The 546,114-nt window shown below is 43.2% G+C and overlaps 6 protein-coding genes and 1 pseudogene across 16 annotated transcripts; 3 read left to right on the forward strand and 4 right to left on the reverse strand.

Moving 5' to 3' along the window:
• On the forward strand, nt 2,776-49,628 carry TMEM233 (transmembrane protein 233). 2 transcript variants are annotated; one of them, XM_005691453.3, is made up of 3 exons: nt 2,776-3,058; nt 37,652-37,788; nt 47,622-49,628. In XM_005691453.3, exons 1-3 carry the CDS (start codon nt 2,873-2,875, stop codon nt 47,626-47,628), a joined length of 330 nt encoding a protein of 109 aa, XP_005691510.1. In that variant the 5' UTR covers nt 2,776-2,872; the 3' UTR covers nt 47,629-49,628. The 2 variants fall into 2 exon arrangements, with proteins under 2 accessions (XP_005691510.1, XP_005691511.1); XM_005691454.3 differs by having other exon boundaries at nt 2,778-3,058; nt 37,652-37,792.
• Nucleotides 73,037-83,598, forward strand: PRKAB1 (protein kinase AMP-activated non-catalytic subunit beta 1). Of its 3 annotated transcripts, none has more exons than XM_013970632.2 (8): nt 73,037-73,159; nt 73,393-73,571; nt 77,120-77,283; nt 78,113-78,206; nt 78,488-78,602; nt 80,430-80,563; nt 81,992-82,060; nt 82,279-83,598. In XM_013970632.2, the coding sequence occupies exons 2-8, from the start codon at nt 73,413-73,415 to the stop codon at nt 82,354-82,356; spliced, it is 813 nt and encodes a 270-aa protein (XP_013826086.1). In that variant the 5' UTR covers nt 73,037-73,159; nt 73,393-73,412; the 3' UTR covers nt 82,357-83,598. The 3 variants fall into 3 exon arrangements, with proteins under 3 accessions (XP_013826086.1, XP_013826084.1, XP_013826085.1); XM_013970630.2 differs by having other exon boundaries at nt 73,041-73,159; nt 73,327-73,571; XM_013970631.2 differs by having other exon boundaries at nt 73,043-73,299.
• Nucleotides 91,941-264,649, reverse strand: CIT (citron rho-interacting serine/threonine kinase). 4 transcript variants are annotated; one of them, XM_018061231.1, is made up of 49 exons: nt 264,592-264,649; nt 262,293-262,395; nt 256,053-256,194; nt 247,116-247,291; nt 243,790-243,891; nt 228,932-229,074; nt 227,952-228,045; nt 218,219-218,422; nt 216,594-216,747; nt 194,715-194,898; nt 173,545-173,650; nt 172,506-172,649; nt 171,161-171,280; nt 164,678-164,848; nt 164,353-164,403; nt 163,539-163,592; nt 161,063-161,203; nt 159,052-159,177; nt 155,648-155,743; nt 151,210-151,326; nt 150,136-150,245; nt 148,938-149,112; nt 144,539-144,736; nt 135,028-135,081; nt 128,663-128,860; nt 127,710-127,903; nt 124,641-124,776; nt 122,189-122,293; nt 117,300-117,440; nt 116,770-116,877; nt 114,736-114,853; nt 114,343-114,507; nt 109,819-109,956; nt 108,917-109,097; nt 108,192-108,283; nt 107,597-107,701; nt 107,204-107,373; nt 106,467-106,511; nt 105,939-106,019; nt 105,673-105,808; nt 104,251-104,390; nt 103,816-103,908; nt 102,213-102,321; nt 101,984-102,112; nt 101,429-101,509; nt 99,783-99,861; nt 99,195-99,374; nt 93,375-93,675; nt 91,941-92,368 (listed from the first exon to the last, which is right to left on the reverse strand). In XM_018061231.1, exons 2-49 carry the CDS (start codon nt 262,386-262,388, stop codon nt 92,345-92,347), a joined length of 6,207 nt encoding a protein of 2,068 aa, XP_017916720.1. In that variant the 5' UTR covers nt 262,389-262,395; nt 264,592-264,649; the 3' UTR covers nt 91,941-92,344. The 4 variants fall into 4 exon arrangements, with proteins under 4 accessions (XP_017916720.1, XP_017916718.1, XP_017916721.1 ...); XM_018061229.1 differs by having other exon boundaries at nt 114,736-114,898; XM_018061232.1 differs by lacking the exon at nt 106,467-106,511.
• Nucleotides 382,270-383,346, reverse strand: LOC108637868 (annotated as a pseudogene). The gene has a single exon (XR_001919375.1). The product of XR_001919375.1 is annotated as a GTP-binding nuclear protein Ran-like (transcript).
• On the reverse strand, nt 388,282-437,236 carry LOC102181144 (acyl-CoA dehydrogenase family member 10). 2 transcript variants are annotated; one of them, XM_018061233.1, is made up of 21 exons: nt 437,129-437,236; nt 434,781-434,980; nt 430,271-430,419; nt 428,704-428,898; nt 424,804-424,962; nt 423,812-423,971; nt 422,227-422,368; nt 418,251-418,319; nt 416,648-416,829; nt 412,002-412,152; nt 410,551-410,696; nt 409,621-409,794; nt 400,975-401,363; nt 397,282-397,422; nt 396,655-396,792; nt 396,439-396,529; nt 395,350-395,508; nt 394,174-394,346; nt 392,501-392,644; nt 391,440-391,517; nt 388,282-390,863 (listed from the first exon to the last, which is right to left on the reverse strand). In XM_018061233.1, exons 2-21 carry the CDS (start codon nt 434,965-434,967, stop codon nt 390,723-390,725), a joined length of 3,168 nt encoding a protein of 1,055 aa, XP_017916722.1. In that variant the 5' UTR covers nt 434,968-434,980; nt 437,129-437,236; the 3' UTR covers nt 388,282-390,722. The 2 variants fall into 2 exon arrangements, with proteins under 2 accessions (XP_017916722.1, XP_017916723.1); XM_018061234.1 differs by lacking the exon at nt 437,129-437,236 and adding an exon at nt 436,856-437,117 and having other exon boundaries at nt 390,239-390,863.
• LOC102182159 (acyl-CoA dehydrogenase family member 10) lies at nt 450,541-488,735 on the reverse strand. Of its 3 annotated transcripts, XM_018061235.1 has the most exons (16): nt 483,918-484,026; nt 476,685-476,879; nt 472,347-472,505; nt 471,101-471,260; nt 469,598-469,739; nt 468,551-468,619; nt 466,474-466,655; nt 460,855-461,255; nt 457,306-457,446; nt 456,682-456,819; nt 456,466-456,556; nt 455,378-455,536; nt 454,533-454,705; nt 452,781-452,924; nt 451,723-451,800; nt 450,541-451,127 (listed from the first exon to the last, which is right to left on the reverse strand). In XM_018061235.1, exons 2-16 carry the CDS (start codon nt 476,802-476,804, stop codon nt 450,996-450,998), a joined length of 2,289 nt encoding a protein of 762 aa, XP_017916724.1. In that variant the 5' UTR covers nt 476,805-476,879; nt 483,918-484,026; the 3' UTR covers nt 450,541-450,995. The 3 variants fall into 3 exon arrangements, with proteins under 3 accessions (XP_017916724.1, XP_017916725.1, XP_017916726.1); XM_018061236.1 differs by lacking the exons at nt 471,101-471,260; nt 472,347-472,505; nt 476,685-476,879 and adding an exon at nt 488,637-488,735 and having other exon boundaries at nt 483,918-484,117; XM_018061237.1 differs by lacking the exons at nt 471,101-471,260; nt 472,347-472,505; nt 483,918-484,026 and having other exon boundaries at nt 476,685-476,777.
• BRAP (BRCA1 associated protein) lies at nt 488,827-519,845 on the forward strand. Its single transcript, XM_018061238.1, has 13 exons — nt 488,827-488,891; nt 488,924-489,099; nt 490,890-491,051; nt 492,047-492,245; nt 493,461-493,650; nt 498,756-498,869; nt 500,781-500,929; nt 506,464-506,539; nt 507,236-507,374; nt 507,750-507,859; nt 509,747-509,836; nt 515,090-515,193; nt 517,384-519,845. Exons 2-13 carry the CDS (start codon nt 489,018-489,020, stop codon nt 517,745-517,747), a joined length of 1,779 nt encoding a protein of 592 aa, XP_017916727.1. The 5' UTR covers nt 488,827-488,891; nt 488,924-489,017; the 3' UTR covers nt 517,748-519,845.

Genomic DNA, 546,114 nt, shown 5'->3' on the forward strand with positions numbered 1-546,114 from the left:
TCCTGAAAATGAAAAGGAGCCAGCAGATGAAAGGGAGGAAGGGACGCATTCCTGGAAGAAGGATCAAGTCTAAGACCTTGGGTTAGAAAAAGGCTAGATGTACTCCTTGAGAAGAGAGGGGGAAAAAAGTCTTGTGTAACTGGGCATAGAGGAGAAGATTGACTAGAGAGGAGGTTAGAGAAATGGGCGGGACCCATAGCCATGGACCAAGCCTTCAGAAGTAGGTTCTTAGGGAGGACACTTTAATCTTTGATATGCTGAATTTGAGGCACCAGAGGGGACCTAAAAAGAAAGATCCAGGCCTACATCCTGAGAGCTAGAGATGGTATTGGGATTTGAGAAAATGTTCAGTTCCATCAAAATTACTTAGGATTGTTCTAAAAATACAGATTTCCCAGGCATTCTAAATATAGATTTCTGGGGTACCACTCTGGGAAATTCTAATTCAAGTAGATCGTGATCAAGATCTGGAAATCATTTTTCAGTACTCATAGGTAATTCTGATCCATTCATTCAAGAACTATTTCTTGCATCCCTGGTGTGTGCCAGGACAATTCTAAGTTCTGGAGATACAGCCCTGAACAGGTTACAGAAATAAGGAGGAGCACCCATGTGACAGTCTCAAGGAAAAGCATTCCAGGCAAAGGTTTGGTTGAGAACTCAGTAGGTGACTCTAATTCTCTGGCTTATTCCTACTTGATTAATCATCCAAAATGGGGGAGAAGACATGGTAGGAAAGATTCTGTGGTATTTTCCCTTTTTTTAAAAAAATCATTGTTTAAAATCATAGTATAGTTAATTTACAGTGTTGTTTCGGGTATACAGCAAAGTGAATCAGATAGATATAGATACTCCTCTTCAGTATCCATTATAAGTTAACGTGATATTGAATATAGTTCCCTGTGCTTATACAGTTGGCTTTTGTTAGATTTATCTGTTTTATATATAGTAGTTTGTATATGTTAATCCCAAACTCCTAATTTATCTCTCCCCCAGCAATGGGATCTCCCCCTATCCCCTTTGGGAACCATAAAAGTTTGTTTTCTATGTCTGTGACTCTGTTTCTGTTTTGTAAATAAGTTCATTTGCATCTTTTTTTTTCAAGATTCCCCATATATGTGATGTGTCATCTTCGTATGTTCACCCAGAAAGCTATGCTAAGCACACAAAATACAGATATGTGCCAAGTGTTGACACAGAGATGAGCAAGGCAGTTCCCTCTCTCAGGGAGTTTGCCATCCAGTGAGTGAGGTAGATATTCAAATCAGAGAGGGCCACACAATGAACGAGAGCATCCGAGACCATCAATCAGTTCATGTTCTGAGACGGTGAATGCATACTGCTTCCTCATCTCATCTCATTTTTCCATGTGATGATGTGAGCAACTGGTTTTGAGACTGTGCACACTAAAATTATTTGCATGTCTTTGTGGTCCTGCCAACTCAGACTAGCTGAATTTTTCATGAATTGTTTACAGCAAGAGATCCTGGGTTTGAGATACTATACGTGTCTGTGCTCAGTCGCTTCAGTCGTGTCCGACTCTTTGAGACCCCATGAACTGTAGCCCACCAGGCTCCTCTGTCCATGGGATTCTCCAGGCAAGAATACTGGAGTGGGTTGCCATTTCCTCTTCCAGGGGGTCTTCCCAACCCAGAGATTGAACCTGTCTCTTCTGCATTGGCAGGTGGGTTCTTTACCACTAGCACCACCTGAGAAGCCCTATAATAACTATATTTGGGGAAAATATCATCCTAATAATAGGTTAAATTTATTGAACACTTAGAATCTCCTGACTTGACATGCAGTCTCATAGTCTTTAATAATATCTGTGATGAGGCAGGGACTCTCATTATTCCACTGTCATTATTTCTTTTGGACAAAAACATTGGCAGGGAATTTTTCTGAGGTCATTCAACTCAGATGTGATGATTTCCCCACTACATCTGGTTTGGAGCCCCAGTTCTGGTCCATACCATCTTTCATGAATTGCTCAGACTGCTGATGTATCTCAGCTACCCTCACTCCAGTTCCCAAAGTGGATCCCTCTCTCTCCTTTCCATCCCAGGTAACCACCTGTGTTTGCGCAAGTTAGATCTACCTGCTTCTCTCTCCTCCAAGGTGGAAAAGTGGAGAGGAGAAGGACTCCTCGACGGCACACTTGGGACAAAGTAGAGGGTACCAGGATAGGCCCTTCCTGGGTGGTGCCCGCTGCCTCTTGACACACCAGTCTCCAGAGGCCCCCTCAGTGATGTTAGGTGCCCCAAACTGAGCACCTTGCTCCCTGCCTACCTGTTGGGGAAGATAAATCAGTGAGGCTCAGTGTTCAAACTCTTAGAAGAAGGATCATAGAGCAGGGAAAGCAAATCATTAAAGTCAAGAGGAAATAGTAAGTCTGCTACCTCCTGGGTAGGGCTGGGTGCTCAACTGGATAGAGTTGGGTCACCTCCTGTGATGCTGCTTTAAAAGAGGAGCTGGTCATCTTCAGCCTTAGGTCAGTTAGTCTGCCATGTAAAGGGTCTTCCCTTTGCCTTCCCTGTAAGACTCTTAACCTGTAAGTCTTTGTGTCTGCTTGTTGGCCCCCGGGTGTATCCTCAAGGGGTGCCTTTCCCCTGTTTCTCAGGCTGGCGCCCTCTCTCCTCCCCCGGTGCCTCCCCGAAGCCCTCACTCGCTCCCTCCCTCCAGTGCCGGAGGCTCTTGGCTCGGGTCCCTGAGCCCAGGCAGGTGCAAGTGGAAGGCGCAGAAGGGGTGAGATTACGTTTCCCTGGAGTCCTGCGCCACTGGCTTTTCAGCGACTCGCTGGGAGCCTGCGGCCAAAGCCCCAGACCACACGGACTGTGCGCTCTTGCGCCTCCCCGCACCGCCGACCTCGCCCATGTCTCAGTACGCTCCCAGCTCGGACTTCAAGAGGGCTTTGGACAGCAGTCCCGAGGCCAACACCGACGATGACAAGACCGAGGAGGACGTGCCCAAGCCCCAAAACTACTTGTGGCTTGCCATCGTCGCCTGTTTTTGCCCCGCGTACCCCATCAACATCGTGGCTTTAGTCTTCTCCATCATGGTAAGTAAATTAGGACCCGCAGCAGCCAGGCACAGAAGACCCTAGTGGCAGGACCCCCTCGTGGGGACTCCTCACACTCTCCGCTTTTCACTGCTCCCTTCCTCACTGCCCGGGGCACCGGGGCTTTTCTACCCTCTGCTCACCTTTCTCAGACTCTCCGCACTCTCCCTCCAACCATCAGCGCCTCCTTTGTGCTCCCGGTGGCGCTCAGAACCCTGACCAAGCCTCCCCCGGGCGGCTTTCCACTTCCAGCAGTGCTGTGCCTTCTCTCCTAACCAAGCAAGTTCTTCCTTGGACTTTCCGTTTTCCCTCCCGCCTCCTCCGACATTCTTGGGCACCCATCCACTTCTCAACCTTTTTTTCCGGAGCCTCAAAGCACACCACTCTAACAGCAGCAGCGCTCCCCGTTCTCTGAGCGTGCAGACTCTGCGCCCTCCTTGCTTATCCCTTGCCCCGGCTCTCAAGAGGCAGCACCGGCTCTATTTTTTAGAACATAGTCTTGTCTTTGCTGTGCCTGGGGCACCACCTGGGCCACTCTCTGAGGGTCCCTAAGCGCTTCCCAATGTCTTCTAGACCCCTGGTCCCACATTTGAGCACGCCCTCTCTGGGACACCAGTTCCTTTGCGCTTCTTCCCCCGCCAGCTGACCCTTCTTCACTCTCTTCCGGCACCTCTTGGTCCCGTTATTCCAGTGAGCTTGCTCCCTCTCCAGGCATTTCTTCTGTGCACCCTGTGCCGCTCTGTCCTCTCTTACCCCAGCACGTAGTTGTTCATCTCTCACTTGCTGCACAGCGACCCTATCTGCGCCTCTCTTTAGTTCAGTCGCTCAGTCGTGTCAGACTCTTTGCGACTCTCTGAGCCTCTCCTGCCACCCCCCAAAGACTCCCAGGCGCCCCTCCAGACCTGGGAATGCACTAGGGAGCTCCTGCCCTCCGTGCAGCTCGCCCTTTGTGCTGACCTCTGCCAACTCTGTGGCTCGCTCTATAGAAGAAGCAGCTGGTGCTACTTCCTGAGCTCACTTCCACTACCGCCTTCAGCTGCCCAGGGAGGAGCTCTGGCCAGGTCCTAACCTTATTGACTGGGGCAGCTGGCCCAGGACAACCCTGCAGCGAGCTCCCTCCCCCACCCACCCGCCTCGCCAGACCCAGCTCCCCAGCCGCAGACCCGGAGAGTCCCAGTAAACTCGGTAAAGATCAAGAGCCTCTACCCGCTTCCCCCCTGCAAGTCCACCCACAGTTGCCCATGCGTGGCACTGTACTGGCTTCCTGGGTGCACACAGAGGCCTCATTTGCAGTCACAGCTTGCCCTCTCTCATACCGCGTTTGTACGCTGTCTGCACCAACATTCAAGCGTTCAGCCGCTGGACTTCAGACTGCCTGAGTTCAAATCCTAATGATCTCCAGAAATCACTGCATTTCTCTTCACCTCAGCCTCTTTGTCTGTGAAGTGGGGATAATCATAGCCATATTTCTCAGGGTTGTTGTATTAATGAGATAAAGTGGAAACCTCTTGGAACAGGGCCCAGCACGGTGGTGCTTTTAGATCTTTATTCATATGTCACTGGCTGAGAGCTTCTCTGATCACTGTTTTAAAATCAACCTCCCTACCCCCACACACACACTCACAAGCTCTGTTCTCCCCTCCCTGTAATTTTTTGCTCAGAGTATTTGTTTCTGTGTAATATGTTATTCCATGTATTAATATGCTTATTGCCTGTGTCCCCTCATTAGAATATAAGCTCAATGAGGGCAGGGGTATTTGTTTGTGGTTTGTTTTTTTGTTGGTGTAGCTTCACCTAGAGGAAAATCTGGCTGGTGGTAGATGCCCAGTAAATATTACGAAGTGAATGAATGAATGAATATATGAATGGTGTTAAGGGGTCACAGTGTCTGTTCTCCTCCTGCTGCTTTATCCCATGCTGGAACCCCAGAACCACCATATCAGTTTCCTTAGGACCAACCAGTCAGTTTCCTCTCTTCCTTCCTCTTCTGAGATATCCGGTCCTGGATGGTTCCTTTGCAGCAAAGCAGGAAGGGGAGATTGTAGCAGCCAAATTCTCTAGGCGGTAGCAGAGGATTGACTGGTATCGGTGCCCACACTCTATCCTGGTTTATTAATGAATCAACAGCCAATTTACTCCTTTCCCAGTGCCAAGTAGAAAAGTGCCTGCAGAGGCTCGCGCCCCACCCCCACCCCATCCCACATTCATCTGAGATGAGCTGGAACTCCAGCTGGTGGTGACAGGTTGGATGCTAATGATGCCGCTTGGTGTGTCCTGGGGGATTAGACTTCTATGTGCTTTGAATAGAAACCTTTTTCTGGCCCTCCTATCTCCATTCCCTCCCGCAAGACTTTTTTTCACTAGATTTACAGCAAGAGACCATCCTGTTGTCAGAAAATAGATATTGGAATCAAAAAGTTGACTGGCCGAATTTCATACCTTTTTTTTTTTTTTTTGCTGAAGTATAATTGCTTTATAGTGTTACATTCGTTTCTACTGTACAATGAAGTGGATCAGCTTTATGTATACCCTTTTAAAGTGTTGGCTGCTTCATCTAGAATATGGGAATGTAAAAAGCATTTTAAGAGGTGGCAAAAATGTTGTAAGGATAAAAGAGAGTAAAAGTGTGTTAAGCTACCAGTGTTGCACTCAGTACAGGCAATAACTGTCAGACAGACGGATAGATTTGGAGCCTGGAAACATCATATGTCATGTATGAAAACAAATAGAATGTCAAACTAAGCTTCCTACACCCTCCAAATTGTGCTCCCTCCAAGGTACTGGAAGCATTTTCCCTTTGAAACAGTGCAGAAGTCATTTTGACAGGTTTCATAATAAAGACTCTAAAGGATAAAGAGGAAGCAGACGGGTGCATAGGAGGAGAATGGCTGACCAACTGCCAGGTGTATGCTTTCCCTGGGGAATCTGGTGATGTTCAGTCCTAGCTATTTTCATATCTCAGTCATCTGTAATTTGTGATCAGTTGGGGCACTAGATAGTGGTGCCGTTCCCCGGGAGGTGCTTGAAACTATGTGGGAAATATCTGTGTGTATCAGTGATTTGGGGCACTACATGCATTTGGGGGGGGAGGGCTAGGAATATTAATATCCTACAATGCTGGAGACTGTCCTCCCAATGAAGAACTGACCCACCCCAAACATCAATAGCACTCCAGTCAAGAAACACAGGGAGATAATGCAAACTGACATAAATATTGACAAGGCTCAATATAATTCATTCCCAGAACTGTAAAAAGAGCCAGGAATCTCAAAACAATCAATATCTTTATTTATTAAATCCAGTCTGAAAAGCCTTCTATCAAATTACAAAGTTGAAGCAGGTGCTAGGGAATCATAAAGCCTCTTTGAAAAATACACGTTTGAGAAGAGTGTTCTTCAAGCTGTTGGCACCTGCGGTCTTTCTACCATCCCGGGCAGAACTAAGGGAGTCCTGGGGGTTATGAGGAGTTCACCACTGAAGAGAATTGGTATGGTATGGCTTGTCGTGTCAGAATATTGGTGGGTCAAGCATTGCCAAAGGCAGGGACATGGAAATCTTTGCTTCCCCAAGTATTAAAAGTCTATTTGTTGAAAGTGCACTTAGGGACTTCCCTGTCCCAGTGGTTTCACCTTCCACCGCAGGGGGTGCAGGTTCCGTCCCTGGTCAGGGAGCCTCAGAGCCGAAAAAATAAAAGCATGAAACAGAAGCAATGTTGTAGCAAATTCAATAAAGACTTTAAAAATGGTCCACATAAAAAAAAGTTGAAAAAAAAGTACACTTAACCTATACTCAGTTTCAGGGACACATATCTCGTGAATTTCCTGCAGGCTGGATCACTGCTAGCCCATATTACACATGTGAATTTGAAAAGAGCACCCCTCCTCCATACAGATGGGGTACACGACTTGGGAAGTAGAGCCCAGAGTGGTTTTAAGGTCTCACTCTTTGTACTCCCGCCCATTCCAGGCTATCCTTTTATTCCATATGAAAGATGGAATGTGGAGACTGTCCATATGACTTTTACCCTGGAGAAAGATCGGCTGTTCATTCAACAAATATATATTGAGCACTGTTACTAAATGCCAGGCTCTTCCACACTTCCCTGGGGTTTCCTGGTTTCTCAGAAAGTAAAGAATCTGCCTGCAATGTAGGAGATATGGGTTCAATCCCTGGGTCAGGAACAGCCCCTGGAAAAGGAATGGCTATTCACTCCAGTATTCTTAACTAGAGAATTCAGAATTCCATGGACAGAGGACCCTGGCAGGCTACAGTCCATGGGGTTGCAAAGAGTGGGACACAACTGAGTGACTAACACTCCAGGCATTGGTATACTCCTTTACCTTTATCAAGTGATAAATAAGATCAGCAAGGTCTCTCCCCTCCTGGATCTGCAAGAAAAAACTTGCAAGAGTGTTGGCAAATTTTGGTTGAGATCTCCATCTATTAATACTAGTTTTGTAGCTGGAATTTGCTACCTGGTTCAAGAGACCGAAAGCAAGTCCATGCCAAGTCTCCATTTTTATGATATAATACAATCTTTTGCATAGGTGAGCCAATTTGGTCACTCTATGAATATATAATAGCCAGTGAATTTTAATTAGGTGAATTATAAACCTTCTTTCAATAGAATTTCTTCCTCACACCCACAGAATCTGTCCAGGTACCAAACAGTGAGGTTCAAAGCCTTTTGTGCGTTTTACTACATCTGTAACCTCATGCAACTGTTTCAGTCTTTCTGAGGCTTGATTTCTTAATCCTGTAAAACAAGGGTTGCAAGGGTACCAAGTCAGGCACTGTTGTGGAAATTAAATAGTAAAATTTAAATGATTTCATGGCATTACCTAAAACACAGCTAGAATTTAGTATTAAAGATGATGTATGCATATATTTCAGGGATACAAGCCATTACCTTTTCCAGTAGCTTTTTCTATTTTTATTGAGACTAGCGAATTTGATTAAAAAATAAAAGCAATGACAAGTATTGACAGATGTGTCACGGGAATAAATAACTGCTGTGATCTAATGGTAAACATTAATTACAGCCATTCAAGATCTCAAAAAGAAATCCAACATATACCTTTTCTTATAAAGCTATGGGAGGGTGTGCTCCCCTAATATAAGGAAGTAAATCAGGGAACATAAAGACAACAGATCCAGGAAACAGCTCCAACACACCAAAAAAAGGCAAAGAGAAATCCTCAAAACAAGGCAGCAGGTTTCATAAACCAGCAGGAGATGCAGTTGATAGTGGATAATCAATGTGAAGCCATCGTCAAAATCCATTATCTGGTCATGGGCTGACACAGTAAGCCACAGCCCTGCCCAGAACCTGACCACACCTGCTCTAGAAGACGAAGTCTGTGGTCAAAAAGAAGTAAATATCCACAGAATGAAAGACCAAACTGGATATTCTTTCCATCTGACCCAGGCTCCACCAGGGCTTGTCCATCGAAACTGGGTTTCAACTGGATTTTCATAGGTTCAGAGGAGAGCTATTACTTGTGTGGGGTTTGGGGGTTTTGTTTGTTTGTTTTCAATAATCAAGGCAGAATTTGGAAATAACAGATCCTGGTTCAGGTGGCTTACCCAGGATGCTTGCCATCGCTTATAAGTTGGAACTAAGTATTATAGTTCATTGGGTCCTCAGTTGATGTCTTCTTTCTGTGGCTCTTTCTACATTATTGTCAGCTAAGAAATAGAATATCAATATTATGGACACCTGTGACTTATTCCTTATGAATTCCTCCGCTTGAAGCTCTGAAGAGTGTTAAGATGGTTTCAGATGACAAAGACCTTGCCTGAAGTGTGTTAGCTTTGTTGGACAGCTTTGTTATAGATACCCATAGATTTTAGATATGCACATGGCCCAGGCAACCCCTGCCTTGATGGCTGCTTTCATAAGTTTCCCCAGTATGTGGCAGAGGGTGGCCACTGACATTTGGAATTTGGGAATATAGATTTTAAACTGCTATTGGGGTCCTTTCAATAGATCCTTTCAATCTAATAAGTCCTAGATTATTAGAGGTACAAGATGTTAACCTGTGTGTTCCTAGAAAAGAAAACACATTTTGAATGTCATTTTAATTTACTGGTAAAATTTTATAATGACTTTCTCATAACATAATATGGGAGATTTAAAAACAAGATTGGCCACTAATAAGCTGGGTTATGGGAACATGGAGGTTTGTTGTATTGTTCTCTTGATTTTTAATATGCTTGAAAATTTACATAGTAAAGGTGTTTTTTGTTGTTGTTGTTAAAAATATAAAAAAGAAAGAAAAGTCCCTCCTGGAGTTGTTAAACAAAACAGCAGCTGTTAAATAAGTTGGCGAAACATGCCATGGCTGAGGTGCAGTTTGTCATGAATTTATAAGCAAACTGCATCTGATTTATAATGAATTTTAATGGTGACTTTGGAGGGCACCTTTAAATAGTCCCCAAGAGAAGGCCAGGTAGGAGGTCTCATATCCTGCTGCTGCTGCTGCTGCTGCTAAGTCGCTTCAGTTGTGTCCGACTCTGTGCGACCCCAAAAGACGGCAGCCCACCAGGCTTTCCCATCCCTGGGATTCTCCAGGCAAAAACACTGGAGTAGGTTGCCATTTCCTTCTCCAATGCATGAAAGTGAAAAGTGAAAGTGAAGTCGCTCAGTCGTGTCTGACTCCTCGCTACCCCATGGACTGCAGCCTACCAGGCTCCTCCATCCATGGGATTTTCCAGGCAAGAGGACTGGAGTGGGGTGCCATCGCCTTCTCCATCTCATATCCTAGAACAGTGCTTTTCAAAATTTAACCACTTGAGGTGCTTGTTAAAATGCAGGTTTCACTCCTCTTTCAAAGTTTAGCTGGAAAACTGCCTCCTTTGTAAAGTCCTTCTTGATTGCCCTCTTGCCCTCACCCTAAGTTGTGTCCCCTCAACCTACACTTTGAATAGATTTCTCTCAGGGTACTTTTCCTTCTTTGCACCAGTTTGTGTCCGTGAGCCTCTTGAAGCTGCGCTGTTGGCTGCAGCACTTAGCACAATGCTGAGCACATGGTTAGTAAGTAACGTATGTTTGATTAACGGATGGATGGATGAATGAATGAATGGCCCCAGAGGCCTAAATGTGTTCCTACCTTTATCTCTGAGGATTGTCTTCCCTTCCCCTCTGTGTTCTGCATTTCTGCCAAAACTTTTTTGAAAAACATCCAGGAAAGTCAGGCTAATGCCAAGGGTTGCTGAGAAGTTAGCCAAGGCTTGTTTCCCAAGGAGAGTTTTCCTGGCTCATCTGGCACCCACCGACATCCCCAGACCACAGGCCAATGGATCCACCTTTGGAAATTGGTTTCTGCTCTCAACTGATTTTCTTCCATTCAAAGCTGTTTTTCCAGAAATATGATGCTTTCAGTGCAGGAACCTGAATATACCTGAAGTTTCCGTTTTTGCAAGTTCAAGAATTAAACCAGATTTTCTAGACCCATGCTTCTCAAACAATCGGTTCTGCCCAATATTAACAAGTTTATTTTTTTTAAAAGGAGTAAGGAATGTGGGAGGGGTGGATTGAGAACACAGGTACTAAGTTAAGCGAAAGTGTACTGTTTCCTTTCCTTGGGAGTCTCCTGAAACCTTTGACCAACCACTGTTTCTTGTGGCTCTTGGTCAGAAAAATGTAGCATGGTGCATTTACTAAGCATGTTGCCAAGCATCTTTTGATTTTAAGGACACATGTTTTGTGTTCACAGAACACAAAAATACTGTTCTTAGCGATACATTGGTTCTCCTTTTAATGAGTTGACTCACTATTGATAGAACAAGAATAGTGTTCCCTCACTAATGTTCTTGTCTAGAGACCCACCTCTCCACCTTTTTCCCAGCAAAATTGGGGTTTTTTCCTGATCAGATCTTGTCCTTTTATTTTTTTTATTGAGGTATAATTGATTTATAAAGTTTCAGGTATACAGCAAAGTGATTCAGTTTTATGTTTGTGTATATCTGTGTGTATATCTGTTTGTGTATATATGTATATATTCTTTCTCAGACTTTTTTCCATTATAGGTTGTTATAAGATGTTGAATATAGTTCCTTGTACAATATAATAGGTCTTTGTTTATCTTGTTTATATATAGTTCACTTCAGTTGCTCAGTCGTGTCCGACTCTTTACGACCCCATGGACAGCAGCACACCAGGCCTCTCTGTCCATCACCAGCTCCCGGAGGTTACTCAAACTCATGTCCATCGAGTTGGTGATGCCATCCAACCATCTCATCCTCTGTTGTCCTGTTCTCCTACTGCCTTCAGTCTTTCCCAGCATCAGGGTCTTTTCCACTGAGTCAGTTCTTCGCATCAAGTGGCCAAAGTATTGGAGTATTTCAGCTTCAGCATCAGTCCTTCCAATGAATGTTCAAGGTTGATCTCCTTTAGGATAGACTGGTTTGATCTCCTTGCAGTCCAAGGAACTCTCAAGAGTCTTCTCCAACACCACAGTTGAAAAGCATCAATTCTTTGGCGCTCAGCTTTCTTTATAGTCCAACTCTCACATCCATACATGATTACTGGAAAAACCATAGCCTGGACTAGATGGACCTTTGTTGGCAAAGTAATATCTTTGCTTTTTAATATGCTGTCCAGGTTGGTCATAGCTTTTCTTTCAAGGAGCAACCAAGTCTTTTAATTTCATGGCTGTGGTCACCATCTGCAGTGATTTTGGAGCCCAAGAAAATAATGTCTCTCACTGTTTCCATTGTTTCCCCATCTATTTGCCATGAATTGATGGGACCAGATGCCATGATCTTAGTTTTCTGAATGTTGTGTTTTAAACCAACTTTTTCACTCTCTTTCACTTTCATCAAGAGGCTCTTTAGTTCTTCTTTACTTTCTGCCATAGGGGTGGTGTCATCTGTGTATCTGAGGTTATTGATATTTCTCCTGGCAGTCTTGATTCCAGCTTGTACTTCTTCCTGCATGGCATTTCGTGTGATATACTCTGCATGTAAGTTAAATAAGCAGGCTGACAATATACAGCCTTGATGTACTCTTTTACCAATTTGGAAGCAGTCTGTTGTTCCACGTCCAGTTCTAACTGTTGCTTCCTGACCTGCATACAGGTTTCTCACGAGGCAGGTAAAGTGGTCTGGTATTCCCATCTCTTTCAGAGTTTTCCACAGTTTGTTGTGATCCACACAGTCAAAGGCTTTGGCTTAGTCAGTAAAGCAGAAATAGATGTTTTTCTGGAACTCTCTTGCTTTTTTGATGATCCAGCAGATGTTGGCAATTTGATCTCTGGTTCCTCTGCCATTTCTAAATCCACCTTGAACATCTGGAAGTTCATGGTTCACGTACTGTTGAAGTCTGGCTTGGAGCATTACTTTGCTAGTGTGTGAGATGAGTACAGTTGTGTGGTAATTTGAACATTCTTTGGCATTGCCTTTCTTTGGGATTGGAATGAAACCTAACATTTTCTAGTCCTGTGGCCACTGCTGAGTTTTCCAAATTTGCTGGCATATTGAGTGCAGCACTTTCATAACATCGTCTTTTAGGATTTGTAATAGCTCAACTGAAATTCTATCACCTCCACTAGCTTTGTAGTGATGCTTCCTAAGGCTAACTTAACTTCGCATTTCAGGATGTCTGGCTCTAGGTGAGTGGTCACACCATCATGGTTATCTGGGTCATGAATATCTTTTTTGTATAGTTCTTCTGTGTATTATGTATCGTAGTGTGCATCTGTTAAACCCAGATTCCCAGTTTTCCTCTTTTTCCCCTTTCGTAGCTGTAAGTTTGTTTTCTGTCTGTGAGTCTCTTTTTATTTTGTATGTAAGTTCGCTTGTATCATTTTTTAAAACTCCTACACATAAGTGATAAACGGTCTTTCTGTGACTTCAGATACCAGTATGATCATCTCTAGGTCCATCCATACTGCTGCAGATGGCATTATTTCATTCTTTTTTATGGCTCAGTAATATTTTATTCCATTATATCTATACTTCTGTGTGTGTGTGTGTGTGTGTGTGTGTGTGTGTGTGTGTACACCACATCTTTACCCATTCATCTGTTGATGGACATTTAGGTTTCTTCCATGTCTTGGCTGTTGTAGGTAGTGCTGCTATGAACATTGAGATGCATGTATCTTTTTGAATTAGAGTTTTCATCTTTTCCAGATATATGCCCAGGAGTGTGGTTGCTGGATCATATGGTAGTTCCAGTTCTAATTTTTTAAGGAACCTCCATGCTCTTCTCCATAGTGGTTGCACCAGTTTACGTTCCCATCAACAGTGTAAGAGCATTCCCTTTTCTCCACACTCTCCAGCATTTATTTTCTGTAGGCCTTTTGATGATGGCCGTTCTGAGTGGTATGAGATTATACCTCATTGTAGTTTTGATTTGCATTTCTACAGTAATTAGCAATGTTGAGCAACTTTTCATGTGCCTGTTGGCCATTTGTATGAAAGAAATATCTATTTAGATATTTTCATTTTTTGATTTTTTTTATATTGTGCTCAACACATATTTGTAATGGATCTCACTAACCAGACTTTAGCTGATGGTCTTCCTCCCTCATTATCTTTTTTCCTACATATGGAATTCAGAAACTTGACTCTCTTGTTTCTTTTATCCCTTATCTCATGCCTTCTATTCCCTGAACTACAGGACACCCCCTATAGTTACCTCCCTCTTCTGATAATTTCATTTGTTCTTTGTTCTAGATAATTTTGACACTGTGGTATTGCCATTATTATTATTATTATTATTATTACATTTGTCCATAAGTATTTACTTCTCAAAGCATTTTCACATGCATACAATTGTACGTGTTTCTCAAAATTCCAGGGAGATACACAAGAAAGCTGTTATTTCCACTTATCCATGAAGAAACAAGTCTTGCAAAGGTGACCCTAGTGGACAAAAGTCAAACATGACGGTCATCAGCACCATAAAATTCACAGTCTGGCCTCTTGAAGCATTAAAATCAGATAGCTAGATGTGCCCTTTGATAGGAACACAGCTTTGATGTCCTGAGAGCTTTTTCTTTGAATAGACTTGCCCCATTCATATAAGAAGCATTTGTATAATACTCTCAATCAAGCCTGGCAGAATTTCTACTTTTATGTTAGTGATAGGCAAAAGGACAATTCTTCCCTTGTCCATGAAGATATTTGTGAAGAGCAACAGCCCAGAAGCCCAAGAAGATGACAGACCATCTTGAATGGATGAATGGTGATGATGAGGAAACATGCCTTATGATCTGAAAGTCTAGTCTTTGAATCCCTAGCACTACCTTTAGGCAAAGAAACTTAGGAACAAGCAAAATCAAAACAAATTCCAGAGCCCTCTGAAAACTCAAGCATTATTACTAAAAATGTTTACTGAATGCCCATATCCATCAAACTGTTTTGATGGAACTTGCTATCTAGGAGTCTGGAATCTAAGACAATATTGATCTGTGTAAAGTGAATTGTTACACCTGGACGTTTAAGTATCTCAGATTATGTTTAGGCATTGATGTTAAGTTTGCACAGGTATGAGTGTGTATGTGTGTGTGAAAGAGAAGAGGGAGGGAGGAACAGAGAGGCAGAGAGACTGAAAGGGAGAAAACCTTACTTACTTACTTAGCATTGGCCAAATATGTACCAGAGATAAAGGGATAGTGAAGATGAGGCTGGTTTTGAAAGAGGGAATAGATGTTTTAAAGAAAAGAAAACACATTCTAAAATTAGGATTTCAGTATCGGTGACTCAGTAGATCAAAATACTGGCATAGTCACAAATAGCAAATAAAATGTTAAATATCAGAAATAAACATAGGAAATAAGCAAGATCTATATAAAGAAAGCTTCACCAAGAGATTAAAATTTTAAAAAATTAAATGGAGAGGCATAGCATTATATATTAGATGTTCATCTGAGCATTAGTGATGAAATGAATTATAAAGCGAGTTAATAAACATGAATCATGGTGCCTGGCTCAGAGTAATTGCTTAATTAATATTTGTCACTGTTGTGGTTTAAATGTGAAAAATTGAAGATGGAGATAAATAGTGATTCCAACAGAGGAGTGTGACTAAGTAAATTATAATACATTCATTTAAAACATAGAATATTTTATTAGAATCATGTTTGTGAAGAATTTTTATGATACAGGGGAATGTTGAAAGTCAAAGATGAAGTGGGGGAGACTATAAAGTAGTATACACAATAAGATTATGCTCTCTATCAATTAGAAGTGTTCACACATCTACATGTGTAGTATGGCTGTGTCCCTTTGCTGTTCACCTGGAACGACCACAACATTGTGTATCCCTATCCGTTCTCTGTGCTTAGTCGCTCAGTTGTATCCAACTCTTTGCGACCCCATGGACTGTAGCCTGCCAGGCTCTTCTGTCCATAGGATTCTCCAGGCAAGAATACTGGAATGGATTGCTATCTCTTCTCCAGGGGATCTTCCCAACCCAGGTCTCCCACATTGCAGATTCTTGACCATCTTTTTTTTTTTAATTTTTATTTATTTTAATTGGAGGCTAATTACTTTACAGTATTGTAGTGGTTTTTGCCATACATTGACATGAATCAGCCATAGGTGTACACGTGTTCCCCATCCTGAACCCCCTCCCACCTTGCTTCCCCAGAGTCTTGACCATCTTGAGCCACCAGGGAATCCCTAATATTTGCAGGATACTTGGTAAATCTTGGTAACCTTTGGCTATCTTTATAATAAGTTTTTACTCTTTTTCCAGTTTTTCTATGATGTTTAGATCTTATGTCTAGTCTGAAATAAGGATTTTCCTAAAGATACTGCAAATCTTTAGCAAGAAGAGGGAAGGTGTGATAGTAAATAAGTGAATTCTTTTCCACCTTGAAAGGTGGTTCTACTTATAAATCATTTGTCCTTATCAAGCTGAAACTGTCAACTCCATTGTTCACGTAAGACAAATTTTTTTTTATTCTGATGTGTTCTAGTCTTGAAAGTCTCTAAGGATAGAGAAACCACAGCTTAGCACAGTTTCTGCCCAAAGGAAATGATTGGAAAATCTCAGCAGTTTAGTTATTTTGGTTCTGAGTTTTACTGGGTTTTTCCCTAAGCAAAAGCTCGCCTCCACTAATGTAAGCCTACTTAAAAAAATTTTTTTTGAGATCTAGTTGGCGTGTAATTTTGTGGAACTTGGAAGTGTACATTACTCTGATATGATACATTTCTGTATTGCAATATGATGCCATTGTAGCATTAGTCAACACCTCTGTTAGGTCACTTTCTTTTCTCATGGTGGGAATAATGAAGATCTGGTCTCTTAAATCTTGGATATTTAGAGTCTGATGTTTCCACTACAATGTTGTCTATAATCTCTATGCTGTGATTAGGTCCCCAGGACTTAGTTATCTACCAGTTGCAAGTTTGTACACTTAACGTCTCTCCTGTTCCCCAACTCCAGCCCCTAGTAACCACCACTCTACCCTCTGGTTTTGTGACTTTGCCTTTTTAGATTCCGCATGTAAGTGATATCACGAAGTATTTGTCTTTCTTTGCTTGACTTATCTCACTTAGCATATTGCCCTCAAGGTCCATCTGTAGTGTTGCAAATGGCAGGATCCCCTTCTTTCTCGGGCGAATACTGTTCCGTTGTGTGTGTGTATGTACCACAGCTTCCTTACCCATTCATCGATTGATGGTCTCTTAGGTTGCTTCCATATCTTGGCTTTTGTGACTAAAGTGAAAGTGAAGTCGCTCGGTGGTGTCCGACTCTTTGGAGTGCAGCCTACCAGGCTCTTCGGTCCATGGGATTTTCCAGGCAGTGGTACTGGAGTGGATTGCCATTTCCTTCTCCAGGGGATCTTCCTAACCCAGGGACTGAACCCGGGTCTCCCGCATTGTAGACAGACGCTTTACCGTCTGAGCCACCAGGGAAGTCCTTTGGAGAAGCTTTTGTGACTAACGCTGCTGTAGAGATGAGAGTGCAGATGTCTCTTCAGGATCCTGTTTTCATTCCCTTTGGATATATACCCACAAGTGGAATTGTTGTACCAGGTGGTAGTTCTTTTCCCTAGTATGCTGTGCTGTGTTGTGCTTAGTTGCTCAGTCGTGTCCGACTCTGCTACCCCACGGACTGTAGCCCACCAGGCCCCGCTGTCCATGGGGATTCTCCAGGCAAAAACACTGGAGTGGGTTGCCATGCCCTCCTCCAAGGGATCTTCCCAATCCAGGGGTCGAACCAGGGTCTCCTGCATTGTAGGCAGATTCTTTACCAGCTGAGCTACCAGGGTGATACAGAATGTTATAACATTTTTTTTATTTGATAAATACTTTTATGTATTCATTTTTAGCTGTGCTGGATTTCCATTGCTGCACGGGCTTTTCTCGTTGCGGCAAGCGGAGGCTACTGTCTGGTTGCAGTGCGCAGGCTTTCATAGTGGCAGCATCTTTTGTGGAGCACAGGCTCTGGGGCACACAGGCTTCAGCAGCTGTGGCGCGCGGGTTCAGTAGTGGCAGTTTCCCGGCTCTCGAGCTTAGGCTCAATAGCTGTGGCACACGGGCTTAGTTGCTCCAAGGCATATGGGACCTTCCCGGACCAGGGATAGAGCCCGTGTCTCCTGCATGAGCAGGGGGACTCTTCCCCACTGAGCCACCAGGAAAGCCCTCATGTAGTAGTCCTGTTTTTAATTTTTTTCGAGAACCTCCATACTGGTTTCCATAGCTAAGTCCACCTGTTTGTTCTCTTACCCATGTAGTGAGGGCACCTGATGCTCCTGAGATGAGTCTTTCATGCTTTTGAAGAACATGTGATCTGTAATATTTTTCCACACTGTCTCTTCAGTAAGGATCTATCAAGAGAAGGAAATAGCAGACCCCAGAGAGGATGGCTCTGTTAGGTCGTTAGAATAGGAAACAGGAGTCCAGAATGGCGGTGGCTAAAAGACAACGAAGGGAAAAGCCTGCGAAAATAGATCAAAGGAAGGTCCAAGGACCGGAGTGAGGGCCTCAGTAGGGACAAACAGCACTCCTGGCCAGCCCAGTTTACATAGGGCAGGCCTGGGGGAGGAAAAAACATATAAAAGAGCAGCCAAAGAGCCAGAGGTCTCTCTCTCTCCCACCTGCGCACACACTCCCTCGCGCTCTCTCCATGTCTTTTGGGTCGGCATGCCCTCAAGCCTCGAGGATGTATTTTCCTTTTTTTCTAAATAAAACTGATCTGTCTGAGAACTATTAACATGGTCTGTCTGAGAGCTATGACGAGCCGAAGGCTTTAATGTCCATCGCTTCAGATTTTTGTTGTGATGAGATAGAACCGAGGAGATTATACTCCCCTGACAGCTCCATCCCTCAGATATCCCACAAGCCCCCCAAAATCTCTTCCACATTTGCGTGTGATTGTGGCAAAGTCTAAGATCCATTATCAATGAGAATGGAAACAGGAGGTAGGAATGTGGCAAATAGATCATCTGCACGGCCAAAGACAGACGCAGCCCAGGCCGCCAGCCTTCTTCTCTGATTCTGGCTGTTCCTCACCTCTGCCTTCCACAGCAGGAAGCCAGATGCATGGCAGTCAGCTCTGAAGTTCAAAGAGAAAAGCTGGGAGAAGATGAGGGAGGAGAGCTTCAAGTCAACACAAAGAAACATCACTTGAGTGTGTTTGGCACCCTCAGAGAAGGAGCCATAGGACCTGGGAAATTTTCAGCCACCGCTTCTCAAGGGTGGAACGCAGGGGGCAGGGATCCTCACAGTTCATTCAACAATGTTTGTACACTTACTATGTACCAGACACAGTGGTAACCAGGTAGATACATGCTAGCTTTATACAGCTGACGTTCTGGACATCTCTGAGCTAATAGGTTCTCAGCGAACACTGTTCTTGTCCTTGAGAATTCTGAACCAGTTAAGATATAAGACACAGAAAATAGACAAGTTGTTTGGAGCATGTCACTTCAAATCCACGGTCAAAGGGGTCTACTCTGCCCCTAAATTGGACAGGTTATCCATTCTCCATGAGAACCACAGGACAACCACAGCCGTCCCTTGCTTGTCAGATGAGGTGGTTGAGGTCTCAGCTCTCTGGCAACTTAACGTATGATTCGGGGAAGGCAGCCATACCAAGTTAGCACATAAACAAAGTCGTTTCGGAGTGATAGACACTGTGAAGAGAATAAATAGGGAAGTATGAGAGAGGAGGATTAGTGGGGGCAGGTGGTGAAGAGAATCTACTTTAGGAAGGGTGATGGGCAAAGGCTAAAAGGATGAAAACTAGCCAGTCATAGAAAGACCTGGACAGAGCCAGGAAGTGCAAAGGCCCTGGGGTGGAATAAGCTTTGTGTGTTCCAGGGATGTATGCTATAATATATATGTCATCCACTTAAAATGGATTTAACTCCCCCGGGAAGGAACCCCAGAATAGGCCACAAAATAGAAAGGTCAGGCTCTGTTAGCCAGTGGAATGTCACATGCGAGCTCTTAACAGACCATTACTTTGCTTTGCTCTCACGCCACCCCACTCCCGGACTTAGCATCAATTCTTGGTTTACTCTTCCTTCAGCCGTCATTGCAAACTAGAGCAGTTACTCAAAGCTAATTTTGTCCCTGAACTAAGATCTATTTTTGTCTGGATCCCAGTTTTCCTGGGCATAAATGACCTGTGCATTTAAATGGGGCTTACATTAATGTACAGTAGCCCAGGTTTCTCTGGCTTTTTATCCCTCCCTGCTAAATCAACTCCGCAGAATTCCTCTCTGTATTTTTAGATGTTTCTCACATGAAAGTCTAATCTTCTGTTAACATGTGCAAGCCTGGCTTCTGCTTCCAGTGGACTCTAGGATAACTACCAGGCACCCCCATGCTGATTCTAAACCCCACCACCATCTCTTGCCAGATCTCACCAGTTTCTCTAAGCCCCGTCATCAATCCCCTAGAGTCCTCAATGCACAAAAGCTCTGTCACTAGGTCTTGTTTCTTTAAAAACAATGCAGTGTTCAACTTAGTGATTTTTAGTATATTCACAAGGTTATACAATCATTACCACTATTTAATTCCAATAAATTCTCACCACCCCTAGAAGAAATCACACACCTATTAGCAGTCACTCACCAAACCCTTTTCCTCTCAGATCCTGGCAACCACTAATCTATTTTCTGAGTCTATGAGTTATTGTTGGCAACAGCTAATCTATTTTCAGAGTCTGTCAGTTTCTCTTGAGAAATCTGTGTGCAGGTCAGGGAGCAACAGTTACAACCAGACACAGAACAACAGACTGGTTCCAAATAGGAAAAGGAGTACGTCAGGGCTATATAGTCACCCTGCTTATTTAACTTATATGCAGAGTACATCATGAGAAATGCCGGGCTGGATGAAGCACAAGCTGGAATCAAGCTTGCCAGGAGAAATATCAATAACCTCAGATATGCAGGTGACACCACCCTTATGGCAGAAAGTGAAGAACTACACAGCCTCTTGATGAAAGTGAAAGAGGAGAGTGAAGAAGTTGGCTTAAAGCTCAACATTCAGAAAACTAAGATCATGGCATCCAGCCCTATCACTTCATGGCAGATAGATGGAGAAACAGTGTCAGACTTTATTTTGGGGGGCTCAAAAATCACTGCAGATGGTGACTGCAGCCATGAAATTCAAAGATGCTTACTCCTTGGAAGAAAAGTTATGACCAACCTAGACAGCATATTAAAAAGCAGAGACATTACTTTGCCAACAAAGGTCCGTCTAGACAAGACTATGGTTTTTCCAGTGGTCATGTATGCATGTGAGAGTTGGACTATAAAGAAAGCTGAGCGCTGAAGAATTGATGCTTTTGAACTGTGGTGTTCGAGAAGACTCTTGAGAGTCTCTTGGACAGCAAGGAGATCCAACCAGTTCATCCTAAAGGAGATCAGTCCTGAGTATTCATTGGAAGGTCTGATGTTGAGGCTGAAACTCCAGTACTTTGGCCACCTGATGAAAAGAGCTGACTCATTTGAAAAGACCCTGATGCTGGGAAAGATTAAGGGCAGGAGGAGAAGGGGATGACAGAGGATGAGATGGTTTGATAGCGTCACTGGCTCGATGGACGTGAGTTTGGGTAAACTCCGGGAGTTGGTGATGGACAGGAAGGCCTGGCGTGCTGCAGTCCATGGGGTAGCAAAGAGTCAGACACAGCTGAGCAACTGAACTGATGAGTTACTGTGGTTATTTCACGTAAATGGAATCATACAATTCGTGATCTTTCATGTTTGGCTTTGTCAGGGAGGGGAAATTCTCCCCCTCTATCCCGCTTGAGTTCTTGTGGCTCGCCTAGTAATAAAATTGACACAAATTAAAAAGAGACAGACAACTTTTAATTTGTGTGCACAGAGGTCTTTAGAAGGGGAACCAAAGAAGTGGCCAAAGCAGACAGCTTTTATATCAGACAAACAGTAAATTTGTGAGAACCCAACAGGACAAAGAAACCGTAGTTTTGGGTGCTTAGTGAAGAATCTGAACAGGATTTTGGCCTGGGTGGTAAATTTTAAAAGTAACAAAGTTTGTTTATACAAGCTTCTCAGCCTGAATTCCCTGTATCTGTCAATAAGGGGTCTTTCTACCTCCAAATGGAGAGCCTGCACCTTTCAGGTGAGAGATTTATTTCCTGCTTCCAGGGAGACAGAAAGGAGGGTCAAAGGGTCCCTCTTGGCATTGAGCATTTCTTTAGTAACTTTAATTCAGAAATAAGCATTATGCCATTAAAGCATGTTTTAGGGTGACCTGGCCTGGGCCCCAGCAGCTTTTTTCACTTAGTGCAGTGTTTTCAAGGTTCATCCACATTGTAGCTTATGTCAGCACTTCCTTCTTTTTAATACTGAATAATATTTCTGTTATATGAATATACCACATTTTGGCTTTTAATTCACTTTGTTGTTGAACATTTGGGTTGATTCCGTTTTGGAGGCTATTGTGAATAATGCTGCTATGAATATTCATGTACAGCTTTTATGTGAACATAGGCTTTCCATTTTCTTGGGCATATACCTGAGAGTGGAATTGCTGGGTTGTATGATAATTCTGTTTAACTTTTTAAGAATCTGCCAGCCTGTTTCTAAAGCCATGGCATCACTTTCCTTTCCCACCAGCACTGTCTGAAGGTTCCAGTTTCTCGGCATCCTCACTAATACTTGCCACTGCCTGTCTTCACCGTTCTGGCCATCCTAGCAGGTATCTTGTTGTGATTTCAGATTTGCAGATTCATTTCCCTAAAGACTGATGAGACTGAGCATCTTTTCTTATGCTTATTGGCTGTTAGTATATCTTATTTGGAGACTGTTTATTCAAATTCTTTGCCCATTTTTAATTGTCTTTTTATTGCTGAGTTGTCAGAGTTCTTGGTGTATTTTGCATATGAGTCCCTTATCAGATCTCTAACTTGCAAATATTTTCTCCTCTTTGGTGGGTAGTCTGGGCCTTGCTTCTTTCGCTTGCTTTGCGAACCTTGTTGCAAGGAATAACTGTGTTCCAAAGTTTTTAGGAGCCTCTCTTTCCTTTAGTTTGCCATTTGAACCCTAGGCTGGCAGTGGGTTTCAAAGGCAGGTGCTGAGTAGGTCCAGACTCTGCACTCAACTCCTGGATTCTAATGTTGGCTCCATTCCTTCACCTAACTTCTCTGGGCCTAGGTTTCCCCACCTCTCCAACAGGAATGTTAATGCAGACCTCTCTACATTGTTCTCAGAATTGCATGAGATAATACTGTGCCCTTTTATACTCATCTCAATAAAGCCCCACCAGCAACCTGGGTTGTAGGTACTAACATCCCCATTTTACAAAGGAGGAAAACAGATTCAGATTCATCCCTCCAAAGCTTTTTTCTCCCTTTGGGTTCATGGCATCCCACTCCAATATTCTTGCCTAGAGAATTTCATGGACAGAGGAACCTGGTGGGCTATGATCCATGGGATCACAAAGAGTCGAACAAGACTGAGCGACTAACACATACTTAGTTTAGTTCAGTCGCTCAGTCGTGTCCAGCTCCCTGCAACCCCATGAACTGCAGCACGACAGGCCTCCCTGTCCATCACCAGCTCCTGGAGTTTACTCATACTCATGTCCATTGAGTCGGTGATGCCATCCAACCATCTCATCCTCTGTCATCCCCTTCTCCTCCTGCCTTCAATCTTTCCCAGCATCAGGGTCTTTTCAAATGAGTCAGCTCTTTGCATCAGGTGGCCAAAGTATTGGAGTTTCAGCTTCAACATAAGTCCTTCCAATGAACACTCAGGACTGATCTCCTTTAGGATGGACTGGTTGGATCTCCTTGCAGTCCAAGGGACTCTCAAGAGTCTTCTCCAACACCACGGTTCAAAAGCATCAATTCTTCAGCGCTCAGCTTTCTTTATAGTCCAACTCTCACATCCATACATGACTACTGGAAAAACCATAGCCTTGTCTAGATGGACCTTTGTTGGCAAAGTAATGTCTCTGCTTTTTAATATGCTGTCCAGGTTGGTCATAAGTTTCCTTCCAAGGAGTCTTTTACTCATTTACTTACTGCCATATTGAACATCCATCTGTCTGTTGTATAACATCTGTAATAAAATCGGGCTGAGCACAGTTCACATACACAAAATACTGGGAGGGTGGGTTCCATTTAAGTGAAGAATTGTCAGTGACTCTGACTTACGAAGTAAAGGCTAGAGGACTAACATTCCTTCACAGGTGTGGACCTCAAGGTGAAAATTCCTTCTTCTGGTCATTCAGACAGCAAACCTGTGTCTGCCATTCTAGGGCAGAAGCCCACCCTTCAGAACTCTGACATGGAAAGTGAGATGACTCAGTTTACCCTTTGTTCTGCCAGCACCAAAATAACAGGTTGCCTTGGTTGGTCAGAAAATTATGCCGGTCGATTGTTTTGTTTTGGTGTCTGTTTTGCTTTGCTGGTGAAGTTGTTTGGTTTTCTGACCCCATCAAAGGGAATTAAAGGAGTACTAAGTGTCCTCCATTAGGCACTTGAAATGGAGTGGTGAGTAAAGAGGGACATGATGTCTGCCCTCATGGAGCTCACGGTTAAAAATACTCGACACGTCCATAAGCAACAGAGTGAGTAACCCTGAGCCACACCAAGAACTGTGTGCTAATAAGAAAAGAATTCACTGTGATGTTAGGAACTGCAATTCAGGAGACACAGATTCAGACGAAACCGGAAGAGTGTTCCAGGGAAGAGAAAGACTCAGGGGCTTGTAAAGGCAAAAGCAGCAAGGTTGTTAAGTGGTCTGGCAGGAGTTACGATTGATTCTGACACAGAGAAGGAAATATCTTTCCAGAAAGGATGGACTGACATGAATTATTTTAGGGTAAGGGCCTGATGAGTATCTAGAGTTTCTGGAACAGCAGGGAGATGAAGAAAATGAGCCATTAAATACACTTTGGTAGGGTTCCCATTCCCTTGCCCAACTTTTCTCCTTCATGATTTTGCCCAGCAGTAAGAAAAAAAAAAGACCCCAGTAAAAATCAAAAGTGCTGCCGTTAAGTCCCCTTCTTCCTTGGTACAGCATAGAAGGTACATTTCTGTTACCTGGGCCTTAGCTGTCACGCTGATGCCTTAGTGGGAAGTTGCTCTTCTGGAAAGCTCCTGATGTCTGATAGTGGTCTGTGATCAGAGGGCATAAATCATGTGCGGGGGATGGGACCAGAAGCCCCTGAGTGGGCCCCGCCACCCATCATTGACGCCCCTTGCCTTCCAAGGGATAGGCTTTGTGGCCTTCCCTGGCCTTCAAGGTCTGGCCCCGGACAAGGTTCTCCAAAAGCCCTCCTCCCTGTTCACCTCCCCCCACCCTACCCCCTGCCACCTTTCCTGGCCCGCATCCTCGTCTAGGTCGTTTCCTCTGCTTGGAACCCTCTCCTCTGTCCGTCTCATGTGGCCAGTGACTTCTCATTCTTCCTGTCTCAGCTTACATGTCAACTTCCTTAGGGCAGCCTTCTCAGGTCACCCCATCCTAAGTAAGTTCCCTGACCTAGGTTCTGACTCAGCCCTGGTCTGTTTCCTTCAGCGCTGCAGAAAAGGATGATCAAAATGGAGTTGGTATTGCTAAGAAAGCTCTCGAAAATGAAGCCAGGGGAGCCACTGAGGAAGTGTGACTTCTGCATGTCTCAGCCTGGATGGAATCTAAACTTCGACTACTTACTGTGAAGTTGCAATTATATGGTGCACAGAAGGTGATTAGGTCAGGGCCTGGCATAGTATAGGCATTCCATAAATATTAACTTTTATTTTAGCTATTTAGTTTAATAAAATTAACTATTTTATTTATATTAACTAATTTATTTTAGCATTATAGTTCATTCTTATAACTATACAGTTATAATAACTATATTATTTTATAAATATATAAATGATAAAATATAAATATATAAATATATATTATTATTATAACATAGTCTGTGGCTTCACCTCCAACCTTATCTCATATTCCCCTTCCTCTCTCCCCTCCCCCACTTTTCATGCCTACATTTCAGTCACATTGAATTTTCTTTAGTACCTTGAGCAGAAAAATTATTTCCCTCTCACATTTGCTGTTTTCTCTGCTGGCATCTTCTTCCCCCTTTTTGCAGATCTGGCTCCTTCTCAGGTCTTCAGGTCTTGACACCTGCCACAACTTGAGGGAGAGCCTCCTCCCACCATCCCATTTTTCTTGCCTTAGTAATATTCTGTATTCTTGTTTACTTGCATGTTTTGTTGTTGTTCAGTCACTTAGTCGTGCCTGACTCTCTGTGACCCCTGGATTGCCACACACCAGGCTTCCCTGTCCTTCATTATCTCTCAGAGTTTGCTCAAACTCACGTCCATTGAGTTGATGATGCCATCCACCCATCTCATCCTCTTTCACCCGCTTCTCCTCCTGCCCTCAATCTTTCCCAGCATCAGGGTCTTTTCCAGTGTGTCTGCTCTTCACATCAGGTAGCCAGTGTATTGGAGCTTCACATCAGTCCTTCCAATGAATATTCAGGATTGATTTCCTTTAGGATTGACTGGTTTGATCTCCTTGCTGTCCAAGGGACTCTCAAGAGTCTTCGCCAGCACCACAGTTCTAAAGCATCAGCTCTTTGGTGCTCAGCCTTCTCTATGGTCCAACTCTCACATCCATACATGACCACTGGAAAAACTGTAACTTAGACTATACAGACCTTTGTTGGCAGGATGAGTTCTCTACTTTTTAATACATTTTATAAGTTTATCAGAGCTTTTCTTTCAAGGAACAAGCATCTTTTAATTTCATGGCTGCAGTCATCATCCACAGTGATTTTGGAGCCCAAGAAAATTACATGTTTAAGTGTTTTATTTTCAGTCTTTACCAAAATGTAAGCTCCATGTGGGCAGGAAACAGTGCCTGGCACATAGTTGATGCTTAATAAATAGTGTTGAGTGAGTGAATGGCTGGATGAATGAATGAATGGCTGTCCATCCAGGACAGTGGTTCTCAACTCTTCTCAGAATGACCCGAGAAGCTTTTCGAAAAATACCGATGCTGGAGTCTCATCCCCAGAGATCCTAATTCATTTGATCTGGGGTGGGGCTTGGGCACAGGAATTTTCATGGGCATTTTGGGGACATAGGTGATTCTAAGGTACGGCCACCAGTATAAAGAATGTTAAACATGTCCATTTAGAGAGTTTCATCTCAGATCTTCACCTGACAGACACCCCATAGGTGATGCTGTCTCATCCAGTATCATGTGGGATACAAGAGCTCTGCTCTAAAGACCAGAGGGAATGGACAAAGTACTCTCCATATTTTCCTGGCTCAGGACAAGAGATCAACTTTATCATTGATATAAAGTGTCACAAAGTCCCAGAACATTGCACCCATTGATGTTCAATGCCAGTTATTAAAATTTGCAGAATTTTTCTGGATGTCTCCTTCTTGGAAATGTGGCTTCCAGCAAGTACCTGTGCCTTCTGACAGATGGCCAGAAGGCTTGGCTGCATGCCTTCACGGCATAGTCATGCTGGTCCCTTCTGCAGCCTTCTTGCGGTTGGGCATAGAGACAATCAACCTCATTTCTGGCTCCCAAACAACTTTCCCGCCAGAGTATTTGCATATCATGTGTCCATCCAGGGAAGGGACGTATAAACAAGCTTGAAATTACCAGATGCAGTGAGCGTGACGTCACTAGTATTTACTACAAGGGAAAGGAACTTGGCCACTTTTCTGTTCCCAAGCGTGACCTTTGCTGGTTCAAGGCAGCTGACCAAGACCTGAAAGCTCTTTTTAGGTTCTGTAATGACTGTTACATTTTGCCAGCGTAAGCCCAGCCTCACAGAAAAGGGAAGAACCACCGCTGGGGACTCTTGAGGCCTTATAAAATATTTGAGGACAACCATTTTTTCTACATGCTGACAAATATTCATTTGACTTACAATGAAAGATAAGAGCTGGAAAGAATCTAAAGGTCTTTCTTTTTAACCTACTTTGCATGGTGAACAGAGACAGCAAATTGCTATTTAGCACCTTAAAGTAAAGGTACTTGGTTTATGAAATTATGAAGAAGTGTCACAACTTGGAAGTGAACTCTGGGCAATATCCAAATGCCACAAATCTAAATTAAAGGACAAAAGACTTGGACATGAGAAAGGGTGTGACTTACAAAGGGTAACATGAGAGAATATCTTCTTTAAATTGAAATATAGTTGATTTAAAATGTTATGTTAATTTCTGCTGTTCAGCACAGTGACTCAGTTATATATATTTATATATATGTACATTCTTTTAAAATATTCTTTTCCATATGGCTTATCATAGGATATTGAATATAGTTCTCTTTGCAGTAGGACCTTGCTGTTTATCCATTTTGTATATAAGTTTACATGTGCTAACCCTAAACTCCCACCCCATCCCTCCCCCAACCACCACCTCCTTGGCAACCTGTTCTCTTTGTCTGTGAGTCTTTGTTTCATCAGTCAGTTCAGTTCAGTCACTCAGTCTTGGCCGACTCTTTGTGACCCCATAAATCACAGCACGCCAGGCCTCCCTGTCCATCACCAACTCCCGGAGTTCACTCAAACTGATCTCTAGTCTTTCCCATTCTGTTGTCTTCCTCTGTTTCTTTGCATTGATTGCTGAGGAAGGCTTTCTTATCTCTTCTTGGTATTCTTTGGAACTCTGCATTCAGATGCTTATATCTTTCCTTTTCTCCTTTGCTTTCGCTTCTCTTCTTTTCACAGCTATTTGCAAGGCCTCCCCAGACAGCCAGTTTGCTTTTTTGCATTTCTTTTCCATGGGGATGGTCTTGATTCCTGTCTCCTGTACAATGTCACGAACCTCAGTCCATAGTTCATCAGGCACTCTATCAGATCTAGTCCCTTAAATCTATTTCTCGTTTCTACTGTATAGTCATAAGGGATTTGATTTAGGTCATATCTGAATGGTCTAGCGGTTTTCCCCACTTTCTTCCATTTAAGTCTGAATTTGGCAATGAGGAGCTCATGGTCTGAGCCACAGTCAGCTCCTGGAGAGGTTCATTTGTGTCATATTTCAGGTTCCGCGTATAAGTGGTTTACTTGTTGTGACTTACTGCACTTAGTATGATAGTCCTAGTTGTACTCTTGTTATTGCAGATGGCATTAGTTTGTTCTCTTTATGGCTGAGTAGCATTCCATTGTATATAAATGTGCTGCATCTTTATCCGTTCATCTGCTGAGGGACATTCAGGTTGTTTCCATGTCTTGGCGATTGTGACTAGTGCTGCTATGAACATAGGGGTGCATGTATCTTTTTGCAATTGCAGTTTTGTCCGGATATATGCCCAGGAGTGGGATTGCTAGATGGTATGGCAATTCCATTTTTTGTTTTCTGAGGAACATCCATATTGTTTTCCATAGTGGCTCCACCAACTTACCTTTCCACCAGCCTGTAGGAAGGTTCCCTTTTCTCTATACCCTCCATGAAAGAATTTCTTTGTGGCAATAGTCACTCCAATCTGCAGGCGACAAAATTTCATAGAGCTGTACACATACCCAAAAAGCAAAACAACAACAACAAAAAAGAGTGCATGTGAAAACTGGTAAAATCTGAATAAGGTCTATAACTGAGTTAATAATATCAATCAACGTCAATTTCCTGGTTTTGACCAAGTACTGTGGTTACTTAAGATCTCATCATTAGCCAAAGTTTGGTGAAAGGTAAAAGGGAACTCTTAGTACTATGTTTGTAACTTTTTGTGAACCGTAAACTATATCAAAATAAAATTTATAATTTAGGAGGAAAAGACAATGAGCCAGGAGAACCTGGGAGAGAATTTTGCAACATACATAACAGATTAATGTATATTATTTTCTGTGCTATTCTTAGAGTTGCCACATGTGACTATTGAGTATTGGAAATAGCACCACAGATTTTAATGATAAAAGTTTGGACATGTTGGGTTAAATAAAACATATATTATAAAAGTTAATTTTACCTCTTTAATGTGGGTACTAGAAAAAAATTTTAATTTTACTGCACTGGGTCTTTGTTGCTGAATGCAGGCTTTCTCCAGTTGTGGAGAGTGGGGGCAACTCTAGTTGCAGAGCATGGGCTATAAAACACTCGGGCTTCAGCATTTGCAGCACATGGACCCTGTAGTTGCAGCTCACAGACTCCAGTACATGGGCTTAGTTGCCTTGCAGCATATGGAATCTTCCCATACCAGGGATAGAACCCATATCCCCTGCATTGACAGGTGGATTCTTTATCAGTGCACCACCAGGGATGGCCAGAGAATTTTGAATTAGGTATGTGGTCCCCATTGTATTTCTGTTGCATGGTGCTGACCTATAATATGTAAAAAGTTTCTGCAAATGTCTAATTATCAGACAAATTAATAGACAACTAGACAAAAAGATATAAGTATAAAACTCATTAAGAAGAAATACATTTGGGACTTCCTTGGTGGCTCAGTGGTAAAGAATCCATCTGCCAGTGCAGGAGACACGGGTTCGATCTCTGATCTGGGAAGATGTCACATGCCACAGAATGACTGAGCTTGGGTGCCACAACTATTGAGCCTGTGCTCAAGATCCCAGGAGCTGCAACTCCTGAGCCCACACACTGCGACTATGGAAACCTGTGTGCCCTGGAGCCCATGCTCCACCAAAAGAGAAGTCTTCACAGTGAGAAGCCATGCACCGCAACGAAGAGTGGCCTGCGCGCAGCACAGCTGGAGGAAAGCCCGTGCAGCAGCAAGACCCAGCACGGTCAAAATACGTAAATAAAGGTATTAAAGAAGAAATACCCTTGACAGACATTTGTCTGTACATATGTTTGTTAATTCAACATGTATTTATTGATCTCCAGGCACTGTATTAGTCACTTGGGAAAGTTTTAAATAAACTGAGAAGGCCTCTCTCGGAAGGTGATGTTTGAGTGGAAATCTGAACATGACTCAATTTCATCATTAATAAAGAAATGTTATTTTGAGATTCTTTTTCGCCTGTTAAAACAGCAAAAATAGATTAATAACATACAATGTTGGCAAGGTTGTGGAGGAAAGGACACATAAATACTGTTAGTGGGAATGTAAATTTTGTACAGTTTTTCTGCAATGCAGTTTTACTCTATCTCCAAATATAAATATACCTTTTGACTCTGTAATCCCATTCCTAGGAATCCATCCCAAGAAGATACTCAAATGTGTACAAAAATATATGAATGAGGGTGTCTGTTGCAGCATATTATATAATTGCCACAAACTTTAAATAGCTGAAATGTTAGTGAGGTGTGACCATTTACGTGACTAGTACAAAGACATTAAAAAGAGTGAGACAACTATACTTGGAACTTTTCTCTAAGTTTGAAGTTGTTTGCAAACAGAAAGTTACCTACCAAAAGTGAATCATGACAAATCAAGGTTTTTCCCCAAGAATCAAGGACAGTGCAACATTAGGGAGTTTATCAATGTACTTTAAATCATGAGTGGAGAAAGAAAACAGCAGTGAGACAGACCCACAAGCATGAGCTTGGAAAGCCACCCCCACCCTATAACAAGTGGCAAAAAGCAAGTTACAGAACTCAAATAGTATGCTGCTACTCACATTTTTAACTAAGAGGAAAAGAAAAACCCTCAGAGAGAGAATCAAACTAGCTATGTATCTTCAGGCAAATTATTTTAACTTCTCTGTGACTCAGTTTTCCCATCAGTAAAATGGAAACAAAGCATCTGCCTCACAGGGCTGTTATGAAGACTGATGAAATAATCCTTGACAAGTGTCTGGCCCATAACAAATACTCAGTATATATTATCTATTATCATTATGATTTTTGTCAAAGAAAAATTCAGAGGCCAAAACAATTAGAAAAGAAAAAATTTTACTTGAAATACAAGGAAGTCCAGCCTCAAAATGACCAGCCAGCCAAATACAAACCACAGTATTTAAAGGAAATGAATACAGAATTTCCAAGATTACCAAGTTTTCCGTTAATCTGTTCCTGATTTAAAAAAAAAAAAAGCAAAACAGTATCTTTCTCAAAAGATTACATATCCACTGAGGAAGGGACCTGTGTTTAGGTATCCATGTCACAAAAGGCGAAAATGAAATTGTCTTTGCAAAGCCTAATGGGAAATACTCAAAGGTTTCAATATTGGAAGGATGCAGGCTAAACAGACTAACCTGTTGTTCCTGGTTTATCTCAGTATACAAATTGCTATTTCTCATGAACTGTGGTACGTGATGTGCTTAGTCATAATGAAACGAGGAGAAAGTGTCAGTTTTCCTTTCATATTATTCATGGGGAAAAAAAATCTAGAAGCGAATGTACTAACCTGTTATCTTTGGGAAATAAAAACGAGAAGAGCTTTCTGCCTACAGTGTACGTTTCTATAGCATTCAAATACATGTTCACGAATTGCGTTCAGAATCGGTGAAAGGACTAAGACGATCGTGTAAATTTAAGTATCAAAGTCATCCCTTGTTTCTTCATAGTTCTTCCACAGCAGATGGAATAGTTTACTTTTTAAGCCCTTCAGAGAAAGATTTATAAACCATGCATTTTCTCTAAAACCCACTTCTACCGCTTCAATCTGTAGCATCTGCCAACAGACCTATATTAATACGCAGTGCCAGTTCGGAGAGAAAAGAACTCCAGCCAATGAACTGAGGAGGGGGGCATTAATCCCTTCCTGCTCTATTGTGGGATGATGACCCTGAAGCCAGAGCCCCTCACCAATGAAGTCCTTTAAAGTGAAATATGAGAGTTCTAAATTACCCCACCTTCATCCCTTCCCCCATATCCTTACGTTTACCCAGCAGATTTACCCGTGGGAAGCCCCTTCTCCAAGAACCAGAGGAAGAAAGGGATTCATAAGAGGACTCTTGAGAAGAAAAGAGTCTACAACTAATATTGAAAGAGGCTTTTCACCTGTTTTTCAAGCTAACCTTGGATCCATTCCTGGGATGACTCAACATCTCCTTTATGAGCTCCAGAGGGATGGAGAATAGCAAAGAAAAGGGTTACATACAAGATGCCAGACTGCTAACAGGTGATGAAGGTTGGACAGGGTTCGCCCATGTCTTGCACCCCCATGGCCCTTAGCCAGGTCACCAGCGTGGCTCTGCTGATCTGCAGCAGACAAGTGGCCTGGGTAGCCCCATCTCCCCTGGGCTCATGGGCAATGCACAGATGTAGATGAGCCCTTCAACATGGCGCACACTGGCTGCTCTTCCCACTGTCGTTGTTGCTGCTGCTGAGAAACGAAACTGCGTTTTCATCCAGACAGCCAGGGGTTGGCAATGTTTGGAGAGAGATTGGCAAGGAGTGTCTCATGGTTTTCTTTGTTTTATTTTTCCTGGTTACAGCAGTGCAAGTATATCGCCATGACTAATCTCAGAACTGGGTTTTTGAAGGTAGCATGATAGAATAATGATCGATTTAGGAGAGTCTGAATCTATATAATCTTAAACTGATTATGAACTCACAGTTCAGGGTTTTAGGATTCTATGCCGTGACTTTACTTGTGAAGCCTCTAAAACAACGTTTCCCAAACTTGGAATTCTCTACTCCCCAGGAGTAGAGATTGATCGCCTATAATTCTCATAGGTAGCCCAGAAGATTCTGTTTCACCCCAAGGACCTCAGCTTTAGAAGAAGAATAAAACAGGCAGTGGCAATTCATAGTAAAAGCTAATTTATTGAGCATAAATTATGTTCTGGACCAATGCTAACCACTTTGCATGCATCAACTCATTGGCCCCTCCAATATGAAGGAGGTGTTATTACTGTTGTCCCCAATTTACAGATGAGGAATCTGAGGCTTCAGTTCAGTTCAGTCGCTCAGTCGTGTCTGACTCTTTGCGATCCCATGAATCGCAGCACGCCAGGCCTCCCTGTCCATCACCATCTCCCAGAGTTCACTCAGACTCATGTCCATGGAGTCCGTGATGCCATCCAGCTATCTTTTCCTCGGTCGTCCCCTTCTCCTCCCACGCCCAATCCCTCCCAGCATCAGAGTCTTTTCCAATGAGTCAACTCTTCACATGAGGTGGCTAAAGTACTGGAGCTTCAGCTTTAGCATCATTCCTTCCAAAGAAATCCCAGGGTTGATCTCCTTTAGGATGGACTGGCTGGATCTCCTTGCAGTCCAAGGGACTCTCAAGAGTCTTCTCCAACACCACAGTTCAAAAGCATCGATTCTTCGGCACTCAGCCTTCTTCACAGTCCAACTCTCACATCCATACATGACCACAGGAAAAACCATAGCCTTGACTAGACGGACCTTAGTCGGCAAAGTAATGTCTCTGCTTTTGAATATGCTATCTAGGTTGGTCATAACTTTTCTTCCAAGGAGTAAGCGTCTTTTAATTTCCTGGCTGCAGTCACCATCTGCAGTGATTTTGGAGCCCAGAAAAATAAAGTCTGACACTGTTTCCACTGTTTCCCCGTCTATTTCCCATGAAGTGACGGGACCGGATGCCATGATCTTCATTTTCTGAATGTTGAGCTTTAAGCCAACTTTTTCGCTCTCCTCTTTCACTTTCATCAAGAGGCTTTTGAGTTCCTCTTCACTTTCTGCCATAAGGGTGGTGTCATCTGCATATCTGAGGTTATTGATATTTCTCCCGGCAGTCTTGATTCCATTTTGTGTTTCTTCCAGTCCAGCATTTCTCATGATGTACTCTGCATATAAGTTAAATAAGCAGGGTGACAATATACAGCCTTGACATACTCCATTTCCTATTTGGAACCAGTCTGTTGTTCCATGTCCAGTTCTAACTGTTGCTTCCTGACCTGCATACAGATTTCTCAAGAGGCAGGTCAGGTGGTCTGGTATTCCCATCTCTTTCAGAATTTTCCACAGTTTCTTGTGATCCACACAGTCAAAGGCTTTGGCAGAGTCAATAAAGCAGAAATAGATGTTTTTCGGGAACTCTCTTGCTTTTTCCATGATCCAGCGGATGTTGGCAATTTGATCTCTGGTTCCTCTGCCTTTTCTAAAACCAGCTTGAACATCAGGGAGTTCACGGTTCACGTATTGCTGAAGTCTGGCTTGGAGAATTTTGAGCATTACTTCACTAGCATATGAGATGAGTGCAATTGTGCAGTAGTTTGAGCATTCTTTTGCATTGCCTTTCTTTGGAATTGGAATGAAAACTGACCTTTTCCAGTCCTGTGGCCACTGCTGAGTTTTCCAAATTTGCTAGCATATTGAGTGCAGCGCTTTCACAGCATCATCTTTCAGGATTTGAAATAACTCAACTGGAATGCCATCACCTCCACTAGCTTTGTTCATAGTGATGCTTTCTAAGGCCCACTTGACTTCACATTCCAAGATGTCTGGCTCTAGATGAGTGATCACATCATCATGATTATCTGGGTCATGAAGATCTTTTTTGTACAGTTCTTCTGTGTATTCTTGCCACCTCTTCTTAATATCTTCTGCTTCTCTTAGGTCCAGGCCAATTCTGTCCTTTTTCGAGCCCGTCTTTGCATGAAATGTTCCCTTGGTATCTCTAATTTTCTTGAAGAGATCTCTAGTCTTTCCCATTCTGTTGTTTTCCTCTATTTCTTTGCATTGATTGCTAAAGAAGGCTTTCTTATCTCTTCTTGCTATTCTTTGGAACTCTGCATTCAGATGGGAATATCTTTCCTTTTCTCCTTTGCTTTTTGCCTCTCTTCTTTTCACAGCTATTTGTAAGGCCTCCCCAGACAGCCATTTTGCTTTTTTGCATTTCTTTTCCATGGGGATGGTCTTGATCCCTGTCTCCTGTACATTGTCACGAACCTCATTCCATAGTTCATCAGGCACTCTATCTATCAGATCTAGGCCCTTAAATCTATTTCTCACTTCCACTGTATAATCATAAGGGATTTGATTTAGGTCATACCTGAATGGTCTAGCAGTTTTCCCTATTTTCTTCAATTTGAGTCTGAATTTGGTAATAAGGAGTTCATGATCTGAGCCACAGTCAGAAAGCTTGATAGCTTGCTGTAATTCTCACAACTGATAAGACATGAAATCTGAACTCAGATCTCTCTGCATTTTAGAGCCCATGCTCCATGACACATTTTCTTGGGGTAAATCTTAAGATGGTGAACGTCTTGACCTTGCACGATGTTAAAGATAGTTGTCTAGACGAAAGGTTTTTGACCTTGAGAAGGTTTTTTAAAAAATACTCTGGCAGCAACCCAAGTATCCATCAATGAATGAGTGGGTAAACAAAATGTGGCCTATCCATAAAATGAAATATTATTCAGCCTCGAAAAGGAAAGAAGCCCTGACACGTGCTACAACATGGGTGAACCTCGAGGACATTATGCTCACCGAGAGGAGCCAGTCATAGAAGACAACCATTGTGTGAGCCAACTCACATAAAATCCCCAGAGCAGTCAGATCCATAGGGGCAGGACATAGAATGGTGATTGGCCGGGGCTGGGGATAGGGAGGAGAGGTGGGAATAATGAGGAGTGAGTGTTTAATGAAAACAGAGTTTCAGTCTGAGATGATTAATGATGGTGATATTTGCACAGCGTGAGTGAACTTAGTGCCATGGAATTGTACACTCAACAGTGGTAAATTTCATGTCAGGTACATTTTACCACAATTTCTACTTTAAAAAACTGGTGTCTGGCTCCTACACCAGTTAAATTGAAGTCTCTCCAGAATAGGGCCGAGCCTTTGGCGTTGATTTTTAATGCTATCCAAGTGTTTCTGATGGGCACACAGGGTTAAGAACTCCAGAATTCAGGATGCAGGGTTCTGGAGTTCTGCCTGCTGTCAGCCCCTGGCATCGTTTCAAGCTCTCACTCTCCCATTCACGCAAGAGGCCCAAATAGCAAGACTCGCTGTGGAGACAAATCTCCCAGCCTGTTGCTGACTAAGATGGCCCAGATCCAAGAATTAATGGAAGGTTCCAGAAGCAGAAAGCTCTGTGGTTTACTGGGAGTTTCTCTGGCTTGTAATTGTCTGCATATGCCTCATTCCCCTTCATAGTCCACGAAGAAGGGTGATTATTACTGGAGTGCTGTGCTTTCAGAGTCAAGAATAGAGGTTCCCACGGAAACCTGCAATTCACGGCATGGATCGAATCATCCTGTCCCTAACTTACAAATGCAGATTTCCAGTCTTCTTTGGGCTGCAGCGCAGCTTTTGGGGAAGTCTCAGCAGTGGGAGTTATGATAAAGAGGGCTTGTAATAAGAGAGAAGGATAGCATCTGACCTTCAGCTCAGCAGCAAGGACTCTCTGAGCACCTCTCCTTTGCCTGGGGTTCCAGGATGCCATCAGTGAACTTGTATTCTGTAGGGAAACTGATGTGTTCATCACCCATTCAGCCAATACAGATTTCTTGAGTTCCTACAATGGACCAGACATCTCTAAAAGGCACAGAAGATTCTGTGCCTCTGCACAAGGATACCGTCTTGAGCCTAGTGATACCCTGCACCATGGAGATGTCTGGAGAAACTCAGAGGAGAGAGCAGGATGGCTGGGAAATTGGGAAGTGGCAGCTGCTACTTAACAATCAGTACAGAAGTTTCCCAGTATTCTAACAGCTGGGGAAGCTGTATGAGTAGATGCCAGGTGAATGACAGTTTCGTTTCAGCAAAAGAATGAACAGGTCAGCCAGGGTCCCTGACCTTCTAGCATAAAGAGCAGACAATCTTTTTCTGTCATAGACCAAATAATATTTTAGGATTTGTAAGCAATACGCTGTCTGTCCCAGCTACTCATTTCTATTGTTATAAAAGCAGCTACAGACAGTAGTAAACAAATGATTGTGACTGTGTTCCCTACAAACTTTGTTTACAAAAATAACAGGCTGCATTTGGCCTATGGGCCATAACTTGCAGACCCCTGTTCTAATGGATGAGACAGATGTACCCATTCATCCTTTCAGCATACAGATATTCACTGCATATAATCTACATGGCAGTTATTGCATTGGACAGTGGTATACTGTGCTCAACAAGGAGATAGTGGTCCCTGTTTGCATAGCACTTACACTCTAATGGGAGAGGCCAAATCATTCTTTTCAATATGCTGTGGTAAATATTAAGATGAAAGTAATCAGGAACTACAGAAGAGGAAGTTAACTCAGACTGGGAGTTCAGGGAAGATTTCCTGGAGGAGGTGGTAACCATGCCACTGGCTCAGATCAGCGTGGGAAGCCATGTCTTTCCTTGTGGGTTGTCATCACCAGCTCTTCCCTTGTGTCCCCCAGGCTCAGAACAGCTATGAGGATGGAGACATTGAAGGATCCAAGCGGCTTGGAAGGAATGCCAAGTGGGTGGCTGTCGCCTCCATCGTTATTGGCCTTCTCGTCATTGCTATTTCTTGTACAGTTCACTTCACTTGGAAGTAGGTAAGCTTTTCTGGTTTTTTTAATATTTACTTTTATTTGTTTGGCTGTGCCAGGTCTTAGTTGGGGCACATGGCATCTGTCTTTGTTGCAGAATGCAGGATCTTGAGTTGCAGCATGCAAGCTCTTAGTTGCGGCATGCAGGACGTTTAGTTGCAGCATGGAGAATCTAGTTGTGGCAAGAGGGACCTTTAGTTGTGGTGTGCAAACTCCAAGTTGTGGCATGTGGAATCTTCAGTTGCGGCGTGTGGGATCTGGTTACCCGACCAGGGATCAAACTCAGGCGCCCTGTATTGGGAGTGCAGAGTCTTTGTCACTGGACCTCCAGGGAAGTCCTCTAAGGTGCCTTTTCTTGAAAAGCCCACTGGAAACTGCTAGGATAGGTTAGATTGTGCTCCAGTAACAGTCTCAAACAAAAGGGTTTTCATTTTGCCTTACTGCTATTCCATAGGCCACATGGGTTTGTGGAAATTCTCTCCTCCACACAGTCCCTCAGGGTCCAGACTATACCATCTTGTAGCTGCTCTGTCTGAAACAGGAGTCAACAAACTTCTCCTGTAAAGGGCCAGATGATAAATATTTTAGGCCACTATTAGCATCTCAGTTGCAACTACTTAACTCTGCATTTTAGCATAGAAGCAGCCATATCCAATCTGTAAATGCATTAATGTGGCTGTGTGTGATAAAGCCTTATTTATAAAAACAGGGAGCTGGCCCATGGCCCATAGTTTTCCAGCCTCTGATCTAGAACATGAGGGCTTCTCAGGCTAAGACAGGAGAGAGGAAAAGCCAGAGAATCCCACATGGGTTTTCACTGCCTCAGCCCTGGAGCGATACTTGTCACTTAGGCTCATATTTGATCGACTAACACCAGTCACATAGTTCCACCTAACTGTTAGAGAGTGGGAAATGTATGACAATAAGTGAAACTTTAAGGTAATCACTTGCTCTGCCTTAGCATCTAATCTGCTAAATTATTTCCTGCATGACACTGCATCCAACTAGCCTGACTGTTCTTAGTTTAAGAACAGAAGGGTCTCTACCTTAGCTTGGTATTTTCAGTGAGCTCTCATCTCACAAAGAGATGATGTTTCTCTCTGGATCCGAACAAATTTATTCTGATTTCTCCAGCCAGCGGAGATGGGCTCCATCCACTAGAACCAGTGATACTTTCCATCAGAGTTTTGCCAAAGGGCAAGGTGGTGTGATGGACAACCAGGATCTGGGAATGACAAGCCCAGATTCATCTCTGTCTCACTGTGTAACTCCTGGCCAAACAGATAAGAATTCAGAAATCCTTCCACTCTGCTCTCATAGCAGCACTGTTCCTCCAACACCATTTCCCTCAATCTGGGAAGATCAGTCTTTTTAACTTGGTTTCAGGAAGGGGCCCATTGGGTGGGTATGGGAGGAAGGGGGCACCTTTTAGATCAGCCAAGCCCACCTTGGCAACCAAGACGGTAGTGGATGTCCCAGTGGGTCGACTTCCTATCAGACAAGCCAGATCCATGAGCAATCAGGGGTCATTGGATAGAGGAGGAGATATCAAAATAGGAAGTGTCATAAAGGAAAAAATTGATGGTTTTGACCAAAAGAGAGAAGAAAAAGGCACTAAGATGTCAAAAGCACCTCAAAGTGTCTTGCCTACAAGATGGCAAACTGATGATGCTGGCCTATGAAGGAGAAGGCAGTTGAAAGATGGATGAGAACACACCCGACTTTCCTCTTTAATAGAAGCATAATGTGCTTGCATGTGTGAGCATGGGGCCATGGGGTGGAGGGTAACATGGTGCAGATTTGGGACCAGACTTCCTGGGCACAAGTACCCCCCTTTACCACTTACTTACTGTGAGACCTTCCACCAACTGCTTGCCTCCCTCAACTCCAGTTTCTTCCTCTGTAAACTGAGGTTTATAGTTGTACCCATTTAATAAACCTGTTGTGAAGGTTAATAAGATGATGCACAGAATGTGTGTAGGTTGGCATCTGTTCCTTCTCAGTGCATAAAGAAATACAAACCATTTGTTAATTATTACTATGATTATCGACATGACTGGAGGAAGGACCTCAAAGAGTTCAAGATGCTATTGAACTGAGTTCAAGGCTTTGAATAGATGAGCCAGACTCGAAGGACGGTGTTCCAGGTAAATAAGGCCAAGTCCTCGTGTAACTCCTGGGAACTTGTGAAAACACATACTGCCCAGATCAGTGTTTGAGCTAAGTGGTTATAATAATAGCAACTGACACTGACCTAGAACTCACCATATGCCAGGTACTGTTCCATGCCCTCACATGAATTAAATCTCACTGAGTCCTCACAACAACCCCAGGAAGTAGGTGATATTATCCCCATTTTTTGCAGATGAAGAAACAGAGGCTCAGAGAAATGAGGCGACTTGCCTGATATCTCGCAGTTAATTAGTAGAAAAGACGGAGGGTAAGCCCAGGGTAACCTGGCTCTGGAAAATGTTTGCTGCCGTTTTTTTGTTTGTTTGTTTGTTTTGCTGCACCTGGTCTTAGCTGAGGCTCGCAGAATCTTCGATCTTTGTTGCAGCATGCAAGATTTTCTTTTAGTTGTGGCATAAGAAATCTAGTTTCCTGACCAGGTATTGAACCCAGGCCTCCTGCATTGGGAGCACGGAGTCTCAGCCACTGAACTGCCAGAGACGTTCCTGGAAGCTGTTGTTAACCACACCACCTCACAGCCTCTAAGCCAGCACATCCTTTCTAGTACATGCACTAACAAAGGCCAGTAGATGGCTCTTACCTTGTGGTTAACTCTAGAATTATTTCTATAATGCTGGTGCCTTGAGGTTCCAACCTGCCAGAAGAGCATGATGAGTTCGGGCCAAGGGTAAGAAAATCAAAGGGCTGCAGGAGTGAGGGGGGGAACATATTATACGTGCATGAAGCAGGTTGGTCGGGAACAGTGGGGACTGTGGTGAGAAGGGGAGCAGCCACCACTCTGCTCCTGCTGGTTGTCACCACTTAGAACGCAGACCTCATGGGCCCATTTTCCAGAAAACATTGGAAAGCTGGGTCTTTATTTTAAAATCTCCGATTTTTAGATGTTGACAGTCAATTCACACAGTTTAAACACATGATGAGGGCCCCAAACAAAACAAAAACATACAAAAATCATGCCGGCAACCTGGACATTATCTACTTTATAGAGTTTCTGGTGGACAATTTGGCTTTCAAAGTTCAGTTTGCCTATTAGCTTCCAGGCAAGAAGTTTCACTGGGGACCCAGAAGTCTTCCTCAATAAGAACGTTTCTGTGTGCGGGTGAAGCACTGATGTTTGTATCCTTGTGACTGAGGTTTCGTTAGTAGTAGTAATGAAGGCTAGAAGAGGAGGTCACCTCTCCATTGCTTCTCCCTCATGGGAAGTGTTTCACAGTGGTTAGAGCCTGGCCCTTAGCACTCGTTTTGCCGGGACTCAAATCCTAGCTCTACCACCCAGACCACTCTGGCATTTTTTTTTAATATTTACTTTTATCTTACCTATCTGTTTGGCTGCACTAGGTCTTTGTCACAGCACACAGGATCTTCAGTCTTCATTGCTGCGTGTGGGGTATTTAGTTGTGGTGTGCAGGATTTTTTTTCAAAGTTGTGGCAAGCAGCATCTTCTAGTTGTGGCACACAGGGTCTTTAGTTGTGGCATATGAACTCTTAGTTGTGGCATGTGAAATCTAATTCCCTGGCCAGGGTCGAACCAGGCCCCCTGCATTGGGAGTGCAGAGTCTTAGCCACCCGACCATCAGGAACTCCCACCCTGGCAAGTTAGGAAGCTTCCAGTGCCTCAATTTGCCTCTCTATAAAGTGAGGATAGAATTGTTTCCCCATCTGTATGGTCAGGTTCCCTCTAGCTACTTTTCCTTCTGTGGGATCAAAAAAAGCAAAAATGTTTTCCAGAGTTAGAATTCCACGGAGAAACTAAAATTTAAAGCTTTGTCATGTGTGTGTGTGCATGTGTATAAGAGAGAGTAAGAAAGTAGACCTCAGTGAATGAAGTCAGTTCTGTTTTCCATTTAAACCAAGAACAAGACCCGATTTCTCAGTAATCCTTTGAAATAAATTTCCCAGCCTGGCTTACTGGAGGAATTGAATCACATTGTGGAATTACTAAAGTCGAGCTTCCCAAACTTTGGGCTGCAGAAGACTTACTGGGGAGTTTTAAAAGAGTTAGACATCTGAGCCGGACCTCAGAGGATTCCAACTCACTGAGTCATAAGCGAGGACCAAGAATCTGCATTTTCAAGCTCCCCACTCCCTCCCAAAGACGCTCCTGCAGGTGATTAGAACACCCTGCAGATTAGAACACAGACTTCCTTCCTCCCAAATCGAAAAGGAAGAACACACTAATAGCACCAGCCATTAACAGAGTGGTCAGTTTTCATTTACATCAGCAAACTCGTCATCCTAACATGTTATATCAAACTCAAGGCCAAGGACGGGAATCATTTTACCGCCCAGGAGGTGTACCGCAGAGAGACGCTTTTGTAACAGTCAAAACAAGGACCTCCATAGAGGGGCTGGGAAAATCTGACTTTAGAGAAGGCCTAGCCTAGAGGCAAGACCAAAAGCTTTGAGTATGTCAGTTTTCTGTATTTCATTAAAAAAAAAAAAACTATCTGAAATCTCCTACTATCTTTTAAAACTTGTTAAGTCCTGCCTTTTAATAAAGGGCTTCCCATATAGCTCAGTGGTAAAGAATCTGCCTGCCAATGCAAGAGATGTGGGTTCAATCCCTAGGCTGGGGAGATCCCCTGGAAGAGGAAATAGCAACCCACTCCAGTGTTCCTGCTGGGATAATCCCATAGACAGAGGACCCTGGTGGGCTACAGTCCACAGGGTCACAAAGAGTTGGACATGACTGAGCACACGTGCCTTTATGTGTGTGTATCTATGTATGTGTGTGTGTATATATATATTCCTTACCCTTGTTAAGAAAACTGTAACCAATGTCTTCTCTCTCAAATGATTGAAATCTCTGGTAGTTCACTTTCTTGGAACAGATTCAGGTTATGATAGTCTTCACCCAAGCTCATATGAAAGTCTCATTCATCCTAATTTTTTTTCCTTCCAGCTTTATCGAGATTTAATTGACATTCAGCACTTATAAGTTTAAGGTGTGCAGCACGATGAGTTGACTTACATACACCATGAAGTGATTATCACAGTAAGTTTAGTGAACACCTATCAGCTCGTATAGATACAGAAAGAAACAGAAATTTTTTCCTTGTGATGACAACTCTCAGAATTTGCTCTTTTAGACCACTTTCATATATAACACACAACAGCGTTTATTATATTTATCGCATCATATATTACATCCCTAGTACTTATCTTATAACTAAAGTTTGTAGCTTTTGACCCCCACCATCTAGTTATCCCTCCCCTCAGAACCTGCCTCCAGTAACCACAAACATGATCTCTTTTTGTATCACCTATCCTAATTTTACAGGATATCTCTGTAAGTCATGTAGTGGTTGCAGCAAAGAAAGCTAAGAGTTTGATGACATCAGATCTGTTAGAACTGGGAATTACTGAGCTCAAATTTATTCAACAGTTTGGGATAGAATGCTGAGCTGGCAGGAGAGAAGTGCTCTGTTCATATGGAATCAGAAACTTGCAGTCTCTTGGATTTATCAAATTCCCTGTTCACAGGTTGCTAGGGAAAGTAGAGAAATGAATCACAGAGGTGAAACGTTTAAATACTGCAGCCATCTGTTTATTGATCCTGAGTTTTCGCATCCTCAGCCAAAAACAACAAGTCTGCAGACTTTTACTTTCTGCTGGCGTCTGAAGATTCAAGCAAGGTTAGGTTATTCTTGTCATGTTCCACAAAGCACAGATCCAGCGGGGATACTTGTGAAGATACAGATTCCCAGACCCATGATCAAAACTCTGAATGGCCCTGAAACATGCATTATCACAGCATTCAGTTCAGTTCAGTCGCTCAGTCGTGTCCGACTCTTTGCAACCCCATGATTTGTAGCACAGCAGGCCTCCCTGTCCATCACCATCTCCTGGAGTTCACTCAAACTCACGTCCATCAAGTCGGTGATGCCATCCAGCCATCTCATCCTCTGTTGTCCCCTTTTTCTCCTGCCCCCAATCCCTCCCAGCATAAGAGTCTTTTCCAATGAGTCAGCTCTTCGCATGAGGTGGCCAAAGTACTGGAGTTTCAGCTTTAGCATCATTCCTTCCAAAGAAATCCCAGGGCTGATCTCTTTCAGAATGGACTGGTCGGATCTCCTTGCAGTCCAAGGGATTCTTGAGTCTTCTCCAACACCACAGTTCAAAAGCATCAATTCTTCGGTACTCAGCTTTCTTCACAGTCCAACTCTTGCATCCATACATGACCACAGGAAAAACCATAGCCTTGACTAGACGGACCTTGGTTGGCAAAGTAATGTCTCTGCTTTTGAATATGCTCTCTAGGTTGGTCATAACTTTTCTTCCAAGGAGTAAGCGTCTTTTAATTTCATGGCTGCAGTCACCATCTGCAGTGATCTTGGAACCCAAAAAGATAAAGTCTGACACTGTTTCCACTGTTTCCCCATCTATTTCCCATGAATTGGTGGGACCAGATGCCATGATCTTCGTTTTCTGAATGTTGAGCTTTAAGCCAACTTTTTCACTCTCCTCTTTCACTTTCATCAAGAGGCTTTTTAGTTCCTCTTCACTTTCTGCCCTAAGGGTGGTGTCATCTGCATATCTGAGGTGATTGATATTTCTCCCCGCAATCTTGATTCCAGCTTGTGCTTTTTCCAGCCTAGCGTTTCTCATGATGTACTCTGCATAGAAGTTAAATAAGCAGGGTGACAATATACAGCCTTGACATACTCCTTTTCCTATTTGGAACCAGTCTGTTGTTCCATGTCCAGTTCTAACTGTTGCTTCCTGACCTGCATACAGGTTTCCCAAGAGGCAGGTCACAGCATTGCTAACCCCCAAAACCTAGTTCTAAGTATTCTAATGTTGTACAAACACTATACTAAAGCTTTGCCTCTAATGGAGAACATTCTTTTTTTTTTTAATTTGACTGTGCCAGATCTTAGTTCTGGCATTTAGGATCTTTTCTTCTTTGCAGCAACACGGCCCTTTAGTTGTGGCATGCAAATTCTTAGTTGTAGCATGTGGGATCTAGTTCCCTGACCAGGGATCAAACCCCCCTGCCTTGGGAATATGGAGTCTTAACCACTGGACCACCAGGAAAGTCCCTAATGGAGAGCAGTCTTGTGTATTAATAGGTAGATGTAGGCTGCAAAGTAAGACTTTTTCACATTCCTGAGCCACCGGAAAGAAGCTTCAGTGATTGCTGCTTCCCCTGCCCTACCTCCTAGGAAGCTTACACAGCTCCCAAGTCTCCTCTTTCTTCTCTCCTGTGATCATGCTCGTGGTCACATGTCTGATGCTTGGTTGAATTCAGTGAAACTCCTTTAGCACAAAATCAGTTGACCAAACCTGGGTGTGAGGGAGACCAGTGTTGTCTGCCACAAATACAATAAATGACAGCCAGTGGAGCTGCTTCTTACTCAGAGGTGAAGTTATAATGTCGGGGCATAAAGTGAGCTTTGAATAATCAAAATTAATCTTGGGCGTATCTATAGGAGGGTGCCCTACTTGAGAGTCACACAGCATCTCCTGATCAGCCCAATATAGCCCGTGTTCCCTCCAGTGTGGGGACGGATGGTGTCCCTTGGGTCGAACACCAGCTGAGGCTGTTGGCTGTTTAGGCCTCGTGTCGTATGTTCAAACACTGGAACCACATTCTGAGCTCAACAGGAGCCCTATACCCATTCATGATAAGCATCGAGCAGCCTGGTGGCCAGTGTCTCCATTTCAACAGTTGCTTTTTTTCTCTTTGAAAAATATGAATAGTTTATTTCTGTAAGTTAAATACACATACATTGTACTTTCACTGACTTTACATCCCTAGGTAGCCTTGTAGGTACCTAAATAGCCAACCACACTCCCACCACGTATTAAAAATGCTTGCTTGTCATTCTTAGCAATAAGAGACATCATGTTCCAAAGTTCCATTAAGGAAGAGCTTCACTTCTAAGGTTAAGGATCCCATGACTGTCTCCTATTAGCAGGTTCAGAGTTAGCAGATATGAACCCATTCTGTACTGGTAAAGCTTCTACATTATAAGGAGACTGAAAAGAGTTTTTCCTGACCTCAGCATATCCTCCCTTTGTATTAGAAGGCAAGTAAGAATAAATATCATGAGGGATAAGAAGTAAGAAGCTGCTCTTACAAAAGCGTAAGAGCAAATCTCTCTTATTCTTTGTATTATTGGCTGATGTAAGGTTTCCTTCCTGGCAGTTGTTTTGCACAGATGTGTCTTCAGAGAATTTTTGTGATTCCATGATGAAAAATGGGAAACATTACCTGTTTCCAGATCAAAAATGCCTTTCTTTGTTGGTTCAGATAAGTTGCGATAAAGATAAGTCAGACCTAAGTCATCAACAATGGAAAGAATTTTGCTTTGAAAAGGATGTAAGATGGTGGGATATTAATGAAGAAGGATATTGAGGAAGAATAAACATGAAAAAAATGTTCAAAAAAAAAAGAAAGAAAAAATGTGATGGAAGACTAAAGAAGTTTTTTAAAAAGTAAACAAAAAAAAGATGTTCAATCTCTGCAGTAGCCGGATAACTCAAAGTAACAATGAAATACTAGATGTCCATACACACACACACACACACACACACACACACACACGTGATAATATCAAGGTTGGTGAGAGTGTGAAAACTGGGATACTGTGCTGTTGGTGTGGAACAGTACACTGGGACTGTCTTTCACAAGGTCATTTTCTAAAATCTGTGTGCCTACTTGCCCAGCATCTACTTCTCAGTGTCACAAAAAGGCATTTAAAACAGTAATTCTCCTCCCTACACATGAAAGTCCCCAATGCCCAGGGCCCACCCTGGACCAGCTAAAATAGAATCTCCAGTGATAGGGCAGGGCATCAGTAGGTTTTAGGGCCCTCCAGATGATTCAAATGTGAAGCCCAGGGATGAGAAGCAAGGATGTGAGATGATGCTCAAGGCAGCACCACTTGAAATAGGGGAAACCTTGAAACAGCCTAAATGTCCAAGAGTGGGAGAACAGTTAAATACACACTGGTTCATTCATAGGATGGAATACGATACTGCAATTTAAATGTAAAAATACCTCCCTTACTATGGCTTTATAAGGCCCCAAAGGATCTGGTTGTTGCTTCTCCATCCACATCTCCCAGCCCTTGCTCCCTCCCTCCTCCGCTGCACTGAATTCCTCCTCTTTGAGCAACACAAGCATGTCACGGGGCCTTTGCACTTGCTGGTCCCTCTTCCTGGAATTGTATTCCTCCTGATATTTGCATGGCTTGTTCCCATCTCTCCTTGAGATGCTCCTATCTAACTACAGCTGTGATTTAAATGTAGAGGAAAATGCCTGGAGGGTGCACCCCAAATGTTAACAGTGCTGCTAACCCTTGAGGAGAGTAAGATTCAGAAAGCCTCAGGGGCCATGATTGTGCCTACATCTGTATCATTTGGAGTTTTGCATGTGCGACATGTAAAACATGTTTCCAAGTAAGATATATTTTTCAAAAAGAAGCCAGTGCTTAGACTCAAAAGTGTGCAGAGCTGCTAGTCCATGTCAGCACTGGGTGAATTAGAGTACTAGCCGTTGAAGAGGGAAGCCCTTGCTGAAGAGGCTCTACGCTCTCTTCTCTCTTTCTCTTCTTTCTCTCTCTCCCCCGCCACCCCCCACCCCGCCCGCCTTCTGTTTGTCTGTCTCTCTCACTCACTCTGTCTCTTGTACACACAGAGCCTGAACAGCCAGCAGTCGTCTACGAGCATGGAGGATGGACCTCATCCACACACACCCCAGAGGAGTTTTTGAGGAATGGATCCTTGACTTCAGACTGTGAGGATCTTTTCCTCCAGGACTCTCCAGAGGCAGGTCCCTGGCAAATGAACTAAAACCAGAAAGAACAGCAGGCAACAACAAAAAAAGTCCAAAATTTAGGAAACCCAGGCAGCAAAGCCAGATGAGCTGAAGCCATTGATTTTTTTTTTCTTAAGAAAATCAAGCCTCACTGTTTCAGTATATCAAAAGCCGTTGTGTCCATGTGTGCATTCCTCTTCTCCAGAGATGAGCCTCAGAAAATCTCATTGCTTTTAATGAGGGAAGAAGTCCAGATCCGGGAGGAGAGGGAAGTTTTGGGGAGAGTAAAGGATGCTGGTTTGCAGTGTGGAGCGCATCTGTAGCATGTTTAAAGTCATCGAATAGAGCTGACTTTGTGCCTGTTTGCTTTCATTTTTACATGTTGTAGCTTCACTTTGGCCTTTAGTAGCTCCTCCTCCATCAGCTCCATTCCATCATCAAAGATGGGGATGAAGGAGCTTTCTGGTCTTTCGCCTTAGTCTCGCCTGACTCCCTCCCACCAACCCCTTGCTTGCATCCCCCATGGCTCAACTTGACCACACCCTCATTTGTCACCTCAGACAGACTCAGACTCTGAGAATGTACTTAGTGGTCAGTCACAGGTACATGGGGATCCTTCCCATCCCAGTTTTGAGAATATATTGCCTGTGTTTAATGAACTTACTTCAATCTCTCTCTCTCTTTAGCAAGTCTCAGGCAAGATCTTTGATTTTCCTGGATGCAACCTGGAAATGCCACCCACTGTATTTATTTTTCTGTCAAATGTAAACCCTGTAGGTGTGACTACTGGTTTAACAATGCCACCATTATTCTGCCTGCCAGAACACGCTAACCCTGTGTGCAAGATATACCACTGGTGGTACACAAAGACAACTTTTAAGTCATTTGCAGCCACAAGATTAAGTGTCACTAAATCACAAAGAACATTTGCATTTTTCTTTTTCAATCCTGATTACATTTTAGAGAAAGTCTCTGTTTAGTGCTCAGGGGTCCTCAACACCTTTCTGATTCTTTGGTTTGTTTCCCTTCTTAATAAAGAGCAGACCTCAGGTTCAAAGTCTTCTGTTTAGACAAAATTTAATAACTTAGTGGGTTTTATTTTCAGTCTATGTATTTTATTGCTTTCCATTTATGAGTCTCCACTTAGGAATATAATTTTCTTGTCAAATGCATTTACTTACAAAAAGAAGTAGACTCAAAGAAAATATTAAGTGATTAATACGAAAGGTGATAAGGGGGTATATGTTAAAAATAACTTCAAAAACTAGTACTAGAAATCATGAAAATAACCTTCCTAAGCAAAAGAAAAGGCAGCTTATTCTAAGTGAATGAACAAGTGTCTAAATCAAAACACCTGAGTTTCAATGCCTTCTTTGCCACTATCTATCTATGCAAGCCAGTTTTAGGCAAGTTTCTTAGCCTTCTGTGCCTCAGATTTCTTCATCTGGAAAATGGAGATAAGAACACCTGCCTACTTATCTCGGAATGGTCAGTATGATAATTAATCACCATGATAGATACGATTGCCCCAGAGGGAAAATTCTAAGTGTTACACAAATACAAAGCATCGTTCTTAGATTATTGTGGATCCCAGGCATTTGTTAAAAACCCTGGACCCTCACAAAAAATAAACACAGGTGGACACCAGATTCTACTTGTCATTTCACCCAGACGTCCATCATGAGCCAGCACTTGTCCCAGGAGGACATGAACCAGGAATACCAGTTCTCAGCACACAGAGATCCCAGCATCATTCCAGTATATGGATCTTGATTTCTGCCCCACACACCTTGTTTTCTGTTTGTTTGTATTCAAGTTCCTGATCTTTTATCCACATCAAATGATGTGTTGCTGAGAGGCAGAATAAAAATGGTTTTAAGAAAGCTGGTTTGCCATGGTGCGTACATTGTGTTTCCTTGGGGTTCCCAACCTTCTTGAGACTCCCATAACCATAACGGGCTCATTCATCCCAGCCTCAGCGAAGACCACAGAGAGGCTGAGGGTTGGACTAAAGAAAGAAGTGAAAGTGAAGTCGCTCAGTCGTGTCCGACTCTTTGTGACCCCATGGACTGTAGCCTACCAGGTTCCTCTGTCCATGGGATTTTCCAGGCAAGAGGTCTGGAGTGGGATGCCATTTCCTTCTCCAGATCTTCCCGACCCAGGGATTGAACTCAGGTCTCCTGCATTGTAGGCAGACGCTTTACTATCTGAGCCATGAGGGAAGTCCGAGGGTTGTGCTAGCAAGGTATCAACTCATATCTAGCTTATGGCCTGAAGTGCCCTTCTAGGTGGCACTGAAAGTGTTGGCCCCACTAAAGTCAGAGAGCTCTGGGCTCAAGATGAGGGACTGATTTTTTTTTTCCAGGCCCCCAAGTCCTGGCAGAGAGTTTTGATATTGACAGAGTGAGGTGATGGTCTTCTCCTGCAGGGCTCAGATCACGCCTGCTTCACTCCAGAAAGCACAGTTAGAAAATGGATTGGCCAAGAGCCAGGGGACTGTTTCAGCAGCCAGTGGACCAAAAAAAAAAAAAAGGTCTACAGCAAAGAGTTTACTTGTTCATATAGCTGAAAATGAAAATTTCAGAGATAACTTCAGGTATGGCTGGATCTTGGTGTTCAGTATTGTTAAGAACATCTCCCTTATCTACTTCTCAACTTCCTGAGCACATTTTGGTTTCACAGAGGCACAGTGTCTGCCAGCATCTTCAGATTTCTTCCTACCAGCTAAGCAATGTCTATGGAAATAAAGTAACTCTGCCATAATAGCTACAAGGAGAAAAAGTTTCAATTTGAGGTAATGCAGGATTGATTTGGAGCAGGACCCAAACTATGGAAATAAAGTAACTCTGCCATAATAGCTACAAGGAGAAAAAGTTTCCATTTGAAGTAATGCAGGATTGATTTAGAGCAGGAACCAAACCATTAGAATGAATACTAGCCATTAACGCACAGGTGTGGCCACCCTTTCCGACACAGAGTGACGCAGTGTCCAAGGCTGTGTGGCGCCCTCTCTGGCAGGAAATGAGTCAGGATTCAGCCGGCGAAATGGAGGGTGAAGTCAGCTCCACCCAAACTTTACGGATTGAGAGTGTGGGAAGGGTGGTTTCCCAAAGGAAAACCAAAGTGCTTTTTACCAGAAGAAAGGAGAGACAGATGCTGAACAGAAAAAAACCAATAGCAACCACTGTCTGCTTTAAGTAGGCTGCTTCTTACTATGCCTGTCACAAGCAGGGGGAAAGTCATCTGCTAGCTTTCTGGACGATTTCCCCATTGTGCTGTCCCTCGCCTCCATTTCCTCATCAGCTCTTTTTGACAGAGCACCTGTTCAACCATAGAAACTGTGCTAGACTTTGGAGATTCCCATAGGACTGAGACCCTTGAGTACAGTTATCGGGCTAGTGGGGAACAGGCACATAGAGAAACCGAAGGACCTGTGAGGGTGCCAAGGCAGAGGCAAGGAGCAGTGTCATGCAGCCCCTTTGCAGGAGGGAGCACTGACTGGCTCCGCGGGTAAAGCCTCAGGGAGGGAATGTCCCTGACCCGCTGCTCTGTGCTTTGCTAAGCGTGATATGGCTACAGCCTTTGAAGTGGCCCTGTCTTTACCCGCAAGTTACGGGCAGAAGCAGATGCAGACGTAAAATCGCTGGCCTCAGCTCCTGGATCAGCAAATTATCTCTGGCCCACACCATGACAGCTGCGTTCAGCAAAAGAGCGTTGTGCGTGTATCTTGATATGTAACCCTAGATCCAGGCTTCTAAATATAAGGGACTGTCTTGGGTTGCTGATTTAAAAAAGAAAAAGAGCATTCTAAGATAGTGTCCACATTCATTGGTTGCTGCCAATCCTTAAAAAAATTATTCATGGATGTTGAATGTTTGAGCCTGGAGAGTTACCCTATTAAAAATAGGTCCCTGGATCAAGACACTTTGAATTCCAATTTGACAGATACAAAGATGCTTGATACCCAGGCATCACCCATCCATCCCTAGAGAAGGCCACAGAAAGAAGGAATTCCCTTTCCAACAGATTTATTGATTATTTATTCCGACAGAGGTTAATTTATTGAAGGTCAGGAGAGGGAAGTACAAAGTTGACTCGGTGCTTTTGTGTGTGTGTCAGGTAAACCTGAGTTTCATCTGGTGTACCTGTTCTAGACCTCAGATGAGTGGTCAGGTCAGATCTGTGATGGTCCAGTCAAAGTGTCACAGCCATGCACTGGTTCACCAAGGCGCCCTGCCCTTTAGTTTTCCCAGGCCATCCGCTCCTGGCACCACCGCCAAGTGTTGATTCCACTGGGTGACATGGAATCCCATGTATGGGGACTGCTTGTGCTCTGGAGCGAGGATATTGACAGGAACTCAGGAGTGGCCAAGTCCTGCTTCTGTAAAGGTGATAGGTGGCCTAACGGCCAGCGTGAAAGAGGACCTAAGACAGATCCCAGCATTTAGTAGGTAAGGTAAATATTTCTTAAGCCATTACCAAAGCTCGTCTGAACGATGACAGTGGTCTTCTTAGAGGTCTTCCTGTGTGTTTACCTCTGATTGATGCTGTAACAAAGACTATACAAACTTGGAGACCTAAAAACAATCCACATTTATTTCTTATTTATGTATTTTTATTTATTTGGCTTCCCTGGTGGCTCAGATGCTAAAGAACCTGCCTGTAATGCAGGAGACCCAGGTTCAGTCCCTGGGTTGGGAAGATTCCCTGGAGAAGGGAATGGCAACCTACTCCAGTATTCTTGCCTGGAGAATTCCACAGACAGAGGAGCCTGGTGGGCTCCAGTCCATAGGGTTGCAAAGAGTCAGACACGACTGAGCAACTAAGCACACACGCACATTGGTTCACTGGGTCTTAGTTGTGGCATATGGAATCTTCAGTTGCAGCCCGCAGGCCCTTTCTTAATTTAATTAATGATTTATTTATTTTCGGCTGCGTCGGGGCTTCGTTGATGGCTTTCTCTGGCTGCGGTGAGCAGGGGCTACGCTGCTGCAGTGCACGGTCTTCTCACTGCAGTGACTTCTCTTGTTGCCGAGCTTGGGCTCTAGGGCACTCAGGCTTCAGTGTTTGTGGTGCACAAGCTTGGTTGCCCTTTGGCATTAGACCTTAACCTAATCCTGCATTGGCGGGCGAATCCTTAACCACTGGACCACAAGGAAAGTCCTAGCGTGTGGGCTCTTAGTGGCAGCGTGTCAGATCTAGTTCCCTGACCAGGGCTGGAACCCAGGCCCCCTGCATTGGGAGCGTGGAGTCTTGGGCCACCAGGGAAGTCCCACAGTCCATGTTTCTTATCTTACTGTTTTGGAGGTTAAACATCTGCAGCAGATCTCACTGGGCGAAAATCAAGCTGCTGGCAGGCTGGCGTTCCTTCCTGCAGGCTCTCAGGGAAAATCCCTTTGCTTGACTTTTCCACCCCCTGTAGGCCACCCTCATTTCTTGCTTCCTGGCCTCCTCCCATTTTCAAAATCAGCAAAGGTCACTAGAATGTTTCTCAAGTCATCTCTCTGGTTCTGACTCCTTTGCCCTCCTCTTCCCCATCTAAGGACCCTTAGGATAACATTGAACCCACCCAGATAATCCTGGATAATCTCTGTAACTTAAAGGCAGCTGGTTAGCAACTTTAATCCCATCTGCCACTTAAATTCCTTTGTTGTGTTCCTGCTTAGCTCAGTTGGTGAAGAGCCTGCCTGCAATGCTGGAGACCTCGGTTCAATTCCTGGGTTGGGAAGATCCCCTGGAGAAGGAAATGGCAACCCACTCCAGTATTCTTGCTTGGAAAATCCCATGGACAGAGGAGCCTGGCAGGCTACAGTCCATAGGTCGCAAGAGTTGGACACAATTTAGCAATCTTTCTTTCTTTTCTGCTGTGTAACCTAACACGGGTTACTGGGATGTCTTTGTGGGTTCGTTATTCTGCCTGCCACGCCCTGCTTTCACCTTCGTCCTCCTCCAGCATCAGCACCTCACTTCAGATCAGAGCAATCTCAAAACCTAAATGGGACCACATTCCTCTGCTGAAACCCAACCCATCCACCCAACGGCCTTCCGTGCAATTAAAACCCAAACTTTTACCAAGACCTCCAAAATCAGACCTCTGCTGCTGCTTAGATGTCATCTCCTTGTTGTTCGGTCGCTCAGTCATGTCCGACTCTTTGCAACCCCACAGGCTGCAGCATACCAGGTTTCCCTGTCCTTCACCATCTCCTGGAGTTTGCTCAAACTCATATCCATCCAGTGAGTGATGCCATCCAACCATCTCATCCTCTGTCATCCCCCTTCTCCTCCTGCCTTCAGTTTTTCCCAGTATCAGGGTCTTTTTCAGTGAGTCAGCTCTTTGCTTCAGATGGCCAAAGTATTGGAGCTTCAGCATCAGTCCTTCCAATGAATATTCCGGGTTGATCTCCTTTAGGATAGACTGGTTTGATCTCCTTGCAGTCCAAGGGACTCTCAAGAGTCTTCTCCAATGCCACAGTTCTAAGGGGTTCTCAAGGTAAGAATGCTGAAGTGGTTTGCCATTCCCTTCTCCAGTGGACCACATTTTGTCAGAACTCTCAACCATGACCCATCTGTCTTGGGTGGCCCTACACGGCATAGCTCCTAGTTTCACTGAGTTAGAACAAGGCTGTGATCCATGTAGATGTCATCGCCTACCACTGCCCTTACCTCCCTCTGCTATAGCCACTCACTGGCCAACTGGCTGTTCCCCAAACGTGCCAAGATCATTCCCGCTACAGGGCCTTTATATGTGCTATTTCGCCTGCCCATAATACTGTTTCCCAGCTTTTCATAAGACTGGCTCTTCCTCTTCCTCCAGGTCTCAGCTTCTCAGAAAGAGATGAGCTAACCCCTGTCAAAGGCAGCCACCTACTTCTAGTCCCTCATTAGCATATCACTCTTTTATTTCCTCCACACCTAGAAAAAGACCAAGTACACAACAGATAACCTACAAATATTGTTGAATGAATAAACCATTCTTCCCATGTCCCCTTCCTCTAACTAATGTCCACTCCTTTGCCTCAGGGTAGATTCTTGTATTCAAGGAAGCCTCGCGTATGCCAGTTTTTCAAGAACATTGGGGCCTCCCTTTGCCTGCTCACACACGGCTGCAGTTTTACTTTGAGGTCTTATCACGGTGGTAGATACAATAATCAATTGTGTAGTGATCTTTTTTTTTTTTAATTGTCTTTTCCAGCAGACTGTCAGCCCCTAAGAGAGCAGGAACCGTGTTAATTTTTTTCACCTCTGCCTTTTTGGTGCCTGGCATTTGGAAGGTTTTTTGTAATTATTTGTTGTCTGTAATGGAGAAGGAAATGGCACCCCACTCCAGTACTCTTGCCTGGAAAATCCCATGGACGGAGGAGCGTAGTAGGCTACAGTCCATGGGGTCACAAAGAGTCGGACATGACTGAGCGACTTCACTTCACTTCAAGAATGAATAAATAAATAATGAATGAGGGAGAAAGGGGGAAAGAGAAAAGAACCAAAAGTTACCCCATCGTCTTTCACTTTGTTGTAAGATTTAAATTTGATTTGGGTTGCGTTTTTTAAAAGTTTATATATTTATTTGGCTGTGCGGGGTCTTAGTTGTGGCACACAGGATCTTTAGTTGCAGCATGCAAACTGTTAGTTGTAGCATATGGTCTATCTAGTTCTCTGACCAAGGATCAACCCCAGACCCCCTCCATTGGGACCACGGAGTCTCAGCCACTGGCTCAGGAGGGAAGTCCCATAAACCTGATTTCAGAAGGAAGATGTGATTCACCACGGAATTGGCTCAAAGTCCTGTCCTCAAACATTCTCCCTAATTCCTTGATCACTTATTATGCTGGTTTAGAAAACAGAAGTTATGAAAATCCATGTACACCCAGAAGTTACTTCACTAAGTTGTGAACCCAATGAAGCCCGACTTGTGTGGGCGGCTCGTGAGGCTTCCTTTGAGTCTCGACTGCCCCCTCGTGGAAACAGTGGACAAGGCTGGTTCTATTGTTCACCTTTAATGAGTGGCATGTTTCTATTGCCTTTTATAACCCTACGTGTCTCTGTAATGGGCTCCAGAAACAAGTTGGAGGGAAACTGCACAGCTCCAACAGAAAAGAAGCATCAGGTTCTCGAATAACTGCCTTTCAACCAAACAGAAATGGAGCGGATGCTTTTTAAGGGCTTACATTATGCCAGACACTGTTCTAAGCACTCTTTGCCATATATTCGTCACAAGAGCCAACTGAGGAATTTATTGTCCACCAACAAGGAACCTGAGGTGTGGGAAGGTTAAGTAACTTGCCTAAGGACCCATAAGGAGAAAGTGGTAGAGGTAGGATTCGAACTCGCATGGTTGGGCTTCCCCGGTAAAGAATCTGCCTGCCGATGCAGGAGACACAGGTTTGATCCTTGGGTTGGGAAGATCCCCTGGAGAAGGGAATGGCAACCCACTCCAGTATTCTTGCCTGAAGAATCCCATGGACAGAGGAGCCTGGTAGGCTATGGTCCATGGGGCTGCAAAGAGTTGGACACAACTGAGCAACTACCACTTTTCACGCTTTTAGTCTGGTTCCAAAGCTCCGGCTCCCAACATGGCTACTTGCCACTAGTCCAAAGCACTAAATTACAGTGTCTTGCCTTTAAACAGACTTATTGGCTGATTTCCAGGGTTATTTTCAAGATAACTCACACCAGGACTCAGTTCTGGCCTCAAAGTTCTCGAAAGCAGTGTAGCATCTCTTTTCCTTGGAAACTGCAAAAGTGTGTGTGTGTGTGTGTGTGTGTGTGTATGCACGCACGCTTAGTCGTGTCCAACTCTTTGGGACCCCAGAAAAGTGAAAGTGAGTCACTCAGTCGTGTCCGACTCTTTGCAACCCAATGGACTGTAGCCTACTAGGCTTCTCCATCCATGGGATTTTCCAGGCAAGAGTACTGGAGTGGGTTGCTATTTCCTTCTCCAGGGGATCTTCCCAACCCAGGAATCGAACCCAGGTTTCCTGCATTGCAGGCAGATGCTTTACCCTCTGAGCCACCTGATTGCAGGCAGATGCTTTACCCTCTGAGCCACCAGGGAAGCCCCCAGAGAAGACAGTAAAACCTCAGTGACTGAGAAAGACAGCATCTGACTAAATAGGATTTGTTCTTCAGTCTCTCCATATTCTTCAGTTCTCAAAACAGCTCTTTTGCCACCAAAGAAGTTCTTTAACCATTAAAAGAAAAAATAGAGTATAATAATATATTATTAATACAATATAATAATATAATAGTATAATAATAATAGTATTATGGCTCACTATCTGCCAAGTCAGATGCCTAGAGCCAGACATCCTGGAGTCCAAAGTCAAGTGGGCCTTAAGAAGCATCACTTCGAACAAACCTAGTGGAGGTGATGGACTTCCAGTTGAGCTATTTCAAATCCAAAAAGATGATGCTGTTAAACTGCTGCATTCAATATGCCAGCAAGTTTGGAAAACTCAGCAGTGGCCATAGGACTAGAAAAGGTCAGTTTTCATTCTAATCCCAAAGAAAAGCAATGCCAAAGAATGTTCAAACTACCACACAAGTGCACTAATCTCACATGCTAGCAAAGTAATGCTCAAAATTCTCCAGGCGAGGCTTCAACAGTATGTGTACTGAGAACTTCTAGGTATTCAAGCTGGATTTAGAAAGGCAGAGGAACCAGACATCAAATTGCCAACATCCACTGGATCACAGAAAAAGCAAGAGAGTTCCAGAAAAATATCTACTTCTGCTTTATTGACTATATCAAAGCCTTTGACTGTGTGGATCACAACAAACTGTGGAAAATTCTGAAAGAGATGGGAATACCAGACCAGCTTCCCTGCCTCTTGAGAAATCTGTATGCAAGTCAAGAAGCAACAGTTAGAACCGAACATGGAACATGGACTGGTTCCAAATTGGGAAAGGAGTACATCAAGGCTGTATACTGTCACCCTGTTTATTTATCGTATATGCAGAATACATCATGTAAAATGCTGGGCTGGATGAAGCTGGAATCAAGATTGCTGGGAGAAATATCAATCACCTCAGATATGCAAATGACACCACCGTTATGGCAGAAAGTGAAGAAGAACTAAAGAGCCTCTTGATGAAAGTGAAAGAGGAGAGTGAAAAAGCTGGCTTCAAGCTCAACATTCAGAAAACTAAGATCATGGCATCTGGTCCCATCACTTCATGGCAAATAGATGGGGAAACAATGGAAACAGTGACAGACTTTATTTTCTTGGGCTCCACAGTCATTGCAGATGGTGACCACAGCCATAAAGTTAAAAGACGCTTACTCCTTGGAAGAAAAGCTATGACCAACCTGGACAGCATATTAAAAAGCAGAGACATTACTTTGCCAACAAAGATCTGTCTAGTCAATCTGTGATTTTTCCTGTGGTCAGGTATGAATGTGAGAGTTGGACTATAAAGAAAGCTGAGTGCTGAAGAATTGATACTTTTGAACTGTGGTGTTGGAGAAGACTCTTGAGAGTCCCTTGGACTGCAAGGAGATCCAACAAGTCCATCCTAAAGGAAATCAACCCTAAATATTCACTGGAAGGACTGATGCTGAAGCTGAAACTCCAGTACTTTGGCCACCTGATGCGAAGAACTGACTCATTTGAAAAGACTCTGATGCTGGGAAAGATTGAAGGCTGGAGGAGAAGGGGACAACAGAGGATGAGATGGTTGGATGGCATCACAGACTCAACGGACATGAGTTTAAGCAAGCTCTGGGAGTTGGTGATGGACAGGGAAGCCTGGTGTGCTGCCATCCATGGGATTGCAAAGAGTCGGACACGACTGAGTGACTGAACGGAACTGATCTGCCAAGTATTGCGCTAAACCCTTAAAATGTACTTTCACTCAGATGCCACTGACAACCGCAAATATAAGTACTATTATCAATTCTTCTTTGTCTTTGTGGGAACTGAGGCTCAGAGAAGTTAAGTAACTTGTTCAAGATCACACAAATTCAAAGTGTTAGGATTTGAGCCCAGCCAGTTTGATTCTGATATGCATGTTCTTAATCGTGTCATTAAACTAACTCCCATAAATCATACATCGACTCTCATCTTTTAGTTCATAACTAAGAAAAAATAACAACGTGACTTATTACACATAACAGAATGAAATGACTTAATTACCTCTTTCCCATTTTATCTAATTAGTTGCAAGTTTGACATAAATTTGTGTGGGCTGAACTTTTAGAACAGATTTGTGGTAACTACAACACATTTTTTTCCTCTGGGATCTTATCAAATATTTAAAAAGCTCTGAGGTCTCACTTTCATGTCTAAAATTTATTTTCTGTGTTCAAAAATTGATATCCATAGAAGAAAAATCTACTACATTCCTAATGTTTAAAAATAGGGTCTTCCCTAATGATCTAAGACTCCATGCTCCCAAAGCAGAGGGCCCACGTTTGATCCCTAGTCAGGGAATTAAATCCCACGTGCCGCAACTAAAGATCCTGCCTGCTACAGTGAAGACTGAAAATTGTGCATGCTGCAATTAAGAACACAGACTTCCCTGGCGGTCCAGTGGTTCAGTTCAGTTCAGTTCAGTCGCTCAGTCGTGTCTGACTCTTTGCAACCCCATGAATCGCAGCACACCAGGCCTCCCTGTTCGTCACCATCTCCTGAAGTTCACTCAGACTCACGTCCATCGAGTCCATGATGCTATCCAGCCCATCTCATCCTTGGCCGTCCCCTTCTCCTCCTGCCCTCAATCAGTCCCAGCATCAGAGTCTTTTCCAATGAGTCAACTCTTTGCATCAGGTGGCCAAAGTACTGGAGTTTCAGCTTTAGCATCATTCCTTCCAAAGAAATCCCAGGGTTGATCTCCTTCAGAATGGACTGGTTGGATCTCCTTGCAGTCCAAGGGACTCTCAAGAGTCTTCTCCAACACCACAGTTCAAAAGCATCAATTCTTCGGTGCTCAGCCTTCTTCACAGTCCAACTCTCACATCCATACATGACCACTGGAGAAATCATAGCCTTGACTAGACGGACCTTAGTCGGCAAAGTAATGTGTCTACTTTTCAATGTACTATCTAGGTTGGTCATAACTTTTCTTCCAAGGAATAAGCGTCTTTTAATTTCATGGCTGCAGTCACCATCTGCAGTGATTTTGGAGCCCAAAAATATAAAGTCTGACACTGTTTCCACTGTTTCCCCATCTATTTCCCATGAAGTGATGGGACCGGACGCCATGATCTTCATTTTCTGAATGTTGAGCTTTAAGCCAACTTTTTTACTCTCCTCTTTCACTTTCATCAAGAGGCTTTTTAGCTCCTCTTCACTTTCTGCCATAAGGGTGGTGTCATCTGCATATCTGAGGTTATTGATATTTCTCCCAGCAATCTTGATTCCAACTTGTGTTTCTTCCAGTCCAGCGTTTCTCATGATGTACTCTGCATATAAGTTAAATAAGCAGGGTGACAATATACAACCTTGACATACTCCTTTTCCTATTTGGACCAGTCTGTTGTTCCATGTCCAGTTCTAACTGTTGCTTCCTGACCTGTATACAGATTTCTCAAGAGGCAGGTCAGGTGGTCTGGTATTCCCATCTCTTTCAGAATTTTCCACAGTTTCTTGTGATCCACACAGTCAAAGGCTTTGGCATAGTCAAGAAAGCAGAAACAGATGTTTTTCGGGAACTCTCTTGCTTTTTCCATGATCCAGCGGATGTTGGCAATTTGATCTCTGGTTCCTCTGCTTTTTCTAAAACCAGCTTGAACATCAGGGAGTTCACGGTTCACGTATTGCTGAAGCCTGGCTTGGAGAATTTTGAGCATTACTTTACTAGCATGTGAGATGAGTGCATTTGTGTGGTAGTTTGAGCATTCTTTTGTACTGCCTTTCTTTGGAATTGGAATGAAAACTGACCTTTTCCAGTCCTGTGGCCACTGCTGAGTTTTCCAAATTTGCTGGCATATTGAGTGCAGCACTTTCACAGCATCATCTTTCAGGATTTGAAACAGCTCCACTGGAATTCCATCACCTCCACTAGGTCCAGTGGTTAAGACCCTGCTTTTCCACTACCGGGAGCACGGCTTTGATCCCTGGTTGGGAAACTAAGATCCTGCGTGACATGGCCCAGAAGAAAGAATAGGAGCTAATCTGAGTGTATGTTTTAGAATGCCTTTTGGTTGTAAGCAGCAGAAAATCCAAATGACTTAAACAGCAAGAGAAGTTACTGGTTCTCATAATGGAGAAGTTCAGACAGAGGACAAACTTCGAGGTTAATCTGATTCAGAATATCAGTGAAGTCAGCAGACTAAGGCTCTGATTCTCTTTGATTCTCTCAGTTCTGTTCTCTTTTGTGTATAATTCATTGTCCTCAAACTTCCGTTATGAGAGGAGCATCTTGAACTAAGAAGTCCCTCATCAATGTCCTGAGAGAAGGAAGGCCTCTCTACCCAAACCAGCAGACAAATATCTGACTCTTCTTTCTCACAGTAACATGTCATAGGGTCATGTGAGAATCCGGTTAGCACAGGTCTGGCTTACAAGCACATCCCTGAGGTAAATGTTTTAGCAAGAGGGGAGGGATTATCTATAGGACTTGCCTCTGGAGTTGTTCAGTAAACATTAGCTTTTATTAATTTTATTATTTTAATAAATGAGTTGTTTTTTTAACCTAGGTAAAGTATAAGTTGTTGTTGTCACTAAATCATGTCCAACCTTTTGCACCCCATGGACCGGAGCCTCCCAGGCTCCTCTGTCCATGGGATTTCCCAGGCAAGAATACTGGAGTGGTTTGCCATTCCCTTCTCCAGGGGATCTTCCCAACCCAGGGATCGAACCCACATCTCCTGCATTGGCAGGTGGAGTCTTTACAGCTGAGCCACCAGGGAGGCCCCAAGGTATGAGTGACCATTAATGAAAATTGTTCTACCTAATTCACAGATCAACAAACATATAGCAAAACAGTGAGATACCATGTTTACTGATGAGACCGTGAAAAAAAATTTAATGTGATAATGTTCAGTTTGGGTTTTTTGCGTGTTTGCTTTTAATTTTTGGATGTGCTGGGTCTTGGTTGCTGTGCGGGCTTCTCTCCAGTTGTGGAGAGCAGGGACTACTCTCTACCTGTGGTGTGCATGCTTCTCCTTGTGGTGAAAGTGAAGTTCGCTCAGTCATGTCCAACTCTTTGCGACCCCATGGACTATAAGTCCATGGAATTCTCCAGGCTAGAATACTGGAGTGGGTAGTCTTTCCCCTCTCCAGAGGATCTTCCCAACTCAGGGATTGAACCCAGGTCTCCTGCATTGCAGCTGGTTTCTTTACCAGCTGAGCCACAAGGGAAGCCCTCTCATTGTGGTGGCTTCTCTTGTTGCGGAACACAGGCTCTAAGACACGCGGGCTCAGTAGTTGCCACTCACCAGCTCTCGAATACAGGCTCCGTAGTTATGGTGCACAGGCTTAGTTGTCACAGCATATGGGATCTTCCTGGCCCAGAAATCGAACTCATGTCTCCTACATTTGCAGGTGGATTCTTTGCCACTGAGCCACCAGGGAGGCCTTGATAATATTCAGTTTTGAAGAGGCTGCAATAAAGTAATCCCAAACATAGTTGCTTCAGTCGTGTCCAACTCTTTGAGACCCTATGGACTGTAGCCCACCAGGCTCCTCTGTCCATGGGATTATCCAGGCAAGAATAATACTTGAGTGGGTTGCCATGCCCTCCTCCAGGGGCTCTTCCCGACTCAGAGATCGAACCTGCATCTCCTGAATTGCAGGTGGATTCTTTACCAATGAGCCACTGGGAAAGCCCAAGTTGTAATATGATAGCAATTTTATTTGTGGAAGCCCAAGATGAAAAACAAAAATGTTAAAACAATTAGATACCCTTGTGCCAGAGAATGAACCTCAACCCATGCCTCATACCATACATATAAGGTTACTAAAAATGGATTAAATCTAGATGTAAAACCTAAAACAATAAAACTTTTGAAGAAAATATAGGAGAATGTGGAGCAATTAGAACTATAGTGCAGTGTGATAGCAACAGAAACTGGTGCAGCCCTTATGAAAGCAGTATGGCAGCCCCTCCAAAATAAGTGAAAATGGAATTACCATATGACCCAACAATCCCACTTCCAGGTATATGCCAAAAAGAGTTGAAATCAGGGTCCCAAAAAGGTATTTGTAAACCAGTGTTCATTGTAGCATTATTTATAATAGCCGAAAGATAGAAATAACCCAAGTATCCGTCACTGGATGAATAGATAATCAAAATGTAGTATGCACCTAATGGAATGTTATTCAGCCTCAAAAAGAAAGGAAATTCTGGCCCATGCTACAACATGGATGAACCTTGAAGACATTATGTTTAAGTGAAATAAGCCAGTCACAAAGGATAACAGTTGTGATTCCACTCACATGGAGGTACTTAAGTAGTCAAATTCATACAGACAGAAAGTAGAATAGTAGTTGCCAGGGGCTTCCAGAAAGAGGGAACAGGGAGCTTACAGGTACAGAGTTTGTGAGTTCTGGAGACAGATGGTTGTGATGATTGCACAACAGTGTGGCTGCATTTAATGCCACTTAAATGGCTTAATGGCGAAGGCAATGGCAGCCCGCTCCAGTGTTCTGACCTGGAGAGTCCCAGGGACGGGGGAGCCTGGTGGGCTGCCGGCTATGGGGTCGCACAGAGTCAGACATGACTGAAGCGACTTAGCAGCAGCAGCAGCAGCAGCACATGGTTTAATGGCGAAGGGAATGGCAACCCACTCCAGTGTTCTTGCCTGGAGAATCCCATGGACAGAGGAGCCTGACAGGCTATACAGTCCTTGGGGTTGCAAGAGTCGGATATGACTTAGCGACTAGATCGCCATCATCAAAACGGTTTAAATGGTAGGTTTTATTTCTGTATATGTATTAATCATTTTTAATTGTGTACATTTTATGACTTCTTGGGGCCAGAGACCAGGGAGAGACTTCCTCTCCCAGCTAATTGCTAGTGATGGTAAATGACTTGCCTAGAATATGCAAGTGATTTAGGCAAGTGACCAGCAGCTCCAAAGCCCATGTTCTGAACTACTTCTTTTCTCCGGCTTTTACACTCCAGGAGGCAAAATTCCTTTGCCCTGACCATCCCAGGGCCAAGTACAACTAGGGACCGGCCCTATAGCCCAGAGACCACCAAAAGTATTCCAACTGTCCAGTCCTAGACCTGCTCAGCAGCTTACCTTACCTCACCCATTCCTTCTCTGAGAAATCTCAGTAAGGACTTTCTGCACGTGCTTTCCCCTCACTCTCCCTGCCTGTGGCCACCCTCAGAGTTCCCTGTCTCGGCTGTGTGTGGCATGGCACACCTCCCACCCCCTCCTCTTGGGAGCTGAGAGTAACAGGCTATCTTTTCCATGGCATTCCTATCCTGATCTGTTGGCCTCATCAAACATGAATAAAGCCAAGATCCCAGGTACATTTTACAACAATACATTTTAGCACAATTTGGAAAAAATTATAATTTTTTAAAGAGCCTTCAGAAAATAAAGATAAAATCAATTATGATATATTTATGCTATGGTAGTTCAGCATGGTCATTAAGAGTATAGACTTGGGAGTCAAGTTTCCTGCATCTAAATTCTGGCTCACTGGCTTTGCGATGTTGGGCAGGTTACTTATCCACTTGTGTCTTAGTTTCCTCATATGTAAAGTGGGGATGATAATAATAGAATGTATCTCTTAGGATTTTGTGACGATTAAATGGGTAAAACAAGGACAGTGCTTAGGACAGTGCCAGGTATACAGTAAGCACTCTGCAAATGTTAACTATTACTGTTACGGATTCTGCAGCCAAAAGTGAGGAAGCTCAGTATGTGCTGACATGGAAAGATACACTAAGGGGAGAAAGTTCCAAGTGTGTCATTTGTTTTAATGGAGAGTGATATAAGCAAATACCTTTTCTGGAAAAAAATTGCAATTAAAATAAAATAAGCCTCCTAAAAGTAGATTAAAAAAAAACCTTCAACCGGTTAATTTTGAGAAGAAAAAAGGAGGGATTTAAGGGAAAGTGTGAGGGGGACTTTTTTTTTTTTTATTCAACACCTCTTGTACTAGAAATTTTTATGTTCATTCATACTTAAAAATACAGACATGTAGTTTTGGGGGAAGACTGGTAACATGCGTCACTCCTCTTTATCACCACCTAGGAGTTGCCGGAGGTATTGCGCTCATGATCACTGTCATCGGTGTCCTCCTTACTAATAAGTGATGCACCTTCTCGATTTAGTGTGTTATATCAAGCATTTCGTAGCCTCCAACTTCCACAGGTTGATGAGTTAGGTAACAGTAAGAAATATGGGCCCAGTGTTATCAGAAGTCGAAGAATAAAACAGAAACAGAAAAGCATCTAGTTTAATCTCCTTCACCGAATGACCATTTCAGCTTTATATTTGAAATTTGGAGTATCCTGAGCCATTGGTCCACCTAAGGTAATCTGTTACCCACTGGCCTATCCACGAGGCCTAAATTTTTATATTGGTCTGGTTGCCCATGTCTGAGTAAACCACTGGTTCCATGGTTTCCTTGCTGTGTGACCTTAAGCAAGCCACTTGACCTCTCTGAGCTTCAGTTTCTTTATAAAATACAAGTGATAACAGTAGTAGATCCTTCAAAGGACTTTTGGGAGTTATGAGTTGAAATAGCAAGCACAATGACAGGCACGTAATAGGGTTTGATAGACAATTTTCACTACTAACACCTACAGTGTTCAAATCATTACCTAATTGTCACTTCCTCCAGGAAGCCTTCCTTGACCTCCTGGCTCGGTCACATCCCTCTCACTAGATCACAGTTGTCCTTCCTAGCATTTGTCACAGACAACAACTGGATGATTATTTGGTTAATGTTTCTCTTCCCTACTAGATTGTAAGCTCTGTGAGCATGGAGCCTGGGTCCGGTTTGGTCAATCACTTTATCACCAGCATCTACCCCAGTGACTGGCAGGTGGTAGTTGTGCCATGCTGCTGCTGCTGCTGCTGCTGGACATGCTTCAGTCGTGTCCGACTCTGTGCGACCCCATAGCCGGCAGCCCACCAGGCTCCCCCATCCCTGGGACTCTCCAGGCAAGAACACTGGAGTGGGTTGCCATTTCCTTCTCCAATGCATGAAAGTGAAAAGTGAAAGTGAAGTCGCTCAGTTGTGTCTGACTCTTAGCAACCCCATGGACTACAGCCTACCAGGCTCCTCTGCCCATGGGATTTTCCAGGCAAGAGTACGGGAGTGGGGTGCCATCGCCTTCTCCGAGTTGTGCCATAAGTAGCTACTAATAAATGAATTACTGAAGTTAGAAAGCTGTAGGCCTAGATGTTACCTAGAATGAGTGTCATGATTAGGTTCTGCTGTACTAAGCCACCCAAGTTCTGAGACACAGCAGTAGAGCCTGGGGTGGAGGTGTTAGCCTGCAAGATAGTTAAAAGGATAAACTGTACACCTCTACCATTTGTCCTAGGACCAATCCTAGCAGTTATTTTTCAATTGAGGTGAAAATCACATAACATAAAATTACCCATTTTAAAGTGTACAGTTCAGTGGCATTTAGAACATTTTCAATGTCATGCAGCCCGTCTACACCGAATTCCAAAATGTTTTCAAAACCCCAAAGGAAAACGCCGTGCATATAAAGCAGTCACTCCCCCATCACCTCTACCATCCAGCTCCTGGAAACCACCAATCTGCCGCCGCCTTTTATGGATTTTTCTATTTTGGACATTTCCTACCAATGGAATCATACAATATGGAGTCTTTTGTCTCTGACTTCCTGGACTTAGCATGATGTTTTCAGGGTTCATCTGTGTTGGGTATATCAGTACTTCATTCCTTTCAGTGGCTGAATAATACTCCATTCCATAGATATACCACAATGTTTTTATTTATTCATTCCTTGATGGAAATTTGCATTATTTCCACCTTCTGGCTATTATGAATGATGCTATCCAATTTTAAAAAGTATTGATTTATTCACTTATTTATTTGGATGTCCTGGGTGTTGGTTGCCGCACACAGGATCTCTGATCTTCACTGTGGCATGTGAACTCTTTAGTTGCAGCATGTGGGATCTAGTTCCCCAACCAGGGATCAAATCTGGGTCCCTGCATTGGGAGTGTGGAGTCTTAGTCACTGGACCACCAAAGACGTCCCCAGTTTTGTTTTTCTAAGCATCCACAGTAGCAGTAAAGAACCTACCTGCCAATGCAGGGGACATAAGAGACGTGGGTTCCATCCCTGGGTTGGGAAGATCCCTTGGAGGAGGAAATGGCAACTCTCTCCAGTGTTCTTGCCTGGAGAATCCCACAGACAGAGGAGCCTGGTGGGCTACAGTCCATAGGGTTGCAAAGAGTTGCACACAACTGAAGTGACTTAGCACACATGCAAGGTATGTCAGCTCATGAAGAGTGAAATATCACAATGCCCTGGACCAGAAACCAGGACACGGGGTCCTTACAGTGATGGGCAACCACTGACTTCTTGTATCTCTTGGCAAGCCATTTCACCTCCTCAGCTGTAACCTAAGAGGTCAAACTAGGATTTTTGTGTGGGTAGTTTATTTGGAAGGTGATTCCAAGTATTTATTTGGGAGATGACCCTAAGAAGTGATAAAGGAAGACAGCCAACAGCCTCAGTATACAGTTAATGATCAAGTCACTGCTGTCAGCATCTAGGATTCAGTTCCACTGGGGGCCTCTGACACACTGTATAGAATACATCTTTGGTTTGTCCCACCCAAGGAGCAAGGGAACTGGGGTATCTATCTACCAACTCCTTTCTGTCACTGGCTGAGGGCTGCTCACACACTGTCCACTCTCTGGCCTTCCTCCCTGAATGGGCCAGGAATGTTCCAGAAGGCTCTCAGACACAGTCACATGCTCGGCGTAGGAGACTTTGGGCATACACAGGAGGATGCGTGTCCATGGGGTATGGTGATCTTCAGCTGTAGTTAGTGAAAGTCAAAGTCGCTCAGTCATGTACGACTCTTTGCGACCCCATGGAATGTACCATCCGTGGAATCCTCCAGGCCAGAATACTGGAGTGGGTAGCCTTTCCCTTCTCCAGGGGATCTTCCCAACCCAGGGATCAAACCTAAGTCTCCCACATTGCAGAGGGATTATCAAACTCTGATCCCCTAGCTCACATTTTAAAGAGACGAGGATATGGATGTCTTTTTATTTTTTTCATTCCCCATTGAATCATCACCTGAAAACTGCCTTAGTTTGTCAGCCATCCTGTTGGGAAGTGGGAACGGTGGACTCCTCCTCTTCTCTACTCCTTCACATCTTCTTAAAAGAGCATAGAATTAATTCAGGGCCAACTTTACTAAGAAAGATGTGTTACCTCAAGCCAGCCACTTCTCCTCTCTAGGCCCCAGTTTACTCTGTGACTGAAGCTTTTCCTTTTTAAAAAAATATAATATGTATTTATTTCTGACTGTTGTGAGCCTTCGTTGCTGTGCGGGCTTTTCTCTAATTGCCAGAGGAAGAGGCTGCTCTCCGGTTGCGGTGGGCAGGCTTGCCCTGCGGACTTCTGTTGCAGAGCACGGGCCCCAGGGCACGTGGGCTGCAGTAGCTGCAGCACGTAGGCACAGTAGCTGCGACTCCCAGGTTCGAGAGCACGTGGGCTCAGTAGCTGTTGCCCACGGGCCCAGCTTCTCTGATGCAAGTGGGATACTCCTGGACCAGGGATCAAACTCTCTTCCGCATTGTTTAGTGGAATCTTTGTCACTGAGCCACCAGGGAAGTCCTGAAGCTTTTTCTTAAAAAAGAAAAAAAGAAATTATTTTCATTGAGAGTAAAACAAAAATACAGGAAACCACACAAAAGAAATGTGTGGCTTAGTGAATTATTATAAGGCAAATGCTTTAATAATTACCACCCAGGTCAAGCAGTAGAATTTGCCAGAAGCCCCACAAGTCACAAAATGAGGCTATTTGCCAAGTAAGGTCTCTTCCATGGGAGTTTTGACTCCTGAAATTTAGAAATCTTTTTTTATAATGGGCTGACTTCTTAGATTTAGCCAGCCCTCAAAAAATTCTATGATATTGTAAAATGTATATCCATCATCACATGACTCAGATAACATTACTCCCAAACATAAACCTTCCCATGAAATAGCACTGTCCTGGAATAATACCCAGAATGTTCACTGTGACCAATGAAGTTCAAAAGGATCAAGCTTTTCCTCCTGTTCACCAGTACATGCCAAATGCTCAGTCGTGTCTGACTTTTTGCAACCCCATGGACTATACAGTCCACGGAATTCTCCAAGTCAGAATATTGGAGTGGGTGGCCTTTTCCCAGGGGATCTTCCCAACCCAGGGATCGAACTCAGGTCTCCTGCATTGCAGGCAGATTCTTTACCAGCTGAGCCACAAGGTTGCCTCTATTTTTCAGTAGCATGTAAAGCTCATACCTACCCCAGGGCCTTTGCACTTGCATATTTCCTCTCCTTGAAATGATCCTCCCAAACTCTTCTCCCATCTGACATTTTCCTGTCATTGAGCTCTCAACTGTCGCTTCCTCAGGGAGGCCCTCCTTGACCATCTCATTTAAAGTAGTACCCTGTCCTCCTCTCACATTATTCCATTTTGTCTCCTTCGTAGTAGCAGTCACTCTGAAATTATCTGGCTTGTTTGCCTGTTTATAAATCTGCCTGCCACCAGGGGCCATTCAGCTTTGCAAAGAGAGAAACATTGCCAGTCGTCTTATTCTTTATTCCAGAACCAAAAACAAAGCCAAGCACATTTTGGTTCTCCATAAATATCCGTGGACTGGATACTGAGCTCCATTTACTTCTCTGCCAATGACTGTCTCTCTGTCACAGTGACAGTTGCATCTCAGTGGGGAGAGAATACAGGGATGCCTAGTGAGAAAAGATGGACACGTCCGCCAAACACTGTCAGTGTTATTCACATTGCCTAGGTGAATTTCAGAGAGCCTAGTGGATTCCAAGTAGGCCAACTAAAAGCAAGCTTATAATTCTATCCCAACAGTTCACGCACATCATAGTCCGTCTTAGTCAGCTCAGACTGCCACAAAAAAGTATCACAAACTGGGTGGCTGAAACAACAGAAATTTATTTTTCCATAGTTCTGGAGGCTGGAAAGTCCAAGAACAAAGTTCCATCAGGGTTTGGTTTCTGGTGAGAAGCTCTCCTCCTGGTTTGCAGATGGCTGCTTTATCCTTGCACAGTCTTTCCTGAGTGTGGGTGGAGAGAAGGGAAAGCGGGGAAGGGGTGTGTGTTTGTGTGAACTGGTATCCTTCCCACTCCTTTTAAGGACACTAATTATATCCGATCAGGGCCCTACCTTTATGACCTCCCCTAATCTTAATCACTTCCTAAAGAGCCTGTGTCCCAACACAGTCACAGTGGGGTTATGAATTTGGGAGGAACACCAGCATTCAGTCCAAAACAAAAGATGCTTTTCTCCCCCAGGTCTCTTCATCAGCTCTAAACTCCGTAACGCCTAGCTCACTGAGTCCAAAATCTCAGACCCCAAATGGCCAATAGTCAAGGGATTAGACTGGAAGTTTCCATAGTTACTAAATACATGCCCCTGCCCAGGAGACCTTGTAAGGTTATCATCTTGCAGTCATGGCTTGAGCCAGATGTATTTTCCTAGAAGGAATATGAGGACAGAGGGTGGGGCTCTTATTCTCACAATTGAAGGGTTTCAGTGCTGAGCCCTATGGAGTCCAGAAATGAGGCAGGGTTCCCTTTTCCAGAGCTAAGCACCTCTCTTTTCTTTTTTCTTAAAATTATATTTATTTCTTAAATAGTTAACATCCACCTGGCACTAAATTTAAAAAGTATAAAATGGAATAAAGTGAAAAGTCTCCCAGAATCCCAGTTGCCTTCCTCAGAAGCAAACAATAGTGTCAGTTTCCTATATATATTCATATATATTCTTCAGATTTCCTGTACTTTTACTGGCAAATATATGTGTGTATTTTTTATCCCTCCCCTCTTAAATGTTACATATTTTGATGCCCTGTTCTGCACCTTAGTTGTTTTTCCTTCTTATTGATTGATATACCTTGGATATTGATCCATGTCAACATGTAGCATTTTCTCATTTTTAAGGCTGCATAGCTTGCCATTACATAGATATGTCATGATTTATTTAACCAGTTTTCTACTGGTGGACACATAGGCTGTGTCCAGTATTTTTCTCTTGCAAATATTCAAATATTGCAATGGATGACTTTGTCCATCATTTTGCAGGTGTATGAGTATATCTGTAGGATAAATTCCTAGAAGTTCTTATATTGTTCTTATATTGATGTATATTTAGATTTATTAAAAGTTTCTGCTTTTGTTTTTTAATATTTTATTTATTAATTTAATTTTGGCTCTGCCACATCTTAGCTGCAGCATTCAGGATCTTTAGTTGTGACATGCAAACTCTTAGTTGCAGCATGTGACATCTAGTTCCCTGACCAGGGATTGAACCCAGGCCCCCTGCATTGGGAGCACGGAGTTTTAGCCACTGGACCATCAGGGAAGTCCCTAAAAAATGTTTTTAAATTACAGAAGTAGTACATCCCTTACAGTAGAAACATTTTCAAACAGTAATCTAAAAAGTGAAAATCCCATTTTTGTCTGCTCATGTTTCCAATCCCAAGTTTTCTCCCAAGAGGGGACCAGTATTAACAACATGTTGTAAATCTTCCCAGAACTTTCCATTTGCAAGCATAATGATAGTAATAAAAGTGCTAATGTTTACTGGTTGGTTACTAAGAGTCAGGTGCTCTGCAAAGCACTTTTTCTGCATGTTCTCAGTTAATTCACAAGGCAAACCTATAAGATAAGGTGTTATTTTTATTCCCCATTTCGCAAGAGAGGAAACCAGGTGACAGCTCCTAGTGGCAAAGCCTCATTTCCTTATTTCATCAAATCGAAGATTCCACTGACTGTAAGACACGGTTTAGAAAGATTAAAATGTAAAATAAAATGGGGATCTTGGAATTAATGTTTTATAGCATTAGAAAGAATGCTTCAGATGAACTTGCTTGCATATAATCTTAACATGTGTTTTTCTGTAGACATTTCCTAGAAGTAAAATTGTGTACCAAAATGAAGGTACATATTTTATTTATTTTTATTATTATTAATTTGATTGCATCAGGTCTTAGTTGTGGCACACAGGGTCTTCCTTGTGACTGGCAGGATCTTTTCGTTGTGGCAAACGACTCTCTAGTTGTGGCGCACAGGCTCCAAGGTGAGCAAGTTTAATAGTTGCTCCATGGCGTGTGGGATCTTAGTTCCCAGACCCAGGGATTGAACCCTAGTCTCTTGCATTGCAAGGTACATTTTTAACCACTGGACCACCAAGGAATTCCCTTTGTTTTTTTTAGGTACTGCCAAATTCTCCATATCTTAGTCATTTGTGTCTCCCATTTAACTTCATACAGTGTCCGGCACTATGTAGGTACTATATGTTCACTGGACAAAGTGCATGCTCAGGCCCAGCAAATGCAAAGCATTTTGAGATACTCACATGCAAAAACAATACAACATACACACACAATCTACCACCACCACTACCATAAATCCTAACAGTGGCTAACAAGTGAGAATATTAGAATATTTTAGTCCCACAAATGTACACTCTTCTCGCTGAAGCACCGGCCATAGTAAAAGACAAACATTAATAAATAAATGCATTTTATGCAGAATGATGTTCAAAGTGATTTTAAAATAGCTTGCAGAATTACCTGTCAAAAGGCTGTGCAATCAATTTTTTGAAAATACACTAATAATTCCAGGATTTTACAACTCCCAAGCTACTGGGAGTTGAAAAACGTGAAAATTTTCCAGGGAGCTGAACGGTCTGTCATTTTCTCAAACACCTACAAGACTATCTGCATCAGAATCACCTAGAGTGCTTATTAAAATGCAGACCTCACGCCAGAGCTTCCGAATCATAATTTGAGGAGATTAGGGGCATGTGAATATGCATTTTGAACAGGCACTCCACATGATTCTCAGGCACTCAAAGGCATGAGAGCTAGCGCATTAAAGGGCTTTAAGAAGTCTTTTAATTAGATTTGCCCTTTAGGACGATCCCTTTGGCTGTAAAGTGTAGAATCAGCTGGAAGTGAGCAAAGATAACCAAGGTAACACTGTCACTCATGCCAGCGCGGGACCGAAGCCCAGATGACCTGCGCGCTTCTGCGCCCCCTGCCGGCCTTCAGCAGCTTCTTCCCGCGCTGGCCTGAGCGGCCGACTGCGACTGCGCTCTCCGAAGCCCGCGGGACCGTCTAGGGAGCTTGCCAGTGCGCCGACCTGGGCCGGAAGCGGAAGTGAGGTCGAGTTGGCCTCGCGGGCTTCTCCAGCCTCAGCCACCCCCAACTCTGTGGGTCGGGTCCCTTTGCGCAAGTGCCGGAAGCGGAAGTTTCTAAGAGGTTGGAGAGTTGTGTGGTGAGTGTCGGGTTGTCTTTTGTAGGTGGGTTCACGTCGCCGGCTGTCTGAGCAGGTGAAGCGCCTTTGCGAGACCTCTTCAATCTTGCCGTCCCGGCTCAGTCAGGATCCCGACCCCGAACCTTAGCCTGCGGGCTCTGGTACCTAGTGATCTGACTTTTCCCTAGGGTCCTGGTGGAGATCCTGGGTGTCCCTTGTCTCTCCCCTGGAGTGAGGCCCCTTTGGCGTCCCAGTGTCCTCGTAGACCCTCGCCATGGGCAACACGAGCAGCGAGCGCGCTGCGCTGGACCGGCAGGGCGGCCACAAGACACCCCGAAGGGACAGCTCCGGGGGCTCCAAGGATGGAGACAGGCCCAAGATCCTGATGGACAGTCCCGAAGACGCCGACCTCTTTCACTCCGAGGAAATCAAGGTAATAGCGAGTGGGACAATCCGATTCCCCTTACCTGTTGTTGAAATCTTCTAGATCCCACACCCCCACCCCGCGCCCTATTCCTTCTAATTAAGAAGTGGAAGAGCCCTCTTAGCTCAGTAACTTGTGTCTAATTACCGATGTGAGAAAGTCTCCCCGAGGGGGAAGGAATTCACTTCGTTTAACATCATTAAGGAAAAGGCAGCGCTGAGACAGGCTCACATTTTTGATTAATTAAGATTGTGGCACTAGCAGTAATTGAGCCCCAGTCTCTGCTTTTCTCTTAGGTGTAATTAATTTCACAGCTCTCAGGAATCTTCCACCACTTTTAAGTAGGTTGACGGAGCCTTTTGTTGTAGTTTTACAGTTTCTTTTCAGTTTTGGAGAACACATGTAAAATAAACATAAGAGTTGAATAGCTGACTGTAGCTGCCCAGACGTCTTTAGTTATGCGGAAAATTTGTGGTTCACCCTTGAGAGCAGTCACAGAAGAGTAATTTGACTTCTGGAGGTCAGTAAGTAAGTGAAACATCAATTTAAAGGAGGCAGCCAGCTGCTACTCAGCTTCTCTCTCCTATTGTTTATATATGACTTAATATTTTAAACAGGCCAAAGCAAACATTTTTACAGGCCAAACTTAAATGTCCTGCTGCAGTCTGCTTTAACTCATGATAAACTGAAGATAATTCTCCATTCTTGCTCTAGCTGCTCTCCTGCTAACCACCTCATGTGGTCTGTTTCTAGGGGCACAGCCCAGTCCAAGAGTACTCAGTGATTCTGGCAGCTGATATGTATGTGGTATAGCCTAAAGAAATGAGCTAAATGCTTAAGGGACAGTCAGTTAAGGGAAGATGACAAGTACCCCTCCCCCCCAAGGGCCTGTTAGTTTCTGGTTGCCCACTAATCATCACTGTCCATTAGGCTAACTGTCTGGCAGGCCATTCCAGTTGTGCTCGTGTTTCCTCAGATGCTGGAGTGGGTGACCATGTCATTATCTTATTTCCTCACCTGGATCTTGGCTTTGGGCTAACTATGAAGAGTCTGCTTTTCCTTAGCCCTCCAGCCTGTCATTTCAACTTGCTTTCCGAGTTTGCCGCATTCCTGAGGTTGTGTGCAAAGTGAACTTTGAAATCCTTTTTCCAACAGTTTGATATCTCTTCCCCAGGAAATAATTTTGGCCCAAAGGTGGCTGTTTAAGACATCATAAGAATCAAACTACTTTCTTTAAGAAGTATCTGTTCTTTTGCCAAATTAAAACTCTTCACAAGAAATATTTAACTTCAGTGATCTATACAGTTATTTTAAATAACTTCCCCTATCATTTCCATAGAAGTTATTGAAAGATACAGCAGACACACTAAATTAAATGTCTAGAAACAACAACAAAAAAGTCATGGATTCTTTTTAACTGTACTCTTTGCTAAGTTGCTTCAGTTGTGTCCTACTCTGTGTGACCCCATAGACAGCAGCCCACCAGGCTCCCCTGTCCCTGGGATTCTCCAGGCAAGAACCCTGGAGTGGGTTGCCATTTCCTTCTCCAATTCATGAAAGTGAAAAGTGAAAGTGAAGTCTCTCAGTCATGTCCAACTCTTCACAACCCCATGGACTGCAGCCTACCAGGCTCCTCTGTCCATGGGGTTTTCCAGGCAAGAGTACTAGAGTGGGGTGCCATCACATTCTCCGTAGGTCAGTGTTTTGACTATGGTTAGTTATCACACCCTCAGTGGAAAATGATACCAGTCTGTGATTCTTTAATCTGTCAGTTCAGTTCAGTCGCTCAGTCGTGTCTGACTCTTTGCGACCCCATGAATCGCAGCACGCCAGGCCTCCCTGTACATCCAACTCCCGGAGTTCAGTCAGACTCACGGCCATCAAGTCAGTGATGCCGTCCAGCCATCTCATCCTCTGTCGTCCCTTTCTCCTCCTGCCCCCAATCCCTCCCAGCATCAGAGTCTTTTCCAATGAGTCAACTCTTTGCATCAGGTGGCCAAAGTACTGGAGTTTCAGCTTTAGCATCATTCCTTCCAAAGGAATCCCAGGGCTGGTCTCCTTTAGAATGGACTGGTTGATCTCCTTGCAGTCCAAGGGATTCTCAAGGGTCTTCTCCAACACCACAGTTCAAAAGCATAAATTCTTTGGCGCTCAGCCTTCTTCACAGTCCAACTCTCACATCCATATATGACTACTGGAAAAACCATAGCCTTAACTAGACGGACCTTTGTTGGCAAAGTAATGTCTCTGCTTTTCAATATGCTGTCTAGGTTGGTCATAACTTTTCTTCCAAGGAGTAAGCGTCTTAATTTCATGGCTGCAGTCACCATCTGCAGTGATTTTGGAGCCCAGAAAAATAAAGTCTGACACTGTTTCCACTGTTTCCCCATCTATTTCCCATGAAGTGATGGGACCAGATGTCATGATCTTTGTTTTCTGAATGTTGAGTTTTAAGCCAGCTTTTTCACTCTCCTCTTTCACTTTCATCAAGAGGCTTTTTAGTTCCTCTTCACTTTCTGCCCTAAGGGTGGTGTCATCTGCATATCTGAGGTTATTGATATTTCTCCCGACAATCTTGATTCCAGATTGTGTTTCTTCCAGTCCAGCGTTTCTCATGATATACTCTGCACAGAAGTTAAATAAGTAGGGTGGCAATATACAGCCTTGACGTACTCCTTTTCCTATTTGGAACCAGTCTGTTGTTCCATGTCCAGTTCTAACTGGCATGTTGCTTCCTGACCTGCATACAGATTTCTCAAGAGGTAATCTGTAGCTTTTGTTAAAGCTCAAAGAATGCAGGTATCTTTTAAATGAGCTCAGGTCAGTATTTGAAATGAAGGTGCTAGAAGCTTGCGCTAGACCTTTTAAGAGTCTGTCACAGCCTAGAACTCCTACTCTGGCTTCTGACTAGGAAAAAATGTAAGAGATCCAAAACCACGTATCTTTCACAGAGAGTCAAACGTGTTTATTTCTCTCACCCCAGAATACCTCCGTTTCACAACGCTGCCCACATTACCAATTAATGAGGGTCAGTCTTTGTCTTTTCTTACCTTTTTCTCCGTGGTGCCTGGATGGCACTCAGTGAGTAGCTTTTCCCTTTCTCAGCACCTGGATTTGCCAGTTGTCAAGTTGAAAGCTCTGGCATTGTCCCTAATAAATTTTCATATACTTCAAATCTTGGTTAATTAAGGGAAGAAAATGACATTTATTAACTAGTCTCAAATTCATTGCTGCCTTCTTCCGAGTTTTATAATTTCTCAAGTTTTGATGTGGACCCCTTGAATAACAGCAATAACAATAGCTATTAATTATGAAGCAGCTACCCTGGGTCTGACCCGATGCAGAGCATTTTACATGGACTATCTCAGCCTTCACAACCTTAAGAATTACTTTTATTCTCTCCATTTTGCAAGTGGGAAAACTGAGACACAGCTGGTAAGTTAATGGGCTGGAATATAAACCTGGGTAGTGACAGCTGCCTCTTCAGAATGAATTGTCAGTATTAAGGTAAAGGTCTGTCACTGTTCCTGTTCTTGAGTAAACTGCTCTGTTTCTAGGCTCCAGAGAAGGAGGAGTTCCTGGCCTGGCAGCATGATCTGGAAGTGAACGACAAAGCTCCTGCCCAGGCTCGGCCAACTGTTTTTCGATGGACTGGGGGTGGAAAGGAAGTTTACTTGTCTGGGTCCTTTAACAACTGGAGTAAACTTCCCCTCACAAGAAGGTATTTGCGTGGACGTGTTCACATATTTGTCTTAACCCAGGGATCCTCTGGTTTCTGAATGATCCCTGTGGGTGAATAGAAGAGGATGTTTTTATAAAGTAGATGCTGAATGGAAAAATAGTCATGCTTAATAATTCACAGGGTTAAAATCTCACACCCAAAAAACACACTTAGAAGAAAACATCACTCGGTTATGAGTATTTCTGTTACGCACAGAACCAGGCTGGGCCTGGTTCTCGACAGGGAACTGCCTGCTTTTCCAGGAGTCCAGTTGGTGTAGGAGGGAGCCACTCAGCCCAGTTATAAGTCATGCCCATCAAGGGAAGAAAACAATCAAATGAGAGAGGTTTTCCTGGAACCTTTTTTTGTTGGTAGTTACACAGGTTTCTGTAGGGAACTTTGTACATCCTGTGAAATTGATCCCCTGTCCTGCGCTAGGCAAACTGACAAAGGGTAAAACTTGGCCGGCAGCTTGCTGCTTATCTTGTGTTGCTGTCCTCCTTGGCTTCCAGACTGCCAGGTGTTACTTTGCACATAGCGGGAGAACAGATGCCTGTTTGTTGAGTTTTTGATGGTAGGAATGTAGATTCGTGGTATTTGGGCAAAGCGAGTTTTCCAGGAAACCTCTTATGTTGCTACTTCTGGTAGCTTTTCTGGATTGAGATCATTATAATGAATTGTCTCAGTTGGTGAAAGAATGTTTATTTCTCCTGTGGCTGAACTCTTGATTTTAAGTGGAAGCTTTGTTTTGTTCCGTGGCTGGTTTTGCAAGTCAGCTCAGAGTGCAGCTCACCCTACTGACACCCTCTGCTTCCTTTTTCTCTTGCAGCCACAATAACTTTGTAGCCATCCTGGATCTGCCGGAAGGAGAGCATCAGTACAAGTTCTTTGTGGATGGTCAGTGGACACACGACCCTTCCGAGGTACTCTTCTTCCCGCCCCAGGTCCTCTGGCTGCCCACATGATTCAAGCCCAGGGCTTACCCTCAGAGACAGTTGCCAGGTCCCTCTGTCCTGCTGGTAGAAGTCCCCATGTGTGACCGAGCTAGATAGCAGTGCCCTTTGTCAGCCTGTTGGCATCCTTGACTTGGATGAGCCGGTTGGCGGGCCAGGAGATGAAGCCTTCCTACCAGGAATGCCAAATCCTCTAAAGAATACCTTTGGAGACCCTCCGCATTATGATTTCTACCTGTCTCTCTTCCCAGCCAGTAGTCACCAGCCAGCTTGGCACAGTCAACAACATCATTCAGGTGAAGAAAACTGACTTTGAAGTGTTTGATGCTTTAATGGTGGATTCCCAAAAGTGCTCCGATGTGTCTGGTATGAACAGTTATTTTATACCTGTGTGTGCAGGTGGGGGGCCATGTCATTTCAAATTATGCTTCTTTCCCCTTGCCTCTCCCTCTTGAGCGGGAGCCACCCAATCAGTGGATGTGAATATCTCCCCAAAGGGCCACAAAACTAATTTCTAACTCTGTGTTCAGTCAGCTTGCTGAAATCTAGCTCCGAGGGAGCAGTAAGTCATTTGGGGGCAGGGGGCGGGGGCTCCCTCTCTAGGATTTGGTAGACCTGCTTGGCCATGGAAAGCAGACACTGGAAATGGAACCAGAGTTTGCTCTCGTACCAGGGGCCAGGCCCATAAGGCCCTAGAGAGGAGCATTGAGTTGGTGAGGGGCCAGCACTGGGGGCACCTGCTTGGGGCTCCTAGAGAGTTTTAGCCTGCCGGGTGATAAATGGACCCCTCAGTGACCTTGGCTGTCACTTACACATTCCATTTGCACCTTGTCAGAATCCCTTCAGAGGAGGAGGCTCCCTACAAGACCGGCTGCACAGCACAACCTGCTAGGTTAGGATCCTAGTATAACGTGCCCTTCTTCCAAGAGTCATCCGATGGTCAGTCATTCAGTGAGTTGCTTTCCATCCAAACCCACAGGAAGAAACTGCTCAGAAACAGCTCGTGCAAGGCAGGGAGAACGTGTTGGCACGTTCAGTGTCCCCACCAGATGCTCTGCCCCCTCGGGCAGGGCTTTACACAGCTCCAGGACCCCTGTGGGAGGTGGGGCAGAGATCCCCCAGGAGTGTGCCTGACTGTCTAAGGAAACAGATTCAGTTCAGTTTGAAGATTGAGTCTTCCCTTACCTGCCTGGGCCCAGAGGTTTGCCCCGGGATCTCCTATTGTTTATCAGCTCAGAACTCTCACCAGCAGGTGGACCACGTGGCTGACAAGTAAGGTCATTGAACAGGACTCAGACATCACAAAATAAGTCTTCCACTCTCCATAGCTAATTGATCTTTGAGAGAAGTCATTTCTTACTCAGATAAGTGAGAATTGGGGGAATGCCCAGATACCTTTACTTGCTGATAAGTGAAATTTTAGGCCACATATACAAAAGCTTTTAGTCAAGGTTCTGTAGCAGAGGTCACCTGGGGAAAGCAAGCTGGTAAACCAGCTTCAGACTCCCCATGGTCTTCTCATACTCAGACACTCCCTTCCTCAAAATATATATTAGTTCCCAGTGGCTCGGTTTCCTGCCCTCGGTGCCTCTGTTTCCTGCTGTGGTGGGCCCAGGTTGTGTGAAGGGAGTCTGTCCCCTGCAAAGCGACGAGGAAGGAGTTGGCGGAGCCAGGCCATCTCAGCTTCACATGGACAGCACGAGTCTCAGGCGGCCACATGCATCCCCAGTGTCCTTTGGATCACAGCTCAGTGCCTGCAAGCTGGCCAGACATCACTAAGTGAGCAGCTTCTGAGTTTTCACAGTATCACACTGCTAGAAGCTTAATATATCTGTGTAAGTGATATACTCGAGCATGAGTTTGAAAAGAACCTGAGAGCGGTAGAAGCAGAGAGCCTTTAAAGGTCAGGTTTTCAACTTCTTGTTTTAGTTTTGAAATGTGCCCTTGCCCCTGTGTCAACAGGTTGCCTGTTTTCGTTTTTATTCTGGCTGGCAGTGCTCCTAACTTGGGCCTAACCATGTAAGCCTCACTAGAAGCCTTGAGCTTCTCTGAGGTGTTTGCTGGCCCTGCCTGCAGCGAGGAGGAAGTGTTAGCCTGTGTGGCTGTCGATCGGGTCACTGCAAACAGCTTCCTGTGACTGTGACCCAGAACTCCAGTTTCTCAAGTAAGTGTCCTGCGGCCATCTCCCCCCAGAGTTGTCCAGTTCCCCGCCGGGACCCTACCATCAGGAACCCTACGTCTCGAAACCAGAGGAGCGGTTTAAAGCGCCTCCCATCCTGCCACCACATCTCCTCCAAGTCATCCTAAACAAGGACACGGGCATTTCCGTGAGTATTATCCAGACATTTCCCAGACCGTCCTCCGTGGTTACGTTCCGCTGCTCCCCTCTGGCCACCTCTGGCAAAGCAGCTGGTGAAAGTGGTCAGTGTCGCCCATCAGTGCTCCTGCCGGGTACACCTCTGATACGGGAAAGGGCTGCTCGCAAGGTGCCCCCAGATCAGACGCCGCCTCCCCGTCCCACGCTGCCTTTCTGAGCTCTTCCTCTTGTGTTCCACCCCCATCCAGCCTGAGCCCCGTTCCTTTTTAATTTCATGACAAAATACGTAACCCCCCCTTCTCAGTAAGCTACTTGATGATAGAATTCTTCCTCTGGCCCTCAAGTTTTAGAATCTCATTTGAATCACTGAGTTGCCTTCAGAAGCATCATTGCTCCTGGATCAAAATTTAGGGTCTGTGGGTAATGCACATTGCCCCTGGTAATTGATGTTACTGCTGAAAAGAAGCGTGCCTTCTCCTGGATCCTGAAGAGCACTTTGTTAAAGTTAAGAGCACCTTAACTTTCCATCCTGTTTAACCTGAACTGCCCAGTTCCCCCAGCTCTGGACTGAGCAGAGTAGCCGTAATTCTTGGGAATCTAGATGTTCTTCTGCTTGGTCCAAGCCATCACCTAACACACACACGCCTGTTAGGTGATAAGGTAATCATGCTGCTCTTCTGGGTGCCACACACAGGTGGGTGCACGTGTGCTGAGGTGCAGGGCTGGAGGCCCACCTGTGCCAGAATCTGCTGCAGCAGTCACGTGTGTTCCCCGGGGGCTCACTGTCCCTGGGCACCAAGTCCCAACCCTCCCCTGTGTGGAGAGCAGCCCCATGCACACACCTGATAGCTGAGCCAGCTTTTGTCACGCACTTTAGCGTTTATAAAACTGGGGAGTGTACATTGAAAATACCCTGGATTCTGACTTCTCTTTAAAAATAGGAAGATGTGGCAACATTTTGGGTCTAATACATGAGCTTGTGTGAAGCAATAGCGCCTCTTCCCCGCCCCCAGTCATCCAGTGCTTTCTTTAGGCTCACCATCTGAGTCTCAGAGACTTGCAATCCAGTGCTCAGGAGCCTGGAGCATAGTTGGTTTTTTTTTCCCAGCTTTCTTTAAAAGCACCTGCAGTGCAGTTTTCTTTCTGCTCCTCCAACAAGAGGGCAAAGCCATAGCCCCCGCTCTAGAGACCAAGATGAAGCCTGATCAGAGACGCACGTTGGTGTACCCAGCAGACACCCCAAGAGCTCCGCTTAGTCACCAGGCACGACCCCTTACCTCCTCTGTGATCATGGACAAGCCCTTACACTGCCTGACTTAGGAAGAAAGGGGCCTGAGAGCCTGCCTCCTTTCCTTTGAAATCCAGTCCCATGAAACATGGGAGAATCTTCGTGATTTCTAGATCCTAAGCACACACGTCTGCTTTTGTTCCCCCGCAGTGTGATCCAGCTTTGCTCCCTGAGCCCAACCACGTCATGTTGAACCACCTCTATGCACTCTCCATCAAGGTAAGGACCTGTTTGTTACTCTCTGAGCCGTGTTTCTTGCCCTGAGGCAACCCCCACCCCCACCCCAGTGCTGGAACGGCCTGAAGTCCTTACCTGGAGGGCAACTTCCGGGCCCAGGCACTTGTGTTTATGCCACCCTCTTGATGATTCTCATGTTCCCTAAAATCTGAGCATCCTGACTTAGCCCTGCCTTTGATGATTTCCACCCTCTTCCTCAGGATGGAGTGATGGTGCTCAGCGCGACCCACCGGTACAAGAAAAAATACGTCACCACCTTGTTATACAAACCCATATGAAGAGGTGGGAGCTGCCGGGGCCCAGGCGCAGCGTGCACCTCCAGGCTCCATGCATGCATGCTCTTCGCTAGACGGAACGGACTGTAAATTCCCCATTTCACACTCAGTAAGGCATTTCATACCCGCCCTACACCTACCTGAGGGTTTGTTCCAGACACAGCAGCTCCTGGAGCACCTCGGTCTGTAACAGCGCCCTCAGCACCCGGTGGCTGTGAGCCCCGGGGCTCCTCGAGGCCGAGGGTGGAGTAGGATGGCCTGTAGCCCCCACCCTGCAGTGTGAAGGATGGTACAGGCCTAAATTTAAATCCCATGAACATGGAGATTTTTCTTAAGCCAAAAATGAACACTAGCTGATGAGAGCTGTGCTAGTGAAAATCTGGGGAGCGGGTCCCAAGGCTACACAGAATCTCTCATCATTGGTGCATTGATGTTGATGCGCCCCTGCCGAGGCCTGCCTGCAGACCCACCAGCAAGTGGGTGTTGGTCCTGCCTCTCCCATGAAATCAAGCAATAGATCGTCCTCCGCTCCCTGCTGCAGGGAGGTGTGATTTCTGTAGAAATTAGAGCTTGTCTGATTTCCAGATGAAGTTTTACAGTTGTTTCTTACGCTTATGTACATCAAGTGGTTTTCGTTTTTTTAAACCAGCAGTGGCTGACTATACAGCCTTAGGGCAATTTTTAAATCACCCCAACTAGACTCAGTCATGTGACCTGTGCTCAGCAATAATCTGTTCTCAGAACAGACTCAGAAAACCGTGGCCGGATTCCTCCTTTAAGCTGGGTGATCCTGCGGACTGACCACTGCTAGCCAGAAGGGTGTCGGCTTTTTTGGAGAACTGTAACGAGGTGGCACTGCCACCCAGCAGATTGTGGAGAGGCGCCCTGCCCTACTCCAGCCACCTTGCTTGGGACCTCTGGTCCCTACTCAGCAAAGAAGGCTGCAGCAACTGGTGTTGCTTATTCTGGAAGGAAGTTAGAAATTGTGGCCACCTTCTGAATTTGTATCAGGAAGACATCCTTTGGACCAAAGCGAACCTCTCCACACAGCCGGAGATGTGCCTGTTCCTGAGGTTCCTGTCCCCGGGTCAGCAGAAGCTGTCATCCTGCCCTGGGTTCCTGCTGGGAGATGGAGGAACCAGCTCCCCGGTGTCCAGTATTTGTGCCCTTCTTTGTTACTGTTTTCAAAACACTGAATAACTGTCCCCCTGATGTACAGGTTGCAATAAAGCTTTGTAAAGATAATGGACATGCTCTGATTTCAACGCGGTCATCTGGAGGAGACAGGTGCTCTCCCCGAGGTCTGTTTGGTGCAGCGCTATTCAGTCTTTTTCCCGCCCTGGCACACGTTGAAAATGGTACCGTCTTTTTGGCATTCTGGGATGAGAGGACAGGGCAGCTTGGCTGTCTGCAGGGCTGGGTGCCTTTCTCTCACCCACCTGTTCTGCACACAGATTAGAAGGCTATTGAGAGACTATAAAATTGAGCCCCTTGGAGCTGCTCACAGCAGGAGCTGAGGAGAGGCAGTAGTGAAAGTCCCTGGCTTGCCCAAGTTGGCAGCCTCCCCGGGTCAGAGGTCTTGCTCATTAACAAGCACCACAGGGGAGCCTGGGATCATGACCCTCTGCTGGGAAGACCACAGGATGTTCTGGAGTCAGCTATTCTCCCTAGCTAAAAGGGCCTCTGTCCCTTCTACCAAGAAGATGGAAGGTTACAGTGTCTCTTTAATAAGCCTTTTCTTCCCAGCCATCAGGAAACATGGAAGTAAATTTAGGAGATAAGGGAACCCCCGAGGTCATCTGTCACTTAGGTGGACAGTAGCTTACAAAACATCCCTACCTGGGTAATTAGCCATCTCACCCTGCAAGTGATGTGGGAACCCCAGATTTAGGGACTGGAGGGGTTATATAAGTAGACTGAGGAAATAATGCAAAAATCCTCTTTCCAAAACTGAATTTTTTTTTTTAATTATTGAAAGTGAAAGTCATTCAGCTGTGTCTGACTCTCTGACCTCATGGACTATACAGTCCATGGAATTCTCCAGGCCAGAATACTGCAGCGGGTAGCCTTTCCCTTCTCCAGGGAATGTTGCCAACCCAGGGGTTGAACCCAGGTCTTCCGTATTGTGGGCAGATTCTTCACCAGCTGAGCCACAAGGGAAGCCCAAGAATACTGGAGTGGGTAGCCTATCCCTTCTCCAGCAGATCTTCCCGACCCAGGAATCAAACCAGGATCTCCTGCATTGCAGATGGATTCTTTACCAACTGAGCTATCAGGGAAGCCCCATTTAAGTATAGTTGATTTTATAGGCTTCCCAAGTGGCTCAGCAGTAAAGAATCTTCCTGCCAATATAGGAGACACAAGAGATTTGGGTTCGGTCCCTGGGTTGGGAAGATCCCCTGGAATAGGAAAAGGCAATCCAGTATTCTTGCCTGGAGAATCTCATGGACAGAGGAGCCTGGCTAGTTACAGTCCCTAGGGTCACCATAGGGTCGCAAAGAGTTGGGCATGACTGAGCACAGATACACCGTTGCTTTTGCAGTGTTGTTTCAGGTCTACAGCATAGTGATTCAGTATTTTTGTGGATTGTGTTTTATTGGATATTATAAGATACTGGGTATAATTCCCCATCCTATGCAGTAAATACCTGCTGCTTATCTATTTTATGTATAACAGTTTGTATCTGTTAATCCTATACCCCTAGTTTGTCTGCTCCCTTTCTTCTTTGGTGATCATAATTTTGTTTTCTGGATCTGAGTCTGTTTCTGTTTTGTCTGTACATTCATTTGTATTATTTCTAGATTCCACAGAGCCTATTCCACTTGTGTTTCTGACTTATTTCACTAAGCATAAGAATCTCTAGGCCCATCCCTGTTGCTGCAAATGACTATTTCATTTGTTTTTGTTTTAGTATATTCCACTGGAGATAGACACACACACACACACACCCCCTCCCCCCGTTTTAAGTCAGTTGTCTATTGGTGGACACTTGGGTTGCTTCCATGTCGTGGCTATTTTAAATAGTGCTACTATGAACATGGGTATGTGTATCTTTTCTAATTTGTGTTTTTGTCTTTTTCTGGATATATACCCAGGAGTGGAATTGCTGGATCATGTGGTAGCTTAATTTTTTTTTTTTTTTAATGAACCCCCGTACTGTTCTCCGTACTGGCTGTACCAATTTATGTTTCCATCAACAGCGTTGGAAGGTTCCCCTTTCTGCACGCCCTCTGGAGCATGTGTTATTTTTACTGATGATGGCCCTTCTGACTTGTGCAAGGTGATGCCTTGTTATCGTTTGGATTTGCATTTCTCTGATAATTAGCCATGTTGAGCATCTTTGCATATGTCATCTTTGAAAAAAACATCTCTTCAAGTCATCTGCCTGTTTTTTGACTAGGTTGTTTGTTTTTTTGATATTGGGTTGTATGGGCTGTTTGTGTATTTTGGAAATTAACTCATTGGTTATGTCATTTGCAAATATTTTCTCCCATTCTGCCAGTTGTCTTTTTGTTTTGTTGATGGTTTCCTTTGCTGGGCAAAAAGCTTAAGTTTAATTCGGTCCCATTTGTCTATATTTGCTTTTATTTATTTTGCCTTGGGAGACTGACCTAAGGAAATATTGCTATGATTTATGTCAGAGTGTTTCACCTCTGTTCTCTTCTAGTTTTATGGTATCAAATGGCTTACATTTGGGTCTTTGATCCATTTTGAGTTTATTTTTATGGATCACATATCTTTGAAATATAATTGAAAATACATAGCTAAGCTTACAGGTATAGCATGGACATGCTGAAGCACCGGAACTGAGGAAACTGTTGCTGTGTTGGTGAGCTGGTGGTGGTGATGGGGGAAAGTGGGTGGCAGGAGGCAGGACCCGGCCATAGGCCTCCAGGATCAGGGTTCAACACTCACACCTGGAAAGGAAGCTCACTGCCTGAGTTGGCCCAGAAAAGCACCGCCTTTTCCATAAGAAGGGTTAGAGCATCTGGTTGCTACCCTGAGTTAGAGCTCAGAGGGAGCTGTCAGCCCCAGGCTGCAGGAGGAAACATCATGTTGAAAAATCTAGCCCACAAATCAGCTCTACTCACAAAGTTCAGAAGACACCAAGCTGAAAATCCAACGGAAAAACTAATTCAGAGTCCGTAAACCTAGTAAGACTCCCCTGCAACCCCAGGGGACACCCAGAGGAATTGACTGTTCAGGTGGGGCAATGTAGGCAAAACTGCAAACGGCGGGAAGTGGGTGTCAGCATTCCCCAGAGCTGCTTGTCTAAAGTATTCCATTTTCTTTAAAAAGCAACACGAAAGGAAGCGCCCCCCCCTCCGCCCCCCTCCCTGTGGTCCAGAAGACTGCCCACAGACCCAGATGAAAGTTTTTATACCCAAGAAGCTAAAAGTAATGGAGACTGTTTAATGGAGATGGAACAGGAGACCCTGCTTTATCCAAATCACAGGAGCAAAGCCACAGTGAGGTGTCCTGTGACCCAGGTAACACTTTCTCTGTTAGGGGTGAGGACTGGTTACATGGTTAAAGCGTGACTCCAGTTGCTTTTGAATGAAGATATATTTCTCCCACTGGAAATGTATATACAAAGGAAGTTACAGAGCCAAGGGTGAAGTCTTTAAATTCATAATGTGTTAAGTGGTATTTCAAGGTAAATAGAACCCAGCCATATGTCGACATACTGAAACCAAAGATCAAAGGATCCAGGCAAGGTCTTTTCCTTCCCTCTGGTTCCACCACTTGAAGGTGTAGATGATAGCTCCAAGACCAGGTCAAAGCCGGGCTTCACCTTGGAGTCGGCCCTTCCTCCACTGTCCCCTCCCGGAGTGTGGACACTAGACTGAGAATAGGGGTGTTGATCCAGTTCAGTGCCTGACTAACTGTGTGACCTTGGGCGATCATATGACCTCTCTTAACCCAATTTCCTCTCCTGAAAAATAGGAGTTGGACAGACATTAGGTGATCCCTAGGGCTCCTTTCATTTCACACTGGGAGCCACAAAGCCTTTTACAAATGAACGGGTTATGGCCACAAACAGGAAAGAAGTCAGGGGGTCAGAAAATAAGTACCAGCACCATGAGCTCAATTAGGAAACCTCCACGATGCCAAGGGCCAAGTTGCAAAACCCAGAACATCAAAGTGATTCCATACATGGCTGAGGTCAGAGGCTAAACTATTTGGGGGAAAGCACAATTTTATTTTGTTTAACTCAATTACTTCTAGATGAGCATGATTTCATTTCTGAGCCTGAACTCAGTTCTCCTGAAACATGACCCTCCTCCAGTGTTTACAAACGGTTTGAGGGAATTGACGAAGACCCAAGTCTCTGGACCACTCAGCCCTCCATCCAGCTCTTCAGCACCTCACTTGATCAGTGAAGAAAAGAAGCTAGAGCCATCTGCTCTGGAATGCCAGTTACAATCATCGTCAGGAGGAAACAGGAAGCTCTGAATATATATACAAGTCATCCCAGCTAATGGTGAAACATCCAGAAGGGCCCTTCTAAGAGTTGTCGCTACTGTGAGTCACAGCCTCAGGGAACCAGTACCCCGTCTCTGGGATCAGCCACTGAGCTCAGCTCCCACAGCTACCTCATCTTTTTCTGTCCTGAAGACAAGAGGGGGCCCAAGCCTGGGTGAGGATGCCAGCTGTCTCTACCTGCCAGGAGTGAGTTCACCCATGTCCTCTGTGAGACTCAACAGCAAGTGGGAACAAGAGACAGCTCCAGTTGGGTGTGCTGAGACCAACTGTGCATTCCTTCTGTGGCTCTCTGAAAGCACACGCTGAGTTGTATACAGCAGTGAAGTCATTTCCAGAGTTCTTTCCTCTCTCGGCCCCTCCAGGGCCAACAGGAGTTCCATTAATCATTGACAGCCTGGAGAGAGAGTCAAGTCGTATGTGCGGTTCCAGATTCCCACTGCTCAGCCCTCCCAGCCTCGGAAGATGAAAGCCTTGGCGTTTGACTAGGCAAGTGATAAAACATTTTCTCATGTAAACACTGTGCCTAGAGCCACAGTCTCCATGCTTTAGACGTCATGAGCAATATTTAAACTGCCAAGAAAGAAATCGGGCCAGAACAGGCTAATCTTCCTCAACCATGGCACTAATTGATATGTTAGGCCTGATAAGTCTTGGTGGAAGGTGGGCACGTGGGCCATCTTGTGCCTTGTAGGATACTTAGCAGTATCCCTGGCCTCTACCCACAAGGTGCCAGAAGTAACCCAGTTGTGACAACCAAGTCTACAGATACTGTCAGGTGTCCTCTAGGGAGGGGGCTAAGTCGCCCCTAGTTTAGAACCGCTGGAACAGGCCAGTTTGTAAAGCTTAGCCAGTCCCACCCCCATAGGCCTAGCACTATTGCTTTAGACTTAAATCTGCATGAATGTTTGCTAAAGCAAGTCACACTCATGAGGCCCAATTCTAAAGACAAACTAAGCTGGTCCGTCCTGGTCCGTCTCTTTTTGGTGTAAGTCTCCAGATCCTTAAAATTTCATAGTTACAAAATCTGCTTTGCAAACAGCTTCTTTATTCTCATGAAAATTAAGTTGTAAGAGTAGAAAACGTGACGTCTAATTTTGTGTTTAAGCAGGAAGCGCAACATGGACAGCTGGGCCTCAGTTTGTGGTGTGGCTGAGTAATTTGTTGGTGGTTTCTCTGAGGTCTTTGCTTAGGGTCCAGAGAACCTTTAATGGCACATTTCTTTTGGAACTACACCGCATTTACCTTATGTTTTTGAAGTGTTACGTGGCTGCCAAGAATCCTCAGGATAGTGACGAAAATGGTTGTCTGGTATTCAGTGGACTTCTTCTCATTTTATAAGGGAGGATAGGTTCCAACATTTTACTTGTTCATCTTCTGAATTTTCATTCTTAGAGGTGCCAGATTCTTATCCCCAGTGGTAAAACAGAAAGGAGGAATAGAATAGAATTCCCAGTCCAGCTCCTGTTGCAGAGCATGTCAGCCACAACCCTGCAAGTCAGAATTTGACTGTGGTCAGATTACTTCATTGGAAAATAAAAGTTGAAGACTCAAAGCAACAGGAACCATGAGAAAAGTACCATTTGCCAAAACCAATGCTGGTCTAGCTCAACAAATTTTATAATAACAAAACATCTTAGAAAAATTTACCTTGTAGACTGTAAAATTTCACATAGTTAAAAGAATTTACATTTTAAACTACCTTGATCTGAATTCCTCCCTCCAAGGAAATCCCTGTGAATTTATCCTAATGGATAAGAGGAACTGAAATGAAAGGTGACCTGTTGGTTTTTTTTAAATTGCATTATAGGAGAGCCGGGTAATCCATTACCCAGTAATCCTTTCTAAGTGGCCTGGCTGCCTTAAGGAGCTTTCCAGTTCTGCAGTCCTATGCTGTCACCTTAATAGCCAGTTCATGACTCACTGCAAGTAATGGTCACACACACACTTCTGGAAGAGAACTTCGCCTGTGTCTCAATTCCAGGAGTGCGGTCTGCTCTAACCCTGTGTGGCTCTCCACACACACCACCCCCCAACCCCTGAAGAAGCATCCTCGAAGGACGGCCCCATGCCATGCTCACAAGCTCAGGCTGACAGTGGCGATACTTTGGAGTTTCACACACTGTCTTTAAGAAAAGAAGAGGTCGTGCACTAAAGCAAACATTTTAGATCATTGCTTTATTTGACTATTTGTTCAACAGAGTTCATTCCTCTCAAGGTGGATCTTGTGATCTTTTCCTCTTTCTGAATAAAAAAGGTAATGAAGAAAAAGCCTGTACTTTTGGAGACCTAGAATCTTACTTATGCTGATAAGCTTTTGACTGCAATTTCGTTTTAACGATATTTCCTGCTGGCATCTCGGTGGTCACACGGAGCTCCCCACCCTCCAGTGAAGATGGCTGTCCACAACTACCACCGTTGAAACCGAAAGTAAGAGTTGAAAAATGCACCTTTTACAATAAAAAAGTAGAAACCAATTCAATTTCCTTTTTTTTTTTTTTACGAATATAAAGTTTCTTGTAAATATGTACAGTCTTTGAGCTAGTTCTATAGCAGGAAGCATTTCACAAATGAGACACACGATATACACTTTGAGGGCTAAGAAGCCCATTTCTCATGGAGCTCCTAAATGAAATGCCAAGACTGAACACCATTTCCAGTGACCTCTCCAAATACTTGTGGACCAAGAGACAAAAAAACTTGAGCAAACATTCAGTCAGATCTGCCCTGGAAAAGGGAAGGGATGCAATCTGACCCCGAAGACAAAGCAACACACAGAACACGACAGTGTGACGCTGGCCAAGGATGCGACAACGTGGAGGAAGAGCTGTGGGCATTTCAGACAAGAAAGCACTTCGGTTAAGGGACGAGCAGGAAGGAGCTGGGGCTTGGGCCGGGTTGCAATCTGGAAAGTGAGCTGAACCGTGGACGGGGGATTGAAACGCGGTCATGTTCACTGGCTGCAGTGGGAACAGGTCTGCCTGTCAGCCTACCTAGGATGTGCCTTGGTAGTTAGAGGCGTGGAGAAGCAAGAGAGGCCTGGTGGGAGATTAAAGGCAGAAATAAGGCCGCTAGTTAGCTTGCCAACAGCGAAGCCTCTGGTAGGTTCTTTAACCAGTTGCCAGGAACCTCACACCGCCGGAGGAGAGAAAAGGGGCACCTGAGGGAGGGTTTCCCCGCCCAGCCGGGGTGGGAGAGTTGAGGGCGGTTTCCTTCTCCAACTTCCTAGTTTTAGTCTAGCCCTAGGCAGAGGCTTGTTTGGGGAGTCACAGTTTTCGTGGGGTAGAACCTGCTGGGTTGTGTGTGAACAGAGTCATTCGCGAGGGAGTTGGCAGGGAGACGTGGAAGTGTGAGGTGTGGTTTGCTGAAATCCTTCTCTGGTCGTAAGGCTTGAGCGTTTGGTTTTTGTTTGTTCAGTGCTACAGACTGCAGCTTGTGGCCAGTGAGTTGGCAAGTCCCAGAGGGTCTCGGTTCGGCGGGAGCTATGGGATGGACCTAGTGCATCGGCAGAGCAACCCGAGGGGGGCAGCCAGGTCGGGGCGGGGGCAGCGCATGCAGTGAACTGTCATGCAGAGCTCCGGCATCTCTGCCCACCCCAGGGACGGGGGGACAGCACACCGTCATGGACAGGATGTGCGTGCCCTTAGCCCCAGGGCCCTCTCAGGGCTGGGCTCAGAGCAAATCCAGTGCATGCTTTCCTGGCCAAAGCGACGTGGAAAGCGGGGACAGCAGGCCAGGGGTGACGCTGAGGGGTGGGGAGGGAAAACTCCTCGAGGTCCCTTGGCCCCAAGTCACTGCCTCCGAGCGAGGCCTCATGGCCTCTGTACATTCTCAGCTGGTGGGAAGGGGGGAAGTCATCAAGGCCATAAAGGCAATGAGTCGGACAGTAAACATTTGGCTAAGATGTCGCCCCGGGTGAGACAGGGCCACCTGTGAGGACGGACTGGACAGGGATGGACTGAGGTGAGCACAGGAGGTTAGCCGACAGCAGGGGCTCGTCTACGTACATTTCGGTAGCAGAGACCTGATGGTGTGACCTCACTACAAGTGATTACAACAGGAAATACGGTGCTATTCAAATCTATTAAAGTCTGTTGTCTTAAAAAAAAAAAAAAAAAAAAAAAAAAACAAAAATAGCCAACCAACCCTAGGATCTTAAAGTAGCTATTAATTAGGATTCTAACCACGCTGTAGTTGTAGTTAGCCCCAGGTTGGTTTCCTGTGATGAACTGGTACAGGCTAGAGCTAGGTACAAAAGTTTATGAATGCTCTGAAAGAGTAACAAAGTGCAAAGAGGGCGGCTGCAGGGAGGTGCCGGCAGCTCCCAGGAGCCCCAGCCCCCCGCCCCTCCTGGCTGCAGGGAGTCCGTGCTGAGGCGGGCCTGGGTCCAGCTGCGCCGGGGGCTGGCTGAGCAGATGCGCGCTGGGGTCCCCTTCAGCAGAGTTCCATAGTGTGTTTGGTGTTTTCCTGCAGATCAACATGAGGAGTTGGTTTTTCTGGCTGAGATTTATACTGAAGACTGGTCCCAGACCTGAGAGCAAAAGGAGGAGGGGATTTAGCCATCAGAAGCCAGAAATCACCATGCTCACTTTGTCAGGAAGCCCACACTGGGAGCCTGCAGGAGCACCTGGTCTCTCCTTCCTGTGGTCAACAGTGAGGGACAGGCAGAGCCTCCCCTCAGAGCTTGGTTTACACATACCATTTTATCCAGAAATCAGAGGAGGTAAGGTTTCCCTGGTGGCTCAGCTGGTAAAGAATCTGCCTGCAATGCGGGAGGCCTGGACTCGATCCCTGGGTTGGGAACAAGGTCCCCTGGAGAAGGGAACGGCTACCCAGTCCAGCATGCTGTCTTGGAGAATTCCATGGACTATAGTCCATGGGATCGCAGAGTCGGACACGACTAAGCAACTTTCACTTTCAAGGAAAACAGTTAAAACAGCGTTCCCTCCTCTCTCTAGATGGCATTAGGAGAGCATGGTCCAGAAAGCCAGCACCTAGAACTGGCTGGCCTGACGAGGTGTCCACAAGCTTCCGAGCCCCGCTCCCACTAGAGTACCCCTGGTTATCAACACATCCCTCCAGCTCCTCAGTTGGTAACATGCAAGCTACACAGGTAGTAAATGCACATGATTTTAAAATTTCAAAAGGTGCAGAGTTCTTCCAGGAGGCAACCACTGTCACCTGATTTCAAGGTAGCCTTGCAGAGAAATTCTTGATGTATGTGTCTTTGTACACATATATATGTTTGAAGAAAGTAACCTTTTGAATGGCATGTTTTGTGTGTTTAAGAATTTGCTTCTCTGCGCAGATCTCTCTAGAAACTGCGAACACTGGTTGCATTTGGGGAAGGGAATGCTGTATACCCTTGGTGGCTCTTACAGTTTGAAGGCCACACATGATGCATTTGTACAGGAGACCCTTTCTCAAGCTATTTTCTTCCTAAACCTCTTAGAAATCCCACAAAACCCTAATTACAGTTGTGGAGCCTCTTCCTTACAGCCGTGGCTCTTCGGGGCTGAGAAGGGCACCTCCCTTACCTTGTTGACCTGGGACAGTGGCGTCCTCACGGCCCCCACGGGCAGCCGGCCCCTGCTGCTGTCCTCAAACAGCCGCCCGGGGGAGCGCTCCCTCCGCGTGCTCAGCATCCGGCCGGGGGACTTCTCGCGCTCCAGGGGGCGGCCCGGAGACTTGTCCCTGCGCAGCTCAGTCCGCCCCTCGCGGTAGCGGTGGGGTGTGCTTGGCTCTCGAGGGTGGCTGGGGCCTTCAGGAGGCGCCGGGCTTGAGGCCACGCGCTTGGTGATGTGCTCGTTGTACGTCGGCGGGCCGCGCTTGTTGGGGCTATGACAACAGGAGAGGAAGGTGGGGAGCCGAGCCACCCCCATGCCCATCTCACCACAGGTTATCAGAAACAGACCCCAGCTGGAGTCCTTCAGGCTTCGAGAGTGAGGACAGAAAGAAGGCAGAGCTAACAGCAAAGAGAAGTCAAGTTTCCTAGTCTCAGGGCAGGCTTTCTGCTGAGCACCTGCCGTGTCAGGCGCTGTGTAAGCTCATCAGATCATCCTAACAGCTCGGCATGCCAGGAACAGGTGACCCTCATAGTACAGACAAGAGGACGGAGATGCAGAGAGGCCAGGACTCCAGTACAGGTCAGTCTGACATTGTAATTTGCATTCTCCACCCCCCTGACCTAGTAATTTCCAGAGCCTAGAGTTCACAGGAAGTCTTCCTTTAGGGGTTAAGCCTGTACTCATTACTGTCAGTTGCCAAATCTGTCCCACTTTTGGGCCTCTGTCGGTCACCTCTCTAGGTGGCTTTCCAAGAGCCTTTGTGCCAGAGGTGTAGAAATCAAACCTGATCCAATTAGGAGACAGAGCAGGGCCAATGCAAACAGCAGACCAGGCTCAAGAAACGTATGAGCAGTTGAAAGCAGTGGGACCTTTTCTTACGAACGATCTAACCCTCTGCCCAGCCCTGGCCTGCCTTGCAGAGAAATTTTCATGTTTCAAATGAAGATCTCACCAGGCGTGGCCCTTACCACCCCTCTGAAGAAGCAAGATCCAGAAACACAGAACTGACACACAGCCTTCGAAGTCAGTTCCTTCCCACCCTCAAGCAGAAAAGGTACCAGGGCCCTCGTTATCTGAGCATAATTAGTGTTGGAAAAAGGCAGCCTACTTAAAATGGGAACACCATTTCACAGAGACTATTACTTGAAGACATATTTTGATTGATTGGGGCTTTATCTTAGAAAAATAAAAGTAGAAATCAGGAAAATATATTTTATCCTAGATATTTTAAAAATCTAAATTACAATTGTAATTACATGGTAAGAATGAACCAAGTATGAATCACATACTGATTTATTATGCTCTAATTTTCTCAAGAAAATTGTATGCTAACATGCTGCGTGACATCCTCCACCAGCAATGTTGGATTTTGTGCCGTGAAATCGTAAAGTCATTTGAATATTTGACAGTGTCACCAGAGGCCTCTCTTAACCCTTTGATATTTAAATCTTTCCCTTTGGGAACCCTCCTACACTGTTGGTGGGAATGCAAACTAGTACAGCCACTATGGAGAACAGTGTGGAGATTCCTTAAAAAATTGCAAATAGAACTACCTTATGACCCAGCAATCCCACTTCTGGGCATACACACGGAGGAAACCAGAATTGAAAGAGACACATGTACCCCAATGTTCATCGCAGCACTGTTTATAATAGCCAGGACATGGAAACAACCTAGATGTCCATCAGCAGATGAATGGATAAGAAAGCTGTGGTACATATACACAATGGAGTATTACTCAGCCATTAAAAAGAATTCATTTGAATCAGTTCTGATGAGATGGATGAAACTGGAGCCAATTATACAGAGTGAAGTAAGCCAGAAAGAAAAACACCAATACAGTATACTAACACATATATATGGAATTTAGGAAGATGGCAATGACGACCCTGTATGCAAGACAGGAAAAAAGACACAAATGTGTATAACGGACTTTTGGACTCAGAGGGAGAGGGAGAGGGTGGGATGATTTGGGAGAATGGGAATTCTAACATGTATACTGTCATGTAAGAATTGAATCGCCAGTCCATGTCTGACGTAGGGTGCAGCTTGCTTGGGGCAGGTGCATGGGGATGACCCAGAGAGATGTTGTGGGGAGGGAGGTGGGAGGGGGGTTCATGTTTGGGAACGCATGTAAGAATTAAAGATTTTAAAATTTAAAAAAAAATAAAAAAATAAAAAAAAAATAAAAAAAAAATAAAAGTCAAAAAAAAAAAAAAATAAAAATAAATCTTTCCCTTTGGAAGGGACCAAACTTGATTTTCTTTAATTACTGGCCTAACTCTAGGGAACCTCTTCTGTCAATGCCCATTACAGAAAGCAACTGAGCAGCAAAGACGCTGACCCGGTTCAGGAGAGGAAGCTCTAGAGCAAGCTTGAGGGCCAAATCTAGACAAATGCCTGTTTTTATAAAGTTTCATTGGAGCATGGCCACGCCCACCTGGCGATGCACTGTGGTTGCTTTCATGGTCTAACAACAGGGACCATATGGCCTGCAAACCCCCAAATACTATCTGGACCTTTACAGAAAAACAAATTGGGAAACAGAACAGAAAAAACTCTAAAGTGATCAGTCAGTCTGTTGTAGTTTCATATTTTCTTCCCTAAGCAGCTCAAACTGTGGCAACCAGTGCTCAGAAAGCCACACTTTCTTGTGCTGTGTTTGCAGCAGTAAAATTTAGAGTGACTTTTGTTTTCAACATCTTGAAGTCAAGGTTTCTTTTCATCTCTAGCCATGTGGCTTTGTGATATTAAGCCTATTGTAATGGAAGAGAAATTATAAAATGTGCCCATCATAAAACAAGTGAGAGGGTGCTCACTGCCCAGAGGAAGAAAAGTGGTTCAAGGACGGCCATTTGAGAAGTCGGCTGAGATTAAGGGGAGGAAGGACACGCTCGCGACTGCAGGTTGAGCTGGCCACCTTCCATCTCCATATCTGTTAATAAGCAATGATCTACCACAGCAGTTTTATGTTTCTTGCATAGAGTTACACTTCCTGCTCTGCTAAAGAGACCAGGGTGGTGTGGCCTGCAGTGAATCAGTCTCCCAGACTGGCCTCCTACATTCTGGACCTGCCCAAGGCAGTCAGCTTCAAAAAGACGGTTTTATAAGCCAAGAGATAAAGCCTAGCAGCTGGCTTTCCAGAACAGCAGGAACTGGAACCATTTCACCACAGAGTAAGTCACTTCTCACAGACACACCACGTCATCTCAAAAGGAAGGTGCCTGAACATCTAACTAGTGAGGCAGTGAAGGAAAAAAAACCCTAGTTACAGTACTTGGGTTTCTTCTTGCATGACCTAGAGGGTAAATAAAATCTAGACGTTTTCAGGAGGGGACTACAGCCCTTTGAGCAGTCACCCGTGAAGCAGAGGCCAAAAGAGTGAGGAACAGCTGACTGTTTAGCACTTCCAGTTTTCCAGCAAGTTCCTGGAATTGAAATCACACTGACAGACATTTCTGACCAAGACTTGTATTTTAACAAACGAGAGACTCTTCATTAGGACATAGTCTCAGAATATTAAGTTGACAACTTTCTTTTCTAAGCCCTAAGTATTTTGTAACCTTAGAGGTGTCCACCAAACTGAGTCCCTTGAGGATAAAAATTGTCTTCATTTGTGTATCCCCAACCCTGGGTCTGGCACATGGTAGGGGGCCCACAGAACTGTATAGGGTAAATATGTGGGCTTTGTAAACCAGTCCACAAAAAGTAAAATCCTAGGTCAATTAAATATTCCTTTAGGTTGAGAAAGCTCATCTCCTTTGTAAGCTAACATCTTAAAATTAATACATCTCAAATCCACACATGCAACTGAATCTGGTTCCTCGCCCTGGGGGTCAAGGCAAAGCCCATCCCCCTTCCACCCACTGCTGGTGGCATAACAGAAAAGTACATCCTCCAGGGAGGAAAACTCAGGGACATCTATCGCAATCACCAACAATTCCTTTTCTAGGAATTCCGCCTCCAGGTAGATTGCAAGCATTCCAAGTGAAGATATACCAAGTCCTTTACTACAGCAACAAACTGGAAACACCCAAACATCCACTGATAAAGGAGCAGTTAAATAAGGTATAGGCATGTGAAGGCATGCTATGCAGGCATTTAAAAAAGAGAAAGACATTGTGTGCCCACACGAAGATACAGATGTGTGTGCACGGTATGCTGTCACCTATATTAAGAAGGGGACATGTGCTTGGGGACCAGCAGGGTAAGGACGCCAGAAAACGGGTTTCTCCTTAAAAACAAGCACACTGGTAGCCACTGCAGGGAGCACCTTGGGCTTGGAGCACCCTGGCCTCAGAAAATTATCACTATCTGATCTGTCTCGGTCCTCCTGGGGAAAGACTAGAGTTTAAATACTTAGCTTTATTTCATAATCATAATAATTTGGGGGGACGGGCCCACGGAGAACCTAAGATTCCTTATTAGCGTCTGAAGAAGACATGGCCCCAGCCTTCAAGACAAGGAGAGAAGCAGCTTTCCCAGACTCAATACCAGTAGACTTTCTTGTGTCTCCGAGTCCCCTGGATCCCCAACCATATGTTCTTCACTGAAGCAAAAATCTGATAAGGAACTAACAGGGTAACTTCCTTTGTGTTGAGAGGCTATGGGTGTCCAGTTCAGCCTGCGTCCATGGAAGGAACTAACAGCAATCATAAATGGAATGAGCATCCCATCTGCACTGTACAAAGAAGGGCCAAGAGCCACATGGGAATCCTCATCCAACGCTGTTGGCTTTCCTTCTCATTTTCTCTCTCTCCTGCTCTTCCTTTCTTCTCCGGGCTTGTTTTTAATTGACCTGATGCAGGTCTTGCACAACAGAAGTGCTTGATCTCTGGATGGTTACGGAAAAACAAACAGTGGTGACTGTTTCATGTGGCAAATGTCTGAGGCAGTGAAACCAAGTTGGGGAACACAAGAGGCTAGCCAGAACACTCACAAGTCCTCCTGCATGTTCCCAGGGATCTGTAAGGCCACACGAATGAGTAAGCCTGTACCCAGACCCAGAAAGAACTTAGGAGGGCCTCAGTCTCGGCAGCTGACTCTTGAGTGCTGAAGGTGTGCCCCAAACTCCAAGCACACATACCATTTAAGGAAATCCTCTCTATTCATCTGCCCACTACCCTAACCAAGCAGAAACTTCAGTGGCCGCACATAACAAAGAATGCAGACTATATAATTAGTCCAGAGAGTCACTCAACAAATAGCAGTAACACACCCTGGCAGGGGAAGGGGGATCTGATTTTCAGAGTCATCACATGGTGTTAATTGAAATGTTTGGTTTTCAACAATAAAGTATAGCCTGTACTCAAGGCCTCATTTCTTCTGGGAAATCCTTCTTAGCCCCCAAGTCCAAGATGGGAACCCTCCTCTGAGCTTCTGCAGTGCTTTAAACCACCCAAGTATGAACCCCATTCTCCTTGCCTATGCTGTCATTACGTGAGAGCTTGTCTCACCCACTGGGCCTCCTCAGGGAGGGGCAAGATTCCAACTTACTCACACTCGGTCTCCCTGAGCAAGCCCAGTGAGCGCAGCACACTATCAGCTGCAGCAATGAATGCACTGCAAACGCAGCCCCAGGAAACAGCCGCCAGAGAAAAGGCCAGACATTCCCTTCCACCTTTTCCACAGGGGCACTAAAAATTCTCCTGTTGCTTATAAAGGACTGTCATTTAAATGCTGTTGGTTTAAAAGAAATAAGTGGCTTGGCTTGAAGACAGGGAAACTGCCAACCAGTTCAGCCAGATTTCCTCCTGCTTTGTCCCCTGATGAGGAAGAGAAGGCTGTTACCTGCGGGAGGTGGACGGGCCACGGTGGTGGTCAGTGCCGGTCTCCTTCACCAGGTTTCCTTTGCAGCAAATGACCCTTAACTTATCCTGATATGAGGACGCCAGGTAGATGGCTCCTGAGGAGATTGCAGGGCCCAGGTAACGTGGGTTGGGGATTTCCAAATATGCTCGGGCGGGGGTCCTGTAGAGTTCCAGATGAGAGTTTGCACAGCTGGTTATCTCCACTGTTAGGACCCAGCCCCGACACCCAGCCGCTGAACTTTTCACGTTCAGTCGCTAAGTCATGTCCAACTCTGTGACCCCATGGACTGTAGCCCACCAGGCTCCTCTGTCCATCCAGGCAAGAATACTAGAGTGGGTTGCCATGCCCTCCTCCAGGGGATCTTCCCAACCCAGGGATCGAACCCAGGTCTCCCGCATCACAGGCAGATTCCTTATACCGTCTGAGCCACCCGGGAAGCCCACCAGGGTGGAGTGGGTATCCTATCCCTTCTCCAGGGGATCTTCCGAACCCAGGGATCAAACCCACGTTTCCTGCATTGGCAGGGAGTTCTTTACCACTGAGCCACCAAGGAAACCCAATTCTTACCCCAGAGAGGAGCGGGCCTGGATCTCAATTACTTCGAGTGAGTTGAAGTGAGTCACAAACAGATAGGGTTCTCTGTAGGCTGCGTGGCCACCACGGAGGAAGAGCATGGGGCAGGGAAGGGTTAAGGGACAGAAAATCAAAACCTGGCTGCAGTGCAACCTTGGACCCAGCAGTCCCACCTCGTGTATCCTACACATACACCCACGTGCCTGTATAATGAGGCATGTTTAAGTTTATCCCCTGCCACTGCTGTTGGGGCAGACGCTGGGAGCCCACTCAGGGAACATCGTGCGGGATCAGTTATATAAATGACGGTGCAAGTATGGGAGTCTGCAGAGCCGTGCGAATGCACGAAGCAGCGCTCTCTATGCTGGCGCGGGAAACACCCAAGGTGCATAGTGAGGCATGCACAGCAGCTCAGAATGCATGTCAACTGTGCTGCCTCACTGGTCCTTTAAAAGGGAGAGGGATGAAGAAAGTTTATGTGCCCATGTTTGCATAAGGCACTGACTGGAAGGATAAGAAACGCAGAACTAAGTCTTTTTTTCCCTTAGGGGAGTAGGGATGAAGAAATTTGGGAGACAAGTAACATGGGCAAGACTTTCATTGTAACCTTTTAAAACTGCTTAATCAGATAGCTTCTCCAAAAAGTTTAATAAAAAATGACTGGGTTCATAGACAATCAAGTATTTCTGGTCCTACTACTATATATTTCTCTATCACAGTGTCAAACTCTAGGATATAATGTGATCTGGTTTTGGTCTTAAAGGGAAACAGATTATCACTGTTACTCCTTGTGCTGAACTGTTATTTCAATATTAATCACACCTCCTACTACTCAGGCCCCCATGGACTCTCTCTGTCTGGAATCCCAGCTAAGCCGGCAGGATGGGGTGGAAGCGAGAAGGCCTGGGCGCCTCTGCTTTTGCGCTCGTAGAGGCAGCCCTGGTGCGGAGGGTGAGACCTCCAGCCGCTGGCCCCTGCTAAGCCCCCACCTGACAGCCAGTCTGACTGACAGCCACTCTGTGAAGCCATTTTGGATGTCCCGGTGCCTCTGTTGACACCATGTGAAGCAAAGCTGTCCAGTCAAGCCCCAGTCTCAGGCAATAATAAGCAGTTGTTCTGAGTCACTAGGTTTTGGAACATGTTATGGAGCAACAGATAAATGAAATAGCCTTGAAGGGTATTTCAGCTGTAATGGTATTTCAGAACATTCACACAGTCATCGTGTATGTGTGTTTACCCTTGACACGGCAGCTCCACTGTTAGCATTTCTGAGCTGGGGATATCACTTAACCAGTGTGCGAATACCGTTAAGTTCATCACAGCGTTGTTCACACTTGAGCCTGTTTAGAACTGGTTAAATTGACGGGTGATCAGCTGTGTCGTGAGATGCTATGCAGCCTGGTGACATGATTTAAACAAACTCACAAGGAGTGATCTCCTTTCTGTCATGAGAGGCTGGTGGGTTTGGTTTATGCATCATGCCCCAGGATCTCTGTCCTGGGCACTTACATGGGAGATGCTACATGTGGCACCTGGTGTCTAAGGGAACCCCCAAGCACAGTGCATAAGCCAAAAGGAACTACACCAGCAGTTCCTACCAGGGACACCAAGTACTAATCCCCACACCCTGCCTCACCTACCAAAGGCCAGAGGTAAGCGACTCCACTTGAGATCATCCGTGCGGCTGCGTCTTCCATAAGAATCCACGAACACCCCGAATTCTAGAAGGAGGCAGAGTCCAGGGCTTGAGCATGGCCAAAGACAGGGAGTATCAAAGACACACACTGAGAGAAGAGTGGGGAAGCCAGCCAGGGGGACGTGGGTCGTGAAAAACCTCAGCTCTGCTGAGCCACATTTCTTGTGATTATTTACTAAAGAGGGATCGAGTGAAAGTGGAGAGACAGGAAGTGGGTGATGGAGGAAGAGTCAGGGGGAGGAGGGAGAAACAGACCCAGAGATTTAGGGAGAGGAAAGAGGAAAGGAGAAGAGTGAGGGACAAAGAAGGACAGAGCAGACCGGTCTGGAAGAGACTATGAATGGACCTGGCTACAGCCTGGTGGGGGCGCCTCAAGGGTGCTGGTGGAGCAAGACCAATGTTCCCTGTACTGCAGCAGCAGCACCCCCGACCCACCCCGAGGCCCCTGTCTGGGACTGTCGGTGCCCTGAGCACCCCCACCAGCCACCGGTGGACTCACCGTGGAAACAGAGCAGGAACTCCTCCCGCTGCCCCGCGCCGTTCACCTGCATGATGGACACGGGGAAACTGTTGGAGGAGGAGGCAAACACGGCAGGCGCCAAGGAATGGTCGTTCTTATCCAGGAATTCTGTAAAGGCAGGCGAGACGCGGGGCCTCAGGACCAAAGAGGAGCCCGGGGTGGCGGCGGGGCCAGAAACGCGCCAGCAGGGGGTGCGCCCGGGCCCTACCCTCCAGCGTGTACTGCTTCATGTCGATTTCGTAGAATTTATTGGTTCCGATGAGGATACTGTAGTTGGTAAAGTGGATACAGCTGCAGGGCTCCGAGGTCTCGATCTCCTAGGACGGGGGTGTGGGGGGCAGCAGAGAGGAGGATGTGAGCGTTGACTTGGAGCAGCCCCTGCTCTCCAACCAGGCCATGTAGGGTTTGCCACCCAACTTTCCCTATGGTCTTCACACCAAGCAAGTCCCTTCACGTTCTTCGTAAGGATCCATGGTCCCTTTGCTACCTTTGGGTTCTTTGCAACCACAGACTAGAAAGGTCAAATTGCAACCAAAAAAGTCAAACACCATATTAAGAAAGAGGGGTAGCGTTCAAACAGAGCTTTAAAAATACAACATTCTAATCAGAAGAAAAAGCCTGGAGGAATACACCATCAGTGGTGGCTGGAGGAAGTGGTTTTAGTTTCCTTCCTTTTCCAAGCTTCTCAGTTTCTACCTGGAATCTACATTATGTACTTCATTACTGTCACCATCACTGTTCTCATCGTCTGAATTATCGGCTTCCTAATTACTTCCACTTGTTTAGGGGCCAACCCTAAGGAAGGGCTGCAAAAAACCTTGTTACGTTTTACTCCAGATGGTGGCCAGGAATTATAAATAAAGAATGATTTCTGAGAATTTTCCTGAAGCTAACAGTGCAAACTTTAATCAGCGTTATCCTCACCATTAAATATTTACTGATCACTAAGTATGAGGAAACTGCATGGCAGGGGAAATGTAGTGAGATGGTGGGGAAAGCCAGACTTCAGTTTGGGTCTCAACTTTATAACCTAGGATCTTGGCCAACCTTAGTCATCTTATCTGAGAACTGGGGATGGCCATTCCTGCTTCTCACAACTGTTGTGAAAAGTGTGTGAAACAGCCAGCCCAATCTGTTTAGAACAGGTGCTCAGTTGAAACACTAACAACAGCCCACCCCAGATAAGACAGTTTCTCTAACAGGTAGTGACCCTTACACATTCATCCCTCCTTCTACTTTTGAGACCAACCATAAAAGCACCTGCAATACATCAGGCTCACAATGGGTGGAACATTCCTGTCTAGGGACAAGAGATGGCTTTCTCGGGAAAGAAAGCAAACGCGGTGATCCAGCAGATGCCTGTCTGCACCCCAGGCAACATCACAACACACTCTGCTCCAAGGAGAACCAGCTCCCGAAATGGGTTATCAAAACAGCCAACACTGGCTTTTCTAAAGGTAATTACTAGACACTTCTGTGATCTGAGAAAGATTCTGGTAGGGGCCTCCAGGGCTGCTTGCTCCTCAGAGCTTCCTATTTTCTTTTATTTCAAAAGAGGAGTCTCCTCCATCAGCCACTTTCCTCTCTCCCCTCACAAAAAGCTGAATTTGCAGGGCTGGCTAGAGAGGCTGCTCACGCCTGGGAGGAGGAAAGGCAGGGAGAAAATTGATGGCCACTCTGGAGTGCCCTCTAGGGAGCAGGGCACCCTCTTGTTCCCTCTCTAAGGAGGCCACCCAGGATGAAGGGAACAGACACAGGCACCTTCCCACCAGCTCGCCAGGAAAGCAGGCCCAGCAAGGCCCAGGACTTACTTTCCGAATGCAGTACTTGCTGAGGTTTTCATTGTAGCGGAGAATGACAACTTTGCTGGGCATGGCTGCACAGATGCAGAGCCCGCTCTCAATCTGAAAAGCAGTTGGGGTGGAGGGTGGGAGAAGAGCATCACCAATGAGTGTACCAGCTCCATGGCAAAGCTGGTTAGGAGCAGGGTCTCTCAAGCTGCCACCATGGACACGAGATCAGGTTGTCCCCCATGGGGAGGGGCCGTGCCGCGCAGCCCTGGGTGTTCAGGAGCAACCCTGGCTCTGCTCATGTGATGCCAATGGCACCACTACCAGTTGCGTTGAAAAGAAGCAACAGAAATTTAACCCAGTTTAAGGACAGGGCTTCCAAGGTCAAACTGTTAAGCAGAGGAGCCACAACAACTCCCAGAAGAGTCACCAGCTGGGGCCCAGAGGACCACTTACCTTGCCAGCAGCAAATAAGTGGCAGCCCTTGACCGCTTCAAAGATGTTGGGCGAGATGTCCGGTTGGGCGGGGAGGTGAGACTGCGCAAGGGACTGCTTCACCTTCTTCACATCCACAAGACACAGGGCCCGCTCCTCTCCTGAGGGGACCGGGGACAGCAGAGCACAATGGCGGGTCTCATTCTAACCTTGAGTAAAAGCCACTCCAGGACACACAGATGCATGAATTTCCACAAATCCCCATTAACACAGGTTAGGGCCAAGTGTTAGATCTAAAAGGAAAACATCTAGCCTCTTGGTCAAGACTGTGGGAGGAAACAAAAATTCCTCAGACAAAAAATCGGAGAATGTGAACTGAACGTTCAAATGTGTTCCCCACCAAAGTCAAGAGCGTTTGTGTTGTGAGACAGCGAGGGACTTTTATAATATAAAACAGTGGACATGGGGGTTCCGTGGCAGTCCAGTGGTCAGACTCCGCACTATAACTGCAGAGACAAAGGTTCACTCCCTGGTCAGGGAACTAAGATCCCACGAGCCATGTGACTAAAGGAAAGAAAAAATGTACCATGTGAAACTATTCTGTATGATGTTATAGTGGCAGATATATTTGTTACACATTCGTCCAAACCCACAGAATGTATAGGAGTGAACCCAAATGTAAACTATGGACTTGGCATGACAGTGACGTGTCAGTGCAGGGCCACGCCATGTCCCACCCAGGTGCTGATGATGGAGGAGGCCGTGCATGTGTGACAGCAGAGGTATACAAGAATTCTCTCTACCTTCTGCTATGAACCTAAAACTGCGCCCAGGGAAAATGTTAAGATGGAAGTGGGGAAAAAGAAAGGAAAGCAAGCGAGAAAACAAGCCTACAGAGGAGAAGCACCGAGAGATCAAGGAAAGCTAGTTCCTGACCATATGGATCCAGCCGGCCAAGCCTGAGTTAAGATTTGACTGTGAATGTTTTGAACATGGAGCCAATGCATTATTGTTTTCCTTTAAAAAAAATATATTACCTATAAAGAGAGGAGAACAAAGCCTTTCTGCCCTGGGTATGTAAGAGAATGCCCTTGTTCTTAGCTGACTGGCTGAAGAATCTGGAGTCAGAGCTCCAACTGACTCTCACGTGGTTCAGAATAAGTGAGAAAGAGTGTGTGTGTGTGTAGGAAGAAAGAAATAAATATGTGTCAAACTGTTAGTGAGTGTTGCATGCAAACGAAGGGTCTGAGACCAGGGAGAACGGGGATGCACACAGCAGGGTGGGCAGGCTCTCAGAGCACAGGGGCTCGGGCCCCTTCAGAGACCCAGAGGGAAGAGCCCCTCCTGCTCCAGCCTGCCCCCGAGTTTGACAAACATGACATGTGAGTTTCAAATCGTTTCCCTTACAAGTGAAGGCAAAGTGCCGTGTCCTTGGCCTCCCACCTGCGATCATGAGGAGCTTCTCCAGGTCCTTGATGATGTAAATCTGGAAGACTGCTCCAATTCCTGGGACGTGGGTGAGGGAGTTCTTCAAGACATTCAGCGCATACAGCCCTTCCTCGGTGCCCACCAGCACCACCTGCCAGGGTGCAAGTCCCCGGGAAGAGCATGAGCGGGGCCATGTCCCCATTACCACCCCTTGACACGGTCCTGTAACGCGTGCGGCTATGGCCAGATCCCAGCAGATGTCCCAAAAAGAGCATCGTCACCTGGTCGCTGAAGGGCAGTGTGCAGTTCATGTCCAGACGGTCATCACCTTCCAGTTTCAGCAGGGAGTTTCCGAGCAATTTCTTTTCACATGTGAAAGAGAAGAAAGAGAAAAAAGGACGCCACAGTGAGGCTGAACTGTTCGTGACTGGACTGTCCAGAGAGACAGAGGCAAGAACAGAGGAAAGTTTAATGCCAGGGAGAAGGGCAAGTTACTCCTGCAGACACTCAGAAGCACACACCTGCTCCTGACTTGCCCCCCAACTTTGATCTGAGCTCAAAAGGCAGGACCTAAATGTTATCGGTGTCTCTGGGCAGTGGTTAATTAGCATCGGGGCCATAACTTGGTTTATATGCAGAACTAAATGAGCACAGGAGACATAGATTCTGTCACACAAAACAAGCCAAAGATGAAGGGTGTCACTACAAAGGGTTAATAAGCCACGTGGACGCTCCTGTCCCTCCAGGCGGCGGCACAAGTGCAAAGCCCAGTGTCAGCGACAAACCAACCCGCTCCTGAGTCTCTTTACCTGATCCCACGCAGGAAGAGGCTTGTAGGAAGTACAGTCACGGCCCTATTGTACACACATGGATGGGGCGTTCAGTTAAAGGCTCACACGTGGGAGATGGGTCATCAACACAGGGCTTTCTCGTGAGAGGGAGGCTGGTGGCTAAGGACTTCTGATTGCTAACACTTGAAGTGTTTATTAGGAGCTAAGTGTTTGAAAAGAGCTATTGGGGCTTTGGTGGTGGAAATGCCAGTGAGTGATGAGCACTGTTTGTATCCTGGAACGTTCCAGGAGGAGTGATGCCAATCAAGGCCCACCCACATCTCTAACATCTTCAGGAGAAGTAGGATTTCAGACCTGCCTTCGGAAGAGCAGATCACGTAAAAGCAGTTGAGCAGGTTATGAAAAAGTTTCCTGAAAGAGACATGGCTTTTGGCAGCCCTTTGTGCTACTTGTAACACAAGCCTTTGAGCCACGTAAAAGCATCCGGGTAAAGGAGAGAGAGTATTTCCTTGTAAGTAATTTGCAGCTGTGCTGCCAGAACTGAGATCTAGTATGCCCTGAAGGGCTGGCTAACGGTGGCAAATCCCTCATTCTAGAGGGTTCAGGCGGGGGGACCTGTGAGGCCAGACCCTGCCTGGAAGCCTGGATCTCTAGGGGCACAGAATCCCATCACCCTTCAAAGGGGGAGGCCGAAGGGACCCCCACCCAGTCAGCCCCCTCTACAAACACAAGCTCTGGCCCGCGTGCATACTCACAGCGTCGGCTTCCGCCTTTTCCCTAGACACTCTCCCACCTGCCACAACTGACTCTAAGGCGGTGACCCAGCGCTGCTTGTCAGGAAAGCTGGGAGCCAGCAAGTAGAGGGTCCTCCCAGGCCAGCAGGTGGTATGGGGGTGAGACTCCATCTTCAGGACATAGGGGACATCTAGGAGATTGGGCAGAGAGCGCAGGGTGGAGTTCGCCACCCCCATCAGGAGGGAGGGCCAAGCCACCTGCATCCCAGTTACTTAGCAGAAGTGCAGGTGGGGGGCGGGGGAGCCTCCTTTGCAGGCTGATCCTGCACAGGGGCCCCTCCCACCCACGCTGAAGGCTGCAGCCCAGCCCACCTCCCGGGGCGGGGGGGGGGGGGGGGGCCTGCCGTCCCTCACCTGCTTTGGCTGTGTTTGCAAGTTCAGAAGCACCAACGGCGCCATGAATAGACACGTCCCCGTCGGGAAGGCACAGCTCAAATTCTTCCACCGGCCTCTGTCCAGCTTGGTGCAAAGAGGAAGGGCAGAAAGAAAAACAAAAGAACAGGAACAAGAACAAGGGGAGACGAGAGGAAGAGAGAGAGACGGAGTATGCGTGGAAAGAGAGGCGCACGAGAACAGAGGAGGGAGGAGATGTGCGGAGAAGGCGGAGAGGGAAGATAAAAACAAAAGTAAAGTGTGTCAGATGAAGAGCACAGTCAAATTTCGGATGACGATGCAGATTTAGGGGTTAGTTGGCTGAGGCGGAAGTTCTCGGAAGGTGTATTAGCAGGTGGAATCTTCAGGGCAGCACCCTGCAGGGTCTTCAGAGGGGAGACCTATAGATGTGAGTATCGTACCAATAACCTTTAGCGGAGTCACTTGGGTTTTAATTTTCAAAAATGGAAAATTCGTAGAAGGCTTGCAACGCAGTCCGGAAAACAGAGCCTTCACGCCAAGACTAGGAGACCTGGGCCAACTGCGTGCAATGAGATTCCCCGACTCATTAATTTACCTTCTCTGGCTTCGTTGTCGTAAATGAGGACTTTGGAGCCCTCCAGGACGATGTACTTCCTGTCCCAGCCTTGCTGTCCTCGCTTGTTATTCCTGGGAAGACAGACGTGAGAAAGAACTGTTTGAACCTGGAAGAATCGGGTGGGAGGCAAGAGTGGGGAGGAGAGGAAATCCCAGTAAAGTTGCTTCCCTGGAAAACAACAGGAATGACATGCCGGGGTGGGGAGGGAAAGCTTCCTTCTACCCTCTGGCTTGTGGAGCTGGCCCTGAATTCAACTGATGTTAAGACACGTGAACAGGAGAGACGTGCACACACGTTTAATTTTGTGTGTATGTGGGAGTCTCCACAAGCAAATAAAGCCCCCAAAGCAGATGGGCCCAAGTGCTTATATCCTAAGTCAAACGAAGAACAGTTTACTGTGAAAAAGTAACACGGTCTGTGCGCATAGGTTTCTCCCCGCTGGCCTTGCCCCTGCTCTGAAGATAAGAATGCTCCTTTCCTCCAGGCTGCAGGAAGAACAGCTTTGACATGGAAATATATCCTACTTTCCAGGAGAAATCGGGGAGGTCAGAGTGTCCCTCATGCACCCGCTGTTTTCTAAGTGCCTTTAGCTCAAAACAATCCTTTACCCCAAAGTGGCCTTTTCCAGACCGGCATATCCTGCTGCCCTTCACCAGCCACCGCTTGCCCACCCGCTGCCAGGCCAAACCTCCCTGCAGCAATACCTGGGCACCTTCATCCACCCTTCCAGGTGCAAGCTGCTGCTGGGTTCCTTGGACTGCAGGCCCGGGGAGTTCATCTTGTCGCGGCAGAAGGCCTCGGTGAAGTGTGTGGCATATTCGGCTGGCAGGCCACAGGTGGCTGGCAAGCACGTGGAGCACTTGGGATGGCACATGACCTGACATTCTAGGGAAAAGCAGTGGACAGGCTGAAAACACACCCGACTGCTGCTGGACCTTCCCTGCATCCGCCAGCCAGCCCCTGAGCTCCACCCTACCTGGCTCTGCCACTCAGGGCACCCCTCAGCCCTCCCAGGCCCCAGGCCCCTATGGAGACAGCCAAGCTCTCTCAATCCAGTCTTCCTGGCTTCTCCCAGGCTGCCACAGACAGCAGTGCAAAGGACACATCTGCACATCTCCCTTGAAGCCAGGACACAGCTTAAAGGTGAGGAGAGACCAGCCTGAGGGAAAGGAGGCTGGAAGTTCACAAAGCCCAGGGCATTTTACACAGGCGATTGGAGACATGGGCTGAAAATGCATATAAATGCAACAACCTTGAACACGGGGAAAACAGTGTCCTCCCCCTAAGACTAAACGTGTGAAAATGAATGCACTTATATGATGGGCCTTCCCGGTGGCTCAGCTGGTAAAGAATCTGCCTGCAAAGCAGGAGACCCGGGTTCGATTCCTGAGTTGGGAAGATCCCCTGGAGAAGGGCAAGGCTACCCACTTCAGTATTCTGGCCTAGAGAATTCCATGGACTGTATAGTCCATGGGGTTGCAAAGGGTTGGACATGACTGAGCAACTGTATGATGAGGAATGTTTTAAAAAAAAAAACAACCGTTGGACAGAACTTTAGTGGAGACGCACAGGGGCCCTACCCCAAATGCACAGCGGCTGCTTTTACCCAGACACTTGGATGCCTGACGTCCGAAGTGCACGGTATCCAGACACACGGCGCACTTCGTGGCTCGCATGTTCAGTCCCACGTTGAACCGGTGAGGGATGTTGTGGTGCATGCGCTCCTTAAGACGCCGGCTGAATTCTGGAGGGAAATTTTATTTTTAAAAAATCACAGTGCTCAAAGACAGACATATAGATCAATGGAATAAAATAGAAAGCCCAGAGATAAATCCACACACATATGGACACCTTATCTTTGACAAAGGAGGCAAGAATATACAATGGAGTAAAGATAATCTCTTTAACAAGTGGTGCTGGGAAAACTGGTCAACCACTTGTAAAAGAATGAAACTAGATCACTTTCTAACACCGCACACAAAAATAAACTCAAAATGGATTAAAGATCTAAATGTAAGATCAGAAACTATAAAACTCCTAGAGGAGAACATAGGCAAAACACTCTCAGACATAAATCACAGCAGGATCCTCTATGATCCACCTCCCAGAATTCTGGAAATAAAAGCAAAAATAAACAAATGGGATCTAATTAAAATTAAAAGCTTCTGCACCACAAAGGAAAATATAAGCAAGGTGAACAGACAGCCTTCTGAATGGGAGAAAATAATAGCAAATGAAGCAACTGACAAACAACTAATCTCAAAAATATACAAGCAACTTATGCAGCTCAATTCCAGAAAAATAAACGACCCAATCAAAAACTGGGCCAAAGAACTAAATAGACATTTCTCCAAAGAAGACATACGGATGGCTAACAAACACATGAAAAGATGCTCAACACCACTCATTATTAGAGAAATGCAAATCAAAACCACAATGAGGTACCACTTCACACCAGTCAGAATGTCTGCGATCCAAAAATCTGCAAGCAATAAATGCTGGAGAGGGTGTGGAGAAAAGGGAACCCTCCTACACTGTTGGTGGGAATGCAAACTAGTACAGCCACTATGGAGAGCAGTGTGGAGATTCCTTAAAAAATTGCAAATAGAACTACCTTATGACCCAGCAATCCCACTGCTGGGCATACACACCGAGGAAACCAGAATTGAAAGAGACACATGTACCCCAATGTTCATCGCAGCACTGTTTATAATAGCCAGGACATGGAAACAACCTAGATGTCCATCAGCAGATGAATGGATAAGAAAGCTGTGGTACATATACACAATGGAGTATTACTCGGCCGTTAAAAAGAATTCATTTGAATCAGTTCTGATGAGGTGGATGAAACTGGAGCCGATTATACAGAGTGAAGTAAGCCAGAAAGAAAAACACCAATACAGTATACTAACACATATATATGGAATTTACGAAGATGGCAATGACGACCCTGTATGCAAGACAGGAAAAAAGACACAGATGTGTATAACGGACTTTTGGACTCAGAGGGAGAGGGAGAGGGTGGGATGATTGGGGAGAATGGCATTCTAACATGTATACTATCATGCAAGAATTGAATCGCCAGTCTATGTCTGACGTAGGATACAGCATGCTTGGGGCTGGTGCATGGGGATGACCCAGAGAGATGTTATGGGGAGGGAGGTGGGAGGGGGGGTCATGTTTGGGAACGCATGTAAGAATTAAAGAATTTAAAAACTAAAAAATAAAAAAAAAAAATCACAGTGCTGCAAAATAATACCATCAAGAAAGTGAAAAGACACCCACAGGATGGGAGAAACGTTTGCAAATCATCTCTCTGGCAAGGAGCCTGTAGATAGGATGCAGAAAGAACTCTTATGATGCAATAACAACAAGACAACCCAATTAAAAAGTGGGCAAAGGATGTGAACAAATGTCTCTCTGAAGAAGATAAATAAATGGCCGAGATGCACAGGAAAAGATGCTTGATGTCATTCTTTATTAGGGAAACACAAATGAACACCACAGTGAGAGGTTAGTTCACGGTCACTGGATTATCTAGACTCAAAAATATAGGAAATGGGTGTTGATGAAGATGTGGAGAAATGAAGGTCCTCATGCACTGCTGGTGGAAAAGCAAATGATGCAGCCACTGTGGAGTCCAGAATTACCAGATGACCCAGCAATTCTACTCCTAGGTCTATAAGCCAAGAGAACTGAGAACATATGGAGCCACAAAATTTGTGCACAGATGTTCACAGCAGTATTATTTATGACAGCCATAAATGGAACCAACCCAAATGTCCATCAACGGATTAATACATAAACAAAATGTGATGATCACACAATAGAATGTTATTCTGCCATTAAAAAAAGGGAAGAACTGATAAATGCTACAAGATGGATGAATCGGAAAACATGCTCCACAGAAGAAGCCAGACACAGAAAGTTATACAAGGTGCTTCCTTTACGGGAATTGTCCAGGACAGCAAATCCATGGAGACAGAAAGCAGACTGGTGCCTGTCAGAGGTTCCATGAAGGGGGAAATGGCAAGTAACTGCCAATGAGGTTAGGGGGTATTTTTTTGGTGGTCGAGTGGAGGGACCAAAAATGTTTTAAAAATTCAAATGTGATGATTATACAACCTTGTGAACTTACTTTAATAAAAAATCACTGAATTATACATTTCAAACAAATGGACTGTATGGTATGTGAATTATATCTCAATAAAGCTGTTAAAAAAAAAAAGCATCTTAGTGACAGATTGTGAAACTATTTTAACACTAACAGATGTGTCTAGATTTATAGGAATCAAATTAGGATCACCATTATCTGGTTATTAGGAATTAGGTTTTATTTAAAAACACATTCCCAGTAGGAGATGGTTAATATGATGGCATAGCTGTTTGTGAGCATAAACAAACATATGCTTCTAAATCAGTTGTTTGTAAATATTTCAGTCATGAAAGGTATATTTTCCAGATGAGATCATGGAGCACTTTCCAAAATCCAGTTTAAAAATCACCATTCTTGAATATATTTAAATAATTTTAAAGACTTCATTTTAGCTTCTTGCTTCAGATTATTTCATAGAGAATTTCTGTTCAATACAAGACCAATAATGTGTTATAATATTTTCATAACCAAAGTGTGAGTAAACAAACACAGCAAATGAATTGAAGTAAGTTCCAGATGTAGCAACCATGGTTTTGCATTAATTATTTATGTAAAACATGAAATTTGCAAGCTTGTAACTGATGAGAATTAAAGTATGTTTATACTATGGTAAAAAAAAAACAATATTCTGCAATACAGACTTTCTGACTATTAAATACATAGACTGACTGAAGAAGTCCCCCTTCATGCCCAATACTTCCATGAATAACATCCTTTTTTAAAAATCCAAGTTTTAAGCCTCAAAGAACTGATTCTGCATTTAAATTTCAATCAGTTAAAACTAACAAGATTAATTTTTTCTGTTTAGACGGCTCCCTTCTCAATAGTGACCTAACTAGGTAAAAGCAGCTTTAAATAGAAAAGCTCAGGATCCAAATTTCTGAATCCAAATTGGATTCTCCGAACAACATTGTCTTCTTCCTTTAACAGAAAAGTCATGAGGAATAAATAACACAAATGCACTCTGAACATGCCATGCACACAAAGGAGATGTTTGGAGTGTTATAGACTACTCAGGGAGCCGCTATATGCAACCTCATGGAAGAACCCAGGGGCCAAAATGATTTTCATCTGTGTTAACAGCACCACTTTGAAGACTTTAAGAGTGAAGCTCTTTGATTCAAGGTGTTATGTAAACATGGGAAACGAGATGACATCATTACTAAAGAAGAAATGACAACAAAATTCCACTGAGACTGGCAGCTGAAGTAGGTTGATGGTGATACCCTGATATTAAACCACAGCTACTCTGCTCTCCCTGTGACTTTCCAAACCAACTTCCTTGGCTTTTTTTAAAGTCCATCCCATCTCTAGGTAAATGAGTACATTTGAAACCACAAAGAAAACTCCTCACACCACTGGTATAAAGATTGGTACAATCAACCTTCAGAATACATACAACCTTTAACCCAGTGACTCATTTCCCAACAACTTATCCGAAAGTCATAGCACCCATAGCTGTGCAGAGTGTTCACTGCAGGGTGTGTATGGAAACAAGGAATTGGAAATAACCTAAATGCTTGTCAACTGGGGTCTGGATTAACAGGTGAATTATAAACCCCCCACCATCATGGAACACCACGCAGCCCTCTAAAAACATGGGGTCAATCCATATGGGCTAATATGAAACCTGCTAAGAAGGCATTTTAATTAAAGAAGAAAGATGTTCTGCAGTGTACAGCACTGTGGGCTGATATTTATGAAAGCAAAGAGGATTATTATTTTCTCATATCCCTTAAGTATGATTATAGGACACCTAAATAATAGACATGCAGTTAGCTCATGAGCTATGGCTGGAAGAATACAATGGTTGACCCTGGGTAAGGGAACTGGGGTTGGGAGAAGGCTCACTGCTTATTCTTTAGCCCTCCATATTATCACTTGTCATTTTCACTCCAGGTCTGCAGTTCTCAGTCCATTTGAAAAAAAAAAAAAAAAGGTCAATGCAGGTCCAGTGGCCCCTTGAGAACATACCCTCTGGAGTGGAAGAGTCCTTCCTGCGGCTGGACGGCGGGGCAAGCAGGCTCAGGGCGCTGGGCTGGTGCTCGGGTGACCGCACAATGGCGGACATGGCAATCTGCTGCCTGGCGGTAGCCGGCGTAGATGGGTGTGGGTGGTCTGCAGCTTTCCGGTGGGCAGCTGGAGAGAGACCAGTCCAGCGCCTTTAGGTTAGTGGGGTCCCCCAGAGGCCCCAACCAAGTGGACTGCCCAGGGTCTGGCTCTCAAAGGCCTGAGACCACAAGGACACCCGGGGTGCCATATGGGCCATGCCGAGGGTGCCGTCACCACCAGGCTGAGACTCCGCTCATCTCCTTGAGACGGGCCCTTGGCCTGGTGCACTGCCCTCGCTGTCCAGAGCGCCCATACCTTCCTCCCGGGCGGAGCGGAGCTCGATGCGGGTCTTCTGCAGGGCTTCCTCGAGCTCCGCGCAGCGAGCTTTCTCCTTCTCCAGAGCCACCTTCAGCTCATTGTACTGCAGAGGAACCTGTGTGGGCAAAGCAGGGTCCTCTTTCCGTCGACTAAATAAACCCTAGCAATGGAAACAGAGATATCTCCTAACTCCTGGAAACTGGCACTGGGAACTAACTAAAGGAACTCTGCCTCGGGAGGAGCAGACCATGAGAGCCGGGTGCATACTCACTGCAAGCGGGTTTAGTAAAAATGGCATGTGAAGGGGTGGGGGGACTGAGCCACAGCCCCTCCCAGCTGGCTGGAAAAAAATGGGGGTGCGGAAGTTTCCACCGAGAGGGTTAAAGATGCTTGAACTGCCACCACCTCTTCCTTTAGCAATCCCAAGGAGAGCCATTTCCTGAGACTTTACCCTCAAAAAAAAAATGGAAGTGGAGGATGGAATCAGGAGAGATGGTTCAGAAATCTTGCCTTGAATTTGTCTCATGATGCTTAGTTATAAGACACAGAGATGAGTGGTGGTTGTTTTTTTTTTAAAAAAAAAAAGATACTAAAATGATGTCAACACAAGGGGCTTATGCCAAGAAAAAAAATGCAAATGGAATATGTATTGTACATGGGAGAAATAAGTAAAACATAGGATAATGAGACTGAAAACAAAATTAACAACCAAAAAACACATGGGAATACCCTGACTACATCAAGTGACATAATCAGATAACAGTCCACTGCTAAAATAAAAAAGATTCACCAGCATCAGCACACATAAGCACAGTCACACAGCACACAAGCAAGTCCGCGTTCGACAGACACCGCTGTTCGCCTCTCCTGCTGCTCTGTTCTCCAGAAGGAGAACTCAGCATCATAAGACACCCTTCAGCCCATCTCCCCTTCCTGTACCATCATCAGTGCTACGCTGACATCTGAGCGCCTCGGGAAGTTTCCAGCTCCTTAGAGACCTTCTTGAACTGAGAACACCTGGCCAAAACTACCATGAAGGCTGCAGTGGTTCAGGGAAGCACGCTTCGGGCTTATTAAAAAATCTTCCATGTGTATCTATCAGCCTGTCCATCCCTATCTCCTGGTCATTGTTTTAAATGGTTACCATTTTAAAGGCAGGGATGGAGCAGCACCCCATGGAGGGGACAGCTATCCAGTCCGACTCTCTCAGCAGGTCACAGCAGCACTCTGGGCCCCAGTCTCCTACTGATTCAATCAGAGGGACTGAGCAGATGATGTCTAGTTTTTCTGGAGTCCCTTGTGCATGACCTGAGATTCCTTCTCAGGCCCCATACAGATGACCTATTAATACCTTTGGAATCCCATCCCTGTGACCTAAGAACCCCTCTCTGTCTAGAATCCCATGTGTGTGCGTGCTCAGCCTCTTCAGTCGTGTCCGACTCTGTGTGACCCTGTGGACTACAGCCCGCCAAGCTCCTCTGTCCGTGGGATTCTCCAGGCAAGAATCCTGGAATGGGTTGCTGTGCCCTTCTCCAGGGCATCTTCCCAATCCAGGGATCAAACCTGCTTCTCTTACATCTATCTGCATTGGCAGGCGGGTTCTTTACCACTAGCACCACCTGGGAAATCCTAGAATGGCACACAAATGACCTCTAATCTCTCTAGAGTCCCTTACACACGAGCAGAGAACCCCCTCTGGAATCTGGGATGCCAACCTGAACACTCAGCCTTCCTCTCTGCTGCCTCCTCCTCCCCAGCTGCTTGGGAAAAAAATATCATTCCTTCACAGAGGAAGGCAGCACAATTTTAAAGGCCATGAACACAGTACAGTGTGTCACAGATTCCAGACTGACAGCCTCTCTTCAGAGCCATTCTGATGATCTCAAAGCCTCTTTTTTCAACCCAAAACAAAGAAATTGTGCATTCTGTCTTCTCCGACGTTCCTAGGATTATCTACCCCGGTGACCTTCACGGAATCATGATGATTGAACGAAACTGCCCACTGCCTGCTTTTCACACCCTCTGACCCACCTTTTTCTTTTTGGCGGGCTGGTCCATTTTGGCTTGCAGAAAATCGATGAGTTTGGTTTGCTGGGAAATAGTGCCTTCCATCTTCACCTTCTCGTGAGAATAGAGAACCTAAGATTCATGAAAACAAAAAGCACCTCAGATGCCGAAAGAAGCAGACTTTTAAATTCGATACTTTAACAAGAAATAAAGTCATTACAACACTAACAAATGAAAAATTCAACAAAAGCCACACTGAGCCAATTGTTATTTACTTAGTCCTGATCTTACTGCCCACTGTCCCCCACCCAACAAAGACAGACTCAAGTACAAAAGATACGTGAAAAAGCAAAAATAGCAAATGGTGAGTAGAAGAATCTAGAGGGTGGTCATGATAGAAATTTCCCAGCTTCTCTTAACATTTGAAGAGTTTTTGTAATAAAATACGAGAATACACAACATGAAGAGACTGCTCATCTTACCAGGTGGCTTTGAGCCATCACACTTGGCCTCTGTAGACAGTTTTTCTGTAAGCTCCCGGTGCTGATTCTCACCTGAATGTTTTCCAGCTGATATTCCAGGTCACTCCTTTCTGTCTTCAGCAGATCAGCCCGATCCAGAGCTTCTTGCAGCCCTTGAGTCAGACGGAAAATATGATTCTTCTGCAGGTCCATCTGCTGCTGCAACTTGGCTTGCTGGTGGGGGGAGAGGCCAGAGAGAGAACCTTCAGACCACACACAATGCAACACGCTCCCTCACTGTCCCCACTCAGACTCATTTCAGATGTGGCACCAAAATTTCAGCTCGTTCCAGGATGACTAGTTGTCTGAAATTCCACAATGATGCATGAGCAGTTATCTCAACCACTGCTGAGAGAACTCACTTTGTGATTCTCCGTGTGGCGCACACAAATGGGAGTCGTAGCACCTTTAACTCAAAAGGGCACCGCGTCAGTGCAAGAGACCAACAAGCACACCAACAGCCATGGTGGGAGGCGGTGCTGCTACCATGAGGGGAAGGCGGGCGATCCCAGGGCCAGTACAAGTGTCAGTAAAACCCATGGAAAACAAAATTCTGTTTAATATATTGCAAATAGTTTTGTGTGAGAACTCTCTCTCCAATTCTTTTTTTCTACAATGGAAGTCAACCAGAAAATAGGGCAGGCGGTAAAGATACTGGCTTTATGGCTCTCTTACCTAAAGTGCTCTGTTTCTAAAAAGCAGAAGAGAACAGCTATCCTGACAGGATACTGCTTGGTTTCATCCAACCCCTGGCGTCCAGGCTAACCATACTAGCAGTGGCCCAAACACTCCCTTCCCCAGGGGCCTAGACCGTCTGCAGGGGGAAGGACAGAAGGCAGTAAACAGCTGCTCACCATCACCACGGGGCTTTCCCAACAGGCGAGGGCAAACCTCAGTGCTCTCTGCCCCAGCAGGCTGAGAGCTATAGACGCCCTCAGCTCGGAGAAACCTCGCCACCATATTTCTCTTCCCTCCACTGATGTTTGTGTTTCCATTCCTGCTCCTCAATGCCCTTCCTCTTGAGAGGCAGCTGATTGAGGCATCATGGTGCCACGGAAAAAAACCTGGGCTTTAGAACATTCCAGACCCTGGTTCCAATGCTGACTTAAAAAAAAAAAATTTATTTGGCTATGCCAGGTCTTAGTTGTGGCAAGTAGATCTAGTTCTCTGACCAGGGATCAAACTCAAGCCCGGTAGCAGGAGCACAGAGTCTTAGCCACTACACCAATAGGGAAGTCCCCTGACTTAACTCTTATCAGTCCTATGACCAGGGGCAGCTCACTGCCTCTCAGACCCTCAGTCTCTTCATCTGCAAGTGGGGGTAATAACCCCCTTCTCTGGGTGACACACCAAGCCCAGTGCCCAGCATCCAGCAGATGCTCGATGAATTTCAGCGCTGCCTCCTTCATCCTTCTTTCTTCTCTCGATGCAGTCCAGGTGTGCCCCCTCACTTTTCCATCTGCCCTTCCTACCCCAACCTACTCCACCAGCCCCTCTCCATCCAGCCTCTGTAAAGCAAGAGGTACTGACACTAACTCAGAATCACCTGTCCTGGGTGCATGACCTAGAATTTCTGAGTCAAACCACAGAACGCCCTAAAATACAAAAGAAAAGAGAGAAAACAGCTAGGATCATCTCTTCCAGGGAGCTATCCGTCCCCTGTAGCACAAATGATTACTTCTGCAAATTACCCTCTTTAGTTTCCTTCCGCTATTTTAGGACAACACTAATTACTAGGCAGGAAGCAGAGAAACAAGTACTAGGGACAAGAATCTGTTTGGTGACAACCAGGCCCAAAATATTTCTCTAGAATCAACACATCAACTGTCCATTAGCTTTCCAAGAAACTGGCTGCTTATTTACTACAATAGAAAACAAGTAAGAGTGACATTGGTGCTCAATGAAATGTTTTCCAAAACCATTTACCTGCTTCCCAGAGAGCAGTAAATGGAGGCTATTCCTGCCCAGTGTTCAACTGAAAGGAGGGCTCCAGCCATGTGATTAGATCTGTCCGCCGATTTTATGACGGTGACAGGAAACTGGGAGGACGCAGAGGAACTAGACACAGAACTAGAGTGGGAAACACCCCTGGGAACTGGAAGGAGGGGCCAAAACCAACATGAGAAGGCTTAACAGGATGGTATTTTTAAAAAAACCTTCAAATAAACAAAGGTATTTAACAAAACAAAACAAAAACACGCAGTAGGGCTGGTGGTGATCTAACAGAGCAATGGGTGTCAGTGGTGTGATAAGCCACCCAAAGAGCCCAGGACAGTGGTGGGGCCAGCCCACTACTCCGTGTTGTTCAAACCCCAAGGACTTCTATAAACTGTTCGGAAAGATAAAACTACCAGAAAAGAACATCTCAATCCTGGTGGGATTTGAAATGTTTCAGTTAGAAAAGAAAAGATGACATGGAGTCAGGAGAGCTGAAGAGATAGCAAATCCACTGTCACAGGGATAATAAAATAAAAAGTAGCTCTCTCACAGAAGTGTCACACAGAGTGTATGAGCTAATTCATGCAAAGTACTCAGGCACCTGGCATGCGGTATGTGCCAAATTAAACATGAGTTATTTTTTAAAATAATAAAAGAAAAAAGAAAAACAAGTTATTTTTATTACTAATCAAGTACTATGATCATTAATCAATATTAACTTCCTACTTTGGTTGGAAATATAAGACTACTCCCTGTTTCAAATGTTTTGCTGTAATAGAACCAATGGTTGGAAGTTACAGGCTTTAGTTCAAAACCAGAAAGAACTTTCCAAGAGTTAGAGTTGCCAGAAAAATCAGTTGGGCAATCTTGAGTCACTTTAAGTCTTGAGTCCCAGGTGCCCCAAGCCCACCTGTGAGGGAGGCTGGGGAAGGGATCCTCTACCTTGGAAGGGGGATTATTTGACAGGATTAGCAAATGGACTTTGGAGTTCTGGTATTACTTCCAAGTTGGGACTAGTCATGCCTGTAAACAGCAGTGTCAGAAAAGTTTCGGAGGCCACTGTGGGCCCGAGAGAAAAGATTTGAGAGAAAGCTCTGTTAGTGAAGTCTGCCAGGGAAAGGGTAAAAGAAATGGTGGGGCAAGTGCTAGGAAGCTGTGCTAAATGACACACACAAATTCTCTCCAACTGTGAGACTCTGACTCTGGCTCTATTTACAAGAATCTGTACCGGATGGACAAGACAGGCAAGCTGAGCCCCCGACCACCTGCTGACACAGGGCCCACCCCAAGCCAGGATGCCAGCTGCACCCTTGATGGTAAAGATCACTGTGTTTCCAGTGCTCTCAGCTCTCAACGAGATCTGCCTCCGATCCAGTGCAGCCAGATGTCTGTCTTCAAAAAACCCTCTGTGAGGTGCAGACAGGGGAACTGGAAATGTTCCCCAGTAGTTTTAGAAGTGAGAACAGGGGACTGAATCAGGATGCCAGCCTTCTATTTCTAGTCTTGCCACTGACTCACCACGTAACCTTGGACCAAAGCAGAGTTGTTGGGGCCAACGTTCTTTCCTCGGAAGGAAAAGAGGACAGGCGAGATCACCGATTATTTCTGTGCTTCCTATTTCCAACGTGTGTCCAAAGTGGGGACACTGCCTAGTGGGGACACTGCCTAGTCATTCCAGATAAAAGACCATTCTTTGATCATTCTCTATCTTTTGTCATTCTCTATTTGACAATCAGGGAGATTTAAAAATTTCTGTTATAATATTCTGAGAGTCACCTTTGGTGAACTTTCCACCCGTGTGTACTATTGATTTTATTTAAAAACTTTTTTGTTGTGGTAAAATATACATAAAATTTACCATGTTGATCATTTGTGTTCTTTTTGGCCACACCATACAGCATGCCGGATCTTAGTTCCCTAACCAGGGATCGAACCCATACTCTCTGCATTGGGAGCATGGAATCTTAACCACTGGACTGCCAGGAAGTCCCCACTTTAACCATTTTTAATCCTACAGTTTGGTGGCATTAAGTAGAGTCATGTGGCTGTATACCATCATGGATCCATCTCCAGAACGTTCCCAACTATATTTTTTAAAGTTATTCTAGAAAACATTTTATGCTCCCCTGCAAAATGTGCACCACATTTTTCAAACTTAATAGCATAGTTACAATACTTCTACCAGCAGAGCCTCTCAGGGACTACAGGAAGCACACAGTAAAACCTCCATTTACCAAAACAGATAAACTGGTTGATTCAACTGTCAGCCTCATTGTGGCTTAAACAGAACACTCTTGAGTCTAACTTCTTGTGAAATACCTTTATAAACTGCATTTGTCCTGACAGGTCAATTCTAAGGAATGAAGACAAATTATCAGTGATTCAGCCAAACCAAGGCTTTGGTTGGAGGAGTTGTCCTCAATTTAAACAGAGATTTTCAGAATTCTATTCAAAGGTACAGGAAATAACATAAGGATTGGACTGGTTTAGGAGATCAATTTGAACTTTTTGTTTTGTGTCTCAAAAGCAGGGTGTCATTTCTTTTGCACTGAATTAATTGGATGTTCAAAAGTTTTCATGAGATTTGGCATTCAGCATTACCTGATCAGGTCTCTGTCCCGTGCATGAAGCTCATCAAGCTGCAAACTTAATATACTCTGGATATTAACTCTAAAGAACAATTTAACTCAATATCTATTTGCCCTCATATTTAATAAACTTCCAGTTAGCATATACTCACTTTGTGCTTGACACTCCATTAAGCACTATTTGGGAGGGCACAATAACAAAGAGGCCCCCAGGGCTTCTTGACATGTTCTTTTAACGTGTTAAACACCTTCCAGAAAGTACCCAGTGACCATCTTACTCTTCCTTGAGAATTTCAACCTTGAAATCTTAATTTCTTAATTTGGACCTGCCCACCTGAGGACAAGTGTTCACTTCTGAGAGTATGCCCAACTATTTACCAGGCATCTTACACCCACCTCTTCCAGAAGCCTTTGTTTGAGCTCTCGTTCCGTCTCCAGCTTCTGTTGTAAACTTCGGGCGTTCATTTCAAGCATGGCATGCTTCTTCTCCAGATCATTGAGCTGGATATTTGGAAAAATTGGCCGTGACACCATATTTAGGAACGTTATATGCTAACGACTTTTGCCAATATCCACAAACCTTCACAGCCAAAGAAAAATCAAGTTCTAAGGGTCAGAACATAAACACTGGTTTTTAGAAGTGAAGTGAAGTCTCTCAGTCGTGTCTGACTCTTTGTGACCCCATGGACTATAGCCTACCAGACTCCTCTGTCCATGGAATTTTCCAGGCAAGAACACTGGAGTGGGTGGCCATTTCCTTCTCCAGGGGATCTTCCCAACCCAGGAATCGAAACCAGGTCTCCTGCATTGTAGACAGATGCTTTTACCATCTGAGCCACCATGGAAGTCTAAAGAGTCGTGTTTGTAATTGTTTTACACTGTATGTGTTAGTTGTGTCTGATTCTTTGCAACCTCAGGGACTGCGGCCCACCAGGCTCCTCTAGCTCCATGGAATTCTCTAGGCAAGAATACTGGAGTGGGTAGCCATTCCCTTCTCTAGGGAATCTTCCTGACCCAGGGATTGAACCCAGGTCTCCTACATCACAGGCAGACTCTTTACTGTCTGAGCCACCAGGGAAACCCAGGTTTTTAAAAGCATACCACAAATGTCTATGTCAAAGATAAGCCTTATGTAGGTTATTCTGTTAGGAGAAGCTATTATTTCTAAGGGATGGGTCATACGTGTAGCTACCTGTGACAAGTTCTAGGAAGATGACTTCTCCAAAATTTATCTATCTGATATGCTTTGGCTGAATTAAATCATCATATTCCAAATGCTTGCTTACTTGCATGGGATAATATCAGAACTCTGGGATGAAAGGGAAGACAAGCTCTCTCAAAGATCTTGTATCAAGTCACAAAGGCAGAGGGTGGCCCTTAAGTAGACATGTACGCAAATAGTGACTACTCTGTCAAGTGATGATTTTGATAAGAGGTATGGAGGAGAGAAATTCATCCTGAATGGCCTGTCACTGGCTGGGAGAAGATGGGGTCAGAAAGTCTGGAGTCTTAAAGGATGGGTAGGACTTGGCTGTAGAATACTTTAGGACAGTCAGGTAGAAAAAAATGTCCTTCAAGCTAAACCCCGAAAAGCTCATTTATCTCTAAATAATACATTTAATTTTTTCATGGTTAAATAACATATTTACTTTCCTCATGGGGTATCTATTTAAAAAAATTAGTAAGCCAATACCAAGGAACTCAGGAATATTCCTGAGTAGCAAGCTCTAGCTTCAATCTGGTCACTTCTATGAAATTCCAATAAGGAAATAACCATGGATGCCCATAAAGATTTACACTCATCACAATGTTATTTATGACAGCAAAAAAAGAGAAAAAACTGGAAGAAGTTCAAACTTCTAACACAAGCAGAATGATTAAAATAGGTGTCTCTGTGTAATTGATGTTTCTAGAACTACATGTTCAAAAAATATTTACTAATTCAGGAAAAGCCCCTATTTATGTGATGTTTCTTTAAAAAACGATATAATCCTATTTATATAATAAGAACATACATTTATCAATATAAATAAATGAATATAAATTCACCAGCATAACAGTGGCAACAGATTACCAGTTACATTTTCTTTACTTTTCTGTGGTTTCTATATCTTCCACAATGACCCCAAATAATCACTTCTATAATCAGGAAACTACAGTTACCCAAAATTCAGAGGTCAGATTGTGTGTGTGTGTTTGTATGAGGGCGCACACGCACACAAAACAGTGCGTATGTGTATATATGAAACAGTCTGTATGTGTATATGAAATTTGTTTGACCTTTGCTCTTCTTATCTATAGCACAGAAGCACCTATTCTCTCTTTTAAGACTATTAAAATTTTCCAAACACTAGTATGTCACTTTGTAAATATAGAGTGCTTCATGGACAGGACGTGTGTATTTCCAAAGTGGAATATGAGGACCTGCACTGTCCTCAGATCGTGCTGCGTCCTTGGACTTAGAACCCAGAGACACTGAGGCTTCCTGCCGTTGCAGCAATGGAATGAGCAGGAGTCCTAGCCACCCCGCACTTCCCGAGGATGCTCAACATTAGATTCATGAAGGCTCTCAGAAATCAAATGCCAGAAAAGAAGAGTGCTGTGCACCCAGGTCAAAATCTGGACCTCAGGGGCCCTGATGGGCAGATGTTAGGAAGTCACTGACCGACTCTGATACCCCAAGTAACCCCCACCCCCACTATTGCCAACCAAGGGTGTCCCTTGGAGAAGCACAACAGTGAGACTTGGTTTATGAAACACGCTGACCATGGATTGAGCGCATGTGAATACCTGCTAAAAGAAGGAAGTGTACATGCGTATCTAGAAGGCAGGAGGGACAGGGGCTGACCTTGTCAGAGAGGCTCTCGGCCTTCAGCTTCTGCTCCTTGAGAGCCTGCTGCAAGGCCAGGATCTCGGCCTTGTGCTCCTTTACTGCCAGCTCGACCACCTGGCGCGACTCAGTGATCCGCTGGTCAGCCCTTGCCCTGCGGGGAGACACAGGCACATTCAGAAACCCCATCACTGCCACCCTGCAGGAAGGAAGCTGGCCCAGCTTGGTCACGGATAGGCAACCAAACATGCTGCGGGCTGGGGAGAGCCCAGCCTGATCCCTTGTTCCGAATTACGTGGAGCGAGGATGCAACCCACTTTAGGCCCTGGGTAAAAATACTCTTAGCAGGTAAGGTTCCTGTGAATATAAATGCACTTGGGAGGGCTGAAGGGGATGAGGCATTTTTCCAAATGCAACTGGGCTGAAAATGGCAAGACTGTTACACCCTCCTGCAGAAGCAGGAAGGAATGAGGTCCCACTGAAGGAGCACAGTGCCGAGGACCATGTGGGGCCCCATTCGAGCAAACACTGCCTCTCCTCAAAGCAAGGGCTGAAGTGTTCTGCTTGAATCTGCTGGGTGTACCTGTAAATAGGGCGACAGAAGACAAAACCTGGAAGCACACTTGAAACCTCACTTCCCCTCCCCAACTCAGGTTTTCTGTTCTGCTCCAGCAACTGGACTTACACAGGCTCCTTCACTGGCAGCTCTCCTCTCGACCCAACAAACCCAAGTCATACTCAGACTCCAAGGGTAAACTAGAAGGCCATGTTCTCCACAAAGCCGTTCCCAGGCTTCCTCTCAGAAGTAACCTCTTCTTGTTCTGGACCCAAAGCATAAATGTACTACTGGCCTGGCACAACCCACTCTCTATTTTAGGTGATAAATAGTTCAACGCATAGTTTATCTCCTGCGTTAGACTCAGCCGCTAGAAGACAAGAATTAAGAATTATATTTTAGGGACTTCCCTGGTGGTCCAGTGGCTAAGACTTCTCGCTCCCAATGCAGGGGCCCAAGTTCAATCCCTGATCAGGGAACTAGATCCCACATGCAAAACTAACAACAGGCACAGCCAAATATATAAATATTTTTTAAAAAATAAGAATTATATTTTACACATCTCAGATCCCACATAACACCAAAATAGAGGAAGGAAAAAAAAATGGGAAGAGGGGGCGGGGAAGAGAGCCAAGATCTTTCACAATTGCTCCCGAAAGAAATATATGAAAGATCTCCCTATGTGTGTGCTAAGTCCTGTCCAGCTCTTTGAGACCTTATGGAGTGTAGCCCACCAGGCTCCTCTGTCCATGGGATTCTCCAGGCAAGAATATTGGAGTGAGCTGCCATGCCCTCCTCCATGGGATCTTCCCCAGCCAGGAATGGAACCCAAGTCTCTCATGTCACCTATATTGGCAAGTGGGTTCTTTACCACTAGCGCCACCAGAGAACACTTTCATACATGGTTGTGCATTCTTGATGCTATGGTCAGACTCTGCCCCCGAAACTGTCCACAAAGGACTCTTAGAAGCAGCTGGGCTAGGAGCTAGACTTCCGAGTAGGAGGGAGGGGTGTGTGTCAGAACAGCCAGAACATATGGTGAGGACGCAGGAGCTCAAGAGTTCAGGGCGAAACAGTAATAGGAAGTCTTAAACCAGCAGCCCTCTCACATTAGCAAATACCCTGAAAGGGAAGATGTCCAACAGGAGAATATTTCTACCAGTTTCTCTTGAAGCTTATGGGTTCCCTTTGCTTCCAGTCTTTCTTAGTGTAGTTGATTTAGCACTAATTATACATCCAAGACAGCCGTGAGTCTACTATGGTCCACCAAATGTGGGAAATACTGAAATGAGTCTGACAGAGTCCAGAAAAATGATAAATACTTCCACGAATAGTTACCTTGCTCAGGGAGTTCAGAGTATTACGAGACAGTAAGTTTCAGGGAAAGGTGGTATTAGTGAGGTTATGCAGGATGAATAGAATTCTGTTGGGCAGACATGAAGCACAAGGTGGATACCAGCCCATAGGGTACCTCTCTGCAAACCAGGAAAGGCGTGTGTTCTTTAAGACCATGTGCGTCTACCCATTGGTAAACTGTCATAATATACTGGCTTTGTTAGAACGAACACTTTCCCACCATGAGCTGGTAAAATGTCATGGTAGATCTTCACGTCTATTCCCAGCAGCACACAGTGCATAACCTGCACACCTGAGACCCTGGCAGGAGGGAATCCTGCACTGGGAGAACTGGGGAAGTAGAGGAAAGATACTACCCAAACTCAGGATCACCACTGCCTACCAGGAAAGGAAGAAAAAATAAAAAATTGTAAACTATACTTGTAGAGCAGTTGTTCTCAACTTGGGGCAGCTGCCCCCCTCCAGGGGACACCGGGCAATGTCTGGAGATGTTTCTGGTGGTCACAACTTGAAGAGGGAGCAGCTACTGAGATTTAGTGGGGCAGATCCAGGGAAGCTGCTCAGCACCTTACCATGTACAGGTCAGGCCCCCATCACGAAGGACTGTCTGGCCCCAACTGTCAATAGTGCCAAAGCTGGTGTAGAGGGTTGACTTGCATCACACATGACCAGGATCAAAACTGATGGTCTTGTGACTTCCCTGGAGGTCCAGGGGCTAAGACTCTGTGCTCCCAAAGCAGGGGGTCCAGGTTCAGTGCCTGGTCAGGGAACTATTAATAGATCCCACATGCCACAATCAAGACCCAGTGTAGCCAAATAACTTTTTTTTTTTTTTTTTTTTTAAAGGAGAGTGACAATCTCACTATACAGTCACAATAACAAAAAATCCAAGGAAAGAGTTTCTACAAAGGAAGCACTGAGACACTTTGCTCTGCTGACTCCTGTGGCCCTGTACTGGCTGACTGGTCATCATCTCCTGCTACTGGCACCGTCCATATTTACCTCGAGGATGACTGACTGATCCTGGTTGCCCTGAGTCTCCCAGCTTTAACACTTAAGTCTTACATACCAGCACCTGCTCATTCCTGGTCAAGTGGGGGCACTTGCCGGGAGCTCTCGGGGGTGATCCTGTTGCTGCCACCTGCCACTGGCTCTGTACCTTCATGAAGTCCCACCTGCTCTGCTTCTCGGTGTCCAGCATTCTCTGCAACTCTCGAACCCGACACTCAAATTGGGACTTCTCGTCACCAAGGACGCTCCTCCAGGCCTCCCACTGCCGCTCTTTCTCCAGAAGCTCGTCGTTCAGGGCCTCCAGGTCCATGACCTGCTCCTCCAGCATTGTGCACGTGGTCTTCAGCGCCTCCATCGTCTGCAAATCAGCACCACTGAGTTGTGCCTCACAGCAAATGAGGATTTCCCGGGTGGCACTTTTGTCAGATCAGGTTCGGAAAAGCATGAGCTTCTAACTATAGTCTGAAAGACACTATCTTTTTCTGTTACAGACCAAGGGGGTTAGACAAGAACAGATGAAGGGCCATTTCTACTGAGATCTTATAGAAAGAACTCAGAGGAGGGCCAGGGAAAAGAGACCACGCTTAACAATAAAGTAGCTTGGGAATTCCCTGGCAGTCCAGTGGTTAGGACTCCCAGGTCTCCCTGCTGAAAGCCCAGGTTCAACCCCTGGGTGAGGAATGAAGATTCCACAAGCCTCACAACTTGGCCAAAGAAAGGTTTTTAAAAATAAAAAAAGTGACTCACAAAAGCATTCTATTCTATTTTTAATGGTTTTAAACCAAAATTAAGAACAACTATACATGGAACTTCCCTGATGGTCCAGTGGTTAAGACTGCGATTCCACTGCAGGGGGCACAAGTTTGATCCCTCGTCAGGGAACTAAGATCTTGCAAACCATGTGGGGTGGCCAAAAAAATGAAACAAACAAAAAAGGCAAACTACACACTTCTAAAAGCTGTTTTTAAAACTCGCAAACCTGCAAAGTGCTGACATGATTACTTTTACTGACAGGCTCAGTCTGAGAACACTTGGGAGAGATGTAACTGGCACTCGCTCCAGAATCTAAAGGGGCTCCAGGTTTCCCAAGGTCTCTGACACTGTTCATGGTCCTTACTTGCTTCTGGCTAGTGAGCTGCATCTCCCTCTCAGTGATCTCACGGCGGAGATGGTCTACTTCACTTCGCAGCTGCACAATCTCGTCGTTGGCACCAGAGGCCTCATCAAGTTGTTTAGACAAGTAGAAGTTTTGGTTATTGAGCTCAGCGTTGTCCTCTGTCAGCTGGTTTAGCTGCTCCTCCAAGTCTGTGATCACCTAAAAGAGGAAAAAATCCGGTTACACATGGATCAAGTTGGTTGGAAATGAGAAATTGCTTCTAAAGCCATATATACTCAAACCTATGTGGTAATGATGACCAGCGTTTGCCCATCCAGCCCCCGAGAGCCAGCCTCCAGCTGCCATACCCGCCTCCTTAGTGCCCAAACCCACATACGCTGTGGGAGAACAAGAAATGTCTCAGATACCTTCTGACTCAGGACTCATCAGGAAAACATGGCAAGAGCAAATCAATCAAAAGCGACTGCCATATGGAAGGGGCAGCTTTAAATGAGATCAAGTTCATAAAAGAATGTGGAGGGTGCAAACTGAGGAAAGAGGAATAGCAGAGGGACTAGTATCACAATCAGCTAATTAAGCTGAAATGCCCAGGACATCATCGACAGAACATTATCATGAGAGATGGTCTTAGAAAGCAAAATAAAGCTCTTATCAAGGAAGACTGAGTGAAGGACACTTAGAGTTATTTCAATAATATCTCAGGTAATAAATTTAATTTCAAGCAACAAAAGAAAAAAAGGAAAACTTAAGGGACGTTCAGAATAATCCTGAAAATATAATACTGTATGGATGGCATAACTTTAAATGGTTTCTTCTTATACAGCTGGCTATCAGAAAATGGGAAAGCACGCATATGAAATTGTCATTTTACTGAAAGAGATTTAATCTGATTTTGCTAAATTATTTCCCTGCTCAATGGTGGAATGACTTCAATTTCAGCACATTTAGCTTTCCTATTCTCTTTGCTGAAGTTTAGTACCAGCGCTTGCAGAGAGCTTTTACATATAATACTTTCAAAATTTAAGGGCAATTTTCTAATAATAGTTGGAATGAGGCACACAGGCAGTAAATTAAATTTTATATAACAGAAAGGAGTAAATTAAAAGGAAATGCCTCTGGGCCTATGGTTAATTGTTTCTCATTTTCAAACCTAAAGCAGATTTAGTTTCTGAAACGTTGCCACTGTTTTTGTGACTAACTGACTAACTCCCTGTCTTAACCCCCTTTGATTATCAATTAAAAAAAAAAAATCTTCCCAGGCACATAGAATTAAAGAATGTCAATTAGACAGAATTGTTCAGCGTGGTTCAGAAAACACAGCTTTTCATTTTGTTCACTGAGCTGATGAGCTTTTAATGCAGTAAGCGGTCTAGTAATTTGTACTTTAATATCAAAAGCCTTGTTAATTCCTACTGTACCAGTTTGAGTAACGCTATCAGCTACAAGAAGGGGAATAAAGGTTAAACGGTCCAGTTCTTGGATAAACCTCCTTCTTTATCAGGATGAGAAAAAAATGGGAAAAAACTTCAAGTCTGTCACTCCAAGCAGGCATTTGTGCTTCACAAGAATGCTTGTACCACCCTGAGTAATATGGTTAAATCTCCCTAAAGCAGAAACAGTGAATAAACGGTGCCTAATAGTTCAACAGGTCTCCTTCCTATACATAGTAAAGCCATTCCTTAAGATGGTTTTTCTCCTAGACTCCAAATGTCTTCACTGTGCTTCCTTTTACCTCTGCCCCAGAGGGAAAACAAGACTGATGAGGCAAACCGCCTAGAAGTCCCAGATAAGCCATCTTGAGCTTGGCTGTGTTGGTTTCTCCACCTATGATGCGGAGGTAAATGCTATATAGACAACCTTCTCTGTTGCTCTGGTTTTAACATTTTGGGTTTTTATTATATGATATTCTCCCTTAACGTATCACGTGAAATACAAGAGACAAAAGTGAGTGACCGAGGTGTTAGTAAGGCATCAATGGTGGCCCAGGGAGAGCAGACAGACTTAAGAAAATCTACCCATATAAGAATACGTACACTGCCAAAATAATCTGCCATTCAAAGATATATTTAAACCTTTAGGCACCTAGTCGCTTTCTTTGACTCATTTTTTAAAAAAAGCCATTTATTATATGCCCATTTCTGCCACCTCTTCTCCTCCCCAAATTAGATTATAAAGTGCTAAAGAAAAAGACACTCATAAAAAGTCAGGGAGTTGCCAAGATTATTACTCTCACTTCAAGTGAAATGAACCCACTGAGTAGGAAGGGGCCTTCTATTTCCTTGTCATCATCCTGTTTTCAAAGGGTCTCCTGTTTCTGATTTCTAGTTACAGTTTGTAGTGCTGGCTTTGTATTTTGTCATTATCTGTACTGCCTATTTGACAAAAGGAGTATCATGTGTTTGCAGGAAGCATTCAAGAACTCGTTAGAGTGCATTAACTCATCCAGACGTTGTTCATTCTTTCTGCCTGGACCATAACACACTTAACTGCTGGAGTTGCCCACTTAGCTGCTGGTGGTATTAAGGGTTAGATGTACTCCCACACAGAGATATTGAACTGATCTGAGACATAGGCAGTAAATTAATGATCGCTATGATTTGGAAAAAAAAAAAAAAGGATAATAGGCAATCTGCAATTCTGAACCAGGTTATATAGGCAAGGAGAATCCTTAGGTCCACTTTGTGGGCATATTCTCTCTACACCAAGGGCAAATGATCTGTGCCCTGTACCAGGAGACTGTTAACCTTTCAACCCCAAGGATACAAGGCAGCAAAGAGAAACTACACAGCTGACTCCATCTCAGTGGCAAGAAAAAGATGAGGGAGATAAGATAGCTCCATAATGTAGGGGCCAGCAGAGCTTTCTGATATGCTGTTTGTACAGATAAGAGATCTGGGTAAAATTCCAACAGAAAACAGGAATACAAAAAAATATATCTACTCTCAGTACCCAAAAAGAAAATGTTCTAAGGTCTCTATTTGGGGTTATCTGTTGCTTTTCAAGCAAACCTTGTGGTTCTGCGATATATAGGTTACCTTTCACACCTCTGCTGGGTGGGCAGCAGAGAGAATGTTACCTGGTAAACGTCCAAGAACACACCAGAGGTGAAGACACCAGCCAGACAATGAACATCAGGCTGAAAAGACACAGGGCTGACGTCCTATTTTAATGCCTCATTCCTTCTTGAGGGTGGCTATTTGCATATTATTTATTTTTAATCTTATAGCTGACAGATTGATTCATAATTAAAACCATGTCATATGTTTGCCCACCAACTCCTCTCCAGAACAGACTTAGGTAGGGTTTTAGGTGCCAGATTGAATCAAATTCTTTTTTTAAATCTCTTCAAAATACAGAAATGGCCTGAGCCTGAAAAATCTTACTGCTCACGAGCTTTTTAAAAGCTGCTAACTGGGAGCTCCTATCGATCGAGCTATTATAGGAGTTTCCACTGATAATGAAGATGACATTTCCCAGCAGAGACAGTCTTGGACAGCACCGCCGAGAAAGGAGCATCTGTGTGCTCTTCTAAAGCGTCTGCAAAGCAGCCTTTGAACTTGCGGAAGGATAACTGAGATCCACTAGTGCTGCCAAGTATTGTTCTAAAGTGGTGGTTTTCAACCTGTTTTTTTTTTTTTTTTTTTAGGAGCAGAGCTGTTTTCTAAACAAGATTCTGTTCTAAACCCAGTATGAGCAAATAATAATAGTTATCACTGATTAGCACATTCTATGGACCAGGCCCTGTACAAATGCTGATGCATCGTCTAACTTTTGCAGGAACCTCCATGAGGTAGGTATTATTATCAAGCTTCTGATTCTGTGACTCAGTGTTTCCTAGGTTTTACTGTTCCGGAAATCTGAATGTATATAGGAACTAAACAGCTGTCTCTCTTCCCTCACCCAGTTCCCAAAGAACAGTAGTTAAATGAACTGTACATCCTACAATCAATGGTGCATTGGAATTGAGGACATATAATGTCACCCCCATTTTATGGACAAAGAAATGGAGGCTTCAGTGTATAACATCACACAGGTTACTGAGAGGCCAGTTTAGAATCTCAACCAGTCTATCTGACTCCAGAGCACATAGTTTGGACCCCCAAGCCACCCAGCTGGCCTAGATGAAAGGTGGGTGGAAATCACTCTCTTGGGTTTCCCCTCCCACCAGGGTAGATCCCCAAAGGCTTCAGAAAGCCAAGGGTAAGTAAACGAAGGATTAGAAGTCATTGTTCCAGGAAAAGCAAATTTGAGGGATAAAGAGAGTATAAAAGTTACGTAAGTTAAGAAAGTAACCAATTTTATTCTATATATTGGCATATCCTATTAAAACTAGATTTCTGATTTTAAAAATGGGGTGGGGAAGGGTGGATAACAAAAGTGCACAGGAAACTCTTGAGGGTGATGACTACAGTTGTTATTTTGATTGTTTTGCTAGTTTTAAAGATATACACAATTTGAAATCTCATTAGGTTACTGTACTCCAATTATCCCTCAATAAAGCTATTTTAAAGTAAATAAATAAATGATTTTTTTAAAAAAGACTAAAAAAGAAGAAAACTCCAGATGAATGGAACAGATTACAGATGTATACATTTCAAATGCATCCAAGATTATTTTGGGATAAAACAGTAATTAAAAAAAAAATCACATGCTAAAATCATCTACATCTTATTCAGTGATCATTTATGAGCATGAATGTATATAAGCAGATAACTCTCATGTAAAAGAAACCAAGACAATTTACAAACTTTAAAAGTAAAGCAAAAGAGTACAGGAAGAGAATGTATCAATTTCTCAAGGAAGGGAGGTGAGAATGGAGGAAATAAACAGATATCCCTAAGGCAGGCTCACCCCACATCTGGCCACTGGCATCAGGCAATACAGACCTAAATACCTGTCAGGCACCAACCAGAGTTAAGCGGAGGCATGTCCTATGACCTAGCTCTTCCACTTCTAGGTATATATATACGTTCATCAGAAACAAAGGCTTGCAAGCACCAAAGGACCTGTACAAGAGTGCTTCCTAATAGCTCTGTTCCTACCAAAAACAACCCCAACACCCATCAACAGGAGAACAGATAAACAAACTCCAGATCTAAACACACACTAGAAACATGACACCATAATAAAAAAGAACGAAATCTTGACAGTGCAACATGGATGAACCCTCACAGACAATTTAAGTAACAAAAAGGCTAAACCCAAAGACCATGTCTTCTAATGGTCCCATTCATATGAAATTCAAGAACAGGTAAAACTAATGTATAGTATCAAAGATCAGACTACTAGTTACCCTTTGGGCAAAGCACACTGATGGGAAGAGGACAACAGGAGCCTTCCGGGAGCTGAAACATTCTGTATCTTGGTCTTTGTTGTGGTTACACGAGTTGTCTATTCACATACAAATCAATTGAGCTGTACACTTAAGATTAGTTGCACTTCATGCACTTTACTCTGTGCAATCTATAGCTAAATGAAGGGAGGCAGGATGCAGGGGGCATACAGCATCAAGACTTAATGTCTCATTATAGTAGATAAAGAGAAAAGAAGGAGTTAATTACCAGAAAATAAAATATGTGTATAGGGTGTAGAAGGGTGTTTCTGGAAATTCACAGGTGCAAATAATACAAATAGAGACCAGCTCACTGAGAGCTAAGGAGGGGACAAAGCGATGAAAGGACCAAAGAAAGGAGGCAGAACCATGAATAAAGGACACCATCCCTCCCTTCTGAAAGGGGCCTATTTCAGTCCTTCACTCTGATCAAAAATAGACATTTTACCCTATTACATAACCTATGAATGATGCTTATCTGCTCCTGGAATTGACTTCTCTCAATATAAATAACATCTCCCAAAGAGTCCTAAATTCTGCATTTGCATGTTAGGAAGCCAGATTCTGCCTGTTAGAAAGCTAACATTTCTAGATTCTCCAGAAGAAGAACTTATTGGTCTTCCCTCTCTGAAGAGGCAGCAGGCTGGAGAAGCCTGACACATCTAACTGCCCCTACCATCTCAGGCCCACCTCAGACAGAAGCTTGTAGATTGGAGAAGGAGGGGGAGCTCCCTTGGGACTTTTGTTGCAGCTACTGAGACCCTATTAGTGGTTCTGCAGGGACAATTATTTTGACCATTCCAACAAGCCTTCTCCAAACATGAAGGATGGTTTAAACTTTTAAAACTGGCAGGAACCCAAGAAACTAAGGTTTTCTGAGGCTTAGAAACTTCCGCATCAGTTTGACCACATCAACTGCTTCAAGCTGAAAGTTTATATCAAAAATCAGCCACGGATTTTAGAAAGAGACGTTCCCCCTTTCCTTCTCAGTTTTAGTTCCATGTTATTTTCATCATCTTTGGTTAATACTCACAGTACAGCTGTTACGAAGGGCATCAAATTTGCGCTGGATTTCATCTCTATGTGCCTAAAAGGTAAGAAGTTGATTATAAATTTTTCATAGGGTAGAATACAAATTCTACATGCTATGGGTCAAATAAAGAAAATCACAAGCCAAGAACCCTGTTGCAGCTGCCCCACTAACTTTTTTTCTAAAGAATTAGTCAAGACAAGCCCAACATGAGAAGCTACAGAAATACACAATGCCTATTGATAGCAATTAACTATTTAGACCACACATGGGCTTCCCTTGTGTCTCAGCTGGTAAAGACCTGGGTTCGATCTCTGGACTGGGGAGATCTCCTGGAGAAGGAAAAGGCTACCCACTCCAGTATTCTGGCCTGGAGAATTCCATGGACTGTATAGTCCATGGGATTACAAAGGGTCAGACACGACTGAGCGACTTTCACTTCACTTCACTTATACCCTTATATGTTATACAAATACATATAACATTCAGATTTAAACTAGGGACCAGCAGAAGAAAAGAAAAGAACATAGGGGAAGTTTTAGTCTCCTTTATTTGTCTCACTCCCCATTCTTAACCTTTTCCTCTTCCCTCCAATTGGCTGCCTGCCCCCTGCCCCAAGACTTCTCCCAAGAAAGAACACACACACATAGATAAATACAGGACAACAGCCAGGACAAAGCAAGGACTTAAAAAAAAAATTAAATCCCAAGCTGTGGAGATTCAGAAATCCTATTTAGACCTTGAAGTAAATATACAGGCTTTCACCAAGGTCGAGGTACTCTAAAACAGTAGGATTCATTCATCTGACAAGGATTTTTCGAGTACATAAAACATGGCAGACACCGTAGCAAGACATAGTTCATGTGGCCTAACCTTCATTCTGACGTGGGCAGACAGAAAATAAACAAGCACATGATTGCAAACAGTGGCAAGTGCTATGAAGGAAACAAATGGGGCCTAAGGGAAAAAAAATAAGGGTGAGGGGGGAAACTTACTTAGATGGGGTGGTCAAGGAGGGTTTCTTTGAAGAGGTGACATTTAAACTGAAATCTGCAGGATGACGAGGGGCCAGCCATGCAAAGAACATAAAAGAACAGAGGGAAGAGCATCTGCAAAAACCCTAAAGCAAGAAAGGGTTGGGAGCATATGGGGAATAAAACAGGACTGAGTGGCTACAACAGTTTTTTATACTTCAAGTTGTAACATGAGAGCAAGGATGTCAAGACGGGGTTTTTTGTTTTGTTTTATCCAATGAAATGGAATAAACAGGATAGATTAGAAAACATCAGCATGCATCTTGGACAGTAAGGGTAAGTACTGTTGTTGGAAACTTGTTTTATTATTATGAACATAATTCATCAAGTATAAATTGCTATCAATTGTAAAATTCACCACAGCTTTATGTAACATTAAGAAACAGAAATATTGCTAATGAAACTATGATATGTTTATGTCCTTATGACAATATATATATAGGCTATAAGATACATCCTCATTAGCTACCTTAAAAATTAATGAAACACAGTATTTATGTCCCCTTGTAGTAGACTGTAACGTATAATGTATTCTTCTGTGGGCTGTGGCCAAATGACTTTTGAAAATCACTTGTCTAAGTCACAGCAAAAGAGGGAAAATGTGGCCCAAGTTGATGGTACAGAGGCAGGCCCAGAACCCTGAAGGCCCAGAAAACAGTTTGGATTTCATTCAAAATGCAATTAACTAAAGGTCAACAGAGGTTTTTAAGCTGTGGATGACATGGCCTATCGTTTTGTGGATGCTGTAAGAAAAACATCAAAATAGGACAAATGTAGAAGGAAGTGGAACAACCACTGAGGAGGTTATTGCTGTCATTTAAGGAAGAGAGGATGGTGGCTTGGAGCAGGATAGTGGCAAAGGATGGAGAGAAACGGATGGAGGTGAGATCTTTTTTGGAAGCAGAGGTAATAAGAGCTGCTGATGGACAAGGAGGCCAAGGGTACCCTAACAGACTTTTGATTTGGGAGACAAGGTAAATTATGGCACCATTTGCTTAGCTATGAAAGCCCAAAGAAGAATCCAGTTTGAGGCAGAAGAAAAAGTGGGCCTCCTCTTTAAAGGAAATATTAGCCTCTATCAGAAAATCTAGGCCATCACTCAAAAGTCTACAAATAATAAGTGCTAGAGAGGATATGGAGAAAAGGGAACCCTCCTAAACTGCTGGTGGGAATGTAAACTTGTGCAGCCACTATAGAAAACCAGTATGGAAGTTCCTTTAAAAATTAAAAATAGAATTACCATATGATCCAGCAATCCTATTCCTGGGCATATATCTGGAGAAAACTGTAACTCAAAAAGATACATGCATACCAATTCATATCAGCACTATTTACAAAAACCAAGACATGGAAGCAACCTAAATGTCCATCAACAAAGGAATAAAGAAGATGTAGTACATACATACAATGGACTATTACTCAGTCATAAAAAAAAATGAAATAATGCCATTTGCAGCACCATGGATGAACCTAAAGATTATCTTACTAAGTGAAGACAGAAAATGACAAATATCATATAATACTTATACATGGAATCTACAATATGGCACAAATGGACTTCTTTACAGAATAGAAACAAACTCACAGGCATAAAAAAGGGGTTACCAAAGGGGTTAGTGGGGGGGAAATTAGGAGTTTTTGATTAGTAAGTACAAACCACTATATGTAAAATAAACAAGGTCCTACTGTATAGCACAGGGAACTATAATATCTTGTAATAAACCATATAGGAAAAGAGCATGAATCACTTTGCTGTACACCAGAAACTAATACCACATTATAAATCAAAACAAATTAAAACAAAAAGGTCTATAAGTAAGTCAAAATATTCATCACCTAATTTAGCTGTGATATACTTTATAGTATCTCTATTTTGCCATAAACTAAGATTCCCACATGCTTAGTGGTAAAGAATCAGCCTGCCAATGCAGGAGATGTAGGTTCAATCCCCGGATTGGGAAGATCCCTCAGAGAAGGAAATGGCAACTCACTCCAGTATTCTTGCCTGGGAAATCCCATGGACAGAGAAACCTGGTGGGTTACAGTCCATGGGGTTGCAAAACAGTCAGACATGACTTAGCAACTAAACAACAACAAAAGACTACATTAGATGCTGCAGAAAAAAAGACTAGTGAACTTTGTAGACAAAGCAACGGAGACTATCCAAAATAAAATACATAAAGAAAAAAAAAAAGACTTAAAAAAAATTAATGCAGCATCAATAAGCTGTGAGGTAACTCCAAGGAGCCTGATATACATGTACTCAGAATCCCTGAAGGAGTACAGAGGTAAGACCAAAAAAATATCTGAAGAAATAATGGCCACAAATTTTCTGAAGTCAATGAAAAAATAAATCCATGGATGAAAAAGCCTAAATGATCCCTAGGCACAGGAAACATGAAAGGAATTAAGCTTTCATGAAATGAATAAATGAAAGGAATGGAATAAATGGAGTAAACATGAAAGGAATAAATCATATCATAATCAAACTGCTTAAAACCAGTAATAAAGAGAAAAAGCTTGAAACCAACCAGAAAAAAAGACAAGTTACTTAACGAGAAACTAACAGAACACAGATTTCTCACAGGGAGGTTGGGGAGGTTTGGCAGGAAGGAAGCTAGAAGACAAAGTGCAACAACATCTTTACTGAAAGGAAAACAAAAACCTGTCAACCTAGAACTCTATAGCCAGCAAAAATTTCTTTCAAAAAATGTCAAAAATGAAGGGGAGGGTTTCCTTGGTGGTTCAGTGGTTAAGAATCTCCCTGTCAATGCAAGGGACACAGGTTTGACCTCTGGTCCTGAAGGATCCCACATGCCATGAGGCAGTTAAGCTCTTGCACCACAATTACTGAAGCCCATGCACCCTAGACCCCATGCTCCACAACAAAAGAAGCCACTGCAGTGAGAAGCCTGTGCACTGCAACTAGAGAGTAGCCCACAGCTTGCTGCAACTAGAGAAAGCCCACGGGCAGCAAGGAAGACCCGGTGCAGCCAAAAATAAAATAAATAAAAACATTTTAAAATGAAGGTGAAATAAAGACCTTTTCAGACATCCCAAAGCTAAAGGAATTTGCCATCTGTAAACCTATACTATAAGAAATGTTAAAGGAAATTTAGGCAGAAGATGACAGAGTCTTAAATTTACATAAAATAAAAGAGGACTAGAAACACGGTAAAACAAAAACCAGCAACTGCAGACTTATACATTTTAAATCAAGAGTTATCACTTAGAATCAACTTCTCAAATAATTTTTTTCATCAACTAATTTAAAGGATTATAGTTTTTCCCCAAAACTCAGCTTTTTGCCCAGCAACGATACAAGATTTATTAACTTAAAAAGGCAAGACTACTATTTATCCAAAGTAGAAACATGGCTATTTGTACTACTTGTGAATCTCATCTGTGGGTATCCTGGAGGAAGAAATAAGTCAGTGAACTCTAGGAGTTTACAGGAGTGAACAATTTTTTTTAAAGAACCAGATAATAAATACTTTTGGTTTTGAAGGCCATTCAGTCTTTGTCACAACTATTCAACTCTGCTCTCATAGCACAAAGGCACCCACAGATAATATGTACACAAATAGGCATGATTGTGTGTCAATAAAACTTTATTTGCAGAAAACAGGAAGCATACTAAATTTGGCCCACTGGCTGTAGCTTGCCAACTTCCATTCTAAATAACTATTTGGTGTAATATCTCTCAAAGACAGAAACAAGAAGCTAAAGAAAGGTAAAGTTAACTTCTTCAAAGTCTAAGCAGTGATCATTAGAAAAAAAGCTCTCTAGCCGACTGAGGAACAGAAGCCCTGTTCCTGTTCCACTTTTTGACTAATTGCAAAGTTTCCAAATAACACCGCACCATTAAAAACTGGTTTAACTGCTCTACAGTAGTCTGAAATTCCAATCACTAATATTTCTATTATAAATTACCATTATGAGGCCTTTGCATCATTTTGACACATCAAACAGCAATCTTCTCTGTGGTTATAGTATAGGGAACTACCATCTTTATGACTTTTTATTATTGACTGAAATATAAACACAAGATGTAGAACCAACACTGTTGTGACTGCTGGAAGTACTGTAACAAAGAGCAAACCGATCTGAGTTTAAAAATAGCAAGAAACATGTTTTATGTTTCTTTGAAATAAGTTGTAAAATGCATAAAAAAGCAAAAGGTCGCACAATAGTATATATGAAGGTAATAAAATACATAAGACAAGCTTTGACTTCTCTCAATAAAATATCCATGTTAATTAGATATTAGGAGTTACAGAGAATAAGGACTTATACCCTTAAAAACTACTGAGGACCCCAAAGGGCTTTTGTTTACGTGAGTTATACCTATATTTACCACATTAGAAATTAAAACATATCTTTAGTATTTATTTTAAAATAAAAGTATTGACTTTGTACCACTGGTGCAAATGTTAACACAATGAAAAACGCCACAAGACAGCTTAGTATTGTTATGAAAATAATCTGAACTTGAGGACCCCCATAGAACCACAGAGCCCATCTTGAGAACCATAGGGGTTGAGTGGCAAGAGGCAGAATGGACAGACTGCAGCCGGGAAATCAGAGAGGTACTCACTTTGGGCATGGCTTATATCTTCTTTAAGGAAAGTTACAAGAGGAATGAAGAAAAGAGAATTATTATGCAGCCTTGAAGAGAGAAAATACCCACAGAGCTGTGAAAACGGAAACTCATGTTTAGAGGTCTGTCTTCTGGGATCCAGGATCAGGATCCTATAACACAGGTTTCATCCCGTTCTTTGGGAAGGCAGGGACCAAGCAAGACTGTCACCTTAAGTGACCCAAGCTCACATCTTGCCTTGCCTATCATGCCCATGGCTTACTAATTCAATTCAATGATTGACAGTTTTGTAAAAGAGAAAAAGAGCATGCATTGACTAATGATTTTAAGAAATCAAACAGGATAATCCTGGGATGCCACCATCACACTCTGTTGGGAGGATCCCTTTCTTGAGTGTCTCTAGCTTTCAACTCTTGATTATTTAGCATAAGTCATGTAGCCAAATCAGTAAAAGAGCGTGAGGAAAGACATGAAGCATGTTCACTGGGCCATGCTGGTGGACACAGGGCCCATGCTGCTCCTCTGCTCTGCGGACCCATTCAGAGTAACATTCCCATCACATCATGTGTCTGCATGCAACGATGTGTACATGCTCAAATTCTCTCCCACAAAGGGATTACATGGAGTCTTACATTTCAATTCCAGATAGAAAAATTCTCTCCTCCCCCAATAAGCAATGAAGCATCTTAAAAGCATGGCTTTTTGCATAAATTTGACTCTCCTGTTGGTCTGTACCTTGACTCAATCTTAGCTTTAAATGGCCAGTGAGTTTCAATGCAAACACAATTGACAGGTGGGGAAAAGGTGAAAGTGAAAGTCGCTCAGCCATGTCCAACTCTTTGCGACTCCAGGAACTGTAGCCTGCCAGTCTCCTCTGTCCACGGAATTCTCCAGGCAAGAATACTGGAGTGGGTTGTCATGCCCTCCTCCAGGGGATCTTCCCAACCCAGGAATCAAACAGGGGTCTTCTCCATAGCAGGAAGATTCTTTACCAGCTGAGCTTCCAGGGAAGTCTAGGGAAAGGGTGAGTGGGAGAAAAAAATAAAATCTAGGAAGATGGCTGGCCCCCCTGCCAAACTTCATCAACGGAGAACTCCCGTTTAACTGTGTTCATCTAACTTGGCCCAGGGACAGAGGCCAGAGAGGGTAACTGCTCCCCTCCCAGGTGAGAAAGTGGCCAACTCTTAGAATTAGAGCAGTAATAGCCCATTTGACTATTTCCTTTTATTGATAAAACAGCCTGCTGTAAAGCACACAAACCACCTAGATCACTCTGGACGCAGCTGATTGAATTTGATTGATGCTTACAGTGGTCTGAACTTGGGCAGGAACAATGAGACAGGGAGGGGGAGGGTGCTGCATCTGTGATCATTTTCTCTCTCAGAAAATAAATACTTCAGGACAAATTCAACAAAGCCATTCAGGCATCAGCCACCTGTGGTCCATTACCAGGTTTATGGGACATAATCAAGTGGAGGGGAGAGGAAAAACCCATAGCCTTCAAACTGAACTGAAGCAAACCGATTTGGGGTTTGGATTCCTGCGTGATGCGTTTACAAATAGCTGTGGACCAAAGGCACTTTCCTGCCATCATTGTGAACAAGCCCAATTTTCCAAGGGATCTTCATCTGTGAGAACTGTACAGCCCCAGTTTCCAGACTTAGGAAAGTTCATTTTTTTTTTTTTTTAAGAAGATGCTCTCAGGCAGTGATCTCATCTGACTAAATTAAGTCGTGACTTGCTGCTGTGCAGGCGTCCTGCAGCCATTAGACACAGCGCTTTCCAACTGGCAGCAAGGCAGGACTGAAAGACTAATCTCCCCAGAAACAAACAATAGCAATGCAAACAAACCCTCCTGCTTCCAAACAGGCAAGGTAAGACGCACAGCCACCAGATCCTTCCCAGTTCCAACAGAGCAGAGATAAACGTGTCCTTCTCCTCTGCTCCTGACTAATACGATTTGAGGGACTACAGGCCAGTCCCCTGGGGAGAAAAAGCTAAAGACACAGTGCTAAGCACACAGTGGGTGCTCATCAAGTATGGATTAAATGACTGATGTCTCCTCCTTTCAGAGCTAGGGAGGTTCGTGGTTGGGGTGGGGGTGGGGGGAGGGTGGCATATTAATATACAAAGCATTAAATATAATAGTGGCTGGATTTTAGGTGTCTTGTTTAGCAGCTAAGAAACGCTTTCTGGCTGTCTCTTTTTGCATTCACCCCACTCCAGAAAGCATATAAGCCTTCTTGCCATATATATTCATTTCATTCTTTTTTTTTTCCTTTTGTGATTTCCTTTCTCTCAGACTTTTCTTATTCTATCCTGTTATACTGTTTTGTATCTTTCCAAACTGTTTCCAATCCATTTTTGAAACAAGGCAGGGTATAAACAAATACTGTCACTAATTTCTTTAAACAAAATATTGGCAGCATGTGGTGTCATTTAATGAGTGTTTTCATAGAGAAAACAACAGAAACTAAGGTTGCAACCAATATCTGAACTTGGCTGAAGTCCTGGAAAAGCTAGGATGCTCAAGCAACTTCTACAAAGGAGTTACTCTGCATTCCCAGAATCCTGGAAACCCTGTATCCTGGACCAGTCCATAAGGACCCTGGAACTCTCAGATCATGTTCCCAATTTGGTCCCCAAACCAAACAGTGGAAGATAACGTCTAAGAAGAAAATTACCTAAAAGAAAAAATATATATATGTATATATATATTATTTACACACATACACATACATTCTTTTAAACAGGGTAAATCATAAGCAACAAAAGTCCATGATCATCTGCAGGAGTAATCCTACTCTGAAAGATGCTTTAGAGATGCTCACTGACAGAGATGGGGACAGCATCCGAAAATGAATCAGAATGAATAAGATACTCACTTAGGTATTGAAAAAGGCACTGAACCCCATCAGCTGCATTGTGCCCTGCCCACAGAAGAGGGTATCCTGACCAGCAGGCATGAGTGTGCCCATCCGCTTGGCAAGAACAGTATGTTACCATTAGAAATGTATGCACTTGATTGATACCAGCCATTAAACTCATTCAACTCTCTATGCCCAGATTCACCAAGCAGCCTTCCAAGAGAAAAGGGATTTATGACTAGGTTTTGCTGAAGAGGAAAACGGTGAACATTAGCCACCCAGAGTATCCTGGTCAACTAGATGGATATATGTCCCTCTGTAAAGCTTGGAAGTTGGCATTTCATATATAAAATTCTTATCAGTCTTGTTAGCCTAGGTCAGACTCTATGAGAAGGATCAATTGTGGAAATGGCCAAAGTACATTTTGAGACCTGCAGAAAGAACTAAGGTCTAGATCCAGGGACCACCCACCACCAAAGATCTATCTTCTGAGAACCCTTTTCATGTGAGCAAATCAGTCTCTCAGAAAGAGCGGAGAAGCCAGGTCCCTTTTACAGAAACAATTTCTCATTCGTTAGAATCATTTCCATCCAGAATCTACCAAATACATAGTAAGATTCAAAACAGAATCTAAAGGTTGAGGGGGGAAAAAAAGGAATACAAATGAGGTTAATCAAAACAAAAATAGAAATATGGTAGAAAGACTACTATAATATTTAAGATTTTTTTTAATGACTATTGAAAACTAAATAGAAGACCCAGGTAAATAGACTTTGGTTAAACAGAAATTTAAGATATAGTGATGATGATTTTATAAAGAAGGAAATACAAAAATAAAGGTGGAACCTTTCAAGATCTTTAGGAAAGCTCACTTGATGTAGTATACCAGTGCCAAAAAAGAAGCAGCCTACATAAGTCAACTTTCTGCCTATTAAGCATTTCTCTGGCTTGTTTTTTCCTTTCTTGGCACTTTTAAAAGTGAGCAACTATCCTCAGCTCCACACACATCCTACCGTAAGCGCCTGGATCTCTTCTTCTGCTTCTGCTGTCGTCTCTTCCAGCTCCGTCTTGGCCTGGCGGAGCTGGCTCTCCAGGGCCGCCCGTGCTGCCTGCAGGGCTGTCAGCTGGGATTCACGCTCCTGCAGGGAGAGCTGCAGCTCTGTGAGCTGGCGTTTGAGCTCCAGTTTCTGTTCTTCATGCTCTAGACTGACCTGAGACACACACAGAGAGACTTATTGACCTTAACTGAAGAGAAAGCCAAGACACAACCTGCATCTTAAATCTGGTCATGGAATCAAATTCTCAGCACTCAACTGAGAAGGAAAAAAAAAATGGAATAAAACAGCTCTGATTTCGATGAGTCTCAAAATCAACAGGAGTGAGAACACATAAGAGTATATATAACATATATACAGAGCATCCCTTCCTTTCCTTTATTACAATGCTTGAGAAAGCATCTTTAAAAAAACCCACACAGCAAGAATCTATGAAAATTATGATTATCATTAGAAAAATATTTAAAAGTGAACATAAATCAACAGAACTGGACATGGAACAACTGACATGGACATGGACATTGACCATGGACATGGTTCAAAATTGGGAAAGGAGTACAATAAGGCTACATATTGTCACCCTGCTTATTTAACTTACATGCAGAATACATCGTGAGAAATACCAGGCTGGATAATTCACAAGCTGGAATCAAGACTGCCAGGAGAAATATAAACAACCTCAGATATGCAGATGATATCACTCTTAAGGCAAAAAGTGAAGAGGAACTAAAAAGCTTCTTGATGAAGGTGAAAGAGCAGAGTGAAAAAGCTGATTTGAAACTCAACATTAGAAAATTAAGATCATGACATCTAGTCCCATCACTTCATGGCAAATAGAAGGGGAAAAAAGTGGAAACAGTGACAGACATTCTTTTTGGGACCCCAAAATCACTGTGGATGATGACTGCAGCCATGAAATTAAAAGACACTTGCTCCTTGGAAGGAAAACTATGACAAACATAGACAGCATATTAAAAAGCAAAGACATCACTTTGCTGACAAAAGTCCATATAGTCAAAGCTATGGTTTTTCCAGTGGTCATATATGGATGTGAGAGTTGGACCATAAGGGCTGAGCAATGAAAAATTAATGCCTTCAAACCGTGGTGCTGGAGAAGATTTTTGAGAGTTCCTTGGACTGCAAGGAGATCAATTCTAGTCAACCCTAAAGAAAATCAACCTGGAATATTCACTGAAAGGACTGATGTTGAAGCTGAAGCTCCAATACTTGGGCCAACTAATGAGAAGAGCCAACTCACTGGAAAAGACCCTGGTGTTGGGTAAGACTGAAGGCAAAAGGAGAAGAGAATGACAGAGGAAGAGTTAGTCAGATAGCATCACCAATCAAATGGACATGATTTTGAGCAAACTCCAGGAGCCAGTGTGGGACAGAGGAGCCTGGCGTGCTGCAGTTAATGGGGCTGCAAAGAGTCAGACACAACTTAGCGACTGAACAACAAAAACCATGAACAACATCTTGACGGTAACAAGGCCATCTTTACAGTGGGATTACAAGTGGAACAACAGACTGCATTCTACTTATTTTAAATATTCTTGTTCTGATTTGTTCTCATCAGGTAACCTGAATTAAGGTCACACTGTGAACTAATCATTCCTTACTCCGTCTACCCAGGTATCTACTCAAGCTTTCATCTATTCAAGAAATACTTACTTGGCAAATTCTACATATAAAGAAATACAGAGATGAAACAGCCTCTGCCTTCAAGTTGGGGAGAAAAACTAAAAACCAACCACTGCCATACACTGTGATCAAGTGCAATGGTCCAGACATGCAGAAATGTGGGAACACAGCAGAGAGGGAGAGAAGGTAATTGTGGATCTGTGTACTAAAGAATCCCAGGAGCCAAACAAGCAGATAAGAGGGGAAAGAAAACTCCAAGCAGAGGAAGCAAGACATCCAAGGCATGGAGATGTGGAAGATCGTGGCACAACTGCTGACATAACCAATGTGATAAACTGTTCTAAGGACCAGACCCTGTGCTGGACATGGGGACACCAAGCAAATAAGAGATGCCTGCTGCTGTTTGAGAGCTCTGTTTAATGAAGACAGCCAAGGGGTACACAGGGAATAAGCTAATCATGAAAGGCCATGGGGACCCAAAGGAGACATCCCATCTAGGTCCAGGGGGTTAGAGAGGGCTCCTTGGGAAAGGTAAAATCCAAGTCTCAGAGGTCATAGGCATGAAGAAGAGAAAGACAAGAGATGTAACCTAGAGAACCAATACGATTTTGATGATACAGTCACCATAGGGAACAGTATGGCAGTTCCTTAAAAAACTAAAAACAGAGCTACCATATGATCCCACATCCCACTCCTCAGCATATATCCAGAGAAAACCGTAATTTAAAAAGATACATGCAACCCACTGCAGCACTGTTTACAACAGCCAGAACATGGAAGCAACCTAAATGTCCATCGACAAAGAAATGGATAAACAAGGTGTGGTACGTATACACATTGGAATACTAGTCACTGTAAAAAGGAATGAAATAATACCATCTGCAGCAACATGGAGGGACTTAAGATTGAGTGAAGTCAGACAGAGAAAGACAAATATCATATGATATCACTTACATGTGGAATCTGAAAAAAAAAGGTACAAGTGAACTTATTTACAGAACTGAAAGACTCACAGATAAAGAAAACAAAGTTATGGTTAACAGGGGAGAATGGGGAAGGGATAAATTGTGAGATTGGGATTGACATAGACACACTACTATATGTAAAATAGGTAACTAATAAGGGCCTGCTGTACAGCACAGGGAACTCTACTCAATACTCAGTAATGATGTATATGGGAAAAGAACACAACTGTATAACTGACTCACTCTGTTGTATAGCAGAAACTAATACAACACTGTAAAGCAACTATAAAAATCATCCCATAAAAATTTTTAAAATAAATCAATAAAGCTAACTTCCAGACTCCCCTAGAGTACATACAGCCCTGAACCTCTCTGGAAGTGTCCTAAATTTCTCACACCACCCCTTCAGGGCTAGCTATACAGATTTAAGAATAAAGCAACACACCTTCCCTGGGTTAGATTAATGCCCAGTGGAACAACAGCTGCAGGGCAGACACAGAAGACATTCGTGGGAAGGGAAAGCAAAAGACAGTTAGCCAACGTTCCCACGCTCAGAGAAATCTGAGTTATTTACACTTATACTGCTAAGACTGCCACTACAGGGAAGTGTGGTTAAACTTACTGAAGAGTAAAAATATAGCCTGGATAAGAAAAGTAAAACTACTGCCTAAGGCTTCTGGACAACCAAGAACAATGGTCCTCAAACTCCGGAAGCATAAGCATCACCCAGGGTGCTTGTTAAAAATGCAAATCCCTGCTCCTCATCCCCTCACTGCTCAACTCAATTCAATTAAAAAAGCTGAGGGAGGAAGCTACCCAGGAATCTGCATTTCAACACAAAGGCCACATGGTCTTAATAGAGAGGGGTCCACACCTTGCCAACCCTTGTCCCTCAGAGAAGTGGCCTCACTTAATACTCCAGTACAAACAAAGAAGACATTCTTAAATGTCAGAATTCCCTCATGGTTTAGTCCTTAACTGAAGATGGTCTGCTTAACAGTCTTTGCCATAACAGAGATCATACACTCCTGGAAGAATTCCATCACAAATATGAGTCCCCAGTCATCATGCCCAGTTGGGATGTCCCACTTAGAATGACCTCCCTCCTGAGTTCCGGTTCTGTCTCTGCCAGTGTCTACTAAGCCAACCTGCTGGATTGACAGCCCCACAGATCAGGGGTGGGTCTATCTTGTCACCACTGTCCATCAGGCTACTAACTGGCAAATGGCAGGCATTTAATAAATACACAGTTGGTGATGTCAAGTCACAGCTTTAATCAACCTCAAAATATTCACAACTAAATGTGTGGGATTTCCCTTCCCAAACCTGGCTATCCTTCCCAGCAACTTTATCCCTCTGAAAACAATCACCTTCCATCAAACAAACCTAAAGTTCAGATTTCTCACTTAGTCTCCCACTGCCACAAAATCTGTTACTAAGCCATACTATGTGCTAAACTCCAAGCGAGGACACGGTCACGTGATCCTCCATGACCCGGGACAGAGGAATCTCTCTGCCCCCATTTGAAGGTGCACCAATTTACGTCATTCTTGCATAACCTGATAAAGGAGCAGCCCTGAGGCTGTCAAACTCCTAACAAGTGGAGGTGGAATTCTAACTCAGACCCCCGTGGTCCTGACTGTACTCTTCACCACCATTCATGATGGCTATTGATTTGAGCTTGACACCTGGCTGGCTGGGGTCTCTGGTGCTCCAACAAATACCCTTGGGAGGTCACCCTTCACTCTTACCTCCCTCAGCCTGGTCTCCAGCTCCAGCAGACGGTTCTTGTCACTGTGGTCTTGGTGGCTTATTTTTTCCAGCTGCTCCTCCAGCTTCCGGTTCTGGGCCTCCAATTTCCCAGCTTGCGTCTCCAGGTAAAACTTCTGTTGCCTGAGTTCTGAAATCATCTCTTCCTGGGCCTTCCTGGTGGGGGTGGTAGGAGGAGCCAAGCAAAATCACAGTCTTGTTAGAGGTGAGCATGTCCCCCCTTGGAAGGACAGGCAGAAACAGAGAGAGAGGTGTGACTCAGTTAAGTGGACCACACTTGTTCCCAGGTTAGTGCAGTCCAGACCTGGCCTCGTGTGCATGACTCCAGAAGGGGGACCTGGGGCCCACTTAGTCCCCACTGCTCAGAGTCTCTTCTTGATGAGATTAAGTATGGCCAAGGGATACTATCATTTCACTCTTTTGGTAGACCTTTTTATTTTCTAGTCTGTACAGGACAGCAGGAAGGGCCTCCTGAGTACAAGAGCACCCTAATGACTCACTAAGATGGGCCTTAGGGAAAAGGGGGTCATAAGAAAAAGAATGATACTCCTTCCACTTCTGTTAACCACAGGCTGCTCAGAAGCTGGAATGACTCAAAGATCAGAAAGCAGCCTACCAAGCAGGTTTAAACTAAGATGGGAATGTTTAAGATCTCTAAAGGGACATATCTAAGGTGGCAGGGGCGGGGAGGGGGGTGGAAATCCTGGAGATTGTAATTCTTTGGGGGAAAAGATTAAGATCAAAGTGCTCCTGGATCACAGGAGAGTACCTGCTGAACCCCCCAAAACTCACACCCCAGGGCCCAGCTTCACAACAGAAACTAGATGGCCCAGTTGGGCACACTGGAGACCACTTCCAACTGATTACAGGATGTAAGTCTGGGGAACAAGGATGGCAGCTCTCCAGAAGCCAGCTATAAATAGACTCATTAGAGAGAGCAAAACACTCGGTGATGGGATGGGAATCTGAAGCATTTGAGAAAACCCAGCTCAAAAGAGAAGACAGGGTAGAGCGAGACCACTTCAGAGGGGGCAAAGCTTCCTAAGTATACAGAGGTTGGGCCCCAGAATGGGAGTCATTAAATCCACTTCAGCTCCACCACACAGAAGAGTGGAGTTTGCGCCCCAGGAGGCAGGATCAGAGTGGAATCAGGCACGCAGTTAGAATCTGAATACTTACATGTTCCTCTGGGTAAAGAGACTGCTATTAGCCGCAAGTTTATTGGCTTCCGACAATTCAACTATCCTCTGTTCCAGGGATCTGATCTTGGAATCCATGGCATTGATCATCTGAAACACAAGGGATCTTTTGGAACCCTGCACACAGATGGTGCCACTGGAGTGAGAATGACACAGGCCACGTGGGCCAGGGAGAAGGATCATCTGAAAGGCAGGACCATCAGACCAGAGACTCAACTAGCTTACACCCTGAGGGGCATAGATCTCACAGCCCCAGCAACGGCACTCGTTCATTTTATCAACAGGGGCTGCACATCCCCCCAGCAGCTGAGGGACCTGCAGGAAACACACGCAGGAGGACCTATTGAGGAACCTGGCATTCCCTGAGTCAGTAGGCCTCGTTAAATCCCTGTGTCGTCCGCATGTGACCTGAGCCTGCAGGAGCCTCTAAACCTTGCATCTGCAAGCTCCTGCTCTTATCACCCATGGGCTTGTCGTTCTCTGAGTGATTTCTTCTCACCCAGCCCTTACTGTCCTAGATTCTGTACATCAAAGCTTCCCCAACTTAGTGAAACATAAGAAGTGGCCAGGACAGGAAGGGTGGGGAGGGGACGGGCTTGCTGGTTAAAAATATCACTTCCCAGGACCCTCCTTTAGAGATTCTGATGTGAAAAATCTCAGTAGGGTCTGAGATAATAAGTAGATTAACAAGCACAACAGGGGAATCTTTTAAGCTGCAGGTTTCTGAAAACATCTGCCTATAGGGATTAGAAAGGAAATAAGATGCCTGGCTGAGGCCAAGGGCCACCGGGCTTGTTATCGGGGGGACGTTTTAAAAGTCACAGTTCTAGCTGATACAGGTAAGTGTGAGTTCTTAAAGGGTGTGAAAGGCAAAACTGGCCACAAGCCACCACTGCCACATTTTACCAGAGGAAGGGCTTGTAGAGAGAGCTTTCTGTTAGTGACAGACTCCACAGGATAAAACAGACCAAATGGACTCTTCTCCAGCCCATGATTTCTGGCATGGTTCACAATCCCTCCCATGAAAACCGGCTTTGCAACTCCGTCTACCTACCGCCTTCTGCTCGCTGAGAATTTTGCCTTTTTCATGGGCCTCCTCTTCGTGTCTTTGCATCAGGTTCTCCAGTGTCTCCTTGTCTGCTAGGTCTTTCTTTATCTGATTGTCCAACACCTGAGGGGAAACAAAAGGAGAAGTTAGTGTCCTGAGCCCAGCAGACTAACAAGAGGTACCGGAGAAAAGTAGGAAAGGAGAGGAAAAGCACCGGAGAAGCCGCACTTCCCCAACTCCAGGGTAGAGATCTATTGGCTGGGATGAGGTTAAGAAGTCAAGCGTGATCATCAAATGGCAAGTAACTGAAGGACCTGAACTAAGAATTTATTTTAAAATTAGCGGCCAAAAAGACCAGAGAGGGATAGTCAAAGTGCAGGTGGACACCAGAATGAGGGCGGTGGCGGGGAAAGATCTCTCTAGAGATCTTATGATTTGCAGCTAGTACCTCGGGGCAATGTTATAGTAGTCAACGTGCCAGCAGTTTTCAGAACAATGCTTGCTCTTAATTTGTACAGAAATAATTTCGTTATCTCCAGACTGGGAATGGAAGGATAGAAAGCTGAAGGCTGAGGAAACCTGTGTGACCACAGAAAGCTGACATTCAGAAACAACCAGGGACAAGAGGATGCTGCCTACTGATAAAGTAGGTGGGGAGTCAACAGACCGAAGAGACGGCATGGGCTGGGGGGACCTCTTTCCTCCAATCCTTCCTCTGATCCAGCTGGGGGTAAAAAAAAAAAAAAAAGTCACTGGAAAGAGAAACCTTTCCCAGGGGAAGAGAAATCATGTGTTCTCAGTGCTGAGAATGCCACTGTAAGCACCTAGTGTTCCCAAGAGGAAAAAATAAAACAGTAATGGTGTCACCATCCACCAGCTTGATCTAATGTTCTGCGAGGGACACACAGAGCACCACCAGTTGCCAAAACAACCAGCAAAAATGAGAGGAAGAAAGGCGACATCATGACTTGCCAAGCCTTTGACCCTGTGTTTCTCATCACTGAGCTTCTCTGAATGACACCACATCTGATACTGGGAAGAAAGCCCAAAGAATTGGGGTCACAGATGGGAGCTGAAATCTGCCTTTCCCACACTGTCTATTGTGAAGGGCCCTTCACAGCTCATGGGGACATCGTCCCTGAAAAGAGCCAGTGAGCAGGGAGGGGGCCTGTATGATAAAGAATGAAAAGGACAATTTCAAAGAGGGTTTTAAATGAGAACTGACTGATGAAAAAAACAGAGTGAAAGTTGGTAGAAAAGAATAAGAGGTGGAGGACGGGGTCATGGGAGGAGGGATGAACCTCAAGAGGATAAGCCACTTGTTCTCTTGGATGTCAGGATGCGATTCTAAAATTACAAAGAAGTAAAGGACCGAATCTGGGGTATGATCACAATTATTACCAAAATGGCCTTACAGGGGATAAAACAGGGCCACAAAGCAGAGCTGACTAAAAAGAAATGGTTTCATAAAGCCAGGAGGGAAGGAAAAAGAAAACAAATCTCTCCTTAACATTCTCTAGGATCTAGAAAGCCAAGTTCTTGCCACCGAGAAGGTAGCAAAGAACACATAATGCCTACACAAGGAGTCTTTTGCTTATGAGTCAAGAAGCAATGATGCCCATTTTCAGAATGACTCTGTTCAAAATAAGACCTCCCCAAGGACTTCCCTGGTGGCCCAGTGGTTAAGACTCCACGCTCTCAATGCAGGGTGCCCAGATTTGATCTCTGGTCAGGGAACTAGTGTTCTTGCCTGGAGAATCCCAGGGATGGGGGAGCCTGGTGGGCTGCCGTCTCTGGGGTTGCACAGAGTTGGACACGACTGAAGCGACTTGGCAGCAGCAGTAGCAGCAGCAGGGAACTAGATCCCATGTCACAACTAAGAGTTTGCATGCCTCAACTTAAAAGATCCTGCGTGCCACAACTAAGACCCTGTGCACTCAAATAAATAATAAACATTAAAAAAAAAATAAGACCTCCATTTTGGCAGCAATGAATACCAACACAAAGAAGTATGAGCCAGAAGGAACAAGCCTTTATCAAAATGGCACACATCCTGGCTTTGACTGGGCTAACCTGGCAGAAGGATGAATAAGATGATGCCTGAGAGGGAAGCGAGGAATTTGTTTGAAATCAGAGATTCCACTGTAGACATTTATATCAATTTAAGATAAAACATGACTTTCTGACAGGAAAGTCAATATACTCATCCAAATTACAGAATGAATTTTGCAAACGTAACATGCAAAGGTGCAGGGGACAATGTAAACATTCTCATAATTTTTTGAAAGGTAGTTTATTTCAAAGATAAAAGTCTAGAAGCCAGTAAGAACTAAAACCAAAAATTGGCAGATAAAGTTGAAAATGTATGAAAGTGGGCATTCACACTAAAACTAAGGTCCATTCTAGGTTCTTTCCTTGTATTTCTTTCAATGAAAAATAACCAAAAGTAACCCTGGGGTGAAAGAGAGGATGCCAGAATAGTGATGGTGAGGATGCTATGTGAGTATGTATACTTGTTGTTCCCCAAAATAGGAACAGCTAAATCTTTGAGGATACCAAACAAACCAGTAATACAATCATCACAAAAATTAAAAGACTCCTTCAATGTCTGACTTGGAAGGGAAAATAACAGTATTTGAGATGTAATGACCAATCAATGTCTGATTCTCAAGAACATAAGACATAATTAAAGGCTTGGTCCAAAATCACAATGAAAATATGGTGTGATTTTAAAAGGAAATAGGCTGGTGGTCACTTCTGGCCACCAAACTTACTACTAAAAATTGAAATGAAATAATAATGTCAATAAGTGAAATAATTTAATTCACTATTTGATATAGTGGACCGGATTACTTAAGCCAGCTCTTCTATGAGAAATGACTTAAAATGCTAGATAAAATATGAAAAACATTTCCCAAAAGTACCTAAGAATTGGCAAGAGAGTAAGAAATTACAGACTAAATCTAAGTGAAAGCAGAAACCCAAAGAGGTAAGAAGTGCAGAAGGCTGTTTTGAACTTCAGGCATTCGCTGAAAAAAAACTTGAGCTTCATTTTCAATCTCCTCAAAGGGTAAGGAAATAGAGAAGTCAAAGCCCAGGGATGCCCCCAAAGTGGGCACACATTTTCATTCAAGGTCTCAAAGAATCCCCATTATTAATTTGCCAAGGAAACTGAGCAGCTGACCAGGCACACAAAAAGACAGACACCATAAAAAAGAACCAGGAGAAACAACAGCAGAAACAGACCTTCAGATACTTCAGATACTGGAATCATCAGCTATAGATGGAAAAATAACTATGCTAATGAGTTTAAAGAAGCAGAAGATAAGCTTCAAATGAATGCAGGGAATGAAAAGTTCTTGTCTTAAATATTCTAGTAAACTTGGAAAAGAACCAAACAGACTGACAAGAAACCAATAAATACAGTAACTGAAATTTAAAACTCAATGGATGAGTTTAGCAGCAGATTAGACAGGGAAGGATTAGTACCCTGGAAAATCAATTAGAGCTTAACCAGAATGCAGCACCAAAAGACAAGTGGTAACCTAACACATGCCTAATCAAATTCTCATAAGGGAAGGAAAGAGAGAAGAGGAAGAGGCAATATTTGAGACATAATGACCAATAATTTTCCAGAACTTTTTAAAATATATTCCAAAGTCCAGTATATCTCAAGAAGGATAAATAAATAACTCCATATCTGTCTACATGTCAAGTTTTAGCACAGTAAAACTTCAGAAAATTAAAGACAAAACAAAGTTTTAAAAGAAAAAAGAACGATTGCTTTCAAAGAAAGCAACAGTTAGACTGACAGTTGACTGTCAACTGCAATAATAAAAGCCAAACACATCAATGGAATGATATTTTCAAAAAGTATCATAAGAAATAACTGCCAACCTAGAAATCTATGCCCTGTCAAAACATCTTTCAAGAACTAGGAAGAAACAGAGACATTTTCAGACACACAAAACATAGAGGCTGGCACCAGCATTATCTCCACTAAAGAAAGTCCTCAAGGATACACTTTATATAAAAGACAAAGATCTAGGTCTAAGATGCAAGAAGGAAATTAAAAGCCACGAAATGATGAATCTGTCTAAATCTAAATATTCATGGACTGAATGACAGTGGGTCAAAAAATATTTTAAAGATGTATTATTTTTATACTTTAAAGATTTATTAAATATATTTTAAATATTTTAATATATTAAAGATATCTTTGAATATTTAAAGTTACACGATGACCAAATTTTTTGAAATAAACTATTTTTGAACTGATCTCCAACCCCCTCCATGGATAAAACCCCCCATCATGGCCTGAGGACAGCATTTACCCCAGACAGTCCTTTGTTCTAGCAGGAAGTGGCCCAAAGCACCTGGGAAGAGAGAGGAGCTACATGGTGCTACAGGAGGAAGGGCAGAGAGAACCAGAAAGTGTCTTTACTTTAATTTTTTCCTCATAGTGCTGTTCTTTCTGTTTCAGGTGCACCTCCAGATGCTGGGCTGAGACCTGGGCTTCTCTGTGCTTCTCCTCCAGCTCCTAGACGAAAAAGAGGAGATGCTCAGGTGTGTGAAGGAAGGGCAGAGCCAATGCATGTCAGACATTCAGAGGAAACACGGCTTTGGCACAGGCATCAGAGACAACAGGCGTGTGCTTCCTCACAACTAGCCTCTAAGGCTCCTGAGAAGGAAACCACCACTGAGCCTTGGCCCTGGGACTTCCAAGTCCAAGTATTCACACACATACACACACAGCTGGTGGGCTGGGATCAGAAACCTATCAGTGTGACAGGTCAAAGGCAGCTCTTCATCTCCGCTTAGAGAAATGAGAGTAACGAGGCAACACAATTTCAAAATTCCATACAGTGCACAGCCCCTGACCACTATCTTGAACCTCAGGCAATTGTTGCTCCAATGACAGCCTTAAACAAGAAAAGTAATGGAAATTTACTTTGTTTATTTTAATGATAAAAAAATTTATATTTTCCTCATTAATAAAATGATTGCACAGGAACCCTAGCTAAGAAGAAAAACTAATATAACAATTCAAACACTTTGAGTTTTGAATGATTATTTTAACTGACTAGTAATATGGAGAATGTGACTATCTAGAGATGTTCATATGATGTCATGTATAGATGATGTGACACTAATGGGAAGAAGGCAGAACATAAAATTGACTAAAAATGACATAAATATGTACACACATATGTGGAAGATAGGAAGAGAATTTGGAGTAATATAAACAGCTCAAATGTATAAGATTTATGCTTTTAAACAAAATTCATTTGGAAATTATACCAATTCATTTGCAACATATTATAAACTGGTCATATAAAAGCCAGCATTCAACTTACTGAAATATTCTCTAAATGAAACTATCTGCATCTACATTAATTCTTATGAATCTGGACCCATTAGTTAATTACTAATATCAAAAGTCATTACTCCAAGTTTTCATCTCTTCACACTATCTTGAAGATTTTCTTTGAAATGGAAATAATTATGAGAATTTGAAGAATAAGGAAATTATACAGGATATGACTATAAAATGAAGAAAAAAATACTTTCAGATTCACACACACATGAAATGGTACTGATTAAGCTTTTGAAATTCTGAAGTCTGTAAGCATTGACTTTGACTTGGGGGCCAGTAAAGTATTCAATGTTAAAACCAGGTGCACAAGATCTGTTGCAATCTAACAGATGTCATCTTGAAAAGTTGAATGTAAATAGGATGTTAAGTAATAAAAACATACTTTAAGGGCTTTAGGTATATTAAAGGATCCCCAGAAATGAGGTCTTTTTATTAAAGCAAAAGACTCTGCTATAATGAGAACCCCCATTATCTGTTTTGAAAGTTCTTATCAGAATAGCAAATACTTTAATGCAAATGACATTTGAGATGACTTTCCGAGCATCATCATTAGGTAACAGTATTAAGGACCCCTCTTTGCTCCTGTCCCAGATACTTTATTAACAGCCTAAGCACCAGGTTCTTGAACAAAAGGTACTTTCTGATAAATGAAGTCACAACCACAAAGGTACTAGGTAATAAGACATACTTGGAAAAAGAAATCTGCTACTTTTCCTTTACGTTAGAAATCACTTGATAATTGTCTTAGTTTCAGTCCTCCTAAGATGGCACAGGAATGAAAATCAAACTGAAAACAGGTTGAAAACTCAGACATCTGAGATGCACGTTGAGACCAAATTTCTGATCCATGTATGAATGGGACTTTGCAACATATAATCCAGGAATGCAGAACTCTACACTCCGACGTTTTAATTGCAAATGAACCTTTGGAAAAGCAGACATTCTAAAATCTGACTTCTTCGCATTTTGGCATTTTTTGTTGTTGTTGTCATTTTTTAAAACGTTATCTTTTCTACATGTGTTGGATCAGACTCTTCCGTCCTGTTATGCAAACACTTCGGTTCGCTGCTGTTTCCAGCTCCTAGAATAGTGCCTGGCACATAGTAGAAGCTCATTAAATATTTGTTGAATGAATGAATGAACACATCACCATTAAACAGAGAAACACTTTGCAACCACAAGAGACTTAACCACGTCGTTCGCACCAAGCAAGAGGTGGCAGTGGTGGAATCTCGGTGGGAATTCACTTGACTCACGGTAAAATTCACACACTTGACAATTGCCAAGAGAAACTTGGATGACGGCACGAGAGAACAGAGAGAGTAGACTAACAGTCACATCTGCCTTTGTGTGTAGACGGATCTATGAAGACTGTGTGTCAAAGCAAAACAATTTAACTGATTTCTCTTTTCATCTATTTGTTCAAGAATACCCACATGCTCATGAATATAGACAGAGATGTAAAGATTTGAAGCGTCAGGTTTTTATTGGGTTTTGTTTGGTATAGTATAGGCCTATAAGTCGGTCATTCTGGAGTTCATATAGTTGCTGGTGACTCATTTCCCAGAAGTGATGCAGAGAGAGACAGAGAGAGGGAGGCGGAAAGCACCCTGCTTACCACCTTGCCTTTTTATGGTGGAGAGGAATGGTCGACTACTCCAGAGTCTCTCCCAGGGGCAGGGAAGGAAGGGGCTATGAACACACTCCCCAAAGTGGCTTCAAATTCTTGATTTGGGGACTGAAATTCAAGGAGAGTCCTTTAAAGGTTCACCTGCCTTCCACCCTGGCAGGAGCAAAACTTCCAACACGTTGGCAAGTATCACCCAAGCCTTCCTTGATCAAGTTAATTTGATCAGAGCCAAAAACAGAATCACTGTGATTACAAACCTAAAAAAAAAAAAAAAAGATCTGCTACATCTAAGGAAAGTGAAAATACTAATAAGAATAATAACCAACTGTAGCAGAGAAAGTGAGTGGGTGAACATGGATCTATGACAAATACTACTCGGAGAAAAACAATTCTGCATGACTAACTTCTTTCCTCTGCAAAAGCGAGGATCTGAGTGTTAGTCTTAAAGCCCTGAATCCCTACCCCTTCTTTTTTTAAATGAGCATTTGCAATGTTAACAGCCATACAAAACTCTGCTGATAGGAGTACGTAAATCCTCCTGTAAAAATGTATTGGAGATGACAGCGTGTGCACGTTCGTATTTCTAAAGGTCAGGCAGTAGCAAACAGAGCGAAAAAAAAGAAAAAAAAAAAACATACTGATGGATCTGTTACCAGTGCTGAAAAGTCCAACATGTAAGGTTACTCATGCTAGTCTCTGACGTGTCATCCGCTAAGACCACTTCCTCTTAATTCGCCCGCTCGGCGACAACCTCCCCTGTGCCGGTGGCTGCTTCTTCTTTGGACCCCCTTCCCTCTGCAACCTGTTATCGTTGAACTTGCCAACCTTGGCTCCTGCTCACCAGAATTTTATCAGCCATCTGCTGGATCTGTTGGGACTTTGTCTGGATGTCATCCTTCAGTCTGTTTTCTCTACGCTCCATGGTCTCTAGCCTCTTTACCTTGTTCTCCAGAGAGTGGCGGCGTTCCTGCAGATCGTGAATCAATCAGAGAGTTTTAATGGGGTGACGGCTGCGGGCGCAACGCCTGCGCCGAGGGACAGGGCCCTCGGGAAGCGGACGCTCGCGGCAGGGAAGAGAAGTCGCAGGCATCCAGAGCCACGGCGAGGAAGACACGGTTCTGGAATCCGAGTAGTACTCGCTTGTGTAGGTTACAAGAGTGCATTCATTCATTCAAATATTTACCAAGCACCTACTATCTGCAAAGTAGCACACTAGGCATCTTGGAAAATACCCAGAGGAAGTCGACAGAATGCCTGCCCTTGAAGAGGTAAGAGAAAGACAAGTAAACATAAAGTGGGTGAGAAGGGGCAGAGCCATGAAGCACACAGGTATGGAGCGCTGCAGGAGGTTGCAGGCAGGACAGAGAGCTTTGAACTGAGCAGGCGAAGGGAGGAGTCGAGGAGATGTGAGCTGTGGAGGGGGCCGATGCAGCGGGCTGGAGGGGAGAGGGCCAAGGGGAGAGGGGAGGCCTTTCAAATAAAGACGGGCACAGCAGCAGCAGCAGCATGGAGGTGGCCAGCTTAGACCCCAGGTAGAGCACAGAGGGGCTGCTGCATAAGGTGAGTTTGGGGGAAGCAGGAGAACATGGCAAGGGGAGCACGTGTGGGTCAAATGGCTGACAGTCTCATGAATCTAAGACATAGGGAAGCACTAATGGCTTTGGGATGGTACAAGGGGTGGTGATGAGCCTGGAGCCGGAGGTCCCCAAGTCTGACATTTCTGAGTTAGCTGGGAGGAAAGTGAGACTGGAGGCAGAAAGCCAAGAAATGAGTGCATCTGCTCAGCTGGGAGGAAGAGCACCTGCACTATGAGGAGGCCTGCAGAAATGGCCAGCAGGGGGAGACGCTGGAGGGGGACAGTGTGGGTGCACTGGCAGGGCTGAAGCACGTGTGGAGTGGCAGGGCCCAGGGAGAAGCAGACGACGTCAAGGCTCCAAGCCTGGGGTGACCACATGGACAACGATGGCCCCGACTGGCATGAGGAGATTGAGAAGATGACCCAGCTGGTTGCAGAAGACAGTAAGTTCATTCTAGGTTAGAGGCACTGTTCAGACACCCAGGCAACATGTCAGGGGAGCAGTGGGAAATACTGCCTGGATTGTGAGTGAGGGTGGCCCCAGAGAGTTGTGGACAAGTAGGTCACCACCAGCACAGTGATAGGGAGAAGCAGAAAGCCCAGGAAAGGGGGATGGTTAAGTCAACTATGGCACAGCTGTTCCACAGAACCATTACCCAGACAAGGGGGAAGCTGGAGGGGAGTAAGGGAAACGTCCCTTCTGATTCTAGATTCTTCAGTTCTGTGATTTCTTTTTTTTTTTTTTTACAATGAGAAGACACTCATGTGTTTTCTGCATAATTATATAATTGGTTTCAACAACAACAACAACAACAAAGAATTGAAGGGAGAGAAGAGGCCCCAAAATACAGATCTGGGAGTTACCAACACACACAGGTCACAGCTGAAGCCTCGAAACTTACTATGTTATTATCACTGCTGGGAGGAAAAGTCAAGGAAAAGCAAGGGTACAGAGGGAAGGAAGAGAAGACCTCAGGGACAGCGTCACGGTCACCTAGATAAACATGAGTCCACCCACACAAGTGAGTGGGTCAGAGGAAAACAAACAGGAAGGAACGGTTTTAATCAAAACATCTTTCTACTCGCAGCTTCTGTGACAAATGCTTCTCCCCTTTGGGGAAAAACGTTCCCAAGCCTCTCGGGTTCAGAGGAATGGGCAGAAAGGAAAAGTGGTTTGAACAAAGGCGAGCAGAGAGAAGGTGGTGCCTCCATTTTGTCCCCACACAGCCAGAGGCCAGGCACTGCAAGACCCAGGGGCTGGAGGTCCTCTGCTCACCTCGGCCTCCACCAGCTTCTTCTTGATGCCTTCGGAGGAGTCCTCACGGTTGTGCAGCTTCTCCAGCTCACGCTCAGCCCGCTCCTTCGCCTGACGGATGTTCTGTAGCAGCTCAGTGGCCTCTGTGCTGGCTTTCACGGCCTGAAAGGAGAAGAAACGGGGTGGGGAGGACGGGTGAGATGGCCCAGTTTAGACACAGAAAAAGATGAGGATCATCTCCTAAACAGGAAAAAAAAAATCGGGTCACAGTGAACGGATATTTTTATCCATTCTTCAAAAAACAAACAAACTTTTCATTTTATTCTGTATTTCATCTATTCTAAGGTGCACTTATATTTTTTAACATCACTAAATTTGGAATACTGCATCCTACAATTAAAACTGACAGTTGTTTTTTTTTTAATTTCCTGAGGTACAGAAGATAATGGAATATTGGACAAACTTTAGCTTCTTAGATTCAATATTTTGGAATAAATGCAAACAAAAAGTCTTGGATTTATCTGCCCAAGTATTAATGTATTTACCTCAGAGCATTAATTTTCTCCTTATTTAATCATCTCATTTGCCAACTTCTTTATGGGGAATCTCTACTATTAACTTTTATAACAACACAACATAAAAGCTGTAATTTAAACCTTTAATAATAAGAAATACCTATCAGAGGGCACAACCACCATAGCGTTTGTAGTGGCTCAAAATTCATGTTAGGGAAGTCATTTTTTTTTTTAATTAACGTTTTGAAGTTAATTTTTATTTGTGTCTTAACTATACTACAGCTCTTCGAGCATCATGATAAAGATCAGACTGTAAACCACCAACCTCACGTGCATTCACTTCAAATTATCATTTGAAAAAGTAAAAATGGCAAGGAAACTAGCTTGGAGACCTGCATGCTGGCCAATGTGGGAGTTGCTCCCCACATGTGCCCAATGAGCACTGGAAATGTGGCTGGTGTGACTAGGAAATCAATTTTAAAGTTTACTAAAGTTTAATTCATTTAAAAACTGAAGCAGTATAAATGTTTTAATATCAATACATGCTGTGATGACATTTTGTATATATTGCATTATGAAAACTGTATCATTCAAAGAGTTTTCACCTTTTTATAATGTGGCCACTAGAAAACTTAGAATTATATCTGTGGCTGACATGTATAGGTTGCTCCCCTCTTCTACAGCGGGGAGCAGAGTCCTAGAAGACATGAGTCCTCACACAAACTTCTAGCTGAGAGAGGCTGTCTGAAGTGAGCTCAAGAATAGGCAGGAAGGAGTCAGATGAATGGATACAGAAAAAGTGGATCATCCCAGCTATGGAATACCATGAAGCCTCTGAAAAGGAGATCCTGCCACATGCTGCAACATAGATGAACCTCCAGGACACTGTGCTGAGCAAAAAGAGCCAGTCACAAAAAGACAAATACTGGATGATTCCACCCACAGGAAGTGTCCAAAGCAGTCAAAAGCATACCAGCAAAGTAGATTAGCACAGGCAAATTATGATATATAGTGATATATATCACATATATATATATATGATGGATAAACAAGGTCCTCCTGAATAGCAGAGGGAACTATATTCAGTACTTTGTAATAAGCCAGAAAGGAAAAGAATATGACAAAGAATGTTCATATGTGTGTAACTGAATCACTCCACTGTGCAGCACAGGGACACAACATTGTAAATCAGGAAGGGAGGGAAGGAGGGAAGGAAGGGGTTACCAAGCGTGGGCATTCACCAAAGGGGTGGTTAGCATCTAACAGATAGTATAAGTTTTGTGAGAAAAAAGTTCTCGAGATTTGCTGTACAATGGAGATACATCTAATACACTAAGGAACTGGACACTCAAAATGATTAAGACGGTAAAGTCTATGTTACATGTTTTCAGTAACACAACTTTAAAAAGGAGGAGGAGGAAAATGAAAGGGCTCTTTTAAACACATTGACAAACCTTCCTGAAGGCCATGTTCATTCTGGCCCTTTCTTTAGCATTTCCCCTGTTCACCCAAAGGAAGGGCCATTAGCACTCACTGTGTCAGAAGCCATAAACCACACCCACCCACCTCCCCAACCACTTGAGGACTCCTGGCTCCTCCAGGCTCCCAGTGGACAAGAAGGTTGCCAGCGGTCTCTGATGGAAAGCCATCTGGGTCATGAACAAGATGTGAACCCGGTCCCCTGAAGGGAGAGAAGCCAGCCTCTTGGGATCTGTTGTAGCATAATTTGAACTTTGAATTGACAGTCTCATAGAGCTTGGTTTCTGATTTATTTGTTTAAACAAATACTGTTCGACAGGTCCCCAAAAGAGAAAGTACATTCAGAACTCTGATACTTTCAGGTAATAGCTCACCACCCCGCTTAATCTCCCTCAGTGCTGGTGACTAATTCTGTTTCTTTGATCTTTCACCCTATAGGATAGGGCAAGAAAAAGTACTTGGAAATGGGAAGTAAGTTCCCCCAAATATCCCCTTGGGCTTACCTTTTCTAGCTTCTCTTGGAGCTCCTGAATTTTGAGCTGCTGCTCAGCATTGATCTGTAATTAAAATCCCAGGAAATAAAACAAAAGGCACACTGGTATTAAGGTCTTGGTAGATTTACTACAGGCCTATTTTCTTGAGGTTTCTGGGGGGGTCTTATTGTTTTCCAATACCTACTGATGGAGAAGAACAGCAGCCTATCAGAGAAGCCTTTGAATGTCCCAGTGTAAACCTCCATGTGGACCGTTTCTCTAGAACCAGCGACACACATACAGATGGCAAAAAAGGGAACTGAAATCGCCTGTACTTTAAAACAGTAAATTTTCCCATCTGTTTTACTGAGTATCTGGGTTTGTATGTTACTGTGAGAGGGCATGACAGAAAAAAAAGAGGTGTCTTCTCCCCCTTTTAGAACCATAGCTGAAGCTAAACCTGGTCATCCAGAGACTGATCATCAAAATAAACCCAGAAGAGAGTTTTCTATTCACTGCAAATATATTCTTAACCAATAACAGGCCACGGAGAGCAACATTTAAGAGACTGCATATGTGCATGCTAAGTCGCTTCAGTTTTGTCCAACTCTTTGCAACCCTAGGGACTGTGGTCCACCGGGCTCCTCTGTCCATGGGATTCTCCAGGCAGAAATACTGGAGTGGGTTGCCATGCCCTCCTCAGGGGATCTTCCTGACCTAGGGCTCCAACCCTTATCTCTTGTATCTCCTGCATTGGCAGGCGGGCTCTTCACCACTAGCGCCATCTGGAAAGCCCATTTAAGAGACCATCTGCCCAAATCCCAATACCAATAATGGAAAATACCTTCTCCAGTTTGGCATATTCTCCCACTTCAGGCTTCCCTTGATCTTTAGCCTGTAATTTAAAAGATACAACATATTGGGAACTCTCAAGAACCTAAAAATCTTATAAGACAACACTACAGGCTATACTTTCTTGGTCTCTGTGGCCAAAACAATTAGGACAATAATAAAAAATTAAGTTACCTTCTCTAATCAACACCAGGAACTCTGTAGGGCATCCCATGGCTTCTTGAATGTACACTCATTAAGCTAGGATTCCCTTTATTATTGCTAAGATAATCCAGGAGTCTACCTCCAAAACTCCCTCCCAGAGGGGAGCTAGCTACCTTCATCAGTTTATGCTGACATTCTGTTGCTTTCCGCTTAAACTCTTCAGCAGCCAGCCGAGACTCTCTGAGCTCCGATTCATAGAGGTCACTCCGCCTTCTCGCCGAAACCAGGTCCTCTTCCAATTGACTCATCATCAACCTCATTTCTTCCACTTGAGCCTGGTACTCCTAAGGAGTAGGCAACAGGAGAAAGGTGGCCTTTAGAAAGGAAAGGAAAGATGGGAAAACCACAGAGAGGAGACACAGTGAAGAGATATCAGCAGAGAATGGACCCAGAGAAAAGGTGAAAGATGCGGATGAGAGTGAGGTGTGCGGAGGGTGAGTAGAGAGAAAAGAATATTAAATCTTTAAACTGTTTTCTTGTAGATCATGTAGCACTAGTAACACCATTTGGAACACATGTGCTTATATACAGTTAGATCCTTTTAGCAAATAATACCGTACAAGAAGTGCAAAACCTTAAGGCCTTTGTAACACCAGAGAGCAGCAAGGGATGTACTTTAAACAACCATGATAATCTGCTTACGCAAAGCTTTCCCCCAAGGGTAATCATTTATATAGATTTGTCCTTTAGAAGTCACATGTGCCTAACATAATTAAATATGGTACCTAGTTTTAAAATTAACCTTTCAGATGATACAAGGGGGTAATTGGAAATCTCAATGGAGAGAATCTTGGAAGGTAAAACTCATCATGTCAGTTTCTCACCATTAATTTTTCTGGGCCCCAAACTGCATGAAGAACTTAACGGTGCTCTTGAGATGCAAGTCACCCTGAAATTTCGAAGAGTCAGGAAACACTGGTTCTGGTCAAAGGAACTTGTAAAAAAGACTCCAAGGAAAGGATTACCTTGCTCCCTCGAGCAAAAGCCTTTAAAGTAATCCCAACAGCCCAATCTTTTCTCAAAGTGAATTTCTAAAATCAGAACATCTGCATTGAAGTTTTCCAAAACTGATTTACCATGAGAAATAAACAGTGGTTTTGAAAACTTTGGGGCAGAGCACGAAAATATTCTCTGTTTTAGCAAAAGCAAAGACTACACATGTAAGGTTTACGAATGAGCAAAGTTTATCCAATCCAAGGTGGTGGGGGTGGAGGATATAAAATGAAAAGAATAAAGAACTGAACTAAGACTGTCTCTGACCTTCACAACATCTATTGATCATCTCTAAGATCTGTTCTCCCAAGAAATGACTGAAGAGAGATCCACTGAGCAAGGATATGTTTTTAACCAATAAAATGCTTTTTTTCCCCCAGTAACAGTACAGCTTCATCCCACTATAACAGGCAATCCCCGTGTGCACACTAAAGCGAAGATGACATCCTTATAAAAATGGGTAGTTTTCATGGAAACACATCTCTCTGTGTTAATGGTACAGAGGAAAGCAGAAAAAAAGGGGGGCACAAAATGGAGCACTAAAAGCATACAGTCGTCCCTCGGTACACATGGGGGGTTGGCTCCAGGGCCAAATTTGACCTGAGGTTGCCCGACCCATGAATACAGAAACCGTGGATATAGACGGCCAGCTGCATTGTTGCTGAGGGTCAATTCTACAAGTCATGGGGCACCAGGGTTTCTGGACGAGGCTCACTAAGTGGGTGGTGCTGGGTTACATAACGAAAGGTCTTTATAAACTACTAAACAATTATCTGAACTCAGAGAATAAAACATGAATCAATGATGTGGGATGGCACACCCTCTACTTGGCGTTTTTCTAGTCCCCTCGGCCAGGGCTGTATGATGACTTATTACGACTTGCATAGCTCTAGTATTAAGCCTTCCTGGACTCCTTCCTCCATTAAAAAAATTTATATATATATAATATATAAAGATAAAAACATTATCAATGAAAACACTTTCTTTTACATAAAAACTCAATTTATTTTCTCCTGATTTTAAAAAATCCAAAGTACCAAAAGAGCTGCTCACAAGCACAAATACCAAACTGAGGAGGAAGCGGACAGGTGGGAGTCAGTCTTGGTCATTTTTTATCCCTGAGCTCCCTTGTCTGACTTAAACTTTCAGCAAAAAGGGAATACGGTTTTTGTGTTTTGTCAGGAGCAAGGAAAGAGCACTGTTTCACCACCACCACCACCCCCCCGGCCCCCACCCTAAACATCTCTCCGTCCAGAGCTGTCAGCGCCCAAGGGGAGGAGGGCATGAATCAGGCAACACCTCTGTCAGCAATCTGAGCTCCCAGGGCATCCAGCCTGCTACAGATATCAAAAAGAATTCTACTTCATTTATTGAGCCACTGTTATTCTGCCAGCTACTTCAAGGAAATCCTATACACCTAACAGCTGACCAAATCCCTGTTTCAAGAAAAATCTGAGAGAGGATGATCAGGTCTGTTTCCAAGGACAGCTGAGAGAGAGCTGTCCAAATCCCAGCGTGGACTCAGTGCTGGTCATAGCTGAACAGGATCAGAATGGGGAAATGTGGACGACTTCTGAGTCATGCCTCAAGTCATTCTTTGGAATGGAGCTTTACCGTTTTGATTGAATAGGACCAATCAGAAGTCCTAAAACTCAAATGCCTTCTATGTTACCCAAATTTCTGTCTCTCTTTCCAAGGAGGGGAGTTGGTGGAACCAGCAATTGCTAGTGACGGAACATGAATCTGACTATCATGTGACGCATCTAGGTGTGTTTTAAATTCTTTAAATTTTTGACTGAGCCTCAGGGCACACAGGATCTTAGTTCCCTGACCAGGGATTGAATCCATGCCCCTTGAACTGGAAACACAGGTTCTAGTCACTGGACCACCAGAAAAGTCCCTAGGTGTTTCATTTTAAACCAAATCCAAATACTCCATTGGGGTTAGTTAAGTTGTTGATCAGTTGCTAAGTCGTGTCTTACTCTTTGCAACTCTATGGACTGCAGCATGCCAGGCTTCCTTGTCCTTCACTATCTCCTGGAGTTTGCTCAAATTCAAGTCCACTGAGTCTGTGATGCTATCTAACCATCTCTGTCCTCAGTCATACCCTTCTCTTTTTTACTTTCAGTCTTTTCCAACATCAGGGTCTTTTCCAATGAGTCAGCTCTTCACAACAGGTGGCCAAAGTATTGAAGCTTCAACTTTAGCATCAGACCTTTCTATGAATATTCAGCATTGTTCTTCTTTAGGATTGATTGGTTTGATTTCCTTGCAGTCCAAGGGACTCTCTCAAGAGTCTTCTCCAGCACCACTATTCAAAAGCATCAATTCTTCAGCACTCAGCGTTCTTTATGGTCCAATTCTCACATCCATACATGACTACTGGAGAAACCATAGCTTTGATTATATGGACCTTTGTCGGCAAAGTGATGTCTCTGCTTTTTAAAGCACTGTCTAGATTTGTCATAGTTTTCCTTCCAAGGAGCAAGCATCTTTTAATTTCATAGCTGCAGTCACTGTTGTAGCGATTTTGGAGCTCAAGAAAATAAAATCCATCACTGCTCCCACTTTCAGTTCAATTCAGTCGCTCAGTCGTGTCCGACTCTTTGCGACCCCATGAATCTCAGCACGCCAGGCCTCCCTGTCCATCCATCACCATCTCCCGGAGTTCACTCAAACTCACATCCATCGAGTCGGTGATGTCATCCAGGCATCTCATTCTCTGTCATCCCCTTTTCCTCCTGCCCCCAATCCCTCCCAGCATCAGAGTCTTTTCCAATGAGTCAGCTCTTCGCATGAGGTGGCCAAAGTACTGGAGTTTCAGCTTTAGCATCATTCCTTCCAAAGAACACCCAGGGCTGATCTCCTTTAGAATGGACTGGTTGGATCTCCTTGCAGTCCAAGGTACTCACAAGAGTCTTCTCCAACACCACAATTCAAAATCATCAGTTCTTCAGCGCTCAGCTTTCTTCACAGTCCAACTCTCGCATCCACTTCAGCCTCTACTACTGGCCATGAAGTGATGGGACCAGATGCCAGGATCTTCATTTTTTTAAATGCTGAGTTTCAAGCCAGCTTTTTCACTCTCCTCTTATAACCTCATCAAGAGGCTCTTTAGTTCCTCTTCACTTTTGCCATAAGGGTGGTGTCATCTCCATATCTGAGGTTGTTGATATTTCTCCCGGCAATCTGGAATCCAGCCTGTGATTCATCCAGCCTGGCATTTCACATGATGTACTCTGCATATAAGTTAAAGAAGCAGGGTGATGATATACAGCCTTATCATACTCTTTTTAATTTTGAACCAGTCCGTTGTTCCACGTCCAGTTCTACTTGTTGCTTCTTGACCCACATACAGGTTTCTCAGGAAACAGTAAGGTGGTCTGGTAGTCTAATCTCTTTAAAAATTTTCCAGTTTGCTGTGATCCACAGTCAAAGGTTTTAGCATAGTCAATGAAGAAGTAGATGTTTTTCTGGAATTCCCTTGCTTTCTCTATGATCTAATGAATGTTGGCCATTTGATCTCTGGTTCCTCTGCCTTTTGTAAACCCAGAATGTACATCTGGAAGTTCTTGGTTCACGCACTGCTGAAGTCTAGCTTGAAGGATTTTGAGTATTACCCTTCTAGTATGTGAAATGATTGCAACTGTAGGGTAGTTTGAACATTCTTAAATAGCTAAGTAGAAGCAACATTTAAAATAAATAAACACAGGTACAGAAATTGGCTTTGAACGGAAGAGAGAAGAATAAATGGCAAATCTGGGAGGAATCGGCGGGCTACAGACCAAATACTAGGAGTTTACTGAAAGTATTTCTCCTGGACTGCAAACATTCCACTCTCACCAAGCTTACTGAGGGTCATTTTTTTAGTAAGTCCTCCTTCCGATGAAAAATAAAATCTGAAACGAAGAAGCTTTCCTCCCCTAAAATGGAACGCTTAGCAGTCATTAAATCTAAAACTCCACATGGATGCCGACTGTGATATGAATCACAAAGGCCATTCCTTTGAACTCAATCACCAGCATATACCTTTGCAAAATGTCCTGAAAATTCTGTTTCTATTTAATTTCAGGGACACCAGCTGCTCCCTCTGGTGGCCAAGCACGGCTTTTATTTCCCCAGGATACCACCAAAAGCAAATTTCCAAACACATTGAACTAATGGGAGAAAAAGAATCCTACTTCTTGAAATTAGGAGGAAAAATGGTGTGGACAAAAGGGCAACGAGTCAACTGTCAAAGTGGACTTTTCCAATGTGCAGGCACAACCTTCAGGATCTCTAAGTTAGTACTGTTCAGAAACCTGACAACTGGATAGCACAATTTCCTAGGCACATTTATTTAGAACATTTTTATCAAGCAGGAGGATATTAACCAATAATTAAAAAAATATTAGGGTGATAATGAGACGATGCCAAAAAAAACAACCAAAACAGTAATTCTTTCTTTAAAGAACAGTTAATGAATCAAATTATTTGCAAGAGTTTCTTGCATTAGCAACCACCCAGATGGCTAAGTGTGCGCTACCCGGAGACAAAAATGTTCATTTCCATCACTGTTTCCATTAGATTTTCTGAAGTGAATGAGAGTTGCCTGGCAGCTGATAATTCAGCTCTCCAATTGCTCACTGCATTCTCTTCATTAAAGTTTCTATTTACGGTTTCTTCAAAGGACAAAAAAAAATCCGTGCTAAAAAGGAAACAATGAAGTAAAATAGAAATGAACCATCTAGAAAGAAAACTCTTTTAGAAAAGGAAAGGGGAAAAATAAAGAGAGTAGGCTTTTTAAAGGTCTGGATTTTCTTTTCTCATCACGGAGGGGAGGGCTTTATGTAGTCGAGATTTGCCATGTTAATTCTGACGCGGCCTTAACTGCTCAAACTCATCTCCTAGGATACATCTTTAGATAAGCAAAACTATGAATTATCCTAGCTTCTCTCAAAAACGTAAAGTGCATCTAAAAAGCTATGAAAACATCTTTAAAAACTATTTTAATGGCCTTAAAAGCAGAAATTGGCACTCTTTCGGTAGAAAGTTAGATGGGAAGCAATTTCAGCTTTGCAGGCCATGTGATCTCTTGTCACAGCTACTCACCTCTGGCAGTGAAGCATGATCAGCAGCCACGAACAGTGCGTAGACAGTACCTAAGCAAATGGTGTGTCTGTGTTCCAATGAAATTTTATTTATATAAACACTGAAATCTGAACTCCATATACTTTTCACACGTCATGAACTATTCTTTTGAATTCCTCTAACTATTTAAAAATGCAAAAATCATTCTCAGCTTGTGGACATGGAAAACAGGTTGGTTGGCCAGATTCACCCCAACAGGCTGCAGTCTGCCCACCACCACTGCTTTAAACCTACACCTTTGATTGAAAAAGAGTAGTCATTGTGGGGTCCAGACTTCAAAAGGAGCTAGAACATTTATATAAACCATGTGGAATGTGAAAAAGTTCCATTTGGAATCTGAAAGTTCCAAATGACCTACATATCTCTTTCTCCCTCTCCTCCCCTCCCTCCTTCCCTTTCTCTGTCCCTCAAACATGCCTCCCCTGAAATGAGAGGTCTGAGCTGGTGCCCTGCTCCCAGGCAGCGAGTCATACCTGCTCTTTGATTTCTTGGAGCTTCCGGCTCTGCTCTCTGATATCATGGAGGAGCTGCAGTGCTTTGTCGTCCTCTTGGGACACCTCCATCCGTGCTTGCTCCAGACTTCGCTTTAAGCTCTGCGGAAAGCAAAAATTTTTAATAGGGATGCCCCGTGGATCCTGCTCTAGTTGAAAAGATTCATTAAAGGAGCTGCAGGCTGCTTCGCAGACACCAAGACGGTTTCAGGTGACGGACCCACGACGACAGCTTCCAGTGGGTTGCTGAATTCCAGGTTTCATCCTGCAAAATCCCCTGGTTCAAGAAAACATCATCTCAAACTCCTTGGGACCTCATGGATCCGGCCTGAAAGTACAGCCACCTGTCTCCTAGCTGACCTAGCAGATACTTACTTGTATGTTCAGGACTGAAAACTAGTAAGATCCCCTAGCCATGAAACCATTACTGGAATGGATATCAAGTCTCTTCTGGAATATCAGTGATTCGAGGACTGTCAAGTATATCTCCCCTTTTCAAAGTAGCAATGACTTCTTTCTCTGCCCGGGTATCATTTAGGACTCCAAGCAATCTATTTCCACCTCCTGGCTTACGTTTCCTGGACACCTTTCATCCATAAGGTTCCCTTAATGCTTCAGTAGCACTGAAATATATATCTGAAATACATAGCTGAAAAACTTCACCCACCACTGAAAGGCAGCCAAATCTGGAATGGAAACATAGCAGTTATTCTTAATCATCCACGTTCTATAGATTTCCTCTCCCTTGTGGAAAAAACACTTGAAAAATGTGTGATTCAACTTCTTAAGACTGTACATTAAGAAACACCTGAATGAAAATTTTTAACGAGACAATGGAGAAGACAGTCCACTCTTGTGAAGGAAAGAAAAAAAAAAAGTCACATGGTAAAAAATGACAAGAGGGTCTGGGTTTTAAAGCCTGAGTTTTCTTGTTGCTATGCTGGTTCTAGGCGATAGAAAGTTGATTTGGGGCAAATTCAAAACATATTTTCTTGCCCTTATTTGGGAGCTTAGTTCCTAAGGCTGATCATGTAGGACACGAGGTAGACCACAGAGGTTGGGATGGGAGATGTGAGACCCTCTGCAAGGCCATCTACGCTTGTCTCCAGGCTCCTACCTGGACTCTCTGAGCCTGACCTCCTGTCTCCAGGCCCTCACACCTGGCACATGCTACTCTGCACATCACAGGTCCTGCTCGTGCGTCCTACCTCTCTATTCTCTGGCCCTGGTTGTGACGTGCCTCATGATGCTGTCATGAAACAGGATGAGACACACACGACAGGAAGTGCCACCTCCGAGGGAAGGGGGCTTTGGGGGGAAGGCTCACACTGCATTCTGTGATGTAGGTAGCAAGGTCCTGCTCCAGGAGGGATCTCTGAGTCTCAGAGGCCTTCAGCTCCACCTCCTTCTGACTAAGCACAGCCTCCACCTCTGACACTCTCCGATGTAACCGGGTCATTTCCTGCTCCATCTGAAACAGACACAGCAACATGTTAAAAAAGGCCCGTGGCGGGTTCGTTAGGAGTAATCGCGTCTCAAGCCACCTCCGAAACCACCTGGTGGTCCCGGCTGGCACTAACTCGCCAAAAGGTTGGGCTGGAAATACCATGGTTTCTTCGCCTGGGAGCACACCGGTCTTCGCAAGGACAGTCACCAATGCTAAGTCACTCCTCTCATGCAAGGCTGGGTTCACACTCGATCACTTCTCTAACCCAGTAAGCGAGGAGGCCACAATCACCATTTTTTTCACCTGTTTGTTTTTTGGGTTGGGTTTGTTTTTTTTTTGCAGATGTCAGTTTAATTTTATCCCAAATCCATCTTGATCCCCCCCATCTCCTTGCAAAGATCTAGAGGACAAATCCAGGACAGGGCAAGGAGATATGGACTCGTCTGCACTCTTGGGAGTCCCAGGCAAGAAGTGACTCTTACGAGCTTCCAGAGAACTGCCTCTGGGCAGGAACAGTGAGCGTTAAGAGACGATGAGCATAATCAACACAGTGGCTGCAGTTACATAGGCAGGAGTTTCTAAGGACTAGGAAGAGAGACTTCGCATCACTCAAAGCAGATGGGATGCATCTCGGCCACAGGTGAGGACCCGCGCCACCTGCCGGAAGACGCAGACATCTGGGTGGGTCATGCTGAGGAACGGGCCGCTTTATATCCAGGGCCTCCTCTGGTTAAGATTTAAAGGATTTACGGCAGCGTCAAGGCCCGAATTCATCTCCCTCTGAGCTGCCGGAGGCGCGACTTCGGCCCGGGAAGGATCAGGTGGCTCGGCGCCAGCGGCGGCCCCGGGCAGGTCCCTCGGCATATATTGACGGGAGGATCCTGCAGCAAGGAGGGAGGCCGGCTGTGGAAATAAATACCTTGTGACACTTGTCCTGGGAGTCTTGCAGCTCTTTGCTTTTGATAAGAAGTTTCTTTTCCATGGAGCTAGTCTTGGCAGGGGAGTCCAGACTTGACACAACAGACCTGGATGGAAGAAAACCAATGTCAAGGTGAAGGGTGGGGATGGGCCAAAAATAATAATAAAAACTTTAAAAAATGAAACTACAGCTGAATTTGGGATTAGCAGATGCAAACTATTATGTACAGAATGGAAAAACAATAAGGTCTTACTGTAAAGCACAAAGAACAGGATATATTCAATATCCTGTAATAAACTATGATGGAAAAGAATATGTATATAGATGTATGTATGTATCACTGAGTTACTTTGCTGTACTGCAGAGATTAACACAAACTGTAAATCAACAACACTTCAATAAAATAAATGTTAAAAGGAAAGAAACTATAGTAGAGACCAAGACCTGCCAGCATCCTTGGCCATCAAAAGAGCTGGCTCAAGCAGCTTCTAATGGTATCATGACCACGAGGCAGAGAGGTAGATGGGACCAAGAACACTGGAAGCAGGAGGATCCAAGTGTAAATTTAGTTACCACTGACCTGAGGCAATGATTTGGCCTCCCTGAGCCTCCGTTCCCATTTCTAGGAGGTAGAATGATAATAAAAGGACCTACCATGACAGGAGAGAATGAGCATCAAACACAGCATTGTGCCTGCACGGCTTCATTTACTCTTTCATTTAACGGGTATGTGCTATGCACCTACTCTGTTCCAGAAACCTTTCCAGGCACTGGAACAGCAGCAGTCAAGACAGACACAGTCCTTGCCCTCCCGGAGCTGACACTCATGGAGGGCATGCAGAGTACATCAGGCAGACACACGAACTAAAAAGGTTAATAGATGATGCCAGAGAATGAAACTGGGTGACGTGCTATGACAGATGAAATGGATCAGGGGCCTGTTTCTCTGAGGAGTGATGTCTCAGCTGACACTTGAAGAATGAGAAAGTGCTGACCTTCCAAAGCTCTGGAGGGAAACAAGCTCCAGGGAACAAGGATAACGGATGCACAGGTCCTGACACAGGATTGAGTAAACACAGCAAGTGGCCACTGTTTTCAGTTAACTATACTGACCAAACTGTTGCCTATTCCATCCCTAAGCTAGCCAGTTTGACTCTGCTTCATTTTATACAAACAGGTAACACTTATTGGTGCTTCCCTGGTGGCTCTGCGGTAAAGAATCTGCCTGCAATGCAGGAGACCCAGGTTTGATCCCTAGATCAGGAAGATGCCCTGGAGGAAGTCATGGCAACCCACTCCAGTATTCTTGCCTGGAGAATCCCTTGGACAGAGAAGCCTGGTGGGCTACAATCCACAGGGCCGCAAGGAGTTGGACATCACTGAAGCAACTGAGCATGCACGAACACTTACTATGTTGGGCTAAATAAAGTCCCTCCACCAAGGTGTCCATGTCCTAATCTCTGGAACCTGTGGATCTGTTACCTGATGTGGCAAAGGGGGCTTTGCAGATGTGATAATGTTAAGAATTCTGATGGCGGGGATATCCTGGATTATCGGAGTGGGCCCAATGTAACCACAAGGGTCTTCTCAGTATGGAAGCAAAGGGGGACTTCTCTGGTGGTCCACTGGTTAAGACTCTGCCCTTCTACTGTGGAGGGCACAGGTTCGAACCCTGGCTGGGGAACTAAGATGCTGCATACTGCACAGTGAGGCCAAAAAAATTTTTTTTAAAGATGGGAGCACAGGAAGGGAGGAGATGGGATGACAGAAATAGGGTCAGAGTCAGCAACAGACTAGAAGATGCTACATCATCGGCTGTGAAGACAGAGGAAGGAGCCATGAGCCAAGGAAACTGGACAGCCTCTAGAAGTTGGGAAAAGCAAGGAAACTGATTCTTTCCTATAGGATATTTAAACAGTGTAGCCTCGTAAACCCTAGTCCAGTAAAACCCATCTTGGACTTCTGACCTCCAAAAATATAAGGTAATACGTTTGCATTGCTGTGAGCCTCTAAATCTGTGGTCACTTGTTACAGGAGCCATAGGCAGCTCATACACTTACTGAGTGCTGACTCGATGTGCACAGTTCTGTCCTAAAGCAAGGCATGTTTCAACTCTTTAGTCTCCCCAGCAACTGTATAAGACAATTTATTATCCTCATTTTATAGATGAGGAAACTGAGCTTAAGTAACCTGCCACATGAGCAGGGAACCTAAGTAATCTGCCAGCTAATAAACTGTTTCTGTTGGTCCCAGTAGAGAACTGGGGTAGAGACTGAGGATGTATCAAATGTATCTCTCAGGATTTTACCACAAAAATAATGTAGTGTGGCCTCCTGAGAACAGACTACAAGGATGCTCTCCACAAGGACACACTTTCCCACAGACATACACAGAATTCACACACCCTACCTCATACCTAAAAGCAGTCAATTTTTGTGGGTGGAGATGACAGTTCTTATTAGGGAAAGTTTCCCTCAGTGGTCAGCACCCTGGGCACAAATGCTGAGGCTGGTGAAGTGCCGGGCCAGAGCAGTAGCCAACAAAGGTTCTTATGTTCTGAGGGATGTATGGCAGTGCCCACCACTGCTCTGTTGTCCCATCTATGTCGCCTTGGTAACAGGGTTGCAGGAGCTGGTTGTCAGTGAGCACTGGTATCTTACCAGCAGGTCAAAGTTCTGCTTTCCAGTGCCCCACACCCTACTTCCCTAAGTAAAAGAGGTCAGCTGCCTGCAGCAATTCAGCAGCTCTCTCTCCCTGCAGCTCCTGGCCAGACGACAAGGGCTGGCATGATGGTGCTGGCTCACTAAACCTCAATGACAGCTCCCAGTACACACTCTGGGGCAGCCAAGTGAGTTTACACCCAGAGTCAGGCATCACTGTTCAAAATCTGACTTTGTAACTCACTCACCATGTGAGCTCTCTGAACCTCAGTTTCCTCATCTGAATAATGGGAATAATTCTCAACCTAATTCCAAGAGTTCTCATGAGGCTTAAGTGAGATAACTCATAGGAGGTCCTTATCACTGTGCCTGGCATCTCATGGGGGTTCAATAAATGTCAACCATTCTACTATCATTGTGGTTTTATCATTACTACCCCTGCAACGGCATGAAATGCATATGCCTCATAGGCCTAAAACCCTTGCTTGAAACAGTAAAACTCAGCAGGCTGAATTTGCCCCATGCTATCATCCACATTAGAACAAATGCTGATTATTCACACAAATGGGCAATGGGAACTGAAATCCAGAAAAAAATTTTTTTTTAAATCTCACTTTGGGCTAAAAATTTTAACCAAGTTCTGCTCCTCTAACTGGCCTATTTTCTACCTAAATTCAGTCAAAACACACACAAACACAAATTTACTTTTTTTTAAAATCTGAGATGAAATGGGTGGCTTGAAGGTATGGCCTTGAGTTCACTTTGCTATTTCTTCCTGATGTTATTCTGGTGGGTGGTTTGGAAAAGAAGATCCAGACCACCAAAGGAGGAAAGGATGATCCACAGACAGGGCTCTTCTTAGTCCATCAGTCATCAGGAGTCACACACATGTCACTAAGTCACCTGCACTGACATCAGTCAGGGATGACGAGAGAGGTCACAGCTCTCTAGACCTGAGCACTGAACCAGCACCCTTGAAGAAAAACAATAGTGTGGGTGTACGATGATAGGAGGGGAGGTGGCTCTCAAGACTCGATGACAAGTGGAGGGCAGGCTCCAGAGGAGTACAAAGTGCACCCCTGTGGGTACAAAGTTCATTGCTATTCACCCAAAAAATAAGTGTTTCTAGGTCACTTGTTAATGGGGCCCAGAATCAGGGAGATGCTCAGGCCCTCCCTCTGCCAGCAACCACGGGAGATGACACACCAGGTGGGAGATGACACACCAGCCTCTCCCCATCACCCAAGGTCCGACTCCCTCATTCTGCTAATTTGATGCTTGACAAATGTTCACTATTTAGCCATTCTAAGTACAGCAATTAAGACTCTTCAGAATAAAGGTGCTAAAAGAAATCTTTGTTTTAGAATAAAAATTACGTTAAAAAAAAAAAGGTATGGTAAGTCCACTGTGACTCAACTCAGCTTGTAGCAACAATCTAATAAACCGTCATGGGGTTGGAGGATGAGGCTGGGGGGTGAGGACAGAAGGGGGAACAGTCACTGCAGCTTTCTAGAATACCCCTGGTCTTTAGCTCGGCTATACATTAGAATCACCTGAAGAGCTTTTTAAAAATCACTGATGTCAGGCCATCCCTGGTGGTCCAATGGCTAAGACTCTGGGCTCCCAAAGCAGGTTCGATCCCTGGTTAAGGAACTAGATACCACATGCCACAACTAAGACCCAGAGCAACCCAATAAGTAAATAAAATTATTGATGTCAGGCAGTAAAAACACTTCATGTGACACTACAGTGGTGGATACATGTTATTATGTGTGTGCGTGCTCAGTTGTGACTGATTCTTTATGACCCCATGGACTGTAGCCCACCAGCCTACTCTGTCCATTGGGTTTCCGAGGCAAGAATACTGGAGTGGGTTGCCATTTCCTCCTCCAGGGGATCTTCCCGACCCATAGAACGTACACCACCAAGAGTGAACCCTAAGGTACACAGGGACTCTGGGTGATAATGACATCTCACTGTAGGTTCATTCTGGTGGGGGATGTTGATAATGGGGAGGCTGTGCATATGTGGGGGTAGGGGGCGAATGGGAAACCTCTGTACCTCTTGTTAATATTGCTATGAACCTAAAACTGTTCTTAAAAAAAAAAAAAGATATCCAGGGCCCAACTAGAGTAATTAAATCAGAGACAGAGAGACTGGGAGTGGGGCCCAGGCAACACCATTTTTATTAAGCTCCCGGGTGAGTCTAATGTACAGACAGTCATGAGAACCATGGTGCTAATTAGAAAAAGTGTCTGTGATTTAAGGTCCAGGTATTCAAAGCTCACAGCTTGGCCACCCCCAGTATTTGATTCCGGGTGACACTTTGGCCAGGCAATTTATTAATGGTGCATTTTGATCATTCTTTGAGTAGAAACGCAGTTTTGAAGTTAATCATGGTGAGCAATGAGTTTCAAGAAAATGTATAGATTTCAGACAATGATTAAAGACCATTCTTATCCCCTCATTCTTAATAAGTCAATATACCATTCCCATGAATTCCTAAGAGAGGTATGGCTTAACATATTTGCATTCTATTTATTTTTCATGTAGACACTTAAGGCAATTAAATGACAGGTGTTAATGGTAAGTAAGCTCTCAATATGTATTTCTTTCTCTGCTGGTTTAAAATCATCCTGAAAAGTATCATTTCATAAAAGGCAGTAATATTTAAAGAGCTGATGCTACTCTTGCTTTAAGAGAAGGAAAGTACAAAAGGTCCTGTAGTTGGCTGTAACTCTAAAGTTATGAGAGATGCAGACAGAATTGCTGTAAAGAAATTATGTATTTCTGTTGACCATGAAATGGGACATGATCTACCTGCTAACTTAAGAATTGCCAGAATTCTCCTCTGTTCTCAAAATTCTCAAACTTCAACAGACACAGGCATGCCTTGTTTTCTTGTGGTTTTTTTTGCTTGATTAAACTTCACAGATACTGAGATTTTTTACAAAGAGAAAGTCTGTGGCAACCCTATGTTAAGCAAGTTTATTGGCATTTTTCCAAGAGCATTTGCTCATTTCCTGTCTCTGTCACATTTTGGTAATTCTCACAGTTTTCAAACATTTTCACTATATTATTTTGTTTGTTATAGTGGTCTATGATCAACGATGTTTGATGTTACAATTGTAACTTGTTTGGGTCACCACAAATCATACCCATATAAGACAGTGAACTTAATAAATGTGTGCGTTCTGACTGCTCCCCCTACTGGCCTTTCCCAGTCTCTCTCCCTCTCCTGCTGCTGCTGCTGCTAAGTCGCTTCAGTCGTGTGCGACCCCACAGACGGCAGCCCACCAGGCTCCCCCGGCCCTGGGATTCTCCAGGCAAGAACACTGGAGTGGGTTGCCATTTCCTTCTCCAATGCATGAAAGTGAAAAGTGAAAGTGAAGTCGCTCAGTCATGTCCAACTCTTCACGACCCCATGGACTGCAGCCTACCAGGCTCCTCCAGACATGAGATTTTCCAGGCACGAGTACTGGGGTGGGGTGCCATTGTCCCTCTCCTAGGGCCTCCCTATTCCCTGAGTCACAATACTAAAATTAGGCCAATGAATAACCCTACAAGGGCCTCTAAGTGGTCAAGTGAGAGGAAGCATCACAGCTCTCTCACTTGAAGATGCAGACATAAAGAACAGACTTTTGGACACAGTCGGGGAAGGAGAGAGTGGAATGACTGACAGAATAGCATTGAAACATATACATTCAGTTCAGTTCAGTTCAGTCACTCAGTCGTGTCCAACTCTTTGCAAACCCATGAATTGCAGCACACCAGGCCTCCCTGTCCATCACTAACTCCCGGAGTTCACTCAAACTCATGTCCATCGAGTCAGTGATGCCATCCAGCCATCTCATCCTCTGTCGTCCCCTTCTCCTCCTGCCCCCAATCCCTCCCAGCATCACAGTCTTTTCCAATGAGTCAACAGATACATTACCATATGTAAAACTAATAGCCAGTGGGAATTTGCTATATGACATGGGGATCCCAAAGTCAGTGCTCTGTGACAACCTAGAGGGGTGGGATGGGGAAGGAGGTGGGAGATAGGTTCAAGAGGGAGGGGACATATGTATACCTATAGCAGAATCATGTTGATGTACAGCAGAAACCATCACAATATTGTAAAGCAATTATTCCTCCAAGTGAAAAAAATTTTTAAGCTAGAAATGATTAAGCTCCATGAGAAAGGCATGTTAAAAGCCGAGACTGGCTGAAAGCTAAGCTTCTTGAACAGTTAGCCAAGTTGTAAATGCAAAGGAAAAGTTCTTGAAGGAAATTAAAAGTGCTCCTTCAGTGAACACATGAATAATAAGAAAGCAAAATAGCCTTCTTGCTGATGTGAAGAAAGTTTTAACAGTCCAGATAAATTAAACCAGCCACAGCACTCCCTTAATTAAGTCCAAGCCTAATCCAGACAAGGCCCTCTCTTCAATTCTGTGAAGCTAAGAGAGGTGAGGAAGCTGCAGATGAAAAGTCTAAAGCTAAGAGAGGTTGTCATGAGGTTTAAGGAAAAAAGTCGTGTCTCCATAACAAAATTACAAGGTGAAGCCACAAGGGCTGATGTAGAAGTTGCAGCAAGTTATCCAGAAGATCAAGCTAAAATAATTAACTTAAAATAATAACCAACAACAGATTTTCAATGTAGACAAGCAGTCTTATACTGGAAGAAAATACCATCAAGGACTTTCATAGCTAGAGAGAAGTCAATGCCTGGCTCCAAAGTATGGGCCGGCTCTCTTGTTAGGGTTTAAAGTAGCTGGTGACTTGAAGCCAATGCTCATTTCTCATTCCAAAAATCCCAGAGCCTTTAAGAATCATGCTGAATCTACTCTTTGCTGATACTATATATAAAATAGATAACTAACTAGAATATACTGTATAGCTCAGGGAACTCTACTCAAAGCTCTGTGGTGACCTAAATGGGAAGGAAATCCAAAAAAGAGGGGATATATGTATACCTAGAGCTGATTCACTTTGCTGTACAGCAAAAAGTAACACAACATTGTAAAGCAGCTATACTCCAATAAAAATTTTAAAAATTAAAAAATAAATCTACTCTGCCTGTGCTCTCTAGAGCAACAAAGCTGGAATGACAGCACATCTGTTTACACGTGGTTTTAGATAGTGATTCCATATCTATTCCATAGATACCAATGCCTCTGATGGGTCTGGGCAAAGTGAATTGAAAATCTTCGGGAAAGGATTCACCATTCTATTAATAGATGCCATTAAGAACATTTGTAATTCATGGGAAGAAATCAAAATATCAACATGAGCAATCAGTTTCATGAGCCAATTCCAATCCTCATGAATGACATTGAGAGGTTCAAGACTCCAGCGGAGGAAATAACTGCAGATGTGATGGAGACAGCAAGAGACCTAGAATTAGAAGTAGAGACTGTAGAGGTGTCTGAATTGCTGGAATCTCACAATAAAACTTTAACAGATAGGAGTAGCTTCTTATGGATGAGCAAAGAAAGTGACTTCTTGAGGTGGAATCTACTCCTGGTGAAGATGCTGTGAAAACTATTGAAATGACAACACAGGATTTAGAATATTACATAAAGTTAGTTGAAAAAGCAGCAGCAGGGTTTCAGAGGATTAACTCCAAGTTTGGAAGAACTTCTACCATGGGTAAAATGCTATCAAATAGCACTAAATGCTACATAGAAATCATTTGTGAAAGGAAGAGTCAATCACTGTAGCAAACTTCACTGTCATCTTATTTTTAAAAACTGCCACAGCCACCCCAGCCTTCAGCAAACATGACCCTGATCAGTCAAGCCATTAGCATGGGGGCAAGACCCTGCACCAGCAAGAAGGTTATGACCCACAGACGGTTTACACAACGGTTAGCATTTTTTAGTAATAAAGTATTTTTTAATTAAGGGATGTAGACTGTTTAGACATAATGCTATTGCACACTTAAAAGACTATGGTATACCGTAACATAACTTTTTATATGCACTGGGAAACCAAAAAATGTGACCTGTTTTATTGCAATATTCACCTTACTGCAGGTAATACTGCCATATCTCCAAGGTATGCCTGTATTTTCTGACCACATTATACAAGTGTAAAATAGAAAGGATATATATACACACACATATCCCTTTTATATATATATAAGGGAGAATAGAAAAGCCCTGTGATCCCATGGGAAGTATGTGCAGACCAGTGGTTCTCAACTGGGCAATTTTGCCTCCAACAGGACACGTGCTAATGTCTGGAGACTTTCTGATTTTCATGACTAGGGATGGGAGTGCTATTAACATCAAGTGGGTAGAGGCCAGAGATGCTGCTCAACCATTCTACAACACACATGACAACTCCCCACAAAAAGAATTATCTGGCCCAACATGTCAACAGTGCCAAGCTGCAAAACTCTTCTGTGAAGGCTATCCAGTTAAGAAGTCACAATTCCTGTCCTCAAAGAAGTAGGCGTGTAGGAGAGAAAATTAATGCCACCACCTTTGTCATCAATAATAATGCCCACTTACTGAGCCCTACATCAGGCACTGTGTTTGGTTCTTTATGGGTGACCGAACTGGATCCTCCCAACAATCCTCTACTGCTGCTGCTAAGTCGCTTCAGTCGTGTCCGACTCTGTGCGACCCCGCAGATGGCAGCCCACAAGGCTCCACCATCCCTGGGATTCTTCAGGCAAGAACACTGGAGTGGGTTGCCATTTCCTTCTCCGATGCATGAAAGTGAAAGTGAAGTCGCTCAGTAAGTGTCCAACTCTGCGTGACCCCATGGACTACAGCCTACCAAGCTCCTCTGTCCGTGGGATTTTCCAGGCAAGAGTACTGGAGTGGGTTGCCATTGCCTTCTCCAACAATCCTCTAAGGAGGGTATTATTAGTATCCTGTGGCACTAAGGCCAAGGAACAGCTAACCCTGTGGCCTCTACGTTCTCCTACTAACCACATTCTGATGATAGGAGTGCAGGTGAATGTCAGAAGAGCTGGGTGTTGGTTCAAAATTGGGTTCTACAAGTCATGGGAATCTCAACTCTGCTACTTGTTGGCTGGATGGCCTTGGCAAACTGAAGAAAACTGCCACAGAGACCCAGAGGAGTGAAGTCAAAGAAGACAGGGAAATGGACCATGCAAAGGAAGGTAACTTCTACCCATGACTAGCTTCATGCAATGCTGGGAGGGTGACTCCAAGCCCAGGACAGCTTAGGAACCCAAGAATATCCATATGCCAGGGCAGTCCACAGCCACCTGCCAGAAAGGGTTCATTTCATGTACAAGAGCAACTCTTCCTCCATCATTTGGTGGCTCGGGGGTGGAGGTGGGGGAGTGAGGGAGGGGTAATTAAACAGGAAACAGTACAGACTTTAGAGGCCCAGGTTGGTTCATGCTCTAGGCTCGATGCTAATAAAAGAACATGCATCCTGCCCACACATTGCTTGCCTACTCCTCCTGACCACATCTCTGATACACAGCCAGTTGTCCCCATGGAGAGAAAAGGCACTTCTGAGCAGAGGGTGCATGCAGCCACCCACCCACACACAGCAGTGCTGTCTCTTCTAGCACGAAGCCAAGTTTGGGTTTTCCTTTTTTTTTCCAGATTCTATTTTCTAGAAAAATTTACTCTGAAATCAACATCTCTTCCCAATATACACATCTGCTTTATAATTATAGAGACCCAAAGAGTATTAATAGAGGCAGTGGTGTATGACACAGAGGGGAGGTTGGGCTTGGTCATTATTGCTGCAGCAGAGAGAATATTTTCTTAAGATGTGTTTGATGTGACCTAAAAATTGCTTTTACATGTAACCTCAACATTTAAGGAAAATGGCAAAATGCAGTTTTCTCAATGTCTGTAAATAACTCCCATAACACAAAAAAATACATTCTTTTTCTTAATAAACTATCAAAAGAAAACTTCATATCAAAAAATACAATCTGTACTTCTAACCTGAAAAGAAGTGTATGTGTTGAGTTCTCTCTAATCACTACAGAAATAATTAAGATCATGTTTAAACACCAAGTCATCCATTTATTTCGCTGGGAAGATGACCTCAAATCTACAAGACATGCCTCCAAATCACAGATCACAAATCACAGATATCCTCGAGATAACCAAGAATGGATAGTGGAGGCTAAAACGAGGGAATCAAAATTAGCTCAGCCATGGGCTCTACCTTCATTGTGGCCAAAGGCACTAAAAATACATGTGAGCGCAAGATGCAATATGGTGCAAAAAATAAAACACTCATCAGCATTCTGTTCCAAAAATGTATTGGCTTTTAAGATTGAGCATTCTGAAATTTATGAACTAACTTTATAAGCTCATTTTAAAATACACACTGGTGTCCAACATGAACACTTAGAAATACAACATTCCCTGCCTCAACCCAATCCATGGATTCAGTTACCCATGGTCGACTGTGGCCCAAAAATATTAAGCGGAAAATTCTAGAAATAAACAATTTATAAACTTTCAACTGAGCACTGAGATGAGCAGTGCTCTGTCCCACCCAGGATGTGATTCATCCCTTTATTCAGTCAATCCACGCTATATACGCTACCCGCTAGCTGACTCGGCTATGGGATCAACTGCCGAAACATCACAGTGCTTGTGTACAAGTAAACCTTATTATACTTAGTAATGGCACCAAAGCCCAAGAGCAGTGATGTGGCAATTCTGATATTCTCTTACTGTGCCTAATTTATAAAGTAAACTTTATCATAGCTATGTATGTATATACAGGGGGAAAAGTATATAGATAGGGTTCAGTACTATATGCTGTTTCAAGCACACACTGGGGGTCTTGGAATGTATTCTCAGCAGGTAAGCGGGAACTACTACCCCCAAAATACCACTCTCCTAAAAAGCTGCTTCTGAATCTAGCTACCTTTGGGGCTTGCCAAACCCTCTTGCCAACCCCTACACACACCCCACACACACACACACACACAGAGCAGTGGTCTCCAGTTGAATTATAGCATATGCTTTGGAATCATTTATTAAAATTTGCGTCATTAATAAAAGCATAGTTACACGATTTCTAATATGGTCCCCATCTCTAAGCCAGTGCCTAGCTCTGCAGGTTAATTTCACTGGCATGCTACCGCCTCCTGCCTGGATGGCTGCAGTAATCTAACTCTTCTCCCTGAAGCCAACTCTGCTCATCTTCCTATCCACCAAATAATGATCAGAGGGACCCTCTGCACAATGAGAACCAGATCCTCCACATACCGACTCAAAGTCCTGCAAAGGTTTCCTGCTCATCACAAATACAGCAAGATCCAAAACCAAAGACCCTGCCTATCTCTTCTCGGACCACATGTCCCATGTATGGTGAAGCTCTGGCTACTCCAGCAAGCTTGCTGTTCACTGGACACCCACAAGCTTGTCCCGGCCTCGGGGACAAAAGTGCTGGTTCCTAGCCATTCCCCACCCAGGTTGAGATTTCTTCACAGCACTTCCCACCATCTGAAAACTTTCTTATCCATGAGCTTACTTATCCTCTCTCTGTCTCCCTGCACAGAATGTTAGCTTTGTGAAGGCAGGGACCTTATCTGTCTTGCTCAGCCATGCCACAGGCTTAGAACTATGTATTTGCTGAATGAACAAATAAACAAATGAATGAATGATGTGTCAAACAATTCTGTGCCCTGGGTGGTCTCAGTTTAAAGGTCTCAGTGGGACAAAGAAACCCAAAATAAGAAGTGCATCAAATCAGCGCTGGCTTGGGAAAGCTCTCTGGTCCTTGCATGGGAGGTGCTCAGCACTGGTTCTGGGACAACAACGTCATGAGGATACATGCTCTGCCCCATCCAGGGGACGCTCTAGCACAGTGTGGGAGCGGGAGTGAGTGACCCCCAGGCTGAGCACAGTGCACGTCCATCTCCCCCAGCACCAAGTTCCAGACCCTAAGGGAAGTAGGTCCTATCAGGAGCCTGGGGTGTGTTTTACAAAGGGTACAGGTTTAACTAATACATCACGGGCTCCATTCTGAGTAAAAACTTGGATGGAGGTATCAGGACATCTGTCAGGCACCCCTATGGAGCCTGATTGTCTCAATGGGCAGAAACCAGCAAGGTGTCTTCATAAAGAGAAGCGAGGAAGAGAAGAGAATCCAAAGCACCCATGGGCCCATCTTCACCCCTAACTAACAACAGCAAACATGAAATGACCATTCACTGTGCTCCTGGAACCAACACTATATGCTCTGAGTGACCCCACAACAAACCCAGCACACAGGCAACAATAACCCCCACTTTCTACAGAAGGAAGAACTGAAGCTAAGAGGTTAAATGCCTTGTTCACACAGCTAGTGGGGCGGGGGGAGAGGGTAGAGTCTATATCCACCTGATCCCAAAGCATAGACTTGCAACAAGTGTGCAACGGTCCGTCCTGCAAAACAAAGAATGCTAGCCTTCCCTGCTGGCTCAGTAGTAAAGAATACACCTGCCAACATAGGGGACACATATCACAGATTCCATCCTTGGTCCAGGAAGATCCCACATGCCTCAGAACAACTAAGCCTGTGCTCCACAACAAAAGCAGCAACGGCGATGAGAAGCCCAAGCACTACAACTGCAGAGCAGACCAGCTAGAGAAAAGCCCAGGCAGCGACAGAGAGCCAGTGCAGCCAAAACAAACAAACAAACAAAGACTGCTTATATTAGCTCTGAAGTTACAGCTGGGAGAGATGGCCATCCTCTGCCACACGCATGGTGAGTGAAACTGAGTAGTAATCCAAGCTTCTCGGTCAGTTTCCTTCTCTGTAAAATTATGGGTTACCACTGGAATTAAATGAAAATGTTTGTCGACCCCTTAGAAGAATGTCTGGTACACTGAATTCTCGGTAAAGTCAACTCTTTCACCTTTATTATTAGGCTAATCCATTGATCCCACACAATCTAACAAGGCCAGGGTTGTTAGAGGCAGGGCAGTGTAGTGGTACAGCCTTTGGGTCTAAGTCTCAGATCTGTAACTACCTACAAAATCTTGCTGAGCTTTGGTGTCCTCCTCTGTAGGATGGGAATAATACAGCCACCTCACACAGTTACAGTGAGATTGTGAGGACTTAATGAAATACACGTGAAGAGCCATTCAGCACAGTTCTGGGCACACAACAGATGACAGCTTCCATAAGCAGCTGTATACCCTGTGCAGAAGAACTGGCATAATCCTTGACCACTTTTAATTCCATTTGACAAATGTTCATTGAAGGCCTGCCAGAGGTAAGGTCCTATTTCATGCAAAGGATGGAAGACATGGTCCCCATCCTCAATGAGGGGGTACAAAAACATAGCGTACAAAAAGGGGTGAGTGAGAAGGCAGGCTGGGGTCTTGGCACACCAGGCAAAGAATGCCAAGTTCGGGAGTGGTCATTAATTCTGTGCACACAGTAATGCTACAAGGTCTGAGTGGGAGAATGACATCATCCAACTTGTGCTTTGGGAGAATTCCACCCTCTGTAGAGGATAGATTAGACCAGGGAAAACCAGAGGCAGATGAATCAGTCAGGAGGCTACTGCAATGGTCCAAGCAAAACTCAACGAGTGGTGGCAGTGAGGACAGAAAAAAGGGCATATACGCAAGAGGTGCAACTTTAAAAACTTGGCAATGGATGAGATGGTGGGGGAGATGAAAAACAGTTTAAGATGACTCAGTTTTCTTGCCTGGAAAGGTAGAAAAAGTGGTAGTTTCTTAAATGAGATGAGGAAAACAAAACTGCTGCCAAGTGGCTTACTGAGTGAGCAAGTGAGTCTGTTGGCGACAAGGATGTTGAGATACTAGTAGGACATCCTGGTGGTGATGAATAGGGCACAAGGGGAGGAAGTCCATGGGCAGGAGAGAGTTACAGCCAAAGGACTGAATGAGATCATCCAGAACAGGCGAAAAAGACAATGAAGGTGGAGTTTAGGGGACAATGCAACATTTCAAGGGCCTGAAACAGCCATGGAAGAGTGAGAAGGGCAGTGAAGTGGGAGGAAGGGAAAACCAAGTTCCCATAATGCAAAAGGGAAGAATGTTTCAGACACATGAGCCAACTAATGGCATTACGTGGGGAGAGGGGCAGAAACCACTAAATTCAGTGGTTGGTGGAACAGTGATTTCCATAAAGGTGGAGAGGTTGGAAAAGAGGCATTGAGTGTAGGCTATTCTTTCAGGAAGCCTGTCAGAGAAAGGAAGGTGAGAGAGGTCAGGAGGCGCAAGACAAATAAAGCAGAGAGAAGCAAGAGAAATTCACTTAGGAGAAGGGACAGTTGCCAAACTGGCACTGGGACTGGGAACATACAGCACCATTTAGTCAATTACTGTCTTCTTAAGGGATCCGAGGCAACCATGCAAATCAGTATGTGTAGGCCAGCAAAAAAATGCATTCGACACATCTTCTGGAGTCTAATCTTCAGGACTGGGCTGGGATCATTTGGACTGGATTTCCTAAAGGTATCTTTAAGACAAATGAGAAGGCGGCAGAATGGTCCTGCCAGGCTTGCGAGGCAGGCACGCACAGTCTAAATAGAGAACAGAATAAGGCAAGAACAAGATGTGCTTGACTAAGAGAGAGAAGAAATTAAGCGAGAGGAGAAAACCCAACACAATAACATGGAGGCAAGGGTTAGGCACCTGGCCGAGAGGACAGAGGAGTGGAAACAGCACGGAGCACTGTCCGTGTCCATGGCAGTTCCATGGGTGGAAGCTAGGGAGGGTTCTGTAAATGATTTGGGAGGTACAGATGATGCAAGCCTTCACAAACCAGAGCAGATTCTGCTACTGTTCAAACAATCAAAACACAGGTAAGGCTGTCTGCCATGGGGAGGAAGCAAGTGCAATGACAGAGGTGGGAAGGAACAAAGTTTTTAAGGGAAGAGCCCCCCTCACCAAGTATTTTAGTAAAAAGTAAGTAGGACTGATTGGAGAGTTCAGGCCATCTTCTCCTGGAATAAATCTTCCCAAAATGGATAGCAGGAGGCAGTGAAATACAAAACGTAGATGTGAACAGGCATGGATCACAGAGTCATCAACAAACTGAGAGCGGCTACCCTAAAAATGATTTGGATCAATTCACCCACAATGCTTTCTGAGCAGCTTGTCTGTGATCCACCCTAAGGGAGAGTGGAGGGCAAGGTTGAACCAGTAGCCTATGCTCACAGAGCTTACACTCAAGCAAATAAGAACTCTCAGGGAGAGAGTGTGTGTGTGTGCATGTGTTCATGCACACACACACACACACACACACACACACACACACACACACAAGCCAGGCGAGAACCTCTAAATGAAAAGAGGAAGAAGTCATCAACATCCAAGAGCTATGCAGCCTACCTACTTGACAAACTCTCAGAAACGAGAACAAAACCTAACCTTTCTACAGCCGATCAGTTCTCATCCCACCCTGTCCCACCCCCACTGTTCAGTCACTACCCACGACAGGCATCTGCTTCTGACAAGCATGTGAACCTGGGGACCCCATACCTATGTCCCTATTTCTCATGTATTGCATTTATTTGGCAGACTAGCACAGTGGCTAAGAGACCCTAGAGCCACTCTGTCTGGGTTCAAGTCTCGGCTGAGCCACTGGGAGCTACATGACCTTTAGTGAGTTGCTCAATCTCTTTCCATGTCTCAGTTTCCTCACGTGTAAAATGGAAATGATGATGGTGCCTTCCTTGGGAGCTGTTGTATAGTTTAAGTGAGTTAGCCTATGTAAAGTGATTGGAGCAGAGCCTGGCACAGAGTCGGTACCCTGCAAGGACGAGTGACTCTTATCTCCCTGACCACTGGAAATTCTCTCCATGTACCTCCCCACTCACCCAAACCCACTGTCTTTTAAGAAGCTGACGCAAATACTCTACCTTCCATTAGTCTGCTTGTAAAGTCAATTCCAACACACCTATTTTCTGAGAGTCTACATTATCTTGTGCTCCAGGAAAACCAGGATGAATAAGCCCCAGCCTTGCCTTTCAGATCACAGCCCATGTGGGGAAACCAACATTCCAACAAAGATCATCACTGGACTTTGGCAAAAACTGGGAATCGGCATTACCCATCAAGTGGCTTCCACATTAAGACTTTTTGCCTTACCGTCCTAATGCTCCTAAAGTACTTCAACATCCAGGGCTTGCATGATATCCTCAGTCAAGGTGTTTGCCCTGTGTCCCATGAAGTATTCCACACACATATGCTCTGACTTGTTCAAATGGATGGGAAGGAACCCATTCTGGGGCTGGGCCTTCAAATTCCGGCCCCCACCACTCCACCCCAAAAGCCACCTTTAACCTGGAGGCATATAGGAGCTGCATATCAACTTGTGGTGGATCAGGATGTTCAAGCATCTCTAGCAGAAAGTTCTCAGGGCCTGGGAAGCTGGGTTTCTGGTCTGGCATGACTTTGGACTATGATAATTATTGCTGAGTTCCTCTCATAGCTTCACATATACAGGACATCTTTCATATAGACACTAGTGTAGTAGTAATAAAAATAACAGTGGACATTCAGTGTGACTTCTCCATGAGCCAGGGACTAGATTGAGTACTTTACCTATTTCATACCATCCTCCCAACAGCCCTAAGAGGCAGGTATCTCATTTTTAGTTGAAGAAAGTGACATGAAAGAGGCCCCAGCAGAGCAAGCAAAAGGCACCCCAAATTGGCTCTCTGAAAGTCCAGAAAGGCACTGGTGGAAGCCATTTTTCACCCTTCCACAGTATTTGGATGGCTGGTTCCAAAAATAAATTTTCAGATCCACTCAAAAGGAAAGGAAAAAGCCCTGAATCAAAAGAGAAAGCCCCCATCCTAAAAATAGCCTATTTAGACACTGTCATCCCACGGATTCCAGTCTCATCTAGATCCCATTGGTCCTCTAACATTTCCAACTTCTCCAAAAGCATAAAACCAGCATGTGCAAAAACTAACACAAAATGTAAAACCAACTGGCTTTTTCCTTCTAGAGTTTATACTAAAGGATTGCAGAAATGCATTGCTTCTAGGAAGGAGAGGGACCTAAAAAGAAAACATGCCCTATGCTGACAGAGGAGGGAGGGGAGCCAAGATCCATTATATTTTTAAACCCGTAACACACTGATTTCTGTTATTACCCCTCCATTGCAAAATTCAGGCAAACAGAGGCTCAGAGGAACACCCAGGCATTCAGAGCTTGGGGGTTTGGTTTGGGTTATTGTTGGATAAAAAGAAAGAGGCACCAGACACACACTCTCCAGCATGAACTTTGCCATCATTCCACCCTAGAGACAATCAGACCTAGTTTGTAGGATCTCTCCCACTCCCTCCAACTCAAGTGCAAGGAACTACCACTACAGCTCAGAGTCAGAATGCTGAGATCAAGATTTTTAGTAAACTTCAGGGCTTCCCTGGTGGTCCAGTGGTTAAGAATCCGCCTTGCAATGCAAGGGACACAGGTTCAATTCCTGGTCCGGGAAGATGCCACATGCCGTGGAGCAGCTAAGTCTGTGTGCCACAACTATTGAGCCAGCACTCTGGAGTTCACAAGCCACAACTCCTGAAGCCTGAGTGCCGAGCCCATGCTCTGCAACCAGAGAAGACACCACAATGAGAAGCCCGCACACGACAATGAAGAACAGCCCCCACTCACCTCAACCAGAGAAAGCCCGAGTGCGGCAACAAAGACCCCACCACAGCCGAAAATAAATGAATAACTCTTAGGGGAAAAAAAAGAGTCTTGTTAAACCTAAAATGATGCACTCAGTGGCTGGCTTAAAAATAGTCTGGGGTCCCAAAAAAGGATCCTAAAAAGTGATGAGCGATCACAATAATTAAAATCATTCTGACTGCCAGAGTCTCTGTGAAAATTCCTCTTTCATTCAGCTCCACCTCTGAACACTTCACTCAGTTTAGTGGCAAGAGATCTGGGGTCATTTCTTTCCAATGCAGTACAGCAGCATCTGCAATTTCCTCAGTGGTGTGAAGAGTGAGTAACAGCACAGGTAATCAACGTGTGTAAACAAATATCTGTGATGCTGAAACAGGGATGGAGGGAGAAGAAAATCTCAGAGAAACCACAGGTCCCTAGTGGCAATGATGGCCTCTCCAGAAAATGTCCCCCTCCCACCTCCAAATGAATTTTTTAACGATTATATGTTATCAAAACTTCAGGGGCTTCTAAGCAATGTCAGCACTGCATCTTTTCTGAGTTTCTGATGATGATGATCCAATACATCCAGGGTCACCTATGCCCAACAGGTAGGGTGAATTTCTAAAATGATGTTGTAGGTTTCACCCATAGTGTCCCTGGCCAAATAAATAAGCCCAACAGCAAGATCACATTATAAGATGAAAGGAAATCTTTCTGATTCCATTCCCAAATCACCATGGAAAGGGCACTGATCCACACCACCCAACCACCGACAGGAATACTTCAATTACATCGTCCAGATAAGTAATACACGGTTTTGTTTGCATGGACACTTTAATGAGGATCTTATTAAGCATCTGTTATGGGCATGGACGGAAGCTCATGTTATACTCTAGAGATATATTTTGAACTACCAAAGGTGAAACAGCATTATCTTCAAATACAGTGAGCAATATAAACACAGTCTGAGAGAAAGGATCGTGAGTAAATTAAATCCACAAATATTTATCGAGTGCCTGGGCCTTAATACTGAGATGCCCCTGTCGGAGAGCTCCCTTAACCGAGCCGTCTGTGAGAAGCAAAAAGATGCAATTACAGCCTTCCTGAAAAATAGGCTATTAATCACACACTGCTTCAGATTAATTGCAACGCCTGAGAGCCCCCACATCATTTTGCCTTTGCCCCTGAAATCTCATCCCCTCAAGTCCTTCCTGGTTTTTCAGATCACTGGTTGGCACCCCAAGCAAGCTTTCTTTCTGACCTGGCTAGCCCACTGGTGACCAGAACTAGAACTCTCCACGCACCTCTGTCCAGTCCAATGGGTGACCTTCAGTGCGCTGTGTGTGTCAAGGTTAAGCTGCCCACTAACTATGCATCCTTTAACAGCAGGCCTCCAATTCTGCCCTGCTCTTCGATGCCAGTGCAAAACCTCCCAGCCCTGCTGGGCCGTTTCAAACCCATCTGATGGCACATTCAACAGCTAGTGAGCTTTCTGCCTCTTCTCCCATGATCCATATTGCTTCGGGGCTGCAGAGCAAATTAGCCAGCAAGGTACAGCCACCACTACCAAAATCCAACCCCAAGTTTTAATGCAAGCCCCCAGGGAGGGAGGAAAGAAGGGTCACCTCGGTCTCTTTCAACCCAAACAGCTCTCTCAAATTCTACTGCAGCCCACAACCCTACATCTCATCAAGGGACCAGTTACCCCCCAGATGTCTGAAATCTTTTCAGGAACAATTACTGTCAAAATAGCACCCATGGGGAGACACCATCCAAGAACCCACATGACATCCCTTCAAATCGATATCGGAGCTATAAGCGCAACAAATCGGGAATAAATGCTGCCAAGATAAAATCAAATTCTGCTTGTTTTCTAAGTGGGCAGCCACTGATCACCCAACATTACCTCAAGAGCCTCCAAATGAGGGAGCTGGAGCTTCAGGGGGCATAATACAACCTGGTTCAAGACCTTCCAGGGGAACTCACACCCCTGAACACAACATGCCATCAGATCATGAGAACGAAGCAAGACACTGAGCTCTGACATCCACAGAAGCTACTGCATTTCTGACAAATATCCAGGAGGCTGGAAGCCAGGGACCCCCTCCCGCCATCTCCAACTGCCAAGCGCTGGACTAACACATTTTTCATTAGCTTTTTTCAAGAATGGAGAAAGACCGATCGTGTCAAGAGGCTGACAGTGATATTTATACTTCCATTTCCTAGTCTCCTGGTCTGTTTTTTTCCCCCATGAAGCCCAGTTTCTGTGAATCAATGACTCGGCTACATCACACGCCCGCCTGGTGGCTCACGGTAACGGGGCTCCCTCTGGCCACCAGCGCTCTGCCGGCTCAGAGGCTCAGCTGGCAGATCCTAGATCTTGCAGCAGACTTTGAGCCGAGCTGAGCACCATCCCTCCATCAGGGCTCTGGTACAGCCACTTGCAGCTCAGCTAACCCCATCAGGAAACCCTTACCTCATGAAAAACAGATTTTAGGATTCTTTCAACACTGCCAAGATAGCAACCTCCATCTACCCACCTGAGAGACAGAGGGATACACAGATGGATAAATAGACAGCTCAGCTCAGCCCTGTACATTTCTCCCTTCACTGAGGATCTGCACTGCTAGGTATCTCCCACTGTCTCCTCCCCTCTAAAGAAGACCAAAGACTGAAAAACTAACCCAAAGTACCCAGTTGACAATTACGATGCTATGAACAGGAAGAGGTACAGGAAAATGAGAAGACGAACAGTCTATCCCACCAAAGCCCAACCAGGTAAATTGCTCTTCAAATGCAGACTGATTAACAGTTTTCCTCCACCATACTCCCCCCACCCTGCTGCTGCCGCCACCACCACCACCACCACCTTTGGGCTCTACGCCTTGTATCAATGCAGGTCCCTTAGAAAAGTCAAAATTTCACTTACTCAGATCTACCAAGAATTCCCAGTGCCTTGCTATACGAAAACCCCACAAACGGCAGTTCTTCGCCTGAGAAACCTGAGGGGTTCAGCTGGCACGGAGAGGATGAAACCCACGAATTCTTCTCTGGTTCATCAAAATTGGAGGTGTCATCATCAGACTTGAGGGTGGGAACGAAGGGGGGAGGAGCTGGTTGAAGAAAAAACAAGAAGAAGGGGGTGGGGGGGAGAGAAAAATTCAGATGGATTCAACACTGTTGCGGAGAAGAAAATCGTCTCACTCCTTCGGCGTTCCTGATGGCACTGCAGCGCCTGCTTTCAATCTAGCTCACACACAGGCAGACCCAGCCTCTGCTCCGCTCTTACAGCAACAAGAGCTTAACCCCTTCCCTGCCAACATGGCCACCAACCCGCAGATGGGCTGCCTTTCCTGCTGGGGGAAACTGAAGGGTGAATTCAAACAGGTCACTTGGTAGAACAGAAAGAAAGCACTTGGGGAACTCCTTGCTGATATTTCCAGAAGGCTGCTGCGGAGCATCAGCTGGCTGGTATTGGCATGCCAGATGAACCTAAACCTATTTATTTCCTCTTCCAGACAGATCTAAATCATTCACACTTAGTGCTAATCATTGGGATAAGGTAGAGTTTCTACATTTCGGGGTTAGCTGGAGTGAGAGGAAGGAGGAACAGGAGAGGGGGTTTGAGAGGTATGTAACTCGTGTGAGGATAGCACTGCAGTCTAGCCCATTCATATCCGGATGAGTATACTCGCAGCTCTTATGGACCACTTTTTTTTTTTTTTCAAGTTCATTATCCCTCCTCCCCAACTCGATCACGCCCCATGAATCCACCGCAGTTTAATCAGCATAATGAAATGCCAGCCAAATAAAAGTTCTTCCCGGTGATGTACGGCACCCCTGCGCGCTGACGGTGTGGATGGACAGCTGCGTCCTACCTCGTTAAGGCATGATTCCCAGCTAGGAACGTCCTACATCTTCTCCGCCTCCTGCGGACCTACTAAGCTCTCTCAGTCGGGGAGGTGGACGCTGGTCCATCAGTCACCAGGAGGCTGCCCATTGTGGTGGGCTCCCGGGGGGGCAGCCGGCCAGAAGCGTTACCATGGCTGCAGGCTGAAGCATCTGTGGTAGGCAGGCTGGGTGAGCAGGCAAGCTGGGCATCACATCCCCCGCAGTGCAGGCTTCATGCTCCCGCTCTGTGCGTGCTCTGGCAGTAACCCCACCTGGCTGCCTGCGTGGCAGGGGCCAATGCTGATCTGAGCGACAGAGCAGCATGAGTCACGGCCAGAGCTCTCGAGAGCGCCCCCTAGGACAGCTGCCACAGCCCTTCCCTGGACCAGGCTGCTTTTTTAACTCCTTGTTTTCTAGACAAAGCTTAGTGCCAGATAGGAGCAGCAGTCTGTTTTCCACTTACAGACTCCAAAGAATCTGGCTGTTTCCAAAGTTCCCCAGTGACAACAACAACATGGGAAGCAGCAGGCAGCATCGGGAAGGAGATGGAGCAGTGAAGGGATGTGGAGTGGGGAGGAGATGAAGCCAGAATGAGGAGGTCTGGCAGCTCCCAGGAAATGCAAAAAGGACATTCTCAGGGTTTCAGGTGCACTGAGATGTGGTAGCAGACTGAAAGTGTCACATGTGCTCTTCCAGAAAATGATTCCACGCCCCCAAGCTCTCAGAGAACTTAAACCTTCCCTGTAATGTCAGAACCTACCTGCTTAATACTTTAAAAATTAGGTGATGCAAAGAAAAATTATTGAATGCTTCAGCCCCCCTCCCATATGTACTTTCCATCAACATGGGCTCAAATCCAATTGGATTTCCATTACCTAATATCTTTTTTTAAAGAAAAAAAAAAAAAAAACAGTTTTTAATGGAAATTATATTTCATGAGGACAAAAGTGTCCCATCCCAAAATAAGGAAACTCAGAAAAAGACTGAGGAAATATATGGAGAGAGATTTGAAGATGGTATTAATATGGAAGCATCATGGTTGGTGGCATATACTTTGACTAAGTTAGTTCAAACCCCAGGTCTACCACTTACCAGCACTGTGACCTTGGGAAAGAAAGTCCCTTAACCTCTCTGACCCTCAGTTTCAACATAGAGAAAACTCCCTTAAAGGGCTGTTAGGAGGTTTAAATGAAAGACATCTATATAAAGTGTTACTGGCACAGTTTTTTGTATATAATAAACACTCCATACAGACTACCTGCTATTACTATCACCCACATGACACAGATGTTTATGACAGATCCTATGGTTACAAGGCTAGTGGGATACAGCAGAATCTGTGTTGAGTATGCTTCTCTCCTGCACAAGGCACAGACACACTCACACATGTTTGTGTTAATCATTTCATTTCATTCTTAGCAGAAGTTTAATTCCCTTTCTACTATATACTAATTTATCTTTGGGAGACTGAAATAGAATTTCTGAGTGAGGAGTATGATTGATATAGGGGCAGGAGCCACCCTCTGTGAAACAATTACAACTGAGAAATTCTGTACTATGAAATAAGATCCCTCTTTAAACTCCATCAGGCTCAAGGCTAGCCTGTGTAGTTAAGATTAGATCAAGGGCCAGGGAAGCTTCAATAAGAGGGAGAAGTCAACATGAAATATCCCCACTGGTAACAGGTGAGAAATTCACAGGACAGATGAAAAGCCAAGAACATCAGCCTTTAGGCAGGTAGTCAGTTGGCTAAAACAGGAAATGCTGAAAAGAGGGGCTTCCAGGAGCCCCATTTGGGCAGCGAAAAGTATCATAGCCTCAAGCCAAAGAGAACTGGGAGAACTGGAAATTCTCAACCCACCAGAAAATGATGGATGTTCACCCTTGTCCAGAGCCCTTTAGGGGGAAAGAAACAGCACAGCTATTAAAACTGTAGCCCCAGAAAGGGTTATCTGTATTTATAGTACCCTACATGGTGTGGGAACCATAAGCCAAGAAATTATCACCGGTACTGGTCCATGATCCGCTAGGGTACTGGCAGATTAAGTGGAGAAATATTTGTAGGGCCACATTCACAACCCAGGGCACAACCTAGAAGGCAAGATTCCTTCTCTCTCTCTTTCATTCCCATACACACACACACACACACACACACACACCCCACATACTCTCTCAACTAGAAATGAGTTCACAATAAAAAAGTAAAAATCAGTAACTACACATAACAAGGAAAAAGAAACCACCCAAAATACCATGAAGGAGCATCGGCAGATACAAGAAATAGGAGAATTAACCCCCCAAAAACTGCAGATAAGAGAACAATCTAAAATGGACCATAAAATAAATTTTCGTTCATTATCAAGATAAATGAGCAAAAATTCTAATAAAAGAACAAGATATGCTGAAGAAAAGACAAAGCACATTTGAAAAGAACCAAATGGAACTTCTAAAAATGAAAAATATGATTGCTGAATTTAAAGTTTAAAACTCACTGTTAAACAGACACAGCTAAAGAGAAAATTAGTGAACTAGCAGTAGGACCTGAGGAATTCACACGGAACCATGTTTCACAAGGTGTGATCTGTAGACTGACAGCATCATCAGGGAGTTGGTTAGAAATAAAGAATCACAGGCCTTACACCATGACTGATGAATCAACACTTGCATTCTAACAATATCCCCAGGTGATCTGCAAGAACACAACAGTTGGAAAAGTGCTCATATAGAATGCAATACACAGAAACAGAGACAGGAGAAAAAGAACGAGAAGGTTCAATGCACCTCTAATATGAGCATCAGAAAGAACAGAGAACTAGCTCAAAATTTGGATGACAGATTTTAAAAGACTGTATAAGCCGAAGACTACCAAGTATATGACCACATCTATATCAGGCTTCCCTGGTGGCTCAGTGGTAAAGAATCCACCTGCAAAGCGGGAGGCCTGTGTTTGATCCCTGGGTGGGGAAGAGCCCCTGGAGAAGAGAATGGCAATCCACTCCATTATTCTTGCCTGGGGAATCCACATGGACAGAGGAGGCTGGCAAGCTGCAGTCCATGGGTTTGCAAAGAATCGGACACGACTGAGAGACTAAGCACAAACATATGTTGGGGGGAGGGGCTAATTCTCCTCTTTCTTATACCTATTGGAAAAAGTCCCTTTTTTTTGATCCTCATACAAAATTTTTTTGCTTTAAAAAGGTATTCATTGGTCAATGAAATCACTGGATTTGCACCTACACTGATGGAAGTATACAATGTACCTAAGAACACTGCACAGTGCCAGGCACTGAGCAGGTACACAATAAATACATGCTGAATAGATATATAATTAAACAATTAGAAAATAGCTCTTGCAAGGAGAGCACCTGGCATAATACAGGCCATGAAGAAGCTACTGTATGTTTGAGTTAAATGAAGAGGCTTTAAAAGTAGAGATTGTTCTGTCTGAAAAATATGTTAATGAGTACTTATATTAATATTTCCTGATAGAGCATTCATCAATTCACCCCCACTGCCTGTGCTCACTACATTCAATAATGGCCAATAAGAAGTCATATATTAACATCTGTTTGTTGATAAAAGCCACTAAAAAAACAGGATGAAGTTTTCCATATGTTTTTTAAATAAGTCAGCCTATGCTTGAGGTCACATCAGGGCACATTCTCTTTAGTGGCAGGGGCTACACAAGTATGTTCAGGAGGGCCTCCCTCCCACCGCCACCCAGTTATAAGATGGCAGAACAGGCTTTCAGAAACAAAGAGCTATTTTAAGAACTGCAGTTAATCTCTCTCCTATAAATCCTCTCCTTTTTAAAAACTTGACATTCATTAGAAGCTGGGGGCAGGGTGTATTGCCTTCAAAAACATTCACAAATTAAAAAAAAAAAAAAAAAAACAAGAAAAGGTAAATGGATTCATCCCCTTGACCCTACTTCTTTCTAACACATCCCACTGAGCTCCATTTATCCCATTCAAACTTTTAACTTTCCAGCGTACAAAAAAAACACATTAATATTAAAAATGCAAAAGATTTTTCTCATTTCAGTCTAGTGTTGATCATCTGCTTTTCCCACTGGACACAAGCTCCATGAGGGGAAAGAAGACACTGTGTTCACCATTACATACCAACCACCTAGAACAGTTACCTGTCTGTCACAATTCAAGGTTTCATATCTATATTGTGAAAGTAATGAATGAACAAGAACCTTAGATGTGGGATAATTTCTTAGACCTAATAGGCTATTTCATGCCATATGCCACTACAGGAAACTCTACAGAATACTCAATTCAGTCATGAAGAATTGGCACATTAAAAACAAAACCCTGAGTTTAGATATAGCTCATGAAACTTCCATGACTTTTACTCATCACTGTAGGTTAGACACTGGTGCTAGGTTGCGTGTGGCAGAATTAGAAGAGGAATAACAGACAACATATATGTTAGGACAAAGGCACATAAATAAATATTATGTGATGGTATCATGAATCAGAACTGGGCCTGGAACACAGTGGGCATTCAATGATAGTAAATCAAAGACATTTTCAACTTCATTCTATCTAGCATGATGTCACACATCTTAAAAAAAAAAAGTATTCAATTGATTAATTAGATGCTACATTTAAATCTAAAAGGAAGACTATCCCCCCAAATCAGCTGTCTTCTAGTTCCTTAAAATCTGAGGCACCAGTGTGATTGCATTTATCTCCATGATGAAGACAGAACTACAACATAAGTGAAGAGGAGGCTATCTGTGTCATTCAGAGGTCAAGATGAGGCTGTGAAAAGTGGAGAGTGCGTAAACAGAGGGATGGCCACCATGTGTTGCCAGAGTGGGTACAGTGAGCTTTGTGTGTTCCTGCAGGAGTGCGTCATGGAGGTGATTGTTTCTCTAGAGGTAGTTAAAAGGTGTCTTCACAGGCTGGAGTGGAGATGAGTGCTTCTTTAGAAAAGCCAGGGAACAGTAGCCCAAGAAAGCTGTGGGTAATGAGGCTAGGAAGTAAATACAAGTGAAATCCTGGCTGGACCTCGAAGGGGGGAAAATCCTAGACTGGAATGACAGAAGGGATTATGAGAAAGAGTTTAAGAGTGCTGGGCTGGTGTCAGCACCTGAGACTGATATCATCGTTTTAATAGTGATGGTTGGTAGAGGTCGATGCTAGGAACCTCTAAAGGACAAGTCTACAATAGTTAACATGACAAATTCTAAGGAAGTGATAACCGAAACAGAGAAGACATGGCTTAACAGAAGGCATGGCAAAAATGTGACAACTGATGCAAGAGCAGAAATTTTTAAGAATATCAATGAGTGACTCTTACAAAGAGAACAATTCCAACAGAAAAAGGTTGTAATAGAAAGAAGAGCAAGATTTCCAGTATCAGAGATCTTATGGGAAAGAACCAAGAGAATAAATTAGAGGACAGGTAAGAAGAGCTAGCTACTACATACACATAAATAATTTAGCCCATGAAAACATCTCCTGGAGCCTCAAGCAAGCCCCCTCACTGTCACCCCTCTGAGTGGAAAATGGTCAGATGTAACTTGTCCAGACAGCAGAACTGTATACAAAATGCAAAATGACGACAAACTGGATCTAGCTTGCAACAGACTTGAGTAGAAAAAGAATTATCTGACATGTTTGGTTACCCAAACAGTTATAAAGAGACTTTCAGATAATGCTGACTTGGCTGGTGATCAGTTTTTTACTATGACGTCTTCAAAGAAAATGAATATGCAAGTTTTAGCATCAGTGAAGTATGCTTTAATCTGATAAGAACAGATATTACATTTTATCCTAGCCAAAGGCCAAGAAGCGATGAAGTATGCTTTAATTGATCAGTCTCAAGGATGCTAGGGCTGGGCTGCCCACAGCTAAGCAGGTTTCCTCTCTGGGGACAGATACAAGATCTCGATGGAGTTGTGCGCTCTGTCTGAATCTTGCCTTTCTCAAGGGCCATGCTCCTATAGGCTTCTTACTATCAAGTTTTTGGTAAGCAACTTCTGTTTTCCCACAAGATTACACTTGTAGAGACGCCTTCTCTCAATTCTGGACCACACTTCAACCAGCCTTCTAACACTGCAGTGTCACTTTGTTTCCCCCTCCCTCTTGGTCTCAGTACAGAGCAACCTGTGAAATACCTACACAGGGTGGAAACACTCAAAAGTGAATCTTTCCAGACTGTAACTAGTCAAGACTATAATTGTCTGGGTGTGGATACATCCAGTTTGGGGCACAGATGGAGCCCCTCAGAACATACTTGAATAATTCATGGGCTTCCACTGCCTGGCACCTCTGTGCTCAAGACCCCAACAACTTTCCCTTCCGGCACCTTTCACCTTGAATTACCTAGAGCTAATGACACATCCTCTTGAGAAATCTGTGTGCAGATCAGGAAGCAACAGTTAGAACTGGACATGGAACAACAAACTGGCTCCAAATAGGAAAAGGAGTACGTCAGGACTGTGTATTGTCACCGTGCTTATTTAACTTACATGCAGAGTACATCATGAGAAACACTGGGCTGGAGGAAGCACAAGCTGGAATCAAGACTGCTGGGAGAAATATCAATAACTTCAGATATGCAGATGACACTACCCTTATGGCAGAAAGTGAAGAGGAACTAAAAAGCCTCTTGATGAAAGTGAAAGTGGACAGTGAAAAAGTTGGCTTAAAGCTCAACATTCAGAAAATGAAGATTATGGCATCTGGTCCCATCATGGGAAACAGATGGAGAAACATGGGAAATAGATGAGGAAACAGTGGAAACAGTGTCAGACTTTATATTTTTCGGCTCCAAAATCACTGCAGATGGTGACTGCAGCCATGAAATTAAAACACTTACTCCTTGGAAGAAAATTTATAACCAACCTAGATAGCATATTGAAAAGCAGAGACATTACTTTGCCAACTAAGGTCAGTCTAGTCAAGGCTACGGTTTTTCCAGTGGTCATGTATGGATGTGAGAGTTGGACTGTGAAGAAAGCTGAGTGCTGAAGAATTGATGCTTTTGAACTGTGGTGTTGGAGAAGACTCTTGAAAGTCCCTCGGACTGCAAGGAGATCCAACCAGTCCATTCTGAAGGAGATCCGCCCTGGGATTTCTTTGGAAGGAATGATGCTAAAGCTGAAACTCCAGTACTTTGGCCACCTCATGTGAAGAGTTGACTCATTGGAAAGGACTCTGATGCTGGGAGGGATTGGGGGCAGGAGGAGAAGGGGACGACCGAGGATGAGATGGCTGGATGGCATCACGGACTCGATGGACGTGAGTCTGCGTGAACCCCAGGAGTTGGTGATGGACAGGGAGGCCTGGCGTGCTGTGATTCATGGGGTCGCAGAGTCGGACATGACTGAGCGACTGAACTGAACTGAATGACACATCCAATTAGATTCATTCTTTGCTGTCCTTAAGACCTCTGTAGTTATCTTTTTCTCCAACATTGGGCGGGGGTGGGGGCGGGAGTTCTCCAACACTTTTTAATGATTTAATAATTTTATTTATTTATTTTTGGCTCTGCTGGGTCTTCATTGCTGCGTGGGTTTTTCTCTAGTTGTGGCAAGCAGGGGCTACTCTCTGGCTGGGGTGCATGGGCTTCTCATCGTGGTGGCCTCTCTTGCTGCAGAGCACAGGCTCTAGAGCGTGCAGGCTTCAGTAACTGCAGCGTGAGGGCCCAGTAGTTACGGCTCCCGGGCTTTAGCTGCTCTGTGGCATGTGGGATCTTTCCAGACCAAGGGTTGAACAAATGTCTCCTGCATTGGCAAGCGAATTCTTTACCACTGAGCCACCAGAGAAGCCCTATTTTTAAATTTTTAATATGAAATTTTCATATGTGCAGAAGTGGTACAGGAGTACAATTAACTCCTGCACACCTTCAAAAACGTACAATATCCTCATTTCCTTTCATTTCACCTACTTTGGTCCCTATTTTATTTGCACGTGTGCTGATTATTAAAAGCAAACCCCAGACATCATATGATTTTGAGACATAAGACCTGGGACACTTTTCTCTTGGTGCACGCACTGCAGCAAGGTCTCAAGTATTAAAATACAAAGAAATTGTAAAGGACTACAAATAACTGCATGCACACACAGTTAGAGCAAATTATGGACAAAAAAATACAAAAAGACCCAAAACCCAGCAGCCACTTAGGAGCAAAAGCAGGGTACCGCACATGCAACTTGCACATGTCACCCCCGAAGAGGTGGACAAACCACCTGAGCCACTCCTCCAGCCCGACCCCTGGTCACACCCCTTCCCTCACCCCATACAAGGAACCAGCTCGCTTCCCATCACCTTCAGGGAGCAGGCATGGGAACCTGCTACTTGTTATCACTCCCTGCTGCTGCCGCAGGAGCCCCACTAAAGCCTTGCCTGAATTTCTTGTCTGGCCTCTTCATCAATTTCTGTTGACTGAGGAGGCCAAGAACACTGGTTGGTAATAATTTCACCAATAATTACTGCAGCAAATATCCCTAACTCAGGGTTTCTCAACTGTGGCACTACTGACATCGAGATTGGAGAATGCTTTGTTGCAAGGGACTGACACGTGATCAGAGGGTGTTTAGCAATGTCTCTGACCTCTAGTCACTAGATGCCAATACCACCACAAGTTGTGACAACTGAAAACACCTCCAGACATTGCTGAATGTTCCCTAGGGGGAGAAACACGACTCTCTAACAGGTGAGAACTTTAAAAAAACCATGACCATAATACCTTCATCACACCCAACAAAATTTACAGTAACTCCTTACCACTATCTAATACGATGTTTGTGCTCAATTTTTTACAGCTGTCCACAAAGTATCTCTTTACATTTTATTTTTTTGAAGCAGTATCCAACCAAGGTTCACACACTGATTTGGTTGGTATGCCTCCATCTATAAAGACTGACCTTTTTTTTTCTTTAATGGCATTTATTGGTTTAAGAAACTGAATCACAAGATCCCTATAGAAATCTCACAGTCTGGACTTGGTCGGGTATATCCTTGTGACATTATTTAACATGTTTCTCTATGCCTATTTTTCCTAGAAGTATTGAAAAAGTGTTACTGCTCAGTTATATCTGACTCTTTGCAACCCCATGGACTGTAGCCTACTAGGCTCATCTGTCCATGGAATTCTCCAGGCAAGAATACTGGAGTGGGTTGGCATTCCTTTCTCCAGCGAATCGTTCCAACCCAGGATCTAACCCAGGTTTCCAGCATTGCAGGCAGATTCTTTACCACCTAAGCCACCAGGGAAGCCACTTCCATTTCCTAGACACTGGAAGTTAAATCGAGGGGCACATGCACACTCATACTCAATTTCACTTGGAGAGAGTATTTCCCAGGATGTGTTTTCTACTTACTAGCCCATGACATTAAAGGGCACACAATGTCTGCTTATCTTTCTTTGTGTGATGTCAAGAATGATCCATGTGGTCCAGTGAAATCAGCCTGGTCCCTCCCCATGACATTCTCTCTCGTCTTTCACTTCATGTCTCAGTAGCCATGGATGATCTTTGCCTAGAATCATTAAGTCATTAAGAGCTGAAAAATGGCATTTTTTTTCTAAGTTCATCATTCCTTCTACATTTACTAGCACATCAACAATTTGGTAATTCTGGAATACAGTTCAAACAGGAAGGCAGGATAAACGCTTGGTTCATTCCCTATGTGTGTCCTCAGTTGTTCAGTGGTGTCCAACTCCTTGTGACCTCATGGACTATACCCTGCCAGGCTCCTCTGTCCATGGAATTCTCCAGGCAAGAATACTAGAGTGGGTTGCCATTTCCTACTCCAGGGAATCTTCCCAACCCAGGGATCAAACCTGAGTCTCTTGCATCTCCTGCACTGGCAGGTGGATTCTTTACCACTGTGCCACCTGGGAAGCCCATCTTTCCCTATACTTAGCAACATTCAGAGTTGGGGTGGGGGGAGGGGTGTGCCTTAGCAACTGCCAGAAGTGACCAATGAGATTTCTTTTTTCAGTTGCCAGTATGAACTCATGAATGGATGTGTTTCAAGCTACCGTAGTCTTTTCGATGCTTATTATTATCCCATTTTAAGCCAGAAGAAGCCCCTCTACCAGATATTCTTGCCAGAAAAGTCTGCTACTTTCCAGTTTATGGGGGATGGAAAAACATCCCCCCCCCCCCATCAGCCCTATGTAAGAAGCAAAGAGACAAACGTGTTCCTTTATTTTGGTTCCTGTGTGGCTATCAGTTCTTTGTGTGTATCCTCTGTTAGTCAGATTTTGAAGGACATCCCCAGGAACCAAAGAGTCGGTCATACTTCTTTTCTGAAGTGAAGACACTGAAAATCATTTCCAAACCCTCAGAGATCATGAGCCACCTGGACCTCCTACTCTGTGTCCTTCAGCTCTGATCTCTTTTGACTCCTGCCAACCACCCTCTTTAGTGCTATCTGAACTTTGCCCTTGGAAAATGAGCGTAAATGCAATTGCCACGCTTCACAGAATTGACTGCAAAGTTGACTGATGAATAGAGTCCCAGATGTTTAATATAATTTTGAATCTTTGGCCAAATCATTTCCATGTTTGCTGGAAAACCTTCCAAGCAAGTAAGAAATGAAGAGTTCAGGGCTCCAATTTACGGGCTCTCTAACAAATCTATTCCCCCTTTCTCATCTTCTCCCAGGAAAGGCATGAATTTGCCTCAGTTAGAAATGACTCTCTGAATGGAGATTCAGCACTGCCGCGTTGGCTTACACTAAGAGGCACTGTAAGAAGCGGTCACAGGGAAATCCCCAGGGCCACCGCATCACAAGGGGTCTCATTTTGGGGAACCCCATATTGAAACTCCTCAGGACTCAGTACCAGAAAACTGAGTCTTCTCTGAACATATTATTCTGGATTTTTCTTCTCACAGGACTAAGCCTCTTACAACTGTCCATAGTCTTCATTTTATTTTGGCCACTAGGAGGCTAATGATCCCAAATCCACCCCTGGCTGGCAATTTAACCAGAGCTTATTGGTTTTACCATTAACCCTGCCTCTGTTTCCCTACTTTGACACGACCTTTATCCAGATTTCTCATTTATTTTTATCATTTTAGTATTGCAATTATCTCTAAAGTAAGCCATCTTTATTTATCTTGAGATAAAGTAGAATATTACATATATATTTTTAATATCTCTAGAGGTAGCTTCTAAATTCAAACTAGATGGAGGAGACCCTATAACCTTAATCGATATGAATTTAGTTTTTTCTTTTTTGGCCACAAAGAATGGCTTGCAGGATCTTAGTTCCTTGACAGGGATTAAACACAGGACCCAGCAGTGAAAGTGGAGTCCTAACCACTGGACCATCAGCAAATTCCCTGCCCTTAGCTCTTTTTAGCCCATTTTCTCCTATGAATAACTTATTCTTAAAAAAAATCCCCAAGACATATAAATACTCACCTGTAAGAGCTACTGACCACATGTCTCAGTTACTCCTCTTTGAAGTTCTACCAGGTGTTGCCCACATATTCCTAGTCTAGGAGGCTCAGTTCCTGCCATCACTATACCATCCTCCTGCCCTTCTACTCTCTCTCTCATGATGATCACCTAAACACCCCCAGTTCCCCTTCCTCATTTCCTCCAGCCCCTAAGTGACTGGGTGGCTATCTAACAGGGAGACACACTTAAAGGCCAATCAAGATAATGGAGAAACACACGGCTAATGGAGAAACTAAGAAGAGGTGGAAAGAATACACAGAAGAACTGTACAAAAAAGATCTTCACGACCCAGACAATCACGATGGTGTGATCACTCACCTAGAGCCAGACATCCTGGAATGTGAAGTCAAGTGGGCCTTAGAAAGCTTCACTACGAACAAAGCTAGTGGAGGTGATGGAATTCCAGTGGAGCTGTTTCAAATCCTGGAAGAAGATGCTGTGAAAGTGCTGTACTCAATATGCCAGCAAATTTGGAAAACTCACCAGTGGCCACAGGACTGGAAAAGGTCAGTATTCATTCCTATCCCAAAGAAAGGCAATGCCAAAGAATGCTCAAACTACCACACAATTGCACTCATCTCACACGCTAGTAAAGTAATGCTCAAAATTCTCCAAGCCAGGCTTCAGCAGTACATGAACCATGAACTCCAGATGTTCAAGCTGGTTTTAGAAAAGGCAGAGGAACCAGAGATCAAATTGCCAACATCCGCTGGATCATGGAAAAAGCAAGAGAGTTCCAGAAAAACATCTATTTCTGCTTTATTGACTATGCCAAAGCCTTTGACTGTGTGGATCACAATAAACTGTGGAAAATTCTCAAAGAGATGGGAATATCAGACCACCTGACCTGCCTCTTGAGAAACCTGTATGCAGGTCAGGATGCAACAGTTAGAACTGGACATGGAACAACAGACTGGTTCCAAATAGGAAAAGGAGTACGTCAAGGCTGTATATTGTCATCCTGCTTATTTAACTTATATGCAGAGTACATCATACGAAATGCCGGGCTGGGTGAAGCACAAGCTGGAATCAAGATTGCCGGGAGAAATATCAATAACCTCAGATATGCAGACAACACTACCCTTATGGCAGAAAGTGAAGAGGAACTAAAAAGCCTCTTGATAAAAGTGAAGGAGGAGAGTGAAAAAGTTGGCTTAAAGTTCAACATTCAGAAAACTAAGATCATGGCATCTGGCCCCATCCCTTCATGGGAAATAGATAGGGAAACAGTAGAAACAGTGTCAGACTTTATTTTGGGGGGCTCCAAAATCACTGCAGATGGTGATTACAGCCATGAAATTAAAAAATGCTTACTCCTTAGAAGGAAAGTTATGACCAACCTAGATAGCATATTGAAAAGCAGAGACATTACTTTGCCAACAAAGGTCCATCCAGTCAAGGCTATGGTTTTTCCAGTAGTCACGTATGGATGTGAGAGTTGGACTGTGAAGAAAGCTGAGCGCTGAAGAATTGATGCTTTTGAACTGTGCTGTTGGAGAAGACTCTTGAGAGTCCCCTGGACTGCAAGGAGATCCAACCAGTCCATTCTGAAGGAAATCACTCCTGGATGTTCATTGGAAGGACTGATGTTGAAGCTGAAACTCCAATACTTTGGCCACCTCATGCGAAGAGTTGACACATTGGAAAAGACCCTGATGCTGGGAAGGATTGGGGGCAGGAGGAGAAGGGGACGTCAGAGGATGAGACAGCTGGATGGCATCACCGACTCAATGGACATGGGTTTGGGTAGACTCCGGGAGTTGGTGATGGACAGGGAGGCCTGGCGTGCTGTGATTCATGTGGTCGCAAAGTCAGACATGACTGAGTGACTGAACTGAACTGAAAGGAGAAACCCATCTACTGTCCTCCACAAACTAGCTTAAAAAACAAAATCTGGCCAAATACCTGATTAAATGATAAAAAAAAAAAAAAAACAAAACAAACAAGCAGACCTTTAAAACACACACACACACACACACACACACACACGTACAAGTTACTGAGATAATGTTATTCTAAAAGCAGAAAACCAAAATAAATAAATGAAATATTCATGTCAAAATCATAAGGGGTGTTCTTTTGAGAAAAGAGAACTGCTCATCAGAAATCAATGTCATGACAGCTTGAATTCAAAGCATCAGCACAGTGGGATTGTACAAAGCCTTCATTTTTTTCAACGATGCAGGAAAACAGCCTGACAATAAAAATTTCTGAATTCTTAGGAGGCAGTACAACAATGCCATTAAGAGTGCAGACTATACTGGTGTTTGTATTAGTACCAAAATATTATGGAAAGTTATACAAGAAACTGATAATAATGGTTCATTTTAGAGAGAGGCACTGGGCATGGGGAGGGTAGGTGACTCTTTTTTTAATTGTTTAACCTTTTATATTGCTTGAATTTTTTTTTCATGGATTTTTTCAAATAAATTTTTAAATGTAAGGTGAATATGGAGACAGGGAAACCCAAGTTAGACTCTTGTCACTGCCAACTATGAGTTCCATGATCTTTACCAATAGGCTTCATCTCTTTAAGGCCTCAGTATTTTCATCTGTACTATGGGACCAAATATAGTACTGGCCTCACAGAAATTTTAGGAGGACAATAATACGCATTAGCGTGCCTTGCAGGGCCCCCAGGTACATAGTAAGTGCTCAGTAAAGGGTTATAATAAACACCTAAAAAGTGTTGGTAAAGGAAACAATCCATCCTTAAAACTAAATACTTATGCCCATTATCTTGTAAATAACCTATAATGGAATACAATCTGCAAAAATACTGAATCACTATGCTATACACCTGAAACCAACACAATATGATGCAAACCAACTCTAAGAAAAAAAAGTAAATACAAGACAATAGTAATGCAGAAAGCAGTGGGGGGATGTATAAGGTATACAAATGCCTTCATTACAACTATCTATTTGCCATCAGCAGGAAGAGATTATGTTAAACCACCATCTTGAAAAATACGAAAGCTATAAAGTCCATCTGAAAGAAAAGCTTTAAATTTCTCAAAAGCAGAGCCTAAAATCCTGTGTTTCCAAGCAGTTCCATCTGCTTGGGAAAGTTCTTAGCCAAAAAGCAGCCTCCCCTTACCCTCAGCCCAGAGGACAAAGCATGGAGGACTCTGCCAAGATGAGCAAGAAACTAAGGCTGACAGATCTCATTTTCTCCTCTCGCAGAGCTTCACAGATGCTACACACAGGAATCTTATTTCTCAGGATCTTACTGAAGTGCAGTTTCTGACTCAGCAGGTCTGGGCTGGAGGGGAGTCTGAGTCTCTGCAACTCTAACAAGCTCCCAGATGATGCTGGCGATGATGATGATGCTACCAGTCCATGGACCACACTCAACATAGCAGGGTCCCCCTGACCCCAGGCTATGGTTCCACTGCGGGTTAGCAATGGCAGTCTTGAGTGACTCTCTGTGATATTCTCTCCCCTGGTAACAATCTGACCAATTCTTCTAAAACAATGGTTCTCTACTGAGAACAGTTGTACCGCTCCTTACCCCCCAATAAGGGACACTGAGCAAATGTCTGGAGACCTGCTGGGTTATCACAAGATGCAGACAGCTACTGAAATCTACGGGTAAACGCCAGGGGTGCTGCTAAACATTCTGCAATTCACGTAACAGTCCCCAAACAAATAATTATCTGCTCCTAAATACAAACAGTGCTGAGGCTAAGAAACCACATAACCTCAAATAAACAGAAAACATGAATCAAGTGCTCTCAATTCACCTGGAGACTACAAATCATAATTTTAGAAGTGGGTCATCGATCCAACATGGTCCTTTCTCAGGCTAGATCTGAGGCAAGGGGTGGGGCAGTGGTGGTAATAAATTCGCAGAAAGAACAGGATGCTCTATGTGGGCAAGGGGTCACCAGGTCACAGTCTACGTTTTGTTTAAGATCAAGTAATGTGGTTCAGTAAGCCAGTGGGTGATCTACTAAGCATTAAAAGCATTCTACCCTTTTTTTTTTGGCCACGCCATGCAGCTTGTAGGATCTTAGTTCCCCGACTAGGGACTGAACCCAGGTCCTCAGCAGTGAAAGTGCAGAGTCCTAACCACTGGACCGCCAGGAAATTCCCAAACTTTCTACCATTTTGAGGAATGGCAATTTAAACAGGACTACAGCTCTATTTAAGGGACCTATAATTTAGACTGTAAGTTCACTGAAGGTAGGGCTGTATCCAGATTTGTTCATCCACAGAGCTACAGCACCTAACATACAGCACACAGCACTCAAATATCTTGATGAATCCTGTCGATTCAAAACGACTACAATTCCAAATGTGCTTGAACAGACACAGAGACTAAACAGTGGTATTATTTGTCATCACCATAAACATTATTAATAACAACTATCTATCATAAAGCATGCATGGTATTGCATAAAGTAGAAAGGGCTCTAGAATCACCTAGACCTCAACCCAAATCTAGACCCTCTCTCTCACTTGCTATATGATCTGGGACGAGTTACCACTGTGTCCATACTTCTAGAATGGGTACAATAATCCTTTTCTTTGAACTGTTTTGAAGTAACATAGTGTAATATATACTTAAATACTTGGTAGTTGGCACAGAACAGTTGCTACTTAACCAGTATTTCCTATCAGACTACAGGACTGGAGTAAAAAACCCAGTGAAGTCTCATGGTGCTGATATACACAAAAACATGTAAGAATTTCACCCAAGGACAGGAAGCCTTAGAATCCTTTTCCTTTCAACCAAAGGCCTTCATCCCTTAGGTTTAGGGAGTAATCAAAGGATTGTACACCTGCAATTTTGCGATGGCCATTAGGGGCCAGGTAGTGAATAATGATCAACAATGAAGGAGACCTCTTTGTCAGGGGACTATCTCAGGGCTGATCAGAATTGGACCACCACTGAGCCACTACTGGATGGAAATGGAATACACTTATGTGACAAATGCTAAGAACCTGGAAACTCAAAAGTAGCTCTACAAGAACTGTGCCTTTCTGAGAAGAGTAAATTGAAGATGACTCAAAAGAAGCCTGTGTCATAATCAACGGATAAAAACAAGTTCTCTAGAACATCAGCTATAGAGGTTCTAGGAAACGATCCAGAGTCAACACTCTGATTATGCATTTCTCACTGTTGAGATGTGGTGGGTTTGGATGAAAGGTGCAAGTGTGCCGGTTCTATTTACATCACTATGTCTCTGGGGAAAGATATTAAAAAGATGTGAGTAGAAGGGCACACTGGACAGTACAACTCTGCCATTGACGGAGCAGGTGCCTGATGTCAGAAAAGGTAGGCATAACCCCAAAGGCATGAAAGAGGGGGACTGACTGGCTTCAGCTTTCTGGAAGCCCAGAAAAGCAGGCCGAGGGCACAATCAGACTCCTGCTCAATATCTGAAACTTCACTGGAATTGCATAGCCCAGGGCAACTAGGATACTTAAGAAGCCTAATACTGAAACTTGGAAAGCAGCCTTGAAATAAGAAGCAGCAGCTAAAAACTCAACTTCACATCTGATCATGTAAGGCAGGGAGTGAAACATCAAGGCAGTAGGTACACAGTGGCCCGTGAGTGTGGCAGAGCGGTCTTGACTTGCCAGGAGAACAAACATCCCTGAACTAGGTCAGAGTCTTGGTTTGCGCATTGGTGCCCACAGCGACTTCAAGCGGTAGGACCTAAATGCTCCGAACGACCAACTGCTCCATCTGACCTCAGGGGTCAAAGCCAAGGCACGTAGTTTCTCCCAGTAACCACTTCCAGTTCTGTCACTCATCCATTTGCCCAGACCCTTCTTAAACTGCGCTTATATATCCTGCCTGGACCACCTCTTGAGATAATGAGTTTTAGAAGATTATTACCTGCTGTGTTAAGCATTACTTCCTTTCCTTGGTTATAATAAGAAAAAGAAGAATTGAGGGTGAACTAGCAGAAAAGCTAATGTTTCTTTCATCAAAGGACAATCTCCTGTGTGGAAAGTTGAAATATTCAACAGCCTGGAACCACAAAGCATTTGAGCAGCAATCAGGAACTCAGGAAACCTAATGACTTCAAGTGCTTTGGTTGATGAGAGTCACCCAATGTGTGTTTATGACAAATGGGCCTGGACAAAGGCATAATTTGTGTTAGAACTACCTAGTTAGAAAATAGCTCTAATGTCATGCAGTCCAGCAATGTTTTCAGTCACAAACCCTCAGCTGATTACAAACACACAAGGATCGAAGGTTGGTGAAAAACAGGAAAATCTGCTAGGAGACACTGCAATTAATACCAGAGCTCTCTGAATAGTCAAGGATGGCTGAGAACCATCAGGAAAAGGCCCTATCAGTCCACAGAGGGCATGGAGATCCCACTCACTGGCTGAGCTACATTAAGTACCTCAGCCGGGATAAGTGCCATCAGCCACAAGCACTCTAATTGCAATATAGTGCCCTGGATGGATTCCTAGAACAGAAAAAGGGGCATGAGTGAGGAAGCTGGTAAACCTGGAGTAAGCCTGAAGTTTAATTAATTGTATAATCTTATTTTGACAAATATGACGTTGTTATATAGGATGCTGTCATGAGGGGAAACTGGAAGAAGGGTATGTGGGAACTCTACTATCTTTGCAATTTTTCTATAAATGTGATATTATTCCAAAGTAATAGGGCTGTTAAAATTACTAGAAGTTCCTTTAAGGCAAATGTGTTTTATGACTCTTCAGAACCACTATGCTGGGAGTTAGAAAATAAAAACCATCAGGAGTATCTGTCAGAATTTTAGAACTGGGATTCAGGGCAAAGGACATGAAAATACATCCCTCTGAAGAAGACGTATACCAATAACCAACAGGTGTATGAAAAGGTGCTCAGTACCACTAACCATCGCAAAAAGGCAAATCAGAACCACCAATGAGCTATCACTTCATGCCTGTTAGATTGGCTATCATCAAAAAGATAAGAGGTAATCAGCATTGGTGGAGATGTGGAGAAAAGGGACTCCTTGTACACTGCCGGTAGGAAGATGAATTGGTGCAGCCACTATGGAAACAGTATAAAGGATGCTCAAAAAAAAATTAAAAATAGAAATTCCCTGTGATCCAGGTATCCCTCTTCTGGGTATACAGAAGAAAATAAAATCAGTACCTCAAAGAGCTATCATGGCAGCATTATCCACAGTAGCCAAGATAACAGGAATAACCTAAGTGTCCATCAATGGACAAATGGATATTTAAATAGGTGTGAAGGAATATTACTCAGCCTTTAAAAATAAAAAGGAAATCCTGCCATTTTCAACAACATGGATGAACCTGGAAGTCATGATGCAAAGGGAACCATGACAGGCACAAAAAGAAAAAAACTACATGATCTTACTCATATGTGGAATCTAAAAAAGTTGAAAACACAGAAGCACAGAGTAGAAAAACAGTCCCTAGAAGTGGAGAGTTGGGGGAAATGAGAACATGTACAAAGTTGGAGTAATGTAGGATGAACACGTCCCAGAGACCTAATGTATTAATACAGTGTGATGACCATACTTAAGAATACTGTATTCAATACTGAAACTTTGTTAAGAGAGGAGATTTTAGATGTTCTCAGGAAAGGAAGGAAGGGAGAGAGAGAGACAGAAGGAAGAAAGGAAAGAAGAGGAAGAGGGAGGCAGGAAAGGAGGAAGGAAACTGTGAGGAGATCAGTGTGTTAACTAGCTTGACTGTAGTGACCATTCTACTGTATCGATGTAAATCCAATTTTTACATTATATGTCTCACAGATATACAATTTTTATTTTTAAAAATATATTTAAAAAAAGAACCAGGATTCAGCTGGGTGAGAATTCTCTCATATGAACTCAGTATGGGAAAGTGAGAAACATGGTAAAGATGAGGCAAAACTAAGCAGATATTTATTAGGATATGGAAACATTAAGCAGAGTCACACAAGACACAGTGAGTCTTCTCACGTGATGAAGAGGCAACAAGTGCAAAGATGGTCAAGTGCACGGTGATCCATCCCAGCATCATCTCATCCCAACGACAACCATGACTTCCCACAAGACAGACCGTGTGATGCACAGCAGGGGCCCCACAGCAGGGGCCCACACATATCCTCTCCGGACACTGTGTACTTTACAGAACGGTACTTAGCCTCAGAAGCCCAACAAGCCTAAAACCTATAAACAGCCCGAGAAGAAAAGACTAGAACAAAATATGGGAACTCTAACACAATACCAAAACATCAGCAAGGTTTACCAGAATACAAAATAAAGTTACCTGGGTAATTAATCACCATTTGCTGACTTACTTGGGTGAAGACCACTGGCAAAGATAAGAATAAGAAAATAAGCTGCTTATTTAAGAAGATTGGAGATAAAAAAAGGTAAGGCAAGAAAAGATTAAGTATTTGGTGGCAACAAGAACCAACTGTATCAAATCTTTCCAAAAGCAAAAAAGAAAGACTGCACTGAAAATACACTGCTGATTAAAAGCCCTGAATCATGGAGATTTGGGGGTTGATGCCTAAAAGACTTGAAAAATATAGTAACGTGGCTACCAGAAGAGGAAAAAAAGTTGCCACGAGAGATTTATAGAAATATGGCCTACTTACATATTTTCACAGAGGGTTAGAGAAACCATTCAAATGGCTTTCAACTGGACAATAATGGCTCTTAATCCAACTCCTATATTTCAGCTGAAGGTTCAAGAGGTTACAGTTACAACACAGCTCCAACTAGAAGCCTGGTTTTGACACCTAGAAATGGATTCCATTTCCCTGCCTCCCCTCATCACCAAAACTCAGACACACACTCAACCAGGCCAATGGCTTTCCTACAGGCTCTGATCTGTGCTAATTAATGAGTTGGGTTATAGATCGCATTCGATCAACACATGCAAGCATAAAAAGGTTGAAAAAAAATGACCAATTTGTAAAACATCAAGTATTTTGGACTTGTAGATAAGTCGTCAGGTCTTTGTTTTTAATGAATTCACTTTGTACTAATTGATAACAAAGTGATGTATGAATGAATCCACTGTGCATATGCCTTATACGTGCTTGTGAGCAAAGACAAACATTTTAGAGGGAAACAAGCGAACACAGCAAGGCATTTATGGCTTTAGGGCAGGCTTGGCCATTAACAGAGCAATGCTGGCACTCTGCCTAATCTCTGAGTCTTTTTCCTAATCTTGTGAACAAAATAGCTAGGTCCACTCTTCCTCTAGGAAGAAATTCTGTCAAACCAAGTGACAACCTTCAGATCCCATCAATCTGTACCTCTAATGTACTAAGGCCACATAAACAGAGTTTGATTAATGATTCAGTTCTGTGCAAACGATGTTAAAGTAGAAATATTACTCAAGACAGCTACATCATTACCCTTTTCCATTCCTATAGATAATTAAAACCCTTACTTATATGATTTATACCAGCTTCTGGGAGGCAGAATAACTTCAGATCACTCTTAAGTGTTTCTTCATCCCAACACCAGAACTGAAGGAACACAACTCTACTTACAGTTACGAATGTTACTCCAGTCGATTTTGGAGAAGAAAGGATGACAGCAAAGGCCCTCAAACTTCAGTCTCTCTTTCTGGCCACACAACAAACTCTGGATTAGATCAATCAATTCACTGCTAACTTTGGGGTCATCTGGAAACTTCAAGAACCGCTATTTCAAAAAGAATTTTAAAAAATAAAATATTCCCTTAGCAAATCAGCTTCTCGTGTCTCAAAGTTAAAAAAGTAGTTCTCAAATAAATAAAACAAAAAAGTAGTTCTCATATATCCAACTTTCTTTTTTTTTTTAAGAAGGAAGTTTTATGTCCTAACTTTGGACCAAAGGCATGTTCCCAAAGAAAATGTTCTCTTCACAGCAGCAGGCCTAGCTCCCTTGCAAGGGTTCAATACCCTTCATAACTTGATCTCTGTACCCTCTTCCGTCTCACCTAGCTACACTCCCCACCTCGCTCTTTGCATCCAACAATGATATGCTATTTAAAGCTGCCTGAACAAATCACTCTGTTCTCTATGCTCAGAAGGCCTACCCCAATCCACGCCCCTCCTTCCCTGCCTACCTCCCACCTCCCTCTTCCACTCCATCACTCCCTCCTGCGTGTTCCCCCTGTACTCTGCTTTTGCACATACACATTGTATTTTGATTTCCATGTGACAATGGAGAAAGAAGGCCAAGAGGGCCTTTCCCCTTGCCCATCACTCCAAACTTGGTACCTAACAGTGCCAAGTGCGAGTTACTCGTTACTGAATGAATGGATGGAAATGAAGGAAACAGGTGAGACTTAAGCATCATCTTGGGGGAAATTTTAACTCAGGAGGAGACACAAGAATATAAAATAATATATGCATGTATTAAGCATACAAAAAGTATATGTTATATAGAAAAATATGTACTAAGCATCCCTGGAAGAAACTGGATGATACACAAAAATCTGTGACAAATTCTCTTTCCTTTTTGCTAAAACTAAAACATAGATATTTATCATATCCTTAAGAAACAGGCTAATATAATGACAAATATAGTTTCTAGACGATAGCTTTAATTCTACTTTATGTATCTATTAGTATTTCTATCCATGTCTCTGAATTTTAACCATATTTGACAGCTAGTGGCACCAAGAAACTAAGAAAGCATATCGACAGCATGTATTTCAAAGCTAGACAGCCTGTGCTATTTTGGGCAAGTTATTTAACCACTCTGTGCTTTGGTTTCCTCATCTATAAAATGACAATAATATTATCTACCTCACAGGATTGCTTGAGGATTAGCCAAAATAATGAACTGTATTTCACAAATCCTATGACCCCCATTTTATTCACATTTAACATCACTGTAATCAAAACATTTTATAATCAATAAAATATCCTACATTAATTGTTAGCAGTTTTTTCTTTTTAGTGATACATAAAATGATGGCATACACTTAAAATTACTGGCACCTGAGAGTCAATATAATACAATTAATAAAGCATTTAGAATTTCTTTTGGCACAGAGTAAATGCTATATAAAGTATTTGCTATTGTTATTATCCGGAACGTCTGGTTTACATTATAAATGTTCATTCACACAATTTTAAAATGACGTTTCTCAATATTACCTCAGAATCTAGTAAGGGCTCTTTACCTGGAAATTCATGATGTTATTGAAGGTTTTGGCTGAGGTTCCTTCAGTGAATGGGCATCTTCCATAAACCATCTCATAAGCAATAACTCCCACTGACCACCAATCACAGTCTAGGCTATAGGCACCTTTTCCATCCCCATTCATCACAGTCAACACTTCAGGGGCCATGTAATCTGGAGTCCCAACCGGGAGTTTGGCATTTACCTGGAAACCCACAATAAAATGAACACAGCAAATTTTCAATTATCCTCAAATAGATTGCCAGCAGCCACAATTCAGACATAAGCTGATTTGCCTCTGATTACTATTCTCCCAGGCACTTGAACCTTCTGTCAAGTGGCACAGCATCAGGAAATGCAAATGAGTCACTCATTTTTTAAAAAAAGCACATAATGTAATCCAAAGGCAAAGGGGCCAGGGTTGCTGATGATATACACTGTTTGGTTACACAAATGAGAGTTGGGTACATACCTGGAAAGGAAGATGTCTTTCCTGATACTTCTTATTGATAAAACAGAACTTCTCTTAGGGAAACAGTAAAATGATAATACATCTAAACATGAATCTAAAAGATAAATCTACCCTATACTGGAAAACTGGCAGCTAGCTGGCAATACAGTATCATAAACGTGTTCTATCTCAAGTTTAAATATTGGAATCAATATTCCTATTCGGCCCACCCACAAGGCAAGACATGATAAATAACTTCCGCCAGAGGTCAAATGTTATTAATGAGTTCATTTTCCTCACTCCCAACTCCTGCTCCTCTGATTCTCTCCCCACTTTTCAGAAACACGGAGCCCTCCAATCCTATGGTGCTCAAGCACATGACCTTGACAAAGAAATATCAGGACAATGTAGCTTTGTCTCTTTATAAAGCTAAACACACTTCATTTAAGGAACTGTCATTATTTCTGAGAATTTGTCCTTCTGACTGGTTTATTGTTTAAACATCCTTTGTTTTTTGAAATGCTACTGATGACAAGGTATGTTTTCTACCCCTCACTCCCACTCCTTCCTAGCAAACCTAGTAAGCTGGCAACCTTTGGATCTTCAAAATTGTCTTGAAGTTTTATTGAGCCATGAAATCTGAAGTTGAAAGACCACCTCTCTAACCTTCTTTCCTGTCGAAACAGAGGGCCTGATACTGATCACATACGAGGTTGACCAGCTGCCCAATAACCCTGTATCTAAAAAGGATTCTCTCATATCAGTAGTTATGAGGTGCAAAAGCACTCTCCCCCCATTAAAGGGTATTCAGTGTCCCTATTTGAGCTAAGAGATTCTATAGGTATGACCACACATCTTTAAGGCTGGGCTTTGTATCAAGAAAATCGATTTGCTTTGCTTTGATTTGAATAGAGATTGACAGGAAGTCAATGTTTAGAGAAGATGCTAGGAGTCTCCTTTACCCAGTGATGAAGCCCCAAGCTCTTCCAGCCTGAAACTTTAACCTTGCCCATTCCCAAAGACCCACTGTTAAAGAAAACAAATTCATTCTTCCTACTCCCTCTCTTTTCACCCCTTCCCACAGGCCCACCACAGGTTTGTTTCAAACCCTAAACCCAGAGAATAGTGTGATATTGCTGTTCTTGAACCAGTCAGCCATTGGGCAACAGCACTTCCATTACAAACACACACTTGGGAAAACTAAATGGTCACAGTACTCAAAAACTCACAGGTCTGTGCTGGCAGACTAAAGTGAGGAGAAAGAAAAAAACATTTGGTCTAAGACAGGACAACTTAAGCTTGAGGAACTGAAAGTAGCTTCAGTCAAAAGGCAACCTGGATGCCAGGAAGCCTGACCCAAGACTTCTGTCTTTTAATGTGTGTGTAACAGAATGATCTCTGTTCATTTCCAAGGCAAACCATTCAATATCACGGTAATCCAAGTTTATGCCCCAACCAGTAACACTGAAGAAGCTGAACAGTTCTATGAAGACCTACAAGAGCTTCTAGAACAAACACCCAAAAAAGATGTCCTTTTCATTATAGGGGACTGGAATGCAAAAGTAGGAAGCCAAGAAACACCTGGAGTAACAGGCAAATTTGGACTTGGAGTACAGAATGAAGCAGGGCAAAGGCTGAGTTCTGCCAAGAGAACGCATGGTCATAGCAAACACCCTCTTCCAACAACACAAGAGAAGACTCTAACATGGACATCACCAGATGGTCAACACTGAAATCAGATTGATTATACTCTTTGCACCCAAAGATGGTGAAGCTCTATACAGTCAGCAGAAACAAGACCAGGAGCTGACTGTGGCTCAGTTCATGAACTCCTTACAGCCAAATTCAGATTTAAATTGAAGAAAGTAGGGAAAACCACTAGACCATTCAGGTATGACCTAAATCAAATCCCTTATGACTATACAGTAGAAGTGAGAAATAAATTCAAGGGCCTAGATCTGATAGACAGAGTGCCTGATGAACTATGGACAGAGGTTCATGACATTGTACAGGAGGCAGTGATCAAGACCATCCCCAAGAAAAACAAATGCAAAAAAGTAAAAGGGCTGTCTGAAGAGGCCTTACAAATTGGTGTGAAAAGAAAGGAATCGAAAAGCAAAGGAGAAAATGAAAGGTATACCCATTTGAATGCAGAATTCCAAAGAATAGCAAGCAGGGATAGGAAAGCCTTCCTCAGCGATCAATGCAAAGAAATAGAGGAAAACAACAGAATGGGAAAGACTAGATATCTCTTCAAAAAAATTAGAGATACCAAGGGAACATTTCATGCAACAATGGGCTCGATAAAGGACAGAAATGGTATGGACCTAACAGAAGCAAAAGATATTAAGAAGAGGTGGAAAAAATAAACAGAAGAATTGTACAAAAAAGATCTTCACGGCCAAGATAATCACGATGGTGTGATCACTCACCTAGAGCCAGACATCGTGGAATGTGAAGTCAAGTGGGCTTTAGGAAGCATCACTACAAACAAAGCGAGTGGAGGTGATGGAATTCCAGTGGAGCTATTTCAAATCCTGAAAGATGATGCTGTGAAAGTGCTGCACTCAATATGCCAGCAAATTTGGAAAACTCACCAGTGGCCACAGGACTGGAAAAGGTCAGTTTTCATTCCTATCCCAAAGAAAGGCAATGCCAAAGAATGCTCAAACTACCACACAATTACACTCTTTTCATACGCTAGTAAAGTAATGCTTAAAATTTTCCAAGACACGCTTCAGCAATACGTGAACCGTGAACTTCCAGATGTTCAAGCTGGTTTTAGAAAAGGCAGAGGAACCAGAGATCAAATTGCCAACATCTGCTGGATCATGGAAAAAGCAAGAGAGTTCCAGAAAAACATCTATTTCTGCTTTATTGACTATGCCAAAGCCTTTGACTGTGTGGATCACAATAAACTGTGGAAAATTCTCAAAGAGATGGGAATATCAGACCACCTGACCTGCCTCTTGAGAAACCTGTATACAGGTCAGGATGCAACAGTTAGAACTGGACATGGAACAACAGACTGGTGCCAAATTGGGAAAAGAGTATGTCAAGGCTATATATTGTCACCCTGCTTATTCATCTTATATGCAGAGTACATCATACGAAATGCCGGGCTGGGTGAAGCACAAGCTGGAATCAAGATTGCCGGGAGAAATATCAATAACCTCAGATACGCAGATGACACCACCCTTATGGCAGAAAGCAAGAAGAACTAAAGAACTTCTTGATGAAAGTGAAGGAGGAGAGTGAAAAAGTTGGCTTAAAACTCAACATTCAGAAAACGAAGATCATGGCATCTGGTCCCATCACTTCATGGCAAATAGATGGGGAAACAGTGGCAGACTTTATTTACTGAGGCTCCAAAATCACTGCAGATGGTGACTGCTGCCAGGAAATTAAAAGACGCTTACTCCTTGGAAGAAAAGCTATGACCAACTTAGACAGCATATTAAAAAGCAGAGACATTACTTTGCCAAAGGTCCGTCCAGTCAAAGCTATGGTTTTTGCAGTAGTCATGTATAGATGTGAGAGTTGGACTATAAAGAAAGCTGAGCGCTGAAGAATTGATGCTTTTGAACTGCAGTGTTGGAGAAGACTCTTGAGAGTCCCTTGGACTGAAAGGAGATCCAACCAGTCCATCCTAAAGGAAATCAGTCCTGAATATTCATTGGAAAGACTGATGCTGAAGCTGAAACTCCAATACTTTGGCATCTGATGCAAAGAACTGACTCATTTGAAAAGAACCTGATGCTGGGAAAGACTGAAGGCGGGAGGAAAAGGGGATGACAGAGGATGAGATGGGTTGGATGGCATCACCAACTCGATGGACATGAGTCTGAGTAAACTCCGAGAGTTGGTGATGGACAGGGAGGCCTGCCATGCTGTAGTCCATGGGGTCACAAAGAGTTAGATATGACTGAGTAACTGAACTGGAAAGACATAATATTTTTTTAAAGTACTATATAAAATACATAAAAACAAGAGAAGGAAAACTGTAACATCCTGGTTTGACTAGGTAGTGGTAATTCCACTGAATCGTTGATTACATGCTTACCCTTTATGCCTGATTATTGTGCAGAACCATTAATACACAATCCTCAAATATTCATCATTTCTACATATCAGGGCTTATTTTATCATCACATTGGATTGTTTGGGAATATTCAGTTATCCTTGCTTACAGCTCCCAAGGCTTGGTAACTTGTTCACAACCAGAGTTGAAAGAAAGTTGACTGGGTCATGTTTATCAGCATGACCCAGCAAGAGGTATAAACTGTGAATTCCTTATTTTCAAACAAATGGTTAGACTTATCAGAGAACCAGATAACTCTGCAACTGATTTCTGCTCCATAACAGGTAAGTGATTGTATACATTTTATGTCCAATAATTTTGCAAATTTCCAAATTTTAAGAAAAATATTCCCTAGCTTTTTTTCTGTACATCTCCTACTACAGTAATTACTATTAACAAAGACTTTTAATGACAATACTTGGGCTTCCCTGATAGCTCAGATGGTAAAGAATCCACTTGCAATGCAGGAGACCCTGGTTTCATTCCTGGGTCAGAAGATCCCCTGGAGAAGGGATAGGCTACCCACTCCATTATTCTTGGGCTTCCCTTGTGGCTCAGCTAGTAAAGAATCCTCCTACAATGTGGGAGACCCAGGTTCAATCCCTGGGTTGGGAAGATCCCCGGGAGAAGAGAAAGGCTACCCACTCCAGAATCCTGGACTGGAGAATTCTGAGGACTGTATAGTCCATGGGGTCAAAGAGAGTCAGACACGACTGAGCAACTTTCAATTTCAAGGACTACTAAGTTTCCATTTGTTACTGACCTCCAAGTACATTAAACCTGTTCAACATGTAATCTCAAATTCCTGATAGGGATTTTGCAAGATCCTTTCACTCTTCTCTGGCGGCACTTCATACCCAGCCTATCTGGGTGGGATGTTCAAGGTGGGACAGTGTACTAGGAACCCAGCCTGCCTGCAGTACATCATCTAACAAGACCCCAGTTTTACTGAACTTTGATTTTCCCTGTATTGACAGGGAAGAAAGTATACAAGTTCAGGAGGAGGCAATAATCAGATGACTAGGAGACAGAAAAGTCTGTCATATTTTGGAGGGATGGAGGGGGAAGAAAGGGAAGCAAGGGGAAGGAGGGGGAAGAAGGGGGAAGAAAAAGAAAGAGAGGATTAATCCAGCAGATTGTTTTTACAAAACTAGCAGATTCTTTAACAAAAAAACAGCAGATAGAGAGGAAGGTAAGAAAACCCATCTTCTTCCTCCCAATCCCCTTCTCTGAAAATGCTTATACAGAAAACCGTTTGAACTTAACTTTCCTCCTCTAGCTGCCCAGCGGAGAAGGCAATGGCACCCCACTTCAGTACTCTTGCCTTGAAAACCCCATGGATGGAGGAGCCTGGTAGGCTACAGTCCACGGGATCGCGAAGAGTAGGACACGACTGAGCGACTTCACTTTCACTTTTCACTTTCATGCACTGGAGGAGGAAATGGCAACCCACTCCAGTGTTCTTGCCTGGAGAATCCCAGGGACAGCAGAGCCAGGTGGGCTGCCATCTATGGGGTCGCACAGAGTCGGACACGACTGAAGTGACTTAGCAGCAGCTGCCCAGGGCACAGATACACACCTGCAGAAGCAGGGGAGGAAATATTCTCACTATGTTGTTCTTCTCATGGAAAAGTAATAAAATCTTTTCACTACTCCATAAATCTCAAAAAGGGTTATCTCCTATGGGTTTCCAACTGCTAAATGGTAGTGATTATCACTTAACATGCTATAATGCTCTTTACTTATAATCTCCTTACAATTGTTTTCATGAGAACTGAGACAGGTGGGAACTGTTAGGTATCTGCCATTCTCTGAGATTCTAATAAGGGGAAGTGGGTGACATCTCTGCTCAACACCCAAACCTCCAGGCAATATGGTCCACCTGTGTTCACTAACAAAAATACCCTCAAGCAACACTCTGACTAAAAAGCTTAAATAAAGACAATGGAAGGTGAGAAACTCAACAGAGCGAAGATTCACAAGTACCCAAAATACACAGACAATATATGGCCGTGGCAAGGAAAATGATAAATGGATTTGGGATAACATACAATAATTCCAATGAGAGAGAGAGAGAGAGAGAGTGAGTGTGTGTGTGTGTGTGTGTGTGTCTGTGTGTGTATTTGGGAGCGGGGCATGCCATGAGGCATGCGGGATCCTAGTTCCCTGACCAGGGATCAAACTCATAGCCCCCTACGGTGGAAGTACACAGTCCTAACCACTGGACTGCCAGGAAATTTCCAAAGTATATTTTATATAGTATATTTTTAATATAAAAAAACTTTTAAAACCTACTTTAGACCTATAAAACATCCTATTTAAAGTTTTACCCACCAACACTGAACAAAAATACAAAAAAAGGTTTTAATTCTATATCCATACTTGACTTGATCTAGATTGCAAATTACTGATTGTTTATAACAAAAAGACCTTTGTACTTAAAACAATGACAAAAATTCCTCCTCAACTGCTTTACACATTCGGGCTCTAAGAGCACAAAGCTCTGGGGAGAAGATTCTCTAACAGGAGAGGAGCTACAGCATTTTCAAGCAAGTAAAACTGAGGGTCATTATCTCCTTGACCAAAAAAATCAGGGCTTGACCACTGAGCTGCAAATAAACCTGAGTTTATTTGCTCCTAGGCTCATCACCTGGAGAAGGCAATGGCACCCCACTCCAGTACTCTTGCCTGGAAAATCCCATGGACGGGGGGGCCTGGTAGGCTGCAGTCCATGGGGTCACCAAGAGTCGGACACGACTGAGTGACTTCCCTTTCACTTTTCACTTTCATGCATTGGAGAAGGAAATGGCAACCCATTCCAGTGTTCTTGCCTGGAGAATCCCAGGGACAGGGGAGCCTGGTGGGCTGCTGTCTATGGGGTCGCACAGAGTCTGACACAACTGAAGCGACTTAGCAGCAGCAGGCTCATCACCTGAAGGGAATGTTGCTACCATTTGAAGAACTGAAAAAGGCAGTTTGCAACACTGGAAAACAGGAACCTGAAATGAAAAGCAGTCCCATCTCCACCAAGGGCTCTGAAGAGAGTAACTTCAGATGCAGAGACCTTACTCTGTGTTTTTTCTTGTTTGCACTGTGTCTTCATTGCGATGCGTGGCCTCTATTTTCTCTAGTTGCAGCACACGGGCTTCTCTTGCTGTGGTGCACCAGCTCAATTGCCCCATAGCATGTGGGATCTTATATCCCCCACCAAGGATGGAACTGCCATGTCCCCTCCACTGGAAAATGGATTCTTGACCACTAGATGACCAAGGAAATCCCAGGACCTTACTCTTTATTCCCATTTATTTTCTAAGCAATGACTCTGGATCATTATCCAGTTATCCAAGTAGGCTTTCTGATCACAAACACATACTGCCAGCTCTATTAAGCCTTCTGATGCTTCTCCATCTATGGCAGAGGTTTTCCACCAAGGGTGATTCTGTCCCCCAGTGAACAGTGGGCAATGTCTGGAGTTATTCTGGGCTGTCACAACTGGAGGGGAGGCTACTGGCATATAGTGGGTAGAGACCAGGGATGATGCTAAACATCCTACAATATACAGGACAGCCCCCACCATAGAGAATTCTCTAGATTAAAATGTGTGTGGCTCTGACTACATACCTATGCTTCATTTTATTTCTAGATGCCTGAACTTATTAAGATCACTAAGGCAAGGCATAGGCTTTTGAATCCCAGATGGTAGAATTTTGTATAATTTAACTTTTTTTCCTGTACTTTAAGCCATTAAATCCAATACCTAAGTTTTCATGCTTGTTTCCGAATTGTACACAATTTTTGGTGGCTCGGACAGTAAAGAATCTACCTGCAATGCAGAAGACCCAGGTTCAATCCCTGGGTCAAGAAGATCTGTTAGAGAAGGATATGGCAACCCACTCCAGTACTCTTGTCTGGAGAATTCCATGGAGAGAGGAGCCTGGTGGGCTACAGTCCACAGGGTAACAAAGAGTCAGACACAACTGAGCAACTAACACTTTCACTTTAAAACATAAAATTCTTTGATACTCTCATTATTAATGTAATGATCAAGTAGAAGAGATTATAAGCATATAGATTATGAGGGCAGGACAACCAATGCTAAGGCTGAAAAACCCTGACCTCACACAACAGAAAGAGCCTGTTTTTCTAAGAGCCAGAACCTCAAAGAAGTTATGTCAAATAGGCCTCAAATCTATATAACAGGGAAATGAAACCCTGGAATGCAAAGAGTTAACACAAACTTGAGCCTTTTCCAAATATAATAATACCCACCTTTCCTCCAAAGAACATGAGAAGGAAAAAGAAAGGCAATTTTATATGTTGCCCTTTATAAGGACTAAACTCTCAGAGCCAGGGGGTATTTTGAAGAGCAGGCCCCCCCTTCATTTCTGTATTTTAACTAGAATCAGTATATTCTAGAGGAAAAATAAAAGCCCAGGTTCCTAAGGATTTGTACAGGTCACCAAGTAATTCAGTTGGGAAATGAGTCTTAAAATCTAAGTCGATTTTCTCAGACTTACCATTTTTTGCATAGTTGACTTGAAAATTTACATTTTAGCATGTGCCAACTTGATGAGATTTTTAAAATCTAATTTTCTTTTACTTTGTCATCTTTTTCCTTTCTTGACCTCAATAGCTACCCTCTTGCCTTCCTATTAGCACATGGGATACAGCCTAATAATAATTAACATGTGGAATACAGCTTAATTATTACCAAAGGTGCAGGACTTAGAATTGACATTTTGAGCACTTGGTTCTTAATGCTTGGTTCAAATGCTCTAGTGATTAATTTTCATTGCACTGCATATGAAGTAGAGGATTTGAGATAAATAAGGTTACATTTCATCAAAATATTTAAAATGAAAAAGAGAATGTAACAGAAAACAATCAATTAATAAGCAAGGAAAATGAAGGGGAAAAACAAAAGTATTTTCCCCTTTTTTGTAACCAAACTACAAGAATGTTCCTTAAAATGTTCTGTAGAGTATTAACAGGTATTTTACATAAAAGGGTCTCAGGTCAAGTAAGTCTGGAAAATAGCTCTGTGACCCATCCCCACCCACCCCGCAGAGAAATCATTTCACAGCTGGCAGATGAAGGCTTCAGAGTGTTACTCAACTTTATCCCATATTTTCCAAACTTATGAGGACCTCAGAACACTTTGTAGTATAAGTTCTATTAAGTTATCTTATTCTATTTTGTTACCATCTTATTTGAGTTCATTTTAGCAGCTGATCCAAAATCCACCAGCTTAATGTGTCCCGTTCGGTCAATGAGGATGTTCTCAGGCTTGATGTCTCTGTATGGAAATCAAGGCCATAAATTAGTGTTGTCTTCTCCATGCCAACCATCAAGCAACTGCAGACCTAGGGTCATGATTTAGCCAAGAATCTCAGTGTCTATGGTTTTGCCATACAGACCTCCCTACTGATGGACATATGTAATAAGCATTTTACAAAACAAATTTAAGTAAAAGAAAGAGAAAGAATAGAGGGAGGAAGGGAGGGAGGGGAAGGAAAGCAGAAAAGGAAAGGGAACAAATACCTGTTATTAGATGGATTAGTTCTCAAGACACTCATTTTATATTAGGAAAACTAAGGCCACAAGAAGCTAAAGGGTTTGCTCATGGTCATATGGCTAGTCAATGAAAAAAAAAACAAACTCTATTCAGGATTTTGTGGTTCCTGGTCTAACCAGCATTCCATTCCCACGACATTCTCAGATGCTCATAAAATTTACATTTTAGTGAAGATAAGTGAAGATGTAAAGAAACACTTTCCAATTGAGGATTTGGGAGAAACATTTGTTGATTACTAATGGGCAAGGTAAGAAGTACAACTACATTGTCTTCTGTTTCTGTGTGATAGGCCGCTTCCTTGTGCAAATTAAATTTGGTTTTCCTACCATAGCACCCAAAGAACTTAATGCAAGAGCTCCTCTTATTAGCCACATTAACAGATCTTACTAGCAAATGGAAGAACACTACAATTTTCGATCTATTTCATTGTTGAATGGGTAAGCAGAAATGTCTGCCATTTTGCACAATTTGCCTTAAGCCAATTATTGGTGAAGACAGGCTAAAAACTGGATGAAGAATTAGTTTGATGCTGAAATCACTCACTCCATTTTAGAAAGTCTTAGGTGATACAGGTAAATTCTCAATAGACTACCAGAGTCTCACTTACCGATGTACATATCCCATCTGATGAACGCTGTGGACAGCCAAAATCAGTTCAGCTAGGTAAAATTGAATCATATTTTCATCCAATTGGTCCTCATATCTATTCAAAAGTGACAGCAAATCCCCTCCAGGCTGATATTCCATGACCTGCACAGAACACCAAAGTTATTCATTCTTCATACACCCCCCCCAAAAAAAGGAAATGTTCTCAATCAGATCCTCGAATACTGCCTGACATGTTATAATTACAATGTCTTCACAAAGCACTGAAGATGTGTGAGACACACTGTAAGTCTCATGTAGGACGAGGTCCCTGCCCTAAGGAAATTACAGCCGTTACCCAAGAGAATCAATACAATAAAGATACCTCCTGAACACCATGCACAGTGTTTGCAAGGCAAGTTTGAAAAGCTGAATTAAATCCACCCACTCACCCTCCCACCCAGGTTGACAACCCAGACAGTCCCTAGGACTGATTAGATGCACAGCATAGATGGAGACTCCTGGAGGGCAACAAACCCTCTTGCATCCTTTCTGCATTCCTCTCAGCACCAGACAGAATACAGGAGGCAGACAATATAACATGATACAATCTTTTCCTTAAACAGTTTGGAAGGTAATCTGACCATTTCTGTTAAAAATTTAACTCTCAAACAAGGGCTCTGTGACAAGCTAGAAAGGTGGGATGGGGAGGGAGGTTCGGGAGGGAGGGGACATGGGCATACATATGGCTGAATCTTGTATGACAGAAAAGCACAAAATTCTGTAAAGCAATTATCCAATTTTAAAAAAATTTAATTTTTAAATGTAAACATATACCCTTTGAACCAGTAATTCTACTTCTGACCATTTATTTCATAGAAATTTGCAATAGTTTGTCAATAAAGAGATTCACTGCAGAACTGTTTGTAATATGGGAAAAAGAAACCCTGGAAATCAAATAGCCATCACTAAGAGACTGCTAAAATATGATACACCTAAACAATAGGTTAAGATGCAGATATTAAAAATGAATGGATGGGACTTCCCTAGAGGTCCAGTGGTTAAGACTTCGCCTTCCAGTGCAGGGGGTGCAAGTTTGATCCCTGGTTGGGAAGCTTAGATACCACAGAACTCGGAGCCAAAAAACCAAAACAATATTGTAGTAAATTCAATAAAGACTTTAAAAATGGTACACATACACCCAAAAAAGAAATCTTTAAAAAAAAAAAATGGATTTGATTTGACCTAGTCATTCTGCCATGGAAAGCTACCCATGATAAGTGATGCCCTAAACAGGATACAGTAAAACTTTTTGTGATTGAAAAAGTATTTATTACATTTGTTATTATATACATAGGGGGGAAAAAACTGGAAGAATATTAAGTACAGCCTTAGAGAAAATTTTCATTAGCAAAAAATGTCTTCCACCTGAAGAAACCAAAATTCTTCCACCTCCTGATAACAGACTGACATTCCAGAGGCTTCAAGGCTCGTCCCCAGCAGGTTTCAAGTCTCAGCCCAGTGACTCTCTGCCTTTCAGTTTTGTCCTCTGTGAAATGGGGATAAGACTCTGCCTAGCGCCCACAAGATCCTCCACTACCGTTCAAGTCCTTTCCTTGCCCTGAATCATGACACTATCCTTTCCACTCTGGCTAGGAGAAGCTGGGACCCATTTTGACCATCTTTGCAATCATGCCAACCTTTCCTAAGCTCTCCTTCTGTCCTTGGCTCTGATTTCCCATTTTATCTATATATATGTGGGTGTGGGTGTGTGTCTTTCAAGTTGTCTAAAACCCCTTCTGGAAAGAGGCAAGTTCTTAAAAGCTTTTAAAAAACACTAAATTTCTCAAAGGCTTCCCAGGTGGCACTGGTGGTAAAGAACCTGCCTGCCGATTCAGGAGACCTAAGAGATGTGGGTTCGATCCCTGCATCAGGAAGATCCCTTAGAGAAGGGCATGGCAACCTACTCTGGTATTCTTGCCTGGAGAACCCCATGGATAGAGAAGCCTGGGAGGTTATAGTCCATATGGTCACAAAGAATCGGACATGACTGAAGAGACTTAGCACACACACACACAAATCTCTCAAACCACTGCATTATAGAAGCCAACTACAGGATGTGAATTCTCTCCAACCTCCTCCAAATTCCTGTTTGCTTTCTGTCCAGAATTAGAAGACGGCTCTAGTCAAGTCAAACACGGAGCAGCTGCATATGTCCCCAGAGGCCTCAGGCTGGTCAGTACAATCTCTGCCCAACACCAGGTCAACAGACACTGGGGACCTCAGGAGGAACCAGGACCTTGCATGTCCTCCCCAAGAGCCCCTCATCACCTGGCATCTTACACGTAGCAGATATTCAACCAGATACTGGACAATTTGAAGATGAAGTCTCCATTAAGAACTAACAAGGACAGCAACACTGAGAACGAGCATCAGCAAAAATGCTGACTTTATTTCCCCAAAATTCTAAGCAGATGTAAGCTGCTTGTCCCAATCCTCGAAGAGCCCACAGAAGGCACCTGGCTGCCTACTGCTCACCCACACATCCCAACCTGATTCTCCACACGCTCTGGGCATGTGGGTGAATGCTAATTTTTTACATCTGTTTTAAAAATATATACTGCCATTAAAAAGGTCTTAAATACCCACACGCAAAAAAATATTGCCGATAATAACAGAAGTACTCATGCTTTTAGCACCAAAATGTCTTAAAATAAGAACAATATGTATTTATGACGACATGGTGTACTTACAAATTTTCTGATCCGGCTCTATTACAGATGTGAAGAAAATAGAATGGCTTGCAAGTTTAAGACTGAGAAAGTCAAACACAGAGCAGCTGCTGGCCACCAAGATTCCATCTGTGGAACTTCCCTGGTTGTCCAGTGGCTAAGACTCCACACTCCATTGCAAGGGGCCCAGGTATGATCCCTGGTCAGGGAACTAGATCCCACAGGCACTAATTAAGAGCTCAAGTGCTGCAACTAAGATCTGACACAGCCAAATAAATATTTAAAAAAAAAGAAAATTCTATCTGTAATGACAATGAAAAGTAGTTCAGACAATCAGAACCATCTCTTAGAAAGGCAAAAACATATGTAAGCTTTGCTTCTATTCAGAAAATCCAAATTCCTGGGCTGAAAATCCCTGCCCAAACTAGATTAGTCTTTTCTACTGGTCAAACAACTTTCCATTTCTTGAAAAGGGCTCATTAAGAAAATAAGCAACAAAAATGACAACAGCTACTAGGCAGGAGGCTCTACAACATGAGGTCAAGAAAGACATATTAAATAACAAAACTCCTTATCAAAGAACCTAATCAAATTTGACCTTCCAACAAGATTCTGGACTGCCAGAAAATTACGGAACATCCCAGCTTTACACCATCAGACAAACTTAGTTTAGGCACTTACTGGCTAAATTTGGCTACCCACAATGTGACCCCCATCCCCAAACTATCCTACTGAGGTACAGTCACTCATCCTGGGATGAATGGAGCCCAAGGGAAGACAGCTTGCGTGTGGCGATACCAAACTTCATCAATTTTACTCTTGAGTCTAAAGAAATAATAAAGAACCAGGACTTGGACACTTCCAGAAAACACGTTTGGACTTTCAAGTCAGTTCAGTTACTCAGTCATGTCTGACTCTTTGCGACCCCATGACTACAGCACACCAGGCTTCCCTGTCCATCACCAACTCCCAGAGCTTGCTCAAATTCATGTCCATCAAGTCGGTGATGCCATCCAACCATTTCATCCTCTGTTGTCCCCTTCTTGTCCTGCCTTCAATCTTTCCCAGCATCAGGGTCTTTTCCAATCAGTCAGTTTTTCACATCAGGTGGGCAAAGTATCGGAGCTTCAGCATCAATCCTTCCAATATTCATTCAGGACTGATTTCCTTTAGGATGGATTGATTCGATCTCCTTGCAGTCCAAGGGACTCTCAAGAGTCTTCTCCAACACCACAGTGCAAAAGCATTAATTCTTCGGCGCTCAGCTTTCTTTATGGTCCAACTCTGACATCCATACATGACTATTGGAAAAACCATAGCTTTGACTAGATGGACCTTTGTCAGCAAAGTAATGCCTCGCTTTTTAATATGGTGTCTAGGTTTGTCATAGCTTTTCTTGCAAGGAGCAAGCATCTCTTAATTTCATGGCTGCAATCACCATCTGGCAGATTCTTTACCAGCTGAGGCACCAGGGAAGCCCAAGAATAGTGGAGTAAGGGTAGCCTATCCCTTCTCCAGCAGACCTTCCCAACCCAAGAATCAAACAGGGGTCTCCTGCATTGCAGGCAGATTCTTCACCAGCTGAGCTACCAGGGAAGCTAAACACCAATACAGTATATTAAAGCATATATATGGAATTTAGAAAGATGGTAACAGTGATCCTATATGAGACAGCAAAAGAGACACAGATGTAAAGAACAGACTTTTGGACTCTGTGGGAGAAGGCAAGGGTTAGATGATTTGAGAGAATGGCATTGAAACATGTATATTACCATATGTGAAATAGATGGCCAGTCCAGGTTCGATGCATGAGACAGGGCGCTTAGGGCCAGTGCACTGGGACGACCCTGAGGAATGGGATGGGGAGGGAGGTGGGAGGGGGGTTTAGGATGGGGGACACATGTACACCCATGGCTGATTCATGTGAATGTATGGCGAAAACCACAACAATACTGTAATTAGTCTTCAATTAAAATAATTTAATTAATTTACACACAAAAAAAACGATACCAAATCAAGAGTTTCCAGAAAGGGGAACCCTTCTACACTGTTGGTGGGAACATAAGTTAGTGCAGCTACTACGGAAAACAGTATGGAGGTTCCTCAGAAAACTGAAAATAGAGTTGCCATATGATCCAGCAATCCCACTCCTTGGCATATATCCAGACAAAACTCCAATTCAAAAAGATACATGCACCCCTATGCCCACAGCAGCACTATTCACAACAATCAAGACGTGGAAACAACCTAAATTCCTGTTGACAGATAAATGGATAAAGAAGATATAGTGTGTGTGTGTGTGTGTATACACACACACAATGGAGTACTACCCAGCTATAAAAAAGAATGAAATAATGCCATTTGCAGCAACATACTAGAGATTATCATAGTAAGTGAAGAAGTCAGTCAGACAAAGATGAATACCATATGATATCACTTATATGTGGAATCTAAACTATGACATAACTAAACCTATCTATGAAACAAATACAGAATCATACTACATAGAGAACAGAATGGTGGTTGACATGCGATGGGGGAAGAGATGGAATGGGAGGTTGGGGTTAGCAGATGTAGGCTGTTATGTATAGAATGGATAAATAACAAGATCCTATTATATAACACAAAGAACTTATCAATCCTATGATAAACCATAATGGAAAAGAATATTATAAAAATGTACTCTATACATATGTATAACTGAATCACTTTGCTGTACAGCAGAAATTAACACAACATTGTAAATCACCTACACTTCAATTTTTTTTTTTTTGAAAAGGAGTTACAAAAGCATCAAGTCTTACACCAGAGTTTTCAAATCTTTATACCAAATGACATACTATAAACCAAACACCAAGGTCAGCAGAACAGAACACAATGAACAAGTTAGACCAAAGTCACCACCCAGATTGTACCAAACAGATCATTCACAGCATCTGGACTTGTCCCCTAAAAGGACTCCATCCCTGACTTTTACTATTCAGAGATGCCCAGAGAGACATGGATCCTCCCTGGAAAAGTGACTTCCAACCCAAGAAAAAAACTGGCAAGTCCTCTAGGGCAGGGTTTCTCAAGCCTGTCTATAGACCAGAATCACCTGGAGAAACACTTTTTTTAAAAAAAGGATAAAACACATTCATCCACATAAATATCTGAGTGCCTATTATGTGCCAGGCACTAGTCTGGATATTATTAATAGAAAAATAGCAGTGACTAAAACTGACAAAAATCCCTGCCTTCATGGAGCTGGAATTCAGGTAGAATGAAAAAGAACTGGAAAAAAAAATTCAGTAATACTAATGGGTTTATTATAAAGTATGTCTCTTTCTCATCCCAACCATTGAGGGAGCTTGCCAAAATATGTGGATTCCATGGATCAACTTCTTCATGGATCAAGCTCCACAGGTGGGGGCCAAGAATCTGCATTTCAAGGAGCTTCTGGGGTGATTGTGATGCAGCACTGTATTAAGACCCGACGCTGATGAGGCTGCAGGGGCAACATGGGTCACTACTCCAACCAAGTGAGAAGATTCTACAGAAGAGACGCCCTGGTGTGAAACCTGGCTTGAATACAGCCCTCTCTTCTGCTGCTTATAATTTTCCAGCGGTTACCTGGAGCCATTCCTCATATTAGGACAAGATCACACAGAGCAAAGGGCTGAAACATGACCAGTCCAGCCACAGTGAAGCAACCATCCTGCGCCCTTGCAAAAACAGGAGATCTCCCTGCAGGTCACCTCAACAGTGATCACTAAGGCATGGTAATAGAGGCCAGGGAGTCGGGAGGATGCAAAAAAGCCCTACAGTAAAACAGCCCTGCGGATGGCAGAGAAAGCACAGCAGCTGACAGACCAGCCTGGCTTGGAGCTATAACGGACTTGCTCTTTTAAAGCAAAGACGTCCCGGCCAACAGAGACAGACCTTTCTGATGGCAGCAGCCGCAGAAGCTAATTAAAGGGCAGATCTTACATGCATTTAGTTTGGAAGGAGCGGCAGCTTTTCTGTTGGTGTTTGCATCTCTACCCCAAGTGCTAGGATGGCAATTCCCATCAGTCGTGTCGTATCTGAAACAAAGGACAAATGTGTATGTGTATGTGTGCAGACACACACATAAGCTTGCATGTATGTGTATACACATGGGGGTAGATTTATAATTTTTTTTTTGCATTCTATCCCAATTTGCATACTGGTGTCGTTAGAGGCATACTGTGCTGGCCGCCTCTTAGAATCATGTCCTTGAAATGCCTGCACTACAATCAGCATGACTGAAAGTGCCATGAAAATGTTAAGGTTGCTACCGGCATCGTCACCTGCCCTGCCCAGTGTTCCTGATCTTTGGCTCAGGGGAGGACAGGATGGACACTCTAAGGAGAGAGGCCCCTGGCACAAACCCTAAATTCTTCTTGAAGGGCAAGGTGACCAACAGAAAAAGAGAGAAGGCCCTTTACTTCAGAAAGTATGAATCCCAGCCTGAGTCATCCTTCTATTCAAAAAATCCTCATTGAGCATCAAATCATCCAGAGTCTTGGCAGGAAGCTGACCCCATACTCAAACTAGGTGATTTGAGGTCATGAACTGAGGAAAGGGCTACGTGTACAGGTGTGGGAAAGGTTAAAGGAACTGAAAACCAGATGCTGAACACCCCGGGGCGAGCAATAGCAGGGGAGTAGGTACCATTCATTGGTCTGAGAGGGTAAGGAAAGTAGTCTCGGATGTGCACACTATGACTGAAAAAGCACAAGGAAGAAGCGGTAACCAGAAACTAGTTATGGCTGTAGGTCAATGGTTCTCAAAGCAGGCTCTGGGACCCAATGAGAAATATGAATTCTTGGGGCCCACCCCGCAAGACCTACTGGATCAGCAATGCTGAAGACTGGGGCCAGGCAAATCAGGACAACGTAACTATAGTCCCCAAAATGGTGAAACTCTAAATGCAATCCTCTGAAATATGCCTCAGAAGACCAACATGCAGAACCACTACTTCAAAGGCACTAAGAACTCAAAGAACCCCCTGAGGCAATAACACACTCAGCAATCGAATTGGAGTCAATAAGACGTATTAATATCTCATTTCGCCAATGAGAAAATTGAAGCTGAAAAGGCCAATGACTCCAGAGAGACCAAGCAAGGAACAGAATAAAATAGGAACCTATATTCTAAGTAACAGCTTCCTTCTGATGGGCATCTGGGTTGTGAAGCAGCAGCACTGGTGAGTTTTGAGACATGCCTAAAACTGGATCATCTTACCCAAGAGATCAAAACAGCACATGTCTCGCTGTCAAAATGATCCTAAGCTGCCGTATTTCACTCAAATAAAACAAACAAAGAAGCAGTTATTTGTTAACCCTCTCCCACCCCCAATGATGGCAGAGGCTGGTGATAAGACAGTCCCTGGGGCCACTGCCTAGAACAGCCCCCCTTCAAATGACTCCTACGTAGGAAGGCAAGTATCCACAAAATGGTATCCCTGTGGGTTAAAAGCAAGACAGAAACGTAAAGAACTAAACCCAAGCAACACATCCGAACACGGTTGTGTTAGAAACGGTTTTGAATGTGACAGTATAAATGTAATAAGGAAGACCACGGGAGGTAGAGCTCGGGGGCCTCGTGTCTAACCCCATCTGTTAATCTACAAAAGGAGCTGTTTTAACCTCTGGGCCAGACTCTAACGGATCCCCCAAATCCATTCTTTCCTTCTCCCACAGCAGTGAGAGGCCACGCAGTGAGACAGTACAGACGTGTACGTGCACAATGAAGTTCTGGTCAACAAGATGTGAGAGGAAGTGATGCATCCCACTTCCGCATCATCCTGTGTAGAAGGAATTTGCTTGCTCTGCCTTTCTGCTCTTTTCTCCTCCCAGCCACATGGAACATATAGACATGAAATGGTCCAAACTTTAAGCGTGTCAAAGAAGACAACATCCAAAGCCACAGGAAGTCACAGGAAGGAATCATCAGGTACAACAGGCTGCCCACCAGTCTGGACTGTATTTGAGGGTTTCTTTGTTACATGACCTTAGCCTATACCTTAACTAATAAATCCCTGTGTGCAACTAGGAGGAAGGAAACTTTGGGAATGAACAGAAGGAAGCTCATGTAAGGTCACAAAAAGGAAAATAGATTCACGAGTCAGTAACAGGCTCAGAGCATGGGCAACCTGAAGAGACCTACAGTATGAAAAATATCAGCACAAGTTAGGAAGCTTTACGAATCACACAAAGAATTTAGAAACAACACTACCAATGATGAGTTGCAGAACAATGTTTTCTTTGTGGAGACTGGCAGCTCCTTCATGGAAGGACACTGCAGAAGGCATCTGTTAAACAGAACAGAACAGATTTCATCATGAGCCAGATCAACAAAGTACAGCTTTCGGGCCACCTGCCAGAATACGCGACTTGCCTTGTTATATGGAACCAGATGTTAAGACGGACTTTGCTAGGATTTTCTATAGTAAAACCTGGTAAGCCACGCTCACTGGTGTGTAACTATGAATGGGAAATTTTTAACCATCAAAACTCAAAAAGATCCAAGTTCAATTTCCTTGCACTGCAAATCAAATTTTAAAAAATTTCAGTGGACCTGTCTTCAACAGCATACTTTGGAGAAAAAAACTCATACTATTAATAGGTTTCCCAAGTGACTTAGGTGTAAAGAATCCACCTGCCAAAATACAGGAGACACAGGTGTGATCCCTGGGTCAGGAAGATTCCCCTAGAGAAAGAAATGGCAACCCACTCTAGTATTCTTGCCTAGGAAATCACATAGATGGAGGAGCCTGGCAGGCTACAGTCCATGGGGTCGAAAAAGAGTCAGACATGATTTAGGGACTGTGCTGTGCTTAGCTGCTCAGTTGTGTCCGACTCTCTGTGATTCCATGGATTGTAAGCTATCAGGCTCCTCCATCCATGTAATTTTCTAGGCAAGAATACTGGTGATCAGGTAGCCACTTTCTACTCCAGGGGATCTTCCTGCCCAGGGACTGAACCCAAGTCTCCTGCATCTCCCGCATTGGCAGGTGGATTCTTTACTGCTAGTGCCACCTGGGAAGCGACTAAACAACAACATTAACATAATACAACTTCGATAATGCTGTAAGTACAGTGTCTGTAAATCAAATTTCTATGAAATTAATCATGCATCCAACCAATAAATATTTCTTAAGCGACAACCTGTGGAAGCTCTACTAGAAGCCAGGGAGATATCATCACTCTGATGGAGGCTGAAGCCTGGTGGAGGCAACCGCCACCCACTCACCAAGAGCAAGTTCAGGCTGCTCTGAGCACACAGCAGAGGGGTGTCCCTCCCACAGGTCCAGGAAGGGTTTCTGGAGGAAGTAGCATCTGACTCAAGCCCAGAAGGAGAAACAAGAGTTAAACAGGGAAAGAGGCGAGGGCGTGGAGAAAGTATACATATTTTTTCAGATCCTTTTTCATTATAGGTTATTATAAGATATTAAATATAATTCCTTACGCTATACAGTAGGTCCTTGCTGACTATATATTTTATCCATGGTAGTGTGTATCTGTTAATCCCAAATTCTCAGTTTATCCCTCCTCTTCCCCTTTCTCTTTTGATAACCATGTTTGTTTTCTATGTCTATGAGTCTATTTCTGTTCATTTATACCATGTTTTTAAACTCTACTTAGAAGCAGTAACATACAATATTTGTCTTTCTCTGACTTACGTCACTTAGTATGATCATCTCTAGGTCCATCCATATTGCTGCAAATGACATTATTTCATTCTTTTTTACGGCTGGATAGTATTCCACTGTGTATACATACCACATCTTTGTCCATTAATATGTTGGTGTACATTTGCAAATAGTGCTGCTATGTCACTGATTTTAAATGTATCTTCAATTAAACTCCAATTGCATTATACATTAATATTTAACTGCCAGGGGAGTTTACTGTGATTTGTATGTCTCCCCAAATTTCAAAAGTTTAATCATCTACAGGCACAGGGGAATTTCAGTGCTTTACAAAGCAAATACAGATCTATAGTCCCCTTATCTTACCACAGGCAGAACGTGTCTCCGGATTCAGAAATATTCAAATTTTAGGAGGGTAAAATGTTGCATATACTTTATGTAACACCCTCAGGTAGGACCTGGGATAGCACCCTGTAATCACAGAGATTCATAATTTGCAGCAAAATAGATGAATAGTTGCACTAAAGGGAATAAATAAGAGTTTGGGTCAAGTTTTGCTACAGAGTTCAAGTCAAGTCTTCTGCGAAATAAGCAATAAAATAACCTAAAGTTATTCAGAGCACTGGGTATTTCAGAATTACAGATAAGAGATGGTGGATCTATCATATCTTAAGTCCTATGCTAAGCTTGGATTTCTCATATGAAAACTGTACCCTTAGCAAGCATTTTATTTCAAAGTACCAAAGTGCTGGAAAAGAAAATGCAGGCAAGGAAATAATTACCAGATTACCAAATACCCAGTGATAATTATACCTCATGGAGCTACTTAAGAATGGCATAAAAACGTTCTTGCAGCCAGGTGTTGAGGAGCAGAGGCAACCAGAACTTCAGAAAACAGTCACTTTGAGATCAGTCCCATCTGGCAAGATGGCGGGCAGAAAAACTGAGAAGACCATTTCAGCTAAGAATGTCAATGCTGGTGTCACGATCCAGAGGGAAGCCCCACAACCTGAAGACCCCCCACTGACGGAAGGCTGTCCTAGCAGACGAATGGCAGATATTTCCAATGCACAAGGTATTTCAGAAAAGCTATATCCAAACAGAATCCACGGCAGTTAAATTTGCAGTTAAATTAATAATTAAGGAAAAAATGGGAAGGTTCTCACTACTGTGACAGAGCCAATTAGTAAGGATAAAAAAGAGTGAAACCAAAGAGTTTAAAATTCTCAAAATGCCCAATGTTACCCCCTTAAAGATGTGCTGTAAAAACTGTTGAGTGGTGGGGAAAGAAAAAACAACAACTACAATCAACGTGAAGAAAACGACATATGTTATTCCCAGGTCCCCTCTGATCATCCTCACCAGCCATTCTAGAGACAAGCAGAAGGTGGCTTCCCTCAAGTAACTGCGCACGGACTTGCCATTTGGGGCTGAACTACTAGTCCTCACTCACCTGAGTTCCTTCACCTAGAACACTCAGAATTTGTCATCACCTCTACCAAAACTTACCGTAATAGTGTAAAAGTTCCAAAGTACTTCAACAGTGATTACTTTTTTTTTTAACAGTGATTGGACATGGAACAATAGACTGGTTCCAAATAGGAAAAGGAGTATGTCAAGGCTGTATATTGTCACCCAGCTTATTTAACTTATATGCAGGGTACATCATGAGAAACGCTGGGCTGGAAGAAGCACAAGCTGGAAGCAAGATGGCCGGAAGAAATATCAATAACCTCAGATATGCAAATAATACCACCCTTATGGCAGAAAGTGAAGAGGAACTAAAGAGCCTCTTGATGAAAGTGAAAGTGGAGAGTGAAAAAGTTGGCTTAAAGCTCAACATTCAGAAAACTAAGATCATGGCATCTGTTCCCATCACTTTATGGGAAATAGATGGGGAAACAGTGGAGACAGTGGCTGACTTTATTTCTCTGGACTCCAAAATCACTGCAGTTGGTGATTGCAGCCAGGAAATTAAAAAAGACACTTACTCCTTGGAAGGAAAGTTATGACCAACCTAGATAGCATACTGAAAAGCAGAGACATTACTTTGCCAACAAAGGTCTGTCTAGTCAAGGCTATGGTTTTTCCAATGGTCATGTATGGATGTGAGAGTTGGACTGTGAAGAAAGCTGAGCACCAAAGAATTGATGCTTTTGAACTGTGCTGTTGGAGAAGACTCTTGAGAGTCCCTTGGACTGCAAGGAGATCCAACCAGTCCATCCTAAAGGAGATCAGTCCTGGGTGCTCATTGGAAGGGCTGATGTTGAAGCTGAAGCTCCAATACTTTGGCCACCTCATGCAAAGAGCTGACTCATTTGAAAAGATCCTGATGCTGGGAAAGATTGAGGGCAGGAGAAGGGGACGACAGAGGATGAGATGGCTGGATGGCATCACCGACTCACTGGATGGGTTTGGGTGGACTCCAGGAGTTGGTGATGGACAGGGAGGCCTGGTGTGCTGCGATTCATGGGGTTGCAAAGAGTCGGACATGACTGAGCGACTGAACTGAACTATTAAGAAGTTACACGAGACTGGAAATCAAAATGGCTGAGCTCCAAGAGAAGTCGCTGCTATGAGAAGCATGCACACTGCAGCCAGAAAGCAGCCCCCACTCACCACAAATGGAGAAGAGCCTGCACAGCAATGAAGACCCACCACAGTTAAAAAAAAACAATAAATAAAATTTAAAAATAAAAAAACAATAAAAAACAAAAAGGTTGAGCTCTTCGACTCAGAGGAAGAGAATCGTTAAGCTTTTGGAGCAGTGCAAGGCAGACCAGAAAATTGTGGATTCTCAACTTTCACCAAAAATCAGAGCCCTTCCCACTTCTGGGACAGCCCGTGTGGCCTCAGAAACAAACTTTATGCTCCCGAGCTGATGTTCTGTATCATTTGCAGAGCTCTAGTTAAAAATATCCAAAACAACAATAATGAACAAAGAACCTACTGTGTCAAAGGAATTGCTTTTCTAAAAGATAATGAGTGAATCTGTTAATACATTCAAATACGAGGGGCTCCACAAGACACGCACAGCACAGGATAAATATTACCATATGCAACAAATGTCCTAGGATACCAGTAAGCCTTTAAACACACCAAGGTCATTTGTAAAGGTCAGGGCTTCAAGCTCCAGGTTTCAAGGAAGGAAAGCTTCCAAGACAATATTCAAGAAAAAGAAGTTTCAGGACATAGAGCCATAAGCATGGCGATGGCTCTGAAGGACCACATGGTGAGCACAAGGCCAGTCTCCCTGCATATTCATGCGAGAATACCCTTGCTGAGAAGGCAGGGTGGGACCAGAAGGAGCCTCCCCATCAGTACTGGTTCCCAACTAAGATGAAATCGAGGTAAATAAACTGGTTATTGCAGGTCAGAAATAAAGGTGGTGAGTTTTCCTAGTGTTAGTTGCTCAGTAGCGTCTGACTCTAGTAACCCCATGGACTGTAGCCTGCCAAGCTCCTCTGTCTATAGGATTCTCCAGGCAAGAACACTGGATTGGGTTGCCATTCCCTCTCCAGGAGATCTTCCTGACTCAGGGATCAAACCCAGATCTCCTGCACTGCAGGCAGATTCTTTACCATCTGAGCCACTAGGGAAGTCCTCCCAAAATGCCCAGTGAAGATTCAAAACAAATAGGCATCTGTCTCTTACCCTCTTCTCTTATGTGAGCTCCATAAAAGTTCATCTCCATTCAACGTAATAGGATAGTCTTGTTTTAAGGGCTGAATCAGGAACAAAACTTGCCTCTAAGATACCGTTAACTTTAGGAATCTAAATCCCTGAGAACGTAAACAAGGCCCCAAAATGAATTTTAACATTCTGTAAGTTATGCTACATGCACATCAGTGAAAACCATGGTGCTGCTCAAAAGAATGCAGATCTGCATGTACTGACATGAAAAGATGTCAGGGAGAAATTACTGAAAAGCAAAAAGCAAGTTGAAGAGCAGAGTGGACAGTAACACACCATTTTTGTGAAACACACTATATACATGCGCGATAGGCACAGGCACAGAAATATTCTTTCCACAACTCACAGTTAAGAGCCAGAACGAACATACATAACCATTAACATGTGTTTCCCAGGGGAGAGCGATTAGAGAGAAAGGTCAAGCATGTTCTCTTTTATTTCATACATTTCCACAGTGTTTGCATTTTCTTATAATAACCATGCTCTATCTCAATTCTTAAAATTTAAAGTTAAGATTTTGTTAAAGGTACTATCAGACTATTGCCAATAAAGGACTTCTCTTTATTGCCCTTTGAGCCATAGCTGCAATATCCAGCAATAAATGGGGCTGTTTCTAAATGGATTAGGTCTTCATCTTTAGGACAAGAAGAAGAAGACACCTGAAAGGCAGGAGAGCATGAGAATGAATGAAAAGTGTCTTGGGCCATGTGGCCAAGAACCACATTCAATTACACAGCCGTGCTATCTGATTATTGCCAATACTAGGCTAATTCTACAGAGATAGATGGAAAGACTCACCAGATAAAGGTTATTTTTGTCCTGAAAGGCGTACTGCAACTGGGGGATCCAAGGACTTGTACTCCGAGATAATATGTTCTGTTCTTCCTCAAAATATGAGACCTAGGAGGAATAGAAACTATTAAGACAATTATAAAGAACTAAGTGTGATGGGGCGGGGGGAAATGCTCTTTGTTCTCCCTTTAAGCTTAAACTGATACCTAGTTTTGTTTCTTTTTAAAAAAGCCATCACATAGCCCAACATTCCACAAATCTCATTCTTATGCCTACTTTGCTCAATTTTTGCCAGACCCATACAGTAGTGTCCAGTTATTTACTTAATGTCTTTCTTCAAAGTCGACCCACTTCTTTTAAATTTAAACCTTTCTCTTCATCTTCCTTTACTGAGCAATTCAGTCCTAAAACCGTTAGATGGAGAATAACCAGATAAACATCCATGACAAGGCACAAGGAAGGCCATGGTGGCCCAGAACAGGGTGACAGGTCCGAGCAGGGTGAGGAGGGAAGCAACCACGTGTGGAGCAGACCAAGGTGGGGTATCAAAGGCTTACATATGGTGAGGAAGTCAATCTAGGTCTATATGACCTAGAGCATCTGAGCCCGTCAAGGTAGAGTTGACGGATGGACACAGGTGCATAAAATAAGTAAAAAACATAGAGGGTGACATCAGAGGAGTTACAAACATGGAAAGGGTGAAAATTATAACCAACCTTGTGAAGCTGGATAGGACTTGGAGATGTTGATGTGAATACATGGTTTTCAACATACATAAGTAGATACAGAAATAAATACAGATGTTAATGTTCGTGTGTATGAGATAGGTATACTGCATACACATACATGTATTTCCTGCCCTTGTCCACTGAATGGAGTCTGGCGGCAATGACATCCTGATAGCAAAGAGAACACCTCGTACCCAGACCTTGGCCTCTAAATACTGTTTTCCAGTTTAAAAAATAAATAAATAACAAAATACAGGGCTCCCAGAGAAATAACTGATTGTGGGGCTGGGGCAGGTAAAGTGAGTTTAAGAGCCCAAACATCTTGTTGTATCAGAAAGAAACACAGAATTCAAAGATGGGGAACATGTCAAAAGAATATACAAAAGTCAACCTGAAGAGATTCTTATTGGCCAACTTGGGAACAATTTGAGTATAAAAACATACACTGACAGGAAACGCAAGTGCATACAGATATAAATAAATGGATGGACTGAAAGTTTTATCAGAAACAGGTATTTCCACAGTTTGAAAGTATCTCCTTCCAAAATACCTATGCAATTACAAAGAGGAAAGGAGTAACTTCGCAGTGAAGGGTGGCAGATACCAACGTGACATCCTCAGGAATGTGACAGACGGCAACTGAGACTCCCCTGTTGGGATGCAATGAGAGGAACAGAGCATCCTGTCTGTGACAGTCCTGCGTGGCTCAGGTAACGAATGGGTGGGTGGCTTTAATTAGCTCCTGGGTATGTGAGATTTTTAAGTCCCCCAGCATACACTTCACATGGGGTGACTCAAGTCATTCACCCCGAGGAGCACACCTGGGCGAGGGTCCCTATCCCGCACCTGCAATATGGGATGTGCCGAGTGAGGGTCTCTATCCCTCACCTGCAGTATGGAATGTGCTGGATTCATTTCCTTTTCTGTGCACCATTGCCCATATGAAATAGAATGAGCACAAGGCTACATCTAAGGCCTCTTCCAAGGACCTAGGACACACCAGACCCAACAAGTGCTTAGTAGGTGTGGCCTAACGGCAGGTGGTTCTTAGGTGCTGGGAGGCTCAGTGAGCATCTTCCACACCTCTCTTCCAAATGATCTGCCACATCCTGTCATATAATCTTTCAATTAAGTTGCCCACATTTCATTCCTGAACAAAGGACACAGCATTCTCAGATTCTGACAAGCAGCTTCCTGCCCTCTGCTGTGTCTTTGACCAGAGGTCACACAAAGTCACTGAAGTGCTGAAACCCTGATCCCAACCTTCTGCTTCCAAAAGCTTATGTGAACCCCAAGCGTCTCACGAATTTAATTCTAACTCCAAAAACTGGTTCTTGGGGGAGATGATGAGTTACTGTTTAATGGGTACAGAGTTTTAGTTTAGGATGATGAAAAAGTCCTAAAGGTGGACAGTGGCGATGGGTACGCAACACTGCCAACGTGCTTAAAGCCACAGAACTGTACACTCAAAAATAGTTAAAGTGGTAAATTTTATGTGATGCTTATTTTATCACAGTAGCCAGAAGAGAGTTCTTGAGGTTTCCCACCAATCACCTCCTCTCAACTCCAATGTCCTTACTTCTCCTCATTTTTCAGTCTATTTGTTCTAAACTTCTAAAAACACACAAACACATACATCTGCATAGCATTCTAGCACTTACACCTCCAGAACAGCACACTTCTACCCGGTACATTCTTGTCACTTCTCCCTTCCCAGAGCCCATGTTCCCTCTTAGCAGTGTGAACCTGCCCTGTCTCTGGCTCACCCACATCTTTCCTCATTCTGTCGCTTGTGAATTTGCTAACTGCTCCCTCTTTTGTGATGCTTTAGCTCCTAAATGCCTGCTTTATGGATCTGCCATTTTCCCTCAACTTTCCAAGGCTGTGCTGAAACCCTGAAACTAACAGACATGGAGCTTTGATTCCTTTTGCAGACTTCCCACAGAGCTGGGTCCATTATTGGACACATGATGTGCTCTCGAACATGGGTAACTAATAAATTGCTCTCTGAACACCAAGGCTGATGGCCGTCTCTCTAGAAACACGGCAAATGAATCAATAACGTCTGGGAGCAGCAGCCTTGTTTTAAAAGAGAGAAAAACACCACAACCAGAAAGATAACTTCTCACCTCCTCTCAGACTGGCAACTCCCTAGCCACAGAACAATTTAATTTCTTCAGAGGCCTGTTTTAAAACAAAACAAAACAAAACAAAACAAGTACAGATGCCCCCAACACAAATATATAAGATGTGTACAAAAGCAAAGGCTATCTGACTCACCCCATAATATGCACATCTCTGAATTCCCAGTGGATGGTCACAAAAGATCATCTCAAATTCATTAGTGAAAAGGCCAAGTTGGTTCTGAATAATATGCAACTATAAAAACATGATCAAGCAACCCAAGGGAGCTTGTCAATCTTCAAAATTAGTCAATATCAGTTCAAGAAAGCATGCTCAGACCTTCCTGGCTGTGCCACAGTAATTAAAACTAGGGATGCCGAGGAAAACTGGCTCCATCCCAGGTGTCAATCCAGCAGATTCTCATCTCTGCAATGAACCTGCTGGTACAGACAGGGGAGGCTGGATGTCAAATGCTCCTACCTGCTCCTGGGCCAACAAGGCCTTCTTCTTCATGACTTTCATGGCATAGACATCCCCAGTCGCTTTCTCTCTGACCACCTGTACTTCGGCAAAGTGACCGCAGCCTATGACACTTCTCACTTCAAAGTCCTTCACTGAAGGCTGGAGCTCTTGCAACTCAGCTATAATATCAGAATCTGCAAAAGACGGAAGAGTGACTCCTGGATCCATAACGTGCTTCAAATACTCGTATCTTTATGAAAGCGAGAAGAAAGGAAGAAAGAAGAAAGCGTTGCTGTAGCTTCCCTCACTGTCAGGAGACATTTAGTCACTTTCTCCTTGTCGTGAATAATTATAAAATCAGCACAAAAGTGTTTTTTCTATGCTAAGTTAAAATTAAGGGCTCCAGAAATTCCAACGCACAGTTTCCATGGCAGCTATGATCTGAATCCTGTAGATGCAGAAAACAGGGGCAGGAGAACAGAAATCATGCTTTTCCTCCCCCTCTCCGGGGGCTGCAGGGCAGTGACTGTGGTCAAACATGTTATCGGCATCTGGACTGGTTTACAATGGGATATGAGCGATGTGACCCCCATCCCCAGTTGACTTTGGGGTTGACTTTCAGAACATTCCATCCTGATTCCATATGTTCTACTCAGTTTTACTCCATTAGCCCAGGTCTTATCTCCCTTGCATCATGTCAATAAATACCCTCCCTGCCATACATCGTATGTAGCAGCACTACCAAGGGAGAAAAAGCCTGAGGAACCAAGCAGAGGCCTGACCTTGGCCCTGCAGAGCTGATGTGTCACGCAGCTTGATGGGTTTGCAACTGTCTCTTTTCTTAGCATAGTCTTACTCCTTTTCTGAATGCAGTCTCTCAGCTGGTATCTTCCTCTACCCTAAAAGCTTTAACAAAAGCATCAGACACACAGATAAAGCACTTTAAACAACAGACATTAATTTCTCAAAGTTCTAGAGGCTGTGAGGGCGAGCAGGCTGAGAGCCTGTTGAGAACCCACTTCCTGGCTGACAGGCAGCCCCTGTATTCCTCATATGGTAGAAGGAAAAGGAGTCCTCATCGCTCTTCCTCTTCTTCTAGGGACATGAATTCCATCATGGGGCCCACCTTGATGAATTCATCTACATCTAATTATCTCCCAAAGGCTCCACTTTTGGGGAGGGCAGAGCCTCAACATATAAATTTGGGAAACTGGAGAAGGAAGCAGGAAAGTCAGTAAAAACATTCAGTCCATAACAGTCAGAGATTCTCCGTGTTTAAAGTATGGACTAAACAGGTGGCAGATTTGGAATCTAACATACATTTATTAACAACATTAAACTGGGCATCACAGGATATATATATAGTGATTCTAATGATCTAAAGAATAGAATGGAACATAAATATTAGAGAAATGCAAATCAAAACTATAATGAGATATCATCTCACACTGGTTAGAATGACCGTCATTAAAAAGTTGACAAATAACAAATGCTGGAGAGGGTGTGCAGAAAAGAAAACCCTCTTACACTGTTGGTGGGAATGTAAACTGGTAGAGCCACTATGAAAAACAGTATACAGGTTCCTCAAAAAAACAAAAAATAGAGCTAACATACGATACGGCAATTCCACTCCTGGGCATATACCTTGTCGTTTGAAAAGATGCATGCACTCCCATGCTCACAGCAGCACTATTTACAATAGCCAAGACATGAAACAACCTAAATGTCCTCTGACAGATGAACAGACAAAGAAGATGAGGTATATACACACAGTGAAATACTACTCGGTCACAAAAAAAGGATGAATACCATTTGCAGCAACATGGACAGACCTCAAGATTACCATACTAAGCGAAGTAAGTCTGGCTTCCCTGGTGGCTCCGACAGTAAATAATCCACCTGCAGTGCACGAGACCTGGGTTCATTGCCTGGGTTGGGAAGATCCCCTGGAGGAGGGCATGGCAACTCACTCCAGTATTCTTGCCTGGAGAATCCCATGGGCAGAGGCGCCTGGCAGGCTACAGCCCATGGGATCGTACAGAGTCGCACAGAGTCAGACACAACTGAGCGACTAAACAACAGCAACATACACACACAAGCAAAGTAAGTCAGAAATAGAAAAACAAAATATCATATACTATCACTTACATACGGAATCTAAAATACAAATGAATGTATCTATGAAACAGAATCACAGACAGAGAACAGACTTCTGGTTGCCAAGGGGGTTGGGTGAGGGGAAGGACTGGGAGCCTGGGATTAGCAGATATTAACTATTATTTATAGGATGAATAAACAACAAGGTCCTACTGCACAGCACAGGGAACTATATTCAATATCCTGTGATAAACCATAATGGGAAAGAATATGAAAGAGAATATATATATATATGTATTATATAACTGTATTGGTATACAGCAGAAATTAACATAACATTAGTAAATCAACTATACTTCAATAAAATATTTTTTTTTTAAAAGGAATAGAGCAGAACAGCTGTGACTGACCAAATCCCTCAGTCCTGCCCATCACAGGGAAACTGCATCATATACAGAGTTTTACTCCAAAGGAAGACAAGAGTAACATGTCATCAAAATTATTCTGGAGAATCCCTCAGAAAGATGCCATGGTGAAGACCAAGGGACTCTTGAAATCCCAAAGGGGCACTGGAGCCACTTCTGTGGGAGGGCACCAGGTATAGCTGCGAGCTACATTCACTCGGCAAGTTGCTCACACAGCTAAAGGAACAGAGCCCAATAAAGGGCAGAGCCATTTCATAACCACGGTCACTTGGCATCACACTGATGAATTAGCCAATGCAATTTTAATTGTTGTCACCCACTCCCTTTCTTGGTTGCATGGGTGGAGTTGAATTCATCTGGATCAAAGGCACATGTCATGAGCACCACTGCACTAACATCTCTTACTTGTTATCCTAAAAACATCTTCTTTTGTTCCCTTGAGGAATCAGGCAAGAGGGGTGAGTAGATTCGCTTCAATTCCCCGTGGCCATTGTAAAACAAAAAATAAATCCAGAGCGCCTTCGGGGAGGATTCCATGCAGAAGCAGAACTGAATGCGGCATGATATTTTCCTTTTGCCTTGACATCACTGTGGCAAGCCCAGTCTTTCTTCCCTGACTTCTTCCAAGTTTCTCTCAGACCTAGGACTTGAGTTTTTGAATTACTGATTTCCCAAATATGCTGACTTGCAATTTTCTGACTTGAACCTGATTTCATTACTGCTTGCACACAAGGCCAGCCTCTCCTGATTCTTCTCTAAGGCCTTGGGCCCTCACGTTGCTTACAGCACTGTCCAACTTAATAATTCTGGGTCTGTCTCCAGCAACCACCAGGCATCTCAGTCACCCCAGCAGACAAAACTGCTTGCAGGCAAAACCACCATGACACTCTCAGAATTCTGAGAAACCACTCCAAGTCGCGATGTTGTTATTCAAAGACTTTGGGATTATCGAGGTGAACAGGTGAGATGCTAAACTCGTACCTATGACTATGAAAAATAACCCTGCACAACTTCTCTTCCCACCAGCAACTTCTATGACTACAAAACCATATCAACCTTCATCCCCACCCACAATGAACACGGTGGGAACTGACATTGAGGTAGAGACCCAAAGCATGAAATGAAAATGCAGTCAGAGAATGATCTTCCCAGATACATATATAGATCCAGGGAGCAAAAGCGACCACAGCTGAATGCTGTTTCCTTTTTCAAAATTCAGTATTGCAACACTTCACTCTCTAGGAATGCATCCTTCACAGAAATACTCAAAAGACACACATATCAAGATACTTATGATGGGCACTGCTTGTTACAGAAAAATCAGAAACAATGTAAAGGTCTACAATTAACAGGAAAGTGGAAACAGCATAAGAGTTCACCCACAGAAAAGAATACTAGACACATATTTAAAAGAATTAAGTAGCTCAACCTCCACTGGAGTCTCTTCAAGGACAAGGATTTGCTTCTGTTTTGATCACTACTGTAAACCCAGTACTCAGAACAGCAGCAGGCACATAGCAAGTGCTCCACAAATATTTGTTAAGTAAATATATTGCTAGGTGAGCAATACTAGTGGCAAAACATTATCAACATACAACCCATTTTGCATAAAATTAAACTAGAGTAATGTTAGAGCCTCTTGATTAAGGTGAAAGAAGAGAGTCATAAAGGCGGCTTAAAACTCAACTTCAAAAAACTAAAGATCATGGCATCCAGTCCCATCACTTCATAGCAAATAAATAGGGAAAAAAATGGAAACAGTGACAGATTTTATGTTCTTGGGCTCCAAAATCACTGCAGATGGTGACTGCAGCCACGAAATTAAAAGATGCTTGCTCCTTGGAAGAAAAGCTATGACAAACATAGACAGTATTAAAAAGCAGAGACATCACTTTGCCAACAAACAGCCATATAGTCAAAGCTATGGATTTTTCAGTAGTCATGTACGGAAGTGAGTGTTGGATCATAAAGAAGACTAAGCACCAAAGAACTGATACTTTCAAACTGTGGTGCTGGAGAAGACTCTTGAGAGTCCCTTGGACAACAAGAGAGATCAAATCAGTCAACCCAAAAGGAAATCAACCCTAAATACTCATTGGTAGGACTGATGCTGAAGCTCCAATACTTTGGCCACCTGGTACAAAGAACCGACTCATTGGAAAAGACCCTGATGCCAGGAAGGACTGCATGCAGGAGAAGGGGGCGACAGAGGATAAGATGGTTGGATGGCATCACCAACTCAAAGGACATGACGTCTGAGCAAACTCCAGGAGATAATGAAGGACACAGGAGCCTGGTGTGCTGCAGTCCATGGGGTCACAAAGAGTTGGACACGACTGAGCAATTGAACAAAAAAATGTTAGAATACACATGGTAAAGGGTTCATTGTTCGAGCTATTTGATTGGTATGTGGGGGTTTATGACACTCGTCTCTTTACTGTTAAGATATATGTGAACAATTCCACAATAAATATCTTATAAGGACAAAAGAAAAGTTGCAATGCTATGCACTGAACCATTAACAGTGGTTATCCTAGGTAAGATTTTGAGGGATTTTCTTCCATTCTGTTCTTTTATATTTAACTTTGAATTTTTTTAATTTTTACTGAAATATAGTTGATTTTATAATGTTGTGTTTTCAGGTATACAGCAAAGTGATTCAGCTACATATATATATATTTTTCAGATTCTTTTCCATTATAGGTTATTACAAGATATTGAATATAGTTCCCTGTGCTATAGGTCCTTTTTGGTTACCTATTTTATGTATAGTAGTGTGCATATGTTAATCCCAACTCCTAATTTATCCCTTCCCCACCTTACACTTTGGTAACTATAGGTTTGTTTTCTCTGTCTCTAAGTCTCATTTCTGTTTTGTAAATAAGTTCACTTGTATCAGTTGTTAGGATTCCACATATAAGTGATATCCTATGATATTTGTCTTTCTCTTAGTATGATAATCTCTGGGTCCATCCATGTTGCTACAAGTAACTTTGTATTATGCTTACAATGGGGGGAGGGCGGCACGAAGGAACTTAAAAGTAGTATTTTGCCCAAAGTACTAAGATCATGAACATATAGAAGAGTTTGCCTGCAGTGAATGTAGCTGAAAGAGGGTAAAATTTCAGCCACTGTCAAATAACCGAGAAAAGTCCAACTTTAATAATTATCAACACTCTTTTTTGTCTGTATGTTTTAACATCACACTTGTTTATTTTTTACATAAAATATGTGATACACTGCTTAAGATTTTGCTACTTATTCTGTTCATCGGCAATAATTAGTCAACCAATATTTCTCTGTGTGTCCATGCATACTTGGTCATGTCTGACACTTTGCAACCTCATTCTTCCAGGCAAGAATACTGGTGTGGGTTGCCACTTCTTTCTCCAGGCGGGCATACCCAACTCAGGGATCAAACCCATGTCTCTTGCATCTCCTGCATTGGCAGGAGGATTCTTCACCACTGTACCACCTGGGAAGCACCACCTTCTGTGTACCAAACCCAGTTTTGGGCAAAAAGGCTAGCTTAGAAATTAAGAAACAAAGAATTCCTCCCTGATTCCCAAATGCCAGCTCCCTGCCCTCCCTTGACCCAAACTCGGGGCACTGCTTCAGGGCTGTATTATTCTGTCTCACTTCCTCCAACAGTCCCAGAAGAAATTTTCCATCTCTATGGCAAGCCTCAAGAAACTTATGTGGTAACAGCTGTTGGACCCTTCTTCCCACAGAAAAATGAAGCTTACATTCTAAAACAGAAACTCAAAGAGGGGGAAAAAAACATACTAATGCAATCACCCTTTTCCAGTCATAGTCTCTCAACCATGCTCTCCAGGAAGCCTCTTTAAAAATATGAAACAGTTTCCTGAAAGAGAAATCTATTAGAAAAATCTACATTTCACAAGTCTAGCCTCCTGATTACTGAATGAGTCTAGAAGATCCACTGCTTTAAAGGATGATCCTAACTGGAGGGTAATTTCAAGAAGGTGCATGTTGAAAGCTCAGTAAATTAGTCTTGTCACAAGCTTCTCCTTCCCCTCCTACTCCCTATTTGAGAGTTTAAATACTCAACAAAATAAGGTGGGAACCTATTCAAACAAATACAGAATCATGAACAAATATGCCAAGTGCATTTTAAAGTTAAAGGTACACAATATGTTAAACATTGAGGTTTATGGTTATCATTATTGGGCAACATTTACCAAGTGTCTCCACGTGCCAGGCAACATAAGCCTGGACTGTGCACTATCTCATTCAATCCCTATGTCAGATATGCCTTTTCCCCCATCATTCAGATGAGGACACTGAGAACAAACAAGTTACATGTAAATATCGATGTAACTTACTAGACATACATTGGTTTTATCCATTCAAAACTCCCAGGTCCTTTAGGCAATAGCACATCCCCCATTCCATGAGGTCCCAGTGATCATGGTGCCCTGAACCCCTGGGCACCTACACGAGGCCAATCACAATACTTTACACCCTGGCCCAGTGACTGGTCAAGGGATGGGCAAGTGACCCAAAGCAGAGCCAATGAAAATCTTCCCTGAGATTGCATGAATAGAGACAGTAGACGATACACGTTGGGTACAGTGGGGTAGCCAGCATCCAAAGACAGTGCCCAAACCATGTGCTTTGTTGTTCCCCCGTACAAGAAATCTGGGTGGCCCCATTGCCTCACTGCAAACCATGGAATGCAGCCAAAGAGATTCTATGTCCCTTCCAGACCTAAGCCCTGAGAAGGCCAGGCAGCTTCCGCTTTTGTATTTGGAAACGCTGAGTTGCCATGGAGGACATCTAGACATCTCTGCTAGAGTGACAGCGTAGACCATGGGTCAGTAGCTTTGTCTCAAAGGGTCAGACAGTAAACATTTTGGGCGTTGTAGGCCATATGGTCACACCTACACCTACTCAAACGCCTTGTGATGTGACAGCAGCCTGAGGGAACAGGTGAAGCTGCGTTCCAGGAGAACTTTGTTTAGAAAGCAGGCATCCCAGCCTGTAGTTGGCTGACCCGTCAGGAGAGACCACACAGAACAGCCATATGGAGAGCAAGAATCTCTGAGACTTCAGAGAGAGAGAGAGACAGGCCTACTAGTCTCAGAGTCCTGGGGGAGCCCAGCCTTCTAGGCAACATGCCAGACAATGGGCGGGTCATCCATTTCAGCCTAGATGCCCGCAATCCTAACCCATGTCACATGGAATGGAAGAATTCTCAGCTAAGCCTAGTCGACCCACAGAATCAGGATTCTCATTTTAAGCCACTAAATTTTAGGGTGGTTGGTTACACTGGAAAGTCATGTGAGACGTGGTTTCTTTCAGACTTGGCATTGTCTGCCTTTGAGGCCAGATAATTCTGTGTGGTGGGGGCCATCCTGTGCATTGCAGGATGTTTATCAGCATCTCTGGGCTCCACTCATTAGCTACCAAGAGCACCCTCCCTGCCAGCTGTGTCAACCAAAATTGTCTCCAGATACTGCCACATGTCCCTGGGGGAGGCGAAATTGCCACTGGTCGAGAAACACTGGTGTCAGGTAAAAAAATACAAAACTAGGAACCAGCAAGCAGCCAACTTCCCCACCATGTGCAAGTCAAGTAGAGTCAAGAACAGGGTGAGGGCAGGGCCAGTTTATGACTTTCATAGTCCCTAGGCACTTGCCTTCATCAGGCCGTTGCTCCATTTAAAAAAAAATTTTTTTTTATATAAATATATTTATCTTTGTGACCACACTGGTATGAAGATGAATATAATCCAGAATCATTATAGATTATTAATATACCCATATTTTTTATTATTTTAAAATAAAGTAAAATTAAACTAATTACAATAATTGTGAATACTGTAGATGCTAAGCACTGTCTTCACAATGCCTGATGAATAATCAGCCTTGAGTGAGTATAATGAAGGAGCCAGAGACGTTATTTAAGTCCTTGGAACCAGCCATGCCTAAAATTTGACCCATCCCTGGACTCTCAGTTTCATGAGCCAAAAAAATTTACTTTTGGGGATAAACAACAAGGTTCTACTGTATAGCACAGGGAACTATATTGAATATCCCATGGTAAGTCATAATGAAAAGGAATATAAAAAAGAGTATATATATATATATACATATATATAACACTGAATCACTTCACTGTACAGTAGAAAGTAACACAAAATTGTATATCAACTATACTTCAATAATTTTTTTTTAATTCACTTTTTGGCCTAAGCTAGTATGAGTTGAGTTTCTATCACTCGCAATCAAGAAGCCTGATTTATCCGGTCTCCTAGCAACGGCAGGTGGAGGCTGACCTTGAAGCTAGGTCCATCTAAAGCAGAAATTCCTACCCACTCCCTCCAACCACAAATGTATCCCACCTCCAGTATCCTTCTAATTCTCATTAAGCAGGACAATTTTCAAGAAAAAGTTCTCCCCACACTTACACTTCTGGACAAAGTTGCTCACGTGCTTAATCTTCATCAGAGCCGGCTGACTGCATTCTTTAAAGAGAACAAAGAGGGCATCTAATATCGCTTCTCGGGAAAGAAGAGACATCTGCTGTTGAGTCATGGAGGGTGGTTTCCCCTAAAAACAGCAAACAGCAGATGGAGACACTGTCAATAATGAAAAGCTTTGATCAATAACATCCACACAGAGTAAATTGCAAGCCACCAACTCAACTAACTGCTCACGACACATGCTAGCAGCAGAATTTGGTGGCCTCATCCTTTAAAGTGACGTCCACTGAGAGTCATTAAGTTATCACTTGTATGTGGGCCTCTTCCTCCTGCACCTGGGGAGAAAAACTTCATCAGCACGCCATGAATAAGAAACAGTTCTTCTGTCTTAGCAGTCTGAGGCTCATGGGGACATTTACTCTGGACCCTGCTGGTCCCGTCACATCTCCGTACCTCTTCAGGAGAACACAATGAATGCCTCTTCCTCCCTGTGTTCCTACAGGTTTAATATAACTTCAGTTTCTTGAATTCACTCAGACAATAAAGGGTCGTGTGAATGGAGTGACTGCGCTAAAGCTGAATTTATTCATGATCTCAGGCAACAGTTGCAAACTGGCACACTGCATCTAGCCCACAGACATGTTTTGTTTGGCCTGTTATATTTAAAGTAATTTATCTGCCAATATTGAAAAATCAGGAGATTTCACACCAAAAGAAAAGGGGCGGGGGGAGGGGAGGATTTCTGGCTTCTCATGAGACACAGGCAGATCTGGCAACACTGTACCACATTCCTGCCTGGGGAGGCTGAGCTGCAGCTCAGGAGCACTGCCCCTCTAGAAAGTGGATGTGTTTGGCACGTCACTGCAGACTCAACTCACACTCTTCCATTTGGCACACTTGACTCCTTTACACTCACTGTCTGGCCACCCAAGACACGAGTTCACACCCCTGGTCTAGACCAATGAATCCCATGTGCCATGGACTATACGCAGTTCTCTCTGCAAAGCTGGCCACCAACAATTCTTCTAACTCTAAAAGCACTTGCCACTGCATCCATCAAGCATCAGAGTCTATTTCTTCTCCTCATGAATCTGTGCTGTCGCCATGACTCATGTGAAACAACAGAACATAACACAAGTGACCCAGTGCCAATTCAAGATGCAACCCTTAAGTAGTCTGGCAGCTTCTACTTTTTTTTTTGGGGGGAAGCCAGCCGCCAAGATGAGAAGCTTGGGCTAGACCAGGTGACAGTCAAATCTCACCCACTGTCTGTTTTTATAAATAAAGCTTTATTGGAACACAGCCATGCCTATGAATTTACACATCATCTATGGCTGTGTGTATGTGTGTGTTAGCTGTTCAGTCTCATGCAGCTCTTTGCGACGCTATGGACTGTAGCCTGCCAGGCTCCTCTGTCTGTCCGTGGAATTCTCCAGGCAAGAATACTGGAATGGGTTGCCATTTGCTTCTCCAGGGGATCTTCCAAACCCAGGGACTGAACTCAGGTCTCCTGCATTGCAGGCAGATTCTTTACTGTCTGAGCTTCTGTGATATAAATAGAATAGCAGAGTTCAGTAGTTACAGCAGAGACCTTAGAGCCAATGTACTTATTCACAGAAAAAATTACAAACCCCAGCTTAGACTGAGGAACAAAAGACCTTTGGAGAAGAGGTAACTGGATGAACTGAGGCACCCCAGTCAGCAGTCAGCACCCAGAGGTTTTAGTCCCAGCCAAGCTCTCAACTCAATACAACCCATGAGTGACCCCAGCAGAAGAATCACCCAATTGCATGCAGCCAACCCACAGAATCGTAAGAAAAAGTAAATCATTGTTGCTTTAAACTTTGTGAGCGCTTTGTTACACAGCCCTGGACGACAGAAACAAACTGACTGTAACAGCCCAATAGCAGCCTCCTCAGCCAGAACCAGAAGCGTGATGGGCCCTTTCCTGCCCGCTCCCTGGCACTGGCCAGCACACACCATTAAAGCAGAGGTCACTCCACTACACCTCTCTGCACGCGGCTGAACCTAGCTCACCAGGTCGGTCCAGGCCCACCACTAACCCGTTGCCCAAGTGGCAGAAGGGAGCTCCACTCCCAGGATGCCAGCTCCTGAGCCACCTCATCAGTCACAAACTGACCAGTAAGCCAGCTGAGGTCACAGCGTCTGCCGCCTCAGATAACCAGGCTCTACTGAGAGCCGGAGGACAATGATATTAGAGCAGCCCGGACTTCCTCAGACCCTGCCGCTTTCTGGTGTCGTGCGGCACCTTCCTACTCTGGGTGCAATAGCTGCGAGGCAGGCACAAGCGATAGGGGCCCTGCTCAGCACCACAGTGGACCTGCCCCCAAGCAAGCGACCAGTTAGTGGTCCTGCTGACCACTGGTCAGTGCCACAGTGGGCCCCTCCCCCAAGGAGGCAACCGTTAGTGAGCAACGGTCAACCAGCCACTTCCGGTGGCCTGCTCAGCCACTGGTCAGTGCCAGAGTGGGCCCCTCCCCCAAGCAAGCAACCGTTAGTGAAGTGAGCAACTGTCAACCAGCCACTTCCGGTGGTCCTGCTCGGCCATTGGTCAGTGCCACAGTGGGCCCCTCCCCCAAGCAAGCAACCGTCAGTGAGCAACTGTCAACTAGCCACTTCCGGTGGTCCTGCTCAGCCACTAGTTGGTGCCAGACTGGGCCACTCCCCTAAGCAAGCAACCGTTAGTGAGCAACTGTCAACCAGCCACCTTCAGTGGTCCTGCTCGGCCATTGGTCAGTGCCACAGTGGGCCCCTCCCCCTCTTGTATATAAATGGGGCCAGAACTCCGACTGAGGGAAGATGGTTTCCTGAGATGCCAGTCTGCCATCTTCTCCATCTGCTAGCTTTCCAATTAAAATAGTTATTCCTTGTTCTAACAACTCATATCCTGATTTACTGGCCTGTCCTGTGGCAAGCAGAACAAGCTTGGGCTCAGTAACACGACTACCTTTGAGTCACCTGGAGAACTTAACTAAAAACCAAAAACCAGATTCTCAGGTACCATTCCCAACCTACTGAATTAGAATTTACCAGTCTGTGGCTAAGAAGATATTTCAGTAACACCTCCTCCCAAGACAGTCAGACCTCAGCCAGGTTTGTGAAGCACTGAGTCAGACCACACTATCTGGCACTTTAGAGTTCGGCCACTTCCTGGGAAAATAAGATTCCTAGTTTTTCTCTCCTCTGATGAGTTTAGACTAAGCAGCAGTTCCCAAATACAGTACTGAGTCTTAACAAAGTTTTCACGTCTGTCATAAAGTAAGAAAAAGTGAACACTGCATGATGACTCTTTTATAAAGCTAAGTGTATTCAAATTGTAAAATGGTCCTTTATTCTGAAACAACATCCTTCCCCTCTTGGTGTTTTTTTAAAAATATCCTCTTTATGAAATAAAAGGACCAAACGATAATAGCGTTTTCTTTTTTGTGTTTTTTTACATCCCTTACTTAGCAAAATACAAAGTTGGCAAACCTCAGTCAGCCTAGCAAATTTGTAAAATTTTGCTGGCTCAAAAATCTAAAAGCCTGCCAACCACTGACCTGGAACTCTTGGGGAGGTACTTACTGTCAAGCAGAAACTGAGACCCTGTCTACATGGAAAACAAAACCACTACTCTCTATCCAAACCTCATTAAAAGGACACTGGGATAGGGATAAAGTGGGATAATCAGTTAGTTTAGAAATCCCACGAGGGGATTAAAGACAAGAGGGAATTTTAAGGGCATTTGGGAGACCACTATAAGTTAATGACCACTCTAGAAAAGAACCCAGTAACCTAGCAACAATCTCCCCTGATGGCTCAGATGGTAAAGAATCCGCCTACAACGCAGGAGACCCGGGTTCAGTCCCTGAGTTGAGAAGCTCCCCCGGAGAAGGGAATGGCTACCCACACCAGTATTCTTGCCTGGGGAATTCTATGGACAGAGGAACCTGGCAGGCTACAGTCCATGGGGTCACAAAGAGTTGGACACAAAGAAGCAACGGACACTTTCACCTCAGCAACAATCTACACTACCCTGAAGGAAGACCAGATGCATCCATCTGCCAGGCACACTCAAGCCACAGGTGCCAACAGTTTAAACACAAGACAATAGATATCAGGTCTGTATCTTGTTACACGAAGTCAGGGAGTTAATGGTCCCTGAAGAATAGCCTTTCTGCAGGTAGTCAAGACAGGAATAGAGGGGAAAAGGGGAAGAAACTAGGTGAAAGGGGTCATAATATCAAGACCTGAGATGCATTACCATAGTTTAGTATACATTACCTTTTTTCTGTTAATATACATTTAAATAGCGCGATGACAGTCCTCAATAACCACAGGGTCAAAGGAGAACTAAAGACCTAAGCCTTAAACATCTACCCCAAAATGAGGAAGCTGGTCTACTCCACTCCCCACTTTTTCTTTGACTATAAAAATATAGGCCTCTTTGTTCTCAGTGCTGTGCTCCCCTGCCAGACCATCTGTGTCTCTCACAAGCATCCTCTGCTAATAAACTCACTCTTTGCTGTTTCCGAGCTGAAAAGAACCTGAGCTTCAGAAAGTTCTGACAATAGGTGAGGGGTTTCAGTTAAAAGACAATGAGTTTGACCCACACACTGCAATAGAAGACCCAGTGCAGCTGAATTTAAAAATTAAAAAAAAAAACAACAACAGTGTGTTCAAGTCCCCTCCTAACTCAGGAATGATAGATTCAAGTCCCAGTCTGAGTTTTGGCTGGGTTCAAGTCCCACCCAAGAAGGAGTGGGGTTTCAGCTGGATGGGGGGCAAAAACAGTATCCTTATTCTGCTTATATTAAAGCAAGTGCTAGGGTTATGCTATGCTTGTAAATAATAGCTTTTCAGGGCACAGGGTGGAACTTGTTTAAAAAAAAAAAAAGGAGGAATTGGGGATTTACAATCTTTGCTGGTATAATGACATTTAAATACAAGATACATTTACTAAACTCTGATATACACTGGCAATGTTGCCCAGCAGTTACACACCCACACCAAAAATGGGGTATGGCTTTGTCATTTAAAATCTCCATGATCCTGAGCAAGTCTCTGTCCCTCTCCATATCTGCACATTATAAGAATTTTGTCATAAGTTGGAAGTTTTGGAGTAAAACAATTAATGGGTTATAAAGTGGTAGCGCTCCAGTCAGTTGAGGTTAAAAATAGACCATTCATAAGAGAAAAATACCTCATGACTTAAATGGTGACCCACAGAACAATCTAAGCTTTCACTCTGTCTGCATTCTCATCTATTTGAACATTCCCCAATACCAGTATCTTGGGGAAAATGTCCTCAAGAACATATTAGTAGTGAAACTAATATAACATTGTAAATCACCTTAGATTTATCATCATACAGATAATCCTACCAAAATGCCTTATTTAGTAGTTACTGCTAAGTGAACATAAATTTATTATTACTGTAGCTAATACTATTTCTACACTCATCGTTAATAATAGTTATCATTTATAAAGGGCTTACCAAGAGCTGGGCAAGAACTAAGTACATGAATTATCTTATTTGATCCTCATAACTTTGTAAATTAGGTGCTATAACTTCTATCATAATACAAAGAATGGAAAATGGATACAGACAAGGCAACTGACTCACCCAAGGTAACACAGCTAACACATTCTGAGGCCAGGATTCAAACCTAAACCTTCACCACTATCTGTATTTTCTCTTTGACTTATCAAACAAAGATTTCTACAACAAACAAAAGAATTAGAAATCTACTTGGGAAAAAAATCTCACAACATTAAGTTTTAATCCTTTTGGGGGTGATGGAAATGGTCTATATCTTGAGAGGAATGTGGGTTGTACAGGTTTGGTATTTATCAAAACTTTTTTAAAACATAAACATCCCTTGAATGAAAAAGATTTCTATATTTCTATAGGGCTACACCTATAGAAATTCCAGTCAAAAGAGTGTCTTTGTTCATTTACTTTTCCTTAATAAAAGGGCAAACTTTAGTGCAAAAGTGTAACATGTGTGAAATCCTCAAAAAGGTCTCCCTTTGAGGGCAAGTTCAACTACCCATTCCTGGCACAATGGCTCCTTTTTCCACAACTTTCAGCATATATAAAACACGAAAGGAAATTTCTCCTAGATTCGCCTCAGTCCTCTAACAAATTCCTATAACTTCTGAGTCACAGAGGTTCCAAGGAAACACATACAGGTGAGCAAAGTTGACAAGCCAGTCTGTTACCTGGAAGAAAAGATTCAGCCTGGAGGCCCGGCTGGCAATGGATTCAACAGCATCAGCGTCCAGCAGATTCCGTGCTCCATACTTGAACTTCAACATCTCCCCACTGGTGACAAAAGTAGACAGGAGGAGGTTATTGTGTTCCGCTGATTTGAGCGGGAAGGGTTTGAGAGATCTCTGAGCTTTCTCTCAAGATATCAGGGGTAGGGAGGTGAAAAATCAGCCACCACTGGGTCTTGGGAAGCTCAGTCGGGTGACACAGATTAAAAATCAGACTTTTATTCAGTGTAACAGGAGTAACACTGCAACACTGACCTGACATACTCACTTACTTAAATTTTGTTTTATAACTGCAGACAGTGACTGCAGCCATGAAATTAAACGATGCTTGCTCCTAGGAAGAAAAGCTATATGACAAATCCAGACAGCATATTAAAAAGGAAAGAGATCACTTTGCCAACAAAGAATTGTATAGTCAAAGCTATGGTTTTTCCAATGACCTTCCGGGTGGCTCACACAATAAAGCGTCTGCCTACAATGCAGGAGACCCAGGTTCAATCCCTGGGAAGGGAAGATCCCCTGGAGGAGGAAGTAACAACCCACTCCAGTACTCTTGCCTGGAAAATCCCATGGACGGAGGAGTCTGGTCAGCTACAGTCCATGGGGTTGCAAAGAGTTGACTTAGCGACTTCACTTCACTTCATGATTTTTCTAACAGTCACGTACAGATGTGAGAGCTGGACCATAGAGAAGGCTGAGCACCCAAGAATTGATGTGATGGAGAAGACTCTGGAGAGTGCTTTGGACAGCAAGGAAATCAAACCAATCAATCCTAAAGAAAATAAACCCTAAATATTCATTTGAAGGACTTATGCTGAAGCGCCATTACTTTGGCCACCTGACGCAAAGAGCTGACTCACTGGAAAGACCCTGATCCTGGGAAAAACTGAGGGCAGGAGGAGAAGGGACGACAGAGGATGAGATGGCTGGATGGCATCACTGGCTCAATGGACATGAGTTTGAGCAAAGTCTGAGAGACAATGAAGGACAGGGAAGCATGGCAAGCTGCAGTCCATGCAGTCACAAAGAGTCAGACATGACTTAAACACTGAACAACAACCCCCCTTAATTGAATATAAGCTCCACCAAGGCATAGCCTGGCACATAAATGCTAAAAAACTGTTATTGAACAAATGATTGAAAATAAGTAAATTACATAATACAGGTATGTTGGAAGCTATGGGATTCAAAAAAAAATAAGAAAAAACAAATGGAGGAACTGGGGCATGGGCAACCTGCTCCAGTGTTCTTGCCTGGAGAATCCCAGGGATGGCAGAGCCTGATGGGCTGCCTGCCATCTATGGAGTCGCAGAGTTGGACACGATTGAAGCGACTTAGCAGCACAAGCAGCAGTGTGTGTATAACAGTGTAGTGAGAGTAACTTCACCGTTTAGTTCAGTCATGTCCGACTGTGCGACCCCATGGACTGCAGCACTCCAGGCTTCCCCGTCCATCACCAACTCAGGGAGCCTGTTCAAATTCACGTCCATCGAGTTGGTGACGCCATCCAACCATATCATCCTCTGTAGTCCCCTTCTCCTCCTGCCTTCAATCTTTCCCAGCATCAAGTCAGTTCTTCGCATGAGGTGGCCAAAGTATTGGCGCTTCAGCTTCAGTCCTTCCAATGAATGTTCAGGATTGATTTCTTTAAGGATTGAGTGGTTTCATCTCCTTGCAGTCCAAGGGACTCTCAACAGTCTTCTCCAGCACAGGTAACTGAACAGGTTAACATCTGAACCAAAATCTGAAGGGAGTAGCAGCAAGCCTTGCCGGTATTTGGGTAAAGAAAAGTATCCTGCGGTCGGGGGAACAGCCAGAGCGAAGGTTCTGAGGCAAGACCTGGGCTTCTCTAACAGTAGCTGGGAAACCACGTAGAGCTGGAACAGAGTGAAAGAGGCAGGAAGTAGGCGGTGACGAGTTGGGGCAAAGAGTATAAAGACACCAAAGTAAGCTAAGGTCACACAGATTCTAAGGCGCCGCCGGCCCCGACTAGCAATGCCGACAGGAGGACCCCACCCAGCTCGAGAAAGGAAATTCCTCTAGCCGCAGCAGAGCCTAGCCAACCCTTCGGCTCAGACGGGGGATAAGCCCTTGCACCGCCAGCCTGGGAAGACCTTCCCGACTCCCCGCCGCCCTCCCTGCTGCGAGAGGCAAAGCCGGGGTTGGTGTGGTGGAGGAGGCCCTTCCCTTGGTCTTGCAAAGTGGGGTGAGGGACAACTGAGCTTGGGGAGACCAGACTCACCGTTCAGCCTATCCCGGCTATCTGCGCGGCGCTCTGTCCCTTGCCTCCCGCGGCAGAGTTTGAACACTGGGAACGCCGTGGGTGAGGCCAGCCATGTCTGGACCAATCAGTGTTCCCGCTCGTATGATGGACAGTTCTATCTCAACCAGGTCCTGCCCAAGTCCTTAAAGGGACCGAGGAAGTAAACGAGAGGGCCAATGAAATTGTTTCTTCCGACCCGGCAGGGCAGGTCTTGGAAGTTTGAAATTGGCGGTTAAGCAGAAGGATGCAAGGTTTGAGGACGCGTCTGTTTGTGTCTGGGATGTCTGAGGAGAATGCTGGGGCAGTGGCCCTTGCTCTCATGGCCACCTGCAAGGAGGAAGGCAGCCCGGCCGCGCTGATTGGTGATCTTGTTCATCAATCCTGGCTAAGGTAAAAGTAGTTGTTACTTCGTTAAATAAACCAGCTGGTTCTCTGCTAACAGGCTACAACTGAGGCTTTGAGTTTGAGAATTCCACCTGCCTCAAAGACTGGTTGTCGACTGCAGCAAAAAGGCGATGATATTGAAACTGTCTCATAGAACATTTTAAAATAAAGACAAGAGACCTAAACAGTCGAAATCCAAAAGGCCAACAAATACATGAAAAGGTCTCCACCTCATTCATCATCAGGAAATAAGAAAACTAAAACCACAAAGGGATACAATAACAGGCAGCCAGATTGGGGCTGATTGGTGGGGAGGAGGTCTGACAGTGTTGGCAAGACTTGGCAGTACACAGCTGATGAGAGTATAAATCATAACGTTTGTTTGAAAAAGAGTTTGCCATTCTTTGCTAAAGTTGATGATATACACAGTCTGTGACTCACGCCTGGGTATACCCTAGAAAAACTCCTGCGTACACCAGGAGACATGTACAAGTATGTACAGATAGTACCGTACAGCATCATGAAAAAAGAAACTGGAAGCAACCCAAATATCCATCAGCAACAGAAAGGATAATTTTTTATATTGCAGTGTTTTCATACAGCAATAAAAAAGAACAACTACAGCTGAACACAATGACATAATGTGTTTCAAAAGAATGCTGAGTGAACAAAGCACAACAATAGAATAAAGTATGTTTTCTTTTTCTTGTTGAAGTATATAGTTCATTTACAATGTAGTGTTTCAGGTATACAGCAAAGTGATTCAGCTATACTATATTCTTTTGCAGTTTCTTTTCTCTTATATTTATTTAAGTATGTTTTCATTAATATAAATTTCAAAAGCAAAACAAAATGTTTAGTGAAGGATGTACCTACAGGTGATAAAATCAGAAAGAAAAGCAGAACTCAGGATAGTAGTTATCAAGGGCATGGTGTCCTTTCAGGGAGTCAGGATGCTGCCTGCTAAGTCGCTTCAGTCGTGTCTGACTCTGTGTGACCCTATAGGCTGCAACCCGATAGGCTCCTCTGTCCATAGGATTTTCCAAGCAAGAATACTGGAGTGGGTTACCATGCCCTCCTCCAGGGGATCATCCTCACCCACGAATTGAACCTGCGTCTCTTATATCTCCTGCATTGGCAGGCAGGTTCTTTACCACTAGCGCCACCTGGGAAGCCCCAGTCAGGATGCTACTCGATCTAATTCTTAGCCTGACTATAGTAATAAAATAGATTATTGTTTTATAATTAGTAAGTTGTGTATATATATGTTCTATTTTGGAGAAGAAAATGGCAACCCACTCCAGAATTCTTGCCTGTTGAATCCCATGGACAGAAGAGCCTGGTAGGTTACAGTCCATGGGTTGCAAAGCATCAGACACAACTGAGTGACTAAACACACACATGTTCTACTTATGTATATTTTTAAAATTTGAAAGGGAGGCAGTCCTCTCGGTACTTTTATACTCCCTACACTACTAGAACTAGAGATGTGTTATCGTATGCCGGCCCACACACTCACACTCACATCAGTACAAAACAAAGTGCAAACTTGCTCCATACACTTTTTCCCCCTAGAAACATAATTTGCTATTCATCCCTGGGACAATAATGACAGCTACAATTTATCAAGCCCCTTCTCTCTTTTTGTCTTTATCAAGTACATCTCATTTAATCTTTACTATAACCTAATACTGAGAGGGAGGAATTATAATCCACATTTTATAGATGGGGAAACTGAGTCTGAAAGATATTCAGTGACTAATCTGGAGTTGATTGGCTCTTGGTGATGAAGCTGGGTTTGGAACTCCTGGACTATCTGACTCCTAATCTTTTTTCTCTGTATGAAACCTGCTTCTCAGAAGACGTCAGAAATTTTCCCATCCTCTGCATTTGTCATGTAGCAAGGGCTGACCCAGTCCAGAAAAATGTATGAAAATAAGAATTACTTCTAGGGACTTCCAGTAGTCCAGTGGTTATGACTCCACTCTTTCACTGCCAAGGGCCTGGTTTCAATCTGTGCTAGGGGAACTAAGATCCTGCAAGTTGAGTGGCTTGGCCATATTTAAAAAGGAAAGCAGGAGGGGAAGAGGGAGGGAGAGAAAGAAAAAGAAAGACTTCTAATGATATAAGAAGGTTAGCAAAAGTTCGGGGATGGTAAGTTGAGGAGAAATGCAAAGTGGGTCTTAGCCACTTTTGACTTGATACGAAGAATCTCAGAAAGATGTGAATGTGGATCTAGTCAATGCTTCTGGTTTTTCTAGTGTTGCTGGTTTTTCTAATCCAGGCGAATCTATTAGTTTTCAAGTGTCAGAAATAGGCTTTACCAGAATCATGGGACTTGTTTATCCTAAATCAGAATACAATGTTAACAGCATGATTTTGTATTGCCCTGAATCCTGCCTACTAATATCCTATTAGAACAACTGCTGGTCTTAGCAAAATTTGTGTGAAACAGAACAAAGAATACACAATAAATAAGAAGAATAAAGAAACATAAAGCAAAAACCACAGGAACCCCACCAATTTTCTTTCAAAAGTAGTAACTAACTGCACAGGAAGCGTATGAGGAAAGAGAATTAGGAAGAACCAAGAATGGTGCGCCAACACTACAAGGATAAGACACTGCCAAATAGAATTAACCATCATTAAAACTAGACTGACAGGAAAGCTGACACCTTCTCTTTGTTCTTGCAAAAAATGAAACAATTACTAGTTCTGTGCAGAATGTGAATCCCTGAGGAATACTGTGAGGGAGATTCTGGAAGAGCATCATTATAACAGAGTCGTAATGAAGGGCATTAGGATGTTCTTACATTCAACCTTTCATTTGTTTTATTTTTTAAAAAGCATTTATTGTGCCAAGCACCAGGGATACCAAAAGGAAACAGATACCATCCTTGTCAGTTTTTGAAAAGTCAGTTACAGTGGGGAGATGGAGCTATGGGCAAATGATTGTGAAACTCTGTAGTAAGTTCCTTTAACAGTGGAGATGTCAGAAGACTGCGGCCATAAGAGAGGGGATGGCAGGTGGTATATCACAGCAAATACCCAAAACATGAAGACGAAAGAAGTGTGGTTGCCCTCAGAGCATTCGACTGGACAATAAGCAGAGATACTCCAAGGCATCTTAAAGAGATAACAGGAATGACTGTAAGACTCAGACTAGACTTAGTGGAACATTGAGAATTGTATCCTATTTGTAAAGCAGAAATAGAGACACAGGCATAGAGAACAAAAGTATGGTTACCAAGGGGGCTGGTGGGGTGGGTGGGAAAAATTGGGAGATTGGCATCGGCATATATATATACTATTGATACTGTGTATAAAATAGATAACTAATGAGAACCTACTCTAAATACCACATGGAACTCTACTCAAAGCTCTATGGTGACCTAAATGTGAAGGAAATCCAAGAAAGAGGGGATACATGTATATGTATAACTGATTCACTTTGCAGTACAGCAAAAACTTATACAACATTGTAAAGCAACTGTACTCCACTAAAAATTAATTTTTTAAAAAAACTAAATTTGTACACACCATCCCCCCAAGGGACAGAAAAAGTATCTGAGAAGCTAACGCCATTCTAGGTATGAAGAGACAAAGTTATTCTGGTCCCTTTGGCAAGAGTTCCTCAAGCTACTAAGTCATGTTTCTAGAAAGCACCATTAGCTGAGTGTTTTCTCAGAGCAAGCCATATCCCAGGTGTGACCTGTTTTCCCCACCACTGATATGAAAGACGCTTTCAGGTCATAAACGAATGTCATTTATTTTTTTAATTATACATGTTACTGAATATTAGGGAAAAGCATAGCTAGTCCACCAAACCAGGTATCTAGGCTGTTTAACAGTATCCTGGCTTTCACCCTATCTACTAGCATACACTCCCAGAGGTTACAATCAAAAATGTCTCCAGACTTTGCCGAATGTCCTCTGGAGGGCAAAATTGCCCTGAATTGAGATGTTTGACATGAAAATTTCCAATGAATCCATTCAACATTTTTGAAATTGTTTATTTATTTTGGGGCTTTCTCCAGTTGCACCAAGTGGGGCTGCCCTCCTTTGCGATGCATGGGCTTCTCCTGTGGGGGCTTCTCGTTGCAGAGCACAGGCCTTAAGGCATGCAGGCTTCATAGTTGGGGCACGCAGTCTCAGCAGTTGTGGTGCATCGGCTTAGCTGCTCCAAGGCATCTGGGATTTTCCCAGACAGGGATCAAACCCGCACAGTGCAGGAGCAGGATTGAACTCTCATGTCCCCTGCACTGTGCCACCAGGGAAGTCCAACTTTTTTTTTTTTTTTTTTACCTTATGGCATGTGGGATCTTAGTTCTTCTACCAGAGATCAACCCACACCCCTTGCATTGGAAGTCAGTCTTAATCACTGGACTCCAACAGAGCTCCCAAACAAGTCAAAGTACATTTTAAATGTTTTGACATTTTTAACTGATTGTTAGAACTTCATTCTGACACCTTCATTTTCCAAATGTTTTCTGCAAGTTTGCATGAGTTTCCATCTATGTTTTTGTGGGTTTTTTTGTGGGTTTTTTTTGCCTTCTTTGACCTTAGACACAGTGTCTAACAAGGGAGAATGAATTTTTCAAAATTCAGGTAAACAACAATTAGCCTTTCTGCCATTTAATCCTAGACATTTTTCCTATAACACTGGACTTATCAGTTAATTGTGTTGCTTCAAAAATGTCATAAACTGTAAAACATACCTCTAATCCTTCAGCCCACTGATTTCAGGAGTGTTTATAATTTCCAATCCATTTATAATACAAGAAATTTAGGCACCTGACTCACAACAACTCCTTTCCAAGGACAACTAGAAAAAAAAGCCTGACATCAAATCCCTACACTGTTCAAGAGAATTAAAATAGAAACCACAGACTGGGAGAAAAAAAGATATATCCAATAAAAGACTGCTATTCAAAATATACAAAGAACTCTTAAAACTTAACAATAGGAAAATAAGAAATTCAATTTTAAAATGGGCCAAAGATCTTAATAAACACCTCCTCAAAGAAGATACACAAATGGCAAATAAATACATGAAAAGATGCGCCCCATCATATGTCATTAGGAAATGTGAATTAAAACAAGATATCACTACAGTCCATGCGGTAGCAAAGAGTCGGACACAACTGAGCGATTCACACACACACACACACACACACACACACATATCACTACATACCTATTCAAATGGTCAAAATCAAGAAGACAAAAGCAGATATTGGTGAGAATGTAGAGCAAGAGGAACTCTGCTTTGTTGCTGGTGGCAATGCAAAATGGGACAGCCACTTTGGAAAGATAGTTGGGCAGTTTCTTACAAAAATAAACATTCTCTTACCATATAATCCAGCAGTCACATTCCTCAGTATTGACCCAAAGGAGCTGAACACTGTTGTGCATACAAAAACCTGCACACAAATGTTTATAGCTGCTTCATTCATAATTGCTGAAACTTGGAAGCAACCAAAATGTCCTTCAGTAGACAGATGGATATAAACTATGGTACATTCCAGGCAATGGAATATTATTTGGCACTAAAAATAAATGAGCTATCAAGGCATGGAGGAAACTTCAACACATATTGCTAAGTGAAAGAAGTCAATCTGAAAAGGCCAAATGATACTGTTCTCTTTTAAAGCGTCTGCCTCCAATGCGAGTAGACCTGGGTTCGATCCCTGGATCAGGAAGATCCCCTAGAGAAGGAAATGGTAACCCACTCCAGTATTCTTGCCTGGAGAATCCCATGGATGGGGAAGCCTGGTAGGCTACAGTCCATGGGTTCGCAAAGAGTCGGACACGACTGAGCGACTTCACCTTCACCTTCACCTTCACCTATTAAGACACCTGGGGAGACGGCACTATAAATCCTTTCAGCTCTTCATGTGGGGAAGATACTATCCAGCCTTGTATAGCTCTTTTATTTTTCACTTATTTTTACTTGTGCTTAAGTATACATAACATAAAAGTTACCATCTTAACCATTTTAAAATTTACAATTTGGCAGCATTAAGCACATTTATATTGTTATGCAAACATTACCACTATCCATCTCCAGAGCTCTTTTCTTCTTGCAGAACTGAACCTCAGTATCCATTACATAGTAGCTCCCCACTCACTCCTCCTCTGGGCTTCCTGATAACGTCTATTCTTTCTGCCATTATGAGTTTGCCTGCTCTAGATACCTCAAATAAGTGAAATCATGCATTATGTATCCTTTTGGTGTCTGGTTTATTTCACTTAGCATCTTGTCTTCAAGGCTCATACATGTCATAGTATGTGTCAGTACTTCATTCCCTTTTATGGCTGAATAATATTCCATTGTATGGATATACCACATTTTGTTTATCCATTCATCTGTTGATGGACACTTGAGTTATTTCCCAGTTTGGGGCTATTATGAATAATACTGCTGTGAACACTGATGTACACGTATCTCTTTTGAGTCCCAGCTTTCAGTTCTTCTGAGTATATACCTAGGAGTGGAATTGCTGGATCATACAGTAATTGTATACTATTTGAAAAAGTGACAAACTGTTTTCCACAGGAGTTTCACCATGTTACATCTCCACTTACAAGGCATCAGGGCTCCAGTTTCTGCATGTCTTCATCAATGCTTGTTATTCTCTGTGCTTTTTTTTTTTTGTAAATAAAAACCACTCCTAGGGGATTCCCTGGCAGTACAGTGGTTAGGACTTTGTGCTGTCACTGACAAGCACAATTTTAATCCCTGGTTGGGGAACAAAGATCCCATAAGTCTCGTGGTACAGCCAAAATAAAAGGTGATAGGGAATATAAACCTGCCTTAGGAATGAGCAATACCATCTGATACGTATTTACTAAGGAGAAATAAAAGCATGTCCACAAAAATATTTTAAAATAATAATAATAACCACTCTGAGTGGGCATGAAGTGATTATTTAGATTTACTTTTTTTGTTTTTTTACTTTCTTTGTTTAGCAATAGAAGATTTTCATATGAAATGCAGGCATCTCTCCTGATCACATTCATTCCACACTGTCTAATGAATCCTATATTTCATTTCTAATAACCTTTAAGCTCTTGCCTTGGAGACTACTGGGCTTCCCTTGTGGCTCAACTGGTAAAGCATCTGCCTACAATGTGGGAGACCTGGGTTCATTCCCTAGCCTAGGTTGGGAAGATTCCCAGGAGAAGGGAAAGGCTACATACTCCAGGATTCTGGCCTAGAGAATTCCATGGACGGTATAGTCGGACACGACTGAACGACTTTCACTTTCACTTTGAAGACTACTACCTACTTCCACCCGTGGCTCCCTCATCTCTAAAGTAGCTAAGGCACCACTGCTTACTCTGTGTTTGCCGCACCAGAGCAGTAGCGCCATCTAGTGGTCCAGAAAGGTAGTTGCAGGAGCAGCTCCCAATATTTCATTAAGACTTTATTATTATATACCTGGTGATGTCCATCTGGTATTAGCATGAAAAGCGAAATCCGATTCGAAAAATGGTGACTTTTACAAAAATTATATAGATGGGCTTCTCCCCAAATGATAAAGCCTTCTCCAGTGTCCTTTTAATTACACCCCTTCCTAAAATAGAAACAATAGGAATGCAGCTGACATTTTAAATGCAACTGGCTTGTTGAAAAATCTGGCCAAAAAAGAAATAATTTTATTTGTTTCAATCTCTTCTATCAATCATCATCTATCGAATCTCCCTTTTCAACCTTTTAAAGACATCTCTTGGAAACAGTCCAACTTTCAGATTTTTTCAAGTTTTCACAGTTTCTGACACCTCACCCTTCTCCTCCCTAGAATAGGAGCTTTGGAGTGGGGTGGGGGAGTGGTCTTGTCTTTATGCTGTTCCCTCCCCTCCTTCTTTCTTTAACACTTCTCTGATGTTTAAAACAGAGACTAGAAATTATGGGGAAGGCCCCACCCTGCACAATTTTCTAACATAAGAAATGGGTCCCTTTTCCAACTACTCGCCCCCCCAGCTCACACTCCTAAGTTCTAAGGTATCTACTAATTTCATTTGTGCCCCACTCAAAATCAAGAAAGAGTTCAGACTGCTTCATTTATTTTATTATTATTATTTTGGCCATACCATGTGGCTTGTGGGATCTTAGTTCCCTGACCAGGGATTAAACCCAGGCCCTCAGCCGTGAAACCACAGAGTTCTAGCCACTTGACTACCAGAGAATTCCCAGGCTGCTTCATTTAGACCCTGTCTCTGCCTCTCCACCTTCACCCCCAAGCCATCTTCCTCCCACTTTCCTCCCTTTCCCTAGAGATCACAGGAATGAGAATGAGAAATAAGTATCACTCTTAGAAAATGAGATGTTATCACTAGACAGGACTGTAAACCTGAAAAAAACCAAGAGGCTGAACTAAGAAACTATTAGAGCCAACAAGAATTCTAAAAAATAGCCCACTATAAGATGAATGTTCAGAAAAATCAATAGCTTTCCATTATAACAGCAGCAACCATTGAGCAAAGGTTAAGAAAAAAAAATTCTATTCCAGTAACAACAAAATATCAAGTTCCTAGAAATAAACTCAGTAAGAGCAGAGGCCACATAAAGAAAACTACAAAGCTTGACTACAGACATAACAACAAGATCTGAGTAAAAGAGAAAAAAAATGAAGAGGCATAGCTTGTTCCTAATTAGGAAGCATCAACATTGTAAGAATTTCTTTTCTTCTCAAATTAACATAAACATAAAACAGGACAAATAACTTACAGCCTATCCAAACAATGGAATCCTACCCAGCAATAAGAATGAAAGAACTATTGGTATACGTAACAACACGGAAAAATCCCAAAATCGTTAGGCTGAGTAAAGGAAACCAGACACAAAAGAGTACATACTGTATGATTACATTTATGTAAAATTCTAGAAAGGGGAAAAAATGATAGCAGATGGAATTGGCAGTGGAAGTGAGGATTAAATGTGAAAGGGCATGAGGGACTTTTCCAAGGCTGTTGAGAATGTTCTATATCTTGATTGCACTGATGATTACATGGTGTATACATCTGTCAAAACTCATCTAAATGTATCCCTAAAATAGTACATTTAATGTATATGAATGGTACCCCAGTAAAGCTGAAAAAATTAAATGCAATTCCAACTAAAATGCAACTCAAAAAAACCAACTTTAGGGTTTGAGGGAAAGAGGGGCAGAGGCACTGAAAATAAAATTTGGGGGGAAGAATAAGTGCATGAGGCCAGCTAAGGCAAAAAAAGCATGAATGCAGAGAGTCCTTCAGCAAGTTCATTGACCATCCTAGTCACTCTTGGAACAAGATGCCTTCAGCTCCTCCGTAGTCCCCTCCATCACTAAGAAAGTTTCCCCCGTGGGAAGGAGAAGGAACAGTCTCACCCCCTTGCCTTATCTCCACCCTATACAGCCTAGAATCAGGCTGCAGATAGCAAAGGAGTTTGGTTCCTTTTTACCGAAGAGGAGGACCTCAGTTGTTTTCTTCTCTTTGGAATGTGGGGTCCATGAAGCTATTTTCATTCTCAGCTTTGAATCCTGGATGCCCTTTCCAGAGTTGTCCTATTACCAAAAGGCCAACAAGAGATTTAAATTCCTTTAGGATCCCCCCTTTATCACAGAGGGCTCCAAGAATATATAATTTCATGGGATAAAAAACAGAGCCACCTGTAAACCAAAATATATTCTAGGGTTTTAAGAGGAGAAATGTGCAAACATCAGATGGTATATTCCACTACGCACTAAGCAAGAGAGAAGAGAATAGGCATGAATTGGTTTTGCAAACTTCAAGGTTGGCTGTTATTTAGGATGAAGCACTTGAGAAGGGAGAATGATGGGTTGAGGCATCAGGATCTTTTGTGTTGGCTGTAGACAAAAGTATGACAGTATTTTAATATAACTAGTTTTTTGGGGCATGAAAATTTTCCATGACCATTAAGACATTTCTCTTTCAATTGGTGTGCTTAGGGGTTATTTTTAGAAATGAAATTTCTCATTAAGGGGTGATGTGGTTTGAAGATGATCACTCTTCCAAGCTAGTTTTCTCTCCACTCTCCATTAGCAGGGTCCAAAAAAAAAAACAAATTCGGCGGGGGGAAAGGCTTTCTGCCTTCAGGAGCACAATTTCTAGCTCACTTTTCTTTGCCAAGTAACAGAAAGGTAATATACCTAAGATCCTCTGCCAGTTTTTCACTCTGTGTAGCTAAGATTCTACAAAGATTAAGAAATCATTAAGATCTGAAATCTATCGGAAATATTCGTGGCGGCCAATCAATGACAAAAATTGGGGCCTATCTCTCCATGGTAACTGGTGGAGATAGTTTTCTGTTTTCTGAGCCACTGGAGTATCTCTTTATTCACTGTTGGTCAATAAAATGAGAACGACCCTATATGGTGCTCTCTACACCTGTTGCAAACTAAATGGACACTATCACTCAGGTCCGTCTATATCAGTTATCTAGTGCATTACCACAAACGTAGAGGTTTATCATCTCACAGTTTATAAGTCAGGAGTCCAGGCACACTGAGACAGAACCTCTGCAAAGCTGCAATCGAGGTTTCAGTCGTATTCAGTGGTATCATATCAAGGTTTGACTGGGGAAGGGCTTGTGTTTAACCACATGTGGTTGCTGACAGCATTTGGCTCCTTGAAAGCTATAGCTATAATTTCCTGGTGGCTGTCACTGAAGGTCACCCTGTTTCTTGTCATGTGGTCTTGTTCATAGAGAAGCTCACCAAGCTTACTTCCTCAAAGCTAATACAGGAGAGAATCTTGCTTCAAAACAGACATTACAGTCTAACATAATTTAACCACAGGTGTGACAGCCCATCACTTTTCTATTAATTAATTAGTTAAGTTTGTAAGTTTTTGGTTGCACTGGGTCTTTGTTGCTGAGCACCGGCTTTCTTCAGTTACAAAGAGCAGGGGCAACTCTCTAGTGCGATGCTGGGGCTTCCCGTTGAGGTGGCTTCTCTTGCTGTGGGGCACAGGCTCCAGGGCACATGGGCTCCAGTAGTTGCAGCGCTCAGGCTCAGTAGTTGTGGCTCATGGGTCCTAGAGCACTGGGACTTCAAAAGTTGTGGCTCATGGGCTTAGTTGCTCCATGGCATGTGGAATCTTCCAGAACAAGTGATGGAACCCGTGTCCCCTGTGTTGGCAGGCAGATTCTTATTCCACTGTACCACCAGGGAAGCCCAGGCCATCACTTTTGCCATATTCAAGTCACAGGTCTCATCCACGCTCAAAGAGGGGGTCTACACAAGGACAAGAACACCAGAAGCCTAGGTGTTGGGATTGGCCTTAGAGTCTGCCCTCCACATCATCCAGACTGGCTGCCAATATCACCTTAATTTAAGTGAGGATGACTTGGATTAAATGAGGATTACTCCATCCCCAATGACTGACAGATGGACCACCCCCTGCCATAACTCCTTCAAGAAGAGCATCCACCACACAAGTAAAGGCAATCTCGAGTGGTTCTCTCATCTCCTTACCCGCTCCTTCTTTGTCTTTCTCTTGTCTAGTTCCTCTCCAAATACTGAGAGCCCACACTGCTCCTCTCCTGGAGGGCACAGCTTGCATTCCCGCCCCACCCCGCAGCGAGGACATGCTTGTCTCTGAGAATGTAACCATGTGAATATGGAGGTCTCCACCGCCACCACTGTCATCGGCACAGTTGCTCAGTGCCAGGCAGAGCAGAGTGTTAGCCATGAAGGTGATGCAAAGGGTAGGAGGCATGACCTCAAGACGGTCACAACCCAGATGGCCACTGTTCTGCAGTCTCACCCAAAGAGTGTAAGAAAAGGGTTTTAGTGCGCCACTCCTGTCCACTGTGTTTGAATTTTTAAATAATGAGCGTGCAGTATTTGTGTAATCAACAGCAAAAAATGTATAAATTGTCTCCAACTCAGAGCATAGCTAGGAGTTGAGAGTCAGCTCCTCTTACCCTATCCCTGCAAACAGAACTGCAATATCCTTTGTGAACCCCACCACTCTCTCACACATCTTCTCAAGCAGATGCCTTAGACAAAAATGATCTAAGCCTTCCTCCGGAGGTGGGTCTGTATATGGCATCAGTCAATCAGTTTATCCCATACATTTCTGCTACAGTGACTGGTAGGGGTAACCCAACCAAAGCCAATGAGGCATAAGGAGAGGTTCACTGTGATCTCTGGCATAGAAAAAGCCCCATCTTTAGGGCACTTCCAGGAATCTCTTCCCTTGTACCAGTGCTAGTCAAAAGGAACATAAGGAAGTTTTACATATGATTTTTTTTTCTCCAAGCCCTTTAATATCATTTAAACAGTTGAGGCACAAGCAATAATAAAACTCCATGTTTTATGTTACAAGAAAGAAAATTTTGTATATCTGCATGATAGACCAATTTTCTCAAAAATCTCTTCTGCAGTGAAATAAACAAACACTCTGGTCCACACATTGATTCAACAAGGTCAGAAAGGCAGATGAGATGATAAACTCCCAAACTTACTGAGAAGTAAGAGGACTCAGATGTTTACTGACTGCCCATCACACACTGCATCAGGTTTTGCACACTTTACAGTAAGATGTGAACCTAAATTCCATTTATCTATTAACAGAATAGCCCTGATACCACCAGGTAAGGCCCCATTTTAAATGTACTTCAAGGACAAATAACTCTTAATGTTCTAGCAGCTATATATTTTGGTTTTCAATTTTCTTTTTCAAAGTTTGTTTTTGTTTTATTTTTTGGCCATGTTGTGCAACATGCAGGATCTTAGTTCCCCAACCAAGGACTGAATTCTGGCCCCCTGCATTGAAAGCATGGAGTCTTAGCCACTGGACCATCAGAGAAGTCCCTAAAATTTATTCTAATTTATTCTTTACTTTTGGCCTAACCACGCAGCTTACAGGATCTCTCAGTCCCCAGACCAGGGATTGAATCCAGGCCATGACAGTGAAAGTCTAGAATTCTAATCTCTAGACCACCAAGGGACGCTGCTGGGTATGTTATTCGCTCAGTCGTGTTTGACCGTTTGATACCCCATGGACTGTAGCCCGTCAGGCTCCTCTGTCCATGGAATTCTCCCAGCAAGACTACTGTGGGTTGCCATTCCCTTCTCCAGGGAATCTTCCCAACCCAAGCCTCCTGCACTGCAGGCTAATTCCTTATCATCTGAGCCACCAGGGAAGCCTAGGAGCCAAATTTTTAAAGGAAAAAATGAAATTAGTTTTAATGATATATTTCCATTTAACTCAGCATATCATTAATGTTCTCATTTCAAGATTAAAATTGTTATTCTACTTTTTTTCATTCGAGGTCTTTAAAACTGGGTGTTTACACTTACAGAATGTGTTGGTTCAGACTAGGCACCATTCTCAAGAGCCACAAGGGCCTAGTGGCTACTGTCTTGGACAGTGTGGATCTGTACCTGTCTTGACATCACAAGTATGTGTGGGAAGGGGAGCTTGTGCCAAAACTGATTGCATCTAGGGAAGTGAATTGGAAATTAGCTAGGACCTTGGTGGTATCATTTGAGTCACCAGTGGAAGCATCGCTTAAAATGAGCATTACCTCAGGACATTTCAGTTTTGTGAATCTATAAGTTTCCTTTAGTATTGAAACTAATTCAAGTTGAAATTTCTGTCATTTCCCATCAAATGAATCTCAACAGAGGGTAATTAATAAAATCAAGCAATCTATATCGTGCCGGCACTAGAAGCATGGACAGTAAGCATAAGGATTTCAGAAGTTCCTCCCTAGACGGAACTTGACAATAGCAGGGTTTCTCAGCCTTGACATTTTGACCTGTGGGGCTAGATTGTTTGTTGTTGTTGCTGCCATTTATTTATTCAGCTGCACTAGCATTCAAGATTCTCAGTTGCAGAATGCCAGGTCTCTAGTTATGGCATGTGGAATCTAGGTCCCTAGCCAGGGATCAAACCTGGGCCCCTTGCATTCGGAGTACATTCTTAGCCACTGGACCAGCAGAGAAGTCCCAGGATGATTCTTTATTGTGAGGATCTGTCTTGTGCGTTATAGGATGCTTACCCACTAGATGCCAGTAGTACCATTTACCTCCAGTTGTGACAAATGAAAATATATCTGGATATGGCCAAATGTCCCCAATTGAGAGCTACTGAATTAGGGAGGGGATTTGAAATAAATCTGAAAGAAGAGGTGGGAGGTATTTATGTGGGGAAAGCATTTCCGTTGGAGGTAATGACATGAATAAAGGAACCGGGGAGAGAAAAAACAAAAGGCTCAAGAAGAAATCAATCAAGTCGTCACTGTTGAGTCCCAGCTGTGGCTGCCAACAACAATCAGAGCATTCAACTTTATCTGGAAAGTCATTTTTTAAAAAATTCTATCAGACATTGTTAGTAGAAGCCTAAATCAGAGCAAACCTTTTTGGAGGGCAATTTGGCAATAACTATAAAAATGAAAAATGTTTTTATCCTTCGTCCCAGTAATCCTTCCTCTAGGAATTTACAGAAACAAAAAGAAAAAACTTTACCTATCAGAAAATAATAAAAATAGTAATAACTGAAAAAGACAAATGATCCTTAATTGCGACATGACTAAATTAATTATGGTAAAGCCACACAACTGAATACTACACGTCCATTTTAAAAATTTGATTCTGTGTGCACGAAGAAAAATGTTCAAGTTATCTTGTTAGATTAAAAACAAAGTAAGATTAAAAACAGGATGTACAGCATAATCCCATACAAATATAATAAGAATATCTGAGATGCTTAGAAAAAAATAAAGTATATATAAAACTTTTTTTGAGAGAAAATATTTTTTAATTTATTGTAGCGTAATTGCTTTACAATGTTGTGTTAGTTTCTGCTGTACGAATTGGCCATATGTATACATATAGCCCTTCAATTTTGGACCTCCCTCCCACCCTAATCCCCATCCTACCCATCTAGGTCATCACAGAGCAACAAGCTGAGCTATACAGTTATCTTGGGGAGAATGCATGATTGAGAGGGGAAAGAAATAACAGTTATACTTTCTATATTGTTAGAAAAAAATTCAAATGTGAATATCTAATTAGCTGGTTTCAACAACTCAGGAAATCAGGCAGCATGCCATCTGGCAACTAGAAGGGCACTCCTAGAGACTGTACTCCTAGAGATTTTAGTAGGAAGAAGAGGGGGAAGGGAGCGATTAGCAGGGAAAAAGAAAGGATCACTGTATTTTCAGGCTAGGATATCTTTTTGTCAGGACATCATGCAGGTTACCTTCTCATCCTCTGGGGTGGGGGGCGTGGGGGAAAAGGAGAGGATCCACATAACAGATTACCTCACTGGTGAGAATTAGAAAATCTCGAACCGATTAACTCAGACTGCACTTCTAGGGCTTCCCTGGGGGCTCAGTGGTACAGAATCCGCCTGCAAATGCAGGAGACATGGGTGAGTTCAACCCATGGTCCCGGAAGACCCCACACGCCTTGGGGAACTAAGCCCGTGTACCACATCTACTGAGCGTGTGCTCTAGAGCCCTCGAGCCACAACTGCTGAGCCCACAGGCCATAATTAGTGAAGCTGTCACACCCTAGAGCCTGTGCTGTGCAACGAGAGGAGCCACCACAGCAAGAAGCCCGAGCACGGCAGCTGGAGGATGGCCCCCACTTGCTGCAACTAGAGAAAAACCCAGGCAGCAGTGAAGACCCGGCACAGCCAAAAATAAATACATTTATTTTAAAAAATTTAAAAAGACTGCATTTCTAGGGAACTCCCTGGCAGTCCAAGGGTTAGAACTCAGCACTTCCAGTACTTTGGGCTCAGGTTCAATCCTTGGCGGGGGAAATAAGAGCCCACAAAGCACTTCCCAGGTAGGTCAGTGGTAAAGAATCTGCCTGCTAAGCGGAAGACCCGGGTTGGATCCCTGAGTCAGGAAGATCCCCTGAAGGAGAAATGGCAACCCACTCCAGTGTTCTTGTCTGGAGAATCCCGTGAATAGAGGAACCTGGCGGGTTACAGTCCATGGGGTCAGAAAGGGTCAGAGACGACTCAGCGAGTAAACAGCAGCAGCAGAAGAAAGTTGCAGGACACAACAAAGAGTGCCTTTCTGGTGAGGGTCAAAGCTGCAACCACATTAGGTATTAAATCTGGGCTTGGTGTCATGGACTTCAGTACAAGTAATGCCATTTGGGGCCAGTGGTTTTTCTCTTAAACACTATATATTATGTGTGTGTGTGTGTGTGTGTGTGTATGTTAGTCACTCAGTTGTGTCCAACTCTTTGTGACTACAGCCTGCCAGGCTCCTCTGTCCATGGAATTTCCTAGGCAAGAATACTGGAGTGGGTAGCCATTCCCTTCTCCAGGGGATCTTCCTGACCCAGGAATTGAACCCAGGTCTCACTCATTGCAGGCAGATTCTTTACTGTCTGAGCCACCAGGGAAGCCCCAGCAATATACATTATATATGCAACAATATGGAGAAATCTGTTTCATTGGAAGATTTATTTTATGTGGGCCATTTTTAAAGTCTTTACTGTGTTTGTTACAATATTGCTCTGTTTCATGTTTTGGTTTTTTGGCCACATGTCCTATGGAATCTTAGCTCCCCAACCAGGGATTAAACCCAAACCCCCTGCATTGGGAGGGGGAGTCTTAAGCACTGGACCACCAGTGAAGTTCCTCTTATTTTCTTGACATCTAAAATTATCTTCCACCCCAACCCAAACCCATGTCACTGCCTTCCACTAGCCTACGAAGGAGCTTGGCTGGGTGGGTTGGGTGTGATTTATAGTATTAGCAAATATCTGTTGAGTAAATGCTACAACCACAGCTACCATGATGATTTCATGGACTGGTAAACTGGAAAGAAAAATACACTATTGGGTTTTTCAAGCGAGAAAAACCCAACTCCAGTGCCCATTCCCAGCCATTCTTGACAAATAATTGGAGAGTGAGCTGATTTCTTTTTAAAAGGGTTTGGAGTACCATCAACCAACTACTGAGCTTTTCTCTTTTTGAGTGGGATAGACAAGTTGAGAGCCAGAACTGAGTTATTCCAGACCATTGAGAGGAATTTGTGCTGTGATAGGGAACCAAGACACAGAAAGGGAAAGAGGAGGAGGAGCCGGCAGAGGAGGCTGATATTTAGAGAAGAAATTCTGGCGGAATAAAGATGTTTAAAGGGAATCGCTGTGACGTTTGCTACGTGGTATGCGATATCATCCCTTTTCCTCACCTTCTCCAAAAAATCTTCAGTAAAAGTTTATTGCTCCATCATGTACAGCAGATTGGAACTGATTTTCTAGCACTGCATTTAAGCCGGGAATGCAGCCTCAAAGTGGACCAAGGGTGAAAGCTTGTGGTTACTGTCAGGAGCCTTGCCACATCTAAGTTATACATTTTCAAACATGACCATGTTTGATGATTTTTAATAATGAGCATGCATTATTCGAGTTGTCAGTAAAAATACTTTTTTTAAAGTTATCTGCACTTAAGGATGTGGTAGCTTGAAACACCAATACTTTGGCCACCTGATGTGGAGAGCTGACTCATTTGAAAAAACCCTGATGCTGGGAAAGATTGAGGGCAGGAGGAGAAGGGGACGACAGAGGATGAGATGGTTGGATGGCATCACCGATTCAATGGACATGAGTTTGGGTAAACTCCGGGAGCTGGTGATGAACAGGGAGGCCTGGCATGCTGCGGTTCATGGGGTTGCAAAGAGACAGACACGACTGAGCAACTGAACTGAACTGAAGGACATGGAGTTGAAAGTTATTTTCTTACCTGACTCAGTAGAACATGGCATAGAGACCTTTGCCCTTGTATAAGGGAATCGAGTCCTGGAATAGAATCTTAAACCACTGGGCCTATTTAGAAGAATGTTTTGTTATAGAAAAGAATCTCTCTAAAATTTGTGTGCTTGCATTGTGTTTTTATTACAAACCTCTGGCAGAACTTCAAACATGCTAATAATCCTCTCAAACGGCTATATAAAGAGAAGACATCTGTGCAGAATTGCCCTGCGATTCAAGTTCCTGAGATCATGGTGATCCTGTGGATGAGAAACCTGGAAGGAAAGCATTTGAGTCTCCGGCATGTTCTCCAATGAAGTGCAAATACGGATTCCTATTATTGCCAAGGGCTAGGAATTCAACCCTGAATGCTCACTGGAAGGTCTAATGCTGAAGGTGAAGCTCTATGTCAGTGATATCTCTCAAGCTCACCCTCTTAGCTACTCCCAGTAGTGGATACTCCTGGGGCTGGCACCCATCAAACCAGTCTGGGAGAGAGATGCCCAAGTTTGCTGCAAAAGCACACAGACTTGATGCTGTCTGCCTCCATCAGTGCATTTTCTAGCTTCCAGTCAGCCACCCAGGCTTCACCACTTCCCTTCTTTTTGCCTTCTAAAGCTTCTGCCTTTCTAGTCTCTGCATGCCAGCCTAGATTGACACACAGCCTTGCCTGGGCCCCCTGCTGCAGCTGCAGGGTTCCATCTCATGCTTGCTGCCTGGGCGCCAACCCCCCGCCTAAGCTCCTGGCTGTGGATGACTCCCAAGACTACAGATCCTCAGCACGGCCCTGATGGCTAATGTCACGCTATTTTGCTAAGTCAAATCACTTCCAAGGGCTAAGTCAATATTCTGTATCCTCTTTCTCTCAAATTGGCCTAATTAGTGCATCCAGAAGGGGCATGTGAAGTCAGTACAGAATAATGAGTAAAAAGCACGAGCTTGGACTGCGTGTGCATGTAGAATGCGATGTGAATTGCGCCGCCTGGAGGAAAATTCCAACACTGCAGTCCCCATGAACGATTTCCCGTGCATTTGCCCAGGCTTGTGCAATCTTACAACCTGCGTGGCTCTGAAAAAATCAGTTCATCTCCCAGCGCCTCGGTTTCATCATCTATAAAACGGAGCTAATATAGAGTACATAGATAGGAATACCAGACCGCCTGACCTGCCTCTTGAGAAACCTATATGCAGGTCAGGAACCAACAGTTAGAACTGGACATGGAACAACAGACAGGTTCCAAGTAGGAAAAGGAGTACTTCGAGGCTGTATATTGTCACCCTGCTTATCTAACTTATATGCAGAGTACATCATGAGAAATGCTGGGCTGGAAGAAGCACAAGCTGGAAGCAAGATGGCCAGGAGAAATACCAATAACCTCAGATATGCAGATGACACCACCCTTATGGCAGAAAGTGAAGAAAAACTAACGAGCCTCTTGATGAAAGTGAAAGAGGAGAGTGAAAAAGTTGGCTTAAAACTCAACATTCAGAAAACTAAGATCATGGCATCTGGTCCCATCACTTCATGGTAATAGATGGGGAAACAGTGGAAACAGTGACAGGCTTTATTTTGGGGGGGCTCCAAAATCACTGCAGATGGTGACTGCAGCCAGGAAATTAAAAGATGCTTGCTCCTTGGAAGAAAAGCTATGACCAACTTAAACAGCATATTAAAAAGCAGAGACATTACTTTGCCAACAAAGGTCCGTCTAGTCAAAGCAATGGTTTTTCCAGTAGTCATGTATGGATGTGGAGAAGGCAATGGCACCCCACTCCAGTACTCTTGCCTGGAAAATCCCACAGATGGACGAGCCTGGTAGGCTGTAAAGAGCCAGACACAACTAAGTGACTTCACTTTCACTTTTCACTTTCATGCATTGGAAAAGGAAATGGCAACCCACTCCAGCATTCTTGCCTGGAGAATCCCAGGGATGGGGGAGCCTGGTGGGCTGCCGTCTATGGGGTTGCACAGAGTCGGACACGACTGAAGCGACTTAGCAGCAGCAGCAGCAGCAACAGCATGTATGGATGTGAGAGTTGGACTATAAAGAAAGCTGAGCACCGAAGAATTGATGCCTTTGAACTGTGGTGTTGGAGAAGACTCTTGAGAATCCCTTGGACTGCAAGGAAATCCAACCGGTCCATCCTAAAGGAAATCAACTCTAAATATTCATTGGAAGGACTGATGCTGAAGCTGAAGCTCCAATACTTTGGCCACCTGATGCGAAGAGCTAACTCATTTGAAAAGACCCTGATGCTGGGAAGGACTGAAGGCAGGAGGAGAAGGGGATGACAGAGGATGAGATGGTTGGATAGCATCACCGACTCAATGGACATGAGTTTGAGTAAACTCTGGGAGCTGGTGATACACGGGGAAGCCTGGCGTGCTGCAGTCCATGGGGTTGCAAAGAGTCAGACACGACTGAGCGACTGAACTGAACTGAACTGATGTGCATTAGTAGGGCTTCCCTGGTAGCTCAGTGGTAAAGAAGCTGCCTGCTGATGCAGGAGACACAGGCCATGTAGGAGACGTGGATTTGGCCCCTGGGTCAGGGAGATCACCTGGAGAAAGGAACAGCAATCCACTCCCATATTCCTGCCTGGAAAATTCCATGGACAGAGGAGCCTGGCAGGCTAGAGTCCATAGAGCAGCAAAAGAGACAGACATGACTTCAAGACTAAACAACGACAACAACAAATATGCATTAGTAGCTGTTATTTTCCAAGTGTAAACCCAATGGCCAATCTTCTTTAAGCTTACGTGGCATCAGAGATGCTGTCTTTCTACATATTGTCGGGACTGGCAAGCAATACTGCTACATCTTGTCAGTATATGTGTAGCTGAAAGGGGGATCCGGCTGCTCGCTGCTCAAAAGCCAATAAAGAGGCAAGGGTGGAAAGGAAAATTTGCTTTATTTTGGGTGCTGGCAACCAGGGAGTGGGGTGGATGGGAGGGAGGGGGAGGGAAGAGGGCAGATGCCTGTATAAGGTCTGACTCCCCGCCTCCACTGACAATTGGTGGGCTAGAGATTTTACAGACTAAAGGAGGAGGTGACATATAGACACAGTACAGTGAGCTCTGAGAGTCGACTTGAAACCGGTCATTGGTGGTCTGACTACTATCATTTTGATTGTTTTAGTTACAGTTCATCTTAGTTCCAATGTTGGTTTGTTCCCATTTCCTTGAGGCCATTTCTCAGAATTGAGGTAGCTTATGTCACGGCTACAGTCTGGGTATCATGTAACTTCTGGGTAACCTCCATATTAAGTTAAGGGGTTTTGGTGTCTATAAGGCAGCTTACAGGATATGGGGGCTTCTCAAGTGGCTCAGTGGTAAAGAATCTGCCTACCTACCCAGGAGACGCAGTTTCGATCCCTGGGTCAGGAAGATCCCCTGGAAAAGGAAATGGCTACTCCAGTGTTCCTGCCTGGGAAATCCCACAAACAGAGGAGCCTGGTGGGCTACAGTCCATGGGGTCGCAAAGAGTTGGACACGACTTCGCAACTGACCATGCCCACACAGGCTATGGCTCAGAACATGACCTGTAGCACTTGAAAAGGAGCTGAAAGTCCTAGACTTTGCTTAACAGCTCCACTTATTATTTGGTCTCCTTTGACTGTTTTTCTTTGTTTCTGCATTTTCTTGCTGCTCTGATTAAACTTATTCTTCAGCTAAAGTTTTCCATAGACAAAAAGCAGGCAGAGGACATGTGTGTTGTGGGGTGGGGGTGGGCAAGGGCCATAGGGTCCTGCTCCATTTCATGTGGACTGGAGCCTTTTTTTTAATAAATTTTTTTTTTTGGCCCAAAGTTATACTTGAATAGGTTTGGGTTCTGCACATTTTGGCCAAGTCCCAGTGTAAAAGCAGTACTTCTTAAACTTTAATATGAGTATCAGTCATGTAGGGGTCTTAAAAATGTAGACTCTGAATCAGCAGGTCTCGTCTGAGACCTAAGACTTTGCTTTTCTAAGGAGCTAATGCCAAGTAATGCTAATGCCACTGGTTCACAGACACATTGTGAATAGCAAGGTTTTACTGAGGTATGATTACAGATCATAAAATTCACCTGTTCTGAGTGTACAGTTCAATACTTTTTGGTAAGTTTATCATTCTGTGCCACCATCCTTATAACACAGTCTAGGAATGTTTTCATCACCCCAGCAATATCACCCCTTTTACAGTTAATCCCCATTCCTACCCCCAGCCCCAGGCCACTGATCTACTTTCTGGTTTTATAATTTGCCTTTTCTGGATATTTCCTATAAATGAAATGCTGCAGTACATGGTCTTTTGTATCTGGCTTCTTTCAGAGAACATAATGGTTTGGGGGTTCACCCAGGTTGCAGCAGGTGTCATTACTCCATTTCTTTTTATTGCTCAGTAGTATGAGCAGACCATATTTTGTTTATCCATTCACCAGTTTGGGGGTTGCTTCCACGTTTTGGCTATTGTGAATAATGCTGCTGTAAACATTCATGTGCAAGTCTCTTTGTGAAAGTATGTTTTCATTTCTCTTGAGTAAATGCCTAGCAGTGAGTTTGCTGGTAAGAAGTAAGGCATTAGAGCATCATAAGACGTTAGACAGTTCTATGTTAAATAACAGAGCTTTGTTGATATTTGTGACTATTTTTCAGGCCCAGGGAGGTGCTTACAACTCTTGGACTATCTAGTAATTCTGTTTTCCTTAAATCAGGGTTTCTCAACCACAGCACCTTTGGGAATTTCCTGGCAGGCCAGTGATTAGGACTCCATGATTTCACTGCCTGGGTTTGATAACTAGTCCAAAAACTAAGATGCCGTAAGCCACGTGATCCAGCCAAAAAAAAAAAAACCCACACCAAAAACAGAACCTCAGCATTGTTGATATGTTAGGCCAGGTAATTCATTGTTGGGTTGGAGGGAGGGTGTCCTATGCATTGTGGGATGTTGAACAGCAGCCCTGGTCTCCACGTGCTCAAGGCCACTAGCATGCCCACCACTAGCCCCCAGTTGTGATCGCTAAAGTTGTCTCCAGACATTGCCAAGAGTCCCCTGGGAGGCAATATTGCCCTGGATAAGTAAACCCTAATTTATTTAATTTGTTCCGATCGTGCTTCTGACCTGGAGGTATTCAGTGGTCAAGTATATGGTCAATCCTGTCTTCCTTACTTGGAGAAGGTGTGTGGGTCCTGTCTTGGAGCTCTCAGCGTTGACATCCTACACGCTGCTTTATTTAATTTGTTCTAAATCAGTAGTTCTCTTGTGGTTCGGTGTGTATGCATTTGTTCTCAAACTGGGCCAAGAGAAGAAATAAAGGATTGCAGATGGCACAGGCTGTGGTTTCTGTCTATTTAATTCAGATGAGTCCAGCCTGATGGGACTTATTCCAAAATATGTGCTTGAGGCATACCTAATACACATGTAATAGGTATTTTGAGTTATACAGCTCTGCTTATAAGAAACGCGAAAGAAAATAGAGTGGATGTTTGTTGTTTTTTGACTGCCGGATATACATTTCTTGCTTCCAAACAGCTTCCTGCTTGCATTTTGAAGAATGAATTCTCCCTGACTGTAGGCGCTTGGTGAGACAGAAAATCCAGGATGCAACTGAGGAAGACAAAGGGCTTCCTGGAGCCCTCCTCCACCTCCTGACTGATCCTTCCTTTCCAACTCTGGGAGGGGGAGTGTTTCAGTTTTTCTATTTCTATGAAACAAACAACTGCAACCCTAGAAGTTTAACACCACAGTGATTTATAATTTCTCATAATTATTCTGTGGGTTAGTTACTTGGACAGATCTGCTGGTCTCACCTGGGCTCATCCACGTGGCTACCTCCAGTTAAAAAGTTGGCTTGGCTTGGATAGAAGACTCAAGATGGTCTCACTCAATATTTGGTAGTGAGTGCTCCTCCACGTGACCTCTCATCCTCCAGTTGCCAAGCCCTACAACAAGACTCATGTAAGATCTCTTTTCCTCTTACCTGAATGGTGTGGCATGAAGATATGAGATGTACTAAAAGTAGCAGAGCCCAGAAGAGCCATAGGACTACTGGGGAGACTGGAAACTATGACTGTAGGAGTTAGAGTGGAGATGCAGAAAGAAAGACATGACATTCTTGGTGACATTCTGTAAGCCACTGGATCAAGCCTTACCTGAAGCTGAAGGCCTGCATATAGTCTTCAGTTATGTGAGCAAATAGATAATAAATTTTCAGTGTTTTTTAAGCCATCTGGAGTTAGGCTGCAATCAAAAGCATCCTCACCAACAACTATCTCTTATAAGAATAACCTGCTGCTACTTTAGAGGGTAACAGATGGAGGAACTTCAAGCTGCGTGTCATTGAAGAGGACCCAACTCCCAAAGCAAGCTCTACAGGCTCTCTTGGCACTTTATGGGGTATTCACAGATCCTCCTTGAGCCCCTTCAGTTATAGATACCATATGTCTGCATCCTCCAATAGAATCTTTTAGAGTGTCCTATGTAAGCAAGAAAAGCAATTTGCAATTGAATGGAAATTTTCCTTGCGATTTAGTCTTTGAAATCTTTTCCTATAGTCTAGGTCTCTAAGTGTGAAGAATTTGGCAAGAACAAATGGAGCAAGTGTCTTGGGTCTCATTCTGGGAATGTTAAAATCCATATTAAGCTCAGAAGATCATTTATTTTCCACCTCTGGCCATCTCAACCTGCAGGATTCAGAAATAATCTGGTACTTCTGAAAGTGACCAGAGGAACAGCTGAGCCTGTGGGAGCCAAGCAGATAATTCATTTTATTCTCTCACTGCTGCTAACATATGAAAAGGAAGTTTGAGCTCCATTTTCCAGATAAAGCAAATTGAAGCATGTAGAGGTGATTGACTCAGCTATGCCTTAAACAAGCACTATCAAGGGTGCTTACATTTGATGCTGGCAGAGCTCCTAAATAACCTTTGTAAATCACATGTTATCCACCTGCCTGTGTGTGTGTGCTAAGTGCTAAGTCACTTCAGTCACGTCTGACTCTTTGCAACCCCATGGACTGTAGCCCACCAGGCTCCTCTGTCCATGGGATTCTCCAGGCAAGAATACTGGAGTGGGTTGCCATTGCCTTCTCTAAGGGATCTTTCTGACTGAGGTATTGAACCCGCATCTCTTATGTCTCCTGCATTGGCAGATATGTTCTTTACCATTAGTGCCACTTGAGAAGCCTAGACACCTAAAAATAGAACCAGAATTCTGAGGGAGCAGCTCCCCCAAAAAACATAAGAAAAAGAAAAGGCCAGAGGCATTTCAAAATTATAAATCTAGTTTAAATGAGCAGGACATGCATTGCAGTGACACAGTGCAAGGACCTCATTAGTGACTGACTTTTAAGGAGTTATTAGAATTGTCCAAAAATGAATACTGACCCTTCCACAGTTCCGTGGATAGAATCAAATGCCATGAGTAAGTATGCAAATTAGCAGATGTCCATATGCCCAGAGTCTAAAGAAAATAAATCAAGAAGTTATCCGAAGAAACACATTCTTCCCCTTTATTAGCATTTGGTTCAGTTTAGTTCAATAAGCATTTATTGAATACCTACTCCATGCCCAGCACTGGTCATTTCATTTCCATTCATATGATGGTCAGCTGTCATTTTCTCATTTTCCTCATCAAACTCTTCCAAATAGAACACTGTGTTAGTCTCCTAAGGCTGTGTCGACTAAAAAATATAGACACAACCTGAAAGTAGAGAGTTATTTTATTTGGTGGAAATGTTTAGGAGTCCGAGCCTAGGAGAAGGTATCTCAGTAGCTCTGAACTGCTCCAGGAAGCAGGAGGGGAAGTCAGGCTACATATAAGTTTGCAATAAAGGGAACAGGCACCCTGAACATCAAAGATCAGCTAACCAGGTAAGGAATTGAACATACTATGTGAGACGACGCAAGCCTCTGGGTTCACTGAATTCATGCCTTTCACCTCAGTTCTCTGGGGCCAATCCTGTTTCCTCTCTCACCTTGCTTCTCGTAATGCCCCAGCTCCTTAGCAATCACTGTGGGGGATGGCAGTGTCCACTGGATCGGAGTGTCGGGAGCCCTCATTCACATTTGGAGGCCAGCAATTGCTGATGACTGTGACATTTCTTGTTTATTGATATAGCAGCAGATATTTTCATTTCACAGCTGCCATAACAATGTACCACAAACTGAGGAGTTTAAACAATAGAATTTAATTCTCACAGTCCTGGAGGCTGCAAGTCCCAAATAGAAGTGTCTGCTGAGCCATCTTCTCTCTGAAGGCTCCAGGGGAGGACTCTTCCTGCCTCTTGCAGCCTCTGGTGGTGCCAGACTTTCCTTGGCTTGTGGCCACATCACCCCAATCTCAGCCTCTGTCTTCGTGTGGCTTTCTTCTGTGTGTGGGCCTCCCTGTATCTTCTCCTCACCCTATAAAGATGCCAGTCTGTGGATTTAGAGCCCAGCCTAAATCCAGGATGATTCCCTCTTGAGATCCTTAACTAGTTAGATCTGCAAAGACTCTATTTCCAAATAAGGTCACATTCTGAGGTTCCAGGTAGGCATGAATTTTAAGGGGCAGGGGTACACCATTTAACCCACCATAAATGCTGTCTCACTAAAGCCAGAGGGAGAAATGTTAATTTCACCAAAGCTTTTGAAAGGGAGGAGGAGAAGGTTCAGATTACTCACCCTACAACCAACACCCTGTGAAATCCCCTGTTGCAGGTTGAATAGCTGGGAAGCAGACTCAAGTGAAGATTAGCTTGAAGGGTGTTTATTAAACAGTGCCCTGGGACTTTCCTGGTGGCTCAGATGGTAAACAATCTGCCTGTAATGCAGGAGGTGTGGGTTTGATCCCCGGGTTGGGCAGATCCCCTGGAGAAGGGAAAGGCTACCTGCTTACCTGGAGGATTCCTTGGACAGAGGCCTGGGTGGGCTACAGTCACAGAGTCCAGCATGACTGAGTGACTAACACTTTCACTTTAGGGATCCTAACCCTTGGGGAGGGAGGGAAAGAAAGCCAGACTGGGGAAACTTGAGCTATGATGCAGTCACCCCAAAGTCTGACACCCGTCCTGAAGAACTCTGGAGCTGGGGTGTCCTTCAGAGCTTTTCAGTCCCCATCCATTACTGGGTGTAGGATTCCCAGGGATGGGTGTGACCTTGGGTGAAGTGGGTGTCTTTCGGAAAGGCAGTCCCCACAGTGGGCTGAGAGCTGAGGACTGCCAGCCAGTAGAGTGCCCAGCAGTCGGGGGAGTAAGTCCTTCATCCTTGAAGAGGGATCTGGACAGTGCATCACAGTATCTACAGCACTGCCTTAGTCACCGGTCTCTTTCTGCAGCTGCCATGGAGGAGGTTTTCCTTTTTCTCCTGTCTCCACGAGGTGTTGAGGACCCGTCACAGTCCTCGCCCCCACTGAAGCTTCCTTCTCCAAACTTGCAAAGTTTGGAGTTTCCATCCACAAAAAAAGGAGTCTGAAAATTACCCCTAAGGGTTACCTCCTTAAAAAAAAAATATTGAAGCGGTAATAAAGAGCAAACGACGTGTTTGTCAGTATTGCATCATGGACTATGTACTGGATTTTGAATAAGAAGACATAGATTCAACAGCTAGTTCCACCACTATCTGTGTAACCTTGAGCAAATCACTAGTTTTTTAGAAGAGAGGGCAAGGAATGTGTCTGCTTTGTTTGTGACTGATAATGCAGAACCTAGGGGAGTACTTTACACTTTGCAGGTTTAGTAAATATTCCCTGTGTACATGAAGGAATGAACAAGCTTTGCCCGGGCTTTGGTTTCTCTGGGATAATGTTGATTTGGTAACGAGAAGCGAGGCCACGGTTCCCCAAGTGTGGCACCTGCACTAGCAGCAGCAGCAGCGGCAGCAGCAGCAGCGGCATCCCCTGGGAACTTGTTAGAAATGCAAATTATCAGGCTCCACCCCAGCTGTGCTGAATCAGCAAACCTAAAGGAGGGGCCAGCGTTTTGTGCTTTAATAAGCTTTTCCGTTGATTCTGCTGCCTGCTCAAGTTCAAGAACCACTGGGCTAGGTTACACCAAGGCATCAAACTCAAAATCTCAATGGCTTAATACAGCAAAGGCTTATCTCTTGCCCACACTAAATGCCCGTCTTCTGTTGACAAGGGGCTCTGTTCATCATGGTCACCCAGGGATTCAGGCCGATGGAGCAGCCAGCATCTAGATAGCCACTGGTGGTCATGGCCAAGGAAAAAGATGTGGGGAATCACGAACTGGGTCTTTGAAGCCCCACCAACATGTGCTGTCATTTCTGCTCACAATCCATTATCCAGAGCAAGTCGCAGGGGCACATCCAATGGGAAAAAAGTAGAGAAGGGCTTCACCCATTGTGGAACTATTGGGAGGATCAAGTTAAGCAGCAGATAGGGAAGCCTTTGGAGACCTGTTAAAAGCTATACCACTTGAAGAGATTATTTCTATTACTTCTGCTCTTGGTATAAAAGTGTTGGCCCCCTGGCTGTTTTGCTCCTTGTCATCGTTATTAAGTGATGGCTGAGAATGGGGTCGCAATGATGTGGAATTCTAAAGCAGGAAGTCACAATTTATAAGGTTATGTTTGAAATAAGTTTATCAGATATTTTTTCAAGATGCTGGCTTTGAGGAGACAAAACGATAGAAACGTATAGAAAACACGATGCATGCTTCACGTGGCATGTAAAATGTTTTTGATATTTTGTTAGGCAAGAGATTTTTTCCTCCTTTCAGATGAATTATTGTGACAATCTCACAGTTACAAAGACTGGATTGGTTTGGAACAAGCTTTTTATTTACTGGTCACCTTAGATGTAGGGTTCATACAGCTGGTTCACAGGATAGTTTATAGAGGTAGGAGTCCATCCAGAGTTCAAATCTCAACTCAGCTACTTATTACCTGTGTAACCTGAAGTCAGTTATTTAAGCTATCTGTGACTCTGTTTTCTTCTGGGGAAAAAATGAGGCTCACCATAATTGATACCTCACAGGGCTATTGTAATGATTACATGAAATAATACCTATAAAATACTTAAAACAGTATCTGCAACATAGCAGATACATAATACATACATGAAGCTATTGTACTGTTGTTGGTTTTTACATTTTTTATTTTAAAATCCAACCTCTTCATCAATAAATTTCAAGATTCTGCTTGAACTCTGTCTACCTTCTCCACCTCACCTGCTCCTATACTCCTCACTGACTTACCTCTTGAAGACCATACTGGCCTTTTCCATTCTCAAATATGCCAGGTTGGTCCCTGCCCCAGGGCCTTTGTCAGGAAACTTCCCTGTAGCTCAGATGGTAAAGAATCTGCCTGCAATGCAGAAGATCTGGGTTCAATCCCTGGGTCAGGAAGATATGCTAGAGAAGGAAATGGCAACCCACTGCAGTATTCTTACCGAGAATCCTATGGACAGAGGAGCCTAGCAGGGTACAGTCTGTGGGATCACAAAGAATTGGACATGATTGAGCAACTAACACTTCTACCAGGGCCTTTGTACTTCCCATTCCCTCTGGCTTGGCTCTATCAGCAGCTCTGCAGATGGCTAGCTCTATCTTACAGTTTATTTCTTGGTTCCAATGTTGTTAGGGAAATTAAATAGTCTTATTTAGGCTTCAGAGATGAAGCAGAGCAGGCCTCTGACCTTACTTCTAACCTGCCTGGAAACTGCCCTGACTATGAGTGACTGTGAGTGACTACCTACTATAGACGAGATAGGGGACGAATCATGAGATAGTTGAATCCCTGGAAGTGGGTCTAGCCAACCAAGCCCTGGGTTTAAAACATTCCAAGTCTTACAAGACAAAACAAATAGCATTAACATGAAGCCAGAGCTGCAACTTGCTCACGGCTTGATGATGATATCAGTTTGCGTTCTGGGATTATAAGTGGGAATCCAAGCTGCAATTTTTGAAGTCTCACCCATGGAGTGGACATGCTGCCTGGGAGCTTTCCCCAGATGGGACTCCAGATGTGCCATGTCACAGGACTTCCCAGTGCTTAAGTCTGCATGTTTGTCAAAAGCCAATTTAGTGATGTACCCTCTGCTGTTTCTATTTCTCTTTTAACATTAGTATATTGAAAGTAAGCTAGATAATTCTCTAACAAATACTGGTATTATTTGTTTGTTTAGAATGAGTGGCTTATTTTGTTGACAAATACTTTGAACCTGAGACGAAAATGAGAATTTACTGCGAAACAAATGTACTCTTCTATATGGGTTACCACAAAATCCAAAATTAGCCATACTTACAGGCTGATTTAGTTTTTCTTCCCCACCATCCTGGCATTTTTACTCTACATAACCATCTTGTTCATCTGTTTACCAGCTATATGTCATCTTCTTAAGAGCAGGGACCTTGATCCCTCCTTTATCCCTGGGACTCAAACTTCTAAAATGATGCCCAAGACATAAGTCAGCACCCTATGAATTGTTGAAAGAAGGGTTCGGGTGGATATATCAGCACTCTACCCCATGAGAAGAAATGATCTTCTCTTGAAACTTGAGATGACAATGATTTTCTGCAGCAGAAATGTTTTTCATGTTGAGTGGATCCAAAAACGAAGTGCTTCTGGAGCCATGTGGGGAGGAAATGCCGTTTGTAACAAAGGGCCGACACGGTCACCATGCCAGCTGATCTACTTTGCCGCCTCACCATGGATGAGGCAAAATATTGTACTCACGGCCAAGTGATTTTTGTACATTACTACGCTAGAGCTATGTGCTATGTCCTAGCAGTTGGGTGTACACATACTTTGGGGGAGAAAAATAACATGTATTTCAGGCTTTTTTTTCTTTTAAAGTTCTAATCTCAGAAGAATCACAAGCTCAGTGTAGAAATTTTGGAAAACAGAGGAAAGCAGGAAGCACACAGGAAAACGTGAGACTTCAATCAGTTTCCAGTCTTTTTTCTGTGAATGTTTTAAAAATGAGTCTGCATCACATAAACTGTTTTAGAGTTGAACTTTTCATAGTGGCATATCATGGGTATGATTATTTATTTAACATTCTCCTATAAAAATGTTTCTTAGTTATAATGGATTTAAATAAATTTGAATATCTAAAATACACACCCATGGTAAAAAAAAAAAAACAACTCAGATAGTACAGGGGACTAGGAAAGAAAAAAAGCTTCTACTACTGCTAAAGGTATCTTGCAATTCCTTCCAGAATATTCTATGTTTATATATACATAAATGGAATCATTACATTATGGTTTAGCAACTTGTTATTTAATAATATAACAATATGCTTTAGATATCTCTCTATAGTTGCAAGGTGTTCTGCATTGTTCGTTGCATAAATGTGCGGTAGTTTTTTCAACTACCTCTACTTGGACACTTCTGTAATTCTTAGTACTTTGATGTTCTACACAATGATTAAATTCTCTCTCTCTCCCTCTTCTGTCTCTTTTCCTTCTCTCAATAGATATGTAGATAGATGGGTATGTAGACAAGTACATAGACAGTTAGATTAGATAGATAGATAGAGATACATAGATATAACTGCTTAGAGTAGTGCCCACATATGTGTGTGAGTGTATGCGTATCTCCTTTGACTTGTAAATTCTGTATACATTGCAAATCTATAAATTTTTAGGATCAATAACATATTTTAAATTTTATAAGATACTACCAAGTTGCCCTCCAAAGGGATATACTAACTTCCAATTTCACTGAGAGTTTTTGAAAGTATTTTTCTACCCTTTCTCTACCCTTTTGCCAACATTGTTGTTGTTATGTTAGTTGCTCAGCCATGTCTGACTCTCTGTGACCCCATGGATTATGGCCTGCCAGGATCCTCTGTCCATGGGATTCTCCAGGCAAGAATACTGGAATGGGTTACCATTTCTTTCTCCAGGGAATCTTCCCGACCCAAGGATTGAACCGGGGTCTCCTGCGTTGCAGGCAAATTCTTTACTGTCTGAAACACTAGGGAAGCCCTTTGACAGTATTAGATAGCATCATTTTTTTTTAGTTTGTTAAACTGTTAAATGAAAAATTATACTTCATTTAATTTTTTCAATTTGCATTTCTCTAATTGTTAGTGAACTTGCTCTATCTTTCTATGTGCTGCTGCTAAGTCGCTTCAGTCATGTCCGACTTTGTGCAACCCCACAGACAGCAGCCCACCAAGCTCTCCCGTCCCTGGGATTCTCCAGGCAAGAACACTGGAGTGGGTTGCCAGTGCCTTCTCCCTATCTTTCTATGTATCTATCTGCCCCAGTTCGATTCCCGTGTCAGGAAGATTCCCTGGAGAATGGATAGGCCACCCACTCCAGTAGTCTTGGCCTTCCCTGGTGGCTCAGCCAGTAAAGATCCGCCTGTAATGTGGGAGACCTGGGTTCAATCCCTGGGTTGGGAAGATCCCCTGGAGGAGGGCATGGCAATCCACTGCAGTATTCTTGCCTGGAGAATCCCCATGGATAGAGGAGCTTGGCGGGCTACAGCCTATGGGGTCGCAAACATGACTAGGTGACTAAGCACAGCGCATACATATATAGAGAGATGTAGTTATATAGATATTTATTGCTTGTTTGTTTATTTTTCCTGAGAATTGCCTTTCATGTCCTTTGTGCGGTTTCCTATCATTCCTCTTTTTCTCATTGATGTCTAATCTCATATGTTGTTAGGAAGGAAATCGTATGTTGCTAGGAAGGAACCAAATTCACGTAACTAGTGTCTTGGTATTAATTATGTGTTGTTTTCAATTTTCTGAAAACATTGGAAGGTCTCAGCTCTGTTTGCTCAGTTGCATCACCTTAGAGGTTGTTGGTTTTGCTTAAATACTGATGTTCTCCCTCAAGAGATCTTGATGTAGTCGGTCTGAGGTGGGGCCCAGACATCAGTGTCCCACAGGGTTTCTTAATCTCAGCACTACTGACTTGTTGGACTAGACAAATCTTTGTTGCAGGGACACACTCTGTCCCCTGTTGGGTGTTTACCAGCATCCTGGCCTCTACCCCTTAGATGCCATTCCTCCACAGTTGTAGCAATCAAAAATACTTCCAGGTAATGCCACCTGTCCCCTGCATGCAAAACGCTCCTCTACTTCTCTACTAGCCTTCCCCTGCAACGCTACACTTGGTTGAGAACCACTAATATATTGGCTTTAACTCCCGAGTGAATCAAAATGCAAGCAGAGTTGAGAACCTCTGGTGTAAATAATGCTGCAGTGAACATTTTCAAGCATATGATGTTGCCTACATCTTTAATCCTCTCCATGGGTCACAGACTTGTTGTGAAGGGGCTTGAGTAACTCAGTGAAGCTATAAGCCAGGCCTTGCAGAGTCACCCAATATGGATGGGTCATAGTGGAGGCTTCTGACAAAATGTGGTCCTCTGCAGGAGGGAATGGCAAAACAGTATGCTTTCCATGAGAACCCGATGAACTGTATAAAAGGATATGACACCAAAAGATGAGTCCCCCAGGTCGGACGGTGTCCAATATGCTACTGGGGAAGAGCAGAGGACAATTGCTAATAGCTCCAGAAAGAAAGAAGCAGCTGGGCCAAAGCAGAAATTATGCTCGGTAGTGGATGTGTCTGGTGATGGAAGTAAAATCCGATGCAGTAAGGAACAGTATTGCCTAGGAACCTGGAATGTTAGGTCCATGAATCAAGGTAAATTGGCACCAATTCTAATGGACATGAATTTTGGGTGACTCTGGGAGATTGTGAGGGACAGGGAGGCCTGGCGTGCTGCAGTCCACGGGGTTGCAAAGAGTCAGACATGACTGAACAACTAAACAACAACAACATCTTTCTTTCCTTAGCATAACCTCAGGAAGCTGGCACGTCTTAGAGCTTTGGACAGAGTTTGGCCAGTTGCCCTTCAAAGAGATTGTAATAGATATCGACTCTCTCATCACCAGTGCCTGAGAGCATCTTATCCCCCTCACCTTTGCCAGTTCTGAATATTATCAGCATCCTTCTCATCCAGTGTGATATGCAAGAAATGTTATCCCATGTTGAAGCTGATGTTTTGTAGGCTGCCTTCAAAACTGGGTTTTCACCTAATGAATAATGTGCGAAAGGTGACCTTAAAAATCAATCTTTTTCATCATGTTGGCTAGTTGATTTCACCACTTGTGAAAGCCTGAAGGATTTGGAGAAGTTTTGATGCTCATCTAGCCGTGGTGTCTTTGTAAATGTTTAACAACTGGCTCTCTAGAGGTCAAAAATAAACCGATCTCCTCCAAAAGAAAAAAAACTGTTTGCCAGTTTCTGTGATAAGTACACCCATTGTGGTCAGTTTCCAGTTATCAGTGTGATGCCATTGAATACGCAGATGGGAGGAGATGTACCCAATTGGTTGTTGTCGGCTGGTTGTGCCTGGTTGCAGCTCACCACAGCCTTGTATGAAGGTCAAAATAACTGTATAATTCAGTTCTGGGTCCTATATCTCATAGTAAGAATTTAACCTATTTCTGTTGGATCAGGTATAAGTTAGCAAAGTGGACAAGCAAATAAGTGACAAACCTAGCCCATGAGTTCAGCTTGCATAATGAAAAATTTGAGAGAAAACAAGGATAGTAGGTGAAGACAAGGGTCTGTGTCATCCAGGACTTATTCTAAATACCCAGTGGGCCTAAATATTATCAGCTTGCCACTCTATGTAGTATAACCTGACTTCAGAGGGTCTATCCTTGGCTTTGATACTTGCAAGATATCCAGCCTTGAGCAGCTCCCTTAAATTTCTGTGCCTTATTTTTATCCCATGAATTGAGAAGGAGAAGTATATCATTTCACTAGACGACTGTGCAAAGGGATGCAGTAAGGCCATCACCCCACTGATTAACATGAAGGCACAAAATGACAAGTCAGCTGACTTCAGCTCTGTGCACTCAAGACAGTGTCAGAGCTTAATAATCATGTCCAGCACAGAATCAAAATGCGCGACCTGACTTGCTAAGCAGTTTCCCAGCGACAGCAGTCAAAATAAGAATGAGTTTCCCTTCTTCCCAACATAAAAAACAGCAACATGTAAGGTCAGATTCCAGAGAGAAAATAACCTATTAACTTTAGTAAACATTCAGCTCTACTGTTCAAAGACTGTTTTAGCAGTTTAAGAATTTCTTAAACTAGTAGTTTGCACAATTCTAACTGCAAATCAGACTCACCAAGGGAAGTTTTAAAAATTATGAATGTCTATGAGTTCCCACCCACAGGAATTCTAGTTTAAGTGGTTTGGAGCAGGCTCTAGTACCCTGAATTTTTTTAAACTCTCCAGGTCACTCAGCTGGTAAAGAATCCACCTCAATACAAGAGACCCCAGGTTGATTCCTGGGTTGAGAAGATCACCTGGAAAAAGGATGGGCTAACCACTCCAGCATTCATGGGCTACCCTGGTGCCTCAGACAGTAAAGAATCCACCTGCAATGGGGGAGAGCTGGGTTCCATCCCTGGGTTGGGAAGATCCCCTAGAGGAGGGCTTGGCGACCCACTGCAGTATTCTTGCCTGGAGAATCCCCGTGGACAGAGGAGCCTGGTGGGCTATAGTCCATGGAGTCAGAGCCAGACATGACTGAGTGACTAAGCACAGCATAACACAGGTCATTGTAATGTGCAGCCAGATCTGAAAACCACTGACCTAAATCAGTGGGTCCTAAGCTTGAATCTGTATCAAAATCATTTAGGAGAAACTTTTAGGCAGACAGGGACCTGGGTAGGAACTTGGTAGGAATCTGCAGAGATTCAAATTTGGTGAACTTTGTCTCTGCAGCACGACCCTTCCCCAGTGACCCAGTGGTCAAGAATCTACTTCGTCTGCAAGGGGTGAGGGTTTGAGCACTGGTCAGGAAACTAAGATCTCACATGCTGCTCTGTGTGGCCAAAAAAAATTATGGTATACTTTTAACAAACTCCTCACCTCAAGACTCACTGTTAATTTAGACAGTGGGGAATGCTCCAAGGATTGGGCAGCGATGGGATACGATCAGATCAGATCAGGAGATCAGTAAAATGACTGGAGAGAGGAGATACAGGATGACTCCTTAGGGAGCTGTGAGAGAATTCCAGGCAAGTGATTCTGATCTGAAGTAAGTCAAGTGCACTGGGGATGGAGGGCAGGCACTGGACCTTGGACAGACTTGGGAGGTGGTGAGATTTGGTGATTGATTGGATGTGGAGAATGGAGGGAGAGGAAAAAGTCACAGATGACCACCAGTTTTCTCCATTCATAATCGGTTGGATGGTGGTGCAATTAAGGACATAGGAGTCACAGTAAATTTGGAGAGAAAAGCAATGTGTTCAGTTTGGGACCTGATACATTTGAGATACCTCTGGGACAGACAGTGCAGATATTCAGTGGCTGACTAGATAGTTATCGCTGGCATCAAGAAAGATAATGGGGGAATTCCCTGATGGTCGTTAGGATTCCACACTTTCACTGCCAAGGGCCAGGGTTCAATCCCTGGTCCAGGAACTAAGATCCCTCAAGCCACATGGCCAAAAAAGAAAGAAAGATGATAGGCTGGTGATGGAGACCTGCGTGTTGTTGATGAAGAAATGAAAATGAATGAACAAGTTTCCATTTCTTCAACTGTCAACAGTTGATTGGATGCATTCACTCAGGGCCAACTTCTCCATTAGGCCTAGCAGGCTCAGGGCCTAATGCCCATAAAAAATGTTTTAATTGTTTTAAAAGCAGAAGAAAGCAAGTAAATCTAATAATAATAGTGAACCCAGTCTGGATTATTTTCATCTTTATATGCACACAGTCATAAAGTATAATTTTTAATATCTTAAAAAGTTAAGGTTATAAGGTTTAATATCTTATATAGTTAAGCTATGGTTTTGCCAGTAGTCATATACGGATGTGAGAGTTGGACCACAAAGAAGGCTGAGCACTGGAGAATTGATGCTTTTGAATAGCAATGCTGGAGAAGACTCTTGAGAGTCCCTTGGACAGCAAGGAGATCAAGCCAGTCCATCCTAAAGGAAATCAACCCTAAATATTCATTGGAAGGACTGATGCTGAAGTTCCAATACTTTGGCCACCTGATGTGAAGAGCCGACTCATTGGAAAAGACCCTGATACTGAGAAAGATTGAAGTCAGGAGGAGAAGGGGACAACAGAGGATGAGAAGGTTGGATGGCATCACCGACTCAATGGACATGAGTTTGAGCAAACTCCGGGAGATAGTGAAGGACAGAAAAACCTGGTGTGCTGTAGTCCATGGGGTAGAAAAGAGTCAGACACGACTTAGCAACTGAACAGCAAACAGAGGGGGCCCTCTGTAAACAAAAGTGCCTTGGGCCCACAGAAGTCATCATGTGGCCCCGAGTCCACCAAGGAGAGGAGAGCTGAGGCCAGGCTGAAGGAACGCTTGGGTTTCGCAGAGATTTCTCCCCTCCCCTGTGGGTGGAGTCCCTTGGGCAGTCTTGTGAAGCTGAGGGACCTTCCTTAGGCTTTTAAATGTCTAAGATAAAACACAAAGTTACCAGGGAACCAATTATGTTGAAAAGTGAAGTGAAGTGAAAGTCGCTCAGTCATGTCCAACTCTTTGCAACCCCATGGAGTGTCCATGGAATTCTCCAGGCCAGAATATGAGAGTGGGTAACCTTTCCCTTCTCTAGGGGATCTTCCCAACCCAGGGATCGAACTGGGATCTCCTGCATTGCAGGTGGATTCTTTACCACTGAGCTATCAGGGAAACTCTAAAGAGTCATCAAAATGTTTTAAGAAACCAATTTGGTATATAGTAATATGTTTGTGTGTCTTTACTGAGGCACTGAATAATAAGATTCAGCAGCAAACCTAAAAACTCCCGTCATTTCAAAGTAGTAACAAGCATTAACTTTGAAATAACAGCAACAGCTATAGATGTAAAATGCAAATATCTGTGACTTGTCCTGGCGACAAGGTCACAGGCACCACTGACACTTCTGTGTTTTGTTTCTTACGTCCATAACGGAAGGAGAAATGCTGACCCTCATTCAGAAATGGATGAAAATAAAGTGACTTTCTCCCAGTCAAGTTCATGGATGCCTGAATTCTATCCACAGTCTCCCTGAGGGTCTGTAGATTCCAGTTAGGAACTCATAGTCTACAGGGAGAGATCAGAGGAATATGAACAGATCCAAGAAAAAACATGGCCCAAACGTGGAGTGTTTAATAAGAGCTGCCCTGAAGTGTTAAGACAAAAGGTTGGTATGGGGCTGGGGGTGGGGGTGAAGACGAATAAACTATCAGCACCTTGAGGACGGAGATTGTATCCTGTATTATCCTGGAGTCGGAGGGTCATGGAGTTATCATAGGGACCTGTGAAATTAATGTAACCCATCATCAGCCACAGACTGAAGAAATGTTCCCTCCTACATACGTATTAAATTCAAGAGAAGTTTTCAATTATGTAAAAGTGATGCTGCAGTAAACAAAATAGAAATCTGTTAAAAGTCCTTGAATCCTGGTTTCTTTGAGTCAGTATGTATTTCCTCCATTGAAGTGCTCTAAAATTATATGGAGATCATTGAGCCATCAACTACGCTGTTTTCTCTGCTGAGAGGACTCTTATCCACTCTCTCCCCTACTTCTTTGCCAAGACAGCTCTTACTCCTCCTTGGGTCTCAGCTTAAGCATCACTTTCCCAGGGAGGCCTCTGCTGCGCCCTCCAAAAATGAACTCACCCCATTACTCATCTCCAGGGTTCCTAAATGGCTAATTAATAGCTCCCATTGCATGTGTCTAAAAGAATTGGACACGGCTTAGAGATTGTACAACAAATCACATGCATAATTAATTAGTTGTCCAATATTTGTCTTCACTTTCTCCATGAGGATTGGGATTGCACTTGAATTCTCAAACCAGGAATGAATGTTTGTCGACTGGATGGTGGGTGAATGGATGGCCCGTGGGGGACAGGAACTTAGAGAACAAGGAGTATTTTTAAATATTTTCCTTTTTCCCATTGCCTCATCAGTTTTCACTGATTTTGCCTGCCATGTATATCATAACTCCCCTAGGTTTAATCTCAGTTTAATTTCAGTTTAATTTCATTTTAGCTTTGGAGTCCGAACTCAAAGACTTCTGTCACTTCCAGTTTACTTCTCAATGGATTTAAGGGGCAAGGAAAAGAGGCAGGAAGTTACTATTCCCATGATAGAAAGAAAAAAGACAGGTGGGTGTTTGGGGAATAGGGAAATTTTGAGGAGGCAGAAAATGAATGAAAGAAGGTGTCAACTTGGTGGAAATCAGGGAGAACCATCAGCTGCCTCGCTCCCCCCCAGAAACTGACCAAAGGAGCCTCTGAGAGGAAACTTGCATTCTGCTGCCATCTGGTGGCTGATATTGGAGCAGTTCCCACAGGAAAAAATTCTACCCTACAGTTATGAGGCATCTATTGTGTTCAATATGCCAGGGAATCTATAAGCAAGTCCTTACTTTTTTATTCTGCTTTACCAATGACAGAGCATTTTTATAACAGGGAAGAGCAAAATCTGACTCCATGTTGGATCTGTTTCTTTTAGTTTAACCTTTGCTTTCATTGATTTGTTATTATAATCACTAAAAGGATGCTGTCTATAACTGTAAGCATACGTAATGGAACCCTGCCCCCTGCTTGAATGTTAAACTAAAGAGCCTCTGTTCAGCTCACAGGGAGACATTCTGACCCCTGCTCACCTGTGAATGGCTGCAGTAAAGAAGAAATTAACATATCTCCTCGATGGTGCTGGCCAAGCTGGGAGATATTTTGCAAGATTTACGGCCTTTTTGCTTTACCTCCTCCCTCTCCCCCCCTCTTTATTCTATAAAACAAATTGACATCCAGACCCCAATAAGATGATCTCTAAGGCTCTAGCTCGTCATCTTCTCTTACGCTGAGCTTTCCGAATAAAGTCACTATTCCTCGCCTCAACACCCCAATTATTGGCCTGTGGTGTGGTGAGTAGACCCTGCTTGGATTTGGTAACATTTTCACATACAGTATTGCAACCCCAAGAAGGAGGCCCTAAGCAAGTGAAATTACTCCCATTCCCATTTTGCAGATGAGGAAACTGAGCCCCAGCTTGCACAGGCCCATATTATTGACCTCATTTCACCGACTACAACCACATTGATATTACTTCTTTAGTTCTGTTCTGGGTAGAAGACAAAGAATGAAACAACAACAACAACAAAACTAAGTTCTCCTGCAGTGAAAGTGCATAAACCTGGAAAGAGACAAAGAAAAGGAAAATGAACCAAGAAGAGAGAGAAGGAAGAAACGGCATCTCTAAAATTTTTTCCAGCTCTTAATTTATTAATTTCAAGTAATACCCCCAAAGTTTAAGGCTTCAGATCATTGAAAGACAAATAAGAAACAACAAAAAATAACAATACAGTATTGTATAAATGAAAGTTGCTAAGAAAGTAGATCTTAATAGTCTTTATCACAAGAAAAAGAACATAATTATGGGAGGTGATGATTATTAACTAAATTTACTGTGGTAATCATTTCACAATTTATACATATATCAAACCATTATGTTGTACACCTAAAACTAATACAATTTCATATTGCTAATAATATCTCAATTAAAAATAATTTAAAATAACTTTAAAAGAATAAAAAGGAATCAATTAAGATCTTCCCTTGAAGTTTGGCATTAGAAGGAACCCTGAAAGTCACATAAATTACTCTTCCTTGCAAAGCAAGTGTTCTCTACACAGTATCCTCCAACCTTACTGAGCATGCAGACTCCCTGGGGATTGTGCTGAAATGCAGCTCCTGAGGCAGTCAGTCTGGGATAGGGCCTGCTGCTGCTGCTGCTAAGTCACTTCAGTCGTGTCTGACTCTGTGCGACCCCATAGACAGCAGCCCACCAGGCTCCCCCGTCCCTGGGATATTCCAGGCAAGAACACTGGAGTGGGTTGCCATTTCCTTCTCCAATGCATGAAAGTGAAAAGTGTAAGTGAAGTCACTCAGTCGTGTCCGACTCTTGGCGACCCCATGTACTGAAGCCTACCAGGCTCCTTCATCCATGGGATTTTCCAGGCAAGAGTACTGGGGTGGGGTGCCATTGCCTTCTCCGGGATAGGGCCTGAGACTATACATTTCAAACCAGTCCCCAGTAGATGCTTATGCTGCAGGTCTGCAAACTGCTACTTTGAGCTGCAAGGATCTGGAGCAAAGGCTGGCAAACTTGCTCTTTGAAGGATGAGATATTTGAGGCTTTGCAAGTCGTATAGCCTCTCTTGTAACTGTTCAATCCTGCCATTGCAGATTCTCCATTCTGCACAATAGCACAACCTTAGATAATGCATAAAAATGGGTGGCTGTATTCCAAAATAATGCTTGATAAAAACAAAAGGTTTACTGGATTTGGCCTGCTGGCTATAGTTTGCTCACTCCCGCTCTATATATTTCTATTCCTGGATGAGTTTTATGTATGGATGGAAAATGTGGGATTGTGTGTGGCATACTGTCGCTGGTGACTCAGCAATAAAGAATCCGCCTGTAGGGCAGGAGACATGGATTCGATCCCTGGGTTGAGAAGATTCCCTGGAGAAGGAAATGGCAACCCACTCTGGCATTCTTGCCTGGAAAACCCCATGGACAGAGGAGCCTGGGGGGCTAAAGTCCATGGGGTCACAAAAGAGTCGGACACAACTTAGCAACTAAACTACAACAAACAACTGTCCAGCAGTCGAGATTTCAGGTTCTTAAACTCAAGGACTGTCATCACCACTCCTTAAGTTGTTCCCGTTCATTTGAACCTTCATACTGGGTGTTGGTCTGACATCAGTTCAGTTCAGTTCAGTCGCTCAGTCGTGTCTGACATCAGGTTTCCATAAAGGAGTAGAGAATAGGAGGTAATATTACTGACACTTACATAGTGCTTGTTATGTTCCAGACACTGTTCTAAGTTCTTTGTATATATTAACAACAACCTTGTTAGGAAGCACAATTATCATCTCCACTTTACAGATGGAAAAACTAAGTTTGGTTAAGTGATTTGTCAGAAGTTGCAATAGTAATTAACAGAGCTGGGCTTTGAATTGAGGCAAGCCAATGCCAGACTCCCTACTCTCTCTTTTTTTTTAATTGACAGATTTTTTTTTAAGTCTTTATTAAACTTGTTACAATATTGCTTATGTTTTGATTTTTTTTTTTGGCTGTGATGCATGGGGGATCTCAGTTCCCCAACCAGGGATCGAACCCACACCCCCTGCATTGGAAGGCAAAGTCTTAACCATTGGACTGCCAGGGAAGTCCCCAGACTCCCTATTCTTTATTGCCTAATTATACCACTCCTGAAGAGAAGCAGCAGGTGGTTTACCATTAGTTTTGATAAATGGGTGGAGGGAGACTGAGTTACATGGAGAAAGATGCAAAATAAAGAAGTTGAAATAGAAATAGAAATGATTTTCTGTTGCCTAGTTTTCTGTTAGTTTTCGTATGCTCTATTTTGTTATGCATTAAATTCCTTTAATAATGGCATATAGCTATTATTTTCCAAGAGTAGGAATAGAAATGGTCATTTTCACATTCAGCTGTAATCCCAGTTACCCTTCTCTTGCTAACGTGCTTTAAATACATGCTATCCTACAAAGGGTCAGGCAGAGTTCGAGATAGTGAATTTTCCAAGGAGGTTGCTGCTGCTGCTGCTAAGTCGCTTCAGCCGTGTCCGACTCTGTGCGACACCATAGACGGCTTTCACCTGCCATGTTCAATGACCTCCTCCCAAACTGGATAAGAGGACTTCAAGGGCACCTCACTATGCCAAGACCAGCCTTAGAGGGTGCTGTCAAAGTTTTCTGTCGAGGCAAGTCTTCTTGTCAAGACTTCTTTAGATGCAAAAGTAAAAACCAGATCATATCTGTTGGCACAGATTAGAGATTCTCAACCCCAGCATTATTGAGATTTTGGACCAGATAATTCTTTGTTGTGGGCGAGCTGCGATCTGTGCACTGCAGGATGTCTCGCAGCATCCTGTCCTCCCCACCATGAGAAGCCAACGGCATCACCCAGTTGTGACAATTAAAAATGTCTCCAGGCATTGCCGTCATCCCCTGGGAAGTCACAGTCACCCTCAATTGAAAACCACCAGTACAGATCAATGACAGTTTACAATTCAAGAGTGCCCACCACCATCTGTGTGTGGGAGTATATACTGGCACAAACTTTTCGAAGAGTGATTTTGAAAGTGGCTTTGGAAAGCAATCATTAAAATATTCAAAATATTTGCATTTGGAAGGAAATAGAAAGGATTTACTATTTATAGACCTGGAAATGTAAAAGAGTCATTAGGAATAAAGATTTGACAATCTACAAGATTTTATTTGCCTTGAATGATGGGCACAGATCTGGAGGCTGCCAGCTTCCAAAACTCCCTAAAGCAACTGCGTGCATGATAAACCCTTGGATACTTGATTGGAGGTGTGGGCATCTGGCTTAAGGTGTTTAGTGTACACATTTCCCGGACTACTGTGATTGGTCTAAGGCCGAGCCAGAGTACTTCCTAGGGTGCTCCTTACCAATGTGATGGGGCAGCAGGGGGTACAAGGTTTTCTCTCTAAGATCACAAAGCGGTAAAGATGGGGGCCCACCATTCAACAGCCATGCCCCCACCTAGTAAAGTGGCTGTTCTGAGAAAATGAAGCCAATTAAGTTAGAGAGCAGCACAGGTGAGAGGCATAATGTAGCGATGTTCTCCTCCCAGCTTCTGGCTGTCCCCATGACCAACTCCCACCAGGACATTCTGGTGATTTCATTATGTGAAACAACTCATTCAAGCTAATTCACATTGGAGTTTTGTCTCTTGCAACCACTCGGTTTTTACTGAGGTACCTTAACAAAGATGTTAAGAGAGTCCATACAATGACCAGAAACATGTATGAAATGTTGACTCATAAATCTCTTAAGGCAAAAAAATCCCTGTGCAAACCAGATAGGTTCACATGCGCCTATTTTGTCAGTTCTGGCGTGGCTCTAGAAAATTCTCAGCAGATGCGGCTGCTTCTTTTCACATACAGACAATCACAATGGCTTCCATTGGTTCAAAGGATTTATACTTCCCACAGCTTTCACATTCATTATCTCCTTTGCCTTCCACAATAATGCAATCGGACGGGGAAGGAGATTTTAGCATCCCTGTTTCCAGGTGAGAAAATGGAGACACCATGTGGCTAAATGACTTTTTTATGTAATGTAGGGGTTTGGAACAAGATCAGCTCTTCTCAAATTCAATCAGTCACGAACTGTGTCATGACTGATTTGATGCTAATGGTTAAAGTACCAGAGCTGGAGAATGATTCATCTTTTTTAAAATAACACATTATCCCTGTAACAACCTAATTCTCACCAGCATTCAATATGCTTTCCCAAATAGGAGAAAAGCAGTGGAGTTACACCTGGCATATTGGGAATTCCCGTGGGATTGTTATTCATGTGACTAACCAACCACGTTCTTGGCAACAGAAAAAAACAAGGTTGAGAGTCAGTGGATTAGCCAGGCCTGGAAGTTGTTTCCAGCTCTAAAACTGGATGATTCACCTAAAATAAATGAGTTAATAGTACTTGAGATTATAAAAACCACTTTTCCTTGCCCATGGATCTTAATCCACGGCTTAGCAACTGAACAGCATTTCAAAGAGTGGTAGGTTGATCATAAAATGTATCATCCAAACCAGGGTAGTTTTAAGAGACAAAGGAGCATCTATGGAATGGAACATCAGGGCAATAAATTAAACAGGAATTGCATCGAACAAACCAGAACTTGAATCACTCTAACTATACATAACTCAAGACAAGCACATTTACATAACTGGAAACCACGAGACACGGCCCGAGGAACATCACTCTGAAGGTGAGTTGGATGTGTCTTGGTTTCAGTTCCCCCCAAAAGCAGACTTTAAAGCAAGGATTTTTTGGTGTGAGTAGTTCACTGAGGAAGTTCGGGAGAGTGGGAAAGTGAGACAAGGAAAGAAAGACAGCCAATAAGAGTGTTTTGGACTTCCCTGGCTGTCCAGTGGTTAAGATTCCCAGCTTCCGATGCAGGGGACATGGGTTCAATCCCCGGTCAGGGAACTAAGATCCCACGTGCCATGAGGTGCAGCCAAATAATAATTTTAAAAAAATTTTTAAGCCACATGGGAAGACATTAAAAAAAGACTGTGTTCTCAAGCCAGCAACTGCTGAAGCCAACTGGAACGGGACCCCCAGAGGCGGTCAGAGAGATGTGCCGCCCACATTTCCCCTCAAGGAAGGACTCGCTGTCCAGCTGCAGGCAGTGGGGTCTGCAGGCCCCACCCCACCCCCACCCTGGCCCCAGTCTTCAGGATATGCCTTAGGGGCAAAGAGCTGCCTCACTCAAGGTCATGCCTTCCCAGAGAAGCCTGTACTGTTGACCAAGCAAGGCAAAGCTAGAAAGGCTGCCCATTTCCTCCAGCTGTGGGACACTCTGACGGGCAGTCCTCACTCCAGAGTTTCCCTTGGATTGGCCTAGTGTTGGTCAGGCTGGTGTTGCAACCAGACTTTTCCTTTCCTTTCAGAGGGGTTGATCCCTAACAAGCATTTTGTATCCCAAGCCGCATACAAGCATCTGCTTCCAGAGAAGCTAGCCCCAAACCATCCCTCTGGGGAAACTCAGTGTATTGATTATGTTTTTTATTTTCTGTATCTTATGATATTTTGACACTTTGGGGGACCTTTCAGACTTGGGTAGAAACTGCACCTACAGGGCCATCTAGTTCCTAAGGGTGGTGGACTGTCTGCCTGGAACATGTCTAGTCATGAGCAGACCCCTTGATCTGCTGCCATGTCCCCATCTGCCTGTTTATCTAACTCTAACACCAAGCCAATATTTCCTCTGCCCTAATCACCCCAGAATCAGAGGCCTCTGCCCCAGAGCCTGCTTGAATTATTCATAGGTGCCCATCCTAAACTATTTACAGTCTCTTTTTCTGCAGAAGCTTAGGCTTTTCTGCTATTACTGATTCTGCTTCCTGATCAAAATCTGATGCCTCCCTCGTGGCCCTGAGTGGCATGCCGTGTCCCTGTCTCTTGGGAATGTAAGTAATAAACAGTTGTTCAATGGCCTTGGATTCTTCATGTCATCACTCAAACAGAGAATGCCTATAGTACCTTTATTTATAACTGCCCAAATCTGAAAGCAACCAAGATGTCCTTCAAAAGGTGAACAAGCAAATGAAAGCAGCCACTCTGAAAAGGCTAAATACTGTATGATTCCAACTATATGACATTCTGGAAAAGACAAAACTATAGTCAAAAGTAAAAGAGGATGCTAATAAAAAGAGACAGGAAGAGATGGGTGGTTTCTACACTTTGGGAGAGGGAGAGATGAATATGTAAAGCATAGAGGATCTTCAGGGCAGTGAAGCTACTTTGTATGATACTATAATGATAGATATAGGACATTGCCTATTTTGTCAAAACGTATACCACTGTACAGAGTGGGTTTGCGATTCCTGGGTCAGGAACATCCTGTGAAGAAGGAAATGGCAACCCATTTCAGTGTTCTTGCTGGGATAATCCCATGGACAGAGGAGCCTGGTGGGCTAAAATCCATGGGCTCACAAAGGGTCGAACACCACTGAGCAACAAAGCACACGTGCACACACACCATGGTACAGCATCAAGAATGGACCCTAATGTAAAATAGGGACTTTAGTTAATAATAATATATCAACATTGCTTCACTGATTGTAACAAATGCATCATACTAATGTAGATTTTACTAAAAATGTTACTAAGAGGGGGAAACTGTGGGCAGAAGAAAAGGGTACATGGCAACTCTGTACTCTCTGCTCAATTTTCTGGAAACCTCAAGCTGTTATAAAACCAAGCCAAAACAAAAAACTATGTGAAAGAAGAAAGATGGGGAGGGAAATGGATGGATGCTCCAGATAGATATATCTGGGCTCAGCCAGGACAGGGTGAAATTTAAACTTTTCAAAAAATAATAGATATAAGCCACAAGATACCACTTCACATCCATTAGGGAGGCTATAATTAAACACACACAGAATAATAAGTGTTAGTGAGGAAGTGGAGAAACTCGAACTCTCATATATTGCCAGTGGAACATAAAACAGTGTAACCACTTTGGAAAACAGGTGACTCTCATATGACTTAGCAATTCCACTCCTAGGTATATACCCAAAGGGATTAAAAATGAGGGCTTGAACAGAGCTGAGTATGCCAGTGTTCACTGCAATATTATCACAGTAGCCAAAAAGTAGAAACAGCTAAATGTCTGTTCCTGGATAAATGGATAAACAGAATGTGGTGTATCCATATACCAATGGAACATTCTTCAGCCATGACAAAGGAAGTTCTGATACAAGTTACAACATGGATGAAATTTAAAATCATCCTAGTCAGTGAAAGCAGCCAGATGGGAAAGGTCACATATATGGTATGACTCTCTTTATATGAAATATCGAGAATATGTAAATCCATAGTGACAGAAAGTATAATGGTTGCCAGAAGCTGGGAAGAGGGAGAAATAAGCAGTGACTACTATAGGATATAGGAAATAAATAAATAAATTAAAAAATTAAATGAAGGATATAGGGTTCTTTCTAGGATGATGGAATAGTTCTGGAGTTAGATAGTGGTGATGGTTTCATAACACAGTGAACATACTGAACACCACTGGCTGGTTCACTTTAAAGGATGAATTTTATGTTATGCAAATTATACCTTAATTTAAACACACATAAATAACACAAGTGCCAAACTATTTCTCGCTCCTCCTTTGCTAAGATTTACATGAAAACAGAACTTCCTAGAAGTAACCTACTTATGGCTAATGCTGAGTGGCAAGAATTTGTCTTTCCAAGGCTAGATTTTTTTCATTTCTAGTTACTGCTTTATTAAGTAAACCTATTGCGCTTGCCACTTAAGGGGAAAGTATTACAACAACAACAAAAAAACCCACAAAAACCCAGATACCATCATGCCTGTGACCCACCACCTAAACAATAATTTCTTTCTGATTTGTGGGATGTAAGGCAGTCACTCAATTTCCAGCATCTGAGATTCCTGGGGAACCCAGTTTCCAATAGCGCTGGTAATTCTTTTCTCAATAGGGGTGTTATTGAGAACAGTTTTCTAGGACACCTACAAGCAAAGATTAGGCTTATAAACAGGCTGCATTTGAACTACCATTGGGTGTTCTGAGATGCATGTAGCCTGCTGGGTATACATTTTAAAATGCCATCTCTGGAGCTATCTTTAGTCTTTGCCTCCCAGCTTGTGCTCATGAAAATAAATACATCCACAAGACAGTGGTTTCAGGAGCAACTTTGACCTTACAAACACAGTTGCAGTGTGGTGGTAGATCTCTTCGTGATCTACGGGAACCCTTATGGATGGAGGTCCTCTGAGTTTTGTTCTTTCATTTAACAAATATTTACTGAGCACCTGCTATTAATTTGTGCAGGCATTGTTCTAAGCACTGGGTTCAAGAAAGATGGGTCCAGAGAGTCTTCTGCCTCTGTATCTGCTTCTAGTCACAGAGCTGGTTTATAAACCAACTGTATATCTCTGCATATCTTTGTTCTGTATTATTCTACAGAGCAATGGTCAAATACCTTCAATGTGCCCAGCACAGTGCTAGAGGCAGGTGAATGAGGCTTTGGTCCAAGAAGTTCACAGAAGGGAAGGGAAAAAAAAAAAAAAACTGGTCAATAAATAAAGGAAAAATGTTAAAACTTGCTAGTGTTTATTTATTTATGGGTTGCTGTGTTCCAAAAAAAGATTCAAGGCTGCTTACAAGGATACATAAAACCCAGCCAGATTGCATAAATTTTAAATAGGAGAGAAGGGAGAAAAAGAAAAACAAGAATGAGGAATGAAATGGGGCCAGAAATGAGACAAACACAAAGATAAATATGAGAACTTCCTCTGTGCTTGACGCCTGGCTGTAGTCCCTTGTGTAGTAGAAGCTGCCGGGGCCCTGCCCAGAGTCCCTCAATACTCTGCTCTGTACACACAAGGGTGCTCATTGCTGCACTTGTGACTTCCTGAATAAGGGCTTTGTTCTGGTTGTGGAAGCACACCTGGCCAGCAAGCAGGATGGCCTGGAAGTCCCAAAGAGTTTGTCTCTAGAAACAGCCCCACCCAGTGACGGATGGGAGTTGGTATACGAGTATCCCAGCTTCCTCTCCTTCCACTGAGATAATGTGAGGCGAGCTCTCCACAGCCTCCCAGTGCCCCCTGGGGATGCTGAGATCCACTTGCCCATAGCAATGACTCACTTGTCACATGTCCTTTATTGGCCATCTTCCTTTCTGTGTCTCCCTTTCCCTCTCCCCAGGCTGTTATTTCCTGGGATCATCTCTTAAATAAATTAGCTGCCCTTGAATCCTTGTCTCAGAATGAACTTCGTGGGGAACCCAACGGACGATAACTCACCAGACCCTCATCTGCTACTTTTTGTAGAACTCCAGGTTCCTGCAAGTATCACTCCTAGAATCTCCTGGGATGCCCAGGAAGGAGTTGCACATGCTCAGAAACAAGTCCAGTCAGCTAAACTACCATGTTTGTAAATTTATCCTCTTTTCCTACTTTTCTGGACACCTCTGCATCGACCAGGCATGTTGATATTTCTGCTGCTTATGACTACCTTGGTTGACTGCCACTTTATCCAAGAGTCATCTCCGCTTTGCATCACTGGGCACCTTTTTGTACCAGCCACTGCTGCCTCCTATTGGGTACCAACTAACACGGTACCAGGGGCCAAAGTAGTTTGGTGTCCAATGGTGATGTTCAGTAGAGGAGAATGCCTCCCCGCCACACTGTGCTCGTCATTGTGGATGCGATGCCAGAACAAAATTGTTTGAGAGCCAAAGAGAGGTTTTCATTTAACAATTTCCTCATTTTTTACTTATAGCCATAGCCACATAAAAACTCAGGCATGGTAAGTCTATAAGGACTGGTTGTTAGAACAAATCTGAGTGAAACGTATACCGCTATCCTCAAAAATCACCCATCCAAACCCTAGCCAAATATAAACCTTGTTTTGAGGCTATCTTGTTTGATCTTGTCTTCCCTCTTGATGTGTTATCTCCTGGGAGGTCCTTGGGCCCCTGGTGCAAATAAGCTACATGCAAAATGTACAAGGTGTCTTGGTATCTGGAATTATTAACTAAAATACTACTGAATATTGGAGGGCATCGACTCAAACCAATCAGTTCTTAGTTCTTCTTTCTGGCAATTGTAGAACAGAGTCACCTATTTATTGAAGTTACTACAGGATCATTTGTATATATATACGTATTTTAGCATTTGGTTACTCGTGCACTCTGAAACCATCATTGGCTCCCCATTACCCTTAAAATAAAATGTAGACTTAACATGACTTGTTGGCTCCTGTTGGCTCCTGTTTGCCAACTCCGTCTCCTATCCCTTTCCCTTTTGCATACCACGTCCTAGTCATATGACTTCCTTTCTGTTGTTCCTCAAACACATCAAACTGTCAACGCAAGTCCTTTGCATCTGCTGTGCCTTCTGTCTGGACTGCTCTTCCCATGGCTGACTCCTTTTTCTTCAAATGTCAATTCAGATGTCAACTTCTCAGAAACTGCCAGTTACCTTACCTAAATTAGAGCCCCCCCCCACACTCCCCACCATTTGATAAAAACTCTTTACCAAATCATTATATTAATTTTTTTCATAGAACTTGTCAGAATCTATGATTATCTTATTCAATGGTTTTCTGTCTCCTTACATTGTTTGGCTTTTTCTCCTAAATACTCAGTACCAACCACGGTGTACCCAATGTCCACCCAATATGTTGATGAGTGACTGCATGTAAATAAGTGCTCATTTTCTGTTCTCAATAGCAGAAAGGTACATACTTTGGGTTTATCCAAAATTGATGGCACATCATTAAAGTATGACTTAAAAAGCAGGGAGGCCAGCAAGCATCCCTTACTTTCCCTCAAAACATTTGCTAGTGACTCTGATCCTGTATGAGCATCAGTGACTGGCAGGAGAGGAGGAAAGCTTCATTAAACTCCTGCGATTAAACACATAAACAAGTTCTGGTCCCAGTTGGAGTCTAAGGAAAGGTCAATAAAATTGATAAACATTACTTTTAACTAAATTTTTCACATGACAGCAAAATATATATATATATGTTGCTAAGTCGCTTCAGTCGTGTCCGACTCTGTGCGACCCCATAGACGGCAGCCCACCAGGCTCCCCCGTCCCTGGGACTCTCCAGGCAAGAACACTGGAGTGGGTTGCCATCTCCTTCTCCAATGCATGAAAGTGAGAAGTCAAAGTGAAGTCGCTTAGTCGTGTCCGACCCTCAGCGACCCCATGGACTGCAGCCCATCAGGCTCCTCCATCCATGGGATTTTCCAGGCAAGAGTACTGGAGTAGGGTGCCATTGCCTTCAAAGATCATGGTAGGTGCTCAAAAATAAACAATTGAAATTAATTTTAGTAGTATATTTTATTAAATTTAATGTTTCCAAAATGGTATCATCTCAACATGTAATGAGTATTTTTTAAAAAGATAAAGCAGATCTTTTACATCCTTATTTTTCCTACTAAGGCTTTGAAATCTGCTGTAAATATAATTTCATACTTACAGCATACCTCAGTTGGAATGATAAATTTGAATTGCAAATTATGGCTCTGGATTTAGATTTCAAAAGTTTAGAGCTGAAAAAGTAGATTCATATACCCAAGGAATTCCAAACATCCTTGAGAATTTTTCCAATAATGGAGTCAAGAATCAGTTTTACAAGTTAACATGAAGATTGATGACTTTATGCTAAGTAAAAGAAACCAGACACAAAAGGTCACATATTATATGATTATTAAATCCATAGGGAAAAAATAAATAAATCCATAGAGACAGAAAAACTAGTGGTTGCCAGGGGCTTGGGGGAGGGGAGAGTGAGGGTAATTGCTTAATAGGTACAGGGGTGTTTTGCGGAGTGATAAAAATGTTTTGAATTAGATAGAGATGGTTGTTACACAACATTGTGAATGTACTAAATGCCGTGAAATTGTTCATTCCAAGATGTTTAACTTTGCATTGAGTTTCACCTTGATTTTTAAAAACTGAAATTAATCAAATTTGATTCAAGTTACAACTTCAGTTCCTCCATCACACTAACATGTACGTCACAATCCGTGTACTCAACAGCCCTAGACCATGACACCGTCCAACACACGACCAAACTACTCCTTTGCAGAGGCCTGAGCTTCTTAAATCATTTATTTCTGTTTTTACAGGACACGGCTTCCCTGCACTTAGTGAAAGCTTTCAAGGTGAAGTGTCTCAGTTTATTTAAACACCACCTGGCAGCCACTGAAGTGGCACGTTTCTATTTCACGAGAGCCAGCCATGAATCTGATTGCTGCTGTTCCACATGATTAGCCTGTTTGGGGTGACAGATTGTTAAGGGCTGTCACCTTTTTGAGCATGTTGTGATTCCTTCATAGTTTTCCTGATGGGCACCAGACAGCATTCAGAAGCTTGTGATAATGGTTTCCAGCAGCCCTTGCCTCCAGGGAGCTGGAGGGGAGCAAGGAGGAGATGAGTCACAGAGAGCAGGCACTGTGCCGGTCATGATACACGTGAAAGGGGCAGTTTAAATGATTAAGGGTGTAAAACATTCAGAAACCTGAGGATGACTCATAAGACTCTGAAGGATCTGATGAGTTCACCTTGTCCATCCCAAATGAATATAAGGAACTTGCTCTTTTCTTTCAACTTCCCGGAGGTCCACAACCATTCCTGTTTTCTCACTGCGCTGAATCATAATACCTCTCTGGTATTAAGACGTGTTCCTCTAAGTCTTTCTTATCTAAATCTCTCCTGTTAGTTTATCATTTAAACCTCCCAGTTAAGCCTGATATCATTCAGTGATGGCTGTTCCCTGAATATCAGGACCTTTACTTGGAAATATCTCTTTAATACTTTCTCCCTTTTTTTTTTTTTTTAGTATTTTTATTTATTTATTTAGCCTCATTGTGTGGCATGCAGGATCTTAGTTCCCAGACTAGGGATTGAACCCATGCCCTCTGCATTGCAAGGCAGGTTCTTAACCGCTGGATCACCAGGGAAGTTCTGTGTTTTCTCACTTTTGATGCTTCTATATTCTAGGATGATTATTCAGTTTTTAGATTGCCTGAACTTTTTTTTCCTCTTTCTGTCTTCTTGCTGCCCAGTGCTTTTTTCTTTCTTTCTTTCTCCCTTATTGTATTGAAGCGAAGTTGCTCAATTGTGTCCGACTCTTTATGACCCCGTAGACTATAGCTACCAGGCTCCTCAATACACAGAATTGTCCAGGCAAGAATACTGGAGTGGGTTTCCATTTAAGAGAAAAGTAAACAAACTTTTCACTGATCAGTTTTTCTTGGTCAGTCCAGTAGTGGAAATATATTCAAATTCTATCTTTCTAATACTAAGTGACAGCTATTACCATAAATCTATGCCTCTTATTTATTTAAAACACTGTGGCCTCATATATATATATATATATATATATATATATATATATATATAACTTATTTATAAGACTGGTTAGTTTCTTTCAACAGCAACAACAGCAATAATAAAATATATGCCATGGTGACACTTTCAGTCATACTGCTGACAAAAGTGATAGCTTTCATGGATGTCTCAGAAGAAATGACAGATATTCCCCCAAAGAGTTGCTGTCCATTATACCCCTTCCAAGGTTAAACTTGGCTGAATGCAATGTCTTGTTCACAAAATTTTGATTGCAATGAATGGAAGTGTCCTATGGTTAGCATAAACCAAAAAGTAAAAACAGGGGTGAGAGAGAAGAGGAAGTTAATGAAAGGAGGCTGGGGATATTTTGTGGCATCAGAATAGGAGCTGAACATGGGACTTCCTTGGTGGTCCAATGGTTAAGAATCCCACTTTGCAGGGGGTGTGGTATCAATCCCTAAGATCTCACATTGCCAAGGGGCAACTAAGCTTGGGTGCTGCAATGAAGACCCAGCACAGCCAACAAAAAAAGAAAAGATAATGGCAAAACTATTTTTTAGAAAGAACTAAACACCTAAGGCTTAGAAGAAGAAGAAACTAAGGATGAGTTTTGAGAATTCAGCAGTAGTTCACAAACTTTTTCTCCAGAGCACTGCCATCAACATCACTTTGTTCCAGATCTCCTCTTACTTCTTTCTTTTCTCTTTCCAATTTCAGATTCTTGGGAGAGAGCCCAGGGTGGGTCAGGTGACCTTCAAGATACTTGGTGCAAGTGAAAGATGAAACTAATGTTTCAAAGGATGAGCTCAAATGCGATAACACACAAGGCGAATTATGTCTTCCAAAGATGACCAGAGCCATATCTCCCATCCCGCACACTCTTCTGCAACGTGACCTTGTCACTCCCTCATCAAGAGGTGTTTGAATCTGGGTTGCCTTAATGGCTCACCTGTAACCAATGCAAAAATACAACAGTAACAAACATGAGAACATTCCTTGTGCCCCATCATTAGTGTTGACAGACAAAACACAAGACACATGGCTAGCTTTGAATTGCAGACACCCAAAAAATAATTTTCAGATAGACAGTGAATATGTACAAATGGAACATACTTATACTATTAACAAACATGGTTGTTTATCTGAAGTTCAAAATTAACTGGGATTACTATGTGCTAATTCTGGCAATCTTGTCCAGTTTCTATTCTCCCTTTTAGAAATAAGAACACCTCACCCCAGCAGTTTTAGCCCAGCTAGAGACTGTTTCCATGCCTCCCTTGCGCTAGGAGTGGTCGTATGAGTGGTTCTTGTCAGTAGAATGAATGGAGTAAAAATGGGCCACTTCAGCCCACAAACTTTCTCCCTTTCCCTCCTTCCCATAGGCTCAAATGCTGATACAGTGCTGGAGAGATGGCTTGTACTGTGTAGATAAAGATAGTACCCAGCTGGTACAGCAGAGCAACAACACAGAAGGAACCTGGGGCCCCTTTCAGTGTCTTGGAGCAGAGCTGCCTAATCTCCTTAGACCAGCTCCTACCTAAGGCTTCCCAGGTGGCACTAGTGGTAAAGATTCTGCCTGCCAATGCAGGAGATATAAGAGATGTAGATTCAATCCCTGGCTGGGGAAGATCGCCTAGAGGATGGCATGGCAACCCACTCCAGGGTTCTTGCCTGGAGAACCCCATGGATAAAGGACCCTGGTGGGCTACATTCCATAGGGTTGCAAAGATTCAGACACGACTGAAGTGACTGAGCACAGCACAGCCTAACTCCTACCTGTGGACAAGAGCGTGAGAAAGAAGGAAAAGTCTAACTTGATTAAACTCCTATTTTTTGTGGTCTGTTACAATAGCTCATTCATGAAATAATAGAATTGGGATTACTGCACTGGATCTGAAGGACTTTCCAGTTTCTGCCTGCAATCTAATCACTGGGAAACCCAACAAGATCCAGTTTCCATACATTTAGGAAGGCTGAGTTGTATGCTTTTATCTGGATTCCCATGAGTCCTGGCAGCCTTTTGAGATCTCTGCTTTCTTCATTTCCATTCATATGTTCATACTAATAAGAGACCATCTGTTTCTTGATACCAAATCTCCTAGGAAAATTTCTTCCCTTTGATTCGGCAATTTTCATTTATATGTGTCCTTTCTGTCTTCCCTGATAAATGTAGGCCCCATGAGAACAAGGGTCATCATCCCTCTGTCCACTGTGGTTTCCTCTGTACTTAATGTGGTACCCAGCCCATAGGAGGTGCTCAAAAGAAGATGGATGGATAAAAACCAGACTGTAGTTTATATGAAGGAAGACTTAATGGAATTTTCCCCTGAAACTCTGAATTCCTTCTGTCTTGACATTCTCTGTGTCACTGTGACATTTGAGTAGGCCACATTCCCTTTTTTATCTCCAATTGTAGAGGCTTGCCTCAACAGAAATGTTAAGTCAGGAGAGTATGCCTTTAGGACCTTTCTTTTTAGTGTTTTCTATGACCTTGCTACCTTCTTCCTAAGCACCCAGAGGCCTGATATTATGGACCTTCCTCTTTATCATAATGAAAGATTCCTTTCTTTCATTCCTCTAGAAAAGAGACGGAGACCAGGATTAAAGGACTAACATCTTATTTAGGAGGCAAAAGCCTACAGAGGTGAAGACGTGGGGGAAAAAAGAAAGAGAGAGAGAAAGAGGAGGTGAGGAAAGATGCAAAGCAACGTGATGCAGTTCCACTGTTTGCTCGACAGTCTTTTCAGAGAGGCCACAGGAGAGACCACAGCTAAGAGTGGGTCTGCAAAGGCGAGGAAAGAGATGGGTCATATCTGATCAGCTCTCTCTCATCTCCCACTTTCCAGTGGTCAAGACCTATCGGTTGGGAAACTAACTTCCCTTCACTTCTTGGTTGTGTCACCTGACACCTTGCAGCCACCCAGGCTGAAAAATTCCCATGGCGTGGTATTGCATCAAGGCCAGAAGTAGAAAGACAAGTCAGTGCCTTGATAGGTCAGACAGAAGACAAGACAAGACAAGGATAGGGAACTGATCAGGAGAGAAGAGAGAAGATGGTAGTTGAGGAATCTGGAAAGTTTTATAAGGTGCAAATCTTATAAAGAGACTTATAGGCTTCTCTGGTGGTCCAGTGGCTGAGACGCTGCACTCCCAGCTCAGGGGCCCTGGGTTCAGTTTCTGGACAGGGAACTAGATTCCACATGCTGAAACTAAAAGATCCAGACTGCAACTAAGACCAGTGCAATCAAATAAATAAATAAAAATTTAAAGTATTTTTTAAAAGATAAAGTGTAAATCCCTTGCATAACCCATGTCTACTCATGTCCTTCCATAGGATAATATTGGGCCACCACTGGGTCTGTAAGAACCACATTGCACTTATTTTCCCAAAGAAGGGGGAAACAAAATCAGTCAGTTATAGAGCATGAGAAATGCTGGGCTGGAAGAAGCACAAGCTGGAATCAAGATTGCCAGGAAAAATATCAATAACCTCAGATATGCAGATGATACCACCCTTATGGCAGAAAGTGAAGAGGAACTAAAAAGCCTCTTGATGAAAGTGACAGAGGAGAGCGAAAAAGCTGGCTTAAAGCTCAACATTCAGAAAACTAAGATCATGGCATTTGGTCCTATCACTTCATGGGAAATAGATGGGGAAACAGTGGAAACAGTGTCAGACTTTATTTTGGGGGGCTCCAAAATCACTGCAGATGGTGATTGCAGCCATGAAATTAAAAGACGCTTACTCCTTGGAAGGAAAGTTATGACCAACCTAGATAGCATATTCAAAAGCAGAGACTTTACTTTGCCAACAAAGGTCCATCTAGTCAAGGCTATGGTTTTTCCAGTGGTCATGTATGAATGTGAGAGCTGGACTGTGAAGAAAGCTGAGCACCAAAGAATTGATGGTTTTGGACTGTGGTGTTGGAGAAGACTCTTGAGAGTCCCTTGTGTTACGCCCAAGGTCCCAATCCCCAGAACTGAGAGAACAAGACATCCACAGCAATGCAAACGCAAAAAGGGAATTTATTGCTAGCTCGAGCCAGGGCCCAAGTTACATCCAACACAGTGGAGTGGAACAAGGGCCCTGAGCCCTGAATTACAGCAGTGTTTATAGGGTTAAGACAAAGACAGGGAGTTGGCAGGGGCGGATTGGTTGCAAGGGTTCCTTAGCATCTACTAACTGGCTAGATTTTCACGCACGCGGGCTTTCTCAGGGGGTTTTCCATCCTTGTCCTGATAAGCTTGAACCAGGCTACAGGGAGTATACTGATTGGTTGAGTCCTGGCGCCGGCGGAGGATGATCTCAGCTCCTCCTTGGCAATAACTCAGTCCCTCTGTAAAGGAGACTTAGGCCTACCTTGGCCCCCTGAAGCCTGTCATGGCACCTGTTTGGTCCTAACACCTTGGACTGCAAGGAGATCCATCCAGTCCATTCTAAAGGAGATCAGTCCTGGGTGTTCTTTAGAAAGAATGATGTAAAGCTGAAACTCCAATACTTTGGCCACCTCATGTGAAGAGTTATCACATTGGAAAAGACTGATGCTGGGAGGGATTAGGGGCAGGAGGAGAAGGGGATGACAGAGGATGAGATGGCTGGATGGCATCACGGACTTGATAGACGTGAGTCTGAGTGAACTCCAGGAGTTGGTGATGGACAGGGGAGGCCTGGCGTGCTGCAATTCATGAGGTCGCAAAGAGTCGAACATGACTGAGTGACTGAACTGAACTGATAGAGCTTGACTCAGGGATGTGGCAGTCACTAATTCCAGGAAGGCTAAGACAAAGGCCTCAGTGACACAGTCTGTGGTAGAAGGAATAGTGTCCCATCTCCCAAAGATATCCATGCCCTAAGCCCTGGAACCTGTCAATATTTATCTTACAAGGCAAAAGAGGTTTTGCACGTGATAAAGTTGAGGACTTGGTGATAGAAAGCACAGCCTGAATTACCTAATCACATGAACTCTTAAAATCAGAGAACCTGTCCTAGCTGTGGTTAAAGAGAAACACAACAGCAGAAAGATGAGAATAACGCTACATTGCTGGCTCTGCAGTGGAGAAAGGGGGCCACCAGCCAAGGAATGTGGGCATCTCAGGTGAGGCTGACCCTCAAGGAGCTGACATCCGGACCCCATCTGCTTGCTGATAGCACTCTTCACAGCTGGGCAACAAGTTCTTCCTTGAAGAGGGACTGGAATGGGACATTTCTGTGACTACCAGAGTCCACCTCTTGCTCTGCTGGGATCCTGTCTGTCTTCATGCACTCTCCTCCATGGCCCTGTGGGTCTCTTTCTGAGCGAGAACTCGGGAAAGGGAATCAGTCAGCTGAGCCATTAGCCCCTGCTGGTGCAGTTGGTCTCAAGGCTGCAACTAACACTCCTTCCCTTCCTCATCCATTACTCAGACTGGAGTCATCTCCACCTCAGCTACCACCTCAGCAGGCTTTGGTGGCTTAGCTGGTGATGTGATTCAGACCCTTATTGCTAGAGTTTGGCAGGCAGGAAGTTTACTAAAGAAGGCTCTCGGCATCAACACCTGGGGGGCAAATGAAAGAAGTGAGAATGGATGCAGAGAGAAGTGAGGCAGTCACAGCAAGATTCCAGCTGACCCCGAAGGGAGCTCTGCAGCTGGACTCCCTCTTCAGAGGACCATCCCCAACTGGGGCCAAGAAGATGGGGCCTTTTCTGCTCCTGCCTTGACCTCTGCTTAAATGGGAACTGCCTCGGGAAAGTGGGTATGACACCGGGTAGGATGGCTTTCTTCTGCAGAGGACGGTACCCACAAAAGGCTGGCAGCTGAGGGCTGGTAGCTGGAGTGTGTAGTTGCAGCAAGTGTCCGTCAGTCCTGACGGGGAACAAGGTGGTGCTAACCATGCTAGCTCCATCTGGGTCCAGGGCCCAGTGCTTGTCTCCCCCTAGCACAGTGTCAAACTTGGCATCAGAGTTGTTTCTCACTGACTCCTCTTTCCAGGATTTGCTATCATAGTAAAACTACCCATAACAGAAAATTTACCGTTTTATCAATTAAGTGTACATTCAGTATTATCAAGTATATTCACAGTACCATGCAACCGATCTCCAGAACTTTTTCATCTTGCAAGACAAACTCAATAGCCAGCCATGAAGTAACTCCTCCTTCTTCCTCCCCAGTCCCTGGAAACTCAACTGCCATTCGGCTTTTTGTCTCTAGAAATGTGACCATTCTAAGTACCTTACATAAGAGCCTTTTGAGACTGGCCTATTTCACTTAGCATAATGCCCTCAAGATTCATCCATGTTGAAGCAAAAAACAGCCTTCCTTGGTAAGGCTGAATAACATCTCATTATGCATATATATCACATTTGGTTTAACCATTCAACCATCAATAGATACTTAGATTGCTTCCACTTTTTGGCTATTGTAAATCATGCAGCTATGGACCTGGATACACAGATAGCTCTTCAAGATCCTACTTTAAATTCTTTTGGATACAAAGCCAGATCTAAGATGTTTTTATCAGAGATATTTTCAATCTCTCACGGCCTTAACTCATTCTAGACCAAGACAGAGGCAAGGGTGAACCACCTACTTACTGTCTTCCTAGGGAGGCAAATTTTATAAATCAGAGCACCTCCAAGGTTAGTTCATCGCAAGCAGGATTTTGAGAAACAGCCTCTCTGATGAAAGAAAATAAGGTTAAGAGGCAGGCACGGAGCCAGCTCATTACAGTGCTGAAGCTGGTGAGGATGTCTTTGTGATGAGGAGGGGAAAGCAGGGGCTGACCAGGGAGAGGCAGACACTGTCTAGGCAGGGGACTCGGGAGGTTGGATGAAGTTTAAAAGACTTTTCTGCCCAGGAACCTATCAGTACATCAATTTGTTGGCCTGGTTATTTTAGTCTAAGCAATACCTGAGATATCAAACAGCAAAAAGGACAAGTGCATTTTTTAATAAATTATTAAAAATAATTCAAGCTTCTCATCTCAGACCTATAAATTTGGATGAACATCCTCTGTTTTCATTAAAGTTAAATCTAATCTGCACGACTCAAGCCAAAAGTTAAAAGCAGCATCAGATGTCTTTTGAGCTTTTCTTCACCCCAGGTAGCCAACTAAAATGAGAAAGTGATAAAAGAAAACTTAAAATTCAGAGTTCATTTTCTTAAGAAAATTCTCAATGCTGAAACACACCCACTCAGAGCTGTGTGCAAGTAGATAATTGATATTGAATACATTAATGGCAAAAATCATATGTATGCTTTCTAAAATAAGTAAAACTGTTCCATGGTGGTTGGGAAGGAGGCTTAAAAAATAAATAACAGTAAGAACTCCCTACCACAAAAGACTCATTTTTAACCATTATTTGAAATAATACCTGTTGACTATGCTAGACATTCCCAAGAATGTGCTCTGAAAAGATCAATCAAACCTAAAAGTTACATTGTTATGGTGCAATGTTTAGTGAGCTTTAGGATAAAGTTGGTAATTTTATCCTCTTGGGACATGCCCATCTTTATGAGAGCAGTTATATGTGATACTGTATATGTTCTCAGTTATGTGTTAATACAATGATTCTATATCTTAAATAACTTCCCTGGTCATTTCAAGGAGAAAAAGAAAATGGCCAAAAAAAAATCCAGCACCTTTGCAACTTTTCTCCATAATTCTTCTTTTAATTGGTGGAAACACGGAAAAATCTAAAACCCCCCTTTCCCTTATTCCCTTTAACAAGATGGGATTATCTATAATTTCCCAAAGAAGCTTCACTAGAAAACACAGAAAGTACCAAAAAACAAGAAAAGAAAAAAGCCAAGTTGAAAAATATAGGTTTCTGATTTTCTGATTCTATAAAAGCTTACTGAGACAGCTACCTCTGATCTGACATCCTGATCAAACAATTTCCATGCTTAATTTTTCCATTCTTTCTTCTCTGACTTCTTCCTTTCTCTCCTATATTTGCACTCACCCAAAAGGGGGTCCCAGTTACTCAAAACTTCAAGGGAAAAGTGAATGGAAGGTAAATGAGGTTAGTGACCCAAACCTGTGTGAACAATGGACTTTCCACTCTTCTCTAGGTGGCTTTGACACAGAAGATGTTCCATCACCTGAAAACGGTCATGAATTCATTTCTTAGAGTAACAGTCTGTGGTTATACCTAATTTGTAATATCTATTCCACAGGATCTAATGAGCTGCCTTAACCCAACTTCAGGCCTAGAGATTTAATCTTAGCTTTAAAGTCAAATTCCATTTATGGAAAAGAAAAGTAATTTTTATCATGGAAGTCACAGCTGTCTTTGATATAAAATGGTATCCTTCTCTTTTTACTATCAAAACTGTCCGCAGCTAAAACAAACCATCCTAATCTATCTGTAGACATCTCAAAGAAGTCCAGTTACCATAATAACCTAAGTGTTAATTTAAGGGCAAGAAGTTTCTGGAAATGTTGTCCCAAGTTGACATATATGACCAACATAGTGGGTTTAGGTTTAGTTTAGGTCAGCACAAACTAATTTCTGTTTTTTATGGTTAATAGAATAGAGTAATAAGACAGAAGAATAAGCGCTGAAGAATTGATGCTTTTGAACTGTGGTGTTGGAGAAGACTCTAGAGAGTCCCTTGCCAGCAAAGGTCTGTCTAGTCAAGGCTATGGTTTTTCCAGTGGTCATGTATGGATGTGAGAGTTGGACTATAAAGAAAGCTGAGCGCCCAAGAATTGATGCTTTTGAACTGTGGTGTTGGAGAAGACTCTTGAGAGTCCCTTGGACTGCAAGGAGATCCAACCAGTCCATCCTAAAGGAGACCAGTCCTGTGCGTTCATTGGAAGGACTGATGTTGATGTTGAAACTCCAGTACTTTGGCCACCTGATGTGAAGAGCTGACTCATTTGAAAAGACCCTGATGCTGGGAAAGATTGAGGGCAGGAGGAGAAGGGGATGACAGAGGATGAGATGGTTGGATGGCATCACCAACTCGATGGACATGGGTTTGGGTGAACTCTGGGAGTTGGTGATGGACAGAGAGGCCTGGTGTGCTGCGGTTCATGAGGTCACAAAGAGTCAGACACAACTGAGCGACTGAACTGAACTGAACTGAACTGATGTGAAGAACTGACTCATTGGAAAAGACTCTGATGCTGGGAAAGATTAAAGGCAGGAGGAGAAGGTGACGACAGAGGATGAGATGATTGGATGGCATCACTGACTCAATGGACATGAGTTTGAGCAAGTTCTGGGAGCTGGTGATGGACAGGGAAGCCTGGTGTGCTGCAGTCCATGGGGTCGCAAAAATCGGACACAACTGAGTGTCTCAACTGAATAAGATAGAATAAACAAATAAAAGCTCCTTTGTGTATCATTTATTCATCTTTGGATGTTCACCATGGCCACCTCCAAGCCATCTTAGCCCACCTACCCAGTTTTTCAAAGCATCCCAGAGTCTGTAAACATAGTAAATGATCCCGGAGTCAGGCAACCAGCATTTTCTGAAAGTTTTCTTTGATACTTAAAGAAAATCCTAAGTGCAATTAGCAGGCAATTGATCCCCACTATATTCAAAAGCAGAGACATAACTTTGCCTACTAAGGTCCGTCTAGTCAAGGCTATGGTTTTTCCTGTGGTCATGTATGGATGTGAGAGTTGGACTATGAAGAAGGCTGAGCACCGAAGAATTGATGCTTTTGAACTGTGGTTTTGGAGAAGACTCTTGAGAGTCCCTTGGACTGCAAGGAGATCCAACCAGTCCATCCTAAAGGAGACCAGTCCTGTGCGTTCATTGGAAGGACTGATGTTGATGTTGAAACTCCAGTACTTTGGCCACCTGATGTGAAGAGCTGACTCATTTGAAAAGACCCTGATGCTGGGAAAGATTGAGGGCAGGAGGAGAAGGGGATGACAGAGGATGAGATGGTTGGATGGCATCACCAACTCGATGGACATGGGTTTGGGTGAACTCTGGGAGTTGGTGATGGACAGAGAGGCCTGGTGTGCTGCGGTTCATGAGGTCACAAAGAGTCAGACACAACTGAGCGACTGAACTGAACTGAACTGAACTGATGTGAAGAACTGACTCATTGGAAAAGACTCTGATGCTGGGAAAGATTAAAGGCAGGAGGAGAAGGTGACGACAGAGGATGAGATGATTGGATGGCATCACTGACTCAATGGACATGAGTTTGAGCAAGTTCTGGGAGCTGGTGATGGACAGGGAAGCCTGGTGTGCTGCAGTCCATGGGGTCGCAAAAATCGGACACAACTGAGTGTCTCAACTGAATAAGATAGAATAAACAAATAAAAGCTCCTTTGTGTATCATTTATTCATCTTTGGATGTTCACCATGGCCACCTCCAAGCCATCTTAGCCCACCTACCCAGTTTTTCAAAGCATCCCAGAGTCTGTAAACATAGTAAATGATCCCGGAGTCAGGCAACCAGCATTTTCTGAAAGTTTTCTTTGATACTTAAAGAAAATCCTAAGTGCAATTAGCAGGCAATTGATCCCCACTATATTCAAAAGCAGAGACATAACTTTGCCTACTAAGGTCCGTCTAGTCAAGGCTATGGTTTTTCCTGTGGTCATGTATGGATGTGAGAGTTGGACTATGAAGAAGGCTGAGCACCGAAGAATTGATGCTTTTGAACTGTGGTTTTGGAGAAGACTCTTGAGAGTCCCTTGGACTGCAAGGAGATCCAACCAGTCCATCCTAAAGGACACCAGTCCTGTGCGTTCATTGGAAGGACTGATGTTGATGTTGAAACTCCAGTACTTTGGCCACCTGATGTGAAGAGCTGACTCATTTGAAAAGACCCTGATGCTGGGAAAGATTGAGGGCAGGAGGAGAAGGGGATGACAGAGGATGAGATGGTTGGATGGCATCACCAACTCGATGGACATGGGTTTGGGTGAACTCTGGGAGTTGGTGATGGACAGAGAGGCCTGGTGTGCTGCGGTTCATGAGGTCACAAAGAGTCAGACACAACTGAGCGACTGAACTGAACTGAACTGAACTGATGTGAAGAACTGACTCATTGGAAAAGACTCTGATGCTGGGAAAGATTAAAGGCAGGAGGAGAAGGTGACGACAGAGGATGAGATGATTGGATGGCATCACTGACTCAATGAACATGAGTTTGAGCAAGTTCTGGGAGCTGGTGATGGACAGGGAAGCCTGGTGTGCTGCAGTCCATGGGGTCGCAAAAATCGGACACAACTGAGTGTCTCAACTGAATAAGATAGAATAAACAAATAAAAGCTCCTTTGTGTATCATTTATTCATCTTTGGATGTTCACCATGGCCACCTCCAAGCCATCTTAGCCCACCTACCCAGTTTTTCAAAGCATCCCAGAGTCTGTAAACATAGTAAATGATCCCGGAGTCAGGCAACCAGCATTTTCTGAAAGTTTTCTTTGATACTTAAAGAAAATCCTAAGTGCAATTAGCAGGCAATTGATCCCCACTATATTCAAAAGCAGAGACATAACTTTGCCTACTAAGGTCCGTCTAGTCAAGGCTATGGTTTTTCCTGTGGTCATGTATGGATGTGAGAGTTGGACTATGAAGAAGGCTGAGCACCGAAGAATTGATGCTTTTGAACTGTGGTTTTGGAGAAGACTCTTGAGAGTCCCTTGGACTGCAAGGAGATCCAACCAGTCCATTCTGAAGGAGATCAACCCTGGGATTTCTTTGGAAGGAATGATGCTAGGGCTGAAACTCCAGTACTTTGGCCACCCCATGAGAAGGGTTGACTCATTGGAAAAAACTCTGATGCTGGGAGGGACTGGGGGCAGGAGAAGAAGGGAACGACCTAGGATGAGATGGCTGGATGGCATCATGGACTTGATGGACGTGAGTCTGAGTGAACTCCGGGAGATGGTGATGAACAGGGAGGCCTGGCGTGCTATAATTCATGGGGTTGCAAAGAGTCGGACATGACTGAGCGACTGACCTGAACTGACTGATGATGGTTAATTTTATGCAGCAACTTGACTGGGCTGAGATGCCCAGGTAGCTCGTGAAACACTGTTTCTGGGTGTGTCTGTGAGGTGTTTCTGGAAGAGACTGGCCATTTGAATCAATAGACTGATAAAGAAGTTTGTCCTTACCAGTGCAAGCAGGCATCATCCAATCCTCTGAGGGCCTGAATGGAATGAAAAGGCAGAGTAAGGCTCTATTTGTTTTTTTCACTTGAGCAGCTGAAACTGAACTTTTTGTGTGTGTGTGTGGCCACATCTTGCACCCCGACCAGGGATGGAATGCGCACCCACCTGCAGCAGAAGTGCAGAGTCTTAACCACCGGACTGCTAGGAAAGTTCAGGCTCTTAGACTTAGAATGAGACTTACACCAGCAGCTCTCCTAATTCGTGGGCCTTTAGACTTGGACTGAATTATCCCACCAGCTTTCCTGGTTTGTCAGCTTGCAGACAGCAGATCGTGGAACTTCTCAAGTCTCCACATTCATATTAGTCAGTTCCTATAATAAATCTTCGTATCTCTGGCTAAATCATTTCATTCACTCACATTTTTCTCTGTTGGTTCTATTTACTAATTGTTTGACCATATTTTGTGATTCTCTGAACCATCTGCTGGTCTTGGTTGCATCCTGACTTAGAAAGCAGCAATGTGAATGGTGGCTAGTCCATCTCTTTGCTTCAGGTCCCCTGGATCAGGACTAGTTTGCTCCACAAGAAGCCATGTCTGTCCTAGGCTCAGACCAGCTCTATTTCATGGTATTCTTCTGTACCTGCCTCCAAACTACATTATACTTACTATTGTGCAGCTCACCCACACCTGGAAGCTCCTATTTCAGCCCAAGAATTTTCCCAGTCTCACCCACAGTCCTTCAAATCTCATAAAACCCCTGGCAAATTAGAAGTCTGATTTGCCAGCACATCAAGAGCAGGTCCATATTTTAGAATTGGACTTACATTAATTAAGATTACTAAGTCCAGTGTTCAAAGTCCAGGGCACCAAAGTATTGATTTATGATGAGAAATGTAAACTCTCAAACACCGCAATGCCAAGGTTTACATAACTAAAAGCAGTTTCCCTTTATAGGCAGAGAAACCAAATTGCAATCAGAACACAGATTAAGGAGTTTATAATTAGAACAAAGAGAATTAGATGCATGAGCTAAAGGAGCATCCCTCGGTTTAGAAATACTTTGCCCTTTCTTGCCAAAGAGTCAGTAATACTAGAAGTCCCTTGCTGAGCCATATTTGAATAGGACTCTTGATATTTACCCCTGCGATGCTCCTTTTTCTAGCTCTTCAAATAGACAAACTTCTCTTTTAATGGACAAATTTTTTTGAAATTGTGTTAAAAAAACCCATAAATTCAAGCCTTGCTCTGGCTTAGGGATAACTGTGTTTCTCTATTCTGTTACATTGTATATTTATTTTATAGATCTCTTTTGTACCACCAAATAAGTCTTATTTATAAACTTCACAGAGCCTAGCATAGTCATTATGCAAGGCAAGTCCTCAGTTTGTTGAAAGGAGAGTGAAAGAATGAATGAATAAGTATATTTCAATGACAGATGACTTTCAAATAGTTCTCTTATCACTGTGGGAAACAGAATGGCAGTTTCTCAGGAAATTAAAGATAGGATTACCATAAGATCTGGCAGTTCCACTTCTGGGTACATACTCAAAAGAATTAAAAGCAGGGATTCAAAGAGAAATTTGACCACTTATGTCCATAGCAGTATTATTCACAATAACCAAAATGTGGAAGCAACCCAAACTTCCATCAATGAATGAATAACTAAACAAAATGTGATATATATCTGCAGTGGAGTATTATTTGGTCTTTAAAAAGAAGGAAATTCTGACACTGCTGTGATATGTATTAAGCTTGAAGACATTATGCTAAGCGAAAGAAGCCAGTCACAAAAGAATATATACTATATGATTCCATAAGTTACTTTGAATAGTCAAATTCATAGAAACAGAAGGTATAACGAGAGTTGCCAGGGGCTAAGGACAGAGAGGTTAGGAGTTAGTTTTTAATCGGTACAGAGTTTCAGTTTTACAAAAAGAGTGCTACGGTTAGATGGTGGTACAACAATATGACGTACTTAATGCCTCTGAACTGTACACTTAAAATGGTTAAAATGGTAAATGTTATGTGAATTTTACCACAACTGAAAATAATGGCTCATCTATACTGACTCATGGCTTATGTTTTTAAACCTAAGCTCTGTCTCCACAAAACCAATATATCAGTTCTATTTCACTCTATTTGGGGCTTCCTGTTATACAGTATCACTGTATTATCCATGCCATAGAATTTGGTTAGAGCAACACAAAACACAGCATTTCAAAGTAAAGCTATAAACCGTATTGTCACTCTTGTCAAATTAAAAGAACAGACTTTCAATAAAAAAGATAAACACATTATTTGTGGTAGATAAGACAATTTGATATTGGGTTAACATCAACTTAGACAATATTATACTTGTTTTTTAAAATCTGCAAGAAGCGAACGCGTGAGCTGAATGCAGTTGAACAAAATCATTGTAGGATTAACAGTTTTCTGACCCACTTACTAAAAAAAAAAGCTGAATCACTCAGTTGAGACCCCAGGGAAATGCAGATTTATACCTTTGAAATATTGCTTGGTTTTTCTTCAGTTAAATTCAATTCTGTGACCAGTTTTTGAGTCCTTGCCATCTTCTTTTCTTTCAATTGGTTGATTTGCTATGCCTTCTGGAACACAAGCCTTTGCAAATTCTTGATTTTTGTAAATGCAAATGTACAATAAAACCCCAGACAGCTTTCCTCTATGCAATTATTTTCTAAACCCATCAGGAGGGCTGCTTCTCTCCCTAATCCTTTCCTTTATTAAACTGGAGCTGAATGGGTGGGGTGAGTTGTCAGGAAGAGAAGTTCAATGCTCTTTGCTTGCACATGGGAATGAGGGAAGATGGGGAAAATGGTCACTTCACCTGTGGCCACGGTGGCCCTTAAAAGAGAGGTGCTTCCATTCCCACAGGCATGGAGCCATAGTCAGCTGTTTCCTGTCTCCTGGCCTCGATTAATGCTCTTCCAAACAAGAGAACCATCTTTGTCCTCTTGTCAAGTACTTGAGCCCTTCTCTTCCATCCAGCGAAGCTTCCTTTAGGAAGGTTGCTTTCATATGAAGAAACTTTCCCAACACAGGGATCAAACCTGGGTCTCCTGCACTGCAGGCAGATTCTTTATTGACTGAGCTACAAGGGAAGCCCTCATTTTCAAGTCAAGTGAAAGGATTGCTGACCAATATCTCATCAACAGGTCACTCTTAGAATTGCTATGTTTATACTGATGAGATGCTTGTCTCAGTTCCCTGTACAGGCCAGATGTCCTTGGCAATGGCCAGATCAAAGGGCCTAATTGTGTGATTCTCTGTCTTGTTTCTGGCTTTTTGTTTCTGACAATTGCACCATCATTCTGTTGCCCAGAATCATAACCTCAGAGGCGTCCCTGCATCCTCCTTATCAGCCTCCAAATCCTAGCAATTATGTTTTTTCAACTTCTCGAACATCTTTACTCAGTTTCCATTATCTCTTTCTTCTAGACCAGCAGTACCCAACCTTTTTGGCACTAGGGACCAGTGTTGCGAAAGGCAATTTGCCGACAGACTTGAGGGTAGGAGATGGTTTGGGGATGATTTAAGTGTATTACATTTATTGTTCACTTTATTTCGCTTGCTTGCCCTCTGCTCACTTCCTGCTGTGCCGCCTGGTTCTTAACAGGACACAGATGGGTACCCTGATGGGATCCCTGATCTAGACTCTCCCAGCACCATCATAACTGGCCTCCCTGATTCCCAGCTCCCACTATGAGCTCATCCTTCAGAGCCAGATGTATCTTTCTGAACTACAGCTTTATTCAGATCATGATTTAAAAAATTCTCTGATGGCTCCCCATTGACTCAAGGCTATCATAGGTGGAAAGACCACAGGTTTTGTAAGTAATCTGATCTCTGTTCAAATACCAACTCTACTCTTTACTAGTTGCAGGCTTTAGGGCAACACCTTGATCTTCTCAGAACCGCAGGTTCCACATCTATAAAATGGCAGTCATAACCCCTCTGGAAAGATTATTAAAAGGTTTAAGCAAGTTAACATAAACCAGTCCTCTGACTGCCCATGCTGTTGTTGTGTTGTTTAGTCATGTCTGATTCTTGGTGGCCCCGTGGACTGCAGCACACCAGGCTTCCCTGTCCTTCACCATCTCCTGGAGCTTGCTCAGACTCATGTCCATTGAGTCGGTGATGCCATCCAACTGTCACGCGCATGTATGTTCCTCGGTTCTTTGTCTCCTCACAACAAAGATTTGGAGTGACGGACATTAAAGCCCCCTCGGCGTGTCACAGCTCTCAGGTCTTGGATAGACCATGTTACAGCTCTCAGGTCTCGAATGGACCGTGTTATAGCTCTTAGACAAATCAGTGTTACAGCTTAGTGTTACAGCTCCATTTTATTTAGAAGATAGCAGGAAAATCCATCTTCGAGGCGTGAGGGCATGCCGATCCAAAGACACGAGAAGAGCACCCCAGAGCGCGGGAGAGAGAGAGACAGCTAGCTTTGGCTCCTCTATTTATATGTTTCTCTCTCCCTGGGCCTATCCTGTGTAAATTGGGCCAGCCAGGAGCGTTGTTTGTTTTACCTGAGGTCCTCACTCCGGTCCTCGGACCTTCTTTTGTTCTATTTTCGCAGGCTTTCCCCTTCCTTGTCTTTTAGCCACCGCCATTTTGGACTCCTTTCCCCTATTCTACCTACCTAACACAACCATCTCATTCTCTGTCGTCCCCTTTTCCTCCTGCCTTCAATTTTTCCCAGCGTCAGAGTCTTTTCACTGAGTTGGCTCTTCACATCAGGTGGGCAGAGTACTGGAGCTTCAACCTCTGCGTCAGACCCTCCAATGAATATTCAGGATTGATTTCCTTTAGGACCAACTGGTTTGATCTCCTTGCAGTCCAAGGGACTCTCAAGAGTCCTCCCCAATACCACAGTTCAAAAGATGCTTGTTCCTTGGAAGAAAAGCTGTGACAAACCTAGACAGCATATTGAAAAGCAGAGACATCACTTTGCCGACAAAGGTCCATATAGTCAAAGCTATGGTTTTTCCAGTAGTCATGTATGCATATGAGTGTTGGACCATAAAGAAGGCTGAGTGCTGAAGAACTGATGCTCTTGGCTGCCCATAGTAGGTATTCAATAAATTCAATCTTTCCTTCTTCTGCAAACCCATGCCAAACTATCTTTACTTTTACAACTATATTCTCCTTCCTTGATTGTTCTCCAAACACAACTTCCTGCCCTCTGTGTCTTTGGAGAAGTTGTTTTTCCTACTTGCCTTCCATCTTTGCCTATGGAATCCCCAATGCCCTGTAAGAGCAAAAGTCATGTCATAAAGTGTTCCTTGATCAATTCTGTCAAGTATTGTCAGTGGCATAACAAGGGGGAAAGTGAGAATATGTTGTCATTGATAGTATTTAGAACTGCAACCTCAGACTGATAATAAAAAGCACACAGACTTTTTATTATTTTTTAATTGAAATACAGTTGTTTAAGCACCTAGTCTTTTAGTTTTATGTCACTATATCTAATATCTCCCTTCTCTGAAATCCAGAAAAACACATGGCATAATTTATCAGGTATTTAATGTACTCTTTAATATGAATCAATATGGTTATAATTATAGTTTTTTTCTATTCATGTTTTCTGTTTATTTATTAAATTATAAACTTTTTGAGGGCAAGTATCATAATATATACACCTTATTTCCCCTACATAATATCCATCATTATGATTTCTTGCAACAAATGTTCTGGATAAATTAAGAGGTTAGTGAAGTGAAAGTCACTCAGTCGTGTCTGACTCTTTGTGACCCCATGGACTATACAGTCCATGAGATTCTCCAGGTCAGAATACTGGAGTGGGTAGTCTTTCCTTTCTCCTGGGGATCTTCCCAACCCAGGGATCAAACCCAGGTCTCCCTCATTGCAGGCGGATTCTTCACCAGCTGAGCCACAAGGGAAGCCCAAGAATACAGGAATGGGTAGCCTATTCCTTCTCTAGCTGATCTTCCCAACCCAGGAATCGAACTGGAGTCTCCTGCATTGCAGGTGGATTCTTTACCAACTGAGCTATCAGGGAAGCCCAAATTAAGAGGTTAATACCAAGTTAATACGTAACACTTCTGGCATTCTGAGGTCAAGGTTTGTTTTTTTTTTAATATCTTGAGTGAGCACTGACTTTGTGCTAGGCAGTGTGCTCAGTGCTTTATATACATCATTCATTATTTCTTAAAATATTTATTTGGCTGCACCAGGTGGTAGTTGCAACAGGTGGAATCTTTAGTGGAATCTTGATTGCAGCACATAGGATCTAGTTCCCTGACCAGGGATGGAACCAGCCCCCTGCCTTGGGAAGCAAATTCTTAACCACTGGACCATTAGGGAAGTCCCACATCATTCATTATTAAATTATATCAAATTCCTACTATACCCTATGCATTGTGTTAGGCCTTAAGAATGCATTCGTAAACAAAATTAATTACTTACACAATGCCTGGTCAGAGAGATTAACTAACTTACTCAGGGTTATTTAGCTAGTAACTGGGGGAGCCTCAGCTTGAAACTGGTTTACCCTAGAAACTATGTGGTCGATCACTATATTACATTTCCTCTGATGTGAGCTATAGTGAAGCCATAGGAGACTGGTGATTGCCCAGTTTGGCCATACTCTTTTTAAAAAAAATTTTAATTGGAGGCTAATTACAATATTGTAGCAGTTTTTGCCATACATTGACATGAATCAGCCATGGGTGTACATCCTGAGCCCCCCTCTCACCTCCCTTCCCATCCCATCCCTCAGGCTTGTCCCAGAGTACTGGTTTTGAGCGCCCTATTTCATGCATTGAACTTGGATTGGTGACCTATTTCACATATGGTAATATACATGTTTCAATGCTATTCTCTCAAATCATTCCATCCTCATCTTCTCGCAGAGAGTCCAAAAGTCTGTTCTTTATATCTGTGTCTCTTTTGCTGTCTCGGATATAGGGTCATCGTTACCATCTTTCTAAATTCCATATATATGTGCTAATGTCCATCTTTCTAAATTTGATATACATGTGTTAATGTACTGTATTGGTGTTTTTCTTTCTGATTTACTTCACTCTGTATAATAGGCTCCAGTTTCATCCACCTCATTAGAACTGATTCAAATGTGTTCTTTTTAATAGCTGAATAATATCCCATTGTGTATAGGTACTACAACTTTCTCATCCATTCATCTGCTGATGAACATCTAGGTTGCCTCCATGTTCTAGCTATTGCAAACAGTGCTATGATGAACACTGAGGTACACATTTGACCACACTCTTTTACACAGGCAGTGATGGAAATCTTCTCAAGGATAGCAATTTGTGTTTTCCTAAATCCTAAATGACTCTTATGATGTTAAGTCTAAATCCATACCAACTTATGATGGATACTTAATAAATACTCACTGGCCAATGGCCTTGATAACTATACAGTTCATTAGGCTTCTTTACAACTTGAGAATTTAAAAAAAATTAATTCTCCCATAAAAATTTAATCACCAGTAAGAGCTTATTTCTTCCAGACACTTTCAGGGAGAAATTAAATTACCAATATTAACTGGTGCATTATTCCATCTATCTTTCCAGAACACTTAACATGCCCACATATACACCCATAACTACACGGCGCAACACATGCAGTTACACCCTGACTCTTCAGAAAATGCCGAGTCCTCCTATCACAGAAAGGCACCAAGAAGCCCATATAGGCTTTTTACCGAGAGCAGGAAATGTAGTAGTAGCAATGACAACACAAAATATGAAAAATAGGTTAAAGGCATTTTACCTAACCACCAGCAAAAGTTTTCAGGTGTCCTGGAAACTGGATGATATACTGCTTCCTCAATCAGTTTACTCTGAAATTAACAAAGAAATATAAAGAAAAGATGGGGGAGATTCTTAAGGAATCAGTGCTACCATGTGTAAAATAGGTAACTAGTGGGAGCCTGCTATAATGCACAGGGAGCTCAACTTGGTGCTCTGTGATGATATGGGTGATATGGGCATGGGATGGGAGGAAGGTCCAAGAGGGACTGCATATATGTATTCATATAGCTGATTCACTTTGTTGTACAGCAGAGACTACCACCACACTGTAAATCAATTATAATCCAATTTTAAAAAAACAGTGTTACTATGAGCAGTTATCAACAGATATAAATAACTTGCCTGCTAACAGATTAAATAAGAGTGTGATGCAGAAAGAACAAGACAAAACAAATGTTTGGCAAATTCTTGAAATAATGAAATTAGGAAATGTCTAAAAATAGCATCAGATGAGTGATGTATGTACAAAACACATCAGTAGTGAGTTTAGGGCCAAGATCATTGAAAAGAAGCAGGAAAATGTGAACACAGAAAATTGAATCACAAATCTTTCTAGATTTGGGCATTGGAAGAACCAAAAATAGCCAACTCTTGAACATAAATTTAGCAGTTGTTTTCTGATGAGTTTGAGCAGTGGAGACCGCCAAATCACTCAAAGAGGGAGTGGGGAGGAGGGAACTAGTTAGTCAATGTTGGAAGCCAGTCAGCCTGAAACAGAAGGGTTTTGTTTTTGTTATCTACTTGTTTGTTTGCATAAGTGGTGTATGGCTCTTTAAGAGCTGGCTTCCAGATGGGACTTCCTAAGAGCAAGTACCCTTGGACTCACATCACAGCTTCTCTTGTGTATAACCCATTCATATATTTTTCAGGCAACAAATCTCGTTGCCAGGTTGTAGAAGCCTACTGTTTTACATCAGGGTTTCTCAACCTTGGCACTATTGGCATTTAGGGACAGATAATTCTTGTTGTGGGAGGCTGTGCTATCCATTGTAGAGTATTTAGCAGCATCTTTGACCTCTATCACTTAGATGCCCATAGCAACCTCCATTCCCAGTTGTGAAAACCCAAAATGTCTCCAGATATTGCCCAATGTCCTCAGGGGGCAAAAATTAGCATTAGTTGAGAACTGCTGATTTAGAGAATAAAGGCTTATTCAGCCCAACCATGTACCATACAGATGAGGAAACCAAAGCTCAAAGACACTGAATGCCTTGCTCAACTGTATACAGTTGGTTAATGGCGGATCTAATCCAAGAACCCCAGATCGTCACTCTCAATAACTCCACTATCTGCCAACTTTAGTCTTTTGCATACAACCATCATGGTTTTGCTATATCCAATACCACTTATATTATTATTTATTATTTTTTAGTTGATCCCTTTTTTAACTTAATAAGTTTTATTTTAAAAGGAAACAGGCATCTAAAGAAAAAGAAGTCAGACATAAAAGCTTTAAAATATCGTGGTGTTAAGATGAAGAAATCTGTGCTCAGTTATTTTGTGTATTTATTGATTTATCAAGCATCCACACTGTGACTACCATGTGCCAGGCATCATTTTAGCTACCATACATACATGAAATATTTTTTCAGTTTTATTTCATTTTATTTTTATTTTGGCTGTGCTGGGTCTTCGTTGTGGCACAGGGGCTTCTCTTACTGTGGGTCACAGGCTCTAGAGCCCAGTAGGTGTGGTGCTCAGGCTTAGCAGGATTTTAGTTCCCCAACTCAGGATTGAATCCGAGTCTCCTGCATTGGGAAGCGGATTCTTAACCACTGGACTACCAGAGAAGTCCTAAGAAATTTTTTATCTTAATAACAACTGAAGGGGAAAAGGGAGTGAAGGGTGGGGTTGAGGTTCAGGAGAGGACCCTGGAAGGGTGAAGGGAAAGGCGTGAGGGGGCTGCCAAGGTAAGAACCTAGAGATGGGAGGGGCTGGGAAAGAGGTCCCAGCAGGATGAGCTGGGGCCCTAGTGACAGGTAGCAGAGAAAGCTCACTCCTACATCAGACAGTGCAAGGTATGCACTAAAGACTGATGCCACTGAGCATGAACCACAGAAGTTAATGTTTTTCCCTTAAAAACCAAGTTGAGGATCACTGGAGGTATACACATCACATTTCACAAAAATGTTGACTCAGTTCATCTCTAAAAAACATAAAATGTTTTTGGGTAACATTTTAGGAATTTTTGAGACTTATGTTCCTATGACTAGTTCGTAAATAAAATATAAAATTAAAAGCACACACACTTATAATTGCTGGATGAAAATACCAAATGTGGAACTGCTTTATCACATGTTTTGCCAGCTCCTCATGTTTCTTCAACACGACTTTTCAAAAACAAATTTTCTGGAAAACATTTACACTTACCAGTTTTCACAGACCAAGATGCTAATAAAAATAAACAACTTGAGGAAATTCAATGAGTGTTATTATGTTTGGAACTATCAGGATTTCTAAGAAAATTTCACGCTTTGCCCTTAAAGATGTGACAGCACTTATGTGGAAATCTATCCATGCTAAGATGGGTCATACCTAAGGTCACCAAAATATCAAGGTACCCAAAGCAATATTGATGCAAATGTATTTTAAAGGAATAAAAATGATAAAAAAATATGATGCTTAGTAACTAAAAGCAAGCACTTTAGAGTTAGGTGGGATTATAATATCATGTCATAGTACTTACTATTTCATATACGAGCATCATAGGGTTACTATGGGGATTAAATGAGATGTTATACAAAGGATTTAAGGAATGAAATGATACACATTTTAGCCACTATTATTCTGCCATGAATCAGAATAAACTAAATAAGAGATTTCTTAGAAGTCTGTGGGTTTTCATATCTTTGCTTTGTGTTTTGAATCTTGGCACTGATTTCCATAGCAAACCTAGCATATATGCATGTGTTAGGTTGCTTCAGTGTCTGACTGTTTATGACCCTACAGACTGTAGCCAGCCAGGCTCCTCTGTCCATGGGACTCTCCAGGCAAGAACACTAGAGTGGGTTGCCATGCCCTCCTCCAGGGGATCTTCCCAACCCAGGGGTCAAACTCCACCTCTCTTATGTCTCCTGCATTGGCTGCGGGTTCTTTACCATTAGTGCCACCTTGGAAGCCCAACAAGCCTAGACAGCATATTAAAAAACAGAGACATCACTTTGCCGACACAGGTCTGTATAGTCAAGGCTATGGTTTTTCCAGTAGTCATGTATGGATATGAGAGCTGGACCATTAAAAAGACTGAATGATGAACAATTGATACTTTTAAATTGGGAGAAGATTCTTGAGAGTCCCTTGGACAGCAAGGAGATCAAACCAGTCAATCCTAAAGGAAATCAACCCTGAATATTCATTGGAAAGATGATGGTGAAACTGAAACTCCAATACTTTGGCTACCTGATGTGAAGAGCCAACTCACTGGGAAAGACCCTGATGCTGGGAAAGATTGAGGGCAGGAAGAGAAGGGGCCAAAAGAGGATAAGATGGTTAGACAGCATCACTGACTCAATGGACAAGAATTTGAGCAAACTCCAGGAGACAGTGAAGGACAAGGAAGCCTGGCATGCTACAGTCTCTGAGGTCTCAAGGAGTTGGACACAGCGTAGTGACTGAACAACAACAACAACTAAGTGCCATGTGGGAAGGTGCTTTTTCATTCTTCTTAGTTTAAGGTTAACTTGTCTTGAATGGTTCTAAGTCAGCAATTCTCAGCATGGTTCATCAACTCCTGAGGTTCTAAAGACCTTTCCAGAGGGTCAGCAAAGTAAGCACTCTTTTCATAATAATTGCATTGATAGTAATTCTAACAGTATTAACAACAGTAAAGCTAATTTCATAATCTCATATTTTATTTCATAACTTCCTGTTAGTAAACATAATACTAACTGTATACTATTTTTATTTTTTACTATGTTGATCTTGGTGTGAAAAGGATAGTGTGGATAACATTACTGATACCTTAGCATGATTCATGGCAGTGGTACCAAAGTGTACTCATAGACATGTTATTCTTCACTACTATTTGTTCACAAGAAGAAAGAAGCTAGTTTTCATTTGAGAATGTGCCTGATGAAACATTACTTTTATTAAATCCCATTCCTTGAGTAAATATCTTTTTAATACTCCATGTGATGAAACTGAAGTACCCATAACGCACTTCTGTTGTATACCTAAGTACATTGTTGTTTTGAGATAAAACCTTTGTACCACTGTTTGACTTAGGGGTTGAACTAATCATGTATTTTGGGGAACATCATTTTTCCTAAAATTAATGACAAATAGACTATGGTATTCAGATTTGGGTATTTGGTAGATATTTTCTCAAAAATGAATGTAGCAAGATTGTCACTTAAAGGAAAACAATAGAAACTATGGTTACCAATGATAAAGTTGGAGCTTTCCAGGGAAAATAGGAATTTTGGAAAACTCATATCAACGCCAGTGAGCTTGATAGCTTGCCAATACTTAAAGACTTTTCTGATGAGATCAGTGGTGATATTAATGAATGGAATTTTGAAATACATAAAGACATATAACAGTATTTGGAAGATCTGCATCACTCAGTGAACCATTATTTCCCAAATACTGATACATACTGTTAAAGAATCAATCACACACACACACACACACACACACACACACACACACAAAGAATCAGTCACATATGGGTAAAAAAGCCATTTGCGGAAGAAAGATGAGTGGATTTCCTTCAGGTTTTAGATTGCACATTGCAACTAACATCTCTTGTTGAATTTCAGTATATTATCAAAGAAAAATACCCTTGACAATCATAAAAGGCTAAGAGAAATTCTTCATTTTCCCAACTAAATCCTTGGGGTTTTCTTCACATATTTCAACCAAAACAAAACATCACTACATTGAATGGAGAGGCAGATATAAAAATCCATTTTCTGCTGTTAAGCTAAATGTTAAAGAGATTTGCAAAATAAAAAAGAATGCCATTCCTTTTGTTCATTTTTTTTTTTTTGGCTTGGGAATATTTAGTTGTTTTTCATTAAATACATTATGTTAAATACATAATGGGTTTATTATAAGTATTTTAAAAACATTTAATTTTTAATACAGTGAATGTTGATATCTAAACCTATATAAACTGAAGGTTTTTAAGAACTTTATTTATTAAGAGTGTAAAGAGGTTCTGGGACCAAAAATGTATGAACAGTTATTCTAAATAGTTTTCCAAACTTGGGGTGGTCTCCTTTGACTATTCATGGTAAAATAGTACCTAGGGCCAAACCTGCAGCAGAAAATGATCGCTTCCTAGTCAGGTTAGGCAGGGGAATATTGTGAGGAAGGATCTTCAGAAATTATAATTATTATTAGCATTGTAATAGTTCATTTTCACAGTATCAGGCAAGTCTAATAGAGTAGGTCCACTGAGTTTAAGGAAGGCAAGACAAAGACCTTTGGGGAAAGATAGGCTGCAAGTCTGCATTAAGGAAAAATAAATAGCTGAAACCTCTTTTGATTAAGAATTCTATTTGGTCTTGTCCCTAATCTATTTTTAGGAGTAACTTCTCCTTTCCTGATCAAAAAAGACAAAAGGGATTTGCCATTGGGTTTCACCATGGGCCCATGATTTCCGCTCAAGGGAATATAATAAAAAGTGTTAGAACAGTGCTTTGTTGGAATGGTACCACGGTCAACTCTCAAAGCTTACTCTCAGATTGATGTGGGAAACCCTCTATTGTCTGTCTCCTTTTCAATCCGCAAGAGAACAAAGACAGCTCTGAGGCTCAGGACCTTTGGGATTCTCTCCTTCAGTCTGAGGGTAGAAAGTGATGCATATACCTGAGTATTAGGCTCTGAATTTAACAAGGAGAAGTTAGGATAAATCATTTGACTCATTTCAGCTGAAATTTCCATCTTATTGTGATAAAAAGAAACAAAGTGTGATCTAACTTAAAAATGGGTTGTCCAAGAGGAAAGGAACCAATTCTAGCTTCAGATGAGACTGTTTCTGAAGATAGGAGACAGAGCATCACCAACGACGTCACAGCCGCAACTGACTGGAATCACCTAGTAGACTCTTCAGTCCTTGGTATGGTTATTCCAGGAAGCTTTCCTGATATCACCTTGAATATCGACCCCGGCCATCTTGCTCACAATTACCATTTATCTTCCTCAAGATTTATATGTGAGGAAAGTAAAGAATAACAATATATGCAAACCCTGGAGTAAGTCTGCCTGGATCTAATCCTATCAAGCTCTCAGTTTCCTTCTCTGTAAAATGGGAAGAGTGAAAGTACTGACTTTATAAGATTGTTGTGAAGATAATGCGTATTTAGCGCTTAAAACAAGACATGGCACATAATAAGTGTCTAATAGAAGTTAATATTGGGCAGAATGTTTGCTTCGTATTTCCCACCTGTGAGCGGTTTTTTCCCATTATTTCTAAATAGAACCCCTTTCCTTAGGGGTTGCTGGTCTCCAAAGCATCTGACCCCTTGTATTCTTGCGTCATCATCAAGATGCTGGGATACTGAAGTCATCTCTTCTATTGCTCTCTAGCGCTCCCTCTCCTGACTGCTTAACTCTCACGGGGAATCAGACCCAAAATCGTGGCTGGAGAAATGTCCTCAGTTCCCTTGGAGACCACCTGAGACTGAGACCCACTGAACACACAGAAACCCCTAAGCCCAAGCAGCAGTGAGGCCAGGCCCTCAGAAGCGCCTGGAGGTGAGAACCGGGCCGGGGGCGGGGCCGTGCTCAGAGCTTCTCGCGAGGCCACACCCCGAAGTGAACGTACAAGAGGCGAGGCCATACCGAGAGGTGGATGTGAGGCCGAGGGCGTGGCCGCACCCGGGAAGCGCCAAGACTGTTAGGAAGGCAACAGCGGTCTCCACAGGTAGCGCGCTCAGGGGTACAGGCCGCCAGCGTCGCCTGGGCGCCGCTGAGGAGATGCATGAACCGGCGATCGCTCGCGGACGCGGTGGACAGGTGCCCGCGCGCGTCCTGCGCCCGCAAGGGGCGGGGAGAGGGGGTGCGGCCAGCCGGGAGAACTGGAGGAGCTGAGGCATGCAGGGAGGAGCTTGCGGGGCTGTGCGGCGCGCGACCTGGAACCGCCGTCGCTGCTGCTGCCGCCGAGCCAAGGGACAAGGAGCTCGGCTCCATCGAGCGTCGCAGCGACAGCAGAGCGCCCCGCGAGGCGTTGCCCGGGCGGCCGCGGCAGCCCCACCTAGCAGCAACAGGGCGTTTGAAAACCTGGCGGTTCCCCCTCGTAACCTTCCTCCTGCTTCCTGTCCCCTCAGTCTCCCCTTCCTCATCCTTTGTCACCGCCTCCTCCCCAGCAAGCGCCGACCCCCTGAGCCTGGGATCGGCGGAGGGGCGCGGCCGGCCGGCTAGGTGGGGCCCCTCCACCCTGCCGCCCGGCGCGGGCCGGCCAGCCGCACCGCTGAGGGCTCCGCGTGGGCCAAGTCCGCCCGCCTCCTGCCTTGGCCTGGCGGCCGCGCTTCAAACCCGCCAAGCTGAAGAGCGCCTGCTGCGCTTGGCTGCCTGGCGCGGCTGAGGTCGCAATCTGGAGTGCTGTCGCCGCCCTCAACTTCTTTCCCGGGGGCCCCGCGGAGCTGGAACTGGCGCTAGAGAAGGAACTGGAGCTGCTGGGGGCCGGGGAGAGGGCTTCCGAACCCGGGGAGCATCCCCAGGACAAGCCCAGGGAGAGTCGGACTGCAGCCATCGTGCCCGCCCAGAATCCGGCAGAAGGGTCTGGTGATAGCGACCCGAGGGGGCACGGCATTGCTGGAGAGGAACCAAGACAAGAGTCGGCAGGATGAGCAGATGCACAAGGAACTGACAGATAAGCTGGAGGTGAGGACGTCCCTCTGGCGATGAGTGAGACCGAGTGGTGACGCCTGGGGAGGCACCTGCCCGCTGGGTGGCTTTGGAGCCACTCACTCATCCATCCCCACGCCCCCACACACATCCCGCCCCTCCCGTCTCCCCCCCAACCCCCCTCCCCCGCTTCCCTCCTCGTCCTACTGTTACCAAATCGCAAGTGCACGTGCCCCAGGCACAGTGAGGCCAATCAATAATAAAAATTATAGAGTTAAAAACAGAGAGAGGTTTATTATAGGTTCATACAAGGAAAGGGTGGCTCATACCCTAAAAACCCCAAGGTTACTGAAAGCTTTCAGCAAGCCCCTTCAAAAGCAAAAGGTGAGGGGGTGGTGTGGTTAGTTGTTGCAGACTTCTTGGCGTCAGATCCTTGGTTCTTCAGGTCAGGTCATGGTCAGGTAGCGATGATCTTGTAAATCTCTACCAGATGAATGTTATTCTCTGTGCTGACAAGAAAGAGCAAGGTCTCAAGGCACAACTTGCACCCTCCACGGTCCCAGTCCTGGCTAAGAGGATGCAGATCTCAGGTGGCAGCTCCCTCAGGGCCAGGTTCCCACATCCTGCCCAGCTGTCATCCCTGAGGGAACCAAGTACCCAACCCAACTGTCCCTCAGTCTCCTGAGGCCACCCAAATAGGGGAGACCAGGTCTGACAGACTGTGACCCACACAGTCGGCCACTGCTAGTAGGTTGCAGAGACAGGGATGGGGGAGAGGTTAGTCAGGGCTCTGGAGCAGGACATAGTACCCGGTCTGTTCCCTGGGCCCTCCAGCTCACCTGCTGGCCTAAGGCTGGGTGAGCTTGAGGGCCTCCAGGAGAGGGCCTGAGGGCCTCTTACTTCACTCTCTACCTGATGATCAGCACACCACTAACCCTTAGCTGAATCACTTACCTAATGGTCCCTCACTGACTGTTACTTGTGGGCAGGGTCCACTGTGGCACTGACCAGTAGCTGAGCAGGACATCTACCGGTTGCTCATTGACAGTTTGTGGCTTATGGGCAGGGCCCACTAAGGAACCAGACCAATGGCTGAGCAAGACCTGTTGCCTAGTAATAGGGTGTGGAGTAGTGAGGCCCAGCAGTGGCTGCCTGCTAAGGAATGTGCCCATCCTGCTATGTTACACTACCTCACAGAAGACTGCCTGGAAGGGGGGTGGAATGGACCATTTGGGATCATCAAAGAAGGGCATTCATTGAGCCCACTTGACCTTTCCCACGCTGCTCACAACAAATGGGTCCATGCAGGGTTTCAGACAATGGGCCATTCTAGATATGTACTGTTCACAGCATCTAAAATAGAGCATACCAAGTGAACTCTGGGAGATGGTGATAGACTGCTACTGTGGCTAAGCAACCCACTCCAGTACTCTTGCCTGGGCAGTCTCACAGACAGAAGAGCCTGGCAGGCTATAGTCCATGAAGTCACAAGGGTTGGACATGATTTAGTGACTAAACCACCCCCACCACCATGGCTACAGCACTGTAGATGGTGCTTGCAGCCATGAAATTAACAGACGCTTACTCCTTGGAAGAAAAGATATGACCAACCTAAATAGTATATTCAAAAGCAGAGACATTACTTTGCTGACTAAGATCCGTCTAGTCAAGGCTATGGTTTTTCCTGTGGTCATATATGGATGTGAGAGTTGGACTGTGAAGAAGGCTGAGCACTGAAGAATTGATGCTTTTGAACTGTGGTGTTGGAGAAAACTCTTGAGAGTCCCTTGGACTGCAAGGAGATCCAACCAGTCCATTCTGAAGGAGATCAACCCTGGGATTTCTTTGGAAGGAATGATGCTGAAGCTGAAACTCCAGTACTTTAGCCACCTCATGCGAAGAGTTGACTCATTGGAAAAGACTCTGATGCTGGGAGGGATTGGGGGCAGGAGGAGAAGGGGATGACAGAGGATGAGATGGCTGGATGGCATCACGGACTCGATGGACGTGAGTCTGAGTGATCTCCGGGTGTTGGTGATGGACAGGGAGGCCTGGTGTGCTGCGATTCATGGGGTTGCAAAGAGTCGGACACGACTGAGCGACTGAACTGAACTGAAGTGATGTTTGCACACAGAGTAATTAAAAAGCAGTGAAGCATTTAAAATATGTTCCAGGTTTTCAGAGAAGTAGTGAATCACTAATCAGGGTGTTATCCTAAAGCTTTTCAGCTGTGTTAAGGCCTCCATGTAGCCATGTTTTAACTTCCCATATGGAAGGAAACAACTGCCTTAAGGGAGCTTCATATAACCTTCAAATACTCAAGAATTAGGAAATATAGTTCCATTGCGCAAATAAGGTAAGCCTGAGCTCATCATGTGACCATTGGTTAAGGATTTATTTTGGACTGCGGTATATTTATATGTATTTAAACAATAATTTTCTGTTTGTGTTCTCAGTCTCACACATGCAATTGGATGGCCAGATGTAACCTATGAGAACTACATAACTTGTCGTTTTCTGCCTATACATTTGCTGCTGCTGCTGCTAAGTCACTTCAGTTATGTCCGACTGTGTGACCCCATAGACGGCGGCCCACCATGTTCCCCCATCCCTGGGATTCTCCAGGATATTGTTACCCAATTTGGTTGCAGCTTTCTTTTTACTCTTACTTACAAGAGAATAGTACGGTCCTGAATAAGGTCTGAAATTGACCCTCGTCTGGTCCCATATTACTGCTGCTGGTTGAACAGTCAGAATGCAGATTCAAAACTTTTCTGTAGTAAGAAGTGTGTTTGTAGTCCAATGACATATCAAATCAGAGAGGAAAAAAAGAAAACCAGTGAGTGCCCTGTAGTTCAGTTAACTGCCTAGTTGTAGTTAACCAGCTAAGCCAGTTGATGAACTCTTGAGATACCACTCTGAAAAGTGGCTAGTGAAACCTATAGGTAGACTGCCAAAAAACAACTCCATGAATTGAAATTTTTAATTTTCACTTGAAGGCAAGCAACAAGAAATAAAAGGGTGTCTTTAAAAAGATTCAAAAATTAAAAAGAGATTTGATTATGATTATATAGAAGTATTACTGCAGAGATGTATGCTTGTGATTTGAAATTCCTTCAGTGAGGGATTTGATTAAAGAGACAGCTAACCTGAAAGAAACATCCTATCAGTCAGTTTGATTGGTGATAGATTTCAGGGTAATCATCTGTGTGCAGTTACACATATTCTGGGTTCCATTTGGAACCCATGTACATGTCTTCAACAAAAGAAAATGATTTTCAAATTCTATAATGAGAAAGGTTCTGGCATTTTGTTTGTGAAACCAACCTTCCCTTCTTTGGAAGAAGGGAATATTTTTGCAGTTGTGAAATGGGCAAGTTTTCCTATATGGCAAAGTGTTTTGTTTTGACTGACAAGGGAAAAGAAAAGAGAAAAAAAAGTCTTTGGAATTTTTAGACCCTGATGCTGGGAAAGATTGACGGCAGGAGGAGAAGGGGACAACAGAGGATGAGATGGTTGGATGGCATCACGAATTCAATGGACATGAGTTTGAGTAAACTCAGGAGTTGGTGATGGACAGGGAGGCCTGGCATGCTGCAGTCCATGGGGTTGCAAAGAGTCACACATGACTGAGTAATTGAACTGAACTGAAATTAAATCCTTTTCACCCAGCAATTAGAACAAGAGAAATGTGAAGATTTGAAAACCAAGAAGGGGAGGGCGTGTGTCTGAGCCGGAGAGTGGTGTGAAACAGCTTCAGTTTGAGTTGGAGAGTCAGCAAGCAAGGAAGCAGATTGAGAAGAAACATGGACTGTCCAGGAATTATCAGAACAGAACCAAAGGTTATTGGATCAACTCAGCAGGGTGAGTCACAAGTTAAGAATTTGTGGAATAAAATAATAAAATTTGAAACAGAGCTTTTGTGTAATGTCAATTGTGTATATGGTAAGAGTAGTTCAGATTTTCGTTGCCTTTGTACTGATATCAACAAATGAAGTGTTTTTCACTTATAAGAATTCCAGTTTTCAGGTGTCAGGAGCAAAGACCCTTGCCTGTCATTAGCCAGCTGTGAGATTTTGGCAATCACTTAACTTGGGAGTTTTCTCACCGTAAAAATGAGTTTGCTTAATGATTTCTGGTGTTTCTTATAGCATTTGTTGTTGCGCTTGTTCTTCAGTTGCTAAGTCGTGTTGGACTCTTTGCAACCCCAGGCTTCCCTGTCCTTCGCTATCTCCTGGAGTTTACTCAGACTCATGTCCATTGAGTCAGTGATGCCATCCAACCATCTCATCCTCTGTTAGCCCCTTCTCCTCCTGCCCTCAATCTTTCCCAGCATCAGGATCTTTCCCAGTGAGTCGGCTCTTCACATCAGGTAGCCCAAGTATTGGAGTTTCAGTTTCACCATCAATCTTTCCAATGAATATTCAGGGTTGCTTTCCTTTAGGATTGACTGGTTTGATCTCCTTGCAGTCCAAGAGGCTTTCAAGAGTCTTCTCCAGCACTACAATTCAAAAGCATCAGTCCTTCAGTGCTCAGCCTTCTTTATGGTTCAATTCTCGCATCCATACATGCTGCTGCTGCTGCTGCTGCTAAGTTGCTTCAGTTGTGTCCAACCCTGTGTGACCCCAATGACAGCAGCCCACCAGGCTCCCCCGTCCCTGGGATTCTCCAGGCAAGAACACTGGAGTGGGTTGCCATTTCCTTCTCCAATGCATGAAAGTGAAAAGTGAAAGTGACGTTGCTCAGTCGTGTCTGACTCCTAGCGACCCCACGGACTGCAGCCTACCAGGCTCCTCTGTCCTGGAAAAACTATAGCTTTGACTATATGGACCTTTGTTGGCAAAGTTATATCTCTGCTATTTAACGTGCTGTCTAGGTTTGTCATGGCTTTTCTTGCAAGAAGCAAGTGTCTTTTAATTTCATGGCTGCAGTCCCTGTCCGCAGTGATTTTGGAGCCTAAGATCTTAATAAAGTCACTGTTTCCACTTTTTCCCCATCTATTTGCCAAAAAGTGATGGGACCAGATGCCATGATATTAGTTTTTTTTTCTTTTTAAAAAATTTATTTATTTTTAAATTGAAGGATAATTGCTTTACAGAGTTTTGTTGTTTTCTATCAAACCTCAACATGGATCAGCCATAGATCTTAGTTTCTTGAATGTTGAGTTTAAGCCAGCTTTTTCACTCTCCTCTATCACCCTCATCAAGAAGTTCTTTAGTTCCTCTTGACTTTCTGCCATTAGAGTGGTGTCATCTGCCTATCTCTAAAAGTACATGATTCATTTACCTAGAGAAAATCTTTCATTGATAAAATTCTGTTAATGCTTTTAGCGTAAATGTTAAACAGTGCCATCTTTAAAAGGAAAAGCTTGGGGGGAAATTTCTAGAGCAAATGGTTTTCATTGATGTTACATTTGTGACTATATCAATACATTTTTTCATATTATTTAAATATGAAAGGAGGTATGTATATCTATATTTAAAATTTGTTCTCTTTATTGCCACATTAAGTAAAAGTTCTTTTTTTGTAGTTTTTTAAGGTGGTGTCATGGAAGTATTAATTAACCAAAGTCAAGACTGTAAAATCATTGCAGAGAAGGAGTTTGAAGTTTGAGTAGGTGGAAATCTAGTTTAAATACAGAACATACCTTTTACACATGCAGAAACATTATTCATGCCCTGGTCTCTAAATCTACTTACTTTCGAAAAATAAGAGCTGGATTTATTATTGTACCTCAGCCCTTCTTATGTGTTGAAAATGAGTTCAGTTACCAGAGGAGAAAAGAACTTCTACTCTGATTTCATCCCTAAGCACAAATGATCTCAGGAGAGCACTGCTCTTGTCTGCATGGTTAGTGTTTGGTGCTTAGGTCTCTGGGAAAGGCTTAGCTAGAGCAGCATGTGAAGTTATTTCACTATTTTGTGTCATAGTTGCTTCCTATAGGAACCCTGAGACAGGTCAGAACCGTCGTGCCTTACCAGGAAGTGCGGAGTAAATGCTCCCACTAGAGAAAAGAAGAAGGAGGAGAGGTATAGAAGGAGAGAGTAGAACCAGGGGGCTGGGGGAGATGAGGGGCAGTGGAGAGACAGGAGAGAGATGGGAAAAACTTGAAAAATAGCTAGTTGCAGGAGGTATTGAATGTATGTGAAGGTGAGAATTCAGTTGGTAGGTGGAGCTAAAACTACACATCTTACCTACTGGTTTCCTTCTTTTCTTTGTCTGGGGAATCAAGTCACCGTTTGATTGGCTGAAAAGGAGAAGCTGGACAGTTCTTCAAGAAGTCATTACAGGGCCAGCTCAGCAGCCTTTCTGACTCAACTCTCAAACCTTTTTTCAGCAGTTGGGAAGGATATCTTTATCCTTGTAAGACTTAATAGATTTTTAAGTCTTTGTTCACCATTCATGAAAGATTAACCAGATAGGCCTGGCTAGATTGACTTATTTGCTCAAAAACACTTATTTAGTACTGTATTTTTATTATTACAACAGTCTCTTTGTCTTTTTAAAAAGCTTTTTAAGACAGGCTCCTCTGTCCGTGGGATTCTCTAGGCAAAAATACTGGAGGCAGATTCTTTACCACTGAGTCACCAGGGAAACCCAGTTCTCCCCCATTTAATACCTATTCTAATAAGTGTTTCTTATGGAGACTTATGAAAGGAATACAACAAACCAGAACAATTTAGGAGGAAATTATTTCTTGGGAGCTAAGTTTCTGTTACAAAATGATGTGAGCAGAAGCTGACTCAAATTCTGCTTTCTGATCTGGTGAAATATAGGTGGCCTAGAGAGAGAGAATCGGAGAAGGCAATGGCACCCCACTCCAGTACTCTTGCCTGGAAAATCCCACAGACGGAGGAGCCTGTAGGCTGTAAAGAGTCGAACACGACTGAGTGACTTCACTTACACTTTTCAGTTTCATGCATTGGAGAAGGAAATGGCAACCCACTCTGGTGTTCTTGCCTGGAGAATCCCAGGGACAGGGGAGCCTGGTGGGCTGCCGTCTATGGGGTCACACAGAGTCGGACACGACTGAAGCGACTTAGCAGCAGCAACAGCAGAGAGATGGAGTAAGAAAACAAACACTAGTGTGACATAGCAAGAGCACTCTCATCTCTACCACTCTGGAATGGAAGTAGTGGTATTTCTTCTTTGACACATCAGGAAACTGAGCATCAGAAATTTAGTGACATTGCCCAAGGCTTTGCACAGGTTACAGGTTAACCACTGATTTCAAGAGTGGTTTTTGTATATTTTCAAGAATGGGTGGTCAGTCAGCAACAAGAACCTCACATTTATTTCCATCTTATTGGCTTATTTTTTAGTTGCTTTTGCTGAATGTTATTGTTTTGGATACTCTTTATTTTTTATTTTTTTATTTTTATTTTTTATTTTTATTTATTTTTTTATTTTTTAAATTTTAAAATCTTTAATTCTTACATGCGTTCCCAAACATGAACCCCCCTCCCACCTCCCTCCCCATAACATCTCTCTGGGTCATCCCCATGCACCAGCCCCAAGCATGCTGTATCCTGCGTCAGACATAGACTGGCGATTCAATTCTTACATGATAGTATACATGTTAGAATGCCATTCTCCCCAATCATCCCACCCTCTCCCTCTCCCTCTGAGTCCAAAAGTCCGTTATACACATCTGTGTCTTTTTTCCTGTCTTGCATACAGGGTCGTCATTGCCATCTTCGTAAATTCCATATATATGTGTTAGTATACTGTATTGGTGTTTTTCTTTCTGGCTTACTTCACTCTGTATAATCAGCTCCAGTTTCATCCATCTCATCAGAACTGATTCAAATGAATTCTTTTTAACGGCCGAGTAATACTCCATTGTGTATATGTACCACAGCTTTCTTATCCATTCATCTGCTGATGGACATCTAGGTTGTTTCCATGTCCTGGCTATTATAAACAGTGCTGCGATGAACATTGGGGTACATGTGTCTCTTTCAATTCTGGTTTCCTCGGTGTGTATGCCCAGCAGTGGGATTGCTGGGTCATAAGGTAGTTCTATTTGCAATTTTTTAAGGAATCTCCACACTGTTCTCCATAGTGGCTGTACTAGTTTGCATTCCCACCAGCAGTGTAGGAGGGTTCCCTTTTCTCCACACCCTCTCCAGCATTTATTGCTTGCAGATTTTTGGATCGCAGACATTCTGACTGGTGTGAAGTGGTACCTCATTGTGGTTTTGATTTGCATTTCTCTAATAATGAGTGGTGTTGAGCATCTTTTCATGTGTTTGTTAGCCATCCGTATGTCTTCTTTGGAGAAATGTCTATTTAGTTCTTTGGCCCATTTTTTGATTGGGTCGTTTATTTTTCTGGAATTGAGCTGCATAAGTTGCTTGTATATTTTTGAGATTAGTTGTTTGTCAGTTGCTTCATTTGCTATTATTTTCTCCCATTCAGAAGGCTGTCTTTTCACCTTGCTTATATTTTCCTTTGTTGTGCAGAAGCTTTTAATTTTAATTAGATCCCATTTGTTTATTTTTGCTTTTATTTCCAGAATTCTGGGAGGTGGATCATAGAGGATCCTGCTGTGATTTATATCTGAGAGTGTTTTGCCTATGTTCTCCTCTAGGAGTTTTATAGTTTCTGATCTTACATTTAGATCTTTAATCCATTTTGAGTTTATTTTTGTGTGCGGTGTTAGAAAGTGATCTAGTTTCATTCTCTTACAAGTGGTTGACCAGTTTTCCCAGCACCACTTGTTAAAGAGATTGTCTTTACTCCATTGTATATTCTTTCCTCCTTTGTCAAAGATAAGGTGTCCATATGTGTGTGGATTCATCTCTGGGCTTTCTATTTTGTTCCATTGATCTATATGTCTGTCTTTGTGCCAGTACCATACTGTCTTGATGACTGTGGCTTTGTAGTAGAGCCTGAAGTCAGGCAACTTGATTCCTCCAGTTCCATTCTTCTTTCTCAAGATTGCTTTGGCTATTCGAGGTTTTTTGTATTTCCATACAAATCTTGAAATTATTTGTTCTAGTTCTGTGAAAAATGTGGCTGGTAGCTTGATAGGGATTGCATTGAATCTGTAAATTGCTTTGGGTAGTATACTCATTTTCACTATATTGATTCTTCCGATCCATGAACATGGTATATTTCTCCATCTATTAGTGTCCTCTTTGATTTCTTTCATCAGTGTTTTATAGTTTTCTATATATAGGTCTTTAGTTTCTTTAGGTAGATATATTCCTAGGTATTTTATTCTTTTCGTTGCAATGGTGAATGGAATTGTTTCCTTAATTTCTTTTTCTACTTTCTCATTATTCGTGTATAGGAATGCAAGGGATTTCTGTGTGTTGATTTTATATCCTGCAACTTTACTATATTCATTGATTAGCTCTAGTAATTTTCTGGTGGAGTCTTTAGGGTTTTCCATGTAGAGGATCATGTCATCTGCAAACAGTGAGAGTTTTACTTCTTCTTTTCCAATTTGGATTCCTTTTATTTCTTTTTCTGCTCTGATTGCTGTGGCCAAAACTTCCAGAACTATGTTGAATAGTAGCGGTGAAAGTGGACATCCTTGTCTTGTTCCTGACTTTAGGGGAAATGCTTTCAATTTTTCACCATTGAGGATAATGTTTGCTGTGGGTTTGTCATATATAGCTTTTATTATGTTGAGGTATGTTCCTTCTATTCCTGCTTTCTGGAGAGTTTTTATCATAAATGGATGTTGAATTTTGTCAAAGGCCTTCTCTGCATCTATTGAGATAATCATATGGTTTTTATTTTTCAATTTGTTAATGTGGTGAATTACATTGATTGATTTGTGGATATTGAAGAATCCTTGCATCCCTGGGATAAAGCCCACTTGGTCATGGTGTATGATCTTTTTAATGTGTTGTTGGATTCTGATTGCTAGAATTTTGTTGAGGATTTTTGCATCTATGTTCATCAGTGATATTGGCTTGTAGTTTTCTTTTTTTGTGACATCTTTGTCAGGTTTTGGTATTAGGGTGATGGTGGCCTCATAGAATGAGTTTGGATGTTTACCTTCCTCTGCAATTTTCTGGAAGAGTTTGAGGAGGATAGGTGTAAGCTCTTCTCAAAACTTTTGGTAGAATTCAGCTGTGAAGCCGTCTGGACCTGGGCTTTTGTTTGCTGGAAGATTTCTGATTACAGTTTCAATTTCCGTGCTTGTGATGGGTCTGTTAAGATTTTCTATTTCTTCCTGGTTCAGTTTTGGAAAATTGTACTTTTCTAAGAATTTGTCCATTTCTTCCACGTTGTCCATTTTATTGGCATACAACTGCTGATAGTAGTCTCTTATGATCCTTTGTATTTCTGTGTTGTCTGTTGTGATCTCTCCATTTTCATTTCTAATTTTATTGATTTGATTTTTCTCTCTTTGCTTCTTGATGAGTCTGGCTAATGGTTTGTCAATTTTATTTATCCTTTCAAAGAACCAGCTTTTGGCTTTGTTGATTTTTGCTATGGTCTCTTTTGTTTCTTTAGCATTTATTTCTGCCCTAATTTTTAAGATTTCTTTCCTTCTACTAACTCTGGGGTTCTCCAATTCTTCCTTTTCTAGTTGCTTTAGTTGTAGAGTTAGGTTATTTATTTGACTTTTTTCTTGTTTCTTGAGGTATGCCTGTATTGCTATGAACTTTCCTCTTAGCACTGCTTTTATAGTGTCCCACAGGTTTTGGGTTGTTGTGTTTTCATTTTCATTAGTTTCTATGCATATTTTGATTTCTTTTTTGATTTCTTCTGTGATTTGTTGGTTATTCAGAAGTGTGTTGTTCAACCTCCATATGTTGGAATTTTTAATAGTTTTTCTCTTGTAATTGAGATCTAATCTTAATGCATTATGGTCAGAAAAGATGCTTGGAATGATTTCGATTTTTTTGAATTTATCAAGTTTAGATTTATGGCCCAGGATGTGATCTATCCTGGAGAAGGTTCCATGAGCACTTGAAAAAAAGGTGAAATTCATTGTTTTGGGGTGAAATGTCCTATAGATATCAATTAGGTCTAACTGATCTAATGTATCATTTAAAGTTTGCATTTCTTTGTTAATTTTCTGTTTAGTTGATCTGTCCATAGGTGTGAGTGGGGTATTAAAGTCTCCCACTATTATTGTGTTATTGTTGATTTCCCCTTTCATACTTGTTAGCATTTGTCTTACATATTGCGGTGCTCCTATATTGGGTGCATATATGTTTATAATTGTTATATCTTCTTCTTGGATTGTTCCTTTGATCATTATGTAGTGGCCTTCTTTGTCTCTTTTCACAGCCTTTGTTTTAAAGTCTATTTTATCGGATATGAGTATTGCCACTCCTGCTTTCTTTTGGTCTCTATTTGCGTGGTATATCTTTTTCCAGCCCTTCACTTTCAGTCTGTATGTGTCTCTTGTTTTGAGGTGGGTCTCTTGTAAGCAGCATATAGAGGGGTCTTGTTTTTGTATCCATTCGGCCAGTCTTTGTCTTTTGGTTGGGGCGTTCAACCCATTTACGTTTAAGGTAATTATTGATAAGTATGATCCCGTTACCATTTACTTTATTGTTTTGGGTTCGGGTTTATACACCCTTTTTGTGTTTCCTGTCTAGAGAATATCCTTTAGAATTTGTTGGAGGGCTGGTTTGGTGGTGCTGAATTCTCTCAGCTTTTGCTTGTCTGTAAAGCTTTTGATTTCTCCTTCGTATTTGAATGAGATCCTTGCTGGGTACAGTAATCTGGGCTGTAGGTTATTGTCTTTCATCACTTTTAAGTATGTCTTGCCATTCCCTCCTGGCCTGAAGAGTTTCTATTGAAAGATCAGCTGTTATCCTTATGGGAATCCCCTTGTGTGTTATTTGTTGTTTTTCCCTTGCTGCTTTTAATATTTGTTCTTTGTGTTTGATCTTTGTTAATTTGATTAATATGTGTCTTGGGGTGTTTCACCTTGGGTTTATCCTATTTGGAACTCTCTGTGTTTCTTGGACTTGGGTGATTATTTCCTTCCCCATTTTAGGGAAGTTTTCAACTATTATCTCCTCAAGGATTTTCTCATGATCTTTCTTTCTGTCTTCTTCTTCTGGGACTCCTATAATTCGAATGTTGGAGCGTTTCATATTGTCCTGGAGGTCTCTGAGATTGTCCTCATTTCTTTTAATTTGTTTTTCTTGTTTCCTCTCGGATTCATTTATTTCTACCATTCTATCTTCTATTTCACTAATCCTATCTTCTGCCTCCGTTATTCTACTATTTGTTGCCTCCAGAGTGTTTCTGATCTCATTTATTGTGTTATTCATTATATTTTGACTCTTTTTTATTTCTTCTAGGTCCTTGTTAAACCTTTCTTGCATCTTCTCAATCCTTGTCTCTAGGCTATTTATCTGTGATTCCATTTTGATTTCAAGATTTTGGATCATTTTCACTATCAATATTCAGAATTCCTTCTCCGGTAGATTCCCTACTTCTTCCACTTTTGTTTGGTTTGGTGGGCAACTCTCCTGTTCCTTTACTTGCTGAGTATTCCTCTGTCTCTTCATCTTGGTTATATTGCTGCATTTGGGGTGGCCTCTTTATATTCTGGTAATTTGTGGAGTTCTCTTTATTATGGAGCTTCCTCACTTTGGGTGGGGTTCTATCAGTGGCTTGTCAAGGTTTCCTGGTTAGGGAGGCTTGTGTTGGAGTTTTGGTGGGTGGAGCTGGGTTTCTTCTCTCTGGAGTGCAGTGGAGTGACCCGTAATGGGTTATGAGACATCAAAGGTTTGGGGATAATTTTGAGCTGCCTGTATATTGAAGCTCAGGGGAGTGTTCCTGTGTTGCTGGAGAATTTGCGTGGTATGTCTTGTTTTGGAACTTGTTGGCCCTTGGGTGGAGCTTGGTTTCGGTGTAGGTATGAAGGCATTTGATGAGCTCCTATTGCTTAATGTTCCCTGAAGTCAAGAGTTCTCTAATGTTTTCAGGCTTTGGATTTAAGCCTCCTGCTTCTGGTTTTCAGTTTTATTTTTACAGTAGCCTCTAGACTTCTCCATCTATACAGCACCGATGATAAAACATCTAGGTTACAGATGAAAAGTTTCTCCACATTGAGGGACACTCAGAGAGGTTCACTGAGTTACAAGGAGAAGAGAAGATGGAGGGGGTAGTTAGAGGTAACTGGAATGAGATGCGGTGAGATCAAAAGAGGAGAGAGCAAGCTAGCCAGTAGTCACTTCCTTATGTGCGCTCTATAGTCTGGACCGCTCAGAGGTATTTACAGAGTTATATGGGGAAGAGGAGAGGGAGGAAGTAGACAGAGGTGACCAGGAGGATAAGAGAGAGGAATGAGTAGGAGAGAGACAAATCCTGCCAGTAACCAGTTCCTTAGGTGTTCTCCACTGTCTGGAACACACAGATATTCACAGAGTTGGATAGAGAAGAGATGGGGGAGAAAAGAGACAGAGGCCACCTGGTGGAGAAAAAGGAGAGTCCAGAGGAGGAGAGAGTGGTCAAGCCAGTAATCTCGCTCTCAGGTAAACTTGGGTAGTGAAGTTTGGGTTTTTAAATGTACAAAATTGACAACAAAAACCTAAGAGCAAAGATTAAAAATCTAGAGTAGAGGTTGGATTTTCAAAGATACAATATTAAAGAAAAGCAGAAGGAAAAAGGAAGAAAGAAAAAAAAAGAATTATTAAAAAACAAACAAACAAACAAAAAAACCACCAACAACCATCCAAAGACTATATATGGTGTTTGCCTTAAAAAAAAAAAGTCTTTTTTTTTAAAAATAGTAATAATAGGTTATAGAAATAAAAATTAGAGGAGAAATAGAAGACTTAACAATTTTAAAAAAAGTTAGAAAAAAGAAAAAAAAAACAAAAAAAAAAGCAAAAAAAAAAAAAGGGATGATTTTAAAAATAGTAAAAATATATCTGGCCCTTCTCTGATGTTATGGGCCGTGTGGGATCACTTCCAAGGTGGTTCCCTCTGTTTAACTTCTTCTGTTTGCTGGTTTTTTAGGCTCACTAGTTCAGTCGCGCTGTGGGGAGGGGGGATGCTGCAAACAAATAGCACTGTCGTGTGCACACAGTATCTCAGCCCCGCTTGACCTGTCCTTTCTCGCGGCACACAAACCGCTCCGGCTCTACGATGCTCAGCCGGGAACCGTCTGGGGCCGGCCCTAGGCTGCGTGCACTTCCCCGGTCCAAGCCGCTCAGGTTCGGCGCTCAGGCAGCCCTCAGAGGCGCAAATTCGGCTGGGACTGCGCTTTGTGCCTTTCCCAGGTCCGAGTAGCTCAGGAGTTTGGCGAGCTCGATTGCCGCGGCTTGTCACCTTTTCTGTCACTGCTGCTCAGCTTTCTGGGTGGACCGCTGGCGCACCCCGTGAGGCAGATTGTGACTGTCCAGCACCCCCAGAAGTCTTAGCAAAGGAGCCTGCTTGCAGTTAGGTAAGTAAAGGCTCTCCGGTTCTGCAATTGCCCCTTTCCAGTCCTTACGGCTCTGGCTGCCTGTCCCCGGCGGGGGATGGTCTGCAGCCGGCTTTTTCCATTCCGTCCTTTGTTCTGTGCTCGGTCCTGGCGGTGTCTTATGTTCGAGCTTTTCGCGTGGTAGCTATCCCACAGTCTGGTTTGCTAACCCAAGTTAGATCGTTCTGGTTGCGCGTGGGGCGTTCCTGCCCGATTCTTACAAAGCTCTGCAGCCCGCGCCTCCCGCACGTCCCTGCCCTGCCCCCACTTCCCAATGGCGGATGCAGGCGTCTGTGCTGCTTTTCCGCTGGGGGAGTTACTGTTGGGCTTGTAATCTGTTGGTTTTAATTATTTGTCTATTTTTCCTTCCTGTTATGTTGCCCTCTGTGTTTCCAAGGCTCGCCACAGACTCGGCAGGGAGAGTGTTTCCTGGTGTTTGGAAACCTCTCTTCTTAAAATTCCCTTCCCAGGACGGGCTTCCCTTCCTGGGACGGAGCTCCCTCCCCAACTCCTTTGTCTCCTTTCTCGTCTTTTATATTTTTTCCTACCTGTTTTTTAAGACAATGGTCTGCTTTTCTGGTTGCCTGATGTCCTCTGCCAGCCTACAGAAGTTATTTTGTGGAGTTTGCTCAGCGTTGAAATGTTCTTTTGAGGCATTTGTGAGGGAGAAAGTGGTCTTCCCGTCCTATTCCTCCGCCATCTTTCCCTCTCCCTCTGAAGTTGAATGGTTCTTTCCCTCCCCCCCCACCCCCCCCCCCCCACAGATACTCTTTAACTTCCAAGTCACTGAGTAAAGTGAATCTAGAAGTTTTGAGTCCACTTTCAGCAGTTTGTTATATCAGGGGTGTGCTGGGAAGACAAAGAAGGATTTGTTGAGAGGCTCACTTCAGCTAGAAAAGAAAAGTAGGTTTTGCACATAGGAGTGCCCTTCTGTGAAGACAGCATTTCCAGCTTTTTCCAGATTAGTACTGTTGCTCCTTAGTAGGTTAAATTATTATTTGAACCTGCTCTTAATTATTTAGGGGCTTCCCTGGTAGCTCAGATGATAAAGCGTCTGCCTGCAATGCTGAAGACCTGGTTTCAATCCCTGGGTTGGGTAGATCCCCTGGAGAAAGAAATGGCAACCCACTCTAGTACTCTTGCCTGGAAAATTGCATGGATGGAGGGGCCTGGTAGGCTACAGTCCATGGGGTTGCAAATAGTTGGACACGACTGAGCGACTTCACTTTCTTTCTTTAATTATTTGCCCAGAGAGAGCCATGCCTGATTCAGGAGTCCTTAAGTTGGTTCTGTTAGTATCATGGTCTGATCATCTTTTTCAAAAGAGGTAAGCTTGAGGTTCTAACATATTAGGTCTAAATTTGGGGGGGTTGCAAGGTCCAAAATTCAGATGAGTCACTGTGGGAGTAATCTTATTAATGCTGCTAGATTTGACTTAATACAATGGCAGTGGGCTTTTTTTTTCTTTTTTACATTGATATCTGAATTCCATTGGTCCTTGTAGGCAGCTTAGTATATTGCATTGGAGTAATGAAAACAGAATTAAATGAGTTGCCCCTGCCTGGTATGGGGTGAGGCCTCTAATTTCTGTATCTGCCACATGGATTGCAGGTGATAGGTTGGGGTTTACTGGCATAGAAAAAAATATTGACTGCAAAGTACACACTCTTTTGTTATTTCGCTGCCTGACCCATAGTTCTGGTCACTGAATATTGTTGCCTTGAAAAATAAAGTATCTGTAATCAGTGAGTAAACATAATCAGCAGAAAAGCTGATAATATTTGTTTTGACTCTGATAGCATCTTCTCCACTGCTCTTCACTGGTGTCCAGGACAATGATACAATACTATCATGTATTTTTAGTACTGAAAAATAATTTCTAGTCTAGCTGGACCAGACCAGAAAATGTTGGTAAAATGTTTTTCAGAGGTTCTGCAAATTTGATTGTGTTTTTAAGTATTTGTTGCACTTTGAAGAGCCATTACCAAAAAACATCCTATGTTCTCTTGAGATGAATTGGTTAAACTTTCACCAGTTTAAACAGGTGAAAGACCATTGCTGCCTCAGGTTGTGCTGCCAGTTTATCTTGCCTTTGTGCCCTCTCTGTTAACTAAATAGTATGATGCTGTTGTAACCTGAGCTGTGTAAAATCTGGTGGCATTTGTAATTTCTTCACTGGGTGAATTTAAAAATTTGTGTTTAGTATTTTAAAATCAGAGCTAAGCTAAACCCACAAATACAAATACATACTGAATGAAGTTACTACTATCATCCTTGTCCTCCAATTTCAAATTATTTTTAGAAGGCCTAAGATTGAGGGTGGGAGGAGAAGTGGACAACAGAGGATGAGATGGTTGGATGCCATCACCAACTCAGTGGACATGAGTTTGGGTAAAATCCGGAAGTTCATGATGGACAGAGAGTCCTGGCGTGTTGCATTTCATGGGGTCACAAAGAGTCGGACACGACTGAGCGACTGAACTGAATTGAACTGAATTATTTTTAATGAGTTTATAAATCTTATATAGTTAAACTTATAAAATATTTAATATTAACAAAAGATAACCTTTATCTATATGTTTATTGAGACTTCTTATAAGATTACACATGTAAAAAGTATATGAGTTGGGAAAAAACCTCATCAGACATAAATTGGAGAGCCATTAGTTTAGATCAGTAGTTCTCAAACTATAGTCTGAGGAGCCATAGGTCTCCAAGAGGTGCCGCAGAATAGTTATAAAGTAGTACAATTCAGTTATTTTTAGCAAATTTATAGAATTGTGCCACCATCACTATGAACCACTTTTAGAAAATTTCGATACTCCTGCTCTCCCTGCAGATTCCCTTGTGACCTTTTGCAGTCAGTTTTTAATCTCCACCCGCAGCCCCAGACAAACATTGATCCGCTTTTTATCTGTATTAATGTCTTTCTTGGATATTTTGTATAAGTAGAATAGGACAACAGATAGTTTTTGGTGTGTCTGACTTCTTTAGCATAATGTTTGTGACGTTCACCTACATTGTAGCATATATCAATAGTTCCTTTTTATTGCTGAATGTATCCTGTTGTGTGGATGCAGTACATTTTGTTTATCATATAACCAGTTGATGGACATTTGGATTATCTAGTTTTCGACTATTATGAATTGTGCTGCTATGAACATGAACTTGATTCATGTACAAGTCTTTGTGTGGACAAGTGTAACTTTTAAAGAAACTGCCAAACTGCTTTTCAAAGGACCATGCATCATTTTGCATTTCCACGAGCAATGCCTGAGAGTTCCAGTTTCAACAAAAAGGACTGTTTTTAATATTAAAAAAATGTGGTGTATCCTCACAGGATAATAGATGTCATTTTAGTATCTGTAGGATGATAAAAAAGAACAAAAATGACAGGGAATTAGTAATATTCCTAGAAGGATTTATATTCTGTAATCACAACAGCATTTAACGACTTGATGCAATTAGTCTATAGGCTGTACTTTGTGTGCACTCTTATAGCAATTCAGTGGCCCACAAGGATCATGGTTGGAAGCTACTGGTCCAGATGATATGTTTATGAATAAATATAAGCCATCTTTTAATCATCTTCTATAAAATAGAGACCTACTTCATAAAGTTGTTTAGAAACCAAAGCATTTGGCCCATCCTAGGTACTCAACTGGAGAAGGCAATGGCACCCCGCTCCAGTACTCTTGCCTGGAAAATCCCATGGACGTAGGAGCCTGGTGGGCTGCAGTTCATGGGGTCATGAAGAGTCTGACATGACTGAGCGACTTCCCTTTCACTTCTCACTTTCATGCGTTGGAGAAGGAAATGGCAACCCAGTCCAGTGTTCTTGCCTGGAGAATCCCAGGGACGGGGGAGCCTGGTGGGCTGCTGTCTATGGGATCCCACAGAGTTGGACACGACTGAAGCGACTTAGCAGCAGCAGCAGCAGCAGGTACTCAATTAGTGACAGCTGTTACTACTAGGAATTAGTGTGACTTTAAATAGCAGGAGACCTGGGTTTGATCCCTGGGTTGGGAAGATCCCCTGTAGAAGGGAAAGGCTACCCACACCAGTATTCTGGCTTAGAGAATTCCATGGACTGTATAGTCTATGGGGTTGCAAAGAGTCGGACACGACTGAGCGACTTTCACTTTCACTTTTGGAGCCATACAGGTGAGAATTCTAACTTTTCTGAACCTGGTTAAACTAATAGCAGTCTCTTCTTTATTCAAACTGATTTGCAATAGAGACTAATTGGATTTTTGGCAACACCTCTTTTCCATAGTTCTTGCTGACTTCAAAATGTTGCTTATATCTATACATTTTGTTTGATTTCATCTTTTTTGAATTGGAAACTCCTCTTCCCCACCCTCAAATTTATCAAAGCCCCTTAGCAAATGTTGTTACTGTATTCTACAGCTGTAATTCTCATCTCTGATGTGCACAGGAATCACTTGGGTAGTTCTTTCACTGAATACTGATTCCTGGGTCCCACCCCCAGAGATTCTCATTTAATTGCTCTGTGATTTGCACATCAGCATCTTTTTTTTAAAAGGCAGGTGATTATAATATATGGCCAAGGATGAGAATTATTATTCTAATATGAAACAGGATTGGTGACAGTGTTCTTGCCTACTTGAGTATCAATAGTCAGTGTTACAAGTATCTTAATTCCTTCATTGTAAAGACATTAAACAAAATAGAGTCTCTGGGATACCCTGTTAGAATGACACAAAGCCGCTGGAGGAATCTCTGAGGTAAGCCTTTCTTCCACCTAAGTGGTACAGTCAGTGGGACAGTTGTGTGTAACGAAAACAAAATCTTTAAGGCATGCTGAAGTCAGGGCATGTTTCATTCATCATCACTTCTTCTAGGAGGCACTGTGGCATAGTGAAATGGATTCAGGTTTTGGCACTAGATGAATTTGGGCTTATTTTGGATCTGTAGATTACTATATTGATTGAGATTCAGAGTTTGCAATTGCACATTTTTCTCATGTGGAAAAAAATAAGGATTATGAAAAACACAACAGGAATCATACTATATACCGTACAGGGTTGTTAGCATTATAGACTATATATAAAATCCTTAGCAAACTTCCTGGCTTAGTAAATAGCAGTTGTATTGTATATACCATCCCTCCTCATTCTAAAGACTGTCTTTGACTTGTTTGTATCTCCAGTGCCAATCACAATGCCCTAATGCTCAGAAGGTTATAAAATTTGATGATGATATAGAAAATCTGATTTTTTTTAATCAATTACTCATAGGTAAAAAATAGAGTTGTGGCATTATAAAATTAGAGCTCAGCAAGTAAATGTTGCCACACATTATTAAATGGCAGTATCCCTTCATTTTTGTTTAATGAGATTCATGGTCAAAGTCATGTAGTGTCATACAATCCATGAAAAAAATAGTAGCACCTCAGTATTTAGCAAGTGATGCTTTAGTGGCTATACTAAGTATGATATAAACAAGAGATATGGTTTCAAGGGAAGGGACAATTATAAAAATAGACAAGAACTTAATGTCAGAAAAATCAAGAGTTAAAAAGGTTAGGACAGATACACAAGCCAGAATTAGAACATATTAGACAAATGCAGTTCATGGTGGATTTTCTTCCTAGCTCTGACTTCAGAAGGCCTAGAAGCAATGAAATACTAGTAGTAATAAGTACCTCTAATGCACAGAGTTTTACTTCCTAAATATCGTTCTTGACTAAAAGGGACCAGGGCTCCTTGGAGAAATTACTAATTCCAAGTTTGTAGTAGGAACTTAGGCTGAGTCTGAGACATCATTTTGTGCTAGGAGCAAGAAAGTTTTCAAAACCTAATGGAATAATTATGTGTATACATCAGTTTAGCAGCAAGATCTTTCTTGACCCACCCTTTCATTTAATGAAAATGAAAACAAAAATAAACAAATAGGACCTAATTAAACTTAAAACTTTTGCACACCAAAGGAAACCATAAGCAAGACGAAAAGACTTAAGGAAACCATAAGCAAGACAACCCTTAGAATGGGAGAAAGTATTTTCAAATGAAGCAGCTGACAAAGGATTCATCTCCAAAATACACAAACAGCTCATATAGCTCAATTTAAAAAAAAATTCAAAAAAAAATAGGCAGAGACATAAATAGACACTTCTCCAAAGAAGACATACAGATAGCCAACAAACACATGAAAAGATTCTCAACATCACTAATTATGAGAGAACTTCAAATCAAAACTACAATGAGGTATCTATCACCTTATGCCCATTGAAATGGCCATTATTAAAAAATCTACAAACAGTAAATGCTGAGAGGGTGTGGAGAAAAGGGAACCCTCTTGCACTTTTTGTGGGAATGTAAATTGATACAGCTACTATGGAGAGAAGTATGAAGGTTCCTTTAAAAACTAAAAATAGAACTACCATATGAGCCAACAATCTTCTACTGGGCATATACCCAGAGAAAACCATAATTCCAAAAGACACATGCAACCCAATGTTCATTGCAGCACTACTCACAATAGCCAAAACATGGAAGCAACCTAAATGTTCATCAACAGATGAATGGATGAAGAAGATGTGGTATGTATATACAATGGAGTATTACTCAGCTATAAAAAAGAAGAAAATTGGGTCATTTGTAGAGACGTGGATGGACCTAGAGACTGTCATACAGAGTGAAATAAGTCAGAAAGAGAAGAACAAATACTGTGTATTAACACATATATGTGGAATCTAGAAGAACTGTACAGATGATCTTATTTGCAAAGCCTGAATAAAGACACACAGGCTGGACACCAAGAGGGGAAGGGGAAGGGGTAGGGGTGGGATGAATTGGGAAATTGGGAATGACATTTACACAATATTGATACAATGTAAAAATACTATATATAGGATCATTCCAAGCTGGAATCAAGATTGCTGGGAGAAATATCAATAACCTCAGATGTGCAGATGATACCACCCTTGTGGCAGAAAGTGAAGAGGAACTGAAGAGCCTCTTGATGAACGTGAAAGAGCAGAGTGAAAAACTGGCTTAAAACTCAGCATTCAAAAAACTAAGATCATGGCATCCGGTCCCATCACTTCATGGCAAATAGATGTATAAACAATGGAAACAGTGACAGACTTTATTTTCTTGGGCTCTAAAATCACTGCAGATGGTGACTACAGCCACTAAATTAAAAGATGCTTGCTCCTTGGAAGAAAAGCTATGACAAGCCTAGACAATGTATTAAAAAGCAGAGACACTACTTTGCCGACAAAGGTCCATCTAGTTAAAGCTATGGTTTTTCCAGTAGATATGTATGGATGTGTGAGCTGGACCGTAAAGAAGGCTGAGTGCTGAAGAATTGATGCTTTTGAACTGTGGTGTTGGAGAAGACTCTTGAGAGTCCCTTGGACAGCAAGGAGATCCAACCAGTCCATTCTAAAGGAAATCAACCCTGAATATTCATTGGAAGGACTGATGCAGCAGCTCCAATACTTGGGCCACCTGATGCTAAAAGCTGACTCACTGGAAAAATCCCTGATGCTGGGAAAGATTGAAGGCAGGAGGAGAAGGGGATGACACAGTACAAGATGGTTGGATGTCATCACTGACTAAATGGACATGAGTATGAGCAAGCTCTGGAAGATAGTGAAGAACAGGGAAGCCTGGTGTGCTGCAGTCCATGGGGTCGCAAAGCGTTGGACATGACTGAGCGACTGAACAACAACAACAACAACAGTAATAAAACAGATAACTAATGAGAACCTACTGTATAGTTCAGTACTGAAACTACTCAGTGCTCTGTGACGAACTAAATGGGAAGGAAGTCTAAAGAAGAGGAGATATATAGCATATTCAAAAGCAGAGATATTACTTTGCCGACTAAGGTCCATCTAGTCAAGGCTATGGTTTTTCCAGTGGTCATGTATGGATGTGAGAGTTGGACTGTGAAGAAGGCTGAGCGCCGAAGAATTGATGCTTTTGAACTGTGGTGTTGGAGAAGACTCTTGAGAGTCCCCTGGACTGCAAGGAGATCCAACCAGTCCATTCTGAAGGAGATTAGCCCTAGGATTTCTTTGGAAGGAATGATGCTGAAGCTGAAACTCCAGTACTTTGGCCACCTCATGCGAAGAGTTGACTCATTGGAAAAGACTCTGATGCTGGGAGGGGTTGGGGGCAGGAGGAGAAGGGGACGACAGAGGATGAGATGGCTGGATGGCATCACGGACTTGATGGACGTGAGTCTGAGTGAACTCCCGGAGTTGGTGATGGACAGGGAGGCCTGGCCTGCTGCGGTTCATGGGGTCGCAAAGAGTTGGACACGACTGAGCGACCGAACTGATAGTTCATTCACTTTGCTTTACAGTAGAAACTAATACAACATTGTAAAGCAACTATACTTCAGTAAAAATTTTTTAAATAAAATAAATTTCTCTTTCTGGTAATTATTACTGTACAGAAATTCAACAGATTCCTGTTTATTGATTTCGTATCCTTCAACTTTACAGAACTGATTTATTCTAATAATTTTTTGGTGGAGGCTTTAGGGTTTTCTATATATAATATCATGTCATCTGCAAATAGTGACAGCACACCCCCTCCTTCCAGAGGAACCACTATCAAGACTTTTTATGATAATCATTCCTTTCCTTTGCTTTCTAGTGAGTTTTACTTGCTAAGTGTGCATCTGTAAATAATACCGTTTTGTTTGCTTGTTTTTGAATTTTGCATCAGTGGAATCATACAGTGTGAATTATTTTGTGTCTGACTTCTTTTCACTTAGCATTTTGTTTTTGTAGTTCATCCATATTGATACCTATAGCTTAGGTAATTCATTTGCTTTGATATACTATATTCCATTGTGTGAATATATAACATACCTGAGTCATGTACTGGTACCTTGACTGCTGTGGGGGTAGAAAGTATTACAGGGTAAGGGCCCTTCCATGTGGGCTGGAGACCTTGGAGATGCCCAACTCCAGTCTAAGAGGTTGTCTTGCCTTGACTTGCCTAGGGATCTGGTCCTCGAAAGGTTGTCACACCTCAACCTGCTCAGGGATATGCCAGTCCAGGGATCCCAGGAGGTCGACATGCCTCGACTTGCCCAGGGACCCAATTCTCGGGAGGCTGACCTGCCTTGACCTGCCTGGGGATTCGATCTCCAGGAGGCTGTCACTCCTCAGCTTGCCTGGGGATCCGCAACCTGACCCAGGGACGCCTGGTTCTCAGGTTGTAACAGTACTGGGTAGGATAAGTTTCAAAAAGACTCACCCCCCATGGAAATTGAAGGAGGCCTATTAGTTTTTTCTTTTCCTCCCTGTCATCACTGTCTTTCATATGGGAAATAACCAATCCACTTCCTGACAGACATCCTTGAGATGCATCCTTGATAACTGGAAGCTGTTTGATTCTCTAACTCTAAGGAGAAGTTGCTTAAAATTCTTTTGTGCCACTATATGGCCATGGTATCCTCCGGGGGACAAGGAACACTAGCCTGAGGATGGGAGTTTGAATCACAGTACCATCCTGCAGCTAGACTTATTCTGCAAAAGACAAGGGAATTGGACAGAGATCCCTTGTGTCCAGACTTTCTTCTGACTAAGAGCTATGCAGGAACTCGGTCTCAAGTATGGGATTGTTGTACGCCCTAAAAGTGAGCCTACTAGGCAGATGGTGTTAGGCACAGACAACCAAGAGAAGGTACCCGCCTGCGAAGGCTCACCTCCCATGGCTCCCGAGTCGCCTGGTGCTCCTTCCTTGTGTCCAAACCAGGCCCCCATATCTGGGAGCACCCCCTCCACAAAAGTGAACTCGAGTAAGTCCCTTAGTCGAAACTGGAGGAGTATTTGAACCAACCTGGGTCCATAAGCCCTTCTCCCTCTTAGAACTAAGACAGATCAAACAAGATCTGGGAAGCTATACAGATGACCCAGGCAAATATATAGATACATTCCAACACATTACCTTGGCCTTTGACTTGATGTGAGAGGACATCATGGTCATATTTAGTCAAACTTTATCTGCCCCTGAGCATGCTAGGGTCTTAAAGGAAGCCCAAAGGTATGCTATGGGGCTTCACATGTCAAGTGATAAACACCCAGTTGGGGAAACTGCAGTCCCCTCCTTAGATCCTAATTGGAATTATAATGACCCTGAGCACATCTGGGAAAGGGAACATTTTCTGATCTGTGTGAAGGCAGGACTGAAAGGAGCCCAGCAAAAAGTAATCAGCTATGCCTGGGTCTCAGCAATAACTCAGGAGCCCAGTGAGAACCCCATTGCCTTTCTGGAAAGGCTAAAAGAGGCCCTCCAAGTATTACTAGAAAGATCCTGCAGAGGAGCAGGCCTCCAAACAACTATAAGGCAAGTGGTCTCCTCTTGTCCCACTTGCCAATTAAACAACCCCCAAGGAGCTCAAAGACTTCAGCCAGTCCAATGATGTGGGACCTATCCAGGAGAGGGCTGGCAGATGGACTTCACCCAGATGCCAGTTTCTCAAGGGTAAAAATGCCTATTTGTTATGAGAGGTACATTCACAGGATGGATTGAAAGCTTTCCCACCCAGACTGAGAAGGCTGAGGAGGTGGTAAAAAAACTGCTCCATGAAATCATTCCAAGATTTGGTCTGCCCCAGTCATTACAAAGTGACAATGGGACATCATTTACATCTAAGGTCACCCAAGGGGTCTCTAAAGCATTGGGCGTTACTTATTATCTCCATTGTGCCTGGAGGCCTCAGTCTTCAGGAAAAGTAGAAAGAGCCAACCAATTCTTAAAATCAGTGATAAAAAGATAACCCAGGAGACCTCCATGGGATGGAAGGAGGCTTTACCAATAGCTCTCCTCTGCACCCATATTGCCCCTAAGGAACATGTTGGTCTTAGTCCTTATGAGATGCTATATGGGAGACCTTTTGTTTATGTCAATGACCTCTTCCTAGATCCAGAGGTTCAGACCCGCCAGTCTTATACCATGGCCATTGGGCAATTTCAACAGGATATATGCTTGTGAGGTATCAACCAGGACCCAAAAGATTCTTAAGAGTCACCACTATATGCTCCAGGGACTCAAGTCCTAATTAAAGTCTGAAAGGATGGGTCCCCAAAGGCTCAACTCCAGCTCACATGGAAGGGCCCCTACCCTGTAATACTTTCTACCCCCACAGCAGTCAAGATACCAGGACATGACTCCTGGATTCACTACTCATGAGTCAAGCCATGGAAGAAAACAGAAGAGGACACTCAATATACCTGTGAGCCCCTAGGAGATCTCAGATATCTATTAAGAACTACAAATGAGTGCCATTCTAATGAACACCCTCAAAATTAAGTTTCTGAGGATAAGATTTCTCAGGACAGCTCTAAAGAGCCAGCACAACTTGGCAGAGGTTGTACTCCAAAACAGATAGGAGACAGATCTCCTGATCCCTTGACAAGGAGGGACTTGAGCTATCTTGAATGAGATGTGTTGTTTCTGGGTAAATACCTCCAGCTAAGTTAAAGTCTGACAGTCCTCAAGAAAAACATTCAGACCCTACAGGATCTCAGAGAACAAGCTGGAGAGTTCTTGGGGTGGCTACAATCTCTCTTTGGGGGATCCTCCTGGTGATGGGAAATTTGGAGTTGGCTAATGCCCCACATCCAAGGGCAGAGAAGCCCCAGCAAGACGGTAGGCACTGGAGCAGCGGCTGCGTAGTGCTGGAGACTGTGAGGAGATACCCCACATCCAAGGGCAGAGAAGCCCCAGCAAGACGGTAGGCACTGGAGCAGCGGCTGCATAGTGCTGGAGACTGTGAGGAGATACCCCACATCCAAGGGCAAAGCAGAAGCCCCAGCTAGACGAGGGCAGACAAACTGAAAACCACAATCACAGAAAACAAACCAATCTGATCACATGGATCACAGCTTTGGTCCTAACTCAATGAAACTATGAGCCATGCCATGTATGGCCATCCAAGACAGACAGGTCATGGTGTAGAGTTCTGACAAAACGTGGTCCACTGGAGAAGGGAATGGCAAACCACTTCAGTATTCTTGCCTTGAGAACCCCATGAACAGTATGAAAAGGCAAAAAATAGGACATTGAAAGATGAACTCCCAAAGGTCAGCAGGTGCCCAATATGCTACTGGAGATCAGTGGAGAAATAACTCCAGAAACAATGAGGAGATGGAGCTAAAGCAAAAACAACACCCAGCTGTGGATGTGAATGGTGTTGGAAGTAAAGTCCCATGCTGTGAAGAACAATATTGTATAGGAACCTGGAATGTTAGGTCCATGAATCAAGGTAAATTGGAAGTGGTCAAACAGGAGATGACAAGAGTGAACATCGACATTTTAGGACTCAGTGAACTAAAATGGACTGGAATGGGTGAATTTAACTCAGATAACCATTATATCTACCACTGTGGGCAAGAATCCCTTAGAAGAAATGGAGTAGCCATCATAGTCAACAAAAGAGTCTGAAATGCAGTACTGGGATGCAGTCTCAAAAACAACAGAATGATCTCTGCTCGTTTTCAAACCATTCAGTATCACACTAATCCAAGTCTATGCCCCGACCAATAATGCTGAAAAAGCTAAAGTTGAACAGTTCTATGAAGACGTACCAAACATTCTAGAACTAACACCCCAAAAAGATGTCCTTTTCAAAAAAAAAAATATGTCCTTTTCATTATAGGGGACTGGAATGCAAAAGTAGGAAGTCAAGAAATGCCTGGAGTAACAGGCAAATTTGGACTTGGAGTACAGAATGAAGCAAGGCAAAGGCTAACAGAGTTTTGGCAAGAGAATGCACTGGTCATACCAAAACACCCTCTTCCAACAACAAAAGAGAACTCTACACATGAACATCACCAGATGGTCAATACCGAAATCAGATTGATTATATTCTTTGCAGCCAAAGATGGAGAAGCTCTATACAATCAGCAAAAACAAGACTGGGAGCTGACTGTGGCTCAGATCATGAACTCCTTATTGCCAAATTCAGACTTAAATTGAAGACAGTAGGGAAAACCACTAGACCATTCAGGTATGACCTAAATAAAATCCTTTACAATTATACAGTAGAAGTGAGAAATAGATTTAAGGGATTAGATTTGATAGACAGAGTGCCTGAAGAACTATGGATGGAAGTTTGTGACATTGTACAGGAGACAGGGATCAAGACCATCCCAAGAAAAAGAAATGCAAAAAGGCCAAATGGTTGTCTGAGGAGGCCTTACAAAGAGCTATGTAAAGAAGAGAAGTGAAAGTCAAAGGGGGAAAGGAAAGATATACCCATTTGAGTGCAGGGTTCCAAAGAATAGCAAGGAGAGATAAGAAAGCCTTCCTGAGCGATCAATGCAAAGAAATAGAGGAAAACAATAGTATGGGAAAAACTAGAGATACCAAGGGAACATTTCATGCAAAGATGGGCACAATAAAGGACAGAAATGGCATGAACCTAACAGAAGCAGAAGATATTAAGAAGAGGTGGCAAGACTACACAAAACTATACAAAAAAGATCTTCATAAGCCAGATAATCACGATGGTGTGATCACTATGAACAAAGCTAGTGGAGGTGATGGATTTTCAGTTGAGCTATTTCAAATGCTAAAAGATGATGTTGCAGAAGTCCTGCACTCAATTTGCCAGCAAATTTAGAAAACTCAGCAGTGGCTGCAGGACTGGAAAAGGTCAGTTTTCATTCCAGTCCCAAAGAAAGGCAATGCCAAAGAATGCTCAAACTACTGCACAATTGCACTCATCTCACACACTAGTAAAGTAATTCTCAAAATTCTCCAAGCCAGGCTTCAACAGTATGTGAACCATGAACTTCCAGATGTTCAAGCTGAATTTAGAAAAGGCAGAGGAACCAGAGATCTAATTGCCAACATCCATTGGATCATCAAAAAAGTAAGAGAGTTCCAGAAAAACATCTGCTTTATAGACTACACCAAAGACTTTGATTGTGTGGATCACCACAAACTGTGGAAAATTCTTCAAGAGACTGGAATACCAGACCACCTGACCTGCCTCTTGAGAAATCTGTATGCAGGTCAGGAAGCAACAGTTAGAACTGGACATGAAACAACAGACTTGTTCCAAATTGGGAAAGGAGTATGTCAAGGCTGTATATTGTCATCCTGCTTATTTAACTTATATGCAGAGTACATCATGAGAAATGCTGGGCTACATGAAACACAAGCTGGAATCAAGATTGCTGGGAGAAATATCAATAACCTCAGATATGCAGACACACCACCCTTATAGCAGAAAGTGAAGAAGAAGTAAAGAGCCTCTTGATGAAAGTGAAAGAGGAGAGTGAAAAAGTTAGCTTAAAACTCAACATCCGGAAAACTAAGATCATGGCATCTGGTCCCATCACTTCATGGCAAATAGATAGGGAAACAATGCAAACAGTGACAGACTTTATTTTTTGGTCTCTAAAATCACTTCAGATGGTAACTGCAGCCATGAAATTAAAAGACACTTGCTCCTTGGAAGAAAAGTTATGACCAACCTAGACAGCATATTAAAAAGCAGAGACATTACTTTGCCAACAGTAGTCATGTATGGATGTGAGAGTTGGACCATAAAGAAAGGCGAACACTGAAGAATTGATGCTTTTGAACTGTGGTGTTGGAGAAGACACTTGAGAGTCCCTTGGACTGCAAGGAGATCCAACCAGTCCATCCTAAAGGAGATCAGTCCTGAATATTTATTGGAAGGACTGGTGCTGAAGCTGAAACTCCAATACTTTGGCCACCTGATGCAAAGTGCTGACTCATTTGAAAAAACCCTGATGCTGGGAAAGATTGAACGTGGGAGGAGAAGGGGATGACAGAGGATGAGATGGTTGGATGGTATCACCGACTCAATGGACATGAGCTTGAGTAAACTCCAGGAGTTAGTCATGGACAGGGAGGCCTGGCATGCTGTAGTCCATGGGGTCGCAAAGAGCTGGACACAACTGAGCAACTGAACTGAATGCCCCTACTAGTCCTTGTCATCACATATTGATGCTGCTTATGATTGTTCCATATATTATCAATTGTCTACCCCATTTTGTCTCTGTCCAGGTCAACAAGCTACAACATGCAGTGCCAGTTCAACAAGGATATATAAAGCTACAGTGCCCCAGAGAAAATATCACTCACCCTTAGATGAACACTGCTATAAGGACTCTGAGGCCTGAGACTAGCAAGACAGGGAGGCCCAGTGCCCCTCACTGTCCCTATTCAGCAGGAAGTAGCCAGAAAGACCTTGACGCCCCTATTCCCAAAGAATTGGGCCTCCCATCTATTGAGGGGGGAATGTTAGGTAGTTAGAATAGGAAAAAGGATTCCAGAATGGCGGTGGCTAAAAGAAAAGGAAGGCAAAAGCCCATGAAACTAGAACAAAGGAAGGTCCAAGGACTGGAGTGGGGACCTCAGGTAAAACAAACAGCACTCCTGGCTAGCCCAATTTACACAGGGTAGGCCCAGAGGGAGGAGAAAAAACGTATAAAAAGAGAAGCCAAAACTGGGCTGGGGGCCTCTCTTCTCTTCATGTCTTTTGGGTCAGCATGCTCTCATGCCTCATGCCTCGAGGATGTATTTTCCTTTACTTTCTAAGTAAAACTGAGCTGTAACATGGAGCTGTAACACTAGTCTGTCCGAGGGCTGTAACGCTGGTCTGTCGCTTCAAATGTTTGCTGTGACGAGACAGACTGAGGGAATTACAAACTCCCCTGACATACCTATTTGTCTGGAATGTTTGTTTCTAGGTTTTAGTTAACAAATCATGCTGTTATGAACAATCCATTCTGGTAGACATTAACACACACTTCTGTAGGATTTACACATAGGAATTGCTAGGTACATAAAACTGATGGCTTCTCTGATTATTTCTGAAGATAGACTCCTAGCAGTTAAATTAATGGATCAGAAGTTCTAAGCTTGGAAGAGGATTCAGGACCTCTGTGAATTTACTCTGTAATCAGCAAGATAGCATTTAGTCTAGTTTAATTCTTTTTTTAAATTTTAATTTACTTTTAATTGGGAGGATAATTGCTTTACAATGTTGTGTGGGTTTCTGCCATACAATGACATGAATCAGCTGTTAAGTATACATATATCCTCTTGAGCTCCCCCAGCCCCACAAGTTTAATTCTTCTACAGTATAAACTAGCTACACTTTGTTCAGTGTGGGAACAAACTATAGAATCAGTAAGCAGTATCCTTATTTTTTTCCTAAAGTTCATATGGAATTGTGTTTCTTTCATGCAGTCTAATGCCTTCCAATTCATATGGGTTTGTGTAGTGATTATGGCTGATTGACTGGAAAGCTTAGAACTGTTGAATCTCATTGTACAGAAACATCAATTAACCATGATCAAATTAATAAAGACATTGATTCAGTGTGCTTTATTTGAGGATTCACTTTCCACAGCTTAAATTCAGTCAATTGAATGTTTTAATATACGTGCTTCTATGTTGTTTTCACTTTAGCAAATGTGAAATGTGTTTGTTCATTCACCTGTTTTGTGTCCTTCCTTGAATGCAGGGCTGAATCCTAATCAATGCCTAAAATCTTGCCTTGGCTGTGGTGGATATTCAGTAACTGTGTATTGGAATAGTGTTCGATTAACACATTATTTTGGCTTCCCCAGTGGCTCAGCAGTAGAGAATCTGCCTGCAATGCAGGAAACGCAGGAGATTTTAGTTTGTTCCCTGGGTTGGGATGATCCCCTAGAGGAAGAAATGGCAACCCACTCCAGTATTCTTGCCTGGAGAATCCTATGGACAGGGGAGCCTGATGTATTATAGTCCAGTTCAGTTCACTCAGTCGTGTCTGACTCTTTGTGACCCCATGGACTGTAGCATGCCAGGCTTCCTTGACCATCACCAACTCCCAGAGCTTACTCAAACTCATGTTCATCAAGTCAATGATGCCATCCAACTATCTCATTCTCTGTCATCCCCTTCTCCTCCCACCTTCAATCTTTCCCAGCATCAGGGTCTTTTCCAGTGAGTCAATTCTTCACATCAGGTGGCCAAAGTATTGGAGTTTCAGCTTCAGCACCAGTCCTTCCAATGAATATTCAGAGTTGATTTCCTTTAGGATGGACTGGTTGGATCTCCTTGCAGTCCAAGGGACTCTCAAGAGTCTTCTCCAACACCACAGTTCAAAAGCATCAATTCTTTGGTGTTCAGCTTTCTTTATAGTCCAACTCTCACATCCATACATGACTACTGGAAAAACCATAGCTTTGACTAGATGGACCTTTGTTGGCAAAGTAATGTCTCTGCTTTTGAATATGCTGTCTAGGTTGGTCATAACTTTTCTTCCAAGGAGCAAGTGTCTTTTAATTTCATGGCTGCAGTCACCATCTGCAGTGATTTTGGAGCCTCCCAAAATAAAGTCTGTCACTGTTTGCATTGTTTCCCCATCTATTTGCCATGAAGTGATGGGACTGAAACCATTATCTTAGTTTTTTAAACACTGAGTTTTAAGTCAGCTTTTTCACTCTTCTCTTTCACTTTTATCAAGAGGCTCTTTAGTTCCTCTTCATTTTCTGCTATAAGGGTGGTGTCATCTGCATATCTGAGGTTATTAATATTTCTCCCGGCAATCTTGATTCCAGCTTGTGCTTCATCTAGCCTGGCATTTCATATCATGTACTCTGCATGTAAGTTAAATTAGCAGGGTGACAATATTCAGCCTTGACGTACTCCTTTCCTGACTTGGAACCAGTCAGTTTTTCCATGTCCAGTTCTTACTGTGGCTTCTTGATCTGCATAGAGATTTCTCAAGAGGCAGGTCAGGTGGTCTGGTATTCCCATCTCTTGAAGAATTTTCCACAGTTTGTTGTGATCCACACAATCAAAGGCTTTGGTGTAGTCAATAAAGCAGAAGTAGATTTTTTTTTTAAATTCTCGTGCTTTTTTGATGATCCAACGGATGTTGGCAGTTTGATCTCTGGTTTCTCTCATGCCATTACATTCCCATGCCATTAAAGTGTACGGGGTCGTAAAGATTTGGACATGACTGAATGCACATACACTCACCACATTATTTGAAATTGTTGCCTTTTTGTATTTTTGCTCTTCCTTAGTATGTTAAGTATATTAATGACTAGGATCATTTTGACTTTACAAAGCACCTTCTCTTCCCCTTAGGAGCTGTGAGGTGACAGGTTATTTTGATTTTTTTTTGATTTGGAATAATTATTTAGACATTTAAATGAGCCTCTGTTTGAATGTACCCAAATTTTCATTTCTATCTTTTTAAACTTTCCTGTTCCTGATAATTTTCAGGCTTATAAGATTGCAGGTAATTAATAATCTCCATTGCTGCATCCCGGATAGACATGGGAGTTGCCAGAAAGGAAGCAGAAACAAGTTTAAATAAAATAACGCTTAGCAGTGAGATAACATGTTATACCGGAAAGCTTTTGCAGACATTACCTAATCGATTTTCCAGCACATTGGAAAAGTAGGAAATGGGTTTTTATTATATTTTAATGGCTGAGAAAGTGAGATATGCTTTTAATCTCTTAACTTCCGGAGAAGTGGACATTCACAACTTTCTTTGTTTAAAATCATAAAGACATTTTTTGCAGCCAGGTTTACATGATAGATTTCTGTCTTTTGAAGCTTAATCTTTTAAGAGACTCATCCCTTGACCTTCCATTTTTCTGAGAAGCAGGCAGCTGAGTCAACTTCAAAGCTTATTGATTTCATTTTCACAAAGCCAACACACTAGGCAGTTTCCAGAAACAGTAAGCTCCTTTTGCTCCTTCACCATCCTTGGAGAAACAAGAGAATAGAACAGATGCCAACTCAGAACACAAAGGAACATCTAATTCCCCCTGAAGGATGGTCTGGTGGTGGGTAGAGTTAGTTTGGTCCATGTGTTTGAAGGCCAGATTGCTTACATGAGTTGCTTATGTTCGCCCAGTTAGGAAAGGAGTCTAGTGATAGGTGATCCCTTTCCCAATATTTTTTGGTTCTTAACCTTTTTTTTTTTTTTTTAAGATTTAAAATGTTTTATTTTTTATTTTATTTTTTTAATTTTAAAATCTTTAATTCTTACATGTGTTCCCAAACATGAACCCCCCTCCCACCTCCCTCCCCATAACATCTCTCTGGGTCATCCCCATGCACCAGCTCCAAGCATGCTGTATCCTGCATCAGACATAGACTGGCGATTCAATTCTTACATGATAGTATACATGTTAGAATGTCATTCTCCCAAAGGTTCTTAACCTTTTTTCCTTCAAGACATATGTTTATTTTGCCCAGAAGTCTAGCTCTAATACCTTTTCTCTTCTAGTCAAGAAAATATAGTGAGTAAATATTTTTAATTTTGTTACTATTTAAATTTTTTGAATGATATATTTACTTCATTACTTTATTAGTAATAACAAACGATTTGCAACATATCTCACAACTAATTATGACCAAATGATATGTTCATAGTTACAACTTTACATAAGATTTTAATTAATTTTTTTCAAAATAGTAAGTAGACATTGTTATATTTTTCAGTATATTTGATTTCTTCAACAAAAACAAACAAACCCAACAGTCTTCCTCTCACTTGCTTACATCAGGTATAATTCTTTTTATTTTTTTCACTGTTGATTTTCTTTAAGTCATTTTTGTCTATTGTGAGCCAAGCCCTTTCTGAATCCTAGAGAAGTGGCAAGAGGTGAGCCACGCTTACACTGAATAGCCTGCAATCAAGCACAAGTGATTGTTTTGAGGAAATAACTTGTATGGGGAAAATCACTTAACCTCTCCAAAGTTCAGTTTCCTCATCTAAATAGTGGATTAATAATGCCTGCTTAACAGGTATCATTATGAGGACTTAAGGAAATAATTCACATGATAGCACTTATTACTGGCACAAGGTAGGCACTCAGAGACTACTTATTCAGTTTACTTCTGGAGAACCATGCAAAACACTATCATTAGATTATTAAATTATAATATGAAGGCTATTTTAAAAATAAGAATTGAGAGACATAGCGAGAACTGAGAGCTAGAATTTATTAGGAAAGGATCTGTGGAGGATGTGAGGTTTAAAGAGGCTGAGCTTAAATGATGAAGCTGTAGGTATTATCAGGGTAAGGAATGGATTGGCTCTGATTTGGAGAAAGAGTTTGGACTCCCTACTTAAGTCTCATCAGCTTTTTATGCCAACATTGTATCTGCATTGATTCCTGAGCGACTTCACAGAAAATAATTCTGTACTCTGTGGTAAAACCCTGAGCTAATCCTTGTATTACTGCTATTTTCATGGCAACCATGAGATGATAATCTTAGTGAGGCAAGATGTGAGAAGTATTTTCATCAACAAATACCCAAATTTACTGGTGGAATGTCTCATGGGAGATAACCTTATCACTTAGCTGCTGTCCCCCAATCTAAACCCTGCTCTTCTACATTTCTGTTTGAACATTTAGTAGGAGGTATTTTTAAGAAAAAAAATCTTGCCATGGATTTTCTCCCATAATGGAATATCATTACACTTGAATTCTGTTTGAATAGTTTTTGGAAAATGGACATAAGTGATAAGATAAATCTGAGAGGTGGGAAAGGCTTTGTATTTCATTTATAAATATTTCTGTGACTATTGATAAAGTTTTATAACTACTGGTAATTAGGTATGAAGATAAAATTGACTTAATAATCTTTTGTTGATTTTACTGAAAGATTTAAAACTTAAATTCTTAATATTTAAATATAAAAATTTCTTGTTGAAAACTGAACTCACTCTGTAATATGGGGGATTTTATAGAATTTATTTTATTTTCTGTGACATTTAAGGAATATGTTATAGAGACTTGATGTGGGTAGAAGGGGAAAAAGGAGAAGTCTGGGATAATTCCTTTGTGTAGGGCTAAAACTCCTAAGAATGGAGTTCCCATGGGCTTCCCTGGTGGCTCAGAGGTTAAAGCGTCTGCCTGCAATGTGGGAGACCCGGGTTTGATCCCTGGGTCAGGAAGATCCCCTGGAGAAGGAAATGGCAACCCACTCCAGTACTCTTGCCTGGAGAATCCCATGGAGGGAGGAGCCTGGTAGGCTACAGACCATGGGGTCACAAAGAGTTGGACACGACTGAGTGACAAACTACTAAAGAAGGGAAGAGGCAGGAGAAACATGTTTGGGTGGAGGTCCTAGAACCAAGAGTTCTGCTTTTGTATGTGTTGAGTTTGAGATGCACAGCAGCTATCCACCTGGACTTGTTGAGTAGGCAGTTGGAGGAGCCAGAAGTCAGAGCTGGAGATAAATTACAAAAGTGGTCTGAAAGCATTCAGGAAGAAGTGCCCACTGGAGACCTGGTTGTTGCTGGTAAACCTACCCAAAGTAGTTATGAGGAGTCTTTTCCCATGGGTGTGGTTGTAGAGTGGCATTTTCAATGGCTTTTGGATCAGACCTGTATTTGAATACTAGCTCTATCATTTACTAATTAAGTGACCTCAACCATGTGAATTAATCTCATTTAGCTTCACTTTCTTCACCTATAAAACAGGTTAACAGGACATATTCCATAGCATTGCTAAGATAAAATGAAATAATGTATGTTTCTTAGAGCAGTGGTTGGATGTGATAAGTGCTTTAAAAATATTATCTTCTTTTTCTTCAGATTTAGTTTGTTGCATTCAATCCAAACTAACAAAACATGAGCTTCTCTTCCAAAATAAAATAAACCTGAATTTAAAGTCTACTCTCACATCTACTTTTGGGGGTGCCTACTTAATGATAAGCTCCAAAAAGGATTTGATTCAAATCTATTTCCTATCAATCAATAATGACCTCATAAAATGAAGGATTTTTGTGCAGATCCTCTGCAACTTGGCCTCAGGGAGGGCTGTCATTCTCTCCATCAATCTCTGCGCCAAATTTTCCTAGCTCTTTAAGACCAACCTGCCTTCTTTTCCATGTAATCTTTTGGGCTTTCTCTGCCAATGACTTGAACATCAGATCTTCAATCCAGTTGATCTTTGAGGTTATTAGAGCTATGATAGTGATGGAGACAACAAAGCAGAACAGTCAGCACACGCAGTACGTAACTGTGCACCAGATGCTCCTCTCACTACTTTTATTTTTTTTAGATATTTGAAATACAACTTTATTCTGATTCTAAATGAAAAGGAATGGGAATGACAGTAACAAACAAGATTCCACCTCTCAATATTGTCATGTGATTATAGCAGTCTTATATTTGAAACTCAAGGAGGAAACAACTGTGTTCCAAAACACCTAAATATGCAGGTCCAAAAAATGAAGGTTTTTTTTTTTTTTAACTGCCACATTCACTCCAAAGCCCATCCATCTCCTTCAGCATCCAAAGATTAAGCACATGTTCTGCTTAGCTATATAATAAAGTGGCAAACAGGCTGCACCACTGACATCACAGGACAGTTGCCTATAAAACTAGACTTCTGACGCTGGGCCCCAGCTTCACTTTCTCACAGGTCATCATCTTCATCCGGGAGAGCAGTTGTCTGAGCAACCTCTAAATCGTGCTCGTACTGTGCTGCCAAGGCTGGGTCCATGACCACCTCTGGCGGGGCAAGAGCAGGCATGGCGACAAACTCCAAGTTAGGGTCTCCAATCAGTTTTCTAGCAAGCCAGAGGAAGGGCTTTTCAAAGTTGTAGTTACTTTTGGCAGAAATGTCATAGTACTGAAGATTCTTCTTTCGGTGGAAGACAATTGACTTTGCCTTAACCTTTCTGTCCTTAATATCCACTTTGTTGCCACACAACACAATTGGGATGTTCTCACACACTCGTACCAGATCTCTATGCCAGTTAGGCACATTCTTGTAAGTAACTCTTGATGTTACGTCAAACATTATAATGGCACACTGAGCTTGTATATAATAACCATCTCTCAATCCACCAAATTTCTCCTGACCAGCTGTATCCATACATTGAACTTAATAGGTCCTCTGTTGGTATGGAACACAAGAGGATGGACCTCAACACCCAAGGTAGCTACATACTTCTTCTCAAATTCACCAGTCAGATGACGCTTCACGAATGTAGTTTTTCCAGTACCACCATCACCAACCAAAACAAGTTTGAACTGAACTTGGGGTTCTCCTTGGGCAGCCATCGCGATGTTACTTCCAGAAGCGTCTCCGCGCCCGTCTGACCTCACTACTTTTATTTAGATTAGTTTATTTCACCTCCACAACAGGCTTTTGAGGTAGCTACCACTTTATCTCCATTTTACAAGCGAGGAAACTAAGGCACAAAGAGTTGTGTAGTTTTGCCTCAGGTTATACAATGCAGTAACTGGGAGAGAAGAAAGACTGCTCTTTTCAGAGGTTGAGTTTGGAAGACAGTTTTCCCACAAGAACACAGTCTTTTTTCATCTCTGTATCCTCAATTAAAAGTATAGAAAGCAAATGTTCCATCCATGTTGGAGTTAGTGCAAAGTGCCAGCCCATCAACACAGAGGATTGTGTCATTCTGTTTTATTTATTCATTTATTTTTTTAAAAAGGAAGGGGGAGACCAAGTGAATCAAAAGCTCTGATTGTGAATACAGTATACTGGCAACATCTGGGGCCTGTTTTATTTTATGAGTCCTCATAGGACATTTAGAAATAAAAATTTTAAAATCTATTCTGACTTCTGAAATATTTTTTATTTAACTAGCAGTAGGGATCTGACATTGAATAATGACCCTCCTCCAGAAACAAAAGCAGATTAACATTTGTCCTTTTTTTTCTATTAAAAGCCTGTGCTGCCAGATTTGCTGGTCTTTGATGCTGAAGGATTACTGTTTGTGACATGATTAAAAGATGATAATAAAACTAGTATTGTGCTCTAATTTTAAAGTTAGTTCAAATAAAATTAGACATGATCCCTAAGGGCAGTTTTTCACAGATCCAGATAAACAGGCATTCCCTTCCGTTAATAATAAACATTGTTAGTGGCATCAGACTTTCCTCATTCCAGGGGATGAGTTTTTAGCATATCTGAAAGTCATCCACTCTGTGGCTTTTTGTCTAAAAGAAGAAAAACAGTATTAAAATGGAAAGAAACTGAAAATGGGATCCAGGCACCAACCAGCTGTGTGATCTTAGACAGGACCTTACTTTCACTCATTTAAATTACAGGCCTATACGAGGTCATGCTTGGGTTCCCACTGGTGTGCACAGTTGTGTGTATCAGTTTAGCACACATGTTGGGTCACAGGTTCTTTTATTCTGGTTTGTTCATCTGTGGTGCTCACCCTGGCCCTGTAGTTTTAAGGGCCCTTCTTCCCCAGGCCCATCCAACTATCTCTGCTTAAGGAAATCTTTCCTACCAAGATTCAGCCCAAACCCCATCTTCTGAGGAAGTCTTCAATAATCACACTAGCTTCTCTTAGCTGCTTTCACCCGTTTTCAGTTCAAGGTCAACCATACACTGCAGCCCAAGATTAACTGCATGTGCTGAAACCCTAATATATTTGTGACTCCATGGGGCTCAGTCTGTCCAAGACATTAAGTACAATTTAACTTTCAACCTAGATTTCTCCCTGATAATGTGTTGACTCTTTTCTTTCTTCCACTTTACTTTCAATATGTTTTCTTGCACTTCTGTAAGTCTTTGTTCTGATTTTTTTTGTTATCTTTGCCTCTAGGTCCAACTTTATTACTCTCTATTGCCCCTTGTCTGTGTGGACTCACTGCCAGGAATGAAACTGACAAAAGCAAAGTATCCTTAGAGGGAAGAGGAATGAAGCAGGGAGAGGATCTAAGCAAGCAAAATATAACATCTTTTGAGGATGCTACAGAAGGAAGAGATGTGAACACTTTGACGTAAATAAATATTATCCTCCCACCATGCCGAGATCACCGGGAGAAGCTCCAAACTGGGTAAGAAACAGTCATTCACTTCCTCTAAGAAGTTACACAAAGTCTTAGCTTTGAAATATTCCAAAGCATTTTATTGTTGGGGCCCAACAGTGTCTTTTCAGGTTGGAAAAAATCTAGTTCCACCTGTTCTCTAAAAACAGTGGTAACTGAGATGTCCTTCAGGGTCACTGAATGGTGAGATTTTAGATATTTGGTTGTATAGTCCCAATGCTGGGACACTGACACTATCAAATGGAGGGAGTTTTCTGTTTTGCAAACTGTGCATGGGGGGAGGGGAGTAATTCAGAGCAATAGTTACATAAGAAGACATTCTCTCAGGAGCCAAAGGAAAAACAGTGGCCCAGCCTGGGCATAGGCTGCCCTCTTTATTCTCGTACGTGCACACATGCACACACACGTACACACACACTCTGATGACAGGCCACCAGCACTCCATGCCCTACCTTCAGCCCTAACGCAGATGTTCCCACAGGGGCTGCCCCCTAGGCAGTAAGGAGGTATCCCCAAGATTCCCCAGCTTTGGAAACAGACTCACATACTTTATTCATGGCAGGACATGTTCTCGTTGGCTGCCTGGGGCTGCTTTTTCTTCTTCCTCCTCCCCCAGGTGAGGCAGCCAGCACCTCTCAGGAAGCCTCTCAGAGATGGTAAAAGTCCATGCCTCTGAGTGGAAAGAGCTCTGCAGTCTTGTGATTTAGGTTTGAATTCACTGACTAGCTATGTGATCTTAGGCAAGTCATTAAACCTCTTTGAACCCCAGTCTCCTCACCTCTAAAATGGGCAGAAAAAATTATTTGCCAGTTGTTGAGATGTGCAGTTCTTGGCACCTGGTAGGTACTAAAAGTGCTGTGCTAAGTCGCGTCAGTCATGTCCGACTCTACGACTCTATGGACTGTAGCCCACCAGACTCCTCTGCCCATGGGATTTCCCAGGCAAGAATACTGGAATGGGTTGCCAGGCCCTCCTCCACGGGATTTTCCCAACCCAGGGATTGAACTCCTGTCTCTCGCGTCTCCTACATTGGGAGGCATGTTTTTTACCACTAGCATTAGCTCATACCTAGTAACTATTACTGTATCCACGTGATGAAGTTAGGGGAGTCTAGCCATTCTCCTCACTCTGCTTCTCCAGATGGGGTCCCCAAGCAAACAGCAGTAACTGTTAGCACATTAGGAAGACAGGTCTGCTGAGTCACACTTGGCACTAAACCAGATCCCCAGGTTCACTCCTCTGCACGTTAGCCTGTGGGAGAGCTATAGCCGTGGCTGGTCCAGCCGTGCTTAGTCGTGCGGGACCCCCACAGGCCTGTATCTCAAGTTGAGATAGCCTCCTTTTAGCCCCCTCCAGAATCCAGCCACATGACACCCTGGCATGTACTACAGGCTTCATGTTTAATCTTCATGAGTCAGCTCATTTTACCTTCAAACAGTCCTAGGAAGGATTGCTGTTCTCTCCCATTTTCCAAATGGGAAAACCAACTCTGTGAGATGAAAATATCTTCTCTGTCATCACCCAGCTCATCTGTCACAGAGGCAGGGTTGAAACCCAGGGTCACTTGAATCCAGAAGCATAACTGACAATGAGCCTCTCCCTGACTAGACTCTTGCTACGCTTCTCTAAGCACTCTTGCTGACTGGGCCGACAAAAACTATAGACTCTCAGTATGAATGATGTGGTCCACCCCCACCACATCTGAAGACCTGAACAGACACTAATAGTTTCTAGCAGCTCAAGGCCACATCCCTAGGATGGCTGGAGCCTGGCGAATGTGCCTGCCTGAGGAAACTCAAGGCTCCCAGGAGTTACTGCCAGTTTATTCCAGCCAGTGTTTCAAGATAGGACCCTGCCTTCCTTTCTCTGTGGGACGTTAGGAGCCTAGCTTCTTTAAGTGCCAGTTAGCAAACCCAGATAAATATCATGTGGACTGGTGCCCTCCACCTTCTCACTTTCTGTTGATTTAGCAGGAATTTCCCTGTGTAAACCCCGCCATTGACCCTCCCTGCTTTCATTCTCTCCCTAAGATGCCCCCTGTACAAATGGAAGCTGAGGTCAGTTCATGCTGGGGCCTCATTCTTACTGCAGTAGAGTATAACTAATTAATATTTGTCCTTAACACTTTAGTGTCTATGTTTTTCTGTGACAGCTCTTTACCGCTAGGTTATCTATCTAATACTGATAAAAATTCCCTGAAATCATTTATCTATTCAGCCATCTTGATTAAAAGAACTCTGCTCCCAGAGTATTTGTCCAATAGATGGTCACAGGTTTGGACCCCTGGTTGCTGGAGCCTGGGACTCTCCCGTCTTTCTGCTGTGATGCTTACATGCATTGGCAAGTTCAATGATGGCGAGAGGGCTGTAGCCTCATGGCACCATGGAGGGCAGTATAAATACTGATCCAGAAATCCCAGAGATGCTCAACCAAAGCTTCAGCTCTGGGCTTGCCCCCTCCCCCCCCCCATTTCCCTGTGACTACGGAGAGGCCAGCAGCAGCACAGCCCTGGCCTCCCAGACGAACACTGGGGACTCTGGAATGGGAATGCTGGCAGAGAATGCAGGAGCCTATTCTTTCAACATCACTTCCAGTGACATTCCCCTAAAGGGGCCCCAACCAGAGGAGTTCTCTGGAATCCAGTCTCTTTCTTACAGCCTTTCTAGGATTATTCTGGAATTATCTGATAGTATATGAAATCAGGGCTGGGAGGAACACAGGCAGCTGTGGATGCCAGGACCACACGTAACTGCAGGGAGCATGAGGTGGGGGAGAATGGGAAGAGAAGGCTAAACACCCCATCACAGCTGGCATTCTAGATGGAACCCTGAGCCCTGCAACTGTCATGGGGCCACGGGGGAGGGTTCAGTCCAATGGGAATCTAGCCTCTGATGCCAAGAGATGAGCAGAGGAATTGTGTGTTCAATTGCTTTGAGACAGAAAGTCAATGTGAGAAAAAATCATTGTATGTTATGACATTTTTTTCCCATACCCAAGACAGGCTAATAAGAAGGCAGACCCAGCCACATAGAGATGGTGGCAAGAGATTAAGTGTGCCACAAATAAAGCTGGTCAGGCACCCTCGTCACCCGCTAAGCTTGTTCATGCCCAAGCATGCATCTACAACCATACACAGACTCCTACTCCAGAGAAGCAGAATGCTGTCACGGCACCACGTTAGTTAGCACATTTGGCCAACCAGAAATGCCAACTGTTTGCTGAAGGTAGGGGAAAAAAGAGAGAGAAAGACCAGGTTAAATTTCCTTTATTCTTCAGATTTTTTGCTCATAACTCATTAAAACCCCTGCCCCTCATCCTCCACCTTTCCTTCTTTTTTTTTTAATTTTAACTTTGTGGGTGGTTTTTTTGCAGCCCTCTGCAGCAATATGGAATTTTGAACCAGCTCTAATCTTCCCTTATTCCTTCTTTATCCTGGTGAACTTTGGAGAGCAGAGGCAGCTTTTAAAAACTCAAATCAAAGTGTCACATTAAGACCTAAACTTACTGTTTTGTCAAGTTTAGAATCAACACCAAACTCCCACCAAAGGCCCCGAGGTCTCACATGGCCCGGCACCTTCTACCTTCTGGTATTCAACACCCAGACACACTGGGCTGCCCTGCAGGGCCTCTGCATCTGCTGTTCCTTCTTCTGAAGCACCCTTGCCCATTCTTAGCATGCAGGTCTTACTCAAATGCCTCTTCTGGAATGAGTTTTCCCTTTCTGAGCCCCCAGCTCCCACCCTCTAGCAGTGCCTATTAGAGCACCCACATCACCCACCACCATCTCAGGTACTCGCCACCATCCCCTACTTGAGAGAACACCCACCTGGGGCAGTTACAACCACATGCCTTCACGGCACCAGGGGGTCAAGGGGCCAAGGGCCCCCTGGTGTCAGCAACTGGGCCAGTTTGTTCTCCTGCACATTCCCCAGGGCCTAGACTAGTGCCCAGCTAAGAGGAAGGGTACAGTTGACAGTGGTGAGTGGAATTATTTCACAGGATGGGAGATCCTGGATGAGGGGCTCCTGGCGGCCGCATCTCTGTGAGTCACATCCTTTAAGCATGCTCACTGTCCCACCCAGGGCTTCCTCTTTCCCCACAGAACCTGAGGGAGATGTGCAGTCGCCCCACAGTTTCTATTTTCATCCCTGCAGCTGCACTAGTTAACAAGCAAGGTTAACTTCTGAGGCCATGAGAGAAACCTGAGGGTCACGTGATACACGTGCCAGAGCACTTCCTTTTTCAAACCCCTCCTTACTAAGACTCAAAGCAAGAATTCAGGCTGCTAGAACCCTGCCACAGTTTTCAAAAGGTTGTTTGGCAGTGCGGCTGGTGTTGTGATAGCAGTTCATTGTGGGGGAGGAGTTGAATTTAACTATCTTTGTGAGCAACAAGCAGTAGAGGAGGGCCTGCCTCCCCAGACCACTAAGGCAAGGACATCTGAGAAGCATTTTCACAAGCCCCCCATGCCTCCCCGGTACCCTGAAGGCATGAGGTTATAACTGCAGCAGGTGGGTGTTCTCTCTGGTAAAGCAGTTCCTTGAGGGGGCCAGGTCTGCAAGGCAGCAGACAGTGAAGGGTGATCCCTGCCCATGTGGTCTGACCTGAAATGGGCAGCTGTTGGCCACATCATCCCAGATCATGAGATTAGCAGATCAGGCCCTAAGAGCCAATGGCTTATCTCCACCCACTGCCTGGGCTCATGGGCACCCATTCCTTGAACTCAGACCTCAAGTGAGCAAGCATGTCCACTTTTCTCTGTGGGAAAAGTACTGCTCTCTGGATTGTAATGGCATATTGCCCACCACCTCCTCTCCCCACAAATATTCTGACTACAGAGCAGATGGAGGATGGCCCTCACACACCAGAATGCCATGGTCTTTTGCTGACCCTTAGATGAGTAGCATTGAGGTGGCTGATTTGAGACCTACTATGGGTCATTGCGTCTTTGCCCTCCATGTGTACAGGTAGGCTGATGCACTGGGCAGGATCTTGTGTAAACTCAAATATGCGGAGGCAACTGACATTACTGAAACAGGGGTTGAAGTGATAGCCTTCATTCTCCATTCTTTTTATAAGATATAGAGCATTCATGATGTCTCTGAAGAATACATTCTTATTCTTTCATGTTTCCAAAGTTTCTTTCTAAATTAACATTTCAGTGTTCTGTGTTTTGGATATTCAAAGAAAGAAAATTAGACGGCAGTGGCTTCATGATTTGGGTTACATTCCTTTTTCCCAGGAGTTCTACCCCAGGTTTGTAGGCTGCAGCCATCAGCTGGGAGAAGCGGTGGGGAGGGACAAAGCAGCAGGCCCTGTATTGGGAGCAACCACAGGCCCAGTAGGTCTCCTAATACTCATGCAGATGCCCAGAGCCTTTGCATACCACAGCCAGAGAGAAGGGGCCCAGCTGCCCATCCAGCTCCTGGCCTAAAGACCACCTCTTCAGGCTCTGTGCCAAAACCCACTCAGCTCTTGGTTACTCCTCTTCCTCCTTGCCTGAAACAGGCAACTCCAGGCTTCTTACAGAAGTGTGTTCTGTGAGGACCCACCAAGGCTGAGTTCGCAAGGGTCCCAGGACAGAGCTGCCAGGCAGGGTGCATGGAGCACACACACCAGGCCTTTCAAAGCACGTCATTTAAACATTTGGGCACAACAAGCCTGGTGGGGATGATCTGGCTCCTGCAGGTCTAACTGCGGTGCTTCAGCTCCATCTTGGCCACTGCTGCTCGGTGCACCTCATCAGGGCCATCAGCAAAGCGCAGGGCTCGGGCCCCAGTGAAGAACTGAGCCAGTGGGTGGTCGCTGCTCAGCCCTGCTGCTCCGAAGGCCTGGCAGACACAGGGCAGGAGGGGAGGAAGCCCTGGGTGAGCCCTCATCCCTGAGAGCCCCACGAACCCTTAGCCCTTAGCCCTGCTCCTAAGATGTGAGGACAGCTCAGAACAGCCACACTGCAAGCGTTCTGGAAGACTCCAAATGGGGCCTCACTAGCCATCCCAGGGACACCAGGTTCCCCAGGTCTGCTCTGCTAGGTGACTTCTGCTGTTGGGAAGTCCCTCTCCAGGGGCCATGGATTGAGATTTGGGAAGGAGGCATCTCTATGTGGTTAGAAGGCTGGGCCTGGTGTAAGAAGGACCTAGGTTCCCCAAAATCTGAGCTCAGCTCCTTGCAAGCTGAGTGACCTTGGACAAATCACTTTCCTGTGCTTCTGCTTCCATGTATTCAAAATGGAAGCAGGAATAGGACCCCTCATAGGGTTGTACCTGAGGAGGAAAAGGACAGTCATGTATGGGGGGTGTGCAACAAAGGGCTGTTATTAGTTTATAGGGGGTTGGGCAGCTAAAGGAGAGGAATTCTGAATCTTGTGAATGATTCAGAAGAACCAGCGATCCATCATCTGTACTCACCTGAATAGCACGATCAATCACTCGGGAAGCCATGGATGGGGCCACCATTTTAATCATGGCAATATCCAGAGCTGCAGCCTACAAGGAAGAGGAACTACGGTGAGGAGGGCAAGACCCCAGGGTGGAATACGTGGAAGACTGATCAGTTTCACAGGGAGTAGAAACAGCAGCTCCGAACAGAGATCTGAGCTCCTGCTGGACCACAAGCCTTGCCTGGTGCATGGACCCTACCCAGCACCAATGGGTGGAGAGGCAGGGTGGGTGACAAGGAAAGTGACTTAGGATGCTGTGTGGTGGGGGAAGCTGCCTTGTCAAGGAAAGACAAGGGGCATCTTCCCAGGTGACAGGCAGCATCACCGCACACTCAATGCAGAGTGGGGACTGGCCTGAGCCTCATCTGGGGTCACGACCAGCTCTGTTTCCAAAGGAAAGGTGGCATAAGGCCAGCCAGGACTCTGGGGAATTGAAGTACAAGCATCTTCCCTGAGTTTGGGATTTCAATCAAAGCTCCTAAGAGCCCTCATACCTGGCACTAGATGACCAAGAAACCAGGAACTTGAGCCTGGGTCACCCCCTGCTACCGAGGCCTCTCAGCTAAGGGTTAGAGACCCAGTAGAGAGATGGAGAAGGCAGGGATTGACATGGCATCATGCCTGGTGTTAGGAGGCACTCAGAAAGAGCCATTTAAGGAATAATGTCACGTTGAAAATAAGCTTTTCTGGTTAACTCCCTGGCTTATTCTCATTTTGCCTGATGCCTGGAAGACCAGGCAGGTCTGTAGCTCAGACCGGGGCCATATGGCCCTGTCAGGCCTGCTGACAGATGGTCACTGGGTCAGTAAAACAGAAAGGTCAGTCCTCTTTATTGTACCTTTTCCGTTTTTGAAAAGCTGCCAGGCAGTTCCAAGGAGAGTTGAAGCAAAGTTATTTATGTCAAGGAGCCAAGCATTTTCTCTGTGGTTTGCTGAGTGGGGAGGGAAGAGTCAGCATCTAGATTTCCGGGCTGGCATCCCTCACCGTGTCCTCAGGACCTGTTCTCTGTGAGGTCCCTCAGCCTCCTACCTTATTTCCCGCCACGTCCATGACGTGGGCAGCTTTCAGAACCAGCAGCCGGGCCTGCTCGATCTCCACACGGGATAGGGCAATGTCTGCCAGGACAGTGCCCTGCTCTACAAGGGGCTTCCCAAAGGCCACGCGGGACTTCGCCTGTGGACACAGGAGACAGGATGGGAGGCATGGATGCTGCTCTGCAGAGGAGAGGGTGGAAGCACAGGAGAGGGCGGGGGCGTGGGGCAAGCTAGACAATGTGGTGGCTGCACAAATTATCTCCAGGAACCCCTTTACTCCAGCCCTTCTGCCCCATCTGGGCAGGCCTGGCCTCCAAGCAGGACAGAGCTTGGTCTGAGTTGCCTGTGGCCCAGGACTACTCTGGTAACCAGGCAGTGACTGTGGGCACCTCACACAGGCCAGGAGGGCGCCCTATGCTGACAGCAGGGCCTGCTTCACATCCTGAGGAACTCTCAGGGGCAAAGTCTGGATGCCAGAGCCCTCTTGTGGACAACTGTTATTGCAATGGGGATTCTAGAGTCTGAAAACTACAATCAATCAGAAGAACTTAAGGGATCTTTTCTCTGCCCCACTTTTTAACTAAAAACAGATAATGACACCAATTATATTACTAATGGCAGAAAAGTATACATTTTCAGACCAAAAAAAAAAAAAAAAAAGAAAAACCACAACACAAACAATATGGTATTCCATCATCTAGTCACACTTTAAATTTTGGATACTTCTCCGTATGCATAAACAAACATATGTATTTTTTTAACAAAAAAATGGAATCATATCCTTTATAATGCTTTTGTAGCCTGCTTTTTTTTCATTAAGGGTTATCTCTTTACATATATTAAGAAACAGATTTCTACAGCATTGCTTTGGAATTTCACTGCATGTCCATAACCAGGGTTATCTGACCAAGCTCTACTTGTTAGCCTCACAGGTTGTTTCAAAGTATTATAATCATGGTTGTGGTGAACCTCCTAGTATCAAATCTAACTACTCCTTATGATCAGGTCCTATGAGTGGGATGGCCACATCAATACTTGGCACCTTCTAAGACTTCTGGCATGTACACTTAAGCTGCTCTGCAGGATGAGACTAGATACTATACCTGAGCCCTTAAAGGGAGCATTTTCTTTAAAATTAAAAAAAAAAAAACCTAAAAACAAAAACACAAAACAAAGAAATTGGACAGTAAAAGGGTGTGAATATCAGATTTGCTCAGTGACCTATGCACACATGACTATCTCTGTTCTTTGGACAGTATCTTGTGAGATATTTTGGGGGCTCAAAGATTCCTTCAGTTTTCTTTGCAAAATTGGTATCACTGATTTGAATTACCATTGCCAGTAAGAACTTTCATTTGTGTGGACTTGCAACCTTTGAGGGGTCACGGAAGAATAAAGTTTTAAATGTGCTTGGGGAGGAGGATGGTGCAGGGCTGGATGCTAGAACCCCAAGTTCTCTCTATTACCTAATTTTTAAAGATGAACTAATAGAAGAAATGGTCATCAGTAGACCATGACCCTGTGGACTTGCAACCTTGCCCTCTGCTGTCACAGAGCTTGGCCTTTTCCTTCTGGTCACCTTGACAGGAAACAGTTAGGATTAGAAGTCTGAGAGGAAGACAGATGGGTCGTTCTGGTCCAGAGACAGGCGCAAAGGGAAGTACTTACTCGGGCCTTCATGAGCGCCAGCGCCCTCTCTGAGCAGCCAATCAGCCGCATGCAGTGATGGATCCTGCCGGGACCCAGTCGGCCCTGGGCGATCTCAAAGCCCCGGCCAGGGCCCAGGATGATGTTCTCTTTGGGCACGCGCACCTGCTCAAACAGGACTTCACCGTGGCCACCTGAAAGACAGAAAGGGTACTCCGAGTGATCTGCCTACACATTTTTCTTGGATGTGTTTATCTCATCTGAGGCAATATCCCTGCCCTTTTGTAGTCTTCCAACAGGAACGTGGTTGAACAGTGTAGGAGAACAAAATGGAGCCTATTAAAAATAGAAAATAAGTCACTCATTTACACGATAACAAATGAATAGTTTGGCATTTCTTTTCTAAAACATAACTCTAGGGATTTCCTGGTGGTCTAGTGGTTAAGAATCCACCTGCCAAAACAGGGGACATGGGTTCAACCCCTTATCTGGGAGGATCCCAAATGCCTCGAGGCAACTACATCCATGCACCACAACTACTGAGTCTGCACTCTAGCGCCCCAATCACAGCTACTGAAGCCTGTGCACCTAGAGCCTACACTCTACAATAAGAGAAGCCACCGAAATGAGAAGCCCACACACCATGATGAGGAGCAGCCTCTGCTCACCGCCACTGAGGAAAGCCTGAAGGCAACTATGAAGACCAGGTACAATCAAAAATAAAGAAATCTTAAAAAAAAAAAGTAACTCTAACTTAAACTGGAAGTCCCTAGCAGTATTGTGACTCTACCAGTGTATTGACCATATGGGAACTCTGAAGTCAAAACGTGGACAAAATCAGCAGAAAGAGCCCCTGTGAGAGGACCTTTTAAGCTGGGAAATCAGCTCTCCACACTGAGGTCTAGAAGAGAAGGTCTGAAGGCCGCTTCTTGCCTCCATTCTCTGTGGCCTTCTTACCTCCTAGACTCCTGCTTGTCTTCTATGATTAAAAGAGAAAAAAAAAAACAACAGATGAATGCCTGTCTGAACCTTGCCTACATGGTTGATACTCATGAACTGAAATGCAGGAGCACGTGGCCTTCCAAATGTCCTCAGACTCATCCAGGTGTTACTTTTGCATTGGAGCAAGGGTTACCCAAAGACTTTTCCCCAGACCCAGACCCACACAGAGAAGCGAGCTGTTCTCAAGAGGCCAACCTGGTGCGTCCTCCAGCCCATACACTGTCAGTGGCCGGATGATTTTTATCCCTGGAGTATCCATGGGAACCAAGAGTATGGACTGCTGCTGGTGGCGTGGGGCATGTGGGTCTGTTTTTCCCATAAACACGCAGAGCTGGCAGCGAGGATCCAGGATGCCTGCCAAGAAAGCAGAGAGACAGACCCACATCATCTGACACCAGGGCCATCAGCTCTCCTTAAACACTCAGTCCTGGCCCAGAAAAGCTGAAGTCAGCGAGCAGATGGGACCCTTTAAGATGTCACGTGATCAGATGAGGACATGCAGCCCTTTGACCAGCAATAAGAGCAATTGGTTTCTGTCCCAGTGAGGAAGGAATCCAACATCCTAAGAACAGTTAATTTGTAAAGCACATTGGGTTGAAAATATAATTTGGAGACAAGAGTCTGAAAACTGCTACTTTATCAGTGGCAGCCTGTTCTGCTTTGTTCCCACAGAAGGTGGAAACATGCTGGCTTTGGGCACAGGCTTCAGAGTCAGGCCAGCCTTGAACTCTGGGTGGTTCCCTACTTGCCAATAGGGGGGCTAGTACCTTGGGCAGTGACTCAAGTCACTTCTCCATCCTGGTTTCCTTCTCTGTGAAGTGGGGATAATACCACAGACCTTCTGGGGAAGGGTGGAGACTCAGTGAGGGGAGGTCCCCCACGGCATGCACCACGGGCCGTGGAGAGTTAAAGCCTAGTGAACGATAGGATTATCACCAGCCCTTCTGCTATAGCACAGCTGACCTCACAAGAGGGGGCACCATTGAGGAAGTGACCTCCGGCCTGTCTAAAGCGAGATGCCCACAGCAGAATGAAGAGAGTGGGGAGTGGAGGAGAGATTCTTGGAACTGTCACATGTGGGGTCACCTGGAGTCCATATAGAACCTTTGGTTCTCTCAGGGTTTGCTGCCTCTTCTGGGAACAGAGACAGAATCTCTTTTGTGTTAACTGGAAATGAAGCTAGTCCCTCCCACAGTTTCTCAGACAACAGCAGGGCAGAGAAGACATGCTTATCAGGGAAGACCCACATAAACCTGATTGAAAAATGAATTTCAGGCCAAATACCTGTGATCCACCACTTGTGACCATTGATGACGTAGAAGCCATCTTCCTCTCGGATGGAAGACTCAATGCTGGTGGCATCTGAGGAGGCGACCTGAGTGAGAGCACATTCTGATTAGAGCTGGCAAGGGTCCCGAGGTCCCTGATGGCAGAGCCCGATGGGGCTGGGTAAGGGTCTGGCCTGATGAGGAGCGCCTGTGGGTGACTCAAAGTAGGTACCTGGGGCTCAGTCATAGCGAAACAGGAGCGAGCCTTTCCTTCCAGCAATGGAACCAACCAGCGGGCCTTCTGCTCCTCGGTGCCGTATCGAACCAGAAGCTCCATGTTCCCTGTGTCTGGAGCAGAACAGTTAAAAATCTAGAACGAAGAAAAATCATAAGAGTGACTTTCACTTCCATATTTAAAATTCAAACATCTCAGAAGCATGGACTCTTTCATGTCATAGATCCTCTGACACCATCAGGAAAGTCCTTCCTCTCCCCAAGGAAATGCAAAGACCCACAACATTCTGAATACAGTAGCTCAGAGGCCCCTGAAGCTCAACTTCAGAGCTCCCCGGGGAGAGAAAGTAGATTGGAGCTGTTGGATTGAGGCTCCACAGAAGCCAGCCGCCAGGCTGTGCTCAGCCAGGCCCTAACTTCCTGAGAAGACACCACCCCTGGCTCCTTTCCTGCTCTGGCTCCAGCCACCTGCCTGCAGTGTCTTTACTCCTAAGAAGTCTGAGTGTGCGTCAGAGCTCCCGAGTCCAGTGCTGCTGCAGGGAACCCCATCAGCCCAGGAGGATGGCTGAACTCTCTGGAGGACAAGCATTTTCTCCCATGCTGAGGAAGACAGTAAAGAAGGTACCTCGGGAGCATACAGAGACGTGCCCATGACCTCACACAAATGTGCGTACTCCATGTTGGTCAGCCCTGCTCCATATTTCTTCTCGGGATCAGTCTCCAGGGGTAGAAAAAGGTTCCAAAGTCCTTCGGCCTTGGCTTTCTCCTGTCATGGCAAAAAGAAATCAAGGATTCACACAGGGTGGCCTTCATTTTATTTTGGCCCATGAAAAATAATAAGTCCAAATCATCAGGCTGGATACAACCCTGTAGATCTGTGGGAGGAGAATGGGAAGTGTCCGGGGACAGCCCATTCCTAACAGGGATGGTGCAATCAGTTCACTTCCCCGTGTCCATATCCCAGATGCCCCACTAGCCCACTTCCATCACTGCTAGCATCACTACTGTCATCACAACATAGCTAGGCCTCACATCTTGAACACAAGAGAGTGAAGGTCCTTTAGCGAGTCTGCAGGGAACCAGCCCAGGAGATCTGGCGGCAGTCTTAGCTGGTTTGAGGATAATATGATGATGATGGGTGATGAGGTACCTAAGGAGATCCCCTGTCCAGCTTTCTTCATGAGGCACAACTTTGTTCCTAGGTTAGTACCCCTAGGTTTCTGAACATAGCTCCTGACAGGGAAACCAGGGAGTCCAGCCTGGGGATCAGGAACCCAGGCCATGAGTCAGACTGCCTGATTCAGACCCTGCCCCACCACACCTGCTGGGAGACCTTGGGCAAGATAGTGGAGCTCCTCATGGCAGTTTCCTCATCCCTGACAGGGGACATCACCAACCACCCTACCAGTCAGAGCTACTGAGTGAGACTAGGAATGGAGGTGACTGACTGGAACAAGGATCTGAATGGGAAGATTATCAGGAGTTCAGGTTAGAGAAGGGGGCTCAAAAATGGATGGGAATCCAGGCAGCTTAGAGAGTGGCAGCAGGGCAAACACTCAGCAGTCCTGCTGTTCAGTGAGTGAGTGCGAGCTGTCTTCTCTATCGAAAACACTCCACTCTTCAGGTTCCAGGTAGGGACCGTGGGGCTGCCCTAGCTTGGCTCCACGTGCCCAGTTTCTGTCTGGGCATTGTGGGGTGGGTTGAGCTGGCACCTTGACTACAGCTCTGCCAGACTGTCCAGAGGCAGGGAGGGAGGCACCCAAATGATTAGGGTGCTACTACCCAAAGAAAGGAGAAGAGACACTAGGTAGCCAACCTATATGTTCAAAACACACATCTCACTAGACTGTTGGAAAGATTAATTAGGAAACACAGAGAACACAGAGTGTCGGACTCAGAAGCTGGGGCTGCAATAAATATTAGTGATGATGAAAAGTCTTCCCACTGGGAGGGTACCACTTTGCTGGCTCTTCCATGACATGAGGGCTGCGCTCTAGAACATATACTTCTAGAATCAGCACATACACTCATCTCATGACTGTGTTAAGCTAATTAGCTGAGACTGCAGTGACCAAGGAGAGGAAGGACAGATTAACTGGAACAAATGAAGCAGGAAAGGAAAGGAGAATTAGGAAAAGAAGCAAGGGAGTTCTGAGAAGAGGAAGAATAAGGAAGTGAATAGAATCATCTCCTTGTGAGAGGGGAAAACACATAGATTTGAGCCCAGAAGATCTGGATTGAGTCCAGGTGATACTATTTCTAGTTGTGTCCCTAGACAAATTTTATTTCTTACCTTTAAATTGAGGTTCATAATGCTTACCTCATAGGATTTGTGAGATGTAGTATAAATACCAAATACTTCTCACTTATGAGTAGTAATGACACTTTGGATAAAAGCTGTGAGCCATTCTTTTACTACTCTCCCCAATAATCTTAGTGGTCCTTATGATTCCCATTCAGGTATGACCACAAGTAGAATATTCTCTAGGTTTTTCTTATAGATTCACTTAGAAACTAGAGGTGTCCATGGCAATAATGTCTGCTTTTCCAACACTTCTGTGCACTGGACGGGTACATCTAATGCATGAGGATTAAGTGTGCAGGTCAGCAGGTGGGATATAGGACATTTCATAAGGTAATAGGAGTATAGAATGGTAGGTACCTTACTGATGAAAAGGACCTAAAATGGTCTCATTCAGGAATTCCCTGGCAGTCCAGTGGTTAGGACACAGTGCTTTCACTGGGTGGGGGGAGGGCAGGCGGGGGGAAGGTGTCAGGTTCGATCCCTGGTGGGGGAACTAAGATCTCATGTGCTGTGGGGCAACAAAGCCGGAAGGCTGCAACTAGAGAAGCCGGAGCACTTTAGGGTCCGTGTGCTCTAGAAACCATGGGCCACAACTACTGAGCCTGTGTAAGAGATACAAGAAGAGGGAAAAAAAGTCAACGCACACCACAACTAGAGAAAGCCCATGCACCACAATGAAGACCCAGCCAGCCACAAGTTAAAAAAAAAGAGACACTGTAGAAACAGTAAGTGGACATAGAAGCATTTAACAGCATTTGACACGCCTGCTTGCACAGGACCCAAACTGCTTCTTATTCTGCGCTGCTCTCACTGTAAAAATTTCAGGGGCATCAACACGTGAGCATGGGACCTACACATGACTGGCTGAAAATTCCCACCGCAATCTCAGTGTCCTGGGGAAGCATCCAGTGGAGACCTCCTGGCCATTGCCCTATGACAGCTGTGGCCACACTCCTAGCAGCCAGCATCCCCTTGGCTTCCACTGTCTCTTTCAGTTGGCTCTTCAGCCTCCCTGTCCATGTTAGCAGCTAGCTGCTCACTCTGCTGCTTTGGTGACCTGGAGTGACCTACACTGAGATCCCCACAGTGTCTCTCAGCTGGGGGCAGGGTTGCCAAATTACGGTGCACCCCCAATGTGGTCCCCTCGGGGATCCACCTCCAGGCACTGACATGGAATACATCATTAAATAACATAAGCCCAGTGGGAGATTCAAATAATTGAATAAAACAATTTCATTACAATAGGATGTCGAAATATATATGTATAATTTCTATATATATTATAGGAATAATATATATACTACTATGTAGTAGAAGAATGGAACTGGAAGCCTATAAATCAAATTGTTGACAGTCACAATCTCAGAGGCCAGAGAATTTTATAGAACTCTTTCTATGTCATGAATTCTTTCTAATCTTGCCATGTTTGAACTCTGGTTAATTTGAAACAGGTTTGAAAGTAGAGATAATGCCAATTCATTTTAAAGTAGGTCTGGTTGGATCACAGGCAGAATATGTGCTCCTAAAGACCTCAGATAACTTAAGAACTAACACAAGCCAAGACCAATCCTAAAAAAGAACAGCAGGTATTTCCATTATACACTAAACTGATGTCACTGTGTGTCAGGAGCATAAACATAGTTTACAGTTGATGTGGCCCTTCAGGTTTGATGTTACAGATTCTTTAAAAAGAGTGTCATTTAACTGATGCAATTTATATCACTCAGTCTCAAATTTACATGATTCAAACATGTATAAAATGAGTCCACCTGCTTCAGAGTTATAAGCCACAGACTCGGCACTCCTCTGCCTGGGGTGAGTATCAGGCCTGGACATGGTCACACAGAAAGAGCAATGAAGTGAAACTGAGTGATCTAGGGCTGGCTCTTTCTAGTGGTGGTGGCAAGCAGAGACCATTGAACTCAATCTTCCATCTCTTCACTGCCTAAGAAGGAACAGATATGGCCAGTGGAGGAGCTGAGGCTGGGCTGTGCTAACGAAAGGCTGCTTTACCTTGAGATCTTCGACCAGTGGGGAGGGGGTCCACCTCTCGGCCGAGGCCTGGTGACGCTGTAGCTCTGGCTCAGCAGGGTACACATGTCGCTCCATAAACTCCTTCAGCCGCTGATATAGCTCCCTGACTCGGGGGGGAAGGTCTTCTGGAGAGAAGATCAGAGCTCCCTTTGAGGCATGAACTAGAGAAGAGTCTGTGGAGGTGACATAACTCCTCGTGCCTGGGGTCCTCAGCAGGGACCATGTGTGGTAGGACCTCATTAATGGTTTGGTGGCCGGCATTTCCTTAAAAACCTGGAACCCCTCTTTGATTGCAAAATCCCATGCCAGGTTAGACATAAATTCTGTCAGCTTCCCAGTTTGTTTCGCAGTCGCCGAGCTTGCTTGCCCTAAGCAGAAGCAAAGAAAACCAGTGAGAACCCCTTAAACAACCCTTAAGAGTACTAATGTATAACAGTATTGTTGTTCCACCAGCAGCTACTACCATTGCTGAGCACGTGACATGTACCAGATTTGATGCTGAGTGTCTGATGTGCAACTCACTGAATTCCTGGAGTTACATGACTGCTGTAATCCCCATTTTACAAAGATCAAAAATCAGATTGATTACATTCTTTGTAGCCAAAGATGGAGAAGCTCTATACAGTCAGCAAAAATGAGACCAGGAGCTGACTGTGACTCAGATCATGAATTGCTTATTGCCAAATTCAGACTTAAACTGAAGACAGTAAGGAAAATCACTAGACCACTGAGGTATGACCTAAATCAAATCTCTTACAATTATACAGTGGAAATGACAAATAGATTTAAGGGACTAGATCTGATAGACAGAGTGCCTGGTGAACTATGGACGGAGGTTCATGACATTGTACAGGAGGCAGTGATCAAGACCATCCCCAAGAAAAAGAAATGCAAAAAAGCAAAATGGCTGTCTGAGGAGGCATTACAAATAGCTGTGAAAAGAAGAGAAGCAAAAAGCAAAGGAGAAAAGGAAAGATATACCCATTTGAATGCAGAATTCTAAAGAATAGCAAGGAGAGATAAGAAAACCTTCCTCAGTGGTCAGTGCAAAGAAATAGAAGAAAACAATAGAATGGGAAAGACTAGAGATATCTTCAAGAAAATGAGAGATACTAAGGGAACATTTCATGCAAAGATGGGCTCAATAAAGGACAGAAATGGTATGAACCTAACAGAAGCAAAAGATATTAAGAAGAGATGGCAAGAATACACCAAAAAAATGTACAAAAATGAGCTTCACGACCCAGATAATCACAATGGTGTGATCACTCACCTAGAGCCAGACATCCTGGAATGTGAAGTCAAGTGGGCCTTAGGAAGCATCACTACGAACAAAGCTAGTGGAGGTGATGGAATTCCAGTTGAGCTATTTTAAATGCTAAAAGATGATGCTGCGAAAGTGCTGCACTCAATATGCCAGCAAATTTGGAAAACTCAGCAGTGGCCACAGGACTGGAAAAAGTCAGTTTTCATTCCAATCCCAAAGAAAGGCAATGCCAAAGAATGCTCAAACTACCACACAATTGCACTCATCTCACACGCTAGTAAAGTAATGCTCAAAATTCTCCAAGCCAGGCTTCAGCAATATGTGAACCGTGAACTTCCAGATGTTCAAGCTGGTTTTAGAAAAGGGAGAGGAGCCAGAGCTCAAATTGCCAACATCCGCCGGATCATGGGAAAAGCAAGAGAGCTACAGAAAAACATCTATTTCTGCTTTATTGACTATGCCAAAGCCTTTGTGTGGATCACAATAAACTGTGGAAAATTCTGAAAGAGATGGGAATACCAGACCACCTGACCTGCCTCTTGAGAAATCTGTATGCAGGTCAAGAAGCAACAGTTAGAACTGGACATGGAACAAAGACTGGTTCCAAATAGGAAAAGGAGTACGTCAAGGCTGTATATTGTCACCCTGCTTATTTAACTTATATGCAGAGAAAATCATGAGAAACACTGGGCTAGATAAAGCACGAGCTAGAGTCAAGATTGCCAGGAGAAATATCAATAACCTCAGATATGCAGATGACACCACCCTTATGGCAGAAAGCGAAGAAGAACTAAAGAGCCTCTTCATGAAAGTAAAAGAGGAGAGGGAAAAAGTTGGCTTAAAGCTCAACTAAGCTCAGAAAACTAAGATCATGGCATCCGGCCCCATCACTTTATGGCAAATAGATGGGGAAACAGTGGAAACAGTGGCTGACTTTATTTTTGGGGGCTCCAAAATCACTGCAGATGGTGACTGCAGCCATGAAATTAAAAGATGCTTGCTCCTTGGAAGGAAACTTATGACCTACCTAGATAGCATATTAAAAAGCAGAGACATTACTTTGCCAACAAAGGTCTGTCTAGTCAAGGCTATGGTTTTTCCAGTAGTCATGTATGGATGTGAGAGTTGAACTATAAAGAAAGCTGAGCACTGAAGAACTGATGGTTTTGAAGTGTGCTGTTGGAGAAGACTCTTGAGAGTCCCTTGGACTGCAAGGAGATCTAACCAGTCCATCCTAAAGGAGATCAGTCCTGAGTGTTCATTGGAAGGACTGATGCTGAAGCTGAAACTCCAATACTTTAGCCACCTGATGCGAAGAGCTGGCTCAGTGGAAAAGACCCTGATGCTGGGAGAGATTGAGGGCAGAGGCGAAGGGGACGACAGAGGATGAGATGGTTGTATGGCATCACCCACTCAATGGACATGAGTTTGGGTAAACTCTGGGAGTTGGTGATGCTGGCACACTGCAGTCCATGGGGTCACTAAGAGTCGGATACGACTGAGTGACTGAACTGAACTGAACTGAACAAAGATCCAAGTCTTAGGAAGGAAATGGGCTCAAGCTTACTTTAGGGAGCTGGGAGCCAGAAGTTGGACTCAGTCAGCCTGCTCCCTGCGCTTTATCTCTTTTCCTAAAGAATCTAAATTAAATCAGGAATTCCCCAAAGCACTTCTGCTGTCACCTTGGGCTACAGGAAGCCCTGCCATGAAACTGATAACAGTGTCACAGGGGATTGGATTAATGGCTAGTTTCTGGGCACCATTTTGTCTAGATCAACACCACTGTCAGCATTGCAGAATTCACTCTAGTCATGCTTTTTTTTTTTTTTTTTACTTAATACATGCATGAAGGCTTTTTTGAAAAAATTTAAATTAAGATATAGTATACATACATCCTCTTTATAAAGTGTACAATTCTTTAAGTTTAGTCAGGCAGCCAACAGTACCATCAGGATATAGTATACATTCCCATCATCCCCAAATATCCACGGCGTCCATTTGTAGTCAAGCCTTTACCCTTGCCCCTAGGGTACAACACTGATCTATATTCCTATAGTTCATTTTTTCCAGAATGTCATATAAATTTGTACATCATATTCTTTTCAGTGTGGCTTCTTTCACTCACTCAGTGTATCTAGCATATATCCTTGTGTCTCCTTATACTGTGAATATTCCCTTTTTATAGTGGGCTTGGAGGCCTAGCATGCTGCAGTCCATGGGGTCGCAAGAGTCTGACATGACTGAGAGACTGAACTGAACTTTCATAGCCAGTTCTCCTGGATTAGTTTTACAATTTCTATGTTTTAAAGAGACTGTTTTCATCATTTACTTTGTATCAATAAATGGATCTTTGCAGAGGCCTGGACTTCCCTGGTGGCTCAGATGGTAAAGTGTCTGTCTACAATGTGGGAGACCTGGGTTCAATCCCTGGGTTGGGAAGATCCCCTGGAAAAGGAAATGGCAATCCACGCCAGTACTATTGCCTGGAAAATCCCATGGACAGAGGAGCCTGGTAGGCTACAATCTATGGGGTCGCAAAGAGTTGGGCATGACTGAGCGACTTCACTTGCAGAGGCCTATTTTACTTCTGGCTCCTGCCATGGTCAAGTATTATTTCTCAAAAGAACCATTTGCATGCAGCTTTGGTTATAAAGATATTAGGCTAGGCTATTCCTTACAAATTGAAAACCAGATCCATCTGCTACACAGCAGAGGATGCAGCCCACTGGACCTCAGCAAGTCTTTACTTAATCACCTTCTGGGTAATGAGTATGGACCCAGGCACTGGGGGCCAGTTGGAAAGTAGGCAGCCCCTTCCCTGGGTCATGGACTTACAGACTGTATTTTCCCCTCCTAACTCAGACTGTACATATCTCATTGAAAGAAAAGACAGCCCCCCCACCTTGCATTCATTGTTATTCATAGTGATTTTCTTTTCTAACAGAGGGTACAAAGAATTTTTTAACATTTTCATCCCCTAATTGGATATTACTCTCACAGTACTGCTTTGTCTCTTGGAAAGTCATTTGTATGAGCTTGGATTGATTTAAAGTGATCATTTTGGATATATTTTCCTGAATGTAGTCCTAGCAGAAGAGACCACATCCATGGCATCTTCCTAAATTGCAGCCACCAGCACTTATCTTTCTAGAATTTTAGCATTCATCTATAAGAAATCTAAACCTCAGCATCCACTTATTAATGAAGGAAAATCATATGTGGGGTCGCCTGGTACAGACTATAAATCAATCCCTAGGCTCTGGTCATTGTTGTCCCCCTGCCAACCTAAGGATGAACCCAGATCTCCTGTGATGATATCACAGAGAGAATGCCTTTGAAACACATCCTTTTTCTCCAAAATCCACTTTCCCAGGGCAATACCAAGTATCTCTATAAGTGCTATTCACCTGAAGCTATCACAACATTGTTAACAGGCTCAACATTCAGAAAACTAAGATCATGGCATCCGGCCCCATCACTTCCTGGCAAACAGATGGGGAAACAGTGGAAACAGTGACAGACTTTATGTTTTGGGGCTCCAAAATCACTGCAGATGGTGACTGCAGCCATGAAATTAAAAGATGCTTGCTCCTTGGAAGAAAAGCTGTGACCAACCTAGACAGCATATTAAAAAGCAAAGACACTACTTTGCCAACAAAGGTCTGTCTAGTCAAGAAAAACTATGGTTTTTCCAGTAGTCATGTATGGATGTGAGAGCTGGACTATAAAGAAAGCTGCTACTGCTGCTGCTAAATCACTTCAGTTGTGTCCAGCTCTTAGCGACCCCATGGACTGCAGCCCACCAGGCTCCTCCGTCCATGGGATTTTCCAGGCAAGAGTACTGGAGTGGATTGCCATTGCCTTCTCCAAAAGAAAGCTGAGCACCGAAGAACTGATGCTTTTGAACTGTGGTACTGGAGAAGACTCTTGAGAGTCCCTTGGACTGCAAGGAGATCCAACCAGTTCATCCTAAAGAAAATCAACTCTGAATATTCATTGGAAGGACTGATGGTGAAGCTGAAGCTCCAATACCTTGGCTACCTGATGTAAAGAGCTGACTCATTGGAAAAGACCCTGATGCTGAGAAAGGCTGAAGGCAGGACGAGAAGGGGACGACAGAGGACAAGATGGTTGGATGCCATCACCAACTGAATGGATATGAGCAAGCTCTGGGAGACGGTGAAGGACAAGGAGGCCTGGCGAGCAGTCCATGGGGTCGCAAAGAGTCAGACACAACTGAGCAACTGAACAACAACAGCAAGGTGTTGCTGGCATGGTGCCTGACCTAGCAGAGGCTCTTGGGAGTGAATGCATGATCAATTCCCCTACTGCAACTGCCTTTCTCAGAAGGTTTTGACACCCCGGCTGAGAGCAAAATGCTACCAGAAAGCCTTGGGTACTGATGAGCACAAAGCTAAGATGTCCCCATAGTACTACTAGCAAACCCACTGCTGGGCTTCTTTCTATTTGCCTTTTTAAGTTTTCATTTTGGAAAATTTCAAAGACAAACAAAACGAGAGAGAAGAATTTAATGTACCTACAGGTTTCTGCCACTCAGTTCAATAATCATCAAAGCATGGCCAATCCTGTTTCATCCTCTGCCTTTCCACCCCACTGCCCTGGATTTTGCTGCAGTAAATCCCAAACACCACATCTTTATACTTATATTTCATTTATATCTAAAATCAAAGACTTAAAAACAGCCACACAATATCATTATCACACTTAAACAGCAGTTAACTATGACGCCTTAATATCCTCAACTATCTAGTAAGAATTAATTTTTCATTGATTGTCTCAAAAATTTTTTTCAGAACATTTCTTTTTTCAAACAGGGATCTGAATAAGGTTCAAATACTGTTTTGGGGTAATGTATCTTTTAAGTCCCTGAGATAGTTAAGACTGTCTCACAAAAATTTTTTCCACAACATTTCTTTTTTCAAACAGGGATCTGAATAAGGTCCAAATACTGATTTTGGCTAATGTATCTTTTAAGTCTCAACATCATATCACCTTTTTCATTTGTTGAAGAAACTGAATTGTTTCCCTGTGAAGTTTCCCAGAATCTGGATTTTTGTGAGTGGCTTTGTCTCAGTGGTACTATTTAATGTGCTCCACTGAATCCTCTGTTCCCTGTAAGCTGGTGGCTGTAAGTTGGTGGCTGGCACTAGAGGCTTGGTCAGATCCAGGTTCAACTTTTGAGGGCAGCATCAGGAGGTATGTAATGTCTGGTTGCCTCTCTTGATGATTTTAGCACCATTAACACTTATTTTCCAGATGCATTCATGTACTGGGATGGCAAATTGGTGCTATGCTAATTCTATCACTGGGGCCAGGATGCTTCTCTAAAGAAAAACTTCCTCATTAATCATTTGGTTAACATGACATCTAATTTGTATAGGAAAGGCAGGATAAGTGGTTGACTTTTTCCCCTTCATTTACCAATTATCAGAATAATGGGTTGCTTCCCTCTCAGCCTCCAGTCACCAGTGAGACTTTTAGTATCACTCTTTACTCATGGATTTAAACATACTTGATGTGTGTCATCCATCCATTCCAGCTCTCATCCTTACTGGTGCTCAAAGTTTCCTGTCATTAGCAAGTGGGAACCTATTCAAGTGGACTCCTGATACAGTTAAATATGACCTTCTCAACAACCTCCTATCTTTCTGGTACAGGAAGATGTTCCAGCTTCATCTTGTGGATATTCTGCCCTAGACCTAAAATCAGTCACTTCTCCAAGGTGCCCTGGTTCCTTTTGGTAAGAATGGAATTTATAGATTATAATGTGGATGATTATGGGTACTTAATGCTATTGGCCTAGTCACTATTGCTAAGTCTTTGGGGAAGTCTTTTGGGAGATTCTACCTTCCTGCTTTCTAATTGCTTTCCTTCTACATAGGAAACAAATTTTAATCTGTCTTTATACCTTCTTAAATAATTTAGGCTATGGCTCAGATGGTAAAGCATCTGTCTACAATGCGGGAGACCCGGGTTGGGAAGATCCTTTGGAGAAGGAAATGGCAATCCACTCCAGTACTATTGCCTGGAGAATCCCATGGACAGATGAGCCTGGTAGGCTACAGTCCATGGGGTCGCAAAGAGTCGGACATGACTGAGTGACTTCACATTCACATAGATTATTTCAGTTTCTACTTTACAGAATTCAGAATGAAAACTAAATTGGCACAGTAACACTGTGCCATACTTGCATATATATAAACACTCCATAGGTGGCCCATGTATATATTGAACCATCAGTTCTAAGCAGCCAAACTTTTCTTCTCAAACGTTCAAACTTTAAAGATATAATCTAGAAAACACTGGTTAAATAAAATATTTTCCCATATATGTAAGAGGATCATCAAAGAAAATACAGTAATCTTTTCTTCTTCTCCAACAATCCTCTCATTGGGCAATTTGGCAACATTAAAAAAATTTAAAATACACAAATTTTTAACCCAGAAATTCTAACTCTGGGAATTTATCCTTCAGATATATTCAAATATGAGTAAGAAAAGATGTCCACCAACCACTAAGTGACTGTGAAAATCTGCAGACGATCCAAAGATACATCAATAGGGTAACTGGTTAAATACATTACAGTGTATCCATACCATGGAAAGTACTATAGAAAGCAAAATGAATGATGTCTATACATACTCACATGGAAAGGCCTCAGTGAAATACTGTTATGTGGAAAAAAATAAGGAATTTGCCTTACATAGTTGTCAAATACATATATATGGCCATAATATATAAATGTATATATATATACACACAATCAGTTCAGTTCAGTTGCTCAGTCATGTCCGACTCTTTGCAACCCCGTGAAGTGCAGCACACCAGGCCTCCCTGTCCATCACCAACTCCTGGAACTCACCAAACTCATGCCCATTGAGTCCGTGATGCCATCCATAGTATTTCATAAAAATTCTTTGGGATAAAAAATTTTTATATCAAGGTACTAAAGATTAACATGTAAAATGATCACACTTTTATAAAACTTGCAGAGAGAGACAGAGAGGAGAGACAACAGATATACAGAAAAATGGGGGCCCAATACCCTTAACAGTAGCTTTGTCTTTAAGGAGTGATGCCGAAAAGAATGGAAAACGATTTTATATTCTTCTATATGATTGAGTTCTTATTATGTGTTTTTACTTTTAAAAAGTTTTGTACCTTATTTTAATAATTTAAAAAAATTCTAAATATTTCTTAAAAATATATGACATACGCTTGCTGACAAGTGGTTGAATTACCTGAACTTTGTAGTTTGGTCCTGAGAGGGTTTCAGGGAGAGAAGCCTCCTGGCTGTGACTCACACCCTGAGGCCGGCTCTCCTAGGCTCCCATTACCTGTGAGTGAGCGCTTGTAGACTCCCTGCAGGATTGCGGCGATGCGGAAGAAGGAGAAAGCCATGTAGAAGTTCCAGTTCTTAGTAGGAGGGATCCCCATGTGAAGACAGTACATCCTGAAATACTCCTCTGCAGTAGGGATTCCCAGCTCAGTCAAATCACAGTCGCTCAACCCTGAAGCGACAGAGCCAGGACTAGGCAATGACCTCATGCTCCCCTGTGGCTCCCAATATTTGAATTCTGAAAATCACCTTGTCCCTTGGAAATAAGTTTCACAACTAGTTCAAAGGGTTATAGGTCATCAATTCAAGATGTCTGGAATCCAAGCATGAAGCTGTTCTTCATAACCTGGTTGTTAAAAGTTTTGGACTAAATTGGCAGTAAAGGAAGTAATGAGGGGCCTCCAAGTTCCATCTGGACCACAGGTCAGGGTGGATGCATATTATTTTCCATCAGTCATTTGATAAAAAATGGTATTCAAAGAACTCTCACCAAATTATGAAAAAGATAACTGCAACAGATAAAAAAATCTCACTGATTTTCTTCATTTGTAACATTTTGATGGTTCAGAAGCATATAATATATTCTGTTCCAAGAATTTATCCTAGGAGTATACCTTATATACAGGCAAAGATATTACTATGCAGATATTCACTGCCCTTTTTGTGGAAGCACAGGGAAGTTAGTAAGAATTAACAAACAAAAAAAACTGGAAACAAATACCCAAATAGAAATCAAACCAAATGCCTTGAATGAGTTAATTCTTTAACAATGAAATCCTATGCTGTCATTAAAAATGATATTGTGGAAGCAATACTAAATACCTGAATTTCATGAAGGAGCCCAATCACCAACTACTTCAGCTGAGTTTGCCCAAATCTTTGAGAATGGAGGAGACTCCATCCCTACTCCCCCAGCAGCAGTTCCTACCTGGCTGAATGGGAAAACCGGATGGCAGGTAGTGAGCCAGGCAGTTGTAGGCCACATCGGCAAGAGGGTCGCCTAAGGTAGAAAGTTCCCAGTCCAGGACAGCAAACACCTCGGCAGTTTCCGGATGGAATAGCAGGTTGTCCAGCCTGAAGGAGCCAGAAGGAATGGAGACAGCACTAAGAAAACTGACCACTGGGGAGTGTTCCATGCTGAGTGTTCATTTTGTTGGCCCCTCCAAACACACTTCCCAGCCCTCTGTGCTCCATGTGCCCAGGAGCCTGCATGGGCTGCGTCCACCAGCTCCCTTGCCCTCTGGCTCAGCCAATGGGGATACCAACAGGCAATGGGAAGGGGGCCTGCGTATTAATTCCTCAGCCCCCTCTCAGCACATGGCCAAGGGACAGCTGTGTTCCTCTCCCAAGGGCCACAGCTTTGGTGAGGTAGCCCTCGCCACATAGAGACAGTATCCAGGTTCTGGTAATTCTCCTTCCCTGAGATGGTTTCAAAACAGGTCTGCAATTTTTTGACATTCCTGCCACAAAAGGAAGAGTCTAATCCTTCACCTTTGGAAGCATCTCACTTCTAACAATTATGATGCAGGTGGAAGTGGTGCTGAGTGACTTCCAAGACAAGGATAGAAAAGGTGATCAGCTCCTGCCTGGCCCTCTCCCCTCAGAATACACACCTTTGGAGCCCAGAGCTACCAGGTAAGAAGTCCAGCTACCCAGAAGCTACTATACTGGAGAGTACGTGTGCGTGCAATCAGTCGCTCAGTTGTGTCCGACTCTTTGTGACTCCATAGACTGTAGCCCACCAGGCTCCTCTGTCCATAGAATTTCCCAGGCAAGAGTACTGAAGTGGGTTGCCATTTCCTCCTCTAGGACATCCCAACTCAGGGACTGAACCCACATCTCCTGCATTTCCTACGCTGGCATGGAGAGTCTTTACTACTGAGTCACCTGGGAAGCCCCATACTGAAAAGACTAGTTGAGAAACCATAGATATACAGAGAGAGATTCAGGGAGCCCAGTTCTCCTCTGCCCCCGTGCAGATGTGTGAGTGAGCCATCAGGTGATTTCAGCCCCTGGCCTTAAAGTCACTCCAACAAGCCATCTTGTCCCCAGACTGTAGACTCATGAGTAAAATCACTGCTGTGGCTGTTGACAGCAATGCAGTTTTGGAGGTGGCTGTCCTGCAGTAGTTACAATTGGAGTCTGTGCTTGTGCCTTTGGACCTGGGGGTGGTACTAACTCTTGCTGTGGCAAAGGCCCCAAATGTCAATAGTGTCAAACCTGACAAACCCTTCCTTAAAGGCTATGCACAGGGAGATAAGCGTGCATGGATAGTTGTCAGCAGTAAACTGGGGCAAGACCAGCTGCTTCTTTCCCCTTCAGATGCCCTTCCCATCACTTTCCACATCTAAATATCAACCCTCCTCATGCTGAGTTGACCTGAAGTCCCCGTGCACCACTGTGGTCCGCTGCTGCCTGGGAAGGTGGAGGGGCAGCCACTCGATGAGCCTCTCCATTGCTGGAATGGTGCTGGTTTCTGAGGCTCGATACTGCTTGATCCATGTTTGCACCTGCCGTGCAAGATAGTCCCCTGAGGGAAAGAAGATTAGAATATGGTGTGCCATTTCAACAAACTCCAAAGGTTTCAGAAACCAACCACTGCGTGAAACCCTTTGTAATGTCTGAGACGTCTTCATCCCATGACTGGAGAATTTTCCACTTGATGCTCCTGCTCCCTCCGCTTGGAAGCCACTGCTATTTTGTCTTGGCTGGATCTGTGTGATCTGGGCATTGTTCCCAGCCACACAGCCCTCTGAGCCTGATCTCTGGCCCTCTCGGAGATGCTATAAGCTTCCTAACAGCCTTTAACAAATCCTTTCTTAGCTAGAGGACAGTGCTTGGCTAAGAGCATGGACACTGGGATAGATGGTCTGAATTTGGTTCCCAGCCCTGCCATTCTCTGTGTGGTCTCAGGTAGGTTACTTTTTGTCTCAATGCCCTTGTTCCTCATCAGTGAGATGGCCCTCATTAGAGTTGTTGGGAGGATAAAATATGTAAGGCCCCTGCAACTGTTCCCGGCATGTAGTAATACATGAGCATTTGCTATTATTCAGTTGTTTATTAAGAAACCCAGAGTTACCACAGTTGAGGAACTTGCAAGTTACGGGACCATAGACTAGAAGTGAGTTCTGGAGTTACCTGGCTCACAGTTAAGCTTTTCAAATGATTTAACCTTTCTAAGCCTCCACTTCTTCATCCGTACAATCAGTGTACTGATAACCTATATTCCCTAGAACCGTTGTGAAGAACAAATGAAATCCATATATAACATGCTGAACACAGAAGGCTGCTCAATGAATAATGGCCATTATTACTGTCACCGTCATTGCTGTCAAATGACAATTATTGTCACTATTAATAATAAACAACATACTATGTCCATGCTCTAAGTCAAGCCCTCACCCCTCATCTGAGAGAAAAATGTTTCCCAGGAGCTTGAGGACAAGGAAAGAGAGACTGGGCTCCTTCCGTGGAGTCAGCTGCACACTCGGAGCATCCATTCACCTGTCATTAGAATGATCCAGCAGAGCTGTAAGAGGCGTGATCAAAACCCACAGGAGTTCAACCCAAAACAAATCAAGCCTTGAGAACTAACTTTCAGTTTTCAGAATTATAGGAAGTAGAAGTCAGCAGTAAATGAAACCATAATCAAACTAAATCTATAATACACTTACCTAGTACCTTTAAAAACTCTTTTAAAAAAATTGGTGAGGGGGTTGTTCTAGACTCCTCAATCAGATCCTGATTTGGAAAACAAACCGAAAAACCTCACTTATAAAAGATACAAGAGGAATAATGAGGAAATCAAATATGGACTGGGTCTTAGATATTCTGAGAAAATGGTAAATTTTCTTGGATGTGATAATGGTGCTGGGGGATGTTCTTATTATTAGGAAATGCATACTGAAGCACTTAGGAGTCAAGTGTCAGGGTCTCTTAATCATGCAGATAGATAAATACCCATTCTTAAAATCAGTCACGGGCATAGAGCTATTCACAGCACTACTGAATGTTTCTGTAAGTTTGAAAATTATCATAAGAAATCAAATACTAAAGCCTCCAGGAGCTGAACCTTTGTGGAAGGAGCCCCTCAGGTTAATATCCTATGTGGATTTAGGATGTCCCCCCACCCGCCATGCACACACCCCCCCCAGTGCTATGCACACTCCCTTCTCATGGGAAGCAGGTACAGCTGTCCCTGTGTTTCTGCTCTGTTGGCCACTGGCCTCAAGCAGGCCTGCCAAGGCACAAACACCCTTCCTCCCCAAAGCAGCCTGCCCTCTGGGATGAGAAAAGGGAATTATGCTCTCTACAGGTTCTTGGTGGAAAATTTCTTTATGATAACTAGATTGGACCTAAAGGGATCTTTGTCAAAAGTTCCTTTCCATCAGAAATCATGTTTATGTCCTTTTTTTCCCTTACAAATTTATATTTGTTCTCTTCAACAAATCATATATTCACCTGGTTCAAAATTAAAGTGACAAAAAGGTGTACAATAAATCCCCAATCCCCTGCCCAGCCACTCAGCCCTTTTTCCCCAAAGGCAAACCAAGAGACCAATTTCTTAGGCATGCTCTTGAGGATATTCTTCACATGTGCAAATAAATTAATTTTATTTAAATGTACCAATTTTACACAAATGGTGTATTAGCTATACACAGCCTGTGCCCTGCCCAGCAGCTGGATTTCTAACATAACTTGAGAAATTACAGGATACTTGAAAAGAATATCTGATGGCCCTGTAGCTGGACCAGTGAATGTAAAATCTGAGGAAGCTGCTTTATGTACTAAGCCTCAAGACACAGCCAGCGGCCCAGAAGCCTGACCCTGAATTATATGAAATCAGACCAGATTTCTGCTTCATTTCTTTGTCAACCTAGTAGGTCAGTGGAAAGTATATCAGAACAGTCCACTTTAAAACTAAAAGGCAAAGGATCCACTCAGCGCATAGAAGAGCCCTCCTTAAACTGTTCTCTCTTCACTGTGCAATGGGATGTCACACTGCCCACTGCTTCATGCGACAGAGACTTTGTCCATTCACAGCACTGGAACAGGTGCCATCTCCTTTGCTTGTCATATCAACGCTGTGAGAGGGGCAGGGCAGGGCTTTTTCACTCAACCTCTATTCTTGAGAAAACTGTGATAAAGTAATGGGGTTTGCCCAAGGTCACCCCACAAATCAGCACCTAACTTCTGTTCCAGGGCTCTTTCCATCCTGAAACAATAGATCAATAAAGGCAACATCTGTTGTCTTTGCCTACTGGCCCTTTTACTAGTAACTAATGGCAACCCACTCCAGTACTCTTGCCTGGAAAATCCCATGGGCGGAGGAGCTTGGTGGGCTACAGTCCATGGGGTTGCAAAGAGTTGAACACGACTGAGCGACTTCACTTTCACTTTTCACTTTCATGCACTGGAGAAGGAAATGGCAACCCACTCCAGTGTTCTTGTCTGGAGAATCCCAGGGACAGGGGAGCCTGGTGGGCTGCCACCTATGGGGTCGCACAGAGTCGGACACGACTGAAGTGACTTAGCAGCAGCAGCAGCAGGGCTCCAGATGAAATATAAGATGCTCAGTTAAGTGAAATTTTGGATCAGTTCAGTTCAGTTGCTCAGTCATGTCTGACTCTTTGCGACCCCATGAACTACAGCATGCCAGGCCTCCCTGTCCCTCACCAACTCCCAGAGTTTACCCAAACTCATGTCCTCTGAGTTGGTGATACCATCCAACCATCTCATCCTCTGTTGTCCCCTTCTCCTCCTGCCCTCAATCTTTCCCAGCATCAGGGTCTTTTCAAATGAGTCAGCTCTTTTGCATCAGGTGGCCAAAGTATTGGAGTTTCAGCTCCAACATCAGTCCTTCCAATAAACACCCAGGACTGATCTCCCTTAGGATGGACTGGTTGGATCTTCTTGTAGTCCAAGTGACTCTCAAGGGTCATCTCCAACAGTTCAAAATTTTGGATAGACAACAAATAAATTATTATAAATATCTTCCAGTGAGACCACCAAGATGGAGGGGAACCCCACTAAATTGGTGATTCTGGTCAAAAGTTAGCATTTGATACAGATCTGGCTACAAGTGGAAAGGGCAGAGAACTCCCTTTATTGTGACTGGGAACTCAGCAAGCCTGCTATGTGGTAGCAAAGTTTCTCAAAGGGTTAGTTTTGAGGCCTCACATCATGTGCCTACAGACTGATAGAATTTTAGGAAACTTGGTAAAAATATGTCAGGAAGTTGATGTACATTGGATACATACTGCGGCATTTGATACAGTCCTAGAGGAATAGGCATGCTTTAGTTAAAAGCAGGGAAAGAACAAAATACAGCTTACTAAGATTCTTTTTAACCACGGTCAGGAATGCATGAGAGTCAGATAATTTTGAATGCTGCAGGGAAACGTGAAACTCTTTGGCTCATGCTAAAGTATCTGCATGCAAAAGCACGGAGACGGCTGTGGTGGTGGTTATAAAACCGTGTGCATTTGCCAGAATTCATAAAATGCTACCTTTCAATACAACTGACTTCCAAAAAAGAAAGGAAAAGGGAAATCCTGACAACACAAAGTGCTTACAAGGATGAGCAACAACTGGAGCTCTCAGACAATTAAAAAAAAAAAAAAGAAAGAAAAGAGCAGCAACAAATTATACAAATACCTTGGTACAATGGCATTTAAAAAAATTTATCCCTGTTGAAAAGAATATTTAGAGGAAATGGTAAAAAATGGAGAAGAAAATACGTATCTTAAGTACTTTAGGCCAGTCGGTATCAGAAAAAAAGAATACAGTGAGATAAAATTTGAAGGGAAAAGAGATTCTATAGTCCATGGATGGATTTATCTCAGGACAAAACATCTAGGTAAACAACACCTCCACTAAAATGAAGGTGGATTTCCAAGTAGGATGCTAACAAGCCCACCTCACATTTACCAATGCTGCCTTAAAACCCTGGCACAGTAGAAATCATGAAAGCAAGGGACCAGTGAGGAAACATCAGCACAGAAGACAAGGGGCCCTGTGCTCACCGTGTTTCCCATAGTCTTCCAGGCCCGCAGCCTTGAGGTCCACACTGTGAATCTTGCACAAGACTCTGTTCATGGCAGTGTAGATGGCCCGCCTCTGGCTGGGCTCCAAGCCTGGCAGAGAGGGGTCTTTGTAGATGAGGCCTGGGCAGTATTCCATCAGATAGAAAGGGGTACCGACAACACTGGGAGGGACATAAACAGGGTGTTTCAGTGGCCTGTGATGTGGTAGGCTATTAGGGCACTGCTCTGTCCTGTGTGTAAGCTATAAGTGCTGGGTGGGAGTTCAGACCCAGAGTACTGGAAACTTCCTTTTTCCTCTGCATATAAGTGGAAGTTAGAAGTACTCCTTCCCCAAGCTAAGCCACACATAAACATCCCTGTCTATACTTCCTTGCCAGCATGCCTCTCTTCTCTTTGGAATCTACTCGGAATGGGATTGTGATAATATAGGAAAGCAGCATGTTGGGTCAGGGGGTGGGGAGGTCAGGTCTGGAGTCACAAAGAACCAGGCTTAAGTCTCACCTCTGCCCTTCCTAGAATTGTGATCCTGAGGAACATATTAAACCTCTCTGAGCATTGTTTTTACTAAATCTATAAAGCTTCAAAGAATAGCTATAAGAATTAAGGGAGCAATATAGAGGGAATGCCTGGTTCCATGAGGGTTTGATAAATACCCCTTCTTGTTGTTGACATTATTTTCATCATTATTCAGTGAAATGAATGGCATACACAATACCCCAAAGTATTAAGGTGACATACCAAAATGTCATTAATCAATCTTTTCATTACTACTAGAAATCAGTTTAGTACTCTGAAAAGTTGTTTTGAAAATTCTACTGTTATAAATATTCATCCTGGCTTGAAAATTTAAATTATTTTTAGTTTAAGTATAATACTGCTGCTGGAGTTATGAAAGAAAATGTCTTTATTCTTAGGAGATACATGCTGTCTGCAACTTACTTCAAAAGGTTCAGTGAATAATAATTACATACATATGAAATATATTTACTTACTTATAAAACAATTATATAATTATTTATCAAAACAGTAAATTAGAAAATGTTTATATAATTATTAACTATTTCTATAAAATTATTTTATCTATATCATACGCTTACATATACACACATACATATATATATATACATAGAAAGCAAATGCGGCAAAATGTTAACTGATGTTTTCATCTAGATGAAGTGTAAATGGGTGCTCACTGTACTGTTTTTTCTTCTTTCAACTTCTGTGCATGTTTCAAATTTTTCATAATTAAAAAATCAGGAAAAAAGAGACTCAGAAAGTATATTATAACACAATTCAAAAACAGTTTAGAAAGCCCACAATAAAAAAATTAATTAAAACAAACAACATGAAGCTAGATGGACGTATGCTCTTTAAATGTTAGAGAAGATGCTTCCTACCAATTCTCCTGAAAGCAGGCATTTATCTTTCAGGATAACTTAAACCTCTCTAGGGGAGGTTGCTATAAAATCTCTTTTCTACTTGAATTTTACTTGTCTTTACTCTAGCAAACTAGAAATTGAGTTAATTTATGGACTTTTCTGTAGCGTGAATATACAATGGAAAAAATAAATCTGAACATTACCTTGAGTCTTCACAAAGGTCAAGAACTTTGGGGACAGGGACTCCAGCGTTTGCAAGGGCTTTCATTATCCTGGCAGAACAAAGATGAGAGACACTACTGAATAAGGTGATCAAATTTTCTTGAGATTATTCTTTGATTTTAAAATGGTACATGCAAAAATCAAAATGGAATGCTAAAATTTAAAAATTTCAATTGACCCAAGAAGGCAAAAAGGCAAGGAGAACAAAAGAGAAATGGGACAAAGATCTAATAGGAAAATCATAGACCTGAGTCAAATATATTGATAATTACATTAAATTTAATAGCATAAGCATTCCAATTAAAAGACAAAAATTGTCCTACTGGATACAAAAGCGAGACAATATGCTTTAAATATAAAAACATAGAAAAAATAAATAAAATATGAAAGGATAAAAAGGGAAGTTCCATGAAATTGGTGAGCATAAGAAAGCTAGTGTAACTATATTAATATCAGAAAAAGAGACTTAAGACAAAGAGAAATACTAGAGATAAAGAGAGACATTTCAGAACAATACAAGAGTTAATTCACCAGGAAGATATTATAATCATAAATGTGTATGTGCCTTAAATAACAAGGTTCTACTGTATAGCACAGGGAACTCTATTCAATATCCTGTGACAAACCACAATGGAAAAGAATATGAAAACAATATATATATGTATGACTGAGTCACTCTGCTATATAGCAGAAATTAAACATACCATTAAATCAAATATACTTCAATTAAAAAAATAAAAAATAAATGTGTATGTGCCTAATAACAGAGCTTTAAAATACCTAAAGTGAAAATTTCATTATTAAAGACAGAAATGGACAAACTGACAATCATAACTGAGACTGCAGAATGCCTTTATCATTAACTGACTTTATCAGACTAACTAGAAGTAGTAAGATAAGAACAACACTACCAACCAACTTGATCTGATGGACAGTTCCATAACACACAACATCCACAGGATATACATTCTTTATGAGTGCACACAGTCCAGTCACCAAGATTTATCATGTAATGGTCCATAAAATAAGTCCTAGTAAGTTTCCAAGTATCAAAATCTTAGTTATTTCCAAGACCTTAATGGAATTAAAGGAACATTAAAAAACATTTCAAACTGTAATAATAATGCTGCTGCTGCTGCTGAGTCACTTCAGTCGTGTCTGACTCTGTGCGACCCCAGAGACGGCAGCCCACCAGGCTCCTCCGTCCCTGGGATTCTCCAGGCAAGAACACTGGAGTGGGTTGCCATTTCCTTCTCCAATGCATGAAAGTGAAAAGTGAAATAATAATAATAATAATACATGTCAAAACTTTTTGGATGCAGATGAGCTTAGAAAGTGATTCATACCTTTGAAAGCTCATGTTAGAAAAGAAGGAAAATGTAAATCATTTACATTTACAAAATGTAAGGTTATAGCTAAGAAGGTAAAAATACATCCACAGTAAGCAGATGGAAAGGAATAAAGCTCAGAGGAAAACTAAATGAAATAGAAAATAAACAGAAAAATTAATAAAACTAAGCATTTATACTCGTCAACACAATGATAAATCCTTAAGTAGACTGATGAAAGAGAGAGAGAAAATACAAATTATCAGTCAATTGCAGGAATCATAAAGAGGGGACATTCCTAGAAATCCTACATACAGTAAAAGGACAGTAAGGGAATATTTTGAACAATAAATTTAATTGTTCATATGAAATGGACATATATAACTTTATATATATTTATAACAATTTTATATATTTAAAAGTATAAACAGACAAATTCCTTGGAAATTACAACTTCCAAAGCTAAGATAAGTTGGAATAAAAGACCCAAATAATCCAATATTTTTTGAATTGAACCCATAAGCAAAAACCTTTTCATAAAAAAACTCCAGGCCCAGATGAGTTTACTGGTAAATTTTATGAAACATGTAAGGAAGTTCATGGGTTTTTCCAGGCAAGAGTACTGGAGTGGGGTGCCACTGCCTTCTCCTAATGTTTCAATGTGTAAGTCTTTACAAAAAATAAAAAAAGTAGTTAAGACATATATAGTTTGTATCTGTTTTTGCTACATTAAGATTTTATCATATATATTTTATTACAGGCATCCTTTTATTGGCAGCAATCACGGTATAATCATTAAGACTGGGCTATGGAATCCTACTACCCCTGGGTGTGAAGCCAGGCTCCATCCCTCACATACTAGTTATATATCACTAGACATGTTGCTCAGTTTTTTTAAGCTTCCCTTTTCTATAAAATGGGGGTCATAATAGGACCATATCAGGGGGTTGCTGAGAATTATCTGAATTAATAATATATTCAAAGCATGTATTATAGTGCCTGACACATACTGAACACTCAGTAAGTATTAGCTATTACTATTATTGTTCCAACAAATAGAAATACCAAGGTTTGCAAAATCATTTCTTGATTACTGCATCTATAGGTTATTTCCATTTTTTTTATTATAAATGACACTGCAGTCAGCATATTAATGCATAAAGGTTTTCTCCCTATTTAGAACTACTTTTTAAAGAGAGATCCTCTATTGGAATTATTAGGTATAAAAATATGACTAGCCTGAGGTTTTTACAAATTGTGTTATACTGTTTTCCCAGCTTTCCAAATTTGATTTGGCATTTTATAAGCAGATACATGTTTCATCTTCAAGTACACATTTTATTCCTTTACTAAAATGGAAATTCTGTACATTTTGGATTTTTGGATGTCCTTCGAACAGTCCAGAATTCCTCAGAACACTGGCAAGTTGGAGAGAGTCCCCAAGCAGAATGCATACATAGTGGTAAGTTTCACATTTCAGGGTTTCTCTTCTGTAAGCACATACTATCACATGGGCACATATATAAATATAAATGCTCACAAATAGCTATTGGACTTCTGTGGGCTTCACAAATGAACCCCGAAGCCTTCATAAACGTCAGTCATCAGTAGCTGTAATACACAGTCAGACACAAGGAGCCAAAAAGTCAGAGGAGAGACAGTAAATAATGAGAAAGAGGCCAAGAGCTAAAATCACATTTTCCTGAGCAGTTGCCACAACCTTCCTTCTGCAGAATATGATAGGCTGGAAGGTGGAGGAGGAGGCAGAGAAAGTCTTCTGGGAGAGGAAGCTCCACTCTGGAGCCCAGTCATCACGCTGTTACTCACTGACCAAGGGTTTGGAGCTAGGTTTTTCAACCTACTATGTTTTATTTTGTTTTGTTTAATATTTATTTATTTTGTCTGTGCTGGGTCTCCATTGCTGTGCACAGGTTTCTCTAGTTGCAGAGAGTGCGTGCTACTCTTCAGGGTGGTGTGCATGTGGGCTTCCCTTATGGAGCACCGGCTCTAGAGTGCTCAGGCTTCAGCAGTTGCAGCTCCTGGGCTCCAGAGAGGAGTCTCGGTAGCTGTAGCCCCAGGGTTAGTTGCTCCGAGGCATGTGGGATCTGCCCAGACCAGGGATCGAACTGGTGTCCCCTAACCAGTGTTCCCTGCATTGCAAGGGAGATTCTTGTCCACTGGACCACCAGGGAAGCCTCAACCTACTATGTTTAAATTTTCCTATTTGTGAAGCAAAAGATTTTACTTGGGATGGGTTATAACACATTATTGTTTTAAACATCTTATTATGAAAAATATCAAACATATACAGAAGTAGGAAGATTCACATACGGAATCCCAGGTTTCAACAACTATCAACTCACGGATAGTTTCAACAACTATCAACTCAACTCTTTGGGCAATAGCCCCATTTAGTAGAATCTCAAAAAGTCTTGTTTCCTACAAGTTTAGATAGAGAAAACAAGCTCCTAAAATTAAGTGACATGTTCTTATCTGAAATAATTATGGAGCATCATACTTATAATTTTAAATATCTCAAGACACTATGATGGGGTGCTGACTTGCCAGCCCAGGGGCTGGGCTGTGGAAACTGGGGACAGTGAGCACAACTCTCACCCTGAAAATTTACCTGAACTCCCTCTCTACTGCATGCGCGGATGGAAGGAGTGTCCCAGGGGGTTTCTTCCTCAGAACCAGCTGATGATTAGCCAGCTTGACATAGTAGGTGGGATTTGACTGCCCATGATCAAACTGAAGGAGTTCCAATGGGCCTGTAAGTTTGAAAGGAAGGAAAACTCAAACCAGCTCTGGAGGACAGATGTGGACAGAGACTCTTTCTTTCTAATGAGTACTGCACATGGACAAAGAGCATCCTGATTTGGAATGCACTATAAGGAAAGCATCTCCTCCCTGGGTCCCAGACATGACTGGGTCAAATCTCCAATGTCACATTATAATGTATAATGCCACTGAATTTACATCACAACAATTTTCACTTTGTGCAGGGAGGTGTCCAGTTTGGCCTTCCTGCCTATTTCTGCTCCATGAAAAAAGCTTTATAGTTCTGTTTACCAACCACAAGCACAGTCATGGCAACCCATCTTGCTAACTGGAATGCTTTAAGCCAAGGACAAAAGGTGCCCTTGTGTGTCCCTCACCCCATGCTTGGGCACATCACACCTGATACTAGTGTGACAGCTGAAAACAGCTATATAGAGGCCTGCTTTCAGGAGATGCAATTTCCCATTCCATCAAGCTAAACTGTGAGGCTCCCTTGCAGAAATAGTTTATACAGGGACTCTGCACTTCTGCTCCAGTATTCCTGCCTGAAGAATCCCCATGGACGGAGGAGCCTGGTGGGCTACAGGCCATGGGGTCCCACAGAGTCCGACATGACTGAGCAACTAAGCACAGCATTTCCACTGCAGGGGCCACCAGAGGGGAAACTAAGATCCCGCAGCCACAAAGCCAAAACAAAACAGCAACAGAAAGAAACAGCCTAATTAACTCTGGTCTTCCCAATGAGATGAACTTGACACATAAGATTCATTTCACTTGATCAGAAGAACAGGCAGTGGGAGTTTGCCTGAGTTGCCTGGTCTGGTTAGAAAGGTTCCCTCAACTATGTAAAGGTGCTACAACAATCCATCAAGGGAAAAAAATCCTCACATGAAGCTGCATACAAAGAGTACTTTCAAGGATCAAACTTTATCACCAGGTAGAAATTTCTTCAAAAGGTCATGAAACTATAATAAAAAATTTTTTTTAAAGTTATTGAAGCACCTGTTTTTCTGAGGGTGGAATATGAAAAAGGAGAGGGACCTTTGAAAGATGAAGACAAATTGTCTCATTTTAAACTCATGAGACTTTTTAAGTCATCTTCACAAAACAGGCTGTCATCTCAAAAATATCAGAAAGACCCAAACACCCGAGGCACATACTGCAAGTTCTTCTCCCCCAGGACAGCTGTTTGCAGGCAACTGCTGCCACGCCATGGTCTCATGTGGAACAAGGGCCAAGTACACTCTGGGGACCCATAGAAAAGGAGCTCAGTGCTTCTTCCCAAGCAAAACAGAGCAGCACCCGGGTCTGCAGGGCCCAACAGCTATTTTCTTCACTACATGGCATCTTTATCTCCAGTATATTCCACTAGAAGAGAAAGTGAGAGCCAGACTGAAAGCCTAGCCTCTACCAAAATGCAGAAACTTAACTACCTGTGGTTTGGGTCCCCAGTAAGTCTCTGAGGTACTTCTCCAAAGCGTCTTTGGGAATTTCCATTGTCTTTCTCACAGGGCAAGTGTTTGGAACAGCCATTCTCAATGGAAATCCCAAAAGAGTTTCCAATTCCTTTACTGCAGTCTCTGGGTCATCGACCTGGTTTCAAAGAGAATATTGAGCATGGATCCCCAGACAACCCTGACCTTTCCTCCTACCTGTTCTCTAAGAGGGTACATTTTTAGAGGGAAATATAAACAAAAGCCAGTTCTCTAAGCAAGGACTTTGGAGCCAGCATAATCAGCTCATGAAAAAGCCTCAGAATGACTTTCCACCCCCATTTAATTCCTAACCACATTAAACTCTTTTATCTGCTGGAGAGAGTGCCAGTTAAAAGTTCATTAATACTCCCTTGTGCCAGGAGGGCAAAATATTGTACTGGAGTATCCATTCTGCCCCTATAGGCCCATCACCTAATAATGAAAACCTAAATGTAGAAAGCTGAACAGAGACCACCACCCCCTCCCTCCACACACACACACACACACACACACACACACACACACACACACACACACACACACACACACACACACACACACACACACACACACACACACACACACACACACACACACACACACACACACACACACACACACACACGGCTTCTCCTGTTTCAAAGCACTGAAGCGGTCCAAGTAGCTGGTAGTTGAACAGCATCAACAGGCCAGCAGGACTGTCACCCAAAATGTCTCAAGCCTGCCATTCACCTCCCTGTGTAACTCTTTTCTCAAAATGCCTTCTTACTTCCTACTGAAAATATAAGTTGCTAGTCAACTAGACCTCATAATTAAAAAAAAAAAAAAAGACTGGCAGCAAGGGCAAAAACCACCAGAGGCAACTCCAACTCTGAGTGTAAGAGGACTATACTGAAATACCCACCCTAGTGTCTGAAGCACAAAGGGGTTCAAAAAACAGTGACCATTACCTTAATAGTATGAATACCAAGGCTGGCAGCTGCTTTTAGATTTGGTCCAAGATCATCAAGAAGGATGGACTCAGAAGGCTGCCGGCCAAGCCGCTCCAAGCACAGCTTGTATATCCTGGGGTCTGGCTTGCAGACACCTTCCAGGCAGGATTCCACGACCTGAGGGAGAGGCAGGAAGGAGAGATGAACATCCCTAAAAGTGGTGTTCCCATGTTATACCCTGGTATGTCTTTTTGAAAAGAAGACCAGAGGGAGAGTGGAGATTTGTCATAACAGGTAACTTAAGAATGTCATAATATAAAATGATGTTGCTTTTTTAAGTGGAGTGATTTGGATATACTCATCAGGAAACTGGAAACACTGATAGCCATCTTACCCATCTTAACAGTAGCTGGGAAACTTAGTGAAACTGGAAGGCGTTCCAAAATGACACAGCATTCTGCTCATGTTAGGTATTGTGGCTGCGTGGAACAGAAGAAAAGCTGCACATTTCAGTTTTAGGGTAAGTATTTCACCATGTTTTCAGAAAGAAAGGCAGTATTTACTGTTTTGAAAGAAACATGACTTTAATATCCATATTTCAGAAGTGACTAAACAAAGAGCTATATTCAACCTAGACAAGAGGACTAACACCAGAGATACTGTCAATGGCAAAGACAGGTTTCATGCAAAGAGCCTCCTCTATCCTGAGAACCTTGCCTCAAACTCTATCAGGTCCAGAACTGGTGGGGGGCATCTGAGGGTTCAGGAGAACCCTGAAAAGCTGTCTCAGTGTCAGGCTACCTCTGATCCAGCAACCCCCGGAAGTCCTCTGACATTGACCCCAGGGCTTAATCTCCTGTAAGCAGGTCTAAAACAGCCATAGAGGCCTGTAACCAATACCCTCTGGGTCTGTCCTAAGAATAGAACTAAATCCCTCATTCACTCCTGAATTGACCCTTGCTCTCCAAGATCAAGGACAAATCTGAGGACCCCTCCCTCTCCTCCAAATTCCCACTGTTCAAGGTTGGAGGAGAACTGCCCTTTCAGGTAAATAAATGTTGAGTAACTTACTCTTACTTATTCTTCCCGGTCTCCTAAGGACCTGAATGAGCTCAAAGAAAACAGAGAAATTCCTTCTGAAGAAAACCTCAACAGTGGGCAGTGGAGAAGCCAGATGTTTCAGACACCAATGAAGGCATCACACGACAGGAAAGGAGCACATCTGGACAGCTGAGACAAGAGGTGAGAGGGGAGCAAACTCTGGGGACCTGGGCCACATCTGGCAAGCAGACACCTCCTCTCAGGTGACTATATCTGGGGAAGGGAAAAAATTCTTGAGATTTAAATTGGATAAGACCCCTGGCCTTTTCCTTATGTTCTGTTTTGCAAGATAAAAATTTTCTGGGGTTCTGTTTCACAAAAATGCAAATACAGCTAATCTTCTTATGCTATATTGTTAAAAACTGCTAGAATGGTAAATCTTAGATCGCATGTTCTTTGACAATAAAATATAATGTAAACATTTTTACTTAAACAAATTAGAGGACCAAAATTTAAAGGCCACATTCACCTCAGCAGAAACAGAGTCCCATAATATTATTGAAAAGTTTAGGAACAGCTTCCAAAGATGATGGGGATCATAGGAATGGTTATATTAGCTTTGCGTGCAAGCTAAGTTGCTTCAGTCACGTCCAACTCTTTGTGACCCCATTTGTAGCCTGCCAGGCTCCTCTGTCCATGGGATTCTCCAGGCAAGAATATTGGAGTAGATTGCCACGCCCTCCTCCAGGGGATCTGCCTGACCCAGGGACTGAACCCACGTCTCTTATCTCTCCTGCATTGGCAGGTGGGTTCTTTACCACTAGCACCACTTGGGAAGCCCAGATTTACTTCTATCAAAATAAATATTTTTCCTCATAGCTTTAGAGGATAAAAACGTACACTCTTGCTCTTGAGGAAATAGATTTTCAACACTCCAGGTCGTCTGCAGACCTAAGATATGAAAATGGATCAGAAAAAGCTGCCTGAAAGCACCTACCAGAGAGTCTGTGAAGTCTGCATAAATGAGTCCATTGTGTTAAAGAAGCTCACAAGTCCTTAAACACTTGAAGGGCCCAGTGTGAGCCTGGCAAACTTATTTTGTCCAGATCAAGATAATAATCCCCATTGCCGCAGTGGAGGGAAGGAATCTCTGAAAATAATCTGCCAGGCACTCTGTAAAGTGCTTTGTATGTATTATAGTCTGGGATCCACACAGCCACCCTAAAGAAAGAAAACTGCTGCTCCTGAACCACAGGTGAGGAAACTGCGGTTCAGGGAATCAGAGCTACTGCCCACAGCAAGCTGCAGACAGGATCCAAATATGGCTGAGGTCCCTGAGCCCCCAAAGGGGAGGATGCTTGGAGAAAGGCTGTGCTGTGGACAAGCCAGGAAACCAAGAATCAAAGTGGGTAAGGAGCCAGGCAAGGGTACAGAGGGAAGAGAACTCTTATCTTGACAGGGTTTGTATAAGGATGAATGAGGAGGTGGGAGATGAAGAGAGCATTAGGCTGGGTGGTTAATTCCCCATATTTGAACTCTGAATTTCCGCTCGTCTGTTTCAATAGCTGTGTGTTTTTTTGTGTGTGTGGCCATGTTGGATGGAATGCAGGGTATTATTTCACTGAAAAGGGATCGAACCTGCCCCCTGCAGGGGAAGCAGAGTAGGGGACTACCAGAGAAGTCCCCTGATTACATTTTATGTTCTAAAATATCACTATCCAATAGAAATTTCTACAATGATAGAAATGCTATATTGCCCAGTCTGACACAGTAGCCACTAGTCACATGTGGCAGCTGACCACCTGATATGTGGTGAATGTATATTCCTGAGGGCAGGACTTCTGTCAGTTGCATTGAACACAATAGCCCTTCATGCCTAGCCTGTGCCCAGTACACAGCCACTGCTGTGAAAGAATGTGTTTTCTGACTGAAGTTTAAGTTAGTCATCTGTCAATAATTTCTATCTGTCCCAGGATAATGATAAGATACTTCCTTTGAGGAAAATGGGGAGTCTTTCACAGAAGTAACCTCCTGGCACAGAAGACCATCTCCTGACTCAGAATCTTCTCAGGTCCTTTGATAGTCTAGCCCTTCACACACTGTCCCATATGGCAGCCCCTAGTCATTTGTGATGATATACATTTCAGTTGAAATAGAATTTAGTTGCTCAGTGCCACTAGTCACATTTCAAGTGTTTAACAGCCATGTGTGTGACTAGTAGCAACTATATTAGACACTTCCTTTCCTGCAGTAAGTTTGTTTGCTCAGCAATGGTCTAAGGATTAATGCCACAGAAATAGAGGGCAATGGGGTTGGTCTTTGAAAAGATCAAAGGGCCCATTAAAAGGTGAGGGCTGATCAAAGTACATATGTTATCTGATGCTGTTGTTGTTATATGAATTCAGTTGTATGCAACTCTTTTCAACCCCATAAGCTATAAGCTGTCAGGCTCTCTGTCCATGAAATTTTCCAGGAAAGAATACTGGAACGGGTTGCCATTTCCTACTCCAGGGGCTCTTCCCGACCCAGGGATGGAACCTGCAGCCCTTGTGTCTCCTGCACTGGCAGGTGGGTTCTTTACTAACTGTGCCACCTGGGAATCCTTGATAGCTGATGACTAAGGTTCAAGTCCAGATGAAAGGCAGTCTCTGAACCTGAGGTTTCACCCAGTTATCAAAGCCCATAAATAACCTTGTTCACAGCTCAGTGATACTTTGCAAGTCCTCTTTCCCACCTATCATGTCTAATCCTAACTCAGTCAACTGTGTGAATAACCATCCCATCCACTCAAGACCTACTGAGAGGCAGCGTTAATGCTGCATCCTAAAGTAAGGACAGAGACTTGATTCAGATTGTTCTGGATCCCTGTCAGCTTACCACATCAAACTGTTTCCGGTCCAGGGGCAAAAAGCTCTTCCCATTGGGAAGATAAAAATTATTGCTCAAGACTGCAGTCTGAAGGTCTTTAGCCCGAATCTGAGATATGGCCTCAGTCATCACTGGAAACTGCTTCGCCACTCGCTCACTGGTCAGCAGAGAGAAAAAGGAGTCCACGGGCACAGAGGTCTTTGACTAAGATTGGAGGTAGGGAGAGAAGAGAACCAGCCATCATTAAGAGTAAGAACAGCTTATCACCAACACAGAAAAACACATATTCCAGGCCTCTGGCTTGCTGCCAAAAGGAATTCTCTCTTTCAGCCCTGGGGCAGAACTTTGCATATAAGGTTGTAAAAAGTTGCTTAGAATTAGAATTATAGTGGTTAGGGAATGGAGCAATTTATATCAATATTCCAGTTAAATGAATTCTTTATTTCACTCATTCACTGTCAATTTCAAAAAGATTCTGAAGACTCTAAGAGGATACATGAAACCCTAAAAGTGAATTAAGCAGATATAATTTAATTTTTAATGACCCAGAGATTTGATGATTCTGCATTGTCTCAGCTTCAGCATGACAAACTGAATGTCAGTTTCTGATCAATTTTTGTGATTTTTAAATTCAGTCTCTGTGGATTTTAAAACCTCTTATTTTATCATGTTTCAAAATTTGCAATGGCAAGCCTGCTATTTTATACACACACACTTATTTTACAACAGCTTTACTGAAATACAATTCATATATCACACAAGTGGCGCATTTAAACTGTAAAATTCAGTGCTTTTTAATATATTCACAAAGGTGTAAAACCTTTAAAACAGTTTTAGAACATTTACGTCATCCAAAAAAGAAACATCATACCTATTAGCAGTCACTACCCATTCTTCTGCCTCCCTGCCCCCAATTCCCCAATACTCCCAGTCCTAGAAAATAACAACTCTATTTCCTACTTCTATAGATTTATCTGTTCTGGGTATTTCATATACATTGAATCGTACAATATGTAGTCTTTGGGGCTGGCTTTCTATGACTTAGCAGAATGTTTTCTATATATATATATATATAAATATTTATTCATTTACTTAAAATTGTGGTAAGACCACATAACATCATATTCACTGTTTTAACCAGTTTGGATAACATTAAGGACATTCATTGTTATCTAACCAAAACCACCATCCATCCACAGAACTTCACTATGTTTTAAATTATATTTTAGCAATTATATTGTGACGGTATGGGAGTTAATATAAATAAGGAGCTTAGAACAATGCATAGCCCAGAGAAAGGCTCAATGTTATCACTGCGTTAAACAAGCTTTCTGATCAAAGCCATTATGCAACAATTCCAGTTTCACATAAACAATAGCTAATATACATAATATTTTATTTTTCATTCATGCAGTTAAAATTGAGTACCTGGGGATGGAAGAAATAACTTAAAATCTTATAATGGGTTATTAGGTTTTCCCTTCTTCATTTTTAGCTTAACCAATTTAATGGATGAGTGTTGCATCCACTATTCTAGACGAAAGAATACTGAAATTCAAGCGTGTTTATCACTTACAATTTCAGAGCAAAGTCTCCCAAATTCTTGTAAGAAATCTTCTGTTGTTACCTCTGCTCTCATAAATTTCATCCAGGGCCCATTTTCACCACCTGAGATCAAGGCCTTCACTATAGTTCCAGAAGGGATATGATTCTGTACCTCCCACTCTACCAAAAGTAAAACACATGGTAAGTGAAACAATATATGGACAAACAGCTCAAGTTTGGGGAGCAGGGTAGTTACCACACAGGTTCTGTGGCATCACTGTGGTGCCAGGTGGGTTCTATCGGGAATTCAGAGAAATTCAGGAAATGGAAAATCTCAGCCTTAGACCTCCCAGGGAACAGCAGTAATAATTTGTGTGACTGAGGGGACACTGCTGCCAAGCATCAGTCCATGCCACCAGCTTGAGATGACGCTGGACACTACTTTATGAATTTTCTTCCCTGGTCTCTCATTAGCTGGTTCACATGTATTAGGTCAGGCTTCGCAGGTAGTTCAGAGGTAAAGAATCCACCTACCAATGCAGGAGATGCATTTCATCCTCAGGTTGGCAAGATTCCCTGGAGAAGGGAATGGCAATCCACTCTAGTATTCTTGCCTGGGAAAATTCCATGGACAGTGGAACCTGGCCAGCTACAGTTCATGGGCTCTTAAAAGAGTCGGACATGACTTAGCAACTAACCTACAACAGCAACAATATATTAGGTCACTCACATGGTCCTGGCACGTGGTATGGAAGTACATGAGGGAATAAATCAGATTCTGACAACATTCCAAAACAAACCCTTCATTTGGTAAACTGAAGTAATCCTTCAGGGCAGTGTAGCTGGTACACTGAAACATTCGAATGGAGGATGGTGTCTTTGAAAAATAACAAAATTCTGTCTGTAAAGAGCCAAAGCAGTGGATGGATTACTATTGTGTACTTAGGGAAATGCTGGGATAGTGGATACTTTTTCCTGCACAAGAGGGTTTTCTCTTTCTATAATATACCTGCTTATAGGGCAAAAACATGTAGCATCCATAATTATATCTAAGATATAAGATACTTAACACAAAGTTTTTGTTTAATGTAGTGGCTGTGCACTGAAAATATTTCAGACAACACAGAAAGGTATAAAAAAGAAAACAGAATGACAAAGCAATCTCATTCTTCAGAAATCACCAACAGGACCAACTCAGTACGTCTTCTGAGAACAGCAGGTCTTTTAAAACTCAACCCAAATAATACCTCTTTAATTTTAGAACTAAAGTTAGAACAATTTTTAGGATCTTAAGAGTTGGTAAGCATGCAAGGAAAGGCTCTCTCTCCTACGCTGCTGATGTGGGTGTAAATAAGCACAACCTCTATGGAGTGCAACATGTTAAATGCACATTTACAATTGATGTAGCAATTCTGCTTCCAGGAATTTCTCCCAAAGATATATTTATAAATGTAAGCAAAGATTATGTATACCACTGTTGGGCAGACTGCTTACAGTGAAAACTAGAAACTTACATGTATGCTAATAAAGGGCTTGTTAAAGCGACCATGGTACATTCATATAATGAAATGCCACATAGATGTTAAAAATGTGTAAACTAGGTCACAGGTCAGCAAATTATGGCCTGGGGGCCAAATCTGTCTCCGATCTACTTTTGTGGATAAAGCTTTACTGTAACATAATCACACCTACTTGTTGACTATTGCTATGGCTGCTGCTGGCTCCAATAGTAGAGCTGAATAGTACCCCTGACAGAAAAAGTTTGCTAATTCCTGAACTAGACCTATGCCTGCTATTGTTGTTGGTTAGTCACTAAGTGGTGTCCGACTCTTTGCAACCCAATGGACTGTAGCCTGCCAGGCTCCTCTGTCCATGGGATTCTCTAGACAAGAATACTGGAGTGGGTTGCCATTCCCTTCTCCAGAGGATCTTCCCAACCCAGAGACTGAACCTGAGTCTCCTGCATTGGCAGGTGGATTCTTTACCACTGAGCTACCTGGGAAGCCCATGCCTACTGATGTAGAAAATTTGGCAAGGCATTTTACTAGATCAGAAAAAAATAAAGGTACATCTAACAGTTTGTACGAAAAGCGAGAGTGGTAGTCACTCAGTTGTGTCCAACTCTGTGATCCCATGGACTGTAGCTCACCAGGCTCCTCTGTCCATGGAATTTTCTAGGCAATAATACTGGAGTGGGTAGTCATTCCCTTTTCCAGGGGATCTTCCCAACCCAGGGACTGAACCCAAGTCTCCTGCATTGCAGGCAGATTCTTTACCATCTGAGTCATCAGGGAAGCCCAAACAGTTTGTATAGCATGACCCAATCAGTGTAGACACAGTACACACACACACACACACACACACACACACACACACACACACACACACACGTTCCTGTGTATATATTGGGAATTTTCGGAAGGATAAACAAATTTTTCACAATGATAACCAATGAAGGCTAGAACTGCGGGGAAGGGATGGAGGTGACAATAAGAAATTGGCCTTTGTATTTTTTAAATCCAAAGTATGAAATATACTTTTAGTACCAGCTATTTAATAAATATGGTTGGCATAAGTGAGTTTCTGAATAGAAAAAAATTGATTAAATCTCTGTTTCTCACAATTACAAAAATGAATTCTCAAAAGACTAAATACCCAAATCAGGAAAGAAAAAAAAAAAACCCTCTTAAAGTTATAAAACAATATACAACATCTTTATGAATGTCAAGGAAAGAAAGACTTCCTTAGCCTAGACACTTTACACTCAAGCCATAAAGAAAAACACAGATGATTTTGATGACAAGAAAAATGAAAATCCTGGTATTGCAAAAGCATTATAAGATAAAAACACAAGTCAATAACAACCACAAGCCTTACTAAGTACTCAAAAGATTCCGGGCACTGCTGAATAACATATCATTTAAAAGTATAAGCAGGATTTGAAAAGGCAGAGGAGGCAAGGAAGGGTAGCTTCAAGCAGAGGGAACAGAACCTGCAAAGGCACAGGAGTATAAACACATTTGGCAATTTTAAAGAGCATCAAGTAATTGAAGGTAGCTGAAATGTGGGTGTACATGGCAAATGGTGTGAAAAAAGGACGTGAGAGCTGTTTGTGAGAGGCCCTGGAACCAGGTAAAGCTTCTGGTCTTGAAGGGAAAAAAACTGCAGGCAGTCAAGGATCTGAAGCAGGAGAGGGAAGGGAGAAGATGTGATGTGTGTTTTAGAAGGGCAGTTCTAGGGGCTGTGTGGAGGGGGTATAAAACCCAGAGGCGAGAGGTAGAGTTAGCAGTTAGGAGGCTGCTGTGATCAAGCAGGTGGGAGAATTTAGGGATACAACATGTGCAGTGGCAGTAGCAGTAGAAAGAAGAGAACAGCTTCTCAAGGTGTTCTGGAAAGAGCTGAGAAAATTCCTGCCAAGTGATCTTGATGTTCGCTGTAAAAGCAGAGATTGAGCTATCTGCCAAGGTTTGGTCTGGAGAAGTATGATGGCTCCGAGGGGAGTTTGGAACAGCCCTGTAGTAAGTTCAAGAGGAATATCAGTGGAGGAATAGAGAGCCTGAGGGCTCACTTGCAGCTGAGCTAAAAAACAAAATAAAACAAAAAATAGCTCAACCAGTTAGCAAAGCTCGGTAATTTTTCAACCAGGGGCACAGAAAACCTGACCTTGGGTTGATTTAGCATACAAAACTGCCCAATCAGCAACCACAGTCTGTCAAAAGAACAGAGACCTCTGGTCCTTCCTGGTGGCTAGAATGCACATGTGATGGCAGAAAGTGAAGCAGCCAAACCTGATCCACGAGGTGAGAGTGGAAATGGGGTGTGCTCACAGCAGAGCAACACAAGGAAAACAACCCAGGGCCCTGATACCACAGAGCAACACACTAGCCCAAGACACACACCTGGACTTTCACGTAAAAAACACATTTAACTTCAATCTTGTTTCAGTCAATGTTCTGTTAGGTTTTCTAACACTTCAAGCCAAACAAATCAAACTTAAGTCAGTTCAACTGAGTGCATAAAAAGGTAATACCAAAAAGAGCTGAAAAAGGAAGGATCAGAGCCTAGACGTTTGTCTTGTAACAAAAGCAGGTGTAGAGGGAGGTTGATGGAAGAGGAAAGGTTGTGATCACAGCGGGGAAGGCGGCAGATTTCAGCATTCACAAGTAGTTCTCAGGGAAAGGTAGTTAAATTCTACCTATAACATTGACAATAACAATGGCAGCTTGTCATTTTTTGAGAAGTTCAGATGAGCCAAGCACTCAGTCTGCTAATCAAGTGCTTTCCATGAATAATCTCACTTAACCATCTCCTAGCACCAAAGATGTACAGACCATTAGCTCTAATTTAATGATGAGGAAACTAAGACTCAGAGAAGTGAAATCACTTGCCCAAGATCCTCAGCAGCACTAACTGTTGCCTGGAATTTGATTCAAGGGCAAGAATAGCACCCACTGAAACACACTGTCATCTCCCTTCACCACCCTCCTTTCCCCCACCCCACGCACCCCGGTCTCCCAAGGTGAAGGAGAATGAAGACTCACCTGCAGCCACTCTCCCTGGAGAAGGAAGCAGAACTCCGCCCATGTCAAAAATCACTGCTCTGTACGGGCCGCCTCCAGAATGTGTCCATCTCCAGGCTCCCGGGTGCCTGCCCTGAACGTGTTTCAGGAAGGCCGCCCTCCAAGCCCACTGGAGCTGGGAGGACTGCAGAAGCTGCCTTAGGCACATGTTGGGGCCAAGGCTGTGAAGCAGAAACAGGACATGATTAGCCTTCACTGCCTCCAAGTCGACCTCTGTCCTGGCACTCAGGTGCCACCTGCACGTCTACTGACTTCCAACCAGCATTTCAGACACAACCAGAGCTGAACTCAGTGTCTCTGCCCTCCATGACAACTCCTCAGTCTTCCAGCCAGACACCTCCATTCTGGTGCTCGGTGTGACTGGTCATTCCTCCCAAAGCTCTCCATCTACTCTCTTCATTCCCACTGCATGATCTCACTCACAGACCTTTGCAGCAGCCTCCTAAGTGGTCCCCTTGCCTCTTCATTCAAAATTGCAAATTTGATCATGTCCTACCCCCATTTAAAATCTCCAGTGCCTCTCCACTATCCTCAAGATAAACTCTCAGCCCCTTAAGCCACCTGAAAAGGCCCTCTGAGAACTTCTTCTCCCCTCTGGGCAGCAGCTCTCCTTTGTACTTCACCTTAGCCTGGGTGATCTCAACACTCACGTCCACAGCAGCTTCACTGAACACGTGATGCCCTCCTCCTGTGGCCAGGCCTTAGCATATGCAGTTTCCCTGGCCTGAATGCTCCCTTCCATCCATTACCTGAATAACTGCCCATTGTCCCTCGGGTTGTAGTTTGCCTGTCACTTCCTTCATGAAACCTCTTCTGGCCACCAGAAGAGACAGATGAGCAGTCTCTCCTGTACTCTCTCAGGGTGCCCTGTACTCAATTCCTCTTGGCACTCATGATGCCACCACACTATCATCCCTCCTACAGAGCAGGGCGATGACCTCCTGATCTTCACTGCCTCTTTCCTAAACTTACTTTCAACAAGTTCGGGGAAAACAAAAATATACACACAACAGCTACATGTATATATAGATACATAAACATTTTCACAGGAATAGACATAAATGTGGCAAAATGTTAATAATTAGTGAAAGGCACATGACGAGAGGTATATGAGAGATCATTGTACTATTGTTTCAAATTTTTCAGAGATCTTAAATAAAAACCTGGGAAAACAAAAACAACAAAATTCTACTCGCAGCCAGTTCCCCTTGAAAATCTTGAAGTTTCTCATACGATGTCTAAGGAGCCGGTTAGAGCAAAACAGGTTGGTAAGACAGCCTGCATGTTCATGGGAGTCACCTCAGTGCCACCATAAGGACTAAATAAAGTATAAAAATCTAAAGAAAGAATTCTTAGGAAGTAAATGTTCAAGATGATACAGTGTGTTTCTTATGTAATTGGAAATTTGCTGGATTGGGGCATGAATGCTGAAATGAAAAGTGTAGAGATTATTTGCATTTGGGGTTTTATTTATGTTCTTATGCCAAGGCCAAAGTTAATGATGGAAGGAGAAATTTATTTATAGGCTCCAAAAAGTGTCAACATGTTCTGTGTGAGGGCTTAACAGAGATGAAAAGGGTGTCTGGACCTGAAAGGTTGACTTTCATTCTCATTGAGGACATCATGAAAGTGAAAGTCGCTCAGTCGTGTCCGACACTTTGCAACTCCAGGCCAGAATACTGGAGTGGGTAGCAGTTTCTCCGCCTCATACTCCTGCTAATGGATAATTCGGCAACTCTCCCATCACTGGCTTCCTTCTTCCTTCCAACTAAAGATGACGCTTCAGTTCTAGCCACGTACTGATTGTGGCTCATTTCATCATCACAGCTGTACAAAGATACTAAGTCAAGTTTACACAAAACTTAAGGTCACGAAACTGGTGATCAGGGTCTATTCCATAATCATCAACGTATCTCTACCGCCGTAACAGAGCCTGGGCTCTCAGTAAACTTTAAGAGATTAGTTAAGAGATTAGTCCGGGAGGGGGGCCCAGATGGATCTCCAGTTCAGGGCACTTAATCAGCCCACCGTCCTACCTTAACAGAATCAGAAACACTGCAACTAGTGCCAACTCCCCAGGCGGATTCAGCTCTCTGAGCCTCAGCGCACCTATCTGTAAAGCGTGGCTGACACAAAGCAGCTCTGCCTACAGCTGGAGCGAGATCAAACACCACAAAGAGACCAGAGCTCGGGTCTCTGCAGGGAGCGGGTTCCTCCAACAATCGGAGACCTAGCCGAGCCAGAGACTCCTCGCCGTCAGATAAGGCGGGCTGAGGGTACGTCCCCTCAGGCCTGGGAGCAAAACCCACCGATCCTCCTAAATAGTGTCCAAGTGTCCAGGAACCCTGTGACGTGCCTCCTCCAAGTCCTCTTGGAGATCCTGACGAGTGGGCGCGGGTTCACCTCGGAGCGAACACGGCCGTCACGTGGGCGCATCCAATCAGCGAGCCCGCTGATCCGCGCTTGCGTAACCTCAAGGGTCAGCGACGGTGGCCGGCAGGCGGCAGTGAAGGTTTTGGCTGTAAGCGTTGCACGTAGAGCCGGTGGCGCTGAGGTGGCGGCGGAGGTGGCGGCGGCGGTGGCGCCACCTGCTCCGGGGCGCTCATCCTCAAGGCTCCCCTCCCAGCCTCGCCTGAGCCCTCCGGGGCCTGCGCCGGCCCGCGCCTGCCCTATGAGCGGTGTCATCCACCCGCAGCTCCCAGAACACTCGCGGGTCCCCGCCGACTTCAGCTTCAGCGGTGAGTCCGCGGCCTCGCCGCCTCCCCGGTAGCCCGCGCCTGGGCCCCGGGGCTCGTCCTCTCAGAGTCTGAGTCCGGGCAGGAGCCTCGGCGAGGGCTTTCGCCTGAGGAGGAAGCCGAGGAGTGGTTGGGATCCCTCTCATTTCCCCCATCCGTTGGAGGACTTCCTGGTGCCTTCCCACCGGGGCTCTTTATATTTGGCGCGGCGCTCTCTCCAACCTGGTTGAGAGCCTAGTTGCGTGAGTTGATTTCCTCTTGGCTTTATGAAGACGAAATACCCAGCACTCTGATGGCTCCTGGGAAGGTTTAATTAAATCTTTCCTCTTTGGAAAACTTTCCATTAAGGGGCCCTTTAGCAGTAGTTAAAACTAAAATGTCCACACGTTCTGTATCTGAGCAACTGAATACTTCCTGGGCACTGTTTTCTCTAGTTGTCTTCATTCAACCGTGCTAGTTAAATGGGTGTGTGAGCCTTCTACAAACTAGGAAACTGAAGTCCTGGGATTAAGCGCCTTGCCCAGGATCATCTGTCCGATGGAATTCTAACACAGAGAGCTGGACTTGAAAGTCTGAGCACTTCATTCCCAGTCACACAGCCTCCTGAGGGGAAAGGCAGGTATGGCTCTGTTCCTTGAACCTCCATCAGTTATCTAACAATAGTTCAGTTCAGTTCAGTTCAGTCGCTCAGTCGTGTCCGACTCTTTGCGATCCCATGAATCGCAGCACGCCAGGCCTCCCTGTCCATCACCAACTCACAGAGTTCACTCAGACTCACGTCCATCAAGTGCGTGATGCCATCCAGCCATCTCATCCTCTGTCATCCCCTTCTTCTCCTGCCTGCAATCCCTCCCAGCATCAGAGTCTTTTCTAATGAGTCAACTCTTCTCATGAGGTGGCCAAAGTACTGGAGTTTCAGCTTTAGCATCAGTCCTTCCAAAGAAATCCCAGGGTTGATCTCCTTCAGAATGGACTGGTTGGATCTCCTTGCAGTCCAAGGGACTCTCAAGAGTCTTCTCCAACACCACAGTTCAAAAGCATCAATTCTTCGGCGCTCAGCCTTCTTCACAGTCCAACTCTCATGACTACTGGAAAAACCATAGCCTTGACTAGACCGACCTTTGTTGGCAAAGTAATGTCTCTGCTTTTGAATATGCTATCTAGGTTGCTCATAACTTTTCTTCCAAGGAGTAAGCGTCTTTTAATTTCATGGCTGCAGTCACCATCTGCAGTGATTTTGGAGCCCAAAAAAATAAAGTCTGACACTGTTTCCACTGTTTCCCTATCTATTTCCCCTGAAGTGATGGGACCAGATGCCATGGTCTTCGTTTTCTGAATGTTGAGCTTTAAGCCAACTTTTTCACTCTTCTCTTTCACTTTCATCAAGAGGCTTTTTAGTTCCTCTTCACTTTCTGCCATAAGGGTGGTGTCATCTGCATATCTGAGGTTGTTGATATTTCTCCCGGCAATCTTGATTCCAGCTTGTGTTTCTTCCAGTCCAGCGTTTCTCATGATGTACTCTGCATAGAAGTTAAATAAGCAGGGTGACAATATACAGCCTTGACGTACTCCTTTTCCTATTTGGAACCAGTCTGTTGTTCCATGTCCAGTTCTAACTGTTGCTTCCTGGCCTGCATACAGATTTTTCAAGAGGCAGGTCATTCAAAAAATGTAATCTAGCGTGTCTGACTTCTTCCACTTTCAGTTCAGTTCAGTCCCTCAGTCCTGCCAACTTTTTGCGACCCCATGGACTGCAGGCTTCCCTGTCCATCACCAACTCCCGTGGAGCCTACTCAAACTCATGTCCATTGAGTTGGTGATGCCATCCAACCATCTTATTCTCCGTTGTCCCCTTCTCCTCCCACCTTCAGTCTTTCCCAGCATCAGGGTCTTTCCCAGTGAGTCAGCTCTTCGCATCAGGTGGCCAAAGTATTGGGAGTTTCAGCTTCAATATCAGTCCTTCCAATGAATATTCAGGACTGATTTCTTTTAGGATGGACTGGTTGGATCTCCTTGCAGTCCAAGGGACTCTCAAGAGTCTTCTCCAACACCACAGTTCAAAAGCATCAATTCTTCGGTACTCAGCTTTCTTCACAGTCCAACTCTCACATCCATACATGACTACTGGAAAAACCAGAGCCTTGACTAGATGGACCTTTGTTGGCAAAGTAATGTCTCTGTTTTTTAATATGCTGTCAAGGTTGGTTATAACTTTCCTTCCAAGAGTGAGCATCTTTTAATTTCATGGTTGTAGTCACCATCTACAGTGATTTTGGAGCCCAAAAAATTAAAGTCTGCCACCGTTTCCCCATCTATGTACCATGAAGTGAAGGGACCAGATGCCATGATCTTACTTTTCTGAATGTTGAGCTTTAAGCCAACTTTTTCACTCTCTTCTTTCACTTTCATCAAGAGGCTCTTTAGTTCTTCTTCGCTTTCTGCCATAAGGGTGGTGTCATCTGCATATCTGAGGTTGTTGATATTTCTCCTGGCAATCTTAATTCCAGCTTGTGCTTCATCCAGGCTGGTATTTCGCATAATGTACTCTTCCACTTTGACATGTTTTAAAGACTCAACTGAGTAGCTCTGTGTTTTCAGAGCTCTTTCTCTTTGTGACTAGTGTTCCACTGTGTAGATGAACATCATTTATTATTCATTGATTTATTGGAAGTTTGGGTTTCCGATTTTGGCTGTTATGAATAAAACTATTATCAGCATTTGTGTAAAAGTAAAAAAAAAAAAAAGAAATACTTTTTGAGAACCCACTCTCTGTTGGAGTTTTAGTTGTGTGTGGAAAGGGATGCCTTGCTTTAATGGCACCAGCAGTTCACTCAAGTTCATGGAGACGAATGAAATAAACATTTACAGAATAAATGTAGAACTGCAGCTGTGACAAATGTGAAGGAAGGGAAGATAGTTTTTAGACAGCTATTACGAGAGGATGTGTTTGATTTGGGGAAGGGCCCTGGGCCTGGTGACGTGGGGAACTTCCCTGAGTGTGTGAATTTTGGAGCCATTAATTAAAAGACTGAATATGATTTAGTAGGCTACTGAGTTTTGAAAGTCAACTAAGTTGACATAAGCCACATATACAGTTCTACATGGGTCAGTCATTGATTCATTAATTTATTCAACAAATCTTTAAATAGCTTCCAATATGTGCTAGGCATTGTGATGTAAGTGCTGAGGATACAGTGCTGGGCGAAACACATGATCTCCACTCTGATAAAGCCTATAATCACAGATTTAGGGTGTGATGGCATAACACTAACCCAGGGTGTTTAAGAAGACTAAAAGTTTTTTAAAGTTTCTATTATTAGTGGACTTTAGCCTTCATTTGGGGTCCAACACAGAGTGTCACTCTACAAGTGCTACTGAAATGTTGGTTCATCTGAGCGTGATCACTGTCAAAGCTCTTATCTCCTTCATTTGCTTTAAAGTGCATGATTTTCACTAGAACTGCCCTGCATTTCTGAGTTTATTGCCCTGGGCATTAATTGACTGTCAGGTACAGCAGGAGCCCCAGAGGTGAGTGAGAGGACTACTGCAAAGGCATCTTACAGTCTTGAGGGAGGGCAGCAGAGAGAAAAGGGAAACCTGTGGATGGATACATTGAGAGTGGATTTATCAGGTATTAATCATTCACGTGTTCTTTAGTCGGAGAAATGTCTGAAGAGGAGATCGAAAAGAAGACACTAGCTTCAGCTGTTGCCTGTTTAGAAGGGAAGTCACCAGGGGAGAAAGCAGCAATCATACATCAGCATCTTGGTTGTTGAGAAATGACAGATGTGATCATTGAGACCATGAAGGCCAACCCAGGTATGCTTTCCAAAACCCTAGGCTATCTTCTGTAAGGTAAACCCATGGTAGCTTGTGTTGGAGTGGTGTTCAGTGAGCCTGTGATTAAGACCTCTAGCATACTTTAGCTTTTATTGCCTATGTTCCTTACATGAAGCTGTCAGGGTGGATTTCAGTTTCTCTAAATATTTCTTCTAAATTACTCATAACAAGCTAGGTTGACAACTCTCCTCAGTGAGGAGAGCTACTTAGCATGTAGGTCTGTGGCGATTCATGTTGAATCCAGATAGGCACGGTGTGACTCCTTGCCCCCGACCCCCTCCCCAGCTCACTCCATCCAGGGGAGTGGATGTGTATTGCATCTCCAGTGTGAAGAAGTGGTAGGTTTGGTTTTCAAACAATAGCCCTGAATATTTGTCTCACTTAGGAGTGTATGATAGAAGACACCTGCTTTCTTATGGTATTTCTAAACATAAAAGCCATCTCTGCATTTGAGGGTGTCAATGAGGTTTTTTTATGGGGCAGAGACCACTTTTAAGTTGAGATTCCCCCATAACTCCATAACTGTTTTGTGAATATAGTTCTTAACATAAGACATCTGGGTCCACAGTGGAGGTGAACACCACTCCCATTTTCTAATTTGGATTCTTTTCTGTGTGAGAACATCTCCGTCAGAGCCCCTTTACTTTCTCTCACAGCTTAAAATCTTCCTGACAGCTGTGGCAAACTCCAGTTCTCATTGTGTCCCGTAGGATGCTGTTTCCTATGGATGGCCTGAATTGCACAGGATAAGGAGAGTTAATACTTAAATTTCTGCCCTCTCACTCTTTTTTAAAATTCAAGTGATTTAAACCACTTTTAAAGAAATATTGCAAGGCATTTAATTTGGATCTGTGGAAAAAAAAATTTTGTCCAAGTTAAAGGCTTATGGAGACCTTTTTCATTCTGAAGAACCATGCATTGGTTGACTTATTCTTTTCTTTAGATAATTATGTCCACTGACTGGTTGCAAGTAAAACAGATGGAAAACTAGTACAGTATGAGGGTGATAGTTGCCCAAAGGAGAAAATAGATACCTTATAGTTAAAGGTAAGATATTTTACTAGTAATTACTAAATACCTATATCTACTGCTTTTTACTATTCCAACTGTCCATCAACTGGATAAAGACAAATGGATAAAGAGGGTATGGTGTGTGTGTGTGTGTGCATGTACACACACATACACACAATGGAATATTACTCAGCCATAAAAAGGAATGAAATATTGCATTTGCAGCAACACGTATGGACCTAGAGATTATCATACTAAGTGAACTAAGTCAGACAGAAAAAGACAAATATCTATCACTCATATGTGGAATCTAAAAAATAATACAGGTGAATTTATTTACAAAACAGAAACAGACATAGAAAACAAACGTATGGTGCAAACTACAACACTGTTCCAATTGTGGATATGTCTCATGATGTAAAATGTATGAAAAATGAATTTGCCTAATGGAAGAGATCACGAGTGACAAGAATAAAACCATTTTTTCTGTTGAAATCCAAATAGGATGCCATGTACTTACTAGAAAAATGAGGAGAAAAGGGTGGCCTGTCATGAGTATCCATGGTGACATGAGTCAACAGGAATGTGACTAGGTTGTAAATGAATTTAAACATGGAAGAACTCCTCTTCTGATTGCTACAAATGTGGCCTCCAGAAGGCTAGATGTGGAAGATGTGAAATTTGTCATCAATTTTAACTACCCTAACTCCTCAGAGGATTATCTTCATCGAATTGGAAGAACACTTACAGTACCAAAACAGGTACAGCATACACTTACATAACATAAAGCAAGTGAGTGACCTTATCTCTGTGCTCCTTGAAGCTAATCAAGCAGTTAATCCCAAATTGGTTCAGTTAGGCAGAAACAGTTTCAGATCATTTCAGAGGCAGGGGAGACATGCAGGCTGAGTGTCACAACAGATACTCTGTGGGCAAAACAGATGGACTAAATCCCTTTAGAGACAGAGAAAATTATGAAAGGGGTTACACTAGTCTGCTTAAGAGAGATTTGGGAGCAGAAACTCAGAATGTGGTTTATATTTGCTACAAATTACACCAGTGGGAGCTTTGGAAGCGATTTTGTGCCTGCTGGTATACAGACCAGTTTTAGAACCAGTAATCCAACAGGGACTTACCAGAATGGTTATGATACCATTCAGCAATATGGGAGTAATATTCCATATATGCACCATGGTGTGAACCAGCAAGTATTTTCATATCTGGCTACTGCAGCTGAGCCTATATTTGGTTATCCAGTGCAAACAGGATATTCTCAACAAGACTTCAGAAGTATGTGTAAACATCTGTTTTTCATAATTGCTCTTTATATGTTATCAGGCAAGATCGTTATTTAAGAAAAGAAACACGGGAAATGCAGAAATGACTGCACTGCAGCAGTAATTATGATGCGCTTTTTTGCTATTTAAGTTGGATATTTCTCTACATTCCTAAAACAGTTTTTAGGGGTTTTTTGTACTAAAAAGGGCAAGCAGTGTTTTCCCCAAAGTTAAGTGTACAGTGATTTGAAATACAATAAATGAAGGCAATGTGTGACATTCCCATAAAAAATATTTGAAGATTAAAAAAATATTTTTCTCTATCAAAATTTATTCTTCTGACTCAGTTTTCATCTAATTGGAATCCTGCTAATTTTTAGTTTCTGAAAGATGAGCTGAAAGCTACAATGGAAGAAAGTCTTCAGAAGCATCCCTCATTGCACCGAGAAGTAAAGATCAAAGTAAAGAAGGTGTAAATGCTGCTCCTGACTCTCCATCCAGGCAGCTTCCAGAACAGATTTCCTTCTTCAGTGGAAACCTCTCAGTTGAAACAGTTCACAGTATTATGCATCTATTCAAGACAAGGTGAGAAAAACACTGTTTCCTTTTGAGTTTGCCTATTTTTTGACATTGGGCAGAGAAAGTGCTCTTGCCCTGAAGGGAAGTGGATATTTTAAGCTTCAGAGGAATAGAACAATATTTTTTGTGTTAAAGAATTCCCTGGTGTTTATATTTAGCTAAATCTTGTAGATTGGCTCAAAGCTTCTTACAAAAGTGACATAGGTACACCTGAGAAAATACCTGGGAAAATACTCTATGAGAAGTTAGGCATGCAGGTGATTGGGAAGTTGAAGCAATATAGGAGATAGATGGGCACCACGTTAGACATTTACAGCTAGCCTCCCGTTTGCATTTCATGGGGCACGAAGAAGTGGGCTTCAAGCTGGATACTTAAAACTGTTAGCATTTTGTGAGACAAGAGATAGGTGGTCTCCAGTTAAGTTATTTACAATCAGCCTCTTGTTTGCCCTCCGAAATGGAAGTAACAATAGAAACAGGGTAAATAGTCAGTTTGTCTCTTGTAAACACCTTAAGGTAATAGTCCTGGCTACACCTATAGTCAATGTTATAATCATGACAAGGACAAAGAGGGGCAAAACCTTGTTTGAGTAAAGGATTAAGCGATCCCCCTCCCTCCCTCTTTTGAGACAAGGGAGACACTACACATGCCAGAAAGGCTCTTTGTGGGTCAGAAGTCAGGGGACAATGCCAGGCCATAATGAGTCTTGCTCCTCCCAGATGCCTTCACTTTGAGATCCGTCTTGGCTGAGGGGTATGAGTGTACCCCTAAGGGAGTGTCCCAGGTTAGGTCACGTGTGGAAAAAGAAACCAGGTAATTGACCTGGAGGAAGACAAAGACCTGGAAGAACTGACCTATATAAATGACTTAACCATCTCTTTATTGCTCTCCTCCTCACTGGGGGGATGTGCACACCCTTCCTCTCTGGGTGTGCATCTCTGCCTTGCTTCTGTCTTAACTAAGCAAACCATCTCTCTATGTGCTCTCCCACTTGTTGTACTATGTCTCTAATAAACTTTGTATCTATGTTTACAGTTTCTGCCTCTGACAAATGCACTGGGGGCAAAGATCCAGGGAAAAATTGCTTCTAGCCTGTAGCCCTTGCTGGTCTGGTAGCTAGGATTCCTGGTTTTCATCCAGGCTACCCAGGTTCAATACCTGGCCAAGGAATTAAGATCTCACTTCACGCCACTGCTTACTGCTGCCTTTCTGAGACCAGAAGGAAGATAGAAAAGAAAAATTATAAGTGATCCATATATCGTTGTAGTCTCATATTCCCGCCAAGTCTTTACTAAAGAAGCTTGTAGGTCAGTTAATTGATTGCAGTTTCATCATTTCTTTAAACTCCTTTCTGTGGTCCAAGCAAGGCTTGCTGGAGGCCAAAGGAAAGGAAGAGGTTGGCTTGGTAATCAATAAGCTGGGCCACCAGCTCCTTGGATATTGGTAGCTGACCTCTTTAAAAGTCTTTAAAGAGGACAGTCCTTGTCCTACCTTGTTTGCTCGGTCCCCACTGGGACACAGAATACTCAGGTAGCCATTTTGGATCACAGCTGTTGAAGTGAGTTTGCAGCATTTCAAAAGCAAATTGCATTGTAGGGGGCTTTTCTTTCCCCTCTATTCCAGCTATTCCAACCCAGCAACACTTTCTGTAATCTTCAGAGTCACATCCTCAAGGTTCAGAATTCTCTTTCTTATACTTAATTTTCAGAGAAGGCAGGGGCAGCCCACTCCAGTACTCTTGCCTGGAAAATCCCATGGATGAAGAAGCCTGGTAGGCTGCAGTCCATGGGGTGGCTAAGAGTCAGACACGACTGAGCGACTTCACTTTCACTTTTCACTTTCATGCATTGAAGAAGGAAATGGCAACCCACTCCAGTGTTCTTGCCCGGAGAATCCCAGGGACAGGGGAGCCTGGTGGGCTGCCGTCTATGGGGTCGCACAGAGTTGGACACGACTGAAGCGACTTAGCAGCAGTAGCATACTTAATTTTAGAACACAGATCATGTGTTTTTATGTAACTAATTGAGGTCTTACCTACTTCTTGGCAGAACCTTTGGATTTATTTAATATGTGGCCACATAGGATGTGGACGATATGTGAGTCGACATGCCTATAAGCACTTAGAGGAGACCAGCACACGTATGCCATGCAGCCCACCAACCATTGAGTCTGGGACTACGCTGGAGGTGAACACCACTCTCATTTTCTAATTTGGATTCATTATGTCTGAAAACATCTCCCTCAGAACTTTCTCTCAACCTTCTCACAGCTTGAAATCTTCTGACAGCTGTTGCAAACTCCAGTTCTCATGGTGCCCCATAGGGTGCTGTTTCCTATGAATGGCCTGCATTACACAGGATAAAGAGAGTTAATGCTTACACTCCTGCCCTCTCATTTTTTTTAAATTCAAATGACTTAAACCACTTTTTAAAGAAATATTGCATGGCATTTAATTTGGATCTGTATAAACAAACATTTTGTTCAAGTTAAAGGCGTAATTATGGAGACTTTTCGTTCTGAAGAAACACACCTTGGTTGACCCATTCTTTTCTTTAGATAATTATTTCTGTTGACTTGTTTCAAGTAAAACGGATAGAAAAATAGTACAGTATGAACGTGAGGGTGACACTTGGCAGGAGGAGAAAATAGATGCCTTACAGTTAGAGGTAAGATATTTTATTAGTAATTATACCTATGTCTACTGGTTTTTATTGTTCTAACTTGGAAGGTTGTTTGGGCTTTTAATTTTGCCATTTGCCCTGCATGTTAGGTTTTAAGATCTATATTGCTCTGAGGATTATTAAAATATTTTTATTCCATCTCATTTTCATCTTTGAAAGTCTAGGTTTCACTGAGTCTTACTACTTTCAGTGTCACATTCCTAGTTGTCTCAAGTTCATCATTAGGGTTGCCCTCTGTAGCTGTGATAAAACTGGAGATAAGAATCTTCCTGTTGGCATCACAGTAGCAGTTGGAAATTGAGCAGACTTGGTCAGGATGAGGAATCTCCAAAGCATCTTTCCATCCCGAGAAGCTTTTTCACATATATTGGGCTGGAGTTTATGAACTGGACCCTTTACAGATGTAGTCATTTGGGGGTATTCATATAATTAAACAACAAAATTAGCACAGTCTTCTTTTTCTCACTGAAGTAATTCCCATCTACTATAAAATTGATCTGTAAATGTTATGTTAAGGGAGGAATAGTTTAACATGAGGCCTATTTTATATAAATTTCAGAATGATGGTTTTAAAACCAAATACCTTAAACAGGAGGAAGTAGACATTTGAAACTTGATCATCTCCAGACTTTTAAGGTCAGTGGAATGGCCTAAAATAGGGTTGTTGTTACCATTAATAAATTGTATTAATTTGAAAAAGTTCAAATCTTTAATGTTAAAGTTTTTAGACTAAGTAACTATAACATATTAAGTATGTTTATTCGGTGATATTGAGAGTTATTCTCCATGTGCTGGGAACTCAACATTGAATAGACTCCGTGCTGTCATAGAGTGTACATTCTAGTGACACTCACACATTTTCCCAATTGTCCTTTCTTTCTGTTACCCTTTCATTCTCTTCTCTAGCCTGCAAACATGATTAGATTGCTTCTAGTCTCCTGGAACAGTTTCCAGAATGCAGATGTGACTTATTATCTCTCACAGTCACATCCATTGATTGAGCTCAGCTAGACAGGGCTTGCTCGTGTTGCACAGTAAAGGCACCTGGGGCCACAGGTTCAAGGTGGCTTCTTCACTCATATGTCTGACACCACATAGTTGCTTGGGTTTCCTGACTGTATGGCAGGCTCAGGCTAGTCTGACCTCTCACATGACAGCTGGTTTCCTCAGAGAGTTCTACAGTACCAGGGAGAAGACATGTAAGACTTCTAAGATCTAGCTTTAGATTTTGCCACCAAATTCCATTAATCAGCATGAGTCACAGGCCCCATCCAGGTTCACAGAGAGGGAGGAGAGCCTCCACCCCTGCCTGAGAGGAGCAGCAAAGAATTAGCAGCCACCTTTCCTGTACCACACTACTGTCATGATTGTTGTAACAACCAAGTTAGATTATTCTTTCAACCATTCAACAAATTTTTAGTGAACACCTGCGATGGGCCAGGTACTGTTCTAGGGCTGAGGACACAGTGGGAACCAAACTCAGTAAAGATCTATCTCTCATGGAGCTGGTATTCTGGTGGGCATAGAAAATCAGTCAGATATACAAGACAACCTCAGACTGCAGTCGTAAGTGCAAATGAGAGAAACAGGATCCAGAGAGTACCGAATAGGGGGAAGACAGAGAAGGCTAGCTCTGTGCTGTTGTGAGGAGGAACAGCTCCTGCCTCTGGGGAGAGACTGATGCTGGTTTAATGAAGCCAGTATCAGGGATGCACAGGCCTCTCCATTCACTCAGGGAAAGGGTCCTTAAGCAAAGCCACTATTCTCGTGTCAGAGTCTCTGCTCCCAAAGCCAAGCAGTGGCCTTAGGGGAGTACAGAGGGGAAATTTCCCCTGAGGTTAAGGAAGCTGGTCTCTCAGGGAGGGGGCTGAGGTCACTTTAGTCACTTCAACCAAGGTGAAGGTGAAGGCAAGGAAACCTGTCCAAGCTCTTCCTTGCCCAAGAGCTGTCCCAATATGGCTTGACCCTGGCTTAGGACTCCAGTCACTCTGGGCCAGGGTCTGGGACCTCAGACAAGATCAAGGCATGAAGCAAAGCCCAGAACTTAGTTGATGCCGGGGCCTGAGATATCAGGGCAGCAGGGCCCAGGGAGGGCTGGCTCGGCTCAGTGGCCAGGGGTTGAGACAAGAATCAGGATGAATCTGGATCTTTTAAGCACATTGCCCCATTTGTGTCACGTGGGACAAAGGACTTTACCTGCCCACACCTTCATTTCCTCATCTGTTGAGCAGGAATCACTGTAATACCCCTCACAGAGGGGCCCATGAGAGGCTTCCAGCTGTTGCCTTGAGCCTCATGGAGCGAGCATGCAAGGCAATGACCATAATGGTAGTGCCTGGGTGACACCAGAAGAACCAGGCAGTCTGGGTCCACTAGGGGTCACTTTCTTAGGCTCAAATTTGGCATTTCAGCACAGTGCCTCCCCAACCATCACGGCAGAATCTGAGCTGTGCACCTGCAGTAAAATGTCCCGGGCCTTCGGGAGGAGAGTGTGGGTGGACATCAGCCAGGTTCTTTGGAAATGTGTGTGGGTTCACATTAGTTGGTTGATCATCAGTCTGGAGGGGAAAGACACCTCTGTTTCTTCTTGCAGGAGGGCTGGGAAGTGGGTGACAGGTAGTTTCCAATGGTGGGAACCAGTGTGGCAGGAAGAGTTCAGGCTGGAAACCAGGTAGACCCCAGTTCAAGCTGGACTGGGCCACACCCTGCCCACATGCTCCCCTCTCTGAGAATCGACCTTGCCTCCTGCTGAACATGGAGGAGAGTGAAGCCCATGGGGAGAAGCAGAGATAACACCCATGGAGGAGGGAGGAGGGCCTGGCCCACAGTCTGTGACCACCCTGAGCATCTATTCCATTGCCACCCGGAGTGCAGGTTCAGGATTCACAGCTTCACACACACAGCTTCCCTGAAGCACTTGAAGGGGGAGGTCAGCTACAGAGAGAAGCAGGCTACGGTGGTGGGGTGAGCCCGGCTAACCTTGTGCTGTTTCCTTCTGACCAGGATGTCAGCACCTGGTCCCCAGAGGATGACCCCCCCCAAACCTGGGTTATGTCCTCAACACAGACAGTTGAGTATTTCTGAACTACATTCTGGTCGTAGGCCAGTATGATGCTGTTGTGACCACAGTAGATTTCTTGTCGGTCTTAATCTTGCGTACTGTCGTTTCTCTTCACCAAGGTCTTTAAGTCTGGGAGTGATGAGTTTCCATGTATGCTTTTGAGGGGTCCCTCTAGGGACAGCATGGAAAATCGGTCCTAGAGAGGAGGACAGGCTGCAACAGCAGAGAGCTGACGTGAAAAATAATTAGGGCCTGAGTAGAAGCAACAGGGCTGGCTGGGAGGGAGAGCATGGAGGCAGATTTGACAGGTCGCTGGGTGGAGACGAGGGAGAGGAGGAATGAAAGATGTGTAAGGATGCAGCTGACATACTGTGTCAGGCTAAAGTGTGAGCTTTTGTTCTCCACTCCTTGTGTATGACAGAATGTTCACAAAGTCTCTGAGACATATTTTCTTCTTTGTTCCCAAAGCTCATTTCCAAAATAACATTTTGGTAATCTGTGTTTTGGATATTGAAACAAAGAAAATTATCTAGCAATGGCTTCACAATTTGGGTTTATTTCCATTCTCCCAGAGCACTCCTGCCCTGGCTCTGTAGGCTGCCACCATCAGCTGGGGGCGGTGGGGGACACAGAACAGGAGGCCACCGTATCATCCTCAGATTGGGAGCAACCACAGGCACAGCACCCTGGCAGGACTCCTAATATTCATGCAGAGTCCCACAGCCAGAGAGAAGGGGCCTGGCTGTTCATCTGGCACCTGGACTAAAGATCACCTCTCCAGGCACTTCATTACTCCCCTTCCCCCTTGCCTGAAACAGACAACTCCAGGCTTCTTACACAGGAGTGTGTTCTGTAGGGACCCATCAAGGCTAGGTTCACAACAAGGATCCCAGGACAGTGCTGCCGGGAGGGGTGCAAGGAGCACACATACCAGGCCTTTGAAAGCACATCATTTAAAGATTTGAGCGGGGACGATCTGACTCCTGCAGGTCTAACTGCGGTGCTTCAGCTCCATCTTGGCCACTGACCTCTGGTGCACCTGATCAGCAAGGTGCAGTACTCGGGCCCCCACGAAGAACTGAGCCAGTGGGTGGTCGCTGCTCAGCCCTGCTGCTCCAAAGACCTGGCAGACACAGGGCAGGAGGGGAGGAAGCCCTGGGTGAGCCCTCATCCCTGAGAACCCCAGGAACAAGTGCCTGCTCCTAAGATGTGAGGACAGCTCAGAGCAGCCACATTGCAAGGATGTCCCCTGACACCTGTGTGACAACAGTGTTCTGGAAGATTCCAAGTGGGGCCTCACTAGCCATCCCAGGGACACCATACTCCTCAGATCTGCTCCACTAGGTGACTTCTGCTGTTGGGAAGATCCTCTCTAGGGGCCATGGATTGAGATTTGAGAAGGAGGCATCTTTACATGGTTAGGAGGCTGGGCCTGGCATAAGAAGGACCTATGTACTCCTTCATCTAAGCTCAGCTCCTTGCAAGCTGAGTGACCTTGGACAAATCACTTTCCTGTGCTTCTGTTTCCATGTATTCAAAATGGAAGCAGGAATAGGACACCTCATAGGGTTGTTCTGAGGAGGAAAAGGACAGTCATGTATGGGGGGTGTGCAGCAAAGGGCGGCTATTAGTTTACAGGAGGTTGGGCAGCTGAAGGAGAGGAATTTTGAATCTTGTAAATGATGCAGAAGAACCAGCGATCCATCATCTGTGCTCACCTGAATAGCACGATCAATCACTCGGGAAGCCATGGATGGGGCTACCATTTTAATCATGGCAATATCCAGAGCTGCAGCCTGCAAGGAAGAGGAGCTGTGGTGAGGAGGGCAGACCCCAGGGCGGAACATGTGGAAGACTGATCAGTTTCACAGGGAGGAGTAGAAACAGTAGCTCAGAACAGAGACCTCAGGTCCCTCCCGCTGGACCACAAGCCTTGTCTGGTGCATGGACCCTGCCCAGCACCAACGGGGGGGTGGAGGGGCAGTGGGGGTGACGAGGCAGGTGACTTGGGATGCTGTGTGGTGTGGGCAGCTGTCTGCTCAAGGACAAGGGGCATCTTCCCAGGCAGCATCACCAGCACACAGGCAATGCAGATTGGGGACTGGCCTGAGCTTCCTTCAGGGTCATGATCAGCTCTGTATTCAAAGGGAAAGGTGGAATGAGGCCAACCAAGATTCAGGGGGATTTAGGTTCAAGAATCTTCTCTGAGTCTGGGATTTGGATCAAAGCCCCTGAGAGCCCTCATACCGCCAATAGAGAGCCAAGAAACCAGAATTTCATCCTGGATCACCCCCTGCTACCGAGGGCTCTCAGCTAAGGGGTGGAGACCTGTGGAGAAATAGAGAAAGCAGGGGTTGGCCTGGCATCATGCCTGGCACTAGAGGCACTCAGAGCTGTCTACGTGATAATGTCACATTGAAAATGAAGCTTCTCCTCTAACTCCCTGGCTTACTCTCAGTTTGCCTGATGCCTGTAAGATCAGGTGGGGCTGTAGCTCAGGCTGGGGCCATGTGGCCCTGCTGTCTTGAACCCATAAGGTCACTGGGTCAGTAAAACAGAAAGGTCAGTCCTCTTTATTGCACCTTTTCTGTTTTTCAGAAGCTGCCCAGGCAGTTCCAAGGAGAATTGAAGCAAAGTTATTTATGTCAAGGAGCCAAGCACTTTGTGGTTTGCTGAGTGGGGAGGGAAGAGTCAGCATCTATTAATAGATTTCCGGGCTGGCATCCCTCACCGTGTCCTCTGGACCTGTCCTCTGTGAGGTCCGTCGGCCTCCTACCTTATTTCCCGCCACATCCATAATGTGGGCAGCTTTCAGCACCAGCAGCCGGGCCTGCTCAATCTCCACGCGGGATAGGGCAATGTCTGCCAGGACTGTGCCCTGCTCTATCAGGGGCTTCCCGAAGGCCACACGGGACTTCGCCTGTGGACACAGGAGACAGGACGGGAGGCATGGACGGTGCCCTGCAGAGGAGAGGGTGGAAGCACAGGAGAGGGCAGCGGGGGAAGCTAGACACATGGTAGCTGCACAAATTATCTGCACAACTCCTTTACTCCAGCCCTTCTGCCCCATCTGGGCAGGCCTGGCCTCCAGGCAGGACAGAGCTTGGTCTGAGTTGCCTGTGGCCCAGGGCTACTCTGGTAACCAGGCAGTGACTGTGGGCACCTCACACAGGCCAGGAGGGTGCCCTCTGCTGACAGCAGGGTCTGCTTCACGTCCTGAGGAACTCTTAGGGGCAAAGTCGGTGCCAGAGCCCTCTTGTGGGCAACTGTTACTGCAACAGAGATTGAGTAGTGTGTTCAAAAGCTACAAGCAATCAGAAAAGGTGATAAGGGGGTCCTTCTTCCACCTTATTTTTAAAAATTAAAAACAATTACCACACACATGAATAGCTCATGGCAGAAAAGAGTATACATTTTCAGACAAAATATAAACACTCAGCACCCCATTATCTAGTAAATTATACTTGCTATTTGGTGCATACCCTTCTAGACTTTTTGTATATGCATATACATACATCTGCTTTTCTTTTTTTTAAGTCATTCTCTGTATTACTTTATAGCCTTTTTTTTTTCCACTTAGCATATAGTGAACGTATCTCTAGTTAACAAATAGATATCTACAGCATCATTTTGGAATTTCACTGCACGCCCATAGCAGGGTTATCTAACCAGACCCCAATAGCTAGCCTTATAGGTGTTTCCTAACATAATCATGGCTGTGGTGAACCTCCTAGTATCAAATTTTTTGTAGATTCCTGATTACTCCCTTTCGACCAAGTCCAATGAGTAGCATGGCTATGTCAACACTATAGCATCTTCTAAGATTTCTGACACATTAGGTCAGATTGATCCACAGGATGAGAATGGAGACTATATCTGAGTCCTTAGAGAGGAGTATTTTCTTTTAAACTGGCTGGTTTCAACTAAAAAGGGTTTGAATCACAACTTTGCTCAGTAATGCGATACCCTGAACTGTTGCTATTCTTCATTAAGACTGTCTTGTGAGATATCTGTTCGGTCTGAAGTTTCACTCTGAAATCACTTCAGAGTGAAACTGATTGCACTGATTTGAACCGCTCTTCACAGCAGTAACACTCTTGTATGGGCTTGCAACCTTCGAGGGGTCACAGAAGAATAAAGTTTTGGACGTGCTAGGGGAGGAGGACGGTGCAGGGCTGGCTGCTGGCACCCCAGGCTCTCCCTGTTGCCTGAGGTTAAAGGTGAGCTGGTGGCAGGAATAGTCATCACTGGACCCTGACCCTGTGGACCTGGAGCCTTGCCCTCTGCTGCCACAGAGCCCACAGAGCCCAGATGCCTTCTGGCCCCTCGGCAGAGGGAGGCTATTCTGCTCTGGATTTCAAACTTCAGCAAAGTAAAAAAGGCAGAGCAAACACAAGGACACAGCTTCTCGTAAAGAACATCGCCTTGCTTCACCTGCCAAGTCTGCTCTCAGGAAACAGGATTTGAAGTCTGAGAGGAAGACAGATGGGTCTTTCTGGTCGAGACAGGCGCAAAGGGAAGTACTTACTCGGGCCTTCATGAGCGCCAGCGCCCTCTCTGAGCAGCCAATCAGCCGCATGCAGTGATGGATCCTGCCAGAACCTAGTCGGCCTAGGAGGATCTCAAAGCCCCGGCCAGGGCCCAGGATGATGTTCTCTTTGGGCACGCGCACCTGCTCGAACAGGACTTCACCGTGGCCACCTGAAAAAACCCGTAGAGTACCCCTGAGCAATTTGCTTTCCTGTTTTCTCTGGATGCATTTATCTCATCAATATCCCTGCCCTTTTGTAGACTTCTAACTGGAACATGATTGAAGGAGGATGGAAGGCAGGAACAAGGCTATTGCAGATGGAAGGTAAATTGGTAATTTAAAATGTCAAGTGAATAGTTTGGCATTCCTTTTATAAAACGTGATTCTAACTTAAACTGGAACTCCTAGTAGTCTATGACTCTCACAGTGTAGTGACCCTAGGGAAACTCTGAAGTCAAAATGTGGACACCATCAGCAGAAAGAAAGCCCCTGTGAGAGGACCTCCAGGCCAGGAGATAGGCTGTCCACGCTGTGGTCTACGAGAAAAGGTCTGGAGGGCATTTCCTGCCTCCTGTTCCATCCTCTGTGGCTTCCTTACCTCCTAGAGTCCTGCTTGTCTTCTATGATTAGAAGAGAAAAAAAAACAAACAGATGAATGCCTCTCTGAAGCTTGCCTGCATGGTTGATATTCATGGATGGAACTGAAATGCAGGAGCACGTGGCCTTCCAAATGTCCTCAGACTCTTACAGGTGTTACTTCTGCACTGGAGCAACAGCTGTCCAAAGCCTTTTCCCTAGATCCAGACCCACACAGAGAAGTGAGCTGCTCCCAAGGGACAAACCTGGTGCATCCTCCAGCCCATACACCTTCAGAGGCCGGATGATTTTTATCCCTGGGGTATCCATGGGAACCAAGAACATGGACTGCTGCTGGTGGCGTGGGGCATGTGGGTCTGTTTTTCCCATAAACACGCAGAGCTGGCAGCGAGGATCCAGGATGCCTGCCAGGAAAGGAGAGAGACAGACCCACATCATCTGACACCAGGGCCATCAGCTCTCCTTAAACACTCAGTCCTGGCCCAGAGAAGCTGAAATCAGCGAGCAGATGGGACCCTTTAAGATGTCACGTGATCAGATGAGGACATGCAGCCCTTTGACCAGCAATAAGAGCAATTGGTTTCTGTCCCAGTGAGGAAGGAATCCAACATCCTAAGAACAGTTAATCTGTAAAGCACATTGGGTTGAAAATATAATTTGGAGACAAGAGTCTGAAAACTGCTACTTTATCAGTGGCAGCCTGTTCTGCTTTGTTCCCACAGAAGGTGGAAACATGCTGGCTTTGGGCACAGGCTTCAGAGTCAGGCCAGCCTTGAACTCTGGGTGGTTCCCTACTTGCCAATAGGGGGGCTAGTACCTTGGGCAGTGACTCAAGTCACTTCTCCATCCTGGTTTCCTTCTCTGTGAAGTGGGGATAATACCACAGACCTTCTGGGGAAGGGTGGAGACTCAGTGAGGGGAGGTCCCCCACGGCATGCACCACGGGCCGTGGAGAGTTAAAGCCTAGTGAACGATAGGATTATCACCAGCCCTTCTGCTATAGCACAGCTGACCTCACAAGAGGGGGCACCATTGAGGAAGTGACCTCCGGCCTGTCTAAAGCGAGATGCCCACAGCAGAATGAAGAGAGTGGGGAGTGGAGGAGAGATTCCTGGAACTGTCACATGTGGGGTCACCTGGAGTCCATATAGAACCTTTGGTTCTCTCAGGGTTTGCTGCCTCTTCTGGGAACAGAGACAGAATCTCTTTTGTGTTAACTGGAAATGAAGCTAGTCCCTCCCACAGTTTCTCAGACAACAGCAGGGCAGAAAAGATGGGCTATCAGGGAAGACCCACATAAATGTGATTGAAAAATGAATTTCAGGCCAAATACCTGTGATCCACCACTTGTGACCATTGATGACGTAGAAGCCATCTTCCTCTCGGATGGAAGACTCAATGTTGGTGGCATCTGAGGAGGCGACCTGAGTGAGAGCACATTCTGATTAGAGCTGGCAAGGGTCCCGAGGTCCCTGATGGCAGAGCCCAATGGGGCTGGGTAAGGGTCTGGCCTGATGAGGAGCGCCTGTGGGTGACTCAAAGTAGGTACCTGGGGCTCAGTCATAGCGAAACAGGAGCGAGCCTTTCCCTCCAGCAATGGAACCAACCAGCGGGCCTTCTGCTCCTCGGTGCCGTATCGAACCAGAAGCTCCATGTTCCCTGTGTCTGGAGCAGAACAGTTAAAGATCTGAAAAGGAGAAAAAGCACAAAAGTGACTGCCTTATCGTATTCAAAACTTCAAATTCCCCAGAAGCATGGGCCGGGGCTCCTTCCAAGATACATGCCCTCTGACACCCTTATGAAAGTCCTTCCTCTCCCCAAAGATGCAGAGACCAAGGACATTGTGAGTACAGCAGCTCAGAGTACCTAAGCTCAACCACAGAGCTTGTTGGGAGAGAAGGAGGAGAGGAGAGCTGAGGGACTGAGGCTCCACGGAAGCCAGCCAGGCTGTATTCACTTGAGAAGATTTCTCGAGAAGATGCCCACCCCCTGCTCCTTTCCTGCTCTTGCTCCAGCCACCTGCCTGCAGTATCTTCATTCATAAGAAGTCTGAGTTTGCGTCAGAGCTTCTGAGTCCGGTGCCGCTGCAGGGAACCCTGTCAGCCCAGGAGGATGGCTGAACTCTCTGGAGGACAAGCATTTTCTCCCATGCTGAGGAAGATGGTAAAGGTACCTCGGGAGCATACAGAGACGTGCCCATGACCTCACACAAATGTGCGTACTCCACGTTGGTCAGCCCTGTTCCATATTTCTTCTCGGGATCAGTCTCCAGGGGTAGGAAAAGGTTCCAGAGTCCTTCGGCCTTGGCTTTCTCCTGTCACAGCAAAAAAAAAATCAGGGATCCACATAGGGTGATTGTCATACTATCTTGGCCCATGGAAAATAATGAGTAAGTCCACACTACCAGGCTGGATACAACCCCACAGATCTGTGGGAGGAGAGTAGGAAGAGTCTGGGGACAGCCCATTCCTAAAAGGGACGGTGGCAATCAGTTCACTTCCTTGTGTCTGTATCCCAGATGCCCCACCTGCCCCACCCCCTCACTGTTAGCATCATTAATGTCATCATGATGCAGCATAAAACTCGCTCCATAACACAGAGAATGAAGGGTCCTTCAGTGAGCCTGCAGGGAACCGGCCAGGACATCTGGCAGCAGCCTCAGCTGCTCTGATGAGGTGCCCAAGGAGATCCCCAGATCCAGCTTTCTTCATGAGGTACAACTTTGTTCCTGGGGAAGTAACCCTGGGTTTCTGAACGTAGCTCCTGATAGGGAAACCAGGAAGTCTAGCCTGGGGGTCAGGAACCCAGGCCCTGAATCAGACTGCCTGGTTCAGGCCCTGCCCCACCACACCTGTTGGGAGACCTTGGGCAAGATGGCGAGCTCCCTGTGGCAGTTTCCTCATCTGTTGTATTAGGGCGGTCACCACTCACCCTACCAGTCACAGCTACTGAGCAAGCAAGAGTAGGAATGGAGGTGACTGACTCACTGGAAAAAGCATCCAAGTGGGAAAATTAGCAGGAGCTCAGATTAGAGGAGGCTCAGAAATGGACAGGAACCAAGGCAGCATAAAGAATGGCAGCAGGACAGACGTTCTGCAGTCCAGCTATACAGTGAGTGCGTGCCAGCTATTTTCCCCCTCGAAAACATTTCACTCTTCTGGTCCCAGGTAGTGACAGAATATAGTGTGCCAGAAGCTGGGGCTGCACTAAATATTAGTGATGATGGAAATTCTTCCCACTGGGAGAGCACCACCTGGCTGATTTTCCTATCACATTGGGACTGCCCTCCAGGACACATACTACTAGAATCAGCACATATACTTGTTTCATGGCTGTGTTATGCTAATTAGCTGAGACTGCAGTGACCAAGGAGAAGAAGGACAGATTAATTGGAACAAATGAAGCAGGAAAGGAAGGGAGAATAGGAAGGGAAGCAAGGGAGTTCTGAGAAGAGGAAGAATAAGGAAATGAATCATCTTGTGGGAGGGAAAAACATATAGATCTGAGCCCAGAAGATCTGGATTGAGTCCAGGTGCTATTATTTCTAGCTGTGTCCCTGGCAAACTTGATTCCTTATCTTTAAATTGAGGTTCATGATGCTTACCTCATAGGATTTGTGAGATGCAGTGTAAATGCCAAACATTCTTATTTATTGGTAGTAACAACACTGAATAAAACCCATGAGCCATAACTTCACCACTCCCCTAAAATCTTAGTTATCATGATTCCCATTCAGGTATGACCGCATGCAGAATGTTCTCTAAAGCAGATTTTTCATATGCATTCATTTTCGAGTCTAAAAGTGTTCACAGCATGAGTGTCTGCTTTTCCAACACTTCCTTGCATGAGATGGGTACATCTAATGGGTGAGGATTAAGTGTGCAGGTCAGCAGGTGAGGGATAGGACATTTCACAATGTCCTATGGGAGCACAGAATGGCAGCTTTCTGAAGTACATTTGGCAGTATTTGTCAAAACGTAAAATGGTCTCATTCAGGAATTCCCTGGCAGTCCAGTGGTTAGGACTCACTCATACTGCAGGGGCCCAGGTTTGATCCCTATTCAGGGAACTAAGATCCCAAAAGTCACGTGGTGCAGTTCAACAAAACCAAACAAACAAACAAACCCAAAGCAAACAACAACTAAAAATGTTCTCATCTTTGGACCAGAATTTTTACTTCAAAGAATTCATGCTGGGACTTCCCTGGTACCAGTGGTTAAGAATCTGCCTTCCAATGCAGGGGACACAGGTTCAGTCCCTAGTGGGGGAACTAAGATCCCATGCGCTGTGGGGCAACAAAGCTGGCAGGCTGCAACTAGAGACACCTGAGCACTCTAAGGCCCATGTACTCTAGAGACCATGGGCCACAACTGCTGAGACTATGCGCTGCAACAAGAGGAAAAAAACGTCTGTGTGCACAACTAGAGACAGTCCGCGCACCATGAAGAAGACCCAGAGCAACAAATTTTTTTTTTAAACTGACACTGTAGAAACAGTAAGTGAACACAGAAGTATGTAACAGCATTCAATATCCTTTGCTTGCACAGGATCCAAACCCCTTCTTATTCTGGGGTGCTCTCTCACCGTAGACATTTCAGTGACATGAAGATGTGAGCGTGGGACCTACACGTGACTGGCTGAAAATTCCCACCTCAATCTTGGAGTCCTGAGAAAGCATCTGGACACTGCCTAGTAACAGTCATGGCCAGGCTCCCCATAGCCAGCCTTCCCTTGGCTTCTACTGTCTCCTTCAGCTGGCTCTTCAGCCTCCCTGTCCATGTTAGCAACCAGCTGCTCACTCTGCTGCTTCAGTGACCTGGAGTGACCCAGACTGAAATCCCCACAGTGTCACTCAGGCAGGGGCAGGATAGATAAATTACGGTGCACCCCCAAGGTGGTCCCCCAATGTGGACATGGGATACAACATTAAATAACATAAAACAACTGGAAGATTCAAATGCATAAAACATTTTCATTACAACAGGAATGATAATAATATGTATTATTATGTACCAGAAGAAAGGAGCTGGGAGCCTATAAATCAAATTGTTGACAGTCATTATCTCAGAGGCCCGAGAATTTTAGAGAATTCTTTCCAGGTCATGAACTCTTTCTACTCTTGCCATGTTTGAGCTCTCGTTACCTTGCAATAGGTTTATAACTATGAACAAAATTCAATGCTGTTTCTTTTTAATGTAGGTGATGGTTGCATTATAGGCAGAATATGTGCTCCTAAAGACCTCAGATAACTTAAGAACTAACACAAGCCAAGACCAATCCTGAAAAAGAACAGCAGGTATTTCCATTATACGCTAAACTGATGTCACTGTGTGTCAGGAGCATAAACATAGTTTACAATTGATGTGGCCCTTCAGGTTTGATGTTACAGATTCTTTTAAGAGAGAGTCATTTAACTGATGCAATTTATATCACTTGGTCTCAAATTTACATGATTCAGACATGTATAAAATGAGTCCACCTGCCTCAGAGTTAGAAGCCACAGACTCGGCACTCCTCTGCCTGGGGTGAGTATCAGGCCTGGACATGGTCACATTGAAAGAGCAATGAAGTGAAACTGAGTGATCTAGGGCTGGCTCTTTCTAGTGGTGGTGGCAAGCAGAGACCATTGAACTCAGTCTTCCATCTCTCATTGCCTAAGAAGGAACAGATATGGCCAGTGGATGAGCTGAGGTTGGGCTGTGCTAACGAAAGGCTGCTTTACCTTGAGATCTTCGACCAGTGGGGAGGGGGTCCACCTCTCGGCCGAGGCCTGGTGACGCTGTAGCTCCGGCTCAGCAGGGTACACATGTCGCTCCATAAACTCCTTCAGTTGCTGATACAGCTCCCTGACTCGGGGGGAAAGGCCTTCTGGAGAGAAGATCAGAGCTCCCTTTGAGGCAAGAGCTGGAGAAGAGTCTGTGGAGGTGACATAACTTCTGATGCTTGGGGTCCTCAGCAGGGACTGTGGCCTGGACCATGAGTGGTGGGACCCCATTAACGGTTTGGTGGCCAGCATCTCCTTGAAAATCTGGAACCTCTTTTTGACTGGAAAATCCCATGCCAGGTTACACATAAATTCAGTCAGCTTTCCAGTTTGTTTCACAGTCACCGAGCTTGCTTGCCCTAAGCAGAGGCAAAGAAAACCAGTGAGAACCACCCCCCAAACAACCCTTAATAGTACTAATGTATAACAGTATTGTTGTTCCATCAGTAGCTACTACCACTGCTGAGCACTTTACATGTATCAGACTTGGTGTTAAGTGCCTAACATGTGTTATTATAGCTCACTGAATTCCTGGAGCCACACATGAGTGTTTTAATCCCCACTTTACAGACAAGGATCCGGGTCTTAGGGAGGAGATGGGTCCAAGCTTACATTCCATGGGCTGGGAGCCAGAAGTTTGACTCAGTTGGCCTGCTTCCTGCTGTTTCTCTCTTCTTTTCCTAAATAAACTAAATTAATCAGGAATTCCCCAAAGTACTTCTGCTGTCATATTGGGCTTTTGGGAGCCCTGCCATGATGTTGATAACAGTGTCACAGGGGATTGGATTAATGGCTAGTTTCTGGGCACCATTTTGTCTAGATCAACACATTTATCATCATCACATAACTCACTCTAGACATGATCTGTTTTCTTTTTTTTTATCTTTAAAAAATATATTTATTTATTTGGCTGTCCTAGGTCTTAGTTGTGGCACAGAGGATTTTCCATCTTCGGTGTGGCAGGGTGGATCTTTTATCGTGGAATGTGGGATTTGTAGTTGTGGCATGTGAACTCTCAGTTGCCACACATGGGATCTAGTTTCCTAACCAGTGATGGAACAAGGACCGCCTTCACTGGGAGAGTGGAGTCTTGGACAGTGGACCACCAGGGAATTCCCATGCTCTGTTTTCTTTATTTAACATATGCATCAAGCCTTGTTAAAAAATGATTTTTGAAAAAAATTTAAGGTATAGTGGACATACATCCTCTTTGTAAAGTATACAATTCTGAGTTTAGTCAGGCAGCCACCACTGCCCTCAAGAAATGGTATATTTACTTCTATCATCCCCAAAGTTACATGGGCCCTTTGTAATCAAATCTTTCTCCTTTCCTCTGGGGGACAACACAGATCTATTCCTGTAGTTTATCTTTTCTGGAATGCCACATAAATACATACTCTCTACTCTAGAGTTGCCTGGTTCATAGTCAAGCTGTTCAGTTGATTTAACCTCTCTAAGCTGCCACTGATTCATCAGCACTGTTAGTGTACTGACACCTGTATTCCCTGTGAGGCCATATGAAGTCCATATTATAACATGCCAAACACAGTACTGACACAGAAGGCTTCTCAGTGAATTGTGGCTGTTACTACTGTGACTGCCATTGTTGTCAAATGACAATTACTATCACTATCAATAAACAACATATCAGGCCCATGGCTCTAAGCCAAGCCCTCACCCCTCCTCTGAGAGCAAAATGTTCCCCAGAAGCTTGAAGACAAGGATAGAGGGACTGGTCTCCTTCTCTGCAGTGAACTGCACACTCAGAGTACTCAGTCACCATCCTTTGGAGAATCCAGCAGGGCTTTTTTTTTTTTAATTGTAATGAGTAATGTTTTAGGAACCACTTCATTCATTTAGTTTGTTCGTTTATGGCTGTGCTGGGTCTTCGTTGCTCTGTGTGGGCTTTCTCTACTTGTGGCAAGCAGGGACCACTCTTTGTCGCAGTGCTTGGGCTTCTCATTGTGGTGGCTGCTCGTGGCAGACCTTGGGCTCCAGGCACTCGGGCTTAGTAGTTGAGGTTCTTGGGCTCTAGAGCACAGGCTCAGTAGCTGGGCACGTGGGCTCAGCTGCTCCAAGGCACATGGGATCTTCCTGGACAGGGATCAAACCTGTGGCCCCTGCAATTGCAGGTGGATTCTTAACCACTGGACCACCAGGGAAGTCCCTATGAAAGGTTTTAACTCAAAATAAAATCAAGCCTTTAGAACTAGAGTTCAGTTTTGGGAATTACAAGAAGTCCAAAGTAGTAAATGAAACCATAAGGTAATAATCAAGACAAATCATAAGACAACTGACTTGGTCCCTTTAAAAATTCATTTAAAAAAAGAGGGGGTACTGTTCTAGGTTCCTTGATCAGATCCTGACTTAAAAAACGAACCAAAAACAAACCCACCTCACTTATAAAAGATAAGGAGGAAAATGAGGAAATCTGAATATGGACTGGGTCTTAGATACTGGGGAAAACGAGTTTTCTTGGGTGTGAAATGGTACTGTGAAATGTTCTTATTATTAGGAAAGGCATACTGAAGCACTCAGAAGTCAAGTGTTAGGGTCTGTACCACTTTGTTAATTGTGCAAATAGATAGATGCAGAAAGAGAAAGATAACAGACATGGCAAAAGTTAATCATTGTTAAAATCAGTCATGGGCATATAGTTATTCACAGCACTACTGAATGTTTCTGTAAGTTTGAAAATTATCATAAGAAATCAAATACTAAAGCCACCAGGAGCTGAACCTTTGTGGAAGGAGCCCCTCAGGTTAATCTCCTACATGGATTTAGGATGTTCCCCCGCCCCCCCATGCACATACCACCCCAGCGCTGTGCACACTCCCTTCTCATGGGAAGCAGGTGCAGCTGTCCCTGTGTCTCTGCTCTGTTGGAGACTGGTTCTGAGCAAGCCTGCCAAGCACTAATGCCCTTCCTCCCCAAAGCAGCCTGCCCTCTGGGATGAGAAAAGGGAATTATGCTCTCTGCAGGTCCTTGGTGGAAAGGTTATTTGTGATAACTAGATTGAACCTAAAGCATCTTTGTCAGAAGTCCCTTTTGATTAGATCATTTCGTGTGCCTAAAAACATTTAAATGTGTTCTCTTGAACAAATGATACATTCACATACCTTGAAATTACAGTGACAAAAGGGGGTGTGGGCAAGGCTCTCCCACCCCTTTGCTCAGCCACTCAGCTCATTTCCCCAAAGGCAACCAACATGACCAGTCTTAGGTGTCCTTTCAGAGATTTTTTTAACTTCAGCAAACAAACAGTTATATTTATTCAAATTTTAAGTATACTCATTTTACACAGATGGCAGATTAGCTATATATAGCCAATACCCTGCCCAGCAGCTGGGCTCCTGACGTAACTCTAGAAATTGCAGGATTCTTGAAAAGGAAGATCTCATGCCCCTTTAGCTGGATCAGTGAATGTGAAATCTGAGGAGCTGCTTTATGCTGTCAGGCTGAAAACACAGCCTGGGAGGCTGGTCCTGAGTCACAAAAAATGACACCATATTTCTACTTTGTCTCTTTGTCACTAATAGGTCACTGTAAAAAGCACTTTAAAACTAAAAGGCAAAGGATCCACTTAGCACGTGAGAGAGCCCTCCTTAAACTGTTCTCTTTCCATTGCAGGATGCGATGTCACACTGCCCATTGCTTCACGTGACAGGCTTTATCTGCATTCACAGCACTGGGACAGCTGCCATCTCCTTTGCTTTTCACATCAGCGCTGTGAGGGGGGCAGGGCAGGGCTTTTTTACATAACCTCTACTCTTGAGAAAACTATGACAAAATAATGGGGCTTGTCCAAGGTCACCCCACAAATCAGCACCTGACTTCTTGTCCAGGGCTCTTTCCATCCTGAAATAAAGGATCAATATAGGCAACATCTGTTGTCTTTGCCTACTGGCCATTTTACTAGTAACTAGGGCTCTAGACAGAGGATGAGATGGCTGGATGGCATCACCGACTCAACGGACATGAGTTTGGGTGAACTCCAGGAGTTAGTGATGGACAGGGAGGCCTGGCATGGTGCAATTCATGGGGTCGCAAAGAGTCGGACACAACTGAGCGACTAAACTGAACTGAGGGCTACTAGATAAAATACAGGATACTCAGTTAAATTTGAATTTCAGATAAATAATTTTAAAAAGTTTTATTGTAAATATTTTCCATTGAGACCACCAAACAGAGGCAACACTGACAGTTTGTAACTCTTGTCAACAGGTTAAAATATGGGAGGATGATATGGGTCTGGATGTACTTGGAAGGTGTGGAGAACCTTAACTGGGGCTGGAAGTTGGCAAGCCTGCTTTGTGGTAGCAAAGTGTCTCAAATTGTCAGTTTTGAGAATTCAGATCATGTGTCTATGGAGTGAAAGAATTTTAGGTAAGTTGGTAGAAGTATGTCAGGAAGTTGATGTACACTGAACACATACTGCAGCCCTTGATATGATCCTACAGAAAACATAGGTGTTTTGGTTAAAAGCAGAGAAAGAAGAAAATACAGCTTAGCTGAGAGATTCTTTTTGACCACAGCTAGGAATGCATGGGTTTCCCAGGTCGTTCAGTGGTAAAGAATCCTGAATGCAGAAGACACAGGGGACACAGGTTCAATCCCTGGGGTCAGGAAGATCCCCTGGAGAAGGAAATGGCAACCGACTCCAGTACTCTTGCCTGAACAATCCCATGGACAGAGGAGCCTGGTGGGCTACAGTCCATGGGTTGCAAAGAGTCGGACACGACTGAGCAGTTACCCATGGCCACAGGAATGCAAACTGGTCAAGAGTTAGATAATCTTGAACTCTGCAGGGCAGAGGTACAATTTTTTGGCTCACAATAAAGATTCAACATGCAAAAGCATGGGGACAATTGTGATGTTGATTATAAACTATGTGTGTTAGTGGAGGATTTCCTTGCACTTCAGTGGTTAGGACTCCAGGCTTCCACTGCAGGGGACAGGGATTCAATCCCTGGTCAGTGAACTAAGATTCTCTAGGCTACTCGATGCAGCCAAAAACAAACAAACCTACAAATCGTGTGCATTTGTCAAAATTCATAAAATGCTACACTTCAATAACTCTGATTTTTTTAAAAAGAAAGCAAAAAACCTGATGATAACAAATACTCAAAATAATGAGCAGGAACTCAAACTGAGATACAAAAAAAGAAAAGAAAAAAGTAGAAGCAAATTATATAAACAAATATTTGGCACAATGGCGTTTTTAAAATCTATCCCTGTTAAAAAGAATATTTATGGGAAAGGGCAGAAAACAAAGAAAGTAGGTATCTTAACTACCTTTGGGCAGTATCAGAAAAAAAGAAAGGTTTAAAGATACAGTCAGATAAAAATTGCAGGGAGGAGAGATACTGTACTTCATGAAGGTATTTATCCCTGGACAAAATGTCTAGGTAAGCAACACCTCCACAAAATGAAACGGGCTTTCCAAGTAGGAAACTAACAAGCCCAACTCACAATTAGCAAAGGTTGATGCATTAATACCTTGATACCATCCAAATCCAGAAAGCAGAGGACCAGTGAGGAAACATCAGCACAGAAGACAAGGGGCCCTGTGCTCACCGTGTTTCCCGTAGTCTTCCAGGCCCGCAGCCTTGAGGTCCACACTGTGAATCTTGCACAAGACTCTCTTCATGGCAGTGTAGATGGCCCTCCTCTGGCTGGGCTCCAAGCCTGGTGGAGAGGGGTCTTTGTTGATGAGGCCTGGGCAGTATTCCATCAGATAGAAGGCGTTGCCGACGATGCTGGGAGAGACACAAACGGTATGTCAGTAGCCTGTGATGTGGCAGGCTGTTAGTCAGGGCACTGCTCTGTCCTGTGTATAAGCTCTGAATGCTGGGTGGGAGTACTGAAAACTTCCTTTTTCTCCTGCATATAAGCAGAGGTTAGAAGTATTCCCTCTCCAAACCAACACACACACACACACACACACACCACACACACACACACACACACACACACACACACACACACACACACACACACACCCCACCCCACCCCCCCGTTGTAGAAGGTATCAGGAAGGGGATTAAGTATGATAATATAGGAAAGCAGCTGTTGAGAGGGAGTCAGAGCACACAGAACCAGGCTTAAGTCCCACCTCTGCCTTTCCTAGCAGTGTGATCCTGAGGAACATAGTAAACCTCTCTGAGCTTGTTTTTCTTAATCTTCAAGGGGCAGTTATAAGAATTAAGGGAGAAAATTTATATATGGAGTGTCTGGAATGTGTCTGGCTCCAGTGAAGATTCCATAAGTATCCCTTCCCGTTAGATATAATTTCATCATTATTCAGTGGTTTGAATGGCATACAAAATGTCATTAATCCATCTCTTCATCATTCCTAGAAATCAGCTTAGTACTCTAAAAAGTTGTTTTGAAAAGTCTACCATTAGGACTGTTTATCCTGACTTGAACATGGACAAGATATTAAGTTATACAATTCTTTTAAATTATCTTATATGTAATACTGCTATGAAAGAAAATATCTTTATTTTTAGGAGATATATGCTGCCTGCAGCTTACTTCTAAAGTTCAATCTTATTTATATACATTTATTAAAAAGATACTTGATGGTCCAGTGATTAAAAGTCCATGCTCCTAATGCAGGGGGCACAGGTCTGATCCCTGGTCAGGGAACTAAGATCCCACATGCCATACAGCAGAGCAAAAAAATTAAATATATATAAAAACAACAATTAAAAATATGTATATATATAAATATATATACATATATTTGTTTACAAAATAATCCTTTATAATTATTTAACAATTATTAAATGTTATGACAATATTATTTTATAAAATTACATTGTTATATAATTATTACTATTTCTATAATAATTTATATATATAAAATACACATATATACATACACATATATAGAAAGCAAATATGGCAAAATGTTAACAATGTTTCCATCTGGCTGAAGTGTAAGTGGGTGCTTATTATGCTATCTTTTTCTTCTTTCAACTACTCTGTAAGTTTCACATTTTTCATAATTTAAAAATTGAGAAAAAAGACACAGACTTAAAAAGCATATTACAGGGACCTCCTTGGTGGTGAAGTGGTTAAGAATCTGCCTGCCAGTGAAGGGGAGATGGGTTAGATCCCTGGTCCTGGAAGATGCCACACGCCATGGAGCAGTCAAGCCCGTGTACTATAACTGCTGAAGCTCACATGCTCTGGGGCCTGAGAGACCCAACTACTGAAGCCGGCTCCCTAGACCCTGTGGTCCACCACAAGAGAAGGCATCGCAATGAGAAGCCTGCGTACCACAACTAGAGAGCAGCTCCTGCTCTCCGCAACTAAAGAAAGACCGAGTACAGCAACAAAGGCCATGCGCAGCCAAAAATCAATCAATAAAATTATTTTAAAAAGCATATTACAAAGCAACTTTAGAAGTTTAGAAAGCCACAATAAAAAAAACTAAGAAAAACAAACATGCAACTTGATGGAAATTATTTCTAGAATTTTTTTTTAAAAAAAGTAGATGTTTTCTACCAAATAGGAGGTGCCTATAAAATCTCTTTTCTACCCAAATTTTATCTTTCTTTACCCTAGAAAACTGAAATTAGAGTTATTATATGGGCTTTTCTCTTCTGTACCTTGAGTATACAACATAAGTAAATCTGGACATTACCTCGAATCTTCACAGAGGTGAAGAACTTTGGGCATATGGGCTCCAGCATTTACAAGGGCTTCCATCATCCTGCCAAGAAAAATGAATGAACTTCTGGCTGAAGTGATGAAATTTTCTTGAAATTATTTTTCTGATTAAAAATTAATAAATGCATAAATTAAAATGGAACTCTTTAAAAAATTCAATTGACCAAAGAAGGCAAGGAGAACAAAAAAACAAACGAGACAAACAAAAAATGGTTCATTTACAGACCTAAGTCAAACATACCGATAATTACATTAAATTTAATAGAGTAAACATTCTGATTAAAAGATGAAAATTGTCCTACCAGATAGAAACACAAGACCTAATAGGTACTGTTTATAAGAGACATTGTTTAGGAACTTGCCTAGTGGTCCAGTGGTTAAGAATCTGCCTGCCAACTCAGGGAACAGGGGTTCCATCCCTGGTCCAAGAACTAAGATCTCAGATGCCTCAGAGTAATTAGACCCACACCCCAGAACTACTGAAGCTCACGTGCCCTAGATAGAGCTCACACTCTGCAACAGAAGAAGCCACTGCAATGAAGAGCCCGTGTGCCACAACGAAGACCCAGTACAGCCAAAAATAATAAAGTAAATAAACTGCATAAAAAATACCTCTGTGTTTGTGTGTATACACTGAATAACTGAATCACTTTGCTGTACACCAAAAACTAGCCAGTAAATCAACTACAATTTTTTTTTTAAAGTAGAGGTATTCACATAACGAATCCCCCAGTTTCAATAACTATCAATTAAAAGCCATGCTTCTTTGGGCTAAAGCCCCACTAACAGAATTCCAAAAATTCCTAGCCTCGTACTGGTTTAGACAGAGAAAAGAAAAAACAATCTCCTGAATGAAATTAGGTGACATGTTCTTATCTAACATAATTTTGGAAAGTCATACTTGTAATTTTAAATGTCTCAAGGCACTTTGATGGGGCACTGACTTGCCAGCCCAGGGAGGGTGCTGTGGAGGCTGGAGACAGAGCATGCCCCACCCCCCACACACACCCTGAGAATTTACCTGAACTCCCTCTCTACTGCATGCACGGATGGAAGAAGTGTCCCTGGGGGTTTCTTCCTCAGAATCAGCTGATGACTAGCCAGCTTGACATAGTAGGTGGGATTTGACTGCCCGTGATCAAACTGAAGGAGTTCCAATGGGCCTGTAAGTTTGAAAGGAAGGAAAACTCAAACCAGCTCTGGAGGACAGATGTGGACAGAGAGTCTTACTTTCTAAGGAGTATTGTACATGGACACAGAGCATCCTGATTTGGAATGCACTATAAGGAAAGCATCTCCGCCCTGGGTACCAGACATGACTGCATCCCAGGCATACCCCCCACCCCGGCTTCGGTCCAGAATGTCACGCTGCAGTGTGGCAAAGGCCACTGGATTTACACCACAACAATTTTCACTTTCACAGGTATCCAGTTTTGTCCGTCTTGCCAACTCCTGCACCGTAAAGAAAAGCTTTATAGTTCTGTTTATCAACTACAAGCACAGTCATGGCAACCCATCTTGCTAAATGGAATACTTTAAGCCAAGGATGAAAAGTGCCCTTGTGTGACCCTCACCCCATACTTGGCCACACCACACCTGACACTGGTGTGACAGCTGAAAGGAGCTATGCAGAGGCCTACAGCTCAAACCAAAGGAGCTTTGGGGAGATGTGATTTCCCGCCACAGGGATTAAACTCTGCGGCTCCCTTGCAGAAACAGCCTAATTAACCCTAGTCTTACAATGATATGAACTCTACACACAGATTCGTTTCACTTGGTCAAAGGAGCAGGAAATGGGAGTCTGTCTGAATTGGCTCAGTTCAGTTCAGTCGCTCAGTTGTGTCCGACTCTTTGTGACCCCATGGACTGCAGCACGCCAGGCCTCCCTGTCCATCACCAACTCCCGGAGTTTACCCAAACTCTGCTCTGATTCAAAATGGTCCCTCAGCTCTGTAGAGGCTCTAGGAACAATCCGATCACTAAAAAACATCCTCACATGAAGCTACATGCAAAGAAAGAGAACTTTGAAGGATCAAACAGGGGAGGCCAAACTTTATGCCCAGGTAGGAGTTTCTTCAGAAGCTCATGAATCACCTGTTTTCCTGAGGGTGGAATATGAAAAATGAGAGAGCAACCTATGAAGAGATGGAGACACATTTTCTCATTTTAAACTCCTGCAACTTTTAAGTCACCTTCACAAAACAAGCTGTCATCTCAAAAATATCAGAAAGACCCAAACACCCGAGGCACATACTGCAAGTTCTCCTCCAGGACAGCTGTTTGCAGGCAACTGCTGCCACGCCACAGCCTCACGTGGAACAAGGGCCAAGTACGCTCTGGGGACCCATAGCAAAGGAGGTCAGTGCTTCTTCCCAAGCAAAACAGAGCAGCACCCGGGTCTGCAGAGCCCAATAGCTATTTTCTTCACCACATAGCATCTTTATCTCCAGCATATTCCACCAGGATAGAAAGTGAGAGCCAGACCGAAAGCCTAGCCTCTACCAAAATGCAGAGACTTAACTACCTGTGACTTGGGTCTCCAGTAAGTCTTTGAGGTACTTCTCCAAGGAGTCTTTGGGAATTTCCATCGTCTTTCTCACAAGGCGAATGTTTGGAACAGCCATTCTCAATGGAAATCCCAAAAGAGTTTCCAATTCCTTTACTGCAGTCTCTGGGTCATGAACCTGGTTTCAAAGAGAATATTGAGCATGGATCCCCAGACAACCCTGACCTCTCCTCCTACCTGTTCTCTAAGAGGGTACTTTTTTAGAGAGAAATATTTTTTTAATAGCCTGAGCAAAGACTTGGGAGCCAGAAAGTCAGCTGATGAGAAAGCCTCAGAATGGGTTTCCTCCTTCCATTTACTACCTAACCACGTTAATCTTTCTTATCTGCTGGGAAGAGTGACGGTTAAATGTCCATGATACTCCCTTTTCCCAAGAGGACAGAATGTTGTACTGTAGTGTCCATTCTGTCCCTATAGACCAGTTAATAATGAAAACCCAAATGTAGAAAGCTGGATGGAGACCCCTTCTCACATGGTTTCTCCTGCTTCAAAGCACTGAGGTGGTCCAGGTGCTGGTAGCTTCTTGGGTCCCCACCCAAAACAGCATCACCAGATCAACCTGTCACCTGAACCATCTTAAGTCTGCCATTCACCTCCCTGTGTGACTTTTTCTTGACTGCCTTCTTAGTATGCGTGTGTCTTCTTATTGAAAATACAAGTGACTAATCACCTAAATTTCATAATTAAAAGGTAAAAAGACTGTGGCAGCAAGGGCAAAAACCACCAGAGGCAACTCTGACTCTTGAGTGTAAGAGGACTGCACAGAAATGCTTACCCTAGGACTCCCTGGAAGTACGATGGGTAAGAATCTGCCTGCCATTACAGGGGACACAGGTTCGATCCCTGCTCTGGGAGGATTCCACATGCCTTAGAGCAACTAAGCCAGTGCAGCACGACTACTGACCTTGTGTTCTAGAGCTAGGGAGCCACAACTACTGAGCCCACATGCTGTAGCTACCAAAGCCTGTGTGCCTAGAGCCCATGCTCCACAACAGCAGAAGCCACAGCAATCAGAAGCCCCTGCATGGCAATGAAGATTAGCCCCTTCTCACAGCAACTAGAGAAAGCCCACGTACAGCAACAAAGACTCAGCACAGCCAAAAATAAATAAATTTTTTTAAAAAGAAATACTTACACAACTGTCTGAAGAATACTTACACTAGTGCCTGAAGCACAAAGGGGTTCAAAAAACAGTGACCATTACCTTAATGGTGTGAATACCAAGGCCGGCAGCTGCTTTTAGATTTGGTCCAAGATCATCAAGAAAGATGGACTCAGAAGGCTGCCGGCCGAGCCACTCCAAGCACAGCTTATACATCCTGGGATCTGGCTTGCAGACACCTTCCAGGAAGGATTCTACTACCTGAGGGAGGGGCAGGAAGGAGAGATAAATGTCCCTAAAAGTGGTGTTCCCGTGTATACCCTGGTATGTTTTTTTGAAAAGAAGAGCAGAAAAAAGACAGTGGAGCTTTATTATAACAAATAAGAGTGTCATGATATAAAATGATGTGGCTTTTTTAACTGGAGTGATTTGGAAATACTGGGATGCAACCTGAGGGAAGACTCAGAAAACCAAAGTTCTGGTTCAGACATGGTGAGTGACCTTGTACCAGCACTGAGGCCATGAGGGACTGCAGGTTCATTGTCAGGAAACTGGAAACACTGATAGCCATCTTACCCATCTTAACGGTGGCTCAGACAGTAAAGCGTCTACCTACAATGCGGGAGACCCGGGTTCGATCCCTGGGTCGGGAAGATCCCCTGGAGAAGGAAATGGCAACCCACTCCAGTATTCTTGCCTGGAAAATCCCATGGACGGAGGAGCCTGGTTGGCTACTGTCCATGGGGTCGCAAAGAGTCAGACACGACTGAGTGACTTCACTTAAGCAACTTAAGACCCATCTTAACAGTAGCTGGGAAACTTAGTGAAACTGGAATGTGTTCCAAAACTAGGTATTGTGGCTGCACAGGACAAAAGACAAGCTGCACATTTCAGGTTTAGGGAAAGTATTTTACGGTTTTTTCAAAAAGCAGTGTTTACTGTTATAAAAGAAGACTTTAATGTGCATATTTCAGAAGTAAAAAACAAACAGCTGTACTCAACCTAGACAGATAAATTCCACAGAAGAGCTGACACCAAAGAGATCCTCAATGTCAGAAACATGGTTCCTTTCTTTCTTTTTTAAAGAACTTTTTTAAAAGACTTTTTTGATGTGGACCATTTTTTAAGTCTTTATTGAATTTGTAACAACATTGCTTCTATTTTATGTTCTGGTTTCTGGACCAAGAGGCATGTTGGATCTTAGCTCCCTGACCAGGGATAGAAGTCATACCCCCTACATTGGAAGGCAAAGTCTTAACCACTGGACTTCCAGGGAAGTCCCAACACAGTTCCTTTCATGCAGAGCCTCCTTGCAGTCTTGCCTAAAACTGTATCCAGTCCAGAACTGGTAAGCAGCAGCTGAGGGTTCAGGAGAACTCTGAAAAGCTTGTTCAATGTCAGGCTACCTCTGATCCAGCAACCCCCGGAAGTCCTCTGACATTGTCCCTAGGGCTTGATCTCCTGTAAGCAGGTCTAAAACAGCCATAGAGGCCTGTAACCAATACCCTCTGGGTCTGTCCTAAGAATAGAACTAAATCCCTCACTCACTCCGGAATTGACCCTTGCTCTCCAAGATCAAGGACAAACCTGAGGGCCCCTCCCTCTCCTCCAAATTCCCACTGTTCAAGGTTGGAGAACTGCTCTTTCAAGTAAATAAATGTCCTGAAAAAACTGGACCTCTCTACTTACCCTTCCCTGTCTCCTTATAACTTGAATGACCAAAAAAAAAAAAAAAAGACAAAGACCGCTCCTTCTAAAGAAAACGTCCACCAACGGCCATGGAGAAGCCAAGTGTTTCTAATCAACAGATGACCTGGCAGGAAAGGAGCACAGCTGTACCAGCTGAGAGAGGAAGAGAAAGGGTAGCAAATGCAGGGGCTTTGGGCCATGTCTGAGGAACAGACACCTCTTCTCATAGGTGATTACATGTGGGGAAGTGAAAAAAAACTCGAGGTTTAAATTGGATGAGATCCCTGGCCTTCTCTGTGTTCTGTTTTGCAAGATAAAAAAGTTCTGGAGATGAGTTTCATCACAATGTGAATATACTTAACATTAATTGAACTCCACAGTTAAAAATTGCTAGGATGGTAAATCTTATGTTCTTTCACAATTCAAAAATGTTGAATTTTAAAAAATATTTATTTTTATTTATTTCTTTGGCTGCACCGGGTCTTACCTGCGGCACCCAGGATCTTTTTTTTTTTTTCAGCTGTGGCAATATGAACTCTTAGTTGTGGCAATGAGGGATCTGGTTCCATGACCAGAAATCCAGCCCAGGCCCCCTGCATTGGGAGGGTGGAATCTTAGCCACTGGACCGTGAGGGAAGTCCCCCTCAATTTTTTTAATTAAAAGAAAATGGCGGGGGGCAGAAAATGGGGCTTCCCTGGGGGCTCAGTGGTATAGAAGCCACTTGTCAATGCCGGAGACATGGATTCGATCCCTGGTCTGGGATGATCCCACGTGCCCCAGAGAAACTAAGCCCTGTGCCACAGCCCTAGCACCCATGCTCTACAACAAGAGAAGCCACCACAATGAGAACCAGCAGCACCACCACCACCCGCTCCCTGTACCTCAAGTAGCACCCCCCACCCCAGTCATAACTGGAGAAAAGACTGCATGGCACCAAAGACCCAGCACAGCCAAAAAATAAATAACATTATATTTTTTAAAAAAAAGAAAGAAAATGGATGAAAACATTTTTGAATGTCATATACGCCTCAGCAGAGCTATATATATATATTCCTATAACATTGAAGAGGTCAGGAACAGCCCCCAGTGATGACACAGATCATAGGAGTGGTTACACTATCTTTACCCTCATCAAAAAAAATTTTTTTTTGTCTTATAGCTTTAGAAAACAAAAACATAAACCATGCTATTGAGAAAAAGGATTTTCAACACTCTAGGTCTCTTGCAGAACAAAACTATGAAAACTCATCAGAAAAGCTGCTGGAAAGCACATGCCAGGGAGTCTGTGAAGTCTGAATGAAGTCCATTGTGTTTAAAGAAGCTCACAAGTCCTTAAATAGTAGAAAGGCCCTGTGTGAGCCTGGCCAAGTTATTTATCCCCATAGCCGCACTGGAGGGGAGCAATCTCTGAAAATAATCACAGTGTACTGAATACTTACCTATCTGCCAGGCACTCTGTAAAGTGCTTTGCATGTATTATGCTGTGGGATCCACATAGCCACCCTAAACAAAACTGCTGTTTATGAACTACAGATGAAGAAACTACAGTTCAGGGAATCAAAGCTGCTGCCCATAGCAAGCTGCAGAGACAGGGTTCAAATCTGGCTGAGGTCCCTGAGCCCCTAAAGGGAAGGGTGATTGTAGGAGGGTTGTGCTGTATACAAGCCACGAAACCAAGAATTGAAGTGGGTAAGGAGCCAGGCAGGGATGTACAGGGAAAAGACTCTATTTCAGTAGGCTGTGCACAAGGCGGAATGAGGAAGTGGGAGGTGAAAAAGAGTATTAGGTTGGGTGCTTAATTTCCCATATTTGTGCCTGTCATCCGACTAGATGTCATGTTCTAAAATAGCACTATCCAACAGAACTTTCTATAATCACGGAAATGCTATACTGCCCAGTCCGACATGGTAGCCACTAGCCACATGTGGCAACTGACCACCTAAAATGTGGCCAACATATATTCCAGAGGGCAGGGCTCATGTCAGCCACATTGAACACAGTAGCCCTTCACACCTGTGTGCCCAGCACACAGCCACTGCTGTGTAAGAATGTGTTTTCTGACTGAATGAAGTTTAAGCCAGTCATCTATCAATAATTCCTATTTGTCCCAGAATCATCATATACTTCCTTTTAGGAAAATGGAGAGTCTTTCGCAGAAGTAACCTCCTGGCACAGAAGACCATCTCCTGACTCACAGTCTTCTCAGGTACTTTGATAGTCTAGCCCTTTATTCACTGTCCCATATGGTGGGATGATAATTTGAGTTGCAATGAAATACAATTCAGCTCCTCGGGGCCACTAGCCACATTTCAAGCGTTTAACAGTCGTGTATGATAATAGCAACCATACTAGACATTTCCTTTTCTGCAGTAAGTTTGTTTGCACAGCACTGGTCTAAGGATTAATGCCATAGAAATAGAGGGCAAGGGGGTTGGTCTTTGAAAAGGTCAAAGGGTGAGGGCTGATAAAGTGCATGTGTTATCTAATGACTAAGGTTCAAGTCCAGAATGAGAGAGAATCTCTGAAGCTGAGGTTTCACCCAGTTATCAAAGCCCATAAATAACCTTGTTCACAGCTCAGTGATACTTTGCAAGTCCTCTTTCCCACCTATCATGTCTAATCCTAACTCAGTCAACTGTGTGAATAACCATCCCATCCACTCAAGACCTACTGAGAGGCAGCGTTAATGCTGCATCCTAAACTAAAGACAGAGACTTGATTCAGATTGTTCTGGATCCCTGTCAGCTTACCACATCAAATTGTTTCCAGTCCAGGAGCAAAAAGCTCTTCCCATTGGGAAGATAAAAATTATTGCTCAAGACTGCAGTCTGAAGGTCTTTAGCCCAAATCTGAGATATGGCCTCAGTCATCACTGGAAACTGCTTCGCCACTCGCTCACTGGTCAGCAGAGAGAAAAAGGAGTCCACGGGCACGGAGGTCTTTGACTAAGATTGGAAGTAGGGAAAGAAGAGAACCAGCCATCATTAAGAGTAAGAACAGCTTATCATCAACACAGAAAAATACATATTCCAGGCCTCTGGCTTGCTGCCAAAAGGAATTCTCTTTCAGCCCTGGTGCAGAACTTTGCATATAAGGTTGTAAAACATGAGTCATTAGGGAATGGAGCTATTTAAATCAACATTCCAGTTAAATGAGTTTTGTAAAATAAGTATTTATTTGGCTGCATCGAGTCTAGTTGTGGGCTGTGGGCTTAATTCCCCTGCAGCATGTGGAATCTCTTCTGGGACCAGGGATTGAACCTGCATCACATGTTGCTAGGCAGATTCCCTATTACTGGGCCATCAGCTGCTGCTGCTGCTGCTGCTGCTGCTGCTGCTGCTGCTGCTAAGTTGCTTTAGTCGTGTCCGACTCTGTGCGATCCCATAGACAGCAGCCCACCAAGCTCCCCCGTCCCTGGGATTCTCCAGGCAAGAACACTGGAGTGGGTTGCCATTTCCTTCTCCAGTGCATGAAAGTGAAAAGTGAAAGTCAAGTCGCTCGGTCGTATCCGACTCTTAGCGACCCCATGGACTGCAGCCTATCAGGGAAGTCCCTAAATGAGTTCTTCATTTCACTCACTCACTGTCAATTTTTAAAAAGATTCAGAAGACTCTAAGAAGATACATTAAACTCTAAAAGTGAATTAAGCAGATGTAATTTAATTTTTATTTGATTCCTTTTGGTAATTCAGAAGACATTTGATGATTCTGCATTGTGTGAGCTTCACCATTATGCACTGAAGGTCAATTTCTGATCACTTTTTGTGTGTCCAAATTCTATCTGTTTGGGTTTTGAAAACTCTTACTTTAACGTATTTCAAAATCTGCAGTGGCAAGTCTGCTATATTATACACAGACAAACACACACATTTCACAGCAGTTTCATGTTGTTGTTAAGTTACTCAGTCATATCCAATTCTCTGTGACCCCATGGACTGCAGCATGCCAGGCTTTCCTGTCCTTTACTATCCCCCAGAGTTTGCTCAAACTCACGTCCATTGAGGCAGTGATGCCATCCAACCATCTTAACCTCTGTCGTCCCCTTCTCCTTCTGTCCTCATCTTTCCCAACAGCTTTATTGAAATACAATTCACATATCACACAGCTGACCCACTTAAACTGTAAAATTCAGTGCTTCTTAATATATTCATAAAGTTATACAACCATCACCACAGTCAGTTTTAGAACATTTTCATCACTCTAAAAAGAAACCCATATCCATTAGCAGTCAGTACCCATTTGGCACCCCCACCACCCCAATACTCCTAGGCCTAGAAAATAACAACTCTACTTTCTGTTTCTAAAGATTTACCCGTTCTGGATACTTCATATAAGTAGAACTGTATATTATGTGGTCTTTTTGTACTCGCTTCATTCTATCACTTAGCATAAGGTTTTCTATGTATATTTATATATTTAAACACAAGCTTATTTAAATATTTAAATTGTAAAAACACATAACATCAGATTTACTATTTTAAGCCCTCTGGGTGACATTAAGTTCATTCACTATTGTGCAATCAAACCCACCATCCATCCACAGAACTTGACTATATTTTAAATTATATTTTAGCAGGGTTATTGTGAAGGTATGTGAGTTAATATAAATAAAGAGCTTAGAACAATGCATAGTCCAGAGAAAACTCAATGTTATCACTGCGTTAAACAAGCTTTCTGATCAAAGCCATTATGTAACAATTCCAGCTTCACATGAACAATAGTTTATGGAGGGGCTGAGTACATAAAATTTTTATTTTTCATTCATGTAGTTAAAATTGAGTACCTAGGGATAGAAGAAATAGCTTAAAATCTTATAAGGGGTTATCAGGTTTTCTCTTCTTTATTTTTAGTTAAACCAATTTAATGCATGAGTGTTGCATCCACTATTCTAGACAAAAAGAATATGGAAAGTATGTTTATCACTCAGTTTCAGAGCAAAGTCTCCCAAATTCTTGTAAGAAATCTTCTGTTGTTATCTCTGCTCTCATAAATTTCATCCAGAGCCCATTTTCGCCACCTGCGATCAAGGCCTTCACTATAGTTTCAGAAGGGATATGATTCTGTACCTCCCACTCTACCAAAAGTAAAACACATGGTAAGTGAAAGGATACATGGACAAACAGCTGAAGTTTGGAGAGCAGGGTAATTACCATACAGGTTCTGTGGCATCACTGTGGTGCCAGGTGGGTTCTACCAGGAATTCAGAGAAATTCAGGAAATGGAAAATCTCAGCTTTAGACCTCCTAGGGAATAGCAGTAACAATATGTGTGACTGAGGGGACACTGCTGCCAAGCATCAGTCCACGCCACCAGCTTGAGATGATGCTGGACACTACATTATGAATTTTCTTCCCTGGTCTCTTATTAGCTGGTTCATATATATTAGGTCACTCACATGATCCTGGCACATGGTTAGGAAGTACATGAGGGAATAAACCAGATTTTGACAGCACTCCAAAACAAGCCCTTCATTTTGTAGGCTGTAGTAATCCTTCAGGGCAGTGTAGCTGGTATACTGAAACATTCACTTGGGGGTGTTGTTTTGTAGAATAAAGAAGAAAATTTTGGTCCACAGACAGCTAAAGCAGTGGATGGTGGATCAGTATTGTTTCTACTGTGAGCATTTGTATAGGAGTTGCTTTTTTTTTTTTTTAACAAAGATGTTTCTTTCTACAATACAGCTGCTATGGGGCAAAAATACATATAGCATTCATAATGATATCTAAGACCTAGGGATGGAAGAAGTAGCATACTTTATAGTATACTTGACACATTTTCTTTCGATAAAGCAGTGCCTTGCATTGAAAATATTTCAGACAATATAGAAAGGTTTAAAAAAGAAAGTAAAATGACAAAGTAATCCCATTCTTCAGAAATCACCAATGTGACCAACTCAGAATGTCTTTTGAGAACAGCAAAACTTATAAAACTCAATCCAAATAATAATACCTCTTTAATTTTAGAACTAAAGTTAGAGCAATTTTTAAGATCTTAAGAGTTGGCAAGCGTGCAAGGAAAGGGGCACTCTCCTATGCTGCTGATGGGGGTGTAAATAAGCACAACCTCTATGGAGTGTAACATTTTATCTTACTTTAAAATATTTATTTATTCATTTGGCTACACCAGGTCTTAATTGTGGCACACAGGATCTTCATTGTGGCAGGTAGGATCTTTAATTTTAACAGGCCAACTCTTAGTTGTGGCATATGGGATCTACTTCCCTGACCAGGGATCCAACCTGGGTCCCCTGCATTTGGAGTGCAGAGTCTTAGCCACCAGACCACCAGGGAAGTCCCGAATACAATATTTTAAATGTACATTTACATTTGATGTGGTAATTCTGCTTTCAGGAATTTCTCCCACAGATGTACTTATAGAAGTAAGCAAAAATTATGTACATGGCTATTGGGCAGAACTGCTCATAACAAAAACTAGAAACTTACATATATGTTAATAAAGGGCTGGTTAAATCAACCATGGTACACCGATATAATGGAATACCACGTAAATGTTAAAATGTATAAGCTAGGCCAAAGGTCAGAAAATTATGACCTGGGGGCCAAATGTGTCTCCCATCTGTTTTTTTGTAAATAAAGTTTTATTGGAACACAACCACACCTACTTGTTTACTACTGTCCAGGGCTGTTTCTGGTTCTAACACTAGAGCTGAATAGTTGTGATAGAGCCATTATGGGCCTGAAAGTCTATCTAGTCCTTGACAGAAAGAGTTTGCTAATCCCTGAACTAGACCTATGCCTACTGATGTGGAAAAATTGCAAAGATATTATACTGAGTCAAAACAAAAAAAATTTACCGAACAGTTTGTACAGTATGATTCAGTTTTGGTATGCACGTTTTCCACACACACACACACACACACCCATTCTCAAATACATAGATGAAATTTTTTGAAATATAAACAATAAACTTTTCACAGTGATAACGGATAAAGTCTGGAACTGACTGAAAAGCAGTGGAGGAGCAAGCAGGAAATTTATCTTCATAGTTTGTATACTTTTAGAACTGACTATTCAATAAATGAGACTGTCATAATGAGTTTCTATAAGGAAAAAATTTAATTAAATATCTTTTTCATACCACCACAAAAATTCCCAATAGATTAAATACCCAAATCAGAAAAAACTCCAAAACAATACAGAACATCTTCATTTGAATAGATTTCCTTAGCCAAGACTCATAAAACTCAAGACATAGAAAAAAACAGATGATTTTCTTGATATCAAAAATGAAAACTCTTGTACAGCAAAAACATTATCATAAAATAAGAGAAGCCCAAGAATAGAGAAATATATTCATGTGATATGACAAAAGTTTATTATTGCAAATCAATAATAAAAATGAACAATTCACAGAAAGGGAAAACTTACCAATTAATATACAAAAAAAGCATTCAACCTGAATATTAAAATAACATACAGAGGGAGAAAAACACACAGAGATAGGCTTTTATCCATCACACTGACAAAAATTAAGCAGTCTGATCATATGACACTCCCTGAATGCTATGCTAAAATGTTTGGGCTGTACTCTTAATTTTTTGTGTACACTGATTTTATAGTAAACTAATAGCTGAAATCAGGGCCTTGCACACTTTCTGAGAAGGGCCACAGATGGACACTATGTAAATGAATGAACATGGCTATGTTCCAATACAACTTCATTTTTATGGATACTGAAATTAGAATTTTGTATAATTTCCACATGCCACAGAATAATATTCTAGTTTTGACGTTTTTAATTATTTCAAAACATAAAAACCATTCTTGGCTGATGAACTATATAAAACCATACAACAGGCCAGATTTGGTCCATAGGCTGTAGCTGACTGACTGACCTCTGGCTTAAATGTAAAAAAAGTGTGCCATTAGAGGTGATCTGAATTCTAGTACTTGCTGCTCCAGTGACCCTTGATATGGGTCATTTTGTTTTATCTGGGATGTGACACCAGGAAAGTCCCATAGGTCTTTTTAATGAATAAATAACATTAGGAGTTCCAGTCAAGATAAACAAGAAGAAAGTAGAAGGTATTATTATTTCCTTCTTTATCTATCCAACAAACCTTTACTGAATGAACACCTGAACCAGCTCTGAGCTGACACTGGAAAAGTGAAGTTAACACATCCCAGACCCATGGTTCCCAATTCTAACTGCCCCACAGAGGAGATAGGAACACATCCCATAGCCAGCTAAAACACCCGTTGGTGTTAAGCTGAACTGGAAAGCTGCTATCGAGGGAAGGAGGTCAGAGGAGTCTTGACAGAAGAGAAGTCAATAATAACAACCATCATCTGATTTACAGGCACCATGCTGAACACCATATGATTTAACTTGTCATTAAAGTATAGATAGGATTTGAGCACACAGAGGAGGCAGGGAAGGGTAGCTGCCAGAAGCTGGAACAGAACTTGCAAAGGTGCAGGGGTGCAGATGTGTTTAAAGAACATCAAGTGGTTGAAATGTGGGCACATGTGGGAAGTTGTGTGGCACAAGGGTATGTGGGCTAATTGTAAGAGGCCCCTAATGCCAGACAAAAGCTTCCCAACTTAATCTAAGAGACAGAGTGCAGGCACTCAAGGATTTGAAGCAGGAGAGTGAAGGGGTAAGATGTGTGTATGTGTGACGGTTTTTTTGGGATCACGTGGGATCTTGGTTCCCCGACCAGGGATCAAACTCTCACCCCTGCAGTGAAAGAATGGAGTCCTAACCACTGGACAGTGAGGGAAGTCCCAGAAGCGTGTTTTAGAAAACTAATTCTGGGGGCTGTGTGGAGGGTGGTGCAAAAAAGCTAAAGGACCAGAGTTACTGAGAGGACGCAGGTGGCTGATATGATTTCAAAGGTAGAACAAGTCAGGGATTTAAACTTGGGCAGAGGCCATGGGAGTAGAGAGAAGCAAGTAGCTTCTGAAGATATTCTGGAGAAGCTTAAGAAAACTCCTGCCCAGTGATCTTTATGTTTCCAAGCAGAAAGGATTGGGGTAGGGGAGTACGATGACTCAGGGAGTGTGGAACAGGCCCGGGGTAAATGCAAGAGGAATATGAGTGGAGGAAAAGAAAAGCTGAGGGCTCAGCTCAGAGTTGAAGCAATGAAAAGGAAACAAAAAAGGCTCACCTCAGAAGTTTGTATACCCAGGTAATTTTTTGACCAAGGTCACAAAAAAACTGAACTTAAGTTGACTTAGCATGGAGAACTGCCCAATCAGCCAGCAGTACAGGTCAAAAAGAAAGGTCCTCCTCCATTCCTGCTGGCTGTAATGATAATGTGACAGCAAGAGATGAAGCAGCCAGCAGAGACCATAAGGTAAGACTGGAAATGAACAATATGCTATGGAGCAGAATGACACTATAGAAAGAGCCCACAGCTCTGATATCACATAGCAACATACTAGCCCAGACCACATTCCTAGCTTTCATATACAAAATAAATCAACTTCTGCCTTCTTCAGTCACTGTTCTGTTAGAAAGGACAGATAAAGAAATGATCAGAACCTATAGGTTTGATTTTATAGTAACAAAAGCAGATGTAGAGGGAAGTTGGTGGAAGAGGAAAGACTGCAATCAAAGCAGGGAGGGGAGATTACAGCATTCAGAAGCAGTTCTCAGGGAAAGGTAATTAAATTCTACCCATACCAATAACAATGACAGTTCGTCATTTATTGAGAATTTCAGATGAGCCAAGCACTCATTCTGCTAATCAAGTGCTTTCCATGAATGATCTCACATAATGCTCCCCAAACTCCAAAGAGGTATGTACTATCATTAGCATTAATCTAATAATGAGGAAACTGACTCAGAAAAGTGAAATCACTTGCCCAAGATCCTCAGCAGCACTAACTGTTGCCTGGAATTTGATTCAAGAGCAAGAATAGTACCCACTGAAACACACTGTCATCTCCCCTCACCACCCTCCTTTCCCCTACCCCATGCACCCCGGTCTCCCAAGGTGAAGGAGAATGAAGAGCTCACCTGCAGCCACTCTCCCTGGAGAAGGAAGCAGAACTCCGCCCATGTCAAAAATCACTGCTCTGTACGGGCCGCCTCCAGAATGTGTCCATCTCCAGGCTCCCGGGTGCCTGCCCTGGACGTGTTTCAGGAAGGCCGCCCTCCAAGCCCGCTGGAGCTGGGAGGACTGCAGAAGCTGCCTTAGGCACATGTTGGGGCCAAGGCTGTGAAGCAGAAACAGGACATGATTAGCGTTCACTGCCTCCAAGTCGACCTCCGTCCTGGCACTCAGGGTGCCACCTGCACGTCTACTCTGACTTCCAACCAGCATTTCAGACACAACCAGAGCTGAACTCAGTGTCTCTGCCCTCCATGACAACTCCTTTCCTAAGGTCCTTAGCCCAGCAAAGGGCTCCACCATTTCCCCAGCCACCCAAGCTAGAAAATTGGACTCACCCCAGTCCCCCAGCCACACACCTCCATTCTGGTGCTTGGTGCAACCAGTCTTTCCTCTTGAAGCTTTCAATCTACCTCTCTCCACTCACTGTGTGATCTCACCCACAGACCTTTGCAGCAGCCTCCTAAGTGGTTCCCTTGCCTCTTCATTCAAAATTGCAAATTTGATCATGTCCTACCCCCATTTAAAATCTCCAGTGACTCCCCATCGTCCTCACAATAAACTCTCAACTCCTTAAGCTGCCTGGAAAGGCCCTCTGAGAACTTCTTCTCCCCTCGGGGCAGCAGCTCTCCTTTATACTTCACCTTAGCCTGGGTGATCTCAACACTCACGTCCACAGCAGCTTCACTGAACACATGATGCCCTCCTCCTGTGGCCAGGCCTTAGCATATGCTGTTTCCCTGGACTGAATGCTCCCTTCCATCCATTACCTGGATAACTGCCCATTGTCCCTCAGGTTGTAGTTTGCCTGTCACTTCCTTCATGAAACCTCTTCTGGCTATCAGAAGAGGCAGATGAGCAGTCTCTCCTGTACTCTCTCAGGGTGCCCTATACACATCTCCTCCTAGCACTCACGATGCCACTACACTATCATCCCTCCTACAGAGCAGGGCGATGATCTCCTGATCTTCACTGCCTCTTTTCTAAACTTACTTTCAACAAATTCAGGGGAAACAAAAACATACGTACAACAGGTACACGTATATATAGATACACAAACATTTTCACATGAATAGACATAAATGTGGCAAAATGTTAATTAGTCTCAGTGAAGAGCGTGTGATGAAAGGTATATGAGAGATCATTGTACTATTCTTTCCATTTTTTTAGGTCTGAAATAAAAACCTGGGAAAAAGAACAACAACAACAACAAAATTCTACTTTCAGTCAGTTCCACTTGAAAATCTTGAAGTTTCTCATGTGATATCTATGGTTAAAAAACTAAGAAGCCAGTTAGAGCAAAACAGGTTGGTAAGACAGCCTGCATGTTCATGGGAGTCACCTCAGTGCCACCATAAGGACTAAATAAAGTATGTAAGAATCTAAAGAAAGAATTCTTAGGAAGTAAATGTTCAAGATGATATAACGTGTTTCTTATGTAATTGGAAATTTGCTGGATTGGGGCATGAATGCTGAAATGAAAAAGGTAAACTGATTTGCATTTCGGGTTTTACTTACGTTCCTGTGCCAAGGCCAAGTCAATGACGGAAGGAGAAATTTATTTATAGGCTCCAAAAGTGTTAACAAGTTCTGTATGAGGGCTTAACAGAGATGAAAAGGGCTGACTTTCATACTGAAGGGGTGACTTTTATTCTCATTGAAGACACTGTCCTCCTCATACTCCAGCTAATGGATGAGTGGGCTCCCACAACTAGCTGCTTCTTCCTTCCAACTAGAGATGATGGTCTGTTCTCACTTCCCAATGCTCTCTTCAGAGCAGGAAAAGTTGTGATTTCTCATACCATGCATCCTGATAACTCCGTGGTAACTGCCCACTGACTGGAACGCCTCTGCCTGGTTTGTGTGTGTTAATTGCTCAGTTGTGTCCAACTCTTTGTGACCCCATGGACTGTAGCCTGTCAGGCTCCTCTGTCCATGGAATTCTCCAGGCAAGAATATTTGGGTTGCCATTCTCTTCTCCAGAGGAACTTCCCAACCCAGGGATCGAACCCTGGTCTCCTGCATCGCAGGCAGATTCACCATTTGAGCTACAGGGAAGTCTGCTTTATTTGCTAGTAAATTTCCACTCATTTTTACATCACAGCATCAGCTTTATCTCCTCTAGAGAGGCTAGTCTTTCTTTTTCCTGGAAGACTCTGATACTAATATTTTTTTCCACTTTCACTGCTTCTTATCCATACCTTCAGTAGACGACTTACCCCATCATAGTTCTTTTTGACTCTGTCTACTCCTCTACATGTAAACTTGTTAAGGAAAGGCCTTATTTCATTTTCATGTCTATCCATCCCCTAGGACCTGGCACAATATCTAGACATGTAGCAGGTGCTCAGTAAAAACACGAGTTGGAGGAGTTCCTTTGGCTTCCCTAGTGGCTCAGACAGTAAAGAATATGCCTGCAGTGCAGGAGACCTGGGTTCGATCCCTGGGTTGGGGAGGTCCCTTAGAGAAAGGAATGGCTACCCACTCCAGTATTCTTGCCTGGAGAATTCCATGGTCAGTGGAGCCTGGTGGGCTATAATCCATAGGGTTGCAAAGAGTCAGACAAGACTAAACCAATAACACTTCCTTTCACTTCCTGGGTGCCTAATAGGATTCCCGGCTTTCACTGCTGTGGCCTTGGTTCAGTCCCTGGTCAAGGAACAGAGATCCTGCAAGTTGTGTGGCAAGGCCAAAAATCAGAAAAGAAATATGAGTTGGAAGGATGAATAAACTGGATGAATCAGAAAACAGGGGAACACAGGTGGCAGGCATAGTATTTGGCAGCTACAGAGTACTGTAACAAGCCCATTTTGCCCATCTCTAGTGAATAATTCTAGTTCTCTGGAACTGGCATCTTCCTTCTCCACCATAAACAATATTCATCTTCTCTCTCTCTGTCTCTCAGAATGAGATCAGTATGTGTAATGTAGATGTGCTACCTAAATTATACTTTCATAAACATGCACACAGTGTGAAAAAGTGAAAGTGTTAGTTGCTCAGTTGTGTCTGACTCTTTGCAACGCCATGGACCAGGCTCCTAAGTCCATGGGATTCTCCAGGCAAGAATACTGGAGTGGGTTGCCATTCCTTTCTCCAAGGAATCTTCTCAACCCAGGGATTGAACCCATGCTTCCTGCATTGCAGGCAGATTCTTTACCATCTGAGTCACCAGAGAAGGCCAGTTCCTGCATATTAGAGAGATGGTTTAGTAGAGATTGAGTGTTGGCTCTGGAATCAGATTCCCTGGATTCAAAGTCTAGCTCTGCCGCTTACTTACGTGTGAGATCCTGAGCAAGTGACTCTCTGAGCCTCAGGTTCCTCCTCCATAAAATGGGAAAAATTATAGTACCTGTCTCATGAAGTTGTTCTTATTACTACACAGAGACAAAGTATGTATTAATAAAGCACTCAAGTTAGTACCTGGCACAACATTAAATGTTATCTGCTACTGTAATATACTATAAAAAAAGTTCACATGAGATATCATATTATATAGTGGGATGCATATGGCATATACAGTTCCACAAAAATCAGCAACTGCCACTGTGGGGAATTTTGGCCCCAAGGGGACATCTGGGAATGTCTGGAGACATTTTGGTGGTCACCAGTTGGAGGTGCTACTGGTACCTAGTAGGTCAGGCCAGGGATGGTGCTAACTATTCTATTAAGTGTAGAATATACACACAACCCAAAGGCTTAGTGAATCCAATCACGTTAACAATGCAGAGGTTGAGAAATCATGATATAAAGTGTACACTGAAACTAATTCATAGTGTGCAATCATAAGGTATAAACGTCAGGTGGTCATGATATGGATTTGTAGTCCACACACCTACGTATGTCCAGGACAGTGTGCTCTGACACACTTACATGTCATAACATATATCTATGTAGCATCTTGTCACATACATGCTATATATGTATTGATTGTGGCTCTCCATGTTCACGTGCCAAAGGCAAGTCTTGTTCAGCGGCTAAGTCCTTTAGGACTCCTTGCGACGCCATGGACTGCAGGATACCAGGTTTCCCTTTCCTTCACTATATCCGAGTTTGCTCAAATTCATGTCCGCTAGGTCGGTGATGCACCCAACCCTCTCATCCTCTGTCGCCCCCTTCTCCTCCTGTCCTCAATCTCAAGTCTGGGGTATTGAAAAGAATGCAGACTCTCAGAAAAATTAATGTAAACAGAGTCACAGCCTCTACTTGCTTCATCCTCATAGCTGTATAAGGATATCACACAATTTTATGAAAAACCTCGCTCAAGGTCACACAACTAGGGACAAGGTCAAATCCATAAGAACAGGAATTGGGTGTTCATCTTATTTACCAATGTATCCCCACCACCCCAACAGTCCCTACTCCCTATTGGCCCTCAGAGAAAGAAGCCGATTCATCTCTATGCCTCAGGGCACCGATCTGTAAAGCGTGGCTGACACAAAGCAACCCTGCCTACAGCTGGAGCGAGAGATCAAACAGGACAAAAAGAGGCTAGAGCTCTCTGAAGGGTGCGGGTGGCTCGGACAATTGGGAGACCTCGCGGAGTCATAGACCCCTCGCCGTCAGATGAGCTGGGCTGAGAACGAGGTCTCTCAGGTAGGCTAACTCAGGTCTGGGCGCAAACCCACCGATCCGCCTAATGAAAGCCCAGCTCCCGAGATTCCCGCGACGTGCCTCCTCCACGACTTCTTCCAGATTCCGTACGCAGGGTGTAGGCTTACCTCAGCGAAAACACACCAGTCACGTGGCTACCGCCACACCCAATCAGACAGCGCGCTGGCCCGCGCATGCGTAACCTCACGGGACAACGACGGCGGCCGGGAGGCGGAAGTGGAGCTTGTTGTGGCTCAAAGGGTTGCTCGCGGAGGTGCTGCTGCTGCTGAGGCGGTGGCGGCGGCGGCGGCGCTGAGGCGGTGGCGGCGCTGCCCGCCCCGGGCCTCTCTACCTGTAGGCTCGCCTCCCACCCTCGCCTGAGCCCGCCGGGGCCTTCGCCGGCCAGCGGCTGCCCTATGAGTGTGTCACTAGTTGTCATCCGCCTGGAGCTCGCAGAACACTCGCCGGTCCCCGCCGGCTTCGGCTTCAGCGCTGCCGGTGAGTCCGCGGCCTCCCCGCCTCTCCCGTGGCCCGCGCCTGGGCCCCGGGGCGCGTCCCCTCAGAGTCTGGGTCCGGGCAAGCGCCTCCGCTTCAGGAGGAAGCCGAGAAGTGGTTGGGATCCCTCTTATGCCCCCACTATCCTTGGGAGGTCTCTTCCCAGGTGTCACCTGTGGGAAGTCTTTCCCGGTCCCTCCTTCCTGGTGCCTTCCCACCGGGACTTTGTTTATATTTGGCGCGTCGCTCTCTCACCAACCTGGGTGAGAGCCTAGTTGTGCGAATTGATTTTCTCTAGGCTGCCGTCTCTGGGGTTGCACAGAGTCGGACACAACTGAAGCGACTTAGCAGCAGCAGCAGCAGGCTTTGTGAAGGCAGACAGGGAATCCCCAGCACGCTGACGGCTTCTGGTTTAATTAAATTCTTCCTTTTTGAAAAACCATACATTTGGGGGCCCTGTAGCAGTAGTTACAATTGTAACTGAAAATGTGTACACTTCTATATCCGAGCACTGTACTAACACCTCGTGTGCACACTTTCCTATATCTTCATACAACCCAATTAGTTTTATGGGTGTATGAGGCTTTTACAAACTGGAACTGAAGCCCTGGGATTAAGTGCCTTACCCAGGATTATCTCTCCGTGGCAAAACTGGAATTCTACCTCAAAGAGCTGGGCTTGAGAGTCTGAGCTCTTCATTCCGTCACACAGCCGCCTCCTGGGAAATGCAGGTATGGCTCTGTTCCTTGAACCGCCAGCAACGCATCATTCATTCAAGGAGTACTTCATGAGTGCTCACTCTCTGTTGGGCTTTAGTTTTGTGCAGAAAGAGAAATGGTCCCTGCTTTAAGGGCACCAGCAATTTACTTCAGTTCATGGAGATAGATTAGTTAAATAATTACAGGATAAAAGTAGAATACAGCTGTGACAAAGTACAGTAAGGGAAGGTAGAAAGCTGGAAAGGAATTTGGAAAGCTACCATGAGAGCATGTGTTTAGTTTGGGGAAGAGGCCTGGGGCTGGTAGGGATGGTCTTGTGGGAAACTTCCCTGAGTGTGTGAATTTTTGAGCTGCAAACTAAAGACTGAATATAATTAAATAGGCTACTGAGTTCTGAAAGTTGAATTAGTTGACATAAGCGACAGATACATTTTTACATGGTTCAGTCATTGAGTCATTAATTTATTCAGCAAATCTTTAAAGAGCTTCCAGTGTGTGATAGCACTGTGATGTAAGTAGTGAGGATACAGTGATGGGCAAAACAGGCTTGATCTCTCTTCACATAAAGCTTATATTAAGGATATTTCTGTCAAGTCTCCGAATTCATTTTTCATTTTTGTGTGTTTTAATGATTTAAGAAAATGATCACAGTTTTTCAGGACAAGGTGGCATTAGGCTAATCCAGGTTGTTTAAGAAGACTAACCTCAAAGTTTTGTTGATTAGTGGACTTGATGCCCTCATTTGGGGTCCAACACAATTTCATTGTATAAGTGTTACTAAAATGTTGGTTCATCTGAGCAGGATCACTATCAAAGCTCTTATCTCCTTCATTTGCTTTAAAATGCACGATTTCCATTAGGACCATCCTGCATTTCTGAGTTTATTGCCCTGGGCATTAACTGACTGTCTGTACTGCAGGAGCCCCAGAGATGAGTGAGAAGGACCCTGCAAAAGGTATCTTATAGTCTTGAGGGAAGGCAGCAGAGAGAAAAAGGAAACCTGTGGATGGATACATTGAGAGCGGAAAGAGGCTTGTTTTATTATCAGATATTAATTATTCATGTATTCTTTAGTTGGGGAAATGTCTGATGAGGAGATCCAAAAGAAGACACTAGCTTCAGCTGTAGCCTGTTTAGAAGGGAAGTCACCAGGGGAGAAAGCAGCAATCATACATCAGCATCTTGGTCGTCGAGAAATGACAGATGTGATCATTGAGACCATGAAGGCCAACCCAGGTATGCTTTCCAAAACCCTAGGCTATCTTCTGTAAGGTAAATCCATGGTTGCTTATGTTGGAGTGGTTTTCAGTGAGCCTGTGATAAAGATCTCTAGCATACTTTAGCTTTTACTGCCTATGTTCCTTACATGAAGCTGTCAGGGTGGATTTCAGTTTCTCTAAATATTTCTTCTAAATTACTCATAACAAGCTAGGTTGACAACTCTCCTCAGTGCGGAGAGCTACTTAGCACGTAAGTCTGTGGCAGTTCATGTTGAATCCAGATAAGCATGTTGTGACTCCCCCTGCTCTGCCAGCTCGCTCCATCCAGGGGGGTGGATGTGTATTGCATCTCCAGTGTGGAGAACTGGTAGGTTGGTTTTCAAACTTTCAAATAGCCCTGAATATTTGTCCCACTTAGGAGTGCATAGCTTAGTTGGTAAAGAATCCGTCTTCAATGCAGGAGACCCTGGTTCGATTCCCACGTTGGGAAGATCCACTGGAGAAGGGATAAGCTACCTACTCCAGGATTCTTGGGTTTCCCTTGTGGCTGAGTTGGTAAAGAATCTGCCTGCAATGCAGGAGACCCTGGTTCGATTCCCGGGTTGGGAAGATCCCCTGGAGAAGGGAGAGGCTACCCACTCCAGTATTCTGGCCTGGAGAATTCTATGGACTGTATAGTCCATAGGGTTGCAAAGAGTCAGACACAACTGAGCGACTTACACTTTCAGGAGTGCATGATGGAAGACACCTGTCTTATTATGGTACTTCTCAATGTAAAGTCAACGTCCTTCAGTTTCTGAGGGTATTAATGACATGGGTGCTGGGGGGCGGGGGGGCAAAGAGTACTTTCAAGTTGTGATGTCCCCAAAACTCTGCTCTTCTGTGAATGCAATTCTTAATGCAATTTCTCTTTCAAAGTTTATTCTTCTGACTTAAAATTCTCATCTAATTGGAATCCTTCCACATATTTCATATCAGTTTATAATCTATTAACTTTTTGGTTTGTGAAAGATGAGCCAGAAGCTACAGTGGAAGAAAGGAAATCTTCAGAAGCATCCCCCACTGCACAGAGAAGTAAAGATCCAAGTAAAGAAGGTGTAAATGCTGCTCTTGATTCTCCATCCAAGCAGCTTCCAGATCAGATTTCCTTCTTCAGTGGAAACCCCTCAGTTGAAATAGTTCATGGTATTATGCATCTATACAAGACAAAGTAAGAAAATCTTTTTCTCTTTTGAGTTTGTCTGTTATTTGCCATAGGGTGGAGAAAATGTTCTTGCCCTAAAGAGAAGGATTATTTTAAGCTTTGTTCAAAGGGTTAGTACTTTCATATATTGTGTGTTAAATTCTTAGATATTTTCTTAAGCAATCTCATAAATTGGGTAAAGAGCCTTATGAATGAATCATGTAGATTCACTTGAGCGAATACCCAGGAAAATATTCCCTGAGAAGGTAGGCATGCAGGTGATTGGAAAATTGAAAGGAAGGAAGATAAAAAAGAAAAGAAAAATTCTAAGTGATCTATAATATAGCTGTAGTCTCTTATTCCCACCAAGTCTTTACTAAACAAACTGCTAAGAAGTCACTTAATGGGTTGCCAATTCATCATATCTTTGAACTCCTTTTTGTGGTCCAAACAAGGCTTTCTGGAGGCCAAAGGAAAGGAAGATTTTGCTATATAATAACATAGCTGGGCCACCAGCTCCTTGGATAATTAGTTGCTGATTTCTTTAAAGACTGTCCTTGTCCTAAATTGTTTGCTCAGTCCCCACTGGGAAACAAAATACTTAGGTAGCCATTTTGGATTGCAACTGTTGAAGTGAGTTTGCAGCGTTTCAAAAGCAAATTGCTCACCTGAAACTACCACAACATTCTTAACTGGCTATACCCCAATACAAAATAAAAAGTTTAAATTTTGAAGGAAAAAGCAAAGTGTACTGTGCGCGGTTTTTCTTTCCCTTCTTTTAGCTATTCCAATCCAACAACACTTCCTGTAATCTTCAGAGTCACATCTTCATGGTTCAGAATTCTTCTTCCTATATTTAGAGGTCTTTTCTCTTGAAAAACCTTCTTCTTCTATTGTTATCTAAGGATGGTGATTATTAAAAAAACGAATGAGAGCAAAACACTGCAAATTTGCCTGATGGAGGTTTATAACCATTAAAAGCCTTTAACTGAAGATTAAAAAATATCAGTGGTGGGTATCATGTAGAACATTTCAAAGGTTACCTTAAACTCCATTGCAGATGTGTTTAAGGGGTTCTCCATTTACCCAGGTGTATATTTTCCAGTAAGATAACAAACTGTTTAAATTGATTTATAAAGTATTACATTTTGTTTTTCCTTGGACATAAAAGTTGTCTGATTAGTGTTGCTTGAACTAACCATACCTCATCTATTCAAGACAGTCTAATTATTGTCTTATTAGTAAGATGACCTCCTTAAAAGAAGATGTGAGGCGTAGTGCCATGCTGTGTATTCTCACAGTCCCTGCTACAATGACCAGTCATGACCTTATGAAGTTTGTCGCCCCATTTAATGAAGTAATTGAACAAATGAAAATCATCAGAGACTCTACTCCAAATCAATATATGGTGCTGATAAAGTTTAGTGCACAGGTAAAAGTTAAGATACTAAAAATCTGCTTGCCACAAAAACTGTGTTTTTGAAAGTGTTTGATACTAGCCATGTTTAATTTACTACGTCTTACATTTAGAAGTCTTGATATCTTCTAGAGTATTAACGTAATTCTAGAAATATTGCTGAATTCATCAGCAAGCACACAATTCTAATTCATAGCTGTTATTTTTTATAAATCAAATTGAATGTGAAATCTAGGGTTGTGTGTGTTTGTTTATCCAGTAGTAACTATTCTAGTAGAACAGTAATTCCCAACTTTTCTTAACCCTGTATTGTTATTTACCATTATAAAACTGTGCCCCTGCTTCTGTCATTCTCTTTTTAGTAGATATTCTTGGGCATATTCTAGAAAATCAAATAAAATATTTTTGATGATGAGGGGTTTTGTGATATTCCTTGAATTATTAAAGATGCTTTTGAGTTCTAACTGGAAATCACTGCAATAGAGAGACAAACTCTGAAAGAAGGGTGATATTTTCAGCTTTTAAAAGTATACTGTGCGTTGTAACAATCTTTAAGAAGGTTTGGCCATCCAGTCCATTTCCCTTTTTGCATTAAGCGTAACTTTGCATGTGCTTCAGTTCTAAAGATGTTCGATATTCTCTTGGTCTTGTATTTTCATTCTTAGGAGTCTATGTGTTTTTATGTGAATATAAAAATGAGGTAAGCTTTAGGTATTATGCAGGTTAATAGAGGACTACTTTGTCCATAGTTTTCTTTAATTTGTTTGTATTTTTTAATACCTGTTATATTTTGAAATTTCATTAGGTTGTGAAATGCAGCTTTGTCAAAGTTAGTTCTTTCACACCTCACTGATAGCCTTTCTGAGTTTGCCCCAGATAAGCAGTTCCAACTTGCAGATTGGCAAAGAAATGAATGTGCCTGTAAGGTCATTTGTCATTGCCTCTGACCAATCACCAAGATCTGTGGATAATAGAAGCTCATGACACAATGCCCATTTGTCACCTCCTCATGATGAAAAGCTAGAATTGACAGCAGTAGTGGCCATTCATTGGTTGTAGGTAGAGAATTAAGAGAAATAAGAGTTGAATTGTATTTGTACCTGTTCACTGGGCCACCAGAAGAAAAAAACAAAACAAAAACTTGGTATGGATTTCCAAGTCCAAGAGAGTACACAGTTATCTTTAACCTTCACAAAGCACCGCACCTTTGAGGGAGACATTTAAGAAGTATTTCAATGGCCCTGTGAGCTTAGACTTCACAAGTTGACACTGAGAACTGAAAAGCACCTAACAGCTGCTTTCACTGACTGTCAGAACACCATCTAAGGTCACTGAGACACTTTGCGAATAGTGGGCAAGTGGTATATTAAATCTTTTAAATGTAATAATGAGGATAGTGATAACACACAACCTTTATTGACTGCTTATTCTGTACCATTCACTCTGCTAAGTGCTTAATGGGCACTAGCTGATGTAAGCCTTACTATAACCCTATGAGATAGACAGGTACTGTTGTTACCCTGTTTTACAAATGAGGAAACCAGCTGCAGAGAGAGGTTAGTGATTTGGCCACGGTTATACAGCTAGAAATAAGTTACTAAGCTGGGAGTTAAGCCCTCACTTTTAATCCCTAGGGTGTAGTCCTTGTCCAGCAGGAGCAGGATGTGGGCAAGGGAAGATACTGTTCGCAAAGAATTGTGTCATGACAGTATTTCACTTATAGCTTCTACTGACTGGGCAAGGGTGGTAAGCAAGTAACACAGATAACGTCATAGAAAGGGATTGGGAATAAAATGTTTGAGAATTTATTAGGCTTTTTATTTAGTCTGAAGCGTATTAACCCAACACTAACTTGTCTAAAAACCCCATAAACGTCTCTGTAGCACATGCCACCCTTTGCAGTCTGCAGATGATGCTGTGGAAATTTTCTGCTACTCTTAATGGATTTTCTTTGTGAGATTTTATGGAAAAATCCAAATGAACTTTTTGGCCAATCCAATACTTGTTTCTCCACCTCTGCCTTTTGGCCACATGTAAGTTACTTAAGTTGACAGATGTTTTCTAGGACTGTAATACAGCTTTCTTAGTGCTCTCTGAAGATAGAACCCTTGACCTTGGTATCGTGAGTTGTATTTTTAATGCTAGATCTTAAGGTATAAGGCTTATTCTGTCAGGGATTTTCTAAGGCCTAAAACTACTCTAGTATAGGTCTCAACGATGTTAAATTAATATTGGGCCCCAATGAGAGTAGACTCAGTAGGCACCAACTCTGGATCACTTACCAGATGCCAGTTTATTAGCTTTGCATGCATTAGCTCCTTGAGTCCTCTCAGATATGTCATGAGCTAGGTGTCATTATTTTCATATTTTATAATTGAGGAAACACACATGAGTGAATCAGTTGCCCAAGGGTACACAGCTAGTGTCAAAGAGTTATGATTCAAACACAGGCAGCCTGACTGCATGGCCTGGGCAGGTAACTATTTATTCCTTTCTGTTTCTCATCAGAGAATTTTTATTAAGAACTAACAGGCCTATATTACATCTTTTATCATTTTTTGAATCTCTGTTGGCCTCATCTTTCTTTATGCTGGAGGTATCAGATATCCCTACAAAGTTGTACTGTGCCCTTTGATGAATTAATTTATAATTCAAAGTACAGGGAGGCAGAAGGGGGTTCAGTTTTGTAGTTCTTTGGAACAGAAAATGACAGATAACCTCTCAATGGAGTATGGTGGCTCATTATCACTTGTAGGCTTAGGCCAGCCTACTTTCTTTTGAGAAGTAAAAAATATGTTCTTAGCACTAGTTGATCACCATAACAGTAAAGAAACATTGATTATAATAGATTTTTCTTTTTCTAAGTTAATCCTGAGAGGAGAACAATCAAATCAAAGGACTAGAAAAAAACAGAAGCTGGGTTTCATTCAATTTGGGGCTCTATACAGTACAGGGATTTTAAATGAGTTGTTTCTTCTGTGTTTTTGCAGTTAGCTTCAGGCTTTTGTTCAGTGCATCTCAGTGCTGGGTTGAAGCAGGAACCACGTGGATTTTGCTCCCTGCTCTTGTCCTTTGCATATACAGTACCTGGCATGCTTTGGGTGCTCAGTAAATATCCCAGCCAGTGGAGCTACATTTCCAATACCAAGATTTTAAAGAAGAGAGCAGTGTGTTCAAAAAGTATACACCTTTGGTCCAGGTAACTCCCCCAAGAAAGAAAGGATTTATCTGGGATTGAGTAGATTTTGTCACATTCCCAGCATCACACACCTTGTCCCTTCCCCTGAGGAGGCTTGGGCCCTTAGGGAGCATCTCCAGAGCTGGAGGTCTTTGGCCGGGTCTGCTGTTCTCAGCAGCCACATCTGCAGCAGTTCTGGTGGTGACGGCAGCCCTGAAGAGCCGGCCATGGCCCACTGGCCCTTTGTGTGTGAGTCCAGCGGCTCACTGTGCTGGTTATTCATCCAAAAGCATTTCAAGGCAAAGCCACTGCTCTTGAAAAATGGGAAGAGCCATTTGGGGCTGCTGCTTCTTAGTGTTAAAGACATTTATTATCCAAGAACTGACTTTAACATTTTGAATTTCAAATACCCTTTACCCAGTGTACAGGTTATTTCCCAAAGGAAAAGCCTTCCCTTCTCCACCAAAAAGTCCCTGCAGAATCTATGTTTAGAACTGGTCATCCTTCCTTAGTGGCTTAGCTCGCTTGGTCATATTAAGATAGCATAGGTAGTACAAGAATCCACATTTGAATTACATCATCCAAGTGCAGACTCAATGGACATGGGTTTGGGTGGACTCTTGGAGTTGGTGATAGACAGGGAGGCCTGGCGTGCTGCATTTCATGGGGTTGCAGAGTTGGACACAACTGAGCATCTGAACTGAACTGAGTGCAGTGAAAAACTACTGAAAAGCTTACAGTGGCTGTAAGATTCAAGATCCCATGAGGGTAGACAGCCAGGACTGTTTGCTTGATACAACTCAAATCTCGACCTCAAGGTTGACGGTGCGGCATTTCCTTTTGCAGAACACACTTCCTCTCTTCAGGCAGCTTGCCTGTACTGGCAGGGCCAGAGCACTTCTCTAATGCCTGGGCCTAATGCCTGTGTGGGAGTGAAATCCACACAAGCCACAGCCTCTCAGCTGCCTCTAAAAATTGCTGAGCTTTAAAAGCTGGAATTGTCTCTTTGTTACTTCCTACTGAGGCTAGACTGGAAGATTTGATTTATTTGTGTTCTTATCCACAAATGCACATGTGCTTTCTGCAAGGGACTGATTTCCCCTGGTTTTATCTGTCTTCCACTCCAAGGGAACAAGACTGTTAGAATTTTAAAGGTAGTTCATCTTGGACCTCTTGACCATGGCCAGGAGTTTTGCTTTTGGTATTATACACTAGGTTGTTAAAACCTCCTGACAGGATCCTGGTATAACTATCATGTACTAATTACTGTTATTACTTGGCTTATTGAAAAAAAGGAATTGGCTTCTCACTCCCTACTGGTTCCACTGGTCCTCTTATTTTTTCTTACCTCTTAGATGCTGACATTTGTTTTAAAAAACTTCTCCATAGGGAATTAATTCCCTAGCAGTTCATTGGTTAAGACTCAGCACTTTCACTGCTGGTGGGCCCAGGTTCAATCCCCGGTTGGGGAACTAAGATCCTGCAAGCCCCAAGGTGCAGCCAGAAAGGAAAAAAAAAACTCACCCATTTACAGTCATCAGTTATGATTTGGTTCCAAATAGAACTGACCTCAGCTGCTATGAAAGTGCTGACTAGAGGCAAAAGGGGAAAAAAAATTATTATCAAGGGAAACATTGACCATTGTTGGTTGACTATGTATTAAAATTGTAGTAGCCATCAGTTTATTGCACTTCAGTAGCTTCTGATTATTCAAATAAAACTACCACATAAATCAGAAAAAACTGTAGAGTAGGATATTGACCTGCAGGGTTCACTTAGCCTGTGAACCTCCTACCACAGATGTTACTTTTGGCAGTTGTTCTCTCTCCTAAGTATAACTTTTAAAATCTGATGAAGAGAATAATTGACGCCATCTTGAATAGAAAGCACATTACCACGATCGCTCTCTTAATTGTTTCCCTTTCCCCCCTGGTTTACCTAGGCTGATGCAGATAGTTTTTACATGGCATGCAATGGCCGCCAGTTCAACTCAATAGAAGATGATGTTTGCCAGCTGGTCTATGTGGAGAGGGCAGAAGTATTGAAATCTGAGGATGTAAGTGCAAATAATTCCTATATTTGAAATAAATGTATCAGAATGGTATAAAATTGAAAGTTAAGATACCTGTGGAAATGTCCAGAATTGGCCAGTCCATAGAGACTGAAAATAAGTTAGTTGCCAGAGACTAGTGGGGGAGAGAAGTGAGAAGTGACAGCAAGTACATGGTTTCTTTTGGGGATGACAGAAATGTTCTAGAATTAGTGGTGTGATGATTGTACAACTTTGTGAATATACTAAAAATCACTTTAAAATGGCAAGTTTTATATATGTGAATTTTATCTCAACTTTTAAAAATTGTCCAAAATATTTTTTTTAATAAAGAATATTATTTGTGTTATTAAAGTTGAGTATGTATCTATTCCAGATGGATGATACTGTGCCTGGAGCCCCAAAATGAATATTTTTGTTTTAAATATTAACCCTTAATCCTTATCCTAATACTTAATTCCCTTTTGATAGCAATTTGTATCAGTAATTGCTCTGATCTCCCACCCTCTGTGGGAAGCATTCCTGTAACATGTGCTCATTTGAATAAAGTAGTAGACCCAGCTCTGTTACACTTTTAATATTTCCTCTTTTAAAGTAGCCCTAAAGGTCTTTTCAGCTTGAATTCCACTTGATAGGAATAAATTCAGATTAGATTTTTCTGTCATTAGATTAAAATAAAAATCGGCAAAGGGGACTTTCTCTGGTGGTCCAGTGGTTAAGACTCTGCTCCCAATGCAGGGGACCTGGGCGTTCAATCCTTGGTTGGAAAGCTAAGATTCCACCGGCTAAGTGGCATGGGCCAAAAAAAAAAAGTCAGTCTACTCTTTTACCAGGTACTCTGCAAGGCCTCAGTTTTAGGAATTCCTTTCTCTAAATGAACATGGCTTCTTGAGAGATTTTCAAATATCTGCTCTTCAGGGATCATAGATGAATGTGACTTTTCTCGGTGTGTTTTTATTTATATGCCTCGATAGTCCCCTAGCTGGCAGGGCTTGGGTCAGACATTGCTGTGTTAGAGGTGTTTTTTTTGACCACCTAGATCCTTATGCCCTTCATACTCTGTTCTTTCACAGCCATTGGTAATTACAACCATTTTATAAGCATTGGTAATTAACAGTTTTTAAAAGTTTCAAGTTTTGGGGGACTGCCCTGGTGGTCCAGTGGCTAAGACTGTGTACTTCCAGTGCAGGAGCCCTGAGTTTGATCCCTGGTCAGGGAACTAGATCCCACATGCCACAACTAAAACCTGCTGTGGCCAAATAAATAAATATTTTAAAAAATAATAATAAATGAAAATTTCGAATTTTGTATCTCTCTCTACTAGAGGCTAAGCTCTGTGAGGAAAGGGACAGATTTTGTGTTTTGCAACTTAACTGAGTCTGTTTTTGCTCACCGTAGTCCCACACCTAGAACATTGTCTAGCTCACAAAGCAGAGACTTAATAAGTATGTACTAAATAAATAAAAATCACTGTTGTTGATACTATTATCACATAGTGGAAAGTGTTGAGTTTTAATTTACTCTATGGAAAATCATTCAGATACACTGCTGCTTTTCTTCCTTTGTGTTCTGTTATGGTCATGGCCATTTAGAGTTAGAGGAAGGAGTCTGGTAACATGAGATTCTGGCAGCAGTCTCCCTTCCTCCAATGTCAGCACTGTGAGGGCAGGGATCTTCATCTGCTTTGTTCCCCTTGGTATTCGTAGTGCTTAGCACAGTCCTGGGACTCTAGGAGGCGACCAATTAATATTTGTTGCATGGATGAAAACCTCACCAAATTAGGTTGTTTTCACAAAGCAATAATATTGAGAACATCCTACCAGGAGTCAAAGAGTATCAGGAAAACTATTGCCTTAAAAAAGAAAAATTAGAACCTGTGGATGATGAGTGAGGCTCATTCAGGGTGTTTCCCTGTAGGGCGCCAGCCTCCCTGTGATGGACCTGACAGAGCTGCCCAAGTGCACGGTGTGTCTGGAGCGCATGGACGAGTCTGTGAACGGCATCCTCACCACCTTGTGTAACCACAGCTTCCACAGCCAGTGTCTACAGCGCTGGGACGACACAACGTGAGTGCAGGGGCTCATCCCCCTCCCTGTCAGAGCTCGTTATTACTCTTTCCCAGAATTAAGAACAGCCACCCTCCAGAAAGAACCACTCCAAGTATTTGATTTTATAAACTTGGGTACCACAGTGGTGAGGAGGTCACATGGAAGGGCCTTCTGTATTTCTTCTTTGCTTTTCCTCAGTTCACATGGGGTCAGCATCTGTAGACCAATTCCTTTTTAATATGCTGACTAATATCCTTGTGGAATGTCCCAAAGCAGCATGAATCGTTCTCTCCTTCCAAGAGCCAGAGAATGAAAGGAGTAGCGGGTGGGGGAGTAAAGCTTAGCTTTTAGGCTCCTCTACTTAAAGGGCATCTAGGTCTAAAATCTTGTTTATTACTTGTACTTTATGTCTACCCTTGACTTTGGCTTTCTTATCAGAGTGCCAGGCTACACCCATCTGACGTTTTGGATTTATCATTATCGATGGCTTAGTGGCCAGTAGTAACAACAGTCACTAAGTATGAGGCACACACACACCTGTGGTGTCCTGTTTCCTAATGCAGCACAGACCCTGTTTGTATGAAAGGGAGCACTGTGCAAAGAACTGAGGTGTAACCTGTACTTTTACTTCCCCTGGTCAAAAGTTGCTGCTCCCTTTGCAGACTGCATTGTGAGTCTTAGCTAGAAAGGTAGATTAGACGCTGGCCACAAGGGTTTCCCAGTAGAGAAGAAGATGCAGAATCAAATAATCACACAGATAAACGAGGTTACAAAGGAACAACGTTGCAGCACCGTGACTAGAGAATAGGGCCCTGACCCCACCAGGCTCGTCCGAGAGGCAGCTCTCAGGGAAGAGGAATAGGAGTTAGCCAGGTGACCGGTGGAACCCAAGAGAAGATGGTGTAGGGGAGGGGTGTACCCAGGAAGCAAAAGGTCACGTTCCAAAGCCCAGGAGTGAGGAGGGGTGAAAGTCCACAGGAGTCTCAGTTCTTTGCCCCCATGTGGCTAGCTTTCCAGAGCAGGGACCTTGTCTGGCTGTTCTCTGCTGTGCCCTCCATACTTAGGGGGAGACATAGTGTGTAGGAGGAGCTCAGTAAATATCTCTGAGCAAATATGTAGACCCTGGCTTTCCTGTGGTTTATTTAACCAGAAAATAATTTTGCCCTGGTTCTGTAGAGTCCTTGGTCAATTCTGTGGTATCATTTAGGATTTCTTCAGAGAATTGTCTGGGTTTAAATTTGCCTGGAATAAAGCCACTCTGAGATGTGTGCGTTCCATAGTGTTAGTCTGTATCTTGTGTCCATCTGCTACCCCGTTTCAGTTCTGGATACTTCTTTGTTTCCCACCACTCCAATTTTACTCTCAGTAGACGTTAACTTTTTTTTTGGTTGCAGTGGGTCTTTGTTGCTGCATGCGGGCTTCTCATTGCGGTGGCTTCTCTTGGAGAGCACAGGCTCTAGGCGTGTAGGTTTCAGTAGTTGTGGCACCCAGGCTTAGTTGTTCTGTGGCTTGTGGGATCCACCTGGACTAGGGATTGAACCTGTGTCCCCTTCATTGGCAAGCGGAGTCTTATCCACTGTGCCATCAGAAAGTCCCACGTTAATTTTTGTAAAACCATAGCATTTTCACGTTTCCTCAGGGACCATCTTGTCCAACCTCCTCATTATTTATAGAGGAGGAGACCAAGGCCCAGAGGTAATGATCGGCATGCTTAGAGTGTCAGGACAGAGAATGCCAGAACTGGGACCAGAATTCAACCCACTGGGCAACCGCCTTCCAAACCATACAGTGCCTTTAGCAAGTGGGTTTTAAGCCTCTCTATAGATGGCTGGATAGCATCACTGACTGGATGGACGTGAGTCTGAGTGAACTCTGGGAGTTGGTGATGGACAGGGAGGTGTGGCATGCTGCGATTCATGGGGTCACAAAGAGTCGGACACGACTGAGTGACTGAACTGAACTGAACTGATATGCACAGTGCTGAGAGGCAGAGAATCAAAACACAGATCCTCTTTAAGGACATTGAGTCTCCTAAGGGAGAATCACACATGTATGTGTACAATTCAAGGTAGAGATGAGAGATCGAGCTGGTTCCTCCTCTGGGTTGGTCCAGAAGGGCTGCTTACAGAAGACAGTATTGGTACCAGGCCTTGAAGGGTACTTTCTTGTCAGGGAATGACATTCTGAGAGGGTTTCCCCCAAATATCTCCTCAGGAAAATAAGGTAACAACTCATATTTATTTTTGAAGGGAAAGCAGGGAGAATTAATGAACTGTTATTTTTTAATAGACAGATGGGATGATATATCGTGGAGTGCTAATTGTATGGTACAAATAAGTTAATTTTTGTAATTTCCCCTCTTTTCTCCTTTTTGATTCTCAGGATCATACATTTCAAAAGATCATTCTGGCACAGCATTTAAAGTTAGATTTCAGAATTCATTTGTTGTTGTTGTTGTTGTTTTAAATTATATTGATTTTTGACTGTGCTGGGTCTCCACTGCCACGTGGACTTTTCTTTAGTAAGGCATGGGCTCTAGGGCACGTGGGCTTCAGTAGTTTCAGCGTGTGGACTCAATACTTGCGGCTCCTGAGCTCTAGAGCAGAGGCTCAGTAGTTGTGGTGCGTGGGATTAGTTGCTCCAAGGCATGTGGGATCTTCCTCGATCAGGGATCGGACCTGTGCCTCCTGCAATGGCAGGTGGGTTCCTTTACTACTGAGCCACCAGGGAAGCCCCAATTGTTGATTTCTTATCCCACAACTACTAACAGCCACCACATGGACCGAAGGGATGACACAGAGCTAGTTCCTACCTTTGACAAGACCGCTTGTGAGATCCTACCTGCAAGTTTTGTCATTTTTTCAAATTTCTCCTGTCTTCTCTTTTGATCCTAAAAAAAGAAACAGGCTAAATCCTTTAGTATTCTCTTGACAAACATAGTCCTTATCTGTGACAAGAACTTAGTGTTCTTCCTGCATATTTCCTTTCCTTGATTTTATTTATTCAGTTGAGTAACAGATTGATTCTAGTTATATCTTGAGCATTGGTGGTGCTAGTTCACTTAGCCTCAGCTGTAACCCTCTTTCTATCATGTTTGCCCATCAGACACAAATATTCATGGCTGGCACTTAGTATTACTTTGTCTTGAGTTAAGGGTTAATATTAATAGATTTTTTTCAAAAATGTTTTTAGTTTATTGAAGTATAATTGACAGTCAAAATTGTATATATTTCTTCTTTTCCAGTCTGGACTCCTTTTATTTCTTTTTCCTCTCTGATTGCTGTGGCTAGGACTTCCAAAACTATGTTGAATAATAGTGGTGAGAGTGGGCACCCTTGTCTTGTTCCTGATTTTAGAAGAAATGCTTTCAGTTTTTCACCACTTAGGATAATGTTTGCTGTGGGTTTGTCATATATGGCCTTTCTTATGTTGAGGTATGTTCCTTCTGTGCCTACTTTCTGGAGAGTTTCTATCATAAATGGGTGTTGAATTTTGTCTGAGGCTTTCTCTGCATCTATTGAGATGATCATATGATTTTTATCTTTCCATTTATTAATATGGTGTTTCACATTGACTGATTTACATATATTGAAGAACCCTTGCATCCCTGGGATAAAGACCAATTGATCATGATGTATCATCCTTATAATGTGTTGTTGGATTCCGTTTGCTGGAATTTTGCTAGAATTTTGAGGATTTTTGTATCTGTGTTCATCAGTGATACTGGCCTGTAATTTTCTTTTTTTGTGGTATCATTGTCTGGTTTTGGTATCAGGGCGATGGTAGCCTCGTAGAATGAGTTTGGGAATTTTCCTTCCTTTTCAATTTTCTGGAAGAGTTATAGCAACATAGTTGTTAGCTCTTCTCCAAACTTTTGGTAGAATTTGCCTGTGAAGCCATCTGGCTCTGGGCTTTTGTTCATTGGGAGAGTTTTTATTACAGTTTCTTTTTCCGTGCTTGTGATTGATTTGTTCATATTTTCTATTTCTTCCTGGTTCAGTTTTTCTAAGAATTTGTCCATTTCTTCCAACTTGTCCCAATTTATTGCCATACAGTTTTTCGCAGTAGTCTCTTATGATCCTTTATATTTCTCTGTTGTCCACTGTAACTTCTCCTTTTTCATTTCTAATTTTATTGATTTGAGTCTTCTCCCTTTTTTCTTGGTGAGTCTGGTTACTGGTTTGTCAGTTTTATCTTCTCAAAGAACCAGCTTTTAGTTTTATTGATCTTATATGAAGTCTAGAAAGATAGTACTGATGATCCTACGTGCAGGGCGGCAGAGGAGACACAGATGTAGAGAACGGACTTTTGGACACAATGGCTAAAGAGAAGGTGGGATGATTTTAGAGAACAGCACTGAAACATACACATTATCATATGTAAAAAAAGATAGCTAGTGGGAGTTTGCTCTGTGTCGCAGGGAAACCAAAGCCAGTGCTCTGTGACAGCAGGTGGGCTGGGGGCCAAGAAGGGAGGGGACAGTTGTATACCTACGACCAATTCATGTTAATGTATGGCAGAAACCGTCACAATATTGTAATTAGCCTACAATTAAAAACAAAATATAAATAATTTAAAAATTGTATGTATTTAAGGTATACAACTGGATGACCTGATATACGTCAACATTGTTAAATACACATCACAACCAAGCAAGTCAGCATATCCGTCACTTCACACCTTTACCATTTTACGTTTTTTTTTTCTTTTTTACTTTTCTTTCTATTTTTATTTTATGGTGAGACCATGCTCCGCCCTCTAGTAAATTTCAGGAACACTATAATATTGTCAGTTACAGTCAATATTGATGTACACCAGTTCTCCAGAACTTACTCATCTTGCATAACTGAAAGCTTGTAACTCTTAACCAGTATTTCCCCATTTCCCCCTTTTCCCAGCCCCTGGTAGCCACATTTCCTCTCTGTATATCTATGAGTTTGGCCTCTGTGCCATGTTTATTGGCTTTTTGTAAATTGAAACGGTACTCACAAAGTGCTGATACCTTCTTCCAGGTGAACTTCATTGTATGATAAAATGTCATATGCATTTCGTGAGTATATTAACATTTTTGTTTTAATTTAGTGAAATTTACTACAGAATTTAATTTCAACTCTTAGGAGCAACCTTGAGAGGACAGGGGTACATATTGGATGATTTAAAACTTTAGGAAGTGGAGATAAGGTAGATTGCAAGTAAAAATACATTATGGGTAACCAGACTTGAAAAAATAACTTGTCTCAAGTCTCTAATTGTAACCTGTAAATATTTAGTTCTTTGATTACCTAAGCTTTAGGCAGAAGAGTGGAAAAAGATATGGGGCATATCAAGATTTCTCCCTTTTCTTCAGCTTTATCAAGATCTTTTTTTTTTTTTTTTCCATTTTGTTTGAGAATAGCTTGGAAGTGTTTGTCTTTTGATTGATAGCCTTAGTTGTTATAAAAAATATTATGCAAGAGAGGGAGTATATAAAATTGAACTTTTGACTTTGGGGTTCTGTAACAGCTGTCTTTTACATTTAATCTGTGTCATTATTTTTTTGGTGGTCTTTATAGATGTCCTGTTTGCCGATACTGTCAAACGCCAGAGCCAGTAGAAGAAAATAAGTGTTTCGAGTGTGGTGTTCAGGAAGTAAGTAACAAGTGGTGGAAAAGAATAATGTACACAACTTTAATTGTCTGGGATTTTCTTCTGCCCATTGTGACTTAAATTCTTTTCAATTCTTTTTGAGACAGATTTTTTTTCTCTCTCTGTTGAGGATCAGGCAAAAAAAATAAAAAAATAAAATACACAAACTATTTTACTCCTACACAAAATACTTTATGCTTTCATTCTTTGGTGTTGGAAAAGGCTGAGATTTTTGTTGATAAATTATTTTGCCTTGTTGTTTACATAGAGTTCCTTAGAATCCAGAGTGAAAAACTTAATTGACCCATAAAAGCAGCCTTTTGGGTGTTTTTAAAAGATATTTATTTATTTGGCTGCACTGGGCCTTAGTTGCGGCACTCAGGCTTAGTTATTAGTTACTCAGAGACATGTGGGATCTTAGTTCTGTGACCAAGGATCCAGCCTGAGGACCCTGCACTGGAAGGTGGATTCTTAACCACTGGCCCACCAGGGAAGTCCCCTGGTTTGAATAAGGGGACTTATTTGAATTTGAAATAATTTGAATAAGTTTGAATAAGTCTCCTTATTCAGAACTCCTGTAGAAACATCTCTAAATCTCATCCCGCGTCAGGCCCCTCATACACCCCAATGTCATACACCTCATACACCAGGTCATGTAATTTTACATCACTAATGAAGACCTTACCTCCTTCCCGGCAGAACCTTTGGATTTGTTTAATATGTGGCCACATAGGATGTGGACGATATGTGAGTCGACATGCCTATAAGCACTTTGAGGAGACCCAACACACGTATGCCATGCAGCTCACCAACCATCGAGTCTGGGACTACGCTGGAGGTGAACACCACTTCTGTTTTCTAGTTTGGACTCATTCTATCTAAAAACATCTCTGTCAGAACCTCTCCACTTCCTTTCTCACAGCTTGAAATCTTCCTGACAGCTATGGCAAACTCCAGTTCTTATGGTGGCCCATAGGGCCCTGTTTCATATGTTAATTGCCTGCATTGCCCAGGTTAAAGAGAGTTAATACTTACACTCCTGCCCTCTCACTCTTTTTTTAAAAATTCAAGTGATTTAAACCACTTTAAAAAAAATATTGCACAGCATTTAATTTGGATCTGTGAAAACAAAAATTTTGTCCAAGTTAAAGGTTTATGGAGACCCTTTTCATTCTGAAAAACCATGCCTTGGTTGACTTGTTCTTTTCTTTAGATAATTATGTCCATCGACTGGTTGCAAGTAAAACAGATGGAAAGCTAGTACAGTATGAATGTGAGGGTGATACTTGCCAGGAGGAGAAAATAGATGCCTTACAGTTAGAGGTAAGATATTATTAATCACTAAATACCTACGTCTGCTGCTTTTTACTATTCTAACTTGAAAGGTTGTTTGGGCTTTAATTTTGCCATTTTCCCGCTGTGTTAGCTTTTGTTTTAAATATCTATATTGCTCTGAAGGATTCTTAAAATACTTTTATTTCATCTGATTTTCTTCTTTGGAAATCTGAAATTTCATTGAGCCTTATAATTTTCAACATTATGTTCCTAGTTTTCTCAGATTCAGTATTAGGGTTATCCTCTGTAGCTGTGATAAAACTAGAAGTTAAGAATCTTCCTGTTGGCATCACAGTAGCAGTCGGAAATGGAGCAAACTTGGTCAGGATGAGGAGTCCCCAATAGCATCTTTCCATGCCTAGAAGCTTTTTTGTATATGTTGAGTTGACGTTTACTAATTGGATAAAGATAAAGCCTTATATAGATAAAACCATTTTTGGATATTCACATAAGTGAAGAAACAACAAAATTTGCACAGTTGGTGGTTTTTCTCATAGCAGTAAACTTTTCTCATAACTGTAAACTTGATGTAAATTTTTTATTAAGGAAGGAAAAGTTTAACATGAGTCCTATTTTATATAAATTTCAAAACAATTACTTTAAAAACAAATACCTTAACCATTGGAGGAAGTGGACATTTGAAAACTTGCTCATCTCCAGGTGTTTAAAGTCAGTGAAATGGCCTAAAATAGAGCTGAAGTTGTTACCATTAATATATTGTATTGACATGAAAAAAGTTCCAGTCTTTAGTGTTAAGTTTTTAGTAACTCTTACAAATTAAGTATGTTCATTCAGTGAATACCTATAGAGGGTTGCTGTCTGTCAGCTACTCTTTCATGTACTACTCTTCTATTTAACTTAGCATTAAATGGACTCCCTGCCCTCCTGGAGCATACATTCTAGTGACATACATTCTCCCAAATTGTCCCTTCTTTCTGTGGCTCTTTCATTCTCTTCTGTGGCCTGCAAACATGAGTAGATCTCCAGTCTCCTGGAATGATCTTTTCCAAAATACAAAATGTGATCTTGCCACTCTTTGGCTCACATTTCTAGATGTGATACCCCAGAACTCTGCATAGGCCCCAGCTCACCACACCCTACATTCCAGCCTCACTGGCCTTACTTCATGGCTGCGATAATCCTAAACGTCCACAGCATCACATTTCTCTGGAATCTTTCTGTCTCCTCCTCTTGTCTGTCTGTCAAGGTGTCAAGGGTCCTCTCAAATCTCACCTTCTGTCAGAAATCCTATTGGATCCTACTGTCATAAGCCATCTGTCCTTTCTCTGTAGTTACACAGCACTGTTCATTCATTCATGCACTTGGGTAGCAAACTTTTCTTGACATCCAGGATGTGCCAGGCACCAACAGCACAAAAATAAAGATATAGCCTTGCTTTCAAAGAGTTCACAGTCCAGTCAAGGAGAGAGCCTGGTAAAAGGCTGATTAAGTGCTAATGTCATAAGTGCTATTAATGATAGGCACAGTGGGAGCCAAGAGGGGCAATTAACCCAAGGCTGGAAGTGATAGGGACAGCTTCCTGAAGGGGTAGCTGGATTAGCTGATTTGAGTTATACTCGATTTAAAACCATGTGGTTCTTCTTGAAGTCACCCTGAACAGAAACCAGGGTTTTTTTAAATTGTGCATTTCTCTGTCCCTAACTAGATTGATTGTAAGCTCCCAGAGGGGACTGAAGTATAATTGTCATCTCTGTGTTCCCCTAATTTATTGAGTAGAGTGGAACCAAGGTGTAATATACATTCTGAATGTTCCTCTTACTCTTCTTCAGGTCATTAAAAATCAGGTTTTAATTGACTTTCAGAGACTGACAATGGTAACTTATGTTTTGGTGTCCATTCTCTGTGTTTTTGTAGTATTCATATTTACTAACAAGCCAGCTGGAGTCACAACGAATCTACTGGGAAAACAAGATAGTCCGGATAGAGAAGGACACAGCAGAGGAAGTAAGTTTCTCATTTGATGACTGCTGAAATGCCACATGCTAGGACAGCCTGCTGTTGGGTGGGAGAAGGCAGAGTACAGGGGAAAAGGGATCTTATAATCTTTCTTTTTAGTCTCATCTATAGGTAGAGAGCTGGTTTACCTCTAAAAAAGAAACCTTTGTTTTATGTCAGTTAAATCTCAACAAAGGTGGAGGCTAGTAAGGGTAGAAAAAAGAAAAGATTTGGAATCGCTTCGCTCACTCCAGTGACCTAACTTGATCAAGGTTCCAATAAACACCTGACTTGCCATTATACTGGAGACTTAGCCTCTGAAGGCTGTATAAGGAAACAACTTCCAGACAACAATGAGAGTGAAATTAGTCAAAAAGAGGAAAAGGAAGAAGAGACAAAAATACACTTATTGCAAATATAATCAACTAAGCATAATTGAAGAGAAGGGAAGTGGACATATATTCTCACCTAGGATTAGTAAATCAAGATTTTATTGTGTGCTGAGCCCTGCACACAATCTTATTGTGTGCTGAGCCCTACTCTATACTAAGTTAAGAAATCAGACACTTGGTATGTACTTAAAAAAAGAAAGAAAGAAAGAAAGAAACCTTGGATTTAAAGCCTTAAGTATTTTGGTATTTTGAGGTTGGGACGTTGTTTGTTTGTACTCAGTCAGGTTTTCTAGTGGCTTGTGCAATTCCATTTAAAAAATAGAAGTATGTGCACGAGAGTTTGTAATTTGAGTCAGCCAAGTGGTTTGTCAGCTTGGGAACAGCTGCTTTGGGGAGCTGAATATGGGCTCCTAAGGCAACAAGATGGTGCTTTAAAATTGAAGGGAATAAAATTAGGCAGAGATGCTAGAGTGGTCAGCATGGCACCTTGTTGGTCTCAGGCAGTGGTCTTGAAAATTTAACAAGATAATCCTTCAAAGAAGAGGCCATTCACTATTCCAGTGGGTAGAAGAGAAAAGTGATGTGATTTGGCAGAAGCCCAGCCCAGAGTGGCCCAGAGCTCCACCAACTTGGTTTTCCCTTGTCTCCAGCATGTACAAGGAAACCTGAGGGTACCAGAGAAAGGAGTTTGAAAACCAGTGAGCACCTGAGTGTTCATGTATAACTGGGGCTCTGGGAACCATTCTCCAGATCTAGGGACAATGATTCCCTTAGTCTTAAATAAAGGCTTTTAAATTTAAATCATTGATTTAAATGGTTATTTTAAAAATGCTTATTTTAGTAACTTTGTGAATCTCCACCAGTAACTGGGTCTTCAGATGGAGAACTACAGAGCCAGATATGGGGCTCTCCTCTGTGGTAGCTGGTATTATCCTAGAGCTTAGCAGGCAGGGCCAACCTGTCACTTTATGCCAGGCTCAAGGGTCCCAGTTTCTGAACATGCATACAAATGAGAAGAAATCGGGTCTCTTACATTAAGGCATAGTGTGTGCATACTCAGTCGTGTCTGAGTCTTTGCAACCTCATGGACTGTAGCCCACCAGGATCCTCTATCCATGGAACTTTCCAGGCAAGAATACTGGAGTGGGTTGCCATTTCCTATGCCAGAGGATCTTCCCGATACAGGGCTCGAACCGGCATCTCCTGTGTCTCCTGCACTGGCAGGCAAATTCTTTACCCACAGCAGCACTTGGGATGCCCCCAGCTTTATAATAATCTCTCTCAAAAAGTTCATGATGCAGTTCTTACAAGAACCTTCTAAGCAACGGCAGTGCCTTTCTAGAGGGGCTTGATTGGAGTCCACATGGGAAGGAGGTACCTCTGACAGCACTTGAGAGGCAGAGCAGGAGGAGCACCAGCAATGCCATGCAGCCTCACTAATGAGTTTTTCTATGGGCTGTCCCAGTGTGACCACCTAAAGTGCTTTGTACAGACCCTTGAGAACTTAGCTCACGATCCTCTCTGCCTTTTAAGATTCTTAAGGATTAACTGCATTCCCTAACACATGCCCATGGAAAGCAAACTAAAAATGTGAAACTGTGTTTACTTCTAGGTAGGGATAAGGTTGCGGCCAATGCAGCCCTAAATACAAAGCTTGGAAAGGATATTTTGTGTTCTAGTGAAAGAGGTCAGTTAATGGGTGATGTAAGCCTTTTGTTCCTGCCTCTGTCCTCCTGACCAGTCCTCTGTCCGTTGGCACATCCAGCCATGGTGCACGTGCAAACGAGCAACAGTGATAGTGAGTCTCACGGGCAGAGATTCTTGGTCATGGGACTCATAGAAAGTTAATGTAGGGGAGCAGAGGGGCTGAAGATTGAGATCCACTGTGGACTTCTACAATACTATTCCAGTCCCTCGCTGCCTTAGTGTAGTTATTACAGCGTGAGCAAAGTTTGTTCTGCAGAATGAAGCTCATACCCATTTGAAGGTTCCTAGTTTTAGTGGGCCATGTATGAAGAGCATAGAGTAGGTCATCTATAAAGGTGAATTCTCCCAGATACCACTTTTTTTCTGGAATTCCTTAAGTGGTCCAGTGGTTAGGACTCTGCAATTTCACTGACAAAGGGGATGGGTTTAATCCCCGGTCGGGGAACTGAAATCCCACAAGTTGCATGACACAGCTTAGAAAAAAAAAGATAAATCTTTTCTTTTAAGCCTCTAGCTCCATATATAAATTGCTGTTTTCCAGTTGTAGATTGTGAACTGAGTTTGGTGGGCCATAGCTGGTAGTTTTATTAAACAGCATGGGATAGATATCAGAGTGAATCATTTAATATTACTTTGTAAAACTTCTGTTTCAGGAGTGTGTGTGTGTGTGTGTGTGTGTGTGTGTGTGTGTGTGTACGAAGTGTTTCTTAATGCAGGCTAATGGTCAGAAATGTTTTTTAAATCACTAGTTTAAACCATCATAACATTTATCTCTAGCAATATTAAAAACCTTTTTGAGGTCACTTAGTATTTTTCATCTTGATTTAAATGTGTTTGGCTTATTGTCTTTAGTCACCAAAACATTGGTTTGGTTTCTTTTGATGGTTATTTCTGTCCTCTCCAGTTTCCCTGAACTGATTGGAGTAACTTTAAGAGCAAAAGGTCAAAAGGATCTCATGGTCTTATTTTAAAAACAATATTGAGGAGAAAATTAATACCGAATAGAATTAGAGTAATTTGAAAGCTATTTTTATTTTTATGACATAGCAGAACTTTTAGAAATCTCCTTTTAATTGCATGTTCTTCCAACTTAATAATGTTGGCTCTAAAGTTAATTACTACAAAGCAGTTATTCTTATTTTTTTAAAAAAGAGGGAGCAGTGCAGTTAGAGACCTGCTAGGCAGGCCATACGGCAAATGTTGAAAAAGAAAGCGTTAAAAGCGTTTTTTCTGGCATGATGGATGTTGCATGAGTATATGCTGAGAGTTTAGATCTTGCCCAGAGGTCACTTTTCCTTTGTTATTGAGCTTTGGCCCACTGTCTGGTGCAGAGAGAGTTTTAGAACTTGGCTTTGAACCCAAACTTGGGGTCCAGTCCTAGACTCACATCACTCTAGCTGGGTGACCTTGGGGTGTATTGCCTCACTTTTCTCAAGCCTCAGTTTCTGTAAAAAGTTTATACACCTAAGTCATAGGCTTGTAATAAAGAATAAAAGGAAAAAAAGAGAATAAATGAGATACTACCTATAAGACACCTAGCCAATGCCTGAGCCATAGGATTTAAACTCTCAGTCACTTCCATTTCCTATTATTAATACCCCATGACCCACCTATCTTCTTCCTGTCTTTAGACCAGTGGTGTTGAGGCATACATTTTTAATACAGTATAATATGAATTCTTTCTGTAAATTGCCTTTATATAAACTCAGTAAAATAAGAACTGCTTATGTTGCATGTGACTTCAGAGTACATGAGAATATTAATAATGAGTTTGGAGGGGAAAGCATACCAAACAGCTAGAATCACCTGTTACAAGTACCTTTGGATTATTTGGATAATACAGTTGACCCTTAAACAGCATGGGTTTGAACTGCACTTACATGTGGATTTTTTCCAGTGGATGCCTACTGTAGTATTACAGGAACCACAGATGGTTGAATCTACAGATGAGAACCTCAGATACAGAGCACTGATGATAAAGTTATACTTGAATTTTCGACTTCGAGGAGGGTTGAGTTCCCTAACCCCCGTGTCGTTCAAGGGTCAAGTGTAATTTTAGAATATGATCTCAAGAGGTAAAAAACAGTAGTGAGTTAAGAATGGGAGAGTCTTGTCCTCCTACACTATTGATAGGAAAGTAAATCTACACTATTGATAGGAAAGTAAATTGGTGCAGTCACTATGGAAGACAGAATGGCAGTTCCTTAAAAAAAATTAAAAATAGAGCTACCATATGATCATGCAATCCCACTCTTGGACATATATCTGAAAAAGACATAAACTCTAATCAGAAAAGATAAATGCACCCTAGTGTTCATAGCAGCACTATTTATAATAGCCAACACAAATAGAAGAAACCTAAATGTCCATCACCGATAAATAGATGAAGATGTGGTACATACATACAATGGAATACTACTCAGCCATAAAAAAGAATGAAATAATACCATTTGCAGTAGTATGAATGGACCTAGAGATTATCATATTAAATAAAGTAAGTCAAAGAAAGACAAATATATGATTATCAGTTATATCCAAATCTTAAAAAATAATACAAATGAATCTATTTATAAAAAAGAAACAGGCTCACAGATATGGAAAATAAATGTATATTTACCAAAGAGGATGGGAAGGGGAGTGTGGAATTAACTGATAGACACTACTGTATTTGAAATAGATAAGCAACAAGGATGTACTATATAACACAGGGAATCATATTCAATATCTTATAATAACCTATAATGGAAAATAATCTGAAAAATATATATGTATAACTGGATCACTTTGCTGTACACATGAAACTACCACAATATTACAAATCAGCTACATTTCAATTAAAAGAAAAAAAAGAATGGGAGATTCTGGTCTGGCTGACAAAACCATCTCCTGCTCTGTAGCCTGAAGCTCTTTACCTTCTAGCATTTTCACTCAACATTCACTACCTTTTGATCCCTCTTCATCCTGGTTGAGAGAAATGGTAAGAAAAAAAAGAGTTCTCAAAATATTTACTCCTGTTGCAGAAATTCTTTCAGATAATGGTCTCACCTTTTCTAAGTTTGGTTTGTCAAAGACAAGTAGTCGAGAGGTGAAAATTGTAAAGTTAGCCCCAGAGGCCACACAGCTTTGTCTTTGAAATAAAACTGATCTCTGTTTACTATTTCAGATTAACAACATGAAGACCAAATTTAAAGAAACAATTGAGAAATGTGATAATCTGGAGCACAGACTAAATGATCTCCTGAAAGAAAAGCAGTCTGTGGAAAGAAAGTAGGTATAACTGACCTGTTCTCTTAATTAGCTGTTTTATTCTAACAGGCTCCATAAACAGAGAATCTCCTTTAGTCCCATGGACATACACTCATTATTGTCAAGTGTGTGTATATGACCAAGTTTTCAAGGGTCTCCCTATATATGGAGCAGACCTACTGTGACTTCCTATTTACGAAAAAATTCAGTGTTTCATGCCAGATGGATGCCGTGTGGAATACAGGACTCTCCCCTGATGACAGTGCTTATGCTTGCACAAGTGTCTCCTGTTTTTGCCTGTAGAAAGCTATCTCCCTTTGCCCAGAGCTGCTCTGAGCCGTGGTGACTGAGAAATGGCAGTTAGGAAAGACACATCTAAGCTGGAGATGGTGTGTCTTCTGGCTTTGCTTGGGAATTAAAGGCCAAAGATACTGAATATGGAGCGAAAAGCTCATCAACAACATGGCAGGAACATTCTCTACTACTATTATTTGGGAAGATAATTGCTATTAAATGAAACTACTTTTCTAGCTTAAGTTAGACTCACAAAAATAATTGGATTTTTTGCCTCCAGACAAATGGATAAAAAATAAAGGGGATAATTGTCCTTTAAGAAGGTTTTTTGGTTTGTGTTTTTTTAATCTTTTATTTTGGAATAAATTTAAGGTTTAAAAAAAGGTTGCAACGATAGTTCTAAGAATTTCCATACACCTTTCACCTGTTTTCCCCCATAGCAAATAACTGGATATTTTTAGTAGTGTGGGGGTGTGTTTATGTGGTAAAATCTGTGTTACATAGATTTTGCCATATTAATCATTTTAAGTATACCAGTCAGTGACATGAAGTGTCTTCACAGTGTGCAACTATGATTCTAGAATTTTTCATCACTCCAACAGAAACTCTTCACCAAGGGGGTTAACTGTTGTGAAAACAACACTACAACATAAATAGAAATAAAAATAAAAAAGTCCCTATTATACTTTCAGTGCCCTAACTAATTGAACTGTTGCAAAGAATTTAAAAGTTAAAACTGAAAGTTTTCTTTCACTCCCAACCTCTAGGATCTAATGCCTGATGATCTGAGGTAGAGCTGATATAATAATAATACAAAAAGTGCACAATAAATGTAGTGCATTTGAAACATCCTGAAACAGTCCCCACGTCCCCCCTCACTTCCTGGTCCATGGAAAAACTGTCTTCCATGAAATCAGTCCCTGCTGCCAAAAAGGTTGGGGACCACTGATCTAGAGGTTCTTAATGGCACCAGTGAATACTTCTTGTTCCAGCTCTTTTACTGTACCTGTATAAACACCTCACATATATCTTCTTTCTACAAAAATTGAATAATATTAGGTATTCTGTTTGGTAAAATATTCTGTTTGGGAGGGTTTTTTTTTTCCCCCCTTTGGACTGGCACACCTAGATCTATACCTTGTAACATGTATGAAAATCATAATAATTTTAACCAGTTCCCCTTGATGGACATGTTTTACTACTATAAACAGTGTTGCAATAAGCACCTTTCTCCATATGTCATTTAGTGCAACCCTGAATATTTTATAGGATAAATTCTTGGAAGTAGAATAGCTATGTCAGAGGGCGGGTGAAATTTTAATTTTCATAGATGTTGCCAAGTTGACTTCCATTGAGTGTGTATCAGTTCACACTCTAGTGCCACCATGTGGGAGTGCCCCTTTTTCCCACATCTGAGCTCTCTGGCATTCTGATACATAAAAATGGTATTTCAAGTGGTGTTTTAATTTGTCATTCTTTACTTGTAAGATTGAGCATCATATAAGGCACTCCCTTTTCTTGAAGACTCTTCTCCAGCAAATGCAGTGAGGTCAGAGCACTTGACTCTTTAAGAATGTCACTTTTCCTCATAACTTCTTTATCACAGTTGTCATCTCTAGGCCACTCATGTAAACAACACAGAGAAGCAGTAGACATTTTAGCATGAATCACAAAATAGTTTCTGCTATTGAAAAATCTCTGATCCTTAAATATTGTCCTGAAGCTACACTTGAGGTAACTGAAGCAGAATTCTGATTTCAGGTAGCTGTGGCAATGCCAGCAGACCCCCTGGCCATGGGAGGGAGGAGTCTGCCGTGAGTGGATTCTGAGGTCATGTTCTCTGTTCAGTCTCAGGGCAGAAAGGGGCTCTGTCAGCAAATGGGAACCGTGCATTGTCTCCCTTTGTTTTTGTGAAAGGTGCACTCAGCTAAACACTAAAGTGGCCAGACTCACCACGGAGCTCAAAGAGGAGCAGGAAATGAACAAGTGTTTGCGAGCCAATCAAGTCCTCCTACAGAACAGGCTGAAGGAGGAGGAGAGGGTGTTAAAAGAGACCTGCGACCAGAAGGACCTGCAGATCACCGAGATCCAGGAGCAGCTGCGAGATGTCATGTTCTACCTGGAGACACAGCAGAAAATCAACCACCTGCCCGCTGAGACCCGGCAGGAAATCCAGGAGGGACAGATCAACATTGCCATGGCCTCAGCCTCCAGCCCCCCGTCTTCTGGGGGCAGTGGGAAGCTGTCCTCCAGGAAGGGCCGCAGCAAGAGGGGCAAGTGATCTTCAGAGAAGTGCACTTCCCCAGGACTGTTCTCCCTGGCACAGCGAAGGCGTGCTGGGGCCTTCAGCTAACTATGAGTGTGGACCCTGAATAAGTATAAGTCAGGATCAAGCCACAGTTGTTCGGATCTTTCATTTGCTAGTGTGTGGTGTAACGACCGTAGAGGGCTGACGACCAGGAGAGTTGAGGGAAATAGGCAGTGTTTTCAAAGGTGGCTGCTTTTCTCAACCATGATAGTTCACTAACCTCAGACATTCTGATGACCATTTTGCCTTCCTACTTGATAGATGCTTCAACGCTGCTGTGCATTTTTCCGTTGTATTTATTGAGTTGGTGTATTTGACTTTCAGTTCTGGGGTCAGTTTAAGAGCTCGGATTTTTTTGTGTCCCCTGAAAGGTAATATTACCTCGTCCTAAGGCACCAAACCTGCCAGAAGTCACAGCAGTTGCTTGAGAGAGAGGCTCCTGTTGCCCACCAAGGATTGATGAAAATGCCCTAGCATTAGTCTCATATCATTGGCATCACTTCTTGCCTCTGGGGAATTGAAGAAATAGTTAAATGTTACATGAAAAGAGGCTAGGTCTGTAAACCCAGTACTGGCTTGTCACCAGCAGCCATCTCCTCTTGCTCTAGGCCTTGCCAGGAAAAACAAACAGCCCCTGGGCAGACTGAGTGGACCCAGTGTAGGAAAAATGGTGACGTCCCTACTTTGTTTATTTTTGATGCCTCCACAGCTCATTATGAACCTCAGAGAAGGAGGCTTAATTTTTGCTTTAAGACTCAAACCTCAGTGGATTTCCTAGCATCCAGCAAGAATAAACAGGCAGATTTATCATCCATGTGAAAAGGTATGAGCAAGGCCTCTGACTGGATGACTGTATTTTGTTGGGATCAGTATTTTCTGAGCGTTTACAAAAAACTGGGCTACGTGTTTAGGTTGTGACTAGAAGGAGCTTGGGCAGATCTGCAGTTAGGCTTTCAAGATATATCCAAAAGGCTGTTGCTAAATTCAAAAATTAGAATTTTAACAGAGGCCCCTTTAAAAAGTCATGTAATGCTTATATGGGCCAACAGAGGGTCTGTGTACTTTTTCTAGAAACAGAAATGTCAAAAAAAAAAAAAAAATCTCGCAATATGTGGTAATTAAACAAAATTAAAGTAAGACCTGTGTTGGAATCTAGCTTCCAAAAGAGGTAGCTGTATAGGTTAACAAGACACACTGTTAAATGACGGATTTCTTTTCTGTTTTTATAATTAGACAAAGTTTTCAAATGATCACTTCAGAACTTGTTTTTAGCCTATGATTAGGCCTTATCCTCCAAAAGTCTTCATGTCACCTGTTCACACACCAACTGTATGGCTAATCACCATGCGTTTCTGTGGGGTCTGCCACAGCATTTCCCAAAGAACCTTGTAACTCTGCAACATGAATGTACTCAGACATTCTCAATTTTTTCTTAGGGCAAACCAATTCCACAAGTCCCCCTTGGACTTATATATATATATGTAGGTATCTTAAAGCAAAAGTGGGAATGGGAAACTAACCTAATTCTCTTTCCTATAGAGATTCTATTTTATTTAAAATCTATTTTTACACTAGTTAGAATCCTGCTTTTTTGGCCAAGTACTTGTCGTGCATGTCTGACCTTGCAGAAGCTGGGGTGGATCGTAGCATACTAATTAAGAGAATTAGAAGTAGTTGACAAGCTTGCTTGCTCCTCATTTCTCTGTGATCACCTCTTGTCAAGCAGCTCTACTACCACTGGGAGAACAGAGATTTTTCTCAGTAAAGGTGAGATAAACACTATGAAAGGCTGTGCCCAGAGGAAGGAGCAAATAGGGAAATGTTTCCAAACTACTTGAAGGTTTAAAAAAAAAAAAAAGTTCCAGAAAGAAATCTTGTCAAGCTATGTAAAGAAAATGTTTAAAAAAAACAGTCAATGAGTCATGTTTGAATTTGACAAAATTACATAAGGTAGAAACTCTTAGTGTTTTCTGCAGGATGGAAATGAACCACTTAACATATCCATACTACCTTGAACAATGAAACTGCATTAAAATAACCAAACTTGGAAATGATTCTGCCACGTGTGAAATCTGTGTCTCTCTCGTGGTTATTTTGCTTGGGGGCTCGTACCTGAATCATGTAAGAAAAAGTAACTGAACCAGATAGAGAAGAAGGTTGTCTGAACTGGGAGGCTTGGGTTAAGAGAAGACCCAGACGCACCATTCTCTTGCAAACTATGGTAAAAAAAAAAACAAAAAACAGTCAATTTCTACACCCAAGACTGTTTTCCAGGCCCTCTACAGAGCTAGGGTGGTTTTGTTTTTGAAAACTGTCATAAATGTGACTCGTTCAGGATCCACCGTGTAAGATAAAGCACTGAAGCGACTCCCCGCTCCCTGATTGCTCAGTGAAGTTGCTCTTGGGTGAAAAAGGGATTTAAAGAGCCAGTCAGTAAGAATGTGGAGAACTTGGCAAATCACAAATGAACAACCTTCTGTCACTACTCCTCTCCTGGTGCAGTCAGGGTACACAAGCTACAAATACTACCCGTAAGATTTGGCTGCCATGTATGATGCCACATTGCTTGGGCTGGTGGCAGGTTTTGGCTCGTTGTGATCAAGTCCATGGGCTAATCTGGAAAAGAAAAGTCACTCTTAAAACGTTTGAGGAAAGCTATTTTGTTTCCTCCAGAATAAAGTTGATTTAACTCTGTTGCAGTGATTATGCTGTGTTACTTCCCTCTTGGCAGCAGAAGGGAAAAATTTCAGGAACTTTCTTAAGATCTAGCTCCTGTTATTTAATGGCGCTGGGGGGTACATCTAAACCACCCAGAGACCTGGCTGGCATCTGAAGCAAGTTCAGGAAGCCACCGAGTGTTCTCTGGCAGGCCTCTGCTGCTGGCCAGTCTTCATTCTTGCCTGTGAAAATTCCTGAAATGGGAGTCCTAGAATTCTCTGTAGTGGCTACACCAACAGACGCAGCTTTTAAAGTTAAGATTTTTAAATGACAGAGTAAAGTCATAATAGCCTGTCCTCTGAGGAACCCTGAGTTCTACCCCAGAGCCAAAGCCCAATCTCCTCTGCGATGTGAAGTTATCTCCCCTCAAGGCAGTATTGCGGTCAGCCTGCAGCAGGCAAAAAGCATGCTTTGCATTCGTGCATTAGGGCACTTCGGGGAAGTTATATAAGACTTTTTACTTTTTTGGGGGGGTCGGGGGAAAGTGTGGTCTCTTTATCCTGATTAATGTTATAACTTCTTTACACCCTCTTCTCATTTTCTGAAGGTAGTGGTAACCATTTACCACCTGATGGTAACCCTTTTTCTTGCTTCCCTGAAACTTACGTGCCCTCCCCAGAATGCTGTCATTTAGGACAACAGTTTCTATCAGACATGAATTTTGAAAGCTGGACTTCCAGAGGTGAAAACTATTTCAAAACCATTTTAGCTAGTGTACCTTTCCTGGACATTGACCAGCCTCTCACTGTAATTCTGGAAGCTTATAAGAGCCTGAAAGGTGGTCTGCAGTTGGTTTTTAATCTGGATTTTGAATTCTTTCTGCCTTAAGGCCAGGAAGAGATGAACAGTCTGTCGTGTTATACACAATGACTGTGGCCTTGGGGTCCTAATATTGAACTTCTTTGGGGCAGAAACTTCTCACTGGAATCAGCAGCAAAATGTGGTTTTGGCACCAGGCACGGAGCTGCGCTGGTGCAGACATTTGTTACTCTAAGGCTAATTACCGTTTCCGTACTGTAGTGGTTATCAAGTTCACCTCACAAGGCTAATTACCAAGCACACGTGAACTAAATCAGCTTTGCTTCTTTTCAGACTGTGTTCTAAATCCTCGACCCAAAACTCCTTTCAGATCCAACAGATCTTGAAATAAATGAAGAGAGGTTTGTCTGGGGCTGGGGAAAGGGAGGGTCCGTCAAAGGGTGAAATCACCAGCAAGATCTTGGACCATGACGGTGTTTGACACCTAGGATGAATCTACCCTAGCACAACACTGACTCAAAAAAAAATCAAAGTGAGGGACTTCCCTGGTGGTCCAGTGGCCAAAACTCTGTGCTCTCAATGCAGGGGGCCTGGGTTTGACCCCTGGTCAGGGAACTAGGTCCCACAAGCCACAACTAAAAGATAACGCTTGCTGCAACAAGTTCCTGTGCAGGCCAAAAAAAAAAAAAAAAGTGAGTCTATGGCACTGAATCGGAAAAACAGTTCTGACTTGCCCTCTGTGGAGACATCTTTTGCCATCTTCTGCTGGGAAGAAGCTGCAAGTCCCAGAACAAACCTTCTACTTGATTTGTTTCCTCATTTAAAAAGAACAACTGAGATCCCTCCAGCTATATGGATTCCTGATTCTAAATTCTTCATTCTTTGGTTGTGGCCCAACGGGCTAAAAGTTCAGACTTTTCCCTGGAGGGCCGAGAGAAGGCGAGTGCCATTAAGAGAAGGTGTTTCCACCACTTGAGAAACTTGGCTTGTATCACTTACATCATTACTGTTGTGCTTAAAACCAGCAGGCTGAGGCGCTAAATGGAAAAGAAGGGACGCAAACTCATTTCTGGGCAGAAGAACAGATCATGGAGAAAGACCTAGAAGTGAAGAAGAAGAAATGGAAAATTTCAGAAGGAATCAAGAGTTGCTGGCTTGGAGACACTCCAGCGGACAGCAAATTGGAACTTATCACACAAAGCCAGTGGGTCCTGCAGCAGCATTCTCCTGGAATTATCTTTTGTGAAGAACCTAGCCCTCATCTTAGCTGTGCCCACTCACACATCCTGATTAGTTTATGCATGCTTGGAAACTCTGAGCCCAAAACCGCTAGCCAAAGTGACCGCAACAGAAGAGCCACGTCATGACTCCCCCACCTCCCCGCTCCACCTGTCCTTGGGGAAACAAATGAAAAGCCTGCTTTCGAAATGCACGCCTCAGGAAAACAGCCTTTCGGTTGCATTTGTTTCTATGCTGCGCAAAATCAACACTGACTGGCTTTGATCCCAAACAGGGCCAACTGCGGACATTGAGATTTCTGCAGCCTCCGGCAGCCCTCCCCACCCCCAGCACATTCAACTTCAATTACGTGGGAACAGGCCCGGGCCGGGGGCTGCCGCCAGATTCTCCTGGCCCAGCCTAGGAGGCCCCGTGCTGTGGCCCAGAATCTTTCCTAAAAGTCTCCGCAGGATCGCTTGGTCACTGCCAATCCTGCACTTTCTGTTTGGCCAGATTCCTGGCTCTGTTTGACCAGAGTCAGGCGAAGGCTCTCTCCTGCTCCTTTTCCTCCTGTATGCCGGGATCTCCTCTCCCTGCAATCCCATGGCCTCTCACAGTTTTATGTAAATAAAGACATCCCGCTGCTTTTCAGAACCAGAATAATCCCCCAAAGATAACCCACACCACACAGTCTTCAGGAAAGGGCTGCCTTTTTGGTGAGCTCTATTCAAACACTTTTCACCTGCTGAGATAATATTCTTGTACAAAGGGAGGTAATTAATGTCAAAGAATCCTGATTGGATTATTGTTGGCTCCTGTGAACCCAAGTAGACAGGGGAAAACATAAAACACCCCCCTGAGAGAGCTCTTTTCCAGCCCTGGTTACCCCAAGTAGACAATCCAGAGGGGCAGACCCCGAATCTGTTTTCCTTGGTAGGACCCAGAGCTGACAGAGTCAACTTGCTCTTGCCAAGAATTAGAAGCGGAAGAAAGTCCTGTCTTTGCTGAGGTGTTTGTTTCCGAGGCAAGCTCGCATTTGTTGAATTCCAAACCATGTACCAAATTACAGTTGCTGTGTCGAGTGCTTTCCATGTACTCAGCGCCCGCCTGTAAGGTAGGTAGTTACCCCATTTTACAAATCAGGAAACCAGGGCTCAGCGGGGGACATTTCAGCATTGACATGAGGTCACATAGCTGATAACAAGTGATAAGGGCAGCTCCCCATCTCAGCACTGTTTGACCCCAAATCTGGGCTCCTTGCCACCCCTCTCCACTGCTCCCCTAATGTTGGAACTTGGGGACAAAGGACACGGCCCCCAATTCCTGTTTTGTGGTTGCCTTGGGAAAAGAGCAGAGTATTGACTTAAGACTACTTTTGTGTGAGGACTTGTAGTTCTGTCCGCCCACCCTCTGGAAGCCTTGCCCTCTCCTCATGGAACTGACTTCTCTCCGGCTCTCTCCCACTCAGGCCCGGCCTGAGCCAGAGCTGATAAAGGAGAGAGAAAACTTCGCCAGTACTTCCCCTCATTCCACCCAAGGGCAGACTCTGGGAAATTGCCTCTCGTGACCCTCTTCATTCAGGGGGCTCAGGGCCCAGGCCACACCAAGCAAGTAAGCTGACATCTCAGTTCATTTACATGGAGCTTCCCTCGCTGGAAAAGTTGCTTCCGGAACAAAACTATCTAGACCCTAAGGAGTCCTTTCTTTGAGCATGTAGACTCAGTTACTGTCCCCAAAGGCACAGTCAGACAGGCATAAACAGGCTAACTGGAAACTTTAGATTCTGGAGGGATCAGCTTAATTTGTGGCTTCAATTTATTACAGAATAAATAGGAGAGAGAGAAAACCTAGAACAAGATTTTTATAAACTACTGAGGGATATTATAAAGCAGTGTTAATTTGGTAGGTATAGACTGATGTCTGTACAAATGTCTTCCAAAAGCTTTTTCTGTTTTTTTTTTAATTAAAATATAGTTGATTTACCATGGTGTGTTAATTTCTGCTGTTCAGCAAAGTGATTCAGTTATACATAAATGCATTTTTTAATATTCTTTTCCATTATGGTTTATCTCAAGGTATTAAATATAGTTCCCTGTGCAATACTATACAATAGGATCTTGTTGTTTATTCTATATCCAACTTTATTTCTTCTTTTATATTATCACAAGTCAAATTTAATTTGAGAGATTCAATACCAATTTTTGTTATGTAACTCACATTTCCGCTTATTTCTACTTATCCTATTTACAATTATGTATCCTAAGTGCTATAAAACAATAGTAAGAGCTTTCTCTTTTAAAATACACAAGTAGGGGACTTCCCTAGTTGTCCAGTGGCTAAGACTCTGTGCTCCCAATGTAGCGGGCGCAAGTTCAATCCCTGTTCAGGGAACTAGATCCCATATGTTGCAACTAAGACCCAAGGCAGCCAAATAAATAAAAATAAAAACTAAATGTTTTTTAAAAAGGAAGATGAATTGGGAAGGGCAACAAGAAGAAGGCACAGAAATGCCACGGGATTCAGAAGAGGGCAGGATACCTAACGGCATGGAGAGGCTGCAGGGACAAGGCCTTAGTTGAGATGGACCTTGCCTACCCTGTACCCTCTGTCTTTGGAGTCTAAGACCAGTGTGGAAAGTGTTGTCTTGAGCAAATTCTGCCTGAGTTAGAGGAGAATGAAGATGCCTCCAGCTACAAGTAATAGAATCTCAACTCAAAATGGCTTACACAATAAGAGATTAATTATTTCACAAAACAAGGATGGAGGCAGGTCAAGTTCTGGATTGGTTAATGAGCCAACAACCTCACCAAAGAACTGGTACAGAAGCCCTCCCAAGAGACTCCCCCATACTCCTTGAGGACAGTCATGATTTACCTCCCAAGATTGGGGGTAGGCCTCACCAGCCCAGAAACTCAAACAAGTTATCTGGATATCTGTACTGCTCTCTCAGCAAAGAGATGAATCATGATTGCTCCTGGTTGATGGTATCAATCCTATTCCCCTGTGTAAGACATTGGTCAGAGATGGTCATGGGACTTGATTTTGGCCAGTGAGATGGAGAAGGAAATTTGCTGGAGATTTCTGGAAAAGATTTTACCCTCTGAAGTGAAAAGCATGAAAACGAGAAAGCTGTTTTTGCTCCTGCCCTCTTCCTTCTTTCCTTCCTTTATTCCTTCCTTCCTTCTGAGAATGCCTGTGTGTGAGGATATGATACTTGGTTTCACAGCAGCCAGTTTGTGACCCAGAGGGACAATGTTGCTGACATGCTAAGGATGGCAGAGCAGAAAGAGAGAAAGAACCTGGGCCCCTAGCATGCAGGGAGAACAAGTCTTGGAATTACTTATCTTTAGACAGCTAATACATGCAATAAACAAACCTTGATCTTTTAAGTCCCACTAATAGGGTGTTCTATTACTTATAGACTAATGCATTTCTAATAGATAAGAGTCTCCAACTCTCTGTCTAAATCTACTGCCCTCTATATATCACACATTCCTTCTTTGCTGGTAATAAATACATTTGGGGCTGGTGGTGACCATCTTTTCTTCCATGTGGAAAGAGACCACGTGAGAATAAAATCAATGCAGAAAAAATCAAAGAGGAGAGAGAGAGAGGGGCCAGTCCCTGATGTCATTGTCTGAGCCTCTGGATTAGCTGTGCCTGAAGTCAGCCCTACTCCTGGACTTCACAGTTACATAAGCCAATAAATTCCATTCCCTTATTTATCTATTCTCTCAATCCAGGTTCTCTTGATTTTCTGTTACTGAAAGAGTCTTGATTAATATACAGTGCCCTGAAGTGCCACTTCAGGGCCTTCCCTCACATCACAGATGATCATAAAGTATTTGTCAAGAAGATGAATTTACTACTTTCTCTCCTCATCCCTGCTTTCCAGATTTCTGAATGCTACCCCCGTCAGTATCATCAGTATCGCCTCCTCAAAAGTAGGGCAGGAGAGCTAGAAGGAGGAGATGCCTGGCACTTCAGGGCAGTGAGAAGTCACCTTGCTGGGTTTCCACAGCATGAGGAGTGTTACATCATGACGCCTTACAGAGGTAAAACCAGCATGGAAAAGCATTAGTTGTTCAGTCGTGTCCGATTCTTTGTGACCCCACGGACTGTAGCCCACCGGGCTCCTCTGTCCATGGGATTCTCCAGGCAAGAATACTGGAATTGCCATTCCCTTCTCCAGGGGATATTCCCAACCCAAGGATTGAAGCCAGGTCTTCCGCACTGCAGGCAGATTCTTTACCCTCAGAGCCACCAGGGAAGCCCAAGGCCAAGTTCAGGGGTGGACCTTCGGGACTGTGGTTCCACAACTACCATCTCACTAACTGCCCAGGGCTTTCTGCCTGCAGATGGGCTTCTTCCAGGTGGAGGGGGATGGGAGCCCCAGGGCCCCAGAGAGCCCCAGGCGCTGCTCACACCAACTTTTGGGCGGCTTCTCTCTCCAGCCTCCATGAAAAATCCCAGGATTTCATTCTCTTTAGCCTGGGCTGGACCACACGCCCCTATCTGCGATGACCACTCTGGCTCTGACTGGCCAGACCTACGCCATGTGCCAGGGTGCTGTGGTCTGTGGGGCACTGTCACCACCTTGTGTGGGGAAAGGGAGCTTCCCAAAGGAAGGCTGGCTGGGAGCTGTTATGCAAACAAAGGGGGCAGGAATGTCCACTGGGTAGATGAAAACAGCTGACATCCATCGGAAAGCAATCCCTCTACAAACTGGAACTTAAGAAATCTTAATGCATTTCACTAGCAGTTGTGGGATTCAGCAAATATTATTTTTTGCACTCTATTAAATGCCACAAGTTATGTGTTAGGAGCCTGGGCAATAAAAATGATCAAACAAAAGTCTTCAAAGACTTCAAGTGATCGGATCAAGTGATCAAACAAGTGATCTGATAATGTAAACCAGCTACTGTGATTCACCGTCATAAAATGCTGTGCTCTGGGGACAGGAACAAAGGGTGTGCTTCATTCTACTTGGTTTGGGGGTGAAGAGAAGCTACAAAAAAGAAGTACAATTTGAGACAAGCCTTGACATTAAAGTGCACAGATTGGCAGGTGGAAAGGGGTAGGCTGGGTTCCTTCAGCAGAGAGCAAAGTGCCTGGTAGATCCTGAGAACAGCAGGGGATGCCTAGCTGCATGGAGCAGGGGTGCCATGTGCTTGGGTGACATGTAGAGTAGTGGGCCCTCAAAGATGTCCATAATCTAACCCTCTGAACCTGTATAAGTTACCTTATTTGTTAGGGACTGTTATCATCTCCATTTTATAGATGAGGTAACTGAGAAGTAGAAGAGTGAGGAGCTCCCTCTCAGTGGTCCAATGGTTAAGACTGATGCTTCCCATCCAGTGGGCATGGGTTAGATCCCTGGTCAGGGAACTAGATCCCACATGCCACATAGTGGGGTCAAAAATATATAATAAAAATGAGATAATTTGTCTATGATCACCTGGCTATCAAAGAGTAAAACTGGCATTCAACCCAGGCAAACTGGACTTGGGAGTGAAGTGATGCTGGCCAAGAGGACTTGAAGGTCTGAAGGTTCTGTAGGAATTCTAGTGGAAATGAGTGGCAGGCAGCTGATGGGATGAGTCCTGAGCTCAAAGCAGGAAAGATTTGGGGACTCCTCACTGTACATGTGTGGCGAAAGCTATGGGTATAAAACTGTGGTGTTAGAGAAGACTCCTGAGACTCCCTTGGACTGCAAGGAGATCAAACCAGTCAACCCTAAAGGATATCAACCCTAAATGTTCTTTGGAAGGACTGATGCTGAAACTGAAGCTCCAATACTTTGGCCACCTGATGAGAAGAGCTGACTCATTGGAAAAGACCCTGATGCTGGAAGATTGAAGGTGAGAGGAGAAGGGGACGACAGAGGATGAGATGGTTGGATGGCATCACTGACTCAATGGACATGAGTTTGAGCAAGCTCGGGGAGATGGTGAAGAACAGGGAAGCCTGGCATGTTGCAGTCCATGGGGTCGTGAAGAGTCAGACACAACTGAACGACTGAACAACCACCACAATGGGTGTAAAAAAGAATCCTCGGAAGAGAATGTAGATGTGAGATGACATGAAGGCTTAAGACAGAGCCTGGATAACAGTGGCAGTTGGGCAGGAGTGAAAGAAACAGGAAAAGAAGATCCTGAGAGGTCAGAAGAAGCCCAGTTGGGTAGATGTCCAGAAACCACTCTTATCAGGGGAACAGGAAATGGTGGTCAGTGGTATAGTGTGTAGGCAAGAGGCCAAAAAGTATAGGGACAGAAGGAAGGCCACTATACTGGATATTGGGGCATTGATGGCCACTGGAACCCTTTGAGTGGACTGGCAGGGCTGGAGGCTTGGTTATCCAGGACTGAGGAGGGTACAAAAAGTCAGGAAGTGGAGCAGGCCGTGTAGACTAGAATTCTGGCAACCAGAGGAAGGAAAGTGATCTGCAGAAGCTCAAGGGAGATGAGAATGTTTTGTTGTGTTTGTAGGTTGGAGGAGACTTGGACATGTTTACAGGAAGCAGCAAGAGAGGGAAGTTAGGTGGAGATATGTTGCTTTCACTTTCTTCTCCTAAGTGCAGTTTTCCTTTGGGGAACTGTATTTCCCTCACTTCTTGATCCATAGCCTGCTCCTACTCTGGAAGTAGTCATGTGACTCAGGCCTGGCCAGTCAGGATGTTCTAATCCCCCAGCCACAGTGATAGGTTCATGAAAGAACACGTGACTCAGCTCTGCCTAATGAGCATTGGCCCCAGGACTTTTTAAATTAATTTTTTTATTGAAGGATAATCGCTTTACAGAATTTTGTTGCTTTCTGTCAAACTTCAACATGAATCAGCCATAGGTATACATATATGCCCTCCCTTTTGAACTTCCCTCCCATCTCCCTCCCCATCCCACCCCTCTAGGTTGATACAGAGCCCCTGTTTGAGTTTCCTGAGCCATACAGCAAATTCCCATTGGCTATCTATTTTACATGTGGTAATGTAAGTTTCCATACATTTCACTGTCTCTTCCCCTCTCCCCATGTCCATAAGTCCATTCGCTATGTCTGTTTCTCCATTGCTGCCCTGTATATAAATTCTTCAGTACCTTTTTCGAGATTCCTATATATGCGTTAGAATATGATATTTATCTTTCTCTGACTTAGTTCACTCTGTATAAGAGGTTTTAGGTTCATCCACCTCATTAGAACTGACTCATATGCATTCCTTTTTATGGCTGAATAATATTCCATTGTATATATGTACCACAACTTCTTTATCCATTAATCTGTCGATGGACATCTAGGTTGCTTTTATGTTCTAGCTATTGTAAATAGTGCTGCAATGAACAATGGGATACATGTGTCTTTTCCAGTTTTGGTTTTCTCAGGGTATATGCCTAGGAGTAGGATTGCTGGGTCATATCATGGTTTTATTCCTAGTTTTTTAAGGAATCTCAACCCCAGGACTTTTGCTGAAATCCTGTCTTCGGGGATTGCCACGCTGGTCAGAATGAAAACCTGGATATACAAGGCGTCATCTTTGCTACCATGGAAAGAGGACCTGCCTGGGAGTGGAGTCAACACAGATGATAACAGAGCTGAGAAATGGAGAGGGACTAAGTCCCAGTGACATTGTTTGAGTCCCCAAGTCTAAAGGTCTGTATAGTCAAAGCTGTGGTTTTTCCAGTAGTCATGTACAGGTGTGAGAGTTGGACCATAAAGAGGCTGAGCACCAAAGAGTGGATGCTTTCAAATTGCGATGCTGGAGAAGACTCTTGAGAGTCCCTTGTAAAACAAGGAGATCAAACCAGTCAACCCTAAAGGAAATCAACCTTGCGTATTCATTGGAAGGACTGATGCTGAAGCTGAAGCTCCAATACTTTGGCCACCTGATGGAAACAGCTGATTCACTGGAAAAGACCCTGATGCTGGGGAAGATTGAGGGCAGGAGGAGGAGGACAGGATGAGATGGTTGGATGACATCACTGACTTATTGGACATGAGCTTGAGCAAATTCCTAGAGACAGTGAAGGACAGGGATGCCTGGCGAGATACAGTCCATGGGGTTGCAAAGAGTTGGACATGACTTAGCATCTGAACAACAACGCCAGTTTGTTCTCGATTTCTCTGCCACTTAAAAGCAAATTCTGCCTTCCATAGGGAAGGTGTATGAGTTGTACTGCACTGGAGTGACACCTGTTCTCAAGCTCACTCACGTGTTTGTTGGCCTCAGTTTCTCACTGGCTGTTGCAGGAGGCTTTGGTTCCTTCCCATGTGGGTATCTCCACAAGTTTTCTGATTGCCCTCTTGCCCTGGCAGCTGGCTTTTCACCAAGTAAGTTGTCTGAAGAAGAGACAACTCAAGATAGAAGCTGCAGTCTTTTAAATAACTAAATCTTGAAAGAGACATATCATCATTTTCATCACATCCATGAAGTCCGTCACTAGGTCCAGCCCAGTTACAAGGGGACCAGAACTAAGCTCCACTTAAGGGAGGCATGTCAGAGAGTATGTAGAGATATTTTTTAAACAACTATACCATTGGTAAGCTTTCCCCTGATATATCATTCAAGAGATTTGGGTCACATGGTTATATTTGAACCAGTCGCTGGTAAGGGGAATGGATTATTGTAAGATTAGTCACTTCTGGGGCTGAGGACAGCTTCCTGGAGGCTCAGAGCTGTGTGGGGGAAGGGAGATGCCTGAATGAAATCTGGGAGAAAGGAAAGAATAGATGCTGGTGAGGAACCAACAGTGAGTGTTGTAGGCAGTCCGCTGCGGGTAAGTAACTGTGATAGGAAGGGAAGATGTTTCAAAGAAAGAGGAGCTATATTTAATACTTAATTAAGTCCCAGATTCTTTAGTAGTATATATTTACCAGAAGGAGAAGGAGAATAAGATGAATGGAGTTTCCTTTCTGACTTGGAACTCTGTTTTGTCCCCTCTGCCCTAGAAATGTTGTAATTTGTGTTCTCTACAGAGACACGCAATCCTTTTCATCCTAGGTCTTTGCAAAAATGCTAACTATTTCATAATGAAAGTCAAGGTTATGCAAATTAAAGGATCTAACATGAAGCCAAGACAGGTTTTTTTTTTTTTTTAATTGAAGTGAAATTCACAAAACATAAAGTTAACCTTTTTTCTGGCCACACCATGCTCTGTGCAAGGATCATAGTTCCCCAGCCAGGGATAGAGCCCATGCCCCTGCCAGTAGTAGCTCAGAGTCGTAGCCACTAGACCACCAGGGAAGTCCTAAAAGTAACCATTTGAAGTGAATGGTTCCGTGGCATTTAGTACATTTATGATGCTGTAAAACTTCTACCTCTGTCTCATTCTAAACCATATTTGTTATCTCAAAAGAAAACCCAGGGCCCGTTAGCCCCACCCCCACCCAACCTTCCGTCCCGCCCAGTCCCTGGCAACCACCAATCCGCTTTCTGTCTCTATGCATCTGTCTATTCTGGGTATTTCATATATGTGGAATCATACAGTCTATGGCCTTTTGTGTCTCAGTTCTTTCCACAGCATGATGTTTGTGAGGTTCATTCATGGTGGTATGTATCAGAACTTCCTTGTTTTTAATAACAGAATAATATTCCATTGCATGGATATATTACATTTTGTTTATCCATTCACCCAATTATGGACTTTTGAGATGTTTCTACCTTTTGGTTATTGTGAAGAGTGTGCTGTTATGAACATGCATGAACGCATATTATTTTGATCACCTGTTTTCAATTTTGGGGGTTTATACCTAGGAACACAATTGCTGGATCATATGGTACTTCTATGTTTAATTTTTTTGAGGAACTGTCAAGCTGTTCTCTAAAACAGCTTCACCATCTTAGATTCTTACCAATTCTTAGCAATGAACAAGGGCCCAGTTTCTCCATGTTCTTGCCAATGCTTGTTATTTTCCAGTGTTTTGAATATGGTCACCCTAGTGAGTGCAGAGTGACAAGACAGATTTTAGAGGTGATGGCACCGCACTCCAGTACTCTTGCCTGGAAAACCCCATGGACAGAGGAGCCTGGCGGGCTACAGTCCAGGGGTCACAAAGACTTGGACACAAGTGAGCTTGCATGCATGATGATCAATTTCCTAATTATCTATTTCAACAGGGTCAAAATCTTGCATTTCATTTTCTGAAAAGAAAAAAAATGCAAGGAAGAAAAACCAAGACTTCTGTTTTTCATCCATTCCAATAAAACTTGGGTTTTGAATAATTTGAAGTTGGAAATAGCATAATAAATTCCCTTATAAAGTTAAATTCACTGCAATGTACTTAAAAACAAAACGAACAAAAGAAACTAGTAGAGGTGATGGAAACAAAACCAAAAAAAGAAGGTAGTGGAGGTGATGGAATTCCAGTGGAGCTGTTTCAAATCCTGAAAGATGATGCTGTGAAAGTGCTGCACTCAATATGCCAGCATATTTGGAAAACTCAGCAGTGGCCACAGGACTGGAAAAGGTCAGTTTTCATTCCAATCCCAAAGAAAGGCAATGCCAAAGAATGCTCAAACTACTGCACAATTGCACTCATCTCACACACTAGTAAAGTAATGCTCAAAATTCTCCAAGCCAGGCTTCAGCAATACGTGAACCGTGAACTTCCAGATGTTCAAGCTGGTTTTAGAAAAGGCAGAGGAACCAGAGATCAAATTGCCAACATTTGCTGGATCATGGAAAAAGCAAGAGAGTTCCAGAAAAACATCTATTTCTGCTTTATTGACTCTGCCAAAGCCTTTGACTGTGTGGATCAGAATAAACTGTGGAAAATTCTTCAAGAGATGGGAATACCAGACCACCTGACCTGCCTCTTGAGAAACCTGTATGCGGGTCAGGAAGCAACAGTTAGAACTGGACAAGGAACAACAGACTGGTTCCAAATAGGAAAAGGAGTACGTCAAGGCTGTATATTGTCACCTTGCTTATTTAACTTATATGCAGAGTACATCATGAGAAATGCTGGGCTGGAGGAAGCACGAGCTGGAATCAAGATTGCCGGGAGAAATATCAATAACCTCAGATATGCAGATGACACCACCCTTATGGCAGAAAGTGAAGAGGAACTCAGAAGCCTCTTGATGAAAGTCAAAGAGGAGAGTGAAAAAGTTGGCTTAAAGCTCAACATTCAGAAAACGAAGATCATGGCACCTGGTCCCATCACTTCATGGCAAATAGATGGGGAAACAGTGGAAACAGTGTCAGACTTTATTTTGGGGGGCTCCAGAATCACTGCAGATGGTGATTGCAGCCATGAAATTAAAAGACGCTTACTCCTTGGAAGGAAAGTTATGACCAACCTAGATAGCATATTGAAAAGCAGAGACATTACTTTGCCAACAAAGGTCCGTCTAGTCAAGGCTATGGTTTTTCCAGTGGTCAAGTATGGATATGAAAGTTGGACTGTGAAGAGGGCTGAGCGCCAAAGAACTGATGGTTTTGAACTGTGGTGTTAGAGAATACTGTTGAGAGTCCCTTGGACTGCCCAACCAGTCCATTCTAAAGGAAATCGGTCCTGGGTCTTCATTGGAAGGACTGATGCTAAAGCTGAAACTCCAATACTTTGGCCACCTCATGCGAAGAGTAGCCTCATTGGAAAAGACTCTGATCCTGGAAGGGATTGGGGGCAGGAGGAGAAGGGGACGACAGATGATGACATGGCTGGATGGCATCACTGACTCGATGGACGTGAACTCCAGGAGATGGTGATGGACAGGGAGGCCTGGCGTGCTGTGATTCATGGGGTTGCAAAGAGTTGGACATGACTGAGCAATTGAACTTAACTGATGTACCAGAAGTCATCAAATGAAACACTTTAAATATTTGCAGTCTGTTATGTCAGTTATACCTCAATAAAGCTGTAAGGAAAGGCAATACTTAAGTAATTCAAATAGTTCCAAGGGGTACCCTGTAAATTATAGGTCTCCTTTTTTCTAAGTTCCAATCTTCTTTACCAGGGAGCAACCACTGTGATCAGCATGTTGCCTTCCAGAGGTAGTCTAGGCACATGTGAGTTTGTTGTTGTTCAGTTGCTAAATTGGGTCCAACTCTTTGCAACCCCATGGATTGCAGCATGCCAGGCTTCCCTGTCCTTCACTGTCTACCAGAGTTTGCTAAAATTCATGCCCCTTGAGTTGATGATGCCATCCAGTCATCTCATCCTCTGTCATCCCCTTCTCCTCCTGCCTTCAATCTTTCCCAGCATCAGAGTCTTTTCCAATGAGTCAGTTCTTCAAATCAGGTGGCCAAAGTATTGGAGTTTCAGTTTCAGCATCAGTCTTTCTGGTGAATATTCAGGGTTAATTTCTTTTAGGATTGACTGGTTTGATCTCCCTGCAATCCAAGGGACTCTCAACAGTCTTCTCCAGCACTGCAATTCAAAAGCATCAATTCTTCAATGCTCAGCTTTCTTTATGGTCCAACTCTCACATCCATACATGACTACTGGAAAAACCATAGCTTTGACTATATGGACCTTTGTCGCAAAGAGATGTCTCTGCTGTTTAACATACTGTCTAGGTTTGTCATAGCTTTTCTTCCAAGGAGCAAGCATCTTTTAATTTCTTGGCTGCAGTCAGTGTCTGCAGTGATTTTTGGAGCCCAGCAAAATAAAATCTGTCACTCTTTTCACTTTTTTCCTGTCTATTTGCCATGAAGTGATGGAATTGGATGTCATGATCTTAGTTTTTTGAATGTTGAATTTTAAGCCAGCTTTTTCACTCTTCTCTTTCATCTTCATCAAGAGGCTCTTTAGTTCCTCTTCCCTAGAGTGGTATCATCTGCGTATCTGAGGTTGTTGATATTTCTCCCTGCAATCTTGATTCCAGCTTGTGAGTCATCCAGCCCAGCATTTTGCATGATGTACTCTGCATGTTTATGTTATTTCCTGCCCCTCCTTTTCAGAAACCTTAATGTCAGCAGCCCACACTCATTGTCTAGTATTTTATTTTTTCCTCTTGATAACGTCTTGGAGACCCTTTGTTATTTGTCCAAATAGAGCTTTTGCATCATTTGCCACGTGTGCATCCTATTTGGCTGTTGGGGCATCTTACACTGTGTCTAACTGGTCCTCTGCTGATGAGCACTGAGGTGGTGCCCGGTTTTGGTTATTGCAATGCTGCAAGGATTATCTTGGTGCAAATGTCTCTTTGTAACATGGGTACAGAGGAACTCAGATCTGAAACTCAGCAACCCGTGTTCACACCAAGACTGTACTATTTGCTGGCTGTCTCCTTGAGTAAGTTACTTAACCTTCGTGACTGAGTTTTCTCCTCTGAAATATGGGGGAAGAGTGGGCTATGATACATACACAATGGAATGTTATTTGGCTTCAAAAGCAATGAAGTTCTGATACATGCTATGATGTGAATGAACCTTAAAGACATCAGCAAAGTGAAAGAAGCATGAAGAAAGTCACATATGCATGGTGAGGTCCCTAGAGCAGTCAAATTCAGAGACAGAAAGAGTGGTAGGTGTTAGGGGCTTGGGGGAGGGGGAAATGGGTAACGGTATCAGTTTGGGATGATGAAAAAGCCCTGAAAACAGATAGTACTGATGGTTATAAAACAATGTGAATGGACTTGATGCCAATGAACTGGACACTTAAATATGGTTAAAATGGTCAATTTGGGGGGATTTCCTTGGTGGTCCAAGACTCCATGGTTAAGACTCCATGCTTCCACTGGTCAAGGAACTACCGTCCCATATGCCACACAGTACGGCCAAAAAAAAGGAAGGTCAATTTGTTGGGTAAACTTTATACAATAAAAAATAAAAAGAGTGGATTGCGAAGATTAAATGACATCATTTATCTGAAGTACTTAGAAGAGAGCTTGGCAGAGCATATCAATACAGATCAAAAGATCAACCCTTGTTATTTGTTGGATGAATTCCTAGTAGAGGATGGTTCTGTTATTTCATGTTCCCTTATCCTTTGCAATGAAAAAGGCAGGTTATGGTTTGTATATTTTTGGTCATTCTGCTCCAACACTAGCATAGAATAAAGGGGGTAGAGGTGAGTGTGAGGAGCACCCAGTGGAAGCAAATGAGGGTGTCACTATTACAAACAAAAACCGACAATATGTGAACCTCCTTGCACAACCCTCAGGGCAGCCTATTCAAAAGCAGTTCACGGAGGTTGCTCCTGGAACTGAAGCAGCTCACGAATGCCAGGCTTTGGTTGGGGGTTGAGAGTTTTGAACCTGCCTCCTCAGTTCCTGGCTATGGAGGGTTTTCTCAAGAGGCCCAGTTGCCACCAGCCATGCCTGTGTTTGGCCATTGGGAGTGGGCCTCTCACCTGAGTCACTCCTGTCTGCATGTAGAACATGGAACAAAACATTTTGAGAGCCAGGACACCCACAGCCTCTCTGGCCCAAATGGCAAAGGTCAGAGGGCCTGGCCTTGAAGGGGATGTGCAGGAACAGGCCACCTGACACCCCGCCACCTCTCACTTCCCTGGAACCCCTCCCACCTTACTCTTCCCTGAGTCACACAGGATACAAAGGCGTAAGCTCAGGCTAAGTCTGATTTTTTGTTTGGAAGGAGATGGAGATGTGTGAATGAGTCTAGTACTTAATTACTAGAGGTCAGTCTAGAAAAAACCACTCTCAAACCTTGGCAGAAGATAGCCTTAGTTAAAATATAATCTATGCACACATTAGGGGACTATTCAGCCTCAAAAGAGAAGGACTTCCCTGGCAGTCTGGTGGTTAAGACTTTGTTTCCAATGCAGCGGGCGTGGGTTCAATCCCTACCTTGCAGTGTGACCAAAAAAAAAAAAAAAAGAGCGAGCGAGCGAGCGACAGAGAGAAGGAAATTCCGACACCTCTATAACACGTATGAACCTTGAAGACACTAAAAGAAGGCAGGCATGAAAGGACAAATACTGTATTATTCCACTTATATGAAGTCTTAAAGTAGTCAGAATCAGAGACAGAAAGTAGACTGGTGGTTACCAGTCAGGGGGGGAGGAAATGGGGAATTAGTGTCAAATGGGCAGAGTTCAGTTTGGGATGATGAAAAAGTGCTGGAGGTAAATGGCGGTGATGGCTAGACAATCATGTGATGCCAGTGAACTGCACATTTAAAAATGGCTAAAATGGGCACTTCCCTCCAGTGGTTAAGACTCTTTGCTCCCAATACACGGGGCCTGGGTTTGGTCCCTGGTCAGAGAACTAAGAACCCACATGCTGCAACAATTGCATGTGCTGCAACTAAGACTTGGTACAGCCAAATACATTTTTTTTAATGGTTAAAAGGGCAAATTTTATGTTATATATGTTTTACCACAATAAAAAAGAAATAGCCCCAATATCAGAAAGTAAACTAGTGGTTGCTAGGGACTGGGGGAAGTGGGGAGATGGAGTGATTGCTAATGTGTATTAGGTTTCTTTGGGGGACAATGAAATGTTTGAAAATGATACTCTAGTGATGGCTATACAACTCCGTATATACTAAAAACCAATGAACTGTACACACTTTATGTGTTTATTTTTATTTATCTGTATGATTTCACTTTTCTTCTTTTAATTGAAGTACAGTTGACAGACACGTGGCCAGTTGTCCTTATCATCTGCAGCTGACATACAGCCAACTGCCAGACATGTCAGTGAGGCCATCCTAGACCATCCAATCCCAGTCAGACCAGCCCAGAATGGAAGAATTATTCAGTCAACCGTACAATCTTTTTTTAATTTTATTTTTTGATTGCATTGGCTCTTTGTTGCTGGGCGAATGGGGGCTACTCTCTAGTTGCTTGGGCGGCTCATCGTGGTGGCTTCTCTTGCTGCGGAACGTGGGCACTAGGCGCTTAATCTTCAGTAGCTGCAGTGGCGGTGTGCTGGCTCAGTAGTTGTGGCACATGGGCCCTAGATGCCCATGGCATGTAGAATCTTCCTGGACCAGAGATCGAACCCATATCCCCTGCACTGGCAGGCGGATTCCTATCCACTATACCAACACCGCTAGGCAAGTCCATCTACCCATACAATCTTAAGAAATTTCTAAAAGTTTATTGTTTCAAGACACTATGTTGGGAGTGGTTTTTTTAAAACAGGGAATACTGACTGATACACAAATACTCAAGATGTCTTTAAAAGGATTATGTGACTTAAAAAAAAAAATCATGTGTCTAGATCATCAGAAATTGTAGTAACAGGATTTCTGAGTCATTTCCAGGATACCAGAAGCTTATCAATTGCTTATTGCTGCATGAAGATCTGTCCTGTATTGACCGTCTGATGACAAATGCCACACGTGCAATGGAAGAGAACCCTGATCAAAGGAGAGTGAAACCAAGTCTCATAGGGCCTCAGCTCTGACCTCCTTCAAGCCTGCAGAAGGCTGGTGACTTACAATAGTTCCCCAAAAGGCCCCTCCCTCATGGTTTCTTGGCTCCAGTGCCTATAAGACCACATCAAGCTATTAACTGGAAGAGAAGTTAGCTTTATTCAATGAGTGAATGCAAACGATGCAAACCACATATGATGGAGATATGTGGGTAAGGAAGGCTTGCTGTTCAATCAGTGGTCCCCCCTAGGCAATTTCCCCTTGCCTAGAAATGCTTGGGTCATTAGGGAGTGACCTTGGTCATTAAGGGCCATCAGTATGGCCCATGGCTGGTAGCCATCAGCAGGTATGAATAGGAAGCATATGCCATTTCAGGTTCAAAGAAGCCAAAGTGAATAAACTGAGAATAAGTCTCTATCAAAATAAATCGACTTAGGTTTATTAAGTTCCTGCCATATACAGATGGGCTCTGTACAGGTGGCAGGAGTAAAGGGTTCTACCTGCTTCTGCAGCTCCTATATTTGACCAATATGGCACTTCAGCAGAAAACAGTACAACATGGCAGAAAGGGATCAGCTCAGTTCAGTCACTCAGTCATGTCCGACTCTTTCCGACCCCATGGACTGCAGCACGCCAGGCCTCCCTGTCCATCACCAACTCCTGGAGTTTACGCAAACTCATGTCCATTGAGTCAGTGATGCCACCCAACCATCTCATCCTCTGTCATCCCCTTCTTCTCCCGCCTTCAATCTTTCCCAGCATCAGGGTCTTTTAAAATGAGTCAGCTCTTCCCACTGGGGGGCCAAAGTATTGGAGTTTCAGCTTCAACATCAGTCCTTTCAACGAATATTCAGGACTGATTTTTAGGATGGACTGGCTGGATGTCCTTGCAGTCCAAGGGACTCTCAAGAGTCTTCTCCAACACCACAGTTCAAAAGCATCAATTCTTCAGCGCTCAGCTTTCTTTATAGTCCAACTCTCACATCCATACATGACCACTGGAAAAACCATAGCCTTGACTAGATGGACCTTTGTTGGCAAAGTAATGTCTCTGCTTTTGAATATGCTGTCTAGGTTGATCATAACTTTCCTTCCAAGGAGTAAGCGTCTTTTAATTTCATGGCTGCAATCACCATCTGCAGTGATTTTGGAGCCCAAAAAAATAAAGTCTGACACTGTTCCCACTGTTTCCCCATCTATTTGCCATGAAGTGATGGGACCAGATGCCATGATCTTCGTTTTCTGAATGTTGAGCTTTAAGCCAACTTTTTCACTCTCCTCTTTGACTTTCATCAAGAGGCTTCTGAGTTCCTCTTCACTTTCTGCCATAAGGGTGGTGTCATCTGCATATCTGAGGTTACTGATATTTCTCCTGGCAATCTTGATTCCAGCTCGTGCTTCCTCCAGCCCAGCGTTTCTCATGATGTACTCTGCATATAAGTTAAATAAGCAGGGTGACAATATACAGCCTTGACGTACTCCTTTTCCTATTTGGAACCAGTCCGTTGTTCCATGTCCAATTCTAACTGTTGCTTCCTGATCTGCATACAGGTTTCTCAAGAGGCAGGTCAGGTGGTCTGGTATTCCCATCTCTTGAAGAATTTTCCACAGTTTATTGTGATCCACACAGTCAAAGGCTTTGGCAGAGTCAATAAAGCAGAAATAGATGTTTTTCTGGAACTCTCTTGCTTTTTCCATGATCCAGCAAATGTTGGCAATTTGATCTCTGGTTCCTCTGCCTTTTCTAAAACCAGCTTGAACATCTGAAAGTTCACGTATTGCTGAAACCTAGCTTTTTAAGAATTTCGAGCATTACTTTACTAGCATGTGAGATGAGTGCAATTGTGTGGTAGTTTGAGCATTCTTTGGCATTGCCTTTCTTTGGGATTGGAATGAAAACTGATCTTTTCCATTGGCCACTGCTGAGTTTTCCAAATTTGCTGGCATACTGAGTGCAGCACTTACACAGCATCATCTTTCAGGATTTGAAATAGCTCAACTGGAATTGCGTCACCTCCACTAGCTTTGTTCGTAGTGATGCTTCCTAAGGCCCACTTGACTTCATATTCCAGGATGTCTGGTTCCAGGTGAGTGATCACACCTTCATGATTATCTGGGTTGTGAAGATCTTTTTTGTACAGTTCTTCTGTGTATTCTTGCCACCTCTTCTTAATATCTTCTGCTTCTGTTAGGTCCATACCATTTCTGTCCTTTACTGAGCCCATCTTTGCATGAAATGTTCCCTTGGAATCTCTAATTTTCTTGAAGAGATCTCTAGTCTTTTCCATTCTATTGTTTTCCTCTATTTCTTTGCATTGATGGCTGAGGAAGGCTTTCTTCTCTCTCCTTGCTATTCTTCAGAACTCTGCATTCAGATGCTTGTATCTTTCCCTCTCTACATCATAAAAAATATCTTACACATTTATGTTTTGTTATTTTGTTTCATGTTTTGATTTTCTGCTTTTTGGCTTAACAACAGGCTTTGGCTTCCCCTCAGCTTTTTAAAGTGTACAGCAAGCTGACTTTACATATGTAGACTTTCCAAAGTGATTACTACAGTCCAGTATATTAACATATCCATCACCTCACATAGTTGCCTTTTTTCTATTTTTAACAATAGATCTTAAAGATCATTTCAGATCAATGCAAAGATCTACATCTTTCATTGAACAGCTGAGAATGTTCTGTATTCCACTGTATTTGGGATACCCTACAAAGCATTTAACTGTCTGCCACTGGTGGAGTTTCTATTCTTTGTTCCAAACAACACTGCAGTGATTATCCTTGTACATTCATCTTTTCCCCCTTGTTTCGTCAAGAGGAAGGTGCAGTTTCAGTTTTGATAGGCACTGCCAGCTTGTCTCCTGCAGATGGTGACTTTTACAATAGCCAGTTATTTCTCTAATCAAGAAACAGACAGTAATCTGTGGTGCCAGCTCTCTAGAAGTTTGTTATTTGATGAAACCAAGGAAATTAGTTTATTTTTCCAAGACAGCCAGCTTGCACCATCATTATTTCAAACAGCAAAGTGGTTTAAAGTCCAGATGTTGGGAGACACACTGCCTGGTTTTAAATCCCAGCTCTGTCATTTAATGAGTCTGACTTCAGGCAAGGTGACTTAAATTCACCATACTTAAGTCTCCTCATCTATCAAATGGGAATATAATAATCCTGTCTACTTCATAGGGTGACTGCAGGGTTTGTCAACCAACCTCAGCGCTACTGACATTTAGGGCTGGATAATTCTCTGATTGGGGCTGTCCTGTGCATTGTAGGGTGTTTAGCAACATCCCTGGTCACTACCCACAAGATGCCAGTAGCATTTCCCCTTCAGTTGTGATATCCAAAAATACCAGTGTCCTCTAGGGGGTGAAGCAAAATTCTCCCCTTCCAATGAGAATCAATGGATCGCTGTGAGGATTAAGTAAGTTACTGTACAGAAAGAACCTAGGTCGGAGCTGGGACATGGTATTTGCTATAGAAGGGACCCCATTTATTAACATCATTATCATTCTCAAGCCCTAGCTTACCTTATGGAAAAGAAATGATTTTGAAAATATGGGGGCTTAAGGAAGACAGTTAGTATCTGTTCTACTTCCAAACGAGAATCCAAGTCCCTCTTCTAAAATCATAGGTCAGCAACGTCAGTATTAATTATAGTTTGATCCCTCTAGGGTTCCATTGTAGGGCTCACTGTATCCTGTAGCAAACTAAGACGACTGCATGCTAATGGCCAGCTCAGCTGTCACCGGTGCTGCACGCATCCATTTTAAATCCCCTCCTGCATTCTCCAAATGATGCATACCTCACATCTTTCGCCTTCCATAAATCTGTGGCCCCTGAAATAACAGGCTGTCCACGAAATTCACCTCCCCAAAGGAGGGCAAATGAAAAAAAAAAAAAAAGGAAGAACCAGAAAAAACCAAAGGCTGAGTTTCTTTAAATTTCTGGCTCTGCATAGCACAAGCATTTCCAGTGAAAAATAAAGAATTCTTTCTTCTGTGTCTATTTCAGCTGGCATGCAGCTCTTGCCTTGTGACTAATGTCACTGCATCATTATTCTGTCCCACAAGGTAAAACAAAACGAGCAACTTAACAAGCAAAAGTGTGCTTGTGTGGAGGAAATGGCTCATTTAAAAGCTTTTCAAATAATGTTGCTGTGTTCCCTACTATTTTGTCACACCCCTCTCAGTTTTTTCAAACCTATGGGAAAGTCGTTACTTTGCACACAAGGTGTGTAAATAATGCCCTCCTGGAAGCATCACACCACACACTTTTTCCTTTTTTAATTGCCTTTAGCCTTTTGGGATTCCTGGAGTGTCTACAAATAGATTAGCCTCTAAGAATTCTGAGTAACCATGGTTAGGAAAAAACACTTGTTTAATTAGCCATGGTCCTATTTTTGAAATTACATCTGCTCTTCTTTTCCTTTTTTTTTTTTTAAATGAGGGTTGGTCTATGCAAAAACTTGAAGAGGATGGATTTTCGGGATGTACATTAGTTTTGATTTGAATTAATCTTCCTGCTTTTGAAAGTGAAATCAAGAGTATTGAGTGAATAATGTATCATCATACATTAAACATGTTCAAATGAAGAGAGCTGAAAAGAAATGATTGCAGGGAAATGAATTGCTGGAAATACTGGATCATCTGATGTGTGCTGCTATACTGAGTGATCACAAATCACTCTTCTCATTTCTGCTTTGCATGGCTACATCACTTTTTCATCTCCAAATCTTCAGACTTGATTAATCATTGCTATGTTGAAAATTAAAGGGCCATGTGGCTCACTGAAGGGTCACTGAAAATCAGAAAGCAAGTATAGAATCCACAGGACTAGAGTCCCAAGTTTGAAAGTCTTTATGGTTTTCACTTGGTACTACTTTCATTTCTTTTAAAATTCTGTACTTATTTGGCTGCATCAGGTCTTAGTTGTGTCATGTGGGCTCTCTAGCTGTGGCACGTGGGCTCAGTAGCCTCGAGGCATGTGGGATCTTAGTTACCCCACTAGGGACTGAACCTGTGTTCCCTACACTTCAAGGTGGATTCTTAACCATTGGACCACCAGGGAAGTCCCCTTCTTTCATTTCTGAAATAGTGGTTGAAATGGCCACAGCTATTTTTGAAATATTTGAGCAATATTTCTCTATACCTGAACTCTTTCAGGACGACATTCTTCATTGTCTTTGATGACAGCTCCTCAATGACACTTGTTGGTTTTGTTTAAATAGCTGCCTGAAAATCATCTGGGGAGGGGGAAACATTTAAAAATTCAACTTCTACTGGATATACTACTAGTTCCTGACTTCAGCATTTGTCTTTAAAGAATTCTGAATGCACATGGAAATCACAGGAAATGAGAAATGTACTTTTTTTCTAGGGGGGGTTCATGTGTATTAGTTAGCTATTGCTGCATAATAAATTATCGAAAAACTTAGTGACTTAAACAACAAAAGAGTTAAAGGAGTCTGGTACAGTTTAACTGAGTGTCTCAAGCACAGGGTTTCTAACAATGTCTAATAAGGTAGACTGACCAGGGCTACAGTCATATCAAGGCTTGACTGGAGGATGATCCTCTTCCAGTCTTACTCACAAGGCTTGTTGGTGGCCATGAGGTTCTCCCTGTGGCTGGAGCCATCAGTTCCCTGCCTTGTAGGCCTCTCCATAGGGCAGCTCACAACATGGCAGCTAGCCTTCTTCAAAGTAAGTGAAAGTGGGCAATCCAATACAAAAGCCACAGTTTTTGTAACCTAATCTTGGCACTGAAAAGCCATAATTTTTCTCCAACTTTTTGTTAGAAGGAAGCCACTAATCTCCTCAGTGAAGGGGATTTTGCAGGGTCTGAATACCAGGAATACATGATCATAGGGGGTCCACTTTAACAGCTGCCTGCCACACTATTTTATCTTTTTTTTTTTCTCCCCCAAGATTAGTTCTCAGACCAGGGATCAAACCCAAGTCCCCTGCAGTGGAAGCATGGAGTCCTTACCACTGGAACACCAGAGAAGTCCCACATACCATTTTGTCTTAAGGTGGATTATCCTGGCATTTTCTTCTAAAGCTAAAGCCCTCTGACTTCACAGTTGTTGTTAAATAACCATGTCTTCAGAGATCCAGAATTCAAAGGGTTTGCAATAAGCGCTAGTCCTTCATTTTGGATGGTGAGCCTCCTTCCACAAAGAAAAAATAGGAAATTGTGTAGAACAGCATCAACAATAGAGGTTCCCTTGGTTTCTATTTTAATATAAAAGCAGAAATTTAAAAAAATTGTTTTTGGCCTAGTCTCATGGCTTTTAGGATCTCAGTTCCTTAGGATCTCAGTTCTTCGACCAGGAATTGAACCCAGGCCATGGCAGAGAAAGCCCGGAATTCTAACTACTAGGCTACCAGGGAACGCCCAAGAAATCAAATTTTAATGATGAACTCTCAAACATTGCAGACGTGGATGTAAAATGGCACCGTCACTTTGGCGAAGAGTTTGACAGTTACCTTAAAAAAAAAATTTAAAAATTTAAATTTATTATATCACCCAACATTCCATTACTAGGCATCCGCTCAAGAGAAGTAAAAACATATGTCCACAAGAAGACATATGTTTACGCTTGTTCATAGTAGCATCATTTATAATAGCCCCAAAGTTGAAACAATCAAAATGTCCACCAACTGGTGAGTAGATACACAATATGTGGTACAGTCATCCTTCAGTATCCTCAGGGGATTGGTTCTAGGAACCATATGGGTATCAAAACCCAGGCATGCTCAAGTCCCCTATATAAAATGGTGTGGTATTTGCATATAATCTATAAAATAGACTTCTGATTTTAAATCACCTCTTAATTACTATAATACCTAATGCGATGTGAATGTTAAGGCAATAGTTGCCAGAGTTGGCCAATTCAAGTTTTGCTTTTCGGAACTTTCAGGAGTTAAACATTTTTTTTTTCTGGTTGGAGGGGGGATTCCCTAGCAATCCAATGGTGAGGGCTTGGCCTTTTCACTGCCAGGGCCTGGTCAGCGAACTAAGATCCCACAAGCCACATGGCACAGCCAAAAAGACATCAAAACCTGTAAAAAAAAAAAAAAAAATTTCTTTCATTCCATGGTTGGTTGAATCCAAGGATGCATGAATCCCATGGATATGCAGGGCCAACTGTATATCCATATAATGGAATACGACTCAGTGATAATAAAGAATAAAAACCCTGACATGCTATGACATGGATAAGCCTCAAAAACATTGTCAAGTGAAAGAAGGCAAAAAACACTTTCTGTAAAATTCCCTTTATATGACATGTACACAGTAAATAAAGACAGAAAGTAGATTAGTGGCTGCTTGTGCTGAGAATGGGAACCAGGAGTACCCCTGGGA

Source organism: Capra hircus, chromosome 17 (genome assembly GCF_001704415.2).
Source record: "Capra hircus breed San Clemente chromosome 17, ASM170441v1, whole genome shotgun sequence".
NCBI classification, from domain to species: Eukaryota; Metazoa; Chordata; class Mammalia; order Artiodactyla; family Bovidae; genus Capra; species Capra hircus.

What these genes read in the sequence shown, in the direction of transcription:
- TMEM233 (XM_005691453.3), top strand. Translation starts at nt 2,873, where the DNA reads ATGTCTCAGTACGCTCCCAGCTCGGACTTCAAGAGGGCTTTGGACAGC. An exon ending in CTTTAGTCTTCTCCATCATG is followed by an intron (nt 3,059 to 37,651) that starts GTAAGTAAATTA and finishes TGTGTCCCCCAG; the next exon opens with GCTCAGAACAGCTATGAGGA.
- PRKAB1 (XM_013970632.2), top strand. Translation starts at nt 73,413, where the DNA reads ATGGGCAACACGAGCAGCGAGCGCGCTGCGCTGGACCGGCAGGGCGGC. An exon ending in ACAAGGACACGGGCATTTCC is followed by an intron (nt 80,564 to 81,991) that starts GTGAGTATTATC and finishes GTTCCCCCGCAG; the next exon opens with TGTGATCCAGCTTTGCTCCC. An exon ending in TCTATGCACTCTCCATCAAG is followed by an intron (nt 82,061 to 82,278) that starts GTAAGGACCTGT and finishes CCTCTTCCTCAG; the next exon opens with GATGGAGTGATGGTGCTCAG.
- CIT (XM_018061229.1), bottom strand. Translation starts at nt 262,388, where the DNA reads ATGTTGAAGTTCAAGTATGGAGCACGGAATCTGCTGGACGCTGATGCT. An exon ending in ACAAAAATAACCTTTATCTG is followed by an intron (nt 229,075 to 243,789) that starts GTGAGTCTTTCC and finishes TGTTCTGTGCAG; the next exon opens with GTCATGGAATATCAGCCTGG. An exon ending in ACTTATTTGCTGCTGGCAAG is followed by an intron (nt 103,909 to 104,250) that starts GTAAGTGGTCCT and finishes ACTGCTTTTCAG; the next exon opens with ATTGAGAGCGGGCTCTGCAT.
- LOC102181144 (XM_018061233.1), bottom strand. Translation starts at nt 434,967, where the DNA reads ATGTGCCTAAGGCAGCTTCTGCAGTCCTCCCAGCTCCAGTGGGCTTGG. An exon ending in GGAAGACTATGGGAAACACG is followed by an intron (nt 412,153 to 416,647) that starts GTGAGCACAGGG and finishes TCTTTCCCTCAG; the next exon opens with GGGACTATCTTGCACGGCAG. An exon ending in CGGTTTTCCCATTCAGCCAG is followed by an intron (nt 409,795 to 410,550) that starts GTAGGAACTGCT and finishes CTGTCGCTTCAG; the next exon opens with GGTTGAGCGACTGTGATTTG.
- LOC102182159 (XM_018061235.1), bottom strand. Translation starts at nt 476,804, where the DNA reads ATGACTGAGGCCATATCTCAGATTTGGGCTAAAGACCTTCAGACTGCA. An exon ending in ACTGGAGACCCAAGTCACAG is followed by an intron (nt 469,740 to 471,100) that starts GTAGTTAAGTCT and finishes TCAAACTTACAG; the next exon opens with GCCCATTGGAACTCCTTCAG. An exon ending in TCGCTATGACTGAGCCCCAG is followed by an intron (nt 456,557 to 456,681) that starts GTACCTACTTTG and finishes GCTCTCACTCAG; the next exon opens with GTCGCCTCCTCAGATGCCAC.
- BRAP (XM_018061238.1), top strand. Translation starts at nt 489,018, where the DNA reads ATGAGTGTGTCACTAGTTGTCATCCGCCTGGAGCTCGCAGAACACTCG. An exon ending in TGATAAAGTTTAGTGCACAG is followed by an intron (nt 493,651 to 498,755) that starts GTAAAAGTTAAG and finishes TGGTTTACCTAG; the next exon opens with GCTGATGCAGATAGTTTTTA. An exon ending in CAGCGCTGGGACGACACAAC is followed by an intron (nt 500,930 to 506,463) that starts GTGAGTGCAGGG and finishes TGGTCTTTATAG; the next exon opens with ATGTCCTGTTTGCCGATACT.